This window comes from Solea solea, chromosome 7 (genome assembly GCF_958295425.1).
Source record: "Solea solea chromosome 7, fSolSol10.1, whole genome shotgun sequence".
NCBI classification, from domain to species: domain Eukaryota; kingdom Metazoa; phylum Chordata; class Actinopteri; order Pleuronectiformes; family Soleidae; genus Solea; species Solea solea.
In genome coordinates, this window is record NC_081140.1 from 26,504,229 (window position 1) to 27,054,253 (window position 550,025).

General features: G+C 40.5%; 22 protein-coding genes and 2 long non-coding RNA genes across 38 annotated transcripts; 19 read left to right on the top strand and 5 right to left on the bottom strand.

Moving 5' to 3' along the window:
* Nucleotides 1-7,296: 7,296 nt before the first annotated feature.
* Nucleotides 7,297-96,766, top strand: stard13b (StAR-related lipid transfer (START) domain containing 13b). 5 transcript variants are annotated; one of them, XM_058634017.1, is made up of 18 exons: nucleotides 7,297-7,475; nucleotides 8,599-9,580; nucleotides 19,489-19,620; nucleotides 21,287-21,412; nucleotides 28,982-29,015; nucleotides 84,460-84,531; nucleotides 86,796-86,877; nucleotides 88,964-89,027; nucleotides 89,769-91,105; nucleotides 91,212-91,382; nucleotides 92,648-92,807; nucleotides 93,041-93,239; nucleotides 93,481-93,694; nucleotides 94,434-94,548; nucleotides 94,633-94,854; nucleotides 95,243-95,460; nucleotides 95,558-95,734; nucleotides 95,892-96,766. In XM_058634017.1, exons 2-18 carry the CDS (start codon nucleotides 8,708-8,710, stop codon nucleotides 96,007-96,009), a joined length of 4,314 nt encoding a protein of 1,437 aa, XP_058490000.1. In that variant the 5' UTR covers nucleotides 7,297-7,475; nucleotides 8,599-8,707; the 3' UTR covers nucleotides 96,010-96,766. The 5 variants fall into 5 exon arrangements, with proteins under 5 accessions (XP_058490000.1, XP_058490002.1, XP_058490001.1 ...); XM_058634019.1 differs by lacking the exons at nucleotides 7,297-7,475; nucleotides 8,599-9,580; nucleotides 19,489-19,620; nucleotides 21,287-21,412; nucleotides 28,982-29,015 and adding an exon at nucleotides 51,626-52,017; XM_058634018.1 differs by lacking the exons at nucleotides 7,297-7,475; nucleotides 8,599-9,580; nucleotides 19,489-19,620; nucleotides 21,287-21,412; nucleotides 28,982-29,015 and adding an exon at nucleotides 57,588-57,921.
* Nucleotides 96,767-99,496: 2,730 nt separating this feature from the next.
* On the top strand, nucleotides 99,497-405,815 carry nbeab (neurobeachin b). 2 transcript variants are annotated; one of them, XM_058633432.1, is made up of 56 exons: nucleotides 99,497-99,972; nucleotides 151,724-151,955; nucleotides 153,234-153,334; nucleotides 155,600-155,695; nucleotides 157,004-157,125; nucleotides 160,417-160,543; nucleotides 164,671-164,790; nucleotides 165,387-165,533; nucleotides 177,598-177,795; nucleotides 178,287-178,420; nucleotides 180,309-180,417; nucleotides 184,362-184,514; nucleotides 186,321-186,489; nucleotides 195,760-195,839; nucleotides 196,179-196,241; nucleotides 197,110-197,207; nucleotides 197,657-197,749; nucleotides 201,643-201,751; nucleotides 201,853-201,934; nucleotides 202,029-202,152; nucleotides 202,666-202,858; nucleotides 204,090-205,079; nucleotides 208,830-209,047; nucleotides 209,199-209,352; nucleotides 210,941-211,121; nucleotides 213,596-213,729; nucleotides 213,923-213,988; nucleotides 214,567-214,735; nucleotides 218,295-218,739; nucleotides 225,930-226,084; nucleotides 227,456-227,588; nucleotides 230,240-230,367; nucleotides 237,406-237,467; nucleotides 246,607-246,671; nucleotides 250,675-250,783; nucleotides 254,011-254,177; nucleotides 272,742-272,866; nucleotides 291,426-291,578; nucleotides 299,514-299,650; nucleotides 329,984-330,101; nucleotides 330,202-330,304; nucleotides 333,522-333,637; nucleotides 337,348-337,460; nucleotides 348,505-348,645; nucleotides 349,712-349,831; nucleotides 357,207-357,359; nucleotides 359,947-360,114; nucleotides 372,099-372,188; nucleotides 376,011-376,188; nucleotides 378,727-378,798; nucleotides 378,924-379,079; nucleotides 380,441-380,611; nucleotides 385,586-385,687; nucleotides 386,477-386,673; nucleotides 388,197-388,348; nucleotides 403,215-405,815. In XM_058633432.1, the coding sequence occupies exons 1-56, from the start codon at nucleotides 99,679-99,681 to the stop codon at nucleotides 403,303-403,305; spliced, it is 8,676 nt and encodes a 2,891-aa protein (XP_058489415.1). In that variant the 5' UTR covers nucleotides 99,497-99,678; the 3' UTR covers nucleotides 403,306-405,815. The 2 variants fall into 2 exon arrangements, with proteins under 2 accessions (XP_058489415.1, XP_058489416.1); XM_058633433.1 differs by lacking the exons at nucleotides 380,441-380,611; nucleotides 385,586-385,687; nucleotides 386,477-386,673; nucleotides 388,197-388,348; nucleotides 403,215-405,815 and having other exon boundaries at nucleotides 376,011-376,196; nucleotides 378,924-379,059.
* On the bottom strand, nucleotides 299,926-302,313 carry mab21l1 (mab-21-like 1). Its single transcript, XM_058633434.1, has one exon. It carries the CDS (start codon nucleotides 301,895-301,897, stop codon nucleotides 300,818-300,820), a length of 1,080 nt encoding a protein of 359 aa, XP_058489417.1. The 5' UTR covers nucleotides 301,898-302,313; the 3' UTR covers nucleotides 299,926-300,817.
* A 4,789-nt stretch (nucleotides 405,816-410,604) lies between the features above and the next one.
* LOC131462171 (serine/threonine-protein kinase DCLK1-like) lies at nucleotides 410,605-440,556 on the bottom strand. 3 transcript variants are annotated; one of them, XM_058633167.1, is made up of 16 exons: nucleotides 440,377-440,556; nucleotides 437,782-438,164; nucleotides 435,657-436,003; nucleotides 422,438-422,537; nucleotides 422,025-422,096; nucleotides 421,649-421,743; nucleotides 420,464-420,551; nucleotides 419,951-420,120; nucleotides 419,046-419,165; nucleotides 418,741-418,887; nucleotides 418,281-418,414; nucleotides 418,106-418,183; nucleotides 417,914-418,010; nucleotides 417,042-417,122; nucleotides 415,487-415,600; nucleotides 410,605-414,476 (listed from the first exon to the last, which is right to left on the bottom strand). In XM_058633167.1, exons 2-16 carry the CDS (start codon nucleotides 438,140-438,142, stop codon nucleotides 414,279-414,281), a joined length of 2,202 nt encoding a protein of 733 aa, XP_058489150.1. In that variant the 5' UTR covers nucleotides 438,143-438,164; nucleotides 440,377-440,556; the 3' UTR covers nucleotides 410,605-414,278. The 3 variants fall into 3 exon arrangements, with proteins under 3 accessions (XP_058489150.1, XP_058489149.1, XP_058489148.1); XM_058633166.1 differs by having other exon boundaries at nucleotides 417,914-418,007; nucleotides 421,980-422,096; nucleotides 440,377-440,555; XM_058633165.1 differs by having other exon boundaries at nucleotides 421,980-422,096; nucleotides 440,377-440,555.
* A 3,622-nt stretch (nucleotides 440,557-444,178) lies between these two features.
* Nucleotides 444,179-456,161, bottom strand: spartb (spartin b). Of its 6 annotated transcripts, XM_058633174.1 has the most exons (9): nucleotides 456,067-456,152; nucleotides 453,695-454,524; nucleotides 450,406-450,603; nucleotides 447,927-448,125; nucleotides 447,256-447,450; nucleotides 446,989-447,147; nucleotides 445,736-445,826; nucleotides 445,471-445,544; nucleotides 444,312-444,390 (listed from the first exon to the last, which is right to left on the bottom strand). In XM_058633174.1, the coding sequence occupies exons 1-8, from the start codon at nucleotides 456,092-456,094 to the stop codon at nucleotides 445,475-445,477; spliced, it is 1,770 nt and encodes a 589-aa protein (XP_058489157.1). In that variant the 5' UTR covers nucleotides 456,095-456,152; the 3' UTR covers nucleotides 444,312-444,390; nucleotides 445,471-445,474. The 6 variants fall into 6 exon arrangements, with proteins under 6 accessions (XP_058489155.1, XP_058489154.1, XP_058489152.1 ...); XM_058633172.1 differs by lacking the exon at nucleotides 445,471-445,544 and having other exon boundaries at nucleotides 444,179-444,390; nucleotides 455,983-456,161; XM_058633171.1 differs by lacking the exon at nucleotides 445,471-445,544 and having other exon boundaries at nucleotides 444,179-444,390; nucleotides 455,906-456,161.
* Nucleotides 456,162-464,794: 8,633 nt separating this feature from the next.
* LOC131462283 (odorant receptor 131-2-like) lies at nucleotides 464,795-465,706 on the top strand. Its single transcript, XM_058633340.1, has one exon. The coding sequence runs from the start codon at nucleotides 464,795-464,797 to the stop codon at nucleotides 465,704-465,706; it is 912 nt and encodes a 303-aa protein (XP_058489323.1).
* A 4,207-nt stretch (nucleotides 465,707-469,913) lies between these two features.
* Nucleotides 469,914-471,250, top strand: LOC131462948 (odorant receptor 131-2-like). The gene has a single exon (XM_058634531.1). It carries the CDS (start codon nucleotides 470,144-470,146, stop codon nucleotides 471,050-471,052), a length of 909 nt encoding a protein of 302 aa, XP_058490514.1. The 5' UTR covers nucleotides 469,914-470,143; the 3' UTR covers nucleotides 471,053-471,250.
* Nucleotides 471,251-475,775: 4,525 nt separating this feature from the next.
* LOC131462284 (odorant receptor 131-2-like) lies at nucleotides 475,776-476,687 on the top strand. Its single transcript, XM_058633341.1, has one exon. It carries the CDS (start codon nucleotides 475,776-475,778, stop codon nucleotides 476,685-476,687), a length of 912 nt encoding a protein of 303 aa, XP_058489324.1.
* A 2,177-nt stretch (nucleotides 476,688-478,864) lies between these two features.
* Nucleotides 478,865-480,349, top strand: LOC131462925 (odorant receptor 131-2-like). Its single transcript, XM_058634500.1, has one exon. It carries the CDS (start codon nucleotides 479,091-479,093, stop codon nucleotides 479,997-479,999), a length of 909 nt encoding a protein of 302 aa, XP_058490483.1. The 5' UTR covers nucleotides 478,865-479,090; the 3' UTR covers nucleotides 480,000-480,349.
* Nucleotides 480,350-483,135: 2,786 nt separating this feature from the next.
* On the top strand, nucleotides 483,136-484,038 carry LOC131462285 (odorant receptor 131-2-like). The gene has a single exon (XM_058633342.1). The coding sequence runs from the start codon at nucleotides 483,136-483,138 to the stop codon at nucleotides 484,036-484,038; it is 903 nt and encodes a 300-aa protein (XP_058489325.1).
* Nucleotides 484,039-487,059: 3,021 nt separating this feature from the next.
* LOC131462286 (odorant receptor 131-2-like) lies at nucleotides 487,060-488,153 on the top strand. Its single transcript, XM_058633343.1, has one exon. It carries the CDS (start codon nucleotides 487,060-487,062, stop codon nucleotides 487,972-487,974), a length of 915 nt encoding a protein of 304 aa, XP_058489326.1. The 3' UTR covers nucleotides 487,975-488,153.
* A 3,066-nt stretch (nucleotides 488,154-491,219) lies between these two features.
* Nucleotides 491,220-492,271, bottom strand: LOC131462238 (uncharacterized). 2 transcript variants are annotated; one of them, XR_009240861.1, is made up of 2 exons: nucleotides 492,244-492,271; nucleotides 491,220-491,511 (listed from the first exon to the last, which is right to left on the bottom strand). It is a non-coding gene; the product is annotated as an uncharacterized LOC131462238 (long non-coding RNA). The 2 variants fall into 2 exon arrangements; XR_009240862.1 differs by lacking the exon at nucleotides 492,244-492,271 and adding an exon at nucleotides 492,106-492,128.
* Nucleotides 492,272-498,118: 5,847 nt separating this feature from the next.
* LOC131462237 (uncharacterized) lies at nucleotides 498,119-499,170 on the bottom strand. Of its 2 annotated transcripts, none has more exons than XR_009240860.1 (2): nucleotides 499,143-499,170; nucleotides 498,119-498,410 (listed from the first exon to the last, which is right to left on the bottom strand). It is a non-coding gene; the product is annotated as an uncharacterized LOC131462237 (long non-coding RNA). The 2 variants fall into 2 exon arrangements; XR_009240859.1 differs by lacking the exon at nucleotides 499,143-499,170 and adding an exon at nucleotides 499,005-499,088.
* Nucleotides 499,171-502,329: 3,159 nt separating this feature from the next.
* On the top strand, nucleotides 502,330-503,241 carry LOC131462287 (odorant receptor 131-2-like). The gene has a single exon (XM_058633345.1). It carries the CDS (start codon nucleotides 502,330-502,332, stop codon nucleotides 503,239-503,241), a length of 912 nt encoding a protein of 303 aa, XP_058489328.1.
* Nucleotides 503,242-507,750: 4,509 nt separating this feature from the next.
* On the top strand, nucleotides 507,751-509,710 carry LOC131462288 (odorant receptor 131-2-like). Its single transcript, XM_058633346.1, has 2 exons — nucleotides 507,751-507,795; nucleotides 508,811-509,710. The coding sequence occupies exons 1-2, from the start codon at nucleotides 507,751-507,753 to the stop codon at nucleotides 509,708-509,710; spliced, it is 945 nt and encodes a 314-aa protein (XP_058489329.1).
* A 2,548-nt stretch (nucleotides 509,711-512,258) lies between these two features.
* Nucleotides 512,259-513,173, top strand: LOC131462289 (odorant receptor 131-2-like). The gene has a single exon (XM_058633347.1). The coding sequence runs from the start codon at nucleotides 512,259-512,261 to the stop codon at nucleotides 513,171-513,173; it is 915 nt and encodes a 304-aa protein (XP_058489330.1).
* A 5,172-nt stretch (nucleotides 513,174-518,345) lies between these two features.
* Nucleotides 518,346-519,269, top strand: LOC131462290 (odorant receptor 131-2-like). Its single transcript, XM_058633348.1, has one exon. It carries the CDS (start codon nucleotides 518,346-518,348, stop codon nucleotides 519,267-519,269), a length of 924 nt encoding a protein of 307 aa, XP_058489331.1.
* A 3,687-nt stretch (nucleotides 519,270-522,956) lies between these two features.
* Nucleotides 522,957-523,868, top strand: LOC131462291 (odorant receptor 131-2-like). The gene has a single exon (XM_058633349.1). The coding sequence runs from the start codon at nucleotides 522,957-522,959 to the stop codon at nucleotides 523,866-523,868; it is 912 nt and encodes a 303-aa protein (XP_058489332.1).
* A 4,955-nt stretch (nucleotides 523,869-528,823) lies between these two features.
* Nucleotides 528,824-529,735, top strand: LOC131462292 (odorant receptor 131-2-like). Its single transcript, XM_058633350.1, has one exon. It carries the CDS (start codon nucleotides 528,824-528,826, stop codon nucleotides 529,733-529,735), a length of 912 nt encoding a protein of 303 aa, XP_058489333.1.
* Nucleotides 529,736-532,001: 2,266 nt separating this feature from the next.
* Nucleotides 532,002-532,962, top strand: LOC131462994 (odorant receptor 131-2-like). The gene has a single exon (XM_058634599.1). The coding sequence runs from the start codon at nucleotides 532,060-532,062 to the stop codon at nucleotides 532,960-532,962; it is 903 nt and encodes a 300-aa protein (XP_058490582.1). The 5' UTR covers nucleotides 532,002-532,059.
* Nucleotides 532,963-535,936: 2,974 nt separating this feature from the next.
* Nucleotides 535,937-536,878, top strand: LOC131462293 (odorant receptor 131-2-like). Its single transcript, XM_058633354.1, has one exon. The coding sequence runs from the start codon at nucleotides 535,937-535,939 to the stop codon at nucleotides 536,876-536,878; it is 942 nt and encodes a 313-aa protein (XP_058489337.1).
* A 2,145-nt stretch (nucleotides 536,879-539,023) lies between these two features.
* LOC131462294 (odorant receptor 131-2-like) lies at nucleotides 539,024-539,905 on the top strand. Its single transcript, XM_058633355.1, has one exon. It carries the CDS (start codon nucleotides 539,030-539,032, stop codon nucleotides 539,903-539,905), a length of 876 nt encoding a protein of 291 aa, XP_058489338.1. The 5' UTR covers nucleotides 539,024-539,029.
* Nucleotides 539,906-543,984: 4,079 nt separating this feature from the next.
* LOC131462295 (odorant receptor 131-2-like) lies at nucleotides 543,985-544,929 on the top strand. The gene has a single exon (XM_058633356.1). It carries the CDS (start codon nucleotides 543,985-543,987, stop codon nucleotides 544,927-544,929), a length of 945 nt encoding a protein of 314 aa, XP_058489339.1.
* Nucleotides 544,930-547,085: 2,156 nt separating this feature from the next.
* On the top strand, nucleotides 547,086-547,967 carry LOC131462296 (odorant receptor 131-2-like). Its single transcript, XM_058633357.1, has one exon. It carries the CDS (start codon nucleotides 547,092-547,094, stop codon nucleotides 547,965-547,967), a length of 876 nt encoding a protein of 291 aa, XP_058489340.1. The 5' UTR covers nucleotides 547,086-547,091.
* Nucleotides 547,968-550,025: the final 2,058 nt, after the last annotated feature.

Here is a 550,025-nt window from a genome sequence, read left to right on the forward strand (position 1 = left end):
TATCATATTGCCTGATTCTTGTATGTACACGGTTCCATTATTCCATTATAATGTATAATACGTTATATTAGTGGTTCCCAAAGACTGGGTCGGGACTCTCAGATGTTTCGCAGTGGGTATTTTTTGCTTCCCTAAACAAATTTTGCGGTATTCTTTCAACCTTTTAGCTAAGATTCATGTGTCTTATGTTTTAAATAACGGACATAAAATTAAGTTTTAACTACTTTAGCAAACAAAGTATTTATTCACCTATTAAATAATGATATCAGATGTTTTAGATATGGCTGTATTATTTGTAAAATCTTTTTTATATCATACTTTCCTCCCCAAATCTTGTTTACACTTGTCGCAATGGAATTTCTTTATTGTGACACATTAACCCACACGTCAACCTTAATTTGCTGGTGCAAATGACTAATAATGAGGAAATGTTAAATTGAACGGGGAAGTGCCGTTTGAGAATGAAACAAACGGACTGCAAAAAAGAGGGTATGTTTGCTCACCGCGACGCCTCGTTCATCAGATAGAGACAAAGTGAGAGTGTACAGAGAATAAGTGATAACACAGAACATCTGTGGAATGCTGGGAATCTGTAGGGAAGCCGAAACGCTGCAGAGATATTGAGTCAGACTGTGGTATTGTTGGAATGTTTTCTAATGGCGTTCACTATTGTGGTGCACTCTCCATTTCAACAGTGGGGTTCTGTTCATGTTACATAAGTATGTAAGTAAAGTTTATTTATATAGCACTTTTCACAGACAAAAGCCTGTCCAAAACGAAATGTTTTAGGCTCCCTCTTAAAAGAATAACCCCTGAAATGTTTTATACTCTATCACATACTGATTTTAAAGGTCATGTATGTGAGAAGTAAGCATAATAGAATAGAAACTTTATTAATCCCCTTAGGGAAATTGTTTCTCTGCATTTGACCCATCCTAGAATTAGGAGCAGTGGGCTGCCACACCGAGTAGCACCCGGGAAGCAATGGGGGTTGGGTACCTTGCTGGGTACCTTGGGTACCATAATATGTCATTGAGGCACAGAATAATGCCCACTCAATATCGATAGTGAATTTTGTGGAGAGACGGCGTCCTCTCTCGGGTTCCTGGGGACACGCATCACAGAGGGACATGATAGCTTTAAAAAAAGCTACCATGCAACAGCGACTACACTTCCCTAAGAATGCTGAACGAGTGTGCTGTCGTATCGCGTCAAGCCAAGGTATGCCGGCTGTTCAGCTGCGGTCAGGGAAGCTTTGTGTGTGGGGGGGGGGGGGGGGGGGTGATCAAAACAGCCCAGAAAATCATCAGCTGCCCCCTGCCCTCCCTGAATGACATCACCAGTTTATGGTCTCTCAGCAGTGCCCAAAAAATCATCTCAGACCCCTCACACGCCCCGGTCAGTGTCTGTTCAAAGTCCTGCCCTCCTACAGGTGGTACGGGGGCATCAGATGCAGGATGTCGTTAAATGGCAACTAAAATGGTGACCATATCCCTTCTCTACATGTTTGTTCAACAAAGAACAGAATAACGCAGCTAATAGCAATTTGACACGCAGGATGCTAGCAGAGAGCAGCTGCTAGTGTCAGAAATGCCGAATCATACCAAACCAAAAAAGCCTCTCAGAAATGCCTCATCCTGCGGAGAAGATGCGTTAAAATACTCAAAAAGAGGAGGAGGTTGACAAAAGACTGTGACAAACGTGCCTATGAAGCTACAACAGGAAAACAACACAGGGAACTTCAGCCAAGTTTAGCTAGCGCTCTCTGTCTTTGTCTCTTTCAGTTTGTCGGAGAATATTAATAAATATAATGTTTTTATGGCAGTTATTGTTGCCTTTTCATCTCCTTATCCGGAGAATTACTATTTAATTCTCCGTAAAGCAAACACATCTTCACTTTTAAATCTCCGCCTCTTGCTAACACGTTAAAACCTGTGACCACGCAGCAACAACAACAACGACAACGACAGCAACCCTCTTCAGTCTCACTGTGCCACGATGTGAGGACCACAGGCCCTTCAGCACGTCTCCTTATCGTGATACTGCTGATAAAGAGAAGGCAGAGAGGAGACGGAGAGGGGAAACGACAGCACAGAATGTGTTTCTGCCTCATACACTGTAAAACAAACAAACCATAAACCACTCAGGTGGTTGAAGATACACTAACTGTTTTTAGAGTTGGGTAAAATAGTAGCCACCCTTTCATACAGGTGTAAAATTGGGTTTCTGTTACTGGTCGCGTAGTGACTTTTTATTTATTTGTTTTTATTTTGGCAGTTAATTAACCATAAGCCTTTCTGGTGGTTGAATATAAAGCCAGAAATCCTGAATTAAAACTTTTAGCGGCCATTAGCCATATGTTGATTTTTGTTTTTGGTGTTAGCAACCAAAACGCACACATTCTGGGATTCAATACGTGAAAGTCCTCGCTTGGGAAAGTTCCTAACGATTCGCTTTGAGGGAGGAAAGGAAAAGGCGACGTATAAGCGAATCCATGAGTAGGTGAGTGTGACGGTGGCAGAAAAAAAAGGTCAAGCAGGGCGGCTGGTATGAGGTGGGAGCAAGCCATGAGCTGCACCTTCCTGATTGGGGCAGTGTACTGGCCAACGAACCTAGCTGCTACAAAAACAGAGAGTCCAACCCGGCCCTTTGTGCGACACATGAATTCCTGCCCAACAGCGCTTGGCGAGGGCCAATACACTTGGTGGCACAACCGGCAGAAAGCTATCAGCAGCTGCAGCTGACCACAGGACACCACCCATACGATTGCTTTTCGCCAAGGCAGGGGAGAAACCGCGGTCTGGACAAAGGAAGAGACAGCAGGGATTCTGGCAACTGCTCGGGAGTAACGTGGGAGTAGTCGCCCTCTCGCAAATGCGTACGGATCGCGTAAGAGTGACACTTCCACTTTCCTACATGTAAACATCCGTTATGATGAATTTCTTTGAGTTATATTCAGGGTTTTTATTCTGGTAGTTAATGAATCAAGCCTCTCCAAAATGGGTAATATTGCATTTTCCATTATTGTGATTAAAATTTTCCCTCATTACGTGGATCAGACTCCATTACACTGGAATATCTAATCATTTGTTTAATTTTCTACGCACTCCAGTCAAAATTCCTCAGCTTCGTTCTGATCACATACCCTTAAAACCCCACTTTTACTCTTTGGCTTTCGACCCAGTATGAGGTGTTGATTTTTTCTTTACCTGTTTTTATTGTACGCTGTTGTTTTTACAATATTTTTCTCAGGTCTTATTCATCCCTGATCTACAGTACTTTGTTTCTGTAAAGTTGGATCAGTATTTCTGATTTTCCCCATGTACCAACAGAGGAAGCTCACGTACCATTGGTGGTGCACGTACCACAGTTTGAAAACCATGAACTTTATATTACGGTATGATTTATACAGTGCAGTGTTTTCAGTATTTTTGTAGTGTGTATGTGATGGCTGTGTGTTCTCAAGAATTGCATTATCTTGCACAAGCTTGTGTAATTTTCTTTTTTTCCTTTTTTTTTTTTAAGTCTACGACAATAACAAACCAGACAAGGATCAAAAAAAAAAAAAAGCTAGACAAATGCATTTAACTCATTAAGTTGTTACACTGAAATTAACAGATTTTTTCTTTTCTATAGCCTGGATTGTGATTAATGATTCCATGGAGAAATGTTTTCGTGCCCTCGGGTGTCGCAATTCTTCAGTGAACGGTTCATGAACTGTTGCACTCTTCCCCGCTGGAGTGGATGGTGAACGGACGGAGGAATTATCCTTTTTATCTCCACTGTAAATCTAAGTGTTCTGTTTCTTTCTCGAGGGGTTGGCTCTGCGTTTGCCAACCTGGCTGAGCATTTGTACGTTGGACTTGGTATGCCTGCTATCTCTGGTAGTTTGCTTTGGCAGCCTGTTCACATCCTCGGGGTCCTTGTCTTGACATAGTTGTCATAGTTTTGGGCTGCGCGCAGGAAGCCTCGTCTTGTTTCCATTTAATTCCATTGAATTCAACCATAGCTAGTACTGCAGAGATTATGATTAAACGTTTTAAAATCAGTCAATGTCTCAATTTAAGTGGTATTTTTTTGGGTTTTTTTTAGCTCGGAACAACAAAAAAAGTCAATTAATCGAATTCCATGGTAATCAAACTGTGGTACGTGTGCCACCCGTGGTACATGAGCTCCCTCTGGTAGTACTTGGGAGGAAAATCAGACAAGGTGTTTCTACTGTATATACCAGCGTACGTGATCATAGAAAATTAAACGTATAACAAACTAATAATGATATAATGTCACTATACCAGTGTTGGAAATATATGTGAGGAAATATTGGGAATAAATCTGCCGCTTGTGAAAAGTCCGTAGCCAACTTTGCTCGACTTATTATTTACACCACTGTATTTTAACGTTAGCGATAAAGGTGTTCCATCAAGAGCTCGGAGCATAGCTTGAGAACCCCTGACCTAAATAAAATGTTTTTATTTAATAAAAAAGTTGTTCGCCTCTACCCATTATGCTTTTATTGTTAAGAAGCCACAATAAATGTCGTATTCAAAATTGTAATTGCTCACTTTTACTTTTATTTCTAATACTGAAGTATATTTTGTAAGAAAATTACTTTTGATACTTAAGTACAGTAAATGTCAGGTACTTTAAGACTCTTACTCAAGTAATATTCTAAAAGGTGACTTTAACATCTAACAAAGTCATTTTCTGGTAAAATACTTGTACTTTATACAAGACTGTACATTGCCGCCAAAAATCCGTAATCCGTAATCTACAGTTTTGCCCATAATATGAGACAGGGATTTCTTGAAAAATACTTTTGATACTTAAGTACAGTAAATGTCAGGTACTTTAAGACACTTACTCAAGTAATATTCTAAAAGGTGACTAACGTCTATCAAAGTCATTTTCTGGTAAAATACTTGTACTTTATACAAGACTGTACATTGCCGTCAAAAATCCGTAATCCGTAATCTACAATTTTGCCCATAATATGAGACAGGGATTTCTTGAAAATACAAAACTTTAATGTGAACATTGTTGGGTGATCACCTAACCATCATGAAGAATTCAAATTAATCCAGACACAGGAAGTTGCTAAAACTGGGACAAACGTACAGGTAAACCCACGCCGATGAAAACACTCCTTGGTGGAGGAAACGAGAAACGAGGTTCTGTGTCATTTCCTGCTCCACATGCAGAAACAAAGTCTGTGTTTTTCTTTTCATCAGGACCAAAGGAAGGCAAGTTTGCCTGTGAGAACCTCCAGCTGTGTTTGAGCTGAACTGTTCTCACTCCCACCGGCCTTGGACTGTTCACCGCCGCAGCTCAGATAGACCAGGACAGAGAAAAGGCTGATTATTCACTAAGTGCCGCCAATGCTTCAAGTCGCCGTTTTCCCCCCCAGATGTGTTTTTCACTGCTTCACACTCCCCCTCTTCTTTTCTTTTCACCTCCAGTCTTCCATTCTCTTCTCTCGCGCACCTGAGGATGGAAAAAAGCTCCAACACAACAGTGGTCAGGAACATTTTTTCCTAAGTCATCCTTACTTATTTCTTTTAGGATTAGTGACATTTCCGTGCCACTGTTGATATAAAAGGGGAAATGTAAACACAGATACTCTGCAAGGACATCAGGAATGTCACATGTGAGGATTGAGAAACATGTGCTTTTGTGTACACAACTTATCAGTGGCTCAACGCACATTTTGCACCTGAAACAACGTTGTGTTTTTACACTAAAGATAATCTATGACCTCCTTTGTTCAAGGGGAACGACAACCACAGGCAGATTTGAAAGTATTTTTTTTATGAATGAATGAATGACATCGTCCGCCCTCGAACCAGAGGTCAAACTGAGTCCAGTTGGCTGTGACCTCACCTCACCGGGATGGAACAAACGAGCAGAATCCCAAGTACTGAATGACATAAGGTCATGAAACATTTCGAGTGCCTGATCTCGTGTTGCGTCTCATTAGCCGAGTCCAGGGGAAGCGTAAACAGCGGAGTCCTCCGCCGGTGAATGAGCTCAATGCTCAGACATGCCCCATTCAGTTTTCCCCTCTCCGTACTCATCACTCACTCACTTTCACTCACAGTGTGGCGTAGTCATGCTGAACCACAGGAGGAGTGCTGTTTACTCAAGTGTGCCTGGGCTCAAATTACCAAGGTGGTGTTTGATTCAAAATCCACGCTAATTTCATAAGAGAGAGAGAGAGAGAGTCTGTAAAGTAAACCGTGTTCACGGGATTTTTTTCTCTTTTCAATTGTCAAATCAGATTTGTGTCACTTCATTATGTCTCTCACGCTACAGCGATGGCGTCAGATTTGGATTCATTTATATTTTTTCTATTTAATTCCCGCCTTTTATTGAACCAGGATTGAACAAATCTCTTTGTGGCCTGCAGCACATACAGGTTAGGGCGCGGATACAACCCGTTCAACTACACAGCGTATTTAAAACCGCGTAAAAGAAGAAATAAATGTGTATAAAATTCTACTTCAAATAGACATTATCAACCCAGACAGTAGGGAGCAATGGGGGATCGGATATCTTGCTCCTTTGACTAGTCAGGATTCAAACCGGCAACCCTCTCCAGTTCCCTCTCCACTGGACCATGACCTTCCCCCATAATCAGCATTATTTAAAAGAAGTCGATTAAAGTGTGTTTTAAGCAAAACTAAATCTAAAAGAAAAACTTGGGCTTGTAACTGTAGGGTTGCTGGTTTGAATCCACATCAGGTGAAGGGGCTGGGGCAAGAATCTAAAAAAGCATAATGAAATCTGAAATACCATGACACAGGCTCCTGAGAAAACACTTGCTTTTACTTTCTGTTAATCATCAAATTCTTTATTAGATGTTATTTATGGTGTAATTAAGCTTCGGTAAAACATGGCTGGTTCACAGCTCTCTCTCTCTCTCTCTCTCTCTCTCTTTCTCCTCTCGACTTGAAAGCATTCCTCAGCGCCGTGTTTGAAAGCGACAGGTCAAGGCCGCGGTCCATCTTTGCTCGGCTGAAGTCAGTCCGTCTTCACAGCCCGTTTGTGTGAAAAAAAAGAAACCACACAACTCTATTCCACCTTGTTCTTTTACAGTGCCAACCCCCCCCCCCACACACACACACCCACCCCAATCTCCTCCTTTCCTCCCTCCCCCTTTCCATCTCCCAACAAGTACACATTCTGCTCGCTCGTTCGCATATTCTGAATGGTTTAGTCACTGCTGTAGCTGAACACTCCTACAGGCCTCCAGGGAAACACAAGAGTAGAGGAGGAGGAGGAGGAGGAGGAGGAGGAAGGAATAGCTGTGATGACAGGCTTGCCTTTAAGCAGAATAAGCCTATGGGGACATAAGTGTGGCTCCGCGAGCTGCAGCCCAACCTTTTCTGGTGTGAGGAACCAGCCTGACTGTCACTGTTTTGCCATGGTCTCCGTGGTTCTGTTGGTGCAACACAGAAAACTGTCTCCCCACTCAGCAGGTGAGTGTTGACTTTTTCTCCCGTAATCCTCCAAATCTGGGAATGACATCTCCCTTAATTTTTTTTGGTGGAGTCAAAGAGCACCACAGGGTTTTTTTAAAAAAAAAAACAAAAAAAGAACTGTGAAAAGACTTTTTTTTTAGGCTTGAAATTGAAATAAACAGCAGTTGAGTCAACTACGGTTGAATTCTACGCCTTGTTCCCTCCATTTTAAATCCGCTCTGCATTCACAGCTGAGGATAATTAAACCTTCCTTTCCTTGAATGGGGTTTTGAACAAGAGGGGGGGGGGATTCTTGGAAGCCAAACCTTATCTCACATAGCCCTCGTTTGACGTTTGCCATGTGAGGCGTGTAGGCTCTAAACAGCATTAATTTGACTTCTTATGTAATGTTGCTGTATGGACTTGTAAATACACGCATCACCGTATGCATGCAATTTTGTGGCTGTTGTGCCAGATTTCTTAAAAAAAAAAAAAAAAAGTATCTTAAGATTTGTGTGTCCTTGTCTCAGGTTGTTTTTTTATCTACTTGTAAAAGCAAATGTTTGTCTCAAGGCCGCGCGGTTGCAGTGCGGCGTTCTCACAGAAACACAACTTTCTCGAGCTGTACACCGTATTCCGAAAGAATGGATTAAATTTTTTGTTCCATTTGTTCCTTTTTGTTTTGTACGTTTCCCGACTAATTTGCACTTTTATCTGCTCTGGAATTGTCTCTCTGTCTCTGATGATGACGACCACGTGTCGGCACAATAACACCGTTGTTTTCTGCCGTTGTCCCAGACCTTCTCTGAGGTATGTTATCAATGCAAGGCCCTAATGAAGGGGTGAGCGGGACGTTAACCACAGTCGACCAGGGGCATCTCGTGTCCTGATGAAAGGTGTAGCGTGTTGTAAATCACCCACTGAGTGGAAGAGCAGTCAGATTCCTCTGTGCAGTGATGTCACCACAATTGTGTGTGAAACAGATCCAGACTTGAACAGCGCAGCCTGATCCAGATGTTGATTTTCACGGCAAACACTCGCCTCACTGCCACAAACCCTTGAGCTGGATTTAGAAGCTTTACCCAGACAACTTTGTCATTCACATGTTTTCATTTGTTTTTGTTTTTTTTCTTTATTGCAGATGTTCTGCCGTGTGGTTTGACTGAGCAAGAATGGCCATCCGCTACATCAAGCACAAATACTTGTGGATTTATGTGTTGAATTATGAAAAACTGTAGACTGAAGGAAAAATGGAAATCCCACCTGTGGTGAATGTGGAGGAACATCAGTTTCGAACAGTTTTAGGCAAATTTTCTTTACTGCATGAGCCTCCTTCAGAAAAAAATGGCTCGCTGGACCACGGAGAGGAGGATTGTCTCCCTGAAGTCCAGAACTGCTTGCCATTGGAGTCAGATCGGCACAAAACCAAGCTGAAGATGGGTTTTGTCTTTGCCGGTCATGACAGCGTCGCGTTTCCTGAGGCTGTGCGCTTTGAGGAGCCTGGACATGTGTCCGTCATCCATGGGGAAGCATCTCTAGCCACAGTTCAGCATCACGAAGCAGGTATTGTCTTCACATCGTGTAGTCCAACCTTGGATGACTTTGAACTTCCTGTCACTGAAAGTCAGTCAGACCAGATGGACTCGAACCGTGGATGTGTAAAAACAGAACATTTAGAGCTAATCTCGAATGGCCATGTCGTTGGACACCCAGACTCCGCCTCTCCTGTGCCAGATTCGGGCCAGAAGCTCCTGGATCTCCCTCGTATTGTGAAGCACAAACCGAGCTCCATCACCTTCTCGGACAGCACGTGTACGTCTGGAGCCGACAGCCACGTTTGTGCCAACGAGAGCTCAGACGATGGAGAGTCTTCACTTGAGGAGGAGGTGGAGGAGGAGGAGGAGGAGGAAGGTCACGACGACGGTGGCGGAGATGACGACGACGACGACGACGTGTTCCCAGAGTTTCCTCAGAGCAGAGAGCTCCACGTCAGTTACAGACACAGGAGATATGGCCGAGGCAGACAGAAGAGGGGAAACGCTGTGAGCGGCCGAGAAGATGCTGAGGTTACGAGCAGCAGCACCAACGGTCATGAAGCAGAGGAGGAAACCGGCAGTCAAGAGGTACGCTGCTTTTTTTAGATCATCCATAAATGAATGACAGATGTTCCTGCACTGATGAATCACCAGTCATTCACTAAAACCCTTAACGCTGTAGGGCGTAACTTTTAAATATGGACAAATGTCTGCGAGGGGATTAATAGAAGATCTGATCTTATGGCTTAAAACGCTAAAAAAATATAAAAAACATGGACATTTGTGCGTAATTGTGCCATATCAACAGTTGCCTGACTATGCGCCTGCATGCACTAATCACACCTGCTGCTGTTTCCATCACTACGCAGCTCCAAGTTTCCTGGATGCCTTTTTTTCCCCGGGAATCCAAACTTTCTCAAACAGCCCACTCTCTCACACCAAATTCCATAGAGAAAAACACTGATTTTACATTAGAGCACACGAGAGGTGTAGAGCCACTGCTGCAGCCACTATTAAGTTAAAATCTTAATTATTCGTAACTTCAATGTTTGAAATCCTTTATTCGGACTCTATTAAATGACACAAGCTTTCCAAATGAGGCAGCGGTAGACGAGTTTCTCTTGTTGTCCCTGTGAGTTAAAAATGTCAAATTTCTCTATGGGCTTTGGTGCGGGAAAGTGGCTGGTTGAGAAGCTTCAGTTTCCAGCCAGAAAAGCCCCATCTAATGGTGGGATAAAGTGTCATACATATTTTTAAGAATATTTTTGACTCTTAGATTTAATAAAAGTGGCTAAAATATTCTTTTTGGTGCCAGCAGTCACTGTTGATACAACCACATGCAAAGAGAAAAATGAACTCTACATTCATTGCGTATAAACAACTGATTTGATGTGACGCGTAATGTTTTTGGCCGTCCACATTTGCCACATTCGCTGCAGCTGACATCCCCTCCGCTGTGGCCGAGTGCATAGCTGTAGCTGTGGTGTATGGGAGTGTAGGGAGTAACACTGACTCCGACACAGACGCGGGAGGAATGCAAACAGCTTCTGCTTTCTATCCACTCCTTCAGCAGGCAGCGCTGTTTTGACAGAGCCCATCGCCCCGGCTGTATGAGCCTCCCTTCGCTGAACGGCGACTCCCCTTCTCCTCAACAAGTCAAGGCATATTTGAGTTTTCACACAACCCTGACCGTGACCTTGGTAGCAGCCGTCCTGTAACCTACTATCAAACGGACACCTTACAAATATGTTCACATCCGTTAAAGCGCGTTTATTTCCGTTAGCGCTGCGAGGGGAACGTGTCCAAGTGTCCACATAACTGTCATGCTTCTCTAAACGGTCTGCAGATAATAGCGCCCGCCGCCGCGTGAGTGACGTAAAGAGTCAATGGCTGGTTGTGGATTAGCCGCTAAGACGATGTTGAGGTAATGCCGGCTTTATGTGCGGAGTGACAACTCGGGCTCCGAATGGGTTGTTTTGGAGAAGAGCGGAAGAATGCAGGGAATCCATGGGAGCCTGCTGTAAATATTATCAAAGGACAGGCGCGTCGGTGCCTCTCGTGGTATGTGTGTGTGTGTGTGTGTGTGTGTCGCACCAACGTGCTTTGTTATCACATGGTGTTGGGCATCGCTGTAAAGAACTTGTTGGATTTCAAAAGATAACACGAGAAACAAGGGAGAAAGAGAGTTTCTTTTCGAGTCATTGATCCAATCCAAACACTGTGATCTCATTTCAGGGATACAAGTGAGGATGATGTCATTTTTTTAAACGGACAGATCTGTCCGTTACAGAGACAGAGACAGAGACATGGTCACAGGAGATAACTGACCAAACGTGGATGCCAGAAAGAACAACACAATAAAGACCTTAAGAACACGTTTGACACTTTTTCCTCTTCATTAAACAGCCTTTTTTTCAAACAGCTCACGCTCCTGCACCAAAGTCCATAGAGAAAATCAGTGATTTTTAGTGTTGTAATGTAGCAAAATACAAATACTTTGTTACTGTACAAAAAGTACAAAATTCTCGTATTTGTATTTCTACTTTTACTCCACCACATTTCCTCTCACTATCTTTTTCACTCGTTACTACCGAATAAAATCAGAAGAAGAAGAGTTGGTGTTGAGCTGCTTTACACTACACACACCAGAGCCAGGAATTGAACCCGCAACCTTCCAGTTGAAAGACAACTCACCCCACCGCTGAGCCACCATGGCTCAATCCTTGCTCCTCACTTTTAACTTAATACTTTTACTTCTAAAAACAGTAAATGTCATGAATTTTAAGAAATTTACTTAAGTAATATTATAGAAAAAAGTGACTTCAATTTCTACCAAAGTCATTTTCTGGTAACATAGTTGTACTTTTACTCAAGTATCACCTTTTAATAAGGTAACTTTATACAAGACTGGTGATTTTACATCAGAACACACAAGACTTCAGGGTTTGAAATCCTGTGGTCAGACTTAATTCACACAGACAAACTTTCCAAATGAGCCAGAAGTAGACGAACTTCTCTTGTTTTTTCCCCGGCGAGCTAAAAATGACAAAATTTGGTTTACAAACTTAAAGTTTCAGCCTAATTTATTGGTGAGATAATTAGATATTGTCACCTCTTCACTGGTCATTTTGCGCATTTTTCTCCTCCAGCCTTTGACTCAGGATTTAAGTTCATATGCCTTAAAGGTAGAGTGTGTTGGATTTGGCAGCATCTACTGGTGAAGTTGCGCGTTGCAGCTCAGTATCTTTCACCTCACACCTTCCCTTCCGAGCATGTGAGCCTCCAGGTCTCATTAAAACTCAACAGAAGTTTCATTTCTCGCTTAGAAACGAAATGGTGGTCAAAATTGAATAATAATAATATATTTTCCAATATGAATGTTGTTGTTGTTATTATTATTATTATTATTATTATTATTATTATTATTATTATTATTATTATTATTAGAAAGATGAACAGTGATTTCAATAAGAAATCAAAGAACTTAGAACAGTATCATTGATAATAATTTGTTCTTTGTATTTATACAAAAGAAATAAAGAGACACACATAGGATGATACCTATTTGATATTTTGATCAAAGGTCAAATAATTAAAGGGATTTTTTTGACGCAAAGGCACAATATGACTCAATCTTTCTTTCTGAACAAAGTAAACACACAAATCATTACAAACTGGAGACTTCAACTGGGGACTTCAACAATAATTTAAGACAACAATTCACACACAATTCATGACTTTTTTTATTTCAATATTCATATCAAAAGAAAGAGAGACAGATGAAGTCATAAAGGGAAAGAAATGAATGATATTCAAGGAACTTGCTTGTGAATTATTCCTCAATAATGTGCATTTAATACAAATCAGGACAAAGAAATCAAATGTAAACGTGTAAATCATCACAAATATTTCTTTTAGACATCAAAGAACTGGAACGATGATGATCATTTATTCCTCAATAATCTGTCTTTCAGTAGAAAGAGAAAAATGATCACACATTGGTCCTTGAAACTCCAGGGAACTTAATTGATCAATAAACAGACACATCAGTCATCATAAATGTTTCTGTCTGTTTCGAGTAGAGACAGAAATAAACTGCACTCCAATCACTGATTGAATAATCCATCCAGATTATTAAAGAAACACAAAAAATAGGCTGTTTTGACTGAGTTATTAAGATTACATGAGCTCAGATTGGGGCCTAGTTAAAATATCCAGTTAATCTTTCAATACAGAAATTCATATTCACTGAGGAGCAAATAGCTTGGATGTAGTTGCTCACATTGACCATGTGAGGGCACTGTATGCACACATCACTCTCATGACTCCCCTGTTATACCTGCTCCATGTCTCAGCTGTGACTTCATGCTCCTAAAAATAAACATCTCCTCATCTTTCCTCCCCTCTGCAGATAGAACTTGCGGCCGCGTTCTTCTCCGCTGCGTCTCTCAGTCGCAGGATATGCAACGGGTGTGTAATTTATTCCTCGCCGGGAGGAGCCAGGTAGCCGTTGCCCTTTCGCATGACCGGGCTGCTACATTTAGGACCCCTCCGTGGTTGATGTGTGGCTCTGTCTCTGTGGGTGGTGTGAACCAGGCACCGAGCCCAGGGCTCACACACACACACACACACACACACACTCCACTCCTCATTTCCATGTCAAAGCCCCAGTGTCGCGTTGCCACAATGTGGCCAATTTGCGCTGATAAAGTTATAGTCAGCTCGCATTTTCTTGTCCCTGCGAAGATATAACATTAATGCATTTATCTAAGGGATTGACTCATACCAGCTCAGTTGCCATGGTGGTATGAGGGGATTCACACACACACACACACAGAGGGATGAATCGAGGGTAGTGTCTCACTTGAGCGTCAAGCCTTCTCTGGAATTTCTTCCCATTCTAAGCAGAAGTGGCCGCATTCCTGACCAGCACCTCGTGAGGATGTCAGCGGGAATGTTGTTGTCCCACATTTGGCCTGAATGGAAGCATCTGTTTTTGACATCAGTGCGACTCCTGTGGTCAAAATAAATCCACTTCACAAGATGTTTGGCTATTTTTATTCGACGATCGCCCCCATATTTCTCTGTCGTTTTCTTTAGAGATGACCGAGTTGAGCTCTTGACGCTAAAAGTCGACCTCTTTTTTTCTCGTAGACTCCACAGCGGCATTCAAACGTTTGGAAGTGCTTTGCAAAGTTCTGCTCTCATTGTCCCAGTATTCAAGCTCTAGCAGGTAATTTGATTTATTGAATTACACGATACGCCCCCCATTCAGCTTGGTAGTATTGGGCAGTTGCCAATTTAGCTGGTGGCTAGTTGTTAGCATGTTGAATGAGTCTTCCTTCCACACATTAACTTTAAAATATACACTTCTTAAATCTGACATAGCATAAAATCTGTGTCATTGTCAGGACAAAAAATGCTCTGGCCTGGATTTTGCCCTCTCTTTTTTCTGCCTGGTACCAGTTTTCGAATGTGATTTATTAAATTTATGTGCGTCCACCTAGCATAAATATGCCCCGTTTTAGCTCGGTTGTATTTAGCTGGTGGCTAGTTGAGCGAATCTTCCTAATACCAATTACCTTTAAAATATAAACTTTAAGCTGACACATTATAAAGAAGTTCTCATTGTCAGTCCAAAAAACTTTACTGGCCTGGATTTTGTCTTTTTTTGACTGGCATCTGTGTGATTTATTGAATTGCTTGTGTCCATCTATGCTACGCTAGGTGTCCAAATGCCCCCCTTTCAGCTTGGTTGTAGTAGGCAGTTGCTGTCGTGTGACGCTTCCTTCCACCTTTTCAAACTTAAATATTTACTTCGTGAAGATGACTTAGCATAAAATCTGTCTCATTGTCTGGACAGAAAATTTGTTTTGCCCTCCTTTTTGCCTGATACCAGTTTTTGAATGGGATTTATTGAATTTACGTGTGCCTCCACCTAGCATAAATATGCCCCCTTTCAGCTCAGTTGTATTGCCAGTTCAGCTGTTGGCTACTTGTTAGCATGTTGAGCGAGACTTCCTATCACCCATTACCTTTAAAATATTAACTTCTTTAAGCTTACACAACATAAAATAGTTCTCATTGTCTGTCCAAAAATCTTTACAGGTCCCATTCCCAGCTTGGTTGAAGTAGGCAGTTGCCAATTAGCTGGTGGCTAGTTAGCATGTTGAATGACGCTTCCTTCCACCTTTTCAAATTAAAATATTTACTTCTTAAAGATGACTTAGCATAAAATCTGTCTCATTGTTATTAATTGGATTTTGCCTGGTACCTGTTTTTTTTTTTTTTTTAATGTGATTTATTGAATTTACGTGCGGCCACCTAGCGTAAATACGCCCACTTTCAAGTTGGTTGTATTGGGCAGTTGCTTCCTTCCCCCCATTGACTTTAAAATATTCAATTATTTTAAGCTGACAGAACAACACACACAAAGGTAGGTAATTAGTCTTTTTTTTGCCTGGTAATTAAGGTTAGTCTGTCCACCTTCAGCTTTGTTGTCGTAGGTCGCCAATTTAGCTGGTGGCTAGTTGTTAGCGTGTTTAGTGAGTCTTTCTTCCACCCATTAACTTTAAAATATTCAATTCTTTGAGCTTACATACATGAATTACATGTATCTAGTGTAGCATACACTAGATACGCTCCCTTTCTGATTGCCTTAGTAGTTGCCAGTTTAGCTGGCAGCTAGTTGTTAGCATGTCGAGCACCATCCGTGCCATCCGTATTATGTAAAATATTAAACCTTTTAACCTGACAGAGCATAAAAATTGTCTCATGGTCGGTTTTAACAAATGGGCTGGCCTGAATTTTGCCACTTCTTGTTGTAATCTTCTTTTTATTGGCTTTTTATGTTATTTCTAGGTTTAAGATTGGGTTGGGAACTGTTTCTGTTTTGTTTTTCAATGCCTGGAGCTAATTTTTTATGCCTGGTAGCTGTTCATAAAGACTAGTACCCAGTTTTTTTTAAATACCTAGTGCCTGGCACCTGTTTGAAATCCTAGTACCTTGTATTTTAATGCCTAGTACCTGTTTTTAATGCCTAGCACCTGTTAGTAAAGCCTGATGTTTTAAAATGCCCGGTAAAGGTTATTTTTTTAATGCCAGGTACATGTTTTAATGAATGGTAAGTGTTTTTTAATGCATGGTAACCATTTATTAAATGTCTTTTTAGTGCCCAGTACATGTCCTCTTGATGTTCACAGCTTGTTTCGTGATCAGCCTTATGTGTTTATATAAACAAAAGCTCTTATACTGTGTTTCACAGACACATGGGGTTTGAGTTGTCTAAACTTACTGATTCAATGTCAAACTTCTTACATTCCTCGGTCATTGCCGTGCTCAGCGGGAAGGCAACGCAGAGAAGAGGAGCTTTATTTTTTCCTCTCAGTGACCCCGGGTGACCTGCTCAGGCCTCAGAGGTCAGCAGGGGATTGTCCAGATTTAGATAATTCCTCAGGGATTGAAGGAGGGGAAAAAAAGGCCACTTTCTCTCAGTGGCAGTCAGCTGAGTGTGGGTGGTCAGCAGCCTGAATGGACCGTCCCGTGTCTAGAACCTGTGTCACTGCAATCATTTGTAATATAACTCAAATGTACTGTCTCGTGGAGAATGATTAGGAGCATGTTCATGATCAGGAACAGAACATGACCAAATGGATTTCTTCTGACATTTTCAGTCAAACCAAAATGATTTATCAAAAATATGAAAAATAGTTTATCGCACTCAGTGACTAAGACATCACGGGGTTTTCCCATCAGACCTTTTATTGACAATGAAATTGTTGTGCATAATAAAGTTTTATGTCCTAAATCAAAAAAAATAATTGTGACTGGGAGAAATCAGGCCGTGGTCACGTCATGTTTTATGTTTTAATTCCAGGAAATTAATTAATGCGCTCCTAATCTTGGGTTAATTTTGGGCACTGGTTGTAATGGAGGCTGTTGATGGTCCCCTCTGGGATTTTCACTGTCTGTGAAGGTCATTTCCAAATTAAACTGGAGCCAGTCAACATAAAAACACCACCCACTGGAGACACATGCTGCTTTGTGTTGTATCAGGAGACATTTTAAAGCCTGAAGTTTGGGGTCAACACATCATAGTTTGTCTGGATAGAATTCATTAGGGCTGGGTCAAAATATCGCCCTTTGTTCCCTGCCAGTGTCACTTACCGGGTGTTGCTACTTCATGTCTCCTCAAGGTGGCGCTGCTCAAATGATTGAGGGGAATCTTGGGGCGGACGTTACCTGGCTGAAGATAAAGGGAGTTTACAGTGGGATAATGATGGAGAAAGCTACGTTAAGAGATGCGCCATCTTCAGTTAGACAGATATCGTGACGTATCGCTAAATGGCAGTCTCGCCATATATTGATTATCACAGAATCGTTGTATCGTGATATTATTGGTATCGTGGACCATGTATCGTATCGTGAGTTACCCTGTGATTCCCACCCAGAGCAATGACCAAGCAGCATTTTTTTTTATTACCGCTGTCTTACATAAGTGACCTTGGTGAGTACGACCATGAAACACCATTTTTAGCAGAATGGCAGCTCTACAATGTTATGATTCACTTCTATTTTAGTGAATATTGATGTCATTCATCTTCTGTGAGCTAATCAGACAGTAGGTTAGCATGTACTGTACAATGAATATGTTCTTGAAGGATGAGGATGACGTGTGTCCAAGTTCTATAATGGATCTTATAATAACAATAATAACGGAATATGACATATGATTTTGAAATTGAGTCCAAAAAAAAGACATAGACCATAAGACCAGAGAGGGTTTTCTGTTGGCCTTAGTTTATAATGTTAAATTAAATTTTTTTGCATAAAAAGCCTGGATAATCTTGTAATATAGCATCTTTTTGTAGTGATATATATCTGTGTATATCCTGTAGACCACACAACAACTCTGAGGTTAATACAGAAAGAAATAAAGAAAAATAGTGATTGACACATATAAAAGCATTATTAGATCAAAGATTGAAAAAGACAACACTTTTACTCAATAATTTGTCTTTCAAAATAAACAAGTATGAAAGAAGACAAGCACAAATAGTCACAAATTGGTGATTTCAACTACAGTTGGAAGAATTAAGAATTAAGGTCCTTGAAGGCACAAAGACATTATTGATTTGAGTGTAAATCAACTCAATTCATTTTGTTACCAATAATCATTTGAATTTTGTTAACCAGTGAATGCTTAACCTTAACCATAATTCAAATCTTAGCCCTAGACTAAACCAGTTAACTCAGAAATGAAGTTCTGCCTCATTAGGAACCAGGTTTTGCTCTCCATGAGAACTTCATGGTCCTGACAAGGTTAGTGTTTATGCCAGAAAAAAAGGTCCTTCAGAGATACACACACATCTCTCCTCTGGTCAGAACCACTCTGTTCATTTATGTTTTGGTGACTGAGGTGAATCCTGCTGATTTATGAGGCCGAAACCTCCAGATCCTCAGACGTGGCTCCCGTCTGCGTGAAGATGGTCTATTTATATACACTGTGTGTCGGGGGAGCAGTGAAAGCCGGCGCAGGGAATTCCATCAGACTCTGTGTGGCACACATGTCTGAGGACGCATGTGAGGAGATCACATTTCCATGTGTGGCAGTGGCTCCGTCCACTGCTGTACCGTGCGTGTGCAGTTTACAAGACGCTTTGCCTGTTAAACTCTTGTAGAGCAGAGTGGTAAAAAATAAAATCACAAACGCGCTCACCTTACCTGTAAAGTTCATGGTACATGGTAGTCAGTGACTGGAAAACTCTTTTTACCAATGATTTTAACTTTTTTACCAATGATTTAAGTGTACATTTAAGTTTTGATGACATTTAGCTCTACATGGTCACCAAATTAAGTTATTTTGATAAAGAGTCAACCAAAAACAGACAATGTTAATAAAATAACACTTTGAAATGGAGCACACATAAAAAAAATATTAACATTTCTGGTATATTTATAGTTGAGGGCAATGGATCAGTTCAGATACTGAAGTTAAATTGTAAAAAACATAAAATATAAATAATTTTGTGCTCAGATTCACTAATTTCTCTGGAATTTTTTAAAAATGGATAACATTGGCTGTCATTTATACAGAATAAACCTATTTGTTTAATTTTCTTGTAACTCATACACTAAATAATTTATTATTTATATTTTATATAAAAATATTTCCTATTTCCAATCAAAATTAATTTCTATAGCACATTTTAAAACAACCAACCATTAAACAAAGTGCTGTACATCACGTAAATACATGAAACAGGAAGAAAAAGCAATAAAAAAATTGAATAAAAGACCAATAAAACACACAATACAAGAGCAATAATAATAGCCAAAACAAACATGCTGTATAAATATGTATTTTATTTTATTTGGATAAAACTAGACCTGTGCTGTTCTAACACTCCCAAATCAGCTGAGTAATTAAACAACAGGTTGTCTTGTCCTCTCGTGTCTCAATGTGTCCTCTGATGTCCGTCTGTTTTCCTCCACAGGTCAAGTCTCCCTGGTCAGAGTCAATGATCCAGCTGATGAGGAAACTGGACCAGCTTAATCTGGACATAGAGGAGGCTCTGAGCGCCGGCTCATCTCCCTCCAACACTCCCTGCACTGTCCGCAAGAAACAGGTGAGTGAGAGTGTGTCTGTGTGTGTGTGTGTGTGTCCTCAGCGCCCGCATCACAAACGAACGGCGTGTCCTCAGCCTTTGTCAAGAAGCATGTGGACCACAGACGTTCTAATGGTGTGCAAGCTGTCACGCTCAGGACTGTACACATTCCTCACGGAGCATATGCCGCATACTTGGTCATGCTTTTAGAAACTTTACTAAATCAATTTAGTTTGCTCTGTGAAGAGAACATCCCAGCAGATTATTTGGACTTGTCAGCAACAGGTGTTTAAGCAACACAATTTAATGTCCTGGACATTTTTTTCTTGGGTCCCAGAATTATATGTGCATGTCTCAACAATCTGTGGTTGTCTTAATGGCCCTTATTGTACCACAAGTTCGTACTTTCTTAAAACCCATACTTGGCACAAAAGTCTTTATTTTATCATTTGGGACATGTAGAGATGTTGGAGCCTAAATTTAAGTATAAACTTAAAGGACAAATATAGACTTTTGGGACAAGTATTGACTTGAGGGAGAGACACTTTGGACAAGTATGGTCTATAGTAGTACCAAATGTCCATACTTTTCCTAAAAGTCTATTTATCCCAGTTTATTTGTCCCAAAAGTGTGTACTTTTGCCCCAAAAGTCTGTATTTGTCCCAATAATCTGTACTTGTACCAAAAGTCTGTACTAAAGCCTCAGTTTGTCCCAAAAGGCCTCACTTTGACGCAAAAGTCTTTATTTAGGTTTGTTCTCAATATTGTCCCAATATTCCGTACTTATACCAAGAGCCCACACTTGTCCCGAGTCTGTGTCGCTTTCTTCTTCACGTTTTAAATTAAATTAATGAAATTATTTGTCACTTTGTCCACTCTCTGCAACAGCCAGGACCCCCTTGTTGTTTTGTAAACCATAATCCCAGTGTTCGAGACATACAGTGTGTGGATTTCGTTCCCACGTGACATTCGAGATGCGAGGGTATACTGTAGGTCTGGGACACTGCGAGCTTTGTTGGACCATCTAACCGTGTCCCACTGAGCTGAGACTGTTTTATGACGCCGGGTCCGCAGCTCTCACATGTGATCGCTGGAGTCTCCGGCGCTTCAGTCGAGGTCTCAACGGTGCCGCGGAAAACAGACAGCTGTTGTAGTGACTGTGACCGTGTAACTGTCCCTTAAAAAAGGGCCTCTTATCGTGGTGGCGTGTCTCATGAAATATGCCACCAGAGTTAGCATTTGGGAACAAAAGCGCTCTTTGGGGTTACATATGTACGCGTCGCACAGAGGATCTCTTGTGTTGGACGGGAGTTTGTATGATCTGCTCCGTTAGGAACAGTTGACAGAGGCTTGCATGCCTCGCAGGCATCTGCATAGACATCCCAGGCATTCACTATTACTTGCTTTAACTAATGACAGGGCGACTGAGCGAGACAAGACATCTTTACTGGGGGGTATTTGACAAGGTCATAATCTCTGTCTTCTCTAAAGAAGATGTGCAAATACAGGCTCCCTTTGTGTTCTTCTGTCAAGCTGAATCAAGAGTAGAGATTTCATGTCCCCAGCCGTTGACCTCAGCCTCTTGTTTTCTTTTCCCTCGGCCACCGTTGAGACCATCCTGTCCCAGTTTTAGGGCGGACAGAGACAGAACCCAGCCTCGGCTGATGTTGTTGTGATGTTGTTGCAGTGGGGTGCTGCCGCGTCCACTTTGGACCAAATGTCGAGCGACCAAGTTCTCCACAGACGAGATGACGTTGGGGAATGTCCGAGCCGCGACGGATCCACGGTGACGAGAACAAGAAGCAAGAAGACGGTAGGTTCCTTTACTCGTCACACCAACATGTTTCATTCAGACTCGACAAATAATCCTACAGATTGTGTTTGGGGCTGTGCAAACCTGCTACAAACATCTGCTGAGGAATTCCTGATATCTTTTAAAAAAAAAAACATTTCCATCTCAGATCTGGAGTATTTTTTGGACGACTGCCATGATCTGTTTACTTCCTGCACGGCTCAAAGTATTTCTCCCTGCTGATTCAAAATGTCTTGCTCTTGGTGGGAAATCAGCGCTCCGTGTCCGTCCTAAATTTGTGTCTTTGTTGAACTTGACAGCCTTGTTTTAGCTATAAAACGATTGCTTTACGTCATCACCCAGACCCAAACCCTTAATCGAAACGTTCTTGGCCTTTATGCACATTTTTAAATTATCCATTTCTTCAACATTCATGTCCTGATTACTGTCAAATGCCCCGTTTAAACATCTGTTGTGTCTGAGTGATTCGCTGACACGTACTGTAGATCAAACCTGGCATCCTGGATTTGTTTCCTGTGACCTCATATCACATCAGCTATGGTTCAAATACACACCAAAGTCCTACCTGGTTGTCTACGTGATTGTGACATCCTCAAAGAAAGAGTAGAGGGAATCAAAGCTCTACTCACGCTGCTGTAGCATTAAGTAGTTTTAACGGTGAGAAAAAGCAATGTGCCTATCAGTTGTTGATATATAGGGTATTTTGGCTGTGGCTACAAATAAATGAACATACTGTATGTGCACTGTGCACTGTGTGTGTGTGTGTGTGTATTTTCTCCGCGTTATCCAGTTTCCTCCCACAGTCCAAAAACATACAGATTTGTGGATTAAACAAATTGGACACTCTAAATTGACAATCGGTTTGAGCCCATATACTTGTCATTACGGTATGACGAGATTCAACGGTGCATTGCGCGTTTACATCGCAAATATATGAGGATCGCAGAGGCATTTACAGAACTCGAGACTGTTCACTGTCCTCGCTCCCAAATGGTGGAACGAGCTCCCCATCGACATCCGGGCAGCGGAAAGCCTCCACATCTTCTGCCGCCGACTAAAAACACATTTCTTCCGACTCTACCTCGACTAAGACGATGACGACGACGGAAAAAAAACAAAAAAAAAAACACCTATACATCGCACTTACGACTAGCACTTCATAGTTTGGTTTACTTGAAGGTCTTACTTACTTCTAGCTCTTATTTGTACCCAAATGTTTAAATGCACTTATTGTAAGTCGCTTTGGATAAAAGCGTCTGCTAAATGACATGTAATGTAATGTAATGTAAATACATCGTAGCTGAGTACATCGGTTGTCAGAAATCACAGCGTAAAAAGAAGACATAAAATCCTTTTTAAGCCAATTTCTTTACAACGATCCACTCTCTCTACACTGTAAAAATCATCATGGTGGTTTCAACTTGAGTTTAATTATTGCTTTAAGAACAAAAACAAGGACAACTTAAGCAACATTAGCTTCATGAAATACTGACAACTCACTATATTAATTATTAATTATACGACTCATTCTCTCATGCTCTCAAGTGAATTAAATGAAGAAGTCACGTTGACATTTTTAACAGTGCAGTGACGGCACCTCTTTCCTGTACGTCCTGTAAATATTTGTGGGTTTGTGCTGGGAATACGGCAGCTTAGACATTCTCAAACAAGCGGCACTCACTGCTGCTGGACCGAGTATATAAATGTCACAGTTTACTGGCTGTAAAAGAAACAGACGAGTAAGCGATTCCCAGAATGCAGCGACAGGTTTCGAGTCCAAAACCTTTCAGCTTCTTTAATTGTGCTCTGCTGTGAAGTGCTGGCAAACGAGTCTCGTTTTGTTTCGCTGCCACAGCGTGGAGCACATTTTCCAGGATACTGGAATCACACTGAGAACGACTGGAAGGAGTCAAAGAAAGTTGACTTTGACTGCGGGGTGGTGGGTGCTTCAGACGAAATGGAGTTTTGGTTCTCAGATTAGATGCCACCTGCCCCATCTGAGCGAGGAAGCCATAACTAGCTCTTGAGAATGACAGCGGCACAGGTGAAAACATGGCTGTGGACAGCTGAGAATTTTTCACACACACACACACACGTTTAACATGAGAGTATTTTGGCTGCAGTGCTGCCTTGAGAGTAATGGCGTCACATGGTGGTTACATGAACTGGGATTACCTTTCTGAATGTTTTCTTTGATGAGGTGACAGAATGTTGTTGCCGTGTGTACTGAATCAAATTAGGAGGTTAGTAGGGCAAAGGTGTTTTCTGGAAACTTCCAATACATTGGAAAAGAAAAGTATTATAAGAGTCATACGTAAACATGCACCGTTTAATCAAGCTAAGGTTGCAGTCTGACTAAGACACACAATCAGACTACTTGCCGAGTATACATGCGGAGGAGAAAATCGATTCATTGGCCGTGTACGTTTGACTCCACCTCCGTAGGTGGCGCTGTATCTAAGACTGAGGAGGAAATGTAGGTGCATGCACAGAAGGCCAGGTCCGACTCTAGTCCGACTAAGCGTATACATGCAGGAGTAATTGGACTATGAATTGCATTATCCAGGTTTGTTAGTCCGACTAAGAGTAGCTTGGTTTTAGTCAGACTAAAGTGTTCACATGACATTAAGAAAACCAAACTATTGTCTTAGTCGGACTAAAACTAAGTGTGTGTGTGTTTCATGTGTGTTTTTAATGTGTGGATCCCAGGAAGGCTATTTGGCGCATTCCATTTGTAGTAAGAACTTGGAATTTTCCAACCTCTACGATGGCTGCCACTATACAAACGCTGCTTCTGTTGTATTTGTTTCACAGTAAGTCAGTCGTACACACAGTACGGTTTAATTTATAACCGTAGACATAATACCACGTAGAGTGTGTTGCTAACAATGGCTAGCCCGATTTTTTTGTGCTATTGACTTATCAAGTGGAACGTGGTGAACGTCACGCCCAATTACAAAAAACGACAGTGTTCCGATGTAAATGGAACACAACATACCTGCGCTTTAGGTCATAGCTAATAAATAAACCATGTATTACGAGCCAGTGGGAACAGACAAGAAAGGGCCCCCCCCCATGACTTAACCTTCATTATTTGACTAAGGGCCTCATCAAGACACTAGGGGTGGATAACACACTATAACACGTATAAAGACATCACATAATAACCAGTGTTATTTAGTTTCCAGGTCCTATTGAATTATCGGGATGAATAAAGTAGTAGTGAAGATGTCAGAGGCTTGGGCTTCAGGGACCCTGGAGCCCTTGGGCCCCTTGGTTTGGGCCCGGTAGGCCCAATAAATACTCCAGTCCCACTGATCAAAACCAGTTTAACACTGTGTGTACAGTTTGCCCAGTTGGAATGAATTTATTTATCTCTTCGATGCATGTAGGTCTTTATTGGCTACGACTGGTGTTGGTGGGAACGTAATCTTCTTTATTCAAATCTGGCAACACATGTATGAGCTGTGTTATTGGTTGGGTTTTGTTTACTTGATCTCTGGTGACGCGTCATGACATTTAATGACTTTACATCAGACACCTTTTAAGTGTATTATCCCAAATGTCAAAGTGTTCCTTTGACTGTTTGTCCACTGTGTGACCCTGCAGAGTTTCTGGAAATAGAGAACTGGATATGTGAGCAGTGTCATTCCACATTTATCTATTCTCTAACTCTTACATAAGAGCTCTGGAGTCTAGATGAAACTCCTGACAGCAGGGAGCAGGAATGCAATCACAGCCTCACAGAATAGACCAGCAGTTACAGCCTGACTGAAAGCTGTTTTATGGAAGTAGCTGGTACAAGATTTTTGGCACCTGCTCAGCCACCTCTGCCTCCCTGCTGCTGTTGTACAATCTACGAAAAAAAAAAGTGGAATGTTCCTTGTATCTCCCCCAATCTGCTGCACATCATGGAGGCAGAGCTAATCTTACCTGGAATGTGAGTTTATCTTGTGTATTCCTTACATCCTGACTCGCACAATGGATGAAAACGGATGGTATGCACCTGCGTAACAGGACTTGTCCCAAAATGTCATCCCCCCAAAAATATTAGAATAACAAATTACTACATGCTGGTCACTAAATGGTTCGCTTTCTTGCCTGTAACTCTTCCTCGCTTCCTCCGACAGTGGTTTTCTCTGCTTCTTTTTCACCAACTCTACCATGATGAACGTCAAAATAACGCTATCACTGCCTTGATCTTAAACCTTGATTCTGAGGACTCCTGGGTCGCTGGCCCTGATCTTGCAAGGCTGTTTTTTCCACTAACAGACAGTAGGGGGCAGTGGAGACAGCCTCCCGATCTCCCCGCATCAAGACATTTAACCATCACACTGACTCTGAAGCTGTTAAATTAAGGTAAAAAATACTGCATAGTTCCGCTTTAATTAGGACAGGTGCAAAGACACTATTGTATTTGGTGCCCATCGTCATCATCTTTTTCTTTTTCTTTCAATGACTCTTTGAGCGGACAGTTGAGGACCTTGCCATTCACGAAAATTCACCAAAGTTGGTGTGCACATCAGGAACTGCAAAAAAATTTGAGGGGCTTTCTTTTTGAAGCCGGAACCACAGGAAAACTGTATTTAGTCCGTATAAAAACAGCATTCAACAGGTTTTGAGGAAAATTACCTGCTGAATCTTTACAACAGTGACCAAACAGGCAAAAAACACTGTGTATTTCTTCTTTTATGATAAATTTACAGAAGTTGCTCCTCAGTTGTACTTTTTTTCTGACTTATCTGAGCCTGAAATCACAGTCACACCAAGGTTTCTAAAGGCAAATGCCTGTTTTTAAATCTGTCTTAAAAACACTTCTTTTTCTCTCTTTGGCATTAGGCTTGGCGTGAGTTGTGCTGTGCATGTCCTGTGTTTACTTTATTACTGTACAGCACACTCTGGCCAACAGTGTTATTTTTAAATGTGCTTCATCAGTAAATTGGATCGGACTTGAGGTCACGCAACGTCCTCCACAGATATAAATAAGCACATCAAAGAAGAACTATCACATTTAAATCATACTGGCACATTTGATAAATCTGGAGAAGGTTGTTCTGAGAGACGCGTGGTGGAGATCACACTGACAAGAAGGAAATTCTGACCCGACTGTGACAAATCTCACAGTCAATTATGAAAGGAAACATCAATGGCAGCAGCTCATGGTTTTCACAGGCCCCACTGACCTCCGGCGTATATAAACAGAGGTTAAAAATACATATATCAACATCATATGAGTCAATGTTTGTCATGTGTTGCGTGTTTCTCAACTGAGTCAGAGTTGGACATTTCTTTATGAAACATTGTCCAAATAGAACAGATGCCAAACTTTATTATTATGTTTTTATTATGCTATTGCAAAATGTTGATAAGAGCAAATGAGTGTGTTTGACTATTTTTTACTGCCATTTCTGACGGGCTTAATATGATAATATGGTATTATTATATATAATAATTCCAAGATATCCATGTTTGATAAATACATTACAACTTCATTTTATAAAATTTCTTTCATAAAACTGAAGTAAAATGCTGGATTATGTTTTACAAATCTACTTGGTAACCCCCCTGAACACAGATCTGCATTTTTCCCAACATTTTCTGACATTTTATAGACCGCACAATCCATAAATGAATCGAGAAAACAATCGACAGATGAATCAATTTTCGCTACCGTGCATGTTCTACCTCAACGTGCTGTAATAAATCAAGAGTTCACTGTTTAAAGACTGAACCACTAACCCTGAAGTCACATCGACATTGTTGGTGGGTTTTTTTTTCGAGGATGAAACTTGCCAGGCGTTTCTTGGCTGCGACTCGCTGCACTTTAAATCCCTTTCTCTTCATCTGAATAAATGAGTAATGGGCTGCCAGGTGCCCGTTGTTCTCTCACCTCATTTGCCTTTTGGCCTGAACGTGTCAAAGACCATGTAACAAAGATGGATAGTGAGCAAACAAAACCACCTGTCCTGCTTTCAATCCAGCCAATCAGGCCTGGCAGCCATGTGATGATCAGCGCTCATGCAGCCAAAGTGCGTCTTTACACTGCACATGTGAGTGTGTGTGTTTTTGCTGCCATGACGACACCGCGGGTCATGAAACCTGCCATACATCGGTGACTTCCTGTCCGATCTAACGGAAAAAAAGCTTTGCAGATATGTTGAAGGACGTTTGAATCAGTTGACTGTTATGTCACAGGGTCAACGGTATCAGGCGAATTGAAAGAGCGTTTTTGTCTCTGCCAGACCAAAAAAAAAATGTGAAAGAAAGGAAGGAATTCTGTACATGCAACATGAATGATTATTTCCTACAGTTTTAAGTAAAAGTCATATCTATCTATCATCTATTTGTCTGTCTATATTGATATCCCTCTATCTATCTTAGCTAGTAGGCTATCACCTATCTATGCTAGCTAGCTCTTGTTAACTATATCTAAATAGCTAGCTTGTTCTATCTATCTAAATGGCTAACTAGCTCTAGCTAGATAACTGTAAATAACTATCTATCTATCTATCTATCTATCTATCTATCTATCTATCTATCTATCTATCTATCTATCTATCTATCTATCTATCTGTTATGGCTAACTACGTAGCATGAGTTGCTAAAGTGATGACCGCCATTGTTGGGTCCACTTTGTTTGCCAAAAAACCTTGTACGAGAACATGGTGTGGGCTGTGTAAGGTTTGAGCTCAACACATAAACATTATTTAAACATAATAATAAATAAACATTATCACAGTGCACCTTTTTTGCCTCACGCGCTTTAACTGGCTAATGCGTAAAAAAGTTGAACATTTCTCAACTCCTGCCTCACACGACACGAAGCAGCAAAGCCACGCTACGAGTTTGACGTCTTTATTTCGTAACAAACACAGATTTATGACTTTTCTAAGGCTAAAAATGCAAAGGTTTTTTAAACTTTCCCTAAACTTTTGAGTTTACAGCTTCTTATTCGGTCAATTGTTTTCTGACACTAAGGTATAGACGACAGATCATTGAGATTAGCAAGCTGACATGTAGCACCTGAGCTAACAACTGTGAAATCATGGTACACTTGTACACAACTGATAAACGTGAAGAGTGGTCCTCTGTCCTGAATACATTTCATGGAAAAGAACGTTGTTTTCACATTCCTAATATATTGGCATGTCGGATATCGGCAAAAAAGTTATCACTATCGATATCACTATCTAGCTAGCTATCATCTATGTGTCTATGCTAACTGGCTAGTAAGAAATGATTAATATCCATCTATTTCTATATTTGCTCAATTATTTACTGTTTTTAAGGGATTTTGTGATGTATGGAAGTTAATAACGGAAATTGACAGAAAAGTCAAATACAAGCATGTTTTCAAGGGTTTTCACAGCAAACTAAATAACCTAGCAACCTAAAATTTAAATTAAAATTCTGTTTTTAATCGCTTTCAGTGAGGAGCAACAGTCAAGTGGTGTCAAAAAATGTCCTTTACTGTCACCGCTTATGTCACCATTTCTTTCTCTCTTGTGGTTCCATTGAAACTTATGTTGCCAAAGTTACTGATATTGTGTTTTTTCTTTTGTCTTTTAGATGTTCAATAAGATGACCAATGTGGCAGGTGCAGGTAAGAAATTCTTAATTATTTAAGATGTATTTTGTGTTTTTTCTCTAGGTTTTCAAAGATTTGTGTTCACGTTGCTGTCTTGGAAGTTCACTCTTTTGCTTTTTGATCTCTGCACCATATCCTTAAACAAGTCATTCACACTTCCAAATGTCTGTCCATCTGTCTCAAGCCTGTGATGGACCGGTGCCTGTCCGCTGTCTTTGCGGTGATAGCACAAACCAACCTTATGGAAATAAACCTTTTTTCCCCAGTATTTGGTCTCGCTGACCACTTTACAACTTTCCTTAAGCATAAATATTGTGTTTTATTGCCTCAAGACCTCACGATAATCTCCACACTAAGCATTTGAACTTCATTAAAAGGCCAAATCTGTTACAATAATTGAATTCTCCTATTTATTAATTGGGCATATTCAAGTCTGGGTGAGTAAGACGAGTGTTTCCCAAACCACCTCTATGGGAACCCACTTTTTTAACACCTAAATCACAATATTAATCTTGGCAAGAGTGAATTTCTAGACGGATAGATGTACTTTATTGATCCCAAAAATGTATCATTTTCATATTTTCTACCTTCTTGTGTAGCTGTCTATCTTCTCTAACATCTTATTTTAAATTTTTATCTTCCTCACATGTTTATTTTAGTTTGTATCTCATATTTTTCAATTATATTTAAGAAAATCCTGTTCCAAGTCACCCATCTGTGGTGTTTGGGAACCACTGAGTTAGACTGATGTGAGTGAAAAGCGCAGACATCTTTCCGGTCAACTTGTTTTGAATATCCTTTGTGGATTTTTTTCCCCCTCTTTTCTGTTGTTGTGTGTGTTTTTGTTGTTGAATGACTGAAACAATTCCCCGTCTTCTGGCAGCAGAACTGAAGAGTGTTCATGTTGCTCCGCTCTGTGGCACATTATGCAAAAACAATGTGACTGCCAGTTGATCCTGGACTGTGTCTTGCATGTGGGTGGGGGGGGGTTTGGAACCACTCAGGTCCCAGACAACCTTAACAGGACTGACGGCCACAGGTGTTTGTGTCTCAGGAATGTCCAAGCGCGCAGTCGCTCATTTTAAAGGCCTTCCTTTGTACAGTGGTGACTTGTTGGTATGCAGTTAAAATTAGGCAGCGTGCCATTTCATTGTTTCTGTTTCGCTGAGAGGAAACATTTGGCCTGGTGTGATGTGGCCCTTGAGGGGCAGCTGTGGGATTTGGGGTAGATGCCATTTTGGGCTCAGTTTACACTCTCACATGACTTGTGTTGTGTTCGACGGACGGCTCCGCACAAGTGGACGTTATGGTGTGGAAAAAATTCCACGTCAATTCTATGCCGCGGTGGACGGCTGTGGTGCGGCGGAGACTGATCATTCCTGACTGTAATTCTTGGAAACCTGAGCGTGAGACCACCGTGAATAACATTTGTCAACACGTCTGTGAGATTTTCTTCAGATACATTTATCACAAACCAGGGCTGAGGCAATATATCATTAACCAACATTGCATTTTGAAAGCCGTATTTTTCAAAGACTGCAAATTAATTCTTGAAGATAGAATCTTCTATGCAAATCTTTAAAAAAAAAAACAGATCTTGCAATATAGCAAATATAGAACTGAACCTCGACTCAAAAAATTCTCAACAACAGATAAAAACAAACTTTAAGCCACTTTTTGGACCTGTGCAGAACTTAACCTGCTTAAGATTCATCCCGATCTGTTAAAATGTCGCTGAGAAACACTCGTCTGAACGTGTTTAATGAGACTGAACCATGTTGCATTTAAATTGCTGCCAAATACGTAATGTAGAGCTTTGCCCATTTTCAGAGACAGGGATTTCTTGAAAGTGTGATAATCTTTTGTGACGTCATCAGTGGGTAGATTCTTATCTAAATTTAATTGGAACATGCTCAGGCGAAGAAATTACGATTGATCCGTCGAAAACTGTAGACAGGAAGTTGATAAACCCATGCCCATGGAAAACAGAACCTCGTTGGCGGGGGGAAAATCAGAGATGCTTACAATACAGTATATTTACACCAGTGGTTTAGTGGTGGAGTGAGTTGTCTTTCAACTGGAAGGTCGTGGGGTTGTTGTCCTTAGGCAAGACACTTGTGAGAAAGTGAATATGAATGGGTAAATGCCAAAAACTAGTGTAAAGCAGGATTGATTGGTCTAGAAACGCACTATACAAATTCAGATAGAGGCTCTAATCTCACCAGGGTTTTCTGAACATGGATAAGTAATGAAAACAGCTCTTTCTGATGGTTTAAGCCTCTGTGATGCTGCTTTCAAAGTAATCCAGGCGACACATCACATTTCACATAATGTGGCACCAGTGGACTCAAATGTTGTGTTTTCAATCGAGTGGAATGGTTTGGTTTGATACAGTATGGTACGTATTTTTGTTTTGTGTTTCCATTAGGAATTGTACCAACATAACCTGCCCCTACCGTTCCATTTTTTTTGGCAAGCTTCCCTTGGGGTGTCAGACTAAATTGGTACGGTACGGTCAAGGTGGAGCTGGTCAAGTACCCACGACAGTCGGCTGATTGGGCGACAGAAAATCATCACTTACTTGCGACTGCTTGTTTCTTCGAGGCCTGAAGTCTATTCTCAAACAAAGCCACAAACCCGCAGCGTTACCGTTCCAAACTGTACCGTACCATACCGTTTAAAAAGTGGACTGGTACTCACTCTGCCACCTGGGAATCTGAAGCAGCAAATTCACTGCATCACTGTGAGAAACCATGAGCTTCTTCACACAGCTTTTCTTCCAATGACACCATGGAATGAAAGGATGATGTGAGGAATATTCAGCCGCTACATAAAACGTCTTTAATAAGTTTGTTATATTTTACACACTGTATCTTGGAAAATTGGAAAGGACATCACAGATATCACAACATGTCAAAAATCGCAAATCTACTACGACATTGTGTCTCATGTTAAGATATTGATGTCATATCAACCCCCCCCCCATCTCTATTTATAACAGGTTTTCTACCATATGATTTTCATATCTGCGTGTTGGAACACGTGCTCTCGCCTTTACGTGGTTATCTTGGCTGAAAGGAATCAGACTCTGAGGCTGCGTCTCTGTCGACTTTATTTAGCCGTCAAAAAAGAACAACAGGAAATCGACATATGGTTTCCATTGAGATCTAATGGTGGAGTATAACTCAGAGGGTCGTGTTGTGAAAAGGACAAAGCTGGCAGAGAGTCAGTCCCGCTAGGTGCAGCTGAGCTGAAGAGACTTCATTTATGACATGTATACGAGACGAGCCAGATGGTTCTCAGTATCGACCGTAACAACATTGTCCAGCTCGTTAAAATGACATTGTCCAGCAGAGGAAAAGCACATTCTTTGGGTGCAGATCCAAAATAGCAAAGCAGCAGTGAGAAAACCCTCTTGCTATGAGATGTTGTGATGTGCGTGGTTTATTGGCACGTGCTGTATTTCATTAACAGCAGGCTATAAATAAAACACTCAGGTTAACAATAGAAAGCCGTTAAAGGCCTCGTACGTCCGAGGTTTCCAACTCCAATTGCCTTGTGTCACTGCTGGTATAATATAGAAGAGCTATTTTAACATTTTACTAAGAGTTTACTTTTTTCAAACTTGAGTTCAAAGGTGAGCCAGTCTGACGCTTGGCGCTACAGCAGGGGAGGGGTGTCCAAACCTTTTTTAAAGAGGGCCAGATTCCCGGGGTCCAATCGGATCTTCAGACCTTTTTTAACAGTAGAAGTTACATACAAATACACTGTTTTCATTGTCACAATTATCATTTGGAATGGCGTTGCAGCCAAATCTAAGCCAAAGCACACCTCAACTTACCAGCCGAGCTAACGGGGATGATTGTCTGTCCCATTCAGTCCCAGTCCTGGCCATAAATAAAACATTATGAAACTGCAGCTGCGGGCCGTGGGGCTGGACTTTGAACTCAACAGATGTTTAGTTTGTCCATTGAGGGCTATTTTAAAAACGGGGTGGTCCAAAAGGGCTCCTAATAGAATAATGTATTCCAATTGTAGTGTGCAGTCGGAAATCTCCGAGTCTCCCCCCCCCGTAGATCAGATTTATATCTCAGAATGTCGCAGTAACCTCACAAACCCCAGAATACGACTCCAAGATGTTGTAGAACACATAGTACTGTTGAACTCTTATCCGTGAACATGTTGCTATGCTGTTTGTGTGAAAAATACTATGAGGGGCGCGTTGTTATTGACTGGTATTGCTAACAATGGTAACAGTCTGAGATACTGTGTGTCTGCGTCCCTGTTTTTGTAATTTTTCCCCAACTTCTCAAAAGGTATTCGGTCAACTCAGGGGTGAGGCCCCAGGAGACGAGCACCAGTGGGGAATCTATATTTTTGACTGAAGTGCTTGTTAGCATTAGGCAGTTTCTGCTTTAGCTTGTGGCTACGTGTTAGCCTGTGAAACGCCATTTCAAGTCTTCACACTATCCGTGTACTTTAATATTCAATGTTTTAGTTGACAGAGCATAAATTTTGTCTCCTCATTAGTCCAAATAATGTTCCCGCTTAAATTTGATCACGTTTTTCTTGCTGTAGTCGTCTTCTTCTGCGGGTAAAAAGCCACGGGAGATGCAACTGTGGAACCGTAACCCATGTGCAGTAGTTCTGACTGTGTGAAATACAATTTCAGTCAGACTAACATGGCGAAATGTATTTTAAAAGTCTGATTTTAGTGCGACTAAGACCATAATTCAGTTCTTTAGCGACATTAGCAACTATTGCTGCTAATTAAAAGCAGTAGTTGCTAATGTCGCTAAAGTGATGGCGACATGTAGTTTGTAGTCTGTTCAACAGAAACACTGGTAGAATTATCCAGAATTGTCCGATAGCTGTTTTGAGGATGTGGTGTAGCATACAAAGTCAAAATGTTTCAAATATCATGGTCAAATTTGATTATATTCATGATTTAACCGACCCACAATGCATTACACCAAAGCCCCATTCACTGTTAGTGAGCAGCATTTCCGTTGACGCCTCCACTGTGTTGTCTTTTATTGAAACACTGCTCTGAACTAATGAATAAAACATTCAAAAGCAAAATTTTAACGCATCATAGAACACACTTAATGGAAATATGTTTAGTTTCAATTGTTATGGGTACACGGAAATCCCTAAAATGTCCATTTAAATATCCATAAAACCTTTTACAAACTTCCAATTTACCTCTGAGGAAAATGTTGTTTTTATCAAATAGCTTTTAAAGGAACATTTGCCACATTCTACATCATATAGCACATATAACAAAGTGGTCATATCCTTGTCAAATGTTAGTTTTATTTCAAAGTTTTAGAACCATTATAGGAGCCGCTCTGGTGTTTTTAAAACTCTCTTCATGTTTACATTTCACTCAACAGTGAAGAGCTTCTGACAGGCTTCGCTTCTGCCAAACAACGGCCGACTTGTTTGTCGTATCGTCAGCGCTGATAATACTCAACTGCGTCACTGAGAAATGAGATGGTGAGCAGAGATTCCCAAAATAGTTGAGGGGATTTCGAATCATTTCTGCGCCTGTTTTTATTTACTTTAGCAGTGGGAAAAAAAACAGAGAGACGCTTTGACCCTCTTGACTTGACTTTTTTTGTTGTTATCTTTCCTTTAAATATCACACACGAAAACCACATGTGGATACGCTTGGAGAATATTTGTTCCACGGAAGGAGGAAAAAGAAAAAACCTTAATCCCCCCTCTCCAGTGTTTATTTTCTGAAGGCATTACTTAACATTTATAGAGCGTGTTTCGAGTTTTAAAGTACATGAGCAGACAAAAGTGCTTCATTACCGTCTAACGCTGTGTGATTTGTCGGGGGAAAACTCTTCCCAGCGGCCTCTTTAAATGCACGGTGGAAATTAATGGTTTCCTCTGGTGAGAAGACGCAGCCGCCGCGTTCATCCTTAAAAAAAAACCCTGCTTTAACTGCCATTAATCACAAAATGAATGAATGAATGAATGGATGGATGAATCTGCAGCCACAGCGTCAGTGCAGATGATGATGACGATGTAAGTGTATTTATCTGACATTAAACACTGAGCAGATGTGAGGGGTTTTTCGTGGATTTGTTTATCATTTCGTGTCGCGATAATGAATCATTTGTGAATGTGTTTCTACAGTAGAGAAAAAAAATAGATATATTCTACGTGGTTAAACTTTATATTACGTTACGTGAAACCAGTGAGGGCTAAGTGCTTTTAAAAGTAAATATTCCATATATAACCTATTTTTTTTTAACCAGCTCAGCTTCCTCTGAAATGTGGTCAAATATGTACTGTGTTCTCGTAATCCCCGTAGCAGTCTCCGCATTAAAACCACTCCGCTTCAACTCTTCTCTATGCGACGACACAGAATAAAACGCTGGACAAAATGCGGCAAAAATGCCCCTTTCATGGAAGCTCAGCTTCTCTGGGAGTCAGCGGAGCAGTGAGCGTTTGCAGTCGACTAACAAAACATCTTTTTGAATTTTGACGCTCACTGGAGGTAACATAGGTTCTCCAACACACTTGGAAGGGATGGATTTTCAGTTGCAAAAAAATACTCCATTACAGTGAGACAAATATATGTAGTTTGTCTCTTTTCACCTCTGGTGCTCTGATGAGTAGACGGTGGAGTTTCAAGGTAACGCAGAATTCATGATTCAAGCGTTCATGTGCTTTGTTATGATAAACATCACCTTCTAAAGGGAAAATGGCACAAGTGAAGCTTGAACAACAGTCTCTGGCCCCAGACCGTCATCAGGCCGAGGAGGTGTTCGTTTGCACACATCCTCTCTGTGAATGAATATGCTAATAACCTTCCACTAATTAGAAAAAGAAAAACAAAAGGTGAACTTTGAGAATCCCAACGAGCTTTCCGTCTAAAGAGCAAAGAAACTCTGAAGCTCTGAAGAAACTGAATGACTGAATGATTATTTATATGTCACCTGGCAGTGGATTCACATTCTGATTTCAGGGTCGTCTAATCAAGCCGCGGCCTGTTCGTAAGTGAGATCACCGCTTGGCGCCGTTTGCTGCCGAGTGTGAACGTCAGACGAGCTGGATGAGAAGTGAATGTTTTGGGTGTAGAACAGGAACATAGTGTAAAGCTTACAGGAGAGGAAAATAAAACACAGAGGTTGTGAGAAGGTGAGGGTTATATCTTTTGTTTTGGAAACATTGTTCTGGCAATGATGAGCCATACAAGTGTTGAACTGTGAGTCAACACTGAACTTGGATTAGAGGACACTTGCTTTTATCAGGGCGTCAATGTCGAGCCAAATACGTGCAGATTCATCGGCTGCTGTTGCTCGTTTCAAATCTCTGAGGCTGAGACGTTTCTGTTTCTGCTCTTTTCCTTGATGTATTTGACAGTGAGTGATACTAGACACCAGTGATCCACCGATTATTGTCCAATTATTGAGGTCAAATACGATTTTTATTTCTCAGAATAATAATGTATGATGCATGAAACATAGAGATTATAATAATGATAGAAAATTGGATGTGATCATAACTGTAGATAAAGTTTAACAAAAGAGTCTATGACGATGCTAGGCTGATATTTTTAAGTACAGACAAACTTACTTGGGGAATGCATAAGTATTGTGAGGGAACGCAAAAATGTTGTGCGGGAACCGACGTTTTGCAAGGGAACACAAAGGTTTATTGCGAGGGAACGCAAAGTTTAAGAGAATTGTGGGCGAATACAAAAATTTGCTGTAAATAACTTCCCAACCTGATCCTAAGTTTGTTTTTTTCAATTCACATAAACATAATCCAAAAAAACATGAGCATGAGAATGGACACGCAGTGATACAGTGGCTAGCATTGTTCCTTCACAGCATGACGGTCACAGGTTTCGACCAAGGTTACTGTGTGAAGTTTGCATGTTCTCCCTGTGTGTGCGTGGGTTTCTCCTGGTTCCCCCTCTCCATATGTTGACCCCACAATGGACTGGAGACCTGTCCAGGCTGTGACCCCACCTTTCATCCCCCCCCCGCAACCTTCATGTGGAGCATAAAGCGGTAGAAACATGAATCATCATCATCATCCTTGATGTTTCCTCAGTGAGGTTTTCCCACATTATGTAAGCCAATAAAGCACCAGATGAATCACCACACTGTTATATAATGTGGATGACTACTTTGTATGGATTACATGGATTGTTTTTTTGGACACGTCGATGTTCCTCAGCTGTTGTCAGATTCCAGACCTTCATGCAGTTTCACTCAGAGGTCAGTGCCCGGTGCTGTGGTCAGCCGGTGACCTCGGACAGCTGCAGTCACTCTCTCTGGAGGCGCATTAGACATGATAATGTACACAAACCACGAGAGGCTCTTAGCAACCAATCACAACATGCGTATATGTCATTTACTGAAATCAGAACATGTTTCTATATTAGGCGAGAGCTGCGAGGTGTAAATTATAGTCAGATGTAGATTTGGATGTTTTGAGCTCCATATTATTGGATTCTGACATCACCGCTGTTGCTGTTACATACTGTATGTGAGCTGTCGTTAAAGAGACAGGACAGGTATTGTTTCTTTCTTTTTAAACAATATACAATTTTATAAGACACAGCACATTAACAAAAACAGTTTTAAAGATAGATAGTTTCCATAATCACAAATTTTCAACTGCTGTAAAGCAAATATTGGGAGTTCGTTCACCGTGGTAGCGCCACTAGTGGACGACCACTATTGGTTTTTCAGGGCTGATATTGATATTAATTATTACTATTTAATGAGGCCAATCACCGTTGTTTCAGATATGCACTTACAGTACAAATTTAAACCTAAACTCCAACACAAAACTTTAGTTAAATGGTCATCAACACTTACATTTTACATGAATTTTAAATATAAAATGAATAAATACAATAATGCATGAACTCTCATGAGCTAAGAGCAATAATATGATACCATTTTGTTTTTATCCCTTGTCATTTTTATTGGCATCTCTAATTAGCAGTCAAAGTACTTTGTAATTACTTAATAATATCATGATTGGTAAATATAAAACACAGATACTGCCTAATATCAGCCTTGATGAACCAAAACAAGTGTTTGTTTGCAACTGTAGCTAAACAATAGCAGGGATTGTTCGCTGTTGCTTGCTAGAAAACACAGTGGAAACAGGAAGTGACACAATACGGTATCGTAGCACGTTAGCCTCCTTGAATTAAGCTAATTCAAACTATTTGAAGTTGTATTTTTTTGAAGACTGGTAATAGATAATACGATAATATTGGCATTTAAACAACTAACAAAGAGTATAAAGAGAAATATTTTATCCCCAGGCTCGTTTTCTGTCGTTTTTTTGCAGAGATGGCACTAAAAATTCCACAGTGAAGCAGTGAATGACAACCCTGAATAATCTCTGTTTGAAAAACAGCTGGACTCGTGTGAGTCCGTCTTTTTGTACGAGGCTCTTTGAGGCTCACCTGGGAGAAGGTTCTGTGTATGCTGCGGCTGATGATGAGAAGTGGGAGTGTATGTGGAGACATGATATATCAGTTTCAGTCTGCGGTCCTGCCAAAGCAGCACATTCAAAGAGATCATACACAGATGTATGTATGTCAGAACTGTGGAATCACTTCTGCTTTACCTTTTTCACCCATGAAATGTCCAAAATGAAAGACAGAAGTTGGTGCCGGAGTTCGTCGTCTCTGATCGTGACAGGAGCTGCAGTGGTGTGGTCTGAAACAGAAAATAATATTTGTTCTGGAACTGGAAAATGGTTTCGGAAGCCAAGAGTGGTCGCTACTGTATTTTTTCATTCTGTCACAAAAGAATCATCTAGTGAAACGACTGCGTTCTTGGGATAACGAGGCTTTTGTCGTGACATAGAGCATCAACAATCTGAGCATCAGGACTCACTGAAGTGTGATCGTCTGTAAATCTTCAGACAGTATAAGTCTTCTCAAATGAGGAGGCCTGATCTGAATGTTATCTCTAACTGAAAATACAGTGCAATTAATTTTTTTCCCGGCGTCCCCCTCTTACGGGGGCCCCACAGCGGATGATCCACATGTTTGATTTAGCAGAGATTTTTTTTTACAGTGGATGAACTTGCTGATGCAACCCTCCCATTTATCCAGGCCTGGGACCAGAACTAGGAGTACACTGGATGTAGCTTCTCCATGGCTGGGGTTCATTTAGTCTAGCGTCCAATTAAAATTGAACAATGGAGTTTGGGTACCTTGCTCAGAGGAACCCCAGCCCTTGCCCTGGCGAGGAACCCTCTAGTTACAGTTGGCCATGGGCTCGAGAAGGGTTAAACGGTGGTCAAAGTGTGTGGGCTCTCTCTGGGTTCTGCTAGTCCAGGCAACCGGTCCATTTAATCAGGGCGAGCCCCAACTTTCACCCTATATCAGCTTGGATTGGCGCCACATTTCTTTCAATTTCCTTAAGCTTTTCCTTAGGAATTAGCTGTAGAAGAACCTGAAACTTAACTCAAGCAAGTCCAGTTTCCACTTAGCTAACTACTAAAGATGACTACAACCTGGATGACTGAGAACCTTCACAGACACCTCTGTGAGCTTTTCTCTTTTCTTTTAATCATCTTGCTATCACTTGTGATCCTGAGATAATGAGATGATTATACTGTGATCTCAAGATCACACAAAGCGTTCTCGGCTTCCATACGATGGAACATTAGGTCTTTCGTTGGGTGTCTAGGGGAGGTTGTATTGTGTTCACACGAGTGCAGTTAAATAGGTGTGTGTTGTGTCCTCTTTTGGCCCAAAGTGAACCCACTGGCCACCTAATTACTGGAGGTCCAGTGGACGCCTAATGAAGTGGCTGAAAAGTGGAAACTGATGAGATTTTCTGCTGCTGCTCCAAGATGCATTCAGAATTGATCATCAAACCTCAGTTCTCCCCTGACATCTGGCACCAACATCTCCCCATCTTTCTTCTGCTCACTACATACTTTTAGAGAGGAGAGTTTATGAAATATTCAGACCAAACTGTCTGTTCAAAAGTCACTTAAATCTGCGTTCCTCCTCACTCTGATTCTTCAGCATTTCATCTTTACGATGTCTACATGCCTACTTGCGATGTTTTGGGTTTTGTTTTTTTTCATCGTATCAGCGATTTATCCACAAAACTCTCAAAACTCCACCCTTGCATTTTTGTCGAAAACAAATAAGCTACTTTGGGAAAACAATGATGTCATAGCGCCACCTCTCTCTCTCTGTCGCTTATCTTCGTCTTCTTTGTTGTTAGCAATGTTAACATGGCCACAAGTAATCGGAATAACAGCCTGACCCGAATAAAAATATCCCAGATTGTCTACACAAACATGCCAATCCGAAAAGTCTGATCGGAGAGAAATTGCATTCCTGAACAAAAGGGCTGGTATATGCCGATCAATCGGATCAGTGGTCAGAAGTCCTTGTTACAGCGCCAATTACAGGCCATGCATGTGTATTACAGCATTTAGAGACATGTTGAGTTTCTGTGGATAAAGACATATCTTGAAACGATGCCGGAAAACTTTTTAAAAACCACAAAGAAAAATATAATTTAGGGAAATTCCTGTTTCCATGTAGACTTGAGGCTTGAGTCGCTGCCATGTGACTGGCTGATTAGCAACTAGCAGGTGTACCTAATAAAGTGGCCTGTGAGTGAGTATGTGTGGTGTATTAGATGTGGCTTTGGTTTTGAAAGGAAAAGCCAACGTGGCACTTTTTTCTTCTTCTCCCCCACAGCCACAGTGAGTAAAATACGCTCATCAAACGTTCTGGATTGGAAACGTTTAGCGATAAAACTGCGGGAAAAATCCAAACTTTCGCAAGCGTGTGCCGTCATTTTCAACAGGTGCCAGATCAGTGACATCATCCGCTGAGTTTGTAAGCCGGCGGCCGTCATTTGTAGATCCGTCTCAGGCCGTATGAAGGGTGGTGCTGGCATGACGAGTGCATGAAAAATTCCACACATGGAAAGATGGAAAATGACTTGTGGTTTCCTGAGTGCAGGGGCCAACTCGGCTGTTTGACGGGGAGAAAACGGGGGTTGTATTGCTGTACTTTTTGTCTTTGTGTATACAGTAATTTGTCACGGTTATGAAAGCAGTATTAGCTCGTCGTCTATTTGCTTAACCCACTCTGATCGTCCATTGTAACGTTTGTGTTGCAATTACGACATTTTCGTCACAATTATTGCAGTTATCATAAGTAAAATAGCACATAATACCGTTTAATAATAATAATGATAATAATAATGATGCCTTCAAGGCCCTTTTACAGGATGACCTCACGGTGCTGAACAATTGCCATCACGCTAGTGTTTAATTTATTGCCAATGGTTTGATCCTGTCATTGTGCTCCAAGAGCAAGAGCCAGTTTAATTGTTTTTATTCTCTTTAATGTTTTGTTTTATTTAAACACGTTAACTGCTGAAGGCAGACTGTGTGTGACCTGAACACCATGAGGACAAAAATCAAGTCCCCATAAGGTAAATGATTAGATTTTAAGGTGGAGACATGCATGTTTAGGTTTAGGGTTAGCCAATTAGCAGTTATGGTTAAGATCAAAGTAATCTTCAGGAAATGAATGTAAGTCAATGTAATGTCCTCTTTAGTCAGAAGAAACCTGACTGTGTATGTGTGTGTGTGTTTGTGTGTACTTTGCATCTTTGTGAGGTCCAAAAAATATACAAACTTAACTTTGTGGGGACATTTTGTCATGGCCCCACAACCTTAAAGGTTTTTTTTCAGGGTTAAGTCCTGATTATACTTGGGTTTAAGGTTAGGATTAGGGTAAGGGTTAAGGTTAAGGTAAGGGGCTCAGGGATGTATTTTATCTATAATATGTCCTCAATAAGTCATAAAAACAAGTTTGTGTGTGTGTGTCCTCTTCGGCCATAAACACTGACCTTGTCAGGACCAGTAGTCCTTGTGGAGACCAAAACCTGGTCCTAATGAGGCAGAACCTAATTTCTGAAGAACTGGTGGTGTTTAGGACTAAGATTTGAATTTTGGTTTGGTTCAGGTTCGGGTTAGACATTGAGTGGTTATGGTTAAAGTTAGTGATCAAAAGACGGTTACGTAGTGCAGCTTTAAGGTTAGGGTTAGGATGTCATTGTCGGTTGGTTGAGGTTAAGGTTTAGGCATAAGTTAGTCATGGTTGCTGAGCAAAACGTGTGTGTGCATGTGTCTGTCCCTCTGTCTCGTGTGTGTGTGTGTGTGTGTGTGTGTGTGTGTGTGACTTGAGGAATTTAAGCCTGGGTTTTGTAAACTCAGGGGAAGGAGACATGAGCAGCCGTGTCAGGATGCAGGCCAGTCACAGGAGGACACGTGCTCTGTGTGTGTGTGTGTGTGTGTGTGTGTACCAAAAACAAAACAAAAGCTAACAGGTTGGTCCAGCACTCAGCTGCCAACTGGAGAAAAAGGCAGAAACGAGGTTTGGAGGTAATGAGACAGGAAGGGCCGCGCTACTTCAGGGACCCACACTAGGATGTGACTAAACAATCAACAGACCTGTTATCTCCTTCTGTGTGTGTGTGTGTGTGCGTTCAGGATCTTTTCTGGCATAAACACTGACCTTCTCAGGACCAGTCGTCCTCATGGAGACCAAATCCTGGTCCTCACGAGGCCAAACCTCATTTCCGAAGAACAGTTTGAGATTTAAATTGCAGTCAAAGTTAGGGTTGGGGCATTAACTGGTGTATAACAGAATCAAATAACAAGAACATTTGCTGTGCTTCTCCTGAGAAAAGAAGTGAAGGTCAAAAGAAAATATTGAATTACAACAGAAAAGTGCAATAACGCTGTTTTCAAGTAGTTATTTGGCAATACTTTACTACAAATATGCACAGTTTCATAGTGAAATGTCTAAATCCACTTTGGTCACTAGAAACACACAATTTTTTTCGATTTTACTTTTTTCTATATTGTATTTACAACTAACAATCTCCAATATGTTGAATTGGGATTAAAGGTCAATGTTATAAAATACAAAGAAACCAGAAAATATTCAGATTTCAGAAGCTGGAAAATCAGTGAGTTTGTTTTTATCATAAAAAACACACACACAAAAGATGAATAAATTATCAAAATAGTTGACAATTAGTTTAGGAATCAATTAATGGTTGCTGCCCTTGTGTTCTTCAATAACTAATAACAGATTAAGCAGTTAAGCACATTTTTGTCCCCAAACAAAAATTGGGGAAAAAGACTTTCAAACACTAAAGGCCAGAGTTTTACACATTTTTACATAATGCCCCTTTAACTACTGCAATCTTCTCATTTCCAGAGGGTTATCAAACACTTCACGCCTCTTCACTCGCCGCTCTTGTAAACACACACACACACACACACACTGAGCCAAGATCATTTCCACAGAGTGGGTTCACACACAGTAACCACACTGGTTCTGTCACTGGTCTCCCAAATTTCCCACATCAGCCACAGAGATTCCAGATGTTGCAGGGAGGCGAAAAGTCTGCGCCTGTGTCACACTGGGCCCACAGGCCCCGCCTTCACATCCGCGCCGCGGCTCACAACCAAGCACGGTGTCTGTCTTTCTGCACTGGAGCAAAAACCCACGGTTTGACTGACAGAGCTGTTTCATTTCCACCTGTGCACAGATAACAAAAAAAGCACAGGTCGCTCTTCAAAGGCTTCTCTGTCTGTCCCAGAGTCCCAGAGTCGCACCGCTACGGCTTCTCTTGTGCTTTTCAGACCCGATTAAACTATTTGGCTCAGTAATCAAAGAGAGCAACAACAGGCAGAGGGAGAGCAGACTTCCTGCATCCTTTCGGCTCACAGGATTTCAAAAGTAAAAAAAAAAAAAAAAAAAAGCCCAGCAGGACGTGTGTTTGTGTCGGCGTGAAAACAATACCTCTGCTGTACTTATCCAGCTTATCATGGCTGATGACTTAAGCAGAGCCGCTGGCACCGATTGAGGTGATTACAGTGAGTCTGTGCATCATTAGTAAGGCAAATATAACACAACTGTGATGAAATATATGATTAATACAAATCGTCTTGGGTCCAAAATACTGTTACAAGGAGTAGTGGTTAATCCGTCCTTCTGTGCCATGTTTTTAACACAGTCAGTCCTCCACCAAGGCTCTAACACTCAACATACATCTTAAATACCCGACACCTGAAATTATTACGTTCTGATGCACTGGATCCAGAAGAACTTTCCGGATCTGCTTAGAACTTCACCTGCTTATAGTTTTTACCATCTTACACAAACATGACAAAATTCATCCTGATCTGTGGAGATGTCGCTGAGATATACTGTACACATCTGAACTTGTATACGTAATCTACACTTTTGCTTAATACATAGGGACCATTTTACAAGACAAAAGTCGAACGAAACAAAGAACAAGTGAGGGAGCGCAAAGAACAAGTGAGGGAGCGCAAAGAACAAGTGAGGGACTGCAAGGAACAAGTGAGGGACTGCAAGGAACAAGTGAGGGAGCGCAAATAACGAGTGAGGGAGAGCCAAGAACGAGTGAGGGAGCACAAAGAACAAATGAGGGAGAGCAGAGAACGAGTGAGGGAGCGCAAAGAACAAATGAGGGAGCGCAAAGAACAAATGTGGGAGCACAAAGAACAAGTGAGGGAGCGCAGAGAACAAATGAGGGAGAGCAGAGAACAAGTGAGGGAGTGCAAAGAACGAGTGAGGGAGAGCAAAGAACAAGTGAGGGAGAGCAGAGAATGAGTGAGGGAGCGCAAAGAACAAGTGAGGGAGTGCAAAGAACAAGTGAGGGAGCGCAAAGAACAAGTGAGGGAGCGCAAAGAACAAATGAGGGAGCGTGTAGTGTATTTTCAAACAATAAAATACAATATTTTTGAGTGATTAAATCGATATTTTTTGCTTCTTAAAAAGTGTTGTTGTGTGAAAATATTGACACACATCTAATTCCACACTCCTCCGGGCGTCAAATATTTTGTTTAAAGATCACGAAACCTGTCCGTGAGTGAAGACTCGCGGGGGTCAAAGTTTGTATAAAGAGGCTGGAGGAATGTAAAACGGCCGTGACAAGCGTACGTGGCCATTGTTTCATTGAATGACAAAGCATGTAATGCTGTCAAGTCCGAGTCTGCCGAGGCTGCCGAGGCTGCGCTGCCCACAAAAATGCCTGGGAAAACATTTGCACCACTGTCCAGCACCTGGTTCCTATTACAGCGACGAGGATTTAATCACAGAGGTAACATTTCTCCCTCAATCACTCTCTCACCGCTCCTCCCTTTTTCTCTCAAAGGTGGTAAACGTATATAAAAATAACCTCATGTTTTATTGATTTGAAGTCATTTTCAAACACTCAAACTTTTTCTCCCACATTTTCAGTGATGTGGAAAAAAATACACGAGGGGGTGGGGGGGGGGGGGGGCAGCAGCCGTCACAGATAAATACAACAGACAGGATAACTCCTCCTGATTTATTTCTTATGATACAGTTACACCGCGGCGGGGCATTAGCCTCCGTGAAACAACTTTTAAACAGGATGTTGATGTTTATCTTTTAAGATGAGTCTCGTCCTGGGGAGGGAAACGGCACTTATGTCCGTTTGACGAAAGTGGCTTTAACTGAAGGAGAGCGTGCAGTTTTCACTTTCACAAATTAAAAACCCTATTTGATCTCACACATTTTGTATTTAATTTGATTTCTACAATAGTTGTAGTTTGTTGTTATTGAGAGCCATTATCCGTAAGACTTTGTTTGTTACAGATTTAACTGGTCTACTGCATGTATGATCCATGTTATCTGTAAGTCTGTCCATTCTGTTAGCAACTTCCTGTCTACAGTCTTTGAGGGATCAATCTGAATTTCTTTGTGTTAATCCCGCACTTTTTAGACCCACTTGTAGGGGGACGGGACCTCATTCCCAGAAGGTAAACAGTGTCCGCCATCTTTGCTAACAGTTACGCTAACAGTGTGTCTGGTGGTCAGTGTTGTAATGTAACGAAGTACAAATACTTGTACTTAAATAGAATTTTCACATATCTGTACTTTACTTCGTTATTTACATTTCTGACAACATTTGCTTTTACTCTACTACCTTTTTACTAAATAAAATGTGTACATTAACTCCAATACATTTCCCTTAACCATCTTCATTACTACAAAATAAAAGCTGAGCGAGCTCAACCAGAAAAAAATGCAGATTTCGTCTCTAAGTTGAATTAAAACACAGTGTGTGTAGAAGCTCCACAGACTGAATGACTTTTTTTTTCTATTCTACTGTAATGGGCAAAGCTGTAGATTACGTATTACGGACTTTGCAGCAAAATTGTTCAGTCCCATGGAACAAGTTCAGATGTGTGTATCTCAGCGGCATTTGTACAGGGATGGATGTTGTCATGTTTATGTATGACGGTAATAACTATAAGCAGGTAAAGTTCGGTACAGATCCGGAAAGTTCTTCTAGAGCTAGTGGATCTAAAATGTAAACATTTCAGATGGCGGTACGTAAACCACAAGTGAAAGTGTTTAAGCCTTGCTCTCTGGGTGATCTTGTTTCGATCATTTTAGTCTTTTTTTTGTCATTTGATTTCAAGACATAAAAGACCTTAAAAAACTGTTATATATTGGAATTTAAATCGGCACTGAACAGGAATAACGTTCTTTTCAAAATTGTGGATTTTATAGTTTCTACTGCATTTGATTGATAATCATCGGGATGACTTTGAGATAACTTCAGCTTTCACTGGTGCTCACTGGAGTGAAACTTGATTTCAGACAAAAACGGACCATAAACAAGAGGTACTTCACAAATACATGGTGAAAAAATGGTTTTGCACCAATATATATTGAGCCTTTTTTTTACATTAACACAGAGGGAAATTATATCTTTCTATATATTGTTATTGACTTGTTGCCCAGCTCTACATGAAACTACAAAAAAACACTCGGCCAATCTTAGAAGAAACCATGACGTTTCAATGGAGATTCCTCGAAGAAAATAGAATTAGTGGCCACTTTCATGGAGCGAGAGCAAAGTCAGCTCCTCCTTCCCCAGCCCCTTAATCTAAACCCAGATATACACCACATGTGTGGCAGCTCTGGAAAAATGAACTCGACTTGGGAATATATGGTCAGGAAATTTATAGCACATGCCTGGGACAAGCAAGCCCTCAGGGGCCGGGGGGAGGAGGAGGAAGAGGAGGAGGAGGAGGAGGGGAAATCTCCCTATTCCCTGCTCCCTGAGCCTTGTTTCCATTAGGCTGGGAAGAGCAGTCTCCCAGACTATTCAAGGAGACCTGGTGTAAGACCTCTCGGCCAACTGCATGACCCAATCGTCAGCCGATTTCCTCACATCTGGGGATTTTCCCACTGCAGCGAGCGAAGGGGGCGGCATTCCACATCCGTCACCAGGCGCCGACACCGGCAGCGCGCATGCAAACACACACACACACACACACTGCACTGTAGCGCAAATAAATATGTATGCGTGCGTGTTTACGAAACCACGTCATGGTGACAAGAGCGTGTTCCACCGAAAGAAACCCGTCCGTCCAAAACAAACACGTGGGTGAGTGGAGCGGAGGGAAAACATTCTCAAGCTGATTGATGTTTCCGTGCCGTGCATCTGCTATTACTTCCACCGCTGACGACCTCCCCGGGGCTCAAGTCATCCTCGTCTCGCCGCAGTGATCCTCACCGCGATATAAAGCTCATCTTTATAGAGTTGAGGTTTCTTTTTAGAGTGGGCAAGGTGGTGGGGCTGTAGTTACCTCTCTGGTGATTCACGTCGAGAGGTCAGAGCCTTGTAACCGCACGTCCTCCATCACTCTTAATCTCTGTTCCAGCCTCGTCACTTTACTGGACATCAATACCTTGTTTACTGCTCGGTAGGCGGGGTAAACAACAAGTTCCACGTCGCTGACGAGCCGTCACCTCACCGTTTACTTCCAAGTGTATTGGAGAACCTATGTAGGCCTTCATTTAACATCAAAACTCAAAAGATGTTTAGTTTGTCCATCGTGGGCTCTTTATTAATTTCTGCCAAATGAAAACCTTTCTTTATCCAAAGTTTGTAAACTGCTTAGCGTCCCGCACCAAAGTCCATAGAGAGAATCTGCGATTTTACATCACAGCACGCAGGAGTTGTTGGTCCAACCGCTCCTGTGTCCCCATGAGCTAAAAACACTTATTTTCTCTATGGACTTTGGTGCAGGAGCGTGAGAAGTTTAAAAGTTTGTCAAAAGTGAAATAACGCAACAAACATTTTGATGAATTGTATACACGTAAGCTGGAATGGATTTGTATTGCTCATGTGCCTGCATTCAGCTATTCACTATCACTTTAATGACGTCAATATTTATTAAAATTGACATTGTTGTCTTGGATTTTGGAGTAGTTTTTGGGGTCTGAGTCACACACATACTTCTGTTTCTGTCTGAGCTTCACGGTTCATGTGACCAGCAGAAAAAAAAAAAGAAAACAAGGTGCTTGACTCGGCCTAACCCTGACCCTTCCTGAAAATCCACAGGATCAAATGAAACTGGCTCCGTGGACAAGTGTGTGTGTGTGTGTGTGTGTATTTTCACCCTGAAGGTCTGAAGATGTGTGGCTGAAAATAACAACACCTTGATCACTCGTGACCCAAACCTCCCCAAAAAAATCGGCTATATTGTCTGGCCTATGTTTCGTTCCCGCCTCTTGTCCATACTTATCCATAACTTGTCCATAAAATATAACAAATTCTGTTACATTTAAATGCAGATGAAAGGCTTTTACGGTCTTGAAAAGGATTCTGTTGATAGATTTTTAGTCAGTTTGACTGAAAACGGACTTTCCTGAAGTCAGGCTGACAAAGACTGCAGATTGGTGTCTATGACGTAATGGAAAAATGACGTGACTGATCCCAAACCAGGTCCTAGTTTGCTTTCCCACTTTCGCACTTTAGCGAAACGAACCGGAACCTTTTGAGTAACGCGTTCCCCTCCTCGCCTGAGGGCGGCGCTGTATCGAGAATTACAGAAGGAGAAAATGTATTATTAAAATTAATGTTTTATAACGGAAAAGTCCCATCTGTATTGGTTATCGGCCCAAGCACTTCTGACAACGGCAAAAAGTCTCACGACCCCTCGCTCTGTGAGCGATTGAGATAGACTGATAGAGATTAGAGCAGATCAGTTTGGATCTTCCTAAGTGCTCATGACTGTCGACAGAGAAATGAGAAAACTGAGCCCTTCATTATTATTATTCCTCCTCTCAAGTGCACTCTGTCCTTATTGAAATGAAGTCATGTTGTCTCAGGTCAAACTGAGGTCAGCGGAGGTTTGCTCATTTCAGAAACTGTCAATCTCCAGCCGCCAGTCACTCTGTGTGTGTGTGTGTTTACAGTGGGATTAAACCTGCTGTAAAATAATAATCCCAGCAGGTGACCACATTAAAATTCGGAGTGAACTCTGAACTCTCATCAGACTCTCATCCCAAAATATACCCAAAAATATCAGCTAAATTGACCTCATATTTAGTGCAAAGAGACGTCAGATACTGATGTTGATGCAGTGGGAACATTGTGGGTTTTCCTCAAATGCTGTTGCCGTGGTGACGTGGGTTAGAGTCCTTGAAATCCTTGAAAGTTTTTTTTTTAAAGCCCCTAAAGACACAGGTCATCGATTTTGTGTAAGAAAGTTACAGTTCTGTCTCCCTTGTTTGTTACGACGCCACCTACTGTTTCACGCCCTGTGTTGCTTGATGTAAACAAACGTGGACTTGTAATCACTAGGACGGTGTTGTGTGGACACTGTCCTCTGTCCTCTCTCTCCGCCCGTTGATGTGAGATTCCGTGCAGAGCGAGGTCAAAACGAGAGAGACGTCTCTGTCTCACCAATGACAAATTTACAAACACTGACTTTGACCCAAAAGGTCCCCTTAAAAAGGACAATCACTTGTCCAGACGCAGAGCGTGGACGCCATCATGGACGAAGACAAGCTCTCACAAGTCGTCCTCCCATTTTAGGCTGAGTCAACACATTCTCGTCCTTGAATTTGTGGGAATTGGTCCTGGAAAAATCCTTGAAAAGTCCCCAAATTTGATGTCAATCAAATTGGTGTGGGAGCCCTGAATTCAGAGCCCAAGTCTGAACAGCAAAACCAGTCACTAACACTCTACGACAGAGGTCCCAAACACGGGGCCTGCGGGCCACATGCGGCCCCACCACTTAATATCAAGTTATAATAGATATAATTAAATCAATAGATTCATTTTCCATCATAAATATGTTCATATTATGATCTTTTTTATAGTTCCATATCAAAACAAACGCTTTTATTTTTAAATAATGTGAAATATCATCATAAATGTTATTATTATTTAGTCTTTTTCTGGCTTGACCACCCCCTACTGACTAAACTAGACTCTCAGTGGCCTCCAGGTCATTCAAATACCACGTAGACCCCTGCTCTACTGATTTACTGTGAAACAGACATGTGTGTGACAAGTGTTAATCGTAGTAAAAAAGTAGTTGGCGACGTTGCTCCGACTCTCCAGGTTGGGAAATCCAAGTTTTCTTTGAACTTGGAAAATTCGATTCCTGGATCCAAATTGAACACACCGGGAGTTCAGGCTTGTGATGCGTTCAGGTGCTCCATGTAAAACTCATAACTGAAGAGGGGACGTCCACACAGTGTTGTAGGGAATGTAGGGTGCTTGTCTGGGCCATAAAAGCAAATGTTCTCTCTACACTGTTGCGTCACTCAGCCACATTGTCGGACTATATTTTGTCACATTCTTACAGTTATACAGTAAAATGTACATAATTGTACTTTGTGAATTGCTGAATACTAAATTGTTAATGATAAAAATGTAATAATAATAATGTACAATTTTCCTTCAGTCCAGTGATTGTGTTATTGTCGGAGATTAAGATTATCAAGAAGTCCAGTATAATGTCATTTAATACACACAACAAACTCAGATAATGATATTAATGATAGGAAAATGCTCATTTGTGCTTTGACAAGAAGAAAGAGAAACACGAAGACAGGAGTCATACAAATCAGAGGAGCGAATGTGAATATAACGTCAGAAGAGCCAAGAAAATGAGGAAATAAAAGAAAATACTGCAATAAAACATAATAGTTTTTGTGATATATTCACGTATCTGTACTTTATTTGTATTTCTAGCAACTTTAACTTTTACTCCACTACATTTGGTCTAACTCGTTACTAACAAATAAAATCAGAAGAAGAAGTGTTGGTATTATGGTCTGTATTTATATAGAGCTTTTCTAGCTTCGATGAGCTGCTTTAACACAACAGTTTTCACTCATTCACACGCTGCAACATGGGGTTAAGTGTCTTTGCTCAAAGACACATAGACGAGCAGAGCCAGGAATTGAACCTTTTAATACTTTTACTTAAGTAATATTATATATATATATATATACATATACATGTATATATATATATGTGTGTATATATATATATGTGTGTATATATATATATACACATATATACACATATATATACATATATATACATAAAAGGTGACTTTAACTTCTACTTAAGTCACTTTCTGGGAACACACTTCCTTCAGTTCCCAGATTTCCCACAGCATGTGAACTCACCACATGTGTGGCGCTCGTTTTGCGTGGATTCATTCCTCCACACACACACACACACACTTGAAGGACACACACACACATCTGCGTGGATCTCCTGGTGTTTTACCATCACTTTATGACTTTTTTTTTAAGTCAAACAGAGGATTTAATTCTTCCTAAAATGTTGCCGCCGCCGCCGCTGAAGTTTCCGCTTCTTTTCTGTTAACAAACACAGCCCCCCCCCACCACCACCACTTTATCCGTGGGTTAATTCGTGTTTTTTTTTTTGGACGTTCGTGGATTTTTTTTTTTTCTCCCTGTGATTATGTTTGACTGGAGGTTTTGCGATGATGACATCTAGAAGGAGAAGCTCCAGCAGAGCGAGGCTGAAGCTGCGCCGCTGCCTGAGCGAGCAGCTGCGGAGCTCCACGTCCAAAGCCTGGGACTTTCTGTGGAGGAACGTCAGGGAGCGGAGGGTGGCAGGTCAGTGTCCCCGCCGCAGGAGCACCGTGGCCCCGCTGCAGGGGCGCACAGTGGACGGTACACTGTCAACCACCACACGCAGTGAAAACTGACAACGTTTATCGTGCCTCTAATTCATATAAATAAGGGCTGCAGCTAACGATTATTTTTTTTATATATACATAATCGATTAATCGGTCGATTATTTTTACGATTAATCAATGAGTTGACCCAGAAAACCTCAAAATTGTTTTTGGTTTTTTTGCCAAAACCCAAATCCAATTGAATTTTGATGATTTAGTTTGAAAGATGTTGCATGAATGAATGAATTGTCATATAATCGGAGAAAAGTGAATTTCTCATTAAATATGGTATGAATTTGTCATGGGAATTGCAGATTTTTCACTTTTCTTTCATTAGAAAGTTCAGCAGAACGACATAGTCATAAAAACCTAAAAACCAGACAAGGGAGTCAGAATTTAACAAAATAAATGCAGTAAATTAATATTTAAATAAGATTCAAAAGGTTAAATTCCACAATGTTTTGGCCAACCAACCGTTTCAATTGTTAGAAAACCCCATTCTATCTGATGAATCAATGAATCGTTGTAGCCATAATAGTCATATAATAGAAAAAAACTGAAGGAAATGGTAAATTCTCATTAAATATGATATTAATTTGTCAAGGGAATTGCAGATTTTTCACTTTTCTTTTTGTAAAAAGTTCAGCAGGACACATTCTTGCACAGTTGGCCTATGAAAAGTCATAGTAACGATGATAAACTTTATTTATGCATCAAAACACACTTTCAAACTAGAATTAGAATTAAATACTTTTTAAAAAGGTCAAACTCACGTTAAAGACGGTTTACTATTGGAATGTTGGAAAGATAACATGTTATGACCTCCAATCATTTATACATATACTGTATATACACACACATATATAGATGTAGATATAAACTTATATTTGTATAAATGATCATGTGAGACTCAGTGGACCAAACCATAAACTTTTTGCACACGTGTAGGAAAAGACTTGATCTGAACTGCACCAAACTTCAGTCATTCACTCATTAAAAATGAACACATGCCTGGTAATACCGCATGGGGGCGCTGATGGGCAACTTTATTTTTTTGCACCATGAAAATGGAAAAAAACTACTTCATGAAACATGAACTATCTCTCTCTCTCTCTCCCTTTGTATGAATATTATGATAAATGTGAATATTCATTGCTGCTTTTGTTTCTTTAACTTTAACTGCATGTTATAAACTCTTCCAAAACTCCAATAATCAAAATAGTTGACAGTTAATTTAATAACCGATTCATGGTTGCTGCAGCGAGGTAAAGAATAAGTAGGATTAGCATTAAAAAAAATACAGATAAAATGAATACAAGGTATTTTAAATGTGAAAATCCATCCATATGTGTGTCAACAACATTTACTTTAAACTGTACGTGAATTAAAGTGTAAAAACGGACGTCACTTTGTCATGAATTCTGAATCTGCAGTGATTCTCAGTCTAATGGTTTAAAAGCAGCAGCAGCAGCAGCAGCAGCAGCAACTCTTCATCACAGAGTAAATTAAAAAATCTGTGTCTTCAGCCTGAAACATGAGATGCTGAAATCATGCAGATGTTTTATGACTGCTGTATGTGTTCTCTGTTTAACCAGCTTCCACCTGGATGTGTGTGTGTGTGTGTGCTTTATTTGTGTGTGTGTGCATGAAGTTTGATACACAAATGCTGGCCAAACAGCTGAGGCTCATCACTGTGGCAACGGCTGGTTCTCGAGTCATGTGCATTCACCTTTTTCTCTTCCTTTAAACAGTTTGTAAATTAGTTCCAAGACTGAAGACGTTGTTTTGGCCCCAATATTCAATTGCTTACAAAAGAATTGGCCCTCGTCAATATTTACTTGCTGATCCCTGCCCTAAAACCAGGTCTTAATCCTCAATTAGCCCGTTAAAGTTGGTGTGGACCAGCCAGAACGTCCAAAGACAGGTTTGTTTGACAGCTGACAAATCCCAAGACTCTTTAGACCAGTGCCAAGGGCAAATTTGTGACTAATTAACAGCCATATTTCTTTTCGATCATCAATTTACGCGACGTGGGAAAACCGGAGGACGGAATCGCTGCATTGGACTCAACTGTTAAACGTGGAATGTCTGAAATTCCGTGTGTTAGAGGTTGGAACCCTTTAACGGAGACGGGGATGTTTACGCGTGCGGGACGAGTGTGACTACTTTTCACGATTAATTGAAAATGTCCGAAACGTTAAAAAATCAGTGTTCGCCAAACCTGGAAAACGATGATGTTCTCGAAAGTCAACACAAAATGATTCACTTTTAATGATTTCTTTGTGATACGGAGCAAAGAAATAAGGAAAATATTCACATTTAAGAAGCTGAAACGATCAGAGATCTTGTTTTAGTCATGAAATATAAAGATTAACAATTGAGTCATCGAATAACTGTTTCAGCTCGAGTGACTACACCTTCTCTCAATGCTTGAGCTTGACACTGAAGGCATACCTGTTACCTTCACTCCAGTGGCTGTACTGTATGTGTGGATATTTTATATTAAAGTGCAATTCACTCCCAGACCTGAGCTCACGATTCAGACATTCAGTGGCTCGCGAAGGTGGAAATCTGCCGTCACACTGCTGCTATTCTTAAGCCTTAAACCACAGGAAACTTTGCCACAGCAGAGCCAGCGCTGCCCAGCACAGATTACATGTTTCTCTGCTGGTGAATCAGACCACATCACAGCAACCGGTGTCTAAATCTCACTCTGCCGCCGCCGCGGGGGCCCCCCCGTGCTCTGTAAGCTCTGTGATTCAGAGCGATACAGTAAGGTTTTCCTCTTTATCATCGCACCTGGCAGAGTTTGATTGACACGTTGGAGCACATCAAATCAAATCTTTGGATTAATTTGTCATCGTGCGGTTTAGTTAGAGTTTAGTTCACGACCGCCGTTGAGTGTGAGTGCGATGATTCCCGTTGCCGTGCCGTAAAACGTCGGCACTCTCTTGAAAAACCCAGACGCAGGCGTGTTGAGACTCGTTTGATAAGGACTGGAGTCACTGGGACTGTAACCGCTCCCACTATAGGACACGCTGCAGCCGTTTCCTTCACGGCATGTAGTGCAAAGTTAAACACACACTCACACAAGGACACACTCTAGAGATCCTGCAGCTCTTTCCCACCCCCCTGTATTTGAGTGCTGACAGAGACAAAAACACCCATTAATCTCGTTCATTATCGTGTTTCACAGCGGCGCGACGATTGATTCCGTAACGCGATACGTGCCACATGTGCTCGTCTAGACGAGGAGGGAAGACTGAAGCACAGGACTTCAGGGTTCAAGGTAGATCGTGCCGTTGCCAACGAGCTGCCACTCACACTTGAACCCGACACCTTAAAGCCTTGTGCACACGGAAACGGAAACTTTCCCTTGATGATCCTCGGCTTTTTCATTCTTAAAAGGTTTTTTACGTAACGCGGAATACTTTCAAGAAACGTCTCCGTACACACGGAACCTGCCAAAACGACTCTTATTTGTCTATAAATGTACACGCATACTACATTGTGTCATATTTATATCTGAATATTCTATTTTAGCTTATTATTGTGTGTTTTTAAACATTTTAGAGGATGGGGGAAACACTATTCCTTGACTTAACAAATTAGTACAGCATATATATCTAAAAGCTTACTTTTTTGATGACCATTTCTTGTATTTAATATTTAATTTATACATTGTTTTTTTTTTTTGGAAAATACTGTTTTTAATTGGAGAAACAGACCACTAGTGTTGTTCAATGACTGGTTACTAACAGCTTACAACGTCTGCTTAACTGTAAGCCAGCTACTTAACTTCCGGTCGGTTGTCTAGTAATGTTATGGTGCATTCACACCAGCTCTTTCTAAATCAAAAGTCCGGGTGGTTTGGGGAGGTGTGAATGCGCAGCCGAACTCTGATCCGCACTAAAGAAGCAAACTAACTGAGGAACGCGTTACTTTAAAAGGTTCAGTTTGTTTCACTAAAGTTTATGAGCAAACTTGGCCCAGCTGAATGTTGCAACCCCAAATCATACCGAGTCTAGCGGACGATTAGGTGTGAAAACGACCTTAGCTGAACATGAAAAAAGGTGTTTTCAGCGTCGCTATAGAGTCAATTAAAGGCGATTGGCGGCCCCGATTTAAAAAAAATTATAAAAAATTGGCATTATCAGTCGACCTCTACGAGGTGGGTCTATGACATCATCATTTTCTCAACGCTACGTACGTTGAGACGTAATCTGTGTCCCCAAAAATAGTGCTTACGCTTTCTCCTCAACTCTTTCTTGTGTGCACGCGGACACTTACATGAATGAATGAATGAATGGACACAGGTGTCTGTGCGTCACAAGTGAGTCACTGCCCACTGTAATCATCTGAAAACGGCGTAACAACACGGGCTTATTAAAAATAGCTCCACCTGAGGGTGAGGGGTGTAGGGAGGTTAATGCTGCAGGACCTGACGTGAGCGGCTGAACCGTGGTCTTTGTGAGCGTGGCTGTTTCCCCAGCAGACAGGTAGAGAGGAACAGACGCGCACTGTGTTTGGAGTTTGGTCGCTTGCCCTCACGTACGTGCGGCGCCATACATTCTCACAACATACACGGTGAGGGTGAGGCTTTCATTAGCAGTGGGTGGGTCTGCTGCCCGGACGGATGTGGATTGTTTTTCCACGCTGTAAACCGGCCGATGCAAGAGAAACGTTAAGTCAGGAGGAGATTCTCTCTCTGAATTCTGTATCTCTGAAGGTTCTCAGAAGAACTGTATTAAGTAAGTATGTATATATGTATATATATATATAGATGTCATAATTCATTGGTCAGAAAACTTTGATCTTCTGTCACTGTTTCTGCACATGCTTCCTCTTCTCCCGTTTTGGTGGAGCAGTGCTACAGCGCCACATAGAGGCCTGGCATAGATCGGGCCAACGTTTCTTGTGAAAATCGCACAGCCACCAGATCTAAACAGACCAAAATCTGCAGCCTCATCTTTCCGTCTGTGTTGAGGTTTTGGTCACCAGATATTCCGGCTGAAATTCCTTGTCCCCCCCCCCCCCAGGAGCTGACACTTGGAGGAGACCTGCTGCTGAGAGGCCTTTCCTGTGGCTGGAAGTCTGAGTTGTTGTGAGGCGGGGGTGGGGGTGGAACAGAAATTACCATTCCCCAACCACAGGAAAAAAGTGACTTCTCTCTCTCTTTTTCATTCTCCCCTCTTTCTCCTCAAACGCTACGTACCCACTCTTGCCCAGTAAACTTGGCACCTGTGTGACCAGTAACAGCATAGGAGTTGTTTGAGAGCAGGGCGGCTCCAAAAACCACTATTTTTGTAGGGCCCTCCTCCCGCACTTATGTCTCTTCCACCCCTGCTCTCCTTTACTCACACCATCGGCATTCCAATGGTATTTATATTTCCCTCCAGAGCAGGGGGAAGCTCACACAGACACTGGATTCAGCTCAGCAAGGTGGGCAGTACTCCCACTGTTCCCCTGCCATTGGCCTCCTCTTGGTCACATGAGCTGAGGAAAAACAGTGAAGTGTTGGCACTCCTCCCCCTCGCCTCCGCCTCTGCCTTGCCTCTCAGTTCACTTCAGGCTTTTCGCGTCTGTATGTGAAGTTCTCCGCCAGGGCTGGGAGAGAGCGTGTGAGTTTGGTGTGTGGTCAAAGGGCTCGTTCGGGGAAGCAAGTTCTTCTCCTCAGTGATGTTTCGAGAGCTGCCAGAGTCCGCGGGCAGCGAGTGTCTGGGTAGTATGACCCGAGAGACTCAGGATATTTACCTGAGAATGGACCATCACCGCAGACGCTCAGGATACAGACTGGGCAGGATCATTGCCAGGCAACAGCTCCTCAAGAAGATTGCAGGAGGTAGGAGATGTGACAGTTCAGACTGACGTCCTACTGTTGGGAAACCTTTGATCCTTTAATTTTAGCTTTTCTCTAAAAAGCAAAATACAAATTTCTACTTTGGATTAATAAAGTATCCACCTATTTTATGTAAATTAAATCTTTGTCATTCTTCCAGGATTGCCAGGAGATAAAAATATCTTCTGTCAGATGGGGTTACAACAATTAAATGACCAGTAGATAATAAATTCATCAAGTGTTCTTGGCAATTAAATCAGCTTCTTAAATGTGAACATTTTCTTGTTTCTTCGCTCAATTTACCAAAGAAATCATGAAAACTGAGTCATTCTGAAAACATTTCAGACGTTTTTTGGACCAATCGACTCAGATTAATTAATCATCAAAATAATCATCAGTTGCAGCCCTGACAGTAGGGGCATTAATGAACATCAAGGTGTAAATATGCCAGAGTCTTGCCATTGGCCAATAGCAGGGTGATATTATTATGTAATAAAATACACAACAACAATAAGGAATAAGAGCATACACTGTATTCCAGTTTAAAAAGGACTCACGTTAAAGGTTGCGAGAGCTTTTTTTGATCAAAATGTGAAATGAGTTGGTGTGAAACAGTGCTTTGGTTGTTACTGGACACAGATTTGTATGGAATCTAGTGAATAAGCAATGACACATGCGCATGAATATGAGCTTATGAATACAGAGCGACGTGGTGGTGAGTGAGCAAGAGCGCAGATATGTTTGCAATCAGCCGACTGCCCCGCGTCCACAACGTCTGCTCGTATCTCTCAGGCTTGTTTTGTTTTTGTTTTTTGTCCTGTTCATTTGTTACCAGATAAAGAACGTGGAATAGGAGAGAAATAATCATCAGCAGACAAAGATCATGAGAACATTGTGCGTGACAAATGTGTGTGTGTCACTGCAAACTTGACCTTCGGCCATGAAGTAGTCAATAGGTGTAGTGTTGGTAGATAAACGGAGGAACGCCGAGGAGAAGAGCTGTGGGATCAGTTATGTAAGAGCAGATAAGCCCACAGTGTAAATAAGAAACCGGCAATGACTGTAAGACCTGACAGTTTTACAAGCCGACAGCTTTATTTGTCAACCGCTGCCTGCGCCCACGAGAGCAATACTGCTGCTTTCTCTCTGTTTTATTTACCTGTTATAAGGCCATTTGTTCAGCTTTCTCCTCAGCCTGTAACCTTTACCTGGAAATGTGAGGTCAGCGCGGGGGGCAGGGCCTGCATGATAATAGAGAGGACAAAGCCCCACCCTCAACTACAACCACGCCTGTTCAATCAACAATCACTATGTTTATATGGCATTAGAAAAAACCTGATACATATATATATTGTGTTCGGGCCTGTAGGATAAGCTTTTTATCCACACGGAAATGGCATTTTGAGTGGCTCTTCTTGCGTTTGGAGTGTTTGGTCTTTTCGTCCTTTCATTTTCTCAACTGAGTCACCCTGGCCTTCTTCATTCTGTATCCGTTTCAGTTTTTTTTTTATATCTTCTTCTCTGGTTTTGGTGTGTTTCTGTGACAGCGCTGCAGTGCCCTGAATCGCTTACAGCGTTGAATTTCTCAAAGTCTGACTAAGACACATAGATAATGTGACAGGAAGTTCAATTACTGCTGCATAAATATTTGGGCTCAAGCTCACCTAAAACTATCGCAGCCAATTGCGAACAACTATACCTCACTTTAATTGTATGTGGAAACAGTTAAGTCAAGCTACGTTAAATTAAACAGCTGTCCTTGTACCAGTTTGAAAGCACTAGCTAGGAATTGATTTACTGAATGAAAAGTGCTATCAAGCTAGCAAGTCTCTTTGTGGTGAAACCTTAGCTTGTAGCTAGTAGTTTAAAGTGGGTGAAAGACAGGAAATGGCGGCTAACATGCTAACAACTAGCTGTAGTTGTTGTTAGCTGTCATCTGCGACAACAACATTAGCTTCCAGCTAGTTCTCCATGTTTTTCTGTCCCCATCTTCTTCTAAGTACTGTCTTTTTTATTTTCGCAAGAAAGTCACAGGAGCATTTTCCGGTTGTGTTACTACTGCGACTTTGAGAAAGTAAATTTAGCATTCACATGTTAACATTTATTTTACATATTATTTAAGTACAGTGTTAGTCGCATAAAGACAATAATTAGATTTTTTGCCAATCTCAGTCAAAACTATAACAAAATACTAAGTTTAATGTCATCAGATGCAGCGTGGGATCATGGGAATTCTTGTCCTGTTTGGTTCTCCTGTGTGTTTTCACTTTACGTGATGAAGAAACTTGATGGCGTAGATCCTCGTAGATGTGAATTCTTCCTTTCTCACTGACGTTTCTGAAATAGAGGGATTTGTCCTGGAAGTTATAGCAGATTAGTGTTGTTTTTAATGCAGAGATGTTCTGTCTTTCATGAGAGAAAAAGAACAGGAAAGAAACCACATCAACACACAGCTCTGCTTCCCTCTCAGTCAGATAAAGCTGCTCCTTGTGTGGCAGAGGTTTCCTGCATCACCACCGAGGACTGAGACGAATCACGAGTCTTGTTTTGTGGTTACGATGACGTGAAAGGATAAAAGGTTCACTGTTGGATTGATGTGTCGAGATGTCCTGGGAATGTGTGTGTGTGTGTGTGTGTGTGTGTGTGTGTGTACGCGGTGCACACGTGTTTCTCAGGAGCGGGGAAATCTTCCTGATGTGGTGTTTGCAGGCGTGTGCAGTCATGCAACCTGGCATGTGTTTTCAGATTACAGATGTGTGCTTTGACAGCAACCCAACAATTTAGGTGACAATGACCGCAAGTTTTCAGGTTCTTTTATCTGAACTTAAAAGTCGTGTTTGAGCCGTTTGTCTTTTTTGGGCTCGTGATTTCACTGCAGTCTTCCACAACATATTTATTTAAACCTAGATTTGTTGTATCCAGTCAATAAATGGATGTGTTAAAGGTACTGTATGTAAAACTGGTGTAGTCTCATGTTGCAGCTGAATATCCCAGCGTGTTGGAGAACCTACAGTATGTAGCCTTCATTTAGCATCAAAACTCTGATGCTGAAGATGTTTACTTTGTCCATCATGGACTATTGTAAAAATATGGGGAACCAAACTGGCCGCCTCCATAGAGCTGAGCCTGCACCTGATATTAATATAAAAAGAGTCTTTTTGTATTAAGTATAGTATGCCAAATAATGTTAACTTCCTCTCAATGTTATACACTGGACCTTTAACCTGAAATGGACTGACATTAACTGATAAGCCGATTGTTTTCCTATATTTGACCAAAAAACACACTAACACAGTTTTTTTTAGTTATTTACGAAAACTCTCCTGTCTTGTAAGGTTAAAAATTAGTTTGAATAACTACTATAATGTTAACTATTTGTGTTAACTATAAGTGTTTTGTTTTTTTAAAGAATTCAAACAGGTTTCAGCTTCTTAAATTGGAATTTTTTTCGGGTTTCTTTGCTCCATATGACAAAGAAATCATTAAAACTGGATAAAACTGCGTTTTTGTTTTGTGTACAAAACAAGACATTTGAGAACATCATCATTTCCGGGTTTGAAAAAACTCTGATTGACATTTTTCAACATTTTGTGGACCAAACAAAACAAACAAACAGTACTTGATTCTTCCATTATGAAAATAATCTATATTTCTGTAAGATTTCATAGGTTCTTGGGGATAGGATGATCTATCAACAACAGATGATCTGCTGTGTAAGCAGATCATCTTAAAGATGTCTTTAAGATTTCAAGTTGCTCACAAAAAGAAGAATACGCAGCCCAAAATCAGAACCTTCTTCATCTTGAAATTCCCAAAGAAACGAAGGCTGTAAAACAATTCAATCTCAAACTACTCTGACCAGTTTCTCGACAAGAAAGTGAATTCAAACTTCTCTAATGTTCTTCACACATGTTGAATTATACAGTTATCGCCAAGGTAACCTGGCTGTCACATCTGTTCTCTTGAGCTGCACCATTATGCAATTTTCCTCACCTAATTTTGGGTAATTAAACTTTAAATGCCTTAGTCGGGCAATTTTCCCTCTGTGTTCCTCAGTTTTTCTTAAAAATGTACCTCTGAGAATGTCGATTATCCCCGTGTGGATCTTATTTCCTCTCATACCTCGTGTGTCTCACCTTGATTTGGTGGTTTATTTTGAAATGTGACTGATCGTAGAGCGGTAATATTTTCAGGGAGTGACTACAGGAGTATGTGGATTTGCAGGATTGAGGATCCTGCATTCCAGCTGGCAGGGCCCATGTTGACTTAGCAGGTTGAAAGTGAATGGGGGCCACGGTGATGGGCCAAGTCACTCGTGTATTGTTTCACCCCCTGAATTCCAGGGAAGCCTGCGGGGTCTTCGTCATGTTTCCGATTTGATGGCATTTCAAAGCCGTCACAGATATGTGTGTCGGTTCTTGTTCTGTCGTCTATGATGAGCTGTTGACACATGTACCAGGACTAACTAAAATCCCGGTGCTATTGTCCAAAGTAAACCTCGGCATTGTATCTCACTGTCATAACTGTCTTTGGCTCCATCCACTGTAGTCTGTTTACCTTTTTGAAAATCCCTAAATTCTGCTATGGATATGTCTGCCGTTGTTTCTGGGACGCTGCTACCTCCATTTTTTGTTTGGAAACTCCACGTTCACTTCCCGTTTTGTTCGAATCAGTTCAGTTTCACCTCGTCGCCCTTGTCTCTCAACAGAAATCCTTGTTTTTCATTATTGTTTCTTGGTAGTCGTACTTTTTAGCTCTAGCACCATGTTTCCACTGAGTGGAATGTTTCGCTTTATGGTATGGCGTTTCCATTAGGACTAGTACCAACCGTTCCATTCTTTGGCACCCTTCCCTTGGTTTAAACTGGTACAGTAAGGTCGGGTAAGGTTTGTGGTAGCATGGACGCAGATTTCCGCTCAAACTGAGCTGAAACAATGGATTGGTTGGAGACTGTGACGCCCATTTGTAGGATATAGAGGTAGAAAATGAATAAATAATACAGATAATCCAAATTGAGAAGAGGTTACGAGGCTGGTACAGGAAGGTTCCTCATCTGCCTCGGCCGGTTGGGGTGAAAGGAAAAATGAGGGACAGAGGAGAAGTGAGGGACAAAAAGAGGAGAGAGATAAGGTAATCTGGATCCTGAGGTTGGGTATCACAGGTCGTCACCATGGCCTGGAGCAGTAGCGCGCTGACATCATAGCCTTCAAAACTCAGCAGAACATTTACTATGTTGATTATTTCTTCATTATGGTGGGTGGATTGTTAGTTTGGTGACTCATGGTTGTTCTGCAGTAGTTGTGTCTGTCTGACATAACAAGAATTTCCAAAAGAGCCAAATAAAAGTAAATAAAAATCCTACGGCATTGAGGAATGAGTATAAAACAATAGCAGTGTGATAAAAAGATAAAAACAGACGTTTGACTGCTACATTCTTCGATTGTTGCGTAAGAGATGGAGTCTGTTTTTATTGTAGAGGAATGTTTTGTCTTTTCCTTTAAAAAATGATCCTGACATTTTGGAGGAGTATTCCAGACTTCATCTATCTGGAATGGACTAATATGTATCCGTAGCTTTGTGCTGCGTCAGCTTTGCTTCCTGCCAGCCCCATGTGGATTCCAGATTTTTTTTTTTTTTGCTGCATCTATCAGAAAATATAAATGTCGAATGCTGTAGCTGTAGCTGTAATATGTAATTTAAAAAAATAAATAATAAAACAACTCTGTGTTTGACAGTATGGCCATGTTGCCATAAGAAAAAGGGGTCCATGAAAGTTTTTCAGAAGTAAATTATACTGCTCAATAAGAGACCATTCAGGCGTTTGACGAGATAAATGTGTCTTGTCCCTGCCCACCCCTGCTTTGCTAATGTATTAACACAAACGCTCCCTTACTCAGGTCTGATAGTTTTGCTTCACTGTTTACAGATAAAGGACATAGCAAACTGATCAATTTACATTATTTCTGTTCACAAAGGCCAAAACAACCAAAATAATATAATCACCGAACATTACATACTGCAGCTTTAATTTACGTCTGGTGATCCAGTTCTACACAGGCCATCAATTATGAACTATTATACAGACAAAATACTTGAATTTTATATCTTTTAAGTTCACATTTGAGCCTCAGGCTCACTAATAATAATTCAAACGTTCATATTTTAGCAATGCTGTTGCTAAAAATGTGCATTTTTGCAACAAATTGAGATTTCTTTCATCATAAGGATTGTTCAATGCCACTTTTATCTTATTGATTTTTACATTTTTAAACCACATAGCTGTTGATAGCACATTTGTGCTGACGCATTTACCATCCAACCATAACCAGCTGTCTCAAAAATGTAATGTTCCAACTCTAAAACAAATATTCTGCTCCTATAAAGAAGAAATAATCAGTGTGTGAAGAATTGTGAAGCATTTTTGTGAAATGTAAGGGTTTTTGGATCATATTTTGTTTTGTCTTCCACTTTCCAATCCTGTTATTTTCACCAGTATTGGACCAATACTGATACTGAGTGTCTTATCATTCTGTGGTGATTTCAGCAAATATGAATCCATTATTTCATAAAAATAGGCCCATGCACTGTTTAAGAATCACATAGTTATGGCATTAGATGATATTTCCCCGCGCTTTTCTTCTACTCTGAGGAAAAACAGACTATTTATTGTCCCATATTTGGGACGTGAATGCGTTCCCGCTGCAGTGGAAAAGTCCAGGGAACTTCATCTGTGCTTCAGTGGAAACCTTGAGCAGCTGAAAGCTCGAACGGCGTGACTAAATGCTCGCTCGTCGACTGTGGCTGTTTGTTTTCCCCCCGCATCATCATTGAGAGGCTGTTGTGTTTCAGACAAGACGCTCTGTCCAACCTGACCCTGGTGCAGCCAACGGGCTCTGATCTCTGGCCCCGGAGAGGTCATCAGTGTCCACCACCACGGTCTAGCTCTTGGTTGGGTCTCTTGTCTTGATGACAGAAGTCGCAGCGTGGCAGCTGTGTGCTCGTCTCTCTCTCTCTCTCTCTCGTGTGCTGCAGTTACAAAGCGTGGCTTTTATTTGGCTGTCATGGCTGAAAGGCTGGACTGTTCCAGGTCGACATGCTGTCGGCCGCAGTTGCTCCTCTGCTGGCGCTTATCAGTGCTCCTACAGTTCCTACATTCACAGTTCATGACGCTGTGCTCGCATGCTTTTGGTTTTTTTCGATGTCCAACTGGCAGGGTTTTTTTTTTGTCTTTTTAAAAATTACATTGTGAATTTTTGTGGCTAAGTGTCAAGCAAATTCACATTCAAGATATTGGACAATGTTTTGACCCTCCTCCGCAGATTTTAGGCTCTGGTGGGTCCTCCTTGTCTCTCAATAGACAAGGAGTTATACTTTGTAGCTCAAGCGCTGTGTTTCCACCGCATGAAATGGTTCCATTCTTTTATTGGTTTAAAATGGTAGAGTAAGGTTGGGTAAGGTTTGTGGTAGCATGGATGCAGATTTATGCTCAAGCTGAGCTGAACTTTGAAGGATAAAGAGGTAGAAAATGAATGAAGATAATTCAAAGTGAGGAGAGGTTACGAGGCCGGTAGAGGAAGGTTCTTCATCTGCCTCGGCCGGTTATGGTAAAAGGAAAAATGGGGGACAGAAAGAGGAGAGAGAAAAGGTTGAGAAAAAACGATACTGCTCATAATAGCCTCACAATTTAATCTGGATCCTGAGGCCCAGGTACCACGGTTCAACACCAGGGCCTGGAGCAGTCTGTAAAGAACTGTGAAGCATTTTTGCGAAATTTAATGGTTTTTGAATCATATTTGTTTTGTCTTCTGCTTTCAGTAATTTTCTCTATTATTGGAACAATATTGATACTCAGTATCTTATCAGTTCATTCATATCTTAGGCAGGATTGATTCTGTGGTGAATTCAGCTAATTCAATATATTGGACAATGTTTTAATCCTCCTCCCCAGATTGCTCTGGTGGGTTGCCATATTCTCATAACTCGGAATTTCCAACTTGTAACAACCTCACATAGCCAAAGTTAACACTCACTGCAGTTGAACACCCAATTTTGCGTGTAAAATTTGAGATTTGAGCAGTATAACACATTTTTGTCTCAATGTCCAAAAACAGGCCAAAAAATGGAAACTTCCTCGACAGGCAGTTTTTCCAACTCTCTCCTCTCTGGCAACAAAGACGCTGATTCGCCGTCTTGCGACAGCTTTTCAAAAACCGCTGCAATTTTTCCCGATAGCACAAAGCGTCACACAACTACGGTAATGCAGAGTGCATTTTTATGACATCTCTTACACTTAAATTGGAGAGACAGTTGTGGAAAAGCAGGATAATGAGTGAAGCAATAACATACTTGAAGATTTTAACCGCTTGGCACAGAGAGGGACAGAAACACTTCAGCTTGTTGAGAGGACGAGCTCTCACCTCTCCTCCTCCTCGTGGATGGATTGTTGTTGGAGAGAAAGCAGCTCTGAAATGGAGGATGTTGTCATTGTTCTGTGTGTATTTTGAGATGTAACAGTGAAACGCACTTGTGAAACGCGTCAGAGTGAAACCGGTCGAACTCTTGTTGCCCTTGTTCCTCCTCTCTCTCTCTCTCTCTCTCTTTCTCCACAGCGCTGAATAATTCATCAAAGGTTAGACCACGTCTGTGTGAATGTGTGAAACAAAGACAACTGCCGCTCCACTCAAACGGGGGTCTGACGATAAGTGATGCCGTCGACTCGGTTGTTGCGTGAACTTGGACGTCATCTTTTATTCATGAGTAACCTCGATACTGTAAGACTTCGGTGGTTGTTATGCCGACGTCGCTTGCCGCCACCGCAGGGCAGTAAATGATCCTGCCGGGGGGGGGCGCCGTGATCTGCCGCTCATCAGCGTCCTGACACGAAGCGTTTTTTGTCGAACAGAGAGTTTATATTTAAAAATGCTGTATGATGTAATGGAAATAAGATATGTTTGTTTCTATACGTCACCGCTTTGACATTTTTCTGTATCGCAGAAATAAGAGAATTATGCAGATTTTCTTTCTCAGTATTAGTCACATTATTAGGTACACCCGGTCAACTTCTCTGTAGCACAAATATCTCATAGGCGGATCCTCACTACACTCTTTCAGGTAGACGTGGTAAATGTGAGCTGCTGAAGTTCAAACCCAGCAGCAGAATAAAGGATGAAATGTGACGCCGTGGACTTTGAACGTGGCGCTGTTATTGATCCAAGTGTTTCAGAAACTGCTGATCTACTGAGATTTTTCATCTCCAGGGTGTTGTAAACAAAAAAAGAACAACAGAGAGAGAGACAGGGAAACTATCCTTGGAGTGATTGTTTTGGAAGTCGCTGATGTTTGCACATTCTCTCTTTGTGATGCTGCATGTGTGAGAAAAGTGTGAGAAAAGTGTGTGAGCCGCCCATTTTCTTTTATTTGTGTCGTGTATTTAAATAGTAATAGGGACGTTTCCAAGAGACAAAGTGAACACAGCTGACGGACGCAGATGTAAAAAATTGGGAAACGTTTTGAAGGACTTGAGGCCAAAACTATTCCTAATTGAATCCAAATAAAAAACAAAGCTGTGAACAGATCTGATTTATCAACACGTCTCTGTACTTCCTCCTCTTAATCCCACAGTTCAACCAGAAGCCAAAAAAAAAAATGAGTCGATGATTTTATAATCTTGTAATAAACTAGGAATAAAAACCACCCATGTATTCACACTGTCGGCCTGTAGGTGGCAGTCTCAGCTCGTCTCTGTCCATGTTTGTGTGTGTTGGTTCCAGTCAGAGACGAGGTAAACTTGACAGCGGCCACGTGCGGCTGCTAATCATTAGCTTAGGGCAGATTTCACAAATGCCTCGGCTTCACTGTAACAGGAACACAGAGTCACACATTAACAGAGTCGACGTTAGAAAATCTCTCCTGTTCTCAGGTCTGTGACATTCCACAGATTAGAGAAAATGCAGATTCACACGAACCAGGAAAAAAACAAGAAAACACATTTACTGATAAAGCAAATAAGGTAAAAACATATGTAATGAAGGGGAAAGTAATGTTGAGCGTGTGCTTAGGGGTAGAAATACAGGTTATATCACAAATATTTACATTTAAATTTACATTTCACTGAGAACAGTACAGAATTCTTGAACCCTTCAGGAAGTCGGTATATTTATGGTTAAAGTTATGGGTGTGTATTTGTAAGTTTATTTAGGTTTATTTCAATGTAGATTCTCAATTTTCTTGGAAGAAGTTGCAGTTTTTAAAAAACCTACAAGTCCACTTACTACAGATTGGACCACATTTAGAACCTGCCCTGTTTTTTGAAAACTAACTTTTGTGTGGAAGTACTAACGTTTGATCATGATTGGATTTCAGTGACATACTTGCTGTTACACTCTACTTGTACACATCATGTGAAGTCCAGCACTTGACTGCCCCTCTGTGGTCAAACCAGGCCAGTACATGTCAAGAAAATGGAAAAACTGACACAAAGGCAGCACACACACACAGCCCACAGACATTCAGCTAATCCTCACTTTATAGCCTAAGGGTGTCTGAACACAGTCTGTCACATATGGCATGACATATGGACCCTTTATTTTCTAGTGGTATTTTCTAAAATGAGACATATCGTGGACAGCGAGGGGACGGGAGAGTTCCTCCTCAGCTGACTTTGTCTGATCCGCAGCAGTTTTAAGTCTCTTTGACACTAATCAGTGTCCATATATCAGTAATTTCCCAAACTGGGATTACCTGTACACAGAGAGATTTGAGAAAATGCGTGGACATTTCTGAGGGATTGGGTAAATTGGACACTCTAGTTTGACACTGTGATGGACTGGTAATCTGTCCAGGGTGTGACCCTGCCTTTCACCCTATGTCGAAAAACTGAAATTGGAATCAGAGATGACTAAATTCAGTAAAATTGACCCCAAAGATTACTAAAATTAGTAAAAAAAAGAAAATTGTAAAATTGACCCCAAAGATTACTGAAACTAGTAAAAATAATTGTAAAATTGACCCTTAAGATTACTGAAATGAGTGAAACTGACCCAAAAGATTACTGAAATTAGTAAAAATTTGTAAAATTGACCCCAAAGATTACTGAAATTAGTGAAATTGACCCCAAAGATTACCTAATTCAGGAATATTAACCCCCAAATATTACTAAAATTAGTGAAATTGATCCCAAAGATTAGTGAAATTAGTGAAATTGACCCTAAAGATGACCCAAATTAGTAAAAATTTGTAAAAATTTTAGTTGTCTGATAGCTGAGGGTATGAAAGATTTGGCGAATTGTTCCGCTCAGGGGCAAAAGAAACCGGCGACCTCAGTGTAGAACTCATGATCGTTGATAATATGATCTACTGCCACAATATGAACACTGATCACTCTATTATTTGTTTTTTTTCCCCCAATCTAATTTCAAAGTAGATGCATCCAGGTCACACTTTAATGCCAGCTGTGAACAGTCCTAACAGAGTCATTATCTCAGCAGGTCTGTAGCACGAGTCCTGTCCCCGAGGCCGTTCACTTTGATGTCGTTAATGAGGACCAGCTCCATGCTTTTATTGTAAAAGTCTTGAGAGGGCTTTCTCACGGTAGGGGCACTTGTTCTGACATAGGCCCCCTCTCTCTACCCTCTTCCCAGAGAAGACGGGAACCCCTCGTTGTCCCCTCTGGGATCCGGTCCAAATGACAGAAGGGAGGTGGACCCAGCAGAGTTTCTTCTGGATGTTTTTCTTCTCCTCTTTTTTTTTTTTTTTTGCCCACACCCTGCACTTTACTGAGCCGTGGCTTGACATCATTTGTTAGTTTACAGTATTTTTATACCGATTATTATCCCCGGTCTTGCGCAACACGTGCTGCTGTTAACTTTCCAGTCAATCTTTTTCCATGTCTCCATGAGTCAGGATCTGAGGTCGGTGTCAGTAATTCATAGTTGTCCCGCTTTAGTTGTGTTATACGCCACTCTCGGAAAACCAAATTACAGTGTTTATATAGACTATCAAAGGGAAGCAAGAATTACAGCCCAACAACTGTATATTATGAGTGGGAAAAACAGCATGACATGGCGAGGCGCACACGGCCCGCCGAGCTCGACATAAAACACGACATGTATGGACATCGAATCAGGGGAGAGAAAAAAGAAGAAAAAAACATGCACAAGAAAACACACCTTGAGGCACATGATTTGTTGGCGACGCAGTTAACTGCAAGACCACATGGACGAGAGGAATCCAACTGTAGGACACGAGGGACAACGAGGAGGGAACAAACGAATCAGAGATGGAGGGAGACGGAGGAGAAAAGAGAGGGAAAACTCAAACTCAAATCGCCGCTCCCTTTTCCAGGCAAACTACGGTGGCCTTCACATATCGTCATCCTATGCAAGCTCTAGGTCAGCTGATGAGGTTGATGAGATACCGATTGAGCATATACTGGGTAAAGTACCACGGTTCTCAAACTGCGGTGTGTGTACCACCAGTGGTATGCGAGCCTCCTCTGGTGTTACTGTATATACCAGGGTATGTGATCTATTTACACCAGTGTATGTTGACGTTGGTGATAATGGTGTTCGAGAGCTCCGTATTTTCTCAGGTGGTACTGGGTATAAAAAAAAAACAGAGAGAACCATTGCCTGAGTAAATTCTAGCTTTTTAAACATGAGCTCCAACACGCATCATTAGAAAACATTTTTTTAAAATGAGTAAAAATTAACCCCAAAGATGACCTAATTCAGTAAAATGGGGTTTTCGTATTCTTTCGTATAAAGAATAATCTGAGCAGGGCAGCCGAGTAGAAAGAGAAATTGGCTTGTATGTGGAGAGTTGCCCACAGGTCAAAGGGCTGGGGTACATTGCTCAGTGGTACCCGATCCCCATAGCTGCCCATTGATGGGGTTAATGGGACGCTCTAATTTTGGTTGCGGATCACCAAAAAAACAAAAAAAACAAACAAACTGGGGATCCACTGTTAGCGATCCCAAAATAGGAGGAGCCAAAAAGAAGACAAAATCAATAATCTGTAATCTGCATCAATGCTAAACTACCACTTCAAAAGTACCATATAGCCTTTCCCCCCCAACACAGAACCAACAGTTTCATGGAGTTTCATGGATACAACCAGTACACAAAATTGTATTTTTTACACAATCTACACGCATGCTCCAGAAGAAGAAGACAACCTATGATGTTGTTTTCCCAAAGTTGTGCATTGTGTGTTTGTTTCCAAATGCAACTGTGACATTTTAGTTTTCCCAAAAACACCTGTATCGTGTATCATTAAACTCGCTCTCTTGTCTCTTTTGGCACTTTAAAACACCGGGTTATTATGAACGCCAGGCTTCTCCGGTGCAAAATTTATACGTTTTTTTAAACACAAATGGACAAGTAAGTATGTAAGCACAACCCGGACCTAAAGCAAACACATAAACAGCCTTTTCAAACGCTACGTAAAGTGATTATACACATATGAAAACATACTTATGGCCAGTATATTCCATTTCTGCCCATAAAACCCTCCCAAATGTTACACCGTGGGCCTTTAAAAGTCCTCACATCTGGACTGAGGGCAGCAAAGTTGCCCACAAGTATTTACCTCTCCTTATCCGATCCATCAGACGACCATAACTATTCATGTGCTTCCCGGGAAGATTTGCCTTAATTGGCTTCATCAGAAGAACATTTTTTGTCATGAGGAGGGGGAATAAATAGACAACAGGGAATCAGTTTTTGTTTTTTTTGCCGAAAAGAGACCTGGTCAGCATCTTCACAGATGTGTGTTATCAGCCAGCTTATTCACCCAGAACCCTTATTTATTTTCATGTGGATTAAAGCTGAGCTGACCAACAAACACAATGATGATTATTCTGCAAAGATCAATGTCGGGTTGAAGAAATAGTGATTTTTTTTGGGGGGATGGGGCTACTTCGAAAATGAAATGAAGAAGGAAATCTCCGAAAGCCAAAGTTGATGTTTTTATCACCAATGAAAGCAAATCCTTCATAAAAGCCTCCAGGACGGTTGTGAAAACACTTTAACATGCGTGGGAACATGGCCGCAGTCCAGGGTCTGGAAGTGTTTAGCATGAGCATTGTGCCTTTGGAAGTTGTTACGGTATGAATTTCACAGAAATCTCTGCTGATTGATTTCTGCGCCGTTCAGAGTGATGCCAGTAAAACGCGCGGGTGGGGGGCGGGGTGGCTGTGTGGGACGAGTGGATTGGGGGAATTTTGCAGAGACGTCTCCTCCTTCCTCGATGCATGAGGTGAAAGGTTCCCGTTTCTCGTAAAGAAAGTGTCTGCTGTATTCTGTAGTGTGACCAAAGGGGGAAGAAGAACACCTGTCTGTAAAGCTGGAGCGCTCTCAGTGGTGTACACAGGTATTACATATAACCACTTAAAAATGTGCAATAATCCGCATCCACACTATTTTTTATGACAGGACTTGCACCACAGCTACTAGTTTTTACAGTAAATAAATAAAAGGCAGGGACATCACTTCTATTCTTTACAAAACTAATTTAAAAGAATAAAATTCATAATGTGAGCTCTGTTTTTGTCGTTAAATATGCTGGCGGACTGCTAACCCCTGCGGCTTTGACAGAAAAGAGTACACTAGACTGTAGCACCTGACTAGCTTAGCATGCTAATGCATCTCATCGTGCTTTCAGACAGACGCGGTTCTGGTTCTACGCTCGTCTTCACAACGCAGAATATAACAGACCCACTGATACACTGATACCACTCTTCCTCAAGAATGTCACTTTTGTTTCGGTTCAAAATTAGGTTCGGGAACCGGAACCTGCCGGTATGGGAGGGCTATCAATTATAGAGCTGCATTCCATTTATCGGAGGCTAACATTACTCCCACTGGTAATTGAAGGATTTTGGAGAATTAGCAGATATTACTGTAACAGCGTGGGCTCCTGTGTATTAATTATTTATATATAGAGTATCACATTACAGTTTACAATGCTCATGATATTTTTCTACTAGCATCTTTTACAAGTTTACAAGTTAGGTAGACAGCTTTAGCTTGCTAGCACCCCGATTCGGCTCATGTTTGTCTGTTAAATATTGACATTTTAGACACTTCCTTTGCTAAATGTTGGAGATTAACGCATGTTGTCTTTTTAGTATTGACGCAGCAGGTTGTTTCCTTCAGTCTGTAGAATGTGATTTATATATAATAATTTTTCACACATTTTGGCTTTCATTAATATTCAGTTATTTTATGAAAACAGAACTGCATCGTGGAAAACCCCCCACTATTAGTGTGAGTGTGTATCTAAAACTCTCTCTGGCTTCATTTTTGCTAAATCAACTCAGGGGAATCCACATGTGTTTGAGTGTGAGAAACTAACGAGTTTGATGAAAACGGCAACAGCTTGAACTCTGAAGCCTTGGCTTTTTTTCAGAGGCAAAATAACCCCAAACATCACATCCCATTATTTGTCATCCCGGCTGTGACACTCGTCACGGTTCCAGCCGGCGATCGGTTTACCAGCCAGAGTTCAGGGGTAATTTATAAATCCTTCACTGAAAAGCTATTTGTGGCCGTGGATGAGACCTGAGGCCTCGCTCAGATCATCTTTTCCATTTCTCTCCCGGGTTTATTGGAGCACGTATGATGATGATGTGTCTACTTTTGGAAACGACGTGGAGTGATTTTCCGTCGTGTTTACTGGATCATCCTGACCTGGTTTTAGCAGTGTCAGTGCCATGTTGACTTTGACTGTGTTTCTCAGGCCGAATAAATCAGCTTTGACTTTTTATTATGAGAATCTGTAATTATTTATTTTATTGTTCATGTTGAGTCACGATTTTTATCATATCCTCACTCATTCACTGCCTAAAACTCACAAAAGGACAAAACTAACAGTTTTAAATGTTGTATCTTAGACATTTGAACTGGTTTTAATAAACTTAAACTGGTTTCTTTCACTCTGGAGGGAAAAAATAAATAATACATTATATACATATATCATAATAATTCATATTGATTGATTTGATCTCAGGCCATCTCATCCAGCTTTTACATCTCTGTATTTTAAGTTTGTTAAATTAGGGCTGAACAATGATTAAATGAAGCCTTTTAAAATAGTAACTTGAAACAAATGGAATTTATTGCACGTAAAAAAAAGAAATATTGAAGGAACCTTTTGAAATTACCTCAAAATAACTATAGATTTTCGTAGATTGTATATTGTATATATCTTTACTCGCGCTGTGTGCTCGGGGACAGGAAGTCGGACACCACTGCAACATTAAAAGAGTTATTTTCATAATAAAATATAATAATAAAATGTTATCGTTTTGTTTCGATTATTTTTGTTTTTTGGGGCCATACATAATTTGAAACACAGGTTTTAAAGAATTGCACAGCCCTAATAATAGAAACTAGATTTTTAATAATAAAGACATTTGAAATTATTTGAAGGATAATCCGTATAAACACACAACACAGCATGTGACCTGACAATGTTTGACCGGTATCTCCAGATTTTCTGGGCAGAGAGAGGGAGAGTGTATGGGCTGTTGACCCTGCAGATGAAAGGCTCCTCTCTCTGGGTGTCCCCTCAGAGGTGAAGGAGAGTGTTACCACAGCTGTGATGCTCTTGTTTGAATTCAATACAGGAACCTCAGGAGGAAAACACAGCCCCGATGACTTTTGACCCAGCAGGCTTTGGCTACGGTCAACAACAGCAGCTCGCATACTTCTGTTATTTACCCTCAGAATCAATGAGCTCTGGCTGTGTGTGTGTGTGTGTGTGTGTGTGTGTGTGCTTGTATTCATTACGTCTAAAGGACCTTTTCTGGCATAAACACTGACCTTGTCGGGACCACAACCTGGTCCTAATGAATGAGGCAGAACTTCATTTCTGAGGAACTGGTTAAGATTAGAGCTAAGATTTGAATTGTGGTTAGGTTAAGATTATTTAAGGATTAGTCATGAATTGGTTATAGTAGAGTACCAGTATATTTGTTGTAGTTTAGACAGGTATAAAAAAGGCCAGTTGACACAGCAATGACTGCTTGTTATTGGCCACAACTCCACTATGAGCTGAAATTGAAACGTTAAGTTAGGCTTATTTTCACATTCACCTTCTTGTAAATCCCCTTGCTCTTCCCTGAATCCTCACTGTTGTTGATTCTCTTTGGTTGAACTTAAAAGTAAACACAGCAAATACAGAGGAAAGAATCTGGCCCAGTTGTACCTGAATGTTCAAATACTGTATGTTTTTAGACATGTTCGTTTTGGTCTTAGATGACTTAGGCCATAGTTGCTACGTCTGCTTGTCCACAGAAGTCGGTGTGACGTAAATTTCGTCATCCGCTCATTTCTGCAGTGGTACGTACCAACCCTACGTCGTTGAATGCGAGCAAATCTCTCCAGTTCTTTAGTCTCCCACGAAACGTAGAGACTCCGAAAGGCACAACGCGGTCCAATCGATGAAGAAAGTATGCGGAATAAGCGTGCGGAACACCTGGCTGACATGGATTTTATGCTTTCAGGAACAATGGGCACGTATGTGCGCTTACGTAACTCTCAACGGATACGGAATGCGGAATTTATGACGTGGTTTTGGACATTTTAATCAAGGATGGATGGAAAATTTAACCTTCACACGAGTGACTTGAAAATGCTGTCTTGCTCGCCTCCATGTAGTCCCTAGTGGTTTATTTAAAATTGCCACAAGGGGGAGTCTGCATCTTTCCAATCGAGGACCCCAGGATCTCAGTTGTGACTCTGTGAAGAAATTGGCAGCCATGGAAACTTAAGTTAAAGATTATACGAGAAAAGCTCCCGGAATGGATGGAGAGGTTGAGTCCGCATGTGTGGAACGCTACGTTAACATGGACTTTACATTTTATGGAAACAGGGACGTATACGTAGATCTCCACGAATACATGACCACGGAATTTATGACCTGGCCTGGGACATTAAATGATCCCTCGCAATACGGGATTTACGGAAATACGGGATGGAGAAAAATCGCCTCCATGTAGCCATGGAAACTTAAGTTAAAGATGATACAAGAAAGCTCCTGGAATGGATGGAGAGATTGAGTCTGCGTGTTTTGATGGAGCATGTTACGTTTTACGGAACCGTGGATTCTTTTTCCCTGAGCTGGCATCTGTGTTTGTCCTCCAGGAGTCTATGAGATCTTTGTGGTACCCGCTTGTTGCTGGAGACGCTGAGGTCCGCTGAAAGGATCCGGACTCCACAGGTCACCGTGGACCACAGGTCCGAGACTCAGTCGCTCATTTGTATTTGAGGAAATTTCACTTTGAGTATCTTGGCAACCAACACCGCCGCCTTGGAGCTGATCATTGTAGACCTGCGTCCCCCCGTGTGGACGGGGATGAGGACAGGTCTCTTCTGTGTCGTTGACGTCCCCCCCCACACACACACACAGCACAGGATCAGATGAAGCGGCTGGAAGTCTGTGCGTGATTCAACACAGACTCTGTAATTACTCGGCCGGCTCATGTGTCAATTACTACACGAAGAATAAAGTCGCGTTGACAAAAGGCCCAGTGTTGTTTCTCGTCTTTGAGGACAGATAATCTCCGAGATTTGACTGTCGTCCTTTGTTTCGCCGCCTCGCAGAGGATGAGACTTGCTGTGAAGTGTTGTGATAATAGTGAGTGACGGCTACTGTTCTGCTCGTGACATAATGCAGCACTTTGTTCCTCAGGAGGAGGAAGTGAAGTCTTTGTTTAAGTCTCACTCACAAAACACATTTTTATTGGAAAGCTTAGATTTTATCAGGGTTTTTTGGCAACTGTTTTACACTGAATCTGTTTAAATTTAACATCTCTGCTTTGATTTTTAATTAGTTTTCTTGACCGCTTCATTGGATTCTTCTTCTTTTCCTTATTATATAATCTAACCTTGGGGAAAAAGGATGAAATGATTGAATATTTTCTGTTTTCCTTTGCTCCACATATTAAAATAAATGATTAAATCAATAATACATTTTAACATGTGGGCAAAAGAAGACATTTTGCGGACCAAATATTTTGGAGAAAACAGATGCAGCCATTTCATATTATTTAAATAATTAAAAACTGTGTACATGCGTGATTTTGGGTCCTTTATCACACGTTATTTACGTTTTATCAAGTTGAAAACGTGAATATTTGCCCCACATAAAGTCAGATTTCAGAAATGAATCGATGAAGAATCGAGTGTTCTGATCGTTGAGCATTGTTTTGTTTCCTTTGCTCCACATAACAAAGAAATGAGAATTTGAGAAAATCACAGGCCGATGCTGCCACTTTAGTATAATTGAACTATTTCAGATGATAAGACAGTTACTTTTGGACATTTTCGTTCAGTCCTTCAGCTCCGTTTCCTGCGATTACGCTCTCGCCACGATTGCAGCTTCCTGCGGCCGTGCGCTGTGAGACAGACGGGGGAAATGTCGGGGGCTAATTTTGGGCACATGAGACATCAGATGTTGTGGTTTTTATGGGACAGTGTGTGTGTGTGTGTGTGTGTGTCTCGTCTTACTGTTTTACAGTAAAGGCTGTTGACTGTGTGACTGAGTGTCTGTGTGTAATTAGCATCATAAAGGAGGGAGAGGAAGGGGGTGAGGAAGAGAGAGGCCTTTCCTTCATTCCTCACAGTGTGATGACACCTCTCTCCGCCAGCCGGCTACTTCTGGAATCTTTTTCCTCTCTGTCCATATGATTGTCTCACTCTCTTGGTGTGTGTGTGTGTGTGTGTGTGTGTGTGTGTGTGTGTGTGTTTTGTGCTCCAGGTGTTTCTGATAAAAGCAGCTTCAGTGCTGCGTTGTAGTCTGTGTGGTTTTTGACTGATGTGTTTGGGCCGCCTCGTCTGGCTGATTCATGCCGTCGTCTCTGCCACAGAGCGGCAGCGCGTGGGGGAGGAGGAGGAGGAGGAGGAGGAGGAATGGACAGACACATTTGTGTACAGTGTGTACAGTTAGTTAGTACTTTATAAATTCAAACAGTTTGTTTTCAGAGGGCTTTCAAAGCCGCTCGGCGATATGTGTGCCTGTTTAAAGTGTCTCGTGAAGGTTGGCCAGAGTGGATCCTGTTGCGTCACCGCTGTCTGTCTGTCTGCCTGTCTGTCTTTATATCGAGTCCTGGCTCCAGCAGGTCAGAAGAGAAGTGTTTTACAAGAGGAAATGGCAGAAGCGTCACAAAGAGACGCGAGGGGCCTACATCTGGATTTCTACTTAACCCTATCGGGGGATTATGGAACGATGTGATGTCCTAAAATAATCACGAGCCCAGACATTTAAGATGCTGGTAATTTTATCTAGACACTTTCCTCTCTTTTTTTTTTTATCTTAGCTTGATATAATCTAAGAACTGAGCCATGGATATAAAAAAAAAGTTTTAGCAATAAAGGAAGCAGATGCTGTAGATTACAGTCACATTGGGCGTGTTTCCACCAGTGTTTCCATTAGCGATTGTACTTGGTACCAGGTACTTTGTTTTAGGGCTGCAACTAATGATTTTTTTTTATTTTTTGGTTCACATTAAGAGATTAGAAAATACTCACATTCCGAGATTAGAAAATATTCACATTCCGAGATTAGAAATTGTTCACATTTCCAAGATTACTTTTTTTAGTATCTGCTCGGGCAAGGTTCCAGGCGTGCTGAGTACGTACTATGCGTTTTGTTGCCAGACTGCCAGCCAACCCTGCTAACCCTAACCCCCAAATTTAGGAAGTCGCACAGTTATTCCGATTTTAACCAGACTTGGTACTCTCGTTGCTCTCATCATTCCAAACTGATTTCTAATGCACTTCCATTAGCTCCACCAACCCAGAAGTCAGCTATTTTGGAAAAACAAAAATGGCAAGTCTACGCATTTGAACAAATTTGTCGTAGCACGTTTGAGCTAGCTGCGTCAAACTCGGTCCATACGTTCTAGACAAGTTAATGATTAAAAGTTATCAAAAGATTTTCTTTAGGTCAAAAGGCGTGGCCTCAGCGCTCCGACAGATTTGACGTTAAAATGGCAGGAAAATGGCTTTAAAATTCCACTTTTTGAGAGCTACGAGTTTAGCGAGAATGTAGAAAATATGCTTTTTTCTAAACAACATTCCAACAGCATTTGCGTCAATTTAAACTTTGTTTCTTCTACTTCCTTCCCTCTTTCAGTCAACCTTTAAATTGACTGAAAGAGGGAAGGAAGTAGAAGAAACAAAGTAGGAAGAACTCTCTTGTGTCGACGCGGTGTGAAAACACACGAGGCAGACCGACCTCCGACAGTGCCGGTCATGTTGATTGTCTTCCTGAAGCTGTGGATTGTGTTTTCAGGTCTTACGTGTGAAATCTCTTATCCGATATTGTTTAAGAAAGTGTCTTTTCTGATGTCCTGTGAGTCGTCTGACTCTGCTGACTCAGATCTGTGAAAGAGGCTGAGAGTAGATCACTCTGATGATGTCTTAGTGCGGAGTCCTGCGGGGTCGGAATGCCTCGGCGTGATTCACTGCAGCTGACTGCTGGCGGGTTTATGTCATGGTTTTCCCCGACTTTCTGCTGCCTGTGTTTTTTCCATTTCTGTCTTTGATCTACTGGGACACAAAGACTCATGTTTGTTTGAAAGGAAAATGTCAAAATGCATGGAAAACAAAAGAATATATTATTAAAGGAGGGGTTAATCCTCTGTGTTTTCTTGAGAAACGTGTCAAAAATGTGCTGAGTGGGGTTTGGAGGAGTTGTTGTGGGCAGATCTGGGTAGGAGGGAAGTGAGGAGCTGAGGGAGGGAGGGAGGGAAGGAGGGTAAACGTTAAGGCAGCCTGACACAGGAAGGGGTGGGCTGAAGGAGAGATTTAGTGTTGGGGACCGGCATATGGTGGGGTTGGGGGCAGATGGAAAGAGAGGAGGAGAAAGACGGAGCTTGTGGGTTGTGAGTTCAAACTGCAAGCTGTGTTCGGAGAGGGAGCAGGAATGTGGCTCGGCGTGGGAATGAAGATGCTGCTGTGACACGCTTGAGTCTTTATGGATTTATGAAACACCCTCGCGCTGTCTTTATGATGAAAATATCCCGTAAGTACACAGCGATTTCCTTGCTTGTGGAAGGATCTTTGGAGGGAGGACAAGTTAAGGCCGTTATGCCTCAGTGATGAGCCAAATCTCTCTTATCTCTTTTGAACGTTTCTGGAAACTTTACACAAACAACAATAATAATCAGTATCTGCCTCGGTTATTGGTCAAAATCACCAGGTCAGATATCGGAAAAATAGAAAAACAATTTCACTGATCTTAAGCATTAAAAGTAAATTAAAAAGCACTAAAAGAGTCATGTTGTGGGCTGTTTATGTCTTTTTTATGACAGAAGAATATGTGTCATTCAAATGGCAGGTAGTAAAGTGGTGAGGTGGTAAAAGCATCAGCACAAATGTGTCGTTTACAGTTTAGTAGTTTAAAAGATGTAAATACAAGACGGACATTGGTTGGCGTTTAGTGTGGCTTATTAAAGAAGTGATGGAACTGGTAAGAACACTATTTTAATTGAAAGTTTGTGCTCTATTTACTTTTTTTTTTAAAGAATAGATTTTACGTACTACGTGATTGACCACATATACACTATAATGCAGCTTTGCAACTGCAGTGAAACACTCTGTTCATCAAATACTTAATGTAATGTATGTTTTTAAACATTTAAAACAAGTTCTCTGAAATTTCAGCTCCTTAAATGTGAATTATTTCTTGTTTCGTCGCTAAATATGACAAAGAAATGGTTACAAATTGAATATTTTTAGTTTGTGGAACGAAACAGGACATTTTCTGACATTTAATGAACAGATTGTAATTTTTATCGTATTTTTATTTTTGTCCGTTTTACCCATCGTTCAACTGTTTCTGCTGAAACGTGAAATGTGTTTTAAAACATACACAGATATTGGTTGACATTTGAGGAGTTTCCGGTAAATTTGACTGTTTTCTTTGTCATTTTAACTGGCTTTAACTCTGGTAATTATGCTTGTAAAAGAGATATTTTTTCACCTCAGAGTAAAAGAGATTAAGATTATAATGATTAAAAAAAAGAGCACAGAGTATAAACCTCTGCCAAAGGCTTTGAACATTTGAGCACCTGAAATGTTTACATTTTCATCCACTGGATCCAGAAGAACTTTCTGGATCTGTGTAAAACTTTACCTGATTTAAACTATAACCATCTTACATAAACATGACAAAATTCATCCTGATCTGTGAAGATGTCGCTGAGACGTCTGAACTTGTTCAATGGGACTAAATTTGAATTTCCACGTAATCCGTACCACGGAATAAACTTGGTCTGATATTAGTGTCCTGATCCTGTATAGACGTGCCAAATTTCATTCTAATCTGATTAATTTCTTGAATTTTTTTTCTCATCAGTGGGTAGATTATAGGGATGGCACGATACCCCCTCTTTTATTTTGTGTGGCCACCACCAATACCACAAACTCTGCCAATATTGACATCAGTCTGATGACTATGAAGCTGGTTAACAACACATTTGTGCCATTTCCATCTATTTCAAACTAGAAAATATTCACGTTTAAGAAGCTTAAAAGTCAAAGAAAATAGAAAAGATTCACATTTAAGAAGCTGAAAAATCAAAGAAAATAGAAAATATTCACATTTAAGAAGCTGAAAAATCAAAGAAAGTAGAAATATTCACATTTAAGAAGCTGACAAATCAAAGAAAGTAGAAATATTCATATTCAAGAAGCTGAAAAATCACAGAAACTAGAAAATATTCACATTTAAGATGCCGAAAAATCAGAAAAACTTGTTTTAATTCCTTGAAAACACTCAAACCGATTAAACAATAGTCAAAATAGTTGGAGTCAGCCGCTACCTAATTCTTACAAAAAGTTAAAGCAAACTTTCCTGGGATAATTCAGATTAATCCGTCAAAAACTTTAGACAGGAAGTTGCTTCAAACAAAGCTTCCTTGTTGGAGGTAATATAATAATGATAATAATAATAAGAATGAATGAATGCATGAACTTGATTTATTGTTTTTCCACAAGAACATGAGCAGAAACCACACAGACATGACAAAGCATATCATACAATTCTGGAAAGATTTCACTGGACCGTAAAAGCCTTTAAAACGGTGGTGACTTTTGGCGCACTTATGCCATCTATCTCTCCCCTGCAGACACATTGCGTGACACGCTGTATCTCTCGGCGATGAATTGCATAATCCGTGTCCTTTTAGCATTGCGTAAAAGCGAAATGAAAAAAAGAGAAGAGAGTCAAATCTGCTCTCCACCTCCTCCTCCTCCACACCACCCTCTGCCACATTTAGCTGTAACTGGGCCATTGTGTCACAGCCAAACTGGGTTTCATCTCATTGTGCAGCTGTAATTTTATACTGTATGCGCTTGTTTTAAAAGCTGCGGGGTTTTGTGGAGAGCAAACACTCACAAGTTCTCATTCTTTGGCACGATGCCCGCCCCAGCCCTTTTATCCACAAGAGATTTCCTGAGAGAGAGAAAGAGGATGAGAGGACAGAATGTCTCCGTGTCGCGTTACAGAATGCCAATCGGGGAGGAATTCCCAGCTCGTGTTACTCACTCCCAGTGGTCCAACCTGTGGTTGTGGGACACTGGAGGAGGACGACACTGGCTGGGCTCTGGCCACACAGGCCTGGTATTATCCACCTGGGAGGGGTGACAGAAACTCTAGCGATGATAGAGGTGGGAACAGAGCAGAGAGGCTCCACATGTTGACTTAACATGCTGGTTAAACTGTATGTTGTTGTTTTCTCCTCCCTCTCGTCATCCAAGGACACAGGGAAATGTTAATATTGACTCAGTTGTGGCTCCGTCTGAAGCCCAATGTCGCGTTTTATTGATCTTTCCCAGTGACGCCGGTGCGTAGGTGAGCCGTGGATCTAACAGTTTAGGCGATAGCAGTGATCTCCAGTGCGAGGCTACTGCAGTGGTGGTAATTACGCGTTATAGCAGCGCGTGATGAATGAAGTGTGGCTCGTGTTTCAGAGGCTCAGTGTGACAGTGGAGCTCCCACCGCGACCTCAGATCGTCGTCGTCCGCGCAGCTTGTTGTTGTGTAACGTTTTCTTGGACGTGATGGTTTTTGATTTTTTGTGTTGAGGAGAGAGTTTGACTGTTGTGTCGTTGGAACTGGTAAGAACACTATTTTAATTGAAAATCTGTGCTTTGTTGACTTTTTTTTAAGTGTAATAGATTTTACCTACTACGTAATTAACCACATAGACGCTTTGTGACTACAGGGAAACACTCTGTTCTTCAAATAATCACTAAATTCTTTCAATTGATCCATAAATGTTGAGTAAAGTGTAGTAAAACACTATAGTTTGAAGCTTTTTTCATGATTAAAAACAAGATTTCTAATTGTCTCAGCTTTTTAAATGTGAATATTTTCTAAAAACAAGACATTGGTGAACATCATCATTTCCAGGTTTGACAAACACTGATCAACGTTTTCCTGACATTTTATGGACCAAAACAATTCCTCTATTAATCGAGAAAACTATCGACAGATTCATTGATTATGGAAAACAATCATTAGTCGCAGCTCTACAGTAACATAATGCCTGTTTTTAAGATATTTCAAACAAGTTCTCTGACTTTTCGGTCTCCTTAAATGTGAATTATTTCTACTTTCTTCTTAAACAAGATAATTATGTACAGTGTCTAAAAAAGGACATAAAATGCGATTAACTTAGGCCACTATTGTGAAATGTGTATTAAAACGTGCACAACGGATCCTCAAATCGTTGTTTCTCCGCACAGTTTCCTCATTTAAAGGTGACATGTTATGTACAACAGCATTTTTTTAGCATTTAAAACAGATTACACGAGTAGGTTTGCCAGATTTGACAAATGACGTAAGAAGCTGCAAATCAAATCCCACATAATCAGCCTAAATCCAATTAATTGTGAAAATAATCCAGTTTACTGTAAGCAGTTGAAATGTATGCATTTCTTGGTAATTGCCAACAAATCCCATTCAAGTTTATCAGTTTCTTTATGTTAATATGCTGTAATCCAATTGGATTGCAAACATCTACACATTTCTGCATCGTCTTTTATTTTTTTTATGAACATTGGAGCTATTTGGTTGATTTTAGAGAGTCAGCAACAGGTTGGAGATTGATAGTGAGCGAGTGGCTGCCGGTAATCGTGTTTATAATGAGATCACTAATCTTATTTAAGAGGTGAAACATGGATAATCTGAGGAAATGATCTCCGAATGGTTCGTTGTCATTTTAACGTGGGATGTCTCATTTAAATAGAATATAATGTGTATAAAATAGAATAGAAAGCGCATTTTTAGTAGTTAACTGGAATTATTGTCAAATCATTTACTGTTGCAATGGTGACTTGATTAACTTGTATGTCATATTGACATAATACCATCAAAATATCTTCATATAATGTCAATGGATTGTCTCTTTATCCATTTTGGGGGTTTTCCACTTTGTTGTATAATAAATTCTCCAAAGTAAAAGAGTTATGTACACACAGTTATGTAAGGCGGCATGTTACTCAAGTGTTTAATGTTCTTGTGTTTCAGAAATTGAGGCGAAAGAGGCGTGCGACTGGCTGAGGGCGGCAGGATTTCCCCAGTATGCTCAACTCTTTGAAGGTAACAAAAAAAAATCACTCGGCACATTCTCATGTACGCATTCATCGCACACCGGCATAGATTCACTGATACACAGTATGGTACAAAACATTTCTGTGAATGACAAGACTTACGTAACCTATTCTGTGAAGTAAATTGGCTTAAAACCTTTCCAGAACTTGAAATTCATAGAAATGGACCATTTCGTTTTGTTTAAGGTCAATTTTAAGCACTTTAAAAGTCTATTTTCACATTTTTCCAGCACTTTATATCCAAATGTCAATACATATATTCATTATAATAATTTAACCACAAAAAATAACTAAACACTGCTTCTGCTTCTGCTGCTGCTAAGTCTGTCTGTCCGTCCGTCTGTCCTCACCCCCCCCCCAATGCTTCCAGTGTTGCAGACATTTGTTTGTATTTGAAGGTTACGTACTACAGCTTTAAGCATGAAACCTAATGGGGGGAAGTGGATTTTCGGATGTGACTGAACGATTATGTGCAGCGTCACCTGATCCGACGCCCTCGTCACCGGCACAACACACACGCACAGAACCACACATTCACCACTTACATAATGAGCCTCATTTACACAAGTGTCCTCAGGAGGTCTCGGTCCGGGGGACTCCGGGTCGCCCAGACACCACAACACAAGCGGAACGTCGGCCGCTTTTAGAGCCTAATCTTCTCCAAGCTACGGTTACTACATAAACATGTCGTCTCTGCGCTGCTTCAAGACTGAAGTCATGGGAAGAAAGGGCTTTTATCAGAGCTTAAAGAAACTCTGCTCCCTCAGATCTTTGCGTTGGCGCCAGGCGTTAGATGTGCTTTGGTGCAATACATTTGTTTGCTGACAGTTTCTAGATAGTAGGAACAGAACTGCCCAGTGTTTTGTGCCGGTAAAGGCTGCTGGAAATGCAACCGGATGTTCTGGATGTTGTGTTTTGGACACAGGCTTGTGGTATAAATCGCTATTATATCGCTATCAAACGTGTCTTTCATGTCTTTGCCTGGTTTTAAAGGCTGTCGCGGTTTTGATAATGAGTAAAAGTAGGCAAATAATGAGCTATTCATGATAACATAAACATAACATAACATACAATTGCGCAAATTAACAACTCTTTTTCACTTTTATGCACCGTTATTTGTGTTACAGCAGAATTGGACAATATTTATTGGCAATTTTATTGTTTCTAACATGTTTTTTAAAACATTAAAAAGTAAAAGAATCTAAAGTTAAAGGTAACAGCTATGTTTTAAGTATTTTATACAGATTATGATCAGGTAGAATATAGAAAAAAAAATATTTTTAGGGTAAATAGATGTCTTTTCCTGGTTTTAAAGGCTGTTGCATAAAGTTGTTCACGTTAACAACTCTTCCTCACTTTAAAGCCCTGTTATTTGTGTTACAGCAGAATTGGACAATATTTATTCTTTCTAACAAATATCCTATGTTTAAAGCATTAAAAACATGTCATCTGAAATTAAAGGTAACGGCTATGTAAGTATTTTATAGAGATTATGATCACGTAGAATATACATTTTTTTTATTTTTAGTGTAAATTTACTTTCACTCTAGAGCAGGGGTCTCAAACTCAGTGTATTATATCAAGATATTTATTCTTGATATCGAAATAACTATATTTGTGAAGCCATTTCACCGAATTTCAAAATAAGAGCGTTTGTGTTGCTATGGAATGAGATATCATTTACGATAAAAACATTTATGACGCAAAAAAAACATTCATTAACACATTATTAAATTGGGACCTCTGCTACTGATGCTGTCATGTTAGCAGAGCACAACCCCCCCCCCCCAAACAAAAACATCATGAGCTCAGAGAAAAGCTTTAAATTGAGCTGCATCTCATAAAAATGTCAAGATCTGACTTGTCAGTCGTATTTTCTTTTTCTCTTAATTGGAAAAGACGCTTATGATGATCTCTGAAATGATGAAATCGGTGATATAAAGTTGTTGCGGAGGCCTGTGGTACATTATGTCCCCCAAAGAACAGTCTGTGCGCTCACTGCTGCTTCTGCTTTTCATTAAAATGTAATGACTTCACATAAATGTGGTGGAATGTCAAATTCAGGACTCCGTACCCAGAGCGCAGTGTAGCCCGAGTTACTGTCATTATTTGGGCAAATTACGTCTCTTTTCATTAGCATCGCGTACAAAGCGGGTTTGACGGTTGCCCGATGCCAGTGTTCGTCTGGAAAAGCTTGTGGTTTCTAGATCTTTCCCTAATAATGGTGATCTGCTCCGTTTCTTTTCCCCACAGATTCCCAATTTCCAATCGACATTACTCCGGTGAAGAGAGATCATGACTTTCTGGACAAAGATCTTGTGGAACCTCTTTGCAGGTAGCCAGACTTTTGACTGTACCATTTTCTTGTACTGCATTTCCAAGGTGGATTAAGAGGCTTGTGAAGAAACTTAAAATGGCTCTGTCATTACTTTTGCCAAAGAAGTTGTGTTTTTGGCCGTGTTTGTCTGTTTTTAACGGTATTGACACTGTGGGAAAATGAGCAGCTCTGGTTGAGGTTGAGTGCTTACTCTAGTTTGTAATTTGATTAATTCGGTCCATCACCATCAGTCCTCCAACTGTCACGCATGAGAGAGCCTTGGCAGGAGACTCCTCGTCCAAACATTGATTTCACTCTGATGTAACTGCTTGAAAACTATCGAGCGGCTCCCCCTCCGCCCTCATTTGCCAGAGAGTGCAAAGAATATAAAAGTACACAAAGTCAATAACTGGTGGTTCCACATCACTCCTTTAAAGACCGGGACGGTTCGACCAAGCCCCCGTGAAAATGCCACTTCATTTACCACCATTGGTAACCATGGCAACCGTCCAGAGGGGCAGCGTGAAGGGAGCGCCTCGCACGGCTCGATATATACGCTGTGACTCTAAACAACCCCGAAAGCAACTCATCTGAATTCCAAACCAGGCCACGGGATAAATAGAGGACAATTGGAAACAGTTCCACCTCCAATGCTGATTTTGTCTGCCGACTTCCCAGCGTCTCTATGGCAACGTGAGGACGGCTTTGTTTGTCGGTTACAACGCCGTCAGTCTCGTGTGCAAAAATAAACACACCGCCCGACCTGGGGGTGTCTCTGACAGGAGCTAAACTTGTAGATATTTCATGTATGTGAGAGCTCTCTCTCGCTCCCTCTGATCCCCGACTGAGCAGACCTCCTGTTATAGCAACCACACTGAAAGCTCTCCAGGCCTGTGGAATAAGGGGGCCCCCTGGCTCAGAAATCCTGCTATCTACTGTAACAATCATGGGAACTTCTTGTCCGCCTAATCCCTCGTCTCATCTGCAGCCCTACAGCGAAGTCATATCCTCGGTCTGGGGCCATTAACTGCCACAGAACAATACCGTCAAGTCTGAGAAAGGGACTGCTCGCAATATCTGGCGGTGTTGAACCGTGTCATTATCTCACCACAAATTAATTTCTTTTTTGTCGAAAGCCAAGGCGCAGTGAGCTGTGCTGTGTTACTGTATGTCGTCACCTTTTCCCTCTGTGCCATTGTTGGGTCTTGTACAGCTTTAGTGTGGTTATTTCTATTTCTATATATACATATATATATATATATAGATATAGATAAACCTCAGTTGAACACTCACAAAACCTTGACTCATGTACCGCATGTTTTCCAAGGCTGTGGTTGCACTGTTTATTGCAATGCTTGAAAATGTCTCCAAGGGAGTTGGTTTCTAGTGACTCTATGAGAACTGACAGCATGATCCTCAGACTCGAGTGGAACTATCACTCAAAACTCATGTGTCCACTCAAGAGTCACGAGTGAAATTCAAGTGGCCCCACAAGAACCTGGTTGAGCATTTTGAAGTGTCCAAATTTTTCCGGGATTTGGCCGACCACAGTGTTGATGTTTTGCAAAATCAAAAGTTCAGAAGCTCCGATTGGACAATACCAGCTGTCCATCACACTGGTGTCCACCCATATGTATCTTTTCCTGTAAAATGTGGCTTAATTTACAAGATTGACATCATGTTTTATTGAAGAAGGGCTGATTTGAGACATGAACTCCTCAGGAAAATCCTCATTTTCCCATCGTCTTCCAGTCAAGCCCGACAGATTCGCTGACCCCGGATTCACCTTTCTGAAAATGACTCTTCAAGCCCTCGACGTCAATTAGATCCAAGCACAAGAGAAAGAGAACAGAGCATCTGACAATTACCAGCTTTCATTAGGTTTAGGATGATAATGCATGAATGGAAACAGCGTTTCCCTCTGGGTCTGGTCGTGCTGCATCCAGAACAAAGGCTGATCAGGTTAAGACTGAAATAGCCACCGAGATGGGAGTTTTATTCTCAGGCTGCTCGTTAGATTAAAGGAGAGTGTTCTGCTGTTTTTGTCTTCTCCTGTTTGGGTCGGAACACTTTTTCATCCTCGGGCTTGTGTTTTGTGTTTCAGGCGACTCAACACCTTGAACAAGTGTGCCTCTATGAAGCTTGACGTGAACCTCCCGAAGAAGAAAGTAAGTGTTGACGTGTGAACTGTGATCAAGACAAAGCCCTGGCACTTTTTCGCCTGAAAGTTTGACACAGCACTTTATTTAGTTTAGTAAATAATATACGTTAATCCCCTGATTGTTCATTCACGTGTGAACAAATTACCCAGACTTTTTTTTATTTTGAAATTCAACACGTTGCTTGTACCTCTTGGGCTTTATATTACTTTACTCGATATTATTGGGTTTCATTTATAAAGAGACGCAGTATAGGATGAACATCAGTGTCGTCGTAACTTACAAACGAACATGGGCTTAAGTTACGGCATGTACGTGCCTAATGGCCCTGTCCGCTTAACCTAGATTAAAAGATATTTGAGAATCGCGCTATTGTTGTCTCCAGCCCTTTCTGAGTATCTTTGATTTTTATCAGTCCCCACGCTGTAATTTAGCCTGCGGGCCTGACATTTATGACCTTTTCATGTCTTGGGCTATTTATGGAAAGAGGATTCAAGTGAAAGGAATGGTTTGTCTGGTGTTATATCACCGTGCTCGGATTGTATAATGTTATTAATTCCGAGCAGACGCATCCTTTTGCAATTCCCTTCATTTCCTATTTTACTATTGGCGTGTGACACTAAACAGGCCTCACTATGAAAGCTCACTGAAAAAATTGTGTTAATTATTCTACAATTAAGTTTTGGATGACCATAAAAGAAACATTGTTTACAAAGAACTGACATAATGTACTCCCGTCTTTCTCCCCAGAGTGAAGACTCTGATGAAGAAGACCTGTTTGCCATTAGTGACAAATGGACCTTTGAGTGGAGCAGCCGTCGCTGGTCGAGGTTACAGAATATTGACTGTCTGCTGGGAGACCAAAGAGAGGACCAGCCCTACAGGGACGGCTTACCTCTGAGGACCACCACCAGCAGTGAGAGTGTTCTGACCGACCTCAGTGAGCCCGAGGTCTCGTCTTTGCACAGCGAGAGCAGCGGGGGTAGCGGCCACCGGGGCCTCAGCACAGAGGACTCGGACTGCTCCAACCGCACCTGCTCAGACTCTGCGGCGATGCCGGACTCCACTGCCCTCACGATGCCTCACATCCCCAAAGAGATTGCTCACTACAAGCACGGCAGGACGAGCCGCACCCGCGCCAAGGACTTCTTGAAGCGCATGGAAACGCTTCGCTCTCGAGGAACTCTGGGGAGCGGCCGTAAGACGGTAGTCATCAGTTCTCCAGTGGTGCAGCAGGAAGCCCAGGCACTGAAGACGCTGCACTGTGTTGAAATCCTAAATGGAGACGAGGATGGGACTCCAGAGCCACTGTCCAATAAAGTCCCTCCGTCCCAGTGTAGCAGTGACGGTAGCTGCCATTCTAGTGGCAGCGCCGTCAGCACGCCCAGCTTGAAAGAGAATAAGCCCCATCGGTCCGACTACAAACGTAGTGGTATGTATTTGGAAGATGTAGACATCTTTTCAGACAAGCAGGTGAATAAAGTGGCAGAAGAAAACCGCAGGAATGAATTTTGCTCCTATGAAGACTTGGTAGTCCACATTCCTAAAGACCACAAGCCAGGGACCTTCCCAAAAGCACTCTCTATAGAAAGCCTGTCCCCAACCATTGGGGCCTCTATAAACTGGCATACAGGCAGCATGCACCTGGACTCCCCTCTCATTTCATCAAGGCCTGTCACCCAGTGCAGCTCCAGAGGTAGCCGCATCAGTGTGTATGACAATGTTCCCGGCTCACATCTGTACGCCAGCACTGGAGACCTGATAGATCTGGAGAAGGAGGACCTCTTTCCTCACCTGGACGATATCTTGTTGCATGTCAATGGTCTTCAGCAGATAGTGGACCACTGGTCTAAGAATGTGTTACCTGGAGGAGAAGGGATGTTGCAAGTGGATGGCGTGAGGGAAAATACAGTAGGTCTCCAGTCCTCTAGTCAGATCACACTGGACTTTGAGGGGAATTCAGTCACTGAAAGCCAGACGACGCCAAGTGACGGGGACAGAGACCGGGTATCACTTGAGACGGAATCGACGAGGCTCACAGAACGGAGGGATTCTGGAGTAGGTGCTTCACTCACACGACCCAATCGGTAAGTGAATTGGCAACAACAGAAATCACACAAGTAAATTTCCACTTTGAACAAAAACGAGAAGTCATTTTCTTTTTCTCTATGGTTTCATCTCTTATGGCATCAGGTTGCGATGGCCCAGCTTTCAGATATCTAATCGCCTCAGTCACTCTGTGGCATCCCTGCAGATTACCAACCAGTCAGCGGGCCAGTTGAGCTTGTTGCAGAAGTTCTCTCTGCTGCGTCTCACTGCAATCATGGAGAAGTTCTCCATGTCCAACAAACATGGTTGGACTTGGTAAGTCTAAAGTTCAAACTTCCAGAGGTGTGATTCAGGATTTAATGCATCATTTTCTCTGTGATTCAAAGATTGTATCTGGGTTGATTTTTACATGTTTGTCCAAAAAATATACATTATATAACTAGATTCCCTTTTGGTTCAAAGCTGTTATTGTTTTCCTATTAAGTCGACATACAGTATATTGATTACACTTGAGACTGCAGGACCCACTGATCGTTCAAACCTTTTACTGAAGAGTTCAGCACTGCCACAATTTCTGCTGCCAGACACAAGAAATTGAATGTCTTACTTAGCTAAGCGCTGCCTTGTTAGCATGAGTTGGCCCCTGCTTTGTTAATGACCCACAAAAGCCCAGTTAAAGTAGAGACTATAACTAATGTTAACCATGGTGTGTTACTAACCCCTGCTTTGTTAATGACCCACAAAAGCCCAGTTCGAGAGCAGACGACAACTAATGTCAGCCAAACCACCACCTGTTAGCATTGGCTAGCATGAGGCTGGACGTGAACTGACCCCTGCTCTTTTTAAAGACACACAAAAGCCTAGTTAAAGAACAGACTGCAGCTAATGCTAACCATGGCGTGTTACTAACCCCTCATTTGTTAAGTAAACACAAAAGTAGTAGAAAAAAAACAACAGACCACAGCTTTAGAACTACCTCCTGTTTGTTAGCATGCTGTTAACATGAGCTAGCTTGAGGATGAACATGAACCGACCGCTTCTTTAAATACAAAAGCACAGTTGAAGGGCAGACTGAAGCTAATGTTAGCCAGATAGCATGAGGATAAGCACGAACCAAAACCTGCTTTGTTTAACGTTAGCCAATCTAACTGTTAGCGGGAGTTTTTTTTGTAATAAAAGAAATGTTCAGCTTCTTAAATGTGAATGTTTTCTGGTTTCTTTGCTCCATATAACAAAGAAATCATTAAAACTGAATAATTTTGTTTTGTGGACAAAAACAAGACATTTGAGAAAATCTTTATTTCCCAGTTTGGCAAACAGCGATCAACATTACATTTTCCCATAAGATTACTCTACTAATCGAGAAAATAATCATCGATTATGGAAATAACTCTAAGTTTCACCCCTATTGTGTTTGTCTAACCAGGATGTCATGCAAACCATTGTTTAAAGCAAGATTATTTCTCTTTTTAGGGGGAGAAAAAATTAGAATAATTTCCCACATGTGAGGCTTATTTGCTTTCTTGCATCGACAGCATACTCTCCAGTGCTCAGAGATGTTTTGTTCTCGTTTCTCTTAGGTCTGTGCCAAAGTTTATGAAGAGAATGAAGGTACCAGATTATAAGGATAAGAACGTGTTCGGAGTTCCTCTCATAGTGCACGTACAGCGCTCTGGACAGCCGCTTCCCCTCGGCCTGCAGCAGGCTCTGCGGTACCTCAGAAGCCAGTGTCTCGATCAGGTCAGTTTCAGCGAAACACGCGCTCTCCGGTTACGTTTGACTTCCATTTTCAAAATGTTACGTAAGAGATGTTTGGGTTTATCGTATGTGTGTGAAGAACACTGTGTTAGGTTTTTAGGGCACAAAGGTGAACAAGGTGTAGTAACAAATACATCGAGTGGAACTGCGGAACAATGACATTGCGTGTTAACCGTGCTCTCGCGCTGAAATCAACACCCATGTTTTGCCTCCAGGTGGGTCTCTTTCGTAAATCGGGGGTGAAGTCTCGGATTCAGGCTCTGAGGCAGATGAACGAGAGCTCTCCGGATGATGTGAACTATGAGGATCAGTCGGCGTATGACGTCGCCGACATGGTGAAGCAGTTCTTCAGGGATTTACCTGAGCCTCTGCTCACGAGCAAGCTGGGGGAGACCTTCCTCCATATCTACCAATGTAAGAACACACATCTGTCCTTTTACTATGCTGGGTTTTTAGATTTGGACTGATTTTTGTTTCGAATTTGCAGTGTATGTTTTATATGATATGGCCTGTGTTTTACTAATATTTGCTTCTTGGACTAAGTTCAAATGGTAAATGAAAATGTGGTTTTCGCCAACTTTTCCACCTTCCTTAAAATCGTAAAAAATAAATAAATAGCGGACCTTCTCACTTTTTGTGTCCTTCACGTGTGCAGATGTGCCAAAGGACCAAAGGTTGCAGGCCGTCCAGGCGGCCATCATGCTGATGTCGGACGAGAACCGAGAGGTCCTGCAGACGCTGCTCTGCTTCCTCAGCGACGTCACGTCCTCCGTGGAGGAGAACCAGATGACGCCCATGAACATCGCCGTATGTCTGGCGCCCTCGCTCTTCCATCTCAACATACTCAAGAAAGACAATCTTTCACCCAGGTACATACACTCAGGAATATTGATATACGGCGTGCGTTGACAATGAAACAAATGACAAAATAATAATAACAATTAATAATAATTAGAGTCACCTGATCTCACACGCCATCTTAATCTAATGTCACTATACCAGTGTGTGAAGTATGTATGAGGAAGAGGAGGAGGATGAGAGTGTAAATTATCTTAATGGGACTAAATTTGCCTCCTGTCCGTAGCTGACTTTGCTCAGCCTGTTTACACCCCTGATGTTTAACTCTACTTTGAGAACCACTGATCTACAGAGAGAGACTGTAGCTCAGAATAAAGTCAGATGTGGACAAAAATAGCCCAGAAATAGCAGCAAAATGAGTGTCTCGGCGTCCAGGATTCTCTTCTATTCTGCAAAACTAATGAAGAGGACGCGCATTGTGCAGCCTGCTACTTCCTGTATGATTATCTTCACCTTTGACTCCATAAAGACAAACATGAAGGGGCTTACAGAGTCTCAGCTCTCGGCGGTGCACTAGATTATTGTCTCTCTGGGCCACTTTTTAAAAGGACACGACTCTCCTTTTTTTACGAGTTCATGCTGTGTACAAACAAAGCTAAGCTCCCTAATTTACCATGTTGAAATTATTGCTGCAGCGATCAAAAGAGCGTCCCGCAGAGCGGAGGAAGGGTTTATATACTGCGTTTTGTGAGCGCGATGACCCTGGGACTCGTTCTGGCTTAATAAGTTCCCTCTCTCTGTAATCCTCAGGGCCATGCAGAAGAAGTACGCCATCGGGCGGCCGGATCAGAAGGATCTGAATGAGAACTTAGCAGCGACACAGGGTCTCGCTCATATGATCGTCGAGTGCAACCGTCTCTTTGAGGTACGAGAACCCGCAGAGATACCTAACCCCTCCGTATGACACTGCCGCGAGTCTCACGCCCTGCTTTTAATGTCGCCCAATTAGATCCCCCATGAGATGGTTACCCAGTCGCGTAATTCGTACGTGGAGGCCGACCTGCACGCGCCGACGGTTTACGATCTGTGCAAGCAGCTGGAGGACGACGACGGGACGTACCAGACGCACATGGAGGGGAGGCTTCAGAACCTGCTCAAGGAGGCCCGGGAAAAGTCCAAAAACTGGGTGTCGTTCAGCAGCTCTGACAACACGGAGCTCTACTACAAGAAGGTTTGTGCTCTTCCCATGGTTGCGTAGTTAAAGGGTTTGGATGAGATCTTAGGCCATATACGCTCCTGCACCAAATTCCATAGAGAAATCTGCCTTTTTTTTTAGCTTTTTAGCTCACAGGGATACAAGAGCTGCTTAACTACTTGTGTCTCATTTTGGTCTCAAGTTTATTCCAGCTAAATAAACCCAAACAAATTATTTTTAAACACCGAAATCACAGGAGAGCACATTTGAAACCAACTGATGGATTAACAGCTCCACTATGTGCCGTGTTTTAAAATTGACGATTTTCTCTATGGACAATGGTGCGGGTTTCTAACTTCTTTGGTTTCATACTGTACACAACAACAAACTTGGTGTAACACGTGCCGTTGTGTGTGTTACGCAGGTGGGAGACGGGAATCCTTTAAGGCGGTGGCGAGTGTCCGTGGAGGTGGAGGCGCCGCCGTCTGTCGTGCTCAACCGGGTGCTGCGAGAGCGCCATCTGTGGGACGTCGACCTGCTGCAGTGGAAAGTGTGCGAGACCCTTGACAAGCAGACCGAGGTGTTTCAGTACGTCCTCAATCGCATGCCGCCGCACCCCAGCAGGGACTTTGTGGTTCTGAGGTGACATACTGTACCTTCCTTTGTTCACAAATTTGTGAAATGTATTTTCTTTCAGAGCACACACTCAATCTCTTTCTCTTTTTTTTTTATATTAAAGGTCATGGAGGACAGACTTGCCCAAAGGTGCCTGCTCCCTGGTTTCTGTGTCCATAGAGCATGAGGATTGTCCTCCCATCGGAGGGGTACGAGCTATCCTTCTGGAGTCCAACTACCTGCTTGAGCCTTGTGGCTCAGGGAAGTCCAGACTGACTCACATCTGCAGAGTGGACTTAAAGTAAGTCCCCCGCACGGTCGGTTCAGTCAAATCTATGCTCCCACTTCATGCTCTGGCTACTTTTGTCCTCTGTAAAGCAAGGCCTTTTGACGACATAGGGGATCGTGTGTGTATTGATGCTACGTTACATTAAATACATGTTGTGTTTTGATTTCAGAGGGAGAACTCCGGACTGGTACAACAAAGCTTTTGGTCACCTTTGTGCCGCGGAAGCTGCCAGGATCCGCAATTCCTTCCAGCCGCTGATCACGGACGGACCAGAGACCAAAATCTAATCGACTGGACCCCAGAACAAAAGCACAGTTCATTTGAAAATCAATTTTTTTTCTTGCACAGCGATAAAAGAGTTGTACAGTAGGTGCTGACCATAATTACTTATCGGGAAATTAATCATCCTGCCAATATTGTTAGCATTAGGAGTTTATTTACCTTAATATTGCTAAACATGTATATTATTATTATTATTATTTTTAATAATTATTATTATCTCTGATAATGTTATTGTATTACTGTCACTATAATCTACAATGTCTACGACATTCAAGCTCTTAAACGCTTCCGGGAAGCTTTGTTATTCATTCATTCATCTGAGATTTAAAGCTATAATTATTATGTTGTACACTGAAGTGTCTGTAAATATATAATGTGTGTGTGTGTGTGTGTGTGTGAATATATGCTGTACATGCAAACAAGATGTATCTATTGTATATATGTGATGGGATATAAAAAAAGTACCTTTTGTTAATTTCCTATATATTGATATCGATTAATTCATGGTGCCAGCCTTCGTGTAATTCATATGGTACAAAATTGTAAACTGGTTTTACTTTGCTTCAGTATTGCCATCATTATTATTATTATTATTATTTGTTTTTTCAATGGGTGTAATTTTATTGTTGAACCTCGACCTCCTACGGTTCTGAAAAGACTGACTTAAGGTGTGACTCGATCATACCTGCTTTATGGTACTGTTTCTGTGCCGTGTCAAAACAAAAGACAGAATTTTTTTAATAAAAAAAAATATGAAACATACTCTTATCTTATCATAAATCCATTATTTGTCAAGAAGGGTGTGTATTTATTGAGAGTGTGAAGAATTGCACTAAAAACACAATTCTCTGTGATCTGGGATGATGGGGACCTCTACTGGCCATTTGGTGGAAGCACAAAATTGGGAGTCCACATTTGAGAACAGACTTAAAACTAAATTTGAGTGGCAAAATAATAATTTAAAACATCTGTGTGTCTATTATGAAGGGGTTATTCCATTCCAAACAACAAAGGTTTTTGTACATGATAACTCACAACTCTCTGGAAGTGTCATAACACTATTTCTCCCAATGATATATCCACTTATTTTGTGTTTTTTGTTAAAAACCTAAAACCTTTTTAATTTGCCTGTATAGATTGTTAGTTAGCAGATAGATAGATAGATAGATAGATAGATAGATAGGTAACCATACAATTACCTCACTAAATTAATTAACCACTACAATTTCAACTATATAAGGTTAATTAGCAAGCGAGCTAGTTAGGTAGCTAGCTAGATGGATAGAACCCCCAAGTGGAAATTTGTGACTTGGACAAACATTAGGACACTTTAGTCAAACAATACATGATTAACACAATAATATTCAATAATAATAATAAAATAATCTAGTTAAAAAGTGTAAAAAATAATAATTTAGTAGTGACATTTTATGTTAAATAAGCTAATTAAATAGCGCTTGCGCTACAGTAGATACAGATTAGTTGTGAGTTGTAGCAGCATAAGGACACTTACAACTAGGCAAACTATACACAATGAACACAATAAAACATGCTATAAATAAAAAAAGCATTTTAAAAAGTCTTAATTTTTTGGTTTAAAAATAACGTGTGATATGTAGCCGTAAAGTGACAGCATACATGAAATAAAATTTGCAAAATTAGAGCAAATTATATTCTACTTGTCAAGAACATAGTTAATTATAATTCTGTCAGTTTTTCCCCACGTCTCTGGAGACCAGCACATTTATTTTTGTAATGTGGGATGTACAGCACATGGGCTATCTTTGCTGACTTAACAGTCCCTGATGTAGGTAATTGCAGTTATAATTAATTGCAGTTTACAGTAATTGTACAGTCTAAAGCAGCTGTGTTGAAGCATCTGTTCTGTTTCCCTGCTGATTTAGTCTTTAGTCTGGCCTTTTGGCACAAACACAAATGTCATTTTCCTCCACTAGATGGCTCTTTCCTTCATTTTCACTGTATCTTATCCTAGGTAGGACAACAAATATTAACCTATTGAGATTAATTCAGGACCTGACTGAGGTAAAGTATCAGTCCATACATTATGAAAGAATGTAAAGTGATCATTCACGCTAAAAGAGAAAACCTAATTAAAACAAACATCATGGAAATCATCAATCATCACATCTACTGTATATCAAATTCCCTGCCTTTCGTTTGCCAATAACCAGACAAATGGCCCTTTATTAACTTTCTTCCAGCCATTTATGTTGTCATGTTTCCTGTGGCTATGAAAAGGATATTATTAGACACATTGCTATGCTGAAACAGGAGAATAACAACATGCAAACCATTCCTGTAATGATAGCTTTAAGTGTTTGTGACTAATGTAATAGTGACTGTAAATTAAGATGCTCTTCCATTTGTCAAAATATTAATATTACTCTTCCTTTTCTCACAGGCTGAGTGAGCAAAATTATGAGATTATCAATTATTCCGTGTTGCATTGCATCAAATGAAATTAATTTAATATGCAGTACATACCTTATAATATATATATATATAACTATATGTACAGTGTATATATGTATATGTATATTTATACATATATATATGTTACTGAATTTACAAAATATGGACAGAGAAAGAATTTAAACTTAAGAAATGTAACAGAAAAACAGAAAAATTGTAAAAAATTGTAAAATTTAAAATTTTCCATTCAAAGTCAGGGCCAAACCTGCCTAAAAATGAAACAAGTGGCCACTAGGGGGCTCCCAAACTACGACAAGTTACTTCTGAAAAAGGTGAAAAAAATCTGTTCTATTTGTCGTCGGATTTCTAGGGAAGCTTTCAGGAAGCTTTGCGGCTTCTGTGCTCAAAACATCACATATAGCTATATTATATAACACTATATTATTGTTTATTTATTTTTGTCATATGTGTTTATTAATTCATAATACTTGTATTTGAGCCTTTTTTAACAACTAGCCCGAGATATGAACGCGTCAAGGTTTTTTTCCACATCATTTTTTCGAATTCCGATGTCAATGGAACACAACGTAAATTAATTGAAATAATAATGAAAATAATTGCCCCCAACCTTCGCGTGTTTTGTAAAGTTTCGTTCACGTACGTTAAACCAGACAGTCAGTTTTTAGCCCCGCCCACTTCCAATATTCCACGCTTTTTCACCGAACCACTTTCACATGGAAATTTTCATTGATGCGTCACAAAAATCCTTGAGTTTTGGGGTATGTTCCGGTTCTCAAAAATGCGAAAAAGTAATAAAATTTTTTTTTTTTATTAATTAATCTCTTTCATTGTACATTTTAAGGGTAAATTATTATTTTATTTACTGTATCTACTTACAATATACTCTACTCAATATACTTTATTTATTCATTTTATCATTAAAAAAAGAAATAAAAGAGTGGACTCGCCGACAGGGGGCAGCAACACAGACAAAGTGAGCAACACACTCAAACACACACACACACACACACACACACACAGTGGGTCAGTTCACCGGCTTTGGCACCGACATCTCACACATGAAGAGTGGATTTAGCTAAAGAGAAGAAGAAGAAAGAGAAGAAGAAGAAGAATTAGAAGAAGAAGAAGAAAAGAGAGTGTTTTGTTTTTGTCACACACCTCCTCGGAGTGTGAGTCTCCGCTCCTCCTCCTCCTCACACGGATTCTTGCAGGTGGAGGAAATGACAAGCGAGACGCCGGTGACAGCAGCGACGATGCCGGGCTCGCTGTCGCTCTCGCTCTCGCACCGACAACCGGCTCCAGGTCACCGGCAGCACGGAGCTCCTGTCCCCGCAGAGACGGACACGATGATGATGACGGTGATGCCCGGCGCTGCTCCGCTGCTGCTCCCGCCTGGGATTATCAATCCGTCGCTGCCAATCCGGAATATCAGGATGAAATTTGCGGTTCTCGCCGGACTCATTCAGGTCGGAGAGGTGAGCAACCGGGATATTGTTGAGACGGTGCTGAATTTGGTGAGTGGATTTCTTTTAATCTTTTCACGACTGCCCTGTTACTACCTCGTGTTATTCAACGGCGAACTCAACACGATATAAGATAAAGATAAGATGTATTTTGATTGATTTCGCTTCAGGCAGCACAAGAAATACGATAATAGACATTTGAAAATGAACAATTAATGGTCAAAAACGTTCATAGAAAAAAGTTTTAAATCACACCACATGTAATTTGAAAGACAAGTTGAAGACATGATTTATTTGGTTGCTTTTAGTCTCATTTATGGACAGAAAACAATGCAGATGTTCTCAAATGTTGTGATATGGAAGTTTGCCAAATGCTTTGTAATTGAATTATTGCTCGTTTCTCGAAGAAGGAATACTCTTTACCGACAAACATATACAATATTTAATGGTACAAATACATTCATTCACAAACTGATATTAATACAAAATCAGTTTACAATGTTTGAAGTTCAACATGGTCGATCTGTGTTTGCTGGTAAACAATCTATGACCTTTGTTAGGGGACTCAGATTCAGAACTCTGTTCAGCTGAATTCTGAATGGGGGACTTGGCTCAGAGTCAGAGGACTGGGGACTGGACTCTGTCCTTTCTTCAATGATTTAGACGACTCAGAACACTGACGACTTGACTCGGGACACGACTCAGGGTCAGAGGACTTGGGACGTGTCTTTTCTTTGGTAACTTTGAACTCTGGAGACGTAACTCGGACTCAACTCAGACTTTTCTTTGGTTATTCGGAATCAGAGCACTGCGGGTTATGAATTGACTTGAATCTGATTGACTTGAATCTGACTCGACCCCCGTGGACTCCCACTCTTACTTCTCTTTGGTGACTTTCACTCAGAAAACTCTGAACTCTAGGGACTTTTCTTTTGTAACTTAAAACACTGGGGACTTAATACGGACCTGACTCTGACTTCAGATTCAGAACACTGCAGGTTCTAGACTTGAATCTGACTCCAACACTGAGTTTTCTTCGGTGATTTTGACTCAGAACTCTAGAACCACAATTCGGACCTTTCTTTGCCAACTTAGACTCAGAATATTGGGGACTTGCCTCAAACTTTCCTTTGGTGACTCAGAACTCTAGGGATTTGACTTGGACTTTTCTTTGGTTCCTTAAAACACCAGGGTCTAGAACTGTCTAGAACACTCTTGAGGATTCTTGGATGACTTTAACGCAGAGCTCTGGGGCCACTATTTAAGACTTGTCTTTGGTGACTCAGAACACTCTGGACTTGACTAAGACTTGTCTGCAGTGACTCAGCACACTGGGGTCTTGATTTAGACTTGTCTGTAGTGACTAGGAACACTATGAACTTGACTAAGACTTTTCCTTGGCGACTCAGCACACTGGGGACTTCATTTAGACTTGTCTGTGGTGACTTGGAACAATGGGGACTTGACTTGGAATCACTCTGCCTTCTCTTTAATCACTCAGACTCACACTATAGTGCTACACGAGTGCTTGGTGCTGGAACGAGATTATAAATGGAATATACACATATATATGTATTATATTATTTTTATATATATATAGTAAGTTGAATTGAATTTATGTTGAAGGATGATGGAGACTCCAGCTGTTGGTAAGATGATGGTGGCTGATCAATGCAGACTTTAATGAACCTTTTTGTGTGTCCACTTTTAACTAAAGTAAGAGAACTTGTGGCTCGGTGCCATCACAATAGTAATATCAACCCAGGGAGCACTTTCTCTGCTATCTTTTCTCCCCATTGTTGCTGCGAAATAAGAGGCGAATGAGAAGTAATGAAGTGTCGACTCAGAGAGGTTGGGTGATTTGAGGCCATAGTTAGACTGGGGTTGGCAAATGAGGGCAGTTTCCTCTGTTGTTACAATTTAACACCGTGTAAAGAGAGTGTAGCACCGGCTCTCACATTTGCCGCGACCAGGCGCTCAAGTGCAACAGCAGAGCATGTTTGCAGTCGCTGGCTTCTCCTTCGCGGCACACAGGAGATTAATTACAACTTGTTCTGGCACAACTGAAAATCCACTTTGGAGAGTAGGACAAATTGTAGCCCCTGGCATGTTCAGACACGAGCATCGTAGCGCTGCTGTAGCTGGAGCCTCTCGCACTGTGCCCTCTCACACTCTGCTCTGCTTGTCACTGGGACGGTAGAAAAGATACACCACAGTGAAGTCCACCTCATTCTTTCTGTCCAATTATCTCGAGGAGAGGTTGCACAATAATTTGCGGCTCTGACCCTGTCCGTGAGTGTATTGACCGAACCCTACCTGGGCATTTTGTGTGCGCCTGACAAATACTTTGCACAGTTATGGGGCTTTTCCATTGTACAGTTCTAGCACTACTCAACTTTACAAAAAAACAAAACAACGCTTTTCACAAAGCAAAAAAAAAAATCGATTTATTCCATTCAAAAATATTGTATTTTATTGTTTGAAAATACACTTGTCCTTTGCTCTCCCTGGTTTGTTCTTTGTCCCGTGGTTTTTTGTCTGTGGGCGGGCCCGAGGAAGCTGCCTGCTGATTGGCTACTGAGGTTTGGAGCGACACCTCAATGGACCGGAAGTCGTCACAGGCTTGGAGTTGCTGTCCGTACAGAACATATGAGGGAGCGCCAAGAATAAGTGAGGGAGTGCCAAGAATAAGTGAGGGAGTGCCAAGAACAAGTGAGGGTGTGCAAAGAACAAATAATGGAGCGCAAAGAACAAGTGAGGGTGTGCAAAGAAGAAATAATGGAGCACAAAGAACAAATAAGGGAGCACCAAGAACAAGTGAGGGAGCGCAAAGAAAAAATTAGGGAGTGCGAAGAACAAGTGAGGGAGCGCAAAGAACAAATGAGGGAGCGCCAAGAACAAGTGAGTGAGCGCAAAGAACAAATGAGGGAGCGCAAAAAACAAGTGTATTTTCAAACAATAAAATACGATATTTTTGAATGCTGAAATCAATATTTTTTTGCTTCTTAAAAAGTGTTTTTTTGATTCGTGAAAAGTGTTCTTTGAGAATATTGAGACAAATCTAATTCCATATGGTATCAGACACCTTGATTTTCCATTACTTCATAGTTCCTCCTCTACGTGGGCCAGGTCGTCATAGCACGGCTGAACGAAACTGCCCTGACGTTGTTTTATACACGTTTTGATACAAACACACAAACTACTTAGTGACAGTCAAAGCAGTTGTTTTGAGTGTAACTGAATCATTAGAATCAGTTCATTTAAAAGATTTGTTCACAGAATCGTTCAGTAGAGTTCTGACACTGTCACTGTCACTGTACTGAAATACCACTGAACGTGGTCGTGATTCGGCTCACGATCGCCGGCTTTCGGCAGTCCCCTGCTAAATATTGAGATTTTAGACATTTCCTCTGCTAAATGTTGGAGATTAAAACAATGTTTTGTCTTATTAACTTTAATCTACAGTTTAGCATTGTTCGGCTTGGAGATAAAGTCAAAAAGGCAAGGTCGAGATGGTCTAGATAGTGATTTATATTGGACAAAGGATGTTGAAGATGGAGCTGGAGGGAAAGAGAGACCACAGGACGTAAGGACAGTTGGTGTAACATAAGGGGACACAAGGGAGAGGACAAGGCGCTGTGGCGACCCCTAATGGGAGAAGCCTGTGACCACTGATACAGTTCAAGAATCCACCCATGGTGGTTTATTTTGAGTCGTAAACCCCAGTTCTAAGCAGATCAACTGAAATGACTTTTCAGTTTCTACTTATGATCACTTATTTCCTCCACGTTTTTGTCTCACTGTCCACGCTCTAATTTCCACCAGACACAGATCTATATCGAAGACGTTTCTCCTTTTTTCTGCTTCATCGCGACGACCCATCGATTCGAGGCCGTCGGTGTCTCTCAGCTCTGTTTTGTCCGTTAATGCTTTTGATTAAAAGTGATCTGCGCTTCACACACGGCAGCGAGTGCACTTTATCCAAACACATCTACAGATGTAGGGGGTGGCAGATTGAATTCAGAGAGATTTCAGTGCGGCGCGGCATCTCAAAGAGTGTCACGCGAAATTCAATTTGACTTTGCTTGTTTGCAAACGGGGAAATAAAACCTTCCCCTTTCAAATTATGTGCATTCAAATGACCACATTTGAATCAGCAATTTTTGGGACCAGATGAGACAGTGATTGTATGAATAATGCTACCAAGGGGAGACGGCAGAGAAATGTCCCTGTCTATAAGAAATCTGTAGAGTTAAAGGTTTTTTATGTCCTTGAGCTCAGGTTATTTTTGAATGTGAAGATTATGGAGCATCCAGAACTGCATCTCATGGGATCCAATTTGTGGAGTAATGAAACAATAATGTTTTGTGGTTGGAGGGTTCCGTGTTGAGTTACTTTTCCACTTATTATTTTTGTGATATAGCTGCTTAGATTGTAAATGTGATGTTGCCAGAATTAGAGCCCTCTCACCCTGCTGAGAAATGTACCATCAACAGGAGAAATCAGTCATATTACGAAATATCCGTCACTGAATGAGACCCAAAACAGGGTTTCAGGGAAAAGCTTGAAATGCAGAAGTATCAGCTTTCTGTGTATTGTTTTTTTATTCTCATTATTAGATTTACTCATTCAGTGTTTCCCAAAGACTGGGTCGAGACCCGTATATGGGTCACGGGAGATTTTATTTATGGGTCCCCAAACAAATTTTTAGATACTTTTCCATCCTCTCAGTGAAGATATACAGTATGTGTATATGCTTTAAATGACATAGATAAAATGAAGTTGGAATTCATTTATCTTGCGCAATTGTTTGGTTTATTGAGGTGATGTGTAAATTAAACCCCCCATAAAATATACATAAAGTGAAAGGTATGGCCTCTGTCCATACCTTTTCTGAGACAGTTTGCAGTGTCTTTATAGACTTTTGTAATGCAGTGTTTTGGAACACCACAGTAGTCAAATTCAAAACGTTTTAAATCTCGCCTAGACCAGGATTTTATGCTGCTTTCCATTTATGTTGGAAGTCGAGATGAACCTTCACGAAGCCTTGAAGTGTTCCAGCCAATTGTGCCGCTTTTCAACTACACGATCCCGGCATGTCTCGCCTCAGCACGGCACGGTTAATTTGCCTTCAAGGTTCCAAGCAAGCTGAGCGTCAACAGACTGCCGGCCACTTATTGGTTAGAGAGTGTTGTCACTGGAAGAGTCATGAGCGCGACACAAGAAACAAAGTGAACAATACCGAACTATAGATCAGTTAAAAAAGACTTAAAAATCCTACTTACAGTTCCAAAATTACTTATAGTTCCAAATTGACTTATAGTTCCAAAATCTACTTACAGTTCCCAAATTACTAACGTTACAAAAACTACTTATAGTTCCAAAATTACTAACGTTACAAAAACTACTTATAGTTCCAAATGTACTTATAGTTCCAAAATCTACTTATAGTTCCAAATTTACTTATAGTTCCAAATTCTACTTATAGTTCCAAATTCTACTCATACTGTAGTTCCAAAATCTACTTATAGTTCCAAAATCTACTTATAGTCTCAAAATCTACTTATAGTTCCAAATGTACTTATAGTTCCAAATTCTACTTATATTTCAAAAATCTACTTATAGTTCCAAAATCTACTTATAGTTCCAAAATTACTTGTGGAAAAGCGGCATTGGTTCGCAAAAAAGGTATAATTTCTTGAGGTTTCATGCGCACACAAACCCCCCCCTGCTGGTCAAAGACTGTAAGACGGTGTGCGTAGTCATTTTAACTGTATGTGATGCTCTCAAAGCTGCTTTGCTGTAGTTTGGGCATGGGAATAATTGCCATGCTAGGAACAAGAAATAAATACATTTACGCTTAACTATGCATTTTAAAACCCTGTGTTTTCGTCTTCCCTTATTAACGTGCTCGTTTGTAAATAGTGTGCATTTATTACATTCTACTGATTACATTCTACACGATGTTCCGCTGTGGTAGTAGTACACACACACCAAAAGTGAAAAACCTCCTATTACGTCAATATTACGTTATTATCGCGATATTGAAGTCATGGTACGACGTTATCACAATACTGCAAAATATTACTACCGCAAAATGTTATATTGCGATATAATCGCACATCTACAGTAGTGAGAGTGAGCACTCGGCGCCATGTAATGGACTAAACTGTCCCATACTTTCCCCTGTATGTTTCACCCCCCCACCCCTTCTCTTTAGGGACATTTAAAGAACAAAAGGAGATAGATTTATTTTATTACTGAATTTGTTTTTCATTGGTTTCAATAAGCTTATCTTTTCTGTCATGACTACGGGGAGTTTCACTTATTTCTTATCCGATACGACCTTGTGTTACCTGCTCGGATGAAAAACAGACCTGCTGCTGAGACACTTTGATTAAGAAACAGATTCTCTGTATTTTAAATTCTCTCACCGCTCCATTAAATATATTATCTCCCGGTAGTTATTTTCATCAGCTTAATGGCATTACACATGCTTCTTACAATTACCTCTATGACGGGTGCACTGATGCACATTCTCCTATAATTTGTTATCACTGATCCTTGCTGTTTCATACTAAAAACGCTGTTGAGAGCAATGGCACTGAGTCGGAACCAGACAAAGGGAGGCAGAGCTCTAAGGTGAAGCACATTTTAAAAACCTATTATTGTATTGAAAGCCAAATTAGTCAAGAAGCCCGTCTTTTGTGTAACGATGACGTAACTGGAGACTTGGCAGACCTGAAGCAAGCAAGCTGTCTGCAGATCAGGAGCCAGCTGAATGCACTTTACCTTAACTGATTGTCTGCTTTAAATAAAGCCTCTTTCACATTAAAATGAGTTGCTGTACACCAGATTTGTTGAAAATTTGGTTGAAGCTGCGCCAGAAACGAAACAAGTTATAGAAGAAACTTGCCGTACAATCTCATGTTTGGATAAGATGAAGCTCCAACTCTGTCCCTAGCTGTAAAAAGTAAGGGTCTCTGCAAACATTGGTGAAACAAGCGGAGGTGCAATGTGCGTCATTGCGTTGCACCAGACGTTATGCAGTAATTTACATCACTGCCAAAAATAAAGATAAAAAAAGAAACTGGTGTGGTAACTCAGGTCTTGCATTTCCTGCCAAAAAACACTTTAAATCAGAGTTGAAACAGGTGTAAACAGTTTAAATGTTTAAAGTGGTGTAAACTCGTTAGATGACATCTCTCATAACCTTTGTAAATTTGAACAAAAGGTGATTCTTTTGCACCGTAATCCACTTTATCCACAATTTTTTTCAGTGAGTTAGTATTTATTACTGTTTTGTAAATTCTAATCCCTTCCAACTACTCACTTACTGGGTAAAGTGCTAGCGTTATACTAATGTATTACGGAGAAGTGTAGCTGAATTCATTGATTACGTTGTGCGTTTCATGAGTGTGTGTTGACTCTCTGCAGAGGTCTGAGTTTTCTGAGCAGTTTCACTTATGAGTTCTTTTAAAAAACAAAAGTTTTTTGTTTTTTTGAGCGAAAACAATGGTGTGAAAGCTGCGTGGGTGTATGTACATGAACAGAGTGTAACGCTGCTGTAGAGTGTAGTCGGCCATGTTCCCATTAACGACAAACAATGACGTCCCACTGTGGTGACTCCAGCCTGTGAAAAAAGCAAATTGATTAAAAGGCTGTAACTCACGGTTATTTTCATAATCATTCAACCTGTCCATCATTTTACTCATTTAATGGATTTAATGTCAGAAAATGTGGATCGTTTGTTTCCCCAAACCTTGAAACCTTTGTCACATGGAGCCAAAACTATTCAAATATAAACTCAAACCCATTAATTATCAGCATAATTTATGATTATTTTAGTAATAATTTAGAGAGAATGTCAGTCGGGGTCTGATTCCGCGCTCAATGGCCTTGCGATCTTTTCCCAGGATGGCATATGCCTTGAAAAGCCTGAAAGCATAGGGAATTAATTAAAAATAAGAATAATGACTTCCCTAAAGTTCATTAACTTCATTTAAATAGAACTGAACCAGCGTTTCCTCAACAAAAAGAGATCAGAGCTCACTCTGTTGTCAAAGGGCAGTCAGGAAATCATAACATGCATAATAGATTTAAAAAAAAAAAAAAACGAGGATTGAGATTTGTGCGCCTTCAGTTGTGGTCGACCTTCACTTAGCAGTAAGTGTCCCTCTGCTGCTGTTGACTCTCTTGCAGGCTTTGATCAATACTGGATCAATATCCTCTCTCTCGTCTGGGCACAGGGTACAGTTTTGAAAAAAATGACACTCCACTGTTTATTTTCGGTGGATTCTCATTCATCCAGGTCAAAGTTATCCAAAACATATCGAGTCAGGAGCGACGGGACTTGAACTTTTAATTGTGTTTTTCTTTCACTCTGGATAACAAGAGTCCTCTGATTGTCTCTCCTCCATGGGGGTTACGTTTTCATCAACACAGGTTTATCTGTGAGTTTGTCTGTCGGTTTACAACTGGGTAGCTGATCACCCAAGTATCCATCCATCCATTATCTACCGCTTTATCCTTCACAGGAGGGTTGCGGGGGGGTGCTGTGCCAATCTCAGCTGACCTACGGTCAATTTAGAGCAGGGTTGTCAAACTCATTTTAGTTCCGGGGGGCCACATACAGCGCATTTTGATCTCAAGTGGGCTAAACCAGTATAATACAACCCATCTTGTTCCAACCGGGGCTCGAACCTGGGTCTTCTTGCTGATTTTAAGAAATCCCTCTCTCTTATAAAGGATAAAACCTTAGATTACGTATTAGGCGATTCAGCAACAGATTCGGATGAATGTTGTCGTGTATATGAAGGATGGTTAGACAGATCCGGAAGGTTCTTCTGGATCCAAGTGGATCAAAATTTAAGAAGTTTCAGGTGTTGGTTATGTAAAACACTGGTGATAAAGTATTGAACCCTAACCCTTCTGTTATCATCGGCGGTGACGACAGGATTTGGCACGCGTACTTCTCATTACCGTAACTCCAAGACCGTTTGTGATATCTAGAAAATTCAAAAACCATGGACTGGCGATTTTCACGTGGAGGATAAAGTGGTAGAAGATGGATGGATGGATTCCGGAAAGCAGAGAAATAGAGGTCTGCGATTGCGGTAGCTCCTCAGGACTTCCACGGAACGACTGCCAATCACAGACGATGCGACAACGTCAGCTTCTCAGTACCGTCATTCCTAAACGGTTCAATAACTGCCAGATATCGAAAAGTGACAGTTATCTTGGAAAAAGGGGCAGAAGAACTCACTCATTTATATTGTTTTGACAATTCTACAGCCATAAAATCAAAATAAATCCAGACGGCATGAATATTATGATGATCGTAAGAGGGTTAAGCCTTGGTGGAGGTCTGTGCTCTCTGAGTGCTGTTGTTGTGTGTACATGGCGTGTATTGGCTTCTCCCTCTCGGGGGGGGGGGATCATCTGATATTTGAATTGGCAAAGGTTTTACACCATATGCCCTTCCTGATGAAAGCCCCCCAATTAATCCAGGCTTGGGACCAGCAATAGAGGTGTTTTCTTCAGTCCGTCAGGACAATAATCAATCTAAAATGCTAATTTGGATATTGCGCCTCCCACGATTGGAAAATTGCAGGAGGTCGTATTTTGCGATTTTGATAAAATGTCGATTAATTGTGAGCTAAAACCTTAGTTTAATCTATATTGCTGATTTTTGAAGATGTCACCTCTGGCGTCGGGCACAGGGGCGTGGTTTCATTGATAAATTCACCTGTTCATGTGCACATGGTGTTTTTTTTTTAGACAAAGAGGGCGAGTTTGGCTCCGTCATTTTCTTAATTGAACAGGGAAAATTCTTCCTTTTCTATGTGCTGTGTTATGAAGAAGAACTTTATTATCTGGGTTCTGATACTGTTAAACGTCAAATGAAGCCATTTCAACAGAGATGCTACAGATTGGAAAATTTCCCATCAGGTAATAAACCTATGATTACACCAGGGTTATGAATTACATGGAGCATTTTACAAGAGGAGCTGTCCTGGCTCAGTCTCTGTACTGACATGTACACACACACACACACACACACACACACAGAAGAGAGTTACTGAGTCCACAAGACGTTTTACAAGAAAACACACACACACACTTGTCAGCTCAGTTACTGTAGAGTTTCTCACTTCAGAAACATCAGATTTTGCTGCAGGCGGCATCGCTCTTGTCGAGCACCTGAACGTGTGAGTGGCAAAGGAGAGGTGTAACCTCCACGCGCTGCCACCTTCAACAGAGAACGTTTGCAGATTTGCCTGATTTGATCTTCTCTTCACTTTTGGAAGTCAGGTGTAAACGGAAGAATTGCATGACTTCATTCTCATGTGATGAATTTGGATGAATTAGTATTAAGTATTCTACATAAATAATGTGGCCGCTACCATCGGTGTGTGAAAATGAACCATTTCCTTGTCATTTTACAACCCAATTTGTGATGTTTTGATGGTGGGAGGAAACTGGAGAGACTGGAGGAAACCCACAATTCTTATCTCATACTCATAATTATGACTTTTATCTCATATTTATGACTTTTTATCTCATAATTATGACTTTTATCTCATATTTATGACTTTTTATCTCATAATTATGACTTTTATCTCATAATTTCTACTTTTATCTCATAATTATGACTTTTATCTCATAATTTCGACTTTTTATCTCATAATTTCATCTTTTTTATCTCATTGTTTCAACTTTTTATCTCATAATTATGACTTATCTCATATTTATGACTTTTTATCTCATAATTATGACTTTTATCTCATAATTTCTACTTTTATCTCATAATTATGACTTTATCTCATAATTTTGATTTTTTTATCTCATGATTATGACTTTTATCTCATAATTATGACTTTTTATCTGATAATTATGACTTTTATCTCATAACTATGACTTTTTAGCTCATGATTATGACTTTTATCTCATAATTATGACTTTTTATCTGATAATTATGACTTTTATCTCATTACTATGACTTTTTAGCTCATGATTATGACTTTTATCTCATAATTATGACTTAGCTCATAATTTCAAATTTGTTGTGTTAAGAGATGCTCCATCCACATTCAATACATAGACGTAATTACCTTTGTTCTCTATGTTGTGAGTAAATAGAGAAAATCCTGCACTTTAAACTATCCATGGACGTTTTGTTTTTTTCACTTAAACAGATATCTCATTGTGAGGAACCCTGTAATTCCCACCCCTAGTGTAGAGCTCCGTCACACAATGTCATCACGTCCATTAGTTTCCCTCCACGCTCTTGTACACTTCCAGTGAGTGGCTCTCTGGAGTAAAGATGAAGGGAAGTTAATCAGTAAGTTGAAGAAAGCATTATAAGGATGAGATGTACTCAGTCCGTTAAGTTTTGTGATATATCGGTCGATATCCATGGATTTAAAGTGTGCGGTGAACTCTGAGAGATTGAATCCATTTCTGAATCAATCGCAGATGAGCATAAACGCAATCGCTGGGATGTTACACAACACCAGTTTACAAGTGTTTACTCAGAACTCGTGTGAAGGTCATTTTTCACGTAAAGATAATTTATCAACATGATTAAATTGAGTGTTAACACTGATGTTAATGTACCTGAGCGAGTACCAACATGCCGCATGTGTAATGAGAGAATTGGCTCATCAGTGTAAAAAAAAAGCAGCGTTCATCTCCATCTCCTTTCACTTTGCCTCCTCGGCAGAGTTTTTATTTGTTCTCTGCCATCCAATTTCTGCCAGCAGCCATTTCTGCTGATCCACTCCAAGATAAATAATCTTCTTAGGATTTGAAGCAAAAATTGAAATGCTGATTCTCTGTGCAATTTTATATTTATGTGTTTAAAAGTAATTTGCCTGAACTGTTGGTTGATGCATTTTCATGTCCTCAGACAAGGACAGAACGAGCGGCTGCATTTTTAATCATTTCCCCGTCTATTGCTGTCGCCCTGATGGAAACTTGAATGGAGCCACTTCTTCATTTTTCTTTTAATGAGGTTCTTAATTCGTCCACTTCATGGTTTGTTGTGTGGGTTATGTTTGAGTCATGGATCGTGACAGAAACCTGAAGTGCGGTGGTGAGGTTTGGGTATTCACGCTGCCTTTTTTTGTTTTTGTTTGAGCAGCTATTTAGCATTAAATCAGTGCTACGTTACATTTCATTCCTCGTCCTTGTTCCCTTGGTCTTGATGTTGCCGGAATATGAATTTAGTTGAGCTTGAGTTAACTTTCTTCACATAACAAGATCAGCAAATTGGAAAAATGCTGTTGGTCTTTGTGCCTCAAGGAAACGCTGAAGCAGTGGGTCAAACGAAGATGCAAAAAGTCCCCGAGGCCTGTTACTATACTCATTCCTCTCACCGGCTCATGCAGTTTATCTCCCTGGAGAGATGCTGATGATGGTATATAATTTGGCTGCAGTGTGCATTTGTGTCAGCGTGCATTCTTGGATACATCTTCCAGCAGAGAGGGATGATTGTTTTTACCAGCGAGCAGAGCTCCATTACAGTTGTGAGGAATCGCCCTGCCTTTCAAGACTCTGCTCAAGTAAACGTGTCGCCTCTGTTCTACGATTTGAAGTGGAAACATATTCAAAAGTCCGTTGGCAGGGTTCCCAAGGGTCCTTGAAACCCTTAAAAGTTTGTCAATTTGGGAAAAAAAAAAGACGCCTTTGAAAGTTTGTGAAAATCTCCCCAAATATATATGTGGGTCATTAATAGTTCTTGGTAAATGACAATGTGGCGTGATGTCCGGGAAATGAAAATTTTTAACAAAGACTGACTTTGAAGCAGAGCACGACGAAGATCCCGAGGACGCCATGGACGAAGTGGCTCTTACAAGGTGCCCTCCCATCTTAAGCTGCACATTCAGTCCTTAAATTTGAGGGAATTGGTCTTGGAAAGTCCTTGACTGATTTGATATCAACCAAGGTGTGGGAACCCTGGAGGAAAAGTTTGCACGGCATTTTGCATCCACGTTTCCCGTCTTGTTTGCGGCCGACGTTCAAAAACAAACTATTTGCTAGCAACCCCTCACTGGACAGGGGGCCCGTTTTTCATCTTTCATTAGATAGAACAGACGAAGACAATGCAGCCACCAGGGGTGGAATTGAACCCAGATTTCTGGAACCTTGCCCAATTAGACACCAGCTCTAAAATTGTTGTCCTGCCTGCTGCGTAAACTGCTGAACGGAAAATGCCAAGCCTCGGTGGTCTTGTCCAAAAATAAATAAAACAGTGGAAGTCTTCAAATCGGGTCTACTGCAGGGTTTCTCAATCCAAGATGTTTCCTGGCTCATCATCAAGATCTGCAAAGTCCTGATACAGTAAACCACCCATTCATTTGAAGTGGGTCCCTGGGACCAGGACTGAGAAACACTGGTCTACTGTGTTGCTAAAACAACATATCTAATGGTGTCCCAAGACTTTAGCACAGGACTGTAGTTGTCAGTTGTCTGTTTACATCATCATCATCATCATCATCATCATCAGCAGCAGTGATAATAATAACAATGTGAGATTGACTCTCAGGTGGAGCCTGGCACCAGCATTTAAACCAAATCCCAGCCTGCGTGCTAATGTCTCGTCTGTCTCGCTCCATCGGGACAGTGCTGTTTGGTCACATGCTCAATTTCTATGGAGATGAGCTGCATGTTTGATCAGGCAGACGCACAGACCCGGCGCCTGCTGCCGCAGCAGTGGCAGCGCTGACGACCAGCGCGTCAACAGCGCAGTGCAGACGCAGCAGCACGAGCGAGTGAGCGCTGCGCCTCACAGCGACGGTTTTCCCGGCGATCGTCGTCTTGATACAGCTGCGCCTTTGAAATGAAAATCACTCTCCGTGTCCTAACCTGGATTTATGAATGAATGGCTGAGTCATTAACAGATAAAAAGCCAAGCCTCCTTCATGTGCTGTGGTTTAAGAAATATGCTTATGTGCTTTGGCTTGTCAACAAATGAATCCAGAGGCACTCAGCAGTGTAATTGGATGTCAGGGTATGATGGATTTTTTTATTTTTCTTCCTGAATTGTCTCCAGGACAAGAGATAATTTGTATCTCAGTACGTCATAAAAGTCAGCAAATAGCTTGTGAGTGAATATCAAGTCAAATACCACCATATTTGCATTTATATCTTTATTTATTCAATGTATTTCCAGTATTATTTATTCATATTTTTAAGCGCAAACTTCAGACCAACCTCTTTAACCTGACCTTTAACTCAGCTTTATTTATTCATGTAAATTTATTTTTTTTACCTCATTTTAGGACCAGAAATTTTTTTAATATATCTATTATTCTATTATTTTAGCTTTATTTTTATATAGCACTGATCCACGTCAGACTTTTATTGAACCCAAAGAACGTACAAACAACAGACACAGGTACAAATTTGCCTCCAAGGTCCAATATGTCAATTTTTACCCCTCGACACCGCTATCACTACCACACTTTCTTCTCCAGCTAAGCCGTTTATAGCATATGTAGTGTACTCTAACAGTCTTTTGCTGCACATCCCCCTTCACATTTTTGAGGAAGTGTCCTCACGGGGTCAAAAAATCCTCACAAAGAGAGGTTTGACTCAAAATATGTCCTCACGGTCTACGAAAGAAACACTTTCTTGGACAGCGTCTTAGTGAGGACACTAATACAGACATTCTGCATTCCCTGACTCAAAAATGTGTCCTCACAGTTGTACACACACAGACGTTCTTGGACAGCATTCTTTGTGAGGACCCTAACCCTAAAACCAGGTTCCGACCCCCTGAAAGCCCTTCGAAAATCTCAGGACCAAAAGGTCATGACAAAGATTGATTTTATTCAAAATTTCTCTAGCCTTACCCATCAAAAACTGAACCCTGAAACCAGGTCCTGACCCTCAAAACAGCCCTTCAAAGTTGTGAGGACCTCACGACGGTTTGGCTTGAATCAAAATTCATCCTCACACCCCACTACAGACACGCACACGCACAGCAGAGCACAGATTCTCCCACTTTATTGCTGCAACAAAAGACATCTGAGGTCCGTGTTACAAGCAGGGACAGATTTATACGTCTCCGTTGCACATGCGCCACTAGGCAGTTAACGACGTGTGCTGTGAATACAGATTTCGCCGTCTACGCCCGACAGAGCAGACACTGTGGACGGGATGATTCTCTCTCAAATATATTTTCATTTGCACTTGATTCCCGTCGTTTTCCCAAAAGTGCCGCAGCTCTGTGGCCTGTGGCTGTGTGTGTGTGTGTGTGTTTGTGATGCCGTCAGTGTCGCTTCCTCCGCTTCCTCCATCCCGGCGTCGTGGGTTTTTATTGTTTTTTGATAAAGGTGAGCGTAATCAATCTCGTAGATGTTCATATTTATTGCGCCGGCACAGCTGGGACGTTTCCATTTCCTGCTGATACGGAGGCACAAAGCGCTGGATGAGAACTAGATCACACGCTGATTAGATGTAAGTGAAGCATGCAGGGAATAATGGAAGCGATGGCGAAGGGTTTGGATTACAATTAATACACAGGGATCAGCGTAATGAACAAAGACAAAATCCATTTTATGGCTCATTATCCTTCCTGACACATTCTTTTTGTAATTAGTCACTTGGACATCGCCTGTTTGATTTTTCCGTCTGCTCCAGTGCACTAACGTTCTCGTGTCTTTGGACTCTCATCTGTTTTGTTATTGAATATCTTGGCTCTGCCTTTAATTAAGCATCGCTTGTACATTTTTGTAAGTTGCACGTTTGTCGGATCAGTTTTGCCCGGCAACAAATAACAGGACTAATAGTTTAAGGGTCGCGATGATTCATCGAACAATTATTTCCATAATCGATTAATCTGTTCATTGTTTTCCCGGTAAATCGAGTGCTACTTGTTTGGTCCATAAAATGTAAGAAAATGCTGATCTGTAATTCAGAAACCTGGAAATTCTGATGATCTTCATTGTCACTACACATGGTAACGAAATCTATAAATGTGGCTGAATAGATATGAGATTATATACAAGAATAAGTCATTTTTAATGGATGAATGAAAATAAATGTTAGTTGCAGCCACAGTAAATGTACACCCGTCGAGATCTAGGCTTTAAAATCACACCTTCATCCTCTGAACCGATTGTAAATTGTGTCTATAACGTTGATGAACGCCAGGCTGTTGTATTATTATTAATATGCTGCATTTGCTTGAGCCAGCTGTTCCTAATAAAGTGACAAATTAAATGTCGTTGCATGAGACTTAATGAACAACAACACACGTTCCACTTCCCCGATTCATTTAAGTTGATTAAATGAAACACTAATGGTTTCCCAATCAATTCAGGCTGTTTATTTATTTATTTTTATTTATTTATTTATTTTTTCTCAGTAACATTTGTGTTTTCGCCCGTGATAGTCCAGGTCATTATTTATGCCGCCCTATCGATGTCTCTATTTTTGTCCCATGTCATTTGATTTCAATAAGGTGTCGTGTGTCATAATTACACAAAGAAACTTTTTTGAAAAGATAATCATAATTCTGGGCAGTTTGTGGACATTTGACTTTGCTTTTTTTCATCTTTTGTGTACATTGTACTATTTTATTGACATAGTTGGCGTAGTTTGATGTATCCAATGGTGATTTTGATGTTTCGTGTTTTAAGACACGTTTGAGAATGAGATGGTGGATCTAAATCTGATTATAAATGCTCAAATGAATAAATAAAAACAATTCCAGAGGAGTCCAGAGAAGCTGTAGAAATAATGTGAAATAACAGGGGTTACATTTAATTTCCACCTCTCGCCGTCTTTTAGTCAAAACAATAAGGAAAGACCTAGGTTGATGAAGATGATGATGATGGGGAAACAGTGAGGGATCATGGGAACTGTAGTGGTGAAGTAGATGACACCAAAACACAGGCGACCAAACTGAAAATGTGGAAACATTTTGGATCATGTAAGTGCAAAAGGCTCCAGTTGATCGATGAATCGATTAGTAAATGAATCGCCATCTATTTTGATAATCGATGAACCGTTTTCAATTGTTTATTTTAATCATAAAAACAAACTTTTACCTTCCTAAATGTGATTATTGTCTGCTTTCTTTACTCCAAACAAGGGTGGATTGAAAACTTCACAGGCGGGCCGTGATGCAATGGTCCGATTTGACCAAACTAATTTATTTTTTTGTGTCTCTGGCTCAAATTGGTGGAACAAACACTCGTCCTGGGTTAGGAGACGTCCAAGAAAAGCAGCTGGATCTGCTTTGGAAATGTGCCCGAGTTCTTCTCCTGCGACGAGACCGGCCCCCCGGTGTGCTTTTTTGATCGGGGGGTCAAAAGCTGTGGTGACCCACTGAGCAGGAGCTGTGAAAATGTTCTCTGCTTTCATTCTTTTCTCGGGTGGTAGTTGTGGCAGGGCGTCCAGAACCATCTTCAAGACTCTCTCCGTACCCGTCTTGAATTCCCATGTCTACTAACCCATTTTTCCTGCAGATGTTTGGTAACACCACCATGGTGAAAAGATTCCACAAAATGTCTCTGGTACTAGAATATTCATCAAATGTGGGCTTTTATGAGGAAGGAAAACGATGCATTTCGTATCACGAATGGTTGGATGTAATTTCATTGAATGAATTAATCAGGTTTCCATATAGTTGACGACTCGTTTTGCAATCACTTAATAATCGTTTTATCGACGCAGCCTCGTACATGTCAAAACAAACACTTTTATTTTGAAATCCTGTAGAAAAGTTCCGCACACTGTCGGAACTTGCAAAAATACTTTTATTGCTGCAATTCTTTTGGAACTAGACCTGCACCACAATCCAAATTATGCAGCAATAAAAGTATTTTTTGAAAGTTCCGACAGTGTGCGACAGTGAGTCTCCTTGCTGCAGGATTTCATAATAAAAGTGTTTATTTTGATGTGGAAAGACCTCAACAATTCTTAGATTTTTCATCTTCTTAAATGTGAATATTTTCCGCTTTCTTGGCTCCTTATAACGAAGAACTCATTAAAACTGAATCAATTTGGTTTGTGGACAAAATTACACATTAGAGAACATCCTTTTGAGGTTTTCAACTCATTTCCAACAGTTTATAGCAGAATAATCGAATAACAGCTGCAGCCTTATTAGTTCACTACTCAACCAAAATTGGTCTCGTTAGTGAATCTTTTTACTTGTTATTTACGTAGAAATGTCATATTTTTAACTGCTCCGCACACACACGAGGGCGGATTGAAGCCTGCTAATGCCATTTGTTTTGGACGGAAAACATCTGCCTGACAGAGACTGAATCTCACAGAATCTGAAGAAGGATTACCGCCGTGGCATTTGGTTGAGAGTGATTCAGAGCGGGATTAGACGGGATGTATGGGAACGCGGCTCGGGGCGGCGTGGCGGCGGGGTCTTGTGCTCTTTGTAAATGTGAACACGTGGGCTGTTATGAATGGCGCGAGAGACTGCGGCGGTTGCCCAATCCGGGCATCATGCGTCTGACTGATAATACGCGCTTTGATTAATGTGTGAGCACTTTATCTCATATTTCCTGCCTGTGGGCAGAGACACGCACACACTCTGGACACATCATAGTATTTCCTGGCTTCTAGAAATTGTGCTGAGCATATTTTACTTTCTCAGCACGGGCGGTCATATGTAACTTTCTCAAAGCTGCCCGGCCGTTTTTCTTGTTTTTTTTGTCTTGATATTATTATATCATGATATCATCAGGTTCTCACCTTGAGCATTTTTTTCATTTGGGAAAATTGAATACATGAATCATAAGGGGAGTGGGGGGTAAAGTTCAAAGCAAACTTTGTCGCGAACAATGTGACGCAGTGATTATAAATTTAGATTCTGTTCGCCACGTTGCGTAAAAAGCAGCAAATTAAAATGGCTAGAAGATGGCTATCGCGTCGATTACTTTACGATTTTTTTTACCGTGACTTTTTTCTTTTTTGCATGACTTTTTTTTTTTTTTTTTCTTGTGCCGGATTTTTTATTTGTTTTTTATGCCTGACTTTTTTTTTTTTTTTTTCTTGTGCCGGATTTTTTATTTGTTTTTTATGCCTGACTTTTTTTTTTTTTTTTTCTTGTGCCGGATTTTTTTTTTCTTAAGTCTGACTTTTTTTTTTTTTCTTTTGCCAGATTTTTTTTTTGCGTGACAGATTTTTTTTTGCGTGACAGATTTTTTTTTTTGCCTGCCTTATTTCTTTTTTTTTCTTGTGCCAGATTAAATTTTTTTTTTTTGCCTGACTTTTTTTCTATTATTCTTGTGGCAGATTTTTTTTTTGCGTGACTTTTTTCTTTTTTGCATGACTTTTTTTTTTTTCTTGTGCCACATTTTTTTTTTTTGCCTGATTTATTATTTTTTTTGTGCCACATTTTTTTTTTTGGCTGGCCCTAATACTCCTTCGTAGGGTTACAGCTCCGAGTCTCCGCACACAAAAATGAAAGTTTCCCAGAGCGGAGTCTGGCCGTTTTCCACAAAAGTTGAAAATGTGGAAAACCCACAAACATGGGTGCTAACCACTACACCAACCGTGTTTGTTTGTATATTTAAGTCGCCGCAACAGCCATAAACGTACAATTCATATGTTACACTTCCTGACTTTGTAAAAGCTGCCATTTTCTTTCACGAGTTTTACGGTCTTCCCATCGTTCGAGCGAGTTTCAAGTATGAACCGGGGCTCGATTGTTTGCGAGTTCACTGGATTGAGTCATGGACTCTGGTGTGTGTGTTTGTGTGTGTGTGTGTGTTTGATTTATAGGAGGGGGAAAAAAGAAAGAAGTGGGTGTTGATGGGAAACTGGAGGAAGCAGAGAAAAAAGCATTTGTCATCATTACCCTCCCACAGTCCTGCAGGTGCTGGATTAATATATAATACAGATTATTTATTTTTCCAGTCAAACAAACACTACATCACATCACATTCTCAGTGTTTATGACGCTTGTCGTGGGGAAAAAAATTAAATTTTTAGTGAACGTCACTATAGAACTGTAGGAATGTTGTCTTTTAAACCAAAAAAAACCACAACAACACAACACTTTCAGACTCACTGTGACTTAAATAATGAATAATGGTCCCTATGTGCGTCGCTGGACTCCAGTGGATTGTTTTAATTTGTCATCCGTCATGTCGGACCTGAAGTTAATCCCGCTTTAAATGATGGAATTATGGGCGTAAACATCGCGTGTCATCATTTACTGACGGAGGCGCTGTTGAATTCACGGCTTGCGTGTTTATTACCGGGAATAAATGAATGAGTGATGATATTGTTACGTAGTAAAATTTGATGGCATGTTACTGTTGGCGTAAAAAGCCAATTTATTATTTTAACCTTTAACCGGGAAAGCCTCGTCACTGGCGTTAAAAAGAAACAAAATAATTATTATGTGATTTAATGTTAAACGTTCATCTTTAATATAATAGATGAATCCTTAATATTACACTGTATATTGTTGTGTAACAGGTTTATTTGTCTTATACACAATCATCCATTAGGCTTTTTCCAAACATAGTCCCTTTGACACCAAGTGTATCGCAGACCACACACTTGCACACTTTGCGTTATTGTAATTGCTCGACGGTTTGTGCTGTCGGAAAAATTCCAGTGGTTTCTGAAAGCTGAGAAGCTGCACGTCAAAGTCGATGTGTGGTTAATTACAGTCATTTCACTCGTGCCGTTGCAGGAAGCCAGCGAATCAGCGTCTTTGTCGCCAGAGAGGAGAGAGTTGGAAAAACTGCCTGTTCATAGGTTTCCGTTTTTTTAGACAGTTTTTGCAACATTGAGACAAAAACTCAAATAAATGTCATTTTAAATTGTTAATACACTATTTTAACATGCAGTAAATTGTCAGATAATGAACGTTATGTTAGAAAATTGGACAAAAGCACTTACTCACAGGACATTTTCTGGCCCTTTTATGGTTAAAATAAGAAAAACGAAAAGTCCAGACGGATATTTAAAGGGCGTTAAAGGGTTAAATAGAAACACTTTAACAAGAGGATTTCTTCAATAGAAAAAGCACAGAACAGATAATATAACCTTTGTTTTATTCTTTTTGTTATAATCATACATCAAAAACCACATTCTGTCGAGGTTGGGATTCAAACCTTCTTGCTGTGAGGCATCAGTGCCAGCCACTACACTACCGTGTGGAACCAATCTCAAAGTCTGCTCCTGTTTGATTAAAAAAACTGGACCAACATAACAAAGTTTACAGCTTCCGACCAAATTTTCTTACATCAGCGATTCTCAAAGTGAGAGGTCGTTTAAAAAAATACGGATAAATAAAAATAATTATGGGTAATTTATTGGAAACATTTAAAGTGGGTCACAATTGTATCATATCTTTGTGTGCAAAAGAAAATAGTGCAGAATTTCAAAATAAAAGCATTTGTTTTGATATAGAAAGCTATTTTAGGGCTGCAGAGATGAATCGATGGCTAAATTAAACGTCAACTGCTTTTACGTTTGGTTTTTCTGCTGAAGTAGTAAAGGTATTGATATTTATTAAACTTTGTTTTCACACACAGAGGAGTCAACATAGTGTAGAAAAATACACAATATGAACACTATTTTGATGTATTTTACGATGTGTATAAAGTCAGAATGTCACTTTTCCTTCAGAGCCTGACAACATAAAAAGGTGTAAATAATCGCTTTCCTCCGCAACTTTGTCCCGAATCGTTTCTACAAATCCTGAATGAACGCGCGTTTTTTATCAGTGAAATATCACAGAGTGTGACGCAGCCGCTCACAGCTGGCAGAAAGATTAGAGGGAATTTTTGTTTGTGTGATTGAGATGCACATAATGATGCGTGTGTGTGTGTGTGTGTGTGTGTGTGTGTCGCCGCTTCTTCTTAAAGCAGGAAGGCGGACGCTGAATTATTCATCCTCTCTCAGTGTGAACGCGACGGTGAAGGTTGAGGTGGCGGATGAAGAGCGAGATTTAACCCACTCTCTCACACGACTTTACACAACTCAACTGAGTTCTGTTACATAACTCAGTTAATTGTTAATTGTGAATATGAATTGATCTATACGGCACAGCACGTACCCAAAACCAGATTTAATGTTCACAATTAACGCTAGTATTGATGTACGCAATCAGCTGGTTCCCCTGGTTTATTTACAGCGATGTGATCCCATGCTTTTAACAGAGTTTCTCTCTCTTTCTGTCTTATTGTCTCGCTTTCTGTCGCCTCGTTCTTCATATTTACTTCATCGGTGGATGCGGTCGTGGCAAGCGACGGAGGCAACGCAAGAATTCTCATGTCCACAACTTTGCATTAAGTGAAATAGTCGATTATCGTTTGGACACCGATGATTTGTCTCAATACTGGTTGTGAAGTGATGGCAAAGCAATTTGGACTTAAATCTTCAAATTCTTCCATTTAAATATCGAGCACATGGCGTCCAGCAGGGGATGGGATTTGTCCTTTTTTGTCTCCGTGTAATGACCGTGATTTCAGCGGGAGTGACAGGCGAGGCAGGTGGGGCGGACAGTGAAGTGATTACAGTGAAGGGCCATGTGGGAGAAAAAGGGAAAAAGACTGCACGGTCTGAAGTGATCGACCTGCCCTTGTGGAGGTGAGGGAGTGGTGTGAGAGAGCAGCTGGTGCCCGGAAGGAGCGACTGACAGCAAGACAGAGTGCAGGTCGTGAGTAGTTTGGATAGTGATTAACACCTGGCTGGAGGTAGAGCGATTAATCCGCCGGCTGATTAAATGAGGGCAATTTTTATCACCCAGGTATCAGCCGTTCCCTGCCCTGATTTCTAAACGTGGACATTAGTCGTAGAAAAACCTGTCCAGGACAACTCTGCAGATATAGCGGAGCTGGACATTATTCTGAATGAACGAAAAATCCCGCCAAATCGTCTAGACTGGTGATTCCCAAAGTGTCAGGGAGGTTAAGAGTTAGCTTGGCTCTGGAAAGGGTGTAGTCACCGCCCACTTCTAAGAGGTACATGAAAATGCATCTATACGCAATCAGACAGACCTGCAACCAATCCGATCGTTGTTCTGGACGGCGTACTCAGAGCAACGGGTCAAACAAACGTACTTGGTTTTCTAGGAGCAATGGTGTCCAACACCTGGCTCTGGAAAGGGTGTAGTCACCGCCCACTTCTAAGAGGCGTGACTAACGGACGTACATGAAAATGCATCTGTACGCAATCAGACAGACCTACAACTAATCCGATCGTTGTTCTGGACGGCGTACGCAGAGTGACGGGTCAAACAAACGCACTTGGTTTTCTAGGAGCAATGGTGTCCAACACCTGGCTCTGGAAAGGGTGTAGTCACCGCCCACTTCTAAGAGGTGTGACCAACGGACGTACAGGAAAATGATTTCACCCAGGCTAGATAAGAGTAGTCATTATGGGAGTATTTAATGGAAACATTAATATAATATGTAAATTAAGTAACTTACAACGGTATCGTGATGGAAAGTGTGCACTACAAATTTTCATAAGCCTCATTTCTGGGAAATAGATTTTCTTTTCCTTTTCAAAAGAAAAAAAATATTGGCAAGCAGGTTTTGCAGCAGAAAAACAGTTGGAAAACAAGCGTTAACAATGGTTTGCATGAAATCCTAAGTGCTCCTACCAGGAGGGTTTGTGGTTTTCGCTACAGGGATTGTTGTTGTGCAAATATAAGCAATTCTAAGATATACATTTTATAAATCAGCCTAATCAAGTTCAGGAATCCTCATTTAAAATTTAAATCAGTGTAATAATATTTGGTGTATTTCTAGCGAGCCACTTTTTGCAGTGTAACACAGAGTTCTCAAACATCAATTGCGTCATAAATATTCTTATTGCAGTGTCATGATGGAATAACCCGCTGAACTGCTGTTTCTCTTTCCCAAACATTTGGGACTTAGTCGTCCACCTAATGATCATTGGCCCCGCAGGTCATTTGAGTTTGAAACCGATGCATTAACGGAAAAAAAAAACCCCAGACCAAACTAAAGAGCCATTACATCCGTTAACTGGGCGTGATCTTCTGACTTAAACTCCTCAGTTTGAGAGCGGCTGGTCTAGATCGCAGTATCGACCACATTTCCAAGGTAATTAGACAGTGATTAATGTCAAATCATGGACATGGGTTCACCAGCATCATGACGTGTCACAGTGGATGCTTTTGAAGTTGGACCTACGAGAGCGTTAATGTGCCGGCACCGGCAGATGACAGCGTAGCCCACTTGACCCGAGCCTCACCCCGGCATTGAATATGCAAAGCTGTCTTCTCTTTGTTGCTCTAAAGGCACTCGTAAATGAGCCTGAACATCTGAATAATTGTGCTCATCCAATGACTGTTGGAGCACAGCTCTGAACCCGATGGCCTCACATGCAGCTACGCTAAATGAGCTCGGGGGTTGAGTTCAAAACTCTTTTGGGGCTTTTAAGGTGTTCAACGAGCAGTCTTTTACAAGATCGGAGTCCTGACAGAGGCAACATTAGCCAGGCGAGTGCGGCTCAGAGGCTGATTCAACAGACGAACGAGTCTTCACAGCTGCTACAACCAGAAAAATGTTCCATATCATTGTTTTGTCTTGAATTGTTACACCGAGGATTAGCACACGTAAGGATTGATTTCCTGAGGATTTCATTGATACAGATATTGAGACTGTTGGCGAATCAAGGTTCTGTAGAACATTGGAGAACATCCTGGAGTCTGAGATTAATTAAGCTGAAGGACATTTATTTTAATAAATATTTGCCATGGAGAACAGACGCATGTGCACGTCCTGACGCTACCTCCAATTCTGAAGATTTATTTTCAAGTTGACACATAATTGTAATCACCCGTCTAATGACCTTTTAACATATTCTTTTATTAGAATCAAGAAGACACAAACTCTCAGCTCCATGATTATCTATGTTTTAGCTGAGTCTGTACAATAATTTATGTCTCATGTTACGGTTCAGTTTGGTAGAGTACGGTACTATTTGGAGTGGTAAAGCCCTTCTCCAGGCCCGCATCTCATGCAACATCGTACCAGTGCGATGACATTGAACGAGACGTGGCTGTTTGTCTCAATGAGACGTCAAGCTTCGTATGAGACTAGAGTGTTGGACGTTTGCCTCAACTTCCATGGGATATTTACACCGATCATAAAGGGAGTGACGTTTTTCTGTCGCCCCCAATCAGCTGACCATTGTGGGTGAAGCTACCCTGACTATACCGTACCATTTTACTCTGGTAAGATGGTACGGTAGCACAGCTCTCCCCCAACCGTTCCAAAGAATGGAACGGTTGGGGGAGGTTATTTTGGTCCTACTCCTAAGGGAACCCTTAGACCCTACTATACCAAACCGTTGCACTCAGTGGAAACACGGCTATAGTCGACAAACAATTGGACTTTCAGTTATAGCAATTGCTCTACTCTTTATATTAAATTGTATTTCGTAACATGGGTCACACAGTAGGGTAGCGGTTAGGGCTGTTGCTTTTCTCGTGGCTTTTCTCCGTGTTTCCTCCGGTTTCCTCCCATAGTCCAAAAACATAGAGAGGTTAATTGGACTCAACTGGGATTGACCCAATGGTAGACGATGAATGGATGGATATTTAGTTATGGATGTAATTTAGTAAAGTTCCCTCACAGGAACAGACACAACTTACTCAATAACAATACTTATCCACACTCTGTCGTCCAAAATATGTGAATATCCGCTTTACACATCTTTGCTCAACACATACCAGGCGACATGGAAACGAGCAACACACACATTTCAAGATTAACAAACCTTCCCTTTATGTGACACCTTTAATTTTATCACTTATTTTTTTGACATTACCCCCTTATATGTTTAATTTTTTACGCTCAGATCACAGACCCTGGTATATACAGTCGTAGAACATGTACCACAGTTTGAGAACCATGGCGTGATACAGTACATTTTAAAGGCAATATCAGCACAATACTGATATTGTGCTGATAAAATGTTGCAGCCCTATTTACAGGAAACAGTGTTCGACACTGTTATTTTCCAGATGACTTTAGAATTTGGTCTTTTTTTTCTTGTTTTTTCCGATTTAGGATATTGACAAAAATGAAAGAAACTGCCATGGCTTCCTGCCATGGTGCTGAGAAATTGTTTTGAAGATAACAGTGTCATTATTGTTGTGGCCTGCCTGACAGGAGGTAGAGAGTTGCTGCAGTCGAAACGGTGGACTGTCTGCACCACTTCTCTTCCTCAGGTCTGTGACCTGCATACTGATCTCTGCTCTTAACCTGGAGGACGTCTTATCCCAGTCCCAGTCCCATCCCGCTAAGAGAAGTGACACTTAGATGATCCGGAGAGCTCACTGCTGTCGTCCTCCCTTTTCATTTTTTCTTTCCCTTCACATGGCTTGTGAAGGTCCCACCTCAGTTATCTCCGTTTTCCATCCTGTCTCTTTGTATCTCCCACTGGTGTCAGCATTGCAGTGCCGTTTTTCTTTCTTCCATCATGGAAGAAATGTTTAAATCAGCAGTGGACCTTTAAACTCTTTACCTCTGCTTCACACTGTACCCACACCACTCCACACCACGCCACATGGGAACTTGCATTTTCAGAATCCCAAGAAGTTGGAGTAAAAGTAGCACAAATAGCAAATGTGGCACAGTTTGTTTATACACTTATTGAGAGGTGACGGTGGCTCAGTGGTAGAGGGAGTCGCCTTTCAACTGGAAGGGTGAGGGTTCGATTTTGGTTTCGTGAGTCTACATGTTGATGTGACACCTCAAGTGTGAATGAGTGAATGTCAAAGACTGTGGTGTAAATAAGTCATCAAGGCTAGAAACATACTATGGAATTAGATTTGTTTCAGTATTTCCAAACAACAATTACTAAGAGGCAAAAAAAAAATCAATTTAATATTTGAATATGCATTTGTGGGCGGGCCTTAGGAAGCCGCCAGCTGATTGGCTACTGAGTTTTGGAGCGTCAGCTCAATGGACAGGAAGTCGCGGTTTGGAGTCGCTGTCCGTCATGTTGCCTGGAACCTGTGCTATTATAATGCTGGTCTAAGTGAGTAGTGTGTTTGTATATGATTTGTATTTTGTTCTCACGATTGTCATGTCCTGTTTTATGTTTAATAAAATATATATATACATATATGTATATATGTATGTATATGTATATATAAACAACAAATACTTGATTTATAATGTCAGTAAACACTTCTCTGATGAGTTAATGTTCTACATAACAAATGCAAAAAAAGTCATATCAATCCACTCCTATAGTAATTATAAAATCACTCAAGTGTGAGATTTGCTGCCTGCTTCGCTCCGCGTAAATGCGACACAAAGTGTCTTTAAAGTGTGAAATGTGATTTTCCTTAAACTGAATCTCAAGGTCAGAGAGGTTAATACCCGCTCACAACTGTTGCTGCATGTCTAATGTGCCTAATTAGCCGTTAATGACAGAGGCTGGGTTCATACTCGCGTGTTGGGAGAAGAAGGTCGATCAAGGTGACTGGTGCAAATCTGAAATTTTACTAACTTTTTAAAGATTCTCCGTTAAATGTCCATCAAATTTGCCTCCATTTTTTTTTCTCTTCTTCAGTTTACCACTTCAATTGGATGATGAATGTTCAGTCACTGGCGCTATCGTACCGTTAGGGTTCCCCGCTAGATGTGTTCACGCGGCACAGCCTCTTTCCTTCTCCGAGATATATTTCCTGCAAGATTGCCTTTTAATTTTCTTCCCTCTCGCCCTCTGGAGAGGTGAGCACTTCTCCTGTTTGACAATTCCAGGCATTTCGAGGGATTAGAGGAACGGCCACATGGTACAACCTGCCAGAATAGTAAACAGGCCCGTGTTGCCACACAGTAAGCTGTGAATATGAGATAGGAAAAGCTGTGTGGCTTGGGGACTTTCTTTTTTTTCTCCCCCACTCTCCTCTGGACCTTTAACACTCTTCCATTAACTGACCCAGTAAGAGTGGCCAGCTAAAATATGTGAATAATTAGTAGAATGGAACAAAGACAAAGTGCTCCCCATATGTTTTACGAATTTCTTTTGTCCCACAGATGAAAGGCCTCCATATGACAATTCAATTAAATTTTATTTATCTAGCCCATCAAACACAATTTGCCTCAAAGGGCTTTTCAGTCTGTATAGAAAGTGACACCCTGTGTCCTTAGACCCTCACACTCTTTTGAATTGGTTTGATCGTATTTAAAATGTTGATTTATTGTCACTGTTTTGAGGTTATATTATACTATAATTTCTATTTATATACAGGATTTTTAATAGGCCAGATTGCGATAGACCATCTTATTTATTGCCATTTTGTCTTAATTGTCTACATGTCTATTATTTTTCTAGTGTATTCTCATGTACTATGTTCTTATTCTGTCCTGATTGTTGTTTGTTGGCTTGCCCGCCCAGGGACTACAGACGCAAATTAGCTATGAGCTAACTCTCAAACAACTGTTAAAATTGCTTGTTGTCCCTGTTCAATGAACAATAAACCAAACCAAACTAACAAGCAGATTACTGACAAAACATCACCACGAGCATTTCAGAGATCAATAACATTTATACCAATTATCATCATCACATCATGACAGTGAACGATTGTTTTTGTGCATTTTTTTACTGCAGAGATGACGAACAAAGGCCGCGTCCGAGCAGAAACAAAATAAAATGGAAACAATCTTCTTTGTAATTTTGAAAATGTTCTCCGTAAACATGCCACTGTTTCAGGAAATCCACACAAAACCTTCCAAAACGATTCTAAACACTGTAGTACATATGCCAGGCCAGTGCGAGGCGCTGTAAAGCAACAGCTATTATACTCCAAAAAAAGGTTTTCAGGTTTCCGTACTTTGCCTAACGACGATGGACGAAATAGAGCAATACAACCAGAAATTGAGGGGGCAGTATAGAGACAGTCCAATCATTCGGGAAAACGACCAAGAAGAGACTATATGGGTATTTAAAACTTAAAGCCAGAAAACGGAGAGCGCCAGGCGTTACCCGGACTTGTTTTTGTGTGGACTGTCCCAAAATAGCAGTTGCAGGGTAGATGTGTTTTTTTGGCCCCCAAAATGTCCCTTCTTTTTGGGGCCAAAAGCGGCGTACATATCCGGTTGTGTTCTAGCCTTTCTTATTTCAGCCCGATCAATCGCCACAGAAGCTTGCAAAATATCCTCACGTTAGAAAATCCAGCAAAAGTTCAGGCTTTTGGCATGAAGCTGACGAGCTGGAGGGTAGACTGTGAAGACTGTGAAGAAGACACCCCATGTGAAGGGTTTTTACACCGACAATAATCCATAGAAAGTGAAAACCTGTCAGTTTCTCCTAAAGTGGACCCTGCTGTCATTGGGCAAGACGCTTAACCCCACGTTGCCCCTGACGGCTGTGCTGGCAGCGTGTGTGTGTGTGTGAATAGGTGTGACGGGGAAAAAACTGTAATGTAAAGCATCTTTGAGTGGTCATCAAGAGTAGAAAAAGCGCTATATAAATACAGACCATTTACCATTCCATGCTGATGTGTCCTTAGGCAAGACACTTAAGCCCACGTTGCTCCTGACGGCTGTGCTGGCAGCATGCGAATGGCTATGAAAGATGTGTAATGCTACAGTGCATTACACATCCATTCTACACAGTACGACGGGTTAGAATGGCAAACTCTGTAGTGTAAAAGCACCTGTGATCATATTTAGGTTCTCTGGTTTCCTCCGACAGTCCAAAAAAACATGCAAGTTATGAGTGATTGGTTGTTTGTAGGGAGGCACCGAAATTAAAGTTGTTGTCTGAAACTGAAAACCTGAAACGTCAAAAGAAATGATTATGCCAATTCTGTACCAGGGTTCTCGCCAGCACATTTGAGCGTAGGGCCCCCCGCCACGCTGTGATTTTGTTCCCCCACACTGTGAAAAAACAGAAAAGCCTTTTCTGTTTTTTTTTTCCTTTTTTATAAAAAATATTAATAAAAAATTTGGCCCTCAAAATGCAGGAAATAGTGTTTCAGAGGGTTATAAATTTTCGCGCAGAGACTTTGCAGTATTTAATAGGTGCTGTTCCACCGTGTACTCACATCTTGTTGAAACCGTTTTATTGGTGTTCCAAACTAATCTTGGACAGACTCTAAGCGGGAATAGACAGAAACGTGCTGGCCGCAGTTTTTGCGTGTGCTATCACAAAGTCCTGTTCAGTCGTGTTGTTTCAGTGATAAAAGTATTTCGGCCAAAAACCGAAAATGGCCAAAAAAGGCATTTTCGGATGTTTCGGTGGCCAAATCTTCGGGAGAATTGCTAATAAAAATGTATATTTGTTTCGTGAAAGTAATTTTTAACATTTTGTAATAAAGGTTTGCACTTTCAGGCCACCGTAGGGATGACTAAATACCACTTTTTTGGGTCGAATACCAATATCATAAACTCAAAGTATCTACCAATACCGATATCAGTCCAATACAGTCATTTTAGACCTTATCAGAACACATAGACATAATTCTCCACATAATTGTGTAACAAATATTTTTCTCCCATAAAGAAGAAAGGTTTTTGGATTGTATCTGATTAACATTTTTGACCATTTTGTCATTTTGACCAGTATCACACCGATACCAAGCCTGCCATATGTACTACACCGGTTGAAAGTCGTTGTGGGGATATTTTGTGTGGATGAAAACATTTCTTGAAACAATGTCATGTATACGAAACGAGAAAAAGAAAAAAGATTGTGTCGGGAAAGTTCTGTTTCCGTTTGGATGAGGCCAAAAAGCAGGAGTGACATTGATAGTAAGATAGAATAGTTGGTGTTTACCTTTCATGCCCATATCCATTTAATATTATTTTTTTAAGTCAAGTTACAGTGACACTCGGTGATTAAATTAATCTACTCTCTGCACTCCTGCCAAGTTATTACGCGCGCCAGTGCAATAAATCCTCCGTGTCACAGCGATCCCGGCTAAATTTGTGGTCTCGTATTTTCTAATCAGGTATCTTAATTAATGAGGTCTACCGTTATTAATGTCACAACACAGCAGTGGCATGGAAATGATGATGATGATGATGATGAAATGATTCAATTATTATTCAAATAACAAACATGTTTTCAATTTGGACCTGGTAGTGGGGGAAAAAGGGGAAGAAAAAAAAACAACAAAAACAAGGAGAGAATAAACGGGAATTACGTCTCCGAGTCAGCGTGTGCCACTGTGGATCACGGTCACCCCGTATATACTGTATCTAATCTCGTCTGGATCCCGGTGGAGCTCAAATGCATTAAAATGTCGTCATCTTTGTTAACCGGTATTTGTCCTTTCCTTCCTGAGATGGAAGAACATTGCTCTTTGGTAAAGGCCAATTTATCCAGGACAAAAAAACTGAAAGATAACACACTCAAACACACAAAATCAACAACCATAAGAGTCAAACAAAGAACATTTATGTAGGGCTGCAATTATTAATTAATCACTAAATTAATCGCCAACTATTTTGATCATCAATTAGTTGCTTGAGTGTTTTTTTTGTTTTTTTTTTTAGCTTCTTAAATGTGAATATTTGACTCCATACGCTCCATACAACAAAGAAATTTCAACTGAAATATTTTAGTTTGCGGACACTATCATAAAAGAAAGATGGAGCCGAGTAGGGCTGTAATCCCCCAAAGAAGTTCTTGGTCAACTGAAGCCCTGAAATTTCGACTAAGAATCGACTAATTGGGGGGGGCTAGCATTGGTAGCAAACCGGTCAACAGAGTCTGACGTGCTATTTTGCATACATAAACAGCGTAGTTCAACATTTAGCGGTACTATGTGTACGACTGATTTACCGTGACACAAATATGACACAAGTGCTGATTAATAAAAGAGTTCGAAATCCACGTTTGTGACTTCGTAAATGACAAGTTCCGACTACAAATGGAACGCGCCATTATTCCTAGGCTATGGAAACCAAACGATTTTGAATTCAAAGTGACTCTACTCTTCAATTTCTGTCAACAATTCCTCCTAAATGTTACACACTTGACCTTTACTATCTTAAATTAAATCATTTGCTTCCTAATTATCAACACTGTTGCTGTATGAAGGGTTTGCCTGAACTGCCACAGCTGGGGTTCCCCCCCCAATCACAGAGAGAAAAGAGAAAATCGTATAAAATCATCAATCCTTCAAGCAAAGGCTTAAAAAGCTGTTTATGATTTATTGAAGAGGACTGGAACAGGTGATCACGCAAAACAGAGCACAGAGGCACAGGAACACGAGCGGAATATTCAAAGACCCGTTGACTGTCGAGTGTACGAGGCTTTACCTCAGGGGAAAAACTGTGTGAGCTGTGTTTTCATCTTCTCCCGACATCAAATTAAGGGGGGAAAATTAAATGTAGCAAACCTCAAAAGACATAGATAGTTTAACTTGTCGGTGTGGATATAAAGGTAAAATTGTCAAGATGTTTGCGCACGCAAGTAATACATAATAACACAAGTAATACGTGATAACACAAGACCAATTTCTAACAAGAAAATTCTCAGAGAAAATTGGATAAATGGAAAATTCCTGTCGGGTTTGGTAAAAAAAAAAAAGGACCAAACAACAGTAGTCACAGTGCCATTCTGATTGAAAATAAGAACCTAATGTTCTGAACATCTTGTACCAAACACTGTCTTTATCCAAACAGCACATAACTCCCCCCCCTGCCTCTCACCAAGTCAGTATTAATCAATTTTTATTAGAAAAGTCATTAAACTGAACACACCAGCAAAAACTCCCGACTGCCTGTCAAAACAAAAAACAAATCCAACAACTTTTAACCAACCTACTTATCGGGACAAGTTTTGACCAAATTAATCATCATAATAAAGCCTCTGACAGTTTTCTGAGTAAATAAAATGGGTCATGAAAGTTTGACGAGTTTCGCAGGAATTTATTTTACAAAGTTTGCTCTCCCCCTGTGGGCTTCAGGATCTGGATATTATTCAGATCACACATCAGCTGGGAGGAGGGAATGAATTTAAAGAAGTCTGAAGGTGAAACTGGACGACGATGGAACTCGGTCTCCTATTTTTATGATGTCAAATCCGTCGTACGTACAGTACACTGACCTCTGCTGGTCGGGATGTACATAAAGCCGATCAACACGTCCAAGAATTTATAAAATATAATGAGCTCTAAAAGGGTTTATTGGCAGAAACTGAATATACAGCCTGTGTGTATGAGTGACAATCACTTCAAATGGTAACAACCCTGATTTTGAAAAATGCCCAGGCAGTGGGCTGAGACTTCCTGGCAAGGGGGAGGAGTTTTGGACACTGAGCCTCATGCTGGTTGGACAAGAGGGTGAGGAAAGGTTGTACCAGTGACACAAGAGGGGACAGAGTAGACAGCCATTGGCAACATTTGAATGCAGTCGCTAGTGTTTGACCAGGGAGGGCAGTATATTCACCGTTTTTACGTATAATTTCAATACTTTTGCACCAGGATCAGCAAATTACATAAACTAGATGCACATATACACTGGTTTGTTGCTGAAGTGGTTTATGGGTTTAGTTACATCTTTGTAGCTTTATAATAAGCCTTTTATAAATACTTTAGTACTTTTGTGTTTTGAAGCAGAAGTGATAGGAGAATTTCAGCACATTCCATCTGCTCAAAGAATTAAAGTCCCCAGGCCTAAGACTATGAAGCGTATCTTTAACAGCTATTTCCCAGTCTTTTGTTTTACCTTACACATTTATTTCATCTTGCTGTCCAAGATTCAAGATTCAAGACGTTTATTGTCATGTACGCAGTAAGACACGGGGTCAATGGTGCAATGACAAAGAAAAACAATGGAATGTAGAGTAGAAATATTGCGCAGTTTTGTTGCGCAGTTTTGCTCTGTGTTTGTGCAACGGTGCAGGGTTTTCGTAACTCCACTTCATTTATTAACTTCGTTCAGTTTTCACTTGTGTCTTCCAGGGAGTCTGTGATTTGACTGCTAGGCTCGGCGATCTGTGCGATGTGCTGCTGCTGTAATCAATGAAAGATCTCAGGCGAATGTGTAGAAACCCCCGAACTGACTGATGCTAAATGTTCCTGGTTTTGGTGGGAAAAAATCTAACGAGAGACTGGCAGGTCTTATATAGACGCACATGAATCCTGAATAAAAAGTAAAAATAATAATAAAAAAAAAGAAACAAGAGGGGAAATAAATCAATAGAATACATGGATACAAATGAGCAATGGTTTCTGTGCACCCTTCAACTCTGTTTTTACTTTCACTCACACTCGCCTGGATGCTGTCGGAGAGGCTCACGTTGCCGGGGGCCGCTGAGGTCTTTGTGTAATTCTCATCAGCAGCTGTTGGCTCCGCACTATACGTCTGCCCGTCGATCCACCGCGTTTGCCCTCGGCTGCACTTTTAATGATAACCTCAATCCACTCCACGAGAACATATTGGCTTATTTTTCTAACTGTCAGCCTGTGATTGCCACTTTCGCTCCGTTGCCGCGGCCGTCATCGTCTTTAAACTTCAGGGAGCCGTTCAGACGCAGGCACTCGCCTTCATTAAGTCCTGACCTTGCTTATTGGACGGACTTTAGATTGGGGAAATGACCCAAAACTAATTTGAGTATCGGCTTCTCCTGCCCGGCATTTTCTCACACCCAACCTATACATCAGACACATTAAAAATGTAATAGGGGAATGTGCACAATTATCTATTATCATTATATACACTTTCTCTGAATTTTTATGTACAGTCTTAACAATTTATAGCCTGCTTTACATTAACATTATTTTATACCCACTTTTTTTATAGATAAAATAAAAAGAAGAACTTGTGGCTCTCTAAGAACCTGGGATAAAAGTTGAAAGGGTTCATTTGAATTGCAGATCTCATTGCAATGTCTTCAATTGGAAGCAGCAGCATATTTTTACATAAGCAGTAACTTACATTGAAAAGGCACCATATGCAACAGTGTGAAAATAGTTGTGCCACATCAATATGTGACTGGAATGTGACTTAAATGAAGTAAGAGTTTCCATGACTTTGTCATTTGCCTATAAAGCCTGAGAGCTCTTTTCTATTTAAATGACCGTACATATATGAGCATGACTTATTTTTAGTGTTTGTCAAACACTTAATTTTAGTGCTGGAAAGTAAAATGTAATGGCTAAAAATGTCGTTTGTTGTCATACCACATACTACATTAAAACTGTAATGTATATATGACACAAGGAATGATTTAATGGCAAATAATAAATGCTGGTTTGCTTAAATCAAGCTCGAAGAAACTTCTTTTATTCACTTCCCAGATACTCAGCAGTCACACTGAGCTTGGCTGATGATCGCAAACAGATGTTTACAGACAGGTCATGGTGGTGAAAATAACTGTAAATGTTTTTGCCGCACCTTGCCTCATCTTCAGTTTTCTGGAGGGGCTCGTTAGCGACATCGGTCTCCTGCAGACATTCACACGCCATGTGACGTATAAACAAAATATCTCAATCATAGTCAGTTCTTTGTCTGTTCAGGTATTTTAGTAAAATTAAAGTAAATTTGCCTTAATTAAAACCTTATAATTAAACCTTTATAATATATACTGTGTGTGTGTGTGTGTGTATGTATATATATATATATATATATATATATATAATTCTGATATGGAAAACTTCTATAAGATAGTTACAAACAATAGGCACCCTTTAATTAATTAAATTAAATTAAATGAAAAAAGCCTGTTCCCTTACATGGTTTGTTAGTTACATCTTTAACATCCACTCACCATCTACCTACCTACCACTCTTGCTAGCTAGCGCTTTATCGATTTTTTGCTAATTTTCTTGCCTTGTCCTGTTGGCGTGTTAATGTTCATGTAGAATACATTATAGTTCACACCTGCAACCTATCATACTGGTAGAACCTCACTAAAATGTGTGCAGTTAAGCAAACGGAGGCAACACTCCTGTTTAGCTTAGTTTAAAAAAGTAAATAAAAAGACGAGCAGTAGGCTACATCACTCTGCTCAATGCTTCTATTTGTTATATTTCCTAAAGTGTAATTTCCAAATTGCAGGTTAGGGGTCAACTAATGTGGGTTTTTCTATGGCATTTAAACTACATATATCACTTTGTCTAGAGAGCTATAGCTAGCTTGCCCGCCACATATCTCTCTTGCTAGCTAGCTCTCTAACTAATTCTCTATCCTTGTCTTGTTAGCATGTCCATGTAGAAAACATTATAATTCACACTCATTACCTATCAAACGAAAACCTCTGGCAGAACCACTATTTATAAAGAATTAAGCAGTGGTGGTTACTCTGCTAAATTCAGGCCTTGTTTAGACTACTTTTAAGCACGTCCAGGTTGTATTTAGCGTGATATTGTTAGCAGTCTGGACAGCTAAAAAAACACACAATGATTTTTTCCAAAGCTGATTCTAACAATGATATAGATGTGGACAGACGCATTAAACGTTTGACGTGGCTCCACGTAACCCTTCTGGAAAGAAACAAGCACATATTTCTGTCGTCCATTTTGTTTTATACTTGTTCTTCTGGTGTGTGGCCTGTAACTATAGAAATTCATGTGGAAGACGAGACTAAACAATGTCAATATGGACACAAGCAGATCAGAACAGTTAGAACAGGTTAGTTAGCTGTCCTGTCTACCCATCTGTCTTGCTAATTAGCTCTCTATCTATCGAGCTAATTACCTCCATTATAATCCACACTCTTTACCCTTGTTGTAATTATATTCTCAGAGTGATTTTCAAACACATTTGGGTTTTAATGGAGTGAAATATGAGATGTGATGACAGCTGGTTTCATACATGCACTGGACTTAATATGTGGTTTTGTAATCATTCCCACTCAAAACATGTCTCCAATTTCACGTTTTTTACATAATGAGTGCACACCTTGTCTGAGATCAGTTGTGCTAATTGTGCTGCGTCAACTCGTTTAGTCAGTCGCATCGCACGGTTCAAAGTGCACACTATTTCCAAAATATGTAAAGTTTTTAAAAAATGAAAGTATGCAAGAAAGTTTCACTCACGATTAAGACAAAGACGGAGACAAACGGATAAACGAGGGAAAATGATCCTGCCATCTTGGCTCTTTATCCTTTTTTTTCTCTCTTTCTTGTTTCTCGAGACAATTCCAGCCTTTAAGAAAAACAAGAGGACAATTATTTTCTCGCTTTGTCAGTGTGGTCATTAGCATGGCTCACGATTGATGAGAAGCCCATTCATCAAACTAAATGGGACCACAGAAGCAATAAGCTCATTTGTTGCATATTTGACACCCCTCCCCCCGTCTAATGTTCCACACCCTTCACTCTTAAATGGCTTGACCTTTTATTTTGGTGACATTTTTAAGGGAAAGAAAGATTGGCTCTGGCTAGGCTTCAAGGTCAACTCTTTTTTTGGAAATGGTTCCCCCCGGAGTGGCAGTGCCATTTAGACCCAGTGCTTGTTATTGTTTGCATATACATCTTTCTCTCCCGGTCGTACATTTCAGCATTTACACATTAAGGTAAAAGACAGGAGCTAAATGCTAACCATTAAAGGGTCAGCACTTGGTTCTGGTCCAGCAACTTCTCAGTTGGCAGTCTGCCCTGAAATAACAACATATGCATACAAAATAAGTGGCGCTTTTTTTCCTCCGCTTAATTGGATTTCCGAAGTTGTTTTAGTTATAGCTGTCAGTGAATGTGGTCATTACAATAATGACAAGGAAATGACCTCCATTATTCACTGCATAATTATTACCACCACTGTATTGGCAGCTGAAAATAATGGCGCTCCCGGTGTAACTGAACCCTATGTAACATTTATGATCTGACCCCCAGTGTTTCATTGCTATCGCACAAAGGTGGGCGTCGTGAGCATGATGAAATTATACCACAATATCTACCTATAAACGCACGGAATGTTCGCCTGTCTGCCTGTTAATCTCATAACTGTCCAAGAGTTTCGCTTGACAGGCTACAAACTTTAAGGCGTATGGACAAGCAATGCAAGAGACATCAGTAGAAGTGCAGCAGGTATTGCTAAAAGAGCCGCTTTTAGTGATGCAATAACTCAAACATGGACAAAAAAAACTGTTATAGTTCCAGTAAACGTGACTCGGACACGTCATTTTCCGTTACTTCAAAGTACCTCCTCAACATGGAGGGGGTCGTCATAGTAACGGCTGCACGAAACTGCCGTGACGTGGTTTTATACACAACACAAACACCACTGAATACCACTGAACGTGGTCGTGATTCGGCTCACGGTCGCCGGCTTTCAGCAGTGCTGTCTCTTAATACACCAGACTCCTCGGTTAAATATGGCGATTTAGACATTTCCTTTGCTAAATGTTGGAGATTAACTCATATTTTCAGAGATTTTTAATTGATCTACAGTTCATCATTGTCCGCTTTGATTCTTGTTGATGGACGTTGTGCTCATGACTCTTCCAGTGACGACACTCTCTGACCAATCAGTGGCTGGTAGTCTGTTGACGTCACATTTTAGTATCAGCTCAGCTCACTTGGAACCTCGCCAGAGTACGTACTAAAAAAAAACCCACCAGGTTCTATCACTGACTCGAACCAAATAGGAGTGTGTCCCTGTTGTTTTTATTAGTTTTCTTTTAATTATTTTACTTTGTTAAACTACAGTTTAAAGTTCTATGTAAATAAAGCTGAGTTGGATTGGAGGCACTTTACAATCACAAGATGTATGCTAATATTAAAAGATGCAACACAATGAACAATGTTTTATTGATGATTGCAGAGAGCAGCATTTATTCTTGCTAAAAAATAATTAGGTCCATTTCTATACTTTTCCAATGGGCTGATGACTACAGTAGCAGCAGGCTTTCTAGGTTGGTTTGTTCCTTAAATGCATTTCATAGCTTTTCCTCTCTCTCTATTCTCGTAAAGTTAACTCTGCTAAAATATAAAGTAAACAATCTTTTGCTGTTCTGTATGTACCAGTCTGGCATTAAAATGTATTACCCACTTTATTTTGCTGTTTGACAAGCTTTTCCAACAGAAAACTGAAGTTTGTGTCCTTATGTAAACCCAGTTCACTCCCCCAGACTGAATTCCATTGAGAAAACCAGCGATTTTTAGCTCATATTGGACAAGGAAGCTGTTGATCCTCTGCTGCCTCCAGCAGAAGAAGTTCAAATGTGGGATTTTGTTGCTCTGCTGTTTGAAATCTTTGTTCGGACTTAGTGCACAAACACATCCTTATCAAACGTGGCAGCAGTGAAGCAGCAGCTCGGCTGTCCTGCGAGCGAGTTTGTCTCGCTACCGTGTTATCGTGAACATTTTTGAAATGGCACATCCCTACAGGACTGCTATTCTTGCTTATAATTGTCTTTTGTTGGAGTAGTTCTTTCTATGTTACGATCTGTGCTTGGAATTGCAGGGATTCTACACATTTAAAAAAGGCAGAAATGAGGAGTGGATGCATTTCTGACAATCTTAAGTACTGTGTTATTTTTCTTAAATGTATCTTTTATCTTTTTGAACATTTCAAACATTTTCCTATTTTTCATGCCCCATTGTTGCTGAAAATCGTCTCTCACACTGGCTCTGAAGTGAGCAGGGTTATTGCAAAAAAATCCAACTGTTCTGTATGGATATTGTGTTTTTGTATTTCAGTCCCTCTGGTGTCGCTAAGCTCTCGGCTTCACAACAGTCCCCTCTTTGTTTCCTGCTCTTTGCATACGCATACAGTGTTTGTGCCTCGTACTCTATCTCTTTGACTGCATTTGGGTTTTAATTTTTTTCAAAGTCAGTCGCAGTTAATGTCCTTTTGATGCCATCCATGTTTTTTTTTTTTGTCGTCACGGTTTGGTCTGGAAGATGCACACTCTGACCATCTTTTGCTGGAGTGTCACACTGGGAGATAAACGAGCAGACGGAAAATAAAAAACCTGTATATGAAAGACAGAATATGGAACAAAATATGATTTAAAAAATCCCCAGTTCATTTTACCCGTGTATTATAATATGGACATTAAAGCTATAGACAAATTGTTGAACTGTACACTGTTTTGGTTTCGTGCAACACGTTGTTTTATAAACTGAGTAAACCGTCTCTGCTGAGCTCTAGTAACTATTTTCTCCTCCTATGGACATTTTCTGTGTGTTGTTTTCTTTGTGTTGTCCTGCACTTTATTACATTGAATCCATACGATATTTGTCACATAAGATAAATGACTTAAAGCATAACTTTAAGCACAAATCTGCTCGCTTTTTCTCTACAGAGCTCCCCCTACTGTTTACAGTTTACACGATCTTTAACATTCAATTCAATTCAATTCAATTCAATTCAATTCAAGTCAATTCAAGAAATCTCTGACAGAACCAGACTCACAGATGTGCCTAGACAGGTTGTGGTGAAAGGAAAAATAGGGGACCGAAAGGGGGGAGATGAGGCATAGACAGAAGAAGGAGACCAGGAACAGAAATCAAGTTCTAAGTTTAAACAGAACAGTTCTTAGTCAGTGATGACATGTTTACAGGACTACAGTGTCATTTATATTAAGCACCAGAGATTGTTGATAAAAATGATACTGATATCATCTTTAATTATAGCATAATAATACTAATTGTGATGATATGAATGATAATAATAATCTCGAAACTGGATCTGGATCCTGCAATCTGCGAGATGAGGACATAGAGATCGAGAGAGGGGGAGGAAAAACACAAACTAGGGAGAGAAAGGACAAGGTTAATGACATATAATGAAGTCATATTCACACCCTGAGTGTGGTATGAAACATCCGTTCATTCCTCGTCTACCGCTTTATCCTACCACTGTTGTAAAAAGTCACTCACAGACAATCGTTTTCTCTCCCTCGTTTACTGATTCTGAGGGCTCCGGATCGACAGGCCCTTCTCTTGCAAGGCCGCTGTCTTCTGCGTACAGACAGTAGGGGGCAGTGGACACAGCCAACAAGACATTTAACCACCGCAATGACTCTGAAGATGTTAAATCCTGCATAGTTGTGCTTTATAAAAAAAAAACCCAGAAAGTATTTTCTCTAAGTCTGTGTTTACCACACTTTTTTGAAAGGTGACCCTGTTTTGAATAATAACAAACCATCACAAACCCATTTACAGTATAAGTACTGACAAGTAGTGTTTCTGGCTGCGACCAAACATTTGAGAGTGTGCTTGAGCGAGAGAGCGGGAGCAGTGCACATGCTTACATTCTTGGTTCTCCAAGAAGACCTTCCTGCCAAGTTGTTGACGTAAATTGCTCACATTGCCGCCTCCTGCAACAACTTTAGCTCGACAACAATTTCAGTAAATCGTTGTTTGATCGACGTCAGACTTTTTGAACCCAAAGAAAACTTCCAAATAGCAAGACACGGCTCCTCTTTGTGTTGTTTTGTTCTACCATTTCACAGGGTCCTTCAAATACTTCTAGGAAGTTTGTGCATTGAAAAAGGCCCTTGAAAGTTTTTGAATAGATCAAAATAGACATGGGTCATTGAAAGAAGTTAAGTTGATATTTAGGTAAATGTTTCCCTACGTAGACTCAGCCTCTGTAGGACAAACGTCATAATCACTAGTGGTGTTGTGGACACTGTCCACTGTCTCCCTCTCTCCGCCGTTGACGTGAGATTCCGTGCAGAACAATGTTAAAGTTAAGCCAAGAGAGTCAATGACGACACGATGTAGGGCTGGGCGATATGGCTGAAAAATATCACGATAGAGCTACTGCATATCGACCGTTATCAGTAATTATTGAACATTGTTCATGACCTATTAAAAATGAAGATAAATAAAAACATTTTTTTTTAACTTATAAAATAGTAAGGTAAAGCCAAACTTCTCAACTATGCTGACTGGAAGCTTGTCCTTGTCTCTGTGATAAGCCACTGCCTCAGTTATGTCTTTGTAATGTTTTGATTTTTTATCCAGTGTAATCCAGGTGGTGTGCTCAACGAAGATGGTAGAATAAGTTTGTTGTACGGTCGCCTGGCGTAATTTGTAGGCAACATTGACGTGGCTGTGGTCAGACTTTAAGTAACCAAAAAACGGCCATACTGGCGTGGTAGTGTGTCCTTTTGTTTTTAAATAACGACCTCCTCGCTTTCAGCGCTCATTTTCACCTCTGCTCACTCAATGTTCACATGACTGTTCAGTGATTGGCTGTTTGGCTGCCACTCCAGAGCAAGCATGGTAGCAACTTGGTTATGAGGGAGGGACTGAGTTTGTTCATGCAACCAACCCTGTTCCATCTATTTTCCTAGCACTTTTCTGTTAGTTTTTTCCTATCAAACGTCCTATTGAACATTTTTTCTATTGATATCGCGTAAGTGTCTATCGTGATACATATCGTTATCCTTTTATCACCCAGCCCTAACGTGATGTCTGGGAAATACAAATTCCAAGATCTCTGTGTCACCAAAGACTGACTTTGACCAAGATCCCGAAAAGGACAATCACTTGTCCAGATGCAGAGCGTGCTGCAAATCAATAAAGTGGAAGCCATCATCGACGAAGACACTCTTACAAGTCGCCCTACCATCTTAAGCTGTGTCAGCACATTCTGTCCTTGAATTTAAAGGGAATTGGCCTTGGAGAGTCATTGAAAAGTAATTGAATTTGATGTCAACCAAGGTGTGGGAACCCCGATTTCACTTTTGGGAACCTTCAATGTCCAACGTGACCACCTGCTATTACTCCCCCCTCCCAAAACAGTGTTTTTGCTGCGTCTCATTCTGTTTTTTCAAATATTGGTATTGCAATATATGAACAATTCAAATTAAATACCCGAGTAGAAAAAGAGTTACTCCTGCCTGTATCTGCTACTGTCCGTCCATACGTAGCAAACCAGGTCACCTGAAATGATTCTTTTAATTCAGAAACGTCACATCTTCCCTCTCCACATCTGCTCCCAACGACTCCATCGCCGCATCTCTCGCTCTCCACCGGCAGTGTTCGTTAATAGGAACATAACGTTTCGATCTATTTTTACCCTCTTCACTGGTCGCCATGCCATAAAGCTCTCCTCTGAAGTGGCCGCAAAGTCCAGTCTTTTGCTGCCTGTCACCATGGCGACGGCCGAGTCTTCTGTCCCAGGCCTAATCAGAAGCAGTTTGGAAGTGGAGCGATTCTTGAGGGCTCCAATGAAATGCACTTAATTCCCTGTCTCATACAAGCGGCAATAACGTGGGAATGAAATCTAGGTAAGAAACAAAAAAAGGACATTTATCAAAGGCACACGCGTTAATTGCTTCACTGTGCAGGAACACAGAGGTCTGTATGGCTGGGAAAGCTTTTATTTATTTTTTTACCAGCGAAACTAAAGAATCACTATAATTGTTGGGCTTCTTTGATTTCCTCAGACACAACAAACTGGGCTCTGTTATCAGCAAACATCACAGGAAATTAAACTTTTCTGGTCGGCAACGACAAAGTCAACTAACTTCACGTAAGAGTGTCGGCTGTTCAGTGGATGTCCGACTCTGACTAGTTTCTCCTCTGCGTGGTGAAGCAGGAGATCGGACGACTAATAAATAATCTGGTTTTGATCGGATTTTAATCTGAACCGATCCCCTCCTCTTCCTCCATTTGTCCTCACCTTTACCTCCTCTCTCTCCTCCGCCTTCATCCTTTTCCTTCCCTATCTCCTCCTTCACCACCACCTCTTCTTCTTCTCCTTTACCTCCCATCTCCTTGTCTGTCTTGACCTCCTTGTCCTCCTCCTCCCTTTCAATCCTCCTCCTCTTCCTCTGTCTTCACCTGTCTTCCTTACCCTCTGTCTTCACCTGTCCTCATCCTCTGTCTTCACCTGTCCTCCGTCTCCTCCGCCTTCGTCCTTTCCTTCCATATCTCCTCCTTCACCACCACCTCCCTTGTATTTCTTCTTCTCCTTACCCGCTTCATGCCTCTCCTATCTCCTTGTCTGTCTTCACCTCCTTGTCCTCTCTCCTCCTCCTCCTTCCATGTAGCCTATTCCGCTCTTGTAAATCGCTTTGGATTAAAGCGTCTGCTAAATGCTTAACTGTAATCTGAACGTGTAGAGATTAGAGCTCTCTGCGAGTGTTTCACTGCAAAATGATATTTCAGTGCTTTTTAAACGTCTATATCTGTTGCATATGTCACAGCTCATCCTTGTCACCTGTTTCAAAGTAAAAGCACTGTCTCTGAATCCACTCCACTTTATTTTACAACCAAGCTTTATTGCGAATCTTCTGCTCATGACGTAAGAAAAATACTGACAAACTAAAACATTACAATAATTCAAAGTGTGATTATTTGAATTCAGGGTGACACTCCCCTCCTCCTGGGCCACACGGTGGTGTAGTGGTTAGCACTCTCGCCTTGCAGCGAGAAGACCCGGGTTCGAGCCCCGGTTGGAACAAGGGCCTTTCTGCATGGAGTTTGCATGTTCTCCGGGTTCTCCGGCTTCCTCCCACAGTCCAAAAACATGCAATGTGGGGATTAGGTAAATTGGACACTCTAAATTGACCATAGGAGTGAGTGTGAGAGTAAATGGTTGTTTGTCTCTATCTGTGTGTGGCCCTGCGATGGACTGGCGAGCTTTCCAGGGTGTACCCGCCTATCGCCCGATGTAGCTGAGATTGGCACAGCACCCCCCGCGACCCTCTGGCGAGGATGAAAGCGGTAGATGATGACTGACTCTCCTCCTCCTCCTACTCCTCCATTGTTTGATTTCGCTGCTCTGCTCTGTCGAGTGCATGCATATCAGAAAACCACCATGGACTCTGATACGACCACATCGCACTGAAGCGTCGTCAAATCTGATTTGGATTTCCGTGTCCACACCGCTCACACGTGTGCAAAAACACACAAAGGTAAAAATACTGACACAGAAAATACTTTTATGCAGTATTTTACGTGAATTTCTGTGAAACTAAGCCACACCTCTTCCTGTTTCTTTTTGGAGGACGAGGGTCTAGAAGTCACAAAGTCCGAAATTGCACGAAACAAAGAAGGCTAAGGTACAGTGATTTTAAAATTGCAGTAAGCTGTATTGCAAATGTCGCTGAATTGTTCAGCCCTACACTACAGTATGTGCCAATGTTGTTTTCAATAAAAAAACATTTGCACAAAGCAAGCCGATCCTCTTTTTGTATGTTGATAAGAGCATTAACATGAGAAAAAAATAATGGGATGAAAAGAAATCAAGGGACATTTAGAATAGATAAAAATGTGCGATTAATTGCAAGTTAACTATGACATTAATGCAAGTAATCACGATTAAATATTTATGTCGATTTGTGGTGTTTCGTGTGGTTAAAGTCTTCCAATAAGAAGCTTCAGTGTTTGGGAAATTGCTGTAAGTGTCACAAAATAAATAAAACCTTCTTCCCCTTAGCCTTTGTTCACCTCATGTTGAATGAGTCACTTCAGCCTGGTGATGTGAACGCAGCCGTAAGTGGCTAAATGAAAAGCTTAGCGTTTCTCGCGCGTCCGGTGCAGCCCTGGCCTAAGACTGCGCTGCTGTTGGAGTAAAAGGAGCCCCATTTACAAGTGGTGTTAAGCTGCAGAGAACCAGACCAGAGTCTAATCAAAGTGGAATTACTCTCCTGCTTCTTATTGTAGTGTTGCTTCTTCGCCGTTCTTCTATGGTTTGGTAATCATCGACCCACACCTCTACCGAGAGTGCTAATAATCCTGAGCAGATACACTTAATTGAAATTTTGTGATTATCCATAGCAGCAGGAGCAGCTTTCCTCATTCCACGGGTCACTCTCCTGGGAAGAGGGAAATGAGTTCGCTCCGCTCATGTCTGCAAATCCCTGATTTGAACCGGCACGTTGGCTCTTGCATGATATACTGTAGCATAATGTGGTGATTGATTTGTTAAATTAGCTTTTCTCCGCCGGGCCTCGACATAACTAAGATGTTCCAGGAGTCTGTGTCTGTCTGTCTGTGTGTTTGTGTGACTTTGCAAATAGTGAAAGCAGCGGTTTAATTAAGATTCTGTGGTATTGAGAATGGTAATTTGCAATTTAAGGCAGGAAAATTGGAACAAATATCATTTGACAACGCAAATCAGTGCAGCCGCCCAGCAGTAAGTAATGTAGAGCCTCTGCTAATAAACTTACTAACACCTGAGCAACAGGGCTAACCATTGTTAGCAATAACTGTCGATTGGAGTGGCTTTTCTTATCACACTGTGTCTGACCCAGACATGGTAGCTAGCATTAGCCGGAGTGGTGGCTCATAAGATTCAAAGCTCAAGCTTTGTTTGACAGAAGCTACAGATACTGGTGGCAGTTCAGTATCACAAAAAATACTGTTGTAGGAACATTTCAGTTGTTGTTGAAATGCTGATACTTTAGCCTCAAGCTATGAAGGCTAACCACTAAGAATTGAACTTCTGACCACAACTGGAATACACCATATGCCTGGAGTGGCTTTTCTTAGGTGGGCATGTAAACAGATTAGGTTTATCATACTGTGTCAGACCCAAACATGGTAGCTAGCATTAGCCGGAGTGGTGGCTTGTAAGACTCTGACTCAGAGCTACAGACCCCTGGGGTTAGCTTTACAGAAGCTACAGGCCTCAAGCTAAGGCTAACCTCAAGAACTTACCTCTTTATCACTCTGCACCCTTTTCCTCTCCTTCATGGCTCTCCACCAACCTAGTTTTTCAATCGCTTATGTCCAGTCAACATTGAGCCTCAATAAAGTATCGGCTGTTATTGGCTCAAAAATGTTCCAATCCAGAGCAACACAAAGAGAAAACCGTGAAGTCCAGCAGAGGGCAACACCTCTGCAGATAACACCACCATACACGTCTCCGAACACATTCAGGATGATTGACAGGGATTACTTTTCAATTAATCTATACTTGCTGCATAATCGTAAAATTCTGAATTCTTTCCTTCCCTGTCTTGGTTCACTTACATCTGAATTTATGAGTCATGTATTTTTTTCCCAGAACAGGGTTTTTAATGTCCAAATTGCAGATAGCGCTATCGTTTCGGAGTCTCGGGGCAGAAAGGATTTGTGGTAAACAAACCAGGACTAGCAGTGTTTTATCATCAGAAACTATTAGCAGTAAGAAGTCGGAGATAGGCGCGATATAAACGAGGGCACGGTCTCCTTCTCTCATTGTCACTGTTTCGTGCTGTTAGAGTAAAGATTAGTCCTGGGGAACCAGCAGGGAGTCGGAAAGAAAATTAAACAATTTATTCTCACAGGAGAGCTGTGGAGGGAGCAAATATTCCCATTGCATGTTTAGTCTGTGCCTCTTTTGATGATTTATCTGTGGCTGCCACCGCAGAAACGATAATTCATTGTATTAAATGATACTGCATGACACCCATGCACAATAATTGGACCTTTTTTTGGGGGCGGTTACATCTTTAATTCAGCTTTACTGGCGTTTCCATGCAGTGCATTCAGTTGTTTTTTTTTTTTTTTGCTGTATATCATTCTTTTCCTTTCATCAGCCGTCAGATTAAATGGTGGAGTTTTCAGTTCCACCTGTGAGCTTCCACGTCCTTAATGTCATTAAATTCATTGGAATTTATCAGCTAGGTGATGCAGTGTGGCTGTTTGCTTCCATGGTGACAGTATTTATGATTTTTTCTGTCATTGTAAATTCCAGTCTGACTGGAATGGAAGCTATTCTGCTTTTCTACCAACAAGGTCTAATTAATGCCGTGTTGCAGAGATGGTTGTCTCTGTGGCAGGTCCTCAATCACTGCAGAGCAACACTGAACTCATTTAAAGGTGCCTTTTAGCCCTAATGAACCCAGACTTTCACGTGAAGTGAAACTCCAAATCCCATAAGACAACACAAGCTCTGTGTGTGTAATTGGAAATATGTTATTATACAGGACTAGCCATGTAGATTGGGTATTTCAGAAAGTATTTTATGCAAGAGCAAGATGGAACTATGCCAAACTTTGTACCTCCGCCAAGGAGGTCGTGTTGTCATCGCCGTAAGTTTGTCCTTCTGTTATGAACTTCCTGTCTACAGTTTTTGACAGATCAAATCTGAATTTGTTTTTCATGGGTGGGTGAGTAAGTGTGTTCCCATTAAAATTTGGTAAGAATCTAACCACACTGCAAAAACAGCCCGGTTATAAAATGAACCTTTTTAAGATGAAGAATCTGCCAAAGGTTGGTTGGCTATAATACTTAAAACTAGCTTGTACTGTAAATCTTCAGCCACTTTCAGACTGTAATGTGTCTTAAAATGAGGAAAAACACATAAAGCGGGTCAAAATTTCTTTTACACTGATAACTTACTTAAAAATTATTCTTGTAATTTATCTTAAGGCAAAGTTAGATTTCTTTTAGTTTTTCTACTGCAAAACGAGATTATTTTCGTTATTTTTTAGGCAAAAACCAAACCTGGAAATCCAATAAACTAGGCTAATTTTAGTTTGGTTTAATTTTAATGGCCCACCTCTACTTGGTGGTATATTGCTTTTTTACAATGACACAACTGCATGTTTTACCATTAAAATGTATGAATAGACTGCACACATTCAGCCACCTGTGTTCCAAACACTCCATCATTTACTTCCTAGCATTGATTATGGGCTTTACATCACTGAAATTAAGTGGAATTTAATCTGTGCATTGATTTGCTTCAGGGAAGTTTTTTTTTATTCCTCAGATGAACTCATCTGCTCTTGAGTTCTAAGTGTGTAATCCGTGATTTAATGCTTGTGTTTCTCTCTTGTAACACAATAGACGGAAACGATTATTTGTATTATCATTATTACCTTCAGAATTTGCGGTTGCACCACTTCTCAGAATTTCTTACTGTACTTCCATACTACAGAATTTTTGGTGATTTGCTCCTAAATTGCCTATTTTCCGCTGTATTATGATTTATTTTCATTTAAAACCATTTTTAAAACCAAAATCATTTCTTTTTAGGCAAAACCAAGCTTTTCAGCATTGTGTCAGAGGTAAATCTGAGTTTACACTAACACAACACAGGTTGCAATACACCTGCTGCTGTCAAACTTTGAGTCATTTCAGAAAGCAACCTCTGACAGGAAACAACAATGATAAAAGCAAGGATTTCTGTTGTGAGGCCAATATGAGGTGAAACTGAAAGGAAGTGTGAATGGAGCTGTTAGTTCTCAGCCCATAGTCAAGGTTTGGCGAAGAACAAATGAGGAAATGAATGCGTGTTACCGTGTCATGCTATCACAGGCCCTGTCCACACGGAAATGGAACAACATAACACTGTAGTTCATATGCCAGGTCTGAACGTGGCGCTGTAACCAAGCCAGGGCGACTAAGGAAAGAAAATTAAAAGTTATCATAAAGTGAAAACAGACAAAAGAGGAAGACACTGACGATGAAAGTAAGTGACACCCAATGCAAGTGCAAGAAAAAGACATGGGATTATGACATCATCCGTTTCCCAAAGTAGTGTATTGGTTGTAAACAGGAAAACGCAGGGGTTGTGTTATTTTCGATTTTCCCACTCATTTTCAAAAAATTGCATTTCAGGGCTCCTAAAACTTCAGATTGACTTGTTTTTAGTGTGGACAGCCCATTTCCCAGAGATCTCAATTTCTGCCAATTCAGACTAAATCCTGGATTTGTCTGATGAAAACAGAACCAATTTCCAAACATAGCCCAAAAACATCTTGGTAGTGCGGACCTCCCTAACAGAAACATTTATCCAGTCACACTATTGAATTCAGGTTATTTTTTTGCAGTTCCGCTTTTTGACATATACTCAACTTCAGCCTAATGTGCATAGCAGAAGAGAGAGAGAACACTGATTAATTTGCTTTGTGTGAAATTCATTTGACAATGTTTAGAAATATTTTTTTAGAATTCAGGCGTTACAGTAGCTGAACCTGCGCCCATCACTGTCGTGTATAAATCATCTGAAAGTAGGGGGAAGCCTTACAGGTCTAATACAGACTTTCAGGTTATCTGTCATGTGATCCTTATCCTGCTGAGTGTGTTTGATTGTGAGTCGCCGTGATGGAGTGATTGACATTAGACATGTAGGAGGAGCAGCTGACAGTTTGGCATCGCAAATTGTCTGCACACCTGATATAGAGCTGTCCACCAGTCTGTTAGATTTCCAACAGGGGGCTTCATTTAGAAGACGGACTCCTGGCTCTGATTTACAGGACTGTCCTGCTCATTTTCGGTCAGTCAGACTATTAGCAGCACCGTTACCAATCATGGAGAGCATAGATCAACATACAGCCACAGATGGGGCAAGGACAGTTGTGAGTGATGAGAGGAATCCCCTCCCATATGGTTGGTAATATTGCCCCCCACCCTTTTATTTAACAAAAACCCATCAAAATGACCTTTGTTTGGCCCGGACCAAGTCAGTGTAAAGGTGAATATAAGTAAAATTGCTGTGATTTGTGTGATAATGTTTTGATATCAAGGCCCTTTATCATAGACCATCACAGGTCCATGACTAACTAATTACCCTCCAACATCAAAGGCCCCTTTATCATATAACATCAAAGGTCTATGCTTTCCTTTATCATAGAATCAAAGGTCACTAATACATACTCTACTTACCTACAACATCAAAGGTCCATGGTATCGATCTATCTAGCATTTGCTAGCTAGCTATCAATATCTAGCTCAGAATCAGATTCAAGGACACAAATTACTAATCATTTTGCATTATTTCTGTTTGTAAACATCAATCAGAGGCCTAATGTCAACAACAACAACATCACTTTGCCACATGCTAGATAGCTTGGTAATTGCTAGCTAGCTTGATATTTAGCTATCTAGCGCTGTAGCTATCTAGCTAGCTGGCTGGTGAAATAACTGTTCACAAATACATGACTGTTTGAAAGTCTCTCATTCTGGTTGTTATGCAGACATTCATGTCCAGGCGGTTCATTGATGCTCCTCATTGTGCTGCGTTTGCTCTGAGTTCCGATGATGGACTGGGCTTTTCACTACTTAAGGGAGACTTTGATTTCGCCCAGCTATTACCTGTCCGTCTCAGTAATGCGTACATGGCATCTCAGCCCATTTTCCACCTGCTTGCTTTGATGCCCCCCAGTAGGCTGTTGTCAGTGGTGTCCATATAAACCGTGTACTTCTTTAGAGGGATAATTTCATGCTTGTAGAACTTGAAGAACAGTGTTATTGATTGCTGTTTTCTCCTCTTTTTCTTTTTTTTTTTGAAGTTGTGATTATCTTTTGTGATTTAAATGGAGCAGTAAAGGTGATACAAACTCCCATTCTACAGTTTTATTGTCATGAGTGCTTAAATACTGATCTGAGCCTTCTGTAATTAAAGAGCCCACTTTCCTCTTCCACTGCAGGTCAGTCTTTTCACATTAGCCTGGAAATATGTGACAGGAACCTCCTAGTTAGAACTGTGGTGTGTTAGATTTGAATATAAACAAATGGTCAAACCACTTTTCAAGTGCACATAATGCTGTTTTTTATCAACTGCATACAACCCTTTTTTTTTTCTTGATTTTTAGATCTAATGTTACCCAGTGACATTCCCACACTGCACACAGGAAGTCACTTGTTTCATCTCCAGACAGATGGAGGCAACAGCTAGTAAAATATGACTGGAAACACAAAGAAGTATCCAAGGAAAGTTGCAGAAGTGAAGGAAACCCAGTCGGTTGATGGGTTAAATGCCCCTAGTCCCTGTCCACTCCCTGCTCTGCTGCTTTATACACACAAACGCTCTCAGTTTATGGGGACCAAACAGAGGCTGAATAATATCACCATACAAAAATAATCAACAAAAGTTACGAACCGCAGCTTTAATTTTCTCTAGGAGAAGAGCAGTGGGTCAAACGGCAGCTTGAAACAGCTCGTTAAAGGTGTCTGAAAATTCTGTCTTTTGCTCCCTTTTTTTTTTAATTGTCTTACTGTCCTCATTTTCCTCTGCAGTTGGTCGGGGGTGAGTTCGACATGGAGACAAACTTCATTATCCAAGAGGCAGAGAGCATCGGCTGCATGGTGGAGCTGCTGGAGCACTGCAACGTCACGTGTCAGGCAGAAATCTGGAGCATGGTCACGGCCATCCTTCGTAAAAGTTTTCGGAACCTGCAGACCAGCACCGAGGTGGGCCTCATCGAGCAGGTGCTGCTCAGGATGAGCTCCGTGGAAGACATGATTGCAGGTACGGCGGCTCTGCTAACAAGTGTCCACTCTCAGGTTCACGCTCAGGTTGTTTAATAACATTCATTTACACAAAGTGTCGCATTTTATATTTTGGAGGTCAACAGTGCCTTTATCATATAACATCAAAGGTCAACTGTGCCCTTTATATCATACAACATCAAAGGTCAACTGTGCCCTTTATCATTATCATCAATGGTCAATTGTGCCCTTTATCATTAACATCAAAGGTCAATTGTGCCCTGTATTATTAACATCAAACGTCAATGGTGCCATTTAGAATTTAACATCAAAGTTTCATTGTGCCCTTATCATATAGCATCAATGTTATGTTTTATTTACAAGTGTACATTGTATTTCTGTTTGTTTTTGTTATTTACAGATTACAGAATTAATTTCTAATCACTGAACAGTTAACAGTTATTTTCTGTTAAAATTTGGTGCAAATATTCATTAAGTTCCCAAGGAGAGTTTCTGGAAATTTACTGGGGATTTTCCACCCCCTTTGAAATGTGTCATTCTCTCTATATAGCAATATAGCAAAAACAAAAATGAAAAAAAAAAACATTTTAAATTTGACAGGTTTTACACGGTGTGAAAGGTTTTAAAACATAAACACAAAAGACATGGAAGATTAAAATGTCTGGCAGCCCATATGGAAGGCATTGTTTGGTCAGGAGCTCCTTTTAATAACTTTGAGGGGTAAAGTTTGTAAATTTCCATATATATGGGTTTTTACATTCAATAAGGAAACAAAAGCATCTGTATCTACATTTAAATCCACATTTTGACTAAAAACCTACCAATGTGGACTTTAGAAAAGAATCTCCCACTTTACAACAATTGAAAAGTAAAAGGTTTTTTGCACGGATCGTTATTTTTACTTATTATTATTATTATTGTTATTATTAGTAGTATTACTATTACTATAATACACATTGTGCTTCCATATTTGGGTCATGCTGCTTTTTTTCTCTCCCAGTGCAAATTACCTGTGCAACTTGCAAATTACGTTCCATTTGGTGAAATCTAAATGTATTTTCCTCGGCGATGCCTGAAAATTAAACATCTTACCGTGAGGGCATCACTTTGATTTTTACTCCATTTCCCCTATAATTGCTTTCGAAATGTGTCTGTGATATAATATAATTAAATTTTGCAACGGTGTCTGTGAGAATAAAGACAAACTTAAAAGGAAAAAGGGAGTATCTGGACACTTTTTATAGAAAATGGCTGTGTTTTGATGACTGTTTCCTTGTGTTTGTTTGCCGATTTAAAGACTTGCTGGTGGACATGGTGGGAGTTTTATCCAGTTACAGCATCACGGTTAAAGAGCTGAAGCTGCTCTTCAGCATGCTGCGAGGGGAAGGAGGCGTCTGGGTGAGTGACAGACAGGAGACGTGAAGACCTGAAGCATTTATCTGTGTGTGTGTGACTGTGTTCTGTTTTTGACTCATTCCCGATTTAGGGAATGTCGTAATTGATATTTAGCGAGTTTTGCAATCAACCCTTTTTTGTGAATTTTTAAATTTGTGCATTAAAAAAATGGGAATTTTGAGTAAAATCAAAGGTAATTTATGCTGTAATACATTTCTTTTGACCAAGATTACTGCAGTGTGAATCTAGATTAGCGCTGGAACTAAAAATTATTTTCATAATTGTGATTTATCTTTAGAAAACGTTGATCAGTGTTTCCCAAACCTGGAAATAATGATGTTCCCAAATGTAGTATTTTGTTCACATTTAAGAAGCTTTGAAGAATTGGTTATCAGAATAGTTGATGATTAATTTAATGATTGATTAATTTAATTTTGATTATAAGTCAGTAAGATTTGCATTTAGTATAATCTTTAAAATAACCAGTTTGGTTTGTTTGTATTTTTGGCTTATTATCTACAAGCAAACTAAACTTCTTTTTTTTATATAATGACATGTTTCTTCTTTCACATCTTGTAATCCCTTGAGATTAGATGAGCTCATATGCATTACATCAGGGGATTCTAAAAATAAATAACACTTCTGTTTCCTCTCTATCTGTGGGTTGCCATTAGCCCATTTTTGTGGTTTGTGCATTTGAAAAAACGGAAACAAAAGAAAAAAGATTAGTCTTGAGGTGTCACATTTCAGATTTCACGCCTCAGAGAGGTGGAAAAGTTTCTGTTTCTGTTTGGCAACGCAAACAGATTCTGCAAATAAGGGTCGACATTCAGAGGCTCTGTATGTTTCATAAATGCTCTTTGTCTTTTAGTACATATACACAAGACTTTGTGACATCTCAGGGTGAGACTGATTCCCCAACTGGAGTCATGGAACTACGGTGGCCTTCATGTAGCAGAAAGGATGCCACTGTCTTCCATTTGTTTATCATTTGATCGCTGTTGATCTAAAGTGTCCAGCAACGCTCCCTTTCATTTTGCTCAGTTCATAGAAACCGCACCACGCGACGTCCGGAGCTCTATAAAACCTCCTACACGTTATACTGTATAGAGCTCCACGTCACATGATGTCAAGAGCTCTATAAACTCTCCTACTTGTTATATAGAGCTCTGCATCATATGGCGTACATGTTATATAGACCTCTGCATCACATGATGTCAAGGGCTTATAAACTCTCCTACATGTTATATAGAGCTATGCGTCACATAACACCTGGAGCTCCAAACCGTCCTACATTTTATCTAGAGCTCCAGGTCACGTAATGTCCAGAGCTCTATGAACTCTCCTACATGTTAAATAGAGCTCTATAAACTCTCCTACATGTTATATAGATATCTATAATCTCTCCTACATGTTAAATAGAGCTCTATAAACTCTCCTACATGTTAAATAGAGCTCTATAAACTCTCCTACATGTTAAATAGAGCTCTATAAACTATCCTACATGTTAAATAGAGCTCTATAAACTCTCCTACATGTTAAATAGAGCTCTATAAACTCTCCTACATGTTATATAGATATCTATAATCTCTCCTACATGTTAAATAGAGCTCTATAAACTCTCCTTCATGTTATATAGAGCTCTATAAACTCTCCTACATGTTAAATAGAGCTCTATAAACTCCTACATGTTAAATAGAGCTCTATGAACTCTCCTACATGTTATATAGAGATCTATAATCTCTCCTACATGTTATACAGAGCTCTATAAACTCTCCTACATGTTAAATAGAGCTCTATAAACTCTCTTACATGTTAAATAGAGCTCTATAATCTCTCCTACATGTTATATAGAGCTCTATAATCTCTCCTACATGTTATGTAGAGCGCCATAATCTCTCCTACATGTTATATAGAGCTCTATAAACTCTCCTACATGTTATATAGAGATCTATATTATCTCCTACATGTTATTTAGAGCTCTATAATCTCTTCTACATGTTATATAGAGATCTATAATCTCTTCTACATGTTATATAAAGCTCTATAAACCCTTCTACATGTTAAATGGAGATCTATAAACCCTTCTACATGTTAAATAGAGCTATATTTAACATGTAGGAGAGTTTATATAGCTCAAGGTCCGGAGCTCTATAAAGCCTCATACATGTTGTACACTGGAGCTCTGAAGAGAAAAAAAGCTTTGTCTCTGTTATTACTTACTCTCTTTTTTTCTTTTCCTTTTTTTCATCATTGCCACCTGTGCAGCCGAGGCATGCTGTCAAAATGTTGTCAGTGCTGAATCAGATGCCCCAGAGACACGGTCCAGATGCTTTCTTCAACTTCCCTGGTCGCAGTGCTGCAGTAAGCTTCTTTATTCCTCCTCCTCCTCCTCTTGAATTCTGATTTAAAATGGCGTGCAGTTGTACCGTAGATTAGCAAGAGTCCCCACTAATGTGCGGGTAAAGGCTCTTAAAAACACCATCTTGTGTTGAAAGGCTTGACATCTTAATTAAAGTTCACTTCGGAGCCTGTAGTTTATCTTGGGAGCAGACATATTTAGAGAAATAACAGACGGAGAAGAGTAAGTGGCTGGAGAGATTGGTAGCTCGTGGCAATACTTTAAATTAGTTGTCAGCAATTTTATTAAATCCTCTTTTTTTTTTTATTGATTGCTAATGAATTTCTCTATGAACTTACACACTAATATTAACTTTACCCCAATGCAAAGAGGGCTGCAAACCTATTCATTATGAGCTGGAATTAATGCAAGAATTATTTTAGAGGACGCCACATGCAGAGTAATCAAAACGTCTTTTAAAAGCACGTAAATTAATTTACCCCCCTCCTCTTCAGTCTGCAGTAAATACTTCATAATAATAATAAAAGGAAATTAGTTTTATGATGTTTCTACACCTTGATTGGAGTCCACTTGTGTTGGCATTGTCATTTTAGCCAAAAATTCCAATTTGAAGTAGAAGTATTACGCGATAAGTGACAATGTCTTTACTGCCCCCTTCAGGCTAGAGCTGGGCAATACAGGGCAAAAAAAAACATATCACAATATACGTTTTTATATCACTTGATAACAATATAAATTAAATCCATATTTTTGTAAGGCTAAGTGACATATTTCCTATATCCCGTTATACGAGATATATATCGGTATATAAAGCTGCACACAGGTTGTGAGTGACAATTCACTGTGAATACAGTCAATTATAAATATAATCTGCTGTTTATGGCTTTAAAATATTCGTATTATTGCCTTTTTTATTTCAGTGTGGCTTTTAATGTTAAATGCAGGATATTGTTGATACATTTGGTCATATAGCACAAATAATTAGCCTTAAAATCAATGAAAATGTTCAGTAGTCACTTTTATTTAACCTATAATTTTGACGATTACATGTAATTTTTTAACCCATATATACAGTAGCCTTTAAAACCAGGTTAAGTAATCATGGACATCGTATCACGATATCCAAAATCTGTGAACATATTTTGTTTCATGTCACGATAGAGATATAATATCCATATATTGCTCCGTACTATACTTTTCATCCATGTTGAAAACAGTTTTGAGTTCAGATTTGTTTTACTTTTGTCCGCAAAGCCAGAACATCTGAATGTGAGAGTGAGTAATTGTTGTTGTTTTGGTTTTTGTCCCAGGCCATCGCTTTACCTCCAATCGCCAAGTGGCCTTATCAGAGCGGGTTTACGTTAAACACCTGGTTCAGAATGGATCCGCTGAATAACATCAACGTGGACAAAGACAAACCCTATCTCTACTGGTGGGTACACACAGTTACAGTACATGTGTTTATGATCGTGTTGTTTAAATCTTATCTATTTCAGTTCAGAGTCTAATTCAGGCCCGAAACGGCTCCTGGTGTGAATTTGTGCGAGGAGCCCATTGTTATCCTTCAAATTATTATTATATCCGTGGCTTTGCGGTAATTTTTGAGGGGGTTAACGTAAATAAAAACTCTTTAAAATGCAATATTGGCATAGTTCCCAGACCTGTGTGTTGCTCAAGGGCTCTATAGCGCCCCCTAAGGTGAAAACAGGGGCAACATTTTTGAGTTTGAAACTGAATTTCCCAAAACTTGGTGGGAAGATGTTATAGACAAAGACGAATAAAAAAGTCGACCATAACCATGGCCTCAACTCAACAGGAAGTCGGCCATTTTGAATTATGGCATCCATTTTGGCACCCTACGTAAACGAGCGAACTCGCCCAAGCGTGTTTGTCACACCGACATAAAAAAAACACGCCATTTTGTACTAGACACATCAAAGGTGAAAAGTTATCAAAAGGTTTTGCGGATTCAAAAGGGCGTGGCCACGGCAACCCTCGATGTTTTGTCGAATTTCGACCATTCGCCACGAAACAGGAAGTGCCCAATGACTTCGGCATAGGTTAAGTTCCACTGATTTTGCTGAATCTTGGCCAACTCGGCCATGAAGTTTGAAAGATAATTTCATACTGAATTTAGAGCCTTTATTCTGGAAAAAATAACTGATTTTAAAAAGATACTTTTTTTTACAAAAAAAATCTTCCCTTCAGATCACAAAGACTCTTTTTTTGGAATCTTTTCTCTAAATTGCTTGGACGAATTTTCTTGTGCGTCTTGTACATTGTTTGCAGAATGCTGTGATTTACCCGATCATCAAATTTCAGCAATTTCCATTTGACAAATAAGGGATTTGTTGGATATCTGTATCGATTCCTGTTCATTCAGTTTGTGTCAGACCAGTTTTGGTCCACTGGCCACCAGTTGCTCACCACTGCCATGGACCGTACACCCAAATTGATTTAAAAAAATCCATAAAAGTTCACTTGGAGTCAATAAACTGACTCTTGTAGCCAAACAAATGTGATACGATGGCAAATATCTTCGCCATCAACATCAAAAATACACTTTTTTCCTCCTCATTTAATCAGATTACGATTAAAACTTGTTTTTCCGAGGTTAAAATAGTATGTAATACACCATTTTTTACACTTGTGATGAGGGAAAAGGGCTTCATTTCCTTCGCATAATTGTCATTAATGAAAGTAGAGACAAAGAGAGGGGGGAACAAGGTCAGATTATTGCGATTAAACCGCCCCGGGCGCTTGAACTACTGCGGGATGACGTCGGCCGTCGCTGTGGTGGACCGGGAGGCATTGTGATGCTATTAATTTAGATTTGAATATCTGCCACAGAAGGACCACAAAACGACTCCTGCGTGGGCATGTCGGTAATTAGCGTTGGAATCTGTAACCAATAATTGCAGTGATGTTCAGCTGCTGTTCTGTCTGTTTATGAGAGAAGCGTGGGGGAGAAAATGCAAATTGACACATAAAGGAAACGTGGAGAGGAATGAGAGAGAGAGCGAGTGGATAATAAAGATAAAAAGGAAAGAGATGGCTGATAGGGGAGAGTGTGTTCACACTGATTTCACACAGATAACATTTCTCTCTCTGCTGCTGCTGCTGCTTTACCTGCATCTGTCAGTTTGAATTAGAGAATCTGCTCAGTCTGAGAGGATTTCTTTTTGTGTCTCTCTGATGTGTAACATCAAAAACAGGGGAGGGCGAAAAAAAAGCAAAGAAGAAGAACTGGCAAAGAAAAGTCGTTGGTATTCATGTGGCGGCAGCGGCTCTGTTTTTCCACGAGAGTCACACAAAAAAAAAAAATGGTGCGATATGCCAAGCTAATCCTGTTTATGTATTTCTCTGAGGGCCTCGCAGCTCAGTGGCAGGCCATGTCGACGACACACACACACACACACACTCACAAAAGGACTGCATTTTTCAGCTGTGGACAAAGGTTTGATGCTTTTCTCCTCTGATGTTTGATCACAAGCAAAGGTTTTGGGGCTCTTTATCTCTCCGAGCCCTGCGAGCACCTCCAATATGAAAGTTTATATTCTCCTAATCTGCCTTGTCAGAAAAGGCTGAGTTGATCCCAGTAGGTGGTGGTAGCTTTGAAGCGTAACTTTACAAGTAGCTCCCCCTACAGTTTTAGAGTTCATATTTCTACGACGCCACAAAAAAAAAACAATAGCGATAATGTGGACGTTGTCTTTAATCGCCAGTTTGTTACAGAGACCTCCAATTCAAAATCTGCCTCATCATAAAAGGCATAGACCTCCAATCCAGTTTTCATGCTGAAAGGGCTGAGTTCATCCCAGTGGGTGGGTCAACTTTGCAAGTATGGACGCTTTTTTCAATATTTTTTTTTCAAGTTTTTTTCTTCGTAAAGAGCTCCCCCTACAGTTTTGGAGTTCATATTTTTAACGTCACCGCCGTAAACATCCATCCATTTATTGTCTATCCCAGTGGGTGGTGGAACCTTTGAAGTGTAGCTTCTGCTTTTAACTGGTCGCACTATCGCTCTATTCTCTCAGGAACTCCCCCTACAGTTTTGGAGTACACCCTAAGCATCCATCCATCCATCCGTCCATCCATTGTCTACCGCTTTATCCTCACTGTCGTAAAAACTCACCGCTGTCCGTGTCGGTGGGAGAACCTTTACAACAGTATCAAACATCGGGAAAGAGCAAATACACAGAGAACAGAGAGTATATCCCAAAAAAACGTACAAGCGCAGCAACAAGAACAGCCAGGTTCTTCAGTTCTTGCCATTCGGGAAAAAGCATCTCCGATCTTTACTGCGTCTAAAATAGCGATATCGTTGCCTCGCCGTAAAAAGCAATTTGTGTTTCTCGCCAAGACCCAAGAATCCTGATTCAACGAGACATTTAACCGTCACAATGACTCCAGCATAGTTCTGCTTGAAAGATTACTGACTACTTGACATTTTCCATTTTTATTTTATTTAACCTTTATTTAACCAGAATTAAATCTTAGCAAGATTAAATAAAAACCTCTTTGGCAAGAGTGTCCCGACCTGCATCAATCATGCAGCGTATTCAATACAATATAGATACTGTATCATAAAACACACATAAAATGGAGAAAGTGCTGTATAGGTGGGGCCACACATGTGCAGTTTCTGCCTCTAAGTCGTTTTATAATACTTGGTCGGCTAAGATTTTTAACCATAGCATCATCTCATGTTTTGTGTTCACAGCTTTCGGACAAGCAAAGGCATCGGCTACTCGTCACATTTCGTCGGAAACTGCTTGATCGTGACGTCGCTCAAGTCCAAAGGGAAAGGTTTCCAGCACTGTGTCAAGTACGACTTTCAGCCGAGGAAGGTACGATGTAACACATAATGAACTGTAAAAACATTATATACTGTCTTATATGGGGAATATGAGACAATATGTGGTCTCAGGTTATCGTCATAAGGTATCTGTGATGACTCTGAGATTTCCTGGTTTTAAAGGCTGCAATTTGATTGAAAAATACATGGAAATGACATAATTATATAAAAAAAAAAGAAAAGAAAAAAAAGGTAAAACTTCTTTAATTTTAAGCCTAATTGTTTGTGTTATAGCAGAATCCCACCATATTTATAGCCACTTACATTGTTTCTTACACAGCTAAATATCCTTCATTTAACATAATAAACCAGGTATTAACAGAAGTGCAAAGTAATGAGTGTATTTTAAGCATGTATAACAGTAGATGTCTTATTTTAGAGCATATTTACAGTGTATTGTCACTCAAAACAACCCGTGTGCAAGTTTGTATCCACATATTTGTCATATATCACGATATATTACATATAGTATATATATTAGTTTTGCTTTTCGTCAGGTTGAGACGTTTCTGAGAGGGTTAGTGGGGCTTTTTAGGTCCAATAACCATCAGTATCACACATTTTTTTCGTTTTACGTCTCAATATAATACATTTCCTACATGTTCCACCCCCGGGGTGACTATAACAGGTGTAATTTGATCAAATGAAACCAAATTCAGCGTGTGAGAAGCATACTTATCCCCACGTTTTGAGAGAGAGCGAGAGAGAGAGAGCGAAAACGGCCTCAGCGAATGTTTCAAACAATTAGGGCTTTCGCACAACACCTGGGAACGACAGTTTATCTCAGGCTCATACTGCTGCAGTGCAGCAGGTACCATTTAGTCAAAGCTATTAGAGGATAAAACATGTTGAATTACGCTTTTTAATTGATTTTCAGTCCAGACGTGTGAGGATAAGTGCCTTTCTAAATGATCTCTGGGACGTTTTGCTCTCCTCCCTCGGCCATGAATCCTCTTCGGAGTGTCCTTACGTTTGTGTGCCGACAGCTGTAATTCCACAGAAATGGCTCGCGGTGCCCTTTCTGTGGTCAAACCAATAAATAGTGTGCACATAGTCCCACAGGTCATGAACGGGGGGCTTTTTCTCTCAGCCGCCGTGATTGTTTGTGCCAGTGTTTTCATACTTGATTTTGTTTGTTTGTGATCCCCGAGTAGATTCATTTGTTTGAGTTAACACAAACGGGCAGGCAAAGATTTGTTAAATTGCTTTTGCGAAAAGGAAAAAAAAATAACAGGAAAGTCAACTTACTTCAGAGAATACGTCGAGTCAATAGTCTTTGAACGTTTTGACCTTTTCTGAGCTTTGAGGAAACTGTGTGCTCAACAAAATCTGCCCAGGCTCCTCATTCATCCATAATGTATTTATATTTGGCGGGGTTTTTCAGCTGCTTTAAAGTTTGTTGTAAGTGCGGTGTTGACGTAGTAGAAACACCCAATTCACCAAGCTAGTGTTGCCTTCCTTATGCTGGACTTAGATCAGAGCTGGGAGTAACGTCACCCGTGAGTTCACCGAAATGCAATCATACCTATTGTTATCAATACCAGTTGACAACACTGTATTTTGGGTATTTTGGTAGTATTAGTAGCATGGCAGCCATCTTTGACTCCTATGTTGTTGCTCCAAGTTTGTGAGTTGGAAATCCGAGTTCACAACCTCGTAAATTTCCGAGTTCCAACGACAAACGGAGCGCAGCTGGACATTCACACCGACAACATGACTGCCAAGCTATTTACCCAAATGCTTAAAGGCGACATAGAATGCTTGTATCACACATATATGTTAGTTATGGAGGTCTACTTACATATATTAACTTGTTTTCATGGTTAAAAACCTCCTAATCGCTGCAAACGAGCTGATCAAAATATCTCCTCACTGACGCTCTCGTCAGCCGCGCTGTTTCAGACCAAAACCACACCCCCAGAACCAGGACTGTGTTGTGATTGGCCAGCCAACGAGAGCTTTCCTACTGTACTGTGATTGGCCAGGTACCTGGAAGTGACGTAATAGATAGGCCAGCTCTCAGATACACAGCTCCCCCCAGCCCAGGAAAACAATACAACACTATTTTCTCAGCAGTGGCTGAACTGTTTGTTCTGAAGCTTTAGGGTTTCATAAACGAGGTAATGACACAGATACACACACAAACGCAGCGTTAATTGGAGCTTCCGGTCTATGTGGGCTTTAACATCCGTGCTGTTAAAACAGAATTTTCGGACTAAAAACCTAAAGTTTAACCATCGTGCACCAAATTCCATTGAGAAAATCTGCGTTTTTAGCTCACGGGAACACAGGAGCTGTCAGCCTATTGCTGTGTCGTTTGCTTGGTTTGTCTCACTTAGACACATTAAAATTAAGGATTTAAAAAAGCCGAATTGACCGCAATAATGGGGTTACAAAAACGCTTTAACTTACTGAGAGATTATCAGTAAAAAATTTAAAAATTGCTCATTTTCTCTATGGACTTTGGTACAAGAGCCATGAAACATTCACATGCTTCATTTTGCAGCCTGGAAAGTCTGTCAAACGGCGTAAACATGTGGTTAATATCTCATTAAGACATCCTTGACTTAAACACATGCCGCTTTTGTGAGGTGAGCCTCTTCATTAAGTGGCTAAAATCCGTTTTTTTTTCTTCCCCTGAAAGACAGTGGCGGTGAACACGGTGAGGTCAGCGTTTGATGGACCTCAAGCGACCACTTCAGAAACATGAACTATCACTGCGAGTGTGAACGGCTCATTGATAACGTCCTCACGTGAAAGCAATCCGAAGTGGAAAAATGAAGAAGCTCTGCGTCTTGTACCTCCTGTAATAAAAATGTCCCGAGTATTTAAGACAGAACCTTGAGGTTTGAACTCGCGGAGACTTTCATTCAGTTTCAACTTTGCACTTCAAAGAGATTATCTGATTAAAGAGACGTACAGTACCGGGACAGAATTTCAAAGAGTGGACACTGGGTCAAGTACTTAGTCCTGCATCAGCAGCGTGGACTACAGGATTAAAACGTTGCTTCAAATGATTTTTATTATATATATGTATATATGTGTATGTGTGTGTATATATATGTATATATACTGTATATGTGTATATATATATGTATATGTATACACACTTGTCGGATACAAAACGGCACGGCCACTGCAACCCTCTGCATTTTGGCACATTTCGACCATTCGCCACGAAACAGGAAGTGCCCTATATGACTTCGACATACATCGAGTTCCACTGAATTTCCTGAAATTTGGGGGGAAGATGTTATGAACCAAGGCGAACTAAAAAAGTCAACAGGAAGAAGGCCTTTTTGCCTTTTTGAATTTTGGTGTCCATTTTGGCGATTTGCACCCTTCGTGAATGAGTTTGACACATCAAAGGCGAATAGTTGTGGAATTTCACACCCTGCACAGGTTGCCAGACCGTCACAGAGACAAATTTTTCATGTCAAAGAAGTCAATTTATTTTAACACACTCTTTATTCTCTCCAACACAGGCACTGAGGCAAAAACAAACAACTACAGTAATGCCAACTACTACAATGTCTCTGTAAACCTTTTTGTTGAATAGAAACCTCTACATTACATTACTTTTGTCCGGACATGCAATCCATCATTCTACACACACTTGACCGTAGCCATGGCTTCAACTGAACAAAAATGTGCCAATTTGTACTGGCCACATCAAAGATGCAAAGTTGTCGAAAGGTTTTGCGGATTCAAATGAATTATTGCTCTCTTTTTACATACTGTTGTTCTTTTTATTGATAATTATATTAGTTTTTTTTTATTATTATTATTTTTAAGTCAACTCTGGCTGTTGTTAAAAGACCAGAGTATCACTGGAGTGACTTTGTGCACAGTGAAAAAAACAAGTTTTCTTTGCCTCCTAAGCCTTTTTCTTCTTTCATGCATTACTCACTATCTGCCGCCGCAGACTCAGACTCAGCTTTCGGTCCGAATTCTCAGCTTTAAAAAGGAAACAAATTGCATGGAGCGTAAAACGCTGGACGACGTATTGCTCCATAATAAACCTGAACTCTGCCGTGTTTGTCCTTGTTGTTGCTTTATGAGTGTAAATGCATGTGTTTTGAGCTGACTTGTTAAAATCCCTTGTCTTGTCGCCCTCAGTGGTACATGATCAGCATCGTTCACATCTACAGCCGCTGGAGGAACAGCGAAATCAGATGCTACGTCAACGGACAGCTCGTCTCGTACGGAGACATGGCGTGGCACGTCAACACGAACGACGTAAGGGGTTTTGATATATACACATATATATGTATAATTTTATATATATATATGTATAATTTTATGTATATATATATATATATATATATATATATACACATACATATATATATAGATATATGTGACGACAGGTGCCTTCTTTTCGTCGCTCTCTTTATGGCGCTTTACCATGAATTGCAATCTTTTTAATATATACTTGTATTTTTAAATGTTCTCATCACGGAAGCAAATCAGGGCTCAACAAACTAAAATGGAAAACAAGCTTAAATCAAGATTCCAGTTCCCGGGTGCACTCGTACATCTCTCCGCATCGACTCACTCGTCAGCTGCTGTGTAATTAGCTGCTGACATTTTAACTTATCCTTCAAATTTATCCTTAATGTAATCACCGCACATATTCACACTGCCCCTGAGGGTACTGTGTATCGAGGTTTCCGTGTCTTTTATAAATCAGCCACACTTTCTGTCCTTTCATGAGAGAATTGTTAGCTGTTTATTTCTCATTCTTAAGCCGAATTAACCGTGTTTCTTTTTTTCCAGTACAGAATGATGTACAGGTTTTTCCCCTTCTCATGCCTTGCCTTATTTTTTCACAGAGTTATGATAAGTGCTTCCTCGGGTCCTCGGAGACGGCGGACGCTAACAGAGTGTTCTGCGGACAGCTGGGAGCCGTCTACATCTTCAGCGAAGCCCTCAATCCCGCGCAGATATTTGCAATTCATCAGCTCGGACCAGGCTACAAGGTACTCACTCCAGGGTGACTGAATGAGATTACATGTAAGCGGTCCACATTACCTATCAATCTGTGGAATCAATGCCCCGTTACCGTGGCTCCTTCACCCCTGTGTCTCCATCCTGGGAGCGATGGGGGTTTCTGGCCAGATAAACCGCAACATAAATTACCTGCTTCTGGAGAATAATAACCCCGGTACACGGGGGAGGAGAAGCGGTGAGCAGCGAGCGGCGAGGGTTGTGTTTGCTCCCGAGAGTCTCGACAGAGTGCAAAACAGAATGACTGTGGATGTAAGAAGATGCTGACCCAACCTGGAGGGGATTCAGCTGAGGCCCGAGCCACGAATGGCAGTGGCCGAAACAGCTCCTGGCACGAATTGGTGCGAGGAACCTATTGTAATCCTCCAGATTATTGTTATATCTGTGGCTTTGCGGTCATTTTTGAGGGGGTTAACGTGCATAAAAACTTTGCATGGAGGTCAGGTCTGGTGAAAATGCGATATTGGCATAGTTCCCGGACCGTTGTGTGTGGTGGGCTCTATAGCGCCCCCTAAGGGGAAAACAGAGGCAAAATTGAGTTCCACCAAATTTCCCGAAACTTGGTGGGAAGATGTTATAGACGAACAAAAAAGTCGACGTAACCATGGCCTCAATTCCACAGAAAGTCGTCTATTTTGCTAATATGCACCCTACGTAAATGAGCGAACTCAACCGAGCGCGCCTTTGTCATATCCAAAGTGTCCTTATCAATGGTGAAAAGTTATTGAAAGGTTTTGCGGATTCAAAACGCCGTGGCCACGGCAACCCTCTGCATTTTGGCGAATTTCGACCATTCCCCACAAAACAGGAAGTGCCCTATGACTTGGGCATACATTGAGTTCCACCGAATTTCCCGAAACTTGGTGGGAAGATGTTATAGACCAAGACAAACAAAAAAGGCGACCATAACCATGGCCTCAGTTCAACAGGAAGTCGGCCATTTGTAATTTTGGCCTCCAATTTGGCCATTTGTAGCCTACGTAAATGAGCGAGGCACACCAAAGTCGAAAAGTTGTCGAAGGTTTTACAAATTCAAAAGTGAGGTCAGGGAACTTGCATGGGAACGCGAGGGCCCTATCATGACTGCATGCAGTCCTAGTTATTATTATTATTATTATTATTATTAGTATTATTATTATTATTCCCATTATTGTCAGAGGAGTAGAGCTGGGAATGATGTGCGTGTGCTCCACAGTTGGTCGTAATTAGGGATCAAAACTCCAAGGAGCGTGACCTTTTAGAAAGGCCATGCTCTTCACACACACTGACACACTCACACACATGCTCAATTTGCTTTACAAGAAGCCTCGTGGACCATTAAGGTCTGTGCAATTGGATTTCCCACCAATTTGCATACTGTGAAAAACAGTAGAAATGAATAGAAAGAGTTTAGACTTTATAGACAATGCACATTTGGTGATGTTTTAATGAGTTTGGTGTGGAACCTGCAAATTGCTGCTATTCTTGGTTTTTTCTTTATTTACTCGCTCTCGCACGTTTCCGTCTCACGTTGAGTCAGATTTGGTGCGTGTTTACAGGCGGATCCGTGATTTGCTTGTTCTCGCCGTCTCACTTTTGTTTGTGATGCTCAGAAGGTGCTGCTGTTTATTTTTGGTTTATTTTCACAGTGTCAAGTTCTTCACTCTATCACACACAGAGGAATGACACGCACGTGCACGCTCAGTCAGATCACGTTTGATACAAAGTATCTGAGACTAAATCTTCAGACTTCTTTTAATCCCACTCTTGTTACTTTGTTAGCAACCTTTTTATTTATTCAGAAATCACATTGAAGCCCATTACCACAGAAAAAAAGAGGGAAAAACTAGCCTTGGTAATAAAAAATATCCTCAAAGTAAATCATAATTATGAGATAAAAAGTCATCATTATGAGGTTAAAAGTCATCATTATGAGATAAAAAGTCATCATTATGAGATAAAAAGTCATCATTATGAGATTAAAAGTCATCATTATGAGATTAAAAGTCATAATTATGAGATAAAAAGTCATCTTTATGAGATTAAAAGTCATAATTATGAGATTAAAAATCATAATTATGAGATAAAAAGTCCTCATTATGAGATTAAAAATCATAATTATGAGATTAACAAGTCATAATTATGAGATAAAAAAAGGTCATAATTATAATAAAAAAACAGATAAAAAGTAATTCCCCCAGCAGTCTAGGTCAATAGCAGCCTCACTAAGAGATGGTTCAGGTTTCCCTGATCCAGCTCTAACTATAACCTTTATCAAAAAGGAAGGTTTTAAGTCTAACTTTGAATACAGTATGTTACAGAGAACTTTAACCTTTAGATGTGCCTTCAAAAAAAGCTACATTAACACAACTAGAGCACCAAAATGTGTTCATAAAAATGTTTTAAAAAATTTTGTTAAATGTTTTAAACCAATATTTTTAATCCTTAAATTGTCAAGTTTCATTTTATGGTCTAAAAAATAAAACACGATAAATGAATTATTTTCAATATACTTCATGCAAACTGGATTATTTTTGGTGTGATTATTGCAGCCGGGCATATGTGAAAGATTAGCAGAAACATTTGTTTGTTTATATGCATTGTTTTTTTTGTTTTATATTTCGTAAAATACTAAAGTTAACACACCTAGAGCACCAAAATGTGCTCATAATTTTTTATACCATCAGTCCTCGTCATACGGGGTTAGTACGTTTTTAATCCTTAAATTGCCAAGTTTTTGTCACGATGCATCAAAATAGTGATTTGAACGGGTTTCAATGAGGACGTTTTTGTCCATAAGGTGTGTTAGTGTGAGTCTTTTAGTTCACTTTGTTTACAATCGACTAAAAATAATATAATAATACATGGAAAAAGATTGCATATTTTTCAACAAATTATTCAAAAATTAATACTGGCATCATTTTTGAACAAATGAGTCTAGGAAGGGCCCCATGGCGCCTTGCAGCGAGAAGACTCGGGTTCGAGCCCCGGTTGGAACAAGGGCCTTTCTGCATGGAGTTTGCATGTTCTTCATGTGTGTGCGTGGGTTTTCTCCGGGTTCTCCGGCTTCCTCCCACAGTCCAAAAACATGAAATGTGGGGATTAGGTAAATTGGAAACCCTAAATTGACCGTAGGTGTGAGAGTGAATGGTTGTTTGTCTCTATGTGTGTGTGGCCCTGCGATGGACTGGCGAACTGTCCAGGGTGTACCCAGCCTATTGCCCGATGTAGCTGAGATTGGCACAGCACCCCCCGTGACTCTCTGGTGGAGGATAAATAAAAGATGACTTTATTGACAGATAAGCTGACCTGAAAAAATGAGAAGTCATTAATGCCCTATATGGTATATGATTGTTTCGCGATATATTATCAGAGAATTGTTGATTCCCACCCCTCGTACAAAGTAGTAACACCCTCTACTCATGCGGACGATAATGAGATGGATGTTTGTTGTTTTCATTTTATAAAAAGCCCAGAGTTTCCCCAGTAGATCTCATTGTTTGGTCTTTTCAGCTAATGACTGGTGACTTTCATTTCCCCCCTCCCCTCTGACTTTAATTGTGGTTGTAGACCTTCTATTAGGTGGGTAACACACCAGGGATCAATCCTGCGGATTTCTCCAAAAAATAATGAAGAGTGTGTCCCGGGGAGACAATTACCCCGCAATTGATGGAGCCGTAAACAGTCTCGGTAATGTTGAGCAGGACACAGAGGCAGAGTCAGGTGAGCTGATGAGGAAGGTCAGAGAGTTGTCAGGCCCGGTGATTGATTGTCGTAATGGGAGCGCCGTGCGGACGACGAGTGGCTCGTCTGTTTTAATTGAGAGCTGTCGGGGAAGAGACGGAGTGCAGCAGATTAGAGCAAAAACACACCTGCTTCACAGTGTACACTGCGCTCAACCAATCCATCAAAATCGGATTTGCATCGCACTTTTCATTCGGTCACCTTAAAATGGGACGAAAAAGTGCGGATTTGACCTATTTGACCTATAAAATTAACATATAATGTATGTATAAAGGTTTTTATACAGACATATATATATATGAATAAACTACGTCTACATTCTTTTTTATATATATATATATGTATATATATATATATATGTATATGTATGTATATATGTATGTATGTATGTATATTTTTCACGTATTATTGTAATATTATTTTTAGTATATTATAAACAAGGTTCACTAAAATACTCACACTAACACGCCTATGGACGAAAATGTCCCCATTGGGAGGAAGGTCCAGGCAAGGGCATAGTAGGTGAGGTTTAGGTTTGCATCATTTCAACACAGTCAAGCGACATCATGTCAATCCCAGTGTAATTGTTGACAAAATGAAATGCCCCAATGTTCTTGTCTGTTAGCGGGATTTAACTTTTGCACGTCTCTTGAACGTCCAACTTGGTCTGGATTTGATTATAGTGCTAAATGAAAGCGATAAACCCGGTATATGTTTGGCTATTTTTATTCTTTATATTATATATTATATTTTCTATAATTGCTATAAACCTTTTTATTTTGCTTTTTACTGACAAATATTCTGTGTGGCCCACAAAACACCAGCTTTCCTTTTTGTCCCGTGCCTCTTCTGAAGTGGAATAACCCTGGCATAAACCATTAAAATGTGGGAAAATAAAGTCATAATATTAGGATTTTTTTCTTGTAATATTATGTTTGACTTTATGTTGTCATATTTTCTTCAGTATGGCCCCAATGGAATTATGGCGGTTAATTCTCCAGGAGAGGAAGAGGGAAAAGGCAGGAGGTGTAACTCAGTCCCAACGCCAAAGAAAAATGGAATGAATAGATAATTACATAGAAAATGCATAAAGATCCCATCGTAATGTTGCATATTTTGTCTCCGTTCCGTTCTGTTTTATGCAGAAAATCAAGAATAAAAGGATGCTGATGGATGAAAAACCCACTTTGTGTCAAAAACAACGAAGCTGCGGCTTTTTATGTCTCCTCGTACGTCGCTCGCGTACACAGACTTATTCCTGTCCTTGTCCTCTATCACTGCTGCCATATGTGTTCTACATGAAGCAGCTTAGCACGTTGAGCTAGTGCCAAAACAGTGTGTGTGTGTGTGTGTGTGTGTGTGTGTGTGTGTGTGTGTGTGTGTGTGCGTGCGTGCGTGTGTGCAAAACAGATTTGCTGTAGGAAGAGACCGAGGAGGACAGAAGCTGCTCCTGGATTAAAAATGTGTGCATGGGGACTGTGGTGTAATGTGATATCTGAGGCAGAAGATTATATGACCAAAAACAAACAAACACATGCGTGATATTATCCACATCTACAGGGGGCCGATTTTGGAAACTTTTTCCATTTTATTTTTAACAAAAATATACCAAATTATTAGAGGACATTTCCAGATTGACGCATTTTATACATTTTGTGTTAGAATTCATGTAGAAAATGTAAATATTGATGAACATTTAGAGGGTTAGGTTTTTCAATTTTACATATTATTCAGCGTCATTACCCTAGTAATAATCTGTAGCAATATTTGCACTCAAAAACCAATATCTCCTAATATCTAACAATAATAATAATATTAACAAATGTATGAGACCACCTGTGCTTAAAACAAGAAAACACATTTATTTATTTGGCAAAGCATAAACATTCAACCACTAAAAACTATTTTTCAGATTTGTGTTAAATTTAACTTATTTGGTGGTAAACTGACTCTTTCAGTGTGACTTTAACACTGCAAGACTTATTTATATCACATTAGAGCAGAATCACTCAAAGAACGCAGACATCCGCCATGGCTTAAACACTTTGTCGTCTGCGTTTTTATTTAAAACGGCACCTGAATTTTTTTTACATTTTCATCCACTGGATCCAGATAAATCTTCTGGATCTGTGTAGAAGTTTACCTGCTTATAGCTATGACTGTCTTATGTACACATGAGAAAATTCATCCTGATGTGTTGAGATGTCGCTGAGATACACACATAATACGATTATATATTGTCCAAAAAAATTGATTTGGATTTGTTGAAAATTTTACATTTTTTGTCCTCAGTGGGTAAATTCTTACCAAAATGTAAAATTTTACATACTTGGGTTATCACCTACTGAGATTGACCCATCTAAAACTATAGACAGGAAGTTGCTAACAGGAGGGCAAACTTATTTCCCGAATAAAATTAATATCAAGGAATGCACGCAGTCATGAAAGGGCTCCTGTTGTGGGAGTGCAGCAGTGCCCTGACCTCACTTTTGAATTTGCAAAACTTTCCGACAACTTTTCGACTTTGATGCGTCTCGCTCATTAACGTAGGGTTGCAAATTGGCAAAATGGACGGCAAGATTCCAAATGGCCGACTTCTTGATGAGTTGAGGCCAAGGTTTTGGTCCTCTTGGTCTATAACATCTTTCCACCAAATTTTGGGAAATTCAGGCGAACTCAATGTATGCCGAAGTTATGGGGCACTTCGAATCGAAATTCGCCAAAACACAGAGGATTTTGAACCGGTAAAACCTTTCGATAACTTTTCATCATTGATGTGTCCAGTACAAATTGACGTGGCACTCTTATCTCTTGTGGAAACGTCTGCAAAGAAGAAAAGCGCCGTCTTGTGTCTTAATGTCCCACATGTCCAAGCCTGGGTTTTAGTTTCAACATCAGGTGAGGTACAAACTGCAGCATGTTTACGCACAGCGCTATCCTGCAGCCGTGTTTTGCCACTGGAAAGAACAAGTTCACTGCGGAACTTCCACCCATAATCATTTCTCCAGTAGCGCCTGCAGGAATAAGGTGGATCCATCCTTTACAAATTCACAGCAGAGCTGTCTGTCAGTGCCTCACAGCTGTCAGTGGAGCAACAACTCAGTCTTGTTCCCACAAGGTGTCACTTGCAGAACATGTTGAAGGTTGGTTCTGGGTCAAAATACATGGGTCACATAGGATTTTTGACAGTCGAGTAAGTCAAATCTCTGCATTGACATAAGCAAAAACATCCCTTAATCCGAGGATCTGGATAAAACAACGGTCGTACTTTTCTCAGAATGTTCCTGAAACGAATCCAGGAAGAGTTTTTAGGAGTGAATCCAAAGGAGAACATATGGCTCTTGACAGTGGTGATGAGAAGCACACTTTTTAAGCAGGATGTGTTGGTTTTTAGCAAAAGTTTATGGGGCATTTAATCTTATTCTGTAAATGCGATTCACTCCACTTAGGAGAAGGAGGAGTTCTTTGTACTTTTGGGTGTTTATCCTAATTAGGAGATTACACACTGCTGGAGTGGAATGTTGTTTGACTGAACCCCACAACTCTCACAGTGAATGAATGATAATATTCAGATTCACTCAACTACCACTAAGGTGTCAGTTGTACGTAATATTGCTGGAAGAATGTCAATATCATTATCGACAATGTCTGTTTTTTTACTGGGAACCACGTTCGTCACACGTGGAATAAAAAAGGTGAGATGCTTGTCTCCGGTGTCACACTTTCCTCACCAGAAAAGTCATCATGGGTCAGAAGAGGACGGTTAGTGGTGAAAGAGCATGATGCGTTGGTCAGCGCTAAAATTCGAATGCAATAGCCAGTGTTTGGACAGAGAGACGGTAGATCCATGTCGTTTTAACACATTAGGTCCATAATTTGAATTATTTACCTACATATTTGGACCTGGATCAATAAACAACATGACTAGATACTCAAATACACTGATTTTCACCAGGACTTGGCTGTGTTTGGGATATGCTGAAATTCTGCCGCTCTTTTTCAGAGAACAACCACTGAGTCTCTGTCTTTGTGCTGCATGAATTAAACCAGAGATGATTCATTATCGCACGGCTTCTTCAGAGAAACGGGCCAAAAAAAGAATTTCCACACTTCAAGTTAAACTATTCAACATGCTAAGACGAACTGTACGCGTCCTGGATGATGCTCCACTCCAGGTAACAAAGGAAGGAGCTCTTCGAGTGTCTCTGCGTGTCTCTTGGAAAGAGTTCTGGGTCCGAGGGAAAAGAGGAAGTGAGCTGTAATTCTTTTATACGAGCGCGTGGCTGCTGTGCGGCGAGTTGCTTTTACACTGCAGGGTTTGTAAGCTAAAACCTCCGAGATCATTATTTTCACACAGCGACAGCGGCTTACACTAAAGTGCAGGGCATGGCAGCTTGTTATCTCTTCTCACTTGGTTTCCAAGAGCAGGAGCTGTTTGAAGGATGTTAGAGACTTGATGATGAGGGCCACGCTCGCTCGCTGTTGTGTGGGCCCGATCAAGGCAGATGAACAGAATAACCCTCATGCTTCTTTAATTATGGACTGTGACTCAACCCCAGCAATTTCCAGAAGTGCTCTGTAAAAATGCTGCGGGGCAAAGTGAGCCCTCTCCCCCCCCTTAAAAAAAAAGGGGGAGGATCTTTACAACTGTCATTTGGAAGCAGAATTAAAAAGCCTGAATCTATGGAGTGCTGAAAGGGACAAGGATAAAGAAAAAATATGAAAACAAAGATGGACTGTACTTTAAAGAAAGTTTTACTAGTGGTGTAGATTATTTAAGACTCTAATACTTAATGGGAAAGTCATGATCTGTGTGTTCAGACTGTTCAGTCACAGCAGAAAAGTCACAATCGTAATTACTCACATTAATAATGGATCAGTTCCACTTATTTTCCTCAGTAGGTTTGGTTGCATTAGTCATTTGATACAGTAGTATCGCGATATTTAAGTCATGCCATGGTATTATCATGATATTTAAGTCACGATATTTAAGTCACAATATGATATTATCAGGATACGTTATTTTTCACGATATATAAGTTGCGATATTTAAACCGCAATATGATATTATCATGATATTATCATGATATTTAAGTCACGATATTTAAGTCACAATACGATATCATCACAATTTTTAAGTCACAATATGATATTATCACAATATTTAAGTCACAATACGATATTATCATGATATTTAACTCAAGATACAATATTATCACAATATTTAAGTCATGCCATGGTACTATCATGATATTTAAGTCACGATATTCAAGTCACAATACGATATTATCACAATATTTAAGTCACAATATGATATTATCAGGATGCGTTATTTTCACGATATTTAAGTTGCGATATTTAAACCGCAATATGATATTATCATGATATTTAAGTCACAATACGATATTATCACAATATTTAAGTCACAATACGATATTATCACAGTATTTAAGTCACCATACGATATTATCACAATTTTTAAGTCACAATATGATATTATCACAATATTTAAGTCACAATACGATATTATCATGATATTTAATTCAAGATACAATATTATCACAATATTTAAGTCATGCCATGGTATTATCATGATATTTAAGTCACGATATTCAAGTCACAATACGATATTATCACAATATTTAAGTCACAATATGATATTATCAGGATGCCTTATTTTCACGATATTTAAGTTGCGATATTTAAACCGCAATATGATATTATCATGATATTTAAGTCACAATACGATATTATCACAATATTTAAGTCACAATACGATATTATCACAGTATTTAAGTCACAATACGATATTATCACAATTTTTAAGTCACAATATGAATTTATCACAATATTTAAGTCACAATACGATATTATCAGGATATTTAATTTAAGATACAATATTATCACAATATTTATGTCATGCCATGGTATTATCATGATATTTAAGTCACGATATTCAAGTCACAATACGATATTATCACAATATTTAAGTCACAATATGATATTATCAGGATGCCTTATTTTCACGATATTTAAGTTGCGATATTTAAACCGCAATATGATATTATCATGATATTTAAGTCACAATACGATATTATCACAATATTTAAGTCACAATACGATATTATCACAGTATTTAAGTCACCATACGATATTATCACAATATTTAAGTCACAATACGATATTATCATGATATTTAATTCAAGATACAATATTATCACGATATTTAAGTCATGCCATGGTATTGTATTTAAGTTGCAATATTTAAACTGCAATATGATATTATCATGATATTTAAGTCAAGATATGATATTGCCATGGTATTATGTACCTGAAACACACCAAAATGAACTACAACGTGCAGAAGAATCTAACTGTTGTTCCTCTGCTGCTGCTGCTTCAGCTCTTTCTGTCTCCGTCTTCCTCGCCATCTGTTTGCTGTCAACGAATCAGCGAGGGAAGCAAACTCATTCGTCCCGTCCATTATTTATTCAACCCTCCTGATTAGAGCCATTGATCTCCTTATTAAACATATTCCATTCACACCACATTGACGGATTAATTCAGCTCCTCTGTCAACGGCTAATTGATTCACTAAATCAGGACTAGTCTGTTATTGATCGACTGTTTGTTACGTTAGCCATAATGAATGTGTTTCCAAGGCCACTGACTGATGGAAAATGCAGTTGCTCTCACGAAACGTTGGTCCAGGCAGAACAGAGTTTCCGGTCACACGGGATCAGCACTGTCACTTTTAATTTGAAAGTCGATATTGTATTAAATGTGGGATGTAGAGTTCACATTTAAGCTGCAAAGACCCGCTCATGAGCACGTATTGAAGTAGTACCACTTAGCATCCAGCAGAGGGCGCATGTAAGGTTTACTACACACTGGGGGGGGGAAACGGCAGCTGCTGACCACGGTCTGATGGGATCTTGTTTGGGGACGAGTGACTTTGGCAAAGGCCTCAGGAAGCTGCCTGCTGATTGGCTACTGAGGTTAAGAGCGAGTTCCAGACGGACAGTGACTCCAATCCTGTCTTTTCTCTGGTCCACTGAGCTGTCTCTAAAACTCAAAAAAATGTGGGCGTTAGTCAAGCAAAAAGTCCGATTAATGCAAAAAAAAAAAGTGTATCTTCAAACACCATATAAAGAGAAGAATTATTGAGGATTTAAGGCAGAAAAAGTCGCACAGTAAATGTTTTATAGTCGAATCTCCACTGCTTGAAACTTTATCCGCTTAAATAAAGCTGGAGTGGAAATTCAACAAATATAATATAAAATACAGAACAGGTTTATTTTTGTGATCTGAACAGGAAATATTTGCACAATGCTTTAACTCTGAGTCCCCATCTGCCTTTTTTATTCCTCTTCTGTGAGTGCAGAGACTTTTTGAACAGAAACTTTTTTCATTGATTAAAAATGTTAATGTGTGCTGAGTAAAAAAGGCTGTAATCGCAATTACAGCCCACTCTCTTTCCACAAAAAAAAAAAATTCTCCTTTTTTTTAGTGCAGCTTCATAAAAATTCAGCCGTGACTGTACTTTTGGTTTGAAATTGCTTCAGAACAGACTGAACTAAATGCAGGCAAACACACACAGGCGTACATATATATAGTTAAACAACTTTTAATTCTTGTCTTCTCCTTTTCATTGTTCACTCTTAGAATCGTCATCATCCAGAAAAGAATCCAGCTTAACCCTCAAGAGTTCCTGGGGATATTTCCTGCATTCTATTTTTTATTGTTAAGCCATTTTGGCTGTGTTGAATGAACATAGCTCAAATTTTCCAGAGGATATACATTTTTGGTAAACTTTAGAAATGAGAAAATTTGATATGTATCAAAGGTGACATTTTCTGCTGTTAAGAACAAATTAATACTTTTTTTTTTTTAAATCTGACACTCTAAAATAAATAACAATGCATCAAAGTCAGTGTTTCTGCCAATCATTGATCCATCCCAGGGCCTAATAATAATTATTATCAAATTCTCCTTGTATTGTATTTTATGGAAATTATTGTAGTGTTTTTTTTTTCGAGTTGTGTAAACATACTGGCCTTTAAGGGTTAAAATAATAATAATAAAAATGTTTTGATATGTATAGTTCAGGCTGAAGTAGTTTTAAAAACTAACTAATTTAAAGTAGAAAAAATAATAATATATAATGTTTTTACAGCAGTTTTGGGAAGGTGGCATTTTCTGAAGGCTGAAATGTAAAACAGAAATCCCTGTCTCTGGAAATCGTTGTTTGCTGATCCAAATTAAAAAAAACATTCTTCAATGGATCTTCTCTCTCTTGTACTTTTCCCCCAGAGCACGTTTAAGTTCAAGTCGGAGAGCGACATCCATTTGGCCGAGCATCACAAGCTCGTGTTGTACGACGGCAAGTTGGCTGGCTCCATCGCCTTCGCCTACAACGCCAAGGCCACGGACGCTCAGCTCTGCCTGGAGTCTTCGCCCAAAGAAAACGCCTCCATCTTCGTGCACTCGCCGCACGCCCTCATGCTGCAGGTCACCTGACCTTTTTATCTCAAACACAATCCTCATCATTCACCTATCCCTATCGCTCACCTGTCCTCATCATTCACCTGTCCCCATCGCTCACCTGTCCTTATCATTCACGTGTCCTCATCGCTCACCTGTCCTCATCGTTCACTTGCCCCCAATCATTCACCTGTCCTCATCAATCACCTGTCCTTATCGCTCACTTGTCCTCATCGTTCACTTGTCCTCATCATTCACCTGTCCTCATCATTCACCTGTCCTCATCGCTCACTTGTCCTCATCATTCACTTGTCCTCATCGTTCACTTGTCCTCATCACTCACCTGTCCTCATCATTCACCTGTCATCATCATTTACCTGTCCTCGTCATTCTCCTGTCCTCATCGCTCACTTGTCCTCATCGCTCACCTGTCCTCATCGTTCACTTGCCCCAATCATTCACCTGTCCTCATTATTCACCTCCATTATGTTTGACAGACTTTGTTTTTGTCACCGCAGGACGTGAAAGCCACGGTGACCTGCTCCATCCACAGTGCCATTCACTCCATCGGAGGGATCCAGGTTCTCTTCCCGCTCTTTGCCCAGCTGGACTTTCATCAGCTGAACGACAGCCCGCTGGAAAACACAGTCTGGTAAGAAAGAGACAGAGATGGGACCGGGAGTTTGGTTTAATTTACGTTAGCTGGTATACGCCGGCAAAATGTCCTCCTGTGAACGGCGTGCCTGCCGAGCGCGGATTCTCGCTCCAAAACCCAATCAAAAACAGCCCAAAGAAGCTGCCTCACCGAGGACAAGGTCACAAGGTCGATGAGGATTGCATAAAAGGAGAATCATTACAGTCGCACTTGTTTCCCCTTATTTTCATTGTTTATTTTTCGCAGGTAACTTGAGAGTTAAAGCACGCAAAGGCTTCACTGATGGCGTTAAAGGAATGAAATCTGGCCAGTTATCCTCTCGCTTTATTTAGAAAAAAACACAAATGGAAACTTATGTACAGGCGGTTTTTCCAACTCTCTGTTTTTCTGGCGACGAAGACACTGATTTCGCCGGCTTCCTGCAACGGCCCGAGTGAAATTACCGTAATAACCTTATGTCGGCTTTGACGTGCAACTTCTCAGCTTTCAGAAACCGCTGGAATCTTTTTCTGTGTCGCCTGCGATACACTGGGTGTTAAAGGGCCAGTGTGAGACAACAGCGGCGAGACGGACTCAGGATTGAGCCAATAACAGGACAAACCCTGTCATGCTCACATCTCTCTGCCTCTGTGGTTTCCTCTCATCTCCTGCTCTCGCTCTCTTTCCTCTCTCGGTCACGTCGTGCCAAGTTGCTTTGTCCTCTTCTTGGCTTTGTGGAGCGAGTTCTTCTAAAGCCCGGTGAGCTTAGGAGTTCAGAGCTTGTACCACAATTAACCCCGAGTTTACGCCTGTGAGTCTGCTGCTGTGGCTGTGTTCTCCACAGCAAACCCTGCTGTATTCATTCTTCGTTTTCACACTTTCTCCCTTTGTGCCGCCTTAAAGGTCCAGTGTGTCAGGCCGGTTTCACACTGGACACGTGTGTGTGTAAGCATGTGTAAGTGTGTGTAAGTCTGTTTAAGTCTGTGTAAGTGTGTGTAAGTGTGTGTAAGTGTGTGACTGCAACAGCAATTCACACCGTTTTTTCTGTTCGGTGTGAATTTTTTCACACCAAATGCTGTTAAATTGTCCTCTGTACTCTCAACTAAATAACAGGACTCTTGATATATATATATATATATATATATACAAACATATATGTATGTATATAATAATATTAAAATATATATGTGTTTATATATATATATGTATATTTAAAACGGACCTTATTGAATTCCACACACTTGTAAATCACAGTCAGCAGAGGCCAAACGCATAAATTAATGTGCTTGTATGTGAAAGTGAGGACTCAGCTGACTGTCTCTCACCTCTGCCTGTGTTCTCCCTCGCAGGCGGGAAATTAACCGACGCAGCAGTGAGTGAGACATGCGGCGGCGTGAAGTCAACGCTCACTCAGACGAGTTTTCACGCAGTGTTTGTGCAATAACTGCACACAGGAACATGCAAGGACTGTCTCTGTGATTGTTGAGCTGCAGCAGAGGCCGCGGGGAGTGTGAAGAGGGGAAAAAAAGACAACAAGAGAAAGCTCCATGCCTTTGAACCCCTCCTCCCCTCCCTGTATCTGACATATAGACACATATAATTTTCCCAAGAGTGGTCACAGACTTTTGGACACAAGCCCCCGACCTCTCTGCAGAAGCGAGCCGTCGTCTCTCTCTCACCTCAGCTGAAGAGGGATAACAGAGGAGAGCGATAGTTCCCAGCTGATTGCTGTCATCCTCTGAAAATGACCTTGTTTTTTTTGTTTACTCACTACACCATCTCCTCCTCTCACTGCTGCAGAGAGAGAGAGAGAGAGAGTGAATGGAGCTATATTTTATATCCACGTGAGAGAACTAACTCACTCTTGTTATTTCCTTTATTTTCTTTCTCTTCTTTTTTTTTACAGTGCCACTCTCCTGGTGTTTCTACTGGAGCTGCTCAAGAGCTCCGTGGCCATGCAGGAGCAGATGCTGGGAGGAAAGGGCTTCTTGGTGATTGGGTACCTGCTGGAAAAGGTACAAAATTCATGTCCTCTTTACTTTTACTCCACTACACTTCCTCTAACTGTCTTTGTTACTCTCCCAAATAAAATCTATTATGGTCTGTATTTATATAGAGCTTTTCTAGTCTTCATGAGCCGCTTTTACAGTTTTCACCTACTAGTGCACTTTATCGCTAACACGTTAGCATTTAAGCTAGCGGACCTTATCGCTAAGCTAGCGGGTTTATCGCTATCGTGTTAGCATTTAAGCTAGCGGTATCGCTAACGCGCTAGCATTTAAGCTAACGGACTTTATCGCTAACGCGCTAGCATTTAAGCTAGCGGACGCTATAAAGTTAAAGTTTTAATTTTATTAATCCCCTTAGGGAAAGTATTCCTCTGCATTTTGACCCATCCTAGAATTAGGAGCAGTGGGCTGCCACACTGAGTAGCGCCCGGGTAGCATTGGGCGAACCGGCGACCTTCCGGTTACAAGTCAAGTTCCCTTTCCACTTGGCCACGGGCTGCCCCTGTGAATTCACATTCCCATCCTCTTTACTTTTACTCCATTACACTTCCTCTAACTGTCTTTGTTACTCGTTACTACCAAATACAATCAGAAGAAGGAGAGGTAGTATTATGGTCTGGATTTATATAGAGCTTTTCAAGTCTTGATGAGCCGCTTTTACTCATACAGTTTTCACCCGTTCACACACTCCAACACAGGGTTAAGTGTCCCCAAATATGTGCTTTTACTTTGTAACAGGAACTTTACTTTGCTTATAAAATATATAGTCATTTATCTGTTTGTTTTAAAAGATATTTAATAAAAGAAAGCCAGCGTTTAGAGGAAAAACTAGTCAGAATTCTGCCTTAAGTCTCAGAAATTTTAGAGAAATGTCCGATTTCTGAGAATAAAAAAGATTTGGCCCTCATCCTCTTCCATGGGAGTGGGTTTCTTGGGCTTTTTCATGCACACCGGGGAACTACATTGGCCTTCACTTACCATAAAAGACGTTGTTCTTCCTTGTTTGCATAGTGAAGTGTTTATTTTTTCATTTTAACACTATGAATGACACAGATGATAAATCCTAATGTACAGTTTTCCCTTCAGTTGCTGGGGGAACACAAAAACAGCATGGAGAAACAGCGTGTCTTGTATTTTCTCTTCCAAACCCTGTGAACCGTCTGATCTTCCGTCGCCTGCAGCACAAACCTGAACGTGTGTCTTTGAACTACACGGCACTTAAAGACAAAACACCGCGAGACGACGACGACGTCTCCTCCGCTTCCCCCGCTGCTTCCTCTGTCTTTCCACATCTGTCTTCACTGTATTTACCTGTTTCTGTGACGCAGATCCAGCTCCTTCCCCCCAGAGTGCTGCCTCGCTGAGAAATGAGTCCACTTTGTCACTCAGTGACTCGCCTGTCTTCAGGCTACAGCTGCTGTAAACTAACAGTCGAGGACTCCGTGAGCTGCCGTTGCTTTCTTCTTTCTTTCTTTCCTTTCCTTTTTTTCTTTCTTACTTACTTCCCGCTGCCAGCTTTCACACTTCCTCGTATCGCACCATCTGTTCCTGAGCCTGTTTTATGCCACACCTTTGCTTCTCCCTGTGCCTTCATTTTTTTCTCACCTGTCGTCACCGAGTTACCACATGGGCAGAGAACAGTTGCCAGACGAGATCCGTTATGAACCATGTGTTTTTAGACTCAATCACTTAAAGCAGGATTTTTTAATTCAAGATGTTTGAAAAAGATGATGAAATGTTTTCAATAACAGTATGAATGTACAGTATGTACCCAAATAAACATGAAGTGAATGGGTATAAATTAAGATGGAGGGTGGTAGAAGAATTACAAGAATATCAATCAAACAATAAACAAAATAATCCTTCGCCTGTCACTGCCAGAGTACTAGTCACGGACACCCAGGTATCCTCTGATAAAGAGCGCCCTACAGTAAGTCCTCCTCCCATGCTGCTTTGAGCTTATCTGTGGGGGCACTCCTAAGATCCAACAGCATGCCATAAAGAGCTGAAATCAGCCTCTTTTTAAGTGGATCAATGGAATGGACAGCGTCAACAATGGTCAAGTCTGTTGATGTTGTCGAGGTGGACTTCTGAGAATGAACAAAATGTCTTTTCCTGAAGATACCTGAAAAAATTGGACTCGGGGAGTCTGAACTTTTACTCTTCAACTGCTGAAATGATGCCAGGCTGCTGTCAATGAAGAAATCTTTAAAACTTACAATGCCTTTCCTGTGCCATTCCTGAAAGGCAGAATCTTGGCAGGATGGTCTGAAAAGGTGCTTTGATGCAACAGGACTTTGGAGAGAAAAGCTGTGAAGACCAAAATACTCCCTAAATTGGGCCCAGATTTTAAGAGAATGTTTAACCACTGGATTTTTGAGTGAGGGAAGTGGGAGTTCAAACTGATAACTTTTTAACCCTAATTTAACAGCGTCAGAGTCATCTTGATGGTTAATTGTCTTGTTTTCGGGGAGATTGGGGGGTGCTGTCTCCACTGTCCCCTACTGTCTGTTAGCGCAAACACAGCCTTGCAAGATCGGGGCCTCCAATCCGACCAAGGAGTCCTCACAATCAGCAGGTCTCGCGAAGTCTCGGGTCCCATAGATCAAGATAACAGTGAGAGCATTATTGTAGATGTTCATCGCGGCAGAGCTGGCGAAAACGAGGCAGAGAAAATCTTTTTCGGCCGAAATGAATGAAGAGTCCTCTGGTTACCCGTTAATTTTAGAGTAAAATCCTTTTCCTTACTTTTAGAGCTTTACTTGGACAAGCTCACTCTGCTCCCCGAGGTCTTCAGGTCAGAGACTTTTAGTTTTAGTTGTTCTTAAAACAACCTTTAGGACCAGAGGGGATCGAGTCTTTCAGGCAGCGGCTCCCAGACTGTGGACCACGCTGCTGCCTCTGTCTAAAGACTCTTTCAGTCAAGCAGGCTTTTAGATAGACAAGGGTTTTTATGGCCCTGAGTTTGGTTTTTGTGTTTACATGTATTGTATTTATTTAATTGTAAAGCACTTTGTGATTTTATATTTGTGAAAAGTGCTATATAAATAAACTTTATTGACTTATTTACACAAGTAAACGAGAATCAAAAAAGGAGCATGAAAAACGGATGTCGACCAGCACGGATACGTTTGTTATTGGCAAAGCATCCAATCAGTGACGGCCTCTGCTAAAGTGATGGGAAGTACCGGCTCGTTCGTCCCGTCTCTTCTGGTTAAGTTAATGTTGTGATTTCTCTTAATGTCGTTGCACTTGCTCTTAATTGCGTTTGTAATTTGCACTTTTGCACTATAATAAATACGTCGTGTCACTGTCTCACCAAACCATAGCCTTTTCTGGCAGTTCTTTTGTAAACTGCTGGTTCCCTGAGTCCCCAGAGAAAATCAGCGCTTCTAACCGGAGGGGACACAGGAGCTGCTAGTCTACTGCTGTCTCGTGTGGTCAGTTTGTGTCACTGAGGTAAATCTGGAAAAGTTAGATTTCAAACACCAGAGTCACAAAATAGCACATTTTGTACGGCCTGATGGAGGCAGCAGTGGATCAACAACTCCTGGCTGGTGTGACGTGAGATTGCTGGTTTTCTCTATGGACTTTGGTGTGGGAGAGTGAGCGGTGAGAAGAACACACAACAAACACATTCTCAAGACATTGTAGACATAAGCAGGTCTTCCTGTTATTAGCTGCCCGACATTCATTGGCTAAAATCCCTAATCCTAAATCCTGCCTCACAGAAATTCCAAATTATCCATTTAAACCACAGAGCAGGAGTCGTAAAAATGAGAGTTAGAGGTGTATAAAAAGCCTTTCATTTAAACATTTTTTCTCTTTTATGCATATTTTTACAGACACATGCAACATTTAAGAATCTTGTATTAACCGCTTTATTTTTTTACAGTTTCATAAATGAGAGTTTTAATTTCTTTTAACACACGATTCTGCTCCTCCTGCAGTCGTCGCGCGCACACATCTCCAGGTCCGTGCTGGAGCAGTTCCTGTCTTTTGCGAAGTATCTGGACGGCCTGACACACGGCGCGCCCCTGCTGAAGCAGCTGTGCGACCATGTCCTGTTCAACGCGGCCATCTGGATCCACACTCCTGCCAAGGTAAGCTCCCCTGCAGGTAACTCAGCCCATGGAGGGACAACAGGGACACATGAGGGACACGTGTCCTCGCGTGTGACCTTTGCTTAAGTAGACGAACGTCTAATAGAAGGACCTTTTTTTATCCTTTAGTGGTCTGTGTCTTTAGTCTACAATTATATCCAGTATATTAAATAAATAAAAACACACACTATCCGTCTAGTGTCGGTCCCAAGCCAAGATAAATTGGAAGGTTATGTCAAGAATTTGCAATAAAAAGTGATGTATGAACTGAAAAAACACATCAAAAAAGTTCACTTTACCATGAGAAAATACATTTTCGGCAACGTTATTAAGTTCCTGACAACAAAAATGTGTAATCTGTAGTAACTTAATTGTTAAAAAAAGTAATAATCGATTCATCAAGTCATTGTTTCAGCTCTAGACAAAACACTAAACAACGATGCCTCGAGGTGACGTCACTCCCAGCTCTGACATCCGAGGTTTGACGTTAATGGAACGCAGCGCGCACACACACACGCACATCAGATATTCTCACATTTATAATCTATTAAATTATACCACAGTTCATTGCCCACTTCCAACTTTTCTGTCCTTAACATAAAGTTTTCCTCTTAAATAATGACCCATGAAGAAACAGGATGAGGGATATTAAAGAAGCATTGTGCGTGTGCGTGTGTGTGTGTCTGGCAAATACATTTGCCTCAGGAATGTCGCTTTTGGGGCCAAACTATGAATAAATGAGATGAATGCAAAAGTGTTCGGAGGCTTTCTTTTCGACACTCATCCAAAAGAGGAGCGTAGAGGAAGAAGAGGCGTGAAAAAAAAAAGAAAAAAACTGACTTAATGCAGTATTAAGTTAGAGCACTTCTACATCAGAGCAGAGAGCGAGAGAGAGAAAGCTACGCTGGCTCCTTCTTCCCTCAGGACGTGTCACAGAGACACATTTTCTTCTCACGCCAGGAACCAGCTGTGTGAACGATGTGCATGTGAAACGTGCATCAATTATACCCGAGCTCTCGCCCGACCTTGTCCAAGCAGACAAATACCACTTGCTTTTGTGACGTTCACTTGTCTGCAGCCACAAACCCCGGCACGTCACGTTACACCCACATTTGTGTCGCCTTTGACTCATTTATGTCTTATAATTTACGACATGTGGGGGAGGGGGAACGACGACACCGTGGTTCTTGTCAGGTCTGCTGCTAATTATTAATCGTCAGCTAGGAACAGAGTGGAGGAGCCGCGGTGTGAAATATGAGTAATATAGGGTCACTGACTGCAAAGATAAGAGTAGCCAATCCTCCACAATAATGGTGCTTCTCCATTATACAGTTCTAGCACGACTCGGCTCGACTGCTTTTCCATCAGTGATAGTACCTGGTGTTTTTTTAATACCTGCTCTGACGATGTTGCAAGCGAGCTGAGCCGATACTAAAAATGTGACGTCAACAGACTGCCGGCCACTGATTGCTTTGAGAGTGTCGTCACTAGAAGAGTCATGAGCGCCACGTTAGACAGAAGAATCAAAGCGAACTGTAGATCAGTTAAAAATACTTAAAAAATCCCTGAAAACGCATGTTAATCTAACATTTAGTGTAGGAAATGTCTAAAATGTCAATATTTAACAGAGTTCATTGGCAAACCAACTTGCTGCCCCCTCACTGGAAAAACTATGTCCTGTGTCTCTGAAGAGAAAATCAGCTGTGGTGCGTAATATAGTTAACAAGTGTGGTGCCACTATTGTGCAGTTGATAATATTAATTTATGTACTGTACATGCTCTCTCTCTCTCTCTCCCTCTCTACAGATTCAGCTCTCTCTCTACACGTACCTGTCCGCTGAATTCATCGGCACGGCAACCATCTATAACGCCATTCGCCGTGTGGGCACAGTGCTTCAGCTCATGCATTCACTCAAATACTACTACTGGGCTGTAAACCCTGCAGACGGCAGTGGAATCACGCCAAAGGGTCTGGGTGAGTATGCTTGAAATTCTACTTTATTTGATCTGAATTTGACCTAAATAACAACTCGTGTGGAGGCGCTAACATTGACAGGATTCTTATACTTTCACAAATGTATCGCAATCACACAATATTTATTCTAAATCTGATCAGGAAGGAAAGCAGAAAGAGTAATAAAAATAAAATTGCTATTTAATGTTTTCACATTTATATTTAATTCATCTCCATGTATTCAAACCATTTATTCAAAGGCCTTTCTGGATATTTTTATTATTCATATTTTTCATATTCTTTCAACGAAATTCGACTAAGTTATTAGTCACAAGAATACGTCCCATGATAAACTGCAAACACCAGCCAAACTGGGCACCCGGGGAGTAATGGAGTTAAGGTACTACGTTGGGATTTGTAGCCCAGTTCTCCTCTGTTTTACATAAGCAGTCATTCCCATACCGGAACCCAGGCCACCTTGGTCAAAACCAGGAATCCTAACCATTAGACCATTTGTTTAAAAATTAGACGAGTTAGCTAGGTGCTACATATCTATACAGATATTAAAAAGCTACGCTATTAATGTCACGCTAGCTCACCAGCTGTTAATAACGATTAATCTGTTAAGCTAGCTAGTTAACTAGCTATTAATATCTATCTATCAATCTATCTATCTATCTATCTATCTATCGAGCCATTTTTAGCCATTGTTAGCAATAGCACTTGATAACAACTTTTGTCATGGTATTTTTCCACGCACAAACAGCGTCGCAGTACTTTTGTGTACAACTGACTTCAAGTGAAACAAATGGGACATAATATTTCCATTAACAGTACAATTAGCAGGCTTGGCTATCTAGCAAGCTATAATGCTCATGGTCTCTGTGCCGTCAGAGCAATAATATGACCAGATCCCGTCATTGCTGTTTATTTTTTTAGAAAAATGTAGGCAGAGATTATTTTTCCTTTCTGCTGGTGAGTTTGATTTTATCCAGGCTGTTGTTTATGTAAACTGTTTCCCATCCATCTAAATGCTCATCCTAGTGAAACTCATTGATTTGGAGAGAGAACACATGGGGGTGTGAGCCAATCCTGTGTCGTCGTTGCCGTCGTCGTGTGCAGTCACGAGCCTGCAATCACTGTGGCAGCAGCACCCCCGCATTTAAAAAAAATGACTCATCTCCACTTGGAAGTGCTCGCCTGTCAGCTGTTAGGACGGCGTCCATCGCTGGAGATGACAGCGATGCAGACGCACCCCACATCAATACTGTCATCGCGCACGTGGAGCCTGGTGTGGGCGTCAGGCCTTTGAATATGGGCCAATAATATGACTGGCATCTTCAGTCTGTGAAACAACAGTGCGTCCCCAAAACAGTGACAGTGTCCTTGAACCGTTGTTTCCTCTCCTACTCTTCGTCATTATCTATTCTGAAACCGTCACTATCATAGTACAGAGCTTATATTATGACAATTCTGATTCACAATGGAAGAAAAGTACATAAACATCTAAAAACAACAAGGCAAGTCGACAAAGCCGTAAAACAATTCATTTTGGTCACCTTTTAATGATGTTATCTGCTTAACTGTCTCTTTTGAGACGGGTTGATGGATTTCCATTTGCAATAGTGGTGAAAACAATCCTCATGATTTCTAGTTGCTTCCAGACATCATCAAACTAGGTCGTGATCATGTTATTTTGTTTTTGATTGAGAAAAAAACCTTATCCATGGGGGATCGTTTCAGCTGATTTCCCCGCCAACAGTCGCAGTGACCTTCAGACTGAGGTTAGCTGGGGACTTTATGGTGGAGCTTCTCCATGGGCTTGTTTAGATCTGCAATTATAGTGCCCTGCATGTTTAAATATGGTTTGGAAGGTGAATGGAAGGCGGTTGTTTTCACCAATAAATGGCTTGAAAAATTCTCACCGATGTGAGATTTGTCACATTGAAGATAAGTCTGCAATGTGATTTTGCCGATTTAGTCCCATCAGAGACAGGTGGTACAGTGAAGATGAAAGGAGGAAGAGAGACAAGCAAATAATGAATGGCTTAATTTTTTTTTGACGAGTGGGGGGGGGGGGGAGTGAGCTGACATTTGAAGCGTCTCCTCGATCCATTTACTTGTGGGAGTGCTGTCTTTCCTCCCCCTGAGGTCTTTATAGAAACTGCTGTCAAATTAAAGCCATGTATCATTCAGTTATGCTGAGAATCACTGCGGACTCTGCCCAATGCTCAATTTCCCCTCAGCCTGTGACACGCACCCACGAGCCAACACATAATTTGTCTCACTTAGCGCTTTCCTTTTGTCTCCGGCTCTCGTCGCAGTTGGATGCGAGCTGCTGCCGCCGTCGTGTTCTGATTACAGTAGAAATCACCGGGGACAGATTGGCGATCGCACTTTGAGAGAATAATTTGATCGTAGCCTGTGGTTGAATTGATTTTTTGTGTGCGCTTTCATTCTGATGACCGGTTACAGGCAGGGAGGTCAGTCAGCACACGCTTTGGCACAGTTTTCACACATTCAAGAAGGTTGTCAGAAGACGGGCGTTAGAAAAGTCGTCGGTGATCACCTTTTTCATTTTTAAATATTCAGATTCAGACAACCTTGTCTCGCTCATGTCCGTTTTCCTTTTTATTTTATTTTGAAAATCAAATTAATAATTCATTGTCTGGTTTTCTTTTCATTCTTCGTTAAATTTTGTAAAACGAATAAATGATTGATACACGGGTGGTTCACGATACTGTTCAGGCCACTTCTTCTACTTCACAGAGCCCACGCTTTTTTAGCTTGGGAGCTACTTTTAAAATGACCAAGTCAAAATGATCTAACTTAATCTACATAAAAAATGCTAAACATATAATTATTTATTTATATATATATACATACATATATATAAGGTATACTCAGTATGTATACATATATATATATATATGTATACTGAGTATATCTTATATATATATATATATATATATACATATATTAAGGTATACTCAGTATATATACATATATATATATATATATATATATATATATACTGAGTATACCTTATGTTGGTGTACCTTGCATAACTGCATGAACCCTTATGGCACAATACAAGCCAGTGCATTTTTGGTCATTACCTTACTCTGATGACTTGCACTGAATGGAATCCGCCAGGGTTGCCTTTGTGAAAAATGCCTGCTGTCCGGACAACTCTGATTTCAGTTCCTTCACATTCCTCTTTCTCAGGTCGCTTTTTGGAGGGAAGTCAGTGTCGTACGTGAACTGTGCGAACGTGCCACTCCACTTCCCCCTCTCTGAAATAACGACCCCCCCCCCCCCCCCCCCACGATCGCACTTCGAATATGACGACATGAAGAAAAAGGTCCTCCTCCCATTCCGGATGGAAGTTTTTGGTGTATTACTTGGACCCTAACCCATGGCGACACAACCGTGACAAAACTCAGTCGGGCCAAAATTTTACGCCACTTTGGCCAAACTTCAGAATCTCATAAACAAGATATCCAATCACAAATATGTTTTTTTTTTTTAGAATCAGGATTAACGTGATAACATCGTATATACCCCCCAACATCGCAGTCACTGAAGAGCAGCTGTCTTTGGATTCGGCTGTTGCTTCCATTTTAAGATTCTCATTTTCCTCCACTGGCAAATTACAAGGAAACTACAACGAGACACGTTTCCGTCACTCTGTCATTCGGCTCATTGGTCTGATTGATTTTCGGCTTATCCAGTTGTGTACAGAGGCATTTTGATCAACCTCCACTGGTAACTACGCTCTTTCCAGGCTATAATATGACATCAGTGCCACAAATACAGTTTAGCTCTTATATTCATTGACTTGGATTGGTAGTTGAACTCTTTGTATGTTCGTTCCCTTATGTTTGTCCACAAAGCACTTGCAACTTGAGTAATTGTGGAAAACCAATTATTGCTGCTTGAGTTTAAAAAACACTTGTGCATGTTTTAGTGTCTTATCAGCCTTTCCTTTTTTAATTGAAAAGGCTTTAGAGAGTGAAAATAGAATTATCCCCATTTTCTCTTGAAGCGTATGCACAAGTACACTGGTTACTGTGTTGTACTGTGACTTTGTTATTAATCATAAGCTGGAAAAAAAACAGGATTCCCGCATTAATCACACCGACAAATTGTTTTTTGTTGGTGTTTTTTTTCCAATTAAACACTTTCTCCACGTGCCCTTGGGATGCAGGAAGTGAAGTAATCTGTGATTGAGAAACAAGAGCTTGTGGAGCCGAACTGTTGAGCGTAATTGGTTGTGAGTAACTTGGATGCAGTGGCCGCAGTAATAATGTTCTTATCATCCCCTCCATGTCAGGGTTCTGTCCCTGTGCTGGTTTTTTCCTCGCTCACTCTATTAATCAGTGTCAGGATGCTGTGGAAGTTTCCATCCTCCTGAAACCTCACTGAGACTCATCATTGATTACATTGACTGGCTGTTGGAGCAGCAGGATGGGCAGGTGTGTGTGTGTGTGTGTGCTGCTGTGTTATCTGCCGTGGCACTGGCCCCATTTAAAATGAGCATGTGTTCAGCAGAGGTGGAGGTTTGGTTGTAACAACCGTCCTCAGTGATGGGACAGAATGTCCAAGTACTGACTGCATGCTTCTCCCGATTGGATATCTAACTGCTCAGGAAGCGCCAGCGTTTCATTCCACCAATGATTGTCAGATTTGTGTGCCTCTGAAAAGAAGGAGCACATTATTCCATCAGAGCATTGCTAAGTGTGACTGTCTGAGTGATGGCCTCTGGTGGCACCCATGTGACTATCCCACCAGCATGTCCATGTGGGCTCCATTAGGGTTATATTTAGGCTGACAATATGGCTTCCAAGTGGGTTTGCCTGTGGTCTCCATGGTGGCCGCACTCATGTTAGCCCACATGTGCTTCCTATGTGGGCTCCATTGTACTGAAACCATATGGTTACCTGCATAATTTGCCCACTTAAGCCTGTTTACTTCGGCGTATGTAGTCGTGGACCCTGGTATACTCGGGCGTTAGGGTCCTGTAGTATCTCACTTCACCATCGGGTGGCAGTACAAGTCAGGTCTGGACGCAGGGAATAGGACGCGTTCCTACCAAAGAAGAGGAGAACAATGCTACAGCTCCCCTCAGACACGTCTGGTTCAAGTGGCTCACAGCTGAAAGGCTTATCTGGCAGTCGGAGTGACAACCGGTTTGAGGGTTGCCAGGTCGAGGCTCAGATGACTATCCTTGGCGACTACTTCTTCTGTTGTCTAATTGGTTTTTCTGCTTGGTGAGCGGGGCTTAATACGCCACCTACCTGTGCACCCAGTGTGCTCTTTACGATGTGCTCCAAAATCCACCAAAGTGCACGATGATGGCGCAATTTGCGGCATGTGCGGAAGTATACCAGGGCCTTTAGTAGCCAGGTAACCTGTAAATTGTACTAAGAAGTGGGCAAAAGTATGGCCACAATGGAAATCACAGACAAACCTGCTTGGTTGGAATGGTTTGGTTCTGTTTTTGTACAAAGTTTGACGTCTTGTTGAGACAAATGGCCACAAACCAAGCAGGGAAAAAAAAGATCTGTGCCCTCTGTTGTTATCCATTGTGTTGTTGTGTCACGTTAGTTACGATATATCGTCATGCTACACAGCTGTCAGACACACCACACCAAGTAAAGGTACTGTTCTCAGTCGAAACGCAAGCCAGACCCAAGACTGAACCATACCAAGATGGAAGCACACCCAAATATAACCTTAACGGGGCCCAGATAAACATGCTGGCTCGGCCCCTGTAGATCTGGGTCCCTTGGCGCCCTATATATTAAGCCAAGATCACGGATCTCAGGGCTCTTGTAAAAACAGATTCAGTTGAGGCAGCTGGCCAAAAGTAAGTCAATTGAAGCTGCATTTAGAGGCAGCTCTGACTTACTTTTTAGCTTTACTCTGTAATGCACTCTATTGGCGCATTTCCACCGGCTCTACTCGCCTCGGCACAACACAATTAGGTTGCATCTCCACTACAAAAAAGTACCTACTTAATGTGGGCGGAGTCATCACTGCACGGCTGAGTGAAACTGCGGTGACTTGTTTTATGTGGTGACTTCCTTTTATACGCGACACACACCCACCCACACACACACGAGTGACTAGTGACTTTACACCACACTTCTGTAGTTGTTGGAGATTAACCCACGTTTTTAGGATTGTTAATTTATCTACAATTCGGCACTGTTCGGCTTGATTTCTGTCCACACGTCTCCGGAGTACAGCCTCCTACTGCACAGACTGCAGCGGTCTGTGGCTCGCGATCAGCGGCGCTGTCCCTAAATACACCACTCCACTTTAAAAGACTCCTGTTAAATAAATATATATGTAAAATATATATTTCCCTGGTAGTTGTTGGAGATTAACCCACGTTGTTAGGATTGTTAAGTAGTTTTAAGTGATCTACAGTTTGGCGCTGTTCGGCTTGATTTGTGTGTGGGAGGTCTCTTCCTGTGCCGGGACTCAGCGGCCGGCAGTCTGACCAATCATCGCATAGTACCTGCTTTCAAGCACGCTTGGAACCTCGCCTGAGCAGGTTCTAAAAATAGTACCTGGTACCAGGTACTAGGCTAGTGGAAACGCTACTTAAACCGTGCCGTGGTGAGGCGAGGTGAGTAGAGCCGGTGGAAATGCGCCATATGTGGGGTGTTAGTGGGTCGTCTGTCGCTCGTCTTCAGGTGGTGCAAAATGCTGCCACCTGTCTTTTAGCCTCCCTCCGCTCATTTTTAAGTCCCTTTAAGAGCTGCTACACCCTCACACATCTACCTGGTCACTTCCGTCTGCCAAAATGAAAATGTGAGCTCAGAGGAGGTCGTACTTTTGCTGTTGCGGTTCCTAAACAGTGGAGTGACATTAGACAGGCCTCTTCCCTGTCTCTTCGTCAAACGCAAACCTTAGCCTTTGACACTCTTTAAGTCATTGACGTTATTTTATTTCAATGTATTTTTTTTATTGTACGGCTGTTTTTATGTCTTTTAATTTATTTTATTCAGGGTTTTTTTATATGTATTTCATTGCCTCGTGTAAGCTTTTACATCTGTTATTTATTGTTTCGTAAAGCACTCTAGTTCACTGAGGTGGTTTTCAAAGTGCTTTACAGATAAAGTTGGACAAAACAATGTGTTTAATCTGGCTGTACAGATGTGTCTGATTCCATGGAACCATAATCTAAAGAGCTCCGGACATTTCGTGTCACTGCCAGTTTCAAAGCATAAGAGTTCACTGCGCACTTTAAATCCACGGAGATTGAATGATATATCGCAAAAGTGACAAAGTATGTCAAATAAACAAGATATTGTCGAATTTGTTGCCTGTGGATTCCCATATTTCTATATTCTATGTAGGGATGGGGATTTCTTGCAAAAAATACTCTTTGAACGTTGACCAAAATCGAGTTTTTGTGTTGCAGTGTGAGTGCTGCTAATGATAAGAGGATCCACATTTGTTGTGATTCATACCGTATCCTGTATTTTGCTGTGTATCTGGCTCAGTAGACCAGTGTCGTATTGATCTGCCTGTTGCTGCAGCACATTGGGCTTCGTACCCAGTGCACAACATTTTATTTTATTTTATTTTTTTGGGGCAAAAGTTCTCAGCGTATCGACAAGGATCTGACTGTGTCTAAAATAATTCTGCACCAACTAAAACCAACACAACAGCAGCAACAGCAGCAGCGGCTCTGCGACGTGACAGTTTGTCAATCCTCTCTGTCATAATCCGTCATCCGTCTTTATTTGTGTGACATACATTCAGCCGCTGACAGCGTTCAGCTCGCCAAGATGAAAAGAATGGCAGTGAGATTCTTTGACATGGATGGATTGCAGTGTGGGGGCTAACTCTGCAGAGCAGAACTGACCTGAAGTTGGGAGAGACATTCTGTGTTGCATGAATGAAATGTTGGCCAGTCTGATAATTCTGAAGGTGCCCTTGAATCTGGGGCTGCAGTATATCCCGATAATAATGAGTATTATTATTAATAATAACCTCCCTGTTAATTGGCTTGCAACTGGAGTGGTGCTGGTTCGAATCCCGACAGGTCAAGGGCTGGGGTACCTCTGAGCAAGGTACCCAACCCCCATTGCTCCCCATTGACTGCACGTCTGTCGGTCCCGGGAGAGGGATTTTCGTGGAGTTTTTCCTTCCCTGATGTGAGGGTCTAAGGACAGAGGGTGTCACTTGCTGTACAGACTATAAAGCCCTTCGAGGCAAATTGTGCTTGTAATGTTGGGCTATATAAATAAAATTGATTGATTTGGGTTATTTGGACACTCTAAATTGGCCCCGGATAAACGTGAGGGTTGCTTTAGGAAAGACATGCGGAAAAAAGTCAGATACCGTGACTCCTGGGCTGCAGGATCCTGGTCCAGTTTCGAGGCTATTATTAGTAGTGTTTTCAACTGATATCAGTATAATTTGCAACAATTCATGCTACCACTTGTATAAATGGTATTCTCTTCCTATAAAAATATCCTGACCGATTTAGAACCATCCCGACTGAACTCTTCCGTCTCTACCTCACCTCTGTCTTTCCTCTCTCTCCCTCCTTTCACCACAACCGGCCGTGGCACATCTTTGAGTCTAGTTCTTTATAATATTGAAAGGTCTCTGCCTCCCTAAGTGCCTTGAGATTAAGCATGTTGCGATTTGGTGCTGTGCAAGTTGAATTTGCTGGACAGACGCGGCTGCTGTGCTGCCTTGGCACTGTGTTGTTGCCAAAGCTAATTGGCGTACAGACAGATGGTGGGTGCAACCTAAATAACAAGTATACACTGCCTGCCCTGCAAAATAGTAATAATTTCTAATTCACTTAATGTTAGGGTCCCTCGGTGCATGCACATAAGGCTCTGGACGTCACGTCTCTGCATAAATTAACACCAACAAGCTAAAAAAGGATAAATAAAACCTTCCTCCTTGATATTAAATCCTGCTATATGTTTATCTATATCCTGCTAATTCTTCTTTGATTCATTGAGGCTGATGATCAGTTGGAAAAGTGAAACTTTTAGCCAATAATACAGTACATAATGGTGTTTGAAATAATGCTTCTGTGCCTTTTGATAAATGCAGGGGAGCATATTATGACAAATATTTCACTATCAAATCAAAAAAACATCAAGCGCGAAACCGTAGACTGAGAATGGTTATGAAGAGACAACAGAATACAATTCAAGACACTTTATCTTATTTGGTTCCACTGCCTTCTGTCGCATTTTTATTGCTTCCTCACTCTCTCTCTCTCTCTCTCTCTCTCTCTCTCTGCAGATGGTCCAAGGCCGACCCAGAAAGAAATAATTTCTCTGCGGGCGTTTATGCTTCTCTTCCTCAAGCAGCTCATCCTGAAGGTACATTGCACCTGTCTTCATGCCTCGCAGCACCTCGCGAGGCTCCAGTTTCAGCTGCGCCGAGGAGAAATAATGCACGTCTGTGGACTGTTGTCTTTTCTAGAGTCTGTGAAGTGTTTTTTTCCTGGAGGAAAATGTGAGGAATCGTAACCCTAGATGAGAAAATAGGCTTGAAATATGCATCTTATTCTCAGCCTATACCATCTTGTTCAAATCAAGACAAAACCAAAAAGTGGTCGCAAATGAAAGACACCATGGCCATTTTATGACTTACTATGATACGTTTCCTACACGCCTTCCATTTATTTGCTGTCAACGTAATTCTTTGTTTTGTTTCAGGACCAGGGTGTGAGGGAGGACGAGCTGCAGAGCATCCTCAACTATCTTCTAACGATGCAGGAGGTGAGTGAAAGTCCGCCTCGGCGCCAAGTCTGTTAGCGTGACACTTTGTTGCCCTTAGCTTCAGGGTCACATTTCATTTTAAACTAATCACCAAGACAAATTGCCAACCGCGCTTTTCATTCTACAATGACCACGAAGCCACTTGGCTCCCGAGGGCTTGGACGTATTTGGCAATTGCAGGTGACACATTTGCGCGGCACGTACGTTATCATCGCCGAGCGAAGAGCAACAGCTCTATTCTTCCCTCTGTGAACCGGTGCCTCTCTTTTATTATGTACTCTTTCTTTTATATGGCACAGAGAAAATACAAGATAACAATAGTTTGAGTGAGGTTACGGTAGAATCCTGTTCGAAAACCACACCCAGGAGAACAAGCGATATACGACTCGGAAACAAAATAGATGGTAATTTTCTAACGGTTGAATCTATTAAATGCAACTGTTGATTCCACAAGATCACTCCATGGTGTTTGATAGAAAACTGAAGGTGGAAGATTCATGACTTGTTTAGTTAAAGTCCATATAAAACAAATTGGGATTTTTCGAACACTGTGATGACATAAAAGCCCTCAGTGAGCTTTGTCAACAGTTTACCTGCTTCTACTTCTTCTACTTCTACTTCTGTGTCTTCTACTTCTTCTGCTTCTTCTTCTACTCTTATTTATTCTACTTCTACTTATTTTGCTTCTGCTTTTGCTTCCACTTGCATTTCTTCTACTTCTTCTGCTCTTATTTCTTCTACTTCTACTGTCCAGGTGTACATTTTACACACTGCAACTTTCATTGTTATTATCATTATTATTTTAAATGTTGGTCAAACAGAACCATTTCTGCTGCTCTGTCTCTCCATCGTTGTTGTGTCTCTGCAGGATGAGAATCTTCACGACGTCTTACAGCTGGTGGTCGCCCTCATGTCTGAACACCCCGCCTCCATGATCCCTGCTTTTGACCAGAGACATGGAATACGGTAATAAGTCCCCGCCTCCTTTCCCAGAGAAAAAAAAAAGACTAAATCCCTCTACACAAAATGGAGAGGTGATATAGTGATATATACAAAAATAAACCACAGCTCCTGCTGCTCCATGTGTGAGGCATGAATAATTCACAGGAGGCAAAAGCAGAAATACACTATGCATGGAAAAGTAACAACATTAACATACTGAATTCACCACAAAAATGACACCAGTGATCAGATTCGCCTCATGAGATCTTATAAAATATAAATGGACATGGCGGAAAGCTACACGTGCATCTCCAGGAAAATACCACTGCGTTCATTTAATGCTAATGTAAATTCACTCCGAGGGAAAGAACCGTGGCCGGGAACCTCTTCATCATCGCCGCTGCATTTCATTACGTCCACATCGAGTCCCGTTTGCAGGCGTTTCACCGCTTCTTCTTATTCTTATTTTCCAGAGTCATCTACAAACTCGTGGCCTCAAAAAGTGAAAGCATCCGAGTTCAGTCCCTCAAAGTGCTCGGGTACTTCCTCAAGCATTTGGGCCACAAGTAAGTAACACACACACACACACATACAGTGCATCAGATTAATCTGTCTAATAAATCATTTAATGTTTGAGAAAAATAGCCCTCAATGATTTTACACCATGTAACAACCTAAAAAAACATTTTAATGTATGTTTTATAAATTATGTAAATATCTCAATTATATTTAAGTATAATTTCTTATGATTTTGTCGAAATTAAAATAGTCAGTCTAATCAAATCTAGTTTAGTGTAATCTTAAATAATCTATTGTATCTAATCTAAATATTTTCTAATCTAATATAATATAGTAAATTTAATATGAAGTAATCCATTCTTTTTAATCTAAACTAAACTAGTCTAGTCCAATCTAAATTAGTTTTAGATTAACTAGTCTAATCAAACCTAATCTAGTGTGTTCTAAAAATCTATTGTATCTAATATAAATATTTTCTAATCTAAACTAATCCAAGATAAACTAGTCCAATCAAATCTAACCTTGTGTAATCTAAAATAAACTATTTTATATAATCTAAACTAAAGTAATATAATCCATGTATCATGTATTCTATACTAGTCTTGTCCAATCTAAAACCGTTTAAAAGGAATTTATCTAATTATATCTAATCTAGTGTAATCTAAAATAATCTATTGTATCTAATCTAAAAATATTCTAATCTAAAATAGTCTACTCCGGCCTTTTTCAAACTGTGGGGCGGGCCCCCACAGGCGTGGAGATTTTCAAGGGGGGCGCGAGTTAAACTAAAGTTTAGCAGACGGAACTTTTAGTGGAGAATGGAGGTTTCTGACAGGGGCAAAAAGAATGCTATGTTTCAGAAACTAACAACAAGCCAACATCAGCCGAACGGAACAATGATTCACAACAACCAAAACCCAAGATGAGAAAATGCCACCAAAGACCTCTCTGTGTGTTGTGTCTCAAACCATTGGCAGGGGACAGCATTTGTATTGCTAATACAAAAAAATGTTATTTGCACAGCAAATTATTGATATTGGTAAAGTATTCTTTGTTATCCAAATGTATTTATTGTTTAAAAAAATGACATTGTTATAATTAAAGAATTCAAAAAATAAAATTCATATTTTTGTTTGAAAATTGCTTTCTCACGAAGCAATATTGAGGTTATTTGTATTGCTAAAGCAAAAATGTTATTTGCACAACAAATTATTGAAAGAAAAGTAAAATGTTTGTTCTAATATTATAAATGTTATACTTGACACATTGTTACAATTTTGTGAGAAATTTCTTCCTCCAAAGGGGGACCCAACAAAAAAAGTTTGAGAACCACTGGTCTAGTCTAATATAAAGTAATCTAATCTATTTCATCTAAACTAAATTAGTCCAGTTTAATCTAAAATGTTGTATTATATCTTATCTAAACTAATGTAATCAAATCTAAAATGATCTATGCTATCTAATCTAAACCAGTCTAATATAAAGGTCAAATATAAACTAACCTAGTCTGATTTGAAGTAATAGATCTCAAACGTTTCCCACAGTGTAAAACCTCATAACATTTAATTATCTCAATAATACACTAAATAATCATAAATCAGGTTTTTATGTCGATTCAAAAACATGATTTATCTCTCTTATTTATTATTTACAGCCTCTGTAAATAGATTAAAATCTCTTTTACAACACTGTCCTGTCTGCTCCTGTCACTCATTTGGAATAAATGTTACAAGCTTGACATGTTTAAAGTTTTGTTGGGTTGCCAGGTTTATAAATTAGGTCGCACTTTCTAATGTAGAACACCTGAACTCCTGGCATCGATCCCTAAAACTAAAATTACTTTACTAAAGAGACGAGTGGGAAAAAGGTCCTGGTGGTGGTGGTGGTGGTAGTAGTGTGTTACTGGGGGCATCAGCTCTGTGACTGTTTTACCCCCTGATTCATTTAGACTGACTTCTTGGCTGACTTTAGCTCTGGTATTATTAAGCCTCTGGGTTAGAAGTTTGTAAAAGAGATCCTAACAAAGTCTGGAGTTAGTCGCTTCAAGTGTTACCTTCAGTTGAGTCTCTGTTAATGCTTTTGCCAAAATTTGAGATTCCACGCATCTGAGAAAAGTTGTAAATCCTAAAGGGAAGTAAGAGAACCTACTTTCACCCCTCACTTAAATCGCCAGTTTGAAAGCACAACAGTTGAAATTGTAGTTCACTGTTTCACTAAAGTTTAGCCAACGAAGAGAAGAATTAAACGATTTTCTGAATCCATTCAAGTCCGATTGACAAGGTTTCAATTTGATTTGATGTCAGTTCATTCTGTTTCTATACCAGTTTTGCTTGATAATGAGTGATTTTCACACAACTAATGTTGAAAATTCAGACGACAATATCCTTCAATCAAAAAACTGTTTGTTATTTCATAATTGTTTTAAAACCTCAGTTGAAGAAAGCAAAAAAATTCGTTGTTTTTCGTACGTTTGCGTTTGTTCTCAAAGCAAATGTACCTGATCCAGAAGTCAGATTTGTATGTCTCTCTGTATGATAAGATAGTTTCCTCGTTATAACCAAGTCGGCTTTGTTGAATGAAGGATTTTATCATTCCACAGTTCCCTTTTATCCATTTCATTTTAAATCAAAAAAAAAAGTATGAAAAGCAACACGTTTTTTTAATGACATTTAAAAACAAAAAATTAAATAAAGATTTCTAATTGAATGTGGAAAGAATGAATCATAAACAGGTTCTCAAGGTTGTTCATTTTGGTATCAAACACAACACAGTGGTATCGTAGTCGTCTCTGATTGTGACAGTGAAGCAGATTTGAGCCGCGCTCTGATTGCTTTTTGTCTCTGAGCGGTTTTATCTTCAATCTCTTTGTGGAGAGCTGCTAACAGTGTTTGACTAAAGTTTATACTTAATCCTTTGTTGTCCACCACAGAAAATGGCTTGCGGTCTTTTTGCATTGCATATACGTCTTGTGATTTCCTGAGCTGTCACGAGGAGTTTATTCATCACATCTTCTCATATCTTTCCAGGATGACAATTTGTCAAGCGGCTCCTCATATCAGTCGTATTCCCCCAACTTGTGTCTTCATATTGTTTTTGTTTTGTTTGTCTGTCACCTTTTCTTATTTTAATTTCTTGACACGGAGATTAAATTCCACCCACACATCATATTTAGACCTCCATAAAGTACATATAAAGACTTATTCTAAAAATGTTTTTAAAGATTATACACCTATACAAAAATACTTATGGGTAGTATATTCCATTACGACCAATAATCCTTTCTAAATTTTACAAACTGGGCCTAAATCAACAAAAAAAACTGAATAGCTTGCACCCCATTTGTATCTTAAATTCTGTGTCATGATACAAACCATTTTCAGACATTCACGCTAAAAGCCTCTACATCCAAGCTCAGCCTCCCACGGTGCTGTACGTTATTGGTTGAGCAGACTTGTACAAGTTCCACATCAATACCACGCCTCATTAGTCTGCCCTTTTTCTACCAAATTTGCACATTTAAGCAGTTGAGAGAATCACCACTCTCATCCTAAGTGTCCAATTTGCCAGCCTCTGCAAAAAAAGAATCCTGAAAATTCTTGTTGCAGTGGCAGCAGAGTTGCGCGGCTCCGGCTCGGCTTTGTGACAGCCGTCCTTGTTGCTTCTGTGAGACCTGTTCTTACCCGTGCCGTCCCTGTGTTATATCTCGGAGCCATTTCCAGTGACAGGCTAACTTCGTTATCCCACACACCGCCAACAGAAATTCTCCCGGTTTATGACAGCAGGCATTTCCTGACACTTGTCTCCAGAGCCTGGGCTACCTGTGGGTGTGAAAGGGGGGTGGGGGTGGGGGGTAAGCTAATGGCACTCACTGATCCTTTCAGTGGCTTCGGGGAGCTCTAAACAGGCCACTTTACCACTGTTTTTGTGTGTGTATCCACAGGAGGAAGGTGGAGATCATGCACACACACAGTCTCTTCACTCTCCTGGGAGAGCGGCTCATGCTTCACACCAACACCGTCACGTTAACAACCTACAACACTCTCTACGAGGTAATAACACACTCTCCTCTCAAATGTCCCGGCAGCCGCCGCTGCCGCCGCGTCGCTACAAACTGCGGCACTGACCGCCTTCTCTCCACTTCATGTGCTAGATTCTGACAGAGCAGGTGTGCACGCAGGTGGTGCACAAACCTCACACCGACCCGGACTCGACGGTCAAGATTCAGAACCCAAGTAAGCCGTCACGTTGGGGTTTTATTCCCCACCTTAAGTGCGTAGTAATCTGTGAAAAATTGACGTTTTTGTGTATTTGTGCGTTCGCCGTCAGTGATTCTCAAGGTGGCCGCAACCATCTTGAAGAACTCTGCCCCCAGTGCTGAGCTCATGGAGGTTCGGCGACTCTTCCTCTCAGACATGATCAAACTGTTCAGCAACAGCCGAGAGAACAGACGGTGAGCAGAACTTTTACCTACCTCCCCTGTCAATTATTTTGCTGATTAATGCATCAAAGAGAAGACGATTACTCATCTCCCTCCTCCTTATGTTTATTTAACTAGCTCATATGGGCGGTAATTCATCCTCAGACACGCACATGTTGCCTCGCAGATGTGTCTTTGACAGCTTGCTTTCTCATTTTTTTTCTTTTCCCCCACTCTCACATCCTTTCAAATCAATTAAAGGTCTTGTGAAGCCACTGACTTAAATCCACATCATAGTTAGCAAGGCAAAATGAATCGGCAGGGAAAGGCTTTGTCGAGTCAAGCTGTTGAAGTGGAGGCAAGAAAGAAAATGTTTAATTGGCTTTTAATTGCTGGACCTTTTCTGTCTCGGCCGCCACTTTGTTTTTCCACAGATACTGCTGCCAAATAAACAAACCAAATTAATTTATGATCAAAAGCAGTCTGCTGTAACGTGAAACGCAAGTTAATTCACGCGTTGACCTTGTTGTGACGTTCACGCCGCAGGTGTCTACTCCAGTGCTCGGTGTGGCAGGACTGGATGTTCTCACTCGGCTACATCAATCCGAAAAACTCTGACGAGCAGAAGGTCACAGAGATGGTGTACAACATCTTTCGCATTCTGCTCTACCACGCCGTCAAGTACGAGTGGGGAGGCTGGCGTGTGTGGGTGGACACGCTCTCGATAGCCCACTCTAAGGTGAGAACCGTCCCGTACTTCAAACAGGAAACACGGATTGACGCTGTCCACGGATAATCTGTTCGGTTGCGTTCATTGCAGGTACAGCGCGAATGTCATTTGGTACGGGTATCCCGAGGGTTGTACAAATACAGATACTTATCAATAATAGCAGAGACCTGTGAGAAAGTGTACTTCTTATATCACCACCAGAGGGCAGGCTCTTCTTATTTAACCACTGGACTCCTTTTGACTGACTTTAGCTCTGGTATTATTGAGCCAGTGGATTAGAAGTTTGTAAAAGAGATGCTAACGGAGTCTGGAGTAAGACGCTATATATTTAAAATGAAAGGTAACTGGGGATTGTACCTGTATCTGTAAAGGGGCAGACAATTCCCCGGTACAGTGGATCTAAAAGGCACAAAACATTCAGTCACATGTATCTGGAACTGAAACATATAGTATTTTTATCACAAATGATCTCACGGGCCGGGTTGGACCCTCCGGCGGGCCATTTTTCCAGAATAACGTTGAAGAAAAACCAAGTTATACTGCAGTTATACACAAATAACCAGATTTTGTGTGTTAACTTTGAAATATGAACAGTGTAAATCGTATTTAAAATAACTATGTACAGGCAGTTTTTCCAACTCTCTCCTCTCTGGCGACAAAGACACTGATTCGCCGTCTTCCTGAAACAGCAGGAGTGAAATTACCGTAATAACCACACGTTGGCTTTGACGTGCAACTTCTCAGCTTTCAGAAACCACTACATTACTATTAGCAACAGCGGCAGAAATGTGTAGTTTAGCTATACAGTCAAATACACTGTGCTGCCTCAAGTTTATCAAGAGCTGTAGTTTGGTTTTTTTAAGTGTGTGAACATTTTTGTATTTGTATGTGTTGTTTTGTGGGGTTGCTAGTGTTTCTAGCAACTATCCTTTTTTTTTACCTTTTTTGTTTCATACAGCTGCATTTTGCCAAAATTTAGCAAAGGAAGCCCAAACCTTTGAGCACCTGTTTACCTTGATGGCTAGAAAGTCAACAACACATTGTAACATCAAACATGATCGTCTGACGTCGTCTGGAAAAAAAAGTGCTAGCTGTTAGCCAACTATTCTTGCGTTTTCTGAATCCCAACCGTCCTAAAGCATACTTTGGCATACTGGCCATGTTGCAACTTGTACCAATTGAATACACCTTTTTTGTCACTAAAGCAATTTTGCTCTGCTGTACCTTGTCATTTTTACAGGTGACATATGAGGCCCATAAAGAATATTTGGCAAAGATGTACGAAGAATACCAGCGGCAGGAGGAAGAGAACATAAAGAAAGGGAAGAAGGGGTTAGTGAGCACCATCTCTGGCCTGTCTGCTCAGGCGTCAGGCATCAAGGGTGCCATAGAAATGGACGATAACTCCCACACACCTGAGAGTGACACGGACTATGAGAGCGCCGACTCGCGCAACCTGCTCGCTGAAGGGGAGGCTTCTGAAGAGAGTCTGATTGAAACGGAGGGTGCGGTAGACGGTGTCAGGGTTGAAGTTCATGAACTTCTGGTGGACATTAAGGCCGAGAAGGTGGAGGCTACGGAGGTTAAACTTGAAGACATGGACTTGTCCTCTGAAACGTTGGTAGTTTCAGAGAATGGATCGCTGTTGGGGGTGGATTCTCTGTTGGATAATGTTTATTGTGCTGCGGTGGAAAAGCTCAACAGCAATGCCAACAGCGTGTTGTTGCCAAAAGGCAGCATGGACGAGCAGACCGCACCCCCCCTCATTACGTTAGACGATGACAAGGACGATATCGGCAACAACTTCCTGTTTGACAAGGTGACCGGCAGCATGGAGGACAAGCTCCTGCCTGATCTGACTCCAGCTGAGCCTCTGGTCCTGCCGAGCTTAAACCCTTCTGTGCACACCAGTGCCAGTGATGAGCTGGGCCTTCTCGCTCACATGACAGGCAGCTCTGGGCTTGGCTCTTTACCCAGCATCCTGGAGAAGGATGAGTTTGAACTGCAGGCCTTGGAGGGCATCAGCGCCGTGGCTGGCGCTGAGACGAAGGCTGCCTCCAAAAGCCCAGAGGTCAGCGAGGGCTCAGCGGCAGCTGCGTGTGATGTGGACCCAGCGGCTGCTAAGACCAGTCGTGCAGCAGATGCAGTGAACAACAGCTCTGACACGGAGAGATCAGACGATGGCAAAGACAAGGAGATGAAGAAGATTCAGACAACGGCCACCACACAGGTTTGTCAGAAAGTCTTCATTGTCCTCAGGTCTGCCATAGACCAATTCCCACATTGAGTAATTACAGTAAATATAAAGTACACATAGAGAGTTTGAAGTTCTTCGTCAGAGAACATAAGATGGTTTAAAAATTCAACAGCTGGCATCTGAGAGGACAAAATTCTGATGTGAGTCAGCTAGGATGACCTTTGCCCTCTGGGTGACTCTGCCTTGGTAGACCTCGTTATGGTTATGTCTCTCAGTGCCAATGATTTTTACAGTACAACGCCACTTAACCTCTTTTCTTTCACCATGCTGACGTTGCCAAACCGACAAATTAGTGCAAAGGTTCAAAGAAACTCGATGAAAGTCGAGCAAAACATTTCAAGTTAAGCAAACTGTCAGGATTTAAATCACTCAGCTTCCTCAGATTGGCCTTTTGGCAGATGTGCTGCAGTATTGCCGTTTGTCATCCAAGATGGTGTCCAAGTTCTTGTATCCGCTGTCCGCAGCCATAACATTAATTAAAAAAAAAAAGGTGTTGGACGCTGAAAATCAATCAATCAACACTTATTTAGTCTAGAGTATAGGTTTTTAACCCAATTCATTACATGGTTCTGTCGTTTGCAGTGGTCTGAAATGACTGATGAATGGTTTTCCTGGTGTTATTAAACAAAGTTTAATCAGAAGACGTCATGAACTTTCACAATATACAAAGACTTTATGACCTATGTTTTCTGCGTTGTGAATAAATAGAGAAACCCTGCACTTTTAACTTTTCGCGTTTTTTGTTTTCGTCAGTCAAACGCGTCGTATCGCTCTATTATTGATTATATCGTGGGCGATGATTCCCACCCCTAATAATAACATGTGGACAACTGTAATTAAAACATGAAAGCAGCTTGTGTGTGTATCTATATATATATATATATATATATATATATATATATATGTATATATATATATATATAAAAAATGTAATGGGTTGCATTGGACAATGCTTGGGTAACTGTATCAGAAACACACAGCATATAGATTCATTGACGTCCAGTCGAAATAACCTGAGAGCGCTTTAACTAGGGAGCAGTATAACAGTGTTTGGAGTGTAAGGTTCATAGAGTGGGAAGTGAGGAAGGAGACCATTTACCATTGTCGGTATGTGTTGGCCTGTAGTGAACAGTTCTACATTATCAGACCCACTGGGATTGTTCTCTTCCCCCCAACTCGGCTTGTAATAGGGACAAAAAGGCCCAGTGCACATCCAGCAACGTCCCTCTGAGACTCCGGAAACTGGGTTGCTCAAATTCTGTAGCTGGCTGAGCCAACAAAGGGCAGAAATAGACAAAGTATATATTTTTTTTATTCTTCTGTAAAAAATCACCTGGGATTTATTCATTGCTTCCTTTCTCTTTCTCATAGGTCACGCTCTTTTATCTATGCAGGCACCTAGTGGAAGACAGAATTTATTCTGTGCCTTTTTGTACTTCTCGACTGTAATTGGTCTGGTTTAATTAATTCTCACTGTTTTTTTTTATTTAAACAAAAAAAACAGCCCTGTTTGTTGCACTGACTCATTTATATTCTGTTTTCGAGGTTGCATTTACTGTAGCCTGTTGTTTCCCTCCGCCAAGGAGGTTATGTTTTCATTGGCGTGGGTTTAACTTCCCGTCTCCGTTTTCTGAATTCTTTGTGATGGGTAAGCGATCGCCCAAGTATGTTGCCCATAATCTATATTTTTATAGATTTTCATTAACTTTTTTCAAGTGTTTTTGCATTAGTCTTTACTTACCTCCACCTAGGAGGTGGTGTTTTAATCATCGCAGATGATTGTCTGCAGTTTTCTGAATTGTTTAGGTGATCGCCCACGTATGTTCCCCTTAAATTTTGGTAAGAATCCTCCCACTGATGACGTCACAAAAATCTCTTATCATGGGGGGAGAAATTAGAAATATCTCTGTCAAAACTGACACTCTACCATCAGGCTAACTTTTCTCTGGTTCTGATCCAGATTACGGATTTGGCGGGCAGTTTAAATTTAACATGTGTAAATCTCAGCGACGTCTCGGCGATCACCAAAGTATGATCCATTCAATTTTGGTAAGAATTCTCCCACTGATGACGTCACCAAAATTGGTTTTCAAAATTTTCAAGAAATCCTACTACCTCTTGAAATTGACAAAACTATAGATTACGGATTACGGATTTTGCTGCAACTCCAGTTTAAAATGGGTAGTTCAGACGTGTATATGTGATGATGGGTAGGTGATCACCGCAAGTAAGAATCTGCCCACTGATGACGTTTTCAAGAAATCTCAGTCTATTAAAATGGGCAAAACTGTAGATACATAGGTAAACTGTAGGTACGTATTACAGATATGGCGGCAATTTAAATCTAACATGGTTCAGTCCCGTTTGACAGGTTCAGACGTGTGTATCTCAGCGACAGTTTAACAGATCAGGATAAATTTTTTTCTGTAAGATAGATGTTAAGAACTATGAGAAGGTAAAGTTCTACACAGATCCAGAAAGTTCTTCTTCTTCTTCATGTAAACAGTCCAGGTGACAAAGTGTTCAATCTTCGGCGGAGGTCTTTGCTCTGTGAGTGATCTTGTATTTTATTCATATTTCCTTTGTGTAGGTAGAGAATGAGGGTGGAATTATAACACTTTAAAGCGTTAAAAGCCTTAAATTGCTTAAAGAATGCTTTTTGATAGAAGAGGGTTTTCATGGCTAAGACTCTGTGTCTTTGTGTCTATGTTCTATTGTTATGTCTCTTTTATTATTCATTGTATTTATTTTATTGTAAAGCACTTTTTTTAATATCTGTGTAAGGTGCTTTATAAATAAGCTTTACTTACTTACTAAAGGCCCCAGTTTGAAAGAGTTAGTGACACGGATGATAAGGATGTCGTTTAGAGTTTTTTAGGGCCACAAATGGTGATTTTGTCGTGATTATTTCTGTTCATTTGGAATAAACACTGGCAGATATAAACTTAAATATATAACTGTATGCGGAGGGAAGGAGACAGTGTGACCTTTTCCTGCTTTTAGCTCAAAGATTGTAGTGAAGAAGCGCAGAGAGCAGCAGCAGCAGCGTTAGCCCCCAAAAAACCTCACAAACCTTCTGTCTCGAAGGGTTTGGACATTTATTTGCAGACATATCAGCTTCAATAGCTTCTCTCTGAACAAACGCTGCTCTGCCATCACAGTCACCCTCATTTATATCTGTTAAGAACGTTTGTGTGCTGACTTAAAGGCTTGCTAGTGTGACTGTAGCTGCAGAGTTAGCGTTAGCATTAGCTTTATGCCCGAGTGGCGTCATTCTCAGCGTTTTTATTCTCTGTCCTCGCAGTAGGGTTATTCATCCCCAGTTTGCTGAATAAATATTGAGATTTTAGACATTTCCTTGGCTAAATGTTGGAGATTAACGCACGTTTTCAGGGATTTTTAAACTGATCTACAGTTGGGCATTATTTCACTTTGATTCTCGTGTCGGACGTCGCGCTCATGACTCTTCCTGTGACAACACTCTCTGACCAATCAGTGAGTTACACATACATTCTGTTACATCATGATATATCATAAATGAAATAGTCTCTCATAATTACGGTATCATCCTACTGTCGTTACCATGGACAAAATCGTATTGCGATGTAGTCCCATGTCCTTCTTTTTGGTGCTATGGAAATGGCCCCTCCCTCGTTGATCGTTATATTAAACGTCACGTTAAATTCATCGATTGTACTCATCGCTTGCTCCCCGTGCTGCCAGGGTCTTCACGGCCACGTCGCCGCTCAAACGGAGAGGGACATCCACGTGGACCTGGGCTTCAGGGCGACGCCTATGACCGAGGAACAGCGACGTCAGTTCAGTCCCGGCCCGCGGACCACCATGTTCCGCATCCCAGAGTTCAAATGGTCGACGATGCACCAGAGGCTCCTCACTGACCTGCTGTTTGCTCTGGAGAGTGACGTCCATGTTTGGAGGAGGTTTGTGTATGTGTGTGTGTGTCTCTCCCCGTTACAACATTTTATTGCTGTTTTAGACAGATATTGCATCTGCCTTTTTATGTAAATGATTTATATTACTCCACATTTAATTGATTTAAATCTCCTCCCCCCACCTTGCCTTTCCTTGCAGCCACTCCACCAAATCTGTCATGGACTTTGTTAACAGTAATGAAAACATCATATTTGTGCACAACACCATCCACCTCATTTCACAAATGGTCGACAACATCATTATTGCCTGCGGCGGGATCTTACCTCTGCTCTCTGCGGCCACCTCTCCCACTGTAAGTGCACCTTCGCCGCTTTCACCAAAGGGGTCTACTGCCATCTTGTGGTCGCTCATAATAAGTGCTGGTGTCTTGATACAGTCTGAGTTTCTGTTTGAGATCAGACTTCACAGCTCATTTGCACGTAATACGTATAAAATGTGGCAGATTTCTCTCATAATTTCTGATTTTTGTTGCTGTATGTTGTTATTTTGCCTCTGTTTTTTTTTCTCGTGTTTGAGTGTGCTGCTGTTGCTGCTGCATTATCGTCACGTTTTTTTCATTTTAACAGATTAGAGCGTTCACATTGTACGTGTGAGATGCACCTGAGATGTCTATTTTTGAGTGTCGGAGTTGTCTTTTGTCACGCGTGACGCTCGCGGATCCCAGCAAAAATAGAAAAACATCTGTTGATAATGATATTGTTCTTCCACCAGCAGAATGACGTAAAAGTGGCACTCTTTCACTGTAGTTTTAGTGTCAAGGCTGAATGTTAATACATGAAAAACAAAAAAAATAGCAGCTGTATGTGGAGAAAGTGAAGCATACAACTGCAGGAAAACTCTCCGAAGGTTATAATTAATTGTAAACCATTTCTGCCGGAGGTAAAATTAGAAACTAATTGGTGTGAAATTATCTGACAAGTTATGCATTACTCACAGTTTCAACTGTCTTTTTGTTTGAACTGACTCAATATCACTTGAGGTAGAGTTACACTGAATTGTCATTAGCTGTAACACAAAAAAACGTTTTGAATGTCATTTAACCCCATTTAACGCACTTTTGTCCTTCTTTTCATACTTAAAGTTCCAGAGTGTGACATTTTCAAGTAACTAAATCCCTAAACCACTTTTTTTGGTTTGGTGATTGAAATACACAAGTATTTCAATCATGTATTTTGTGTTAAAAATAGATGTATGTACTGCCTCTCTAAACACCTCCCATTACATTTGAATTTTCATATTAGCTGGCTCTTCCCGGTGCTTTGTCACCAACCGTCCTCCTCTAGCCACACCCCCAATATGGGGCAGGGTCGGAGTGTTCAGCACGAGCGGGAGAAGTAGGAAAAATGAAAAATCCGGTTTATTTTTCAGAATAAAACATCCCGTTTTGATGCCACAACTACATCACAAACCGTACTTCTTTTTTTTCGGTCCATAGAAATACTGCTGCGTTTGTTGTGTTTACATCATTTATAGCGTACTTCCGTGCGAGAAGAACCCCAAAAACACCTGAGTGAGACCCAAGCAGTGTCACTTGGCGGAGCTGTGCGAACCAGGGCGCCGCACGTCCATTCTGCAACCAGTGTATTTACCTGGCAACAATAAATATTATTTTCTGATTCTGAGACCAGGGGGTTTAGTTACTCTTTAAGTGTATTATCACTTCAAAATAAAGATTCATTGGCTTTTGAAGCCTGAAAATAAGCCCTTAATATGCACTTGAGGCAACGGCCTTGCTTTACAGAGGCCACCGTAGCGCATCAGTGAGTTGCAATCTGCCGTCTCACCATTAGATGTCAGTGTTTCTTACATTGAATTTAGTGTTTGTGTTGAAAATGTTGATTTTTGTTGTTTTTACACTTCTTGGGTCTTTCCTGCGATAGACTGAGTTGGACAATATCGAGGCGACGCAGGGGATGTCCTCAGAGACCGCCATCACGTTCCTGTCCCGTCTCATGGTCCTGGTGGACGTGCTGGTCTTCTCCAGTTCCCTGAACTTCAGTGAGATCGAGGCAGAGAAGAACATGTCCTCCGGTGGCCTGATGCGTCAGTGCCTCAGACTCGGTGAGATCGCCACCGCGTGTGTGTCACTCTGTGCAGGAAGGGGTTTAACCCTAACCCATCAGTTAGGGAGGGGATTTAAAAGGGTATAATACACGCTTTTCCAGTTAGTCTGAAAATTGATGAGCTACAAAATACCACAGCAGCATTCTCTTCACACACACTAATAATCCCTCTCATCCCAGGAAAGCCTCTGTTTGATCAGCAAAACTAATTAATTTTAGAGTCCTTAGCTAATTGCGTACTTAAATGGAGAACATGCTGGTTTCCCGCTGCAGTTTCCAGCAGTAAAAATGTGAAGGGGAATTTATAACAAGCAGAGAGAGTCATTTGCAGTCCAATCAGGTTCTCTCTGTAAATGGCAGCCCTTTGTGTTTGTCACTGGTTTGTCTCCCAGGACTCCATGAGGTCATATCTACCTTTGTGCATATTTTACCCTCTGTGTGTGTGTGTGTGTGTGTGTGTGTGAGAGAGAGAGTAATAGATTCACTGAATTTACATATGAGTACAAGGTAGAGAACAGCTGAACCCAGAATTTGAAAATTTCCCTGTGAGAAAAACCAGCATTTTGTTGTGTCTATGCTGGTCCATGCTGGTCCACTAGCATCGTTATGCTGGTCTTTGCTGGTCTATGGTGGTCAATCAGCATCATTGTGCTGGTCTATGCTGGTCCACCATCATCATTATGCTGGTCTATGCTGGTCCATGCTGGTCTATCATGGTTTATCCTGGTCTGCCAGCATCATTGTGCTGGTCTGTTGTGGTCTATGCTGGTCCACCAGCATCAGTATGCTTGTCTATGGTGGTCTATGCTGGTCTGTGTTGGTCTATGCTGGTCTCTGTTGGTCTATGCTGCTCTGTGTTAGTCTATGCTGGTCTACGTACAGTACGGTGGTCTTTGCTGGTCCATGGTGGTCTATGCTGGTCCATGGTGGTCTGTGCTGGTCCATGGTGGTCTATGCTGGTCCACCGTGGTCTGTGCTGTTCCATGGTGGTCTATGCTGGTCCATCAGCATCATTATGCTGGTCCATGCTGGTCTACCAGCATGACCAGCATAAAACCAGCACCAAACCAGCAATGACCAGCATAGATCAGCATGGAAACTATGCTGGTCTATGCTGGTTTTTCCAGCAGGGTTATGGTGTGTTTAGGAGAATCAGCAAGTTTCCACACAGGATTCGTAACACGCTATTTTTGGAAAGCTGAGAACAAAATACGGAGCTTTAAAAAAATGTCTTTTGCATTTCCGTGTATACAGCCAAAACATTACTTTGTGGAAATTTACAGCACCACATACAGGCCTGGCACATATACTACAGCAGGGTTTTTTTTTGTGTGTACCTATTTCTTGAAACAACAAAGGAAAAAGCTCTTGATCTGTATTTCATCCGACAGTCTCATTTAGATCAAAAATGCCAAAGTTGTTCTGCTGTCCAAAGTCGATTAAATCACCTTTTTCTTTCTCATTTTTGATGCTTGCCTTGAACTTCAGCAGCTGGTCTGGCATAGGTTTAATCACCACGACCTAAAATTAATTAAACATTTGGTTTTATATGATATAACTTACTTTTAAAGCTTCAAGTTGTGTGAGAGTCGCAACCCTCTCTTCCCACTGATCTTAGACAAATCACATCCGTACCTTATTTTAAATCACATCTCAAAACCTTGTTTGTTTGTTTTTTTAAATCTTATTTCTTTACATAGGTTTTAATAGGGGGTTGGAACGACCCCGGGACACCACGATATGATATTATCCCAGTATCGTGATAATATACTCGCACCACAGCTCTAGTGAGAGTGAGCACTTGGCACCATCTAGTGGACTGAAGGGTCAATTGATTTTTTTTTGTGGTATTCCAAAAAAAGTTAAATGTTCATTTGTAAAATCAGTTAAAAAATGATAGGCTTTTACTTTTATTCAACTGCTTGTTTGTTTGTTTTGTTTTACTACTTCTTATTGAGCACTTTGTGTTCACCAGACGCGAGTGTAAGAAGCCCAGTTTCCTGTTGAACATAAATCTGGACTCTTTTTTTGGCTAATTTTCATGCAAATTCCTAAATATTTGTGCTGTTATTTAAAGTTTTGACGGCGGGAAAGTCGGAGTCACAGCTGGAGGTTGAAACTGTAAAATTAGATCTTAATTTGCATGAAAAACCGTTCAGTTTCCTGTGGCGTCTGTTCCCGTTGATTCCACACTGTGATTAGTGGAGCGGGGAAACCACCGTCAGACTGTTACACACTGGCCCTCAGTGTGAAATCAGTCTGGCTGCTCATTTGACTCCCCGTGTCTGTCTCCGTGTCCCCGGAAAACACACACAAACACTCATCACCGATAACTGATTCATTTTAAAGAAAGTCATGCGTGATATCAAGCGTGTATTATCCTGAATTACTCCTGAAAAACCTCCTCCGGAAACCTTTGCTGACTGCATTTTTTATGCTCATAGTTGTGTGTTTTTGTTTGTGTTTGTGCAGTGTGTTGTGTGGCCGTGAGGAATTGTCTGGAATGCCGGCACAGACACAGCACCGCCGCGGCAATTAAATCCGCGGTTCCCAACAACAACATTAAGACTCAGGAAATCCTGCTAAACGCCGTGGCTTCCACCAAGGTAGGGGCGTGCTTGAAACTTTTAATTTGATTCATTCAGAGACATTTTTACTGCAAATGTCTTCAGATCCTTTTTTAGCTCCATATGTGCCGTTAAAAACGCAGGACTGTTGCAGAGTAGCATGTCATATTGTGTTATCTCTCCGCTTTGGACAGCCATAGAGATTGTCCCTAGTAACCTGTCTCCCATCAAGGACCCTGACCGCCTCCTGCAGGACGTGGACATTAATCGTCTGCGAGCTGTGGTGTTCCGTGACGTGGTGAGTGTCTCCGTGTGTGCGCACGTGTTTGTCACAGACATTTGGCTGCAGTTACAGAGGCAGGAAACCTTGGTTTTTTTTTGTTTTGGTTTAAAAACACGACACAGCAGGACAATTGGCCTCTTTTGTCTTGCTAAAAGAGACGTTTTTATGGAGCCCTGGAGGTGACATAGACGGATATTTTCCGTTAATAAGGGGATTAATATTTTGCGCATGCACTTTAGTAAACCGTGTGTACGAGATAGTAAATCGCATTCGCAAGAAAGTAAAGTGCGCTTGCAAGATGGCAAAGCACATGTGCGAGAAAGTAAAGCGTGCTCACGAGAAAGTAAAGCCTGCTCGTGATATAGTAAAGAGCACTTGCTAAATAGTAAAGCGCACTTGCGAGATAGGAAAGTGCGAAGAAAAATTAAAAAAGAAAATTCAAAATTCAAAATATATACCGTATATATTTTAAAAAAATGTTTTTTATATTATTAGATGTTGCCATTTGTTGAGACAATCATCTCAGGTAGCAATTGTATTATCTCCAGAATCGAGGGTGGGTGGCATCACCATTTTGTGATTCTCCTCCACAGGACGACAGTAAACAAGCCCAGTTCCTGGCTCTGGCTGTGGTCTACTTTATCTCTGTGCTCATGGTCTCCAAGTACCGCGACATCCTGGAGCCCCAGCGTGAAACTGCCAGGAGCAGCCAATCGCACAGCTACGTCATGCGTCAGGAGATTAACTCCCCGTCCGGCACAGGTGCCTGACAGCTGCATCTCACCTTTTTTTTTTTTCAATAATCTCATTTTATGCTGATATAAATGAACGTTAAGTGTCCTTAGTCCTTTCCAAAGGGCTGCTGCCAGCTGTTGAGAGCTCATTCAGTGAAGGAGCGAGGGAAATCCTGTCCTCTCTCTCGCCTATGATTTATTCATGAGCGCTGATAATTTTCCACTGGACAGAATTAAGTATGAAAGCAAACTGCGGATGGAGATGATGCCTATCATCGTTCTCTCGAAAAATGAGATGCAGTGTAAGCCAGGGTCAGAAATATCTGGATTTTACCCTTTGAATTCACACGGATGTGGATTTTAAACATGAAAAGGGTTGCGGAAAAAATGGCCAGCTAAAAATTTGTAACACACACACACACACACACACCTGCATCTTCCTCGTACACATCTCGACAACTGTGTTTACCATGTTTTTAAAGACCTGGACAAGACATTTGCTCACCATATACGACACACCGTCACATTTGCTTACCATATAAGACACACCGTCCTCCATTATGCCCTTTTTTAATAGTTTCTGTTGGGCAGTTGATATTAAATTTCATACCAAAGGGCTATTAAAAGTGAGCAAGGGCTGCAGGATTTTTTTTTTGCTTTGAATTGAGATAACGATTCACAAATCGAAAACGTTTATTGCACTCATGAACAAAAGAATAAATGGCAGGGAAACGTCTCCTGGCACAAATTTGTGCGAGGAACCTATTGTTATCCTTCAGATTACTATTATATCAGATTACTATTATATCTGCCATTTTTGAGGGCGTTAACATGCATAAAAACTCAGTGTTGCTCAAGGGCTCTAAAGCGCCTCCCTAAGGTGTAAACAGAGGCAAAATTGAGTGCCACCGAATTTCCCCAAACTTGGTGGGAAGATGTTATAGACCAAGACAAACAAAAACGTCGACTGTCGACATGGCCTCAACTCAACAGGAAGTGGGCCTTTTGGAATTTTGGCCAAGTGGAAAGGGAGCTAGGCTTGTAACCGGAGGTTCGCCGGTTCAAATCCCCACCCGGCCAAAAAGGGCTGGGGTACCCCTGAGCAAGGTACCCAACCCCCAATGCTCCCTGGGCGCTACTCAGTGTGGCAGCCCACTGCTCCTAATTCTAGGATGGGTCAAATTCAGAGGAATACTTTCCCTAAGGGGATTAATAAAATAAAAATTCTAGAAATTCTAATTCATTTTGGTGATTTGCACCCGACGTAAATGAGCGAGAAACATCAAAGTCGAAAGGTTGTCGTAAGAAGCCTGAATGTGTGACCTATAAACCACACACACCTCAGGGTGTCCATATAAGGAGTTGTGTGGTATTCCCAGTTTTTATTGGTTCCTTGTTGTCTAATGAGATAGAACAAAACGCTCCAAGTTAAATCAGTTCAGGCAGTTTTCAAATCAGTCTGAAATTCCCCTTTTTTTAATGTTAAAAAAAAGGAAAGAGTTGATAAAACATGGCAACACTTGAGTGGATACCAGTGCGATTGACCGCGGGTATCCAGGTCCAGTCGGAGTCTGGTTTCAGGTGAAATCTCGGAACTTTTGTCTCTATGGACTTCAGATTCTCGAGTTGCCCGTGCTTTATCAACTCCCATTCACACAAAAATGTGAAGTGAATTGAACAAAATGAGATAAAAGGAGACAAGAGGCCGGGAAAAATATGAAGAGGAAATGAGGCGAGAAAGCAGCGCTTGGTGCTCGCTAACTACTGCTGTTTTTTTGGGGCAGTGGAGCCACTGCGTGGCTATTTTCGGCTCCATCTGTCAGTGCCCATTAGGCAAGCAATCCACCAGAGGAGAATGGGATCATAGAGGTTGCTGGGAGGAGAAGACGCTCTCACTGCTGCCTTCATAAATTTCACCAGAAATTGGGGGGAATTTTTTTCCCAGACGGCCGTGGCACGTGATTGTCTGACGCACCGGGAGGGAAGCCTAGACGACTCTCTGGCTGAATCAGGTGCTGCTGACCTCGTAACGGATGCACTTGATGAATATTTAAAAAAGTCCAGTTTTACATCTAAATAACCACCGGGCTCGGAAGGAACCGGAATCAAGCTCACCTGTGGAAGTTGGGAGCATCGTGATGAGTTCTCTGTAGGCCGCGCTGTCAAGAGACCAATTTAATTCAGACTTAAAAATGGGATGTCATTTAAATACCATTGGTGCGAAAACCCCAAAAGCCTCCGAGTTGGCATTCAATCCAACATGGCAGCCTTCCTGAAGGTTTCACAGGAAAGTCGTCATAGACTTTTTGGACCGCCCCAACCTAATGAACATGCGTGCCAAGTTTCCTCCATGTACGCTAAACCAGACAGAAGATGACCTAATAGAAGATTTTTGCTTTTATGCTTTTTCACCGGACGACTCTCAGAACCAGGATTGATGTGGTCTTAGAAATCCGGCCCTCAAAAATGTGATAGGGTTCTACACACCTTGTGCTCGAACCCTAACAATACACCGCCATGGCTTAAACCAGATTGTCTCAAATCCGTGGCCCACGGGCCACATATGGCCCCCCCCAATCAATTTGGGGGGCCCGCCACAAGAGCTGAACTCTTTGATTGAAGTTTTTTATCGAAATGGCCCACTGCGATTTTTAAAATTGCAGGAGGCTCAAGCTTTCTTAAAGTCAAATAATTTGTGTCAAATTAACATTTCAGATCAAATATTGTCCGGACCTGTGCTCATCATATTCTACAAACTGAACTAATCATTTAATGTTCTTCAAATGAAAAAGGGGATAATGACGTAAAAATGACCATTCCCTCTGATATCCCAAATCATAACGCAATTTCAGTCAAAATAATCACAATTAGATTAGAACAGTAGAATAGTTGCTTTTTTTCCAAGTAAGTTGGGACTTTTTTTCACTTGACTGGCCCCCTACTGGCCAGACGTGATTCTCAGAGGCCCCTAGGTCATTTGAGTTTGAGACCCCTGGCTTAAACACTTTGTCACCTGCGTTTTATACACTGGCACCTGGAATAGTTTACATTTTGATCCACTGGTTCCAGAAGAACTTTCTGGATCTGTTTAGAAATGTACCTTCTTATAGCTGTGACCTAATAACATAAGCGTGACAAAATTCATCCTGATCATTTCGATGTTGCTGAGATAAACGCATCTGAACTTGTTTCATGGGACTGAACCAAGTTTTACATTTAAATAGCCGCCAAATCCATAATACGTAATAATCTTTTACACACTTTTGGCTATTAAAAGATGTAAGAAATTCTTGAAAATGTGATTTTCAAGAATTTCAAGAAATTTCTCAGAATTTCGAGAAATAACTCAGAATTTGATCATTGTAGTGTTGTCCATTATAGGAGGATGAGGTTTTCTTGAAAATGTAATAATCTTTTGTAACAGAAGGCCAGTAAACACCAGTAAACCCAGGCCAATGCAAACATAACCTAGTTTAAAACCCATAGCATAAGATTTTACAGCGTTTTAGAAGTGCTTTAAGCAACACTAATACTTTGAATAATGACGTTTTATTGTTTTGTGTTTGTGTGTATATTCTGTTGCACAGAAATTCCGTTGGCATTTGACAGCAGTAGTGATCGTATCGGACCTTCTGACGACGTCCTCCATGTGCAGAACACTTTTCCCCGCACAGACTCTGGGATTGGAGAGGAGCACCTCGTCCGCATCCAGAATGGTTCTGATCCCGATCACGGCAGTAACGGGCCGGCAGACAGCGTGAGCGAGCAAATATCCACGTTGTCCTCCGAAGTTAAGAAGTCCCTGGAGAGTCAGTGCGACACGGCCAGTGCAGAGTTGCTGAAACCGCCTCCGTCCATCACAAGCGTCAGCCAGCCCAGCAAAGGCATCAGCGTGAAGGACATCCTGAAGAGCCTGGTCGCGGCTCCAGTGGAAGGAATGGAGACTGGACTGGAGGCTTTGTCCTACCCGGACCCTGCTACCAAAGCTCATGTCCAGGCCAAGTTGCCTATGCAGTTCCACTCCTTTGACAGGTAAAACAACATTTTTTACCCTGATTTAGCCCCAATCAAACCAAAAACAGTGAATAAAACGTGTGTGACCAGATCTTGTACCATGAGATCTAATGAGATCAAGATTTTTCATCCAGTACAAATCGGTTTTGGAGTAATATATGGAATATGGGGATTAGGTGACCGTAGGTGTGAATGTGAAAGTGAATAGTTTGATGGTTTTGGCCCTGCGATGGACTGGCAAGCTGTCTATGGTTTGACCCTGCCTATCGCCCCATTGTCAGCTGAGATTGGCACAGCTAACCCCGCTTGTGGAGGATAAAGCGGTAGAAAGTGGATGTATGTACTACCAGTCTGTGGTGGACAGTGTAGAACAGGGACACACAATGACTCAGTGGTGGTGGGCATAGAGCTTGACTCGCTGGAGACAGTAGCTGAAAGAAGTTCCTGGAAAACACCCACCCCCCCCTCAGATTCTTATAAAGCACCGATTGGTTTGCCAGTATTGTAATTTAACCTGTTATTTGACCTAATACATTTCTTACCTATAGCACCTTTAATGTGTGCCAATGTAGAACAAAGATCTGACACTGACCTTGTCAGGACCAGTAGTTCTCTTGGAGACCAAAAACCTGGTCCTAATGAGGCAAAACCTAATTTCTAGGGAACTGGTAACGTTTAGGGTTAAGATTTCAATAGTGGTTTGTTTTTCTTAGTGATAGGCAAGAACTGGTTATGATTTTAGAGGCTGTCCAAATGAATGGAAGTCAGTTAGAGTCCGAAAGAAGAACATAAACACTCGCCTTGTCAAGACCAGCAGTCCGGAGACCAAAACCTGGTCCCAATGAGGCAAAACCTGATTTGTGAGGAACTGGGAAAGTTTAGAACTAAGATTTGGATTGTGGTGATGGTTAAGGGTTAGCGATAATGCTTTGTTTCATCTGTCCAAATGAATGGAAGCCACCGACAGTCGAACGAAGAAGAAGAGCTGTGCAAATCCTGTGTGTTTTTTTAGCATAAACACTGATCTTGTCGGGGCCAGTACTTGTGGGGACCAAAAAACCTGGACCTAATGAGGCAGAACCTAATTTCTGAGGAACTGCTAATGTTGAGGGTTAAGATTTCAATTGGGGTTTGGTTTGGTTAGTGATAGGCATGAACTCGTTATGATTTTTGAGGCTTTCCAAATGAATAGAAATCAGCGAGAGTCCTAAGAAGAACAATACACACTGACCCTGTGTCAAAACCAGCAGTCCTCATGGAGACCAAAACCTGATCCCAATGAGGCTAAACCTGATTTGTGAGGAACTGGGAAAGTTTAGGATCAAGCTCTTGTTTTGATTTAAGGGTTAGGCTTTAACTGGTTATGGTTAAGTTTAGGATTCATGGATTTTTGACTCTGTCCAAATGAATGGAAGTCAGTAAGAGTCCTCAGGAGAACAGCTGCACAAACCTGTGTGTGTGTGTGTAGTCCCTGCCAGGCCCCAGAGAAAAGGCAGGGTGACTCAGTGAGTCAGGAGGAACAATGGGACCTCCTCCATTTATTACATGGACGCTGCTGAGCTGGGCTTGATGAATAGGGTGGAAGACGGAGGAGTGTGTGGACACAAGGACAGCTGAGAGGGTGGAGGTCTCCAGGGCGTTGATGACAGATTAAACAGAAGCGGCCTTGCACCACACCGCGGGCCCGCGCTGTCACCTTCACCGCTCACATCACTAATGGGAACTGGCGTTCTGAAAATGAGTCGCCACGGCCGCAAAGTGTATTATTTTTGAAATGCTTTCACACAGCACCCCCACCCCCCCAACCACATATATAACTTTGTCTCATGCTTTTCATGTCACTCCCACCGTTCCAGCCTCTATTTGCTGTGTCTAATTGTTTGCCACCTGCCAGCGAAATGAGCTGCCAGCAACGGACAGGCCTTTCATTTGTCAATAGATTGGGAGTGACAACATCAAAAAAGAGAAGAAGAGAAAAAGGAGGGGGAAAAATAGCTTAAAGTGGAGAGCATGGAGGGGGTCGAGTTTAAACTGCTCAACATCCAGATTTACCCTTAACCAGAACAGAAATACTTCAGTAATCTTTAACTTCCTCCTCTAAATTCAAACCAATCTCCAAATTAGCTCTGTTAGATTTCATGTCATTGATCATTGACAGCAACGATAGTTAGTGGTATTTACGTATTATGTAATTTTTTACAATAACCTAACCCTAACCCATTTTTTACGTTAGAACATTAAACTATCGGCTTATACGTCACGCGATACGTGTTATATTTTTACAATGAATATTTTTATGTTATTATGTAAAAGAATAAACACATATTTACGATTAATTTTTCACACTATAACATTAAACTATCCCATCATACGTCATGCAATACGTATTATATTTTTACAATACATATTTTAACGTTATGACATGATACTTATCACATATTTCCGATAAATTTTTCACGCCATAACATTAAATTATCGGGTTATACGTCACGGGATACGTGTTATATTTTTACGTGTTATTATGTTATTATGTAAAAAAATGCACTTACTATCATCCTGGACAGCTCGCCATTTCATCACAGGGTCACAACCATTGAACTATTCACTCTGCAGTCAATTCAGAGTGTCCAATTACTCTCACATATTTACAATTTATTTTTCACGCTATCACATTAAACTTTCACGTTATACGTTATGTGATAGATATGTAAATTTTACAATTTTTTTTACGTTATTATGTAAAACTTTTACATGATCACACATTTGTCACATTTTTATGATAACCTTTTCACACTATAACATTAAGTTATCACGTTATGCGTCATGCGATATGTGTTATATTGTTACAATACATATTTTTACGTTATTACGCAAAAATGTTTACATTATGACATGATACTTATCACATATTTACAATAAACGTTTCACAGTATCACGTTAAAGTATCAGGTTATACATCACGCGATACAAATTATATTTGTACAATACATATTTTTACATTATTACGTTAATTGACATGACATGATACTTCACATATTTACAATAAACCTATTAAACTATCATGTTATACGTTATGTGATACATACTGATTGCTTTACATTACTATGAGAAACTATCAGAGTTTTAGGACAAAATTTTAATACTTCTCACATATTGACATTAAACCTTTAATGGTATTTCCATGAAACTTTATATGATGTTATGTAGAACTATCAAGTTGTTACAATAATTTTTTATTTAGTTATTTAAAAAAAAATCACATTATGTGAAACCAAGCAATAAACCCGTTAGAATTTGAACATGTTTACAGTAAGCATTTCATGTTTTAACTTGATGTGTATCACGTTTTCTACTACAAACTTGCTACAGAGCGCCTTTAAACTTACACAAATGATCTCCACAAAGACGGAGGATCTTCCACACGTGTATTTTTGACTCAACCTAAAAAAATGAGCCAACAGTGAATCAAAATTCCTCACTTATTTGTGCAAATGTATTCATGTCTAAAAAAAAAAAATGGCGTTTTTGAATTCTGCTCTCATGTAAACTGTTGAAATCAACAGGAAAATGTCATATCACCTGTATGTCACAATATCCTGCCCCCTGGTGGTTGAGCTCTGTCACTGTGTGAAACCATGTGTCTCGCTTGTTTTATGGGATTACGATTGGCCTTTGGTGTCTGAGGTTATGAGTGCAAAACCCTCAAAGATGTCCCATTGTGCTCATGTCCTGTCGGGAGCCCGGTCGTTGCTTTAATTGGTTTTAATTGAATAAGTGAGAGAAACTTCTGCGTGTTTACTCCGTTTTTGATCTGCTCAAATTCACTCTGCTGCACTTTACTTCTTTTTTTCTTCTTACAAACGCTTTCATCTCACCACAGCTGCAGACCACATTCATATTCACTCCAAAGATTAATCCGCTCGCTTTATTCCCTGCAACTCAATTAAGACAATCCTATTAATAAAATATTTGCGAGATAATCTATGCATGATTCATAAGCTTCGTTCCCCGCTGATGAATTATTCATCTATAAAATAAAGAAAAGAAAAAAAGAAAGAAAAGAAAGAAGGTTCATGTTTTATGAAAGTTACTGTAGAGCCAGTGTAACGTCGCGGGCTGTGCCAGAGGAAGACATGTTGCTGGGGGGGGGGGAGGGGGCTGATGCATCTGGAACGCGTGATTAAATCCACACCCAGCTCACTTGTGATGTTCTGATGTCTGTCACAGAGGAGAGCAGCACAGAGATGTGCTAAATAAAAGATGCTTGTCATCAGTGTTCTTCAGAACACAGCTGTATCTCTGGAGATATTAATATTTCAAGTTGTTTTTTTTTTTTTTTTAAGTTGTCTGACTCGTGCTTATGCTCCCTGGAGTGATTGAGCTCATTTTGAAATGCGAATTTCCATATGTTTTTTTTAGTTTTTGGTGTTATATATGCATGCAAGCACGGCAGCAATGTTTTCTCTTAAATAATTTACAGAGTGTAACGTTTTTATTCCTCTCCTTATATGGACATCCTGGGTGTGTGTGTGAGGTTTTTTGTCTGTTTTTACGAGATTTTTTTGGGGTCAGTTTTTACGAGATTATTTTTGGGGTCAGTTTTTATGAGATTTTTTTTGGGGTCTGTTTTTACGAGATTTTTTTTCAGGGTCTGTTTTTACGAGATTTTTCCACGTCTGTTTTTCTGAGTATTTTCGGGGTCTGTTTTTACGAGATTTTTCCGGGTCTGTTTTTATGAGATTTTTCAGTCTGTTTTTACAAGATCTTTTTTGGGGTCCGTTTTTAAAGATTTTTTTTCGGGGTCTTGTTTTTATTAAAAATTTCACATTAAAGTATTTTACTTTGTTTACCATCTATTACTCATAAAAAAAAAACAGCTGCTGACTCACATGGGCTCAGGATAATTTTAGATTTAAGTCGTTTTCATTTGACACGGCGAACAGCTGCATCAAGAAATGTGCTCGAAAACTGTATTCATGCAAAGAGAAAGTGTTCTGCGGTGAGGAAAAGTCCACGTTTCAGTTGTTCTACGTATACCTATCTATAATATAATCTACTTTTCCAGGTTTCTCATGTGAGTCAAAACCATGTGTATCATATTTGCTAGACAAGTTTTTGAGACCTACTGTATGTCTGATCAACACGATAAATTATTAGGGCCCAAGCCACGAATGGCAGGCACCGAAATGACGAGACAAACCTATTGTTATTGCTTCAGATTATTATCATATCTGTGGCTTTGCGGTCATTTTTTAAGGGGTTAACGTGCATAAAATCTCTTGAAACTCTCAATGGAGGTCAGGTCTGGCGAAAATGCAATATTGGCATAGTTCCCGGACCTGTGCGTTGCTCAAGGGCTCTATAGGGCCCCCAAGGTGAAAACATAGGCAAAATTGAGTTTCACTGAATTTCCCGAAACTTAATAGGAAGATCTTATAGACCAAGACGAAAAAAATTGTTGACCTTAAACATGGCCTCCGCAACTTTTGGTTCAACCTGGTCTATCACTTCTTCTCAACAAGTTTCGGGAAATTCAGTGGACCTCGTGCCGAACATATAGGGGCACTTCCTCTACGTTTCCGTCAAAATTTGCAAAAACACAGAGGGTTGCCGTGGCCCTGCCATTTTGAATCTGCAAAACCTATTGATAACTTTTGTGTCTAGTACAAAAATATCAAGTGTCCTACATTCTCTCTCTCTCTTTATGATCACAGACGTCGATCAGATTGTCCTGGAGGTGTGTGGACGTTCAACTGTGAGATAAAACAGTTAAACTCTTCCTATCTGTGTGGTTATGGTGGATTTGCTTCAGATGACAGCAGACTTTAGCTTGTGACAGAGCCGAGGTCTGGCCTGTATCACCTCAAGTAACTCTGGGGGGGATCAGTGGAGACGTTATCTGGCTCACTCGCAAATCCCCAGCAGCCAAATACCGACCTGATAAGGACAAAGCTTTTCTCTTTTCCTGTCAGAGACGCCAAGTTCACAGCATCATCTTTAACCTGCATGCGTTCACTCAGACTGTGTGTGAACGTGTGAATCCTGTGTGTGTGTGTGTGTGTGTGTGTGTGCTTTCACTTTCGTCACATGCCTTATTCATGTTTTATTCATAAAAATGCCCGTTCCTCCTTCAGCAGCATGTGATGCTTTCTGCAGGGGTAATAGATTATTTTAGATTACACTAGATGAGATTTAACTAGACAAGTTAATTTAAAACAGTTTCAGATTAGATTGGACAAGTTTAGTTTAGATTACATAGATTAGATTACTTTAGATCAGATATAATACATAATTTTAGATTAGACTGGACTAGTTTAGTTTAGATTAAATAGATTAGATTACTTTATATTAGACTAGAATAGACATTATATTTTAGATAAGAATATATTTAGATTAGATACGATACATTATTTTAGATTACACTAGATGATTTAATTAGATTTAGAGTTCATATATGACAGTTTTAGTTTGGAATAGACTAGTTTAGTTTAAATTACATAGATTAGGTTACTTTAGTTTAGATCAGATACTGTATAATACATCATTTTAGATTACACTAGATTAGATTTGATTTGATTAGACTAGTTTATCTTAGATTAGTTTACACACATACGTACATACATATATACTGTACATACTGTACATATACATATATAAAGAGGGAATCACTTTGATATTTTACTTTCCCTCTGGACTTAATGTTTCAATGTATTTATGTTTTTTTTGTACATTTCAGCTTTTTGGAAAATAAAATATGCCCAAATATAAGCCCCCAAAAAATGATTTACTTTATTATAAAAGGATGATCAGTTACTAATTTATACTGTGGCCTAGGCCATAATATACCCAGGTTATATTCTATCATAGGCTGCTTTTTACCCAAGGGTTATTCTGGACTGGGGCCTGTTACACCTGGGGCCAGATTGGACCTACTGGTGGGCTAGTTCTGGCCCACGGCCCGTACGTTTGACACCCCAAGCTTATGTGATCAACCAAGTATGTTCTGATTCTACCTACCGACTGATGATGTCACAAAAAGATCGTCACACTTTCAAGACGTTACAGTTTTTTTTTTATAATGGGCAAAAGTGTAGATTATATATTACAGAAAGTAACATGGTTCAGTCCCATTGAACTTAAACTTAAAATGTGTTATTTACTATATAAAGCAGTGTGGTCTTAGACTGTAAACTGTGTGTGTTCTATAGGAGTGTGGTGGTGCCTGTGAAGAAAACCTCACCTGGCAGCTCAGCAGTTAACACCTTAAGCAGCAGTGGCACATCTGCGGGTCAGCCGCCGGGCAGCGCCACCAACCTCTTTGCCGCTGCCGCCGTGACCCCTAAAAGCATGATCAACACCACAGGTTTGTCCTGCACACACATGTTCTCAAGTGTGTGTGATGTTTCTTCTCAAACAGGGACCAGAGACCAGACCAAGTGCAAAGGCTTGGTGTGACCACTAGATGGCCCTGTTTACCTTGCTCTCGGTGTCTGCAGCTGCTCTGAACAACCCTAGTGCCAGGATTTCCTTGTTGATTGATGCGACCAGGTGGAATTAAGCGATTACAGAACGATGGAGACATCTCGGAAATAAACAGATGACAGAACAAGAAACTTAAAGAAAACAACAGGGCTGATAATGAAGAGAATTATCAAAAAAAGATTGTATTTATGTATATCTCTGCACACAGAGAACAATATTCTATGTAATTTGTGTAAAATCATCTTATAGGACAATATAATCTTACATAATATCATGTAACCCAATATTATGCAGTATAATATCTCTATTTATCTCTATATGAACATAGAGAATGTGTTTGTTTTCTCGTGTAATAATAACAATAATAATATTTATGTATGTACCGTATGTGCGTATCTGATTAACAGCCGAACTGGAACCACAAGGACTATTGTTTTAATGTGTCCTCATAAAAAGTAGAAAGAAAGAAAGACAGAAAGAAAGAAAGAGAGAAAGAAAGAAAGACAGACAGCCTCTGTACAGGAATGTGAGAGACATAGCCAAGTCAAAATTGTACTTTTACCTTAAACTGCTCACATGCCTTGGTTCAAACTTCTCACAAAGACACATGTAATGAATGATATTTGAGTAAAAAACCATAATTCTGGCTTAAGAGTCCGATTTTTCGTGTCTTTAAAAAACAAAATACCCGAAATATTTCCTAAACCTGCCATTGGCACCAGTTTGGATGAATATTAAGATTAAGTGCGTGATTTGACACCGTGTTTACTTTAGTTTGACTTTGCTCTGACGGCTGAAAAGTGTCGGGGGAGACGGATCCTGGTTTTTTGCTTGGGTTTTATTTTTCATTATAGCGTCCAAATTTAGTCTCGCGCTTCTCCAGGTTATTTTAGTCTGAGCGCCATTATGTCAATTTTTCAGCTAGATGTGGAAACTAAAACTGATTTTTTTTTTTTTAATCCTGATAGATATTGGAGGCAAAAACAAACTCATTTTGAGGAATTCTCTGTTTAATTTCAGAAAACCAGTTAATATATGACAAGAAAACGTAATAAAACATATAAATCAGGAAGCTGCAGCACAAAAACAGACAAAAGTCAAAGTAAAATCAAAGGTTTCAACAGACTTTTGTGGAATTATACGTACAGATTAACACATATTACAAAAATGCTAATTGACATTTTTTGGGTGGAAATTATTGTTGTTCCTGCACTGGTTTTCACACATGCCTCTCTGCTGCTCTGTTCTGCAGGACCCGCTGATGCAGCTCCGTCAAACTCCTCCTCCTCATCGTCGTCCAGTTTTGTAAATGGAGCCACCAGTAAAAACCTCCCTGCTGTGCAGCCAGTGGCCCCCATGCCTGAGGACACAGTAGAGAACATGAGGTATGGCGGCTCCCGCTCCTTTTCACACTCGCCCGTACGTTGTTTTTGCAGAGCTTTATGTTCCAAATACACATTGTTTTCCTACTGATTCCACGCCATGTTTTTCTCCCATAAACATCTTTAAACCATCAATAAGTGAGCATTATTATTATTGCAGTGTCCAAATTTTATTTTGACGTTTATGCACGATTTAGCACCTACCCAGTAATCAGCTTGGTCGCTGTAGTTATTTCATTTAATTTATTCCGCATTAATTCCCACCGTAAAGTCTTGGAATTGAAACTCTGACAACGTGAGAAATAGTCTTACACACAGTTATTATATAATCATGTTCCAGCTGTTGTATACACTGTTCAACACTCACTCTTTTATATAGTAGCTTATTTTAATTGTACTTACTGTTAATATACTCTATATTGCGATTTAATTTCAGTTTCTTAACACATTTCTGTTGTATATCATTCTTCATCTTCTCTTTTTTTATACTTTTATGGTTTTGATAGTTAGGTGAATCTTTTTAAATAGTTGTATCTCTGATTATAAAATCACTCGCCACTATTTTATTATGTATAATTTTATTCTGCTCAAAGACAGACAAAGAAACACACATTAAATGTCATATTTGAACAAAATGTCACATTTTTTTAGACTAATTCCTGATGGAAAGTTGCCTGTTTTTTTTTGTGACCTTGACCCTTTGCTCTAAAGTTGACCCTAATTGTCTCTGACAGATTTTTTCTTTCTCTACGGCTGTTGAAACCTTTTTTTTTTCTTCCTTCCTATTTGGCTCTTTGGACGTTCTGCCTGAGTTACAGAGATTCTGTTGCCATGGCAGCAGTAACCGACATCACTTAGCGTTAACTGTGAAGTCAATGATAGTCGCATCTCGCCCGCAGACCCTCCCTCCTCGCACCTGACTTACATTTCAGACGAGGATTGGAGCGTTTTCATTTTACGTCAAGTTGCTTTGCTCTGTTTCGTGGTCAAAACTCAAAGTCGCTGGTCCATAAAATGCAAGTAAGGGTGGAAAATGTCACTCACTTGAGTGACTGTTGGAAACATACCTCTAAAGCTACTCAGTTTATTGCCATTGAGGAAATGGGAACAATTTATAGCAATTGTTTTCAGCACAATAACAATATTGTAAGAGTTTAGAGATAATTTTGTTCTAAGGAATAACTAGTAATATCCTACTAATTCCTACTAATTGTTTTATAGTAATCGCCAAATATTATGCTTAAAGTATGGTCATTTATCAGTGGTGATTCACAACAATGGCCCAAATCACAATAATCAGTTGTGACAAGAGACGTTTTTACATAATGCTCTGACTATTTGCAGCCGTCTCTGTGACATCTGATATTGTTTTGAGATGGTAAACAAATCATTTCCAAGCAAAGTTTGATAAAATAGCTGGTGTTTGACCAGAAAGGCAGTAGATTATCACAAATAATTAGCAATAAACTGTGAAGATTTGCACCAGGCTCAACAAACAACAATGCCAGATACAAATATACACTTGTTTATTTTTATTTATGGTTTAATGGGAGGCAGATTACACTACACACTAATACAAAACTAAACCACAGCTTTCCAGCACTCTCTCTCTCTCTCTCTCTCTCTGTTATTTCTCTTTCTCAACTCTGCTGTGTTGTGTTCAGTGTCACTGAAGACAACTCAGCCTTCAACGCTCAGCCCTCCTCATGTTGTCTGTATCTGTGCGTGAACACATGCAAAGAGAGCAGCGGCGATAAATACAGCATCTCCGCCTCTATACGGTCTGATTTGTTCGGCCGCACATCTCCTGCTCACAGTTTCTCTGAGGTGCTTACCAGATAATGGCGTGTATTGAGAGTGGAGACGATAAGGAACTTCCCTCTTCTCAGATAAACAACTGGAAGGAAACCCATGTGTAGTTCGGATTGCGTGTTACGTGACAGATACAGCTAACAGCAGCTAGCGGCTAACAACAGAAATCCTCTTTGAATTGTTAAAAAAACTGTTGTTTTTAACAACATAAAGTCATCTCTTAATGACATTTGAAGTCATAGCAAATAATACTCTCTGAGGTCGTAGAGCGAGTTTACGTGGATATTCTTAGTGAAAACATGGCTGCCAATATAGGAACAGAAGGAAAAAAAACAGACTTAATACACTTAACGAAAGACTTCCTGGATAAAAACTATGCCTGCTTAAGTCTACAATTTCTCAAAAATATGTCACAAACAGGAGTTCACTGTCCCACACCAAAAATAGAGAAAATCAGTGTTTTAGCATGCAGGGACACAGCAGCTGCTGGTCCACTGCTGCCTCATTTGGCACGATTGTGTCAACGCAGTCAAACCAAACAAAGGATTTTAATCACTGAAGTCGCAAAATAACACATTTGAACGTATACTGACTGAGGCCGCAGTGCATCACATAACTCACATAACTCCATTTTCTCACTGAACTTTGGTGCGGGGAGAGAACTCTTCAACAAAGACCAACATATGCTTGAGATATCGTCCCTTTAACTACTATTAGCAGTGTACTGTGCAGTGCACACTTAAATAGGAGAATCCCACTGCCCTTTTTTATGCCTTACCCTTGAAGGAAGAATACGTTACCTCTCTCTTTACATCTCTATCCTCCATATGTTCTCTTGACAGCATTACGACTAAGCTGGAGCGAGCCTTGGAGAAGGTGGCGCCGCTGCTGAGAGAGATCTTTGTGGACTTTGCACCTTTTCTGTCACGAACGCTGCTGGGGAGCCACGGTCAGGAGTTGCTCATCGAAGGTACTTTCACTTGCACTAAATCAATCCCAATGAATATTTTTTTCAAATATTCTCTTCCTTATCTGTTGTACTCTTGTTATAGCTGTGGACAAAGTTTCTTATATTTAAATTTTAATGGTGTACGTACCTGATATGGTGCTGCTGTAATACAACGCTAGTTAGCTAGCTGTGTAGCCAGCAAGCTAACTAGCTATCAAGATGGCAAAAATAACTAATTTGCTATTTGGCTAGCCGGCTAGCTAGGAAGCTAGCTGAATAGTTTTCTAGCTAGTAAGCAAAGTCATGTGAAATCTGACCATTTTTATGATTTATTACTGATATTTTAATGAACAAAGACGTATAAATCAGGTAGCGTGTGAATACACTGTTTCACAGTCAAAACTCAAAGTCACTGCTCCATAAAATGCAAGTAAAGGTGGAAAATTTCACTCATTGTTTTCCCAAACCTCAAAACACACTCAATTATATATATTTTTGTCCAAAGAAACCCACAGAAAGCTACTCAGTTTATTACCGTAGAGGAAACAGGAACCAATTCACATTAAAGTAGGTCAAATTATAGCAATTGTTTACAGTACAATAGCAATATTGTTAGAGGTTAGAGATCATTTTGTTATAGGGAAGTAATGTCCTACTAATTCACCAAATATTAGCTTAAAGTATAGTCTTTTATCAGTGGTGATTCACAACAATGGCCCAAATCACAATACTCAGTTGTGACAAGAGACAATTTTAACTATTTATCATATCTGTGACATCTGATATTGTTTTGAATTGGTAAATGAATCTAATCCGATTAATGTTTGGTAAAATAGCTGGTGTTTGAACCAGCATGGCAGTAGATTATCACAAATAATAAACAATAAACATTGAAGATTTGCACCTGGCTCAACAAATACCAGATACAAATATACACTTGTTTTTACCTGGAAAAAAAAGTTGTTTAGGTGTTTATTTACGCGTTAATGGAAGGCAGATTACATAACTGAATAGCTATTTAGCTCGTAAGCAAAGTCATGCGGAATCTGACCATTTTTATGATTTATTACTGGTATTTTAATGTAATCTTTTGAAGGAATCTACTTATGGCATCATCATTTTCAACGTTTTATTCATTTTAAACACTCCTGTCAAAAGTTATTATTTAATCCTATTCCAGTTATGCTAACTGTTTTCCCTCTACATACAAACATACATCATGTATGTTTACATATTATGTACAAAGACGTGGTTATTGGGCCACATGTGAAACTGTGGAAGTGGAATGGGGGGGAAAAATAGAAAAAGAAATCAGGTAGAGTTGTCGTGACAAGTGTGAATATGTCTGTTACCCTTTCAGTCAAAGTCTGTCAGCTGACAAACCAAAGCTGAGCGAAGAGTGTAAGCTCACAAACAGGGGTGGCAGATGGACAGCTCGGGCCTCGGCACTCTTCAGCAGACGTGTTTAACCCTGTCCTGATGTGTGAAAACTCAACCCTGATGTGGATCGGAGTAGATTTATCAAAGGAAACAAACGCACGTGTTCACTTTCCGCGATCCACTTTTTTTTTTTTATTTAACTTTTAGCTTTTACACTTGTCCGAATCATTCAATGAGATTCTCCCTCTCTTTGGCTACGGGCAAGTGACTGATTCAAATCTGATTCATTACAATTGCTGATTCATCGGGTTAGATACCTTTGTGCGTTCGTCGTCAAGAACAGAACATGTCGGTATTGAAGTAGGAACTATTTAAGATAAGGGAATATAGAATTTCTTAAAGATTGCACTGAACATATGCTGTTACACCATTTCCACCGTACATAAATACTTCCTGTTGTATACTTTCTTAAATTTTTTTACCCTTATTTATGCCTTTGAAATAACTCCTGGTTACTAATTAAGTTTTGCACTCCCTCACTTGTTCTTTGCGCTCCCTGACGAGTTCCAGACGGACAGCGACTCCAAGCCTGTGACGACTTGAGGGAGCGCAAAGAACAAGTGTATTTTCAAACAATAAAATACAATATTTTTGAATGCTTAAATGTATATATTTTTATTTGCCTCTTAAAAAGTGTTGTTTGAAAATACAAGTCTAATTCCACACAGGGCCCACATTCTAATACGTAATCTACAACAAGGGATGCAGATCTTAATTGGAAATGGTGTTTCTGTGTCCACACAGCTGTGGAAAAACAAGATCTCAGATCTCAGGACAAAAAAAATAAATCCGCATGAGTCACTTCCGCCTGCTAATTTGAACGTAGCCTCTCTGGTGTTTTTCCTGCCTCTCCCAGGCTCACAGTTGAAATACTGTGCTGTAGAGCAAAGGCACTCCATTTACGCGTAATTACCAGCCATCCATCACTCCGTAGATTGCTCGGGGTCAAGCCCTCCTGTGCCCCAAGTGCCCTTTTGCCTCACCATATTCCTTCACCCCACCCACCCCCCTTTTTAGACATGTGGTCACTGCAGCAATTATGTTGACTGCACCCTGAGCTTTTACACTTGCAGTCGGCGGGTGAGGCTTGTGCGTGAACACTGCCGCTGTTGTGATGGCTGCCGCCTGCTTCCCGCTGTCCCCCGCGTGGCCCGGGCCCGGCCCGACACGTCGCCTCCACAATGCCGCATTCACCCCCGCGCCTTCACCCCGGCCCTGTTTACAGGAAGGGGAACTGGCAGGCCATGTTTAAATAGAGTGCATTTAGTTTGTGTACCAGCACAAGGCCAGGGTCAGCCTGGCCACCTGACTCCCGTGTCACTCCGGGCTGACTTATGGCTCGCCGTGTCACTGCGATAACAAGAGGTCAGCGCTGGCGCTTTTGTGTACAAGAACGCGACCACATCCTCTCACAGTATTTACAATACGGACAGTCTCCGCTCATGAAGATGGATGGAGAAAAGAGTGACCACAAGATCCAATCATCCTCCGCTGTAAATAATCTGCGCTGCAGCTTGAGGAAAACTCTGTGTCCATTAAATGGCTCGCTTTTAAGGACCAATAAATCACATTCAAACGTTTAAAGTTTGAGTTTCTTCACCCATTACAAGACATCTGTTGCTATTAGATGGATTTCTTTTGTTGTTTTCTAGTGTTGGTCAGTGCAATAAAAGACACATTTGACCTTTAGTCTCAATCAAAACAACAACAAAACACCTAGTTTGGTGTCGGGAATGTGCAACAAACCGCAATGAGTAGTCATTAAAATAATAACCCGTTAAAATAATAATAATAATAATAAGTAGAACTGAATTTTGCCTTCAAAATGATAGCATACATACAAGTACGCTTTATCTACTCAAAGCGATATAGGTGTAAAAGCTGTCACAATTCATATTTAAAAAGTGGGCCTCCGAAACACACTGTGGTTCAGTGTGAGAACATGTGGCTGAGAATGTGTGGGGGCGAGTGTGTTAGTGAGAGGGAATGTTACCCATGTGTTGGATGGACATAATGTAGGCGTACCTATTCATTTCCTATGGCAGTCATTTTTGACCAGGAACACCATATGTGTGACTAAGTTGAGTAAACCACCCAAATCAGACGTTTCATGATTCCTGATAGATGTCAAGAGGTCGTCAGATACCAATACCATGAAATATGTAATATTTATGTTTTTGTAAATGTAGTAAATAAAGATTAGACTTTCTTTCACTTAAATCTCAGATTTTGCAAAACCCCTCAAACATCACAGTATAAAAACTCATTCTGCCTTTAATCCCAGAATTCATAGGCGTAAGAATTAAAGTTAGGATTCTGAGGAAAAAAAACTTGGATTTTATGAGATTAAAGTCAGGATTCAGAGGAAAAAAACTCAGATTTTATGAAATTAAAGTCAGGATTCAGAGGGAAAAAAACCAGCAATTTTATGAGATTAAAGTCAGGATTCAGAGGGAAAAACTGCAATTGTATGAGATTAAAATCAGGATTTGGAAGAGAAAAAAAAACGGAATTCAGAGGAAAAAAAAACTCAGATTTTATGAGATTAAAGTCAGGATTCTGAGAAAAAAAAGCTAGAATTCAGAGGGGAAAACCTCAGATTTTATGAGATTAAAGCCAGAATTCAGAGGAAAAAAACTCAGATTTTATGAGAATAAAGTCAGGATTCTGAAGATAAAAAAGCCAGAACTCAGAGGGAAAAAAATCCTCAGATTTTATGAGATTAAAGTCAGAATTTAAAGACAGACGAAAAAATCAGGATTATGTGAAAAAAAAAAAAATTCTGACTTAAATATCAGAATCCTGAGAAAAACATCAGAATTTTATATTTTGTATTCCCAAAAATATCTTCAAATGTGGCCCTAATCCTCTTCCGCACAGATTAAACCAAAACCTTGAAAGAAAGTTTGTTAAAAACATGTATTAACATAACACAGACTCTAACAGCTGAAACACATTGCCCTGTTTTCACAGTCGATACGATTCAATAGCTATAAAGTATTAAAGGCTTTTTAATTTATCACCTTCTTGAAACGTATTAACAGTTCTATATTTTCCGACGTGAGCTTACATGTTTGCTCCGTGACGCGCGTCTCCTCAGTCCTCAGAAAATGTATCCCATCGGGAACCAGAACTCCACAAAGCTAAGTTTGGTTTAAACTCCATTGTGTCCGACTTTTTAATGTGTCCAGTGACAGAAATGTCCAAATATAAATGGTGGTTCAGCACTTTAGTCACGTTGCGCGGACTCTGCCGTGTTTTTGTCCAATAATCACCGCCCTCTGTAACCGAAACGTCTCCAACTGTCGCTCCTTGTCTTGCCCTCCTGTTTGCTCCTTGCTCACTTTAAAGTAAATTTGAGATCAAATTCATGCGACGTGTGTATGTAACGCTCACGCACACCATGAATAAATCTGGTATAATACACAATAACACTTTAATTATGGTTCCAACTCCGGGTTTAAGAGAACCAGGGTGGTGTTATTGTTCAAATGTAAGGGTCGGTCACACTAAATACAAGACACTTTAAGTTTTGCACACACTCTTTCTGCTTCATATCTTACACGGTGTTAAATATGAGTCACTGTTCATTCACATCGTATGTAATCACTGCATTTGGCTTAACAGGACTTATTTTGTCTTTATTTTATACATAAATACATAAAGTGAAGATAAGAATGGGTCAAATGGGACCCGTTTTATAACTTTCATAAAAGAATAAATATAACATTTTTCATCTTATGAGAGTTTAACGTATCATGAAAGAGGCTCCATTTTGGTTAAATTGCCCCCTCAAGGCAACATTCTCTATGAGAGATTTAGATTCTCAGAAAAAGACAATGGGCTTCATGTGAAATTTAATTAACAACGATGACGCTGAACAAAGTCGAGTAATAAAGCCTGACAACAGCGTCAGAGGTATGTTCATGCATTCATTCACCGCTGAAACAAGAAATGATGAATGAACAGAAGAATGAAATGCTGAGGATGACGATTTTATGGCCTTGTTTCTCTAGAACCGTCGGTTTCACACCGCTGGTTTTGCGGGTCATAAAATATTGAGTCATTCATTTCAGCGAGTCGTCAGAACTAGAATTTCCTGGTATCTTTCACTGGTGATTATAACGTAATATCTAATGAAGAAGGTTCTACAGTCTTCACATTCATAAAAATATCAATATTTTTATACTTGAGAGTTATTTTTGTAACTTTTTATTGTATATTTTTTTCTAGACTATACTGGGTGAACCGTTATTGTGATTTCCTCTTTGTGTCTGAATTGACGATAAAGTGGACTTTGGCATAATTTAGTGACAAAAATAAAAGTAACTAGGACTGGATCACTTTTGGATCCGAGAAACCTTTCTGACAACTTTTCACCTTTGATGTCTCTAGTACAAATTGGTGCTCATTTACGTAGTTTGCTCATTTACGTAGCGTGCAAATCGCCAAAATGGCCGACTTCCTGTTGAGTTGTCTGTCGTCATATCGTAATACGGTATTACACTAATATGCCACATTTTATGAATTAAATATAACATTTATTGGTTTGAAAAATACATGGAATCAACAAAATGATATTTAAATTTAATTTTAACACAGTATAATTTGTATATAATTTCATTTGTATAATTTCAGTGTTTCTAATACACATAAAATATCCTTCATTTAACGTTTAAAAGCCAAAGAAATAAAGCAGGTATTGTCTTAAATGAAAGGTAATAATAAGAGTATTTTAACATTGTGTAATACAGATCATAAACAGTAGATATTTTAATTTTAAAGTGTATTTGCGGTGCGTTGTCTCTCAAAAGAAAACCTATCATAAGCAAAAGGATACAGCCTAAAAATATGTATCATTATATACCGTTTATACTTATATCGTGATATATATATATATCGATATTTAATCATGTTTTTTTAGTCCAGTCATATTATAATGTAAGTATTAAATTTTTTACTCTAGCACTGGTTTTTAAACTGGATTTTACTGGATTGGTCGCAGATAAAGACTTCATTCTCTCCCCTGATTGATGCCGTGTCACAACAGCAGCAGCAACAGCAGCAACAGCAGCAGCAGCAGCAGCAGCTGGTGCGGCTCAAACTTCTGCTCCCCTCCAGCCCATAATGAGTCCACAGGAGTCATCGATTTGCACCTTAACAGGTTCTCGCCGAGTGCAGCGACAGAAGGAGCCGAAAGGAGGCGCAAGGAAGTGGCGGAGTCGCCGCTGTTTCCCCGCAAATGAACTTTTTCACACCTGTCCCTCGTTTCATTAGAGCGCTGTCTTCATTCTTCTGCTTCTGTGGCTCGGCGTTGGCAGAACGGAGATGAGGGGAGAAGCTGTGAATTTGTGTGTGTGTGTGTGCGTGCGTGTGTGTGTGTGTGTGTTAGGCGGTGTGTTCACACGTGCATCTGTTCCGCACACATCGACTCCGGCACAGATGGAAATGAGACTTTTTCTTTTTATGCAGTTTTCTGACAGGCAAATTGGGAGCATTTTATGATGAATACAATATGTGGCAATTTTATCCAGGTGTTTTACAAAATTGTATATATATATATGTATATATGTCAGATATAGCCACAGTTACTCATGGTCCATGTGTGTTGGTCTGCAGGTCTCGTGTGCATGAAGTCCAGCACCTCAGTGGTGGAGCTCGTCATGCTGCTTTGCTCTCAGGTGAGTTCTCACTTCCTTACTTCCTTCCTTCCTCCCTCCCTATATATGTATATATATCTATATATCTATATATATCTCTCTCTCTCTCTCTCTATATATATATATATATATAAATACACATAGATATATATACAGTACACCTATATATTGTGTAAAAATGTATATATACATATATACACATATATATATATTGTGTGTATGTACACTTTTTTTAATTAATTTTGGATTATTATTATATTGACGTTCGACTGTCTAAATCAGGGGTGTCAAACTGGCAGCCCACGGGCCACATGCGACCCTCCAGTGGATCCCATGCGGCCCGCCCACCACAGCTGCCAGCAAGGTGATGGACTATAGACAATAAAAGAATAAATATATTTGCTAGTAATAATTTGTTCTAATAGCACTGACATTTAGTTGTAATTATTATTGTTATTGTTATTATTATTATTATTATTGTTATTATTATAATAATAATAATAATGGTAATAACACTAATAATAACAATAACAATAAGTAATAACATATATCGTTTTAATTACAGTCGTTAATTACTAAATATTCTATTTATTTCACTGTCAAGCACTTTTACTTAAATTTTGTCTAACGTTATATCCCTGATTTACCGCAGTGGCTTAAAATGCTCAAATAAAAAAGGCCACAGCATAGCATTCTGGACTGAACCACATGTACACATGTATAATTTGAAGGGGGGTTTTCTTAAAGCGGGAGGAGGGAGTTTTGCGTGAAAGTTTTATATATTAACTGTGACTGTGTGTTCTCTTCTTTGTTTTTAAAACCTTTTTTGGTGTATAATATTCTCTTATTATGTGTTATATTGACACATTGAGTATTTTGTGTCAGTTACACACTGAAGAACATGAGATTACGGCAATCTGCTTTTTCTCAAACGCACCTGACAGACGCGCTAAAGAGGGGGTTCTTCTTTCTCGGATTCTTTACAAAAGAAAAAAAATCGCAGATTTACTCGCTGGATGACTCCTGTCCACAAATCATCACTCTTGCCTGATTCTTACTTATGGAAATAATCCAGAAGAAGTCCAGGTGCGGAGACACAAAGTGATACTGGAGAGAAAGCTCTTTTTTGCTCCAGTTTTCTCGCAATAATTAAAGAAAAGCAGACGTTGAGTTTCATCAATGTAAATAATCTTAGTCTATTTAGGATCATTTAATGACAGTATACAGAATCACACTAATCCCTGCTTTACCAGCTTTATTTATTCCATTCTTTTAATAAATATTGTGACTAGTATTGTGCTTTATTTCTTTTAGGGCATGTGGTAGTGGATATTTGTCATTCTTAGGACTTATTATGCAGCAGTTTCTCTCTTGTACGAGGGATTTGAATCACAATAAGACTTTACCTGGTTAAATATGTGTATATAAGTCTGATATTTGATCTCTGCAGGCACAGTTTAATGCCATTATTTGAAAATGACCATGAATTTGTGCTCTGTTAAGACACACGTGTATTTTCTTATTGTTATTACCAAGTTATTACTCGAAAATAAGGTGTTATGACCTTAGTATTACGTCCTTCCTACAGCATGACCATAATATTTCCATACTCTTGCCATATTAGGATGGTTAAGGGTTTTAGTATTGCGTTTTCTCGTGTCCACACTGATGCCGCCGCGCCGCCTCGTACCGATGACGGTCTGAATTCACCCGCTGAGCGTTGACTCCCCTTAGCTCTGAGCCGAGCACGAGCCCCGCCCTCATCCTTGCGCACTGCCGCCGGTGACTGATCACCTCTGCGCTTGACCCTCTGAATCTCTTGTTAAACCCTTGTTTTGGAGAAGGTCAAAGCCCCAATGTAGCAGTTAGAAGAGAGGATTTTTAACATACCTTCTGTCAGCCCATCAGTCTTGCACGGAGAGAGCCCATAAGGAAGCCATTACTCGGTGCGTCTCTGTGGATCCAAGCTGCAGGGGCGAGAACCTTGACGAGGTGGATTTAGCTCGGCGGTATCCTGCCGTCTGAAGGAGTGCGCTTCAGCGGGGAGCAGCCTCTGTTATATGGAGGCCATTATTCAGGGGTTTTCCTCGGCCAGAGCTGAGTTATTGTTGTGCTTTTGTTTCTTTTTCCACGTCAAGGATTTATTGCAGATGAGCGCGTCAGCATGCTGTTAAAGGTCCGAGTCCAACCCCCCCGCCCGCCTTCCCACCAACACCATTTACACAGATAGCATTACTGCGGCTCCAGAGGTTCCTGCCATTAGAGGCTCCGGGGATGAAACCCAGGCTGAGATATCGATCAGATGAGTCGAAACTGGACCGTAGAGCTTCCGTGTCCTTCCACAACCTCTCAGAACGACGTGAGCCATCGCTTTGCATCCCCAACACAGCGCCGCCCGTAATGAATCCAGTTTTGTTGTCATCCAATATGATTCAAAAACCATACTTTAATGACGCGATAGTCGATCGCCGGCATCTTCTTTCATCGTTTTTTATTATTTTATTTTTTTAGGGGGTTGGTGTATAATGTGGTTCCTTCAAGTGCTTCACACAAGTTATAATTCCAATGAGTGCAGCGTCTTATAGGTGTAAGAATTGAGTGACACCTAATGTTGAGTCTGTTGAAGACTCCTCTGCTCGCACCCCTTGTTCCCAATCAGGGAACTACTCAGGATGGAGCAATACCACATTTACATATTTCAAACATCTCGTCATGTTTGTATGACTTGTATAAAATGCTGTTTGCTGATTTTTATTTAATACTTTTATATGGGACTTTTTATGCGTCCGATATCTGACTTTGACCAGTAACACAAACTACTACGGTGGCTGTTGAGTAATCGGGAAGGATGTTATTCTTCTACATTTGTGTACTCTACTACTACTTTGTCCACTCAGGCCACTGTAGAAAATGGCAACACAAGGTGGCGGCCTCTGGAAAGCAAAGCCGGTACTGCCATCCATCCATTTGCTAACGCTTTATCCTCCACAGGAGGGTCGTGGGGGCCACATATAGAGACAGACAACCATTCACTCTCACACCTACTGTCAATTTAGATTGTCCAATTTAGATAATCCCCATATTGCATGTTTTCGGGCTGTGGGAGGAAGCCCGAGAACGGAACTCTGCCCACATGCACAGCCGTGCTAAATGTTTTGACGGTTATTCTTTTGACCTTGTGCTTACATGTAAACAGATTGATCAGATGGAAAGTATAAAAGCGGCGTGGTGCCTTTATTTATATCCCTCGCAGAACAAAAACAACAGGCACACAGGAAGTTAAGGACGGGCGACCATTGATGAATAACAGTGAAACTGAATGGTAAAATAAGGGGCGGAGAAAACAAAACCCAACTTCACAGACTCTATTTTACTTGGATGGAAGAATACAGATGAGTGATTGGCGAGCACATGGCCAGCTGCTCTGCACATTCGTCGCTCACATTCGTCGCACATTCGTCGCTCTCTGTGTGTCTACAACCTTGTGTGGCAGAACTTTCTTTCTTGGAAAGTAGCTAAGGTTTTGCCAGAAAGTCAATAGATTTATTACTAGTTGCTTTTTTCGGGGAAACTGAAAAAATCACAGAGAACGGGGGGAGAACTTGGGGAATGAGTGAGGGAGCTCATAAAACAAATGAGGGAGCGCAAAGAACTTGTGAGAGAGCGCAAAGAACGAATGAGGGAGCGCAAACACAAGTAAGGGAGTGCAAAGAACAAGTGAGGGAGCACAAAGAACAAGTGGTTGAGTGCAAAGAACAAATCAGGGAGCGCAAAGAACAAATCAGGGAGCGCAAAGAACAAATCAGGGAGCACAAAGATCAAATGAATGCATGCAAAGAACAAATCAGGGAGCGCAAAAACAAATGATTGCGCGCAAAGAACAAGTGAGGGAGTGCAAAGAACAAGTGAGGGAGCGCAAAGAACAAGTGAGGGAGCGCAAAGAACAAATCAGGGAGCATAAAGAACAATTCAGGGAGCGCAAAGAACAAGTGACCCGGCCCCTTGTTCTCCGACCAGACTAGAAGTTCACTGGCCCCGAGGTCATTTTGAGTTTGAGGCCCCTGGTCTAAAGTAACCTGGCTTGGGGGGGGAAGGGGGTGTTTCGTGTTTCTGGCAAGATCTCCTGACTCTCCTGAGGACTCCAGATAGGCTGCTCTGATCTTGCAAGGCTGGTTTTCCCGCTAACAGACAGTAGGGGGCAGTGGAGACAGCCACGCCAATCTCCCCATCACAGTGACTTCAAAGCTGTTAAATTAGCGTCAAATCCTACATAGTTCTGCTTTAAATGTTGCCAGAAAACCCTAAATGTTCCACACTGGACCTTCAGGAGTTTTCATTGTGAGCTCTGACGTCGCTGTAAAGCGCCGACTCGGACGCGTCCCTCGCACATTTCACCATTAATGTTTTGAGACAGCGAGGAGGGCCTTGGCGTGACCTTTAGTCCCTCTCTGTTTTGTGACCTGTCACTTTTATGAATAAATTAGTGCTAATGATCTGCCCTTTTTTTTCTTATTTATGCATACTAATCACCAATCACTGCAGTCATTGCGCGGCCGGCCACGGCTGCAGATGCGGCCGTGTGTCTCTCCTCATCTCTGGCAGCTGAATGAAAAGGTCAAGCAGCTCTGTTTCTTGTAACATCTTAAACACAGGGACGAGGACGGGGAGGAGGGGTGGTGGTGTTGCAGTGGAGCACTGAGATTCAGTGATGGAAGGCCTCCAGATGTGGAGAGTAAAACAGAGCAAAGCTCAGCAGATAAAAGCAAAGTCTCCCGCATCGTGACAGGTCGGATTGAAACACCACAAATACTTAGTGCCCTGCTGAATTTCAGGAAGAGGGGAAAAATGTCTCAAGGCCAGAAGCTGTTCTCAGCGATCAGACTGCTGGGATTTGAGGTCCATAAAAAAAAAGAGGTGGAGTTGTTTTCCCAAAGAAGAGCAGAGCGGTGTCATCACTCCATGTGAAACAACAGTGTCATCCATCACTGTCTCCAATGTTTACTTATTTGTGTCGCAAAAGACTTCACTACAAGTAAAATATTCTTCCGTTGTTGTTCGCCACATTAACATGGTCAACAGAAGCAGGCAGCTGCCTAAATAAAGTGCTTATTAAGGTCCTGTGTGTAAGGATTAGTGACATCTAGTGGTGAGGCGACAGATTGCAACAAATGTCGGACTCTTCCGCTCACTTTTCCCAACAGATTCAAGGGACTTCAGCGTCCTTAATATGCCAAAGGAAACATGAACAATTGCTTTTTTTTTAGTTTGGTTTAGGAGTCAGAATGATCTGTTAGCTGACTGAACTAAGAAAATACTAATGACAATCTCAAATGTTAGCTCTCCAACATAACAACAATAGGAAAACAATATGCACCTAAAGATTGTCGTTTTTCTTAGAGGTCCAGTGCGTAAGAGTTAGCGACATCTAATGGATGTCTTCTTTGAGCGCTGCTCACTTTACCAAAGATGTGTCAGGGAAGTATAAAAGGATATTCTCCTTCATTTTATTCCTGAAAATTTATAAATTTTTCCGATATAATATATGATTCCAATGGTTTCTATGTCGTCTTGTTCTCGAGGAGTTGCATCCGATCATTATTCTTCAAATGCTCCGCCCCCCCAACCCAACCGACCAATCAGACAACGATTGTCTTCCATTAATTTTATGGAGTTATGTTGTGCTAAGCTGTGCTGTAGCTTAAAACACCAAACCACTCTAACTCTAAACCTGCTTCCTATTTTAACTTAAAAAATTAAGGAAAATTCTGAAAATGTGTTCAGGGACCCAAGACCCAAGATAATTTTGTGGAAATTAAAATTGTAACTTTTTTTTTTTTAAACATATACACATAAATCTCAACTAAAAAGTTGATGGGAAATTCAGAAAATTTGTTTGGGGACCCCATTAAAATCTACCGTGACCCATATGTGGGTCTCCAACCAGTGTTTGGGAATCACTGAGTATAATGTGAGTTACACAGTTTTGTTCTCAGAAACTTGAGGCCAGTAGTAAAAGTAATCCAAAGGTTTACTGGGTAAATTATTATGTAATATCTCAGTTCATACGTTGTTTTCATTTAAAATACATGCGTGACACAAAATTAGATCTTAGAAACACGTTTTAACCGCAAATAAATAAATATGCGGAAGCCCCTCGCGTTCCTAAAGGATTTTATTATGCACATTACGTATGGATCGTGTGTTGGTTTTCTGTCAGTAAACCCCGTCTATATTTGCCTGGCTGGACCTTTTAAAATCACATTCAAGCTGCTAAAGAAACATCCCAAAGGCCAGAGGTGCTTCCCCCTTTGGTCGCATGTCTACGTTTACAGAGCGGATCACATCTCTTTAAGAAGGTGAATGTCAGGCTTTTATGGACAGCAGAGAATTTATTTTTACATTTTTAAATGTGTGTAATCAAAGGCAGCCTCCCCTCCCCTCCCTCCCTCCTGTGGGAGCTCAACAGAAAACAGACAAGAAAGGGCGAGCGCCTCTGAAGTCAGCCATTTCAGCTGTCGACGAGAATACCTCAGACGAGATAGCGGGGATTTGACGAGTTCACACTCTGCCTCCGCTCACCTTTAGTGTCACGTCTGCCCCGATTTCCGTGTTTATTTTTGTCACGTGAGTGAGTGCGGTTTTCCAGTGGAACCTCAGAAGACTCGGGAGGTGCACGATCCCTGTCCAAATTAGGAACAGCTTATTCCAGGCAGATACTGTAGCTGTGGATATGGGAGGGGCGGTTGGAGGGTGGAGGGGGTCATGGGGAACATTTGGAGACCAGATGCTCAGCAGTTTGTCGGCACCGCATCCCCCCGACTTTTTACGTGCCGCCGGGTCAGAGTGTGCGCCCGCGTGTGAAGCGGTAGACGTGTCGGGCAAGGACGACGACGTACAGAAACACGTGCCCGTACATAATAATGTCAGTGTCAGTTATTCAGGTGCCATAAACACCACAAACGCTGCGTTATCTGGACTACGGACTACAGATTATAGAGAAGGTCTGCAGAACCTCAATCATAACTGTCTATAAACAATCCTGCAATTTTGAACTATATACTTACAGTTTCTATGTGGTTTAGAGGTACAATGATTTTTATTGAAACTCAAGGAGTTATTCTTCCTCTTATTAGGGCCCTAGCCACAAATGGCAGGGGCCCAAACAAACGGCTCCTGGGACCTATTGTTCAGATTATTATTATTGTTCCGTTGCTTTGTGGTCATTGTTGAGGGTATTAATGTGCATAAAAGCTCTTGAAACTTGGCACAGAGTTCAGGTCTGGCGAAAATGCGATATTGCCATGGTGCCCGAACCCGTGCGTTGCTCAAGGGCTCTGTAGTGCCGTAAAGTGAAAAACCCAAGCCAAAATTGAGTTCCACTGAATTTAACGAAACTTGGTCGGAAGATTTTATAGATCAAGCCAAACAAAAAAGTCGAAAGTAACCATGGCCTCAATTCAACAGGAAGTCGGCCATTTTGAATTTTTGGCAATTTGCACCCCACAGAATTTGCCATAACAGCTACAACGCAGCCTGTAAGTGCTTCTGCTCTTTTTTCCCAGAATAACTTTCAGTATCTGGCAGTTATTTACTGGACACATTTCAAGGTACAAAACATTATCGATAGGTTTCGCAGATTCAAAAGGGGCGTGGCCACAGCAACAATTGGAAATTTGGCGAATTTCGACCATCCGCCACAAAACTGGAAGTTCTCTATAACTTTGCCAAACGTTGACTGATCGCCTCGAAACTTCATACGTGACACAAGACCCCGAACACATCTACAGAGACAAACTTGTCCCAACGCGATGTCGAACCATGTTATTTTCTCAGGGGGAAAGAGAAGTGGTCCAACATTTTATGGCCAAAACAAATTCTAACAATTGAAATTGGTCGACGTTAAATGTGGATGTTTGCATATTATGCAAAACTTTGTTTGAAAAAACAAAACTATGTCTAGAAACTTTCCCCCCCTGTGTTTTTTTCCTACTCTCTTTGAACTGTGGCCTTTTCTCTGTTTTCTCTTGCATTTGCACCTCAGTGCAGGGAACGGCAGAGCTGAATTTCCCACAGTGAGCGGCTTCGCTTCTCAAGCGGCTTTTTAATCATTTCCAGAGCATGTTGTGAGACAGCAGCGAGCGCTGGCTGGCACTCTGGCCCACGACTCGGATCCCTTCCAGGCTCACACACACACACACAGCTCAGTAATCTGTCACTGTAAGGGACCGAGAGGAAATGGCTGTATTTAAGTGCAGGGATACAGTTTCATCCCACAATTACATCTCTCCTGTGTTTACAGATCTTTTCACAGAGGAAAGAAGGACGGTCACACACATGTGCTGCAGGACGTCCATACCATGAACTAAAACACGCTTTCTTGACTTGCATGAATCGCAGCGGAGTCTAAATTACAGTGGAAGTGTGTGATTTGAGTGGTGTAACGTGATTCTCCACTTGACTTCTCTGTAAGATCTCCTCGCACATTGGATCAAAAGTGTATTCTGATACTGTTGCGGAGAGAATTCTTTGTTTTACATGAATGTCTTCCCACTTTTTGTGTTTTTTTCTTTTTAATAAAATACAGATACATATCATATCGCTTATGTTTTCACATTTATTGGTATTTTATCACTGTTGAACCAATGAAAATGAAATTTTACGGGGCAGAAGCATTAATTTGGCGGCATTTTCATTATTTTCAATTAAATTTGAGCGTATTTACCAGATTTATTCAGTTTAATCCATTCCACTGAGACACAATGAGATTATTTGGCCTTGGTGGAGTGTTTTTCCTCATATTATGTAAATATAAATGTTCAAAAGCATTTATTAAGAATGAATGACCCTTTATTAATGTTAATAAATGCTTATTTTAACATCTATGAAGTTTATTAAGCGGGGGTAAATGTGCTTTTTCTTTTAATAAAGTACAGATTTATATCATATTGCTTATGTTTTTACATGTGTTGGTTTGTTGACTTGGTCTTTTATCACTGTTTTGGGGCCATTTTCATGCAACATTTTCAATGAAATTTGAGAGTATTTACCAGATTTATTCAATTTAATCCATTCCACTGAGACACAGTGAGATTATTTGGCCTTGGCGGAGTGTTTGTGTAAATAGAAATGTTAACAGATTACAAAATCCTTTTCATTTCAGGAGTGGCAGAACTCCATCCAGAAGAACGCCGGTCTCGCTTTCATCGAGCTCATCAACGAAGGAAGGTAATGAAAAAATGTTGTTTCCTCCCTGACAACTGTGTAAAGATTGCTGGATTAAGTGACAGGGTGCAGATTAGCTCTAATCCTCTCCCTCCTGCTGAGCATTTACAGTAAGGGTGCATTAATTAGCATGACTCAATACTGTTTTAAGTATTTACTAACACTTAATTCACGTGTTAACTTCAGATTTATGAGGTTATTAATTCAAATGTTCCTCGATAAAGCAACAGCTAATGTCAGTAATACGTGTTAACTGATAGGTCAGTGTAAAGACCTCACTTTAGTTAACATTTGTTAAACATTTCTGTGCATAACCGCACTAAATAATCATGACTTCACTCTGTTAGGCATCACTTAGGCGTACTTTACCCTTTATTAGTGCTCTTTGTAACCCTTGCTCTAAACATTTGTCCCTTAACTGTGACTTCATAAATGTATGAGTGTCCAGAATAAGCATTAATCACTTATAATGAAGCATTTATTAACGTTAATAAAGGCAAATAATGGTTAAAAAATGCTTCATTATAGTTAAGTAATGCTTATTCTGTACCCTCATACATGTATGAAGTTTATTAAGCATTATTACCCTTTATTATTGTTAAAACATGCTTATTTTGTACGTCTATGAAGTTAATTAATTACATTTTTAAGCATTATAACCCTTTATTAATGTTCCTATGTAAAGTGGGAAACTCATTCCACCACTGTTTCGTATCTGTGCGGTCGTTAAAGATTTTAAAGCAGCATTAATAAATTAGTTAACAATTAATAATTATAGTAACGCTTATTCAGTACATCCACATAATTATGACTCATAGCTTTATAAACCCTTGAATAATACTTTAATTAACGGTTGAGTGAATCACAGCATTTACTCACAAACCTTTAATTGTAAAGTGTTACTACGGTGAATGAGTGCATTGTGACTGGATGAGGTCGCAGTGTCAGCAGCAGAGAGCAGTCGGTGTCTCTTTTTTTTTCTTCCCCTTTGTGAACGTCTCACTCCCTCCTCCTCTCGTCTCTGGGCGTGGCCCGGGCAAGACTCTGGGATTTTCCGTCAGGCAGATAAAGGAGCGGCTCAGCCTCCTTGTCCATCTGCTGACCCATCTGCCCGGTCCGTCCGTCCGTCTCTGTGTGCCCGGGCCCCGGTCAGGCTTCTCTGTGTCTCCCCGCTGGCACTGGAACAAAGCGTGTATCAGACGGTGTCGGCGTGCCACATGGCGCTGTCCAGGGTGCTGCTGACACCTGCTCGTCCTAACAAGGCCACAGGGTTAGGGGTTATTCTGCTGTACACGGTACACTGAGAGTGGATTTACTACAGCACGTGTATGTGACTCCAAATCAGATCAAATTGAACTTTACTGTCCCCACAGAATGTGCCGCAACAGCTACACCACAGCCTGTAAGTGCTTTTGCCCTTTTTCTCCCAGAATAACTTTCAGTATCTGGCAGTTATTTACAGTTTGCTGCCATGTTAAAGTAGTGTATTAACAGTTTAAAATGTAGAAAAAGACACTGGGGTTGTACATGAACACCAGATTGTGCAGTATAACACATATTTAAAATAACATTTGTTTGAGTTTCTGTCTCAATGTCCAAAAAACAGGCCAACAAATTGACACTTATGTACCCTCTCTGGCGACAAAGACGCTGATTAGCCGGCTTCCTGCAACAGCGCAAGTGAAATAAACAAGCGGACTTGTCCGAGTGCTTTTGTCCTACCGACATAAAAAAACCGTGCCAATTTGTACCAGACACGTCAAAGGTGAAAAGTTGTCGAAGAGTTTTGCGGATTCAAAATGGCGTGGCCACAGCAACCCTCAGCATTTTCAAACCATTTACATTGAGTAAATAACCATATTGCAGCTGCGAAAACATCCAAGAAGGTAAAGAAAATTATTAAAATTTGTGTCATTTTCATAATATTACTAATATTAATAATATTATGTAAAAGCCTCAAAGTCTATGACATTTACTGTACTTAAGTATCACTTAAGTCATTTTCTGATATAAAACTTAAAACTTAAGTTTTAGAAGTAAAAGTATTAAAAAGGTGAGGAGTTAGGATTGAGCCATGGTGGCTCAGTGGTAGGGCGAGTTTGTCTTTTAACTTGAAGGTTGTGGGTTCAATTCCTGGCTCTGCTCGTCTACATATGTGTCCTTGAGCAAAGACACTTAGCCCAATGTTGCGGCGTGTGAATGCAACACGTTCGCAAGCTTTCATACCCAGAGGGTAAGCTGTGTCAGCACATTTGGTCCTTGAAGTTGAGGGGAATTGGTCCTGGAAAGTCCTTGAATGTGATGTCAACCGAGGTGTGGGAGCCCTGTATAATGTACAAAAGAACAGTAGTGTTTTAGCTTATATAACATAACCTAGCGGTCATTGTACGAACACACTTTGAATCCCTTTGAATGAGATGGACAGGACGCGATGACGTCCGTGTGCTCAGACATTCACCCTCTATAATATCGGAGACATGACTCTGAACGTTGAAATTTAAAACAATATATCAGCGTGCACGGAAGTTGCCGCGGGCGAACGAGCCCCTGAACGCGATTGAAGAGGCTTCGTTTTCCCTTTTAATTGTTTTTCCGATTGGAGCAAATGTACGGCTTCTAATTGTACGCGCAAAATGTAAATACTCGTATTGATTTTCCCGCGGTTGAGAAAGTGCAATTTCTTTTTTTACGACTTTCTTCCTCGTTTGCTCTCAGTTTGTAAAACAAAGGCTCTCTCTCTCTCGCGCTCTCGCTCTATAAACAGCGTGTGTCCGTCCATTAACGAGTGCTTGTCAACAGCTAAAGAGGCGGCGGCGGCTGACGAATGCAGCGCTGGGATTACTGCGCGTCTCCTTGCGATGGGGAGGGGAAATTACAATCTGTATCAAGCGCTGGAGAGGAACAGCCCCCCTCTCCGCTTTAATTAAAACAATGCAGGCCTAATGGTGTGTAAAATGGCATGTAATCTGCAACACAATATATCCCGGGTGCTTTCAATTATTAAAGAGAGTGGAATTTAAATGTGTGGATATGGGGAGTTCTTCACTTGGAGCCAGAGCTGTCAGCAGAGCCCGGTGTTTGTGGTCAGCGGGAAGGCGACGCTCAGTCAATCAGGAACGTGCCAGACAGGCTTCAGTGCTCTAATGACACTCCATTCCCTCCTTAATGCTACAGAGGGATCTGTCACTGACCCACTGCCTCGCACCATAACACAGACAAATGATACTGTCAACGAGTGCGTTGCCCCGGCACCTTCTTCAGGAGTGTCCTCGCTGCACGTTTTAGCCAATCATTGACTGAGTGACGACCGGATTAATCGCAGTTATTGGGATATTTTCTCCCATAATCCCTTAGAACGCAGAGCATTTAGGCTGCTTCCCCCCCCATTACTATGTACATAATCGCACTAAATAATCCCATGGATTAAATTAAAGATTACGTAAAAAGTGTTAAAAGGCATTGAATTCATAAATGTAAAAACTTTTTGTGCAAGGAACCTATTGTAATCCTTCAGATTATTATCATATCTGTGGCTTTGCAGTCATTTTTAGGGGATTAACGTGTATAAAAACCCCAATCTGGCATAGTTCCCGGACCTGTGTGTCGCTCAAGGGCTCTATAAGGCCCCCCTAAGGTGAAAACAGGCAAAATTGAGTTCCACTGACTTTCACGAAATTTGGTTGGAAGATGTTATAGACCAAGACGAATAAAAAAGTCGACCGTAACCGTGACCTCAACTCAATAGGAAGTCGGCCATTTGGAATCTTGGCGTCAATTTTGGCGATTTGCACCCTACGTAAATGAGCGAGACACATCAAAGGCGAAAAGTTGTCAAAAGGTTCTGTAGATTCAAAAGTGAGGTCAGGGAACTGCTGCACTCCCAGACTTGCGTGAGGGTCGCTTGTGTGGGGACGCAAGAACCCTATTATAACTGCGTGCAGTCCTAGTTCTTTAATTAAAGAATGTGCTTAAGCCACATTTAAACCTTTGTCTGTTTCTCTGACAGGTTGCTCTGCCACGCCATGAAGGACCACATCGTCCGGGTCGCCAACGAGGCCGAATTTATCCTGAACAGACAGCGAGCGGAGGACGTCCACAAACATGCAGAGTTCGAGGTACGACATGTTTCTTCACGTTACGTTTATTCACCTGGAAATTTGGATCCAGAGTCAAACTCCAGATAGTGTATATGTTGTCAGTCTCCTGCACGGTGAACCCATCACGCTCTACGTGTTCTAGCAATCATGTCCCTCTGTGTCCTCACGAGGACAAACTCATCACCCAAACAATTCAAATTAAGGAATTTAATTACTGGTAGCAGAGGGACGGCACTGCGATATTAAATTTGATATGACTTTTTGCTCAGGAGAAAACCTCCCGGGTCTATGTTAACACATTAAACCTCCTGTTTCAGACAAGAAAGGCCATCAAGTTTTAGGTGATTATGCAGGATTGAGCCTTTATTTATCCCAGTTGTACAGGAAGTAACAAAAGAGGCAAAATGTGATACCGTTATTTTCATGCATGTGCCTTTTAGAATCAGATTTGGACTTTGGAAATACTTCATTAATCACTGTGGAAAATTGGGGGTTTGGTTACCGGCAACCTCATCTAAGAATAGAGGAATAACTGTGATTCACTCGACTGTAAAAACTGGAGAATATACAAAACAGAAGAATATTTACATCTGTGTCACAGTGTGTTCAGGAGATGCTTAAAATACAGTGCAGTACAACAGCTGGAAGTGAAGTGGTTTCTAACCCAGTGTTTGCAAAATCTTCTAGAGGGGGACCCATTTTTTTTTTTCTTTAAAGACGACAAACTATTGTGATCCAAAGTAACGGGCATTCGTTGCACTCTCTGCAGAGGAGAAACCGTCGTCTTGTGTGGTTCCACAACAACACTACGGAGCCGGACACGACGTGTGGAGTTCGCCATGCGAAAGTATCTCTGAAAACGGCTCTCGTTCCATCCATGGAGCTCCTGAATTTAGCGGTGAAACTCGGCCACGTTGTGTCCGGCTCCATATGGTTGTTGTTGTGAAGAAACCGCAAGACGACGGTTTCTTCCCTGCAGATGTTTCCACAAGAGATACACAAGTGTTTTATAGTCGCGTCGTAGTGTCTCCCTTCCCACCCGCCCTTGCTCTGCTGCTGTATACACACACAAGCGCTCCCTTAAGCGACGCGTCCTTCAGTGTGAACCAGGCCGAAAAGGAACCGGAAAAAACATTGAAAAAAAGCATCTTTATTCCGTATGAGGAGGGTATTGTTATTGATTATTTTTTTAGAATACACACACTTTTGATCACACACACCTTCACACGAACACACACACACACACACACATCTGTTAGCAGCCTGTACATGTGAGGAGTGATGAGTTTCTTATCAGGGAAGAGCAGCCATCCTCAAACAGCTGCTTGATATACAGTTCTTCAGGATCCTTGACCTGCAAGATAAACTGGAAGAGACGGCTAGATATGCAATGTCAGGAGACTTGGGGGGGGGTTGGGGGTAAGGAAGTGTACCTGGCCCTCATCCGTTCTGTCTGTCAACTCCAGACGGTTTACACTCCTCATCCAGGTGCCTGACATTACTTTATTACCCACTCTCCCGAGATTGAAGATTCACGACGCAGATAAGACATTTTCACAATTAAGTTGGTGTCAGGGAGAGAAAAAGAAAAAAAAGAAGAAGGCGTCGCATGCTTTAAAAGTGATAAATAACATTTGATATTTGTCGCGGCGGCGGGCGCGGTAACGCGAGGTGACAAGCGGAGATTGAGTTATCCGCCCGGTGACGAATACGTCGAGGGATAACGTCTGACAGAATTCAAATTTCAAGGCAGGAAATTCGATTAAGTCGCAGCTTCTGTTAGCAAATTAGATTTTGAATATTAGCAAAGGGTCCCCCCCACCACTCCCTCCCCCCAAGATCAGATTCCCCCCGCGGCCACCTGGAACTCTTTGTTGCTGATATTGAAACGATTTCAACCTTATTTTCTGCTTTTGTATTGTTGGTATTTTTACCGTTCACTTAATTTTTGCGTTTGTAAAACCTCCGACTGTGAAGGTTCAGCGTTTACGAGAGGATTTTCCCCCCTTCCGTCTCTCAGCGGCGCCGTCCACATTTTCATAGCAGGGAGTCTCATCTGTGTGCAGGGAAAGGAATGAGCTGCTCCATGATTTACTGCGCCGCTCCGAGGGAGCAGGAATATATATCTCTCAGCTGTCTGCTAATATCTTAATGCACTCAAGTGCGTTTGAATGAAGCAATAACATTCCTCCGTGTTACAAATGCCCTGTCACAGGGTGCTTTTTATTGTGTTTTTATTCAAGTTAAACACTCACTGAAATGCAGTTAATGCGTCATTAAACACCACTGTTACTGTTACCTTTAACCCACGGGTCGACCAAGTTAAATTAAAACCCTTAAATATTAAAAAGTGCCAGGGTCTATGAATACTGGCAACCGTTGCGTGTACCTTTTAAATTTAAATATTGATGTATTTTATTGTGTTTTTATTCAAGTTAAACACTCTGAAATGCTGTCAATATGTTATTAAATACCACTGGTACTGTACCTTTAACCCAGAGGTCGACCAATATGGGTTTAAATACTTAAATACGTCATATTTTTTTGTTTCTGAGAGCAAAAATGGGTAAATGTGCACAATTAGTAATACTCAGCCACTTAATAAAATAACAATTGGATGATGTAGATTATTGTATAAAGCTAAATAAGCCTTATTTATTGACCTTAGAGATGAATTGGTCTATGAGTACTGAAAAACTGCATAACTCGTAAATTTGAATATTATATATTTTAATATGTATTTTATTGTGTTTTTATTCAATTTAAACTCTGAAATGCTGTTAATTCGCTTTTAAATACCGCTGTTTCTGTACCTTTAACCCACGGGTCGACCAATATGGGTTTTTCTCAGTTAAATTGTAACACTTAAATGTCAAGAAATGCTTCACAAAATCACTTAACTTATATGAAAATGTATTACACAACATGTAATTATCAGTAATACTCAGCTACTTAATCACATAGCAATCATATGAGGTGGATTATTGTAAAAAGCTAAATTAATATTAATACTATTGATTAATACGATCAATACTGCTGGAAAAACCAAAAGAAAGTCAGCTAGTTTAAAATGCTAATACGTTAGCGATAAAAGTCTGCTAGTTTAAAATGCTAATTTGTTAGTGATAAAAGTCCGCTAGTTTAAAATGGTAATACGTTAGCAATAAAATCTGCTAGTTTAAAATGCTAATACACGTGCCAATACAGACACATGTATTTTGATTATTTTTTTCCCCAAACTCCAGTCCAACAGTGCTCAGTACACCGCCGACAGAAAGGAGGAGGAGAAGATGTGCGACCACCTGCTCAATGCCTCCAAGCACAGAGACCACGTGACGGCCAATCAGCTCAATCAGAAGATCATCAACATCCTCACCAACAAGCATGGCGCCTGGGGAACGGTGGCCCAGAGGTGAGCTTCTCTGCACTCGGACACACACACTCACAAAGAGCAGCGTTTAGTCTTTATCACTACACTGAAAGTTGCCTCATCACAGAACTCTGTGGTGAAAGTGACGGGGGTAAGACCACCAGTTAATGTCATTTTCCCAGGATCCGATAGGGTCAGCGGTTGGGTCAGCAAACGCAATTACAGTGTGGAGTGGCTAAATCCCCGGGGGACAGCTGATTGGCCGGTCGTCCGTGGTGGTGCTGTGGTGGTAGAAAGGGGGTTGGGAGTTGGGGAGGGTGTTTGTTTCAGTGTTGTCCAGGCATTCATGGACCCGCTCAGTAACACAGTGCAGCACCTGGTCCTAGTTGCAGACCTTCCCCATGGGTCCTGTTAAAATAACTGGCGGCTCTGCTGCTCCGCTCTGCTTCCCACCTCCACTCACCTTCATCCACATGGTCCCACAAATACAGAGTGATGTGAAGCGAGCGGCTTTAGACAAACAAAAGTGTTGCCGGTCGTTTATTGTTTTGTACTGCTGCTGAAACATTTGATTCATTTATCTTCTGTTAACCCTCAGAAAACAGAGCATTTAGGCGGCTTTTTTTGTTTTTTACTAGCGGACTTTAGCGATGTTTGCTCAGAATGCGAATACATAAGCGATAAAAGTCCGCTAGTTTAAAATTCTAATACATTAGCAATAAAGGTCCGCTAGTCTAAAATGCTAATACATTAGCGATAAAAGTCAGCTAGTTTAAAATGCTAATACATTAGTGATAAAAGTCCGCTAGTTTAAAATGCTGAAACGTTAGCTATGAAAATCTGCTAGCTTAAATGCTAATATGTCAGTGACAAATGTCTGTTAGCTCATAATGCGAATAAGTCCGGGATAAAGTCCGCCAGCTTAAAATGCTAAAATGTTACCAATAGAAGTCGGCTAGCTTGAATGCTAATTTGTTAGCGATGAAATCTGATAAATGCTAACACATGAGCTGAAATGCGAACAAACGCCATCTAGAAGTGCATTAAAATTGTGTTGCATTGTAGCACACACGTTGTGTTTCTCCTGTAGCCTGAAGCAGCATATTTATTTATTTATTTACCTCATAATGATGTCTGTATGACCTCTTTTTTTAAATTTGGCGGGTGGGGACTGCAGAAGAGGCAAGTGTTAATGTTATTTATTATTTATATAAATCACAGTTTACAGTGTTCAAGTGCACAAGTCTTTGTAGGTCATGATGAAAAAAACCTTACTTGGAGTGAATTCTGGGCTGTTGTTCAAATATTTATGCGGCGCGTCTCGGAGGGCATTGCATTTGCATGGAGACAAAAGGTTATTGAGCGCGGGGGCCACGCGGCTGCAAATGATATCGCAAAACTTCCAACAAATTCAAATTTAATGGTGACCTGCTGGCGAAGAGAAATGATGCAATATGCTCACGGAGCTCAAGGCGGTGCCGCACTTCAACAGCTTAGTCTTATTCAATGCTACATTAACTTTCCCATTTATGCCGCTGTTGTAAAATATAAAGCCCTCAAGCGTTTTCAGACGTGTGTGTGTGTGTGTGTGTGTCTTGTTAATGTTTGTTTACACCTCCATGCACAGAAATTGCTTTTGTCTTTCACTCCTCACTTTTTGCCTCCAGACGCGCCGACGGATATTTATTATTTGTGTGGAATTTATTGTCAACAAAATGTATTTATTGGTAGTTTGCAGGCAGAAAACGGTGCGACGACTCATACGTTTGATTTAAGGAGAAAAACAAACCGTTGATGATTTTTCCCCAGTTTGTTTTTGTTCCATAAACTGACAAAAACCAGGGTCAATTTACAGTAATTGACATCCATTATGTTGCATAAAAACCAGGGTCAATTTACAGTAATTGACATCCATTATGTTGCATTTCTGCAGCCACCTCCTTCTTATTCTTCTCTGCTCTGTCTTTGTTTCTTTCTTTCTACATGTTGCTGTGCAGTAATTTTTCCTTCTTCCACATTTAATCATTCATTACTCCCATTCTGTTCCCCCCTTCCCTCTTCATTTCCTTTACCAGCTCCTTTTGTTTTCACTTTTATTACCAGTCCATGTCTTTATTGCATCCGCTTCTGTCCATGTGCAGCTGTTTCTTTAAGCTTTTGTTTACTCTGTGTGTGTGTGTGTGTGTGTCTCTTTGTTTTAATGTAATGCTTCATACATTTTCAGTTTTGTAAACAAGAGCAACAGGAAACTCAAAATTTTCATTATTTTTTTTTGGGTGGATGTGCAGATAGAGTAGATAACTGAAAACGTTTAAATGTTAATACATTAGCGATAAAATCCGCTAGTTTAAAATGCTAATACATTAGCGATAACAGTCAGCTAGTTTAAAATGCTAATACATTAGCAATAAAAGTCCACACTTTAAAAAAGCAGCTGCTCACACATACACACATAATTTATTTTCAATATATACAGTATGTGTATACAAACTGTATATACACACACTACACTGTTTTTAACTCTACAGTATATGAGGGGTGTCAAACATATGGCCCGGTTCTCCACAGGGTCCAATCAGTCCCAGTAATCACAGTATTTCACAGTATGATTAGTTTCTAATCATACTGTGAAATTTTCACAAATGGATCCTGTTCATAGGTTATTATGCTGTCATTTCTCAAATTGAGATCACATTTTGGTCAAACACTGTACAATCCAGAGAGAAAACACTGTGTCTTCACGTAACATCAACATGTAGATCTGTAGCTGTCGTTCGTTCTCTCCGTGTGACGCGTAAGGAATTACGCGCCGCGGCGTCCGTCGAAAAAACCCGGGGGAATTAAAAAGCAGCTACTCTGCAGTCCTGTGTTGTGACTGAAGAATAGGCAGATCAGAGTCTACGGTGGCCTGTTGGATCATACTACGCACCGGGCCGGGGGGTGATGAATGTCCCCCTCTATAGAGTCGGCATAGGAAAATCAATACTCCTCAAATTGAAACAGTATAGGGTTGTATTGATCCGCCGCGCTGAGGCTTTGATTCATCTCTGCGAGACAGCTCCCTGCGCCGTAATGACACACTATCAATTTTAGCTTCACACTGATAAATCAAGTTGAAAATTGGATGTCAGACTTTTTTTTCCCCGTGGCGAGAGTGATTTTCCCCTGCCCTCTGCTCTCCTCTGCTGTTGACCTCTGAACTGCTCCAGTGGATTATAAAGTTCAGACTCGTCTAAAGTGAAAGTAGATGTCAAGGCGAGGCTGATAAATCCGCGGAAGAATAATGTCGTCCCGTGGGAAAAGACCACCTCACTGTCTGGATACTGTAAAGTCCTTTCATTTTTCTCTCTTTCTCTCTCACTCTCGCACTCTCTGTCTCGCTCAATTTCAACAGCAAAGGTTTGTTTTGTGCATCAAAAATCTGCCATTTTACCAGAAATTATGGGCTTATGAATGATACCTAGATATTTTTAATCTGTACCGCGATATGTATACGAGAAGTATCTCTGTTGAAAGCTGTAAGCACGCTGTTTCTTGAAGGTTGCGGAATGTTTTCAGAGGTTTGTGTTTCCCACAAGATGGCGATAATACACTGTAAACACGGTTCTATAAATACAAATAGGATAAACTGTTGTAATGGCTGAATTCATGCTGTTAATTATCTGTATTATGTATTTTCAGACAGCGTTTGGCTTTTTAATGTTACGTAAAGGATATTTACATTTTAGGAACAATTCAATTCCCTTTAAATAAGACGATACGAGTTATTAACTGAGTGTTTTTCTTATATAATTTTATATCGATTGCATGTTTTCATCATAAATATTATAATATTTGACTAAATCGCTGCCGCAACAGCCTTTAAAACCAGGAAATTGCATCACAGATGTCATCACATGATATCACAATGATATTAATATATTTTGCAGTCGATATATTGCACAGCTGATTGATTCAAGGCTAATTTACATGTAAGACTTGTTTGTTGCAGCCTTTTATGTACAAATCCTGCTAAAACCAGACTGGTTTGATAATGTGTGACTTTTTCCAAATTTTATCTTAACCACTCAGACTTTGTAATGTTTCCCAAACCTTTAAAATTTGATTGGACCCACTTTTTAAACAATTTGAACCAAACTGTGCAGCACATACAGTTTCTGAGTCTAATTTACTGTCTTCTCCGTAACACAGAGTATTGTTTCAAATAGATAAATCAGCCTTTTTTCATGAGGTATTTGGTTGATAATTTAATTCATAAGTGAATGTATATATTATTTAAAATAGAAACGCACAAATATTCTGTTAAAGGCTGGAAAGAGCAAAGTTATTCAGCAACACTCTTTTTTTTTAACAGATAATACGTAACCGATGTGCTGTGAAATATTCTCATAAAGTGAGATATGAAACATATTTTTAGTGTTGACCGCGAACACAAGGAAAGACTTCACATGGAAATGAGTAGCATAGCCACGTGTTTGCACATATGTAAACATACATAATGTGTGTGTGTGTGGACCGATTGTCAAGCAAACCTATCTTCGTGAGGACATTTGGACTATTTTGGCTGGTCCACACAGCTTAAACAGGCTTTTTAGTACCTGGTAACTTGTTTTAGGGTTAAAGATAACTTTAGGTTAGGATTAGGCATTTAGTTGTGATGGTTAAGGTAACGGATAAAGTGCCTAGGGAATGTGTTATGCACATGAGTGTCCAAACAAAGAATGAGAAACCAGTGTGGATTAAAATAAAAATCATAATTTATCACTTATTTTGACAGGATTGGTTTATATATCAACTGCTTTTATAAGTAGATTATTTTGAAAGCTTACATTAAATACTAGATAGATAGATAGATAGATAGATAGATAGATAGATGGATAGAAAGACAGATAATCATTGTTGGAAATATTCAGGATAATTTAAAAATACAAGTCCAGTGTTTTTAGAGACTTTAATATGGACTAGATATTAGTACATCACTCACATTTTCTGGTATGTTTTATTTACGGAAGGTTTTTATAGTTTAATGTTTAATGATTTGGTAATACTGACACAACAAATACATATGTGATGACATATGTATTTGTTTAAAACACTGAAATTTAATCAATTAAATTCATTTAATTCATCATGGTTCTGTGTCTTTAAGAGTGAAACTGTACAGAGTCGGTGTTTGCTGCACCGTTTACATCTTGTGTGGCTGTTTATTAAAGCCACACACACACACACACAGTCTTAACGTCATTCTTTAGCATTCACTTGTTCATTCATTCATTTTATTCATTCACCATCTGTCCTCCAGGTACTAATTGTTTCGACACCAGCAGCCTAACAGAAATGTAAAAGGAGCTGAAGGAGACAAACCTCCCTTTGTTCTCAGGCTGACGTCCATGTTCACATCTGCAGCATCAGTGACAGCTGATGGAGGAGCCTGCACCCCAAACCCCCACCCCCTCCACCTTCATCACACACACGCACACACACATACGGAGCAGACCTTAACCTTACCTGACTAGTCTATCGATTGTCAACATTTCTCCTGTATAATTACTTTTTTGTAGCGGGGAAGACAAGAGGGGAAAATGGCGGCGCGTATTGATCTGTGGCCGAGCGGTGAAACAGCCGTTTCCCTTGACTAACAGTGAGTTTCACCTCTCACACGTGATGAATGGTAACTATCTGCCGTGGATAATAACTTTGTGATGGAATGAACCTTTAACTCGCGATGTGCCCCGAGTATTTTGGTCTCGCCTGAAAGGGTTATCAATTCTAATACAGGTCCCACTGTAGCACAAAAACAGCGGGGGTGGGCTTTGCACCTTTAGATGGTCTTAACAGTGTCAGAGGGTTCAAGGTCTGATGACCCTGCTGAACCAGGAGGGAACAGCCAAGGTCTCTCTCTGGTGGAGTCTGACAGTGTAAACAAAAACCAACCTGACAGGATTTCCGATATAATTCAAGAAATATTATATTAAGACCCGCCCCCAAGATGGCAAACTGACCAATCACAAAGCAGTGGTGCGTTGCTATTGTTGCCGTAACATGGAATTTCACTTTAATGGAGCTTTTTCCATTATAGAGTTCTAGCAAGACTCTGCTCAACTCGGTTTGGTGGACATGGTCGTCATAACAACGGTCGCGTGAAACTGCCGTGGCGTGGTTTTTATACGTGACAAACACACAAACTATAGTGACTTGGAAAGCCGTTGTTTTGGGTGTAACTGAATCATTAGAATCCGTCAATTAAAAAAAAGATTTGTTCACAGAATCGTTCAGTACTTCCTGCATGACCAGAGGCACTGAACTAAAATACCACTGAACGTGGTCGTGATTCGGCTCACGATCACTAAATACACCAGACTCCTCTGTTCAATATTGACATTGTAGACATTTCCTTTGCTAAATGTTGATTAACACGTGTTATCAGGGATTTTTCTAGTCTTTTTAACGTGATCTACAGTTCGACATTGTTCGCTTTGATTCTCGTGTCGATAGATAGAACAAGATAGATAGTGCTAGCTAGCTACTTAGATACATAGGGCAAGCTAGCTACAGTATTTAGATAGTTAGCTAGAGCTAATTTATTACATAGATAGATAGATAGATAGATAGATAAACTTGCAGTCCGCAGGGCATATCTGGCCCCCTCATCAACTTCATGCGGCCAGCACTATTTTATGTTTTTTTTTTTTTATTTACAGATTAATTTTGCTTTATAAATCCATCAATTGTTTTTTTGACTGGCCCGTCCTGACCAGATTAGACGCTCAGTGGCCCCCACGTCGTTTGACACCCCTGGTTTTGAGAAAGTGGAACATCTAAAAGCAATGTAATGTGGCACTGATCAATTGTTTTCACCACCCGGCTCATAACGAATAGTTCTCTTTAAATGTGTTCAATCACACTGGCATTCCCGCAGTTTTATTTCATTTCATTTTTTTAAATCCCTCATTTATTTATCATTTTTTATGTCGGAACATGACGCTTCATTGTTCCCGCAAGCTGATATTCAATCACCGGGCACTTGTTCTTGACCCAAACGGAGCTTCTTATTCCCTCGGGGCAAAGTTAACCTTGCACACTGTGCTAATTATGTCTGGAAAAAGGCCCATTCACACAATCATCAATTTCACCGGGCACTGAAATTGAGCCGGGGCACCGCCGGACCGTGCCCCATTTCCGATGAACGATGGAAGATCCCGCCTCTGTGGCGTTTGACCTCCAGTCCAGCGCGGCTCCTCATCCCCCGCGTCTGTCTTCATTACACCACATGAGCCGGAGTTATTCTCGTCGCCGCTGCTGTGTTGTTTCCCTTTCGTCTTTGTCCAATACCCATTCGTCAGCCTGTCTCCGCGCTATTTCTCAATCTACAAAAGGAGTATGTCATACCCAGTAACTAGAAGCATTTGGACGGTCCGCTCAGTGGAGCTTATTTCTGCCATGGTGCTGAGTGTTATGATGATAAGAAATGGCAAAATTAAAAGAGATGAAAGTCCTGTGTGCCATTTGCAGCCCTCTGTGATAATGCGATCATGATGTTGGCCGAACAATCACTTGACACTTGGCATTTGCGTGATCACACTTGATGTGTTTTTACTGTGTATATATATTTTTTTTTTTGCTTAAGTTTATAGGTTACTTTGAAAGCAGTGGACTCAAGGGATGATGATCACCATATGGCTGCCAGTCAGCACTCTTTTCTTTGCTCTTCTTTTGCTGGTGTTTATCTCGCAGCAGTGTGGAGAAGAATGTGGCGTAAAAATACTTTTCTATTTCCAAACTTTGTTGTTTTTTTTAGTGTCAGCCTGCTGCTGCCTGATGGTTTCAGTGTCAGGAATCCCTGTCATTACAGATCCACATATCTAGTTATCACTTTAATGGCATCACAGCATTGGTTAGATTAAGTTAACATCACTTTGTCACTTTCTGTCTTTAATCTTGCGAGTGAAAATGGCACCAAAACTTGCGCAATAACTTCTGTTTCTATTTCAATATATGAACTTTTATTGTCCATTTATTTCTAAATAAGGGAAGGGAAGCTATGGTTGATGTTAATTGGCTTAAAAGCTGTGAATTCTTTACTAACCAAAAATTAAAAAGCAGCTGAGGATGAGAGAGAGAGGAGGAGGAAAGAAACAAAGGTTGTGGGTGGAACAAAATCATAAAGAAACAAAAAATGTGCTGCTTACTAATTCTGAAGGAAAAGAGAACTGACTCACTGACCATATGAAAGGACAAAAAGGCACTAAATCTACTCTGTATGTCGCTCTTACAAGAATATGAAAATAATAATAACTTGTTTTGTGATCATTTATATTGTTGTCCGGGCAAGGCGACATTACAGTCTCATAAATGACATGAGAAAGACGGGGAAATAACAACACAGAGCAATTTTGTTTTCACTCGTCTCCCCCTCCCTCAGTGTCTTCACCTCCCCTCCTGCCAATCCCAAAAATAAATCCACAGAAAATCTCACGATGAGTCGAGGAGAGCAAAGTCAAATTAATTGTGTTTGAAAAGCGTCAAATCCCAACATACATGAGGGCACAATACGGCGAGCAAAACAAACAAATCACTCGCAATAATATGCCGATTCCCCCAACTTTGCCTCTGCCACTCAGGAAGTGGCTTAACCCTCAGTCATTCCTTAGCACTATTAAATATTCATTCATTCATTCAATGTCTAGCGCTGTATCCTCACGAGGGTCGCGTCAGCCAGAAATTCCTCTGAACAAGAACATCATTTACAAAATTGACACTGTTTTCCACTTAAATCATTACTGATGATATAAATCAAGAGAGAATTAAAGGCAAATTTTTCTCCTAGACTTCCTTTCAAGTGGTGTTCTTTTTGCCGCCCTCTGGTGGCTATTCAGTACATAATTACTTTCTCTTCGGTGTCAATTGAAGCTGAAGACGACGTCCGTGAGTGAAAATGTCAGATGCAGATTCTCATGTGTTTCAGTAATTACTCAGAATTCCTCTGGGGGGCGACATAAGTTACACACTGGAGCTTCTACTAATTGCAGGAGACATAAAGAAGGAATAATCACGTTAAAACACCACCATTGACTGACAGTTTGAAACAGGGGAAGCTCATTTCAGGGCCCGTTACTTACGCATAAATTCTGCAAATAAGCAATGACAACAAGGAAAAAGGATAATTATGTAAAACTGAAATGCTATAATATAAATGTGTATTATGTACAAAGGAAAATGTTCTATATCGCCGAGCAAATAACACACAACAAGCAGCTGTTTGTCTACAGACTTCATCACAAAATCCACACAGGACTGAGGCAGAAAAAATTCGGCTGTCGTGTTTTTTTCTGCAACGCTGTCAATCAAAAACTGGCTCTGCCTTTAAGACGCTTCCTCCAATCATCCTGCAGAAGCCCAGTGTCTGTCCCCGCCCACTGCTTCATTGACTCCCAGAAACTATGACTAAAACTACTAAACATCTACTAAAACTACTACTAAACTACTAACGAAACTACTACTAAATCAACTACCAATACTACTACTAACGAAACTACTTCTAAAACAACTTCCAAAACTACTAACAAAACTACTACTTAAGTACTAACAAAACTACTACCAAAACTATTAAACAACTACCAAATCTACTACTAAACTACTAACAAAATTACTAAACAACTAACAAAACTACTACTAAAACTGCTACCAAAACTACTAAACAACTACCAAAACTATTACTAAACTACTAACAAAACTACTACAAAAACTACTACCAAAACTATTAAACAACTACCAACTCTACTACTAAACTGCTACCAAAACTACTACTAAACTACTACTATAACAGTGTTTATTTACAGTGTTCCCACTCCTCCATTGACTCCAAGAGAAGCTGAGCTTCCATGTAAGTTGTGTTTTTCTTCGAATGAGGAGGCTGCTACGGGAATACGAAAATCACGTAAGGCGATCCGTCGTCCACGACAGACCGCTGATTCTGATTCTATGTTCTAGTGCATGTTTAGTGTTGAAATGGAAACACAATACAGAACATGCTTGACTTGACATTTTAGACGAAGCTGAGCTTCACTTGCTGTCTTAGAGCGATCACTGGTCTATCCAAAGGCGTGGATTTGTCACGTGACGCAGTTTACATCCAAAGTCAATGCACACGCCCCATCACGGGAGTTTAAATCTTTTAACTTGACTGAACAAAACAGTCAACAATGCCCTCATTAATCCCTAATCTCAGTGTTTTTTTATTTTATTTTTTTTAAATTTAGAGTCATACAAATTCCTGTTTTCCCTCTGTAGCCCATAATCAGAGCCAGTTCCAGCCGTGAAAAAAACAAAAAGGCTGCTTGTCCTCAGCGATACTATAAAAGTGACATGTGTTCAGTGTCCTCGTGTGTGTGTGTGCCTATGTGATAGAAACCAGTCACTCTGCCTGTGAATAGAATTGTCACTGATTACTGGTATTTATTATAATTACCCCCCTGCTCATGTCACCAATGGAAGCTTTTAAAGGGTAGTATAATGGAGTTTTATTGAATCAGCGTGTCGGCCGTCCTTCCTCTCCACTGCCTCGCACAAATGCACGTCTGAGAGCAAATAGAATTAAAAATAAGCAAATCTCTTCACCACAGGATCCTCGCTGTCCTGCAGAGCAGCTCATGTTCATGTCTGAGTGCGTCCCTCTGTGTCCGGTGATTGTATTTCTGTGATTTCCTCTTGTTTGTGGAGGATGACATAACCAGACAATTGCATTAGTTTTGAGGGAATATAAGCCGGCTCTGTAACGTCTGGTCAGTTGTTGAGCTAAGGGGAAACTTGGACATTTGTAAGGTAACGTTAGCAAAGTAGTCCCAGGCTTGGAGTCGCTGTTCGTAGGGAACTTGTTACCCAGGTTTTTCCCCGTCGACATCGACAAAATAATTGTAAGTATCCAACGTTTATATTCTGACAAACGTTAGATACAATTATTTTGTCAGAGTTCCAGGCGGAGCCTGTGACGACTTCCGGTCCATTGAGCTGTCGCTCCAAAACTCAGAAGCCAATCAGCAGGCAGCATGCTAAGCCCCGCCCATGGTCAGAATCACAAATGAAAAAACCACAGCACAAAGAACAAATAATAATAATGTATTAAACAGGTAAAATGAAACAACAACTTTGAATGAAAGCAATAAACTTTTAGTGATTTTTATCAAGCATTTCTCATTTTTCTTAGCCCAAAAACAACTCCTGAAACTAGTACTAAAATGACTACTAAATTATTAACAGAATTACTACTAAAACAACTAGTAAAATACTAAAAAACTACTAAATCAACTCACAAAATTACTACTAAACTACTACTAAAACAACTAACAAAACTACTAAAACTACTACCAAAACGTCTTCTAAATTACTACTAAACTACTACCAAAACGACTACTAAATTACTACCAAAACTACTACTAAAACAACTACTAAACTACTATCTAATCGACTACTAAACTACTAACAAAACTACCAAAACGACTATATTTTTGAATGAATAAATCACTATTTTATTTGCGATGTATTTGTGTATTTTGAATTTATAATTTAATTCCATACTTTTATAGCAGTTGTTTTTAGCTCTGATGGATTCAACGCCGCCTAAAATGAAAAAGGCGTTTCAATTTCCGCGTCGTGCAGAAACAACAGCAGCTGTAATTTGTCGCTGAATACTTACTATAGTACACTATATATACTATATTTATTCAGGTCTAAAAGAAATGTTTGTGTTTGCACTTCAGTGCATTATTTTATTGTGGTGAAATTTTTCTAAAGATAAATAACAGCACTTAATTTTGTATACGTGCACAGTTCCTTGATTGTATAAATTACTGTTTTTCATTACCCCAGAATGAGCCTTTTACTGTATATATTCATATATATATATATCAGGAGCATTCATTTATGTTGGCTTTACAGAGGCGACCAATTTGGACCACCATGTTATTACAGTAGCCCACAGTGGACAAACTACATAGTTTCTCCATCATATTCAGAAGTGAAGGGTGAGAGTGAGGACCTAAAAGAAGACCAATAAATAAAACAATGAAATAAACATATTAAATACATACAAACATTTTCAATCGTTGATGGTCAACATTCAAGTCCCCTTTAGGAATACCACGAAAGATCTCCAGATCTTGTCAAAGATATAGGGGTTTTTGTAAGTTTATACGTAAGTTTTTGTCGTCATAAATCGCCAGGATTAAAATGTAATCATAGGTTTACTTAGGTTATTGTTTACGTGGGAAAAGAATACACAATTTGGCACACAGTAATAGTCTTATTCCTGGAGACGTGTGACATCATTTCCAATGTTTCATTCCAAAAAGCCTGGATCTGTGAGCAGTTCCATGGGCAGTGGTATAATAATAATGGGTCAGGATTATTGGGGTTAAATATGTTGGGAGTTACATAAGTTCTCATTATCCACATGTACTGTACTACAAAATAAGCTTTCTTTCCAGTTTAGCACCAAGAATACATCACTCCACTCCAGTCTGAGTCTTTGTCAGCTGTCAGAAGAACTCCTCTTTTCTAGAATGACGTTAAAGTTTCTGTTCCATTCCTTTTATTTCTATTTTCCCTTCGAGTTGTTCCTGTTCCCTGTCACAAACACAACACATTCCCTGGAGATTTGAGTGTGGGCGTTGGGGGGTTGGTGGTTGGGGGATCTGGCACCTGAAAAAAACCTTCACCACTGCTGGATTTGCATTTAATACCTATTTGAAAGAGGCGAGAATAGACGATGGTCCTCGTGCACACATTCATCCTGCTGCACTTAGCAAGTCTGCAAGTGTCCATAAATAATGACGCTCCTGTTTCCCGTAGGTTATCAGTGCTGGAAAATTAGCTTTTAAAATGCGGTTTGAAGTCCATTTAGGTGATTGATGAGTGACGGCGCTAATAAATTTTGCCGGTTTGTCCGAGGAGGGCCGGCTCGCGGCCATTCTTTACGGTTGTCATGAAGCCAGACACATTTGATGTGGAAAATAAGGTGGTCGCCGGCAAACGGCGGCTCAATAAACAACGCTATTGTCTGGACAGTTTGTTGTTGTTGTGCAGACAATACAGGCCAGCCGCTCTCTATTAATATTCTAAAGCAGGGGGATTGTGTTTTATCACCTGCACTTAAAATTTATTGGCCTTCAGCCTTGAAAATGTAGGCAACCTGATTGTGAGCATACATTAAACATCTTAGCTTGTTACTGCACCTTCCACTAAGGAGGGTAGGTTTGTTTGTTTGTCTGATCTGGAGCGTGGAAACAGCACCGATTTGATCACGTTCTTGGGACGCAAGAATCAAAGCCAACAATGTCGAACTGTAGATCAGTTAAAAAAGAATACTTAAAAAAATACTACTAATAATTCCAATCTTCTTATAGTTTCAAAATCTTCTTATATTTCCAAAATATACTTATAGTTCCAAATTCTACTTATAATTCCAAAATCTACTTATAAAATCAAAATCTTTTTATAGTTCCAAAATCTACTTATAGTTCCAAAATTACTTATAATTCCAAATTCTACTTATAATTCCAAAATCTACTTATAGTTCCAATATCTACTTATAGTTCCAAAATTACTTATAATTCCAAAATAACTTAGAGTTCCTAAATGACTCATACTTCCAAAATCTACTTATATATTAAAATCCCACTGCTTGGTCAGAGAGTGTTGTCACTGGAAGAGTCATGAGCGCGACGTCCGACACGAGAATCAAAGCAAACAATGCAGAACTGTAGACTTAAAAATCCTGAAAACGTGCGTTAATCTCCAACATTTATGTCTAAAATCTCAATATATAACAGAGGAGTCTGGTGTATTTAGCAAAGTAATGGAAAACCATGTGACTGACACCAAACAGAACTGGGTTGAACTAGAACTGTATAATGGATTAGCACCAATAGGCCATCTCTCTAAACTATAATCCCTCTGGCCTTCAGTTATTCATTTATTGGTTCTCTCTTTGTTCATATTTATGTCTTTTGCAATTTGTTATGGAAAAATCAAAACAAAAAATGGATCAGTGTTTCTGTGATTCTCCACGGTTCTGAGCTGCAGTGCTACACAACGTGCTTCGTCCTCCTGTGCTCCTGGACCACCCTCGGTGAGGCGGTTCCCTCTCCCCGCGGCACCAAATCGGGTCCAGCAGTGACCACATATAGTCTAGAATATCACAGGTCCTGTTCTTAAACAGCAGAACACCACAGTCAAACTGAAACCATGTGCACACGGGACTCAACGGAAAGGAAAAAAAAGACCTTCAAAAAGCGTTCAACTCAAAAATCACTCGCCGTAATTTGAGGGATTGAGTTTGTCGTGCGTTTGATTGCAGATTAAAACAAATGGAGATATTGTTTTTTTGCTCACGTTTTAAAGCAAATGAAATGCACCGATTACAGCTAACACTGTTCTAATAAAATCTTCAACGTGGTGGATTTATCCCCCACCGGCATCTGCTGTCTATTTGCTGTGGGAATTAGGCGACATAATCTGCAGCAGTTACGGCCCGTGGCAGTTGCCGACGGTGAATTTACATTTTTTCACACTGTGTAATCTTGTGTTTACAATATCATTTATGTGGCTTTTCCTCCCTTTCCACCCACTGACATCTCTCTTTTCCTCCGGTTAATCTCTGAGCGAGATTGACACGGGGACAGGCTCAAGGCGTCGGGGCTTGCTTTACATACAACGCCTCGTGATCCTTCACACGCACACGCACACACACACACACACACACACACACACATCAGACTCAATTTTGATTGATACTTTAGCGAAACTGAGCCCTTGTTGCTGTCAGAGCTCGGCTAAGTCTCCCGAGCCTCTTGATTTCTGACATTTGTAGATATTATGTTCACGGAGCAGCGAGGAGGCTGTATTTTGTGATGTGATCCGCAGTAACACTTTAATCTGTTTAGACTGCTTCAACGCTGCTGCTGCTGCTGCTGCCGTGGCAGCGAGAGTGGGCAAAAAAAATATACGTACAACGAATTAGACGGCTGCCTGCCAAGGTCTCACTGTATCCTACGTACACTGGAGGAAAAATCCACTTGGATTAGGGCTTTGTACACACACTGTCGAGGGGCTTTGTTGCGTTTTTGTAGCCTGGGTGAACTCAGCCGAGTCTGCCAGCGATTTTCATTTCACGCCGCTAAAATGTTTGGCGAGGACGCTTCAAGCAGATTTTTACTGTAATTTAACAGCGAGTCAGAGTTGGGGTGGCAAAGGGGGGAAGATTTTTGACTTCCTGCAACTTTCCATGGAAACTTTAGTTTGGGAATTTTGGAAATATTCCAAATTGGAAACTTTACACGGGAATTTGGGAATTAACAGGAATTAATTGATGGGAATTAGCAAGAGTTAGTTGGAATAAACGATAAAGTTGAAGGGTTGCGATATTATCACAATATTTAAGTCGGGATACGATATTAACACGATATTTAAGTCACAATATGATATTATCACGATATTTAAGTCATGATATATTATCACGATATTTATTTCACAATATGATATCATGATATTTAAGTCACAATATGATATTATCATGATATTCAAGTCACTATATGATATTATCACGATATTTAAGTCACAATATGATATTATCATGATATTCAAGTCACTATGATATTATCACGATATTTAAGTCACGATATGTTATTGTCATGATATTTAAGTCACTATACTATATTTAAGTAACGATATTATATAACGATATTTAGGTCACAATATTATATTATTACGATATTTAAGTCTGGAAACGATATTAAGATATTTAAGTCACAATATGATATTATCATGATATTTACTTTCCATGGGAATTAATTTAAATAATCTGGAAAAAGTTTGGGAACATAAATATAGTTGTTGCATAATCTTGGCTAAAACAATCAGAAGATGACCTCCCAACAGGAAGTGGAACGCCCAAAACAGGAAGTAAAATGTAACTTTGATGAAGACTTGAAATGAAGTGTGTAAAGTGTGTAATGTTATTATTTAAATGGAGAAGGGAAATATTTGTTTTTATAAAAACCTGGCTGCGTACGCACATGGCCCAGGTATCAGACCCAACAGTTTGGATGTGAGGATGAAGGGTTGTGTTATGCACTCAGCTGCGCACACGTTGGATCGTAGCTCAACACCATGAGCAAATTGATGCCATATTTCTCAACATTTGTTGAAAACGTGTGGCTGTATGAGTTATTAGATTATCAATACTGACTTCTCCAAGCAGCCTGTAGTTTTTAAAGATGGACACTCCAGCTCCCAATGATAAGACGGCTGCTGCTGCCAGGGACAGATGGATGAACAGATTTGAGCCACATAACAAAAGGCTCACTTAATAAATCTCTGTCTGCTTAAGTCTGTTATACGTTAAGGAATGTGCTCTTCACTTAATTTCACCATCAGACGCCTTCTCCGCCCAATAGTAAGTTTATAAAGCGCTCAACGTCCCCGGCACCAAATTCCATAGAGAAAACAAATCATTTTAGCTCGCTGGGACACAGGAGCTGCTGGTCTACTGCGGCCTTGTTCGGTCATTTTTGTGTCACTGAGGTAAATCCTAACGAAGGATTTCAAACACCGAATTTAAAGAAATAACACATTTGAACATACTGATGGAGGCAGCAGTGGATCAACAGCTCCTGTGTGCTGTGATGTGCAATCGCCCATTGGGTTTCTGAGTATTTGGGAAATCATATATTGCGATATACTCAGTACAATTTCACTGCTCACTAGATTTTTAGAGATTTTTTTTAATGCTAATCCACAAAAAGTTAATTTGTAACATCATTTAAAAATGATACGCTAAAAAAGCGATACTTGGTGTCTCAAAAGTGATATACTATCGCAAGATTTCACGATGAAATGCAGAAGTAGGAGGGGCTTTTCATTCACATGATTTGTACATATCTTCTTTTATTCATTAATTAAATCATTCATTCATTTGAATCTGTCTTTCAAATGTCTTCTTTTTTTCCCCCAATACGCGAAAATGTCAACCTCCGACAGGTGTAAAAAATATGCATAAAACACACTGATAGTAACACATTTAATTAGTTAAAAAAACCTAAACAACCCTCAGTTGCACTGATTATCATTCTTATTCATCCTCTCTTCACTCTTCCCTGTTACAGTGTAAACAAAATCAAAGTTTTCTCTTAAAATGGAACACAAAGCCTTTGAAAAAGATCCAGTCAGTGCTCAGTTGGAACGAGCAGCACTTTGTAACCTAACGCTAGTCCCAGTGCTTAATGGTTTGCATTTGCTTCAAGCTATAAAATTATCCCAGGTCCTCACTAATGTTGAAATAATCATTTACAAAGATGGTTACCACATGCTGGAACTGTTTCTTTTCTTCGTTCCCCCCTCCCATTTTCTCTCAACCCTAATTCACTGTTATTAATAATGAATAAAAATGCAATTTTCTGTCGGGTTGCTGCGGGGCCCTGCGAATCATTTCAATGAATATTTCAGCACATTATTTTAATCATGGGTCCACATATGCAGGCAGTGAGGAGGAGGGAAGGAGGAGGGGTTTGTTTTATATATGCTCATGCCTAAACCAGCCCCAAGACCCCGATCATTAAACCCCACCCTGTCTGCGTTGAGGTTTCTACCTTTGATTTACAAGTCTTCTTATAAAACATTGTAAAAAAAAGGAAGGCAAGCTGTGCCATTTATACTTGTAATTTGATGCTGTATCTGTTAATGGGAGTGCAGGTGATTTATGTGCTGCTGCTGCTGCTGCTGCTGCTGCTGCTACAGTCTTTATCTAAGATAACATCACTGTAGACCCTCGGCCTCATAATTACTCTAATATCTGTGGCCTGATTTTCAGACTATCACAGTATGAGAGGGATCTGTCTGCAGAGTAAAAGACAGGGGGCGTGGCTGTAAGTGGGTGGGGCTGTATGAAGGGCGGGGGGGGGGGGGGGGATTCACACAGAAGCACACGAGAAGTCGTTCGTTTGATGAAAACAACAGTGGGAGAGGCTACGCATTTGTTATATTTAAAGGACAAATCTGGAGTTACAGATGTTCTACTTCTATTTTCAGATAATAGCGAGTTCATATTTTTGTGTGGGTATCATATGCACAAAATCGCAATCAAATTTCATGTTTTGCGATTTCCACTGAAATGACTTTTTTCTCAGAATTTTGAGATTAAAGTCAGAATTCTGATTTATCTGTTTTTTAGATGTGGCCCTAATACTCTTCCGCAGTTAACAAACGTGTGTAAATGTGGAAAAAGTTGACCTTTTAAAAAATTCACAAGACTTTTTTTTATAGTGTAATGATATTATTTTCAGTTGAAAATTGAATCAATTGAATCAATGAGCAAAATAGCTGACGATTAGTAATTTCGATTAATAATCGATTAATCGAGTCATTGTTTCAGCTCTAGACAAAACAACATTTCACGTGAGGAGAGTGTTACTATGCTACTTACAACTTTTCAATAACTTGAAGACCCGCCCCCTTCTTAAAGACCCGCCAACTTGTAGCCCCACCCCCAGAGGGATACTGTTCGAGCCTGCGTGCGCCCTTTGTCTAATTCCGCCCCATTCTTGTCTCCATCAGTCAGCATCACGACTTCTGGCGTCTCGATTACTGGGAGGACGACCTGCGGAGGAGGCGGAGATTTGTCAGGAACCCGTTTGGCTCCACCCACTTAGACGCCGCGTGCAAATCACTGCAGGAATATGGTGAGTTTTTTATTTTTTATTTGTTTTCTTGGGGGGTGGGGCATATCCCATCTGAAAGAAAGAACGTTAACATTGCTGTTAAAAGAGAATTTATTTACCGCAGTATTTCCCGAACAAAATTTTAAATTTAAATCTAAAAAATCATCATCTCAAGCCATCTCAAGCTTTTATTTAGGTACCTCTGGTTAACCTACCATGTGAATTTTGCATATTAGCTTTATTAGTTTCTTCCAGAAGATTTAAATTTTAATTGTATATTTATTTATTTATTGTATGTATACATGTATATATGTAAGTTAACTGCAGAAGAGTGTTAGGGCCACATGTAAAAAAAAAAAACATGTGGAATTAGATTTAGAAAATTAGATTTTTTTTCTCAAAATTCTAACTTTAATGTAAGAATTCTGACTTTTTTCTCAGAATTCTGACTTTATTTTTTTTAGAAGTGGCCCTCATGCTCTTCCATAGTTTACTAATATTGGTGTCAATGTGGAAAATACTTTTTTTTAAAACCTCGTTTGAAGCTAAATGTGGCAAAATGTTGACGTCATTTTCAGCTTGAGCCACTTAACAGACGCCTAAGTCAAACATATTATCTTGATTCAAACCAGACATTTTCCCGAAAAAGGTGTCTGTTTGCTGAAGCTCCCCCGTGTGCCTCAGAGAGGAATTGCAGCAATTAAAAAAAAAAAAAAAAAATGGTTGGCAAAAAAGGATTTAGGCAACTGCAGTTTCTGGGAACAACTGGTTTAGCATGTTGCTTGATTGGTTCCGTATGTGTGTTTTTTTACAGGTAACATATTTGACATTTCCATGTTGTTTTTATTTCTTGATTCGTGGCCGTAGCGACATTTTAGCGTCAACACCAATTTTGCTTCATGTTATGCAACATTGACCTTTAGAGGAAAACAGCTCAGTGCTGTTAAACTTTTTATTTAATTCACTCCTGCTTTTAAACTGAATAAACATCAGGGTTTGAAATAAAGGGGGGAGTGGGCACATTTTCAACCAAGTGGAAAAAACAGTGCATTATGGTCAATAATGGACGTACAGTGGCATGTGTGTGTGTAATGGTCACAGTGTTCACTGACCCTGTGTGTCCTGAGTGTCATGTGACTGCTCTCAGCTGCCGTCATGGCTGCCCCGTGCGAGGACGGTGGCAGGTCTGTGGACAAACACATGCCAGCTGCTGCCTGAGCTGCAGGTGGTCCACATACACACACACACACACACACACTCACGCAGTAATTGCACCGTCTGTTTCTCATTTCGCGGCGGTTCCATTAGTCGCAGATTAGATGAGCTAATTTTGCAGGCTTTTGGTGATGCGTTGATTGTCTGTCGGGGGGGGGGGGAATAAAGAGTTCAACATAAGGCTGTTTTAGAAATGTACAACTTTGATTTAAAAACCAGTAAATGTGTAATAAAAAATATGATTATCAATTGCTATCAGGGTTAAAAAGCCCTGGTTTCGACACCTTTACAATAATATTGTACTATTCAAATAATGACTAATACTGATTGTATTGTAGTTAAATACGATTTGCCGTTCATTGTACAAATTTGGTCCCAAAAAACAATAACTACAGAAATGTAGAGTGAGAAAAATCATGTGACTTCTCTCAGCCAATCAGTGAAGGTTAGGCAACGTCACGTCTGTAAAAAGTTTTAATTTTTGGCCTGTTTCCAGACAAAAAGTCAAAAAATGTTATATTAAATGATTTATACTGTTCAAATTTCAAATCTAAGACACAAAATCTGGTGTTCATGCACATCTACAGGTTCTTTTTTTGTTTTTCTTAATTTTATCGTTGAAAAACGGGCTAAAAGCACTTAGTCACAGGACATTTTCTGGACCTTTTATGGTTAAAATAAGCAAGAATTCACTCAAAAATTCACTCTTTGTTGAAAATTGAGAAAGTTTTAGCAAAGGAAGACAATTTCATCCGTCTTAATTCCCGTCTTTTTTGCTAATTGTTCACCCCCCGCGGCGGAGGCGACGCGTGACAGATAAAAAAAACACAAAAGCCACAAATACACATCGTGTTATTTTAATCCGTCAAAATCACTAGAATATGTTTTGGAGTTCTCGCTGTTCCTCATGTGCCGTGACGTTTCGGGCCGCGGCGCCGTTGATTGAAGACTTGTTGAAGTCCCGTTGGCGTGCGGTGGTTTTAATGAGCAGAATAATGTATAAATGTGTCAAGTGAAAGGGAATCGCCTGTGGTCGGATGGCCCTCCTGCTCTCACAGAGGAGTCAGCTACACTTGCAGGGTTTTTCTTTCTTTCTTTCCTTTTTTTTTTTTCCCAGCAGGCTTTGATGTGGTTGCACAGCAGAGGCCAGGTTTTGTTATGAGTTTAAACTGAGAAGGAGCTTTTTGTTCTTTTTTAGATATCGCTGGCACTGACAGTTGGCAGGTTTTTGTTTGAAATATCTTTTTCCTCATGAATATTCACTTTTAATTAGCATGTTTTTTGGGTTTTTTGTTGGTTTTTTTTTTTCAAAAAAGTTTGCCCGTGTTTTGCAGATAACCTCAGAGGTTGGATTTCCATCAGTCATAACATCCACACTTTGTTTCTTGCGACTTGACAGAGGACTTTTCGAGAAAACAAAGAGTGCTGTTTGAGTTTGGCCCGTGAGAGTCATTATTAAACCTTTAAAATATGCGACTTATCGCGTAAACTCGTCGTCCACGTTCTGGTTTTGACAGCAGGATATGACAGTGTAGACTCAGCCTCCACTTTGACGAGGGCAGTAAAAGTCACTCTTTGTGCTCACTTGGGGGGGGGGGGGGGTGGATTATCGTGTTTGACAGTGTGGACAAGTCTCGCAAAATCCTCAATGTTTTCTCACACGCATTAAGAAATACTTGTTTTTAACAGTCTGTTGGCAGAAATGGAATATACTTATCATGTAAAACTTTACGTTAATCTCCAACATTAAGCAAATATTTAACAGAAGAGTCCGGTGTATTTAGCGACTAACTAAAGGTTAGTGCTTTCCTCCAAATGTTCATATTCCCATGTGAAACTGAACACAGCTCATTACGGAAGAGTATTAGGGCCACATTAAAAAAAATAATACAACAGCAGCATAATTGGAGTGGAGTGGGGTGGAGTGGCTCAGTGGGTGAGACCGGTACCCTTTGTGCGAAAGACATCTTGGTCGCAATGGTCGCAAGTTCGACTCCACCCCTGGCTAATTGTACTCAATTCCATTGTAAATCGCTTTGGATAAAAGTGTCTGCTAAATGACATGTAATGTAATTCTGAGATTAAAGTCATAATTCTGAGAAAAAAAGTCAGACTTCTCACATTACGGTCAGAATTCTGAGATTAAAGTCAGAACTCTGAGATTAGAGACAGAATTCTAAAATTTAAGGTCAGAATTCCGAGACTGAAGTCAGAAACTCAGAATTCTCAGATTAAATTCAGAACTCTGAGATTAAACTCATAATTTTGAGATTCAAGTCAGAATTCTGAGATTAAAGTCAGAACTCTGAGATTAAACTCATAATTTTGAGATTCAATTCAGAATTCTGAGATAAAAGTCAGAACTCTTAGTTTAAAGTCAGAACTCTGAGATTAAAGTCAGAATTCTGAGATTAAAGTCAGAAATCTGGCTTTTTTTTCGGGCCACATGTAAAAAAAAATTAAAGAAAGATGGAAGACATGTGGCACTAATACTCCTCCGTAGATCCTCCAAAAACTTTGTGTGCAAATGTAAAAATCAGAGTTTTAAAAACCCCATTTGGAGAAACCTAATCTTTAACTTTTGTGCAGCATGCGTGAGTCTCTGCGTGTGTGTGTGTGTGTGTGTGTGTGTGAGTGTGAGAGCAGTGTGTGACGGGAGGTTAAACTCTGCCTCGTTGTCTATTAGCAGCGTTGACAGCTTAGCCAGCACATTCACTCTCTGCCCTCCGCCTGTAATAACACGCCCTGTTACAGTCAGCCTCCTCCCACCATCGCGCTATATTGTTAGGTGATTGGAACTGGGCAAGCATGAAATGGAAGTCACGTTAATATTGATCCAAGTGTTTAACGGGCTGTTTTACCTCTGGGTGTCCTTGCTGTCTCTCTCTCTCTCTCGCAGATCTTTACAGCTCCTCGCGGCTGCAGAGGCGGCAGCTTCGTGATTCGATATTAACCTTCGCCCCTTTTGGTTTTTAATCAGACCTGTTAACCTGTTACAAAAGACATCAGGGTGCTCACCGGTGTCCCACAGCGGTCCAGTAAAGAACGAGTCAATCTGACCAGAGTAGTGGTCGTGGATTAAAAAAGATCATTTATTACAGATTAAGTGCTGATTGTCGTTGGCTCCTGGACACAAAATGGGGGAAGATATTAAAGCGGACGACATTTTTGATCAGTGAGGAGGAAAAAAAACCTCGAGGTCCTGATGGTGATGGTGGTCGACGACCTGATGAAGCGTCAGATGAGATTATATACACAGACAGAAACTTATTTTTTTTAAATAGATTTGTGTTCATGATGCATAGCAGCGGCCTTTAGTGTTTAAAAGTGTGACGGCAATCCCAGTTCAGAACACACGCACACAGTGGTCGCCAAAGTTTCCACTTACACATATATATTCATATATAACAGTTTTTATGGTTTTATTACCACACGATGACATCAGAATTAAGACAGTACGCTATATTTCCTGTTTATTACAACATTATTACCATGTTTGTTATGTTTGTAATACTTATTATAGATATTACTTTGACAAAAGCCCTTAAACACAGTGAAACTTTCATTGGACAGTTGTTTACAGCCTATCTGTGGTAATATTAATTAATAATAATTGTGACTTTTTATCTCATAATCATGACTTTTTATCTCATAATTTTGACTTTTTATCTTATAATTATGACTTTTTATCTCATCATTTTGACTTTTTATCTCATAATTATGACTTTTTATCTTATAATTATGACTTTTTTATCTTATAAGTATGACTTTTTATCTCATAATTAAGACTTTTTCTCATAATTATGACTTTTTATCTCATAGGTTTGACTTTTATCTCATAATCATGACTTTTTATCTCAAAATTTTGACTTTTTATCTAATAATTATGAGTTTTTATCATATAATACTGACTTTTTACTTTTGACTTACTTTGAGGATAATTTTATCATCAAGGCTAAGTTTAACCTCTTTTTTTTCTGACGGAAAGGAACTTAGAGTAAAACAAAAATAAAACAGACCTGATGATTAGCTAACGAGGCAGACGATGAGCAGTCGCTGAAAACCCCCGGCAAACGGAACGTGCCCAAGAGGAGACGGGAAGAATGAGAATTAAGGCCCTCGATGGGGAGTATTTTGTCTGACTGCATGTCACGATGCGCTCATAAAGCGGCTCCGCTGAGTGCCGAACGCTCGGATCCAGATGTGGATTATTATTAGACACTGCTGTTCCTCGTTTTTGATGGAGAGGAGATGAGGTTGTTGTGAACGGCGGACACGCAGCGCACATCCAAGGCAAGACTGAATGAACAAAGGTCACGCCGAGAAGGAGACGTCTGCACTATATAAACTCCCCCTACATCAAAGTCATTGTGTTTACTTTTGCACTTCTCAAAACACATACTCTGCCCGCATCGGGGATGGCTTGTATCACAGGAAGTATGTTTTTTTTTTGTCTTTCAGTGCAGAGTAAATAAAAAGTGAAGAGATGGCGGCGGGGCAGAGTTGCGTCGCCCCGGCTGGTAATGCAACACCGCGGACTAGCCCTTTTCTCTCCGTGTGGAATGCGGCGCCCGTGGAGAGAGGCTGCGTAGGAGGACGGGATTCGAAACAGACACGGTCCGAGAAACGGAAGAGATGTATTTAAAACATTCTATACGGGACGTGGAAACGACTGCGCTGATGTTTATTAGACGTAGGGTAAATAACTGAGTCAGACATGAAGTTTACGGCCTCATCCACATGGAAACAGAGCTTTCCCCTTAGGCTTTCTGTTACCCTTTAACACCTAAGCCTCAAATTGTCAAATTGTCTGGCCTTTTTTTGTGTGCTTATTGTTCCCATGAAAGGGCCAGAAAATGTCTTGGAACACTTGGAACATTTAATATCTGGCAGTCATTTACAATTTACTGCATGTTAAAAGAGCGCATTGACGGAAAACTGAATTTGATTTTACTGCTCTTATTTAGATAAAAAGAACACTGTAGGTGTACATGGATGACATTTTGCATTTTAATTATGAAAGTTGAACAGTATGAAACATATTTCCAAGTAGTGTTTGTTTCCCAATGTGCAAAGACAGGCAATGAAAATGGAAACTACTGTATGTCCCTCAGCAGTGGTTTTATCACCCTGAAAGGACCGCCTTCAGGGCATTTTGTATAGAATGTGCTGCTCTCGGCTCCGTTGGCATTGAAGTGCACGTTCTCAGCGTTCAGGAACCGTTGAAATCTTCCCGATAGCACAAACCGCCACATCGTTACGGTAATGTGAAGAGCGCTTGCCCAAGCGTATCGCCCAAAACGACTCCAAACGCATGCAGTACATATGCCAGGCCTGTTTGTGGGGCTGTAGCGCCGCCACAGAAATACACCACACTCAGAAAAGAAGACATGAAGCAGAAAGCATGATGTGTGCTGTGTACAAACTTGTGACAGTGAATGCAAGCGCAATAGTGGTGGAACCATTGTCTCTTTTCCACTATACAGTTCCAGTGCAGCTCGGCTCGACTCTACTCGGTTTCCATAGTCTCCTCAATGTGGGCGGAGTCATCATTGCACGGCTGCGTGAAACTACTGTGACATGGTTTTCTACATGACACAAACACACAAACTTAGTGTTCTTGTAAAGCAGTTTTTTGTAACTGAATCAGTAGAATCAGTTGATGAAAAAAGATTTGTTTACAGAATCGTTGATATAACGTGATATTTTGGAACTATAAATATATTTTATAACTACATTTTGGAGCTATAAGTATATTTTAGAATTATGAGTATATTTTGGAATTATAAGGATATTTGCAATTATAAGTAGAATTTGGAATTTTAAGTAGATTTTGGAACTATAAGTAGATTTTGGAATTATGAGTATATTTTGGAATTATAAGTATATTTTGGAATTATGAGTATATTTTGGAACCATAAGTATATTTTGGAACCATAAGTATATTTTGGAACTAAAGGTATATTTTGGAATTATGAGTATATTTTGGAACTATAAGTATATTTTGGAATTATGAGTATATTTTGGAATTATAAGTAGAGTTTGGAATTATAAGGATATTTTGGAACCATAAGTATATTTTGGAACTATAAGTATATTTTGGAATTCTAAGTATATTTTGGAATTATGAGTATATTATGGAATTATAAGTAGAATTTGGAATTATAACTAGATTTTGGAACCATAAGTAGATTTTGGAACCATAAGTAGATTTTGGAATTATAACTAGATTTTGGACCATAAGTAGATTTTGGAATTATAACTAGATTTTGGAACCATAAGTAGATTTTGGAACTATAAGTATTTTTGGAACCATAAGTAGATTTTGGAATTATAAGTAGATTTTGGAACTATAAGTAGATTTTTGATTTTTGGAACCTCGTCAGATCAGGTACTATCACTGAGGGAAAAGCAAAAAAACATGAGTAGAGTTGGTCCGTGCCGAGCCGAGATGTGCTGGAACTGTGCAAAAGTGTAATAGCGTCATATGACATCATAGTTTTCCCACAAAGTTGCGTATTGGTTGTACACATGAATACGCAAAGGTGCCGTTTTGAGATTTTTTCGCTTTGGGACTCTTTGAGATTTGTTTTTTTGAATATATCATTGCAGGGCTTAAGAATCTGATAAAATACCAAACCTTTGTGGATTCTCCTCTCACGTGTACAGGCTCTGAAGTCTGTTTAACGCTGGTTAAAAAACATTTTAAACCTGGATTTAAAACTTCAATAACTGTGATCGGCAGCAGTGGATACACAAAACCCGGGTGAGCTTTTCTTCTCTGTTCTCCTCATGTTCATCTTTTCCAGCACAGCGTTACATCACACATTTCATTTCTGGCTGTTAGCGTGTCTGTTTGTAGAGAATCTCACAGTTTCTTTATTTTACAAGCAGCTATAACTCAACATTTTTAAATTTCACCATTTAGAAGATGCAACCTGGAGCCTTAAACTCTTTCACATGCCACAGTTTTTAAATAGTCTTAGAGTTTTTACTGTTATCGTTAAAAGAGCAAAACAACAAAATTACACAAGATACAGAATAGTAACCAAATTCAGAGTTATTTTTTGTCCCCGGCTATAAAAAGAACAAAAGAGCATTGCGTCTCCCCGATAACTTAAAACATGAATAACGGTGTATTTAATATGCAAGTAATTAAATATTTGTAAGGGACACAGAGTTCACGTTAGACGTGTGTGTTTGTTTTAGGACGTCTGTAAATAATGTCACAGGTGGAAACTGAAATTGAGGGAATTATACTTTCCACATCAGCGTGTGGGCAGAGGTCCACTGAGATCCACGTAACTTCCCTCACCCACCATTTCCCCCTTATCATCATCATTATTATTATTATTATTGTTATTATTATTATTATATTCGTACAGATCAGCAATTATAATTAAATGACATGAACCCTTATTTAAGTCCTGGATCACGGGTATTCAAGCACAATGTGGAGCAGCCCTCAGCGTAGATGGAACACAATACGGGCTACGTATGACTTTGAGCCCTTATGGGTTGCCAGAAGAAACCGGTTACTTTTTTCGTCGTCTTTGCTTTGATGGATCTGAACCTTTTACCCTATGGTAAATTTGTTCATCCTCGATTGTTGTTGATGAGGTTTTTTTGCTGAAGAATTGCAGCTAGAATTAAATATGACATGAACCCTTGTTTAAGTACAAAATCATGGGGATTTAAAGCACATGTGGAAGTGTTACGCGGTACGTAGGACTCTGGGCCCTGGTGTTTGAAAGAAACCGGTTGCTTTTCTCGTATAACCTTTTAGCTGCCTATAACTTCATCACTGAGATCCATGGCGTTGTTGTTGTTTCCTTCCAGCACATATTACGCGGTACGTAAAACTGAGCCCTCGCGGCTTGTGGAAACTAGTACTCATTGTCAGATTGTTCTGAACGACTTAGTTCATTATTAAAATAGCTGTTTCACCCATTTTTCTTTGTTTCTGTTACATTTGTTTGGTTTAGTCACATTTCAAGCGGATATGAGAGAAACACCACAGTGCACAATGGGAATGTTATAGCGACCTTCTTTTATATAGTGCTTGTCTGGTGAGAAATCCCAGCTATTAAAATGAAATATGACATGAACCCTTGTTTAAGTACAGAATCCCAGGGATTTAAAGCACATGTGGAAGTGTGAAGCAGCTCTCCGCGTACGCAGAACGTCTTCGCTCTGATAGATCTGAACCTTTTACCTGGCAATAACTTCATCACTGATCCATGGCGTTGTTGTTGTTTCCTTCCGGCGCACGTTACGTGGTACGTAAAACTGAGCCCTCACGACTTGTGGAAACCAGTACTCTTTGGTCATATTGTTCTGAACGACATAGTTAATTATTAAAATGGCCGTTTCGCCCATTTCTCTTTTTCTTCCTCTTCCTTTGACTTGTTTTGTTTCTGGCACATTTGTTTGGTTTAGTCACATTTCAAGCAGATATGAGAGAAACACCACAGTGCACAATGCGTATGTGTTAGTATAGTGCTTTTCTGGTGACAAACCACAGTTATTAAAATAAAATACGACATGAGCCCTTGTTTAAGTACAGGATTGCGGGGATTTAAAGCACCTGTGAGGCAGCTCTCCGCGTACACAAAACACGTTGCGTGGTATGTAGAAACCGGTTGCCAATCTTGTCGTCTTCGCTCGGACAGAGCTGAACTTTTTACCCGGTTGTAACTTTATCAGATGCAAGGTGTTGTTTCCTGTCCAGCACACGTTACGCGGTACGTAAGACTGAGCTTTAAACCTTTTCAGATCTTTTACTCATAAAACTTGACAGAAGCAGTTTAGGGCCTTTCTTTTCCTTGAAGCAAGTGACTTTGACGTCGTCTTTTTGTCAATTTTATTTATGTTTCCCAATCCCAACGTCCTCTGTCGCTGTGGGAATGAGCCGTGTATCTCAGATCCACTGTCTGATGCGCAAATGTAAATGAATAATAAAAAAGATTTTTAATGAAATAATCACGTTATCAAATCCTACACTGTAACAAATTGACTGTAGAATTTACAGTAAATACCTGGCAAAAAAGTTGCCAGTAAAGTATTGTAAAATTCCTGTTAATTACTGTAAAAAGGATTACAGTAAATTACAGGATAACTTTTACAGGTTTTTCTTGTATATAAATTACAGCAATTTCTTGTTGTTTTTTTTGGAAAAACAACTATTAATTGTAATCTAGTTTACAACATTATCTTGTATTCTATTCAAATTACAGAGGTTACCTGGCAACTAAAGTTGCCAGTAAATAGCTGTTAATACTTCACAATACAATATGTTGTTGTTGAATGTTTTTACAGTTAAATTTTGTTTTTCACATTAGCAAAATGATTTAAAAAAATGTAATATGTTAAATAAAACCAGAGTCAGGGCTGCAGCAAAACAAAACTTTTATTAAAACTCAGCAGTTTTACAACATGCCTTCAGAACTCAATTTGAATCCCCATAAATAAATAATAATGAATAAAATGATATCATGTTAAATATAAGGCTTCAGACAGAAGCTGGTTAGCCTAATTAAGCACAGACTGGAAATGGGGAAACAGGCTGCAAATTTTCTGAATGCAAGGGTACAATCAGGTATACCACAGGTAAAAGGGCAGTTTGGTGCATTACTGTGAAGTTTCATATGATGAGTAAAACCTATTATAGTTTTACTCTCATGGGCACACTGTTTGCAGTGATACATTTCTGGGCTAAGAAAAGCAAAAAGGGAAGAAAAAAGAATTAAAGTTAATAAGGTTGTATGTCCAAAACAAACAACAACACAAAAACAATGAGCACAGTCAGGGCTTTCGACCAGAAACTACTTGGTTAGGTTTAGGCAACAAAACTACTACCCACACCCCAACTGTTCTGCAGAGTGCAGCAAGGCTATCAAAAGTAGTTTACTTGAGCTAACTAAGCTGATAAATTAGCATAGAGCTAATGCTTAATCCCAAATTTGTCAGATGCCACAGAAAATGATTACACAGTCAGACACAATGACATAAATAACTTTTACCTGAAAATCGTCTTCACCGATGTCTGTTGGTGATGATCACTGTGCCTTAAGCGGTGGTGCGGCAGTTTCCTCTGCACCTAACGTTAGCTAAATGATGCAAATACGTAGACGTTAATGGAGGTTTTCCTCCGACAGTGGGAAACAGTTTAATACTTAATTGGCCTCTTCATCAGTCATTAAAAATGTAAATTAAGTCATCAAAGAGACTTTTCACAGTTTACACAGTTCTTATGATAAATTTGGCACCATGTTTCACAAACCTCAAACATTAACGTTATGTTAAGTTACACTGAAGTTTATTTAACTTAACATTGGTTCACAGGAGAGCTGGTAAAGTTAAAATCCAGCCGAAATTAAAACTCTTTCTTTATGAGTCATACAAAGTCATACGTTATGATTTATGTTTTGATTTATAAGTTATCTGTTAAATTGACCATTATGTTAACGGAGTCTGGAATGTAGCTGTCACTGTAGTATTATTATTATTATGAGTGGTAGTAGGCCTACTATTATCATCACTAGGCTATTGCTTTCTATACGATTATTATATTATATTATATAAATATATGATATTATTCTCGAGGACAATCTTTGCAATAGCCAAGTTCCTATATATGTACCGAAAGTGTTGCACACAACCCTTAAACTCGATTTAACATGCATTCATGCCTATGTTGTGCAATATCCCGGTAAACGTCTATTTTGGATTTTGAATTTTTTCCGTTTTTCCGATTTTTTGGTGACTCTGGTTCTAAGGACCGGGCCGATCGCCGCTCTCTGCCCGAGGATAAGCGCCTATTTTCGGATACATCAGGGGCGATTTCAACGGGCCATATCTCGGTCATTTCTTCACATTTTTGGATGAAATCAGCGGTATTATGTTCCTCTATGTCCTCGAATAAAGCCGTGGGATGTTGGATTTTGATTTTTTTCCGTTTTTCCGACTTTTTGCGCCCAGTGACTCTGGTTCTTAGGACCGGGCCGACCGCCGCTCTCTGCCCGAGGATGAGCGTCTATTTTCGGATTCATCAAGAGCCTACTCGCGCACCCCCGGGAGAGTGTCCGCGCCCCCCACCGGTCGAGAACTACTGCATTAGGTCATTATTTTAACTATTGTATTGTAACATTAGTTGTAACTAATGCATGTTACGCTAGCTAGCTTTAGCTTTAGCCGAATCAGTTAACGTTAACTAACGTTAATATTTGCTTAAAAAAAATGGTGCAGACTGAATTTTTCTAACAGTTAACGTCAGGTTCAAAACACGGATTAGCTAAAATAATGCGTTCGCCTGGGATTGCTTGTCTAGAATGTTCTCTGAAAACTCTCTAGCTAACTTTCTTTGAGGACATGCAAACCATAACTTACACGGTCAACTTTACGTTATGTTAACTAACAGTTAACAAGTTGAATCACATTTTAATTATGTAGGATATATATGTTAAACTTACGTTTTATGGAGTGTTTGAACACTGAGTTGCTCCTCTGCTTCACCTGTGCACGTGCTGCTCTTTCAATGTAATGCAATCCGATATCAACAGTATTTAACCGTAATACGCATCATCTACAGTCAGAATACAATTTGCCTGTCATTTTACAATATGTTACAGTGGAAAAATGCTGTCAGCTACTGTAATTATTTTGGACCCATGATGCATTGTGGTCTACAGTTATACTTTGTAAAATGACAGAACAAGAAGTTACTGTAAAATTTTACTGTAGAAATTACAGCAATTTGTTACAGTGTATTTTATCAACGTCTGTAGAATCGGCATAAATCTGGCCATCGTGAAAAATAAATCCAGTTTCATCGGCGGCTCAAATGTTTGCACGTGTTTCAAATATGGCGAGCCTTGAAACGACGGCCGTAATTTATTTCGTGAAAATGCGTGAGATTGATTTACATAAAATTCGCTGCACTTCAGCCCAGCAGGTGGCTGCAGCCGAGCTGGACCCAAACATATGTGATTAATTTCAAGATAAATCTCATCATGAGTTGTTTTCGTTTGTGTTTGACTGAAAAAATATGCGTCACATTAAGTGTATTAGTTTATGTTAAAACTGTGTAATATATATGGATTTAAATTCTGTATGCCGTTGACTTTGACAGGAGCCTTTTACCGTATGTGTCTTTTACTTGCATGTCGTGTTTTATTTATAGTCATGTTTATTGAGTTACTCTGGAGTTTTTTGTGAAATCAGCCCCCTTTTCTTTTCTTTTCTTTTCTTTTCTTTTCTTTTCTTTCTGTTGTTCTCCCTGACCTGAAGTCCTCGCACAAGTCAAGACGAAACCTAAAGCAGAACATGATGTTGTGGATTTGTGTTTCTGAGGAGCGGCGCTGAGGTGGTTGAGGCCGGGGCGTAGAATACATCGGAGACTTGGAGAAACACATGCTGGCCACCTCGACTGAAACTGTAGAAATGAAAAGAAGGGCGAGAGCTCTCCTGCGTTGCAGTATATGAAACATGGGCTCTTTCTTGGCAGCAGTATTATTGTTGATCCTAAAGTGCTTTTTATAAAAAAAAAAAAAAGCCTTTCAACTCTTATTTGTTCCATACTGAATTGTAAAAAATGGGAGCTGTTGTGAAAGATTGTAAAGTTAATTTCAAGTGGGATTCAGCTTGTTGACAAAAAACACATAGAGTGGATTTCATCACTCTGTGTCTCAAAGGAAAATGATTTAAACGTATTTATTTATGTTTAAAATTCAAAAGTTAAAAATGATTTCTACAGTTTTGCCACCGAGTCCTTTTTAAACACAGAACCTACTGTGTTTTGAAGAGTACTGGATTTCATTCAGCACATAATCCATGCAACCATTTTTAAATCTGCCAACTTACACAGCGAGGGGAAGAGTCCCCGTTCATAGAATAGAATAGATTTATGCATATATATGTGTATATAATTAATGATAAAATATATTAAGAAAATTTGAAAACTTCACACAAATGCACTCATAGAAACATTTCACATTCTAGTCTCTGAGGGCATTTTTTGGCTCGTGGGTGAAAATTGTTTATCTTGAGTCATGATGGAAAGAATAAAAAATAGCCTTTAGTTGTTCACATGTGTCAGATGTTTGTAAAACAGCCAAATAAGAACAGTTCCTCAGTATCTGTGCAACCGAACCTAATAACTGATAACAGATTATGTAAAGACAACTCCCTTAATTTGGTTTTGAATTCACTTTATATAACCCTACTCAGATCTCTTGGATCCACATATCGGGATCAATCATGTCTCAAAACAGCATATATTTGTGTATTTTTGGAGAAGTCTGTACCACACTGGTACAGATGATATTCTCCAGAGGAAGCCAGGACGGTGGATCTCCTTTAAAGCCCAGTGTTGAGCGATCTGCGGCGGCCTCCTTTGGTCACAGCTGGCGCGTCTTCATCAGCCTCCAGCGTGGGTAACGGAACGCTCTGCAAAGCACTTTACGTGGTGTAATTAGTGCAGAGCTGTGAGGCACTTTTTTATAACTCAGTGATTGAACAATAGGACCCACGAGGCGGCTCCTCGGCGGCTCCGCCTGGCTCGGATTTTGTAGAGCAAAAACTGCTGTGATGATATTTCCACACAGATGATGTTCAGAAGTGAGGTCACTTTCTTAACATTAATTAGGCAGATATGAATACATTTCCTCGGTCTTTCCTCCATCCAATGAGACAGATCTGATGCAATGTGAGACGTCTCGACACTAACGGACACATCTGTGCTTGTTTATCTTGGTAGTTTTGTAATTATGTGTAATTTTGTGCATGACTGCACTAAAACAACACCATCAGCACCACGGAGATCGGTCCAGTGTCCGGCTGGTGATGTTATTTACAGAGCACAGCCGTGAGAATCATAATAAAATATAAATGTGAAATGAGAGCTTTTCACGCCAGTAAATCATCTGAACAACTCGTGTTTGAGTGTAGTCGTCAGCATCTTTCGATTCAAGGTCACTAATAAGAGTTCAATTCATGAAAAGTGTCTTTTTATTTAGTGATCAGAGCGCCATCGAGTGCCTAAGCACTTTTAATACAAAGAATCTCTTTGTATTATTAGAGTCTCCTATCTGCACACAGGAAGTGATTTGTGTTGCTGTCAAAGCTGAGCTGAGGGTTCATACGTTCCATGTTCACGTCGTCCGCCAATATTTGCATTGGTCCTCTAGGACCCTAAGTGGACGTTGGTGAGCTCTTCTCCAGTTTGAGTCCACACATTCTGCTTTCAGACAGACATGGTCCTGGTTCTGGTTCTGGCTCTGGCTCTGTAGCCTCAGAACCTTGGTGCTTTCTGACGAACCAGCCCACGTTCAAGAGGAACCAAAGTGGGAGGACGTTACTCTGTGTTACTCAGATGGAAGTAAACGTGGCACCGGCCACTTTTTCTCCAGACTTCCTCTGCTTCCCGCGACACGCCCACTGATGATGTCACGTTTCTTTTTTGGTTTCCAGCTGAGAGCCAACTTTTCAGGTTCCGAAGCAATTGTTTTTTTTTGGTTCAAAAGAAGGGTTCGGGAACCGGAACTGGCACGGACCAAGGGCTAACGGACACATTCTTGAGGAGGTCAACTGGTAACGTAGACCGCATTTTGAATTAGACATAGTGTTCCTAGTTGTGAATCACGGTGAATTAGGATGGAAATAGAAAGCGAGCCACCAGGGGGCGACTCCGCTGGTTGCAAAAAGCCCTCAATTTATATCGTCAGTAATCGTTTTGCTGACGAGTTAATGGTTTAAATCAGCTTTCCTTCAAAAGAATATGATGTCAGTTTTGTAAATAATGTTCCTGTAGAGAGAAATTGGCAGGCACATACGAGACAGGAGTTACGTACTATAGCTTTTGTAAGGTTAATATTGATTCCAGGTCTTAAAAAGCTGATATAATGTTATTTTTATCAGCTGCTATGTCTTCCGTGAAGCTGTAATCTGGAATCAGGTCGGTCCGGTGAGTGACATGGCAAAATTGTTCTTGATTTTTTTGATTGAGAGAGAGATTATTTTCTTAGCAATAGTTAAGACGAGGGTGAGTCACGTTTTTTTTGTGTGTGTTTCTGCAACAGTTGACGTTGACCATGTGCGTTTGGAAATCAGCACGGTTTATTTAGTCTACTGAAGCCTGCATAGAGACTTGCCAATCAGAGCAGCAGCCCCTTTACTGCTGAACTTTCCCTCATTTGCTCTCAGCGCAGTGATGGTTTACAGAATCACAGTTTTGAGTTTCACTCGTTCTGCTTTGATCTGTAGCGGCCAGCCGTTTATTTTTTTCCTTTAACATTGCACAGAATTTCGCTCGCAGACTTCTTCTTCTTCACTGTGTCTGATGAAAGTGCTCCAGATAGGACGCAGAGCAGGAAGCTGCCTTTTCCTCCTTTTTTCTTTTTTTCTCAGTAGCAGTGTTGACAACAGTCAAATGTGACCTCTCCAAGACGAGGTACATGCTCCTCGAGGGAGGGAGAGGGGAATTAAGAAGTGTGCTGAAAGGAAACATGTCAGACGGATGTCAGGTTTTTTTTTTCTCCTCTGGTTATTTCCCACACTGGGCTTCAGAAAGACAAATTCACATGAACGCTTTTGAGCGAACGTTTGTCGAGACACTGATTCAAGCTGATAAATGCGTTGTGAGACCTCTTTGTTTTCCAGGACTTATGAATACATCTTATAAGTGATCCACTAGCTATAAGTGGAATTCTCGGTGTAAGCAGTCGCCTAATTGTGCTGTCTGTTCAGACCCACTGTTGTCAAGCCTCCAAAAGCAGCGAATGATATTTGTAATCGACTCCGAGCCGGAGTTGTATCCGGCGACGCAGCTGTTGGTCTTTCAAGATTACAGGCGGTGTTTCATTGTTGACCCTGTCTAAAAATAAAAGCAGAGACGCCCCTCTGATGTTCAACAGAGCGAAATGTATTCAGTCAACAAACGTGTGCCGTGACATTCTTTCATATGTTATTATGGCATGTACATTAGTGAGAGTCTCGCTTCAGGTTCACCCTCCTGGAGAGGGTTGTCTGTGGTTTATTTTATTAGGTACTAATGCAGTTCCCACATCCCGTGTCTCAGGCTTCGATTGACTCAGCGCCATGTTCATGGCATATTCCCTTATGTATTCTTTCTCTCTCTTGTGTCACGACTGTTTTTAGCCATTCAGAAGCATTCTGCTGTATTTCTAGCTCCCTGCTCTCACTGGTTCTCTTGGTAAGACACCGGCCAAGTTTGAAGCCTGCTAAGCTTACCTTCTTGTTCTAATAACTTTCAGCATCTGTACACTGACAAAAGTGTTTCTGTTCCGCGTCAACCTGTTGTCAACCCTAGAGCGTCTGGTGGAGTATAAACCCCGCTCACCAAAGAGGTAAAACATTTCGACATTAGAAGGAGTTGCTATTCCCTATTCCCTGCGTCCAGACATGTACCGCCACCCGATGGTGAAGTGGGATACTACAGGTCCCTGACGCGCAAGTATACAAGGGTCCGCGATATGCGACACGCAATGTAACGCGGCATGTGTTCACAGATGTTAACCACGGGCCTAAGCCTCCTGCAGACTTTCAATTGACTCTAATGTGAAGCCAATGGCAGTGTGTTTAGATGCTCAGAGTATTGGTAAAATCTGAGTTTGACGTCAGGGTGAGGGAACATAATAGGACTTAGGTTGAGGTTACAGCAAATATCCAGGTTAAGCTTTGTGGTTATTCACTGTTTCCTCACACTCAGCATTTCCAGACACGGAAGAATACGCTGTGAGGTGAAGGCCAGGGGTGTGACAAAGCGGTGGTATATGGCGCTCTTGGATTGAGAACGGGCTGCCACATTTCCAAGTTCTTCTCATCCTGTCATCTTCTCGTCTTCATTTGTCTTCATCTCAGTCCAACGTAGCTCAGCGTTCTCCACCCAGCCGCCCCCTCATCTCCCCCGTCAAGAGAACTGCTGGACAGTTATGCGATTAACAGATGGAGAGACAGACAGATGTTCCTTGAATTAATAGAGAGATGGCGCTTTTTAAAATGATTGGGTTTGTTGGGCACTCTAAATTGACCCGTGCCACGGGATGGGGGGCACAGCAGGTCCGAAGCCTGAATAAATAGGAGAGTTTCAAATAAGCACTTCAATTTTACTTAAATATTGCACACTGGACCTTTAACTCATGCCCATTCTACTTCATCTTCATTTTAAAATTTACAGGCCCCAAAGTGGAGATGTTTAAAGACATAATTCTTTCTGTTTTATTTTGAGAACTCTCGAGTGACGATGTTCGTTTGGACGGGCAAAAATTGAGACTTTAAAAACGATGTCACATTGCATTGACTTCCTCCTTGGTTATTAGTCTCTCTAACCCCATTATTCTTTCTCCAGGCTTGGAGGAGGAGAAGGACGAGGTAGTCAGGTCCAAGAAGGTCGTCCACATCCAGAACGTGTCCAGTCAGAACCCTGAGACCGAACTGATGCTGGATGGGGACGATGACTCTGTCAGCCTGCTGCAGGAGAAGGAGATGGACAACGTTGGTGGTAAGTCCATTCACCAGAACCTCCAGTAAACCCAAACATCTCCTCTACTGGAGCCTCAGCCACTCCTGTCTTTTATTTGTCGTCCTCCTATTAGCTGGAAAAGTCAATGTTTACATGGAGAATGTCAATGCTATGCAGGCCCCCCCCCACACACACACCATAAAAATAATCAGTATTATATTATACAATGAAAAGTGATAGTGAGATTATCTTATTGTGTTTTGTTTTTACAATAAATTGGCATCACAATAGGCCGCAAACAGGTTACCCAACTGTTGGAATCATGACAAAATCACAAAATCTCCTCATTAAACTTTCCTCCAGTGAACGGTCAAATCTGACCAACTTTACAACATTTCCTCAGACATTGATATTGCATTTATTCACTGAGGATCTCAAGATGTAAAATTGTTAATCTCCACTTTCATAGAATTTTAAGTTACACCTTTGGTGTTTCCATTTAAAATGAACGGGTAAGATTATAACATGTTCATCCAACAGATGAAAAACATGCATACATACTTACATGTGTTAAAAACTAGATGGTACACTACATTATTTCATAGCTTAAAAACATATGAATAAATGTGTATATATATATATATATATATATACATATTGTATTAATATGAGAATGTTTAAATACACCGGACACATTAGACCACAGAGGGATGGATCAAGTTTAATACTAAACACAATTTCACTATACGTCATCACATACCATGTGGTTTCATGATAAACATGATAAAACAATAACATTAACACTCATCATTTATGTTCTGCAGGGTTTCCCTATGTGTCCTGGAAAACTTGGAAAATCATTGACCAATTTTCCAGTCATGGAAACCATATGGAAAAAATTGAGAAAAAAAATTTGATATAGTATACCAGATATTTTTATCACAGTATACGAGATATTGTTATCATGTGATATGTTATATTGTTATCACGATATACAGTATGTGGTATTTTTATCACGGTATACGTAATGTTGTTATCACAGTATACATGATATTTTGATCACGTTATATGTGAAATTGTTATCACGGTATACGTAATATTTTTATCTTGTTATATGTGATAATGTTATCACGGTATACGTAATATTTTTATCATGTTATATGTGATATTTTATCATGGTATACGTAATATTTTATCATGGTATGTGGAATATTGTTATCACAGTATACTTGATCACAGTATGCGTTAATATAACATGATACTTTTCCTTTATTATTTTTTCATGAATTTATTAATATACTTCCATACAACGCAGAACATTTGTGACATTTGTTATTGTTAATATTCCAAATCTACATATCTGATTTGCTTCATTCTCACTGTATCACTGTTTTTTTCTGCTTCCTGGAAAAGTTTGCTTTAGTTTGACAGTTTTATTTTCTCTAATAACAAAAAAGTTTGTTTTTTTTCTTGTTTTTTTTGGCTTCCTCAGCACAATTCCTTCCCGGTGTGTTTATTTCCAGAGGCAAGTCTCCTAAAGTTAAACTCACACCAGAAAAAAAAAAGATTATCAGTCCATGTCACAATTCATATTTAAAGATTTCCCAAGGAACCCTTGGTTTATCACACTTGTATGTACCACTATTTGCTGTGAAAAAAAACTTTTTTCAGTGGCCTAATTTTTCACTCGCGGCTCCGACAGAAGAACAATGACATGATCCAACATCTATTTTTACACCGCGGCATTATTGTGTAATGGAAAATGTGCAAACAGCTGTGGCTTGCGTGTTCGTCATTACGTCTGAATGAGGCCATTGTTGCCTGTCAGTAGAACTCGTAGAGAAGCATATTGTCACGGTACTGATAAAAATTAATTTTATTGTGTTGAAATCTGATGTATAATCTACCCACTAAAGATATCAAATTATGGTGAACCAAATCACGTGAAAAGAGCAAATTTTATACATAATGTAGTGACTAATATATGGCCATATTTGTATCATCTAATTGGTAAATGATTAATTACCAAAAGATGTTTGATGTTTTATATATATGTTTTATATATATGTTTGTTTTATAAATATACATATATATGTTAACTAAACGGTTATGCAAATCTTTTGGGACCCCAAATAAATCACCTGCGACCCATTTCTGGGTCCTGACCCAGTGTTTGGAAATTGCTGATCAACTCCATGGGAAAACTATTATGACCCAAATCACGATAGAGGCAAAATTAACACAATATAGTGACTAATTTACGATAGTTTGAAGAGATGTTTGGTTCATTAATTAAAAGGTAATTTTGTGCATGTTATTTTAAAGAATATACACATAAATCTTAAATAAAAGGTTGGGAAAATTGTGTTTGGGGACCTCAGAAAAATCTCCCGTGATACAGTGGGTAAATTGCTGATCCGCTCCACAGTGAATATAAAACAGTAACAGTTAACACCCAATAGAAATGAATCAAATGTGTTATATATATTTCAAAAGCTAACCCACAGGAGTCTTGTCAATAAAATTAACATATGACGTGAATTTTCTCACTTTGAACGTGAGAACTTTCGTGAGCGTTAATTATTCTGCTGTCGAACTAAACCCCACTTTCTCTCCAGTAAATACATGTGAAGTTATACGAAAATATAATGCGTTCAGTGTTTCGTTTTTTTTCCCATCCAACTTTCCCAAATCTGTTTTATAACTTGCACGTAATTCAGTTAATAGTTAACATTTTGCCAAGGCAACGGCTGCCAAAACCTCCAACAAATGAACCAGTGTCACACTCTGTGTGTGTGTGTGTGTGTGTGTGTGTGTGTGTGTGTGTAAAAGCAGCCAACCTTTAGTTGCTTGAAAAAAACAAAGTTATCCAGAGTTCAGTGGTATTTTGTGGGGAAATCATGCAGGTTTCCAGAAGGAGAAGAATCAGAAATATCTTTATTTTTTTCATGAAGTGGCTTCTCACATTCTCAAACATACACATACTGTGGGTTAATGGAAAAACAAACACCAATAGAACTCATACAAATGCAACAGGATATGAAATTATGAGTGTTAGAAGACGTACAGTGAATGTAGACCATTATTATCAACTGTTGTTGTCACAAGATTTGCGTAATTTTTATTAATAAAGGTTTTGTTTTTTTACAGCACAAAATCACAACATGTACCGTCTTAAAACACTTAATATTTTTTCAGTTGTATTTTTTTGGTGATAAAATATTGTCCAACGCAGAGTATCATTTCCAGCGAGCTGTACAGAAATAGGAAAACTTGTCATTTTAGCTGTAAAATGACAGACGTAATCCAATCAAATAATCCCAGGGTATTTACTTTGCGGTCTATAATTCAGGATACTTATAGCTCGCGTCTGTGAAGGTTTTCCCACTGTCTTAATAAAATCTGCAGTATCAGATCTGCCACTGAATTACATGTAAACACTGTGAATGTGTGTGTGTGTGTGTGTGTGTGTGTGTGTAATAATAGATTCATACCAGGTGCATATTGGATGAAAAAGGTGGCCTGATTCCTAGACAGCTAAATAATCATGTCTGTTTCATATAGCAGCGCACATGTGCGTGTGTGTGTGTGTGTGTGTTACCATGTTATCACGTCCTGGTAAATGAGGCTCATGCTGAACAAGGACACTGCTGAGCACAGAAATCCCCCTCTATAAGATCCTTCAGATGAATCTCATGAGGATGACGTTGAACCGACACCCCTCCCCCAACCCTCCTCCTTCACGTCCTCCTTTGCGTGCGGGGGCCCAGCGGGCAGGAAGGCCGCCTCACACTGTCTGTCAGACAGACCCCCGCGCGGCACTGTTGGTCACAGGAGCAGCGGGGGCGACGTCGCGACTAGAATCTGTTCTCCTGAGAGAACTGATGATGACGACGAGACGGAACAAAAGTGAAACGTCTTTGTGAAGAAAAATGTGTGCGTTAAACACACAATAGATAGATAGATAACTACAGTTAAGCATAGATAGATGATCGCCCACAAGCATAGATCCATAGATAGATAGATTCTAGCTAGCTAGCTTAAATAGATAACTAGCAGCATAAATAGATGATAGCCTACTATCTTAGATATATATCAATCTACCTAGCTAGATAGCTAGATAGCTGTAGTTAAGCATAAATAGATGATAGCCTACTATCTTAGATAGATATCAATATACCTATACTAGTTAACGAGCATAGATAGGTAGACTAGCGAAGATAGACAGAGACATATCAATTTAGATACTAGTTAGCTAGCATAGATAGATAGATAGATAGATAGCTGTAGTTAAGCATAAATAGATGATAGCCTACTAGCTTAGATAGATATCAATCTACCTATACTAGTAAGCTAGCATAGATAGGTGATAGCCTACTAGCTAAGATAGATAGATAGATAGGTCTAACTGCGCCCTCTGTTGTCCAAAGCTTTCTAGACTGTATAGTAGTTTGAATGTGAAGGAGTTTTTAAGGTTTTTGAACTTTCCTCCCCCAAGTTTGAATGAATATCCTCATTTTTGATCAAAAAGAAAAGGTGACACAGCACAGTAGTCCAAGAAAAAATGGCATCATCATCATCAAGTTACATGATAATTTAACTTAACTGAACAGACAAATATGTCACTCTTTGACACGTGGGTAACATTGTTACCTGGATGTCTTGTCTGTGTGTGTTCGGCCTGTGTCCAATCACATGAACAGCCTTGATGAGAGAACTGGGACTAAGATCTGTCCTCGTCCTGCCAGCCTTTAGGTCAGCGCCTGTTCCTGCTCATGCTGCTCATGCTGCTCATGCTGCTAATGCTGCTCATTCTGCTGCTGTTGCTGCTGCTGCCAAAGGAGGCGGTGCCTGCACTCCAGGGCCTGAGCATTTGTGGTTACTGAACCTATGATTAAGTTTTGTTCCCTCAGAAACATTAGAAATGCTCTCCACGCTACGTTAGCATTAAGTAAGCCTTTCTGTGTGAATGTATTATGACTAGAATGTTTGAAATGAGTCACACAGTGTGAGTCTGACAGTTCTGCTGCTCTTTACCCCAGTTATAGTCTGCAGGGTAGTTTAACCACCACCACCGTTTCATTCCACATTAACTGTTTGTTTTAGTCTCCATTCACAAACTGAACACCTGTGTTGTGTTTATGTTGTGATTGTTGGCGATCACAGTTCAGTGGTTATACATATTTAAAAACACACATGTTCACTTCTATGTGAAATAGTTTGTGAATTCACTTTTTTTTTTAATGTCATTTATCTGCCTGCTTTAGGAACCTTTCTGTGTCTTCCAAATCCGAGCTAACGAGATTATTTCAGACTGCGATAATACGATAATCTTCACTTTTTGTAATCACCTTTAATGTTTTATAGTGTCACAATGAGCCTAACCCTCTACTGTTGGACAGATTTATTTATTTATTTATTTATGTGTATTTTTTATCCACATTCTGTCTATATTGGCATCTATCTATCTATCTATCTATCTATCTATCTATCTATCAACAGAATATGAATGTGGTTGATATTCTGTGTGTGTGTAAGTATAACCCATATTTTACTTTTATGTCTCTCATAATGTTAAAAAACCAACAAACAAACAACTGAAGCACGTGGCTTGAACAAACATGCAGCAGGTGGATTGTGGGTAATAATAATAATGCGCCCATGTCCTCCCAGACGTCATAACATAACAAATATTTGAAAAAAAACCAAACATCTACAACTGCAGGGTCCACACACACGCACACACGCACCACTCATCCTGTGTACGTTACATTTTTTAATTTCATTATTCTCATGTAAACATTTTAATGCCTTATAGCCTCATTATGGGACGATCCCTGAGGGGATTATAGCGTCTTAATCCTCGAGCATGAGCAGTGTGTGTGTGTGTGTGTGTGGGTGTGTGTGTGGGTGCTGTGGCTTTAATGCTTCAGGCTACAGTGGAGCCTTCAAACACAAAGCATCACTTCAGGGACGTGTGAGAGGTGAATGGACTCGTAATTTAAGGGCTGCCTCCAGGACATAAAGGCTTTTTTTATTATAATTAATAAATAAATGTCGTAAAAAGAGGCCGCAATGTTAATGGGTGTATGTAAATACTTTGACCGTACACTTACTGTAAGTGTTTTACTGTGACTTCACAGCTACGCCGTATATACAACTTTGATTTCCTGCATTTAACTGTATAAACAAACAACACAACATTAAATTGTTCACTGTCATGGTTAACGTCTCGGTAACGTTTGACGATGCAGTGGAATTATTCCCAGCTTAGTCATAACAATAATAACGATAATACTAGTGTCGTCATAAATGAGATAATGTTACTGTAATTCCATAAATAACAGCTTGGTAAATGACATCTTCTGTCAAAATTCATTTTTATTACCATATTGTCAAGTTGAAAGTGTCCCAAACACATTTTCACAGAGACGTATTACTATATCTACATCTCTCGTTTTTTTTGTGCTTTTTGTAAAACTTGTGCTGAAAACCTGTGACGTCATTAAATCCACGGTTCTCAAACTGTGGTGCGTGTACCCCCCGGTGGTACACAAGCTTCCTTTGGTGGTAATTGGTGGAATTTTGTGCGTATAAAATCAAACAAATGTTCATAATAATAATAATAATAATAATGATAATAATAATTAGAGTCTATAGCTTATCTAAATCAGAAGAAGAAGAAAATAAGTTGGTATTATGGTCTGTATTTACGTCGAGCTTTACACTACAGTTTTCACCCATTCACACACTGCAACGCAGGGGTTAAGTGTCTTTGCTCAAGGAAGGAAAACATGTAGATGAGCAGAGCCGGCAATTGAACCCCACGACCTTCCAGACGAAAGACAACTCGCCCTACCACTGAGCCGCCATGCACGGCTCGCTCCTTTACACCCTTCACTTTTACGTCTAAAACTTTTGAGCACATTTTATATCAGAAACAGTCAATATCATTTCCTGGTAACTTTATACAAGGCGGGTGTATTTATTTTAACATTGGTGATGATTATACTTTAATCTGAGAAGATTATGATTTATTTTATATATATTTTTTACAGTGTAACATTAACTGTTGTAGAAAAGCAGTGACCGCATCAGATACAGGACCAGTGTTAATGCACTGAGAGGCTGCTGCTCTCTCTCTCTCACACACACACACACACACACACACAGCGATGAAGGGTCGCTGTGGGAGTTTGGGAGAGAGAGAAAAAAAAAATCCACTTGTGTTCCTGTAACACGATCGGCCGTAATTGGCTGAGGAACGCAGATGAAGATTGATGAGACATTAAAGTGGCTCTTTGGAGTTTAAGGGATCAATAAATATCCCCCCCGATCTCTTTCCCTTTCTCTCTCTCCTTGCCACAGAGAGATGGAATCGTTTGCAGACAAATCACACTGACTGTCACACACACACACACACAAGCACACACGGAGGATGAGGAAGAGGAGACTGAAAATGAAGATGTGTGATCCGTCAGCTGACCAGGGTCACAAACAAACCCCAACCCTTAACGATTATTATTTTATTATTACTATTTAAAATCATTTTTAATTAAAAAATAATTTACACGTAATTTAAATTCAACATTTTTAGCAGATTAAGCGTCATAATCTGCAATGGACGCGCGAGAAAATGTCTTTATTGACACTCAAGGGTGCAGTCAATGGGTGTTTGCTTTAAAGAACATACATATTTATTATATTTTAAAAAAAAATGTTTTTGGGGGGGATTAAATTGAGTATTCTGGAATAATCCAGATTATTCTGATTCTGAAAATTATAAAAATAAATCAACCCCAATATATGTCGAGTTGGCGTTATTTTTTCGGAATTATAGCGCCTTTAATCCGCACTTTTAAACATGTTTTTAAAAAGACAAAAAGGAAAACTGTGGTTGTTGTTGATATGGAATTGCGTGACGTCACAGCCCCTTTTTAGATATTGTTTTTGTTTGTACCTCCTCCTCTGCAGGCCCGGTGGTTCTGAGCAGCCCGGCTCAGCTCGTGGCCCCGGTCCTGGTGGCGCGCGGGACCCTGTCCATCACAAGCTCTGAGATCTACTTCGAGGTGGACGAGGATGACCCCGCCTTCAAGAGGGTCGACCCCAAGGTAAATGCACACGCGCTGCGAGGTGTACACGTGTGTGCACGCGCACGTCATTCTGACCATTCTGACGAGTGAGTGACGGGTGGGAACAAAACACGCGCTGTTGTTAAATTGCGTGATGTGGATTTTTAAAAGGTGACTCGCATCATATTTGTTTTTTAATTTACATATTTACGCTTTTTATTTTGAAAATAATTCTCGTGCAAATAAGTTCGATACGACACAGGCCTAAAATGTCAAAAAATCACACGCAATAAAACCATAATGGGACACAAACATAAAAAACAGCTCGCTTTATTAGCTCTTTAAATTAGACCAAAGACAAAAAATAATAATAATAATAATTAAAAAAACAGATCACAGATTTTATAATCCAGTGTATTTCAAGTGCATTTTTTTTGTTTCAATTAAACTGTAATATATATATTTTATTACTATATAATTTTCTTCTCATGTTGACTGAAACAAAAAATTAAAACAACCAAGAAAAAGAAAAAAACTCTGCCCAACCGAATATTTTAAATAATAATTCAAGTAAAAATCAATGGAATGTTTATTTTTTTGTTGTTTTGTTTTGTTTTGTTTTCTTTCATTGTAGCAAAAATGTCGCCCATATCACAGAAATGTAAACTTTAAATGTCTAGAAACAGATTATTATTATTATTTTTATTATCATCACTGATGTATTCATTATTATTATTAATAATAATAATAATAATAATAATAATAATATAAATAATAATTTCTAGCAGATAATTAAAAAAACAAGGATTCAGAAGTAGATTAAAAAAAACAAAACAGGTGGGGACCTATTTACGTGTCACACACAACAACATTCACGATTTTTTCAGACTTGAATCATCATCACATGTATGTAGGAATGTATTTACAGTATAAAATGTACACGTGTGTGTGTGTTTGAGCCTCCAAATCTTTTTTGTCATATTAGACACAGCTGCGGTGAAATAAAGTGGCCAATCATTTCAAATTTAGAAATATTCATAATAATAATTCAATTTTTTTTTTCTTTTAAAAAAAAGCCAAAAAGGACAGAATTTGTCAGTTTTTACAGTGTTTTTTTTTGCAAAATTGGTTGGCAACATTTTTCATATTCTTTTTTTCAGGTATATTATTAGTGTTGTTTATTTATTTAATTTTCTGTTTTTTACCTCAGAGTTTCTCCAAGCTTTTGGGGTTGGTCAGTATTTCTCTCGCCAGACGCCAAGTCTGTTTCGCGGCGTTCTCGAGCGCAGAGTGTGGTTTCCCCTGAAACAGGTCTAAATTGGGCAGGAAATAATGCGGGCACCTCCTGCACTGCAAACACGAAATAAGCTGCAATAGAATCCCGTTCAGGCGGTCGCCGAGGCAGTTCTCGTCCCAGTCCGACTCCCGCGGGTGCTTCTCACACTCGTAGGACACCAGAGTCTTCATGTGGTAGTTGTTGAGCGGCTGTCCCGGCAGCTCCAGGTGCCGGTCGCGCAGCGCCTTCAGCACCGACAGGCACTTCTTCCTGCAGCCGCTCAGCAGCAGCCGGTTCTCGGCCTCGGCGAACTGCAGCACCCAGGCGTCGCTCTCCGCCGAGCTCTGCTTGCCGTTCAGGGAGTAGCACTCTTTGGATAAAAGATTGAAACCCTCCGCCTTCACCTCCGCTACCCGGTTCGGTCCCGGCCACGGGATATGCGGCAGCGGCCAGTGCGCCGCGCTGCGCGGCCAAATTCCGGTGCACTTGAACGCCGGCGTGATCTGCACAATGTATCGGTCCCGGATGCGCAGCTTCACCTCGCTGGTGTCCGCGACCATTTTCACCACGTCCCTGTAGCTGCATTTGTCCACCGCCTGCGCCACCAGCGTCTGGAACCGGGAGCGGATCTTGCGCGCGGAGAGGTAACCGGAGGCGGTGATGAACTCCACCCACAGGGACATGCTTCTCTTGCGGCCGTCGCTGAGCTTGAGCACGGCGCAGCCCGGCAGCGAGCCGTCGTCCACGAAGTTGAAAACTCCCATCTGGTTCAGGTAGAGCACGACCTCGAACTCGGTGGGCGAGATCACCTCCAGGCCCTCGAAGCGGTTGTCCATCTCGCTGAGGGAGCTGATGAAGCGCGGCTCCTGCACCTCCACCTCCTTCAGGACGTCCGACACCACCTTGCATACCTCGCGGATGGTCTTGGAGATGGCCGCTTTGCGCGACTGGCATTTCTCGTTGTAGTATTTGTTGAGGTGGTACACGAGCTTGGCCTGCGCGGCTATCATGTTCGGGCAGAGATCCGGGTTGTACACCGGAGTCTCGCAGTACGCCGAGGGATCCAACGCGGCTGTTTGTACGGGAGCCAATTTTAGAGAAGAAAGAACGCGATTTTAAAATGAAAAATGAAAAAAAAATGAAATAAATAAAGGGTGTAAACTACTCAGGATTGTGCGAAAAGCACATGCGTAAAAAACATATCACCACATTCGCGTCCTGTAAATAATCCTCTAACTGTATATTTTAGAAGTCCATGTGGAGCTGAGGAGCAGCCTGTGTGTGTGTGTGTGTGTGTGTTTGTGTGTATGTGTGAGTGACTCCTGTGCCAGGTTGGAGCTCCGCGTAATTGCGCAGAGCGGAGTGGAGTGGAGAAGAGTGTGTGTGCGCGCGCCCTCCTGACGCAGACGCCCCAGTGTTGCTGTGTTTTACAACAGCCTCTCTCTCTCTCTCTCTCTCTCTCTCTCTCTCTCTCCCTCCCTCACTCCCTCTCTGTCTGTCTCTCTCTCTCTCTCTCTCTCTCTCTCTCTCTGTCTCTGTCTGTCTCTCTCACACACACACACACACACACACTCTTTATTATCAGGGAGGAGTTGAAGCCAAAGATGTCCAATCAGTGTCTGGTGCGTCACCGCTCTCCCTCAGTTTATGGAAAACAAATTCGTCCTCGGGTGTTTTTATATACAAGTGAAAAAAAGAGAGAATAAAGTACAGGTTGAAGTCGAACACAGAGGAGCGGAAGTTCACACCTACGCAATTTTTGGGGAGAAATACAGCATTTTTTAACAGCTTTACGTTGATTTTTTTTTCCCCTCTCTTTATGGATTTTTTTTTAAATCCGCGCGCTGGTTTTTCTTTCGTTTTTATTGTGAACTATAAATGAAAAAGTAGGTGGTATTTGGATAATAAAAATTCTCATTTTACGACTGTTTAAATGTTTGCTTTTCGTGTCTTTCGTAACAGCTCATTTATATTAATCATTTGTTTTGTTGTTTTTATCTGTATTTTAAACACCGACTTTTGCTAATTTGAAGAGTTTTTACCCCCAATTATTTATTTGCATAATTCCACATATGTGCATGTCATTTTTAAAAACACAGCTTATATTTAACGGTGTGATTATATTTGACACATTAACTGTCACACTTTTCCTTCCTTGTTTTTTATTTGCTTGCAATTATTATTTTTAATGTTATTATTATTATTACTGTTTAAATAATAATAATGATAATATGACATTTCTCGCAAAAAAAGTAAAGCACTAATCTGTTAATTCTGCGTTGTTTTTTTCTGGACAAAGAACAAACACACAATGATTAGTTTATATTTGAAAATGTCACCCTTATTTTTCCCAATCAAAGAGAATAATATACATTTGATTTCTACTGTAAGTGCTCATGATAACACATTTATTCTAATTCAGTGAAACAAAAAAAATAGCAGTGTCCCTTTTAAAAACAGTAGGCATGAAATGAAGCATTTATTATTACAAAAATGGGGAAAAAAAACCCTGAAATTGTCACCCATTTTAATACAAAAATCCCCATGTTGCTGTTTGCGTGTTGCGTTCAGGTGCAGCTCTGTCGATTCACTCTGTCATCTCTGCCTCAGTCTCGTCGACTCTTTGAAGACGACTTAAAAAAAAAGACAGAAAAAGAAAAGATAATTACGCTGCATGGATCAGATTTAAACAACGACTTCATACAGGCAGACACACACACACACACACACACGAATGTGTGTGTGTCCTGTGTCCTGTGTCCATGGACATGGACACGGGGACGGGCACTGCCTCGGTGATGAGTCCTCACTGTTACCGGGCAGAAATCACCAGCTAAGGAGGCGAGGAAGTGAGCGTCGTAGCAGAACTGAGGCCGACACGGAGGCTCGCGTACTGGAGTAAGAATAAAAATAAGATATGGAGTCGCACTTGTACTTTTATTTTGGAGGATCGAGCATGAACGCCTCCCTCCTCCTCCTCCTCTCAGGCTCTTTTGAAAGCGTTTTCTCTCCCACCTTCGGAAGCTCAGCAGGTAACTGCCCCGTTATTGAAAACAGACTCGTCTCACTTCTCCCCAGACCCCCACCCCCCGAGTTTGTGCTCTTCCTTCTTTTTGCCTGACAGCAGCAGGTTGAGTGGGTGAATGAAAGGGTGGATGGGGGTTGTTGTTGTGTTGAGCTGAGATTATAGCCTCATAATCCAGACTACAGGGATGAGCCACTGCCATTTGAAATATCAAACATATATATTTGCGTGTGTGTCTGATACTGGATAACATTACCGGATCATAAAGACAAGATCCACTAATCCTAACTTTGATTTAAAGGCGTCACTGAGCACATTTATGTGCTAATTTTACGATAACGATATTACGAAATTATACTTAATGAATGTATCATGTGTTTTCATTACCCTACAATAAGCTCTTCATATCAAACAGGAGGGCCTTCTTTTAATGGAATCCGCCATTTTGTGTCAACATGTTTGTACAGTAGCCCTGAATGGACAAACCCGCAGACCTGTAGGCCACCGTAGATTTTCATAAACACAAAAAACCTGGTCAGTTGGCTGCAATCGGCAACTTCCACCAATAGATGCCACTAAATCCTACACAGCAGTCTTTAAATATTTATATTTGGACCACGTTATACGGTATTACGTAAATGCTCCATTTATGTATTTTCATATCTATTTTTATGCCACCGTAGTTTTTGGTATACACACATGCAGTATTATGTGTGAATTTGTAATGAATGTATTATCACCTGACCCGTTGTGTTTTCATTTTCCTACAATAAGAAATTCACATCAAACACTTCTTTCATGAAGTCCGCCATTTTGTGTCACCATGTTAGTAAAGTATCCCTGAATAGGCAAACTCAAAACTGGTTCTCAGAAGAGTTTTTCCGTGTTTTTATGCTACCGTAGTTCCTCATAAACACTCTGTGAGCATGAGGCACACAATGAGCGTTCAGTTGGTTGCAGTATGCAGCTCCACCACTAGGTGCCACTAAATCCTACGCAGCAGTCCCTAAATATTCAATGGCACATGTCAAATTCAATATAACCCATTACGAATATACTTGCTATAATTAATGAATCGTTACCTGAAAGTTTTGGGAGTGGCTCTTCCTGAAGGCCACCGTAGTTCCTCATATACACTGGCATTAGATAAAGAGGAAATGAGTTGGGTGCAGTATGCAGCGTATACAGGGCATACACTGATGCCCTTTGTAAGTCGCGTGCCAAGCCTGTCAAGCAATTCCTTGCATGGATTTATATGTAGATATCGCCCATTTAGAGGGAAATAGATTGGCTCATATGAGTGGACAACCACTGTGACGTCCAACAGGAGCCTAATTGCAGTCTGTGACGTCTGTGAATGTTCAAAAAATCCTACAAATGTTGAGGTTTTAAAATGGTTTGTTTGTTTTACAACTAGGAAAAACTGCATACATATTTATTTTTCTGCCATTAAAGTTATAGTTGCTTCGTTTGCTTTCACATTTATGCTCTGCTGGAGACACTCCAGTGTGATTCAAGCAAAAAAATGAATGTGTAAATCAACACAATGACTTCTACTGCCCATAATTTTTGCACGAGCATGTGACCCTGTTTTGAAGGCCTCTTTGTTTCCACACACATGCCTCGACACTTATTCATTTTTCCCTCCCTTTCTTCTATGGCAAGACTGATCGTCCAGTTAACACACAGTGGCGCGGGGGGTCAGTGGTGCCGAAATTTGCCCTTTGATGACGTTGCTCACGCTTTGCGTGACAAGACTAGAGGGGGAATTTAAATCAGTCTTAAAAGAGCGAGAGAGAGAAGACGCGTCCATCGTTCTTAAAGGTACACTGTGTGATATTTGGAGGGGGATGTCAACAAAGAAAATCCCAACCCAACTTAGTATTTATATTTATACTGGCTCATTCATGTTTTATCCCTTAAAAATGAAGAAAATGAAGGCCTTCTTTCATGATATTGTGTCAACATTGTACCCATGCCTTACAGAGCTTTTCATCTTCTTTTACTTCCTTTAGGTCACTGTAGTTTATAAGGATAACATGATAAAAAAAAAGGTGTTCATTTGTGGCAATAGGCAACTTCTACTACTGGATGCCACTAGTAGCCCTGAATGGACAAACCAACCACACCTGTAGGCCACCGTAGTGTTTCGTAAACACACAAAAAACCTGGTCAGTTGTGCTGCAATAGGCAACTTCCACCACTAGATGCCACTAAATCCTACACAGTGGGACAATATTACGTTATATACTTCATTTATGTGTTTTCTTATTTTTATGCTAACCAAAGGCCACTGTAGTTTCTGGTATATACACATATTATGGATGAGCATGACGGTGTTTAGTCATTTGCAATATGCAACTTCACCACTAGATGCCACTAAATCCTACACACTGGCAAATTCAACTGGAATTGTTGATTTAGCATTATAACTATTAGCGTTGGCTACCAAAGAAAGAGTAATAAAGAGCAGATAATCGATTATTGAAAGTTCTCGGCATTCCCAAGTGAATATATTCAGGAAATGGATATGTTCCTTTTGTTTTATTTTATTTTATTTAATTCTACTGTACAGTAGTACTCTTTTAGACCCCATTACCTTAACTTGAACCATCACAACTAAATGCCTAAACCCTTAATCTAAACCTAATTTTAACCTAAACCCCTAAAAAATTAAAGTCGCTTATGTCTCCAACTTTCAATTTTCTGTGTTCCTACTGACCATTAATGAGGCGGTCGGCGACTTCACGTCAGCGCAGCGTTTAGCCGCGTGTGGGATGGATCAAGACCTTAATAAACCAGCGATCTTTTATTTTTAATAATCCTGTTATCCAAGAACAAATAAGACCCCCCCATTCAATTTCTCGGGTCATACGAAAAATAATCTCAAGCCACTTCCCATTCAAAGGCAGTTTACCAGCGAGTTCCCACACTAATGTGCAGATTAGTCAAAGTGGACTTAATAGGATGACATATTTCTCCATAAATCAGATTAAAAGCAGTGACGTGGCAGAGATGTGACATCAATACCAGCTTTCAAACTGAGTGAAGCCATATTCCATAATCTCGTGGGATAGCCACTCACTTATTTGTCACAAAATGACATTGTCATTGGGATTTTTTTTCTATTTTAATAGCGAAACATCATTATTCCAACCAATATGGTGTCTCTGTAGGAGGCCAGTCAATTTCTTCTGCGGCACAGAACCTTAACTGACGACCCCCTTTGGATTCCCCCCCCCATTCATTTGTGTTTTATCCTGTGCTGTGTATTCGCAGACCTCATATAGCCTGAGGCTCTCATGATGAGCTCAACAGGCTCATCAATATCCTATTTGCACACAAAAGCACCAAAAACCTATCAACGTGATTGAATTTTTCTTCGAGGAAAACACATGGAGAAAGTGTAAATTATGAAAGTTAATTGATTGTCTCGGCTTCATTTGCCCCCCCACCACCCCCCCGCGCAATATGGCACGCTTGTCAGCCTCCGTGATAAATTACATGCATGTATTTGCATGAATTTAGTGCAAATACGTTTGTTTGCCAAAATAATGGTCCAGAAAATTTGGTTTCTATAAAGGAAAACAACAGACTTGTACTGAGTGGTCAGTGCAGATTTTAGTTTTTCAGCTCGAGTTTATTTTTTTGTTTAGCAGTTTCATTTGACTCTCGTCTGCAGATTGTAAAAAGGTCCAAGAAGCAGAAATTATTGGCAGAAATTGAATATACTGTCTATAAGTATGTTTGTTTAAGGGTATTATTGCTTCAAAGTAAAATATGCGTTCCTTTTATGCGTATTTATGGTAAAGGTATTGTGATAGACCTTAATAAAAGTGGAATAGCCACCAGGGGGCGACTCAAGTGGTGGCAAAAATTACTTTTTATCGGAAAAATTGTGTTTTCAAGCAGAAACAATAATTGTACCTCATTTACTGAGCACCCTAACTTCTAGAGCATTGGTCTCAAACTCAAATGACCTGGGGGTCACTGAGTGTCCAGTCTGGTCAGTAGTGGGAAAAAAGTCAAATTTTTGGGAAGAAAGCCAGGGTTGGGGAACTTAAAATGATATTGCAATATTCCAACGTGATACTGCAATGACGACATTTGTGACAATAAGTCACAGAATTTCAGAAAAAAGTGTTCATTTTGAGAAGAAACAACATCAAATTCACAATAAAAAAAATAAAAACTAAAAACTAAAAAACATACAGAAATAACACACAACTGGAGCCCCATTAAAATTGGTTTGTTGAGACCTAATTGGTTGAGAGTTATGAAGAACAGAAACTCAGTAAATGGTTCAAAACAGGACTTTGGCCTGATTGCGATTCTCGGAGGCTTCAAAACTGGGAATTCAGATTCTTACAGGTGACGTCATGGCCGCTCACGCCACCCGAGTCTTTGTATAACGTAGTTGGCCATATTGAACCGACAAACCCGCATTTTCACACTTTGAAGTGGGAGCTTCTTCTGTCCTGTGAAGACCATCGCATTTTCCTGACACGAGCGGATGCAAAAGAGGAGTCCCCAAATGTGTTGCAATGCTGCTGTCTCACCATTAGATGTCACTAATTCTTACACACTGGCCTTTGAGGTTTAGGGTTCTCACTGTAGGTCTATATCACACTTCCTGGCTCCCATTTTCGGTAAATCGCGGAGCAGTGTATTCACCCTTGTGGGTTGTTACCCTAGGTACTTGGCCGCCTCCCCCGCCAGTGCTATTGCAGCGTACTGGGCTGTTCAACATCGAAACAAAGACAGCCATACCTTAGTTTTCAAGATTTTCCAACCAATGAACACCTTCGTAAAAACTTGGGTGAGGTTAATAAGGAGGGACGAAGGTCCTTCTTTTAATGTGTTTGTGTTTGTGTGCAGCTTGTACTTTGACGAAGAAAGCCTGCACGTCCTCGATAATTGGGCGGAAGAGGCTAAAACTCCAAGCTGATTTTTGTGGAATAGCTGGGGGAAGACACCGCCAGACAGTTGTCACCCAGGTTAATGCGCGTCTTGGAGTAGGCGAAGAGGCTAATGCTAGCGGCTCCGGTGTGGAGGAAGAGGATGACCGGTGATAACTCACTTACCTCTTTAATTGAAGCTAAAATTCTCGTAGAAGAACTTTCTCCAGTTTGGATGCTTGGCCAACCTTTGGGAGTTGAGCGAAGTCATGTTGAGATCAATAACCGGTAGTAGGGATACACTGCTTTGGCTATGTTCGAGGGCTACTTCCAGGGAACCAACGGTGACTATTGTAGTCCTAAACATGGTTTGCCTTCTTTCATAAATCGTATATAAACCAGTCTTTGTGGTGAAACCCCCCCCACAACTGTTCAGAAGCAGCAGCAGCAGCAGCGTGATTAATCTTAATGTCTGCGAGACGTCTGCCATCTAAAGGTGGGCGCTGTAATCATCTGCCCACTGACCCCATGACGCTCATCTGCAAAGCCCCTCTGCAGCCCTCGTTTCTTCTGAGTAATTTCAAATCTCAGAACAACTGCGCACACTTCTCCTCCATGTGATCAGAGAGGAGGAGGAGGAGCCTTAAAAACAAAGAAAAATAAGAGTAGGTGCCGCGTTGTGGTTTAGGAAAAGCTCGTAATCAAATGCTGCTGGTGAGGCCTGCAAAGAAATTAGGTGTTGTTGCCTAAATAAGGGATGAAGGGTTCATAATTGCCAGTCCTTGAGATCTGAGGTGCCGGGTGCCAACTGTCAGAGCAGGGCTAATGATGACAAATGTCTCTCTATGCAGATTGCAGCAGCAGCAGCAGCACGGGTGTGTAGAGTGAAGAAAAAGCTTGTGTGCACACATTTAATGACCTACATGCAAACAAACCTCTGCGACGGATGAGCCGACTTTAAAAATAAGCTGGAGCTCGAGATGCCACGAGGTGTCGAGTTCCCCCCGAGTGACGGCGCGCGACCGCGGCGACCCGCCACGATCCGTCGCTTCAGCCTGCACCACAGATCAAAAGAAGAGGGTACAGTTATGCTTTCGCACGATTCGGCGATAAATAGAATGTGACGTTCCTGAATCCAATCCAACTTTATTTCTAAAGCACTTTGAAGATGATGCAGTCGGCCTAAAACTGAGTTAAAAGCCTAAGAGAAAAACATGTTTTAAAAGAGGACTTAAAAACAGGAAGTGAGTCGGCCTGTCTGAGGAGCAAGGGCAACTCATTCCACAGTTTTCGGAGCAGTGACTGAAAATTCCGCTATTGCCTCTAAACTTCCTCTTAGTCTTAAGAGCACAGACCCAACACACACGGTGTGCATGGCGTGGAATGCGTCATCATCTAGCATCAGCAGTGCTGTCGATACATACAGCAGACTCCTCTGTTAAATGTTGATATTTTAGACATTTCCTTTGCTAAATGTTGGAGATTAACGCACGTTTTCAAGATTTTTAAATCTTTAACTGATCTACAGTTCTGCATTGTGACTGACGTCGCAACTCATGACTCTTCAGGGATCACACAATCAGTGGGATAGATTCTGGAACTATAAGCAGATTTTGGAACTATAAGTAGATTCTGGAATTATGAGTAGATTTTGGAATTATTAGTAGATTTTGGAACTATAAGTAGATTCTGGAATTATGAGTAGATTTTGGAATTATTAGTAGATTTTGGAACTATAAGTAGATTCTGGAATTATGAGTAGATTTTGGAATTGTTAGTAGATTTTGGAACTATAAGTAGATTTTGGAGAATTCTTTTTTTTTTATTATGTCACTATTTTGCAGCTTTTCTTCTATTGTTATTGATTTAGTTGTATGTTGCCGTGCCTTTAAATCTGTGAAGCGCTTTGGTCGACTTTGGTTGTTTTTCACATGTGCTCTGGAAATAAAGTTGACTTGACTCAATCCTGCTTTACACTACACTTTCATTGTTCACACCCATTCACTCATAGCATTTTCTATTCCACTCATCTTTCATACCCGTTCACACGCTGCCGGCACAGCTGCCAAGAGCAACATGGGGGTTAAGTGTCTTTGCCCAAGGACATGTTGCCATGTAGACTAGCAGAGCTCGGGAATCAAACCCACACCCTTCACCGTCGCCCCAAAGTAGAGTAGAGCTGAGCCGTGCTGTGGTGATACTGAACCTGAATTAAACAAAGTAAACCAGTTAAATAGCTTTGGTTTTTAAGTGTAAACGCTCCAAAATAAAACTAAATAACTTAAGGTCAACACTGTTTGGATTGCTTTATTTTAAAGATATTTGTTATGTTAAAATGTGTTCTCCTCTGGTCGCTTCTATATTCAGCTGAAACGATTCGTCACCTCTGGAATAAGCACGGATCAGCATTGTGCTTGTGTGTGTGTAGTTTTTCCTCATTAGCTCTTTTTGTTTTTTTTCTTTTTGCTCAACATGGGGATAAAAATGGTGAAATGTGAGATGGCTTGTTAATCCGCAGGTCATGTAGAAAAACAGCAGCCTGTTCCTGGTTAACGTTGACGTTAACATGTCTTTAAAAGTCTTTTTTGTAGTTCTTTTGTTTTAAAAGTGTCCTTGATTTTAACCACCTTTGCTCCGGGGTTGGGGTTGGTGTTTGGGGGGTGGGGGGGTTAGAGGGCCATAAATCTGATTTCACTTACTGTGACACAAGGCTCACGCTAATAAAAGAGCAAACCCGCAGTGTTGCAGGGCCAGATTTCCCCAATTTGTTGCATGAATGGCTTTTGAAAGGGGGCTCCCTCTTTGTACAAAGGGAGCCCCGTCTTTGTTTGGTTTCGCCCCATCTGTGTCATCTGGTGGTCTGTGCGGGAGGGCGGTGTCTCGGGCTGCTCCCCAGCGGCGCTGCCAGTTGTTTTATGGACTCGGCGGATGGTGCCGGGAGTTCATAAGTCGCCCCGGCCATTGTTTGCCGAGCCCAGCTGACACGTGTGAATTGACTCCAGCATATTGACAGATCATTTCCATTAATGAATCGGAGGAGTTGGCCTTGTTTCGCTCCGTGATTTATGTCCCGGCATGAGTCGTCCTCTGAGCGTGGGGTTAACTGACTCGGCAAGAAACTCTGAGAATCAGAAAATAGAAGGACTTTGTCTCTGATGTGTGAAGAAATAGCGTTTCACAAAGTTGGAATGAGAGGGGCGTCGAATCTTTAGAGTCCGTGACGTCAGAAATCCAACCGGGAACAAAGCAAGTTGAATTTAAAACAAAATAAGAAGAACAACACTCATTTTAAAGTATTTCAATTTTGTGTCTAAATGGTTTTTGTCCCTGGATTTAAATTAACTGCCTAAAATTCCGAGGTGAATGCTGATCCGAGACATCCCCATTGTTCTAAAAACCCGTTTAAACCTGGGATTAAATGGGATTTTGACCAGTCGGAATGGGAGATAAGTGGCCTTGTGCATGCGTGTGTTTGTTTAGGATGTTTAAATGGAATCACAAAATGTATTTTCTCTTGGCCAGACTGATGTCATAGGAGCTGGAAAGATTAAAGTACTTACATTTTATTTATAAAACAAACAAACAAAAAACTTACTATATATAATATAATAATAGTTTTATTGTGATGTTACTGTGATGTTACTAATTCACAGTAGTATACAAATACACAAGTAAAAAAGTATATATACACTGCTAAATATGCAAGTAAATACAGCTTTTATTCAGGAAAATACTGCCAAATCCCAATAATATACTGGCATATAAGTGTGATGTATCTGTTAATAAAGGGAAACTACTGCTTTATATATGTAAGTAAATGCAGTATTTATTCAGAAAAATGCTGAAAGTGAAAGTATTGCTAAATAAGTGTGTTTAACAGTCACATATGTTAGTATTTTTTTTTTACAGGAAAGTACTGCTACGTGCTCTCAAAGAGCAGTAATTTAATGTATCTTCTAATTGTAATTACCGTAAATATACAAGTGCACGCAGTAATTTGCTGTGAAAACAATGCAACGAGTAGCCAGTCAAATACTTTATATAGTGTAGAATCAGCCGGTAGTTTTATTTTCTCGTGACTCGTCTGCAGTAGAAATGATTGGCGACAAATTGGCGATGTTCAGTCCGTCATTAATAAACTAAACTAGACAATTAAGTTCCATTTTATTACAGTTTTAAATTATCCAAACAACAGGGAAGAAAGAAACTCAGGAAGAGGTCAAAGGTTCAGTGTGACTTCTGACTCTTCTGAGAAAAAAAAATCAAATATCTGATTTTTATTCTGACTCTAATCTCTTAATTCTGACAAAAAGATCAAATATCCAGTTTTTTTCTGACTCCAATTTCCTAATTCTGACAAAAAAATCAAATATCCGACTCTTTTCTGGCTCTAATCATCTCCAAATTCGGAGAAAAAACCTAACATTTTCAACTTTTTTCTGACTCTAATCTCCGAATTCTGACAATAAACTCAAATCTTCAACTTTTGTCTGACTCTAATCTCCGAATTCTGAGAAAAAACCCCTCAAATGTCCCATTTTTTTCTGACTAATCTCCAAATTCTGAAAAAAAAAAAAATCAAATATCAGATTTTTTCTGACTCTAATCTGAATTCTGGGGGGGAAAAAAAATCTAATCTCCAACTTTTCTGTTTTATCAATGAACCGGCTGTTCTGCTGGTGACTGGGGAGGTCAGGGCTGCCTTTGTCTGTCACCAGCTCGGTCTTGGTCCTCCGTGGCCACCGTCCAAAACTCATGTTTCGGCTCTGGCTCGGTCCCGGCTCGACCCGTCACCCCCCCACCACCACCGCTCACCGCTGGTGCTGCTGCTGCCACATGGAAGGCACATTTTTTGCTCGCCACCAATTCATCCCGCTGTCACCCTCCCGTCAAAAGTGAGGGGAGGTGAAAAGGAGAGGAGGAGGAGGGAGGAGGGGAGACAAAGATGGCAGCAGAGACATTTTGTCTACTTTCATTAGTTCTGGTGGCGCTGAGCTGTGCTGAATATTAGCCCGTTACTGGCAAAGCCACACATCGCGCGGTGCACAGACGGAGAGCATGTCACAATCAAATCCACTCCACCTCATTTCCATCCCCACTCACTGAGAAAGTGGGACATATGGGGCCGGATGCCAATTGCTTATTTTATACGGTAATTAACGCCCCCCTTCAAACTGCGTTACATGGTAGGTGTGTCTCCACCGTGACAAAATTTTATCTCCCAAACATTTACATATATATATTTATATTCACAGTAAGGTAGAAAAAAACATTTTAAGATCCAACTCAGAGGCGACAAAGGCTGAGAAAGAAATCAAGTGTATTAACTTTAATTCGTGTGTAAAAGTTTCCCTGTGACAGTCTCACATAGAACCAGTTAAAAGAAAATAAAATAAAAAAAAAGTGCTGTCATTTCATCCTGGATCTTCTCTCTGGTGTCTGTCAACTTAAATTGGGACGCGGCCTAAACCAATGGATCTGTGTGTGTGTGTGGACAGTTGGATTCTTATCATGATTTCACAGTTTCACTGTCCTTCATTTTCTTCTTTGCATCAGTTTCCTTTGTTTACCTGTCCCCAATTTAGGTCCCGAGCATGAACACTAGGGGGCGAAACAAACGGCTCCTGGCACATAATGGTGGAGAAAAGCTACGTTAAGAGATGCTCCATCCACGTTCAATACATAGACTTTAGAACGTTTAAAAACTTGTGAAGAACCTGAGGCTAAAATTGGGTTATGGAGATCTTTTGTACACAAGTGCTTCTGCTCAATGTCTTCGAAAGCTACCGTGCATTTCTGAGGTTTAGTGTCGACACACCATAGTTCTACTCTCGCGTGGGATGGCCTACTCTGGCCACCCGAAGGATCAGTCATTGGCATCCTTTCATATATAAGGCAATACTCGGACTACTGCCTACCTACATTTGTACCTTAATTTCACTGAGAAAGACTTGGAAACTATCTGACTTCATTTCATTGAATGCTTTCAAATCCAAACTGAGAGTTCTTGAGGCCGACTCTATAGCATGCACTTGTTTTTTCATAAAGTGCTTGTAAATTAAATTTTTCTGCTTGTGTTTCAACTGTATTTTGCATTTCCTGCTGCCTATCTTGGCCTGGACTCGCTTGAAAAAGAAGTTCTTAAGGCCATGGTATACCTCCGCACACATGACGCGCACGCCAAGGCGTGCATCGCATATCGTGGATGCGACCCCTGTATACTCCCATGTCAGGGTCCTGTAGTATCCCACTTCACCATCGGGTGGCGGTACAAGTCTGGGAATAGGATGCATTCGTACCAAAGAAGAAGAAGAGAACGATGCTACAGCTCCCTCGGACACAGTTCACAGCTGAGAGAACCGAGCTGGTTCACAGCTGAAGGTCACCAGGTCGAGGCTCGGGTGACTATCCTTGGCGACTTCTTCTTCTGTCGCGTACTCCACGTATCGGTGGGCGGAAGTTCAATTTGTGCTGTTGACGCGCACCCAGCGCGCTCTTTGTGCGCGGTTCCAAAATCTGGGCTGCACACGATGGGTGTGCCAGGGCCTTTAATCTCAATGGGACTTTCCTTGTTAAATAATAAAATAATATAAAAAGTTGTGAATAAAAATCAACTTTTCACGTTTGATTATCCTCAGTCAGACAGATACTGCGATGTCATTGGTATTGTGGACCATGTATCGCGCATCGTCTCGTACCCTGTGACAGCAAAACTGCACGTCTTTTCCAAAGCTTTACCAAACTTTCTCTTGATTTGTTTCCATATTTTACCTCAATCACATCCACACAGTGATCCCCGATTGGTGTCGTCCCAGCACGGGTGTGTGTATGTATGTGTGTGTGTGTGTGTGTGTGTGTGTGTGTGTGTGTGTGTGTTCGTGTGTGTAGATGTATCTGAACATTGTTTTGTCCTGCTGTTCTTTCATCTGTCGGACTCATTACGGTCGCCGTCTCACCGGGCTCCATTAGAGAAGCTCAGGAGACAGTTCTCCCCATGAAAGAGTCATGATGGACGAAGAAGAGGAAGCAACAGAAGCAGCGGCGGCAGCAGAAGAAGGAGAGGACGAGGTGCTGATGCCTCTCCTGCCTCCAGCCCTTCACCTGCTCAGGAACAGCCCGAGGCAAAAAACAAGGGAGCGAGGCCCGGCCAATGAAAGATTGAAGAGCTGAAGACAGCTTTTCTCTCTGTTGCTTGAATTGATTTGGGCGGCGGGGGTGGTGGGGGTGGTGGGGGTGGTGGGGTGGCGGTGTAAAAGTGAACTAATTGGACGAGAGAGTTTTCAGAAACAAACAAGCCAAAAATGTGGATGAAAGCACTCCAGAAAAATAGAAGAACCCTCCCCAAAAAAAGAAAAACGGATGAAGTTCTGCCGTTCTACCCTGTTAAATTTGAAACGATTATATTAGAGTGTCAGATCTGTGGTCCCTGGCAGGGCTCGGGGAGGCGAGAGCGTGTCGGCTGTTGACACCATCTAACGAAGGAGGGATTAGGAGTTTACAGAGGCAATAATATGACGGGTCAAAAAGAGGAGGCACTCCTCCACAGCACTTGGCTCTGTAATGAATGATTGACTGGAAAAGGAGAAGCTGCCACTCGGCGGCTGAGTGCTCATCTTGACGCCTGCCTCACCGCTCCACGGCTCCCCTTGATCACGTCTCACTGCTCCTTTCTCATCTGAGGCTCCAGTCTGCAGGGAAAAGCTGCTTTTCCCTCTTATTTTTTATTCCCTCCCCTCTCCCTAATTTACACATTTAAGACATTTTTGTTTGCTTATTTGCAATTCCTTTTTTTTTGTCAGTCGTACTCCCACTCCCCAACACACACACACACACAGACACACACACAGTGAGCCTCTCTCTCTCTCTCACACACACACACACACACTCCTTCACTCACAACCTTCCCTTTCTCTTCTGTTTGCCTCGAGGCAATGAGCTAATTCCAGGCTCCATAATTACGCTGTGTTGTACACCTGTCTGCTATTAATTCTCCCTTGTCTCTCATTCCGTGTCTTAATGAGATATTATTGTAATTATTGCCATTATGCTATTTTCTGTAATGAACTTGATTGATGTTGTTGTTATTATGGCACTATTTATATACCCCCGTAATTAGTGTAAATGTGTTTCGGCGCTCCGTAGACCCCGCTCAGTCATCGGCTGACCCCGGAGTTCCCGCTCTGTGCCGGGGGTTTGGAGCAGAGAGCTGAGCAGTCCGGTCGCCAGTGAATAGGCCTCTGCTTGTCGCCATTTTAAGACCATTACAGCGGTGAAAGGCCACACAATGGCCAGCGCCGGGGCTTTGTTTCAGGCTGTCACTTTGTGCCCCTGCGAAAATCAGCTAGCCTTAAAAGAAAAAGGTGAAAATGGTTTTACCCCGTACCAAAAGAAACCCAAAAAAACCCAGTCTGGATGTGTTTTCAGTTTCAATATCTTGATTTTGAATGTTATTGTTGAAGAGGCAAACTACTGGAAGGAATGCACCAAAGAAAGTCTCAGCTGAAAGAATGTTTCGTAGCAGCTCTCAATCCAATTAGGAGTTTAATAAGGGGTCGTACAACGGGGCCGTCATGCTGCAGGTCCGTTTCTTTAGGGGTGCGTTTAGGCGGCGGGACGAGGGTAATGTCGGGATAGCGTCGGGCCTGAAGGCAGAGCTCTTTAATGCGGAGTGACAGGGTCGAGAGCCCTGGTGAGTCATTGAAACTGTTTAGGCAGCACAGATGATCTTTTCTGTTCCCCCGGACACTGTGGTTTCTTAGGTGGAAGCAATTAACCTGATTTCTCCTGCATTATTTTACCCCACAACTGCTGCCTTTTTTTTTTTTCTTTTTTTTTACTGATCTCGTGGTTTATTTTGGTAAAATAAAAATTGTCTCCACTTTCTTACCTGGAAAGCTGTGACAAGGACATAAGTCGGAAGTGAGGCACCAGGGGGTGACTGGTGGCAAAACAAACTCTGTTTGAAAGGGAGTCTATGGGAAGATTGATTTAAAACATCAATAAATTGGTGTTTTCAATTGAATATGATGTCACTTATGTTCCCAGTGAGAGGAAAATGGACCAAAAAGAAAGTGCAGCACTTTGAAGTGAACGCCAGCGAGAATCTTCCAGTCTTCCAAAATCGCAAATAACATGGCTTGGGGGGGGGGGGGGGGGGGGGTTGTTTTGAGACTTTGAATTTATGGCTGTTACGTGTGATGAAAATGAATGAATGAGTAAAATATGCAAAATGGGACAACATTAACGGGCTGTTTCACCCATTTTTTCCCCCCTCACTTGGTCAAGAATAAACCAGATCCTTGTGATGCTGCTGCATTTAATTCACATTCTCTTAGTGTTGAATAAAATTTGACTAGTTTTAAAATGTATTTTGCAGATCGTGTACTCATAACACTTGGGTAGGGCTTTTACTTTCTTGAAGGAAGTGACTATGACTTTGACATTTCATCAATTCTGTTTTTCTTTTTCAATCCCAACTTTTGGAATTGGGACATGTATCTCAGAGCCACTGTATGACGATGTCTTGATGGGTAAAGACTGATCACCTTGATGACTCAGTTATCCACATTCACAGCTTATCGCGCACACAACCTGTTCAAAATGGGCCCCAAAAAGGGGAGCAGAAGTGGCTCTTTTTTTGCGATACAGTTGACACATTTCTACCAAGCTCTCTTGCGCTTTCTTATCCAGACAACGTCAGAGTTTGCACTGCGCACCCTTGTTTCCTTTCGCAAGTCACCTGCCAAGTTTGAAGCCTGTCAAGTGAAGCGTTGGACAGTCATATAGATAAATTCACGACCTGACTTTTGCCACTTCCTTTGAATCCACGTTTCACAGAGTATGGATGTAACCTGGGTCTTTAACCCTCTTATGACCATCATGATAATCAGGCCGCCTGGATTAATTTTGATTTTATGGCTGCAGAATTGTCAAAAAAAGGTTCAGTGAGTGCTTCTGCTCCTTTTTCCAAGATGAATTTACCTTTTGATATCTTGGAAAAAGGTCGTCAGTTGCAGCCTCATGAGTGTCACATACCAATTTCTTAGATTTCCTGCACATAGATATCTAGCTAGCTAGCACAGGAATATGATAGCTAACTCGCTAGACAGATAGCTAGTTAGCATATTTAGAGCGATATGATAGCTTGCTAGCTTCTGACAACCTTTTTCACTTTTGGCAGTGATGCTGAATTCTGCATCATTTCCTGCACAATGCTATGACGTGTGCATTCATCCTCTCTCTCTGTTAGTGTAGCCATTAGCCATTACTTTTTGGGGACAGCACTCGCTATATTTTTTTATTTCACCCTTCAAAGATTGACTGAAAGAAGATGAATATAGTTAAAAGTAACCACTCTAACATTTTCACTGAGCTCCATTTTCTTTGTTTTTGTTTTCTTGTTCCTCAATTTCTTAGATTTCTACTGATAACAACATCAGTCTGTTGTTAGCTAAACTTTTAATTTACCACCTATCTACAGCTGGCTATTTAAAAACAAACAAAAAAACAACAACATTTGCATTTTCTGGTCACGTGACGGTGGTGGCGGACATCCCCCTTTACAGCATTTACGTCATATTAACAGTTCGTGAGTCACATTAAAATTTCACCTTTTTCTTTTTTTTTGTTACCTGATACAGTAATTAACCATTATAAAACAATCAGACTTTATTCATAGTACACTTTCCACACTGAAAAGTGTACTATAGAGTACAATAAAAGGATACACAGCAACATCATCCTTGCTTCTATTGAGAGGCCAAAAACAAAGAAAAGATACAATGCAAGAGGACTTGGAGCCAACGAAAAGTAACAACAATTAAGGTAAAAATAAATTAAAAAAAAATCCCAGAGCGATTACAAATAAAGGATAGATAAACAGTAAGTAGCCGAGAATTTATCATGGATGTGGAAACATACATTTTGTTTTACATGACACATTTTTTTATAAAATTGACAATCCTTTAAAAGAACAAACATCTTGTGGGTTGAAGTACGAGTGAAGTGAAGCACATTCAATGACTTTCAAAGGGTTTGAAGAAGAAAAGGCGAGCATAATGCCTAATAGGTGCTTTAGTAATTTCTGAGTTTTCATAGCTTAATCCGTTCTGAAAAGCTCAGGAGAAGAAAGGCTGCAAATGGCCCTCAGTATTAATTTGATGTGACTTCTATACAATAAGGGCTGTGGATCCCAGAGGCCTGTTTTCAAGCTTACCTTCTTTCATCAGCCTCAGCCCTTGGAACTTTTGCCTAAATGTTTCATGAAACCACGGCTGTAAGCCTCTTTGGTATTCTGTCTTTATAACGCCTGGTTTAAGACTATTATTACACCGTGTTTAAGGCAGAGGAGCACATACAAACAGAGAAGCTGCCTCTCCATTGTGTGGAAATCAAATTGATTTGGTACAATTGGGAGAGCACTTGTATTAAAACACACATATCCTACGCCTCATTTCCCTCCCTTTCATTGTGGGGTTTTGCAAATGCTAATGAAGGCTGCATTCCCTCCTCTTTTAACGAATAGGTATCCATTTTATTTATTTTAAACATACGCTGGTTTTAAAAGCAGCAGATAATAATATGTTGACCGTTAACTCAACATTTATGTTTACGATGGGTTCTTTTTTTCACACCCATTCTTCAAGAAACCACACAGATGTTATAAAACATTTTCCCCCCACTGGTCAAACAACTGGCAAGCAATCCTGATAGAGCTTCTCTCTCTCTGCTCAGAGCCTCCATCTTCTCCTTCATCATGTGACTCTTCCGCTCCTCTTCCTCCCTCAGTGCAGCCATCCCGGTCTCCTCTTCCTCTTTGAGAAACTGATGAAGCTTCTTGAAGTGCTCCTTCATCCTTGTCTCTGTGCGTTGGGCCTGGACTTTAATGTGTTCTGCTGTTTGATCATACTTCCCCTGACCTTCTTCCAGACTCTTTGAGGGGCTCCAGAGTTTCCTGAAGTTGCTTGCTGAGTTTCTGAGACTGGTGACTGACACTGTCTGTTGGTGAAGCTGAAAACAGAGCAGACACAGAGTGGTCAGTCACATGGTTAGTCAGGACTCCTTCCTCCTCCTCCTCCTGACTTCACCGAAGAACAAAACTGAACAATATCTGTTCTATTTCGTCCTCTCTGACCCTCTAGGGGTCGTCCAGCATCCATTAACCACAGTTACATATGTGACCTTCAGATCACAGCTGTAAACAAAAACATTTCTCTGCAGTTCATTTTTTTCTCATTTAATGGAGGAACGAGGTCATTTCCTTCCACTTACGTTTTAAAAGTCATTTTCTGTTATAAAATGTACTTAAGTTTTTGAAGTAAAGGTTCAATTTCTGCCTCTGCTAGTCTATGTGTGTCCTTGAGCAAGGCACTTGAGCCCATGTTGCAGCGTGTGGATATGTGTATGAAAGCCAGCTCACCTAAATTAACATAATCAATACTGAAATGACTGTATAGGACTGATAAACTGTAACACAGTAAGTGTTTTGTACCTTTGGGTAAGAGAAGGATCGTCAAAGTTACAGCACACAGGAAGTGTTTGAGGTTTATTGCGTCTTCTTCCCCTTGTCCTCAGAATAAAAATCTTTGTCTTAGCTGTTTTTGTCTGTCTTTAGATCAGTCTTAATACTCTTCGCCTCTCCTTGGCACGGCACGGCTTGACTCTACACGGTGTGATATGGTTTTCCAATATTATAGTACCTCCTCAACGTGAGCGGAGTCGTCATAGCACAGCTGCATGAAACTGCTGTGACATGGATTTCTACTCGACACAAACACAGAAACAAGTGTTCTTGTAAATAAGCTGTTTTCGGTGTAACTGAATCATTAGAATCAGTTGATTAAAGGCGACATAGACCGGAAGCTCCAATTAACGCTGCATTTGTGTGTGTATCTGCGTCATTACCTCGTTTATGAAACCCTAAAGTTTCAGAACAAACAGTTCAGCCACTGCTGAGAAAATAGTGTTGTATTGTTTTCCTGGGCTCTGCGAAGCGGATCGATGATGTCATCAGAAAACCTCACCACTCCTCTCACCACCGTAGCGCATCCTGGTGCGGGCACTAGTCCGGGCACATCCTGCGTACATTCAACCGCAGAAGAAGAAGAACTACTCTCGTTGTAGCTGCTGAGATGCAGAGCATCCACCGTGCCAGAGGGGGAGCTGTGTATCTGAGAGCTGGCCTACCAATTACGTCACTTCCAGGTACCTGGCCAATCACAGGACAGTGGGAAAGCTCTCGTTGGCTGGCCAATCACAACACAGTCCAAGTTCTGGGGGTGTGATTTTGGTCTGAAACAGCGCGGCTGGCGAAAACGTCAGTGAGGAGATATTTTGATCAGCTCGTTTGCAGCGACTGGGAGGTTTTTAACCATGAAAACAAGTTAATATATGTAAGTAGTCCTCCATAACTAACATATATGTGCTATACCAGCATTCAATGTCACCTTTAAAAAGCATAGAAATTAGGTGGTTTGGGCACCTGGTTTGAAGACCCGGGTTCCAACTTTCTGCATGGAGTTTGCATGTTCTCCTTGTGTGTGCGTGAGTTTTCTCCAGGTTCTCCGGCTTCCTCCCACAGTACAAAAACATGCAATATGGGAATTAGGTAAATTGGTCACTTCGTAAATGAACAAACTCCTCTGAGCGTGTTTATCGTACCAATAATGTTTGGTTGTTTTGAGCAGGGCTAAACTTGATTTATGCAAAATATGAAGCTTTGATAAAACTTGGACAGCTCCCTCGTGAGGTCACTGGTCCGGGCACTGGTAACTGGTAAGAGGCCCCAGGGAAGACCCAGGACTCGCTGGAGAGACTCTGTCTCTCGGTAGGCCTGGGAACGCCTCGGGATTCCCCCAGAAGAGCTGGACGAAGTGGCCGGGGAGAGGGAAGTCTGTGCTTCTCTGCTCAAGCTGCTACCCTCGCAACCTGACCTCGGATAATCGGCAGAAAATGGATGGATGGATGCTCACCGAATCGCTCAGTACTTCCTGCATGACCGGAGCACAGACTCCGTCTGACAAAGCCACTGAACTGAAATGCCACTCAACGTCGCCACGATGCAGCTCACACTGCTGTCACACTGGACTCCTTTGTTAAATATTTGATATTTTAGAAATTTCCTTTACTAAATGTTGGCAAATGTTTTTAAGTCTGATCTACAGCTCGGCATTGGTTGCTGATGACACCTCGTCGTTCACTTGGAACCTCGTTAGAGCAGGTTACTCAAAAAATCCCGATCACTAATGGAAAAGCTGAAAAAAAACATGTTCGAGTTGTGCCGTGCCGGGACTGTGTAGTGTAAAAGCACCATAAGACACTTCCTTCTGTCACAGGATTAGCATTAGTTAAAAGATTTCAACTATATAAATATAATTACATGAGGATAAAGTACAAATGATCTACTGCACTCAACCGCTATAATATCATCCACTGCAAACCTGTTCAGGCCCAAGGGGGGGTGAGCTTGGATCACAAAAGGCGCTCATTAGCATAAATTTACAAGTGCTCTCGTTCAAAGGCGCCGATAAGAACCTGTTCCACCTTTTCACTATTGCTCCTGAATGGCTTGTTGTGCTTTGGCAATGACAGATAAGTCAGGGTAATTCCTCTTTATGCCTGTAAAAGAAAAAAAAAATGATGCTTCAGATTCCCACCGCACCCCGAAGGTGTCACCCGCGATAATCCTCAAAGAGCGTCCGGCAGAAAGGGGCGCTGCGTGTTTTCCAGATGATATACCGCGAATGCCAGAGAGAATTATACGTAGGAGGACAAATCTGTAACATATTATTAAGCAATTCCCGGTGAATAGCGGGGGATAAAAGGATAATGGATGAGGGTGTAGTTATAACCGCTGCGCTTCAGCAAAGGTGGAGAGACAAGATTAATTGAGGACGAGTGAGGACGCTCATTGCTCATCAGGCCCTCTCGCGTCTGAACACTTGCTCCCTCTGTCTCTCCATCCTTGTCTCTTACTCCCCCCCCCCAGACATAAATATATAAATAAATGAAAAGCATGGATTTAGAGCGATCAGCTTGGCACTCTCGGGCACATCCAGAAGAAACCGGGGTTTCCAGGCCTTGAAGATTCCAGTCATCTTAAGGCTGACAAGTCCTTGCAAAAGTCCCATTAGGTGAAGCTTGCTGAAAAGGCCGTGTTATGAAATGACGGCATTTTCTTCTCTCAAGCTCCTTAGTGAAGGCTCGAGCAAGCTGCTTATCAGGAGGATGTGCTCACTCTGTATGTGGATGTGATGTGGCAGCACTTCAGCTCGTTCGTACTTATTTTGAAATGTTGTTTGTTTCCTTGCGGTACATAAGGAAATACAAAATCATATGTATATATATAGAAATACATAATATTTCACAAATATCCTGAAATACCATTTTAATTCTGGTGAGTCATATTGGCTCGAATGGTAATTTTGAAATTTGTTGACTTTAACCCTCTCGGGACGCGCTGGTGAATCTCGTCTGTGATTGGACGGTCATTCTGCGGAAGTCCTGAGGGACTACCGTAATAACAAGTATATGGGCGCAATTAAAGCTCCAGTTCTCTGCTTTCTGGTAGTAACTTTCTAGATATCACAGAAGTACGTATGCCAAATCCTGTCGGTGACGAACACTAGCTAAACTAGCTAAAAGCAGGTAAAGTTTTAGAACTTTCTGGATCTGCTGGATCTAACATTTGAGGTGCCGGTATTTAAAACACAGGCGACAAAGTGTTGAAACCTCTGTGCTCTGGTTTTGGAGTCCTCCTGCGTCATCATAAAACCAAGGCTGTTTACTTTTAGGCTTTTTATTTTGAAATAAACAGATAATAGTGAAAGAACCTTGACTGTTAAATGAAGAAATGGCATTGAAAAGCAGCTCCACGCACCGCCTCTGCCACACTAATGTGCGTGACACACACATCACCGACATAAACATTATTGACAAACTTAGCCGGACATTTTGGGCAGCGAGCTGCCAGAATATTTAATCCATATTCATCGTCCTTTATCCCACTGGTCTTGCCAGAGTCGGCGAGCTGTATCATCTCGCCACACTCCAGCTACCACACAAATGTATAGTGACACTGATTATGCAAATCTGTATCTTGTTTTCCTCCAGTACCTGCGTTATTGAAGCTGAGATACGGGACCCTCACGGAGCAACCACATGGAATGCTGATTTTGTGTATATATATATATTTATATATGCTCATATAATCTTCCACAGTTTGTATTTTTCACACTTCATAACCACTGTCACATTAAGGGGAGGGGGGGGGATCAGATGCCTTGAAGTTCACTGCAAACGACTGTGAGTGGCGCTGTAACGTTACACCAAAAACAGAGAAGAAGACGTTGTACACAGATATTACAGGTATAACGTTACAGAGACGTGAACCGAGCCAGAGGAAAGAAATGGAAATAATGTCTGTTTTCTACCAACTTCCTGACATAAACCTAAACACTTTACAAGATTCAACACTTTCTTCACCCCTGTGTGTGAAATCCCAGGACGTGTTCTCGTGATATTTAGAGTCTTTTCACACTGATTTTAGTTAACCTTTAATAGACAGTAGTTGTTAACTCTGTCAAACAATCTCCAAACACAAGACAATGAATGACAGCGGGATAGAGAGCTGGGAATGTGACATCATGGTTTTCCTAAAGTATCGTATTCTCTGTCTACACGGAAATGTGAAGCCAGCGTTTTGAGATTTTTCCCACTCTGGGAGGCGTTTTCAAAATATACCATTTCAAGTCCTAAAAACGCAGACAAAAAACGTACACACCCCCACCGGACTTTTCACTTTTTTTGTTCAGGCGCTGGCCACATACAGCACAATTTAAAGTGGGTCGGACCAGTCAAATAATAACATATAATTAACAAGGACTCCACATTTGTTCCCTTTGTTTTACATTTAATGAAGTATCTTTTTACAACCTCAAATTTCGTAAGATAAATAGCATTAATTGGTTAACGTAAGCATAATACTGTGTACGTTGCACTTATACGTGAACATTTCAACAAATTTATCCTGCCGGCCAGATTGGACCCTCTGGTGGGCTGGTTCTGGCCCATGGGCCATATGTCTGACACCCCTGCTTTAACCCCAGCGTGGTGCGGCCGCCCTCTGCGGACTGACCGGGTACCCAACTCTCAATTAAATAAGAGATATTGTGTTGTGTACGCAAGCGCACCTTTTGCCCTGTGTCCGCTGGGATTGGCACCAGCGCCCATTTGAAATGTGAACAGTATAAAACATATTTAAAATAACATTTGTTTGAGTCTTTGTCCAAAAACAGGCTTACAAAATGGACACTTATTTACAGGCAGTTTTTTCTTAACCCTCTCCTCTCGGACGACAAAGACGCTGATTCTCCGGCTTCCTGCGACAGCGCGAGTAAAGTTACCACAATAACCTCACGTCGCAACTTCTCAGCCTTCAGAAACCGCTGGAATTTTCCAGGAGCACAAACCGTCGCGTAATTGTTATATATAGTGTATATTTTGCTATGCGGATGACACTCTCCTCGCTCTCTGCTCCCACCGGCTTAACAATTCCTCCTCGCTTTCTCCTCCTGCTGCTCAGCCTCTTCACAGATTTAGCCCACATAGCCTGAGGTCAGCGCTTGAATACAATATACGCAGAGTGTGGTGATCCTCCAAATTGCCATGTGTGAAATTTATCCCACTGGCTCCTGGGGGGAGTGTAGTCACATCAGTCAAAATGAAACCCCTCCCTTCGTTCTCCCATGTCACTCTTCTCTGTGGACCATGTACTTGTGAGGCCTTTATAGCAGAAGTATAAATATAATAGCAGTCATGCTGGTTCGGAGATCTCACTTAATTATTATAACATTTGTGTTCCTTACAGAAACAGTCGAGGGGTTGTATTGTCCCAGATTATAGGAGATTTTTCTTAATAACGTGTGTCATTGTGTCTCAGTTAATATAGAGTTAAAGCTGCGCGGAAGTCACACACGATTAGCATCCATTTCCATGCACACAGTGGCTTCGTAGGCCCTTTAAATATGATGTGTGTGTGTGTGTCTGCACATTATTACGCGTGCAGCTTCCGCCTAAACACCGGCGTCACCTGTGCCTCTCCTCGTCTCGTCTGTCGCAATATTTTCCCTGTGATGTTCCACAGGCAGGATGCAGCCTGCCCTTCTGTCAAATCACCGGGAGAACGGAGAGGAAGCAAATAAAGCAAAGAGAGAGAGGACAGAGACGTTAAATTGCATTACGTCTATTATGTTTGAGAGGTATACCCCCCCCCCCCCCCCACACACACACACACACACACACACAGGAGCAGCCAGCGCATGCGCTCGTGGCTCCTAATGAGCCTGTATGGACCTGGGAACTGTGTTGGAAACAAAAGGCTGTGCTTGTCGGCCGCACACACCCAGATGCCCCCCTCCCACTACAACTCCAACTCTTCCACCGCTGCTCTCCCCCCTCCCACCCTCCAGCTCTGAGCGTGACAGACTAAGAGCAGAGCGCCGGTCCCTTCCTGGTGCTGTGATTAGATTGGGGCCGAAGTCTCCAGCTGGCAGGCCTGTCTGTGACTGGAGGCGGCCGTCCCCAGCGCTTGTCACCGGCTGACACCTCTGACAGGCAGGGGACAGCTTCAGCAGACAGGTTCATTAAATGGCATTTTTTACAGCTGGGCCTCCACACAAAAATGAGGGCTGGGCTTCGTCAAAATCTCCCGAGTCTACAGGGGCCTCGGAGTGGTGTTGGTTTAGAGCAAAGCTCTGTTGTTATGACAAATTTTTTGATCTGGGCTGTTTGAAATCAGCTCTTTTCTTTCTCCTCTTTAGCCCCTCTTTTGTTGACAGCCGGGCCCTTTGGCCCTGCGCTTTGTCATGGCAGCAAAATGTTCACTTTGGCTGAATGGGCAAGAAACAAGCTGAGGTACCTTGTGGTGGTTGTTTTCACATGTTTTTCACTCATTAGGTAGCTGTGATGCAACAACTGGACAATTCACGGGGGGCGAAATATGTCCGGCTTTATAGGAATATCTTTAAAAAGGCAGTGATAGGAATGGCGTGTGACTTTTCTTTCGACGAACTCAGAGGCCATGACATGATGCATCCTGAAATACATAGGATGTACACACAAATAAGTGTTATAAGAGTAAAAAACTAATTTAAATTTAGGCTTTTTTTTTAGATTATTGTTAAAACGTACATACAGTGGCTATAAGAATGTGCAATATAGAGTTATATATATGTATATATATATATATATATATACGGTGTATATATATATATCTTTTTTCAGCACAATCTATAGGCAATCTGATAAAAAAGATTTTTCCTTTTCATCAAATATATAAACACACCCGAGCAATAAGCACTCCAATTTGTTAAATCCGATTGAATTTGTGAAATTTGGAAAGACTTCAAAGTTCACGTGTCGTGAACAAAAATGAAAAGGAAACTTTTGCACAATTATTGCCACTCACGTGTTTCTTTAACAAAAATATTCAACATAAAAATTAATCATAAATTTGACTCAACAACACCAAAAAAAGGAGTTGTGTAACTAAGGGTTAACATAGTTTATGTTAAAAAAAAAGAAAAGAAAATTAAGGTTAAATATTCAGATTGAATGCAAAATTAATAAAGTACATATAAAGTTAAAAATATGAAACATGCCCCTAGTTTTTGTGGTTATGGCCTCGTACGTTTACCCAACACGCACCGTGTGTATGATGTGAATTGCGTAGGCTGCGCGTGCAGCCCAGATTTTAGAACCGTGCGCAAAGAGTGCGTTGTCCGCCCCACAATGCAATGCAAGGCAAGTATGCACGGAAGTATGCCACAGGCTTACGGATGGCCATCCTAAATTTGTGTGAAAGCGTCCGTCTTTGTAGCTCGCACAGTCTGACGTAGAACCACCGTTTAGGAGGCGCGACTCAAAGAAATAAGCTACGATTGTCTCATGTCGTTTATCTTCCATCAGGGGACGGCCGATAAATTGTGCAGTGTGTACCAGGCATTACATTGCACTGAGATGACGACTTCCTGAACATCTGGCATCAGGAGTGTAAAAAAGCTGCTGCTGCTGCTGCTGTGGCCCCTTCACTGAGCTCCTGCAGCTCCATAACCATCCCTCCATCTCACCTCACCTCCCTCATCCCCTCTCCAGTCAGCACGTGGCCTCCTCTGGGCCATGCTGTCTCTATGACAACTGTTTGAGTTGGGCTGGGGCTGTGTGGGGGGGGGGGGGGGTTTGCAGAGGTGTCAAGCAGGGGCATCACTGTGGGAGGAGAGCACCGCAGCAGAGATGCCACGCTGCACATCCAGCATCTCCACCTAATCCAATTTTAATTGAGCTCCAGAGATTTTGGACGTGGCCCGGAGGTCGGGCGCGAGCTATTCCGGGGAGAAATTAAGGCAGTCTGGCTCGCGCTGCACTCTTGCAGCCTGTCACTATTTTAAAATGAGCATTAGCATCAGACCTTACTTACCCAGCTGAACATCTCACTCTGCTCCTCTACCCCCTGTCTGCCTTCTCCGATGTGTGATTATAACCTGGGGAGTTGATGAGGTCGCTCCCTGGTTCGCGCTGTTGGACAAAATGGTTCAGTAAGGGGGGACGTGTGATGGCCGGGGGGGGGGGAGTGTTTGAAGGGACCATTCTCACCTGTCGGAACAGTTGTCTTACTCTTCTGCATGTTGACCTGCACTCCCACTACTGCTGCATACACTAATGATCCTTTGTCTCCTCTCTCCTCACCTTGCCATTGTGGTTTTCATTGACTGTTTGTGTTGCCGACCCACCGGGGGGTTGTGTGTTTTTCTTTTTCTTTTCTTCAACCAGTAGCTCTTGCTCTCCTGTTATAGACCAAATAAAAAGTGTGAATCTGTGCAGTGCTTCACCGTGTGTGGAAAAGAGTCCAGTGTTGTGCGGTCAACGACTCCAAAAATGCTTCGAGTTGATGACTTTTAAACGTAAACTGATGTCTGTTATAGTAAAATTACTGTCAAATGACTTTGCTGATTGCATTTATCAGCTCCACACAACTGCCTCTGTGTTTCTCAGTTTTGTTTTTTTTATTGAACGTCCTCTCTCTTACAGCTGTTACTTCACTTTACTTGGACAGAGATCTTCTCCACTGTATATCAAGTGTCTGAAGACAGTTTCCTCTCTTCTGTCTGTCCTTCCAGGTCTTGGCCTACACTGAGGGCTTACATGGGAAGTGGATGTTCAGTGAGATCCGAGCAGTCTTCTCCAGACGTTTCCTCCTTCAGAACACGGCCATAGAGGTTTTCATGGCCAACAGAAGTATGTAAAGTGCCAATTATAGCTTCTTCTTCTTCTTTCTTTTTTTAAAATGCAGCTCTTTTCTCAATTTTTAAGCAACGTTCACTCTCCCTGTTCTCAGCGTCAGTCATGTTCAACTTCCCTGACCAGGCCACAGTCAAGAAAGTGGTCTACAGTCTTCCACGAGTGGGAGTGGGCACCAGCTATGGACTCCCACAGGCCAGGTGGGTCACGTTTAATAGTGATATTGAAATTCCTTTATGGTGGTTGTGATTTTTTTCTGCCAGCATCTGTGGCTCCTTTCTTGTTTGGTTTTAAAAATAATTATATCATATAGTCACTGCTGGGTGCTGTTAAGAGCATGCCGAGTCAACAGGTGGCGCTGTGATGTACATCCTTTAATTTGTACACATCTATCTATCTATCTATCCATCTATCTATCTATCATCTATCTAGCTAGCTAGCTAGCTAGCTAGCTATCTATCTATCTTATTGAAAATAAGATAAACGTTAACAGTCATATTTATTTATCTGCTGCTTTTGAAATGAGCAGAAATTCTTACTAGCACAACTACCTAGCGCTAGGTACACTAGCACACATTTGGCTACGTGCGTCACAACAACATCACACAATGCACCTCGTGTAAACGAAGGTTGCTGACGTCAAACAGAGACACTCGTGCTCTTAAATATTGCCTATTTACACTTAAATATTTGTATACATGAATGTGTATACAAAATGTGTATTTTCAGAAAGGACAAAATGTACAGAAAAAAACTTGTCCTGAGCCATTTAAAGTCCCACTGCTCCAGTCATTGAAGTGGATGTGCAGTGACCCTGAATGAACTGACCTAATTCTCTAAACAGGAGGCTGTAGAGCAGAACTGCAGTCAGGCCACTGACCACAGAGAAAACACCAAATTCCCACAGTGTTAACTGGCTCTTTTTATGTAACACTGTCACAGAAAAAAACAACACCCAACACACAGTTTCCTCAGTCCTCTCTTGTTAGCTTGAACCCATTTTATGTCAGCAACAGTTTTTGAATTTAAAAATGTTTAACCCTCTTATGACCAAGGGTTAGGGTTGAGTGAGTAGAGTGTAGAGTGGAGTGAGTGCTTCTGCCCCTTTTTTACATTTACATTTAAGCATTTAGCAGACACTTTTATCCAAAGACATAGAAGATGTCTTGTTAAAGAACTCCACTCGATAGGAACAGTGGACTGATAGAGGGTGAGAGGGGATGCAAGTGCAGGGTAGGGGGTAGGGGTAGGGTAAGGAGATGCTCTTGGAAGAACTGGGTTTTCAAGAGCTTCTTGAAGATAGGCAGGGACGCCCCTGTTCTGGTAGCGCTTGGTAGGTCGTTCAACCAGCGTGGAAAGACACAGGAAAAGAGTCTGGATTGTCTTATGCGGTGTGTTGGCACCGCCAGACGACAATCCTCTGATGAACGTAGTTAAGCCTTTAGGAGAGCATTTAAGTAGGTCGGAGCAGACCCATGAAGCACTTTGCAGGCTAGCATTAGTGATTTGAATTTGCTGGGGGCGGCTAAGGGTAGCCAGTGGAGCTCAATAAACAGAGGGGTAAAATGTGCCCTTGAAGACCAGGTGCGAATTCTGGACCATCTGTAGTGGTTTCACAGCACAGGTTGGGTGGCCTGTTAGCATTGTGTTGCAGTAGTCAAGGCGGGAGATGACCAGAGCCTGTACCAGGAGCCAGGTAGCCTGTTGAGTTAGGTACGGTATGATTTTTCTTATATTGAATGGTGCAAAGCGACATGACCGGGCGACAGAGGCAACATGATCTGTAAAGGTCAACCAGTCATCAATCATGACACCCAAGTTTCTTGCTATCTTGGAAGGAGCCAGAGATAGGGAGTCAATATTAATGCAGATGTTATGATGTATTGTTGGCTTGGCTTTTTCCAACATAACTTTTGATATCTTGCCAAAAGATATCAAAAGTTATTCAACCGTTTAGGAATTACAATATATATATATATACTGTATATACAAATATATATATATATATAGAAATACATAATATTCCACAAGTATCTTGGAATAACATTTCAATTCTGGTGAGTCATATTGGCTCGAATGGTAATTTGGACATTTGTCGACTTTAATCCCCTCAATATTCCGGCCTTTTGGGTTTTGTGGCTGTAGAATTTTCAAAAAATGTTCAATGAGTAAGTTCTTCTGCCCCCTTTTTCCCAAATTAACTTTCACTTTCGATATCTGGCAGTTATTCAACCGTTTAGGAATTACGGTAGTGAGAACTTGACGTCACAAATGTGTGGCGCGCGGGTGAATCTCGTCGCCTGCGAAGTATATTGGCACAAAGCCATATTTCCCTGCTTTCTGAATTTTCTAGATATCGGAAGCAGTCGAGGAGTTTTGGGCATGAGAAGTACGCATGCCAAATCCTTTTGGCGAGGACGGGATGGTCACAGAAAGGGTTAAATGGATGATTTCTTTGAGTAAATATCAGAAATACTGTTGTACGGTATGTACCAGGGTATGTTATCTCGTTGACCGGAACGCATAGAACATCAAATGAATAGATAAATCTGCCTCCTGTGAAAAGTCTGTAGCTGACTTTGCTCGAGAGCTTCAGAAGATAATGTTATTCAAGTATTAACCCAGCCTGACTTCAGCTTGAACTGATTTACTGTCTGTACACAGGTGAAGGTGGCTGAGTTTTTTTTTTTTTTTTTAATTGACAATAATGGTAATGTATTTATATCCACTGTCATAAATTATGTAGTCCCTTTTCCGTTGTGCTATTGAGTTTCTTTTGTGTCTTTAATAAAGTATATAACAATTATGAGATTGAGATTTCAATGGATTTAGAGCGAATTTATTCTGAAATAGCACGATGTAACTGAACAAATTCCCTGCTACCTTTTAATTTAATTTAATCTGCCGCAATCTAAACTGTGTGACTACAGCTGCTTTAGATTATACACTTATTTACGTGTAAACTGGCGTCGGCGCCACAGAGCGGGATTTTATCGACCAAGCGTTTAAATTCACCAGCCAGTTAACGGTGATTTAACCTGTTAAGTTGTGCTTTGAATATGGAGTTGATGCTCATCAGTTTGAGTCATTTCAAGAGTCAAGATCCCTTAAGTGTCATTGTTTATGTTTACAAAGACATTTATTGCACTGGTTAAAAAGACACTCATCAGGTATGTGGTTAAAGAGTAATAAAAGATAACAATCAGAGAGATAAATGCCACACGCACACTCGCTCAACACAAATAAAATATAAATACCTAAATAGGTTATTACACATTGTTTACAGTAGATAATTGATGCTTAAAAACTGAAGTACGACTTCATATTTAAGAATTGAAGCCATAAATATTAATAACTACAATCAATCTTCTTTTTCCTCTGAATTTATTGTTTACATGTCTTTTTTTTTTTTTCCAGACGTATTTCGTTGGCGACACCTCGACAGCTTTTCAAATCCTCCAACATGACTCAGCGCTGGCAGAGGAGAGAGATCTCCAACTTTGAGTACCTCACATTTCTCAACACGATTGCAGGTAAGGATTCCCATTACTGTCAAATAATGATGCAAAGTACTGTAGAGCCACATCCGCTGCCGTTCTCCTTCACCGCACAGCTCCATTCACACCAGCTCCTTCTCAATCGAACCCTAGTTTGTTTGCGCAACAGGACTCTGATGTGCACCGACAGATAGAGTCCAACCAAATATGATCAGATCTCATCACTTTTACATACTCAATTCATGTGGTCCAGATGCCATAGCTTTTTTCTTTTTCGAAATAACATCTTCTCCATTAGGTAAATCTCATATATTATGCTAATCCATTCGGTGATGGTAGGCCGTACTTGTAACCATTTTCTTGCCCAAATACATAGTTTAGATAGTTGGTAGGTAGCTAGATAGATAGATAGATAGATAAATAAATAGAAGGGCTTCTCCACCCACTGTCCTCCTATCCTCCTCAACATCCATCCAACAACCATCTCTCAGCTCCATCTTCAATGTCCTTCTTTTTAAAAATTAGAATATTAGAAAATTAAATTTTTTTTTTCATTTAAAAACTTAATGAGAATAGGTTTTCTTAAAAAAAAATATTTTTTTATAATAAGTATGTTAGGAAAGTAAGTGACTAAATGAGGTTATGAACTTACTTAAATTAAGTTTCGTTTTAAAATGTACTTAAAATTAGATTAACATTTTCTATTTTTTCCTTTTTTTGTTTTTTTTTACATTTATCTTCTTGAACCTCACTTAAAATGTGTTTCCTTTAGAAAGCTTAATTATAGATAGATAACTGTAACTTTATAGCCGCGTTTCCATCATGGTAGGGTTCGGGTTACAGCTCAGTACTGTATGGTCAGGTTTGGAATGGTAAAGTCCTGGGTCAGGCCTGGTTCAACTGGGAAGAGTACCTTGACTTGGTTATTTTTGTACTATTCTAAAAATACAAATGACAAATTACAGATTCTAGTTTTTATTGTATTTTTCACAAAGTATCCCAACTCTTCTGAAAATGGGCTTTGTAATTTCATCCCACAGTGAAACTCGGTGCCTTTTTTGTTCTTGTGTGGAATGAAAATAATGAATTCACTATTTTTTTCCATAGCTGTCAGTCAGATTTATAGAGTGTGATTTGTTTTTCCTTTCCTTATCAGCGGCAAAGTTTTTTTTTTTTTACAACCAGGGAAAGTGTTACGATTGAATCTGTTATCTTTGTGAATATCTTCACTCTTAGAAGCTCAAATTTAAAGTCACGCTATCATCGTCCATAAACCTGACGTGTCAGTGGCGATGGGAACGCACCATATCTGGCCTCAGGTATGTCATAACTATTTAAGAATCAACGCTGTTCCTTTTTTCTTCAGTCCTGGACGCAGTTTGATAAGTTGTTCCCGCGCGTGTGATGTTGGAAGCAAAGAGCACGCGCACAGCCGATTTTGCTGCATGATTAGTGTCTGGTTTTGTGTGTCTGTGGAGCCGAGAGGTTCACGTTGTCAACTCTCTGATCTGAAGTGCAACTAAAAGCGAAGGCGAGAGCGTCTGCGGGGTGTCAGCGCCTCTGCCTCTCTCTCTCTCTCGCTGCATATTCATGCATATTTATATTTAACTCGCGCTTGAGTTCGATACATTATTGTCAGCTAATTAGATGTAAGGCAGGCAAGAAAAACATGCTCAAAATTCATTAAAAAAGCTCCAGTAATGACCTGGGCTGACAGGGACGTCAGCCGAGAGTGGGGCAGCAGACAAGCGGGGGAGGAAGTGCTGCGGAGAGGTGTGAATGGAAAGAGGGGGAGGTCTTCTAATTAAACACTATTCCACTGTTATTAACATCCTGCAACCTCGACTCAGGCCTCGGCAGCGGCAGGTCTAACAAACATTCACTGTACTCCACCTCCGTACTCTGCTCCGCTGCTTCCTTTTCAACGCGTGGCATTAACCTGGATAATTACGCTCCGTGGCTTCTTCCTCCCTGAAACGCTGTCGACACGGCAGACGGCTTCCCGTCGACGGGGCTGTCAGACGTTATCACTTCCCAGGCTCGATTTAGTCTCTCTCATGCCAAAGCTGAGCGTGATCCAGGAGAGTGAGCACAGACAACCCTGCTGCATGAGTTCAGCTTAAAAGCATTTTAAAACATGTAGTCACAACCACACAGAAAGTAGCGATATCCAAACCGCACCGTTCAATAGCACTGACGTAACAAGTCCGCGGTACGGTATTTACTAGAGTGCCTGATTAGCAATGCAGAGCAATGAGAACTTTCAAGTTTTTTCGAACTTTCATTTTGAGTAACAGTGGCGACAAAAATGGCAAAAAACTGCAAAAAAATTCCACGTACACATGAATGGGAAACGGTCGGAAAACAAATTATTTCAAACCAGCCCATTTTGAAGCCTCACATTGTCTTCATACTTTAACGTAGAGATGTGGCTGAAACTTTAAAGGAGTCACAAGAATTGGGACTTTTCTCACCTAAATCAAGGTTTCAATACATATTATGGTATTTAAGCAATCGCAGTTTTGTACTTTTTTTTAGATTTTTTTTAGAGTATGTACTGCGCTGAAAATAATCACAAAAGTCCTTCTCCTGCCCACAATTTACAACCTACATTTTTTGCATAAAAACGTTGCTATGGTTGTTGTCTAACCATGTGTGTTGTTTTCATTTTCATATGACTTGCAGCTTTTTCTTAAAATCACCTTAAAGCGCAGAGAGTTCTGGTCAAACCTCCCATGTTAAAACGCAGAGGACGAGGGTGATTTTAAAACTGTCATTTCTCTGTCAGCCCTTTTTCGCAAATTTAAATGTGGGAGCTATTGTAGTGTTATTGTCAAATTCGAGGTCAAATTCACAATCACTAATTAATGTGTGTGCGAAATAAAACTAAATCTGATTCTTATTCTTTTGCTCTAATCAATGTTCAATTCCTTGAAAAAAAATCTCAAAATGACCAACTCTTTAACCCTCTTTATTTTTTATGCTGCATCTGCGCAATGATTAGTTCCAGCTGTGTAACTTTAGTCACTTTGTTTACTTCCTTGTTCTGTTTTTACATATGCCGTAAAGTAGATTGTGGCACTTACCTGAAACTAGACATTAGACGCCTGATTTTCGGGAACTGCTCATGCTTTGACAGAGATGACATTCACCCTGTTGTGAGTTGATGTATCATCAAAATAATGTTGGACACATTATTTGAAGGTTGAAATCCTAAATTGTGTGGCTTTAACAATGTTAAACAGTCATGTCTTTTCTTTTCAGAATCTATGTTGGGATTATGAATTTATTAATTGGGCATGTCATAAAAGCAGCTTTGAAGGCTTTATTTTTGTTTTTATGGTGACATTCAAGGACCTCAGGCCATTTTGCAAACTCTTATAGATGTATAAATCATTAAAGTAATCATTGAGGTTGACGTAATGACGCTACAAATTATGAGGGATAGTTACTCTCTAGTGAAGATTACAATGAAAGATAACGTAAACTTACACAGAAGATTAAAAAGGTGAAAAAAACCAAAACACTTTGCTATTAAGTGTGCTTTTTTCCCTGGCAAGCTCTGTATGAGACAGGAAGTGCGTCTGATTGAGGTCTCTTCGATCGGAGACTCGTTGGAATGTTGCGTGCTGTTCCCGCGGAGTAACTGAAGCCTCACATGGACCCGTGACCCGCTTTCAACCCCTTCTGTTTCCGTCCAAACCTTCATCACTCATCAGTTTTCTGTCTGCTCCCTTTGTCTATAGGGAGGACATACAATGACCTGAACCAGTACCCCGTCTTTCCATGGGTCCTCACCAACTATGACTCTGAGGAGCTGGACCTGACCTTGCCGGGAAACTTCAGAGATCTCTCCAAGGTAGGAGGGGGGTGGGTGTCAGCGCTGTAAATCTATATCATATTTAATGGTAGAGGAGTCATGGTGGAGGTGGAATGCAGGACACACTGAAATACAGTCGATTACCTTCGATAAGTGCATCCATTTATAGTCAGCAGTGGACGTTTGTTGACCAGTAAACACTAGACAACAAAGGTAGGTAAAGTGTCGTAGTCTAAAGAAGGTGTGGGTCGGGACCCATGGATGTGTCAAGGATGATATTTTTTAGGTCACCAAATACGTTTTTTCCAGTCTTTTATGTACGATAAAATAAAAAAAGATTTTGGAACCGCAGGCCCAGACGTGTCCAAGGGAGCTGTAGCGTCGTTCTCTTCTTCTTTGGTAGGATGGCGTCCAATTCCCTGTGTCCAGACTTGTTAGGCCACTCGATGGCGAAGTGGGATACTATGGGACCCTGACGCGCGAGTATACCAGGGTCCGTGGTAGTATACCAGGGCTTTTATGGACCTTTGTGGTAAATGCATCAGTACAGTCACAACCTTCACCTGAATCTGAACCCTAATGGTAACCCCAGAAACACCGTGACACATATCCCCCCAGTGGCCAAGTGCAACGTCCGTCCTTTTTTCTGGACTTCAATTATCACACAGGAAATCTGCATCCATTTCTTACAATCTGCCTGATTTAATTTCCCTTTCAAGTATTTGTTTTTCCGGATAAGAGCAACGTCAGGAGAACGGTGTCATGTAGCAGGTCAGACACTTCCTGCCGTGCCGTAGAGCTACGAGCTAACGCTGCTAAATCTCACGAGGCTCAGGCACGATGACACCAAATGGCCTGCAACCCTGGGAGATGAAGTTCAGGGTTATGTTTGAGAGAGAAAAGAGATCACTCTGCCACAAACAGAGACCTGGTTTACTGGTTTACCAACCCCCCTTCTCTCTCGCTCTCTCTCTCTCTGCCGCTCACTGACCTGAAAACAGTTGCATTCCTGTCTGAGCTCTCGCCCTCTCGCTCATGTTATCACTCCCTCATTCCTCTTTGTTTCCCTTGAAGTAGCAAACGTTCTGAATTTGAGCCTCACTTTCTGTGTCTCAGTTCCCAACACTTTGAATCAATTTTCAACTTCTCCAGGCAGATGTTTTGTTTTTGGGAGACGACGAGAACTAAAGAAGTAACAACTTGAAGAATATCATGGACCAGTTGCACACGGTGCTGTGAACTTGAAGAGTGAGCTCCTACTGTGCTGATTTTCTTTCAAGCCCAGAACAGCCATACATTTTCTACCACGTTATCCTCCTCTTGAAGGTCATGATGGGAGCAGGCACAATTCCAGCTGACATAGGGTGAATCATATTTGAGTCATATTTTAGGGTTTTGCAGGGTTTGACATAGGTTTTTATATGTCCGCCTAAAATCCTGTACACATGAGTACAGGTTTAGGAGAATCGGCACATGTTTCAAATCCATTTTTTCTACGGAGCTCCCTCCTATAGTTCATATTTTTACGACACCACCGCAAACATCCATCCATCCATTGTATACCACTTTTTCCTCACTGGCATCTGTTTTGCATGATTCTGTGTTTTTCACTTCTCGCCGTTTGAAAAAAGCCGGTCAGACAGACTTCCCTCCCTTAACGGTTTTCTCTGCTTCTTTTTTGGTGACTCTGCCATGATGAACATCTAAAATAACGCTACCAGGTTGGCGGCCCTGATCTTGCAAGGCTGGGTTTCCACGAACAAACAGTAGGGGGCAGTGGAGAACAATCTCCACGCAATAAGCCATTTAACCATCACAATGACTCCAACGCTGTTAAATTATCCTGCATAGTTCTGCTTTAAAAGTAACATCAAACCTAATCAAACATTTGAAGGCATTTTCCTGGTAAAGAAGCCCAACAGTTCACACAATCAGCAAACACTAAAGTTTTTAGTGGAGAGAAAAAACTCAAACTTAAAGATGTGCAGCATCTGCCAAGGCAGGTTGGGGTGAAAGGAAAAATGGGGGACAGAAGACAGATGGGGGACAAGAATAGAGACAGGGAGACAACAGATCAACTTATCAAGGCCAGTTTTGTTCCGTATCGATGTCATAGCTCCACCTCTATCTTGCTCTCGAATTCGCTGTCGCCATCTTCTTTCATTGTTTTTTTTCTTGTGTTTGTAGCTTTATCCGCATGCTCCACGTTTTCTTTTCCATTTCTGGTGTATTTCTGTGGCAGCGTACAGGTCTGACCTATATTCTACGGTGTCCAGAGTCATTTTTGGCGTGAATCATGTGGATGAAGACATTTCTTGAAAGGAGAGAATTAAAAGGAAAGTTATATCCCGTGTGGATAAGACCTGTGGGTGCAGGTTTTGACAGGTCACCTGTCCATACTTGGTCACCATACAGAGGAACCTCCAGCAACCTGTCTGCAGTCAAGTTAGAGTGTCCAGTTAACCAAATCCCCAATCTGCTTGTCTTTAGACTGTAAGAGGCCAGAGTACATGGAGAGAACCCACTCAGAAAGACCCTCAGTCGAACCAAGATTTTACGAAGTGGCGGCCTTTCAGCTGTGAGGCAACAATGTTAGCCGTCGCACCGCCAGGAGCGCTTAAATTGAGGACATTTTTGTTTTAATAGAAACCCAGTTCATCCTGCCATCTTGTCAGGCAGCTTTTGGCAGCTCTGGTCTGTGGGGTATCCAGGTGGACTGCGAGAGCCACAGGGAAAGTGTGTGTGTGTTTGCGTGTGTATGTGTTTTGAAGGGGGGTGCAGCCCTTCTGCCCTGGGGAGACAGTTATGTATTGTAATGTATTCCAGTGACATCCTTCCATGCTGTTTACAGGCCTGAGCTGCCTTCATTAGCATGAGTTCACTGCCCGTGTCTCCTGACAGTTGTCCTTGGAACCCTGGGGCTCTTACCTCCAAAAGTTCACAATGAGTGGAGCAGGTACAGGGACACACACACACACACACACACACACACACACACTCTCCATCTCTGCGTGGTCTGCCCTTTTGTTCAATTATGGATCAGAGGTAGCAGCACAGTCTCCTGAGACTCACTCGTTGTATAGTACAGCCTCGTGTGTGTGTGAGTGTGTCCAGTGAGTGTGGTTGTTTACCAAATAAACTCAACAATAAGGGTCGGAACTTCATCTGTGCAGCCCATGGCCAAGTGGAAGGGAATTAGGCCTGCAACCGGTGGGTCGACCAGTTCAAATACCCCCTCCCCCCCACAAGGTACCCAACCCCCCCATTGTTCACAAGTGGTGTGTAAAAAGAATGGGTTAAATACAGAGGTCACATTCACTATCCAAACAAGTTAATGTCAGGAGAGACATTATCAGGAGAGTCCAAATTTTCACAACTTGTGACTGAACCTGGGCTTGAGCATTGATGACTCGAAGGCTGCGTTCTTTTTTATTATTGTGTGGATATAGAAATCCATCCATCCATCCATTTTCTGCTGCTTTATCCTCCACATGCGGGTCGCAGGGGTGCTGTGCCAATCTCAGCTGACATAGGGGGATTGGCGGGGTCACACCCTGGACAGATCCATCCATTTATGGTCAATTTAATGTGTCCAATTTACCTAATCCCCAAATCGGCATGTTTAAAAATCTAAAGCCGCTCTTACCAGAGTATCTTGATTGAGAATCAAATGAGTGCAAAGAAAGTTCATTTATGAACTTGACTTTGAGATTTATTCAACTATTTTAACGTAATGCAGGACGTAAAGTAGGATTTGCTCGGTATTGTTATACATGTATTTAATAGATATCAACTATTTTTAAAAGGATTCATTCCCACCCTGGATTTGAACACTTTCCCACAGACCAGAGTCGAGCGTGAGACCTGTTTGGTGGTGAGTTACAGGTTAGTTACAGGTGACTAGCACTTGACGGACAGCATTGTTCAAACTGTCGTGTCTCTCGACTGATCTGCCAAATAATATCCTCCCAAACCTGCAGCGTTTACCCACAATCACCTGCAGGTTTTAGACGTTCAGTCAGCTGTGAACACTGCTGCTGCTGCTGCTTCTGCTGAAACGCGACGTTCTTCGCCTCTGGGGGTTAGCGCTCTGCATACTTGGATGTCAGGTACATTCATGTGCTGAAGTGTTTTATTAGATTCTAATGATTATTGCTCAACTGAGTGACAAGTGGATGATAGTTTGAGGGCTGTTAAATTATCTGAGGCTAATTTGTGTTTGTGCGATTTTACTTTGACCACTGATGACAATTTATCAGATTTAACGTGTGTTTAATTGTCATTTCAAGAGACAAATGGCATTACTGAACCCAGATTGTGTTAATAATAATTTTAATGTTACGTTAAATTACTGCAATAAAATAAAGCTGCTGTGAGAGAACATTTTGGCTAACATTGCTGCTGCTGGAAGGACCGCCCCCTTTGTGGAGTTCTGGCTCTTGATTGGATACAGTGGTGTGTAGGTGTGTTTCCATCAGCCTTTTTTAATGCATGGATTTGAATGACAAAAGCTTTTGTGCTTTTTTTTTTAAGTACATTTTTGTTGCAAGAATCAACACCTAAAGGCCCTGGTACTGTATACAAACCCACGGAGCCAAGCCGTGGACAGCACATGCACAAACTGAGTTCCTGCCAGTTTTATACTGGCGGAGTATAAGCCCCGCCAACAGAAGTAGTTGTCAGAGACGATATCATTTTTTTCCTGCCAAATCTTCTGTCCACATTCCAGTCCAATAGGTGGCAGTAATGCAATTTTTAAGCTGGCGTCAATGACGAGTTCAGTATTGATTTTAGTGTGTAGGAGATCAGATTACTATCAGATTACTATCAGCTCTGTGGCGTCCCCTCTTACCCAACCTGTCTGTCACGTATATCCAATAGCCATGCAGCCCTTGTAGTCATAAAGGTTAAGAGCCTCAGCTCTAGAACAGTTGGAAATCTTTGACCTCATCTAATGACAATTATGACAATTATAAGGGCTTGAATTTGGACTTTGGGGACGAGAAATTACAAAAAATTCATTGATTGGAGATTGTGACTTCCATGTTTCCTTGTTAACCCTTCTGTGACCGTAACTCCGAGCCCGCAAAATCTATCAATGGTGTGACTCTGCCTTTCGCCCTATGCCAGCCAAGATTGACACAGCGCCCCCATGTGGAGACCCTCATGTTGAGGATAAAGTGGTAGAAGATGGATGGATGGATACCGGAAAGCAGAGAAATAGAGCTATATATACTTGTCATTACGGTAATAATAGTAATAATGAATAATTACATTTTTTCAGTAAATTTGCAAAACGCCAAGATGGACACCAAATCCAAAATGGCTGACTTGTTGAGTCGAGGTCATTGTTCCAATGTGATTTTTTGTTCATCTTGGGCCGAACGATGTTCCCACCAAATGATCCCACCAAATTTGGCGCAACTAAATTTCGGCCCGCTCCATAGGTGTTTGACATGAGGACTACTGAGCCATTTTGTTTTGGTTTTTCGCATTCAAATGATTTTTATAAAACTTCTCGCCGGTTCTGATTTGTATGTCAATTTTTGTCCTTTTTCACCCACGTTTAGGGGATCAAATTAGAGATTGTTGTGGCAAAAAGACCCTAATAATAAACTTTATTTGTGTAGCTCCTTTCATACAACACAGGGTGGAATGAAAGGGAAAAGTCGAAAAAATAAAAACCCTGTTTTAGCTTTGAAATACAGTAAAAAATGCAAATAAAACACAACACAGGGTGGAATTAAAAGGAACTAGTTGAAGTCGAGAGTAAAAAGATCTAAGTCTTCTTTTAAAAATAAGCTGTGTGGTGAGCTGGCTCACTAGAAATATTACAGTAGCTCCACAAGACAAATAGAAAGGAATAAAACCCAGAACAGTTTCTTTAACAAATGGTATGAATCTCAATGCTTCATTACCAATTGTGGTAGAATATAGAGCCATTTTTACACACACTTATATTACTTATATATGAAAACATGTCAGTCAGTGCAGCCTTAAAAATTCCCTTGCCAACCAAATTCAAAAATAGAAAAGCTATTTCCCTCTCCAAGCCGTCTCCTGTGCAACGCTGACTGTGAGAACGTGGCTGCCGTAAAGGTCCACTCCGCACTTTTCTTCCCCACAGTGGAACCGTCCTCGCCCTCATTTCCACTTCCACTCTGGAGAAACATCAGCTTTATCTTGAGCTGGAGCAGCGTGATTGAATTAGACCGGAGCCGCGCACCAGACGAGGCAGCTGAGCGCCACAGTAACGCGCCGTAATGTAATTTGTTTTGAAATATAAAAATATATATAAATGCAATATGCGTCTCTTTGGGAGGAAGCTCTCATGTAAGTGCAGGGAGGAGGCACTGACTCGACACGGGCCGCGTTCCTTTCCCACAACGGCAGGAATGATTCTGATTGAATCTGAAGCCAAATCCAAGTTTGATTGTACTTTGTTTACGCGTGTGTGTGTTTTTTTTTTTTTTTAAGGTCGGGCGTTACAGAGGAAATGAGCTGAGATTGGAGCGTGTGTGGACCTGTCTGCAGCGTTTGTGTGAGTGCGACGTGCAGCGATTATTCTCGCTCGAGCGGACGTAAACAAATCCATTATCAACGAGATAATGTTTACGACGGGATTCACAAGCACGGAAGGGACCGGTCACGTGTCGTCTGTAGTTTCTCCTCATAATTTCCATTTCCTGTCATATTTTGGGGCTGTTTTATAGTTTCATTCCAGCAGCCCAGCTTTTAATGGTGTGTTTACTTTGTATTTAGTGTCAAACACTATTTACGCGGAACTATTGACGACAATTGGCAATTTTTTGTCAGACAGAGAAACAGTCATTTGGTTTTACGTCAACAAGAAGTCATTTCAATCCCTTTTATTTTCATTTAATAGAGCTTTTCTGTCATATTTATCCTGTCAGTAAACACCAGACTGTATTCAGCCAATCTTTCTTTCTCCTTTGATGAAAGAATAATGGCTTAATAATTGCAACAAACGTCACAAGAAGAACAAATTAGATTTAAGAGAATAAAATGGGACGAACTTACAAATGAACCGTTTTATTTTGTGTCCTTGTGAATGTGTACAGATCTTGATTTTATCTTCTATTTGCCCCGAAATCAATATGCCGCCAAGCGGGGGAAGCAAAAATAGGTCAAATCAGGACTGCAGTGTTGCGGTAGTTACTCAGAGGTCCACGGGGGGGCGATAGAGAGAAGATGAGCCTGTGCGGTGAGTGTCATTATGTGGTAGCACACCAAAAAGGGACTGCGGTAACCACGGTAGTGGCCTTAAAGTCCCTGTGAGAAACAACGGTATGCTGCGCATCACACCGTGAAGTCCGTTCGTTTTTTCAGCGTCGCCTCTTGCATACCGCATATCCGCTCTCTCGCTGTCACATGCACGACCTGAGGCTTTCTCTATAATCTGTGTTTGTCGTAATATGCTTTTTACGGAGTGCGAGACATCTCAGGGCTCGCACCCCGCTCCAGCTGGACCCGAGATGTCACATGCGGGGCTATTATCACTCCATAAATCTGAGCAGATCTCAATAAACTTCTCCTCCGGTCTATTCCGTTGTGCTAACACCGATGTGGACTGCCATTCATTTTTTAAGGACGAACCAGAAACTGGTCCCATTAAAAAAGTGTTTTACTTCTAGCTCCAGGCATGACCCTAATCTTGAGAATGACCAGTGGAGACTGTGGCTGAGGTTACATTAAAAAGCAATAATGTGTACATTAAAATGTTAATAATTTTTAAGAGTTACTGATTTTAATTTAGGATATTTGACCTTATTTCCTCTGTTAGAAACACCGCCACTGATTGCATTTCCAGTCTCCCTTCCCCCCGTCTGTAACCTATGCAGCTATACTGACTATATTGATATTGACTGCCAATATGCCTGCGAGCCTCCTATATCGGATGAAGTGATTGAAAAGGCAGAGAAAGCAATTTATTCACCACTAAACGTGTGCTTAATGGGAGTCATTTTGTCGCCTTAAGAACACGTGAAAATGAAACAGCTGCCAGAGGGCAAGAAAAAGCCAGCGATGGTGTCAACGCAACAGTGAAGTTATTGCTGACTCTGCAGCTAAATAATGACTCGTGCCATCCAATGTTTGGCCTAAGTAGCAAATAATTGGATGGATGTCAAATAAACATAACAGTGATGTTGTTTTATATTCTGTTTTATGGCCGCCACGATAATTAGGCAGCAGTTCTTCAAACGCAGAACGACCAATATGCGATTATTATTATTATTTTTATGATTTGTGACATTTTCAGTCTCAGACGCCGCACTCGTCGCTCTGTTGGCATTTAGGAGACATTCTGCCTCTGCTCTTTGCCAGTGAAAGGTTTGATTTGATGGGGAAACCTTTCCCCCCTCTCTCTTACTTTATCAAAAGAGAAAAGTTAATGTACATATTTTTGTCCAGTTATGTCGTCAAGTTATACCAAAAGGAGTGTGGATTGATGAGATAATGGTACCTTCTCAAGCCACTGTTTCATTACATATAAGTATTCAACATCTTAAGGACATGTTTGCCACTTTTCCTCGCTGTTTTACAGATTTTTTTCTGGCTGGAAAAAAGTACGGAAAACATCTCATTCTCCCATACCAAAGTCCATCGAGAAAATCTGCGATTTTACGTCACAGCACACGGGAGTTGTTGATCCACCGCTGTCTCCATCAGGGAGTTCAAATGTTTGAAATTCATAATTTGGATTCACTTCAGTGACAATGTGGACCAGCAGCTCATGTGTCACTAAGAGCTAAAGTCGCTGGTTTTCTCTATGGACTTTGGTGCAGAGAGTGAGCGGTTTACAAACTTACCAGAAAAGGTGGTGAAACAAGGAAATGAAGAGGCAAACTTGTTCTTGAGATACTGTAGAATTAAGTAAGCATTAACTTGCTTTTTTTCCCTTCTGTCCCTGTCGGAAGCCATTTTGTACGTTAAAAAAAACGTTAAATTCACATGAACAGGTAATATGTCATTAAGTGTAGATTTTATGTCACTCCTTGAAAAGCTCCCCGGTAACTGTGAAAGTCTGTGGGGCGCAGACGGGATGATGCATCACTGCTACAAGTGAAATGTCTGGCTTTGTGAGCGCGTCGGTTGTAAATCAGGTCAGCGCGGGGTTAATCCACGCAGATTACCCAGAACATTTAGCAGGAGACGCTCAGATCTCCTCCTTCACTCACTCTGTCCTCGCTCCTCTGCCTCCACCTCCAGCACAACAGGAACTTCTTAGGGCGTGCACTGAGTTTATCTCTGTTAATTATTATCTCACCTATGCCTCCAAAAATCTTCATTTTATTTTATTTTCCATATCAAAAATCCCTATTGAACAATCTATAAAACTGAAGGATCTGGTCTAATTGTGTTTTTAAATGACTTGGGGGTAAAGAAATGTGTTCATTTTGTGATTTAAAAGTTGTGTTCTGTATATTTCATGCATATTTGTGTATTGTATTCTGTATGTTTGGATACTTGTAACCCTGTCCTGTCTAGCCTACGTGTACTGCTGCTCTTTATTCCTGATTTAAACAAATTTCTTTTGAAAAAACATATATTTTCTTTTAGTTAAATCCAGTCTATCCTCAACAACTGTCCCAAATAAAGCTTCTCTAAAACAAGTAAAAACCTAATCAATCCCTTAAATTTATTTATCTCAGATAAATATCTATCGCTTCAACCTGCTTTTATCCATATCAAGTAACAGCTTGTGTAACTGAGCCGCACACATGTTCCAGTGAGACTCACATGGTTCCACTCTTGTTCCTAAATATGGCTCACAAAGTCACTTGGACTGAAAACAGTGCACGGTTTCCTCAAATACACTGAGCATGACAGCTATAAATTCACATTTGAAGTCATTAGTGTGTTTAGTTTAATAGTTTTCTTCTTTTTTAGGGTTTTGCCAATGAGAGTTTATGGGATATTTAGTCTAAAAAATATATAATGTCAACAAAGGGACTATAAAAAGGCCACTTACCACAGTTTACACTTTATTGGTCACACGTACAGCAGTACAACCATATAAATAATATGATTTATATGGTAAGACTGTGATTCTAAACACTGGGTTGGGACCCACACATGTGTCGTGGGAGATATTTTTGGGTACCCAAAACAAATTTGCCGAATTTTCCCAACTTTTTATTCAAGAGTCACGTCTTTACGTTTTAAGTTAAATTAAATTCCCATCAGTATTCAAAATGACATTAAACAGTAAATAAAAACCCAAAAGGTGTAAACCAGTGTTTATTAACCTAGTGTTTAAAACATAATCTAGTTAATGTTATTTGTTGATCCAGGAGCAAATCTTCGCAGTTTAAGTATTGAAATTATACATGTACTACTGCATTCCAATTTTTTTTTTTTCTACCATTGGCCTTCTTAGTCCACTCTTGCATCACTTGCATCACTTTGTCCCAGACTCCTCCCCCTTTTATGAATGCCATGTCCTCATCATTCATTCACCTGTCCTCATCATTCACCTGTCCTCATCATCATTCACCTCTCCTCATCATCATTCACCTGTCCTCATTATTATTCACCTGTCCTCTGTCGACATCATTCACCTGTCATCAATCACCTGTCCTCATCATCAATCACCTGTCCTCATCATTTACATGTCATCGTTCACCTGTCCTTATCATCGTTCACGTGTCCACATCATTCAACTGTCCTCATCATCTTTCACCTGTCCACATTGTTCACCTGTCCTCATCATCGTTCACGTGTCCACATCATTCAACTGTCCTCATCATCGTTCACCTGTCCACATTGTTCACCTGTCCTCATCATCGTTCACGTGTCCACATCATTCAACTGTCCTTATCATCATTCCCCTGTCCACATCGTTCACCTGTCCTCAACATCGTTCACCTGTCCACATCGTTCACCTGTCCTCATCATCGTTCACCTGTCCAGTAAATGTCAGTCATTACTTTCCACCTCTCCTCTCCTACTGCCTCGTAGGAATCGTGTAGAATAATTTGTTGTGCTTGCTTTGAGGAGGAAAAATGTGTATATTTTAATAACAAAATATTTTGAATCCTTGCTTCATTTTCTTTCCCAGCCTGTCGGCGCTCTGAATCCGAAGCGCGCCGCGTTCTATGCCGAGCGCTACGAGACGTGGGAGGACGACCAGACGCCGCCTTGCCATTACAACTCCCACTACTCCACCGCTGCCTCCGCCCTGCACTGGCTTGTCAGAATAGTGAGTGAAATCTCGAAAAAATCTGAATAGAAATGAAGTCCGGCCCACGACTCTCATTTTTGACTCGGCATTAGTTGATTGTCACTTGTCAGACTTGATGATGTTGTTACTTTGAAGGTCTGTCGGCTTGTGCGTCGTGGGGGAGTCTTAACGTCTCAATTTGATTGGACGTAGAGTTGGACCAATGGTGCTCAGAAAACACATTTCACAGGCCAGTAAACCGGCATATGTGAACTAAATAAAGAGTGGCTGGGTAATGATTTACAGAGGCCGCTGTGACAGGTTTATGTGTTTCAGGCAACCCAGTGAGCGCTGGAGACGTGTCCATCAAGGTTACTGAGCACTGTCCTCATTTACTGTGGGAGACAGCGGGAGGAGGTGTGCGCACTTCCAATCTATTCCCCAACAAAATAAACCCCTCTAACCTCCGCGTCGGCGTCGGTTCATTTGACTTTGACGTCAGCTTATTAATTTGAAAGAACTTTGCAGGGGGGAGTTCCTGTATTCCTCCTCCTCCTCCGTCATTAGTAGAAAATGGCTGATGAACTGAGGGACCTCCCTTGACAGCAGTTAGATTACCCTCTCTGGGTTTTGTTTCCCCCACAATCCCTTTCTTCCTCTGGTGAGTGATCCCTCCGCTCCTGCCGGCAGCGGTCGCCATCGCAGGCGGAGAAAAACCCAACTTGAGCCAATTATCGTCATGGTTTACTGTACTCAGAAAAAAAAAAAAAAAGGGGGCTAATTAACCCCTCCCCCCCAGTGAGTGACTGATGTCCACACAGTTCTCTGCAGGAAAGACGAACAATAAGACAAAGCAGATTTACAAGAAATGAGTCATTTCCATTATGTTGCTTATGATTACTGCGATAAAAATGGACGTCCAGAGGCTGAAACCAGTCAACTTTGATAAAGATCATTGATTTTCATGGTGGTTTAAGGCGTGCAAGTTTTTTTTAGCATATATTGACGTTGAAAGAGTTTAAAGGGTGAAGAAGTCTCACTCAAATCTCAGTTGGGGGGCTTTAAAGATCACATCGGCTAAGTCTGTATTCTTTTCTGTCTGCAGGAGCCGTTCACCACATTTTTCCTCAGTTCCAGTGACAACAAATTTGACCATCCCGATCGCACCTTTTCAGGCATCGCCCGCTCCTGGAGAAACTGTCAGAGGGACACGTCTGATGTGAAGGTGGGACTGCATTCATATGAATTCACGAGACGTGAAAAAGCCCCACACGTCTTATATCAAAACGTGCGGTTTGATCGGGAATGGTGTTTTAGAGTAACCATGGCAACAAAACCGCAAAAAATGTGAAAAATCTCTACATACACATGAATGGGAGATGGTCGAAAAATTGATCAGAACCTCGCCCATTTTGGAGCCTCACAGTGTTGTCATACTTTAACATAAAGGCTTGGTTGAAACTTAAAATGGGTCGCAAGATTTAAACCTTTTCTCACCTAAGTCAAAGTTTTGATATCTATTACGGTTTTTAAATAATCGCATGGATAAAGTTTCAAAGAGACTGGAGATCAATAAAGATTAAAGCATTTTTTTAAAAGATAAAAGAAAAAAGACAAGCCGTGGGGAGACTGGACTAATCCCAGCTGACATAGGTTGGTTAGGTTGTCAACATACAGAGACAAACACATTGACACCTGTGGTCAATTTAGAGTGTCCATTTAACCTAATCTGCATGTTTTTTGGACTGTGGGAGGAAACCGAGAACCCTGCTCTCTAATTCTAGTACAATTCTCATTGCGATTGGTTTTCTTCAGGCACATTTGATGGACTCGTTGGGTGTTGGATGATAAAATGGACGAAATGTCAATATGTATATTGCAACACTGTGCTCGACAAGTATTGCGGCTATATACCATGTATAATTGGCAATATAACCGTACCTCCCCGCCTCAGTCAATGTAACTCATTGGAATTGCAAACAAGAAATATACACCATTAATTATAAATGCCTCACCCAAACAGCAAATCAACAAAAAAACGGGGAAAAAAAAACGTTTTTGCAGGTAAATTGATTCTCTGAACAAAGGCTGAATCTGAGAGACAAAAGCCTCTTTTTTTCCCGCTTCAAATCCACACAGAAAACGCTGAACCCTGCTGATTCTGAAGCCTCCATTTCGCCCGCTGCACACACACACGCAGCGGGGAGAACACGCTGACCTCAAAGTGTCATATATTTCTAACACACCCTGCACTGGGTGAGCGTCGCCCCAGGCAATTAATAAAGCATTAATGACAAAAGCTATTTAAAATGTAGTCTTTTATGTAGGGACAGGGCTTTTACTGGCCTGGATGTGGAGGAGAGCAGCCAACGATGTATGTGAGATGCAGGAAACTGTAAGGCAGCAAAGACGCAGAGAATAGTCCAACGGCACCCTGTTAACAAATACAGTCTGCTCTCAACTACTTGTACGTCTGCATGCATTTGTTTTTACACACAAAGAATGGAGAGTGATCTATTAGGAGTCTGCAGAGGACACTGGTGCTTTACCAACAGTGTTTCATAATGTATGAAAAGCAGGGAACACTCGCTTTACTTTCAGTGCAGCTGGGTACATTTATAATAATGTATATAGTATATAATAGTTTGAGTCATAATTACTTCTATCTTTTCATGATACTTGACTCTTACATTTAATTTTCGTTTGAAAGAAAGTGAAAAAATAAATAAAATAGAACAGCATGAATTCTGAGATTAAAGTCAGAATTCTAGGAAAAAGTCAGGATTCTGTGATTAAAGTCAGAATTTGGAGATTAAAGTCAGATGTCTGAGATTAAAGTCGGAATTCTGACAGAATTCAAGATTAAAGTTAGAAAGTCGGAATTCTGAGAGTCAGAATTCAAGATTAAAGTCAGAAAGTCAGAATTCCGAGATTAAAGTCAGAATTCTAAGAAGTCAGAATTCTTAGATTTAAGTGAGAAAGTCGGAATTCTGAGAGAAAGTCAGAATTCTGAGATTAAAGTCAGATTAACATAACATAAAATAGTATAATCTATTTTTAGTCCCACAATGGACAAAGTTATTGATGATTAGCTTACAATTCATTTGTGATTAGTTAACCATTGACTAATGATTTGTTAATATTAATTAAGGTAAAATTAATCATTAGTTGACATAACCTAATGATTAGTTAATCTTTTTTATATACCTTATTGTAAATTGTTACCAATTACTGTTAAATAATATAAAACAATATGACATGCAATCACACAAAATCATCTATTTAATTTAGCCAGGGAAAAACTGGTACATAAATGTATACACATATATATGTATATATACATATATATATGTATATATACATATATATATATACGCATATATTTTTTTATATATATAAATATATATATAAACATACATACATATTTTGCTTCTTGGGGAGACACAGATGTTTAAAAAGACAACAGAAAACATCTGAGCAGAGCAGACATTTCATTAACACTGTTTTTAACCCTACAATCACATAATTATCAGTTGATTATAGCGTTTCTCTCCGTTTCACACACACACACACACACACACACAAACACACTCACAGAAACACCTCCCACAGGAGGAGGAGACACCAAAGATTGTGGACAGACACACTAATGGTCTCTTTTACGCCAGTGTCTCATGTCTTTTTACTTTGTTATTCATATTTTTGGCACGGCATGGCACAGGTCAACACAGTTTGGGTCATTTTCCATTATTTCATAGCAGCTCTTCAACGTGGACAGAGTCGTCATAGCAACGGCTGTACGAAACTGCTGTGACGTAGTTTTCCACGCAACGCAAACACACAAACTAGTGACTTGTAAAGCAGTTGTTTTGGGTGTAACTGAATCATTAGAATCAGTGGATTAAAAAGATCTGATGTTGGAGATTAACGCAAATTTTCAGGATTTTTAAGTCTTATTAACTGATCTACAGTTCGGACGTCACATTCATGACTCTTGGCAAGAGACATCACTCTCTGACCAATCAGTGGCCGACAGACTGTTGACGTCACATTTTAGACATTTTTCAGAAAATGAGGACATTTTCAAAAAGTGATAACATTTTTCAGAAAGTAAGGGCATTTTCAGAAAGTGAGGACATTTTCGGAAAGAGGGGACATTTTCAAAGAGCAAGGACATTTTCAGAAAGTGAGGATTTTTTTAGAAAGTAAGGGCATTTTCAGAGAATAAGGACATTTTCAGAAAGTGAAGACATTTTCGGAAAGTGAGGACTTATTTTTAGAAAATAAGGACATTTTCAGAAAGTGAGGACATTTTCAGAAAACTTGGAAGAAGAAAAACGAGTTGTTGAGCCGTGCCGTGCTACAACCGTGCAGTGGAAAAGCGTTTAGAACACCGTGCACAGCCACCATGTGGAGAGAGTAGAGAGTCAGGGGTTAAGGTCAGTTTCCTTCATTAACCCTGAGCTCCTGCAGCAGTAATGACAACAAGGGCGAGTCAGGATTAACCCCTGATGGGGACGACCTTCTGAAAGAGCAAGTCATATGGAAACAACTCCCTTTATTAATGTGCACTCATACCCGTCATTAGAGCCCGAGCATCAACTGCTGCAGAGGCTCTCTTGTTTATTCTTGATATTATTACGATAGAGGTTATGATTTCTAAGAATCTACCCACTGGTGATGATCAAATAAAACCTCCTGTGTTTTATAATTGGCCAAACTGTAAATTAAGGATTACGGATTTGGTGGTGATTTAAGTGTAACATGGTTCAGTCCCGTTGAACAAGTTCAGATGTGTATATCTCAGCGACATCTTAACAGTTTCAGGGTGAATGTTGTCATGTTCATGCAAGACGGTAAAAGCTACAACCAGGTAAAGTTCTACACAGATCCAGAAAGTTCTTCTGGATCCAGTGGATGAGACTGTCAACATTTCAGATGCTGTTACGTAAAACGCAGACGACAAAGTGTTTAAGTCTCGGTGGAGGTCTGTGCTCTTTGTGTAATATTAAATATAAAGTATAATTATTGTTATTTTTAATAGTAGTAGTAAAAGTAGTAGTAGTAGTTGTTGTTGTTGTTGTTGTTGTTGTTGTTGTAATAGTAATAATTGTTGTAATATTAGTAGTAGTAATGGTAGTAGTAGTAGTGGTAATTATAGTAGTAGTAGTAAAGTAGTAAAAGTAGTAGTAATAGTTATAGTAGTAAAGTAGTAGTAGTAGTTGTTGTTGTTGTTGTCGTAATAGTAGTAGTAGTTGTAGTGGTAATAGTGGTAGTAGTAATAGTAATAATAATAGTAGTATTGGTAATAGTAGTTACTGTTGTAGTAGTTGTAATAGTAGTAGTAGTAATTGCAGTAGTTGTTGTTGTTGTTGTTGTTGTTGTAATAGTAGTAGTAATAGTAATAGTAGTGATAGTAGTAGTAATTGTAGTAGTCGTAGTTGTAGTGGTAGTAGTAGTATTAGTATTAGTAATAGTAGTAATAGTTGTAGTAGTAGTAATACTACAGACACCCTCGGTCAGACCGGGCAGCGAATCTGGGTCTATTTGTGTTGAGGCAACAATGCCACCCACTAATCCACCGTGTGTGCCCAGCTCAAATTTCACCCGACGCAAATTGTATCTAGTGTGAGCGGTCACTGACATTTGTTTTCTGGGTCACACTCGGTCAGGTTAAACTGGCACAGCCAGACTTTTTCTTATTAGCGGTCACACACATACACATACATGTATATATGAATACATGTATATAGATATATATACTTCCTCATATACACACACATACCTGCCAGTACGCTGTCTGAGGGAGTCCGGCAGCTCTGCACCGGTGACAGATTCTGACGAACGTGTCATTAAGGTGACACAGTGTAAAGCAACGGAGGCTCGTGTGATTGACTTGTTAGCCCATTACGATGCTGTTGCAGAATTAATGGGTGCCATGGGAGGCCGGCTTGAAAAACGGAGCTGGCAGGTTTAACGGCTTGGCAGTGAGTTACGGCGGGAAGTTTACAAACGTAAAGAGGAGGGAAAGTGTGTGTGTGTGTGTGTGTGAGAGAGAGAGAGAGAGAGAGAGAGAGAGAGAGAGAGAGACGGAAACAGGAGGGGGGAGGACGGAGGAATGGCTGCTCTGCTCGCCTCCCCTGTCATGTGCGATGGGTGAAAAGTGACCAACAGCAGAGACACGCTGCGGTGTTATCGGCCTGTACCATGTCACGCTAACTCGCTCCCAAAACCCGGGTGATTTACGAGGGAACCTAAAAAGGCCCCATGTGATATTTATCCCACAGGCAATATAAAAAACTCCAAAACTACCACTGAATCTGACAAACACCACATTCATAAAAAAACGCTTTCATAAACTGTGCCCTGCTCCCTCCTTTATAACGCCGGTCTACGAGACAGGGGACCACGTTTAACATGTCCTGTCTCTTTCTGTGCGTGTGTGTTCTTTTTTCTGTCGTAAACACTGACCTTGTCAGGACCAAAAACCTTCTCCTAATGAGGCAGAACCTCATTTCCGAGGAACTGGTTAAGTTTAGGGTTTAGGGATTAAGGAATACAGTTTGTCTATGAGTGTCCTCACTAAGAATATGTGTTCTTGTATTTGTTGCCTCTTTCTGTCATAAACACTGATCTTGCCAGGACCAAAAACCTGGTCCTAATGAGGCAGAACCTTATTTCTGAGGAACTAAGTTTAGGGCTTGTGGTTAAGGTTTGACATTAACTGGTGATAGTTAAGGTTCGGGGTAAGACTTTGTTGAGGCCGTCCATATGAAGACCTGGTTTTAGGCTGTGAAAGTGAGGACATTTTCAGAAAGTGAGGACATTTTCAGAAAGCGATGACATTTTCAAAAAGTGAGGACATTTTCAGAAAGTGAGGACATTTTCAAAAAGTGAGGAATTTTATATTTTTCTTTCTTTAACCTGTAGCTGGTGCCACGTTGTGTTAAAATGTTAATTTGTGTGGAAGGTGAGAAGTCTGTCTCGACAAAGAAAAAGCTTTTGTGTGCTTTGTGAAATGGTGAGTGTTGATGTGAGGTTTATACGCTATTTAAGTGAAGGGTTATGTCCACACCGGTGTGGCGAGTGAGAAAGTCCTGGAGGAATAGTCTCGACTCAAACAAACTCGGGGGCGAAAATGTTTGCTCTCGTCTTCCGTGTGTGGAATCACACCAGGCTCTTTTTTTAACCGCACCGACTTCCTCTCCACTCTGAGGTCGCGACCCCATCACAAGAACCGAGAGAGCGGGAAGAAAAAGTCAGTTTCATTTCACACACCTAACACCTCTGCCTGGAATAACTGGACTAGCACCTCTCGCTGTCGACTCCAGGTCCGTTTGTTTTGTGTTCGCTTCATCTCTGTGGGATACAGAACCCTTTTCTCCTCACAGTTGTTTTTTTGTTTTTTTTGTGGGGGGGGATGTTATTGTCAGTTCGCTGTTCAGGCTGCGAAGAAATCAGATTCTTCCTCAAATCAGATCTTTTCTTGCAGACTGTCTTCACTGCTGATCAAATTTGCGTGGACCACAACCACAACCACAATTCTAGACGGTTCTTGCTGAAATGGCCAAATCTGTGCCGTGTTGACGACGTCACTTAATACTACAAAATACATTTTGTGTTCGTCCAACTTAAACCAGACTTTTAAAACAAATGTCAGTTAAAACAAGCACGTGTGGAGAATTCACAGCATCAACCTGTCAACCTCATCAACCTTCAACTGAAATGTGACGATGGCTCATTTTGGCCGAGCCCTGAGCAAGACCCATAGGTGTTAGGGTACGAGCTAGCGGCATGTTTATTTTGCGTTAAAGCGAGGACTTCTTCATAAAGCGAGGACATTTTCAGAAAGTACATTTTTTAACTGATTTTAATGATTCAGTTACACTGAAAACCACTGCTTTACAAGTCACTAGTCACTTATTTGTGTGTGTCGCTAGTAAAACGAAGTCACAGCAGTTTCATGCATCCGTGCAGTGATGACTCCGCCCATGTTGAGTATGTAGGTACTATTTTGTAGTGGAAAACCAACCTGTTCCGTGCCGGCGAGCTTGGACCATAGGTGGAAAAGGGGATATGGGTACGCTTTAAGTGGACTGGTATTTTTAGTATCAGTGAGTTAAGGATTAGGGCTTAAAAAAAAAACAAACAACAACGCCATCACAATTGCTTTGACTGAAATTGCACTAAATTGAATCTCCTGAAGTCGGACTACCACTAATCCTCAGATAAAGTGATTGAGAGTAACAGTAAGTACTGTTACTGCTCACGTTCAGTCGGACCCAAAGTCACCTAAAGGTGCTAACCACTATTCTTGCCCTCAGCCAATACATGGAAACAAGAAATTAGTACACAGAAGGACCTAGGGTGTGTCATCATGAAGTCGCTTCCATGAGGTTGCCATCGGCAGTTCTCTTAGGCCACATCCAGATGGAAGCGGCACGAAATGAAAACATCTCTCTCTTTGCCGTTTCCCGTAAAGACAGCTGAGGAAATATAGGATATGCAAAAAACAAACAAACAAACACATACATTTTTATTCACGTCTGTCTGAATAAAGGCTGAATTATTAACGTCTCTCTTCTTATATGAACCATCAGGAGCTGACCCCTGAGTTCTACTACCTCCCAGAGATGTTCGTGAACAGCAGCAGCTACCACCTGGGGATGAGGGACGACAGGACCATGGTCTGTGACGTGGACTTACCAGCCTGGGCCCAGAAACCTGAAGACCTCGTCAGGATCAACAGGATGGTGAGGTTCTGGTTCATGTAACCTTTTCTTCAAGAAGAACTTTGATTCAAGAAGTCACGCATCTAAAACACGTATATCATTTTGGAATTGGCAAACACATAATTTCCATGAGATGCAACTTTGATTTATGCATTTTATTGAAAACATATATGCATAATCTTTATTTTATTTTATTTTATTTCAGCGTTATTTAACCAGGAAGAAAAATCTGTAGCAGTATATACAGGCTTTAGATCGGACAAGGTTACAATTATTCAATTATTATTATTTTCAAAAAGTGAGGACATTTTCAGAAAATGAGGACCAAGGCATTTGTACCCAAAAACAACCTCCCACGACCCATCCACGAGTCTCGACCCAGTGTTTGGAAAACACTATCATAATGAATAGCCCCCTCCCTAAACGAAGACAATAATCTTCAATAACAAAGCTGTTAAATTTGTCTTCTGCTGCGTCTCAGAAGGCTTTTGTGGACAGCGGTGTTTTGGTTGTTTTCTTTTTTTTTTTTTTTGGATCACGTGTGGGAAAATAAAGTGAAGCCGTCGTAACACGTTTGACCTTTTCAGCTGCTCGGAGTGACAGAGCTGGGCTGGTCTTTGCGGAGGTGACCTTTCCCTGCGCTGTACCTGTAACACTGCCTCAGTGAGCTGTGGTGGGCTGGAAGAGTGGAAGAGGGGAAGAGAAGGGGGAGTCGGGAGGGGAGGACAAAAGGCTGCGAGTTGTTTGGGGACATGTCTGTATCTCCAAAAACAAGAGGATTAGAGTGGATATTTTTCCCGCGGTTGAAGGATGCGTGTGTGATGCTGCCCCCGTGTTTTTGTCTTTCTTTTGTTCTCTGAGCCTCACACTCTTCTATCCTTCCTCTATTATTTCATTTCTGTCAGGGAATCTCTCTCTGCATGCCTCCCCCTCGTTCCCTCCGTTCTCCCTCCCTCCCATCTTTGCATGTGCCACTTTCAATTGCCGTGATATGCCCTGTGGCAAACTGTGCCTCTGTGTGCTGGAGCAGGCTTTGTCGGTAATGGCTGTTATTCCCGACGCGAGGGGAGGAGTGGAAATTCCTCCAGCAGAGAGTCTTCCACCAGCATGCAAGGGAATTATATGGTTCCATATGGAACAATACATCACTGCATGACCTCCATGAGTATATATGAATATACATATACTAATCATCAGCGTTAAATCCACAACCACAAGAAATCCCGTCTCCCTTTTCACTCTCACACGTCATTTATCAATGTTGCTGCTGCTCAGGGTTTTATACTGTAGTATCTAACCCATGTCTTTGTCTCCACTAAAAAAAAGTGGACAAAGACACACCTGATTATTATTATTTCTGTACGGTTTTTGCGTCATAAATCCATTTATATTGTCAATTATTTATCCATTTGTCTATCATATCAAAACCAAGACTTTTTAATCTTGAAATTATGTGAACTGTCATCAAGTATTATTATGTCAATGTCTTTTCTTTTCTTTTTTTCACTTTACCGGCCCCTTAAGTCCCTTTTCCACCTGTGGTCCCAGCTCGCCTCGGCACAGCATGGCACGGTTTAGGTTGGTTTTCCACTACAAAATAGTACTCAGCGTGGGCGGAGTCATCACTGCACGGCTGGATGAAACTGCGGTGACTTTGTTTTACATGCGACACACAAACGAGTGACCAGTGACTTGTAAAGCAGTTGTTTTCAGTGTAACTGAATTGTTAGAATCAGTACAGACACTGTCTGACACAGTCACTGGACTGAAATACAGTGGCAGGGTTTGAGATGCCGCTCGCGATTGTGATCAACAGTGCCGTCGATAAATACACCAGACTCCTCTGTTAAATATTATTAAATATACCTTTCCCTGTTAACCGTTGGAGATTAACCCACATATTTACGATTATTAAGTCTTTTTAACTGACCTACATTGTTCAGTTTGATTCTTGTGTCTCGTGACGTCGCGCTCATGACTCTTCCTGTGACGGTACTCTGATCGGTCAGTGGCCGGCAGTCTGGCGACGTCACCAGAGCAAGTACTAAAAAAAGCACCGGGTACTATCGCTAGTGGATACGAAAATTGCTGTACCGTGCCGAGGCGAGTCGAGTCGAGTCGGTGGAAACGTGCCATTACTGACCAAACTAGACACTCGGTGGAGTTTGAGACTCCTGCTGTAGAGCAACCGAGGTGGTCATTTTCACTGTCTGTCAATGCTGCACCACAATCTGGGCTACACACACGTTTGTTGGCGTAATTCGCGTCATGCGCGTTGGGTCTGCGTGCGCTGCTCCAGGAAGTGTATCTGGGCCTTTACTGGCAAAGAACAAACACAGTAGCTTTCTCTTGGAGCCAACAACTGGACTTTAAACTAGCAATGGCTTTAGATGCATACAAATATCTTCAATACTCCTTTTTTTGTTGTTTTTAACCTTTAATTTCAGAAGCTTTTAGGTGTTCGATGGTGATGTAAAGAGGTCATGTTTGTACACAACAGTTGGTTCTGTGTTGTTGAGGTCACTGTTGTGTGGAAGAAGGTACATTGTGTCTTTGACCGTCTGCTGCTGAGCCTCTCACCTCTAATTGCCCCGTTCGCCTCTGACAGGCCCTGGAAAGCGAGTTTGTGTCGTGTCAGCTGCATCAGTGGATTGACCTTATTTTCGGCTACAAGCAGCGAGGTCCAGAGGCGGTGCGCGCCCTCAACGTCTTCCACTACCTGACGTACGAGGGCTCGGTCAACCTGGACACTATCACTGACCCTTCGCTCAGAGAGGTACCACACACACACACACACACACACACACACACACACACACATAGAGTGTTGTAATGTACTGAAGTACAACATTCACGTATCTGTACTTTACTTTGTGATTCATATTTCCTGCAACTTGTACTTTTACTCCACTACATTTCCTCTAACTATCTTTGTTACTTGTTACTACCAAATAAAACCAGAAGAAGAAGAAGAGTTGGTATTATGGTATGTATTTATATAGAGCTTTTCTAGTCTTGATGAGCTGCTTTACACTACACACACATACTGTATATAGTTTACCATCCCCGGGGCCACCATGGCTCAATCCTAACTCCTCTCTTTTTTAATATTTTTACTTCTAAAACTTACTTTTGATAATTGTACAGTAAATGTCATAAACTAAGACTTTTACTATTGTAAAGTAGTGACTTCAATTCCTACCAAGGTCATTCTCTGGTGAGATACTTGTACTTTTACACAAGTCTCCCTTTAAGGTACTTAACCTGCTAAATATGCTAGCTAGCTATAATATTGAATTTCTTCCTATCTATCTATCTATCTATCTATCTATCTATCTATCTATCTATCTATCTATCTAGTTGGATTTAGCTAGTTGGATAGCTAGCATATTTAAAATAGATATCTCTAGATGATAGCTTGCTAGCTTCAGAGAGATTTACCAAAGTAATTATCTGGCAAGATACTTGTACTTTTACTCAAGTCTCCCTTTAATAGGGTACTTTATACAAGACATGTCTGAGGGGACCGCCTCGTCGAAGGTTAACTCAAGAACATGTTCGTCCGCAAGGCGATCATGTTCTTGAGTTAAAATGAGTTACATTTTATATCAGAAAATTACTTTACAGTACTTTAAGTACAGTAAATGTAATATACTTTAAGACTTTTACTTAAGTAATGTTATAAAAAAAAGTGACTTACTTGACATACTTTATTCAAGACTGCATACACATATTCATACACACGTTCCAATCTTCCTCCCTTGTTCAGCTTCGGCACAACTTCCTGTCTCTTATTTGCCCTGGCATGCTGCTCCAGCTCGTTCATGTCACGCACCTGTCAATCACCGATTATGTCATGCACATGTAACGTGTGAGCGTGTTAAGAGGAGCCGCTGACTCATCGGGTTTGCGTTGGGTTTGGCGTGTTTCTCTCTGTGATGACCTGACACAGGAGCGGATCTTTCACGAGCCAGTCTTCACATGACATAATCATATCCATGACAGGATTAAACAGATATATTATTATAACACATGATATATCAGGTTAGTTTTCTCCAATAGCCAAATGATGTCAAGCACGGAAGCCACAAACATTACAAACATTCCTATGCCAGTTTATTAGGTACAGCACACATGGTATTTACATAGTGCCTCTCAGTGGTGTGGTCTACATCTGTGTTTCCCAATCTTTCGACGTGGCTATCCCCTTTTAAAGATGATCCAAATCTGAAAATCTGAGATGATTTTATGCATAAGAGAGTGGAAAGTTTCTGAAAATTAATTTTCTGAGATTAAAGTCTGAATTCTGACTTTTTCTTTTTTCTCAGAATTCTGTGGGACAGTCCCACATTTTTTAATTCATATTTTTAAAACATATACACACAAATTGAAGCTAAAAGGTTGGAGAAAGTTCTGAAAAATTAGTTTGGAGACCCAAAAAATACCCCCATCTGTGGGTCCCGACCCAGTGTTTGGAAAACATGGGTCTAATAACCAAATAACGATGCTTTGTCAAAGTCTATATGATATATAAACTATACTTTGAGAAACATGTATTTAATTTCTTGTCGCTATGAGAGGGAAAATTTGAAAAGATCCAGCTGTTGCTAAATTTAATTTTAAACTTTATTCTACTCAATGTAAACACACAAGGTTATACTTAATATCACAGGGAGAAAACCAAATATCCATCTGTGACGTGGATGTGAAGGCTCGTCTTAATTAGTGCTTGTCACATCAGCCGTAATTAGCCGAGCCTGTATTGTTCTCCCGCACAAACGCATTCACGTGTCACAGGAGTGAACTGGGCATAATTAGTGAGTCCGAGTCGCAACTAACTAACTGTACACTGTCGTCTCTCAGTGAGACAAGTAAAAAAAAAAATCAAAGCCCAAACATCACATAAAACCACAATCAGACACATGATGAAACCTAATATTCTGGCAATTAGATCAGCCAAATCTTCTGCAGGTGATTTGCATAGTGGTCACTTGATAAATAAAGGCGCCGCTGGAAGTGACAGTATATAAATGAGTTGTTTTGCAGACAGCAGATGGTGGATATCACAGGGAGGGACGACCAGCTCGCCACAATGCACGCCAGCTGCTGCTGTCTCTGCTCCGCCTTTTTCCACCGCAATTAAGCTATTCAGCAGCACCACAGTCGAGCTAATAGAAATTCAATTAATGAGAAGAGAAACAAGAGGAGTCTCTCCCTCATCTATTGAGCCGCTGACCTCTGGCGATTGATCCAAGAGCTCAGTCACATCCATTGATCTGATTACAGTCTGTGAGTGTACGTGCAGCTGATTCAACGCCAGAAAAGAGACGAGCGTTGGAGTCAGGACTAAAACAGTGACGATCCATGGTGCAGTCCATTTAAATCTGAAGTCGGAACCAGAAGTGACGTCACTGCTGATTCTGATAGAGTTCCGTATCTCTGGCTCTGGCCATCCTTAGCAAAGCTAAAACAGTCGATCAGTATTTTGCTAACCCATTGTATTTTGTTTTTTTTATCCTACACGGATTAAAAAAAGAAGAAAAAATGCTATGCACTTGTGTTTGAATGACTTAGTGTGAAACAAATAAGACAGAAGTGCAAAAATACCATGTTTTTACTGTTTACAGAAGTGGCAGCCATCTTGTTATCCTGTGTCAGTTTGTGAGGTTGCTCCAACTTGAAACTTCCAAGTAAGAACTCTGAGATTCTGACTTCCAACGAAAAAATGGAACGCACCACAACATTTAGACATATAAGCAAAGATGTGATTAATAAGGATGCTTAAACATAATCATACAACTGCACACAAGCACTTTTTTTCTGAATTATCGGGATACTTCCAACTCTTGCGAGAACCTCCAACCTTCAAGTGACTCCTGCCCACATATACATGCCCCATCAACTATCTACCGTATCGTCTGAATGGGCTTTCCTTCTTAACAACCGCAAAGTCCTCAGGTGCCTGAGTGAAGTCGACAAACTAATGGTAATACTATCTATGTGACTTAAAGACAGGACTATCTTCCAGTGTCTTAAACCCAGATCAAAGTAAAACTTGATTCAACTAAACAAGCCGTCCATGTTGTTACCATTAAATCGGGCTCTCAATAAAGGAATGGATGCGTTTATTGTTTCAAATGCTCTCTAAACTCAGAAAAAAAAAATACTATTCTAAAAAAAAATACCATGAAAAAAACTCTGAAAAACAAACCAAATTTTTCTTTTCAAGTGAATGTAATGCGCTTCTGTACTACAATAAGTGGACTACATGAATCTTCAATTTCTGCCAAATGCAAATAATTTAACCTAAATTTCACACACATGATCTTTAATGTTGGTCTATCATTAGGTATATTACATGACAGCTAGGTCTACCTAAAAGCTAGGTCTACCTTCTCTATCACAAGCTAGCAAGCTCTCATCTATCTGTGCTAGCTAGCTAGATGTTTATCTGTATATGCTATCTACAGGATCTATCTGAAACTAGAAAGCTATCATCTATAGATATCTATCTAAATATGCTATCTACAGGATCTATCTGAAGCTGGAAAGCTATCATCTATAGATATCCATCTAAATATGCTATCTACAGGATCTATCTGAAACTAGAAAGCTATCATCTATAGATATCTATCTAAATGATCCCTATCCAGCTAGCTAGATAGCTATCAGTGGCTAGTGAGCTATCATAGATAGATAGATCGATAGATCGATAGATAGATAGATAGATAGATAGATAGATAGATAGATAGATAGATATCAAATCACCACTGTGTCACCACTGCTCTGATGCCACACATATCGACCTGTGAGCGACCTGGCTGAGTCACTGAGGTGAAACATTGGAAAGATGCCCGGCCGACGTCAGCTGCGTTCTGCTGAAAATGTGACAGTTGACTGCAGGCTATTGATTCACCCTGGGCCTGTCAGGTGAAAAATGCAAATCGAGCATTAGTCACGACAATTAAGCCATTTGAAATGTCAAGAAATTGGAGGTCATGAGAGATGAATTTTGTAGCGTGTGTCAGGTGAAGAAGCGGTAAATGACACTCCCCCTGACTCTGTGACGTGCCGCTGGGCCCGTGGACGAGAGCGCGGTGACAGTTGTGCCTGGCACAGCGGTGGAACAGCGGTCCTTGGCTGTGATGCGTCTCCTGACAGCCGTCTCTGATGGAGAAACATGACAACAGCCCCTGGATTCAGACCCTGCTGTGCCTCTCAGAAGTAAACAGACAAATTATTTATCAGTGGAGCTCTGTTTCTCCTCCTCTGAATAAAGCAAGGCCACTTTCAACAGATTTCACCTTGATATTCTCTCAGTGATGAGACACGAGGGTTTAAATGTTTGACCCTAATGATGGGTAATGATATTATTCAGCGGATATTGTCTGATGACTGCAGATACTTCTACTCCTACATACTGTGGTTCACATGTCAACTCCTGAGCTGTCAGTCAGGAAACACCCTGAGGGAAATTCTTTGTTATTACTTAAGCATTTTACCTGCCACTTTATCAGGTACACTTGTTCAACTGGCAGCAGCTCCTTGCTTTTTGGCCTGTGGACATACCGTAGTGAAGTTCAAACCAAGCATCAACGTAGGGGAGAAAGCTGATTTAAGTGACGGTGAAATTGACATAGTTGTTGGTCTGAGAATTTCAGGAACTCCTGATAGATTGCCATAGATGGTATATGAAAAATGGAGATAGTCTTCCACCAGGGGGCGACTCTGCTGGTTGCAACTCATTTTGAATGGAAGTCGATTTACAACGTCGCTAAACATTTTCCTGAGGAGTTAATGGTCTCAGTCACTAGTTCCAGCTCTTCTATGATCCTTATGTTTAGATTTAGAGGAAAGTAGATGATGAAACGTGGCACTTATGTGATTGACAGCTGGTGTCGTCCTATAGTGAAGTGAAAGTGAAATTTAGCACTATAATAATTTTGTAGATGCCAAAATTCACAAATCTTGACATTTCTGTTTCTGCAATCAGAAAACGATGTCAGTTTCTTATACAATCAAGTAGAAAAAAAGGGTTTTTATAATTTTGCAATCTTGGCGTAATATGGAGGTAATGGAGTAATCAATAACAGCTCAGGACAATGCTCATAAGAGGACTGGAATGTTATGTATAAATCTGGATTCTGGGGGGAAAAAAAGGTTATGTCAGTTATGCCTTGTTGGTGCCAGAGGTCAGATCAGAATGAAAAAAAACAGTTCTAGGCATGAAGAAAGTCCTCTCTGGGAGCACCTTGAAACCGATGGACAAAAGCAGCAGCAGCAGTTACACGGCCACTTTATTAGGTACACATATTGTATTCCTGCACAACTCTGTCCTTACCTTGAGATTCTGACAGAGAACATTTAACTGCACCAGATCCTCTGCTGAAAACAAAGAAGGACTGATCTTTTGAAGTAAGAGACTCTTGAACTTCCTGCCAGAGGAAATATGACAAGCAGAGTCAGTAGCTTCCTTTAAATCAAAACTTAAAGTGTTCTTTTATCATTCTGGATTTCAAATTTCTAGTTTTTTTTGGTTGTTTTTTCATGGTTGGTCCTGCGGTTTCACGGTTTGTTTTATTATACTATTATTATTTTCCAATTCTTTTGCTGTGTTTCTGTTTCTTTCCGTTTCTATTTTGTGGTTTTTAACCACTAGATAGTGATTCTATTAGTACACATTGTAAAGGAAAGTGCACAACTAGTTGTTATCTGAACCTATTAAAGGGCCAGGTCCCCGTCCCCCCCCCAAAAAAAAAAACAAAAAACAACAACGCTTATCTTAAACAAATTTCACACTTATACAATTTGTGAGGTTTGTTTACAGTATTTTCATGTGTTTGTGTGCTTTCAAGCACTCGAGTGAAGTAATTTGCTGTGTGTAATCTGTGGCATCTGTCAGAAGGCGAAAGGTGGAGCAGCTTCATGTTTGTGTCGCGACTCAGCGTGATCCCACGCTGCTTAGCGGGTCAACGCAGAACCGTGTCTGCACTCTGTCTGACAGCGTTGTTTTGTTGCTGCGTTGCATGAGTGCACCTGGAGGGAGGATGCTGCAGCCGCTCACCTCTGAAGCCGACGACAGGACGGTGCGGTGCGTTATGATGGATGTTTGGTGTTCCACCTGAGCAAGACAGTCATCGCTGGAAGGCGAGATCCTCCAGATGGCTTTGGCTGATAAGTGACACTTATCAGCCAAAAAGCAGAGCCCGGAGTAACTCAAATTAATGAACTGCCTCTTGAAGTGCTTGTCGTCTCACACTGAGATGGAGATAAGTTTCTGACACACCTCAGCGAGGATTAGTGTCGAGGCACCTGAGCGTTATTGACATGATTTGATTGTCTTGCGGACAAACATGTACTTGAGTTAACCTTCGACAAGTCGGTCCTCTTCCCCTCAGACACAAACATGAGTAAAAGCACAAGTGTCTTACCAGAAAATGACTTTGGTAGAAATAGGAGCTAGCTCTCTGAAGCTAGCAAGCTATCATCTAGAGATATCTGTCTAAATATGCTAGCTATCCAACTAGATATATCTAACTATCTATCTATCAGAAGCTAGCAAGCTCTCATCTATCTGTACTAGCTAGTTGGATGTTTATCTAAATCTGCTATCTATCTATCTGAAGCTAGAAAGCTATCATCTATAGATAGCTATCTAAATATGCTCGCTAACCAACTAGCTATCTCGGTAGCTAGATAGATAGATAGATGGATAGATAGATAGAAATTCAATATTATAGCTAGCTAGCATATTTAGCAGTCTTGTATGAAGTACCTTAAAGGGATACTTACTTAAGTATCAAGGATAGTACAAGTACAAGTATGTTACCAGAAAATGTCACTTTAAAAGTATTAAGGTTTACGACATTTACTGTACTTAACTGGAAGGTTGAGGGTTCAATTCCTGGCTCTGCCCGTCTATATGTGTCCTTGAGCAAAGACATTTAACCCCAAGTTGCAGCGTGTCAATGGGTGAAAGCTGTAGTGTACAGCAGCTCATCAAGACTAGAAAAGCTCTATGTAAATACAGACCATAATACCAACTCTTCTTCTGCTTTTATGAGTAACGGAAATGTAGTGGAGTAAAGGTAAAAGTTGCTCGAAATATAAATCACAAAGTAAAGTTCAGATATGTGAATTTTCTGCCTCAGACACACACAAACACAGACAAAAATCCTCCCCCCGCTCACTCTGGAAGTAATCTCGGGGCGTTGAAGGTTGTCTTGTGACTTCCAAACAGGGACATGAAGCAGTGCCGTGCAGTGCAGTGCAGTGCAGTTTTTCCCCCGGTAACATAATCGAAACAAGAAATATGCTGATGTTTTCCACATGGCCTCCTCAGACTCAGACTCTTTATGATCTCCGTATTGAATTTCTTGATTGGAGCAGACATTTTGACCCTCACCTCAAACCTAACCTTAAATAGCCACAGTGTCAGTCGCTTGTTACTTGACAGACTGTGCTGTAAAAGAAATTACTGACTAACGCGTAATGGTTGCCAAATGTGCTCACATTGAAACTTTCACTGCTCTACAACTTGTGGGGACAGAGCCTTTTTTGGTGTTGTAGGGGATGGGAGGTGACCAGCGGGGGCAGTGCAGGTGGCCTGTACCAGTGGTGCTGTATATGTGATACACAAGGAATGTGTGTGTGTGTGTGTATATCTTTTCTTTTAATGTGTCGGGGGTTGTCATTACCCCATTTGTTCTGTGCATATGCCAAGTATCTAGTTGAAACCATTTCTGGCTAGTTTGGTATTCCGTTCATAATACTTACACTTTGTTTAAGTAGTTAGCGTGATATCTTCTGTTGTTTCAAAACTCTGTTTTAGAATTTAGTTTAGAATTGGTGAGTGATTCTATTAGTACACAGTGAAAAGGAATGTGCGTAGAGTTAGTTGTCGTCTGTATCTAATAAAATGGCAGGTTAGTGTTAATCCCCCCAAAAAACAACGTTTTCATGGGAAAATTATAAAACTGAGGTTATACAATTACATGAATGGTTTGTTAGGTTTGTTTGAGCAGCTTCATGCTTGCAGCTTCATGCTTGTAGCTTCTTATTCTTACAAAATAAAATACACTTATTCGCCACATAATCTTCATTGCTTACTCTCATCAGACAAATGCATTTCTTTTATGTTCAACATAAAAGGCCCTGAAGCTACAGCCACTTTAGAGGACAATGAGTCAGCAGGAAAAACAACAATAAACAAACAATGCTACAACTACAAGATTTTAGCCTAATGCTAAAATGACAACCACCGGTTATTGAAGGTTTCAGACAAATGAGCAGATATTACTCTTTAACACCACAGACTTATACGTAATGAATGTCAATTAAGGCACAAGAGAGGATGTGGGGTTATTTTGTTTTGTGTTTTGCGCAAGCTAGCAAGCTAACACTATATACTACACTAGCAGTGTAGCTAGACACTCGTTATTAGTTTACTAGTAACAAGTAAAGTTTTTTACTGAGTGTCTCGCTTTGCAATTTAGGTAGATAGCATTAGCTTGCTAGCACCCATTTCTGTTGCCAAACCCAAGTAAGACGCAGTATTAATGTTGTCTCCCTCCATGTATGTGTGTGTGTACTTTGATTTATATCTTTGTAAGGTCCAAACTTAAAAATGTATCTTTGTGGGGACATTTTGTCTGGGCCTCAAAACTTTAAGGGGCTTTTTCAGGGATAAGACCTAGTTTTAGGGTTAGGGTTTAAATTGGGTTTAGTTTTGGGTTAGGGTAATGGGCTCGTCTTCTGGGTTAAAGTGAGTCTAAAAGGCCCGACAGACATTTTGAGGCTTAGGTGTGAAAAGTTTAATGTTTAATGGAACATTCTGAGAAGGTACACTAACTGGTAAACTGTTCCTGCAGTGAAGTTATTTTGGTCATTATTTGCCTGCGTAATTAAAATGACTGTTTCCCCTCTCAAAGCAACAACAAGAGATTATACACGTTTCCCAAAGTATAGTTCCTATATCATATTATTTATGAAGGCAGGAGGAAAGCTTATAGACTTTGACAAAGCATCGTTATTTGGTTTTTCCCAAAACACTGGGAGTGGGAGGTATTTTTTGGGTCCCCATACAAATTTTTCAGAGCTTTCCCCAACCCTTTAATTAAGATTTGTGCTTATATGCCAAAAATTCATCAAAGAAGAACACACAAGAACTGAAAGAAAAATTGTTACAATTGTAAATTGTAAATAACTTCCAAATATTGAAAGTTATTCTGGCAAAATGGGCAAAATGTACTGTTTTAGGGTTAGGGTTAAAATTGGGTTTAAGTTTAGTGCTGGGATGTGAATTGTGGTTAGGTTATGGTTAGCATTAGACATTAACTGGTTATGGTTAAGGTTAGTGGTAATGCTTTGTTTAGGCTGTCCAAATGAATGGAAGTCAACACAGTGTCCTTGTGTGAACCTGTGTGTGGGGGTGTGGGGTCACTACAGTGGACCACACGACACACGCTGACCTGTCCTAATTCAGCATCACCTCTGAACTTACCATGCAGTGTCCCTCGCCGTGGCATGTGCTGCCCAGTGGGTGTTTTTGATGGTGAGTGGTGTTTACAGGCGGAGGGAGGGAAGTGAAGGACTCGTCACCGCGGCGGTGAGCAGGGCGGGTGGAAGGCTGAGCGATGTATGTTCCATTGTGCACAGTGGCATTGACGGACGTCTACAAGCTCCCCTCTGATGGTGGAAGTGGCTCCAGTCACATCAATCACTCCTGCTGTGGAATGCCCCACTTTCAGTCAAGCTCTGCAACTCGTACCATTTCTTCTTCTTTTTTTTCTCTCTGTTCCTTCTTCCCCTCGCTCACGCTGGATGAAAAGAAAAGGGAAAATCTTTTGTCTGTTTAAGTAGGCGTTTTCCTAATAATAGCACTTGCTTGATTCATCCAGTGTTGCGTTGTTGTTGTTGTTTACGTTGTTTTTTTATCAGTCGTCTCAGTCATCCAGACTGGAATTAATAATCCACAATTCATCGAGACAACAAGCGCTCATTAGTGAGTGGAAATCAAGAAAAAGGACCACTGTACTGAACTAAATGTGCTATAAACCAATCAACGCCCCATCGTTTAACATCCCTGTGATTAAAATCAACATTTGAGCGCTTTAATCACATATATGTTGCCTGAAATGTCATCTATATGCCCATAAGCAACCTAAAATTATCAATACATTTTAGATTTTTTTTTATATTTCTATAGGAGATTTTTGATGACTCATTTTGTTCTCAGGGGAGTATCTTTCGATACTCTGTCCTAAACCTGATGTACCATTCAAATACATTAGTGCCATCATGGGCAACAATGGTTGCGAGAAGTCCTCAGCAACAGTGAGTGCAGCTCACGATCGCCGGCATTTGGCAGTGCTGTCGCTATATACGCCAGACTCCTCTGTTAAATGTTGAGATTTCCGTGGCTAATTGTTGGAGATTAACGCATGTTTTCAGGATTTTTTATAGTCTTTTTAACTGATCTACAGTTCGGCATTGTTCGCTTTGTGTCAGATGTCGCACTCATGACTCTCTGACCAGTCAGTGGCCGGCAGTCTGTTGACGTCACATTTAACAACATGCTTTCGCAAGCGCGCTCTGCATCACCGTAATTACGCGACGGTTTGTGCTATCGAGAGAAATTCCAGCAGTTTCTGAAAGCTGAGAAGTTGCACGTCAGAACCGACGCCTGGTTATTATGGTAGTTTTACTCGTGCTGTTGCAGGAGGTCGGGGAATCAGCGTCTTTGTCACCAGAGAGGAGAGAGTTGGAAAAACATAGTACATAGTTTCCATAGTTGTTTGGCTTGTTTTTGGACATTGCGACAAAGTAAATGTTAATTTAAATATGTTTTATACTTTTCAAATTTCAAATTTAACACACAAAATCTGGTGTTTTTTCAAAGTAAATAATTTTAAATGTTAAATATATGCCAGATATTGAAAGTTATTCTGGAAAAATGGGCAAAAGCATTGACTCACAGGACATTTTCTTGCTCTTTTACGGTTAAAAATAAGTCTAAGTCCAGACAGACATTTGGAGGCTTAGGTGTGAAAGGTTTAATGTTTAATGGAACATTCTGAGAAGGTACACTAACTGTTAAACTAAACCTGTTCCTGCAGTGATTTTTTGGTCATTATTTGTCATTATTATGGGCAAAAAGTACTTAACTCACAGGACATTTTCTGGCTCCTTTATGGCTAAAATAAGTCAGGACATTTTGAGACTGAGGTGTTCAAGGGTTTAAATACAGAATTAAAATCCACTGTTTCACCTTGTATCCAGACACAAAAGATGGTAGGTAGCAAGGTTTTATTTGTGTGCATACTTTTGCCTTTGTTTCAAACACAATAACAATGATAAAAAAAAAACAGGGCCGGCCTGCTGCAGTCCTCGCTGGATGTCACTCCAGGTTAGCGTCTGTGCAGCGGCAGAGCCCCCCCACCCCCACCCCTGCGCCTGGAAATGGGAATGGTTAACTGAAGCATGTTAATAGGAAAAGGCTTGTCTCTTCCATACTAACACTTGGATGACTCTGCAGGCTCTGAGGGGGAGAGGGGGGAGGAGGAGAACCGAGGCGATTTGGAGTGTGCACCCTTCTTTTTTTCTTTTTTTTTTTTTACCCCCCCCCCCCTCTGCAGAGGCACGGCTGAGTTAGGATTTGCTTGCATTGTCAAGTAACGCATTGACCCATCACTTTGATGCATATTGACTGTGACAGCCTCTCTCTCTCTCTCTCTCTTTCTCTCTTTCTCCCCCCTGCAGGCCACAGAGGCTCAGATCCAGAGGTTTGGACAGACGCCATCTCAGTTGCTTATCGAGCCACATCCTCCACGCAGCTCTGCCATGCACCTGGTGAGAGCAACGAGAATTCTGGGGGGGTGGGGGGGATGAAATTCCCTTCACCTCTGGTCATTGTGTATGGGTATGTGTGTGTAGCAGTTTGTGTGTGCCTGCACAGACCTGGATGATGTTCCCCGAGAACGTCCGCATGAGACAACGTTCCCCCCCCCCCCTCAATTTATCACTTCTAATCCGCTTCAAGACACTTTTTTTTATGGCACAAAATAAATATTTCAGAAGTCGTCTTACCTCATGTAGGTCACAAACACACACACACCCGCAATGTAACGACACATTTACCAGAGCCAATTGTCTTCACTGTTTTATAGCAGCTGCTGCTGCTGCTGCCTGCGTGTGTGTAAAGGGAAGAGTGCGCCCTACTGGCCTAGTCGCTCCTGCCACTCTCTCTCTTCACCGTCTAATCCATGTAATGGCCAGAGCCGCCCTCATTGTCTCTCCACACCCCCCCCCCCCCCCCCCCCCCCACACACACACACGGCTCTCCTACAACAAAAAGTTTGTGAGGCTGATTCCTCTGAGACCCTATTTGCAATTCTCTGCCTTTTTGCAACAGACGTGAAATATTTCCATCCAATTCTGTCAAAAGCGGAGCCTGGTACCAGGACCATAGTTAAAGGGGAAAAACGATGGGAGAACTGTAGCCATCAGTGGTTAAACTGGGAACTGCAAACCTAATCTTAATCTATCAATATTTTAACCTTGCAATATTAACTATAATTTAGTTCATGGATTTTATAGCTATAACTGACAATATCCATAATGCAATTTATCTTTTTTGGCTAAAATAACCTTGTTTTTTTCATTAGCTTGTGCTTATTTTTATTTTATTTTATTTTTTAATATTACTTGTTTTTTTTTAGTTGTCTGTTAAATGTGAACCAAAATAAATGCATTCATTCCTTCTCAGTCATCCAGGTCATAGTTATATTCAGTAGATAGCTGTAGGCAACTGGACAGTTTTGCTTGAGTTATGTTTAACCTTAACTCAAGCCTTAAGTGACAATAACAAAAAAAAACCATCAAATACATGATGTTTGTCATTTTTGAGTTTGTGTTAAGGCAACAGGCCTGAAACACAAACTCATCAAAACATAAACAGAGTTCTCGGACTGTAAACGAAAATGAAACTTGTACATTTTTTATCAGAGAAAGCCAAGATCTTAATTTGGATAGAAATTAATGTCATGAGGATAAACTGCTTGAACGGGAATGCACTGTTCAGGGATGAGCAGCAAAACAAAACTTTGAATTTGAACAACTAAACAGAAAAACTGAAAGCATAAGATGGCATCACTGGAAACGTAAACAATTTGTTTTACAATAGGAAAACAATACAATTTAAATAAAAATAAATGATGACATAGGATGGATACAGTTTAAAATAAATACAAAGCGTCTGTTATAAATGATGTGAAGAGGATGGAAATCTGACTTCGATACGTTCTGATAATCACTGTCAGCTTTAGCCGTTATGTTATATCATAATTGAACATGTTTCTTTTATCTGTGATGGTCGTTCTGTGACTTGATAAAATTAATTAGTGCCTGCAGCTGCAAGGCATTCTAGTGAGAACCCTAGGGTTCTCACTAGAATGCCTTGCGCTGCAAGGCATCTCTTGTAATCGTGCGCGTTTATTCTGCTTTTTATTCTCGCGCCCTCCCGTTATTTCGGCACGCTACTCCTCCTGCATCTTTGAGAAACCCCCAACACAAGTTATATCAAAATGTGCGCCTTGACCGGGAATGGTGTGCTATGACTTTTCTAAGATTTTCATATAACCATTGGGATAATATTTACAAAAAACTGAACAAAAATTAACATTGAAGTGGATGGGGGACCGAAAAAAACCAAGCCCGCTTTGGAGCATCACAGTGTCGTCATACTTTAACGTAGAAACGTGGTTGGAAGTTTAAACGGGTCACAAGACTTGGGACTTTTCTGACCTAAGTCGACATTTTGATACATGTTACGGTTTTTGAACTATCGCAGTTTAAGTTTTGTACTTTTTTTCAAAGCTTTCTGATTTTATAATGGGTGTGTGTGTGGTCGTTAGGTGTGAGCTAGAGTGACACACTCTAGCAAGATCCAGCAAAATAATCAGAAAAACTTCTAAACAAACTCTTCTCCTGCCCACAATTTCCAACCTACAGAGACAATTTTTACATCAAAATGTTGCCATGGTTGTCGTCTAACCCTGTGTGTGTTTGTCATGTTCATATGACTTGTAGTTTTTCTTAAAATCACCTCAAAGCACAGAGAACTCTGGTCACAGTCTCAATTCACTCCCATGTTAAAATGTCTGCTTTGGAGTTGTGGAAAATCAAGATGAGGGTGATTTTAAAACTGTGATTTCTCTGTCAATTCACGCCCGTTTGTCACAAATTTTGAGATGGGAGCTGCTGAAAGCCTCCTGGCGCTCACAAACCAAAAATTTTATCTCTATCATCAACCGTTCTTGAGATATGACAACTTTAAAACATGCTGTTTTCTCTGTGAGAATGGGAAACAGAGGGGATTGTGAATCTCTCTCTCTCCCTCTCTCCTGTCACTCCAGCAGTTTGCCCCGCCCCCTCCTCTGCCGGCCCTGATTACACACACCTGCTGACAATTAAGCCATGTGGACTATAAAAACTCCCTGTTCCCCTGTTTCAGTGCCAGTGTGTTTTCGTCCATGCCTGATCACCATAGTGCCTCGTCACAGCCCCAGAATCCTCAAGTTTTTGATCCTCTTGGTGAGCGATGCTTTATTTTGTAAGTTTTCTTATCATAGCCTGTTAGCTGATACCTTAGTAAAGATTTATAGCTTTTGTTTTCCTCCTTGGGAGAGATTTTTTGTTTGTTAATTTTCACAGCCTTTTAGGAACTCCAATCACTAGGCTTGTGACTTACCTTTTATTAGTTAGATCCAATCATTTAGATTGCGTTTTGTTTTTTATCTCATTCTTAGTTGGTTAAGGATCGCCAATCATTAGGATTGTGCTTTTGAGTTAGCTTTTGTTTTGAAGTGTTTAGAGCCGCGTTTTCCTCCGTTTGGAGAGTTTTCTGTTTAAGTTTTACATGATAACCTTAGTCCGAGTATGTTTCCTCTTCGGAGTGATTTTTTTGTTCCGCGTTTATAGTTCCACAACGTTTCTCTTGTAGAGCGTTGCGCTCGCAATTTGTTATAGGTTTTCATAGCCACGCTTTTGTTTTTCCTCAGTAAAGAGGACCTGCCTTGAGAATTGTTTACGAGTGCCAATAAAGACAATTAAAAAGCCTCTGCGTCAGAGTCCTCTCTGATCCGTCTTGTTATCTCCTCTAAAACTTGGTGTTTTTAAAGGGTGAGTCCACCAAAATACCACTCTGTCTAAATGCTTTTAAAGGTTCAATCCACATTTTTAGATTTTATAACGCAGGTGTTCGGAAGGGGGAGGGGGCATCAGGGAGTGGGAGGGGTTTATGAGTTATTCTCTTTCAAAGGGTGATTCCACCAAAATACCACTCAATCCTTTACCAGCACAAGTCCTGCACGCGAAGACACATGCCGCAAGAACTGCAGGCACACTCGAAATTTCGGCACGGAATTGCGGAAATCTAGTTGTTGTTGAAATGAAGTAAAAACATGTGTTTATGCTTCTCTGTGAATCCAGCTGAATCTTTCTACATGTGCATCATCTCACATGTGCAACCTCATCTGACTGTTGTGTCCAGAGGCTAAAGTTCTCTGTGTCTGATCCCAGTTTTTTTTCCTCCACCCTCCACACTAATGACCTCTTTCCATTCTTCTCCTCCTCCCATCATTCACATCATTCCACGTGTCGTCCTCTCCGTAGAGTCCTCTCATGTTCAAGGACCAGATGCAGCAGGACGTCATCATGGTGCTGAAGTTTCCCTTCAATTCCCCGGTGACACACGTGGCCGCCAACACTCTGCCCCACCTCCTCGTACCCGCTGTGGTCACTATCACCTGCAGTCGCCTCTTTGCCGTCAACAGGTGGCACAACACTGTTGGTGAGCAGGTGACCGTTGACACCATATTTTACACATTTACCACCATAACCTGTCATTTATGAAAACATAATTCTCTAACCGTATAACAAATGTTCTGCTTCCATAAAGAAGAAACAATCATGACTCATTCAACTCAGTTGACGTTTTTGTTTGTTTACATTTATGCTTAGTGACAGAGTTTATGAGAGTTTTTTCCGGTCATCCTAGTTGTTTTTGTTTTGTCAAGTAGCTAGTGAGTTATCATCTATAGCATAGATAGATAGATATCTAAGCAAGCTTTCAAGTTTAGATATCTATCTAAACATGCGAACTGGCTATCTACCAACTAGCTATCTCTCTAGCTAGCCAGCTCTATCTATCTATCTATCTATCTATCTATCTATCTATCTATCCAATCTATCAGAAGCTAGCAAGCTCTCATCTATCTGTGCTAGCTAGCTAGAGGTTTATCTAAGTATGCTAACTAGCTATCTACCAACTAGCTAGCTATCATCCATCAAAATATACTATCTATCTATCTATCTATCTATCTATCTATCTATCTATCTATCTATCTATCTATCTATCAGAAGCTAGCAAGCTCTCATCTATCTGTGCTAGCTAGCTAGAGGTTTATCTAAATATGCTAACTAGCTATCTACCAACTAGCTAGCTATCATCCATCAAAATATACTATCTATCTATCTATCTATCTATCTATCTATCTATCTATCTATCTATCTATCTATCAGAAGCTAGCAAGCTCTCATCTATCTGTGCTAGCTAGCTAGAGGTTTATCTAAATATGCTAACTAGCTATCTACCAACTAGCTAGCTATCGTCCATCAAAATATACTATCTATCTATCTATCTATCTATCTGAAGCTAGCAAGCTATTTATTAATAGATATCTATCTAAATATGCTCGCTATCCAACTAGCTATGGGTTAGATAGCTAGTTAGTTAGCTAGACAGACAGACAGATAGATGTAGAGGCTGTAGCACCTCCCAGGTAAACCCACTACGAGTGTTTCCACATGTTCCTTTTCCAGACATGTGTGAACAACATTACACACAGAGCCGCTCCTCGAGAATCAGCCTCACCTCAGGGTCACGGGGCCAAAGCAATGCTTACTGGGAAATTAGGGCCACAACTGCGGCACATTCTCCTCACACGTCTCCATCTGTCACGGCAGAAACACGCGGAGCTCAGAGAGCAAAGAGCCGGTTCTGTGTGGCTGCTCCGGCTGCTCCCGCGCTAATGAACACAGCTGCAGAACCTTTCCCATCCTGTCGCCGAGGGAAGGGAAATGTGGTTTGGCTTTTCAGAATAATGAAGATAATAAGGCCTCCATATTTTCAGGCATGTTGCTGTTTTAAAAAAAACGGCTCCAGATACTCACACGCATGGATGAAATGTCTCCATTTAGTTTGACACTGTAAGGAGAAAAAAAACAATAATATGTAAAACAGATGGAAATCTTTGTGATGGAAGAGATTATGAATGAATTTGGTTCTGAGGGGACAGGTGTGTGTGTGTTTGTGTGTGTGTGTCTGGAAAAATTATAATATTTTTCTTGAATTCTGTCATCATCCATGCACCGGAACATTTCTCGATTTTGAGACATATCACCAGTAAATGTGTTCTTAATTTATCATAATGAGGACAATACAGGGGAAAAAAGGGACTTTTTTTGTGTTTTACATCATCACAACCTATTTTCTTGAGGTATTTTACATCTGCCAACCAGGGCCCTAAGCAAAATTAGATTCTTCACAGTTGTAGCTGTGTTGCAGTATGGTACATATTTATTTTGGAATAGTAGCCAAAATAACCAACTGTTCAATTCTTTAGCACCCTTCTTACTCCTGGGGTACCAGGATAAAAAGTCGGAATTTAAAGAAAAAATCAGAATTATGAGATTAAAGAAAAAATCAGTATTCTGAGATTAAAGTCAGAAATCTGAGAATAAAGAAAAAAAATCAAAATTCAGAGAAAAAGTCGGAATTCTGAGATTAAAGTCAGAAATCTGAGAATAAAGAAAAAATCAAAATTCAAAGAAAAAGTCAGAATTCTTAGATTAAAGAAAGAATCAAAATTCAGAGAAAAAGTCAGAATTCTGAGATTAAAGAAAAAATCTGAATTCTGAGATTAAAGTCAGAAATCTGAGAATAAAGAAAGAAAATCAAAATTCAGAGAAAAAGTCGGAATTCTGAGATTAAAGAAGAAGACGGAAATTCTCGGATTAAAGTCAGAAATCTGAGATTAAAGTCAGAAATCTGAGAATAAAGAAAAAGTTAGAATTCAAAGAAAAAAAATTGAATTCTGAGATTAAAGAGTCAGAATTCAATATAAAAGTCAGAATTCTGAGATTAAAGGACTTTATTTTAAGTACATTTTATATCCGAAAATGACTTTTGATACTTTAGTCCGGTAAATGCCATAGACATTAAGACTTTAAAACTTCATTTTCTGGTAACATACTTGTACTTTTAGTCAAGTATCCCTTTAAGGTACAAGGTACAAGACTGTATATTTATGTATGAGTCTTTGTCTAGGTCTCAGAGGAGCACCAGGTTATTCTCTGGAACAGGCTCATCATTTACCAATAGAGATGGATTCTCTGGTCGGTGAGTAAGCGTCATATTCCTTTGAATCTTTTCCTTTTTTCTCTGCTGTCGCTGAAGGGATCTTCATTAGTTATTGACACTCTGTTTGGTTTTGTTTTTTCTCGTCATCCCTTTTTCCTCCACAGCCAACAGCAGTGGAAGCAACAAGCGTCAGATCACAGACTTAGTGGACCAGAGCATCCAAATCACCACACACTGTTTTGTGGTGACAGCTGACAACCGCTACATCCTGGTGTGCGGCTTCTGGGACAAGAGCTTTCGTGTGTACTCCTCCGAGACAGGTAGGTTACAGTGTAAACTCTGTTTCCTGTAGAGGTGTGTGTGTGTGTGTACTGATGTGTGGAGGACTGAGCACCATGGTGGGGTAATACAGTAGTGTCACTGCTCTCTCCTGACAAGCCTTGGTGGGAAAGAAAATCACACAAAAAAAACAAAACAGGGATGACTGTGTTATAATACAGTGGAACATACTGTCTAGTAAAAACAAACATTTTATTGATTATTAAGGGTTTAGGAGTGTTCACTTAGCAACATAATGAATCTGAAGAGTCTTACGACGTTTAAAAGGAAGAGGAAATAAAGTTTTAGTTTATTAGTGCCTGCTTAGCAATACAAAGCAATGAGAATTGCGTAGAGCTTATCAATAGGCCTTTATCACGTCAGACTTGGTTCCCTGGAAGTAGCCCTTGAAAATCGCCAAAGCAGTGTATCCCCACGTCCGGTTATTGTTCTCAACATGACGGCCAGTTACAGATGGACAACTTCGCTCTCTCATCTCCCAAAAGTTGGCCAAGACGATGTGGTGAACGAACACTCCAAGGTTAATACGTTCAAACTGGAGAAAGGGTATAAGTTCTTCTACGGGAATTTTATCTCGTAGTCGCAGTAGCGGGTTCCTGAGCCTCATCGACTGTAGGTAAGGACAGTGTCTTACCCGAGCTATTCCACAAGTAGCTGGAGTACCGCCTGTTTTTAGCCTCTTCTGCCCACGTATTGAGTTGTGCAGGCCTCCTTATTAACCTCACCCAAGTTTTTGCGGAGGTGTTCGTCTATTGGAAAATTGTGAAAACTAAGGTATGGCTGTCTTTGTTTGGATGTTAAAGAGCCCGGTACGCTGCAATAGCACAGGCGAGAGGAGGCGGCCAATAGTTTATCAAGTTAGTAGGAAAACAACCATGCTCTATGATTTACCGGAAATGGTGAACCAGCAAGCGTGATAAAGGCCTATTATTCTTCTGCGGAATGGTGTGCTATGACTTTTCTAAGCGTTTCGAGTAACCGTGGCATCAAAAATCGCAAAAAAAATGCCAATAATTTCCACATACTGAAAAATGGAAAATCCAGGCCAATTTGGACCCTCACAGTGTCTTCATACTTTAACGTAGATACGTGATTGAAACTTTAAACGGGTCACAAGACTTGGGACTTTTTTCACCTAAATCAAAGTCTTGATACCTATTACGGTTTTTACACAATTGTAGTTAAAGTTTTGTACTTTCTTTTGGATGTTTTCAGATTTTATAATGAGTGTTGTCCAAAGTCAGAGTTGCAGACATAAAACACTTCATGATTCATACTTCAGTGACATACAGTGACACCTTAATAACAACCACCTGTGTGTGTGCATCTGTCTCTTCTTCAGGTAAACTGACCCAGATCGTTTTCGGACACTGGGACGTGGTGACGTGTTTGGCCCGGTCAGAGTCGTACATCGGAGGAGACTGTTACATCGTCTCCGGGTCCAGGGACGCGACGCTGCTGCTGTGGTACTGGAGTGGACGACACCATATCATCGGTGACAACCCAAACAACGGTAAGCACACATATACTGTACATATATATATGTATAAATATATATATATATATATATATATATATATATATATATATATATATATTTATATATATGTATATGTATATATACTGTATATACACACACACAATAGCTATTCTTCTAAGGACAAAACTGAATTCTGACTCTCCCATGCTATATGTATAAATATATATATATATATATCTTTGAGAGCATATATACATATATTTTTGAGAGTGTATATATCGTTGTGAGTATATATATATATTTTTTGTGAGTGTATATATGTATCTTTGAGAGTATATATATATATATATATATATATGTAGTATATATACAAATACACTGTAGATACTGTATATATACACTCACAAAGATATATTTATACAAACACACACACTAAAGTCCAGTCCTTCCTAAAAGGTAGGTCAGGACCCACAGATGAGTGTTTATTTTACATATTTCCTGCCTTTTACTGATGAATTATTAAATACCACACGTGTATAAAATTTATTTGTTTGTTCATTTATCGCACGTATGTATCTGTCTTGGAAATGACCAGATTTTCTCCTGTTACTGTTAATATTGTGAGTCTTGTCACAATTTTATACCATGAGAAAATCGAGTCCCTGTATAAAAATCAATGGGAAACACTGCAGTCCCTAAAAGCCTAAAAAATAAAGTATGTTATCTGTTGGATTTCCTTTTTTAAGTTGCAGAGTATTGGAAGCCAAGAGCTTTGATCAGCTGCTAAATGGAGTAATGAGAGACAGGATGTGGATAATTTATCTGATACACTCGTATGATATGTAATTCATCGCAGCGCGCCGCGCCGCTTTGAAGTGGAGGCCTCGGGACGTCTTGGCTTTCAAAGAGCTTCCAGCCCCCGTGTGTCATTTCTGCTGCTCCGTTCACATTTTTAAGCTGTCGATTCTCGCTGATTGTCTGTGTTTCGGAACGATCCATCAAGCTTGCACGCTGACAGCTCCAGAGCAAGTGAGGAGAGCCATGTTTGGTGAGGAGGAGGAGTAGGCGGTGGTGGAGGAAGAGGAGCAGAGTCTTGTGTGTGTGTGTTTTTCATTTATTCTCTGGATGGTGATACAGTGCGAGCGTGTGAGAGGAGATCTTGTGTTTCCAATTGTCACTGATTTTTTTTCTTTTCCGGAGCTTGGGATTAGTCGCGAATGTCCTCTAATTAACTTCACTGAGGCGCCGACAGTTAATTAAGAATTTCAGCTTGGTTGACTCCAATTAGCGAGGGGCAATCGCACTTGTGTTACTGCAGAAGGAGACGAGTATTCCCCTGATGTTCACGCTGCAAGGATTCCCCGCTCGTCTTCCATGGACAAAAGGGAAGGAACATATATGATCTTTAAAAAAACAACAAAGTGCAGCATGTGTGACCTCTGTGCTGTGTCTTGTACCCAATCTGGAGCCACTCAGGAGGCAGTAACAGCAGGTTTAGTCTGCCATTTATAACAAAGATTTTACTGGGTGTCATGGACAAACACCTCATGCTCTCTCTTTTGACAAATCCTCTGTCACCCTTTTATGACACACAGTGTTTACACGTGTAAAAATAAATACATCAGAATCAGAACCGGAACCTGAATACTTTATTCATCTCCGCAGGGGAATTTCTGCATTGTTTTATTGTGATCATCCAGAAGAGGATTAATGCCACATGGAATATTCTTTTGGAAACAAAATGGAAAATAAAAAAGCCAAAATTCTGAGATTAATCCTGACTCTAATCCCTGATTTCTGACAAAAACCTATAATTTCCAATACTTTCCTTGCTCTAATCCCCCAAAAATTATGATTTTTGTCATAATTTTATCTCCAAATTCAGAAAAAAAGAAAAGAAAAAAAAAGCCTGTGAATTCAAAGTTTTTTTTCTCACTCTAATCCCTGAATTCTGAGAAAAAACTAAAAATGTCTTGTCGGCACCCTCATATGGCTCAGGTGTGCATGAGCTGAAGTGCAAGCACAGCACTTTACAAGACAACGATAAGTAAAAGTAATACAGATTCAAGCAGGAATTAGAAAATAAAATCTAAGAAGATGCTGTCTGATGGCCGCCAACGTAATTATTTTAGATTCGGTGATGTCAAATTTTTTCATCGCTTTAGTAAAATGTGTTATGTGGAGCGTTTTCTAAACATGACATACTTATGTGTCTGCTACAGCTTTATTCAAATCTGTCATGGTTAAACATGGATGGTCTACATTTGTAAAAAACCCTCAGGGATAAACCATTTAATATCCACACATTAGTGTCATAAAGCACACAGAGGCTCTAAAGTCGTCTTTACTTTGGCCTAATAATTGAACAATCTTTCTCTTGGAGTCTCATTCTGGTGATTTCATGCCTGTTATATTTTCTATAAGGTCAATTGACGACAGTGTGACTCACTCCTCCCTCATCTCGCAGACATGATGTGCCCAAGAAATTGATTTCACTCGTTCTCCCTCCCCCCCAAAAAAAGGCTGCATGCGTCTCAAATGTATAATAATTAAAATAAGTTCCAGCTCAATCATGGTCCTGCCTCTCACCCTCTCACCCTCTCACACTCGGTGTATCTGCAGCGGGTCATTGTGGCGGCTGGATCTGGTTCGTCCCTGGGGCTCAGAGCAGGTGGGGGTTTTGTGTCATACAGGGAGATTGAATCTTTTGTTGTGTAGGTGAGATGAACTTCCTATTCTTCTCTCCCCAGAAGCCTTTTTTAATGAATGTAATCTCTAAATTCTGAGAGAAAACTAAAATGTTCGACTTTTTTCTGACTCTAATCTCCAAATTCTGAGGTTAAAAAATGTATTCTGACTTTTCTTCAAATCTAATCCCTGAATATTGACAAAAACTAAAATTTGCAACTTTTTTCTGACTCGAATCTATAATTTCCCAAATTCTGAGAAAAAAAAGCTGAATTCTGACTTTTTTTCTGACTCTAATCTCTAAATTCTGAGAGAAAACTAAAATGTCTGACTTTTTTCTGACTCTAATACCCTGCCTCTCACACTCGGTGTATCTGCAGCGTGTCATTGTGGCGGCTGGATCTGGTTCATCCCTGGGGCTCAGAGCAGGTGGGGGGTTTTGTGTCGTACAGGGTAGATTGAATCTTTTGTCGGGTAGGTGAGATGAACCACGTCCCCTTCTTCTCTCCCTGGAGACCTTTTTTTTTTCCTGACACTTGTCCTGTTCAGCCTCGACTCAGCAGCGGCTGCTGGGATTGACAGCACCGCTCTGGTCCTGGTCTCTGAGGGACACGGGGACGCTGCATTGATCACCGTCCGACTCACTGGCTGGACCGGTGCAGCTGTGCATGAGGAGGAGACGTCTGGCACGTCTACACATCTACAGTATGAGGACATTTTTCACCGCGTTTGCTGAACTTGAAAGATCCAGTGTGAAACTTTTAGGAGCATTTTCTTGTAAAAATCTGAACATGCTACCCAAAGTTATGTTTATATAAGTGAGTAGCTGCTTTGAAACCTTAAAATAAACCTTTTATATGTAGTTCAGTCAAGGGTCTTGCTCAACGTAGGCAGCCATCTTGTGCCACCATGTTTCTGCAACTGCCTGAAAGGACAAATTTGCCAGATTATTTGCAAACAACATAAGAGATTAGAATACTTTAAATCTTAGATTGTGTCCTTGACTGTGGACAAACCTGATAATCTGAGATAATCTAAATGATTGATGACTGACAAAATACTCTAGATTCAGATTTGTTTCTGACTATGATCCCTGAATTCTGACCAAAAAAAAGCTTTCTGGGGTTTTTTTGCACTCTAATCTCCAAATTCTGACCAAGAAAACTCAAAATTCTGACTTTTTTTCTGCCTCTAATCTCTGAATCCTGAAAACCCCCTAAAATGTCCAACTTTTTTCTGACTCTAATCTCCGAATTCTGACTAAAAAACAAAAAAGTATCTGTCTTATTTCTAACTAAAATTCTGACGGCGTTACCAGACTATTTCTCTCTCCAGCAAAAAGTTGGTAAATATCGTGTTGGCGCCTTTGTGTGGCTCCGGTGTGCACGAGATGAAGTGCAAACGCAGCACTTTACAAGACGATGATAAATAAAACAAATTGAAGCAGGAATTAGAAAATAAATTCCAAGAATATGCTGTGTGATGGCCTCCTTCCTGATGACATTATTTTAGATTTGGCAGTCGCAGGTTTTTCCATCGGTTTAGTAAGAATGTGGAGCGTTCTATACATGACATATACTTTATTCAAATCTGTCATGTTCAAACACAGATAAATCTACATTTGTAAAAAACCCTCAGGGATAAACCATGACTAGCATTTAATATACACCCATTAGTGTCATAAAGGTCAAAGGTTCACTGTTTTCACTGGCAGTACTGGAAGTTCGGCTCCAGGTGTTGTGAAACTCCCCTCGTTACCTCCCGCCGTCATCAATCATGTGACACACAGGACGACATCGAGCGTCTCTGCTGCCTTCACCCAGCATCCCATCATTTACATGACAATAGAGAGGGGGTGCCACTGCTGGCAGACGTGTGTCACAGTCACGTTTGATTTTAGTGCTTTGGTGGTTAAATGAGGACACGAGATTAAAGAGATTTTAGCCTGAAATTACATCTGTTCAGTCTTAAATTAACTGCTGCTCAAAGTATTATCAAGTCTCAGTTTTGGCCTTTAAGGGAAAAGGTTTGGGCACATCTGGTTTAGGTGATTTATTCTAATGCAGATTAAGGTTATTATAGTTAACGAAAACTAACAAAATAATGAAAACTAGAATTGAAACTGAAACACTGAATCTCTGTTTATAAAAATTGTAGTTAAAATGATCTCCCTATTCCGAGAAAAAGCTTAAAATGTTTACTTTTTTCTGACTCTATTACCCTTAATTCTGAGAAAAAAACTTAAAATTCTGACTTTTTTCTTACTCTAATCCCTGAATTCTAAAGGAAAAAACTCTGACTTATACTTGATTCCTTTAGGTGACTATCCAGCCCCACGAGCCGTCCTGACCGGTCACGACCAGGAGGTCGTGTGTGTGTCAGTGTGTGCAGAGTTGGGCCTGGTCATCAGCGGAGCCAAAGGTCAGTGTGTGTAAAACAGTCTGTCATAGTTCATTCTTTTACAATTTGCAGATTTTTATTTTGTAAGCGACTTACAAAAGAGGAATAAGCTACATGGAAGTAGTCTTGGAAAGAACTTCACTAAATAGGAAACTGGACTGATAGAGGATAAGAGTGCAAAGGTGGATCCAAGTGCAGAAGGAGATACTGCAGGGGGAGGGGGGAGGGCAAGTACTAGGACAGAAGATGCTCTTGGAAGAGTTGTCTTTAGGAGAGCATTTAAGTAGGTGGGAGCAGACCCATGAAGCACTTTGTAGGCTAGCATCAGTGATTTGAATTTGATGTGGGCGGCTAAGGGTATCCAGTGGAGCTCAGTGAACAGAGGGGTGACATGTGCCCTTTTAGGCTGATTGAAGACCAGGCGTGCCACTGCGTTCTGGACCATACACCATGTAGCGGTTTCACAGGTCGGGAGGCCTGTTAGTATGGCATTGCAGTAGTCAAGGCGGGAGATGATCAGAGCCTGTACTAGGAGCTGGGTACCCTGTTGAGTTAGTTATGGCCTGATTTTTCTCATATTGAATAGTGCAAAGTGACATGACCGGGCGACAGACAACATGATCTGTAAAGGTCAACTGGTCATCAATCATGACTCCCAAGTTTCTTGCTATCTTGGAAGGAGCCAGAGATAGGGAGTCAATATTAATACAGATGTTTATAATTGAAAGTGTTTCTTTTATGATATGACAACATTAAAATCTATCTATCATTCTCAATTTTGCTGGTACTGTGTGTGTTTTGGCTGGTCAGAGGGTCCATGTCTGGTCCACACCATCACCGGGGACCTGCTGCGAGCTCTGGAGGGGCCCGAACTCTACCGGTGCCCTCGGCTCATCACGGTGTCCAGCGAGGGCCACTGCATCATCTACTACGAGAGAGGCCGCTTCTGCAACTTCAGCATCAACGGGAAACTGTTGGCACAGATTGAGATCAACGATTCCACCAGGGTGAGCGAGAGATGTTCAGGCACCAGGATTCTCCATGAGGATGTGGTTCCTTGTCCTGACGAGTCTTTAGATGGAGGTCGATCATCACAAAGGGCCTGGATTATAGTATACAGTCAAAAAAATCTTGTCTGTGATTGGGCAGTCGTTCCGGGGAAGTCCAATGTTTTTCTTACAAAACTAACTAAAACAAACCAAAATTGTAGTGAAAAACATCTCCCTATTCCGAGTAAAGCCTCTGAATTCTTATTTTTTTTCTTACTCAAATCCTTGAATTCTGACAAAAACGAAAATATCCAACTTTTTTTTACTCTAATCTCCGAATTCTGACCAAAAAACTCTGTATTTTTTTTGAAAAAAAAAAAGCAAAAAAACCTTCTGAATTCTGTAGGGCTGTCAACTGGTCGATTTATGAGTTGATACATTCTGGCTCAACTCAAATCCTGATTGGTCGACTTTTTGCCGTGTTAATTTCATACAGTCTATGGTTAATTTGATTTAATCTGGAGGAAAGTACCAAGTTCTAATGGGGGTGTTTTCAGAGCTCCCCTGTTTCACAGGTAACAGCGTGTCTTCAGAGAACACCCCCCTTGTTTTCAGTATTTTGGATTAGCCCAACCCACAAGAGACAGATAGATTAAAGAACGTCTGGTGGTTTTATTTAATTTTGAGCGTTTCAATTTAGGCTACAGTCAGTCCTGCTCTAACATCCTTGTCAAAGACATCGGCAGTGTGGCAGCATTTTATAAAAATAGATACTGGGAAAAAAGTTTGCAAGCAACAGTTTGCATATCACAGCTCGACTACAAACATGGCATATCGTATAAAAATGGTAGGGTTATGTTGCTCCGTCCGTTTTGAGTATATGAACATATCAGAATCGGCATATTTCAATGTTTTAGTCTAATAATCGTCGATTCGTCGATTCCTATGTTCAGTGTGTTGCACACAGCCAAATAATCTAAATATTCCTCAACAGAATTTCCATGGTTGATTACAGCCCTAGAATTCTGATGTTTCTCTGATTCCAATCTCCAAATTCTGATTAAAAAAAAGTCTGACTCTTACTGTTGCTTACTGATGACTGAAACTGACTAAAATTGTAGTAAAACTTATGAATTCTTACTTTTTTCTGACTCTGATTTCCCAATTCTTACCCTACCTGATCTGTACTGGAAACCCAGTTTGTTTTACGCATGTGTAAAGTGCTGCTACTTCCTATTTAAAGCAGTTTTAGGGATTTTAAAGAAAATAATGTTATATTTTGATATAATAGTTATTTTTACGTAATAAATACACACTACAGGTTAGGTTAGGGTTTTTATGGCAGGTGGCGACCACAACTGTCATAAAACAGTAGCAGTAATAAGACACCAGGTTTCTGGTATGGCGTGACACTTTAATTTACGCCTCACCACAGCACATGTTCTCATATGTCCCTCCACTGTCACAGATGTTGTCTCTGGACTCTCGCATCCAATCGTAAACATGCCGACACATAAAGTTGGTTAGTTTTCCTCCTGCAGGCGATTCTCCTCAGCAGCGACGGCCACAACCTGGTGACGGGCGGAGACAACGGCGTGGTGGAGGTGTGGCAGGCGTGCGACTTCAAACAGCTCTATGTCTACCCGGGCTGCGACGCCGGCGTCCGAGCCATGGATCTATCACACGATCAAAGGTCAGAGCAGGACACGTACGCCTCGATTACTAAAATCAGAGAGTTGACCCCAAAGATTACTAACATTAATATGAATTTGTAAAATTTACCCCAAAAATTACCTAATTCAGCAAAATTGACCCAGAGATCACTAAATAAGTAAACATTTGTAAGAAATTACCCCAAAGATTGCTTTAATTTGTAAAATTGACCCCAGAGATTAATAAAATTTTTTAAAGTTTTAGATAAGCTACTCGAGTCGCGCTCTACGGAACACCCTGGGAAAAAAAATGAATAAATAAGGTTATAACATTAGTAAGTCGACGTCTGTGGACATTCTTCAGAAATCCAAGAGCCCATTTGTTCATTTGTTGCTTTGATCATTTTGTGTCCTGGCAATGTTTGATAATGTCAGGGTCTGTTTCTAGGAAACGCGTGTTTGTTCTTGCTGTTTTTAAACATCAGATTTCCACCAATAAACCCTTAATAAAGGTTTCACACTTGACCTTTAGCTAAAATGGAATGATCGTACCATTATATATATTATAAAAGCTCTGGAGCAAGACATTTATTTACACGTCCACTGACAATTCAGGACAGACAAAAACACCCAACAGGAACTGTCAGTGAAAAGGTTTGTTTTTTTGTTTACACGCGTGTGGACATGTGTGTTTGTGTGTTTGAGGCGAAAACGCCTGTTGGCTGTGTTTTCACGCTTGTCAGTGTGTGTTTTTCAGTGAAAGAGCCACCATCACTTCCCTTAAAATAGACCCCCACAGTTGCCATGGAGACAAAAAGTACTGCACTGAACTCATATCTGTTAAACAGACAATGGCACACACACACACACAGACAATCATTTTATTCCCTCAGTGTTTGCATTAGTGAGAAACTGATCAGGAGTTTTAATGTGGGCCCAGATGACGGCGTAGAACGTGACAGTAGTCGCTTTGGGGCTGTGAGTCTGATGTCATCATGTGACCAGCAGCTCCTCACATCTGCCCTCTGGCCTGAAACAGAGACTTAACTTAACCAGACTCATGATTCACAGCAGACAATTTAAGACAATGTTCAAATCCAAGTACTGTGTGCTATTTAAACAGTTCCTCCAACTTAACAAACTCATTTAAATTGAATATTAAGAGTCAGTGGTGAGAAAAACATATTCTGCTCTGTCCATTGTGCCTGGACGTTGAAGCCCTCGGGCTGTAGCAGTATATAAGTCAACCCTGTGAAATCAGCTGCTTTTCCTACATACACAGGGTCAAAGGTCACAAACAGAAAAAAAGTCCCTACATGGGACTCAATGGTCGACCTCAGGTCTTAAAGAAAAAGAAGAGAAAATCACAAAATATACAATATCTGCTCCTGATGAACCACTGATTATTTCATTTGCTGTCATCTGTCACTCAGTCATGTCACTGTTGAATTCAATTCAGTTTTATTTGTACAGCCACTAAACTATGATGTTTTTGTGTGATTTTGGACGACATTCTAAACTATGACTTTTTGTGTGATTTTGGAAGACATATTAAACTGTGATATTTTTGACACATTTTGGACAGCATACTAAACTATGTCTTTTTGTGCGATTTTGGACGACATACTAAACTATGACATTTTTCGTCAAATTTTGGACGACATACTATACTATCACTTTTTAGTCAAATTTTAGAAGACAAACTATACTATGATTTCTTTGTCAAATTTTGGAGGACATACTATGCTATGACTTTTTTGTCATATATCGTGTTTCTATTGTAAAAAAAATAACTTGAACCACTTATTCTAGTTGGCCGAGTGGTCTATGACACTACCTTTTGGATGCCAGCCTCCACAGAGGGACACCGGTTCGAATCCCACCCCTGACTGTAACTAAGATATTTTTGGGTGATTTTGGACGACAAACTATACTATGACGTTTTTGTCACATTTTGGACGACATACTATACTATGACGTTTTCTTCACATTTTGGACGACATACTATACTATGACTTTTTTGTCACATTTTGGACGACATACTATACTATGACTTTTTTGTCACATTTTGGACGACATACTATACTATGACGTTTTCGTCAAATTTTGGACGACATACTATACTATGACGTTTTCGTCAAATTTTGGACGACATACTATACTATGACGTTTTCGTCAAATTTTGGACAACATACTATACTATGACTTTTTTGTCGAATTTTGGACGACATACTTTACTATGACTTTTTCGTCAAATTTTGGACGACATACTATACTATGACTTTTTTGTCAAATTTTGGACGACATACTATACTATGACGTTTTCGTCAAATTTTGGACGACATACTATACTATGACTTTTTTGTCACTTTTGGACGACATACTATACTATGTCTTTTTCGTCACATTTTAGACGACATACTATACTATGACTTTTTTATCACATTTTGGACGACATACTATACTATGACTTTTTTGTCAAATTTTGGACGACATACTATACTATGACGTTTTCGTCAAATTTTGGACGACATACTATACTATGACTTTTTCGTAAAATTTTGGACGACATACTATACTATGACTTTTTCGTAAAATTTTGGACGACATACTATACTATGACTTTTTTATCACTTTTGGACGACATACTATACTATGACTTTTTTGTCACATTTTGGACGACATACTATACTATGACGTTTTCGTCAAATTTTGGACGACATACTATACTATGACGTTTTCGTCAAATTTTGGACGACATACTATACTATGACTTTTTTGTCACATTTTGGACGACATACTATACTATGACGTTTTCGTCAAATTTTGGACGACATACTATACTATGACTTTTTTATCACTTTTGGACAACATACTATACTATGTCTTTTTCGTCACATTTTAGACGACATACTATACTATGACTTTTTTATCACATTTTGGACGACATACTATACTATGACTTTTTTGTCAAATTTTGGACGACATACTATACTATGACGTTTTCGTCAAATTTTGGACGACATACTATACTATGACTTTTTCGTAAAATTTTGGACGACATACTATACTATGACTTTTTTATCACTTTTGGACGACATACTGTACTATGACTTTTTTTTTACATTTTGGACGACATACTATACTATGACTTTTTTATCACATTTTGGACGACATACTATACTATGACTTTTTTGTCGAATTTTGGACGACATACTATACTATGACTTTTTTGTCGATTTTGGACGACATACTATACTATGACTTTTTTGTCGAATTTTGGACGACATACTATACTATGACTTTTTTGGTGATTTCGGACGACATATTATACTATGACGTTCTTGTCATATATCGTGTTTCTAAAATAAAAAATAACTTGAAAGCCACTTATTCTAGTTAGCCGAGTGGTCTTTGACGCTCCCTTTTGTGTGCTAGCCTCCCCAAAGGGACACCGGTTCAAATCCCACCCCTGACTGTAACTAATATATTTTTAGGTGATTTTGGACGACATACTGTCATATGACTTTTTTGTCACATTTTGGACGACATACTATACTATGACTTTTTTGTCACATTTTGGACGACATACTATACTATGAATTTTGTAAAATTTTGGACGACATACTATACTATGACTTTTTCATCAAATTTTGGACGACATACTATACTATGACTTTTTTGTCACATTTTGGACGACATACTATACTATGACTTTTATCACATTTTGGACGACATACTATACTATGACTTTTTTGTCACATTTTGGACGACATACTATACTATGACTTTTTTGTCACATTTTGGACGACATACTATACTATGACTTTTTTGTCACATATTGGACGACATACTATACTATGACCTTTTTGTCACATTTTGGACGACATACTATACTATGACTTTTTTGGTGATTTTGTACGACATACTATACTATGACTTTTTTGGTGATTTTGTACGACATACTATACTATGTCTTTTTCGTCACATTTTGGACAACATACTATACTATGACTTTTTTGTCAAATTTTGGACAACATACTATACTATGACTATTTTGTCAAATTTTGGACGACATACTATACTATGACTATTTTGGCAAATTTTGGACGACATACATATACTATGACTTTTTTGTCACATTTTGGAAGACATACTATACTATTTCTTTTTTGTCAAATTTTGGACGACATACTATACTATGTCTTTTTCGTCACATTTTGGACGACATACTATACTATGACTTTTTTGTCACATTTTAGACGACATACTATACTATGACTTTTTTGTCACATTTTGGACGACATACTATACTATGACTTTTTTGTCAAATTTTGGACGACATACTATACTATGACTTTTTTGTCACATTTTGGACGACATACTATACTATGACTTTTTTGTCAAACTTAGGATGACATACTATACTATGACTTTTTTGTCACATTTTGGACGACATACCATACTATGTGTCTTTTGTCATATTTTGGACAACATACTATACTATGACTTTTTTGTCAAATTTTGGACGACATACTATACTATGAAAACGTCATAGTATAGTATGTCGTCCAAAATTTGACGAAAACGTCATAGTATAGTATGTCGTCCAAAATGTGACAAAAAAGTCATAGTATAGTATGTCGTCCAAAATGTGAAGAAAACGTCATAGTATAGTATGTCGTCCATAATGTGACAAAAACGTCATAGTATAGTATGTCGTCCAAAATGTGACAAAAAAGTCATAGTATAGTATGTCGTCCAAAATGTGACAAAAAAGTCATAGTATAGTATGTTGTCCAAAATGTGACAAAAAAGTCATAGTATAGTATGTCGTCCAAAATTTGACGAAAACGTCATAGTATAGTATGTCGTCCAAAATTTGACAAAAAAGTCATAGTATAGTATGTTGTCCAAAATTTGACGAAAAAGTCATAGTATAGTATGTCGTCCAAAATCACCAAAAAAAGTCATAGTATAGTATGTCGTCCAAAATTTGATGAAAACGTCATAGTATAGTATGTCGTCCAAAATTTGACGAAAACGTCATAGTATAGTATGTCGTCCAAAATTTGACGAAAACGTCATAGTATATAGTATGTCGTCCAAAATGTGACAAAAAAGTCATAGTATAGCATGTCGTCCAAAATTTGACGAAAAAGTCATAGTATAGTATGTCGTCCAAAATTTGACAAAAAAGTCATAGTATAGTATGTCGTCCAAAATTTGACAAAATAGTCATAGTATAGTATGTCGTCCAAAATGTGACAAAAAAGTCATAGTATAATATGTCGTCCAAAATCACCTAAAAATATATTAGTTACAGTCAGGGGTGGGATTTGAACCGGTGTCCCTTTGGGGAGGCTAGCACCCAAAAGGGAGCGTCATAGACCACTCGGCCACAAGAATAAAGGGCTTTTAAGTTATTTTTTATCTTAGAAACACGATATATGACAAGAAAGTCACAGTATAATATGTCGTCCAAAATCACCAAAAAAGTCATAGTATAGTATGTCGTCCAAAATGTGACAAAAAAGTCATAGTAGTATGTCGTCCAAAATGTGACAAAAAAGTCAAAGTATAGTATGTCGTCCAAAATGTGAAGAAAACGTCATAGTATAGTATGTCGTCCAAAATGTGACAAAAAAGTCATAGTATAGTATGTCGTCAAAATTTGACGAAAACTTCATAGTATAGTATATCGTCCAAAATGTGACAAAAAAGTCATAGTATAGTATGTCGTCCAAAATGTGACAAAAAAGTCATAGTATAGTATGTCGTCCAAAATTTGACGAAAACGTCATAGTATAGTATGTCGTCCAAAATTTTACAAAAAAGTCATAGTATAGTATGTCGTCCAAAATGTGACAAAAAAGTCATAGTATAGTATGTCGTCCAATATTTGACAAAAAGTCATAGTATAGTATGTCGTCCAATATGTGACAAAAAGTCATAGTATAGTATGTCGTCCAAAATGTGACAAAAAAGTCATAGTATAGTACGTCGTCCAAAATGTGACAAAAAAGTCATAGTATAGTATGTCGTCTAAAATCACCAAAAAAAGTCATAGTATAGTATGTCGTCCAAAATGTGACAAAAAAGTCATAGTATAGTATGTCGTCCAAAATTTGACGAAAAAGTCATAGTATAGTATGTCGTCTACAATTTGACAAAAAAGTCATAGTATAGTATGTCGTCCAAAATTTGACAAAATAGTCATAGTATAGTATGTCGTCCAAAATTTGACAAAAAAGTCATAGTATAGTATGTCGTCCAAAATTCGACAAAAAAGTCATAGTATAGTATGTCGTCCAAAATTTGACGAAAACGTCATAGTATAGTTTGTCGTCCAAAATTTGACGAAAACGTCATAGTATAGTATATCGTCCAAAATCTGACGAAAACGTCATAGTATAGTATGTCGTCCAAAATGTCACAAAAAAGTCATAGTATAGTATGTAGTCCAAAATGTGACAAAAAAGTCATAGTATAGTATGTCGTCTAAAATGTGAAGAAAAGGACATAGTATAGTATGTCGTCCAAAATTTGACAAAAAAGTCATAGTATATAGTATGTCGTCCAAAATTTGACAAAAAAGTCATAGTATAGTATGTCGTCCAAAATTTGACGAAAACGTCATAGTATAGTATGTCGTCGAAAATTTGACGAAAACGTCATAGTATAGTATGTCGTCGAAAATTTGACGAAAACGTCATAGTATATTATGTCGTCCAAAATTGGACGAAAACGTCATAGTATAGTATGTCGTCCAAAATGTGACATAAAAGTCATAGTATAGTATGTCGTCCAAAATGTGAAGAAAACGTCATAGTATAGTATGTCGTCCAAAATGTGACAAAAACGTCATAGTATAGTATGTCGTCCAAAATGTGACAAAAAAGTCATAGTATAGTATGTCGTCAAAAATGTGACAAAATAGTCATAGTATAGTATGTCGTCCAAAATTTGACAAAAAAGTCATAGTATAGTATGTCGTCCAAAATGTGACAAAAAAGTCATAGTATAGTATGTCGTCCAATATTTGACAAAAAGTCATAGTATAGTATGTCGTCCAATATGTGACAAAAAAGTCATATGACAGTATGTCGTCCAAAATCACCTAAAAATATATTAGTTACAGTCAGGGGTGGGATTTGAACCGGTGTCCCTTTGGGGAGGCTAGCACCCAAAAGGGAGCGTCATAGACCACTCCGCCAACTAGAATAAGTGGCCTTTAAGTTATTTTTTTATCTTAGAAACACGATATATGACAAGAAAGTCACAGTATAATATGTCGTCCAAAATCACCAAAAAAGTCATAGTATAGTATGTCGTCCGAAATTCGACAAAAAAGTCATAGTATAGTATGTCGTCCGAAATTCGACAAAAAAGTCATAGTATAGTATGTCGTCCGAAATTCGACAAAAAAGTCATAGTATAGTATGTCGTCCTAAATTCGACAAAAAAGTCATAGTATAGTATGTCGTCCGAAATTCGACAAAAAAGTCATAGTATAGTATGTCGTCCGAAATTCGACAAAAAAGTCATAGTATAGTATGTCGTCCAAAATTTGACGAAAATGTCATAGTATAGTATGTCGTCCAAAATTTGACGAAAACGTCATAGTATAGTATGTCGTCCAAAATTTGACGAAAACGTCATAGTATAGTATGTCGTCCAAAATTTGACGAAAAAGTCATAGTATAGTATGTCGTCTACAATTTGACAAAAAAGTCATAGTATAGTATGTCGTCCAAAATTTGACAAAATAGTCATAGTATAGTATGTCGTCCAAAATTTGACAAAAAAGTCATAGTATAGTATGTCGTCCAAAATGTGACAAAAAAGTCATAGTATAGTATGTCGTCCAAAATGTGACAAAAAAGTCATAGTATAGTATGTCGTCCAAAATGTGACAAAAAAGTCATAGTAGTATGTCGTCCAAAATGTGATGAAAAAGTCATAGTATAGTATGTCGTCCAAAATTTGACGAAAACGTCATAGTATAGTAGGTCGTCCAAAATTTGACGAAAACGTCATCGTATAGTATGTCGTCCAAAATTTGACAAAAAAGTCATAGTATAGTATGTCGTCCAAAATGTCATAAAAAAGTCATAGTATAGTATGTCTTCCAAAATGTGACAAAAAAGTCATAGTATAGTATGTCGTCCAAAATGTGACGAAAAAGTCATAGTATAGTATGTCGTCCAAAATTTGACAAAAAAGTCATAGTATAGTATGTCGTCTAAAATGTGATGAAAAAGTCATAGTATAGTATGTCGTCCAAAATCACCAAAAAAAGTCATAGTATAGTATGTCGTCCAAAATGTGACAAAAAAGTCATAGTATAGTATGTCGTCCAAAATTTGACAAAAAAGTCATTGTATAGTATGTCGTCCAAAATGTGACGAAAAAGTCATAGTATAGTATGACGTCCAAAATCACCTAAAAATATATTAGTTACAGTCAGGGGTGGGATTTGAACCGGTGTCCCTTTGGGGAGGCTAGCACCCAAAAGGGAGCGTCATAGACCACTCGGCCAACTAGAATAAGTGGCCTTTAAGTTATTTTTTATATTAGAAACACGATATATGACAAAAAAGTCATAGTATAGTATGTCGTCCAAAATTTGACGAAAACGTCATAGTATAGTATGTCGTCGAAAATTTGACGAAAACGTCATAGTATAGTATGTCGTCGAAAATTTGACGAAAACGTCATAGTATATTATGTCGTCCAAAATTGGACGAAAACGTCATAGTATAGTATGTCGTCCAAAATGTGACATAAAAGTCATAGTATAGTATGTCGTCCAAAATGTGAAGAAAACGTCATAGTATAGTATGTCGTCCAAAATGTGACAAAAACGTCATAGTATAGTATGTCGTCCAAAATGTGACAAAAAAGTCATAGTATAGTATGTCGTCAAAAATGTGACAAAATAGTCATAGTATAGTATGTCGTCCAAAATTTGACAAAAAAGTCATAGTATAGTATGTCGTCCAAAATGTGACAAAAAAGTCATAGTATAGTATGTCGTCCAATATTTGACAAAAAGTCATAGTATAGTATGTCGTCCAATATGTGACAAAAAAGTCATATGACAGTATGTCGTCCAAAATCACCTAAAAATATATTAGTTACAGTCAGGGGTGGGATTTGAACCGGTGTCCCTTTGGGGAGGCTAGCACCCAAAAGGGAGCGTCATAGACCACTCCGCCAACTAGAATAAGTGGCCTTTAAGTTATTTTTTTATCTTAGAAACACGATATATGACAAGAAAGTCACAGTATAATATGTCGTCCAAAATCACCAAAAAAGTCATAGTATAGTATGTCGTCCGAAATTCGACAAAAAAGTCATAGTATAGTATGTCGTCCGAAATTCGACAAAAAAGTCATAGTATAGTATGTCGTCCGAAATTCGACAAAAAAGTCATAGTATAGTATGTCGTCCTAAATTCGACAAAAAAGTCATAGTATAGTATGTCGTCCGAAATTCGACAAAAAAGTCATAGTATAGTATGTCGTCCGAAATTCGACAAAAAAGTCATAGTATAGTATGTCGTCCAAAATTTGACGAAAATGTCATAGTATAGTATGTCGTCCAAAATTTGACGAAAACGTCATAGTATAGTATGTCGTCCAAAATTTGACGAAAACGTCATAGTATAGTATGTCGTCCAAAATTTGACGAAAAAGTCATAGTATAGTATGTCGTCTACAATTTGACAAAAAAGTCATAGTATAGTATGTCGTCCAAAATGTGACAAAATAGTCATAGTATAGTATGTCGTCCAAAATTTGACAAAAAAGTCATAGTATAGTATGTCGTCCAAAATGTGACAAAAAAGTCATAGTATAGTATGTCGTCCAAAATGTGACAAAAAAGTCATAGTATAGTATGTCGTCCAAAATGTGACAAAAAAGTCATAGTAGTATGTCGTCCAAAATGTGATGAAAAAGTCATAGTATAGTATGTCGTCCAAAATTTGACGAAAACGTCATAGTATAGTAGGTCGTCCAAAATTTGACGAAAACGTCATCGTATAGTATGTCGTCCAAAATTTGACAAAAAAGTCATAGTATAGTATGTCGTCCAAAATGTCATAAAAAAGTCATAGTATAGTATGTCTTCCAAAATGTGACAAAAAAGTCATAGTATAGTATGTCGTCCAAAATTTGACAAAAACGTCATAGTATAGTATGTCGTCCAAAATTTGACGAAAACGTCATAGTATAGTATGTCGTCCAAAATTTGACGAAAACGTCATAGTATAGTATGTCGTCCAAAATTTGACAAAAAAGTCATAGTATAGTATGTCGTCCAAAATGTGACGAAAAAGTCATAGTATAGTATGTCGTCCAAAATTTGACAAAAAAGTCATAGTATAGTATGTCGTCTAAAATGTGATGAAAAAGTCATAGTATAGTATGTCGTCCAAAATCACCAAAAAAAGTCATAGTATAGTATGTCGTCCAAAATGTGACAAAAAAGTCATAGTATAGTATGTCGTTCAAAATGTGACAGAAAATGTCATAGTATAGTATGTCGTCCAAAATTTGACAAAAAAGTCATAGTATAGTATGTCGTCCAAAATTTTACAAAAAAGTCATAGTATAGTATGTCGTCTAAAATGTGACAAAAAAGTCATAGTATAGTATGTCGTCTAAAATGTGACAAAAAAGTCATAGTATAGTATGTCGTCCAATATTTGACAAAAAGTCATAGTATAGTATGTCGTCCAATATGTGACAAAGTCATAGTATAGTATGTCGTCCAAAATGTGACAAAAAAGTCATAGTATAGTACGTCGTCCAAAATGTGACAAAAAAGTCATAGTATAGTATGTCGTCTAATATCACCAAAAAAAGTCATAGTATAGTATGTCGTCCAAAATGTGACAAAAAAGTCATAGTATAGTATGTCGTCCAAAATTTGACGAAAAAGTCATAGTATAGTATGTCGTCTACAATTTGACAAAAAAGTCATAGTATAGTATGTCGTCCAAAATTTGACAAAATAGTCATAGTATAGTATGTCGTCCAAAATGTGACAAAAAAGTCATAGTATGTCGTCCAAAATCACCTAAAAATATATTAGTTACAGTCAGGGGTGGGATTTGAACCGGTGTCCCTTTGGGGAGGCTAGCACCCAAAAGGGAGCATCATAGACCACTCCGCCAACTAGAATAAGTGGCCTTTAAGTTATTTTTTTATCTTAGAAACACGATATATGACAAGAAAGTCACAGTATAATATGGCGTCCAAAATCACCAAAAAAGTCATAGTATAGTATGTCGTCCGAAATTCGACAAAAAAGTCATAGTATAGTATGTCGTCCGAAATTCGACAAAAAAGTCATAGTATAGTATGTCGTCCGAAATTCGACAAAAAAGTCATAGTATAGTATGTCGTCCGAAATTCGACAAAAGAGTCATAGTATAGTATGTCGTCCGAAATTCGACAAAAAAGTCATAGTATAGTATGTCGTCCAAAATTTGACGAAAATGTCATAGTATAGTATGTCGTCCAAAATTTGACGAAAACGTCATAGTATAGTATGTCGTCCAAAATTTGACGAAAACGTCATAGTATAGTATGTCGTCCAAAATTTGACGAAAACGTCATAGTATAGTATGTCGTCCAAAATTTGACGAAAAAGTCATAGTATAGTATGTCGTCTACAATTTGACAAAAAAGTCATAGTATAGTATGTCGTCCAAAATTTGACAAAATAGTCATAGTATAGTATGTCGTCCAAAATTTGACAAAAAAGTCATAGTATAGTATGTCGTCCAAAATGTGACAAAAAAGTCATAGTATAGTATGTCGTCCAAAATGTGACAAAAAAGTCATAGTAGTATGTCGTCCAAAATGTGATGAAAAAGTCATAGTATAGTATGTCGTCCAAAATTTGACGAAAACGTCATAGTATAGTAGGTCGTCCAAAATTTGACGAAAACGTCATCGTATAGTATGTCGTCCAAAATTTGACAAAAAAGTCATAGTATAGTATGTCGTCCAAAATGTCATAAAAAAGTCATAGTATAGTATGTCTTCCAAAATGTGACAAAAAAGTCATAGTATAGTATGTCGTCCAAAATTTGACAAAAACGTCATAGTATAGTATGTCGTCCAAAATTTGACGAAAACGTCATAGTATAGTATGTCGTCCAAAATTTGACGAAAACGTCATAGTATAGTATGTCGTCCAAAATTTGACAAAAAAGTCATAGTATAGTATGTCGTCCAAAATGTGACGAAAAAGTCATAGTATAGTATGTCGTCCAAAATTTGACAAAAAAGTCATAGTATAGTATGTCGTCTAAAATGTGATGAAAAAGTCATAGTATAGTATGTCGTCCAAAATCACCAAAAAAAGTCATAGTATAGTATGTCGTCCAAAATGTGACAAAAAAGTCATAGTATAGTATGTCGTTCAAAATGTGACAAAAAAGTCATAGTATAGTATGTCGTCCAAATGTGACAAAAAAGTCATAGTATAGTATGTTGTCCAAAATTTGACGAAAATGTCATAGTATAGTATGTCGTCCAAAATTTGACAAAAAAGTCATAGTATAGTATGTCGTCCAAAATTTTACAAAAAAGTCATAGTATAGTATGTCGTCTAAAATGTGACAAAAAAGTCATAGTATAGTATGTCGTCCAATTTTTGACAAAAAGTCATAGTATAGTATGTCGTCCAATATGTGACAAAGTCATAGTATAGTATGTCGTCCAAAATGTGACAAAAAAGTCATAGTATAGTACGTCGTCCAAAATGTGACAAAAAAGTCATAGTATAGTATGTCGTCTAATATCACCAAAAAAAGTCATAGTATAGTATGTCGTCCAAAATGTGACAAAAAAGTCATAGTATAGTATGTCGTCCAAAATTTGACGAAAAAGTCATAGTATAGTATGTCGTCTACAATTTGACAAAAAAGTCATAGTATAGTATGTCGTCCAAAATTTGACAAAATAGTCATAGTATAGTATGTCGTCCAAAATGTGACAAAAAAGTCATAGTATGTCGTCCAAAATCACCTAAAAATATATTAGTTACAGTCAGGGGTGGGATTTGAACCGGTGTCCCTTTGGGGAGGCTAGCACCCAAAAGGGAGCGTCATAGACCACTCGGCCAACTAGAATAAGTGGCCTTTAAGTTATTTTTTATCTTAGAAACACGATATATGACAAGAAAGTCACAGTATAATATGTCGTCCAAAATCACCAAAAAAGTCATAGTATAGTATGTCGTCCGAAATTCGACAAAAAAGTCATAGTATAGTATGTCGTCCGAAATTCGACAAAAAAGTCATAGTATAGTATGTCGTCCAAAATTCGACAAAAAAGTCATAGTATAGTATGTCGTCCAAAATTTGACGAAAACGTCATAGTATAGTATGTCGTCCAAAATTTGACGAAAACGTCATAGTATAGTATGTCGTCCAAAATGTGACAAAAAAGTCACAGTATAGTATGTCGTCCAAAATGTGACAAAAAAGTCATAGTATAGTATGTCGTCCAAAATTTGACAAAAAAGTCATAGTATAGTATGTCGTCAGAAATTTGACGAAAACGTCATAGTATAGTATGTCGTCCAAAATGTGACAAAAAAGTCATAGTATAGTATGTCGTCCAAAATGTGACAAAAAAGTCATAGTATAGTATGTCGTCCAAAATGTGACAAAAAAGTCATAGTATAGTATGTCGTCCAAAATTTGACAAAAAAGTCATAGTATAGTATGTCGTCAGAAATTTGACGAAAACTTCATAGTATAGTATGTCGTCATAAATGTGACAAAAAAGTCATAGTATAGTATGTCGTCCAAAATGTGACAAAAAAGTCATAGTATAGTATGTCGTCCAAAATTTGACGAAAAAGTCATAGTATAGTATGTCGTCCAAAATGTGACAAAAAAGTCATAGTATAGTATGTCGTCCAAAATTTGACGAAAACGTCATAGTATAGTATGTCGTCCAAAATTTGACGAAAACGTCATAGTATAGTATGTCGTCCAAAATGTGACAAAAAAGTCATCGTATATAGTATGTCGTCCAAAATGTGACAAAAAAGTCATAGTATAGTATGTCGTCCAAAATGTGACAAAAAAGTCATAGTATAGTATGTCGTCCAAAATTTGACAAAAAAGTCATAGTATAGTATGTCGTCAGAAATTTGACGAAAACTTCATAGTATAGTATGTCGTCATAAATGTGACAAAAAAGTCATAGTATAGTATGTCGTCCAAAATTTGACAAAAAAGTCATAGTATAGTATGTCGTCCAAAATTTGACGAAAAAGTCATTGTATAGTATGTCGTCATAAATGTGACAAAAAAGTCATAGTATAGTATGTCGTCCAAAATGTGACAAAAAAGTCATAGTATAGTATGTCGTCCAAAATTTGACGAAAAAGTCATTGTATAGTATGTCGTCCAAAATTTGACAAAAAAGTCATAGTATAGTATGTCGTCCAAAATGTGACAAAAAAGTCATAGTATAGTATGTTGTCCAAAATATGACAAAAGAAACATAGTATGGTATGTCGTCCAAAATGTGAAAAAGAAGTCATAGTATAGTATGTCGTCCAAAATTTGACAAAAAAGTCATAGTATAGTATGTCGTCCAAAATGTGATAAAAAAGTCATAGTATAGTATGTCGTCCAAAATGTGACAAAAAAGTCATAGTATAGTATGTCGTCCTAAGTTTGACAAAAAAGTCATAGTATAGTATAACATTTTTGACAACATACTAAACTATTACTTTTTGTTGACTTTTTGTTGACTCTATGACAATTGTCCCCAATCCTGTTCCGTAGTCATGTGTTTAACCAAGCTTCTGTTATGTTTGCTAAAATGTGCATTTCATGTTGTGTGTTTTATTTTTGCTTCTCCTCAGGACTTTGGTCACAGGAATGGCCTCAGGCAGCATTGTGGCTTTTAACATTGATTTCAACCGGTGGCACTTTGAGCATCAAAACAGGTACTGAGGAGGATACAGTCACGAAGAACATCAGCCAACCAGGGACCTAACCAAGAGAGAAAAACTCACAGAGGACAACCAACAGAGGAGAACCAACACAGGCGAACTAAGAGAGGAGAACCAACAGAGGAAAACTTAACAGAATAACTTACAGAGGAGAACCAACAGAGGAAAACTACAGAGGAGAACCAGTGGACCTGGTGTAGCTACTACAAAATACAACATTCTCACATTTGTCTGTATTTGTTCCCTTGTTGGTTGTTTGTGTCTTGACCTGAGAAACCAGCTGATGTTTTATTATCCCACCAACTTTTGCCAAAACAGCTTCTGTGGTTCAGGGTTAAAAGTGACACTGAAATCAACTTAATTCAACAATAATTATTATAATAACAATAATATTAATAATCATAATAATAATAATAATAATAATAAAGTTCCTGTTTCAAATTGTGATGAACAAACATGTTTAAAAAAACATTTATACAACATTTGTATGACAGCTACATATCTCACTTGGAACAGTTTTATAGAGTATTTAAGTGTAAATATGAACACTGTAAAGGATCTGTTTAGAGGAGCCGCCATTTTGTCCACATGTCAGTCATGTGACCCCCACCCCCCCATGTTCAAAATAGCCGCCTTGCTCTCGGGCTCTGCGTTGGTTAGTGATTCATGTTTATGGCCATTTTGTCCGATCATTCCTCTGTGATTCAGTGGTTAAATGTGTGTTAATGTGAAAAAAACGGCGTTGGTTTGTTCATTTTGTCGTTTAAATTATAGAAAAAAAGTCGTCAAGTCTGTGAATTATTTGTTTGATAAATTATTGTTCTGAGGGGAAATCTTTTTTTTTTTAATGTTGTTGTTGAACGTTGTCGACAAAGAATCGAAGCTACTGTTCACGTATTTGTCTTTAAAACAGAAAATAGCACTAGCTTTGTTTACATGGACACAAGTAATCGGAATAAAAAAATATATCACGTAAACGTGCCACTTTGAAAACTCTGATCCGATACAGCACATTCGGAATTAAACATCGTAATGCTGGTTATGTGTTTCACTGTGGCCTACTTTACGCCTGGCAGTAATGCATTTTCTGTGATCGGATTACGATCTCAGAAAATGTAGTAAATCTGAAATTGAAAAAAATCAGAATTGTGACTTAATTCTCAGAATTCTAAGAAAAAAAAAGTTGCCTGATTGCGTGAGTGTAAATATGCCAGAGGACGGATTGTTGTCCCATCTGCTAAACCACTTTGAGAGGTGGTCAGTGGGGGTGAAAATACGTGGGCCGGATATTTGTAAATGTGGGTGTGTACGTGAAAGGTAATTACAAATAGTTTCTTAATTGACAAAAGTTTGAACAGATTTTTGTTATATTAACAAAAATAAGGCATAATTCTGTGATTAAATTTAGAATTCAGAGAAAAAAAAATCATAATTTGGGGAAAAAAACGAGGAAATCTTCACTCTCAAAAGACAAGAAAAGTCTAAAATGTCAATATTTAACCTGGTAGTAGTAGCCTGGTGTATTTAGTGACAGCCTTGCTGAAAGCCGGTGATCATGAGCCCAATCACTGCGCTCTGCTCGCGCAGGAAGCACTGAACGATTCGGTACGTTCAGAAACCAAGTAGCGTCGAGTCATGCTCAAACTATATAGTGGAAAAGCACCAATAGTGTGTGATTAGCTCGGAAGAAGTGTCTTTTGTTTAGGAGAGGCTGCGTTAGGCACGAGTGAGTCAAGCTACCAATGAATTCAAGAAGAGTAGCTAGCTAACTAGCGGGTAAACCACTCTGTTTTGTTTTCTCTGGTTGACGCCGCAGCCTCAGGGTTAGCTATTAGCTGTTAGCTGCAGCAGCAAGGAAACAAATCCCCCATCTTTGTTATTCCACACCGCAACGCCCACAATATGACATAAATCCCATCCCAAACAAGAGGGCTGGTCTGTCTCTTTTTTCAGAATCGACGTCTTGTGTCCGCGTAAACGTAAGCTACCGTCACTCACGCGGTTCCCGTTTTTCTTTTTTTTTCCCAGCTCGACTACTTTTGCACAAACTGTTTAAAAGTCATGAACCTGCAGTGACACCACGTATTGTTAAAGCAATATTCACAAAGTTCTCCGCTGCGACCACAGCCGATGTTTTTAAAAGCAACGTGAAAGCGACTGCGCCTGCCTTTAATTGCTGTCACGAGCAGTCGCGAGCCGACGGTTTAAACACAAACAAAAATATGCAAGTTATCTTTGTGTTTGCATTGTGATTTCTTCTTTTTCTTTTGTTTTCTGGCGGTGCCGAGAGTCACCGCCCGACCTGAAGCTGACGTCGTTGCATGAAAAATACGGAAGTCTTTGGGTTTGTGTTCTGTTCATGTTGTCAACATCTCTTTGACGAAAAGTAAATAAATAAATGAATAAAACTTGTTAATATGTAAAAACTCGGTGGATTCTGATGTGGATTCAGCAATACTCCAGTGTCAGGAGTATTTTTGTACTCATTTATTAGTCAAAACTGCGTATCAAATTAAACTAGATTTCCGCAATTCCGTGCCGAAATTTCGAGTGTGCCTGCAGTTCTTGCGGCATGTGTCTTCGCGTGCAGGACTTGTGCTGGTAAAGGATTGAGTGGTATTTTGGTGGAATCACCCTTTGAAAGAGAATAACTCATAAACCCCTCCCACTCCCTGATGCCCCCTCCCCCTTCCAAACACCTGCGTTATAAAATCTAAAAATGTGGATTGAACCTTTAAAAGCATTTAGACAGAGTGGTATTTTGGTGGACTCACCCTTTAAAAACACCAAGTTTTAGAGGAGATAACAAGACGGATCAGAGAGGACTCAGACGCAGAGGCCTTTTAATTGTCTTTATTGGCACTCGTAAACAATTCTCAAGGCAGGTCCTCTTTACTGAGGAAAAACAAAAGCGTGGCTATGAAAACCTATAACAAATTGCGAGCGCAACGCTCTACAAGAGAAACGTTGTGGAACTATAAACGCGGAACAAAAAAATCACTCCGAAGAGGAAACATACTCGGACTAAGGTTATCATGTAAAACTTAAACAGAAAACTCTCCAAACGGAGGAAAACACGGCTCTAAACACTTCAAAACAAAAGCTAACTCAAAAGCACAATCCTAATGATTGGCGATCCTTAACCAACTAAGAATGAGATAAAAAACAAAACGCAATCTAAATGATTGGATCTAACTAATAAAAGGTAAGTCACAAGCCTAGTGATTGGAGTTCCTTAAAGGCTGTGAAAATTAACAAACAAAAAATCTCTCCCAAGGAGGAAAACAAAAGCTATAAATCTTAACTAAGGTATCAGCTAACAGGCTATGATAAGAAAACTTACAAAATAAAGCATCGCTCACCAAGAGGATCAAAAACTTGAGGATTCTGGGGCTGTGACGAGGCGCTATGGTGATCAGGCATGGACGAAAACACACTGGCACTGAAACGGGAACAGGGAGTTTTTATAGTCCACATGGCTTAATTGTCAGCAGGTGTGTGTAATCAGGGCCGGCAGAGGAGGGGGCGGGGCAAACTGCTGGAGTGACAGGAGAGAGGGAGAGAGAGAGATTCACAATCCCCTCTGTTTCCCATTCTCACAGAGAAAACAGCATGTTTTAAAGTTGTCATATCTCAAGAACGGTTGATGATAGAGATAAAATTTTTGGTTTGTGAGCGCCAGGAGGCTTTCAGCAGCTCCCATCTCAAAATTTGTGACAAACGGGCGTGAATTGACAGAGAAATCACAGTTTTAAAATCACCCTCATCTTGATTTTCCACAACTCCAAAGCAGACATTTTAACATGGGAGTGAATTGAGACTGTGACCAGAGTTCTCTGTGCTTTGAGGTGATTTTAAGAAAAACTACAAGTCATATGAACATGACAAACACACACAGGGTTAGACGACAACCATGGCAACATTTTGATGTAAAAATTGTCTCTGTAGGTTGGAAATTGTGGGCAGGAGAAGAGTTTGTTTAGAAGTTTTTCTGATTATTTTGCTGGATCTTGCTAGAGTGTGTCACTCTAGCTCACACCTAACGACCACACACACACCCATTATAAAATCAGAAAGCTTTGAAAAAAAGTACAAAACTTAAACTGCGATAGTTCAAAAACCGTAACATGTATCAAAATGTCGACTTAGGTCAGAAAAGTCCCAAGTCTTGTGACCCGTTTAAACTTCCAACCACGTTTCTACGTTAAAGTATGACGACACTGTGATGCTCCAAAGCGGGCTTGGTTTTTTTCGGTCTCCCATCCACTTCAATGTTAATTTTTGTTCAGTTTTTTGTAAATATTATCCCAATGGTTATATGAAAATCTTAGAAAAGTCATAGCACACCATTCCCGGTCAAGGCGCACATTTTGATATAACTTGTGTTGGGGGTTTCTCAAAGATGCAGGAGGAGTAGCGTGCCGAAATAACGGGAGGGCGCGAGAATAAAAAGCAGAACTAGATTTCCGCAATTCCGTGCCGAAATTTCGAGTGTGCCTGCAGTTCTTGCGGCATGTGTCTTCGCGTGCAGGACTTGTGCTGGTAAAGGATTGAGTGGTATTTTGGTGGAATCACCCTTTGAAAGAGAATAACTCATAAACCCCTCCCACTCCCTGATGCCCCCTCCCCCTTCCGAACACCTGCGTTATAAAATCTAAAAATGTGGATTGAACCTTTAAAAGCATTTAGACAGAGTGGTATTTTGGTGGACTCACCCTTTAAAAACACCAAGTTTTAGAGGAGATAACAAGACGGATCAGAGAGGACTCAGAGGCTTTTTAATTGTCTTTATTGGCACTCGTAAACAATTCTCAAGGCAGGTCCTCTTTACTGAGGAAAAACAAAAGCGTGGCTATGAAAACCTATAACAAATTGCGAGCGCAACGCTCTACAAGAGAAACGTTGTGGAACTATAAACGCGGAACAAAAAAATCACTCCGAAGAGGAAACATACTCGGACTAAGGTTATCATGTAAAACTTAAACAGAAAACTCTCCAAACGGAGGAAAACACGGCTCTAAACACTTCAAAACAAAAGCTAACTCAAAAGCACAATCCTAATGATTGGCGATCCTTAACCAACTAAGAATGAGATAAAAAACAAAACGCAATCTAAATGATTGGATCTAACTAATAAAAGGTAAGTCACAAGCCTAGTGATTGGAGTTCCTAAAAGGCTGTGAAAATTAACAAACAAAAAATCTCTCCCAAGGAGGAAAACAAAAGCTATAAATCTTAACTAAGGTATCAGCTAACAGGCTATGATAAGAAAACTTACAAAATAAAGCAACGCTCACCAAGAGGATCAAAAACTTGAGGATTCTGGGGCTGTGACGAGGCGCTATGGTGATCAGGCATGGACGAAAACACACTGGCACTGAAACAGGGGAACAGGGAGTTTTTATAGTCCACATGGCTTAATTGTCAGCAGGTGTGTGTAATCAGGGCCGGCAGAGGAGGGGGCGGGGCAAACTGCTGGAGTGACAGGAGAGAGGGAGAGAGAGAGATTCACAATCCCCTCTGTTTCCCATTCTCACAGAGAAAACAGCATGTTTTAAAGTTGTCATATCTCAAGAACGGTTGATGATAGAGATAAAATGTTTGGTTTGTGAGCGCCAGGAGGCTTTCAGCAGCTCCCATCTCAAGATTTGTGACAAACGGGCGTGAATTGACAGAGAAATCACAGTTTTAAAATCACCCTCATCTTGATTTTCCACAACTCCAAAGCAGACATTTTAACATGGGAGTGAATTGAGACTGTGACCAGAGTTCTCTGTGCTTTGAGGTGATTTTAAGAAAAACTACAAGTCATATGAACATGACAAACACACACAGGGTTAGACGACAACCATGGCAACATTTTGATGTAAAAATTGTCTCTGTAGGTTGGAAATTGTGGGCAGGAGAAGAGTTTGTTTAGAAGTTTTTCTGATTATTTTGCTGGATCTTGCTAGAGTGTGTCACTCTAGCTCACACCTAACGACCACACACACACCCATTATAAAATCAGAAAGCTTTGAAAAAAAGTACAAAACTTAAACTGCGATAGTTCAAAAACCGTAACATGTATCAAAATGTCGACTTAGGTCAGAAAAGTCCCAAGTCTTGTGACCCGTTTAAACTTCCAACCACGTTTCTACGTTAAAGTATGACGACACTGTGATGCTCCAAAGCGGGCTTGGTTTTTTTCGGTCTCCCATCCACTTCAATGTTAATTTTTGTTCAGTTTTTTGTAAATATTATCCCAATGGTTATATGAAAATCTTAGAAAAGTCATAGCACACCATTCCCGGTCAAGGCGCACATTTTGATATAACTTGTGTTGGGGGTTTCTCAAAGATGCAGGAGGAGTAGCGTGCCGAAATAACGGGAGGGCGCGAGAATAAAAAGCAGAATAAACGCGCACGATTACAAGAGATGCCTTGCAGCGCAAGGCATTCTAGTGAGAACCCTAGGGTTCTCACTAGAATGCCTTGCAGCTGCAGGCACTAATAAACGCGCACGATTACAAGAGATGCCTTGCAGCGCAAGGCATTCTAGTGAGAACCCTAGGGTTCTCACTAGAATGCCTTGCAGCTGCAGGCACTAATAATAGCACACATTTCTTTATCAAGTTTCATATTTATCAACTGGGTCTTATTTGTCAACGATATTTTAATCTCAGGATTAAATATTCATATTTATGAACTAGGTCTTGTAAATGGTATTTTAATCTCAAATGTTACATTATAGTCAAATACAGTTTCAAAGCATAGCTTTTTGGTTCATAAAATGGCAGAAAATTGTAAAATAAGTTCAGTTAAAATGAAAATGAAGCGGAAAGAACATGTAGAAGAATGGCATCTAGTGATAATTAATTTTATCATTATGGTGTTGAAAAAGATCTTATTTGAAAACAATATTGTAATCTCAGTGTTACTTTATAGTAAAGTAAATTTGCTCTTTGGTTCATAAAATAGCAGAAAACGTGTTCAGTTAAATGTCTTAAAGGAGCCAAAACGTGATAAAATAATAAAATGTACATTAAAAGAAGCTGTAATCAAACAACTTGATCTATTCTATTTAAAATAAATAAAATAAAATGAGTCAGCGGTTAATTAGTGACAGATTAATATTGATAAATCTGCTTTACAGTGGAAATGTACATCTTCATTGTTTGACAACGCTGCCATCTGCTGGACAAAGAGAGACATTCAGGGAGAAAAAGTGCTGAGTCAGATTATTTAAATCACTCTATTATTATTTCCACATTTGTTTCATTTTTTGCATTATGAAAAGAAGTCTTCAATAATCATAATAATGCTGTTTTCATTTGACTTTATTTTGTAGATTAAATAACATTCTTACATGTGAGTGAAAACGTGGATGAATTATAATAAATACGGCGTTCACATTCTTTTAAAACGGACTGTACCATCTTTAAAAAAAAAAGAGCCACTGTCTCCTTGTTCCTGTGCTTTTTATGGTCTGTACCAAAACATAAAGCCCTTTAACAGCAGTAATAGAAAAAAACCAAAAACAAAAACCTTAAGCTTGTGCTAGGTTGCTTTATAGTCTGCGTTAAAGGTGCAGTGCGTAAAATGTGCATGAAATTGTTTTTTATTTGGCAGAAATTAAATGAAATTAATTTCTTTTTTTTTAAATTACACACACTGCACCTTTAAAGTGAAGTGCATTCACTATGACAGCATGAACAGTTTATGTCACATGACTTTTGTTTCAGTCGTACATTGGCAAACATGCAGGAGGACATTCATGTACTCACCGGGACAGTGAGTGCAGTGCATACATGAATACATAATGTTCATGTTTTCATAAGAGTTATTTAAGAAGAAGAAGAAATATTAAAATAATGTGTTTGTTTTTTACTGGAAGCACTGCTGTTTGACTACATTTAAATGACAAAAATAAAGAAACGTTGATAGAGAATTGCCGCGTTACCATGTGCTCAGTTCACCCTAATTGCACTTAGAATCCAACACGTGCCGAGACGAGGGCATCAATGTGTAACAAAGCTGCTGCTTAAAGCTACCAGTAGGGGGATTTTTTCTTTCTTTATTAAATATTAAGTTAAATTAAATTAATTATATTAAATAATAAGACTAAGACATAACCCCCCCCCCCCCAACTCCCACTGTATTCCTGGATTTTGTTTCATAACATGGCAGAAAACAAATCAAACATGTTCACTTCACCCTTTACAGCCTTCTCCTGCATCTACGGTAATATTTTAGAAAACTAATGTTGGTAATTTGATGAATTCAATCTGGTGTTTTGGCACAGTAAAGCGTCTAAAAGTCAAGTCATGGTAGGGCCCTCGCGAGTGCAGCAGTTCCCTGATCTTTGAATCCGCAAAACCTTCCGACAACTTTTCAACTTTGATGTGTCTCGCTCATTTACGCTGGGTGAAAATCACCAAAATGGACCACAAAATTCCAAATGGCCGACTATTTTGTCCGTCTTGGTCTATAATATCTTCCCACCAAGTTTGGGGAAATTTGGTGGGACCCAATTTTTACTTTTCACCTTAGGGGGCGCTATAGAGCGCTTGAGCAACGCATGGTTCTGGGAACTATGCCATCAGGACCAGGACTGGGATTCACTGTTCTAAAAATGTTCTATAACATATATATTCTTATATATATATATATATATATATATATATATATGTACATACATATATCATATATATATTATATATAAATAAGAATATATATAGGAGAACCCTAGAGGGGAACGGTCAGAACGTTCTGGGAACCAAAAACTGTTAGCTGTGCAGACCTTGGGGTTAAATGTCTAAAAGGAGCCAAAAACACAACAGGATATAATAACATCACTACACTAAAATAAGCTGTAATCACACAACTTGATAAGTTTAATTTAATTTACTTTAATTTAATTTAATTTAATTTAATTTAATTTAATTTAATTTAATTTAATTTAATAAAAGCTTATCGATCACCTACCAAATTATTGGTTGATTAACTTTCAGTTTTGATAAAAACAGCTTTGCAGTGGAACTGTACATCCTCGTTGTTTGACAACGCTGCCATCTGCTGGACAAAGAGAGAGACATTCAGGGAGAATAGAAACCTAAAATAGACCTTCAGTCAACATAAAACCCAGGTAAACAACAACAACAACAACACAAACCTACTGCAGCTTTCAAGAAAAATAATGATAATCATAAAAACAATCAGCAGCAGCAAGCTCAAGGGTAAAGTGGACGGTCAACGCCTGTCCACCGTGTCTCTGGAGGAATATTTGTCCGACACAAAAACGTCCGTTCTCTTGCTTTACAACACTCGCGGAACGATATAGCAGCATGTTTTCACTTGTCTTGCTTAGAAACATCAGCACTACGGTGGCCTGGAAGTGCAAAAGATTTTTACAAAATGTCGAAACACTTACTTTCAACCTGGCTTTACGTATATTCGTTTTTCAAAATAAAATAAAACTTGGATAATGACTAGTTCTTTTGGCTGTTTTCATTCTCCCCAATTTCTGATATTATGCTCAAATAATATATAAAAAAAAAGACAAACGTCTCCCATTTCGTCCAGTTTAGAATTTCTTTTTTTACATCTAACGTAAACCCGAAAGTGACCTGTGACAGGGGGAGGAGCTTCACACGGGACGATCATAAAAGTGTTTTTATCCGGACTTGGGTGCTTTTATGCTGTAAAGTTTACATTACACTACTACTTTAAATATCTTTTTGTCCAGGTGTTGCACTTTGTAGTCGGTCCCTACTCTCCTCCAGTCTCACTGACGACTGCACGTAGAGATCACCGATGTCGTCGCTTGTCGTCTACGTTTGCTATGATTTAAAATGTCTTCAAAAAATGTTTGCTGTGAATTATTTCCCTAACTTTACTTATCTCACAACTTTCCGAAAAAATCCAAAATGGGAAACGCCCGTTATCTGTTTTTTGGAAACACGTGCAAGACATATTTTAAATCATAGCAAACGTAGACGACGAGCTACAACGTTGTTTTTATCAAAAAAGAAGCTGGCAAAACTACATTGATCTCTACGTGCAGTTGTCATTGAGACTGGAGGAGAGCAGGGACCGTCTACAAAGTGCAACACCTGGAAAAAATATTATAAATATTAATATTAAAAAATATTCAATAACTTCACCGTAATGCAGAGTAGTGTCACCAAACTTTCTGTGAACTTTACAGCATAAAAGCACAAAAATATAAACAATTGCTCCTCCCCCTGTCACAGGTCACTTCTGGGTTAGATGTAAAAAAAAATATATCAAAACTGGATGAAATGGGAGCTGTTTGTTATTCGTTTTTTTCATTTTTCGTTTCCTTTTGAAAAACCAATGAATGAACGAATGATCCACAGATTCTGTGACAGACAGATAATGTGTTATATTATCCCGTTATTGTGACTCCAACTTTTTTTTTCCCACTCCCTTGCGTGGCTTAGATTTGGTCACATTGCCATTTGAAATCTGAAAATCAAATGATATAACAGATAACAGTGCATTTTGTGGTGTAACATTTACTGTTAGAGAAAGGTCTGAATGTTCACCGCTTGAGTTAATTCTATAAAATAAAACAAGTGTTTTAATGTCAATCCAATTTTCACCAAATTTGTTGATTTGTAGTCAATTTCTTTTAAAATTTGTCTCAAGCTTTTGTAAAAAAAAAAAGGGTTTTAACATTTTTTGGACTTCCAAGCCACAATAGAGCACTGAAAGCAAGTCAAATAATAAAAAAAAAAATTAAATGAAACAGGTTTGTCTTCCCTGCAGTACATGGTATGAACCAGTAGAGGGCGCCATATTACTATTAATGACCAGTGCTTGTGCAGAAATCAGGCCAAAACAAGTTATGTGGTGATTTCTCCTTAAAGGAGAAGGGACAATTTTTGTGATCCTTAAACAAACTGTGCCTCATTCTGATTTTAACTGAAATAAAAGTACAACAACAGCGGAATGGACTGAGCGTTCTGTGTTAGAACGGAGACACGGGCGAACGGACGGTGCCGGCAGAACCCGGAGACAGGTCTTCGGACTCGGAGGTGAAGTCAGACGGGGAGAGGGCACCGGCAGCAGCAGCAGTGGTGGTGCTGTGCGGCAGCTGCGGGATGGACTTCACATCCTGGTGGCGTCTTCGTCGGAAAACTTGCTTCTCCTTATCAAGTGGCGTGGTCTGAGAGGAGAGGATGAGATGAGGGTGAAAATCTACAAGAGCCTAAACAAGCATAAAATAGAATGAATATAGTGAAAACGAACATCTATATAGTTTTTACTTTTACTTTATTTTGGTAAATTTCATGTGTTTTTTTTTTTTTTTTTTTAAACCACTCACTCTCCCATTCCAAACTTCATAGACAAAATGTGCATTTTTAGCTCATGGAGACACAGGCGCAGCCGGTCCACTGCTGCCCCCCTGTGGTCAGTCTGTGCCACTTATGTCAAATCTGAACAAAGGATTTCAAGTACTGAAGTTGTAAAATAACACATTTCAACTTACTAATGTAAGTGGCAGCAGATTGACAACCCCTTCCAAATCTTAGATTTTCTCTATGAGATTTGGTCTGGGAGAGGGAGCGGTTAAGAAACTTTAGTTTCCAGTCTAAAAGAGGCTGTTTAATGTTAGGTTCGACTCACTCATCACTGAGAACTCTATAATCTGAACGTTCTTCTCTGACATGCAGCCATGTGTGCATGTCTACACAGACATGCACACATGGCTGGGATTCATCTATAAGGCTCTCTCCTTGGCTCAGTTCCTTCATATCTGCACATATCTTTCTTCTTCAAACAGCTAAAAAGCCTCCTGTTCCACGTGTTCAAACAGAATAAAGGTTCCATGTGCATGGACGGCTCTCCAGTAAACGGTTGCCTGTGTTTTTTTTATTTACTACTATGACCTCGACTCCCTGCACTAAAATGTCATGCTAACATTGTACATTGTTACACTACTGTTTATTATTATCTGCAGATAGACCTAATTGCTCTGAATATTTCTCTCCTTTAAGTTTGGGAATGTGTGAGCTCAATCTTTTTCTGTCTATTTTTTATTGCAGAAAACTCAAAAACACATGCGCCCGAGGACACGTGAACACTGATCAGTGACCTGGAATTTAAAAAACAAAAACAAAAAAACATGACAGAACGCAGCAGCGACGCAGTGCACGTGACACGTCCAGGTCTTACTGTAATGACTGACACTCCTGCTGAAGTGCTGTTGAGCTTCGGCCCGGTGTTGAAGTGCTTCTTGATTTTTCCAGCCACAGGCAGCTGGTGCTCCACCTCCGATGCTCCGTCCTCCTGAGAAACACAGAGAAGAACAAAGAAGTATATCATTTGGCTATGATGATGAGTATAAGGTGTTACAAAACTGGAAAAATACTATTTTAAAGCATTTCTACTCGCATAAGTACCAATTTTGTGGCGCATTTATTACCACAAGGTGGCAGCAGCATCAAACATTTACTTCTTATATGACTTTATGCATGTTTGCAGAAGTGCTGACATTTACGGGGGTTTCTTTAATGCATCTTTTTAGCTACTGCTCTTAATTAAAGTCTACCATGTATGTTTGGTCAGGAATCAAAATCACAATATCTTTATTCTCATCGTACAAGGACTAATGAAAGTGAGGTCGAGCTCTCAGCAACGGTACTATTAAAAAAAATGTAAACGTTTCAATAATTAACAGGTAAAGAGATGATTAATGTTGAACTATAAAAGTAGTTGTTAAGTAGATAAGTAGTAGTTTTGATAGTAGGTTTTTAGTAGTGTTATACTGGTAATTTAGTAGATTTGTTAGTAATTTAATAGTAGTTTTGCTGAAACAACTACTACTAAAACTGCTACTAAACCTAGTAGCAGTTTTAGTTTAGTGGTAGTTTAGTAGTTTTGTTATTAATTCAATAGTAGTTTTTTTTTAGTAATTTAGTAGTAGTTTTGGTAGTAGGTTTAGTAGTAGTTGTTTTGGCAGTAGTTTTAGTAGTAATTTAGTAGTAGTTTTGGTAGTAGGTCTAGTAGCAGTTTTAGTAGTAGTTGTTTGTGGTAGTGTAGTAGTTTTGTTAGTAATTTAATATCAGTTTTGGTAGTAATTTAATAGTAGTTGTTTTGGTAGTAGTCTAGGTAGTTGTTTTAGAATGAGTTTTGTAGTTTTAGTAGTAGTTTTGGTAGTAATTTAGTAGTCGTTGTTTCAGTAGTTGTTTGTGGTAGTTTAGTAGTTTTACTAGTAATTTAATAGTAGGTTTGGTAGTTGTTTTAGTAGTAGTTTTGTTAGTAGTTTAGTAGTAGTTTCTGGGAGTCAATGAAGAAGTGGGCCGGCACAGACGCTGGGTACAGACGCTGGGTAAAGACGCTGGGTACAGACGCTGGGTACAGCCGCTGGGTACAGACGCTGGGTTGCAGAAACAAACACAACAGCAGAGTGTTTTCTGCCTCAGTCCTGTGTGGGTTTTGTGATGCAGTCGTAGACAAACATCTGCTTGTTGTGTGTTATTTACTCGCTGATATAGAACATTTTCATTTGTACATATACACTGTCAATGAAAACACTATTATAGCATTTCTGTTGTACATACTTATTGTTTCCTTGTTCTAGCAGAATTATGTATGAATAACTGGACCTGAAATGAGCTTCGTCCACTGTTAAATTGAATGATTTTATTCAGATTTAGTAATGTTGAGTGCAATAAGACTTTTTCACCCTCTGATGGTTCTGTAGAGGTTCTTTGAAGGTCAGACTTACGTTGACCCAGGGATGATCGAGCACCTGAACTGCTGTGTATCTCTGATCTGCCTCCACCTTCAGCATCGCAGTGATCAGAGCCTGAAGCAAAAAAACACACAAGTCTCACTTACCGACACACACAGATGTTCCGCACAAGATTATTTCTATTTTAAATGTACTCGTATTGAATTCTCCTGCTCTAACGGCTGAACAAAATACCATAATGTTTCAAACTGCAGAAACACCTGTATGTAAACAACACAGTAACAAATTCAAGAAGCTACAACTGGCAAAATAAACACTTTCCAGAATAACTTTCAACATCTGGCAGTTATTTACCATTCACTGCATGTTAAAATAGCATATTAACAGTTTAAAATGAAGAAAAACGAAAAGTTTTGTCTCAATCTTTGTCGCATTGTCCAAAAACGGGACAAAAAATATATTATGTACAGACAGTTTTTCCAACTCTCTCCTCTCTGGCGACAAAGAGGCAGATTTCGCCTGACTTCCTGCAACAGCGCGCGTGAAATGACCGTAATAACCACACGTCGGCTTTGACGTGCAACTTCTCAACTTAACTTCTCAGTACAAGATGTTAACCTGATGCTAACACTGTCTTAAAATAGATATTAAAATGATAAGAGATAAAAGTGTGATTTGCCAATACAAGTTATATAATTAATTCAATATTTGAACATACATTTTTATCACCTGTTGTGCAACTTCTCAGCTTTCAGAAACCACTGGAATTTCTCCCATTAGCACAAACCGTGTAATTACGGTAATGCGAAGTACACTTGCGCAGGCGTGTCGTCTCATAATACGCTCAGTGTTAAAGGGGTAACAAAAAAAAATAGTATTAAATGGTCTCAACGAAATCAACAAACCTTTGCAGAGTCGGACACGTTGTCCCAGTTCGCTGCAGGAAAATCCAGTTGACCCTTTAAGATCTGTTCAAAGAGAGCGTCCTCATCTTTACCGCTGCTGAAGACAAACAAACACATTTTTAATAACATCCAAAACCAAGCTCCTCACATAAAAGTTATTCCTGACTCTGCAGGAGCACGTACAGTACGTACCCTCTGAAAGGAGGATATCCACACAGGAGGATGTAGGTGATGACGCCGGCCGCCCAGATGTCCACTTTTAGACCGTAACTGTAACAGCAGGAGCAAAAAAAAAAAAGGACTATTTTTGTTTCCTTTTTATTGACAAACACCTGCATGATCAATTGTGAGTGAACCACCGGCTCACCCCGTCTCGGCGATGATTTCAGGTGCTACGTAAGTGGGCGTGCCGCACACGGTGTACAGAGGCCCGTTCACCACCGTGGCCAGACCAAAGTCTCCCAGTTTGAGGGACTTACTGCCGTCGTGATGCTCGAAGACCTGTGACAGACAATGGACGACCACTCGTCTTTTACGAAATAATTGAATTGAAATAAAAAAAATAACAAAACACAACAGCAGCAGACACTGCATTTGTGTAAACTAGTAAACCAGGTTACCCTTGAGGGTTTAAAAGGTTTTTCTTCCCACACTCAAAGCAGCCTCTTACTGTGAGTAAGTACAACAATTAACCACATTATAAACAATAATATTCACTTGAAGAACTAAATCCTGGTGTTAATAGTTCAATGATGTTTCATTTGACAAAATATAATTGTTTCTTATTTCATAAAAGTGAAATAATGATTAAAAAACCAAACAATTACCAGCAGGTTTTCGGGTTTTATGTCTCGGTGAACGATGTTGAGACCGTGCAGGTACTTGATGGCACTGGTCAGATTAAAGAGCATACAGCTGGCGTCTCGTTCGGTGTATTTGTTAGAGGAGGTGATGGCGTCAAAGAGATCGCCCCCCTGCAGAGAGGAAACCAAGCAAATGTAAAATCACATCAAAACCCAAAACCTCTACGAAGTGAATACGCAAGGTGTCTTATGCTTTGTACGGAAAGTTAAAAACAACGAAAGTAAAGAACCAAAAGAACCGATGATAAATAAGAAACAATAATGTGCACCTTCACCAGCTCCATGACAAGATAAAGGTCACTGTGTGTGTCCATTTCTTCTATCAAAAGCACGATGTTGGGATGTTTCACACGTCGAAGGATCGACACCTCGCTCTGGATCATGTGTTCCTGTGTGATAAAAGAAAAATTAACCCCTGAAAATCAACAGGAATTAAAGCGAGGAGCCTCCTTTTCAGTCATTTCAGAGCAAAATGTGATATAATCCAGTCTTGTATAGTAGTACCTTAAAGGTGATACTTGAATAAAAGTATCTTACCAGAAAATGACTTTAGTAGAACTTTTTATAATATTAAAAGACAAACGGTCTATATTTATACAGCGCTTTTCAAGTCTCGTTGACCACACTTTACACTAGAGTTTTGCCATTCACACCTATTCACGCAGCGCATTTTCTATTACTCGTCTTTCATTGACGTACTTAAGTATTAAAAAAGTGAGGCATTAGGATTGAGCCATGGTGGCTCAGTGGCAGGGCAGGTTGTCTTTCAACTGTGGGTTCAATTCCTGACTCTGCTAGTCTATATGGGTCCTTGAGCAAAGGCACTTAACCCCATGTTGCAGCGTGTGAATGGGTGAAAACTACAGTGTAAAAGAATCTCATCAAGTAGTATTTGGACATAATGACTAACAGAGACGGCCACATGGTTGGTGTAGTGGTTAACATTCTTGTCTTTGCAGCAAGAAGACCCGGGTTTGAGCCCTGGTTGGATTTCTGTGGCTTGAGGATCAAGCGGTGGAGTGAAAGTTGCTAGAAATATAACTGATATATTTCTAGCATACTGTCTACTATGTTTCACACATATCATGTCTTGACTTTAAAACAAATCACTTCCTGCATGCGGCGCCAGGGGGACGACACGAGATCCAAACACAAGACAGAAACTCGGTCCCACCTTTCCTCTGCATTTGTCTTTGCCGATGATCTTCAGAGCGAACTCTCTCCCTGTGGATTTCTCCACACACTCCCGCACCACCGCAAAGTTTCCGTCACCTAAAGTCCTCCCCACTTTGTACCGCTCTGTGATGGAGGGGGGGACTGAAGACGAGTCGTCCACAAACTCAGCTGCAGAGTAAAACAAAACGTCCCAGATCAGAAGTTGACCAATTTGGATTTTTCTGAAGAAAAATCTGCCAATTTATTTTATTTTCGTTCCGTTTTTCCCTCCACCCGATTAAATCTAATTTGAAATGTGTTCATTATATTCAGAACAAAATTAGTTGAGAATATGGCACCAAAACCTCTGGGAAACAGAGGTTTGCTCAGCTTTATGATGCGATACATCAAGATATATCTCGTATATCTACAGTAGATATAGCCCAAAAGTATTGAGATATTATTTACAAGAAATATCACCCAGCCTTAGTAAGTGATAATTAAAAAATTCATGCTTCGTGTCTCGTCTTGCCTTCGCTGCCTGGTCCGTCTCCTTCATCCATGGAGCTGCAAACCTTGGTAGAAGCTAAAGACAGTGAAGAGCCACTGTGTTGAGATCCCTGAAGGAAGGAGAAGAAAAGAGAGAATCACAGAGTGAGAACAATAGACTTGTCTTTCTGAAATCTTGGAGAAAATGTAATTACAGCCTGCGTTTATGCCAGCCTTGAGTAAAAATAAAAGCGTGGTCTAATAATCCACGAACCGCCTGACCAGCACAAAGACGTGTGGTTTGAAAAGAGTGGAAAATAACCACCACAGCTGCCCCAGCAGTCAAACTTATGATTAATTAACGTTGATGGCAGCGATGGTTAGATTTCTCTCCACTTTACAGTCGCTAAACACAGCGACTATCAGTGGTGTAGTTGGTGTGATACACAGGATTTCCATATGAACACTTAAAAATGCAGGGTTTTTTGATAGAACTTGCATTCAAACTATTTGTTTTTGCAAATAAAAGGTTATATAATATACATAATAAATAATAAAAACATAAGCAAGTGACACTTTTTGAGTGTTTTCAACAGCCTGGCTCTGAATCTACCGCCTTTTTAGAAGACAAAGAGTCAGCAGGAAAAAAAACTACAATGTTAGCCTGATGCTAACACTGCTCACGCTGATAATTCAAAGTGTCAGACAAGACAGCAAATACTACTGTAAAAACTTAGGTTTATGTGTATTTAATATAGATTTTGCCACAGCAGGGGAAGTTGTACTCAAGCAATTGGTGTTCGTGTTGTTAGCAAGTTTGTGTTGTTAGCAAGCTATCACTAAGCAGAGCAGTGTTAGCTTACGTGTAGTTTCTACTTCTGATTTTTATATGAGCATCTTGGTTTGCAGGTTAGGTAGATAAGTTTATATATGGTTTAGGTTTTTTTAAAGGAGCAATATGACTTTAATTTAACTTTTTTAATATTGTATAAGGCAAGGTAGGTATATTTCTATGCACTATTCATACGCAGGGCAACTCAAAGTGCTCTATAAAGGCACAGAAATACAAAAAACATTAAAATTGAAATAGACATTAAAATGATAAGAGATAAAAGTGCGATATGCCAATACAATATATAATTAATTTGTGCTTTTAAATGCACAAAGATAATGCAGTATACTGCAGAATATTGGATTTATTCAATATCTTAAAATAAATTTTTATCACCTGTCGTCTTCGGAGACTTCCTGGACTGGTCGGAGACGGACTCGGGGACTTTCCAGACCGAGGCGTGGACAGTTGACTGCCTGCGGTGCCGTTGACTGTTAGTATAAGAGAAATAAACAAAGAAATACAACATTGTGAAGAAATTACATTTAAAAAACTGTAACAATGGTCTTGCCAGTTTAGTGCTGAGGATACAGGAAATGGCAATGGTATATCTTTTCAAATGAAGATTGATGTGATTTTTCGAACCTAGTCCTATCAATTCAGTTGTTACTTTAATTAGAAAGCGACAATGAACCAAAATGTCATGAATGAAAATACAAACATTAACCTGAACCAGTGGATGAAGGAGATTTGCTCCTACGTGAAAACCCACCGCTTCTTGGGGAAGAGCGACCGTGTACGGTGGGAAGTCGACCGTACGATGCAGATTTCGCCAAACTGCACTCTGTGATCAAAACAATATTGTGATACACACAGGTTTTCTAAATGCAACAGCACTGATGGAGGGCAGAAAATGTGGACTGACAAACACATTTATCACACACAAAAGAAAAAGTACCTTTATCTGGCTTTTATTTGGATAATTATTGTTTTTTTATGTTGAAGTATGTCGTTAACTAGTTAACAGACCAAAAGAAAATCGGCAGAAGAAGAAAGACAAGGTGGGAACATGCCATATAGTGGGAGTGATCCCTCTAATAATTCCACTAAATAATAAAAGGAACTTGCCATGAAAATGTCTGACTGTGAAATAAATATAAATTCTATCTTTAGAGCTTCACTTACCATTTTCATCCAGGTTAAAGTCGTCCTGGTATCGGAACTTGTCTGGGCCGCATGCAAAGAATATGTCGTCGTCCCCGAAAAAGTCCTGAAGGCAGGTAACCTGGCAACACAAGTCAAAAACAATCCTGTCACTTATCTGCACACAGATAGGTATATATCTCTGATGTACAGTGTTTTGTTTCAGCTGTTGTTGTTTTTGAAGTGAGTAAAAAAATAAATAAAAAAACCCTCCTTTTTAAACCTGTATTATCATCAGTTCAGTCTGTAAGCAGCACCTGCTGCTCATGTAATCATTTTTAATCCTTATTATGAATTTTAAGTGGATTGTCTTCTGTTTTCCAGGACAAATTAATTGAAATAATCTTGTTAAAACATGCTTTTTTTAACATCACGCCGCATCAAGAATCAGTGTTACTGGGGAAGAAACTCAGTATCAGTCCGATACGCGTTAAAATCCCTGGATCAGATATCGGAAAGTGTAAACAATAAACACGTCACTAAACAGAGATTGTACACTTTTCTACAAAGACAAACTCGATGGACTTGGATGCTGTGTCATGAATACATAAAAGATGCCGACTCATCTTCCACTCAAATGGATTATTGATGTTTAACGAGAGCAGCCAGAGAACCAAGAGCTCTGAGCGCATGTTTCAGAGAACCTGGGTTATTTTCTTAACCTAAAGTTCTCCTTCAACATTAGAGTCACCTCTGATGTGTCAGAGGACCAGGTTTATGCACCCTTAAAGTTAGCTAAATCTCGTAAACACAGACCCAAATATCTTGGAAAAACATATATTTTTTATATATATATATATATATATATATAATATATGTATATGTATATATATATATATATATATAAACATATATATGAAATGACAAAATAACACAACATTAAAAGAGTCATCATTATTATTTTTTTTAATTCATGAATGATTTTCCTTCAAAATCGGGTGCACGAGGAGAACACAAATACTGCAGCTTTTCTCAGTGTCGCTCTATATTCACACACATCTATAACGTTTCAGTGGGGGGCTGGGTGCTTTTAGAGGAGTGGGGTGTTTCCAGTGTTCCCAGTGGGAGCAGGAGAGCTATAGCACAGCCGTTGCCATGGCAGCCAGACGGAATCACAGCCGAGTCTGCGATGATGAGAGGTGGGGGAGACACACACACACACACGGCTACTTTAAGATTCCAATTCATTGTCATGTTCTGTGCAGAGAGCAGGACGAGCTTCAGACAAAATAACCACGTTGGTAAAAAAAAGGCCGACACAGCACGTTGTCACGGTGACGTGTGAAGTCAAAACAATAAAAACGAACACATCTAAGTAGAATATATAATATATTTCCTTTTATTTTATTTTCACAGCAGTCCTATTCATTTACCTTTTCTGTGTAAATGTATGTACACTGTAAATAATAATTCCACAGGCTCCAACTGTGATAATTCACATCGCAACACTGCATTTGCGTTAGCCTGAAAAAAAAATCTTGTAAAAACAGGACCTGAAAAAAAATCTCATAAAAACAGGACCCTAAAAAAATCTCATTAAAAAACAGATCCCATAAAAAATCTTGTGAAAACAGCCCGATAAAAAATCTCGTAAAAACAGACCCCGGAAATTTTTTTCATAAAACAGACCCTAAAAAAAATCTCATAATGACAGACCCGAAAAAAAAATCTCGTAAAAACAGACCCTAAAAAAGTCTTGCAAAAATAGACCCACAAAAAAATCTTGTAAAAACAGATCCTGAAAAAAAATCGCGTAAAAACAGACTTGAAAAAAAGTAAGGGTGTCAAATTATCACATTAATTGCGATTAATTAATTACAGTCATGTTTTTAAATCTCGTTAATCAAATTTCTCTCTAACTTTACTGTTTCTGTATGCGATTTTAAAAGCACCCCAACGGCACCACTGATAAAGGTAAAGTGATATGCCTAGAGTTAGCTTACCACCGAAGCAGCTCAAGTTTAGCCTACCACGTCAATGCAAAGCACCGTGTCGTGCGTGCAGCCACAGCTAACGTTAGCAGTGAAGACGTTAGCTATTTAGCGAGCCATAGCAAAGCCAAACTTAACTGGAGAACACCCCGCATATGAACAAGCCTGTGACCGACAGGCTACCCTTTGAGCGCTATGTCACAGAAATGTGAAGTAGTAGTAGTACAAGTACAAGTGGAACTAGTCGACAGGCTACTAGGCTTGGAATGTTTGTATACAATGAAAGGGTCTATATGGATGATGTTTTATTTTATTTGTATTTTCTAATTTTTTGGATTTTGACAAAAGAACACAGTGGAATTTAAATGGCTGCATCTGTTCAAGGTTGTTAAAACAATAAATGACTTTATAAAGCCACTTTTTGTTATATATCAATCTTTTAATCTGCTGTAATAATTAATTTAAAAGAAAATACATCAAGTTCAGGGCTTTTTTCAGTAATTGATGAGATTAAAAAAGAGATTAGTAATTACAGATCATAATTAATTAATCTCTCAATTTTTTAATCGCTTGACAGCACTAAAAAAAGTCTTGTTAAAACAGACCCTGAAAAAAATCTCGTAAAAATTATTATAAGTTGCATAATGGTTATATATATAAATATAATAAATAAATAAATTGTATGGTGATTCTACAATTGAAAACAAATGGACATAATCTCGGTGCACATAATCAGAGATCATTTTTAAAACAGGAAAAATGTAAGATTTTAAGTCAAAATAAGAGGTAATGTTCAAATATTTGACGGGAAACTGAAGGTGAATCAGAAGCAACAGCAGAAAAAGAAGAAAGGAAGAAGAATAAGAGTGTGTGATGGTTAATATTGATTATTTTTGCCTGCTGGTTCAATGACACAGCAGATTCATCAGACCGACCATCCCCCAACACACCCACTCAATCCACCCGTTCATCCCCCAACATGGTCCCTGAGCATCCTGTGCAAATATTGATTGTTGGGTTGTTGTTTTTTTTTTATCTGACTCGTGCAGACACAAGCCTTCCAGTTTGAAGAGCTTAACAACAGCTGTAGAAGCTGATCCATGTACACATCATGTCATCATATCAAATAAACAGACTGGGGTGGAGCTGAATCTCCCCCCTTTTTAGTGGAAAAGTAAACAGACAGTGACTCAGCACAAAAGAGATAAACTTTGGGAAACATGACATCGGACAGTATCAGTATCGGTCTAATACTGGTGGTCAAAAATAAATAAAATCAGATAAAATCATCTTCTACTATTTTATCCTCCACATGAGGGTGCTGTGTCAATCTCAGCTGACATAGGGCAAAAGGCGGGAACACACCCTGGACAGATCACCAGTCCATAGTTTTTTTTAATTTTCTAAACACAAGCAGTCTAGGGGTTCTGGTAATGAGAAGTTCATATTTAGTTAAAAGTCTTCCTTGTTTGTTATGATGCCACCTACTGTTTCACGTGCCCTGCATTGCTTGATGTATGTAGACTAGATCTACGCAGGACAGGAAGACCCATAAAAAAAATCTCGTGAAAACAAACACAGGAAAAAAATCTCCCAAAAACAGACCCTAAAAAAATCTCCTAAAAACATCTCCCAAAAACAGACCTTAAAAAATCTCCTAAAAACAGACCCAAAAAAAATCTCCCCAAAGCAGACGCTAAAAAATCTCCTAAAAACAGATCCTAAAAATATCTCGTAAAAACAGTCCCCAAAGAAAATCTCGTAAAAACAGGACCTGAAAAAAATCCTGTAAATACAGGCCCTGTTTCATTTACAAAGACACTGTAGTGCGTAAAATTTGAAATTTGACAAGGTATAACACATTTAAAATAGCTTTTGTTTGAGTCTTAATGTCCAAGAACAGGCCAAAAAATGGAAACTATCTACAGGCAGTTTTCCAACTCTCGCTGATTCGCTGGCTTCCTGCAACAGCATGAGTAAAATTACTGTAATAACCACATGTTGGACTTTAATGTGCAACTCCTCAGCTTTCAGAAACCGCTGGAATCTTTCCGATAGCACAAACCGTTGCGTAATTACAATTACAAAGTGTGCTTGCGCTCCAATTCCAAGATCTCTGTCTCACCAAAGAAAATGACGGACTGACTTTGACCAAGATTCCAAGGACCATCACTAGTCCAGATGCAGAGCGTGACATTTAACGTCGATCGCGAGCATGTGTGGGCCAAACCAAAAATTTATGACAGTCAAGGTCAACATGAAGAAGAGACTTGGTCGTCTGGAGTTAATTTCGTTCTGCCGGATTCGCAGAACAACATTAATCTCAACCACTTCCACTCCACAATTTCTAAATGAAAGCACAAATGGTCCATTCATCACATTTACTGATACATCTGCTGCCTCTAGTGGCTGTTGACGTCTCTTTCAGCGAGGAAGCGCTGACTACGCTGACGTTAGCGATGTTAGTGTGCGTATAATACAATTACAGAGCAAAAGCCACATCCATTACTGCAGGGATTTAAATGCCAAAGGTCCAAGTCTTCACTCTGACCCACTCAGTCATGCAAATGCTCTCTGTCCCATCCCATAATAAATGCCAGGATCACACCAAGGCAGTGGCGCGTTTTCAAACAGACCTCATCCAGTGGTGTCATCTACGTAATAAAAGCATACCGCTATATATAATTAAAAAAGTGCATTCAAATATATCAACGTTTGTTTGTTTTTGGAGTGAGCACAACAAAAAATTGTGTACTTTTACTACATTTCCTAAATAAATTGTGTACTTTTACTAAATTTCCTAAATAAATTGTGCACTTTTACTACATTTCCTACATAAACTGTGTACTTTTACTACATTTCCTACATAATCTGTACTTTTACTACATTTCCTACATACACTTTGTACTTTTACTACATTTCCTAAATAAACTGTGTACTTTTACTACATTTCCTACATAAAATGTGTAATTTTACTACATTTCCTACATAAACTGTTTACTTTTACCACATTTCCTACATAAACTGTGTAATTTTACTTCATTTCCTACATAAACTGTTTACTTTTACTAGATTTCATACATAAACTGTGTACTTTCACTACATTCCCTACATAAATTGTGTACCTTTGTAACATTGCCTAAATAAATTGTGTATTTTTACATTTTCATGACAAACTCCGGGCTACGAACCGGTTTGTGCCCTGTGCCTCTTTCGTATTTTTTGGCTTGCTCCATCCACGTTTCAAAAATCAATTTCAATATTAAAAACAAATTCACAACTTTCAGTTTTACAACTTTTAAGTTAAGTTTTGTACTTTCAGAGTTAATATATATATCGGCTAATGATGTAGCTGTGGCTGGAGAATTTACTGACTCCTCATGTTTGTGTTTTAAAAAGAACAAACTGTGTCCGTCCCAGGACCAAAAAGCACAGGCGGGTCATTTAATACAAGTTTAAGCGTGCATGAAAAAAGCTCCTGGATGTCAGCGGGTGGATATTTGACCATGTGGCATCACAGCGTGAGAAACTCCAGCATCGAGATAAATCAATAACAGCTGAGCAGGAACGGAAGAAAAAAAGACAATTAAAGAACCAGCAAATAAGAATTGAACAGCTCTTACATCCACCTTTGATTCACTAAAAATGTCCGTCTAGTACTTCCAAAAATAACTTGTGAAGACAGATTTGTTGGCCGTGAAAATCCTGCACAGATTGGATCATATCCCGAGATTATCGTGCTGCCATGCCATGTGCTCCATCTTTCTGCAGGGTGTGTGTGTAGTGTGTGGCTCCACACACTACACACACACACCTTACATCACTCCTGCACCGCTCTGCCGCAGAGGCTGTTACTTAGCAACCAGCTTGGGGGACCATGTCACCATAGAAACCACGAGAAAGGGTTGATAAAGCAAATTTTTTATTTTAACTTTCCTCACCTCGGCGGTTTTCTGAGTCATAATAGCAAATACTTTGTTACTGTACTTAAGTACAACATTCACATAGCTCTACTTTAATTTGTTATTTATAGTTCTCGCAACTTTTACTCCACTACACACTACCTATCTTTGTTACTCGTTACTACATTTCGTAAATAAATTGTGTACTTTTACTACATATACTAACTAAATTGTGTACTTTTACTACATTTCCTGCATAAATGGTGTACTTTTACTACATTTCCCACATAAACTGTGTACTTATAATACATTTCCTAAAATATTGTGTACTTTTACTACATTTCCTAAAAAAAGTGTACTTTTACTACATTTCCTAAATAAATTGTATACTTTTATTACATTTCCTACATAAATTGTGTACTTTTACTACATTTCCTAAATAAATTGTGTACTTTTTACATTTCCTATATAAATAGTTTACTGCATTTCCTATATAAATTGTTTACTACATTTTGTAAATAGATTGTGTACTTTTACTACATTTCCTGCATAAATTGTGTACTTTTACTACATTTCCCACATAAACTGTGTACTTATAATACATTTCCTAAAATATTGTGTACTTTTACTACATTTCCTAAATAAATTGTAGAGCAGAGCCAGGAATCGAACCCACAACCTTCCAGTTGACATACTACATCCTATGAGGCTACATAACCACAGTTAGATCAATTAATTATACACTGCATAAGCAAAATGCCTTACCAAGATTCCTGTAATACTTAATATATCTAGTTCAGCATTTTTAAGTTTAGATTTTAGAAAACTGTGTCCCGTTGAGATGAATCTGTGTCAGGATGTTCTGCCTGATGATGACTTTAAGTGTGACAGCTCATCATTAACTGTAAAAGTCTGGTACAAACTCAGCCGCTGAATATCTCAAATATCTGAAAACTGTGCCACAAATCATAGGAATATAAGATGTGAGTCCTAGAAACCCATTTTCTCCTCATACATTTAGCAACGTATTCCCAGATGGCTTTCAACCTTCTGGGCTGTGTCTCACTTTTTGTAAGGACGTGTTTCCTTGGAGACGGGGTGTGAGAAATGGGACGGTCAATATTTATTGTCAAAAGGCAAAGCTACGGCAACTCAGAAGGCTCAACACGGACAGAAAAGCTACAACATGAATGCAAAAAGAAGAAGAAAAAAAAAGCCACAATGCAATAGAAGAGGTAAAGGTTTGGAGTGAGTGTTGGCAGCTGTACCAACAATGATATGACAACAGGAGGCGCTAATGCTGCAAAATGTTGCAAATCACCAATGTGAAGAAGAAGCTGAATGAAAGAGGTTGTTGCTTAATTACTGTGAATAATGTGATCATCACGAATGAGCAATTTAGTTGTTAATGAGTTTATTTTTTTCACATTTACATATTCTGCTTATAATAAGCTTCAGCAACTTTAGCATAACATCAAGGAGCAACATTCTGTTGACTTTTGCATTTGTGCTGTGACTTTTGAGTTCACATTGTAGCTTTTATTTGTATTGTGACTTTTGTGTCATGTTGTAACTTTTGTGTTTGTGTTGTAGCTTTTGTTCGTGTTGTGACTTTTGCATCATGTTGAAACTTTTGTGTTTGTGTTGTAGCTTTTATTTCGTGTTTTGACGTTTGCGTGATGTTGGGACTTTTATGTTGCAACTTTTGCGTTGCGACTTTTATGTTGAGACTTTTGCATCATGTTGTGACTTTTGCGTTCATGTTGTAGCTTTTGTTTGTGTTGTAGCTTTTGTGCTTTTGTTGTAGCTTTTGTTCGTATTGTGACTTTTGGTCCCGCGTTTTGTCTTTTGCATTCACAGTGAGCCATCTGGGCCACCATACACCATACTATTTCTCCTAATTCACTTTTCAAAACTTGGGAGGAAAACTTGCCCTGCTTTGACGGCAAATGTGAACCAGGTCATGAACGACATGCTAAGCTGTGTGTGTGTGATGTGTATTTTTCACCATGGATGTTACTTCCATCATAATCACGTGTTTATGTCGTCATTCTCCTTTGCATTTTGCATCAACTGCGTTGTTTGTGAAGTGCTTTATAAATAAAGTTCCTGCAAGAAGTGAAAATGAGAGAACATAAAGTAGAAACATTTTTAAAATGATCAGATAATAGAGGTCACCGCAGCCAAATGTGAAAAGCTGCTGCACAGAGACAGCATTTTCCCCAAAGGCTTCACCGATCTACTTTGATCCGACAAATGCATCCGTCCATCTTCTCCACTTGTCAGCAATTAACGTATTAGTGGTGGAGAAAAAAAGCCCTAAGATAACGAAGCACTCTCAGGTGAAGAGCACTTAATGTTTTTATGGCTGCTTTGTGTTTGTCTTTCAAATGCAAAAATACCAGAAAAACACCATGGATTAATGTTAGAAGGGTGATCACGAGATACAAAATGCAAAACCCAAATCTCTTGAGAAAGGTAAAATACCTTGGAACATACAATTTATTCTCCCCCGACAGAAGAGAAAAATGCTTGTTTGGTAAAAAAAACCCCTGATTGAATTTGAAAGTCCTGAAAGAAAAGGAGAGAGGAAGAATTTACTTTTTTTGCGACATTGTGACTTTTGTGTTGTAGCTTTTGTTCGTGTTACAACTTTTGCATCACATTGCGACTTTTGCGTTCATGTTTTAGCTTTTGTTCGTGTTGTGAATTTTGTGTTTGGGTTATAGCTTTTGTCCATGTTGTCACTTTTACTTCATGTTATGACTTTTGTGTTCATGTTGTAGCTTTTGTTCGTGTCACGACATTTGCATCATGTTGTAACCTTTGTCTTTGTGTTGTAGCTTCTGATAGATAGATAGATAGATACTTTATTCATCTCACAGAGAAATTCACAGTTCAGCAGCTCCAGAATATGTTACACGATAGAAACATAAGAGGCATGCAGGTCTATGTACAGTCTAAATATAAACTGAAACATATGTATAAAAAGGAAAAAAGAAAAAATATATAAAAAATATAAAGGCGTTGTAGAATGAGATGTACATGTGTGCTTGCATGTATGTGTCATGTATGATGCAGGTTGAAGAGTCTGATGGCATGGGGGAGGAATGATCTCCTCAGTCTTTCTGTGGAGCAGGACATTGACAGCAGTCTGTCACTGAAGCTGCTCCTCTGTCTGTGTATGGTGCTGTGTAGTGGATGGTGTGGATTGTCTAAGATGGACAGGAGCCTGTTGAGTGTGCGTCGCTCAGCTATCGATGTCAGACTGTCCAGTTCTGTGCCTACAACAGAGCCTGCCTTCCTTATTAGTTTGTCCAGGCGTGAAGCGTCCTTCTTCTTTAGGCTGCCCCCCCAGCACACCACTGTGTACAGGAGGGCACTCGCTACCACAGACTGGTAGAAGGTCTGTAGCAGCTTCCTGCAGACGTTGAAGGATGCCAGCCTTCTAAGGAAGTACAGGCGACTCTGTCCTTTCCTGCACAGAGCATCTGTGTTGGTGGTCCAGTCCAGCCTGTCATCCAGCTGTACTCCCAGGTATTTGTAGGTGTGCACCACCTCCACACAGTCCCCCTTGATAAGAACTGGTTCTGGGTGCACCCTGGATCTCCGGAAATCCACAACCATCTCCCTGGTCTTGGTGGTGTTTAGGAGCAGATGATTGTTGTCACACCATTTGACGAAGTCCTGGATGAGCTCCCTGTACTCATCCTCGTTTCCGCTCCTGATACAGCCAACAATGGCTGTGTCGTCCGCAAATTTCTGCACATGGCAGAGCTCTGAGTTGTGCTGAAAGTCAGACGTGTACAGGGTAAACAAGACAGGAGAGAGCACAGTCCCCTGCGGCGCCCCCGTGTTGCTGACCACCATGTCAGACCTGCATTCCCCCAGTCTCACATACTGGGGTCGGCCGGTCAGGTAGTCACTTATCCAGGCAACTAGGTGTGAACCCACTCCCATCCCGGACAGCTTGTCCCTCAGAAGCAGAGGCTGGATGGTGTTGAAGGCGCTGGAGAAATCCAAGAATGTAATTCTCACAGCACCGCTGCCTCTGTCCAGGTGAGAGAGAGATCGATGTTGCAGGAAGATGATGGCATCTTCCACTCCCACCTTTTCCCGGTAAGCAAACTGTAGGGGGTCAAGGGCATGGCAGGTCTGTGGCCTGAGGTGATGAAGCACCAGTCGTTCCATGGTCTTCATCACGTGCGACGTCAGGGCCACAGGTCTGAAGTCGTTCATCTCTCCAGGATGGGGTTTCTTTGGGACTGGGATGATGCACGATGTCTTCCACTGCTGGGGAACCTTCCCCAGTCCCAGGCTCAGGTTGAAGATGTGCTGAAGGGGGTGACCTAGTTCCCGCGCGCAGGCCTTCAGCAGTCGAGGTGACACTCCATCTGGACCTGCAGCTTTGTTAGGACGCAGCCTCCTCAGCTCTCCATAAACCTGAGCTGCCGTGATCGTGGGTGGTGTGGTGGGGGGTTGGGAGTTGTCCTCATCTGTGTTAGTGGAGGCTTGTGTGAGTTGGGGGGTGAGGTGAGGGGTGAGGGCATCAGCATTCAGATGTGTGAATGGGATGGGGTGATCAAACCTGTTAAAGAACTGGTTTAACTGGTTTGCCCTACCCACATCGCTCTCCATGGGGGGTTTTCTCTTGGAGCTGCAGCCAGTGATTGTCTTCATGCCCTCCCACACCTCCCTCATGTTGTTTTCCTGCATCTTTTGTTCTATCTTCCTCCTGTACTGCTCCTTCGCCTCTCTGAGCTGGACTCTGAGTTCCTTCTGTATCCGCTTGAGCTCCTGGGTGTCACCATCCTTGAAAGCCATCTTTTTCTGGTTCAGAAGACCCTTGATGTTGCTTGTAATCCAGGGCTTGTTGTTAGCAAAGCAGCGTACAGTTCTTACAGGAACAACAACGTCCATACAGAAGTTGATATACTCAGTTGTGCAGTCAACCACCGCCTCAATGTTCTCATTGTGGGATCCATGCAAAGCATCCCAGTCTGTGGTCTCAAAGCAGTCCTGTAGGGCCAGTTCAGCCTCAGGAGACCACTTCCTGAATGAGCGTGTGACTGTAGGCAGCCTCCTAACTCTTTGGATGTAGTGGGGTTTTAACAGGACCAGATTGTGATCAGCTTTCCCCAGTGCAGGCAGAGGGGTGGCTGTGTATGCATCCTTCACGTTTGCATACATCAGATCTAAAGTCCTATTCCCCCTGGTGTTACAGTCCACGTACTGGTGGAAAGCAGTCAGTGTTCTGTTCATGTTGCGACTTTTGCATCATGTTGTAACCTTTGTCTTTGTGTTGTAGCTTTTGTTCGTGTTGCGACTTTTGCATCATGTTGTGACCTTTGTGTTTGTATTGTAGCTTTTGTTCGTGTTGCGACTTTTGCATCATGTTGTAACCTTTGTGTTTGTGTTGTAGCTTTTGTTCGTGTCACGACTTTTGCATCATGTTGTAACCTTTGTCTTTGTGTTGTAGCTTTTGTTCGTGTTGCGACTTTTGCATCATGTTGTGACCTTTGTGTTTGTGTTGTAGCTTTTGTTCGTGTTGCGACTTTTGCATCATGTTGTGACCTTTGTGTTTGTATTGTAGCTTTTGTTCGTGTTGCGACTTTTGCATCATGTTGTAACCTTTGTGTTTGTGTTGTAGCTTTTGTTCGTGTCACGACTTTTGCATCATGTTGTAACCTTTGTCTTTGTGTTGTAGCTTTTGTTCGTGTTGCGACTTTTGCATCATGTTGTGACCTTTGTGTTTGTGTTGTTGCTTTTGTTTGTGTTGCTAATTTTGTGTCACGTTGCAAATTTTGTGTTTGTGTTTCGTTCTTGTTAAGATATAAAGATACAATAAAATAAGAAACTATTACAGAAATGGTCCATTGAAACCAAAGGCTGTTAAGAGAGATTTTTTTTTTTTTTCGTGTTGTGAATTTTGTGTTTGTGTTGTAGCTGCTGCATCATGTTGTGACTTTTGTGTAACTAGTGTAATTCTGTTCTTAGAAATAAAGTATGAGTTGAGTTGAGTTGAGTTTTGTTACCATCCTGTCGTCGCCAACAGGACTTGGCATGCGTACTTCTCATAACATATACATATACAGGCCAATGGTGCCACACAAATAACCATAACTCCGAGAACGTTTGTGGTAAATAGAAAATTCGAAAAAAAACAAACTACTGGAAAACAGAGAAATAGAGCTTCTCAGTACCATAAACCAGTTCCTAAACGGTTGAATCTCTGCCAGATATTGAAAGCTAAAGCTATCTTGGAAAAATGGGCAGAAGCACTCACTCATAGACGATGCTGTCAGATTTAACCAACCTGTTTTTCGCGCTGCTGTAAGCACGAATCTGTTGTAACGCATGATTCCTCCTGTGGGAGTACGAGGAGCACCGTCAACGTGACTTTGCAAAAATAAGTAGATCGTGTTCCTTAAATAACCGTTACACAGTGTATCATAAATGTAGCTGATGATGTAGCGCTGTGATTTAATAGGAGAGGTGTTCTATTGCACAATGATATGTTATTACCTTTAGCGAGGAAGCTTTTGTTCCTGGCTGATTTGTCTGTTTGACAGAAACACAACTACTGTAAAAGAAAAAGTAATGGCCAGATTTTTATTAGATTTTCTGAGGATGTGGGCTATAACGTGGGGAAGACGTGATTCGATTTTAGTGGTGGTCTGGACACAGATCGAGATTCAGGTAGTGATAGTGTGGGAAAGTGCTTTTTTTTTTTTTTTACACATATATATATAGTTTTCTGACAGTGTAAGTCCCTTACACTTTCCTGAGGCCTGTTTTCCATATAAAATGTAGTTAAAGGGGCAGGAAACTACAGTTTCCACCCATTCACATGCTGCAACATGGGGTTAAGTGTCTTGCTCAAGGACAGATTATAGATTAGCAGAGCCAGGAATTGAACCCACAAACCCCCCCAAAAAAGACAACTCACCCTACCACTGAGCCACCATGGCTCAATCCTAACTCCTCACTTTTTTATAAATACTTTTACTTGTCTAATTGACTTCTGATACTTCAGTACAGTAAATGTCATATACTTTAAGACTTTTACTGAAGTAATATTATAAAAAAAACTTCAACTACTACCAAAATCCTTTTCTGGTAACATACTTGTACTTTTACTCAAGTATCCCTTTCAGGTACTTTAGACAAGACTGGATATTATAGATATACAGGCCAATGGTGCCACACAAACAACCAAAGATAATGGAAATTTAAAATAACGTCAGAGAAATGTGATAAAAAATACTTCGTCTAAAATAGGAAGGTCAGAAAGCCAGGTCAGAAAGGATTCGAAAGTTGCCAATATGTGAAAACTTCAAATCATTTCAAATAAAAAAAATCACTTACCATTTTGCCGTCAACAGTAAAGAGCCTCTTGACGACACCAGAGTCCAGCTTTATGGCGTCCGTGATGTCAGTCATGACTTGCTCGAAGGAGTGCGCTGTCTTCTTGTTGAGCAGGACTCGTACGGCCTTGCGAGGCTTGACTCCGCTGCGGACGATGGTCACCAGTTTTGGCTTAATGAACTCCTTGTTCTCCTTCGTCTCCGGGCTCCCAGCTTTGGCACTGCCGAGAGAAGACGGGTCTCGGAGCACGGCAGCAGTCTTAGGACCAACAGACCAGTTGGGGTTGACATTCTTTGTGTACTCCAGCTTCTTGAACGGCTCTATGGAGGCACAGACATAGCTCTCTCCTGCAGAGGGATGAAAAACGCAAGATGAGACTTTCCATTTTCCAGAAAACAGAGGCTCAGAAGAATCGTAGCAAAGATAACAGGACGGTGTGACACTGCTGTACAAAACTGTAAAAGTCTTCCATTTTGTTTTCATCTGCATCAGCTGTTGTTGTAGGGGAAGTTTGTGTCTTAACTGATGACACAAAATCATCATATAACTAAGTATCCTGGCATCCATATCAGAGGTAAACCAATGAATCAATTAAACAATTCATCTGGATGAACCAGGAGGAACCAGCATGGGCTTATTATTATTTAATTATTTATGTATTAACGTTTACACAAAGTTTACACATTTTTTGTCCTCAGACACTTGATTAATGCTTCTGAGTCATGACAACTTTCACTTTAAACTTGAGAATGTGAAGAAAAATTAAAATTAAGTTGCTTTCTCAATGTTCTGTTTCATATGGAAGCCCATTTCCACCAGAAAAGAAGAGGTAAAACTTAGCCTTAATAATAAAGATATACTATATAAGTATAATATCCTAATATAAGTAAGTCATAATTATGAGATAAAAAGTCATAATTACTTCCAACTTTTACATACCGGTCTTGGCATAATAAAAATGTATATCATAAGAACATAAATACTAGTTTTACTGGTTTTTCATTGTTTTTCTTTTTACAATGTGTAAAAAAAAGTAAACTGGAGAGACAGACCAAACATGTTAATTGTTCAGTAAAAGTTAATATAAGTAATTGAGAGTATAATTCTTTATTGTTGTATTGTTGTGGGGGAAAAGATGAAAACAGTCTTAATATTTTGGCCAAAACAAGAGCAATCAGAGAACAAGAACATTTAAACTGACACCAAATACATAATCTGGATCAGATCCGGATTAAATTTAGTCTGATCCTGTATATACAGTACATGCATGCCATTTTCAAACTGAGACTCTTTCAAATCTGATTAGTTGGTTGATAACTTGACACAACTGCTCCTGGTCTCTTTCTACTATCTCTACCTCAGCTTCCTCCCTCACTTGTCCCCCATTTTTCCTTTCATCACAACCGGCCGAGGCAGATGTTGCACATTTTTGAGTCTGGTTCCGTCAGAGTTTTTTTCTCTCCACTGATGCCTAGTATTTGCTCACTGTATGACCTGTAAATATAATATCTATAATATTGTTAAGATTTCTTGTAGAGAGCCTTGAGATAATGTATGTTGGGATTTGGCACTATTCACTGTCATTTGGCACAATTGAGTTGTGCCCATTATAAGAGTTGGGTCATCGTCATAGGGCAGTGCAATTAATCGAAATTTGTGTTTTAATTACGATTAAGGCCCCAAACGTTTACAGAAAACGAAATAATCGAAGCAAAAATGGGGCTTTTATTCTGAAAATAATGCTTTTAATGGCGTTTGACTTCCTGTCCCGCTCATCATCCGGCAAAAATAGAACACTGGCATTCAGTGGAATCCCTAGGTTAAACAGGCAGTGTGAGTAAAGATATACTGTATACAATATACAATCATTTATAGTTATTTCAGGGTAAATTCAAAAATGTCATGTTTAAAGCCACTTTACGTGCAATAAATTCCATTTGTTTCAAGTTCAAGTCAACGAGTGATCGTTTGAAATAATTGTGATTTCCATAATCGAGCAGCCCTACGTCATCAGTGGGTAGATTTTTACCAAGCACAATTGTTAAACACAGTCGGTGGTAAATACTTAAGGTTGTGACATCGGTACACGAAAAAGTGGTATCCAACATTGCGGAAAAATGCTCACCTTCCACAAACTGGTCCATGCTGGTGATCTTTGTCACACCATCAGCGGTGTAAATGGTCCGCACCCCTTGTGGCAAGTTGACATTGTCGGACAGACATCGTGTGAGGTCGGCCAGAAGTGCATCCAAAGACCTGAATCTCTCCTGAGAAATGGCGTAAACAATACCTTTGAAGTAACGATCCCCGTTGCGGTAGAATCGGATCTTCTTGGCCTTCTTCTCCGAGCTCAGTGCCTGCAGAGTCCTGGTTCTGTACAAGCTGCAGTGAGCACTGTGAGTGGGACTGGGCAGCCCGTTCCCCCTCGAGCCTCTCCGGGTGTTTCTCAGAGCTTTGTCCCGCTCGTCAAAGTGCTCCAGCTCCATGACTGTGCAGTGCTACTACACCCTAAATAACACACACAAGGAAGTGAGTCAGCACTTAATCTGAAACCATTTAAAACAGAGGTTACCAAACCTAGGGGCCTGAACCCCACTGACAGCCACCAAAGCTCCACAGGGATGACAAAGTGCTTCTGATATAGCATGTGATTTATTTTTGAGAGGGAAAAATGTAAGTTTACATTACATTACCATATGCTTTTATCTAAAGCGACTTACAATAGAATTAAGTACAATCAGCCAAGAGTGGAGTCGAACTTGCGACCATTGCGACCATGATATCTTTCTCACACAGTGTACCAGTCTTTACCACTGAGCCACTCCACCCCAGTTTAGGGCTCCAAGTTTTCCCATCGGAAAAATAAATTAGACTTCGGCCTTTTCATCAGACAACCAGCAAACAATTTTCATCAAATAATCTACAACAGGGTCCTGGTCTTGGTCATGGGGACCCAGTGTGTTACAGCATCTACAGCATGCAGGCCAGTGGGTCCCTAGGACCAAGGCCAAGATTGAGAAACCCTGATCTACATACTTACACTTGTTGCTGTTTCTAGCAATTTTCTTCTCAGAAACTGGACGGAAGCTGTAGAATGTTGAATGTATTTAATGTGCTCATCCAACTAAAACAATAAAAAAAAGTATTCTAAGGAGTTGACAATCACATTTTCCACAGTTCCCTTCCCTGGGACATTTGACTCGGTAACAGATGGAACAAGTAGGTGTACAAAAGGTACCAGACAAGAAAACAGGTAATACTAACAAGCTGAAACAGGGGTGTATATCGCCACCCACGATTAGGGTTATAGGGTTCAGGGTTTTTTCAGTAAAAGCATGTCATTGGAATCTGTGTAGGCTACTCACTGTATGGGTCTGTGTTAGCAGACCAGAGCTACTCAGAGCTGCTATCAAAAGCCAGGGTACATACATAGACTCTTGAGATGTGTACATGAAGGTGAAATTAACAGAATATATCAACAAAACAGGGAGTCATGAGTTATGAAAATACAAGGGAAAATTGTATGTTACTTTGTAGCGTCCACGGCTAACAATGTGTAAGCGCTAGTTTGTGAAAATTGGTAAATTTTACTGTCCTGATGATATTGGGTTTAACTGTTATTTGTTCCACTGTGCTATTTTATTACTTTATCATATTTTGTTTTACATTTGATCCACTGGATCTAGAAGAACTTTCTGGCTGCTTATGGCTATTACTATTTTACGTAATCATGACAAAATTCATCCTGATCTGTAAAGATGTCCCCGAGATATACACATCTGAACTTGTTCAATGGGACTGAACCATGTTACATTACAATTGCCAAGAAATCTGTAATACGTCATCTACGGACTTTGACCATTTTACAGAGAAGTAGGGATTTCTTGAAAATACCATAACTTTCTGTGACGTCATCAGTGGGTAGATTCTTACCAAAAATTGAATGGGAACATACTTGGGTGATCACCTACCCATGACAAAATATTCAGATTGTTTCATTGCAAACTGTGGGCAGGAAGTTGCTAACAGGAGGACACACTTATAGCTAAACCCATGCTGATTTAAAATATAACCTTCTTGTCAAAGGTAATCTGAATTGTTAAAATGCTATATATGCATCTGAACTTGTTAAATGTGACTGAACCGTGTGCAATTTTAATTTGACTAGAAATCCATAATACGTAATCTACAGATTTTGACCATTTTACTAAGAAATAGGGATTTCTTGAAAATACTATATCGTTTTGTGACGTCATCAGTGGGGAGATTCTTACCAAAAATTCAATGGGAACATACTACCAATGACAAAAAATATAATTCAGACTTTTGTGTTAAAAATCTTCTTTGTGTAGATATATATTTGAAACACTTTCTCTTTTTTAATGGATAAATATGGATCCCTCACGAAAAAGGTGAAGGACCACTGTTTTACAGCAAGTGTCACAGATGTCACTGATTGCAGCTTTAATGCACATTTTCACACACACACACACACACAGACACACGTCTGCACAGTAACATGTCACGCCCATGTCCTGCTGCTCTGCCTCTATTCAACATTCACAGCTCTGATGCTTCAGCACAACATCATCCAGCATCTACAGCATTAACCTGGTCAACAATAATGAACAATGTGACGATGATATGCAGAATAATGGTTAATAATACGGATATGGTATATATTTGTATTTGTGTGTGTGTGTGTAATCTCTGGTCTTACCTTGTGAGGTGAGGACAGATGTGGTCAAACGTGTCTCTGCAGATGTAACTTGTCTCAGTGGATCAGTGGATTCATCTGAGCCACGCAGCCTCCCTTTGTTGCCTCTGATGCTGCTCCTGTGTGTGTGTGCATAAAGGAGGCGGGGCTAGAGCCGGTGTGTCCTCCCTTCCTCCCCTCTTTTCTGCCATTGCAGTGATTTACACCGGACCTTGTGGGTGTCAGCGCTCGCTCGTGCACGTTACTCTCTAGTGCGCGTTCACGTTGGCGTAGACTAATAAGATGCGTCAATAAAACAAGAAGAAAAAAAAACAATGAAACAGATTAAAGGAATAATGCCCCTTTTTTATTGTTTTGTTTTTGTGCATCTTTAACACAGAAAAAAAACAATGCAAATTTTATTTGTTGCGTCTATTATTTGTCTGTTTAAGATACCTAGAGAAGTGATTTGATTGTAAACTCCTTGGTGTCAAATCACTCTGAGATTTGGCGTAATAGTCCTTTAAGTGTCAGTTTTTAAGTGAGTTTTTCTTGTTACACAGGATTCATTAAAAAAATGTATAGCTGGATATTTATGTAATGATACGTATTAATGTGCGTGTCATGGAAATGTACAGTTTTGAGTGTGAGGCTAAATTTTGAATAATATTTTAAATGTTGTTAAAATTGGTACATTTTACTGTCCTGAAATGTTTACATTTTGATCCAGTGGATTCAAAAGAACTTTCTGGATGTGTACAGAATTTTGTGTGATTGTGTACCAGGCCATTTTAAAGAGGAACGTGACGCTGCTTCTGTTAACAAACTAAACCTTGGTGATCGTTGGAATTTCCAGCAAGACAGCGATCCCAACACAACTTCCGAGTCAGCCAAAGCTTGGTTGATAAAAAAAGATCCTGGAACCTCCTGGAGGGACCTTCTCAGTCAACAGATTTAAATCTGATTGGAAATCTTTGGTGGGACTTAAAGCAGTTGCAGGCCTGGAAATCATCAAACATCACTTGACATCGAGAGGGAGTGAGAAGCTCGTCAGCTTTAGAAGTTCCACTCATTTTGAACCGTAGCTAATGGCGTTATTTATTTTGAGGGAACTGTCAGTTTAATCAAACACTATGGTTGTTGACATTCTATAAAATGACTGGCCACTAAGTGGCAGTGTTTACCTACTAGATTTATGACGGCCAAACCTCATACTTACCGTCAAAAGTAAATAACAGACGAGCAGAAAACCACATTGCTTGAGCTGTTAACATTTTATTTGTTGTCAGTTTTTTGGTATTTCAGCTGGTAAAGCAATGGAACAGTGAAAACTATCTGGAAAAATATAATATTACCGGTTACAGGAGCAAAACTTTTGGAGTTTGAAATCAGATCACTCGAAATAAAATAATGAAAAGTTTGAAAATAATGAAAAGTTTTATCATCACACTTGGGAAAATTCACGTTTAGTTAATTAAATGTACATACGCAAGTTTGTTTTATAATGAAATACAATCGGCGATAACGTCTGTGAAAATATGTTGAAATAAATGACCGTTTAGGCGGCAAAAGCTCTCTCTTATAAGGGCCACGTGTTGCTTAGTTTTTAAACATGACAAAAAAAAGCCAGAATTTTTTAATTCAGTGAATTATTCTTACGTTTTAATTTTTTTCCCAAATAAAATTCACGCGGCCCCTTATCCTATTTCGTACTCTACAGACGCGTTATAAACAAATCCTTCGAGTTTGCATATTCATTTGCATTTCCAGGCACAGTCAGCAGTGATAGCTTCTTATTTTTAAACACATTAATACATTCAATAACAATATTAATTGCACTTAATAGTCAACCCAAGAGGTAAAACATGGAACACGTTTTAAAAGGTCGGGAAAGATTCCAGTGGCGAGTCAAAAACTACTCCTTTAAATATTTTATATGAAATATATTATTAATAAAAAGATTTTAGCTTTATTGACTTCACATCTAAATAAAAGTGCTTGTGAGCCGAATCACACCAGGATATGAATACAACAGTGGTCACATGACGTCACATGATTTATAAACCAGTTATTGAAGGTGAATATAGATTATTTTATAGAAGAATAAAATATTAGTGCTGGGCAGTATGACGACTTTAAATTATTTTTTTATGTTAACAGGTTCACGGTGTACGGCAGTATGTATGTATGTATTTATTTTTCATACATGAGTAGCGGTGGGGGGATTGATAGTGAAAAATTGTGATATTTTGCATGACAATATTATCGTTTTTGGTTTTCTTTTAAGATGATGTTACAAATAAACATGATTTGGCATGCGTAATTCATTACCGTAACTCCTAGATCGTTATATCTAGAAAATTCCAAAACTATCAGAAAGCAGAGAAATAGAGCATCTCAGTACCATAATTCCTTAACAGCTAAATCTCTTTCAATGCCAGGTATTGAAAGCTGAAGTTATCTTGGAAAAAGGGGCAGAAGCACTCACTTATAGACTATATCGTCAGATTTAACCAACCTGTTTTCTAGAAAATTCCAAAAACTATGGACTGGCGATCTGTCCAGGCTGTGACCCTCCGCCTTTCACCCTATGTCAGTCGAGATTGGCACAGCTCCCCCCGCGTGACCCTCATCATTTCGGTAGAAGATGGATGGAAATAGAGAATTAAGAGAAATAGAGCTTTACGCCCATATACTTGTTGTTACGGTAGCCCCTCAGGTTTTCCATGGAATGACCATCCAATCACAGACGAGGTTAACCAGCGCGTCACGTTTATGAAGTCAGCTTCTCAACACCATAATTCCTATGCAGTTGATTAACTGCCAGATACGGAAAGTGAAAGTTATCTTGGGGCAGAAGAACTCACTCATTGAACATTTTTAGAGCTGAAACGATTAATCGATGAATCGATTATTGATCGATTACTAAATTACTATTTTGTATACTATTTTGATAGTCGAATAATCGGTTTGAACCTTTTTTCATGATTAAAACAATATTTTGGATTGTTTAAGATTCTTAAATGTGAGTATTTCCTTAATTTCTTTGCTCTGGATAACAAGGAAATGATTAAAACTCAATGATTTTGGTTTGCGAACAAAACAAGACATATGAGAACATCATCATTTCCAGGTTGGACGAACACCGGGTTTTCTGATATTCTGAACACCAAACGATTAATCGAGAAAATAATCGACAGATTAATCGATTATGAAAATAATTTGCAGCTCTAAAAATTTTTTGAAAATTCTACAGCCATAAAATCTAAATAAATCCAGGCGGAATTGATTTTTGAATCCACTAGATGGTGCCAAGTGCTCACTCTCACAAGAGCTGCAATATATGTTTTCGCTATATCATATTGTGACTTAAATATCGTGATAATATTGTATCGCGGTGTCTCTGGCGATCATGAGTGGTGTTTTCTGCTGAACTGGTGGAGTAAATTGCTTGTGTCCAGCAACAACATCTGCAGTAAATCAGTGTTTGGTCCACATCAGACTTTTTAAACGACCCCAAAAAAACTTCTAAACAACAGACAAGACTCTTTCTTTCTAGGTACAAATACGTCTGTGTCGTCCTGTTCCACGATTCCTTCAAGGTCCAACCTGTCTACATGCTATTTACTACCACAGCTTCACCTTAGCATGTGTTCGGGTGGTGCAGCAGTGAAAAGGGTCCCCCCCTTAAAACACTTTTGTTTATCATATCATAGAAAAATAAATACTTGTTTGTTTTTTTTGTTTGATCATTATACTGCCCAGCACTAGTCAAAAATCACGTTTTAAGGCGTTGTTGCGGGAACGACGAAAAAAAACGCCACTGGCGGCTATTTCTTCAGCTGTTTCTCCACCTGCTTCCCGCTCTGTGGTTTCTCCTGAAGCCTGTGGTCCTCTAAAATGGCCAGTGCCGTGGACTTCCCCGTCCGTTTGGCCACAGCTTTCATGCCCAGGTTGTCGATGTTGAAGGCAGTAATGCCGACGTTGAGGGCAGAGTTGACGGCGTGGTCGGTGGCTTGTCCAGCGGCTGCGCCGTACCTTCATCACAAGTCAGATTTGGGTGAGAGGTCAGAGGGGCAGCAGCAGCAAAGAGAGGGATTTGGGGTGGGGGGGGGGGGGGGGGATTAGGAGGGTTGTGAAGAAACAGCATGCTATATGTGGATTTCACCCATGCAAGTTCACAGTCCTGAATTTGGGATTTTTTCACTGTTGTTGGAAATGATCTAAGGATGGGCAATGTTGCTACAATAAGTATATATAATTTACTTTCATAATATCACAATATATAAAGTGAAATTTGATTAAAGCTGTAGTGTGTAACTTTAAAGTACAATCCAATGTCCTCTGAATTAAAACAATTAAGTCTGATCAGTTTCACACGACCCCCCCCTGTGTTTCACCTAGCTGCACACAGAAAGTGATTTATTTCATGTCAAGACAGAAGATGAGTCGACGGCGACATTGAGCTAGTAAAGTGAGACTACCGCAAACTGGCTGGAGTTCGACTAAAAACGCCTAAAAGAAACGTCCACAAAAATGACTAAGACTCAAAAAACCGCAGTCGTTCAGTAAGCAGTTTGACGGGATAAGAGCTTCTCGTCTCCGCCCGCCTTTGCTCTCCTGCTGTAAACACACAAACGCTACCTCAGTCAGGTCTGATGGTTTTGCCTGACAGAGGCTGTTTTCTGATGAAGGACGCAACAAACAAATAATGTTGAATTGTTTCTGACAGCCCACCTACTTCCGGTAAGCCAAAGATGTTAGATATGTTCTACAGTAGCCAGAATTTACTAAAACAACTACTAAAAGACAACGTAAACGCAATTGATCATATGAGCATTCAGTAAATTAAAAGATATAATAGAGAGATGTACATTTAGATTTGTATTTCCTTATGATTTATTTTAGGTTATTGCCCAACCCCAACCCCATTGATTATAAAATCAATAATGAAAATTCACTTAATAAGGGAGGTGTTAAAATTAGGCAGGATAATTGTGATATTTCCATTGTAGACATTCAGAAATAAATCAGTGATATTAGGATAATCAGGAAGTGAAACAGTGTTGGGGGGGGGTGTGTGATTAGTTAGTGGTGTCAAGAGTTATAGGTTCGTACGTAACTAAGAGAAAGTACACATCTTCTCATTAGGTGGGTCAAAGGTGTTTTGTGTGTTTTGTAGACCCCTAAATCTGCAAAGCAAAACAAATCAAAGAGGAAAATGAGTGAGTGCACGTTCGGCCATATTCTGCCTGCACGATGCAAGGTGACATTAGCAACACAGACATTGACTTCCCGTCTGTCGAGCGAGCTGTGTTGAGCAACAAATTTAATGAGGTTGTTTTACATGAGTGACACGAGTAAAACAGAAGAGAAAACGTACTTGTGTTTTACAGTGGTGACCGTCTCCGACGCTACATTCTTGGCAATGTCCTTTGCTGCGACTTCCAAACCAGTCCACATGGTTGCCAATCCTGGACAAATACACGTACATGTTAGCAGCTTCTTCTTAAAATTTGATATGGGTCCTGAAAAGTGGGACCACATCGATCATTTGGGAAGTGGAAAATGCTAATAAATTATGCTGGCATTTTCTGATTATTAATGGTACATTCCATTGTTAGCAACTTGAAAATCCAACATTCTGGAAGATTTATGTTATGTAATTTAGCTAACACTAGCTAGCTTTAAGGTGGGGAAGCACCTGCTGTTCATTTATATTACAGAAACTAGCTAATGTTAGCCATTAGTGAAAAAGGGGCAGAATCTGATGTTCCGCGAGTTAGATGATGCCAGCTAATGTCAACTTCAACTAATAATAGCTAACTTTTGCTAGCTAGCCATGAGGGGGGGCACCTGTATCAACTGATCTAGCCAACGATGGCTAACAATGGCTAGCCCAAGATACATTTGCACGCATGTTGTTTTTTCTCTGTTGGAATGCAGTTCATTTGAGGGTGAAGGCACTCACAGCTGCGAGTATCAGGCGATAACATGTTGTGCTGCAAGTCTGCGATGTTTAATCCCAAATGGGCTGGGATTTATCACATGGAATTCTTGTGAATATTTTACCCCATGTTGTGAATTATATCTGTGTCGTTTTCTATCACTGCAAAGTGTTTAAAAACGTCACATTCACAGGTTTAACTTTCTCTTGAGAGCAAAAGTCTGTCTTTAATCGTCTGACATTTAGCGATATTGACCATATTGACCCATTTTTCCTTTCACCCCAACCACACATCTTTGAGTCTGGTTCTGTCAGAGATTCCTTTCTTTTTTCTCTCCACTGTTGCCCAGTGTTTGCTCATTGTGTGAACTGTTGGCTTTCTCTTCTCTCTGTAATATTGTAAAGGTTTTTGCCTGACTATGTACAGTGCCTTGAGATAATGTATGTTGTGATATGGCGCTATACATATAAATTGAATTGATATGAAATTGAATATTGTCCAGTGCACCTATCTAGTCATAATGGTGGACAAGAGCACGAAGGTTTGGGCTCACTTTTTAAGTGACTCATATAATTTGAATGTGTAGCTGTGAGCAAGCCCTAAAAATACTTATAAGAGTACTGATAAGTATCAGCATCAATAAAACAGTGATGATAACCATCAAGACTTAGTTTAAGTGTCGATAAACCTTGTACTCCACTGGCAGCGACCACCATAGCTCCATCAATGTTGGAACGCCCATCCTTATCTTTCTTCATCGACTCCGGGATCAGCTTGCCTCCGTGTTTTTTCACATGTGGAGCCAACTCCCGACCCACACAGCCGGCAACGACACACACACCGTCCACTGCAGCAACACAGAGTAATTCAGTTAAAGTTCTATTGCCAAAAAAACATAATTATACGATGAGTTAAAAAAACAAAACAAAACATGCAGACTGAGGACGATTTTCACCTAAGAGCTGGCTGACTTTGACAGCTCCCCCTGTTGCTTGCTTGGCGACGTGGAGTCCTTTGGTGACCGTGGGGTTGACGTGGGTGGGTTTGTCCTCAGGAGTGATGTGTTCTCGGAGCTTTGACGCACCTTTGTGAATGGCAATGCCGGTGTACTCCGCTCCTTTCACCAGACCCCAGCTTAACCAGGAAGCACCTGAGAGGAGGGAGCAGGATCACGTCCTGTGCTTGAAGGTTCTGTCTCTTATTTTCTAACAATTAATTAGTTGTTTGGTCCCTTAAACTTTAGAAAATGCTGATAAATTTTGATCAGTGTTTCCCAAACGCCAAAATAATGACATTCTCAAATGTCTTCTTTTGTCCATAAATTGATTTCTTAGTAAAAAAAAAAAGAAATGGGCAAGAAAACCAGATAATATTCACATTTAAGAAGGTAAAATTACAGAGAGCTTGATTGAATGACTAAAAAAACACTCAGATTAATCGATGATCAAAACAGATTAACTTCATAAATCGAATAGTAATTGATCAACCATTGCAGCCCTAGTTCTGTCGAAAACAACTGAAACTACTTAATAAGACTGTCACCTTTCCCAATAATCAAGTTTGTACTAATTTGTGATGCCTCCTCACTTAGTTGTTACTAGTAGTTACTTGAAATGTGTGCTTCACCTGTCAGGATGCCATGTGCCACCTTTTCACTCCACTCAGGCAGAGCTTTGTCCTCCGCAGCTGCAGCCGGCTCTGTCTCCTTGGTCACGGCTGGTCCCGTCTCCTTGGTCACTGCTGGTCCCGTCTCCTCGCTCTCCACTGGTGCAGCGATGGACACCGTCTGACTGAGATTAATGGAGTCTGCTGCTTCATCTGGAACCTGATAACAGAGACACATGAGCTGATGAAGGCCGACAGTGTTGGACGAAGATAAAAAAAAAGAACTCCTCAGTCAAAATCTTTGGGACAACTTGTCCACCATTTTGGTGCCAGCTTTACACATCTCTGTCCAAAAAGCTAATCTCTAAGAAGCTCACAATGGCTCTGCTCATTATTCTTTGCTTCTCATTACGAATGCACTATTTGTTTGCCAAATCGCTTGTCACTGTGCAGTAAGAAAACACCCTTTTGTGACAATGAAATCAAAACAAAAGTGCTTACTTGCTGAAGGGGAATCACTTCCATCAGTAAATGAAAAAGTTAATCAACTTTCTGGCAGCAAAAATCAAAAATGACCTGGTTTGGCATCAAACTGAGCCACCATCATCATCATCACTGTGGCAGAACTGGCACTTGCCTTTCCTTCTGAGGTCATTCTAGCTGCTGCAGATAAGAGCTTTAGGACAGATTAATTCTCTTCACCTGCCTGTGCACAATCCTCACGCTGCTGAGGTCAGCGCTAACTCAGGGAGAGCCGTGTGCCAGCTCAGAGGTCAGAGGGAGCAAAGTGGAGCGAAAACAATGAGAAAGTTTGGAATCCTAAGCAGCTACAGTTTATTTCACGAGAGAAGCAGCTGTAATATTTTCACATGTGCTTGCAGAAGTTGGCAAAATCAACAGTGAATCAACTGCAATGTTGTTCAGAAATATGGCTGCCCAAGGCGACACGTTTGGGCAGCTATATGCACTTTGCATTGCCGTTATTATGCGGCAGTTTGTGCTATTGAAAAATACCAACAGTTTCATGTCAAAGCCAACGTGTGGTTATTACGGTAATTTCACTCGTGCTGCTTCAGGAATCCAGCGAAGTGGCGTTTTTGTCACCAGAGAGGAGAGAGTTGGAAAATCACCTGCAGTTTCCATTATTTGATTTTTTTTCCCATTTCTGTTTTTGCACATTGAGACAAAGACTCAAACAAATGTTGTTTTAAATATGTGTTATACTGTTCAAATTTCAAATTTACCATGCAAAATCTGGGCAAAATAAACAGTGTTTTTTTCTTCATTTCAAATAATTAAATACACTATTTTAACATGTAAACTGTAAATAACTGCCAGGTACTATGGTTATAATAGAAAACTGGGCAAAAGCACTTACTTACAGGGTAATTTTCTGGACCTTTTACGATTAAAGGGTTGATAAAAGTCAATCAGTTATGGTGATAAAAAGAAATAAATAAATAACTAGTGTTTTATCAATGATTGCATCTATAAAAACAAATGTGTCTGCTGCAGTGATGGCCCTAATGTTGTGATGCATCTATTACCACAAGGTGGCAGCAGCAGTTTACATTTAGTTAGTAGACTTCATGTGTGTTTGTAAAAGTGATGAAATTTGCAGAAAAACAGACACAAAAAAAATTAAAGTTAGATGTTATAGCAAATATAAACAATGCAGCAATAAGAAATACAACAATGAATATTTAGTGCAAGTGTATAAATGGATACAATATTAGAATGTATGCAAATAACAAACAGGGGCTTATTTCCAAGTACACAGGAAAAAAATATTTTTATTATACATTTCTGCCAATATATCCTCCTTAATGTTACACACTGGACTAGGGCTAAAACTATTATGCGATCAATCGATTATCAACTACTTTAATGATAATCAATTAATTGGTTTTGAGTGTGTTTTCTTTTATACTATCTGGTTTCTTTGCTCCATGTAACAAAGAAATCATTTAGAACTGAATAATTCTTTGGTTTGTGGACAAAAGACGGCAAGTATTCTTTTCCAGTTTTGGACGTAAGTGATTACTCGAATAATCAGGAAAATAATCTGGACTAAAAATGCTAAAAAAGTGACGTGGTGGAGAGTACGAAACTCTGCTGTGAAATCTCAGGTTTTTTTTAGTTTTTCATAAATGTTATGAGACAGCTTTGAAGAAAATATCTATTTATGATATTTCTGAGAGAGAGAGAGATTAGGATTGTGATAAGATTTTCCAAGAAATTCACTGTGGTTTTAATGGATTTAAAATGTGATGGAACTTGGATGGAGGTTCTATCATAATGTGAACTTCTCAATACTAATTCTAGCTTTAATAATTGGCAAATTGTTTCAAATTGGGATTTTGATTTGAAAACAACTAAAATACTGTATGAAATACTGAAATTCTGTATCGCCCTCATTCCCCTTTGTTTCCCCAAAGAGAGTCAAAATAACGTGCCGGTGTTATTGTTGTGTTGTGTTTGCCTGCAGCACAGCACTGACCTGAACCCTGAGATCTGTCATCTGTGACAGCAGGTCCCGGAATGTTTCTCTGTTCGCAGGCGGCAGCTCGGACGACAGCACCACTCCCACGTAATAGCCAGGAGATGGCGCCATCATGTCCGGGAACATAAACACGCCAGTGTTACACAGCAGCGCAGGAGAGTTCATGGCCATGAGGGGGTAGAGCCAATCACACACCTGCCAGAGAGAAACAACATGAGAGAGGAAATAGGTGAACATATGATGTCATGTGGGTCAAATTGTTTTGATTTTACCCTGATATACAGCCAAAACACAATGTGTAGGTTTTACATAAATTCTTTACTGACAATATATTTCAATATATTTATATAAAAAACATTCATCCCTTATCAAAGCTGAGCGATAAACCACCAAAAAAGTTCAATATCAGAGACAACGACAATTATCGCAGTAAATTTCAGAGTGTTGCTTCGGATTTTACTTTGGGGTGATTTGAATTTGTGCATGACAACTACTTATGTGAATGGGGTGAAGTCTGATTGCCTTGTTTTTACTTGCCGTCGAATTTTATTTATGATTGTACAGCACTTTGTGACTTATTTTGGTACCAGTTACTATTTTTAGTACCTGCTCCCAAGAGGTTTCAAAAGTGTGCTGAGTATGTACTATGCGGTGATTGGTCAGACTGCCGGCCACTGACTGGTCGGAGTGCCGTCACAGGAAGAGACGTCCTACACAGAAAACAAGCTGAACAGTGCCGAACTGTAGATCAGTTAAAGCTACTTAACAATCCTAAAAACATGGGTTAATCTTAAACAACTACCGGGAGTCTGGTGTATTTATCGACGGCACTGCTGATAGCGACTGGCGAGCAGCATCACAGACCCTGCCGCTTGGTGTCAGTCCAGTGACTGTGTCAGACAGAGTCTGTGCTCTGGTCATGGAGAAGTACTGAAAAAATAAACTGATTCTAGTGATTTGATTCAGTTACACTGAAAACAACTGCTTTACAAGTCACTAGTCACTCATTTGTGTGTGTGTGAATATAAAACAAAGTGACCGCAGTTTCACGCAGCCATGCAGTGAGGACTCCGCCCACATTGAGTAGGTACTTTTTTGTAGTGGAGATGCAACCTAAACCGTGCCGTGTTGTGCCGTGTCATGGCGAGTCGAGCTGGTGGAAATACACTATTACTAAAGGTTTACCACAAATTCCCGTTTTTTAAAATGATTCAAACACTTGATTCAAACACAAGACATAGATCTTGGTTTTCTTCATTGAGTCAAAAATAAAGAAACATTTTAGTCATATGGGGGGATCTTGGAGTGTTTGCCAATATCTGATAATATTGTGAATCCCCATAAATGAGCTGTTTTGTGATTTTTTTTTAAATATATTTCATCAAATAGCCTGACCCTTGAAACTGAATATAACCTGGTTAAATAAATAAAGCACACAGTGAACTATGTTAAAGTATTTCAGTATTTGAGGGCATTAACAGTGTGATCAGTATTCATAGAATTACTCTCACTCATTTGAAAGGCTGATGTCACCCGCTGGCAACATAGCACATAGGAAATTCCCCCAGTCTCATGACCCACTACTGTCAGTAGAACAGAGAGCAGGGCAAAACTTAATCAGAACTGACATGGAGAGTTAAGATAAGGGTCTGAATTGGTCGGTGAAAAAAAACCTACACTGATAATTATGTGTACTTCTATCTAATCTCTCAGAGTACACTAACAAAACATGGCCTGCTCTGTTTCTCTGCCTTTCATGGACTGCAGTTTTAAATTAAAATCTGGAGATAACTGACTCAACTTATTTTTCTTGCTGTGCTCCGGCTGCTTCACACATTTTTTTCAGTTAAAAAAACCAAACACTTCCTTTACATCTTGAATGACTCCATTTTTGCCATGTATATATATAACCATACATGTCGTGTCGTATGTGTTTTATGTATATTGGAGGATGACGTGAACTACTATTTTCTGCACTTAAGTAGAAGAAAGTAAAAAAAAGAGTTAAACTAAGCTTCTGTAGTTGTTCATGTGACTGATTTCCCTAAATGGATAACATAAGATTAAACCAACAGGATTAGTGAACCGAGTCACCAATGATCACGTGATCCTGTCCACAGGGCAAAAGATCCTAAACAAGCTGATATCAGTCTGCTGATGACTCATAGTCATCTTGATGAGCACAGTGAACATCTTACAAAATCAGGTCAAAGGCCATGGAAAAAAAAAAAAGATGTGTGGTGTCAAAGCAGTGATGACATGCTGTCACTGAATGAGAACAGCATTTCAGAACATATACCATACTGTATATTTTCCTTTCTTAAGCCTGTAATATTGGTATCTATTACATTTATTATCCCTCCAGTCCATTTGTAAGTATGTTGCTGGAAACTGACACCATCTCATTTGTAAAAGAGATTTGAATGTCAATGTGACATAAAAGTAGCTTTCTGCGTCTCAGGTCTGGAAGCCTTTCCCGAACAGTAAAGCTAAATGATGCAATAAGCTGCCATCTTGTGTTGCCATGTCTCTACAGCAGCCCAAATGGACAAACTAGTCAGAGTCAGCAATTCACACTTTGAAGACTAACCCCACCCTTCCAACCTCTGCAGCAATGCTGACAGCACTTCTACGTCTATTTTCCATACACAACCTCTGGATATAACGCTCAGCGTGTACACTCAACTTCTTTGGTCGACCATGGCAAGGCCTGTTCTGAGTGGAACCTCTCCTCTTAAACCGTTGTATGGTCTTGGCCACATTGCTTCAGCTCAGTTTCAGGGTGTTGGCAATTTTCTTACAGCCATGGCCATCTTTATGTAGAGCAACACATTTTTTTTTAAGATCCTCAGAGAGTTCTTTGCCATGAGGTGCCATGTTGAGCTTCCAGTGGCCAGTATGAGGAGTGCGAGAGCGTTAATACCAAATTTAACACACCCTGTTCCCCATTTACACCTGAGACCTTGTAACACTAACGAGTCACATGACACTGGGGAGGGAAAATGGCTAATTTGGCCCAACTTGGACATTTTCACTTAGGGGTGTACTCACTTTTGTTGCCAGCAGTTTAGACATTAATGACTGTTTGTCGAGTTATTTTGAATGGACAGCAAATTTTCACTGTTATACAAGCTGTACACAGACTACTTAACATTGTAGCAAAGTGTCATTTCTTCAGTGTTGTCCCATGAAAAGATATAATTAAAAATGTATACAAATCTGAGGGGTGTACTCACTTTTATGATATACTGTATATATACAAAGTAAAATGTGTCTTTTGTCATACCTGCAGAAATGCTGGTGGTCGGTTGGGCGTCCTCTCAGAGTGACCAGTGGTAAACTTCACCAGCCGAAGGTAACCAGGGTAAGACGGGGCGCTCACGTGGCCTTCGGGTGTGACAAAGAATATCTGCACACCATGAGGGATGTACAGCAGCTCCTCTCCCTCCTCGCCCATACTCTGGGGAGATGGTGTTGAGTTTGAGGTGCGACTGTAAAATTCGTCCCCAACCAGTGACATCTCCCCTTCATCGGTGCCATATGAAATTGATAGGTGACCATTAGCCGCCTGAGGAGAGTAGGCTGGAGGCTGTTCACCTGGATCAGCAGGCTGTATGCTGGGTGAAAGAGGAAGGCCAACACCTCCAACAGCTCCTGCTGCCTGACCATTATCAGAGAGGATGTTTGGTGCTGATGGCCTCTCTGGCTTCTCTATGGTGGGGAGTTGTGGGTAAATACATCCTGCAGACATTCCTGTAGCAGTAGGTGCAGACACAGTGGTAGTGGTCACCACAGGTGCAGATTCGAGATCAGAGCTGGTCTCTAGTATGGCCAGGCGAGTGGTGATGTTGTTCAGTGTCTCCTGCATCTTCTGCTGCATCTGCCTGGCTGACTCCCAGGAGCTGCCCACACACTCCTCTCCCTGTGAGGGGACACTGATGGCCCTGACAAGGTGCTGGCGCCCTCGCTTGTACAGCTCCAGGGCCATAGCCTTTTCTCCAGCTTCGTCTGCTGACAGTCCTTTGTTGATGCACGCAAACGCTTCCTTGAAGCCATCTGTAATCACTTGAAGTCTGGCATTGTCGAAGGCCTCTTGTTTAGCTTTCTCCATTCCCCCTGAAAAAACACATATCATCAGCTGTGCTGGTCTCCAAGAGCTGCAAACTCTACAGAACTAAAAACACAAATGAAAATGATGTTTTCACTTTTGGGCACTTTAGAACTGTAAATGAATGTGAACAATTTTCTGACAGTATAAAGTTATCAAGTTGTATGCTCAAAACTAAAGAGATGCATTCAAAGACCTTGGTATATTGCATAACTTCTGCAGGATCTAGAGCATGTTGAGCTTATGGCTACTAAACGTGGGCAGCTGCGTGAAACTGCAGTGACTTTGTTTTATACGTGACACACTCACACAAGTGACTAGTGACCTTACACCAGACTCCTGGTAGTTGTTGGAGATAAACCCATGTTTTTAGGATTGTTAAGTAGTTTTCTACAGTTTGGCGCTGTTCGGCTTGATTTGTGTGTGGGGCGTCTCTTCCTGTGATGGCACTCTGGGCAGTCAGTGGCCGGCAGTCTGACCAATCATCGCATAGTACCTACTCAGCACGCTTTTGGAACCTCGTCTGAGCAGGTACTAAAAATAGTACCTGGTACCAGGTACTATGCTAATTAAACCATGCCATGGCGTGGAGAGTAGAGCAAGTGGAAACATGCCACTAGTGGAAACACTACTTAAACTGAGGCGTGGTGAGGTGATGGAAATACGCCATTAGAGGGGAAAAGCTTTAAAATTATTATTTGAATAATTGTATTACCAATAGTCTTGTATAAAGTACCTAAAAGGGATACTTGAGTAAAAGTACAAGTATCTTACCAGAAAAAGACTTCGGTCAAAGTTGAAGTCACTTTTTTTATAGTATTACTTCAGTAACAGTCAAAAATACAGATTTTATTTGGTAGCAACAATGGAAATGTAGTGGAGTAAAAGTAAAAGTTGCTATAAATATAAATAACAAAGTAAAGTACAGATAAGTGAATTTTATACTCAAGTACAGTAACACAATATTTTGTACAGTGTTACATTGCAACACTGATTATCACATATACTTGTACATATTGTAACATACTACTACTACTACTCCCCCACACTGCCATTTAACACGCAATAACAAACTGTCACTTACTTTGATATACAACATTTTAACTCCTACTCTAACGTCATTGTACTTCATCACATAATCAGTGAAAGTGAGAGACATGGTCTGTTTGACAGGTTAAATTAAACAGCTAAGCTAAAGCAGGCTACTGTCGATCAACTTGTCAAAAACAAAAGTGACTAGAGCTAACGCCTCTGTGAAAACAACGATTCTTCGTGTTATATTAATCGTGAATTCACTGTAGCCAGAGTTAACAACAACAAGCAGTTTACTCAGACTAACTTGTATTTGGCTAACTAGCATTAGCACGTTCTGCATTAGCGAACACTTACTGAGTACCTGAGAGAGCGAAACACTCCAGAGAACAGCGGCGTTGTTAGCCTGTTGGCTCTGTTGTAGTCAGTATTACCTCAGCGTCTATGAGCAAACTTCTTCTCCTTGCTGTCTTGTGAGTAAAAAGACTCGGAATGTTTAAAAATGACGTTTCACTCACTCTCCCAACAACAATGTTGACCTTTCATAAAAGAAGCACAGTGACACGGAACGCTTGGTTTCAAACCGCTGCATCACTGTCACGCGTTAGTCTTATTTTGAAAGGCCTAAACGGAAGCATTACGCGAGCGTGTGGCGGTAGATTTGACCGGATGTGACGCAAGCACGACAGTGTTTACCGGTTGTAACTCAGTATTACGTCAGCATCTGTGGGCAAACGTCTTCTCCCTCCTGTTTTGTGAGTAAAAGGACTCGAAATGTTAAGAAATTACGTTTCACTCACTCTCCCAACAACAATGTTGACCTTTCAAAAAAGAAACACAGTGACACGGAACGCTTAACTTTAAACCGCTGCACCACTGTCACACGTTAGTCTTATTTTGAAAGGCCTGAACGGAAGCATTATGCGAGCGTGCGGCGGTATATTTGACCAGATGTGACGCAAGCACGGCAGTGTTTACCGGTTGTAACTCGTCTGTAACCGTCTGTATGTTCCTATTCTTGAATAAAAAGTTAAAAAAAAACTCGTCTGTAACCAGGGTTAGGGTTAGTAAACACCCATTTTACAGTCGCCCACCATTTTATAGATACAGTAAAATAGAATTATACACACAATTATTTAAAGCTCAAATAATAGCGACATGTCTTTAAATTGCTAAAAAAAATACAACAACACTCAATTTATCATTCTACATCTCTGAAATCAAATTGCATCATTTTAGCAAACTTAGTTCATCTAGAGCAGTGGTTCTCAAAATTAACTATGACCAGCATAGTTCCATCCTGGAAACTAATATGATGCTGGACTGACCAGCATAGACCATCTTAATGATGGACCAGGACCAGCATGGACCAGCATAGACCAGCTTAATGACGCTGGTGAACCAGCATGAACCACCATAGACCAGCGTGGACCAACTTTATGATGCTGGTGGACCAGCATGGAAACTAAAATGATGCTGGTAGACTGGCATGATCTAGCATGGACCAGAATAATAATGCTGGTGAACAAGCACGTAAACTAATATGATGCTGGTAGACTGGCATGGACCAGAATAATGATGCTGGTGGACCAGCATAGACCAGAAAAATTCTTAATGTGGGACCAGTACCAAAACATAACAAATGCTGGTCTATGATGGTTTTTCTAGTAGGGTTAGCATGGAGGAGTTTTATAATATAAATAATGAAAGCTACACTAATATCTGCAATATTGGCGCTGTAAATTAATGGCTGGACACCATAATGATGTTTGAAGAATCAGCGAGAAACCTCAAAACCTGTGGATAAACGTGAAATGAGAAATTCAGATGAAATGTGGATTTCTGGATCGTCATTGAAATCAAAATAGATTAAGTGAAACCACTACCAGAATGTGTCACAGGCTTTCAGGTGGGGAGAGAGACTACTTTCCTGTTGTTGTTATTGTAAATAAATATACTTTTCCAACTCTTGCTAACTTTCTTGTTCATGTTGAGTCACACATCTTCAATCAACCACAACACTGAATAATTAATAAACCAATTAATTTAATGAGCTTCTTCGGTGTTTATGTGCCTCGTGAGAATAGCAACGAGCAGCTCATTAAGGCCATTGTTCAGTTTGGTGTCTAAATCCATATGGACAAAAACAAACAAACGGTGACTGCAACATAACATTCCCCCATGATACCTTTGTGTCAGAGGGATGCTGAGTGCACAGATCACACAATAGGGTAATCAGGTTTTGAAAGTTTGGCCAAGACAACACAATCCTTACATCATCACCACTCGTTCCAAGTTAGTACTTTGATGAATTGACCAAAAACGTCTGGAATGACAGCAGTTGTGTGATAAATGTAGATTATAGAGACATTTAAACTGGTCGACAAGATAACAGTTGACAAGTGAAGCCATAAATAGAGTTAAACCCAGCATGTTTCCCACCATTATGTTGATCACAGAGGTCTGTTGACTGTGTGAAATGTAAACACAGTCTGACGACTTATTTTATGTAACTGACAGAACAGTGACTGATTATAGGCCCTATATTCAATTCAATAAAATTTTATTTGTATAGCGCATTTGTATATCATAACATACATTATCTCAAGGCTCTGTACATAGACATCATCAAGGAGAGCAGAGAAACCCAACAGTTCACACAATGAGCAATCACTAGGCATCAGTTGAGAGAAAACCAGGCTCGGAGATGTGGAGCCATCTGCCTTGACCGGTTGGGGGGAAAGGAAAAATGGGGGACAGAAAGGACACGAGGCAGATGAGGGAGAGACAGAAAGAGAGAGGCCAGGAGCAGATACACAACAACTGTATCAAGTTATCGCTATATAATAACTATGCTATGATTATGTCATTCCCAGACACTAGGTCTGGATACCTAAAGAAAAACTTTGGAGCTCTGTGACACAAGTTGCTATATGAAGTCTATCTCTTGCGGAAACATCTGCAGAGAAAAAAAACGTAATAACTTTGCATGATAATGAGGATGAAAAAAAAAAGTTCTACTGGGTTTTAGAAAACAAAATTATCCCTCCTTTGTGGAGGGAGGCAAGACGAGAAAAAAAACTTCACTGGGTTACTGGCGCAAGGCTTATGCTACGTTGCATGTCATAAACCGAATGGTACACATGCTCCCCAAACCGTGACAAGCGCACCGAACAGGACAGATTTTTTTAATCAATTGTTCCACCCCTAATATTCTCCCACGGATGCTGTACCCTTTTCAATGTTGGCTGCTCAAAATACCACCTAAATAATTTGTAGAATGGACAGATTAATAGCCAGGTTTCTGTGGCAAGGGAAAGGGCCAGAATTAAATTTGAGACACTACAATTGAGAAAAGAAAAAGGTGGAATGGGCCTTGCCTGTTTACAAATATATTAGTATGCCTTACGGCACCAACATGTATGGCATCATGGAAGGAAATAGAAGACACAGCGATAAAGGGAATTCCAATTACAGCCCTATTAAGTGGCAACAAGTTACTGGAAGAACAGGAAATCCCAGGAGACGCTATAACTGGTAGTTTTCTGAAGCCCTGGCAAAAAAAGAGTTAAAAGTTAAAAAGTTACTGGCTATATTGTGGGCAGACAACAAGAAATCCATCACAAGAAAATGGTTACAAGCAGAATCGACGAATGGATTGAAGTAATATATGAGATTTACGTTACGGAGAAGATGATGAAAATGAGTTTGAAAAGAAAAATTTTATAGGATTTGGACCAAATGGACCGAGTATGTAAAAGTGATTAGATCTGGATTAGACAACACAATACAAGCAAGGGATTAAAGAAAGGTAAAAATAGAATACAATTAATAAAGGACTACAGTCTATGTGCATTATGTACAGAAAAAAGTTATATACAATACAATGAATGAAGGCTAGAGAAATATCACACGTTGCAGGTAGATGTGTGAATAAAATATAGTGAATATTGTGTATACAGAATATAAATACTTATAAATATTAATTATTGCACAGGATAATGCACTGGTGTACAGGCATTAACTGCTGTTGAAAATAACCTTAAAATGTTTTGTATGTTTGTAATACAAATGTGATGTACACACTGAGTGGAGAAAAAAACTGTCTGACTGAGATCTTCATCCTCCACACCTGGCAGAGTCACATTACGTCTGCAATAACTCAGTTTTACTTCCTGATCATGTTTATCGTAATCACGTTCTCATACTTTAAAATAATGAAGGTGGCCAGAGCTGCATCAGGACAGAACAGGAAGTCGACATGGAAAGGCCTCAGAACTGTGGTTCTTCATGGCTTTCAGCTGTTCCTCTGTGTTTTCCAGCTGTGGTGTCCTTTCATTGAAGCTGCTTTGCTTCAGATTAACCTGGAGCTCTACGGTGTTGTCAGGTACTTTAACTACATGGTGTTCATTCTTTCTCCGAGGTGTTTGAGTCCTGTCATTTACGGCCTCAGGGATGAAAAGTTTTTTGTTGCTCTGAGAAGCTTTGTTCTTTGTGGTTTATATAAGAAACAATTGTCAAATTAATTGTGACTAACCTGTAGAAAACTACAGAAAATAACACGTCTGCCTCTTTTTAGTCCTGTAAAACACGCTGAGTTACCGCTGTGAATGAATATGTGCTGTACAAATTCATGTGAATTGTCTTGCCTTCATAGAAACATCTAATTATAAGTCATATGGCAAGTGTCCAAAGACACTGACACTTTCTTTAAATCAATGAAAATGTAATCCTTGCATATTTATGAACAATATTTCAACCTCAGCTGCAGGACCTTTCTCTTTTCATTGTTTGTGATCACTTTTTATTCATCACTGTTGTGAAAATTGTGTGATTTAATGAACATTAAGACTTCTGATATATTCATAAAAGTTATGCCTGTTTTGAAAATAAATGCTGTTTTAAGACAGGTTTTGGACATATGTGTGTGTATTATTAAATAAACTGACTCCATTACTCACTGAGTTAGTGTGTCCTCTCACATGAAGGTTAAAAACCCTCAGAGAACTGTCACAGCTTCTCTGCTGGACTAGTATCTAGAGCTGAAACGATTATTCGATGAATCGATTATTAATCGATTACTAAATTAATTGACAACTATTTTGATAATCGAATAATCGGTTTGAAGCTTTTTTTTAATGATTAAAACAAGATTTCCGATTGTTTAAGCTTCTTAAATGTGCATATCTTCTTCATTTCTTTGCTCTGGTTAACAAAGAAACCAAAAAAAAGTCAATAATTTTGGTTTGTGGACAAAACAAGACATTTGAGAACATCATCATTTCCAGGAATGACGAACACGGTCAACATTTTTTTTTAAGGTTTTCTGAACACCAAACGATTAATCGATTATTAAAATAATCGTTAGTTGAAGCTCTACTACTATCACACCAGCACGGCACAGACTCTTTTGTCTACACACAAAAAGGTAATGTGCAATTTATCTCAAAATATTAAAAAAAATCAAGTGTTCTGCAATAAGCACTTTAACATCAGCCACTTTCACTCCTGAATCACTTTGAAACTTAGAGTCTCTACTTCCTGGTTTGTCATGTTCATGTATTTTTTGGTTTTGTTCTTGTTCTTTGTTATTGTTGTATGTGCTTGTCTTATGTTGTCATGACTATTTCATGTGGCATATTTATAGTGCACTGTGAGCTTCATCGCTCATGGCTTGTTCAAAAAGGAAGGAAGAGTCAGCGTTCACGTGGGAAAGTTGTTGGTTTATTCAGGGCACAGGCAAAACGTGGCTTTACACAAAACAAAGTCCAACACAAGGGTCCAATTATGTGCGTCCCTGCTGCCCTGTCTCTGCTCTGGTCCTCTCTCTGGACACAGCCTACTGCAAGAGTCCAGAACCAGGTTACACGGATGCTTATATAGCTGACTGATTACCTGATTCTGTCCAGCTGTCTGATCACCAGCTGAGCCACTCCTCTCTCTCCTCCAGCACCCCACTGCCACATACCCCCACCGCCCGACTTAGGCTGGGATCCCGCCGGCCGCAAGCCAAACCACTCCCCCCCACCCCCCCTCTGCGGAGCGGGAGAGAAAGTCAGCCACCGCCATGCGTTGGCATCTTTCATACGGTGGAGCCATTGGAGCGGGGCATGGTCCGACGAGAGGGTGAATGAGCACCCCAGGAGGTAGTAGTGGAGGGCACCGACCACCCACCGTACTGTAGTTCACCTCCTGCTCAGCCAGCTTTCAGCTAATGTAGAGTATGGGGTGGTCGACCCCTCCACATTCTGGGACAAAACGGCACCCTAAAAGTGGCTCCCCACAGAGGGCTCGCTTTAGCCTCTCAAATGCCAGCTGACATGACTCCGACCACTGGACCGGATCTGGGGAACCCTTTGGGGTCAGGTCAATGGCAAATGTACTAGAAAATAAAGTTGCAGATTAAGGAGATTTAAATTGGCAAATCTACGAGAAAAAAAGTAGCGCATTTGTGAGAAAAAAAAGTCGGAAAAATAGTGTTTTGTTTTTGTCAAGCAACCTCAACACACTACATACAACGTCCAGTAAGCAGGGAATGCCACATGGACACATACTTTTAATCTCATAAATCTACGACTTTATTTTCTGGGAGATTTGCCTCTCATGAATCTACAACTTTTTCTCAAAATATTACCCCCCTCCCCCAGATCCATTTTTATTTATTTTTTTTACGCCGTCATACTAAGATAAGATAAGATAAAAATGTATTCATCCCTCAAAGGGGAAATTCACTTGTTACAGCAGCAAAAAACATTTAGGACTGATGTGTGCAGACAGCAAAATTAGACAACACAATACAAGCAAGGGATTAAAGAAAGGTAAAAATAGAATAAAATAAAAAAAGGACTACAGTCTATGTGCATTATGTACAGAAAAAAGTTATATACAAAAAATACAATGAATAAAGGCTAGAGAAATATCACACGTTGCTGGTAAATAAAATATAGTGAATATTGTGTATAAAGAATATATGCTTATATATTAATTACTGCACAGGATAATGCACTGGTGTACAGGCATTATCTGCTATTGAAAATAACCTTAAAATGTCTTTCCACTAACTCACAAAGACAGTAACTATAGTTACCATCACCTGTGAAGAATTTTGAAACAGCCGAAGATGACATTATTCCATTATCCTGCCATATTCAACTTCCTAATTAACTTAATTTGTTTTACTCCAGAGAGTCACTGAAAGTTTACAAGAGCCTGGAGGAAAACTAGTGGATGGAATCTGGCTTTCCGATCACAGGCTCAACATTCTACACGGTATTTTGCGTGCACACAAACAGTGAAGCAACATGTCCACGCATAAAAATCTTAGAGTGATTTACTTAAGTAAATAGTAACAGTAGTGCTGGCAGCCAACTTTGGAATTTCATGTTGGGGTTTGTGAGGTTGCTCCTATTTTCCGAGTTGGAAAACTGACTTCTTTCAATAGGACCGCCCCTAAAGTCCGAACTTCCAACAGCCAACTACATCTGGAACGCACCATTTTTCCCACTACTTTCACTTTTACTTTAAATTATAACTGCATACACATAACACTATAAGTTCAGTACTATACTATACTATATTTGTCGCAGGGTGCGGTTTCTTTGCCTTCTAAGGTGCAAGGCAAGCAGTGGCGGACTTTCTCGGTCTCTCATCCATGAGTCCGGGCGTCAGTGAGGCTGGGGGCATTTGCAAAGAGGTCAAGGAGTGGGCGGCCGCATGCTTGGCATGTCAGTGCGCTAAAGTTCACCATCACACTAGGGCACCCCTCGAGTTGTTTTCGATTCCGGCTAGGTGTTTTGACCATGTGCATGATGACCTGGTGGGACCTCTGCCTCCCTCCCAGGATTTTGGGGACCTGCTCACAATGGTGGATCGGACCACCAAGTGGCCAGTGGCGGTTCCTCTGTCCCCCACGACACCCACGGAGGTGCCACGTGTGTTTCTTTCTTGGGTCGCACTTTTCGGTACCCTATCGGACATCACTTCTGACAGAGGCTCTCAGTTTGTTTTGGAACTGTGGTCAGCACTGACAAGGTCTCTGGTTTACCGTTCTACCGCGTACCATCCTCAGGCTAACGGCCTGTGTGAACGTTTCCACCAGTTGCTTAAGGCGTTGTTGTGTGTTGCACTCTCAGATGCTAACTGGGTGGATCGTTTGCTTTGAGCGATGCTTGAGTTGCGCTCAGCAAAGAGGACCTGGATGCCTTACCTGTGGAGTTGGTCCTTGGACAGCCGCTCTATGTGACAGGCACTCAGGGGTGTGTTCTCTCACCCAGTTGGATTATGGGTAAGTGCGTGTTCAGAGTATATATATATACATATATATACTTGCTGTATGGGGTGTTCCTGCATAAAGGCCGGATTTTAGATTTTAAACGCACAAAATGTGTTCAGCCTTGGTTTTAGGTGTAGCTACTGAAAATGTTGCTAGCATCATGCTAACGTTCTTGCTAAGCTAGTGTTAGTGCTATCAATAAGCTAACACTACCTTAGAGGAACCTTAGCATGATGCTTCAGTTTGTGTGTGAGCTTAGTTTGGGGTTTTTGTTGTTGATGTTTTTATTGCCAATCTTGCATTGTAATGTGGAGAAACAATGAGTCCACGCATAGTTTTCTATGGGTAAGGTACGGTGTGTAAAAATGAGCCACAATTATGAGTGGAGAAACTATTTCAACTTCAGTTGGTTTTAAAAAGCTGAAAACGTTTAGTTTATCTTTTGTGGGCTGTTGCAAAAATATGGCTGACTCTGTAGAGCTGACTCACTTCCTGATATAATGCTGTGTTCCATTAACACTGGAATTCAATATTAAAATTAAGAAGTGCAGGTACTGTGTCCCAATCAATACCGGCCCACTTTAAGTTCAGCTCTGTGTTTCTGTGTTACAGAACTTTGGCAACCATGTTCTACAATGGTCTGAATTGTGTTTGCAGTAAAAGTTTGAAAAATTGAAAAACTGCAGTTGTATATATTTTACATATAGTGTATCTTTAAGTTGGAGTTTTTAGAAAAACTTTCCTCTAACTCACAAAGACAGTAACTATAGTTACCATCACCTGTGAGTTTTGCCGTTGATGACAACACTGGTGAGTAAACTTGTGATGTGTTGTAGTTACTGTTATAAAGTCTTCACACACAGTTGTTGCTCACTGTGCTGCACAGAGCTCAGCAGAAAACAATGACTGTGCGAAATGAATCTTTAAAAGAAAAACAAGAATGCATGTTTGGCTTTAACTGAAAACCACAGTAAATGGCAGCCAATGACTCTTCAGTGCGCGTGATCAATGACAGGGTCATTATAGTTCAGGTTTTCATATCACTTTTCCTTTGCATCAACTTTTTGCTGATCACAGTCTTTTTCATGAAGGATTTCTTCTACACAACCATGCGCTACATCTTCTTTGCACTGACTCTCATGTCTGATTGTGTGTTTTTAATCCTGACTGATGTTCTGCTCATTTTAATATACTTTCATTTCAGCATACATATGTCATTGTGCCTTATTGTGTATGTGGCTTCGTCTGTACACACTTTTGTCACTCCGGTGACTCTGACAGTGATGACGCTGGAGCGCTTCGTGGCCATTTGCATGCCACTGCGACACAGAGAGCTGTGCTCCACACGCAGCGCTCTGCACTGCATCCTCATCATTCATGGCATCAGCTCTTTGCCCTGCGTGGTTGTTCTCTCCATCTTCTTTGCTTCTGTGAACCGCAGCTACTACACCCAGAGCGGTGAGTGCTCTGTGGAGAAGTTCATCCTCCACACCTGGCAGGGTCACATTAGGTCTGCAATAAGTCAGTTTTACTTCCTGGTCATGGTTATCATTATCATGTTCTCATACTTTAAAATAATGAAGGTGGCCAGAGCTGCATCAGGACAGAACAGGAAGTCGACATGGAAAGGCCTCAGAACTGTGGTTCTTCATGGCTTTCAGCTGCTCCTCTGTCTTTTCCAGCTGTGGTGTCCTTTCATTGAAACTGCTGTGCTTCAGATTAGCCTGGTGCTCTACGTTAATGTCAGGTACTTTAACTACATAATGTTCATTCTTTCTCCGAGATGTTTGAGTCCTCTCATTTACGGCCTCAGGGATGAAAAGTTTTTCGTTGCTCTGAGAAGCTTTGTTCTTTGTGGTTTGTATAAGAAACAATTGTCAAATTAATTGTGACTGACCTGTGAAAACTGAAGTCTGAAGTCTGCCTCTTTGTATTTCTGTAAAACACTCTGAGTTACTGCTGTGAGTGCAAATGTGCTGTACAAATTCATTTGAATTGTCTTGCAATTCATAGAAACACCTAATTATAAGTCATATGGCAAAAACCACATAAATGCTCAAATATATGTGTCCAAAGACACTGACACTTTAAATCAATGAAAACCTAATCCTTGCAGATTTATGAACAATATTTGCTCCTATTCCAACCTCTGCTGTAGGACCTCTCTATTGTCATTGTATGTGATCACTTTTTATTCATCACTGTTGTGAAAAGCTTGTGAGTGTACGAACATTAAGACCAACTTCTGATGTATATTCATAAAAGTTATGCCTGTTTTGATGATGAATGGTTATAAACCAGGTTTTGGATATATGTGTGTGTGTATGATTAAATAAACTGACTCCGTTACTCATTGAGTTAACATGACCTCTCACATGAAGGTTAAAAACCCTCAGTGTAACGTACAGGACTGGACCCAAATTCAGGACGGTGGCAAGTAAAAAGTTTTATTTTGAACACACACAAGTTAACAGGCATGACGATCCTCAATAAGGCGATAAGAAAGCCGCTGGCGAGAGATCGACGAACTTCCATTCGTTTTACTCCAGAGAGTCAGTGAAAGTTTACAAGAGCCTGGAGAAAAACTAATGCACACAATCTTTCTGATCGCAGGCTCAACATTGTTAGCAATACAAGCTGATAAAAAAAGCTTCTAAACGCTATTTTTGCGTACACACAAACAGTGAAGCAACATGTCCATGCATAAAATTCTTAGAGTGATTTACCGTATAACAAGTATTACAGAAATGCAATACTTGCTGGACCTGGATACCAAGGCGTTGTACTGCTAGTGGCCCTCCATTGTAGCCCAAGATGGCCTTCTGTACCTTCGCTGGAAATCACCGGGAAGTCAATGCAATATTCTCCAGCTCCTGGGTCCTCAGAGCCTGTGGAGGCACATACTAAAGCTGGTCCACGGTTTGGTGGTGTCAGGACATTTCAGGGTACCCAAGACCCTGCACCGCCTGAGGGGATGAGTACCAGGTGGGGGCGCCGTTTGAAAAGGTGGGCGCAAACATCCAACATGCAGGAGTCAACCAAGTGCACCACTGGAGCACTGATGTTTGGGCGTGAGCTGTGACTGCCATTACTGGTGGTTGGGGCCCCTCCGGAGAAGGAAGTGAGTGGAGAACCATCGATGGACTATAACTGCAATCTCCATGAACGGGTGAGGAAAGTTTAGCGTCCTGTGAGGTCTGGGATGCAAGGACTTATGGATATTATGTTTGTGTCGCCAACATGGGTCAGAAAATCGATTAATAAACAAGCTGACTTAGTAGTTTTAACTGATCTACTTTTCGGCGCTGTTTGGCTTAATTAGTGCCTGCAGCTGCAAGGCATTCTAGTGAGAACCCTAGGGTTCTCACTAGAATGCCTTGCGCTGCAAGGCATCTCTTGTAATCGTGCGCGTTTATTCTGCTTTTTATTCTCGCGCCCTCCCGTTATTTCGGCACGCTACTCCTCCTGCATCTTTGAGAAACCCCCAACACATGTTATATCAAAATGTGCGCCTTGACCGGGAATGGTGTGCTATGACTTTTCTAAGATTTTCATATAACCATTGGGATAATATTTACAAAAAACTGAACAAAAATTAACATTGAAGTGGATGGGAGACCGAAAAAAACCAAGCCCGCTTTGGAGCATCACAGTGTCGTCATACTTTAACGTAGAAACGTGGTTGGAAGTTTAAACGGGTCACAAGACTTGGGACTTTTCTGACCTAAGTCGACATTTTGATACATGTTACGGTTTTTGAACTATCGCAGTTTAAGTTTTATGCTTTTTTTCAAAGCTTTCTGATTTTATAATGGGTGTGTGTGTGGTCGTTAGGTGTGAGCTAGAGTGACACACTCTAGCAAGATCCAGCAAAATAATCAGAAAAACTTCTAAACAAACTCTTCTCCTGCCCACAATTTCCAACCTACAGAGACAATTTTTACATCAAAATGTTGCCATGGTTGTCGTCTAACCATGTGTGTGTTTGTCATGTTCATATGACTTGTAGTTTTTCTTAAAATCACCTCAAAGCACAGAGAACTCTGGTCACAGTCTCAATTCACTCCCATGTTAAAATGTCTGCTTTGGAGTTGTGGAAAATCAAGATGAGGGTGATTTTAAAACTGTGATTTCTCTGTCAATTCACGCCCGTTTGTCACAAATTTTGAGATGGGAGCTGCTGAAAGCCTCTTGGCGCTCACAAACCAAAACATTTATCTCTATCATCAACCGTTCTTGAGATATGACAACTTTAAAACATGCTGTTTTCTCTGTGAGAATGGGAAACAGAGGGGATTGTGAATCTCTCTCTCTCCCTCTCTCCTGTCACTCCAGCAGTTTGCCCCGCCCCCTCCTCTGCCGGCCCTGATTACACACACCTGCTGACAATTAAGCCATGTGGACTATAAAAACTCCCTGTTCCCCTGTTTCAGTGCCAGTGTGTTTTCGTCCATGCCTGATCACCATAGCGCCTCGTCACAGCCCCAGAATCCTCAAGTTTTTGATCCTCTTGGTGAGCGATGCTTTATTTTGTAAGTTTTGTTATCATAGCCTGTTAGCTGATACCTTAGTTAAGATTTATAGCTTTTGTTTTCCTCCTTGGGAGAGATTTTTTGTTTGTTAATTTTCACAGCCTTTTAGGAACTCCAATCACTAGGCTTGTGACTTACCTTTTATTAGTTAGATCCAATCATTTAGATTGCGTTTTGTTTTTTATCTCATTCTTAGTTGGTTAAGGATCGCCAATCATTAGGATTGTGCTTTTGAGTTAGCTTTTGTTTTGAAGTGTTTAGAGCCGTGTTTTCCTCCGTTTGGAGAGTTTTCTGTTTAAGTTTTACATGATAACCTTAGTCCGAGTATGTTTCCTCTTCGGAGTGATTTTTTTGTTCCGCGTTTATAGTTCCACAACGTTTCTCTTGTAGAGCGTTGCGCTCGCAATTTGTTTTAGGTTTTCATAGCCACGCTTTTGTTTTTCCTCAGTAAAGAGGACCTGCCTTGAGAATTGTTTACGAGTGCCAATAAAGACAATTAAAAGGCCTCTGCGTCTGAGTCCTCTCTGATCCGTCTTGTTATCTCCTCTAAAACTTGGTGTTTTTAAAGGGTGAGTCCACCAAAATACCACTCTGTCTAAATGCTTTTAAAGGTTCAATCCACATTTTTAGATTTTATAACGCAGGTGTTCGGGAGGGGGCATCAGGGAGTGGGAGGGGTTTATGAGTTATTCTCTTTCAAAGGGTGATTCCACCAAAATACCACTCAATCCTTTACCAGCACAAGTCCTGCACGCGAAGACACATGCCGCAAGAACTGCAGGCACACTCGAAATTTCGGCACGGAATTGCGGAAATCTAGTTTGTGTGTGGGACGTCTGTTCCTGTGATGGCACTCTGGCCAGTCTCTAGCCGGCAGTCTGACCAATCATCGCATTGTACCGACTCAGCACGCTTTTGGAACCTCGCTTGAGCAGGCACTAAAAATAGTACCTGATAGCAGGTACTATGCTAGTGGATACGCTACTTAAACCGTGGCGTGGCGAGGTGAGTAGAGCCGGTGGAAATACACCATTATTGTGTTGTTCAAAATATAAGCTGTAAGCTACTACGGTGTATTAGGGCCAAGTATGGAAAAAATACAAGGGATTAAAGAAAGGTAAAAATAGAATAAAATAAAAAAGGACTACAGTCTATGTGCATTATGTACAGAAAAAAGTTATGTACAATACAATGAATGAAGGCTAGAGAAATATCACACGTTGCAGGTAGATATAAAATATAGTAAATATTGTGTATACAGAATATAAATACTTATAAATATTAATTATTGCACAGGATAATGCATGGTGTACAGGCATTAAATGCTGTTGAAAATAACCTTAAAATGTCTTGTATGTTTGTAATCCAAACGTGATGTACACACTGAGTGGAGAAAAAAACTGTCCTCTAACTCAAATAGACAGTAACAATAGTAACCATCACCTGTGAGATTTGTCGTTGACGACAACACTGGTGGATAAACTTGTGATGTGTTGTAGTTACTGTTATAAAGTCTTCACACACAGTTGTTGCTCACTGTGCTGCACAGAGCTCAGTAGAAAACACTGACCGTGAACCACTTTTCAGGAACAGTTTGGTAAATTCTTTGTATTTTTTGTATTTGAGACACTAAAATGATGCACATGTTTTCATTATCAATTTTAACCAGTTGATTCAAACTGACATTTATTGAGCTCTTGAATTATTCTAGATCTGTTGTTGGAGCCAAATGACTCGCATCGTGTCTTCCTTTAAAAATGCACATTTGGCTTTAACTGAAAACTACAGAAAATGGCAGCCAATGACTCTTCAGTGTACGTAAACGATGACTTCATTATAGTTCAGTTTTTCATATCACTTTTCCTTTGCATCAACTTTTTGCTGATCACAGTCTTTTTCATGAAGGATTTCTTCTACACAACCATGCGCTACATCTTCTTTGCACTGACTCTCATGTCTGATTGTGTGATTTTAATGCTGAGTGATGTTATGCTCATTTTAACGTACTTTGCATACACCATACCAACGTCATTGTGCCTTATTTTGTATTTCGCTGTATCTGTATACACTTATGTCACTGCGATGACTCTGACAGCGATGACGCTGGAGCGCTTTGTGGCCATTTGCATGCCACTGCGACACGGAGAGCTGTGCTCCACACGCAGCGCTCTGCACTGCATCCTCATCATTCATGCCATCAGCGCTCTGCCCGATGTGGTTTTTCTCTCCATCTTCTTTGCGTCTGCGAACCGCAGCTACTACACCCAGAGCGGTGTGTGCTCTTTGGAGATCTTCATCCTCCACACCTGGCAGAGTCACATTACGTCTGCAATAACTCAGTTTTACTTCCTGATCATGTTTATCGTAATCACGTTCTCATACTTTAAAATAATGAAGGTGGCCAGAGCTGCATCAGGACAGAACAGGAAGTCGACATGGAAAGGCCTCAGAACTGTGGTTCTTCATGGCTTTCAGCTGTTCCTCTGTGTTTTCCAGCTGTGGTGTCCTTTCATTGAAGCTGCTTTGCTTCAGATTAACCTGGAGCTCTACGGTGTTGTCAGGTACTTTAACTACATGGTGTTCATTCTTTCTCCGAGGTGTTTGAGTCCTGTCATTTACGGCCTCAGGGATGAAAAGTTTTTTGTTGCTCTGAGAAGCTTTGTTCTTTGTGGTTTATATAAGAAACAATTGTCAAATTAATTGTGACTGACCTGTAGAAAACTACAGAAAATAACACGTCTGCCTCTTTTTAGTCCTGTAAAACACGCTGAGTTACCGCTGTGAATGAATATGTGCTGTACAAATTCATGTGAATTGTCTTGCCTTCATAGAAACATCTAATTATAAGTCATATGGCAAGTGTCCAAAGACACTGACACTTTCTTTAAATCAATGAAAATGTAATCCTTGCATATTTATGAACAATATTTCAACCTCAACTGCAGGACCTTTCTCTTTTCATTGTTTGTGATCACTTTTTATTCATCACTGTTGTGAAAATTGTGTGATTTAATGAACATTAAGACTTCTGATATATTCATAAAAGTTATGCCTGTTTTGAAAATAAATGCTGTTTTAAGACAGGTTTTGGACATATGTGTGTGTATTATTAAATAAACTGACTCCATTACTCACTGAGTTAGTGTGTCCTCTCACATGAAGGTTAAAAACCCTCAGAGAACTGTCACAGCTTCTCTGCTGGACTAGTATCTAGAGCTGAAACGATTATTCGATGAATCGATTATTAATCGATTACTAAATTAATTGACAACTATTTTGATAATCGAATAATCGGTTTGAAGCTTTTTTTTAATGATTAAAACAAGATTTCCGATTGTTTAAGCTTCTTAAATGTGCATATCTTCTTCATTTCTTTGCTCTGGTTAACAAAGAAACCAAAAAAAAGTCAATAATTTTGGTTTGTGGACAAAACAAGACATTTGAGAACATCATCATTTCCAGGAATGACGAACACGATCAACATTTTTTTTTAAGGTTTTCTGAACACCAAACGATTTATCGATTAATCGATTATTAAAATAATCGTTAGTTGAAGCTCTACTAGTATCACACGAGCACGGCACAGACTCTTTCGTCTACACACAAAAAGATAATGTGCAATTTTTCTCAAAATATTTAAAAAAAATCAAGTGTTCTGCAATAAGCACTTTAACATCAGCCACTTTCACTCCTGAATCACTTTGAAACTTAGAGTCTCTACTTCCTGGTTTGTCATGTTCATGTATTTTTTGGTTTTGTTCTTGTTCTTTGTTATTGTTGTATGTGCTTGTCTTATGTTGTCATGACTATTTCATGTGGCATATTTATAGTGCACTGTGAGCTTCATCGCTCATGGCTTGTTCAAAAAGGAAGGAAGAGTCAGCGTTCACGTGGGAAAGTTGTTGGTTTATTCAGGGCACAGGCAAAACGTGGCTTTACACAAAACAAAGTCCAACACAAGGGTCCAATTATGTGCGTCCCTGCTGCCCTGTCTCTGCTCTGGTCCTCTCTCTGGACACAGCCTACTGCAAGAGTCCAGAACCAGGTTACACGGATGCTTATATAGCTGACTGATTACCTGATTCTGTCCAGCTGTCTGATCACCAGCTGAGCCACTCCTCTCTCTCCTCCAGCACCCCACTGCCACATACCCCCACCGCCCGACTTAGGCTGGGATCCCGCCGGCCGCAAGCCAAACCACTCCCCCCCACCCCCCCTCTGCGGAGCGGGAGAGAAAGTCAGCCACCGCCATGCGTTGGCATCTTTCATACGGTGGAGCCATTGGAGCGGGCATGGTCCGACGAGAGGGTGAATGAGCACCCCAGGAGGTAGTAGTGGAGGGCACCGACCACCCACCGTACTGTAGTTCACCTCCTGCTCAGCCAGCTTTCAGCTAATGTAGAGTACGGGGTGGTCGACCCCTCCACATTCTGGGACAAAACGGCACCCTAAAAGTGGCTCCCCACAGAGGGCTCGCTTTACCCTCTCAAATGCCAGCTGACATGACTCCGACCACTGGACCGGATCTGGGGAACCCTTTGGGGTCAGGTCAATGGCAAATCTACGAGAAAATAAAGTTGCAGATTAAGGAGATTTAAATTGGCAAATCTACGAGAAAAAAAGTAGCGCATTTGTGAGAAAAAAAAGTCGGAAAAATAGTGTTTTGTTTTTGTCAAGCAACCTCAACACACTACATACAACGTCCAGTAAGCAGGGAATGCCACATGGACACATACTTTTAATCTCATAAATCTACGACTTTATTTTCTGGGAGATTTGCCTCTCATGAATCTACAACTTTTTCTCAAAATATTACCCCCCTCCCCCAGATCCATTTTTATTTATTTTTTTTACGCCGTCATACTAAGATAAGATAAAAATGTATTCATCCCTCAAAGGGGAAATTCACTTGTTACAGCAGCAAAAAACATTTAAAACTGATGTGTGCAGACAGCAAAATTAGACAACACAATACAAGCAAGGGATTAAAGAAAGGTAAAAATAGAATAAAATAAAAAAAGGACTACAGTCTATGTGCATTATGTACAGAAAAAAGTTATATACAAAAAATACAATGAATAAAGGCTAGAGAAATATCACACGTTGCTGGTAAATAAAATATAGTGAATATTGTGTATAAAGAATATATGCTTATATATTAATTACTGCACAGGATAATGCACTGGTGTACAGGCATTATCTGCTATTGAAAATAACCTTAAAATGTCTTTCCACTAACTCACAAAGACAGTAACTATAGTTACCATCACCTGTGAAGAATTTTGAAACAGCCGAAGATGACATTATTCCATTATCCTGCCATATTCAACTTCCTAATTAACTTAATTTGTTTTACTCCAGAGAGTCACTGAAAGTTTACAAGAGCCTGGAGGAAAACTAATGGATGGAATCTGGCTTTCCGATCACAGGCTCAACATTCTACACGGTATTTTGCGTGCACACAAACAGTGAAGCAACATGTCCACGCATAAAAATCTTAGAGTGATTTACTTAAGTAAATAGTAACAGTAGTGCTGGCAGCCAACTTTGGAATTTCATGTTGGGGTTTGTGAGGTTGCTCCTATTTTCCGAGTTGGAAAACTGACTTCTTTCAATAGGAACGCCCCTAAAGTCAGAACTTCCAACAGCCAACTACATCTGGAACGCACCATTTTTCCCACTACTTTCACTTTTACTTTAAATTATAACTGCATAAACATAACACTATAAGTTCAGTACTATACTATACTATATTTGTCGCAGGGTGCGGTTTCTTTGCCTTCTAAGGTGCAAGGCAAGCAGTGGCGGACTTTCTCGGTCTCTCATCCATGAGTCCGGGCGTCAGTGAGGCTGGGGGCATTTGCAAAGAGGTCAAGGAGTGGGCGGCCGCATGCTTGGCATGTCAGTGCGCTAAAGTTCACCATCACACTAGGGCACCCCTCGAGCTGTTTTCGATTCCGGCTAGGTGTTTTGACCATGTGCATGATGACCTGGTGGGACCTCTGCCTCCCTCCCAGGATTTTACGCACCTGCTCACAATGGTGGATCGGACCACCAGGTGGCCAGAGGCGGTTCCTCTGTCCCCCACGACACCCACGGAGGTGCCACGTGTGTTTCTTTCTTGGGTCGCACTTTTCGGTACCCTATCGGACATCACTTCTGACAGAGGCTCTCAGTTTGTTTTGGAACTGTGGTCAGCACTGACAAGGTCTCTGGTTTACCGTACTACCGCGTACCATCCTCAGGCTAACGGCCTGTGTGAACATTTCCACCAGTTGCTTAAGGCGTTGTTGTGTGTTGCACTCTCAGATGCTAACTGGGTGTATCGTTTGCTTTGAGCGATGCTTGAGTTGCGCTCAGCAAAGAGGACCTGGATGCCTTACCTGTGGAGTTGGTCCTTGGACAGCCGCTCTATGTGACAGGCACTCAGGGGTGTGTTCTCTCACCCAGTTGGATTATGGGTAAGTGCGTGTTCAGAGTATATATATATACATATATATACTTGCTGTATGGGGTGTTCCTGCATAAAGGCCGGATTTTAGATTTTAAACGCACAAAATGTGTTCAGCCTTGGTTTTAGGTGTAGCTACTGAAAATGTTGCTAGCATCATGCTAACGTTCTTGCTAAGCTAGTGTTAGTGCTATCAATAAGCTAACACTACCTTAGAGGAACCTTAGCATGATGCTTCAGTTTGTGTGTGAGCTTAGTTTGGGGTTTTTGTTGTTGATGTTTTTATTGCCAATCTTGCATTGTAATGTGGAGAAACAATGAGTCCACGCATAGTTTTCTATGGGTAAGGTACGGTGTGTAAAAATGAGCCACAATTATGAGTGGAGAAACTATTTCAACTTCAGTTGGTTTTAAAAAGCTGAAAACGTTTAGTTTATCTTTTGTGGGCTGTTGCAAAAATATGGCTGACTCTGTAGAGCTGACTCACTTCCTGATATAATGCTGTGTTCCATTAACACTGGAATTCAATATTAAAATTAAGAAGTGCAGGTACTGTGTCCCAATCAATACCGGCCCACTTTAAGTTCAGCTCTGTGTTTCTGTGTTACAGAACTTTGGCAACCATGTTCTACAATGGTCTGAATTGTGTTTGCAGTAAAAGTTTGAAAAATTGAAAAACTGCAGTTGTATATATTTTACATATAGTGTATCTTTAAGTTGGAGTTTTTAGAAAAACTTTCCTCTAACTCACAAAGACAGTAACTATAGTTACCATCACCTGTGAGTTTTGCCGTTGATGACAACACTGGTGAGTAAACTTGTGATGTGTTGTAGTTACTGTTATAAAGTCTTCACACACAGTTGTTGCTCACTGTGCTGCACAGAGCTCAGCAGAAAACAATGACTGTGCGAAATGAATCTTTAAAAGAAAAACAAGAATGCATGTTTGGCTTTAACTGAAAACCACAGTAAATGGCAGCCAATGACTCTTCAGTGCGCGTGATCAATGACAGGGTCATTATAGTTCAGGTTTTCATATCACTTTTCCTTTGCATCAACTTTTTGCTGATCACAGTCTTTTTCATGAAGGATTTCTTCTACACAACCATGCGCTACATCTTCTTTGCACTGACTCTCATGTCTGATTGTGTGTTTTTAATCCTGACTGATGTTCTGCTCATTTTAATATACTTTCATTTCAGCATACATATGTCATTGTGCCTTATTGTGTATGTGGCTTCGTCTGTACACACTTTTGTCACTCCGGTGACTCTGACAGTGATGACGCTGGAGCGCTTCGTGGCCATTTGCATGCCACTGCGACACAGAGAGCTGTGCTCCACACGCAGCGCTCTGCACTGCATCCTCATCATTCATGGCATCAGCTCTTTGCCCTGCGTGGTTGTTCTCTCCATCTTCTTTGCTTCTGTGAACCGCAGCTACTACACCCAGAGCGGTGAGTGCTCTGTGGAGAAGTTCATCCTCCACACCTGGCAGGGTCACATTAGGTCTGCAATAAGTCAGTTTTACTTCCTGGTCATGGTTATCATTATCATGTTCTCATACTTTAAAATAATGAAGGTGGCCAGAGCTGCATCAGGACAGAACAGGAAGTCGACATGGAAAGGCCTCAGAACTGTGGTTCTTCATGGCTTTCAGCTGCTCCTCTGTCTTTTCCAGCTGTGGTGTCCTTTCATTGAAACTGCTGTGCTTCAGATTAGCCTGGTGCTCTACGTTAATGTCAGGTACTTTAACTACATAATGTTCATTCTTTCTCCGAGATGTTTGAGTCCTCTCATTTACGGCCTCAGGGATGAAAAGTTTTTCGTTGCTCTGAGAAGCTTTGTTCTTTGTGGTTTGTATAAGAAACAATTGTCAAATTAATTGTGACTGACCTGTGAAAACTGAAGTCTGAAGTCTGCCTCTTTGTATTTCTGTAAAACACTCTGAGTTACTGCTGTGAGTGCAAATGTGCTGTACAAATTCATTTGAATTGTCTTGCAATTCATAGAAACACCTAATTATAAGTCATATGGCAAAAACCACATAAATGCTCAAATATATGTGTCCAAAGACACTGACACTTTAAATCAATGAAAACCTAATCCTTGCAGATTTATGAACAATATTTGCTCCTATTCCAACCTCTGCTGTAGGACCTCTCTATTGTCATTGTATGTGATCACTTTTTATTCATCACTGTTGTGAAAAGCTTGTGAGTGTACGAACATTAAGACCAACTTCTGATGTATATTCATAAAAGTTATGCCTGTTTTGATGATGAATGGTTATAAACCAGGTTTTGGATATATGTGTGTGTGTATGATTAAATAAACTGACTCCGTTACTCATTGAGTTAACATGACCTCTCACATGAAGGTTAAAAACCCTCAGTGTAACGTACAGGACTGGACCCAAATTCAGGACGGTGGCAAGTAAAAAGTTTTATTTTGAACACACACAAGTTAACAGGCATGACGATCCTCAATAAGGCGATAAGAAAGCCGCTGGCGAGAGATCGACGAACTTCCATTCGTTTTACTCCAGAGAGTCAGTGAAAGTTTACAAGAGCCTGGAGAAAAACTAATGCGCACAATCTTTCTGATCGCAGGCTCAACATTGTTAGCAATACAAGCTGATAAAAAAAGCTTCTAAACGCTATTTTTGCGTACACACAAACAGTCAAGCAACATGTCCATGCATAAAATTCTTAGAGTGATTTACCGTATAACAAGTATTACAGAAATGCAATACTTGCTGGACCTGGATACCAAGGCGTTGTACTGCTAGTGGCCCTCCATTGTAGCCCAAGATGGCCTTCTGTACCTTCGCTGGAAATCACCGGGAAGTCAATGCAATATTCTCCAGCTCCTGGGTCCTCAGAGCCTGTGGAGGCACATACTAAAGCTGGTCCACGGTTTGGTGGTGTCAGGACATTTCAGGGTACCCAAGACCCTGCACCGCCTGAGGGGATGAGTACCAGGTGGGGGCGCCGTTTGAAAAGGTGGGCGCAAACATCCAACATGCAGGAGTCAACCAAGTGCACCACTGGAGCACTGATGTTTGGGCGTGACCTGTGACTGCCATTACTGGTGGTTGGGGCCCCTCCGGAGAAGGAAGTGAGTGGAGAACCATCGATGGACTATAACTGCAATCTCCATGAACGGGTGAGGAAAGTTTAGCGTCCTGTGAGGTCTGGGATGCAAGGACTTATGGATATTATGTTTGTGTCGCCGACATGGGTCAGAAAATCGATTAATAAACAAGCTGACTTAGTAGTTTTAACTGATCTACAGTTCGGCGCTGTTTGGCTTAATTTGTGTGTGGGACGTCTGTTCCTGTGATGGCACTCTGGCCAGTCTCTAGCCGGCAGTCTGACCAATCATCGCATTGTACCGACTCAGCACGCTTTTGGAACCTCGCTTGAGCAGGCACTAAAAATAGTACCTGATAGCAGGTACTATGCTAGTGGATACGCTACTTAAACCGTGGCGTGGCGAGGTGAGTAGAGCCGGTGGAAATACACCATTATTGTGTTGTTCAAAATATAAGCTGTAAGCTACTACGGTGTATTAGGGCCAAGTATGGAAAAAATACAAGGGATTAAAGAAAGGTAAAAATAGAATAAAATAAAAAAGGACTACAGTCTATGTGCATTATGTACAGAAAAAAGTTATGTACAATACAATGAATGAAGGCTAGAGAAATATCACACGTTGCAGGTAGATATAAAATATAGTAAATATTGTGTATACAGAATATAAATACTTATAAATATTAATTATTGCACAGGATAATGCATGGTGTACAGGCATTAAATGCTGTTGAAAATAACCTTAAAATGTCTTGTATGTTTGTAATCCAAACGTGATGTACACACTGAGTGGAGAAAAAAACTGTCCTCTAACTCACAAAGACAGTAACAATAGTAACCATCACCTGTGAGATTTGTCGTTGACGACAACACTGGTGGATAAACTTGTGATGTGTTGTAGTTACTGTTATAAAGTCTTCACACACAGTTGTTGCTCACTGTGCTGCACAGAGCTCAGTAGAAAACACTGACCGTGAACCACTTTTCAGGAACAGTTTGGTAAATTCTTTGTATTTTTTGTGTTTGAGACACTAAAATGATGCACATGTTTTCATTATCAATTTTAACCAGTTGATTCAAACTGACATTTATTGAGCTCTTGAATTATTCTAGATCTGTTGTTGGAGCCAAATGACTCGCATCGTGTCTTCCTTTAAAAATGCACATTTGGCTTTAACTGAAAACTACAGAAAATGGCAGCCAATGACTCTTCAGTGTACGTAAACGATGACTTCATTATAGTTCAGTTTTTCATATCACTTTTCCTTTGCATCAACTTTTTGCTGATCACAGTCTTTTTCATGAAGGATTTCTTCTACACAACCATGCGCTACATCTTCTTTGCACTGACTCTCATGTCTGATTGTGTTTTTTTAATGCTGAGTGATGTTCTGCTCATTTTAACGTACTTTGAATTCACCATACCAACGTTGTTGTGCCTTATGGTGTATGTGGCTGCATCTTTATGGTCTTTTGTCACTCCGCTGACTTTGACAGCGATGACACTGGAGCGCTTTGTGGCCATTTGCATGCCACTGCGACACGGAGAGCTGTGCTCCACACGCAGCGCTCTGCACTGCATCCTCATCATTCATGCCATCAGCGCTCTGCCCGATGTGGTTTTTCTCTCCATCTTCTTTGCGTATGTGAACCGCAGCTACTACACCCAGAGCGCTCTGTGCTCTATAGATAACTTTGTCCTCCTTAACTGGCAGAGTCATCTAAGGGCTGCAATAACTCAGTTTTACTTCCTGGTCATGGTTATCATTATCATGTTATCGTACTTTAAAATAATGAAGGTGGCCAGAGCTGCATCAGGACAGAACAGGAAGTCGACATGGAAAGGCCTCAGAACTGTGGTTCTTCACGGCTTTCAGCTGCTCCTCTGTCTTTTCCAGCTGTGGTGTCCTTTCATTGAAGCTGCTGTGCTTCAGATTAACCTGGAGCTCTACAGTGTTGTCAGGTACTTTAACTACATGGTGTTCATTCTTTCTCCGAGGTGTTTGAGTCCTCTCATTTATGGCCTCAGGGATGAAAAGTTTTTTGTTGCTCTGAGAAGCTTTGTTCTTTGTGGTTTATATAAGAAACAATTGTCAAATTAATTGTGACTGACCTGTAGAAAACTACAGAAAATAACACGTCTGCCTCTTTTTAGTTCTGTAAAACACGCTGAGTTACCGCTGTGAATGAATATGTGCTGTACAAATTCATGTGAATTGTCTTGCCTTCATAGAAACATCTAATTATAAGTCATATGGCAAGTGTCCAAAGACACTGACACTTTCTTTAAATCAATGAAAATGTAATCCTTGCATATTTATGAACAATATTTCAACCTCAGCTGCAGGACCTTTCTCTTTTCATTGTTTGTGATCACTTTTTATTCATCACTGTTGTGAAAATTGTGTGATTTAATGAACATTAAGACTTCTGATAAATTCATAAAAGTTATGCCTGTTTTGAAAATAAATGCTGTTTTAAGACAGGTTTTGGACATATGTGTGTGTATTTTTTATTTTTTTTTAACCTGTCCTGTCCAGTACCCAGGACATGTAATATGATTGACTGCATGCCTTTTGGTGTCGGACAGATTTGATATGTGCAGGACGAGTCTGGGATACTCGGAAATGCAGTATTTTTATTTATTTGTTTTATGATTATGTGTTGCGGGCAGCCGGACCGGACAGGGGGACAGGGAGTGGACTGACAAGGGGATGGGGAGTGAGCGGGGAGGAGGAAGGGAGGGGGAGTGAGAGAGAGAGAGAGAGAGAGAGAGAGGGAGAAAAAAGAAGAGAGAAAGAGTTCGAGAGGGAGAGAGAGAGAGAGCAAGGTGGACAATAGTATAATACATGGGTTAGTACCATTAAATTGAAATTATATAAAGTAGACAGAACATATCTGATAAGACAGAACATAGACAACTTTAGGATGACATTAGTGTGTTAGTAACAGGTTAATAACATTAAACAGTTGAAATTATTTAGCGTATACAGAACATACTTTCAGATACAGTTTATATAGTAATTGTTAACGACCACATCAAGAGAGTATGTCCGGGCTTACAACAGTTATATCAGTTAAATTTAATTTATCCTAGCGTGTTAGTGTGCGTGTGTGTGTGCGTGTGTGTGTGTGTGTGTGATCGCGCATATCAGTGTATATGTGCAGGGGTTGTCATTAGGTGTGATTGGAATCTGGGTGGGGGACCGTGCCAATGTCCGGCCAGTCCCCAGCGACGGGCCGAAAATCATCCAGGCGCCTAAGGCGCCCAGTAGCCGTACAGGGCAGGGAGGCCCATAGCCACCACCCCCAAGATAGAAACGCATCCACCTGCATGGCATATACTCTTTCTTCTAGATAGAAAAAGATAATGTTCAATTTACCTCAAAATATGCAATAAGCACTTTAGCTCCAACCACTTTCACCCCTGAATCACCTTGAAACTTACAGTCTCTACTTCCTGGTTTTTGTATAATTTTTTTTAGTCTTGTTCTTTGTTATCTTTGAGAGCATGTGCTTATCGCGTGTTGGCATGACTATGTCATATGGCATGTTTAAAGTACACATCGCAGTTCATAAGTGTGCTCTGGATCAGATCAGTATCACTTTATGACATAATCATGTTATTGTAAACAATATACGTTTCACTATTTAACAGGATAGTTTGTTTTTAGTGTATAAGAATATTGTAAGAGCAATAAATTATCACTAGACTGCAGGTCTGGAATACAATAATGTCTCCGGCTGTTTCCATAGTCATGTGAGCTGTGCCGCTGAAGGATCTGACTCAGCTGATTTGTATAGACTGTGTTAAAGATGTGCATTGAGAAGTAAGCAGGAACTTCCTCATGAGTGGGTTGACTTTGCATCACCTACAATCTGGTTACAACAGAAGTCTGTATGACAGTCCTGAACAATGCTTGTCAAAGAAGCATAGATCCTTCCTGCGTTGACCAAATGACACCGATGTCAAAACCTGTGCACCCTAGATGTACGATCGTGAGAATGTGTAGAATGGGCTGACACAACTTGTTTCCCAGGAAAACGGGGCCCCTAGAAGACAGGAGAAAGGGGCAACCGTCAAATGTGGCTCTCCATTGGAGCCCAAGATGGCCATCTGTACCTTCGCTGGAAATCACCAGGAGCTCAACGCGATATTCTCCAGCTCCTGGTTCCTCACAGCCTGCAGAGCCACGTACTAAAGCTGGTCCATGGTTTGGCGGTGTCAGGAAATTTCTGGGTACTCAATACACTGCACCAGCTGAGGGATGATTCTATTGGCCAGGATGCTGCCACAACATGGAACTGTGTGTCCACCACTGCAATGCCTGCACTGCTCCACAAAAAATTTGTATAGATTGCATCAGTACCAGGTGGGACGGCTGTTTGAAAGGGTGGGCGCAAACATCCAACATTCAGGAGTCAACCAAGTGGTGCACTTGATTGACTCCTGAATGTTGGACGTTTGCTGGAGCACTGATGTTTGCCAATGAGCTGCAAATGCCAGTAGACCTGGTGGTTGGGACCACTCCGGAACAGGAAATGAGTGGAGAAGCATTGATGGACTATAACTACAATTCTGTTAAATGGGTGACGGAAGTGTAGTATCCTGTGAGGTCTGGGATGCAAGGGTTTATGGATATTATGTTTGTGTCGCAGTTATGGTTCAGAGAATCGATTCATGAACAAGCTGACGTGTAAAATAGTTGTAAAAATGTGTTCCCTATTTAACATTATGTGGTTGGACTGTTTTCAGTCAAAAGAGTAAATTCATTTTGGCACCATGAGGAGGCTGGTGCAGGGAGAGACCTCTGTCCTATTAGGCTATTATTGTTTTCAAAATGTAAGCTCTGCTGTTGAAAATGTCTTGTATATTTCATAATCCAAACGTGAACAGTGAGTGGGGAAAAAACTTTCCTCTAACTCACAAAGACAGTAACTATAGTTACCATCACCTGTGAGGTTTGATGTTGATGACAACACTGGTGAGTAAACTTGTGATGTGTTGTAGTTACTGTTATAAAGTCTTCACACACGCAGCTTTGCTGCACAGAGCTCAGCAGAAAACACAAACTGAACCACTTTTCAGGAACGGAGTATTGTGTCTTTGGATTAATTGTATTTACACATGAGAAACTAAAATTATGTGCATGTTTCCATCATCAGTTTTGACCTGTTAATTAAAACTGACATTTATTGAATTATTTTCCATCTTTAGGAACTAAATGACAACAGTAAATGGCAGCCAATGACTCTTCAGCGCACATAAACAATGACAGGGTCATTCTAGTTCAGGTTTTCATATCATTTTTCTTTTGCATCAACTTTTTGCTGATCACAGTCTTTTTCATGAAGGATTTCTTCTACACAACCATGCGCTACATCTTCTTTGCACTGACTCTCATGTCTGATTGTGTGATTTTAATCCTAAGTGATGTTCTGCTTCTTTTAGCTTACTTTCACTTCACTATTCAAATGTCTTTCTGCCTTATTGTGTATGTGGCTTTGTCTTTATATACTTTTGTCACTCCGGTGACTCTGACAGTGATGACGCTGGAGCGCTTTGTGGCCATTTGCATGCCACTGCGACATGGAGAGCTGTGCTCCACACGCAGTGCTCTGCACTGCATCCTCATCATTCACGGCGTCAGTGCTCTGCCCTGCGTGGTTTTCCTCTCCATCTTCTTTGCTTCTGCGAACCACAGCTACTACACCCAGAGCGTCATATGCTCTGCGGAGAACTTCATCCTCCACACTTTGCAGGGTTATCTTAGGTCTGCAATAAGTCAGTTGTACTTCCTGACCATGTGTATCGTTATCATGTTCTCATACTTTAAAATAATGAAAGTGGCCAGAGCTGCATCAGGACAGAACAGGAAGTCGACATGGAAAGGCCTCAGAACTGTGGTTCTTCATGGCTTTCAGCTGTTCCTCTGTCTTTTCCAGCTGTGGTGTCCTTTCATTGAAGCTGCTGTGCTTCAGATTAACCTGATGCTCTACATTAACGTCAGGTACTTCAACTACATCATGTTTATTCTTTCTCCGAGGTGTTTGAGTCCTCTCATTTATGGCCTTAGGGATGAAAAGTTTTCTGTTGCCCTGAGAAGATTTGTTCTTTGTGGATTGTATAAGAAACACTAATCAAATTAATTGTGATTGACAGTAAAACATGTCTGCTTCTTTTTTGTTTCTGTAAAGCCCACTGAGTTACCACTGTGAATGAACATAGACTTTACAAATAAGTTTGAATTGTCATATGGCAACAATATTTGTTCATATTTCAAACTTAGCCTCAGGACTTCTCTCTTGACATTGTTTGTAATCATTTTTTATTCATCACTGTTACAAAAATCTTCTGATTTTACCAAAATTAAGACACATTCTCTGATCCATATTCATGAAAGTTAACACCAGTTAATAAATAATAATAAATACTCTTATAAACCAGATTTTGGATGTACATGTGTATTATTAAACATAATAACTACTACAATAAGCACTTTAACTCCAGTCAATTGAACATTTTGACGTTTTAATGGGATAGTTAGTGGTATATATTGTTTTAACAATATATATATAATTGTTAAAACCCAGCTGAACCACCCTCGGACCCTAAACTAGCACATGGTGTTCTTACAACCCACATACAACATTTCTGTCTTTCACACACACTTTTCTGTCTCAGTCAGATCAAGTCTTCGTCGTCCTTTAAAACAGAGGTCCACCAGGCCACGGTACCGGGACCACAGAAAGGCTGAATAAAATTTTTTTTTTATTGATTACCAGAGTCTGAAAGAGCTTTTATTTTGAAAAAAAACCCCGCTTGTCTCGGTCAAGTGATATGGTCCGTCAAATTTTTAGCTTACAAGCTAGCAAAAATAAATTAAAAAAAACTTATTTTTTGTTTGGGAAAAAGGCCCAAGGAGGCATGGATAGATCTTTATTTTCTATATTTTTAATTCATGGAGTTTCACATTTGAAAAACCCTCCTAAAGGCCATGAAAAGCCCAGAAAAATCTTATTTCTTAGAGTGACATCACAGCTGTGCACGAGCACAGCAAAGCGCGGTCATGGCGTCTCGGGAATGGCGCTACGGTCAGGGAACCGTACGATGTGAAAACTTTACGAGAAATGTTAATAAATGAAGGCAATTAGGAGTTTTCTTTTACATTTTTCAACGCGCCGAGCAAGTCGAGAATGCGGACGGCTCGTTCACATAGCCGAAAGGCATCATGGGGGGTAACACTACTGCGCATGCTCATCCTCTACACAACCCGGAAATAAACGCGGATAATAATAATAATTAATTAATTAATTTCTTATGAAGAAATTGAGTAAAACTCAAATCGGGGCACCACTCCTCTCAAACAGAGGAGAACAATCGGTTCTGAATGAACCATTCATTCATAACCTCCAAGAGCAGTCTCATGAATTAAGCCAATTACCAATTTGGATTATGATTAATAATTGACTTAATAATCGATAAATCACAATACTACATCAATAGTTGGTTGAATTGAACGATTGAGAGTTCTACAGGGAAGAGGTTGGCAAATATACACACTTGTGCAATATTAATCAGACCAGACTGTATATTTTAGAAAACATTTATTAAAAAGACATCAAAGATTGAAACAAGAATATCTACTAAATGTAACTATATACAGTGTGTGTGTGAAAGAGAGAGACAGTCTGTGTGTGTACAGGTCAAATGGTCAAGTCAGATAGAGGTAGACTACAAATCAAGATGGCGGTTGACAAAGAAAGTACAACAAGATGGCGGAATCAAAGATGGCTTCTTGACCGCATCGCTGCTGTGTTTCTTTGTTAACCACTTTTGTAAACTGAGATGCCAGGTTAGATGAGAGGTTAGAAGCATGCACATCTAGAGCTGAAAACTAAGAGGCATGGACATCACTAACATTATTTTAATCTAAATCTAGACATTACAACGTCACGTTGTATGAGTAAGTAAGCTTAATACAACAGCATTTTATATTGGTGGACACATGGGGTCACATGTGACAAAATGACGACTGAGGTGGGTTTCCCACTGATGTGTGAAGAATAAGAGATCTTTAGAGACTGAGTTTTATGACCCTCTTTGTCTTTGAGCAAAGGGCCAAGTGGTCTCCATCCTAGATGCTTGTGACTCCATCTTGAATGAGCTGATCCCTAACACTCAGCAAGCTTGCTGGACAAATCGTTTAACCCCACTCCCCTGGCTCCCTGTCCTATCAAACTTTGTACCACCACGTATCCGGCGAGCAGCATTTACCCAAAGGATGCTTCAAAAGGTCAAAGACTCCCCCCATCTACCAATCCATACAGACAATCCATCTTCAACCCACCCACTGCTCGACTCCCTTCTAGACACCCCTGGAAGAACACCCCACCAGCTGACTTCGCCATGCAATCAGCTTGGGAGAAGGAATGGGTGTCCAAGGAGGTCCCCAATAAACATCTGGTGTCCCCACCCAACTGGTCCCTGGCATAGAACTCCCAAGGAGACAGTGGTCAACCCTCAATAGATTCAGGACTGGACATGACTCGTGCTTGGCCAGCCTTCACAAATGGGGCAGTAGCCCAAGCCCACTGTATGCTTGTGGAGAGGAGCAGACAATGGAGCACATCATTGAGGCTTGCCCTCTCCAAAGACTGAGAGGAGGATAAGTCACCCTCCATACAGCAGACCAGGAGGCAACTGCTTGACTGAAGGACTTTGGCAACCATGTTCTATAACAAGAATTGTGTTTGTAAGTTTCATGATTCAAACATGATGTAAACAGAGTGGGGAAAAAACTTTCCTCTAACTCACAGAGACAGTATCTATAGTTACCATCACCTGTGAGGTTTGTTGTTGATGACAACACTGGTGAGTAAACTTGTGATGTATTATACTGTTATAAAGTCTTCACACACAGTTGTAGCTCACTGTGCTGCACAGAGCTCAGCAGTTTGGTAAACTGACTTTTGTGTCTTTTGCTTTATGCTTTATTGTATTTGAGACACTAAAATGATGCACATGTTTTCATCATTACTTTAAACCAGTTGATTAAATATGACATTTATTGAGCTCTTACATTATTCTACATCTTTCGTTGGAGCTAAATGACTGTGTGTCTTTGTGGCACATTTGGCTTTAACTGAAAACCACAGTAAATGGCAGCCAATGACTCTTCAGTGCGTGTGATCAATGACAGGGTCATTATAGTTCAGGTTTTCATATCACTTTTCCTTTGCATCAACTTTTTGCTGATCACAGTCTTTTTCATGAAGGATTTCTTCTACACAACCATGCGCTACATCTTCTTTGCACTGACTCTGATGTCTGATTGTGTGAGTTTAATCCTGAGTGACTTTCTGCTCATTTTAGCTTACTTTCATTTCAGCATACATATGTCATTGTGCCTTATTGTGTATGCAGCTGTGTCTTTGTGCAATTTAGTCACTCCGGTGACTCTGACAGTGATGACGCTGGAGCGCTTTGTGGCCATTTGCATGCCACTGCGCCATGGAGAGCTGTGCTCCACAAGCAGCGCTCTGCACTGCATCCTCATCATTCATGGCGTCAGTGCTCTGCCCTGCGTGGTTTTCCTCTCCATCTTCTTTGTTTCTGCAAGCCACAGCTACTACACCCAGAGCAGTGAGTGCTCTGTGGAGAAGTTCATCCTCCACACCTGGCAGGGTCATCTTAGCTCTGCAATAAGTCAGTTTTACTTCCTGATCATGTGTATTGTTATCATGTTCTCATACTTTAAAATAATGAAGGTGGCCAGAGCTGCATCAGGACAGAACAGGAAGTCAACATGGAAAGGCCTCAGAACTGTGGTTCTTCATGGCTTTCAGCTGCTCCTCTGTCTTTTCCAGCTGTGGTGTCCATTAATTGAAGCTGCTGTGCTTCAGATTAACCTGATGCTCTACATTAACGTCAGGTACTTTAACTACATCATGTTCATTCTTTTTCCGAGGTGTTTGAGTCCTCTCATTTATGGCCTCAGGGATGAAAAATTTTCTGTTGCTCTGAGAAGCTTTGTTCTTTGTGGTTTGTATAAGAAACAATCATCAAAGCTGTGAATCAAAATGTGCTGTACAAATAAATTTGAATTGTCTTGCTTTCATAGTAACATGTAATTATAAGTCATATGGTAAGAACAACATAAATTGTCAAATATGTCCGGGGACACTGACATGCTGAAAATGTAATCCTTGCAGATTTATGAACAATATTTATTCCTATTTCAACCTCAGCTGCAGGACCTCTCTCGTCATTGTTTGTGATCACTTTTTATTCCTGCCTGTAATAAAACTTTGTGATTAGACCAACATTAAGACCATTATCTGATAAATATTCATAAAAGCTTTTCCCATTTTGAAAATAAAGGCTCTTCCTAGGCAGGTTTTGGATGTACAAGTGTATTGTTAAACATAACACCTCCCACATGAAGGTTAAAAACCCCCAGAGAACTGTCACAGCTTCTCTGCTGGACTAGTATCACACCGGCAAAGCAAAGATTTTCTTCTATATACAAAAGGATAATGTGCAATTTATCACAATATATTTAAAAATCAAGTTTACTACACTTGACACTTGAACATTTTCATCCTTTAATAACCTTGAAACTAAACGTCTCTACTTCCTTGTTTGTTAAGTATATATATTTGTTTGTTTTATTTTTGTTTTTTGTTGTAATGAGTCAGGGAAGGACCCAAATGCAGTACATGGAGGCAGGCAGACAGTTGGTAATCAAGGATCAAGGATAGGAATTTTTTGCAGCTAGTCATGAGTGTGGTTAATAAAGGAACAACAAACAACAAGTCAGGGCAAAACATGACAAGACGACAGTGCAAGCATGGAAGTTGATTGGTGCTGAAAAAGATAACAATAATAATAATAATAATAATAATGATATTAATAATAGTAAAGTGCAAGTGCAACAGTGTATTCAGTCCTGATTAAATATCCAAGAGTCATTCAGCAGCCTGGCAGCTGTGGGGAAAAAACTCAGGCATTGCCGAGATTTAACGGTCCTCGGGAGCCGAACCCTTCTTCCAGAGGGGAGCATTGTGAAGAGGGAAAACCCTGGGTGTGACGGGTCCGCCATGAATTTTCTTGCCCTCCTCACAGCCCTGGTGTTGTGGAGGGACTCTAGGGAGGGCAGGGGGGTGCCGATCACCCTCTCAGCCGAGTGGATCACCCACTGCAGCTTGGCCTTGTCCTTGGCTGCTGCAGCAGGGAACCATGCGATAACAGACTGTGTGATGATTGATTCTATGATGGCAGTGTAAAACTGAGTCAATATTGACCTTGGCAGCCTGAATTTCTTCACCTGCCTAAGAAAAAACAGCCGCTAGTGGGCCTTTTTCGTGAGGGCCATGGTGTTCTGGCCCCATTTCAGGTCGCTGGAGATGGTCAGTCTGAGGAAGCGGCAGGACTCCACAGTGGCCAATGGGGTATCCCCCAGCATGATGGGAGGGAGCGGAGCTGCATTCCTCCTAAAGGCCACCACTATTTCCACTGTCTTCAGAGCGTTAAGCTCGAGGTTGTTACAGCTGCACCAACTCTGTAGACGCTCAATCTCCCTCCTGTATGCAGATTCATCCCCCCTGGAGATGAGGCCAACCAGGGTGGTGTCGTCTGCAAACTTCAGGAGCTTGACCGAAGGGTGAAGTGAGGTGCAGCTGTTGGTGTAGAGTGAAAATAGGGCGGGGGAAAGGACGCAGCCATGTGGAGAACCCATGTTGGTGGGCCTGGAGCTGGATATGCACGACCCCAGCTTTACCCGCTTGGACCTGTTGGTGAGGAAGTCGGTGATCCACTTGCATGTGGAGACTGGTACCTGCAGCAGGGATAGCTGGCACTCCAGGATGAGGGGGAGGATTGTATTGAAGGCCGAGCTGAAGTCTACAAACAGGATCCTGGCATAATTCGCTGCAGTGTCGAGATGTTCTAAGACGTAATGCAAAGCCATGTTAACCGCATCCTCCATGGATCTGTTGGCTCTGTAAGCAAACTGCAGGGGATCCAATGCAGGATCTGTAATAGACTTCAGATGGGCTAGGACGTGGCGCTTGAGCACCTTCATGGCGACAGATGTCAGGGCAACGGGTCTGTAGTCATTCAGAACTGAGACTTTTGCCTTCTTGGGGATGGGGATGATGGTCGCAGCCTTGAAGCATGTTGGGACGTGACACTGCTCCAGTGAGGTGTTAAAGATGTGAGTAAACACCGGTGCCAGCTGGTCAGCACAGTGTTTCAGGGCCGACGGTGAGACAGAATCGGGGCTGGTCGCCTTCCAGGGGTTCTGGCTCTTGAGCAGGCATATCACCTGCCTCACAGTGACAGAGAGGGGGGTGGGGGGCAGGGGGAGATGGTGGGCAGGGGTGGAAGGAGCAGGGAAGTGAAGGGATGGTTGTGAAAATGTGGCTAGCATTATATGGGCTTCCTTACTAAGCTAGCGTTAGCATTTAGCTAACTGTTGTCTACACAGTTTCCATGTGTTACAGGCTTTGTTGGGTGTGTATTAATGTTGTATATCGTCCCTTGAAGAGTGAGTGTTTGTGAGTCTTTCATATATAAACTGTAAAGATGTTTATTTGTCCATTGTTAAATATGGTGATCCAAAATGGCTGCCTCTGTAACCGGTGTAGTTTTGCGGTTATGAACTATTCATCGCCATACGATGAATATCTTTTGGAGGTAGTCTCCGGTTATTTCTGACACAAGGCAAGTGAAAGAAAACTCCCAACAGCATGTGAAACACAGGGAAACGTGCCCTCTCTCCCACAACATGCAGCAGCAGAAAGGCCCGAGTAATTATTAAATTAAAATGAAACACAGAGCGACATACCTGACACAAGGCAAGTGAAAGAAAACTCCCATCAGCATGTTAAACACAGGGAAACATGCCCTCTATAAAATAAACATGTACAGCTTGTCAAATTTAGCATGATAATCTCTATAGTAGCATAATGACAATGCTAAACAATACAGAAATCACACAAGCGCACATCACGTACCTCTCCCACAACATGCAGCAGCATAAGGGGAGAGGTGAGGGCAGACACGGGCACCCCAAAAGTGAACATGGGGGACAGAAAATCATGAAGGTTCCACATGACAACTTAACCTGCCGTGTCAGGGTAAAATATAAAAATAAAAACTTAAAACCTAAATTTTGTGTAATTGTGGCGCGGGTAGGCGATAAAGTAAGAAATTATTAGAAGCTCGACAACGCCACCCCGGGAATTTCACCCAGGGAATTACTAAGTAATATTATAAAGGCACACAGTTCGGGTTACTGAGGGGGCAAGAGACGTGGTTCCAAGTTAACATATGTTTCTTTTATTAAACAATAATCCTAAAAACTTCAATAAAACTCATTCACACCAACAAAAATGGGGGGAAAAGAACCTTAACAGGGCTGAGGCCAAAGTGAGTGGACGAAGGCTAGGGCAGGGGAGGGATCCACCAAAGAAAAACACCACAATAATCACCAAGCACACGTGGCAGACACTCTCAGTGACGAAAACCCGCTCCCAGGGACACAGCAAGACAAGACGGGAGGATGCCACCACCAGACCACCAGCACCACCACCACCGGCCTACAGCAACTGAAAGAGGAGGAGGATAATAACAAATTAGTGGGGATTCATACATTCAAAACAAAAGCAAAACAGAACTAAACATGGGCAGGTCACAGGCCTAAATAAATCACATAACTTCACTACTGACAAGGAAAAAGAAAATGAAAGAAAACCAAAACAAAAACCAAATTACTTAAATTACAAAACACAATCTTGAAATTAACTAAATAAAATTACATAAACAAAATCCCATTTAACCCAGACACAATACCCAAAAACAATATTGCACACTTTCTCCCACACACACACACACACACACACACACACACTCGCTCCGTATAAGGGGGAAAATCCCCGGTAAAAACAGTCGTGCGGGGCTGCGGCCGAACGATCGCTTTGGCCCGGCGTATGCTTGGGCTGGCAGTCGGCGGTAACGTTTCCGACGGCCACCGAATGACGCCACACGAGCCCGCAACGGCCACCAACACGAACCAAAACTCAGTGGCTACAAAGCAGCAGCGGCCGTTAGGTGGTTAAGATCACCTAATCGAAAGAACATTATTAACAACCGCTACGTACGTTATGATTAAGTTGATTATATTTCACAATATACAGACGTACCTTCTTGTAGTAACAAACGCTCACTAGAGGAAAAGGAAGAGAGCTTCAGGCAGCTGCCAGCATGCACCTGCGACCACACTAGCGTTAGCCATCCACTAGCACCAACCAACGACCAGCGAGAGAGAGAGAGACACTTACCACTGCCGATCAACCCACAGCAGCGTGCCCACACAGCACGGAGCAGCACCCAACCAGTCGCCCTATAACACAATGCCAAGTTTAAGCATACTAACTAAACTAAGCGATTAGCGCAGTAAAGTGTGCGAACCTACCGATCGGAGACGTGACCTCACACTAAAAGTGACAGGCGACAATGGGAGCAGAGGAAGAGCCGGCGAGCGGACTACGTTTTTGTACCGGCTGCCTCAATGATTACCGGAAGTGTTACCATAGCAACCAATAAACGAAAATGAGCGAGGGGGAAAGTAACACAACGTTCATACTGCTACAATCTACCCCCCCTTTTTGTATCGTCGTCCCGACGAACTAAGACCATAACTAGCTCCAGGGCCTAAAAAGTGCAGTGACAGCATGTGATACAGAACCCTGAGAGTTTGCAGCCCCCGATGCCAAATCCCCCACCGGCCTTGGGATACGGTAAACATTGGAATGCTGACCAGCGGTTGATCGTGCTGATCTCCGTAATGCCATGTTGCTGATGTCAGAGGAACTCGTGGATGGAGTCACTATGGATGGGCTTGGGTGAGCGGGAGCTATGACAGTGGACATGGGAAGACCTGGCTGAGTGGTGGTTCGAGGTTCTGCTATGGCTCTGGTAGCTGGCAAGATTGAAACAGACACAGTTTCGGGAACCAGAAACAGATCACTTTCACAGGACAACTCATCATCGGAAACTAGCCTGCTCAGGGCAGGTGAATCCCGGGCAGCAGCACCACTAGGGGACTCCACTCCAATCAAAGCCTTTAACAGGGTACGATGAACGTGCTTGACTTTGGACTGATCCTCCTTTGGGGCGATGGAATACACAGCTCCCCCTTCCTTAGGTGCTTTGATGACACGGTACACTGTGGGGCCCCATAGGTCCTGCATCTTGTGTCGGCCTCTGGCACTGAAATCACGCTGTAAAACCAGCTGACCTTCCGTTAGGGGTTCCCCTCGAACATATTGATCATGGGCCTTCTTTCTACGCGCTGCAACAGTCTTCAGTCGTTCCTGTGCCCCATCGAAAGCCATCTGCAATCGGGTCTGATGCTCCTGAATCCAGTCATGAACAGCTCCACCCACAGGGTCCGGAACTCTACCCAACAGGAAATCAATGGGGAGTCTGGGCTCTTGTCCAAACATTAGAAAGAAGGGGGACTCACCGGTTGCCTGATGGGGGGTGGTATTATAGCTGTAAAGGACTTGAGGGAGGCAGGAGGTCCAGTCTCTTTTACGGGATGGAGGCAGGGTGCGCAGCAGGTTGTGGAGGGTTCGGTTAAATCGTTCACACTGGCCATTGCCGGCTGGGTGGTATGGTGTTGTACGAGACTTCTGAATGCCATAAAGGCTGCAAAGCTGCTGGATGAGGGCACTCTCGAAGTTCCGTCCCTGGTCGGAGTGTATCCTGGCTGGGACTCCAAACTTGGAAAACCATTCCACTACCAAAACCTGAGCCACGGTAGTGGCATGCTGATCACGGGTGGGGACGGCGAGTGTGTATTTGCTAAAGATGTCTGTCATCACCAAGACATTTTCCATTCCATTTCGAGCAGGATCCAACAGGGTGTAGTCAATGGCCAGAATCTCATTTGGCCTGGATGCCAACAGATGTCCCATGGGGTTCCGTACAGTGAGTTGGTTGTCTTTGGCAAACTGGCACCGCTCACACGCCTGGCACCACTGTGCCACCTCGATGGACATACCTGGCCAATAACACCTGGAGCGTAGGAGCGCAAGGGTCCGTTCCACACCCTGATGTCCATGCTCTTGGTGGACCTGGCTTAGCACCTCCCGGATTAAAGCTGCAGGTAGGAGCAGCTGGAACATTGGCTCTGCGCCGTCAGGGCGGAAAATCTGCCGATACATGATGCCGTCCCTCTCTACGAGTCGGTTCCATTGACGCAGCAGAATGAGTGCAAGTGATGAGAGTTGCTGCCGCTCTCCGTAGTTAGGACGCCGCCCCTGCTCCCAATACCTCTGGACTTCCTGGATAACAGGGTCAGCTCGTTGAAGGGCACGGACATCTGCAGGTGTTTGGTGAGGCAAAATGGTCACAGTTGCTTGCGTTACCACAGTTCTTTTCATTTTCAGGGCTTGCTGGAGAGGTTTGGGAAGCGGGGTGCCGGGGAGCATGGCTTCGAAATCTGATGGACCAGGTGAGTGCTGACGGGACAGAGCATCTGCATTTCTGTTGCTTCTGCCAGATCGATATTTTACCTCAAAATCAAACGAGGCCAGTTGGGCTGCCCAGCGCTGCTCTACAGCACCGAGCTTTGCAGAGGACAAATGACTAAGTGGGTTATTGTCCGTGTAAACGATGCAGCGATGTCCCAACAGGTACTCTCTGAATTTCTCACTCATCGCCCACTTAAGGGCCAGGAACTCCAACTTCATGGAACTATAGTTGGACATATTTCGCTCGGTGGGCCTCAGTCCTCGACTAGCATAGGCTATGGGCCTCACCTTGCCTTCTTGCTCCTGTGAGAGCACTGCTCCCAATCCACCATGGCTTGCATCAACCTCGAGGATGAATGGAAGAGAGAAGTCTGCAAAAGCGAGCACTGGGGCAGTAGTGAGCTTAGCCTTCAGCGCCTCGAAACTCCCTCGGCACTCCTCTGTCCAGTTCTCGATGGCATTCGATGTGGACCTCCGCTTGGGCCTGGTGTTTCCCAGCTCTGCTACCAATCGATGAAGGGGAGCTGCTAACTTGGCAAAGCCCTCCACGAAGCGGCGGTAATAGCTGGCAAATCCCAGGAAGGACCGAAGCTCAGAAGCTGTTTTGGGAGACGTCCATTTTGCCACCGCCTCTATCTTAGATGGATCTGTTGAGACACCATTAGCGGATATTACATGGCCTAGATAACGCACTTCTCTCTGGAAAAAGGTGCATTTGGAGAGCTTTGCCTTCAGTCCCTCCTGCTGAAGTTGACCCAGTACTGCATCAAGCCGCTGAAGATGCTGCTGTACAGTGGACGAGAACACAACAATGTCATCAAGGTAAAGAAGCAATGACTGATTCTGTTGATCACCAAAGATTCTCTGCATTAATCTCTGAAAAGTACTGGGGGCGTTACAGAGTCCAAATGGCAGACGGTTCCATTCGAAGAGACCAAAGGGAGTGCAGAATGCAGTCTTAGGCCGATCCTTTTCAGTGACTGGGACCTGGTTGTACCCACTGGTCAGGTCCATGGTGGAGAACCAGCGTGCACCTGTCAACGCATCCAATGACTCCTCGATACGTGGCAACGGAAACGCATCTTTCCTGGTCTTGCTATTAAGCTGCCGGTAGTCAACACACATACGTAGACTTCCATCCTTTTTCTTAACCAGCACAATGGGGGAGGCATAGGGGCTGCTACTTTCTCTAATCACCTGCGTAGCGAGAAGCTGATTTATGTGCTCTTTTACTGCTTCATAATCAGAAGGAGGGACACGTCTATACCGTTGTTTAACAGGGGCCTCATCAACAAGAGGAATGTCATGGGATATTAGATTGGTACAACCTAAATCACTGTCATGAGCAGAGAAAACAGATGTATATTTCCTCAGGAGGAGCCTCACCTGACCCTGGTCTTCTAAAGACAAGGAAGACAGATCCAGACCCTCAATCTGATCCTGCATTGTAGGTTGGGCCGTCTGGGATGCTACAGTGGCAACGGTGGATGGAACCTCAGTGACTCCTGCAGGTAAGCTAACGACATTCACCGGCTTTAAAGTGCCAACAACAGTGCGGGGGTATAACAATACCTCGATGGAACCAACATTAACGATAGGTATGTATGCTGTACCCCCAACCACCCTAACCAAAGATGGAGAAGCCAACAAGCCAGCAGGTAAACCAGAGTCAAGGGGTTCAAACAACACCGTAGTATCCGAACAATGCTCTGCGCAAGTAGCTGCTACCACTTTCATTACACCACCTGAAATACGGCACGCACGCTTACCTCTGACCTTTACCCTTCCTGTCAGCTCTGGAGGGAGCTGAGTGGTCACTTGGTGACACTTCTGTAATGCCTGTGTGAGGGGTTGTGAGGCTTGAGTGACAGAAGACTGCTCAAACAATGCTGAACCATGCTGCACGAAAAGTTCCTGGTAACATTTCCGAATCACATTCATTCCCATCACACCAGGGACCTGAAGGGACGCACTGCCGGGAGGGTCTTTCACTACCAAGACGCCACACTCTGAAATTAACTTACCGCACAATTCAACAGTTAACTCAAAGTAACCCAGGAAAGGAATATCCAATCCATTCGCTGCCCTAAGCTGCAACCAGTTACATGATTTAAGACGCTCTGTACCCCATGGTTCAAAATGCTGGCAGAAAAAGCTCTCTGTAATAGTGGAAACCATAGAACCAGTATCAATTAAACATGGGACCTTAACTCCACCCATGACAACCTCTAAATGGGGACAAGACGAAACCAGTTTTGATACATCCACCAATTCACCTTGCACAGCATTTGAGCCAGTAGAGGCCCCACCCAAACTGTGGCTCTGCAGTTTGGTGGGTATTAGTTTTCCGGAGCTGGAGCTGATTCTGGCTGCCTAAGTGAGGGCCGGGAAGCTTGTGAGGGAAACTGAGAGCGAGGGAGGACACGCACACTATCACATTCCCTAGCAAAATGACCAGGTCGCTGACAGCGTCTACATATTACAGGCCCACGCTGCGCTGAATGGCTGTGTGGAGGAGGACGCTGCATTAAAGCAATGGTTTGAGTTAGCTGATTAAGTTGTTCTTGCTGCTGCCTCAACATTTCCTTCAATTCACCCATCTCTGAAGACAGAGGAACACGAGCAACTGGGTGAGCACCCTGGACCCCATATTGAATGCCACTGATGGAGGGGACAGAGTTACTGCGGCCTCTAACGGCACTTGATTGACCCTCACGTTCCCACCTAATTGCCTCCCCCCTGACGTCAAGCAACGTAGCAATGGGCTGTCTACGCACAAACTGTTTAAGCTCTCGTCGTAATGTGCTATCTAGAACCTGCTCAACAAACTGATCCCGTAACAGTACCTCCGAATTATGCATGGCGATGGGTGCACGCTGCCTTACCCTTTCCATAAGGCTCATTAAGGCGAGGGAGAATTCCAGTAATGTTTCGCCCTCATGTTGCTTCCGGGAGAAGAAAGCCTCCTGTAAAGCTACATAAGACTCAGAACAGCCATAGAGTTCCTGAAGTATGGCAATTATTCTAGCTGGATCCCCACGCTCTACACTAGAACGGTACTTGATCTCTTCACGTGCTTCCCCCTCTAGATGGTCGAAGAGAAAGAACGCCTGATCAGCTAAGGACAAATGACGAGCCCTAATACACGCCTGCACTTCCTCAATCCATTCGCTCAGCACTATCCCCGATCTTCCCCTGTACATGGGGCACTTCCTGTCACGAGGCACAAACACTAACCTCTCTGCTGCAGGGACGCCGGCAGTGGCAGTAGGCACCGCTGATGATGCCGAAGGCATGGTACTAGGGACGGGTCCAACAGGGGCCTGCTCATGACGCAGCCTCTCATTGTCAGCTTTCAACTGTGCGACCAAATCTCGCAGTTCTTCCATTTCCTCCTCCATTACTGGAGATTATTATAACGAACCACTGCTGCTTTGTATCAATGCCAACAAAAAAATAATAATAATAATAATTAACCAACTAATAGAACACACGTCTCTGCCCTTCTTCTACAGTAACATCCTGCCGACAACGCCAAGTTTGTGGCGCGGGTAGGCGATAAAGTAAGAAATTATTAGAAGCTCGACAACGCCACCCCGGGAATTTCACCCAGGGAATTACTAAGTAATATTATAAAGGCACACAGTTCGGGTTACTGAGGGGGCAAGAGACGTGGTTCCAAGTTAACATATGTTTCTTTTATTAAACAATAATCCTAAAAACTTCAATAAAACTCATTCACACCAACAAAAATGGGGGGAAAAGAACCTTAACAGGGCTGAGGCCAAAGTGAGTGGACGAAGGCTAGGGCAGGGGAGGGATCCACCAAAGAAAAACACCACAATAATCACCAAGCACACGTGGCAGACACTCTCAGTGACGAAAACCCGCTCCCAGGGACACAGCAAGACAAGACGGGAGGATGCCACCACCAGACCACCAGCACCACCACCACCGGCCTACAGCAACTGAAAGAGGAGGAGGATAATAACAAATTAGTGGGGATTCATACATTCAAAACAAAAGCAAAACAGAACTAAACATGGGCAGGTCACAGGCCTAAATAAATCACATAACTTCACTACTGACAAGGAAAAAGAAAATGAAAGAAAACCAAAACAAAAACCAAATTACTTAAATTACAAAACACAATCTTGAAATTAACTAAATAAAATTACATAAACAAAATCCCATTTAACCCAGACACAATACCCAAAAACAATATTGCACACTTTCTCCCACACACACACACACACACACACACACACACTCGCTCCGTATAAGGGGGAAAATCCCCGGTAAAAACAGTCGTGCGGGGCTGCGGCCGAACGATCGCTTTGGCCCGGCGTATGCTTGGGCTGGCAGTCGGCGGTAACGTTTCCGACGGCCACCGAATGACGCCACACGAGCCCGCAACGGCCACCAACACGAACCAAAACTCAGTGGCTACAAAGCAGCAGCGGCCGTTAGGTGGTTAAGATCACCTAATCGAAAGAACATTATTAACAACCGCTACGTACGTTATGATTAAGTTGATTATATTTCACAATATACAGACGTACCTTCTTGTAGTAACAAACGCTCACTAGAGGAAAAGGAAGAGAGCTTCAGGCAGCTGCCAGCATGCACCTGCGACCACACTAGCGTTAGCCATCCACTAGCACCAACCAACGACCAGCGAGAGAGAGAGAGACACTTACCACTGCCGATCAACCCACAGCAGCGTGCCCACACAGCACGGAGCAGCACCCAACCAGTCGCCCTATAACACAATGCCAAGTTTAAGCATACTAACTAAACTAAGCGATTAGCGCAGTAAAGTGTGCGAACCTACCGATCGGAGACGTGACCTCACACTAAAAGTGACAGGCGACAATGGGAGCAGAGGAAGAGCCGGCGAGCGGACTACGTTTTTGTACCGGCTGCCTCAATGATTACCGGAAGTGTTACCATAGCAACCAATAAACGAAAATGAGCGAGGGGGAAAGTAACACAACGTTCATACTGCTACATAATTATAAAATGAAAATCAGGTATTTAATAAATTGCAGTACCTTAAAAAATGTACTGTAGTAACTGACCCTGTTACACCTCTGTAGAGCTGACTCAACTCTTGAGCAGTGTTGGGCAAGTTACTTACTGTAAATGTAATCTAGTTGCTGATTAGTCCTTGAAAACGTAGTGAAATTACAGAACTAATTATTATTATTTATTATTTTTTACAAAAGTATCAACTTTGTCAATATGTGTCTAGTAATTCTGAAATTACATACTATGTCATGTGAAAACATTGGAAAACAGATCAAGTATCTCCCTGTTTGTCTTTTACTTGATCACTTACATATCTTTTAACTAGTGCTTCCGCATATTCCATCATCATCTCAAAAATAAAGTAAGAAATTTAAGTATTATAAGGCGTTAAATTACAGCGTCACTGAAAACTAATCTCAATACAGTAATGCGTTGCTGCCCAACATTTCTACTGATATAATGCTGAGTTCCATTAACATTGGAACTTCGGAGGTCGGAAATGGCAGTGACATCATTTCAGACTATTGCAGACATCTGAAAACTAATGAATACTAAATAATAAAACATTCATAAAGCAATACAGACTATTACATTTGCATATGTATAAGCATAAACATAACGTTGTGTCAAGTTCAGCTCTGTGTTTCCATGCTACAGAACTTTGGCAACCATGTTCTGTAATGGTCTGAGTTGTGTTTGCAGTGATAGTTTTAAAAGCAAAATGCTGCTGTTGTATATACAGTATGTTCCATGAATCCCCTTTAAATGTCCTGCACAAGGAGGCCCTGAAATGTTTTGTTACCCAAACCTGACTTCTCTAACTCACAAAGACAGTAAAATTAACAAGTAGGGGAGACCGGGGATGTAACACAACCTGGGGTTAATTGTAACAGTAAGATTGAAGGACTAAAAACTGAGACTACACCACAAAATACGCATCTATATAACTTTATTGTGCATGTGCCAACACTAAAGCCTCTTCCTGTGCTTCACTAAGAACAAAAATAACTAATATTTAGCCATCATTAACACCAGTCTCATCCATATTCCATATGTCGCATCCATCAAAGCTATACCGCTCAATAACATCCCCAAGCTTCATGAAAAATGCCTCCACATTTGTACGGTTAAAGCTTGTAGCTCGGGCCAAGCTAGTTGCCTGCGCACTTCTCATGGACAAGTTATGATGCCTTTTCATAAAGCCTGAGAACCAATCAGGACCTGCCAATGCCGTTCTCATCCCATGACTGGGGGTGTTTGATGTTGTACTCTACTGCAAGTTGATATGCAAACTTCCTGACCTAAAGGAAAGTAAAACTAGTTAGTCAGTTAGTTGTACCCCATGGTACCTAAATACATACATAAAGAACTGATGCATACAGTAGTAACTAATTCCTATTTAGGGCACACTAATCTGCAAATGCTCAGTAGGCCTACCTCATGTGGATTGAGTCCATAGTACAAGTCTGCTGCCTCAATCAAGTAACCAGTCAACACTTCCTCTTGCTGTGCATCGAAGACTTTTTGACTGCTGTGATAGCAGTTTATTGCAGTATCTGCTCAGTGTCACATGGCAGATGGAGTAGTCTTTGGCAACTGACCTCACTGTTTACCCTGCCTCACTTCATCTGATGCAACTTTAAGTACATGTGCAGACACACCCTGATCCGTTTTCCTCACCCACTGTCTTGGCATACTGAAAAAAGGAGTAGAGAAAATATGTGAATTGTGATTACGGGTATGGTTGTAACATTTTCTTATATGGTGTTACAACCATCCCCACCCCTATCAGCCAATGTTTAGCTAGCTGTATCAGCATGGTCGTTTGAAATTAGCATAGATGAAATGACTCACATTTGACGTAAGAACCTACTCTCTTACCTGATACAAGTTACCTAATTCAAACATCAACAGTATCAGTACTAATCAAAATATAGACTTGGTCCAAAAAATTACTTTCTTACCTGAAAATTGATGTTTTGGCTGTAAAATCTGCACACTTCTTCTCACAGCCATGCAAATTCACATGCAAGATCAGGGAGGGAGTAGTTATACATGAAATTGATCACATGACTCTTATATTATCCCTTATTGGTGAAAGTGATGCTGTTACAACTATCCCATTGTTTCAACCATCCCCGGTCTCCCCTACCAGCCCACTATAAGCACTGAAGAACTTTTCTCTCACCCAAAAGACAGTAACTATAGTTACCATCACCTGTGAGGTTTGCCGTTGATGACAAAACTTGTGATGTATTGTAGTTCCTGTTATAAAGTCTTCACACAGTTGTTGCTCACTGTGCTGTACATAGCTCAGCAGAAAACAGTGACCGTGAACCACTTTTCAAGAACGGTTTGGTAAACTGAGTGTTGTGTCTTTGGATTTAGTGTATGTGAGACACTAAAATGATGCACATGTTTTCATCATCACTTTTAACTAGTTGATTCAAAATTACATTTATTGAGCTGTTGAATTATTCGGCATTGTTGCGTAAGCTGATGTTCAATTTCATGTGTCGTTTGGACCTATCTGATAACTGTGTTATCAAGGCCTTAACCTGCCCCATGATGGGATATCGGCTCACATCCAGGCTTCGCAAGCACTGGCACAATAATTTGCACCGTTTCTTTTAAACTAACAGTGACAAATTACTGTATTTTATATTAATTGTTTGGCTGTTTGTCTACTTGGTTTTGTCTTGTATGTTAAGTGTGTAGGTGTATGAGAGTGGACCATTTTTTCGAGTCCAAAATAAAATAAATAAAGATTATTCTAGATCTTTTGTTGGAGCTAAATGACTCATATCTGTGTATTTTTAAAAATGCACATTTGGCTTTAACTGAAAACCACAGTAAATGGCAGCCAATGACTCTTCAGTGCGTGTGATCAATGACAGGGTCATTATAGTTCAGGTTTTCATATCACTTTTCCTTTGCATCAACTTTTTGCTGATCACAGTCTTTTTCATGAAGGATTTCTTCTACACAACCATGCGCTACATCTTCTTTGCACTGACTCTCATGTCTGATTGTCTGATTTTAATCCTGAGTGACTTTCTGCTCATTTTAGCTTACTTTCACTTCACTATACATGTGTCATTGTGCCTTATTGTGTATGTGGCTTTGTCTTTATACGCTTTTGTCACTCCTCTGACTCTGACAGTGATGGCGCTGGAGCGCTTCGTTGCCATTTGCATGCCACTGCGACATGGAGAGCTGTGCTCCACACGCAGGACTCTGCACTGCATCCTCATCATTCACGGCATCAGTGCTCTGCCCTGTGTGGTTTTCCTCTCCAACTTCTTTGCTTTTGCGAGCCACAGCTACTACACCCAGAGCGGTGAGTGCGCCGCACAGAAGTTTATCCTTTACACCTGGCAGGGTCATCTTAGGTCTGCAATAAGTCAGTTTTACTTCCTGATCATGTGTATCGTTATCATGTTCTCATACTTTAAAATAATGAAGGTGGCCAGAGCTGCATCAGGAAAGAACAGGAAGTCGACATGGAAAGGCCTCAGAACTGTGGTTCTTCATGGCTTTCAGCTGTTCCTCTGTCTTTTACAGCTGTGGTGTCCTTTCATTGAAGCTGCTGTGCTTCAGATTAGCCTGATGCTCTATATTAACGTCAGGTACTTTAACTACATCATGTTCATTCTTTCTCCGAGGTGTTTGAGTCCTCTCATTTATGGGCTCAGGGATGAAAAGTTCTCTGCTGCACTGAGAAGCTTTGTTCTTTGTGGTTTGTATAAGAAACACTATTCAAATTAATTTTGACTGACAAGTGATAGCAGCAAAATATAACATGTCTGCCTCCCGTGATCATTTTTTATTCATCACTGTTACAAAAATCTTGTGATTGTGTCAACATTAAGACCCATTTCCTATCCATATTCATAAAAGTAAATGCCTGTTTTGATAATAAATGTTGTTATAAGCCAGATTTTGGATGTACGTGTGTTATTCAATATAATGACTCCATTACAAGTTTACTACAATAAGCACTTTAACTCCAGTCACTTGAACATTTTGATCCTTTAATTATCTTGAAACAAACTCCTGGTTTGTCATGTTCATATATTTTTCTTGTTCTTTTCTCTGAGTTCTTTTCGCTTGTCTTATTTTGTCATGTCTATGTCATGCAGCATATTTAAAGCACACATTAGTGTTCATTACTGTGGTCTGGTCAGAGCAGTATCACTTTATGACGTGACCATTTAATTGTTAAAACAACATACGCTTCACGTTCTAACAATAAACTTATCACATTACAACGTGAAAAGTTTATCGTGAGAACAATGTACGTATAGGTGTATTGTAACATGCATGCGACATGCAGTTTTCTTAAGAAAACAAACATGCATGATTTTTGGTTCAATGCCAGCAGAATGTTTCAAAGTCACACAATCACGCACATGTACAAGTTTGTCATTTGGAAATTTAAAAAGTAATTTGAAAAACACACAGTGGTGACAGTTAGTTCAGTAGACAGCAGCATAAACATCTCTGTGTGTCTCTCCTTCTCTCTTTGTTATGCACACACGTGGAAAAACCAGGAACAAGTAGGCTGATGGACATTTTGATTTATTTACAGATTCAAACCAGAAGTGTGATTTCTGAGCTAACCATCAATGTCTAACACATAGAAATCTGAAAATATTTGAATAAGATGTGGCCATTTGAATGTAGGCACTCCTGAAACTGCTTTAAGGAGAATTGTTGCCTTTGTTAGCCCACAGGACAGAAACTATTGTAGTTATTGGAACAATGGTTCAACCTACAACTGCGGACACCAAGGGTTCTATGAAGAGGTCCCAAAAAAAATGAAATAGGAATATACATTTCATAAAAATCAAAAATTTAAGAGTTAGAAGGGTCAAAGATAGATATACATTTCGAATATCAAATAAAATAAAATACATTTAAGTGGCTCCGTGGTATAGTGTGGATGGATCAGTCTGTTGCTGAATAAGCTCAATGAGCTCCTGGCTGATGCTCCGCATCACAGTAAATACTTCATACACAAAGCTGTGTCATTCACACGTTATTCAAGCACATCAGGTTGGTTTGTTATTCATATTAATAACAGATGCTCACATGCTCCCGTTACAGCTTATAATACGATCATCTGATCGAACATTAGTTTAGATGTGCGTATCATTTGCATTTTAAAATGACAATACTGAGCTATAGCTAATAACAATGTAGCCACATAACGTTCTGAAACGCACAGTGGATTATTAAAAGACATCGTCCAAACATTTTATAATCCCTTTATGTGACTTCAAATGAACAGTAACGTAACGTAGATTAATGAAAAGGACGTTAATGAAAACCCACCCCGTGAGAAGGTAGAAGGTTAATTTAAAGTTCAGGGTGCTTTTTTTTCATCGCTGGCGTCATGTTGTCATCTCAGAAGTAAATGGTGTACGTCTGTTCACCTCAAGGTGTCCACTTATTCTCATGTCCTGTCACTTTCCTTCGGGCCCCTAAATAATCCATCCATTTGTTGTGTATAAACCATGTATAAGCTCTGGAGAAAGTTTGTTAAGTTGAAGTCCGCTAGCTTAAATGCTAGCACGTTAGCGATAAAGTCCGCTCGCTTAAATGGTAATGTTTTAGCGATACAGTCGCCAGCATAGCGGAAGTGAGATTGGCGTCAGCATACCAGAAGCCTCTGTCTTCGTTAAGAAGTTGTCAAGACTGGCTCAGATGACTTGACAAAAACAACAGGTACAAGAGAGATGCAGGCAATTTAACATTTATTCATAACCAAAGTAATAATCTAAACCAAATATAACCTATATCTGTAATTAGGTGAATCAGTTGTAAATGCAGGTGCATGGATGTGTGTGAGTGTTGGATGTGAAACTAAGAACAAAACATTGTGAGCTGCAGGACGCCAGGCCGGAAATGGTGAGAGAGAGCGAGAGCACGGCTGGACTGTTGGGCTTTAAAGGCACAGCCCCGCCTCCTTGGTAACTGCACACACCTGAGATGCATAGGCTTGATTGCCTGCCTGTGTAAAACGGAAAGAAAGGGAGAGAGGCACACCTATACAACCCCGCCCACTCGGGGTCGTCACAAAGTACAGCCAAATATTTGCGCTGTAACAGCCACGATTTAGTTCTTCTTTCCTTGTCCATCTTTATTCAACAGTGAAAACACATGCAGCTTCTCGAAGCAGCAGTAACAGTGCAAGCCACCAGCAGCAGCTGCATATTAAGTAGCCAGCACAGCTGATTGGCTGAAAAGACAACAAAAGCACTGGAATGTGGTATCCCAAGCATGTTCATCGCCAGGGTGAACAACGTTGTTGATATGGTGCAACCAGTGATGATGCCTTTTTTTAGGCGATGCCACACAGATGTAGTTGTACCAGATGTGAATCTCAGATTAAAATTGGTGGTATAGAGCCATATGCATTGGCAAGGTCTAGCCAAATGACTGACAGGTCTCCTCGGTTTTCCCTTGCCTCACGGATCAGCTGGGTGACCACTCCTGTGCGCTCAAGACAGCCTGGCGTGCCTGGAACTCCTTCCTTCTGCACTGCGGTGTCAATGTGGGAGTTCCTCCGGATATAGACAGCCAGTTTGCAAGAACCTTAAAAAAGATTTTGCTTTCCACACTGAGCAGAGAGATGGTACGGAATTGTGTGATATCACTCGCATTCTCCTCCTTTGGTATCCAGACACATTCTGCATGACGCCACTGCTTGGCCATCTTCTTCCTCAGCCATACGACCCTGACAAGCCTCTATAGCCTCTTTAGGAGTCTCGGGCAATGTTTGTAGACTTTGTATGGCACTCCACTCGGCCCTGTGGCTGCACTGGTCCGTGCTGCTTTGACCATTTCCCTGACTTCTGCTAGGGTTGGCTCTTTGGTTTTAAACTGAGTGGAGGGTGTAGGTGGTGTAATGAGCTCTATGCAGGGGGCAAGATCTTCATCCCTTCTGCTGTCGCTGTAAGTGTCACTGAGGTGTTGGTTTATTTCCTCTACAGGGCATACCAGGGACCCACTACGCTTCTGCCCTAGCAGTTGTTTGGTAAATCCAAATGGATATGCTTTGAAGGCAGCGTGCTTACGAGCCCTCTCTCTGCCTCTTCTTCTGTGCCACTCAGAACGCCAGGCACGGCAGGAGATGAGGTTCTTCCTAATGATGTCCTGCAGCTCTGTAAGGGCTGGTCTCTCCTCCTCTGCCACCTTCCTGTACTACAGTTTCTGAGATTTCACTTCTTTCCTGAGCTGGGTGATCTTAATCCTGCACTGGCTTGGCCTAGCAATGTTCTAGACCTTCGACTGTTTGATGCCGAATCTCTCTGCACCAATGCTAAAAATTAGGGTGCACATTGACTGAAGTCACTGCTCCACTGCCCCCTGTGATGTAGCTTCAAGGGCAGCGTCCACGTCCATGTCCTCGTCAAACTGCCGCCCCTTGTGTGCGGCAGGCCACAAGACCCGTCGTTGGTCTGATGGTTTGCTAGGTGCAGCATGTGGAGCTTGGAGGTTCTGGATGCTGTGGATTGACTCCAAGTCCTGCTCCTCCTCCGTCTCACCAGAGACAGCACTGGGCACTGCCTCTATGCGTTGCTCGACTTGCTGACCTCAGACCTCTCAGATTCTTGCAGGTCTTGCCACAAAAACAGATTGCTCTCGTTATCAGTAGTCCATTGCTTGTGTCGTTTGCAGTGGCGAATTTGGCCTGGTAATTCTGGTGGGGCCATGCAGGAAAATCTTATAATGCAATCCAGAAATACCACATATTACCCTCATACCCTCACAACAAAAACACAGTAGCAAGTGAGAGAGGGGACCACAGCACCCTTGACACAAAATTGCAGCTGAATAATGCCATCACACAAACAATGCCAATCTGATGACATATATTATCATATCAATAGCATCACCAAATGGCAGTGTTCAAAATCTCACAATATCAACTACAACAAGATCGAAACAACAATGCATGACTCATGGCATGAACGGAGCACACCTGCTATATAAAGCCACCACACACACCCACATACGTATCGCCAATTACGCATTACAAAAATTCCACTAGAATTCAGACAATATGTAAACTACATTATTAATTCCAAGTTAGAATAAAAATAAATTAGACTGACCGCTCACTTCTTGAAGAGGAATGACGCTCAGCGGCCCTTCATGTGCACAAATCAGTGCCGCCCTTGTTTCAAATCAACCAATGAGAAGCGCTCTGGGTCCCTGAACTTCAGGCCCCACTGCCGAAACTGAAGCATGCACTGTCCACGCACATGCATGCGCAGCAGTTTAGCAATACACAACACTGCAGACGCAGGGAGGATATCTCGGCCGGGCCCCACCAACTGGAAACAGAGGACGCGCCCCACCGGCCCCTAATGCAAAGACGACACTGGTCGTTTGCCAGGAAGTCTGTCCATCTGGAGTGCTCATCCTCCCCCCCCCTCTCGGGCACCCCTGGGGGTATCTTTCCTTGGGGCTTTCTGTAGCTTAGTTTGGGTGTTCCCTCACGTGAGCTGCAGCTTGGGGTGCTGGCCCTCACTGCCCCGGTTGCCGTCTCTCTGTGCTATCCTCTGTCTCTCCAGTTGTCAGCACCCTGTTCGTGGTCACCATCCAGCCTTTCCTGGAAGTCAATGGCCAGGCCTGTCTGTAATTAGTTCATGGAAGATGGAGCTTGGACACATCATCAGTGATGAACCCAGGGTCACGGGTGTTTTGGGTCTCAGATCATCGCACACATCATCAGGATTACTGATACAAATTGTTTGAAGAAGCCTCGATTGAAATATGACTTTCTTCTATAGAAACAGCCAACATCTGGAACGCACCGTGATTATAAATATAACATAACAGTTGGTATAACTCCAGCTCTATGTTTCTGTGTTACAGAACTTTGGCAACCATGTTTTATAATGGTCTGAATTGTGTTTGCAGTAACAGTTTTAAACACAAAAGGCTGCTGTTGTATATATTTTACATACAGTATATCGCCTTAAATGCCTTGTATGTTTCATAATCCAAACCTGATGTAAACGGTGCAATGTGTGGGGAAATTTGATTCCCTCTAACTCACAAAGACAGTAACTATAGTTACCATCACCTGTGAGGTTTGTCGTTGACAACAACACTGGTGAGTAAACTTGTGATGTGTTGTAGTTACTGTTATAAAGTCTTCACACACAGTTGTTGCTCACGCATTATTCCAGATCCTTTTTTTGGAGCTAGAAGACTTTCTGTGTATCTTTAATAATTTTTATATATATATATATATATATATATTTTTTTTAAATGCATAGTTGGCTTTAACTGAAAACCACAGTAAATGGCAGCCAATGACTCTTCAGTGCACGTGATCAATGACAGGATCATTATAGTTCAGGTTCTCATATCACTTTTCCTTTGCATCAACTTTTTGCTGATCACAGTCTTTTTCATGAAGGATTTCTTCTACACAACCATGCGCTACATCTTCTTTGCACTGACTCTCATGTCTGATTGTGTGAGTTTAATCCTGAGTGACTTTCTGCTCATTTTAGCTTACTTTCATTTAAGCATACATATGTCATTGTGCCTTATTGTGTATGCAGCTGTGTCTTTGTGCAATTTAATCACTCCGGTGACTCTGACAGTGATGGCGCTGGAGCGATTCGTGGCCATTTGCATGCCACTGCGACACAGAGAGCTGTGCTCCACACGCAGCGCTCTGCACTGCATCCTCATCATTCATGGCATCAGTGCTCTGCCTGACATGGTTTTCCTCTCCATCTTCTTTGTTTCTGCAAGCCACAGCTACTACACCCAGAGCAGTGAGTGCTCTGTGGAGAAGTTCATCCTCCACACCTGGCAGGGTCATCTTAGGTCTGCAATAAGTCAGTTTTACTTCCTGATCATGTGTATTGTTATCATGTTCTCATACTTTAAAATAATGAAGGTGGCCAGAGCTGCATCAGGACAGAACAGGAAGTTGACATGGAAAGGCCTCAGAACTGTGGTTCTTCATGGCTTTCAGCTGCTCCTCTGTCTTTTCCTGCTGTGGTGTCCTTTAATTGAAGCTGCTATGCTTCAGATTAACCTGATGCTCTACATTAACGTCAGGTACTTTAACTACGTCATGTTCATTCTTTCTCCGAGGTGTTTGAGTCCTCTCATTTATGGGCTCAGGGATGAAAAGTTCTCTGCTGCCCTGAGAAGCTTTGTTCTCTGTGGTTTGTATAAGAAACAATCATCAAAGCTTTGAATGAAAATGTGCTGTACAAATAAATTTGAATTGTTTTGCTTTCATAGTAACATGTAATTATAAGTCATATGGCAAGAACAACATAAATTGTCAAATTTGTCCGGGGACACTGACATGCTATGACAATAGCATGACAATGTAATCCTTGCAGATTTATGAAAAATATTTATTCATATTTCAACCTCAGCTGCAGGACCTCTCTCGTCATTGTTTGTGATCACTTTTCATTCATGCCTGTAATAAAACTTTGTGATTAGACCAACATTAAGACCATTATCTGATAAATATTCATAAAAGCTTTTCCCATTTTGAAAATAAAGGCTCTTTCTAGGCAGGTTTTGGATGTACAAGTGTATTGTTAAACATAACACCTCCCACATGAAGGTTAAAAACCCCCAGAGAACTGTCACAGCTTCTCTGCTGGACTAGTATCACACCGGCAAAGCAAAGATTTTCTTCTATATACAAAAGGATAATGTGGAATTTATCACAACATATTTAAAAATCAAGTTTACTACACTTGACACTTGAACATTTTCATCCTTTAAACACCTTGAAACTCAACGTCTCTACTTCCTTGTTTGTTAAGTATATATAGAGAGGGGGGCGGGGGAGATGGTGGGCAGGGGTGGAAGGAGCAGGGAAGGGGTGGCAGGGAGGTGAAGGGATGGTTGTGAAAATGTGGCTCGCATTATACGGACTTCCTTACTAAGTTAGCGTTAGCATTTAGCTAACTGTTGTCTACACAGTTTCCATGTGTTACAGGCTTTGTTGGGTGTGTATTAATGTTGTGTATCGTCCCTTGAAGAGTGAGTGTTTGTGAGTCTTTCATATATAAACTGTAAAGATGTTTATTTGTCCATTGTTAAATATGGTGGTCCAAAATGGCTGCCTCTGTAACCGGTGTAGTTTTGCGGTCTGTGTTGTGAAGAATTCGCCATACGATGAATATCTTTTGGAGGTAGTCACTGTTTATTTCTGACACAAGGCAAGTGAAAGAAAACTCCCATCAGCATGTTAAACACAGGGAAACATGCCCTCTATAAAATAAACATGTACAGCTTGTCAAATTTAGCATGATAATCTCCATATTAGCATAATGACAATGCTAAACAATACAGAAATCACACAAGCGCACATCACGTACCTCTCCCACAACATGCAGCAGCATAAGGGGAGAGGTGAGGACAGACACGGGCACCCCAAAAGTGAACATGGGGGACAGAAAATCATGAAGGTTCCACATGACAACTTAACCTGCCGTGTCAGGGTAAAATATAAAAATAAAAACTTAAAACATAAATTTTGTGTAATTATAAAATGAAAATGCAAATAAAATAAATATCAGGTATTTAATAAATTGCAGTACCTTAAAAAATGTACTGTAGCAACTGACCCTGTTACACCTCTGTAGAGCTGACTCAACTCTTGAGCAGTGTTGGGCAAGTTACTCTGTAAATGTAATCTAGTTGCTGATTAATCCTTGAAAAACGTAGTGAAATTACAGAACTAATTATTATTATTTATTATTTTTTACAAAAGTAACAACTTTGTCAATATCGTCAAGTAATTCTGAAAATACATACTTTGTCATGTGAAAACATTGGAAAACAGATCAAGTATCTCCCTGTTTGTCTTTTACTTTATCACTTACAAATCTTTTAACTAGTGTTTCCGCATATTCCATCATCATCTCAAAAATAAAGTAAGAAATTCAAGTATTATAAGGCGTTAAATTACAGCGTCACTGAAAACTAATCTCAATACAGTAATGCATTGCTGCCCAACATTTCTACTGATATAATGCTGAGTTCCATTAACATTGGAACTTCGGAGGTCGGAAATGGGAGTGACATCATTTCAGACTATTGCAGACATCTGAAAACTAATGAATACTAAATAATAAAACATTCATAAAGCAATACAGACTATTACAATTGCATATGTATAAGCATAAACATAACGTTGTGTCAAGTTCAGCTCTGTGTTTCCATGCTACAGAACTTTGGCAACCATATTCTGTAATGGTCTGAGTTGTGGTTGCAGTGACAGTTTTAAAAGCAAAATGCTGCTGTTGTATATATGTTCCATGAATCCCCTTTAAATGTCCTGCACAAGGAGGCCCTGAAATGTTTTGTTACCCAAACCTGACTTCTCTAACTCACAAAGACAGTAACTATAGTTACCATCACCTGTGAGGTTTGCCGTTGATGACAACACTGGTGAGTAAACTTATAATGTGTTGTAGTTACTGTTATAAAGTCTTCACACAGTTGTTGCTCACTGTGCTGCACGTAGCACAGCAGAAAACAGTGACCGTGAACCACTTTTCAAGAACGGTTTGGTAAACTGAGTGTTGTGTATTTGGATTTAGTGTATTTGAGACACTTAAATGATGCACATGTTTTCATCATCACTTTTAACTAGTTGATTCAAAATGACATTTATTGAGCTCTTGAATTATTCTAGATCTTTTGTTGGAGCTAAATGACTCGCATCTGTGTATCTTTAAAAATGCATATTTAGCTTTAACTGAAAAGTACAATAAATGGCAGCCAATGACTCTTCAGTGCGCGTGATCAATGAAAGGGTCATTATAGTTCAGTTTTTCATAACACTTTTCCTTTGCATCAACTTTTTGCTGATCACAGTCTTTTTCATGAAAGATTTCTTCTACACAACCATGCGCTACATCTTCTTTGCCCTAACTCTCATGTCTGATTGTGTTATATTACTCATGACTAATGTTCTGCTCATTTTAGCGTTCTTTGGATTCACCATGCCTATGTCGTTGTGCCTTATTGTGTATTTGGCTGTGTCTTTATACACTTTTGTCACTCCGGTGACTCTGACAGCGATGACGCTGGAGCGCTTTGTGGCCATTTGCATGCCACTGCGACACGGAGAGCTGTGCTCGACACGCAGCGCACTGCACTGCATCCTCATCATTCACGGCATCAGCGCTCTGCCAGATGTGGTTGTTCTCTCCATCTTCTTTGTATCTGCAAGCCACAGCTACTACACCCAGAGCAGTGAGTGCTCTGTGGAGAAGTTCATCCTCCATACCTGGCAGGGTCATCTTCGGTCTGCAATAAGTCAGTTTTACTTCCTGACCATGTGTATCGTTATCATGTTCTCATACTTTAAAATAATGAAGGTGGCCAGAGCTGCATCAGGACAGAACAGAAAGTCGACATGGAAAGGCCTCAGAACTGTGGTTCTTCATGGCTTTCAGCTGCTCCTCTGTCTTTTCCAGCTGTGGTGTCCTTTAATTGAAGCTGCTGTGCTTCAGATTAACCTGATGCTCTACATTACCGTCAGGTACTTTAACTACATCATGTTCATTCTTTCTCCAAGGTGTTTGAGTCCTCTCATTTATGGGCTCAGGGATGAAAAGTTTTCTGTTGCTCTGAGAAGCTTTGTTATTTGTGGTTTGTATAAAAAACAATCGTCAAAACTGTGAATGAAAATGTTGTACATGTTGTAAATGCTGTACAAAAACATTTGAATTGTGTTGGTTTCATAAAAACTTGTAATTCTCTATTGTAAAACGTCCAAGGACACTGACATGCTGAAAATGTAATCCTTGCAGATTTATGAACAATATTTGTTGATATTTCAACCTCAGCTGCAGGACCTCTCTATCTCGTTATTGTTTGTGATCATTTTTCATTCATGTCTATAATAAAACCTTGTGATAAGACCAACATTTAAGACCAATTTTTGATATTTATTCATAAAAGTTTTACCCATTTCGAAAATAAATGCTCTTCCAAGGCAGGTTTTGGATGTACGTGAGTATTGTTAAACATAATGATTCCATTACTCTTTGAGTTGTCATCTTAACAGCAAAACTTCTCACATGAAGTTTAAAAAAACCTTCAGAGAACTGTCACAGTTTCCCTGCTGGACTAGTATCACACCCGCATGGCAAGATTTCTTATCTCAAATTATTGATCTTTATATTACAATAAGCACTCGCCTTGTACTACTTATTACGTCTTATTTTGTCATGGCTATGAAAGGTGGCATATTTAAAGTGTATTGCTGCCACAGCAGAGAAATAAAAACAGATAAGTATCATGTTATAACGTGATAAGTTTACAGTAAGAACACTATATGCATGTTACAACATGCAGTTATCCTCAAAAAACAAAACATGCACATTTTTTCTTTTAATATCGGCAGAAGGTTTCACATTTTCAGTCATACAAGTTTTTCGTTTGAAAATAAAAAGCAGTCATTTGAAAAATCACATTGTGATTTAAAAACTCAAAACATTAGTCACATGCAAATCAGGAAAAAAGGTATGTTAAAATCAGACAATATTACAGTTAGTTTAGTAGACAGCAGCATAAACGTCTCTCTCCATTTACGTTTACATTTAAGCACTTAGCAGATGCTCCAAAAGCGACTTACAAAAGAGGAATAAGCTGCATAGAAGAAGTCTTGGAAGGAACTCTTATCAATAGGAACAGTGGACTGATAGAGGGTGAGAGTGTCGAGGTGGGTGCAAGTGCAGGGGGAGGGGGTAGGGTAAGTGCTAGGACTGGAGATGCTCTTGGAAGAGCTTCTTGAAGATAGACAGGGACCTAACTCAGTAGGTTATTCCACAGCGTGGAACGACACTAAAAAGAGTCTGGATTGTCTTGTGCGGGGTGTTGGCACCGCCAGACGACAATCCTTTGATGAACGGAGTAGTCGAGGGGTAACATAAGCATTTAGGAGAGCATTTATGTAGGTGGGAGCAGACCCATGAAGCTCTTTGTAGGTTAGTATCAGTGATTTGAATTTGATGCTGGCAGCTAAGGGTAGCCAGTGGAGCTCAATGAACAGAGGGGTGACATGTGCCCTTATAAGCTGATTGAAGACCAGGCACGCAGTCATGTTCCGGACCATCTGTAGTAGTTTCAAAGTCAAGGAAGGAGATGACCAGAGCCTGTACCAGGAGCTGGGTAGCCTGATTTTTTTTAAATTGAAGAGTGCAAAGTGACATGACCAAGCAACAGAAGCAACCTGATCTGTAAAGGTCAACTGGTCATCAATCATGACACCCAAGTTTTTTGCTATCTTGGAATGAGCCAGAGATAGGGAGTCGATGTTATGATGTATTGATGGCTTGGCCTGGAAGACCAGCAGTTCAGTTTTGGTGAGGTTTAGCTGGAGGTGATGGGCTTTCATCCATGCAGATATGTCAGAGAGACAATCTGAGATTTGTGATGAGACCGTGTGGTTGTCAGGTGGGAATGACAGATACAGCTGGGTATCATCAGCAGTGATATGAGAAGCCATGAAAGCGGATGATCTGGCCCAGCAAGGTGGTGTATATGGCAATGAGGAGAGGCCCCAGCGCTGAGCCTTGGGGCACCCCTGTGGCAAGGCTGTGTGGTGAAGCTGTGTGACCTAGCCAGGACACATTGAACACTGAGGTAGGATTCGAACCAGTGATGCCCATGTTTAAGAGAATGGACAATAGGATATGGTAAAAACCATGTCAAATGCTGCTGATAGGTTGCGCAGGATGTGTACTGAGGACTTAGTAACCACTCTGGCTTCTTTTAAGGCTTCTGTCCCAGACAACAGAGCCGTTTTAGTGGAGTGGTCACTTTTGAAGCAAGATTGGTTAGGGTCAAAGAGATAATTTCGGGAGAGGAACTGAATGACCTGCTTGAACACCGCCCTGTCTTAGACTTAGACTTAGACTTCCTTTTATTGTCATTGCACAGAATACACAGCAGTGAAAACTGGCAACGAAATTTCGTTGCTTGGCAGCAGATAAGAAACCAACACATAGCATTGAATTTTTGTCACTTCTGAGTTTTTGATGGGAAATGTCTTTTATCTTACTGTAAATGTCTATACATGTATCCAACTTTTTCAGCCTAACTATGATTAATAAAAAATAAATAAGTGTTTTATGTATATAAATATATATATAAAAATAGTGCAAAAACTGTAAGCAGCAATATGTAAGCAGCAATATGAAAAGAAAAAAAAAAGTTAAATATTGCACAGATAGTGTCGGGAAGGGGGGGGGGACTGCTAAATTGTTATTTGGAATTTAGCAGTCTGATGGCCAGCGGAAAGTAACTGTTCTTGAGTTGGTTTGTTCTGCAGCGGATGCTGCGGAACCTCCTGCCAGACGCCAGCAGGGAGAACACAATGGTCTTAGAGAGGAAAGGGAGGAGAGAAAACAGCCGATAGTTTTCCACCTGAGTTTCCTGACAGTACATCTTCTTACAGTTCGTCAAGGTTCTCACACAAGGCAGAGAGAACCAGAATTGTGGAGAAATATCAACAATCTCACGGTTACAAGGCCATTTCAAGAGATCTTGGTGTTCCTTTGTCCACGGTGCGCAACATAATCAAGAAGTTTAAAACCCATGGCACTGTAGCAAATCTACAAAGGAGTATTAGGGCCAGCCAAAAAAAAAAAAAAAGAGCACAAAGGGAAAAAAGCAGGCAAAAAAAAAAAAATAGAAAAGTCAGGCATAAAAATAAATTAATTTAGAAAATATCAAAGTACTATAGTTGATGGCCATGGCTGCCTCTACAGACGCGTCGATTAAGTGGTACTTCAGAATCGGCTATAATAATAAGGAAATTCTCTCTCTTTTGGCTCATAAACACGGTGTGGTGATAAGTATTAGGACGCTGAAGAGACTGTGTCGGAAACTTGGTTTGTTCAGGAGGATAAACCATACAAACTTGGAGGAGGTGGCCACATTCATACAAAATGAAATAGCTGGAACTGGGCAGATGCAGGGATACCGATGGTTGCACCTGCGTGCGATCCAGAGCGGGTATGTTGTATCACAAGATACGATAAGGAAACTGATCGAGTTGCTTGATCCTGTCGGTGTGGAGCTCAGAGAGATGTGGCGTCTGAGACACTGTCATGGAGCCGTCAGTCGCTTGTCGCTTTGTTGTGGTACGTGGTCAAGCCTTTGCAGTTTGTTTGTTTTCTTGTGCTGGATTTATTTATTTTTTTTTTTTTGGCTGACTTTTTTTTTCTTGTGCCGCCTTTTTTTGCCTCACCTTTTTTTTTTTCTTGTGCCGGATTTATTTTTTATTTTTTGGCTGGCCCTAATACTCCTTAGTACAAATCTCCCTGGACGTGGTTGAAAGAGAAAAATGTATGTAAGGTTGCAACGCAGGATAGTCCAAATGGTGTATAAGCAGTCCCGATTAACTTCCAAACATATTGAAGCTGTCCTGCAAGCTCAGGGTGTATCAGTGTCAGTGCAAACTATCCGTCGTTGTTTGAATGAAATGAAACACTCTGGAAGGAGGCCCAGGAGGACCCCACTGCTGACACAGAGACACAAACAAGCTAGACTGCAGTTTGCCAAAATGTACGTAAGCCAAAATCCTTCTGGGAAAATGTCTTGTGGACAGATGAGACCAAGGTAGAGCTTTTTGGTAAAACACATCATTCTACTGTTTACCGAAAACGGAATGAGGCTTACAAAGAAAAGAACACTATACCTACAGTCAAATATGGTGGAGGTTCAAAGATGTTTTGGAGTTGTTTTGCTGCCTCTGGCACTGTGTGCAAGGCATCATGAAATCTGAAGATTACCAAGGGATTTTGGGTCGCAGCGTAGGGCCCAGTGTCAGAAAGCTGAGGTGCGTCCGAGGTCATGGGTCTTCCAGCAGGACAATGACCCCAAACATACCTCTAAAAGCACACAGAAATGGATGAAAACAAAGCGCTGGAGGGTTCTAAAGTGGCCAGCAATTAGTCAGGATCTTAAAGATAAACATGTGTATAACAAAATGTGTAATTGGCAATCATTTTCTGAGAGAAATGGTGCATTTTCTGGAAAAAATCCAGGGGTGCCAACACTTTCAGCCATGACTGTATGTTACATGAATCCCCTTTAAATGTCCTGCACAAAGAGGCCCTGAAATAACTTGTAACCCAAACCTAATGTAAACAGTGAGTGAGGAAAAAACTTACCAACTCACAAAGACAGTAACTATGGTTACCGCCAGTTTGACACCTGCCATATACCATACTGTGTAGTTTTCTTTCAAAGGTATGTTGTGTAAAAATGAGCAACATTTATGAGTGGAGAAATTATTTAGCCTTCAGTGAGATTTAAAAAGGTGATGTTTAGTTGATCTTTTGTGGTCTGTTGCTAAAAATATGACTGCCTCTGCAGACTTGACTCACCAACACTTAAATTGAATAGTAAAGTTAACAAGTACCAGCCCACTATAAGCACTGAAGAACTTTTCTCTCACCCAAAAGACAGTAACTATAGCTACCAACACCTGTGAGGTTTGTCGTTGATGACAACACTGGTGAGTAAATTTGTGATGTGTTGTAGTTACTGTTATAAAGTCTTCACACACTGTTGTTGCTCACTGTGCTGCACAGAGCTCAGCAGAAAACACTGACTCTGAACCACTTTTCAAGAACGATTAGGTCAACTGAGTGTTGTGTCTTTGGATTTATTGTATTTGAGACACTAAGATTATGCACGTTTCATCATCACTTTTAACCAGTTGATTCAAACTGACATTTATTGAGCTCTTGAATTATTCTAGATCTTTTGTTGGAGCTAAATGACTCGTATCTGTGTATCTTTAAAAATGCACATTTTACTTAAACTAAAAATTACAGTAAATGGCAGCCAATGACTCTTCAGTGCGCGTGATAGTGCGCATGATCAATGACAGGATCATTATAGTTCAGGTTCTCATATCACTTTTCCTTTGCATCAACCTTTTGCTGATCACAGTCTTTTTCATGAAGGATTTCTTCTACACAACCATGCGCTACATCTTCTTTGCACTGACTCTCATGTCTGATTGTGTGATTTTAATCCTGAGTAATGTTCTGCTCCTTTTCTCTTATTTTGAATTCACCATAAATATGTCATTGTGTCTTATTGTGTACGTGGCTTTGTCTTTATACACTTTTGTCACTCCGGTGACTCTGACAGTGATGACGCTGGAGCGCTTCGTGGCCATTTGCATGCCACTGCGACACGGAGAGCTGTGCTCCACACGCAGCGCTCTGCACTGCATCCTCATCATTCACGGCGTCAGCTCTCTGCCCTGCGTGGTTTTCCTCTCCATCTTCTTCGCTTCTGCGAGCCACAGGTTTTACACCAAAAGCGACATGTGCTTTGCAGAGAAGTTCATCTTCCACACCTGGCAGGGTCACCTTAGGTCTGCAATAAGTCAGTTTTACTTCCTGACAATGTGTATCGTTATCATGTTCTCATACTTTAAAATAATGAAGGTGGCCAGAGCTGCATCAGGACAGAACAGGAAGTCGACATGGAAAGGCCTCAGAACTGTGGTTCTTCATGGCTTTCAGTTGCTCCTCTGTCTTTTCCAGCTGTGGTGTACTTTCATTGAAGCTGCTGTGCTTCAGATTTACCCGATGGTCTACGTTAATGTCAGGTACTTTAATTACATTATGTTCATTCTTTCTCCGAGGTGTTTGAGTCCTCTCATTTATGGCCTCAGGGATGAAAAGTTTTTTTTTGCTCTGAGAAGCTTTGTTCTTTGTGGTTTGTATAAGAAACAATTGTCAAATTAATTGTGATTGACCTGTGAAAACTACAGAAAAAAACATGTATGTACACACTGAGTTACAAATACATTTCAATTGTCTTACCATCATAGAAACATGTCATTCATTCATTTATGCCGTATAAAACCCATAAATGCTCAAATATATGAGTCCGATGACACTTGAAGCAATGAAAACCTAATCCTTACAGATTTATGAACAATATTTGTTCATATTTCAACCTCAGCTTCAGGACCTCTCTCTTGTCATTGTTTGTGATCACTTTTCATTCATCACTGTTATGAATATCTATTGATTGTACTAACCTTTAGAACATTTTCTAAGATGTATATTCATAAAAATTGTAACTGTCTTGAAAATAAATGTTTATCCATGCCAGGTTATGGATGTATGTGTATATAATATTAAATACAATGAAATCCATAGCCGTGAGTGCTTTGTTGAGGCCCTTCCTCAGATATTTATATTCGTAGGACACATAATTCACTTATCTTTTGATTATGTTTCTTTGCTTAAGACTTATTGATATGCTCCTTGGTGATGAAGCCAAATACAAATTGATTAAATCAGTAATTTTATTCATTAACAACCATCCCCCAAATGAGTTCCTCTTGTTTATTGTTCCCATATACCAGGGTTGTCAAACTCAAATGACCTGAGGGTCAATGAGTGTCTAGTCTGGTCAAGAGGGGGCCAGTCTGGAAAGGAAAAGCGGGGAAAAAACCCACACACAACTGTTTAATAGTGGGTGTGGCATTATGAGCTTAAAATTATACCGCAATATTTCCTGATGATATCAAAGTTAAAGCGGGCATATCATGGTCCTATCTCATTTATATGTGCGATATGGAGGTGTACTTAAAAACATGAAGTCCTTTTTTTATGGTAAAAAACGTCCTAGTCGCTACAAATGAGCTGATGTAAATGTCTCATCAATGACGCTCGCGTCAGCCGTGCTGTTTCGGACCAAAACCACACCCACAGAACATGGACTGTCTTGTGATTGGCCACCCAACGAGAGCTTTCCCACTGTCTTGTGATTGGCCAGTTACCTGGAAGTGACGTAATTGGCACGTCAGCTCTCAGATCCGCAGCTGGGTTAGGGTTAGTCTTTCACTGTGACAAGTGAAAGACTGCTGCAGGACGCCTGTAGCTTGGATAACATTGTGGTTACCGAGATCATCAGACTGAGATCGTGTAGCTTAGCGTATAGCCGGCTATCGCTAATGCTAAAAGACAAAACAAGCACACAAAGACAGTTATATACGTATTGTTGGCACTGCTCCTTCCTTTAGGTGAAGTTTGATGCTGTGTCCTGCTTTATATTGCTACTTTCAACAGTAGAAGAAGAACAAGAAGAACTACTCTTGTTGTAGCTGCTGAGCGTATCGGTTGTACGGAGCTCAGCAGAACAAAACTCCAGTAACCAAGACTATCACAACCTGGCCTGAAGATGCGCTTCCTCAACTACAGCACTGTTTCCAGCACACTGACTAGAGTGTCTTCGAACATCAGGACCTGACCGTACACACAGAGGCTGTACTTTCCTACATCAAGTTCTGTATGGGGAATGTAAGAGTGGATAAACGTATCCGAGTGTTCCCCAATCAGAAGCCCTGGATGAACAGCCAGGCCAAGACACTCCTGCAAGACAGAAACACTGCCTTCAGGTCTGGAAACAGAGAACTCTACAAAGCTGCAAGAGCTGACCTGAAGAGAGGAATCAGGAAAGCAAAAGCAGAGCACAGACAGAGGATTGAAAACCACCTCTCTAACAACCCCCGACAGGTGTGGCAGGGAATCCAACAGATCACCAACTTCAGAGGACAGACCAACACAGGAGCATACTCGAGCATCGCACTAGCGGAGGAGCTAAACTCCTTCTTCACACGCTTCGAGACCCCTGCCCAACAGTCTGCAGCCACACGACCCCAGCCGAACCCATCCCCCAGCCCCCTACCACTGACTGTGCAGGCACATGAAGTGAAATGGATTCTAAGCAGGGTGAACCCCAGGAAAGCTTCTGGACCAGATGGTGTTCCAGGGAAGGTGCTCAAGGCCTGCGCTGCACAGCTCTCGCAGGTCTTCACCACAATCTTCAACCTCTCCCTGACACAATTGTTGTGTACAAAACTCACACGAACACACGTTTTGATGTCTCAACCAACACTGCCGTTTTACTTCAGGACGCTGAGCACAGACTCCCGACAAGGGTGTGTGCTAAGTCCACTGCTCTACACCCTCTACACCACTGACTGCAGACCCACCCACTCCAGTAACACCATCATCAAGTTCGCAGACGACACGACAGTGGTGGGACTGATCACGGGGGGAGACGAGTCTACTTACAGGGACGAGGTCCAGAAATTGCAGAGCTGAGGCAATCACAGAAGACAGTTCCCACCCTGCACATCACCTCTTCGACCTGTTACGCTCTGGCAGATGCTACAGCTCCATTGAAACAAGAACAGACTCAGGAACAGCTTCTACCCACAAGCCATCACTACACTGTACACAAACAAACACTGACACACACGCTTATGCTTATCAGAGTTCATATGAGAGTCCAACACTTTGCAGCCCATACTCCTGAGCTTGAAATTTTTGCGACAAAGTTCACATCGTGCCTCATACATGTCTTCATTTCCTTTCCCTGCCGTGGCTCTCAAGTGTAAACTGTCTTTTTCATCTACATTTAAATGACGGTCATTGTCACAGCTAAAAACATGCACACTAAAAATACATAAATGTCTACAAGTCGGGGTATTAAATACAGGTAAAATAAAACATTAAACCTGAAGAGGATGTTGTGAGCCATGCTTCATTATAACATGAGATTAAGTTTTAGGCCGCATGTAATCCATTGGGGAGCTGCATGGGGCCTACGGGCCGTGTGTTCAGCCTATTGTTTTAGATGTACTGCTAGCATCATGCTAACGTTCTTGCTAACGCTAGCTTAGGTAGAACCATAGCTCATGTTTGCGGGTAAGCTCATGTTTGGTGTTTTTTGTTGTTGTGGTTGTTGTTTTTATTGCCAATCTTGCGTTGTAATGTGGAGAGACAATAAGTGAGTCCACATATATCTGTGTGGTTTTCTTTCAAAGGTATGTTGTGTAAAAATGAGCAACATTTATGATTGGAGAAACTATTTAGCCTTCAGTGACATTCAAAAAGGTGATGTTTAGTTGATCTTTTGTGGTCTGTTGCAAAAAATATGACTGCCTCTGCAGACTTGACTCACCAACACTTGAATTGAATAGTAAAATTAAGTTACCAGCCCACTATAAGCACTGAAGAACTTTTCTCTCACCCAAAAGACATTAACTATAGTTACCATCACCTGTGAGGTTTGTTGTTGATGACAACATTGGTGAGTAAATTTGTGATGTGTTGTAGTTACTGTTATAAAGTCTTCACACATAGTTGTTGCTCACTGTGCTGCACAGAGCTCAGCAGAAAACACTGTGACTGACTGTGAACCACTTTTCAAGAACGGTTGGGTAAACTCTTTGGACCTTTTCTATTTGAAACACTAAACTGATTCACATGCTTTCATCATCACTTTTAACCAGTTGATTAAAAATTACATTTATTGAGCTCTCGAATTATTCTAGATCTTTTGTTGGAGCTAAATGTCTCTTATCTGTGTGTCTTTAAAAATTCACATTTTACTTTAACTGAAAACTACAGTAAATGGCAGCCAATGACTCTTCAGTGCGTGTGATCAGTGACAGGATCATTATAGTTCAGGTTCTCATATCACTTTTCCTTTGCATCAACTTTTTGCTGATCACAGTCTATTTCATGAAGGATTTCTTCTACACAACCATGCGCTACATCTTCTTTGCACTGACTCTCATGTCTGATTGTGTGTTTTTAATCCTGAGTAATGTTCTGCTCCTTTTCTCTTATTTTGAATTCACCATAAATATGTCATTGTGTCTTATTGTGTACGTGGCTTTGTCTTTATACACTTTTGTCACTCCGGTGACTCTGACAGTGATGACACTGGAGCGCTTCGTGGCCATTTGCATGCCACTGCGACACGGAGAGCTGTGCTCCACACGCAGCGCTCTGCACTGCATCCTCATCATTCACGGCGTCAGCTCTCTGCCCTGCGTGGTTTTCCTCTCCATCTTCTTCGCTTCTGCAAGCCACAGGTTTTACACCAAAAGCGACATGTGCTTTGCAGAGAAGTTCATCTTCCACACCTGGCAGGGTCACCTTAGGTCTGCAATAAGTCAGTTTTACTTCTTGATCATGGTTATCGTTATCATGTTCTCATACTTTAAAATAATGAAGGTGGCCAGAGCTGCATCAGGACAGAACAGGAAGTCGACATGGAAAGGCCTCAGAACTGTGGTTCTTCATGGCTTTCAGCTGTTCCTCTGTCTTTTCCAGCTGTGGTGTACTTTCATTGAAGCTGCTGTGCTTCAGATTTACCCGATGGTCTACGTTAATGTCAGGTACTTTAATTACATTATGTTCATTCTTTCTCCGAGGTGTTTGAGTCCTCTTATTTATGGCCTCAGGGATGAAACGTTTTTTTTTGCTCTGAGAAGCTTTGTTCTTTGTGGTTTGTATAAGAAACAATTGTCAAATTAATTGTGATTGACATGTGAAAACTACAGAAAAAAACATGTATGTACACACTGAGTTACAAATACATTTCAATTGTCTTACCTTCATAGAAACATGTCATTCATTCATTTATGCTGTAAAAAAAAAACCATAAATGCTCAGATATATGAGTCTAATGACACTTGAAGCAATGAAAATGTAATCCTTACAGATTTATGAACAATATTTGTTCATATTTCAACCTCAGCTGCAGGACCATCACTTTTAATTCATTACTGTTATGAATATCTTTTGATTGTACTAACCTTTAGAACATTTTCTAAGATGTATATTCATAAAAATTGTAACTGTCTTGAAAATAAATGCTTATGCCAGGTTATGGATGTATGTGTGTATAATATTAAATACAATGAAATCCATAGCCGTGAGTGCTTTGTTGAGGCCCTTCCTCAGATATTTTATCAAGTTTATATTCGTAGGACACATAATTCACTTATCTTTTGATTATGTTTCTTTGCTTAAGACTTATCGATATGCTCCTTGGTGATGAAGCCAAATACAAATTGATTAAATCAGTAATTTTATTCATTAACAACCATCCCCCAAATGAGTTCCTCTTGTTTATTGTTCCCATATACCAGGGTTGTCAAACTCAAATGACCTTAGGGTCAATGAGTGTCTAGTCTGGTCAAGAGGGGGCCAGTCTGAAAAGGAAAAGTGGGGAAAAAACCCACACACAACTGTTTAATAGTGGGTGTGGCATTATGAGCTTTAAATTATACCGCAATATTTCCTGATAATATCACAGTTAAAGTGGCCATAGCATGGTCCTATCTCACTCCATACTGAGATATGGAGATGTACTTAAAAACATGAAGTCATTTTTTTATGGTAAAAAACCTCCTAGTCGCTGATGTAAAAGTCTCATCACTGACGCTCTCGTCAGCCGTGCTGTTCCGGACCAAAACCACACCCACAGAACATGGACTGTCTTGTGATTGGCCACCCAACGAGAGCTTTCCCACTGTCTTGTGATTGGCCAGTTACCTGGAAGTGACGTAATTGGCATGTCAGCTCTCAGATCCGCAGCTCCCCCTCTGGAAAAGCAGATGCACCGCTAGCAATTATCAAAACATTGAGTAATGCCGTAATCCCTTACACATGACTTTGATCCAGAGTCAGAAGACACTGTGACAAGTGAAAGACTGCTGCAGGACGCCTGTAGCTTGGATAACATTGTGGTTACCGAGATCATCAGACCGAGATCGTGTAGCTTAGCGTATAGCCGGCTATCGCTAATGCTAAAAGACAAAACAAGCACACAAAGACAGTTATATACGTATTGTTGGCACTGCTCCTTCCTTTAGGTGAAGTTTGGTGCTGTGTCCTGCTTTATATTGCTACTTTCAACCGTAGAAGAAGAACAAGAAGAACTACTCTTATTGTAGCTGCTGAGCGTATCGGTTGTACGGAGCTCAGCAGCTACAATGAGAGTAGTTCTTCTTCTTCTACGGTTGAAAGTACGTCACCGGATGTGCCTGGACTCTAGTGCCCGTACTAGGAGGCGCTGCTGTTCAGAGGAGTGGTGAAATTAGCTAGTGACATAACTAGTCATGGAAGTGCCGTTCCGCTTAGTAGAGCTCAAGAAAACAATCAAACCCTGCGCTCTCAGCAGTGGCTGAACTGATTGTTATGGACTTTTAGGGCTTCATAAACGAGGTAATGACGCAGATAGTGTCGGCGCCGGTAGGCAGCGGAAAGAGAGGAAGCAGAAGCGAGGCTGCCGGTCTGGACTGCTAGCCAGACTGAGGAGGAACCCACACAAGCCTCCCCTCCCGAGTATGTTTCTCACAAAGGCACGATCCTTGATCCACAAAATGGACGAGCTGGAACTACTCACCGAGAGCAATGGATATGTTTGAGACTGCTGTGTTTCCATCATATCTGAAACCTGGCTTCACCCGCTGATCCCCGATGCCGCCATGCAGCTAGCAGGCCGCTCCATGCACCGATGGGACCGCAACAAAGACTCCGGTAAGAGCAGAGGTGGTGGCCTGTGTATTTACGTAAACAACGATTGGTCTAAAAACAACATAGTCACACTTAGGCCAGTCAGACCACCTCTCTCTGCTCCTCACCCCTGCATACACACCTCTAAGAAGAAGCAAAACTCCAGTAACCAAGACTATCACAACCTGGCCTGAAGATGCGCTTCCTCAACTACAGCACTGTTTCCAGCACACTGACTAGAGTGTCTTCGAACATCAGGACCTGACCGTACACACAGAGGCTGTACTTTCCTACATCAAGTTCTGTATGGGGAATGTAAGAGTGGATAAACGTATCTGAGTGTTCCCCAATCAGAAGCCCTGGATGAACAGCCAGGTCAAGACACTCCTCAAAGACAGGAACACTGCCTTCAGGTCTGGAAACAGAGAACTCTACAACGTTGCAAGAGCTGACCTGAAGAGAGGAATCAGGAAAGCAAAAGCAGAGCACAGACAAAAGATTGAAAACCACCTCTCTAACAACCCCCGACAGGTGTGGCAGGGAATCCAACAGATCACCAACTTCAGAGGACAGACCAACACAGGAGCGTACTCGAGCATCGCACTAGCGGAGGAGCTAAACTCCTTCTTCGCACGCTTCGAGACCCCTGCCCAACAGTCTGCAGCCACACCACCCCAGCCGAACCCAGCCCCCAGCCCCCAACCACTGACTGTGCAGGCACATGAAGTGGAACGGATGCTAAGCAGGGTGAACCCCAGGGAAGCTTCTGGACTGGATGGTGTTCCAGGGAAGGTGCTCAAGGCCTGCGCTGCACAGCTCTCGCAGGTCTTCACCACAATCTTCAACCTCTCCCTGACACAATCCATCATCCTTGCTTGCCTGAAATCATCCACCATCATCCCAATCCCTAAGAAATCAACCGCCGCCACCAACAAGGACTACCGCCCAGTCGCACTCACACCCATCATCACCAAGTGCCTGGAACGGCTGGTCCTAACCCACATCAAGACCTGCCTCCCCCTCCCTCCCTTGACCCTCACCAGTTCGCCTACAGAGAAAACAGGTAGACAGAGGATGTAATAGGCATCACACTCCACACCGCGCTGAGCCACCTGGAACACCTGGAGAGCTACGTCAGGTGCTCTTCATCTTCATCGACTTCAGCTCAGCCTTTAACACAATCATCCCTGACATCCTGATCAGCAAACTATCTGACCAGGGACTCCCCCCACCCACCTGCTCCTGGATCAAGGTGTTTCTCACAAACCGACCCCAGACGGTCAAACTGGGTCACCACCTTTCCTCCACCCGGACGCTGAGCACAGACTCCCGACAAGGGTGTGTGCTAAGTCCACTGCTCTACACCCTCTACACCACTGACTGCAGACCCACCCACTCCAGTAACACCATCATCAAGTTCGCAGACGACACGACTGCTATAATTACGTTGTACATTGTGCAATGACAATAAAAAGGATTCTGATTCTGATTCTGAGATACACACAAAAATGCAGCGTTAATTGGCACTTGATCACAGGGTATCTGCACATCTTTTAGAACCAATATTAATGACTTTATATGACCTTTTTAAGACCTCAAAAAGCAAGAATTAAGACCATTACTGGGGAAAAAGAAGTGTCACGTACAGCGTTACGACGACTGGTAGCAGCAAACAACTCTATCGGCAGTGTAGTTTGTTGAGTGCCAGCGAAGTGCTTATGCTTATCAGAGTTCATATGAGAGTCCAACACTTTGCAGCCCATACTCCTGAGCTTGAAATTTTTGCGACAAAGTTCACATCGTGCCTCATACATGTCGCTGCATTTTTTCAGCCAGCCATGGTATTTTTCCTTTTCCAGCCACCTTTCGTTAAATTTACATTTGCCCATAGTTCACCTCCATTTCTCGTCTTCATTTCCTTTCCCTGCCGTAGCTCTCAAGTGTAAACTGTCTTTTTCATCTACATTTAAATGATGGTCATGGTCACAGCTAAAAACGGCACATGCACACTAAAAATACATAAATTAAAAAAGTTGGGGTATTAAATACAGGTAAAATAAAACTTAAACCTGAAGAGGATGTTGTGAGCCATGTTTCATTATAACATGAGATTAAGTTTTAGGCTGCATGTAATCCATTGGGGAGCTGCATGGGGCCTACGGGCCGTGTGTTCAGCCTATTGTTTTAGATGTACTGCTAGCAGCATGCTAACGTTCTTGCTAACGCTAGCTTAGGTAGAACCATAGCTCATGTTTGCGGGTAAGCTCATGTTTGGTGTTTTTTGTTGTGGTGGTTGTTGTTTTTATTGCCAATCTTGCGTTGTAATGTGGAGAGACAATAAGTGAGTCCACATATATCTGTGTGGTTTTCTTTCAAAGGTATGTTGTGTAAAAATGAGCAACATTTATGATTGGAGAAACTATTTAGCCTTCAGTGAGATTCAAAAAGGTGATGTTTAGTTGATCTTTTGTGGTCTGTTGCAAAAAATATGACTGCCTCTGCAGACTTGACTCACCAACACTTGAATTGAATAGTAAAATTAAGAAGTACCAGCCCACTATAAGCACTGAAGAACTTTTCTCTCACCCAAAAGACAGTAACTATAGATACCATCACCTGTGAGGTTTGTCATTGATGACAACACTGGTGAGTAAATTTGTGATGTGTTGTAGTTACTGTTATAAAGTCTTCACACATAGTTGTTGCTCACTGTGCTGCACAGAGCTCAGCAGAAAACACTGTGACTGACTGTGAACCACTTTTCAAGAACGGTTGGGTAAACTCTTCGGATTTTTTGTATTTGAAACACTAAAATGATGCACATGTTTTCATCATCAGTTTTAACTAGTTGATTCAAACTGACATTTATTGAGCTCTTGAATTATTCTAGATCTTTTGTTGGAGCTAAATGACTTGTACCTGTGTTTCTTTAAAAATGCACATTTTACTTTAACTGAAAACCACAGTAAATGGCAGCCAATGACTCTTCAGTGCGCGTGATCAATGACAGGGTCATTATAGTTCAGGTTCTCATATCACTTTTCCTTTGCATCAACTTTTTGCTGATCACAGTCTTTTTCATGAAGGATTTCTTCTACACAACCATGCGCTACATCTTCTTTGCACTGACTCTCATGTCTGATTGTGTGTTTTTAATCCTGAGTGATGTTCTGCTCCTTTTCTCTTACTTTGAATTCACCATAAATATGTCATTGTGTCTTATTTTGTATGTGGTTTTGTCTTTATACACTTTTGTCACTCCGGTGACTTTGACAGCGATGACGCTGGAGCGCTTTGTGGCCATTTGCATGCCACTGCGACATGGAGAGCTGTGCTCCACACACGGCGCTCTGCACTGCATCCTCATCATTCACGGCGTCAGCTCTCTGCCCTGGATGGTTTCTGTCTACATCTTCTTTGCTTCTGCGAGCCACAGCTTTTACACCAAAAGCGACATGTGCTTTGCAGAGAAGTTCATCTTCCACACCTGGCAGGGTCACCTTAGGTCTGCAATAAGTCAGTTTTACTTCTTGATCATGGTTATCGTTATCATGTTCTCATACTTTAAAATAATGAAGGTGGCCAGAGCTGCATCAGGACAGAACAGGAAGTCGACATGGAAAGGCCTCAGAACTGTGGTTCTTCATGGCTTTCAGCTGCTCCTCTGTCTTTTCCAGCTGTGGTGTATTTTCATTGAAGCTGCTGTGCTTCAGATTTACCCGATGCTCTACATTAATGTCAGGTACTTTAACTACATTATGTTCATTCTTTCTCCGAGGTGTTTGAGTCCTCTCATTTATGGCCTCAGGGATGAAAAGTTTTTTGTTGCTCTGAGAAGCTCGGTTCTTTGTGGTTTCTATAAGAAACAATTGTCAAATTAATTGTGTTTGACCAGTAAAAACTACTGAATATAGCATGAGTTACAAATACATTTGAATTGTCTTGCCTTCATAAAAACACGTCAGTTTTGCATTTATGCTGTAAAAACAACATAAATGCTCAAATATATATGTGTCCGATGAGAAAGACACTTCTTTAAATCAATGACAAGGTAATCCTTTCAGATTCATGAACAATATTTGTTCATATTTCAACCTCAGCTGCAGGACCTCTCTCTTGTCATTGTTTGTGATCACTTTTCATTCAAACATTGTACAAACATTAATAACATTTTTTAAGATGTTTATTCATAAAAGTTGTAACTGTCTTGAAAATAAATGCTTATTAATACCAGGTTATGAATGTACATGTGTATTATTTAATATAATGACTCCATCACACTTTAATTTGTCGACAAAATCCATGTATCCTCTCACATGAAGACCTGTCACAGTTTGAAAACCTTTACATTTTTACATTAAGACCGACTTTTGTATTTATAAAAGTTATGCTTGTTTTGTAAATAAATGCACTAAGCCAGGTTTTGAATGTACATGTGTATAATATTATCTATCCATGATCTACCGCTTTATCCTCCACCCGATGGTTATCTAATCCCAATATTGCATGTTTTTGGACTGGGAAGCCAGAGAACCCAGAGAAACCCCCCCCCCCCACACACACACACACAGGGAGAACATGCAAACTCCATGCAGCCAGGCCCTTGTTCTAACTGGGGCTCGAACCAGGGTCTTCTTGCTGCGAAGGCAAGAGTGCTAACCACTACTTGAACCGTGTGGCACGTGCATAATATTAAATATGATGAACTTCATAGCAGTCATTCCTCTGTTGAGGCCCTGCCTCAGATCCTTCATCTGGATTTTGTTTGTAGGACACATTGGCTCGTTGGCTTAGGTGCGCCAATTTTTCTAAATCTTCACATTGTTGCATAATTTTTTCAATGTATATTGGATTTTTTCATTCATTTGATCCTTTTAGAATGAAATTCTTGGATATTTAAGATGGTAGTTTGAGTAAGACATTCCCAGAGTCCCAAAGATTGTACACTACTAATCAAAAACTGAATTGTTTATTTGTTGTGGTCAAGATAATCACAGTCTCAAGAACAGTACATTGATAATGAAAATCAACTACATGCCCACAATGACAAAAACTTAATGATCGGCTCCTTGGTGATGAAACCAAATACAAATTGATGAAATCAGGAAATTTGTTCATGAACAACCTTTCCCTAAAATTTGTTTCACTTGTTTATTGTTCCCATATACTATACCTTGACTTGTTCACCCAGGGAGTCTTTTGATTGCTGCACTTCCTGGTCCAAACATGGCGTGAAAGGTTGGAGCTGGTGAATATTTCAATAGAAAGTTCTCTCCTCACTTGTATTTTCTCTGATTTGTGTTTTAATACGATTCTGTGCCAATCTCCAGACATGTGACAGTTTGAAAGTTTTTAGATGGTACCTAACAAAATGTGTTCAGCCTATTGTTTTAGGTGTATTGAAAATGTTGCTAGCATCATGCTAACGTTCTTGCTAAGCTAGCGTTAGCACTAAGCTAGCTTAGGTAGAACCTTAGCTTGAAGCTTCTGTTTGGGGGTAAGCTCAGGTTTGGTGTTTTTTGTTGTTGTGGTTGTTGTTTTTATTGCCAATCTTGTGTTGTAATGTGGAGATAATAAGTGGGTCCACATATAGCTGTGTCATTTTATTTCAAAGATACAGTGTGTAAAAATGAGCCACTTGTGGGCTGCCTCTGTAGAGCTGACTCACTTCCTGATATAATTCTGGGTTCCATTAACACTGGATTGGAAAAGTAAAATTAAGAAGTGCAGGTACTGTGTACTGGACAATACTGGCCCACTGCAAGCACTGAAGTTCAGCTCTGTGTTTCCGTGTTACGGAACTTTGGCAACTATTTTCTATAATGGTCTGAATTGTGTTTGCAGTTAACAGTTTTAAATACAAAATGCTGCTCTTGTATATATTTTACATACAGTATATCACCTTTAAATGTCTTGTATGTTTCATTACTCAAACGTGATGTAAACATTGAGTAGGGAAAAAACTTCCTCTAACTCACAAATACAGTAACTATAGTCATCATCGCCTGTGAGGTTTGTGGTTGATGACAACAATGGTGAGTAAACTTGTGATGTGTTGTAGTTACTGTTATAAAGTCTTCACATACAGTTGTTGCTCAGAGTGTCACAGGAAACTGCAGCCTCTGGCTCCCAAGCTTTTAATTGTTCTGGATCTGTCTTTTGATCTGAAGGACTTGTACACGTCTGTAGCTGAAAACCACAGTAAATGGCAGCCAATGACTCTTCAGTGCGCGTGATCGATGAAAGGGTCATTATAGTTCAGGTTTTAATATCACTTTTCCTTTGCATCAACTTTTTGCTGATCACAGTCTTTTTCATGAAGGATTTCTTCTACACAACCATGCGCTACATCTTCTTTGCACTGACTCTCATGTCTGATTGTGTGTTTTTACTTCTAACTAACGCTCTGCTCATTTTATCGTACTTTCGTTTTAACATGCATATGTCATTGTGCCTTATTGTGTATGTGGCTGTGTCTTTATACATTTTTGTCACTCCGGTGACTCTGACAGCGATGACGCTGGAACGCTTTGTGGCCATTTGCATGCCACTGCGCCACGGAGAGCTGTGCTCCACACGCAGCGCTCTGCACTGCATCCTCATCATTCACGGCGTCAGCTCTTTGCCCTGCGTAGTTGTTCTCTCCGTCTTCTTTGCTTCTGCGAGCCACAGCTACTACACAAAGGCTATTGTTTGCTCTGTGGAGAAGTTCATCCTCCACGCGTGGCAGGGTCATCTTAGGTCTGCAATAAGTCAGTTTTACTTCCTGGTCATGGTTATCGTTATCATGTTCTCATACTTTAAAATAATCAAGGTGGCCAGAGCTGCATCAGGACAGAACAGGAAGTCGACATGGAAAGGCCTAAGAACTGTGGTTCTTCATGGCTTTCAGCTGCTCCTCTGTCTTTTCCAGCTGTGGTGTCCTTTTATTGACGCTGCTGTTCTTCAGATTAACCTGATGCTCTACGTTAATGTCAGGTACTTCAACTACATTATGTTAATTCTTTCTCCGAGGTGTTTGAGTCCTCTCATTTATGGCCTCAGGGATGAGAAGTTTTTTGTTGCTCTGAGAAGCTTTGTTCTTTGTGGTTTGTATAAGAAACACTAATCACATTTATTGGATGAAAGTGGCTTTGCTTTAATTGTTTTGATCGATTTTGATTGATATTTATTTAATGTGCTTCAAAGTAACCCTAACCCATAGAAAGACAAAAGAATATCCACATTCTCTGTGGTCACCCTTAAGGCTGAAGCTAAAACTTGGTTTTTTTTAGGGCTGCAACTAAGGATTATTTTCATTATCGATTAATCTGTCGATCATGTGTAAAATGTTGATAAATGTTAATCAGTGTTTTCAAAACGTCAAATGTCTTGTTGTCCACAAACCAAAATTACTCAGTTATAATGAGTGGAGAAACTATTTAGCCCTTTTGTGGGCTGCCTCTGTAGAGCTGACTCACTTCTTGATATAATTCTGTGTTCCATTAACACTTACAAGGTGCTTTACAATATAACAAAATTCTCAAAATGATAGCGTGCATCCATGAGATCATGTAAAATGTTAAAAACAAATTTGTCTAGGGGTGTTGCTACTTTTTACAATCAGAGTATGCCATTCCATGAAGATATGTTTACAATATTTGCTAATAATTTATACTCTCTCACGTGATTTCCCTCTTTTTATTATCTTTAATAACCTCTCATGACGAAATAGCTGTTGCTGTTCAAAAAGCTTGTTGTTGTCATGCCAATGAGGTAATTTTTGTTGTGTGATAAAAAATATTACACAACAAGAATTACCTCATTGGTTCCACTTATGTATATTATTTGGGACAGTTAATGGTGCCCAGAGTGCACAGATATCAAGATGAAATTTCATCAGCCACATTGCTGCCCCCTGCTGGAGCCAGCACCCAATTGCTCCTACATCTGCCACAACTGAAAATAAGAATAATAATGATAAAAATGTTTTAAAACAGCTGTTTTTGTTTTATCATAATCCTGTACAGGTTTTCAACATTTCGAAAATTTTCTAAGATGCATATTCATAAAAGTTGTAACTGTCTTGAAAATAAATGTTTGTCTATGGCAGGTTATGGACGTTCGTGTGTATTATTAACTCTAATGACTCCATTACTCTTTGATTTGTCAACTAAATCTGTGTATCCTCTCACATTAAGGTTGAAAATGTTTCGAGATCTGTTACATTTTCTCTGCCAAACTGGTAACACACCTGCATTGCACAACTTAAAGTCTATGATCTATAATCAGTAGTTTGACAGGATAAACACTTCTTCAATCAATCCATGAATGTTTATTTACATAGCACTTTAAAATATCTGCAAGGCAGAAGGTATAAAAACATTCAATAAGTTTGCAGGAGTAAAATATACAATAAAATAAGAATCAATACAATTAGAAAATGTATTATGTAGAGAGGGAACGTGTCACAGTGCTACACATAAATCAGGGTGGAACCTGTTCCATAGGTTAGAAGCAACAACCGCAATGAAACAGTACGTTAAAATCTCTGCTAAAATAAGGAGGAGCAAGGCTGTCAATGGCCTTAAAAGCAAAGAGTAAAATCTCAAAATCAATTCTAAAATGAACCGGTAGCCAATGAAGTTCATATAAAACGGGGGTGATGTGTTCGTGCCTTATCATGTTTGTTAAAAAGAGAGCTGTGTTTTGAATCAGCTGGAGACGCGAAAGGGAAGACTGGCCAAGACCAATGTAAAATGCGTTGCAATTGTCAGGCCTTGAGCTAAAAGTGTGGATTGCTGTTTCCATCTCTTAAGCCCGTGGTATACTTCTATCGCGGACCCTGGTATACTTGCATGCATCAGTCCTGTTGTATCCCACTTGACCATCTGGTGGTGGTACAAATCTGGACGCAGGGCAAAGGATGCAGTTCCTCAGACATGTCTGGTTAGAGAGGCTCATAGCTGAAAGGTCTGTCGGGCAGAGGAGTCTGTTCTCAGCCCGTTCGAGGGTTGCTAGGTCGAGGCTTGGATGACTATCCTTGGTGACTATTTCTTCTGTTGTAGAAATGGTTTCTCTGCTTGGTGAGCAAGTCCAGTTCACGCATGCACTGTCCACGCCATCCAACATGCTCTTTGCCCACAGCTCTATCTGTGCCTGTGCGTTAATGACACAATTTGCGTCGTGTGCCCAAAAAAGCTAGTTTTAACAATAGAATCAATCTGTTTATGAAATGTAAGGCCACTGTCAAAAATAATAAGAGCACAAATCAGCACCAACACTTGAAACGGAAGCATCACACCAAACAAGCACTTTGTTTTACCTTTATTTAAATGGGGGACATTTTGTGAGAGCCACTGTTTAATTTACATTTAATTACATTGAAGCATTTAGCAGACACTTTTATCCAAAGCAACTTACATATGAGGAATAAGCAACATAGAAGTAGTCTTGTAAAGAACCCCACTAGATATGAACAGTGGACTGATAGACAGTGAGAGTGCCAAGGTGTATCCAAGGAGATGCAGGGGAGAGGGTAGGTTAAGTGCTAGGAAAAAAACAAAAATACTCATACTCATACACCTACTCTGACTTTGTCACTCTGCAGAAAAATGTGTTTTATAATTAGGTTTTTAGATCATGTTAAATTCACTCTTGCCTTTGCAGCAAGAAGACCTGAGTTCACCACCCGGTCAGAACAAAGGCCTTTTTTGTTTGCATGTTCTTCCTGTGTGTAACTAGCCCCAACCATTCAAATTTTGGCACCCTTCCCTTGGGGTAGTAGAGTAAAATGGTACAGTACAGTCAGCGCCACCCACGACAGTCAGCTGATTGGGCGACAGAAAAATGTCACTCCCTTGCGATTGGTGTAAATATCCAATGGACGTCTAAGGAGTCTGTTCTCATCTCAAAACTTAAAATCTTTTTGAGACGAGGTGATGTGGTGAGTCACTTTAATATTGTTAAACTTATCATGCCGATCTGAGGTCAACGTCAAAAAAGCTGTACTCTGGAGCTGCAACTGCAATGTGGGCTGCCTTCTTACTTTGTTGATATAAGAAGGTATTTTAATAGAAACATTTAATACACACAGTACATTCATGGCAGATAACAGCTCCATGGCCAGTGGTGGGACTTTGCGCCATTTCGGTGAACGTTTTTACATCGTGCAGTTGCTGGTGTTGATTTTTCTGTGCATCAACTTGTTGCTGATTGTGACCCTTTTCTCAAAGGTCTACTTCTACACAACCATGCGATACATCTTATTCACTGTGACTCTATTGTCTGATACCTTGATTTTATTCATAACCGATGTTATGTTTATCTTTAGCTACTCTCAAGTTAAGATGCCTATCGCCCTGTGTGTTCCAGTCTATATTGTTGTGATTGTGTACACTTTTGTCACACCTTTGACTCTCACAGCCATGACACTGGAGTGCTATGTGGCCATTTGCATGCCCCTGCGCTACGGAGAGCTGTGCACGTCGTGCAGAGCTCGCCACTGCGTCCTCATCATTCACGGCCTCAGCTTTGTACCAATCATTTTTGTCCTCTCCATCTTCTTTGCATCAGCTCCCACAAGCTTGTACTCCGAGCACAGGATATGCTCCATGGATCTATTTGTGTATCTCCGATGGCAGGACAACGCTAAAATGGCTGTGTATCAGTTGTACTTTTTCGTCATGTCTGCCACCATCATCTTCTCCTACATTAAGATCATGAAAGCGGCCAATGCGGCGTCAGGAGAGAATAAAAAGTCGTCGAGGAGAGCGCTCGGAAGAGTGACTCTTCATGGCTTTCACCTCCTTTTCTGTCTCATTCTACTGTGGTGTCCGTTCATGGAGACTGCTGCGCTTCAGACTGATTTAAAGCTTTTTTCAAATGTCAGGTACTTCAATTACATAGTGTTTAATCTCACTCCAAGATGCCTGAGTCCTCTCATTTACGGCCTTAGGGATGAAAAGGTTTTTCTTGCGCTGAAACAAAATGTACCTTTTCAGTTCCACTTTGGACAAAACAGTGTACAGATCAAGAAAATCTGAAAAAGGACTGTTACTAAGAGTTTTTTTTTAATGTTTTCAATTAATCAATCAAGTGTGTGTGTATATATACAGTATATACACATATATGTATATTTAAAAAAAATATGTTGAAAAATGTGTGTCTGTGTTTAGCAAATTTCAAAATGATGATGTTCTCAAATGTCTACTAACCTAAATTGTCTAGATTTATTTGATTTCTTTGTCATATGGAGCAAAGAAACCAGAAAATAGTCACACATAGCCTGTTTTAATCATTCAAAAAGTGAATCGGTAATTTGCTGATCAATTATTTTTTTTATTAGCAGCCCTAAATACTTTGCCATGTAAAACATTCAAATGTATTAAGTTTCACCACACATTTGGTCTGATATACTTTTTTTTTTCTACTGCGTCAAACACCCCCAATAACTAATAATATGTCATTTATTTCTTAAAATGTAACGTGCTGCTTTAGGAAATGACAACAAACTGATTATAAACTGATTACTGTACTGTTTTAATGACCTGAATTACAACCACAATGCCACTTGAAAGAAGGTTTTTTTCTGTATTATAGTCTTTTTCTGCTCAACTACTGTCTGAAATTAAGGAGCAATTAAAAAAAATAGAACAGAAACTAAATCTTATGTCATTTCCATAAATAATTAAAATGGTATAATCATGAGTAAATCTTGGGACAGTGTTACAGCAGTATGACATGTAACAGCTTTTACTGAGAAAATAAAATATGGATTTTCATCCTTTTCATGTTCGATATTGTCATTTATTTGCTGTTGTTATATTTTGTGAGTTAATCTGCTGCATTTGAAACCTTAATTATGGATGATTAAATCCAGAAAGAGGTCGTAAAACCGACTGACTTAAAACTAAGGGCCAATTTATCATAAAATGATTTTTGTTCAGAAAAGCAAATCTCCTGCCATTTGTATCAATTGCATGATTAAAATGAAGGGACAAGCTTGTTGTCCTTTTCACGTTTGATGTAACGCACGGCGTTAATGATATTGACATCCTACCAGCATGATTACATAATATTACATGCGTATTTCATAAGTCAGTCAGTCATCATCTACCGCTTTATCCTCTGCCAGAGGGTCGCGGGGGGTGCTGTGCCAATCTCAGCTACATCGGGCGATAGGCAGGGTACACCCTGGACAGTTCGCCAGTCCATCGCAGGGCCACACACAGATAGAGACAAACAACCATTCACTCTCACACTCACTCCTATGGTCAATTTAGAGTGTCCAGTTTACCTAATCCCCACATTGCATGTTTTTGGACTGTGGGAGGAAGCCGGAGTACCCGGAGAGAACCCACGCACACACGGGGAGAACATGCAAACTCCATGCAGAAAGGCCCTTGTTCCAACCGGGGCTCGAACCCGGGTCTTCTCGCTGCAAGGCGAGAGTGCTAACCACTACACCACCGTGTGGCCCCCGTATTTCATAAGTAATATATTTAATTTTTTTTTAATTTATTATTTTAACGGTATCACATTCTTATTTTTGAAATTCTGACGTTACGATGCTTATCTCCAACTTCCGAAGCTTCTTTTCTTGGTCGTTTTCTGCATCTCAGTGTGGTAAACTCAAGGGGCAAGGTCTTGAACCATGAATAATGGGGGGCGTGGTATTCAAATTGCGATCATTTTCAGCCGCCACATTTATCAAAGGCTCGCCAGGATTGAGTGGCAAACGCACTGATCTTTCGTTCAGAGGAGCAGCAGGAACTCCTACCTCTGATTCTTTCACGCTGGACTCTAAAAGTCAGTAAAAGTTAACGTCTAGGGCCTCATGATGTGATGTTGTGTTCGGTGTAGTTTTGCGATGATGTAAGATTGTACCATCATAAATATAATTGTGATGCTGTAAACAGAAATTAACGGTGGTGTTTTATTTATCCTTTACACCTGACCTGTGGACAGCCAATGAGGCATCATGACAACCGTGCACTTTTTTGTGTTATATTTAGATGATTCTGGTCTTTGAAGTCATCTGTGAGAGAAAGGCTGCACAGAGCTCAGCAGGAGACTCAACAGCATCTCATCACTGGAGGAACCTGCTCCACACTAGATCTGAACTTTTATTTTAAAATATGAATATTACAGACACTTTTCATAATATGACCAACTCACAGTTTGGTCAGAATATAATGTGGATGCACAGTAAGTTCATCATCGTGCAGGTGCTGGTGGTGATTTTTCTCTGTGTCAACTTGTTGCTGATCGTGACCTTCTTTAAAAACGAGTGCTTCTACACAACTGCTCGCTACATCCTCTTTGCTGTGACGTTACTGTCGGACAGTTTCTTGTTCTTAGTGTCCGACCTTCTCTTCATCTTAAGCATTTTTCAAATCACCATGCAGGTTTTCTTGTGCGGCGTCATCTGCATCAGTTTACTCTTGTACCTCATCATCACACCAGTGACTCTCACAGCGATGACGCTGGAGCGCTACGTGGCCATTTGTATGCCCTTACGTCACGCAGAGCTGTGCTCCACGCGCAACACTTTACACGTCATCCTCATCATTCACGGCCTCAGCTCTGTGCCCTATGCCGTCATATTTATCATCTTTTTTGCTTCAGCTTCTCTTGACTTTTACTATCAATACACGATATGCACTGTGGAGATTTTCACAGTGTATAAATGGCAGGATCACGTCAGGTCAGCTGTGTTTCAGTTCTACTTCCTCATCATGTGTGTCATCATCATGTTGTGCTACGTTAAATTAATGAAAGTGGCCAGAACTGCGTCAGGAGATGATAAAATATCATCAAGTAAAGGACTCAGGACGGTGACTCTTCATGCTTTCCAGCTGCTGCTCTGTCTCATCCAGTTTTGGTATCCTTTAATAATGTCCATTCTGATTTATACTAATTTCACTGACTTACAGCATGTGCGTTTTTTTTGCTACATAATGTTTAATCTTGCACCGCGGTGTCTTAGTCCTCTCGTTTATGGCCTCAGGGATGAAATGTTTCTCCATGCACTGAAAAAATGCCTCTCCTGTGGCTTGTGTGGCTTGTAAAGTCAGTCAGTCAGTCATCATCTACTGCTTTATCCTCCGCCAGAGGGTCGCGGGGGGTGCTGTGCCAATCTCAGCTACATCGGGCGATAGGCGGGGTACACCCTGGACAGTTCGCCAGTCCATCGCAGGGCCACACACAGATAGAGACAAACAACCATTCACTCTCACACTCACTCCTATGGTCAATTTAGAGTGTCCAATTTACCTATCCCCACATTGCATGTTTTTGGACTGTGGGAGGAAGCCGGAGAACCCGGAGAGAACCCACGCACACACGGGGAGAACATGCAAACTCCATGCTTTAATTATTTACTTTTATTTTTTGTTTTATTTACTGTTTTAGTCTGTTAGATAATCTGCTACATTTGAAACAGCCATATATGGACGATTAAATGCAGTAGGAGGTTGTAAAACTGCCATTAAACACAACAACCATCTCCTTAACTATGTACATTACTATGTACTTCTTGCGATTTTGTCTGCTGCTTTAGGAAATGACTGATAGACCAGATATAAAAAGATTATGTAACTGTTTTAATTGGCTGAAATGTAACCTCTAAGCCACTTGAATTAATCTGTGTCTTCTCTTCTGTGGTGTTGTATGCTTTTGTCTATTACTGACTGACATTCAAGGGACAGTTTATAGTAAAATGACATATGTTCAGAAAAAAGCAAATCCCACATTTAAGAAGCTGAAAAACTAGGAAGCTTATTTTAATTATTATTATCATTATTATTATTGTTATTAGTAGTATTATTAACAATAATAAGAACAATAATAATAAAACAAATGATTTGATTGATATAAAATATGACTTTTCATCCTTTCCATATCTGCTGTTGTGATTTGTATTCGATGAGGAGATTTTGTCTGGGATAAAATAAACTGCCATCAAACACCACCACTTACTCATAATATGTTAAATATTTCTTCAAATTTGATGTGCTGCTTTAAGAAATGACGACTTGATGTAAAAATGATTATTGAATCGAGGATGGAGCTTCCCTTTTTGCCATTGCCTTCGTTCCTCGCTCTGCCTGGGGAGCCGTCGGTCCTGTGGTCCCGCTGGCACGACTCGTTCGAGACGTTTATTGTGGCTGCCGGGCTAACCGATGCTAGCAACGCTAGGTGCCGAGCCATACTGGTTTGGAGAACGGAGAAATAAATAATTGAAAAAACTTAAATGTGAATATTAGATTATTCTTGGGGACCCCTTGGGCCTTGTGTGTGCACGTGCCTGCCGCCATGGTGCCAACCTCCTTGGGTTTGATCTGTTCTGCGCCTTGGGCTTCTCCATCACAGACAACACAGACACCACCATACTGACAGTGACCCTGGCAGCAACGCTGGCCGTTGCCCTTCGCTGGCCTGGGCTGCCTCGCTGTCTTCAATCATCAGCCACTCATTGACCCAGCAGTGTCCCCTCTCATCCAACCTCTACGTCGGCTACCCCTCGCCCTACGTGACGATGTCACAGCTGAGCTGCAGAAGCTGCTGGATGCGGGCATTATTGAGCGGATTGACGCTTTGCCCTGGATCTCCAACCTGGTGATGGCAAAAAAGAAGTCAGGCATCTGCTCTGTTCCATGGCTCCACGGTCTTCTCCAAGCTTGACCTTCACCAGGGCTACCTGCAGGTTCCCCTACACCCAGACAGCCACAACCTCACTGCCTTCGTGTGACACATGGGGGTCTTCCGCTGCACTCGCATGCTCTTCGGCCTCAGCTTTGCCTCCAGCTGCTTCCAGAAAATCATGGCCACCATCTTCGCTGGCATCTCGGGTGTGGTCGTGTACCTGGATGACATTGTAGTGCACGGAGAGATAGCTGCAACACACGACAACCGCCTTTCCAGAGTGCTTAATGTGCTCGCTCGCCACAACCTCACGTTGAACGGGGATACGATTAGATTAGATTAGATTGTACTTTATTGATCCCACAACGTGGAAATTCACTTGTTACAAAGGACAGAACAGAACAGAGTGGCATAGATTACCTAAAGAAACAAATATTAGAATAAGATAAAATAAATAAAATAAAATGAAATGAGGTAGGCAATTTACATCAACACTATATATTTGGATGTGTAGAGAAACTGAATACTCTACAGAAAATATTTACAAAAGTGGCTTATGCTGCTAATTATTGCACAGAATTTGACTATTGCACGGGGTTAAATTGCACTTTAGGTAGAGGTAGTTAAAAGTTAAAACAGTTTGTTATTGTACAGTCTGACTGCGGTTGGAATGAACGACCTGCGGTAGCGTTCCTTTTTGCACCTTGGGTGCAACAGTCTGTGGCTGAAGGAGCTGCTTCAGGCTCCCACAGTGACGTGAAGGGGGTGAGAGATGTTGTCCATGATAGATGTTAGTTTGGATAGCATCCTTCTCTCACCCACCTCCTCGATGGAGTCCAGAGAACAGTCCAGGACTGAGCCAGCTCTTCTGACCAGTTTATTAAGTCTCTTCCTGTCCCTCTCTGAGCTTCCACAGCCCCAGCAGACCACTGCATAGAAGATAGCAGATAGCAGTGCCCTGCATACGCCAAAGGACCTCAGTCTCCTCAGCAAATGGAGACAACTTTGGCACCTCTTGTACAGGGCATCAGTGTTGTGAGTCCATTTCAGTTTATTGCTGAGGTGAACACCCAGGTATTTGTACTGCTCCACCTTCTCGATGTCTAAAGCCTGGATGTTCACCAGTGCAGTTGTGGGAGCCTTCCTGCTGAAGTCGATCACCACCAAATGTTTGTCTATGGCAGGTTATGGACGTTCGTGTATTGTTAACTCTAATGACTCCATTACTCTTTGATTTGTCAACTAAATCTGTGTATCCTCTCACATTAAGGTTGAAAATGTTTCGAGATCTGTCACATTTTCTCTGCCAAACTGGTAACACACCTGCATTGCACAACTTAAAGTCTATGTGCAGTATAAAAGCATGAAAAGAGTCTGGGTTGTCTTGTGCAGTGTTTTCTGTGTCTTTTGTAGATTAGGATTGGGATATCCTTTGATATTGTAGTCAATTACAGTGATTTAGACTGATTTTAAGTATTTATTTAAAACAAAAATATTGAAATTATCTTTTTTCAATCACATTGCCACTAACTGTTGATCCTCAACATAATGGTGCCCTGTGTGAGGCTCTCAAATATACCAACATTGTCACAACTGTACATGTACAAAACGCCAGATATCTTTCAGGAGGTTTCGCCTCCTGAATTGCTTGAATTTGACTCATTGGTTAACAAAACATTCCTGATGGTGTATGTTAGCATGTTAATCTAATGTGTTGTGATTTTTGATTGTTTTCTGGTTGTTCAGTGCCGAAACCTGCTAAAAAATTGTAGTGTGTGTTAGCATATGTTAGGGTGTTAACCTAGCTTGTTCTGATTTTTGATTGGTTTTCGGTCAAAGCAGACCCATGAAGCAATTTATAGGCTAGCAATTTGATGCTAACGGTAGCCAGTGGAGCTCAGTGAACAGAGGAGTGGGTTTAACACCACTGAGAGTTGAGGGCATCAACTCTGCTTGTTTCTGTTCTAGAGGCTAAACAACAATAAAAATAAAACAATCACCTACTCTGACTTTGTCACTCTGCAGAAAAATGTGTTTTAAAATTAGGTTTTTAAATCATGTAGAATTCACTCTTGCCTTTGCAACAAGAAGACCCAAGTTCACCACCCGGTCAGAACAAAGGCCTTTCTGCAAACTCCATGTTCTCCCTGTGTGTAACTAGCCCCCACCATTCAAATTTTGGCACCCTTCCCTTGGGGTAGTAGAGTAAAATGGTACAGTACAGTCAGCTCCACCCACGACAGTCAGCTGATTGGGCGACAGAAAAATGTCACTCCCTTGCGATTGGTGTAAATATCCAATGGAAGTCTAAGGAGTCTGTTCTCATCTCAAAACGAGGTGATGTGGTGAGTCACTTTAATATTGTTAAACTTATCATGCACAGTCTGAGGTCAACGTCAAAAAAGCTGTACTCTGGAGCTGCAACTGCAATGTGGGCTGCCTTCTTACTTTGTTGATATAAGAAGGTATTTTAATAGAAAAATTTCATACACACAGTACATTCATGGCAGATAACAGCTCCATGACCGGTGGTGGGACTTTGCTGCATTTCGGTGAACGTTTTTACATCGTGCAGTTGCTGGTGTTGATTTTTCTGTGCATCAACTTGTTGCTGATTGTGACCCTTTTCTCAAAGGTCTACTTCTACACAACCATGCGATACATCTTATTCACTGTGACTCTATTGTCTGATACCTTGATTTTATTCATAACCGATGTTATGTTTATCTTTAGCTACTCTCAAGTTAAGATGCCTATCGCCCTGTGTGTTCCAGTCTATATTGTTGTGGTTGTGTACACTTTTGTCACACCTTTGACTCTCACAGCCATGACGCTGGAGTGCTATGTGGCCATTTGCATGCCCCTGCGTCACGGAGAGCTGTGCACGTCACGTAGAGCTGTGCACTGTGTCCTCATCATTCACGGCCTCAGCTTTGTACCGTTGACTCTCATCCTCTCCATCTTCTTTGCATCAGCTCCCACAAGCTTGTACTCTGAGCACAGGATATGCTCCATGGACATATTTGTGTATCTCCGATGGCAGGACAACGCTAAAATGGCTGTGTATCAGTTGTACTTTTTCGTCATGTCTGCCACCATTATCTTCTCCTACATTAAGATCATGAAAGCGGCCAAAAAGGCTGTGTCAGGAGAGAATAACAAGTCGTCAAGGAGAGCGCTCGGAAGAGTGACTCTTCATGGCTTTCACCTCCTTTCCTGTCTCATCCTACTGTGGTGTCCGTTCATGGAGACTGCTGCGCTTCAGACTGATTTCAAGCTTTTTTTAAATGTCAGGTACTTCAATTACATAGTGTTTAATCTCACTCCAAGATGCCTGAGTCCTCTCATTTACGGCCTTAGGGATGAAAAGGTTTTTCTTGCGCTGAAACAAAATGTACCTTTTCAGTTCCACTTTGGACAAAACAGTGTACAGATCAAGAAAATCTGAAAAAGGACTGTTACTAAGAGTTTTCAATGAATCAATCAAGTGTGTATATATATATATATATATATATATATGTATATATATATATACACACATATATGTATATTTAAAAAAATATGTTGAAAAATGTGTGTCTGTGTTTAGCAAATTTCAAAATGATGATGTTCTCAAATGTCTACTAACCTAAATTGTCTAGATTTATTTGATTTCTTTGTCATATGGAGCAAAGAAACCAGAAAATAGTCACACTTTTAATCATTCAAAAAGTGAATCGGTAATTTGCTGATCGATTATTTTTTTTATTAGCAGCCCTAAATACTTTGCCATGTAAAACATTCAAATGTATTAAGTTTCACCACACATTTGGTCTGATATACTTTTTTTTTTATAAACTACTGCGTCAAACACCACCAATTACTAATAATATGTCATTTATTTCTTAAAATGTAACGTGCCGCTTTAGGAAATGACGACAAACTGATTACAAACTGATTACTGTACTGTTTTAATGACCTGAATTACAACCACTATGCCACTTGAAAGAAGGTTTTTTTCTGTATTATAGTCTTTTTCTGCCCAACTACTGTCTGAAATTAAGGAGCAATTAAAAAAAAAATTAGAACAGAAACTAAATCTTATGTCATTTCCATAAATAATTAAAATGGTATAATCATGAGTAAATCTTGGGACAGTGTTACAGCAGTATGACATGTAACAGCTTTGACTGAGAAAATAAAATATGGATTTTCATCCTTTTCATGTTCGATATTGTCATTTATTTGCTGTTGTTATATTTTGTGAGTTAATCTGCTGCATTTGAAACGTTAATTATGGATGATTTAATCCAGAAAGAGGTCGTAAAACCGACTGACTTAAAACTAAGGGCCAATTTATCATAAAATGACTTTTGTTCAGAAAAGCAAATCTCCTGCCATTTGTATCAATTGCATGATTAAAATGAAGGGACAAGCTTGTTGTCCTTTTCACATGTTTGATGTAACGCACGGCGTTAATGATATTGACATCCTACCAGCATGATTACATAATATTACATGCGTATTTCATAAGTCAGTCAGTCATCATCTACCGCTTTATCCTCTGCCAGAGGGTCGCGGGGGGTGCTGTGCCAATCTCAGCTACATCGGGTGATAGGCAGGGTACACCCTGGACAGCTCGCCAGTCCATCGCAGGGCCACACACAGATAGAGACAAACAACCATTCACTCTCACACTCACTCCTATGGTCAATTTAGAGTGTCCAGTTTACCTAATCCCCACATTGCATGTTTTTGGACTGTGGGAGGAAGCCGGAGTACCCGGAGAGAACCCACGCACACACGGGGAGAACATGCAAACTCCATGCAGAAAGGCCCTTGTTCCAACCGGGGCTCGAACCCGGGTCTTCTCGCTGCAAGGCGAGAGTGCTAACCACTACACCACCGTGTGGCCCCCGTATTTCATAAGTAATATATTTAATTTTTTTTTAATTTATTATTTTAACGGTATCACATTCTTATTTTTGAAATTCTGACGTTACGATGCTTATCTCCAACTTCCGAAGCTTCTTTTCTTGGTCGTTTTCTGCATCTCAGTGTGGTAAACTCAAGGGGCAAGGTCTTGAACCATGAATAATGGGGGGCGTGGTATTCAAATTGCGATCATTTTCAGCCGCCACATTTATCAAAGGCTCACCAGGATTGAGTGGCAAACGCACTGATCTTTCTTTCAGAGGAGCAGCAGAAACTCCTACCTCTGATTCTTTCACGCTGGACTCTAAAAGTCAGTAAAAGTTAACGTCTAGGGCCTCATGATGTGATGTTGTGTTCGGTGTAGTTTTGCGATGATGTAAGATTGCACCATCATAAATATAATTGTGATGCTGTAAACAGAAATTAACGGTGGTGTTTTATTTATCCTTTACACCTGACCTGTGGACAGCCAATGAGGCATCATGACAACCGTGCACTTTTTTGTGTTATATTTAGATGATTGTGGTCTTTGAAGTCATCTGTGAGAGAAAGGCTGCACAGACCTCAGCAGGAGACTCAACAGCATCTCGTCACTGGAGAAACCTGCTCCACACTGGATCTGAACTTTTATTTTAAAATATGAATATTACAGACACTTTTCATAATATGACCAACTCACAGTTTGGTCAGAATATAATGTGGATGCACAGTAAGTTCATCATCGTGCAGGTGCTGGTGGTGATTTTTCTCTGCATCAACTTGTTGCTGATCGTGACCTTCTTTAAAAACGAGTGCTTCTACACAACTGCTCGCTACATCCTCTTTGCTGTGACGTTACTGTCGGACAGTTTCTTGTTCTTAGTGTCCGACCTTCTCTTCATCTTAAGCATTTTTCAAATCACCATGCAGGTTTTCTTGTGCAGCGTCATCTGCATCAGCGTACTCTTGTACCTCATCGTCACACCAGTGACACTCACAGCGATGACGCTGGAGCGCTATGTGGCCATTTGTATGCCCCTACGTCACGCAGAGCTGTGCTCCACGCGCAACACTTTACACGTCATCCTCGTCATTCACGGCCTCAGCTCTGTGCCCTATGCTGTCGTCCTTTTCACCGTCTTTGCGTCAGCATCTCTTGACTTTTACTATCAATACGGGACATGCTCTGTAAAGTTTTTAATTGTGTATAAATGGCAGGATTACGTCTGGTCAGCTGTGTTTCAGTTCTACTTCCTCATCATGTGTCTCATCATCATGTTGTGCTACGTTAAAATAATGAAAGTGGCCAGAACTGCGTCAGAAGATGATAAAATATCGAGCAAAGGACTCAAGACAGTGACTCTTCATGCTTTCCAGCTGCTCCTCTGTCTAATCCAGTTTTGGTATCCTTTAATAACGTCCAGTCTAATTCATATTGATTTCACTGACTTACAACATGTCCGGTTTTTCAGCTACATAGTGTTTAATCTTGCACCGCGGTGTCTTAGTCCTCTCATTTATGGCCTCAGGGATGAAATGTTTTTCACTGCACTGAAAAAATTCCTCTCCCGTGGCTTGTGTGACAGACAATAAAAGCATTTTAATGTTTGCTATAGTAACTTAGTTGCTGTTGTTATATTTTCTGAGCTTATCTGCTTCATCTGAAACCCCATATATGGATGAAAAGCTTTAGGAAAAGACTGACTGACCTGATATAAACAGATTATAGAACTGTTTTAAAGGGCTGAAATGTAACCTCTAAGCCACTTGAATTAATATTTGTCTTCTCGTCTATGGTATTGTATGCTTTTGTCTATTACTGACTGACATTCAAGGGCCAGTTTATAGTAAAATGACTTAGAAAAGCATATCCCACATTTAAGAAGCTGAAAAACCAGAGAGCTTATTTTAATTATTAAAACAAAACACCATGTAAAACATGTAACTTTATTAAGCTTCACCACATGCTTATTTGTGTTTACATTTGTCTTTTATGAAAATAAATGTTACAGCGTTGATTTAGGAAATGAAATATGAATTTTCATCCTCTCCATATCTGCTGATTTGTATGCTGTGAGGTATACAAATGTGAATCACATTTTTTTTTGTTGCTTAGAATTGAGATTACGATTCTCTGGCACGATTTTCTTTTCACAAATCAAAATGTTTATTGCACTCATGAACAAAAGATTAGAAACATTCAATTAGGCATTCAAGTAAAGTGACAAACTGTGATTTTCTAAGGCGCTGAACATGGCCCTACATAATGGGCTTATTGTTAGTATTATTATTGTAGTGGCTTAAAGGCCACATAGACCGGAAGCTCCAATTAACGCTGCGTTTGTGTGTGTATCTGCGTCATTACCTCGTTTATGAAACCCTAAAGTTTCAGAACAACAGTTCAGCCACTGCTGAGAAAATAGTGTTGTATTGTTTTCCTGGGCTCTGCGAAGCGGATCGGCACTTCCGTAGTTTGATGTCGTCATCAGTAAACCTCACCACTCCTCTCACCACCGTAGCGCCTCCCGGTGCGGGCACTAGTCCGGGCACATCCGGTTGCGTACATTCAACCGCAGAAGAAGAAGAACTACTCTCGTTGTAGCTGCTGAGATGCAGAGCATCCACCGTGCCAGAGGGGGAGCTGTGTATCTGAGAGCTGGCCTATCTATTACATCACTTCCAGGTACCTGGCCAATCACAGGACAGTAGGAAAGCTCTCGTTGGCTGGCCAATCACAACACAGTCCACGTTCTGGGGGTGTGGTTTTGATCTGAAACAGCGCGGCTGGCGAGAGTGTCAGTGAGGAGATATTTTGATCGGCTCGTTTGCAGCGATTAGGAGGTTTTTATCCATGAAAACAAGTTAATATATATAAGTAGACCTCCATAACTAACATATATGTGTGATACAAGCATTCTATGTCGCCTTTAAGTGACATAAACGAGTTGAGCTAGTGGAACGACGCCATATTGGGTCATAAACCAGGAAAATGCACAACGTCGTCAAACAAGAAACAAACCGATAAAGAGCAGCATTTAAAACTGTCATCAAACACTACCACTAACTCAATATATGTCATATATTTCTTCAAATGTGATGTGCTGCTTTAGGAAATGACTACTGACTTGAAACAACAGCGCCACACACAGGCGCGTCCTGTGTGAACAGGACCTGATCTTCTCTCTTTGAGCGGTGCAGCAGAAACTCGCACCTGTCTGCTGCAGTCTGCTGTCTCACCAGTAGATGTCCCTAGTCCTTGCACACTGGGTTTTTTCAGTTGGTGTAGTGGCTAGCGCTCTTGCCTTTGCAGCAAGAAGACCCGAGTTCTAGCCCCGGTTGGAACAAGGGCCTTTCTTCTCGCAAGAACATCGCAGGGCCACATATAGAGACAAACAACCATTCACTCTCACTCTCACACCTACGGTCAATTAATCTAATCCTCATATTGCATGTTTTTGGACTGTGGGAGGAAGCTGCAGAACCTGGAGAAAACCCATGCACACGCGAGGAGAACATGAAAACTCCGTGCTGTCCAGGGTGTACCCCGCCTTTCACCCTATGTCAGGTGGGATTGGCACAGCACCCCCCGCGACCCTCCTGTGGACAATGTAGCGGTCGTAAATGGATGGATGCTTTATGTGGTCCGCGTGC

What these genes read in the sequence shown, in the direction of transcription:
- LOC131462948 (XM_058634531.1), top strand. Translation starts at nt 470,144, where the DNA reads ATGGCAGCCAATGACTCTTCAGTGTACGTAAACGATGACTTCATTATA.
- LOC131462171 (XM_058633165.1), bottom strand. Translation starts at nt 438,142, where the DNA reads ATGGAGCTGGAGCACTTTGACGAGCGGGACAAAGCTCTGAGAAACACC. An exon ending in CATGGACCAGTTTGTGGAAG is followed by an intron (nt 436,004 to 437,781) that starts GTGAGCATTTTT and finishes ATCCCTCTGCAG; the next exon opens with GAGAGAGCTATGTCTGTGCC. An exon ending in TAAAACCCGAAAACCTGCTG is followed by an intron (nt 418,415 to 418,740) that starts GTAATTGTTTGG and finishes TGTCTGTCACAG; the next exon opens with GTCTTCGAGCATCACGACGG.
- mab21l1 (XM_058633434.1), bottom strand. Translation starts at nt 301,897, where the DNA reads ATGATAGCCGCGCAGGCCAAGCTCGTGTACCACCTCAACAAATACTAC.
- nbeab (XM_058633432.1), top strand. Translation starts at nt 99,679, where the DNA reads ATGACAAGCGAGACGCCGGTGACAGCAGCGACGATGCCGGGCTCGCTG. An exon ending in GAGGGGAAGGAGGCGTCTGG is followed by an intron (nt 153,335 to 155,599) that starts GTGAGTGACAGA and finishes CCACCTGTGCAG; the next exon opens with CCGAGGCATGCTGTCAAAAT. An exon ending in GAGCTCATCAACGAAGGAAG is followed by an intron (nt 246,672 to 250,674) that starts GTAATGAAAAAA and finishes TTTCTCTGACAG; the next exon opens with GTTGCTCTGCCACGCCATGA.
- stard13b (XM_058634017.1), top strand. Translation starts at nt 8,708, where the DNA reads ATGGAAATCCCACCTGTGGTGAATGTGGAGGAACATCAGTTTCGAACA. An exon ending in AACAAACATGGTTGGACTTG is followed by an intron (nt 91,383 to 92,647) that starts GTAAGTCTAAAG and finishes CGTTTCTCTTAG; the next exon opens with GTCTGTGCCAAAGTTTATGA. An exon ending in CGGAGCTCTACTACAAGAAG is followed by an intron (nt 94,855 to 95,242) that starts GTTTGTGCTCTT and finishes TGTGTTACGCAG; the next exon opens with GTGGGAGACGGGAATCCTTT.
- LOC131462286 (XM_058633343.1), top strand. Translation starts at nt 487,060, where the DNA reads ATGGCAGCCAATGACTCTTCAGTGCGTGTGATCAATGACAGGGTCATT.
- LOC131462994 (XM_058634599.1), top strand. Translation starts at nt 532,060, where the DNA reads ATGGCAGCCAATGACTCTTCAGTGCGCGTGATCGATGAAAGGGTCATT.
- LOC131462291 (XM_058633349.1), top strand. Translation starts at nt 522,957, where the DNA reads ATGGCAGCCAATGACTCTTCAGTGCGTGTGATCAGTGACAGGATCATT.
- LOC131462288 (XM_058633346.1), top strand. Translation starts at nt 507,751, where the DNA reads ATGCGCAGCAGTTTAGCAATACACAACACTGCAGACGCAGGGAGG. An exon ending in ACACTGCAGACGCAGGGAGG is followed by an intron (nt 507,796 to 508,810) that starts ATATCTCGGCCG and finishes GCAGCCAATGAC; the next exon opens with TCTTCAGTGCACGTGATCAA.
- LOC131462283 (XM_058633340.1), top strand. Translation starts at nt 464,795, where the DNA reads ATGGCAGCCAATGACTCTTCAGTGCGCGTGATCAATGACAGGGTCATT.
- LOC131462292 (XM_058633350.1), top strand. Translation starts at nt 528,824, where the DNA reads ATGGCAGCCAATGACTCTTCAGTGCGCGTGATCAATGACAGGGTCATT.
- LOC131462293 (XM_058633354.1), top strand. Translation starts at nt 535,937, where the DNA reads ATGGCAGATAACAGCTCCATGGCCAGTGGTGGGACTTTGCGCCATTTC.
- spartb (XM_058633168.1), bottom strand. Translation starts at nt 456,094, where the DNA reads ATGAAAGGTCAACATTGTTGTTGGGAGA. An exon ending in GGCACATGGCATCCTGACAG is followed by an intron (nt 447,451 to 447,926) that starts GTGAAGCACACA and finishes CCCTCCTCTCAG; the next exon opens with GTGCTTCCTGGTTAAGCTGG. An exon ending in GTCACCACTGTAAAACACAA is followed by an intron (nt 444,391 to 445,735) that starts GTACGTTTTCTC and finishes CTTGTGATGAAG; the next exon opens with GTACGGCGCAGCCGCTGGAC.
- LOC131462296 (XM_058633357.1), top strand. Translation starts at nt 547,092, where the DNA reads ATGTGGATGCACAGTAAGTTCATCATCGTGCAGGTGCTGGTGGTGATT.
- LOC131462285 (XM_058633342.1), top strand. Translation starts at nt 483,136, where the DNA reads ATGGCAGCCAATGACTCTTCAGCGCACATAAACAATGACAGGGTCATT.
- LOC131462295 (XM_058633356.1), top strand. Translation starts at nt 543,985, where the DNA reads ATGGCAGATAACAGCTCCATGACCGGTGGTGGGACTTTGCTGCATTTC.
- LOC131462294 (XM_058633355.1), top strand. Translation starts at nt 539,030, where the DNA reads ATGTGGATGCACAGTAAGTTCATCATCGTGCAGGTGCTGGTGGTGATT.
- LOC131462290 (XM_058633348.1), top strand. Translation starts at nt 518,346, where the DNA reads ATGGCAGCCAATGACTCTTCAGTGCGCGTGATAGTGCGCATGATCAAT.
- LOC131462925 (XM_058634500.1), top strand. Translation starts at nt 479,091, where the DNA reads ATGGCAGCCAATGACTCTTCAGTGTACGTAAACGATGACTTCATTATA.
- LOC131462289 (XM_058633347.1), top strand. Translation starts at nt 512,259, where the DNA reads ATGGCAGCCAATGACTCTTCAGTGCGCGTGATCAATGAAAGGGTCATT.
- LOC131462284 (XM_058633341.1), top strand. Translation starts at nt 475,776, where the DNA reads ATGGCAGCCAATGACTCTTCAGTGCGCGTGATCAATGACAGGGTCATT.
- LOC131462287 (XM_058633345.1), top strand. Translation starts at nt 502,330, where the DNA reads ATGGCAGCCAATGACTCTTCAGTGCGTGTGATCAATGACAGGGTCATT.